Genomic DNA, 576,716 nt, shown 5'->3' with positions numbered 1-576,716 from the left:
ATGTTAACTCATTAATGAATGGATTTTACTTGTTACAGATGCGAAATAAAATGACTGTTTCAACTCTTTGTTGCAGAGTTTATCATTCACATGAAGTTATGATCTTGAATGATCTTTTATCACTCTGAACTTCATGCTTGAGTACTTGGCTTCAAGCCCAGCCTCAAGATCCTTAACAGAATAATAGGCTTTGATCAATGATTGATATCTGTCATTGCCACAAGGCTGAAAGAAGTGGCGTATTTGCCAGGTATTTACCTTATCTCCTCTAAATCTAACATAAACCATCACTATTTTACTCAATTCATTTTTATGGCGAACTACATATAACTCCCATACTACATATTACTCAAATGAAGATTTACTTTACAAAACAAATAAAATGTTATAGATAACCAAAGTCAATAATGTTTATGTGAGCACCTGATTTAGAATCTTATTCTTGTAGTATGGTCCATGAAGATTGTTTCATCCATCACTCTTACTTTACACATAAGAACACTGAGAACTCAAAATATTAAATAGTTTTCTTATGGTTATACGTTTATTTAGTAGCAAAACCCAAACTAGAAATATCCTCCTTTTCACTAACCTGGCTCTCTCTAACCAAGAGGCTTCTTTAAATCTCTTGTAGTCTATTTGCAATTTACATTTTACTTACAATGATTTTATGGAGACTCTGTCTTAATTTATAGCCTTTTATTTCAACAGAGTAATGGTAAAGAAAACAAAACTATTGAATATATTTGGGAAATAAACTCACAGTTAATGCATAAACCCATATTTTCTACATTATGAATATAAATAAGCAAAGACTATAGGAAGATAAATGTTTCAATCAAAAGTCCAAGTATTCCATGGTGTCTATGTGCCATATTTTCTTAATCCAGTCTATCATTGATGGACATTTGGGTTGGTTCCAAGTCTTTGCTATTATGAATACTGCCACAATAAACATACATGTGCATGTGTCTTTATAGCAGCATGATTTATAATCCTTTGTTTACATACCCAGTGATGGGATGTCTGGGTCAAATGGTATTTCTAGTTCTAGATCCTTGAGGAATCACCACACTGTCTTCCACAATGGTTGAACTAGTTTAAAGTCCCACCAACAGTGTAAAAGTGTTCCTATTTCTCCACATCCTCTCCAGCACCTGTTGTTTCCTGACTTTTTCATGATCGCCATTCTAACTGGTGTGAGATGGTATCTCATTGTGGTTTTGATTTGCATTTTATGCAGCCATAACAAAGGATGAGTTCATGTCCTTTGTAGGGACATGGATGAACTGGAAACCATCATTCTCAGCAAACTATCACAAGGACAAAAAACCAAACACCGCATGTTCTCATTCATAGGTGGGAATTGAACAAGGAAAACACTAGGACACAGGAAGGGGAACATCACACACTGGGGCCTGTTGTGGGGTGGGGGGAGGGGAGAGGGATAGCATTAGGAGATATACCTAATGTAAATGACGAGTTAATGGGTGCAGCACACCAATATGGCGCATGTATACATATGTAACAAATCTGCACGTTGTGCGCATGTACCCTAGAACTTAAAGTATAATAAAAAAAAGTCCAAGTATTTTATTATCTTTCTTTTTGCTTTAAGTATCTCTCTCATAAAAGCATGTATAAATCTTATTTCAAATGCAGTTCTTTATTTCAGTTTCTAAAGAAAGGGACTATGTAAGAATTCTATATGTGCTTAAATTTATGATTCCTCCATGAGGAAAAAATAGATTCTTACATATATTTTAAAGGTATGAAATAGGACAGCCCCTTAGAATTACTCTAACTCTAAAAATAAGAAGGAAAATAAATTGTTGCAGATTTTAGAATAAAGTGGAGAAAAAAGGATTAACTAACAGTATCACTGCATACCTCATCTGCAATATGGTTTCTCAAATTAACTGAAGAATTGAGTTCATGTCTTCACTTGATCCAATCATGATTTAATGTGAGAAACAAATTTATTGTTAATGGGATGTGGAGATAACCCTCAGGCGAGTTTAAGCAATGAAGCAGCCAACATGTCAGACAGTTTTGTTGACTTCAAGATATAGAAAAATAATTCAAACAGAGAGGACACAGAATCAGGTGTGACACTTGGTTCAAGGAGGTAATGGTGCATCAAACAAGGGGTCAAAACAAAACTATAAGTCAGCATACGCACGTATAAACAGTTGTTTTATGGTGTTAGAGTTCCAAAAGTGTTTTGGCTTACCAGTGAGAGGTTTTGTTTTTATTTTTATTTTTTAATTGTATTCGTATCCAACCATTATTTTCTGATTAATTCTAACAAAAATTACTTCCTTCTCGGTAAAACATGTGCTTGCACACAAGTGAATGTGTGTGTGCATGCACATGCATAAGACAAACGGGTACCTATCTAGCACTGTCCTCCCTACTTCTAGGATCCACCATTTCTATTGATATGACATGAATCCCACAGATATGTTACTGAAAAGGTTCTTTCTTTTGCTCCATGGCCGCCACCTGGAGCCACCGTTAAATCCAACTATCCTATAAATTTATTCTTAATAGCCTGGGAATCTAAACCAGAAAATAAAGAAGGATTTAAACTAAATCAGGACCAAGAGTAGAAAAGTAGTGTAAGAAAATCCAACAGGCCTTTACAAAATACCCAGTATTTGCCTAATGCTGTGTTAAGTGCTGTAAATAGAAAGAGGAAAAGGCACAATTATCTGCCCTCAAAGAGCTTGCAGCACAGCAAGGAAATATCATAGGCTATTCTGATGATGTGCAAGCAGTGTTGATTTAATATATGAAAAGTAGAAGGCCATTTAATTTATAACTAGAAGTCCTTGGGGTAGGATAAAGCAAGATGTTTATCCTCCCTAGCATTTATTGACAGTGACAGAACAGACCAGTGGATGTAAAGTAAGCATCTACCCTTATGGCTAGTCCTAAAAAGGAACTGGGGCTGTCATGTGCATAACCAGCCTATAAATTCCAATCATATCTTCCCTGCCTTTTCAGTCACAAAGTAAATTATTCCTACCTTAACTTGTTCTGCAGATATCTCTTAAATTCATCTTCTGTAATGATTCTCTTTTTAAATATATTTTTAATTATACTTAGAATTATAAAGTATTAGGTATTTATTATACAATGTTTGAACTGTGAAGAAAGTAGAAGAAAAAAACACTTATAATTCCAATACTCAGAGAAAACCAATATTGACATATTCAGTTATTCATTTGGTCATTCATTCATATTTTCAACAAATATTACCAAGAGCCTACTATGTGCAATACATAATAGCCTTCTGGATTTTTTCCTTGGATTAATATACATTAAAATATACCTTTCACAGAACTAGGACCATGTTGTGCTCTCTGTTACATAAGTTTGTATTTTCACTCATCAGTATGTGGTAAATATTTTCATTACTATTAAGTATTTTTGCTAGATCTATTTAAAACATTAAGATATTTTGTTAGTACACTCCCTGACAGTGTGGACTGTCCAGAATCCCATGCCCACAAGGAATGGCTGTGTCTACCAACATTACTTTTGATATCAAAAATTTAGAATGACCTGAGCCAAAAACTCCTTTGTGAAATTAGGTGGAAGCTCCTTGAGAACAAGGAATAGGACTAAAGGATTGTGCAACATATCTTCTTTTGCCTTTTGCTGTATAACATACAAGATTAAGGGTGTAAAAATTCGTAAATGAGGCCGGGTACAGTGGTTCATGCCTGTAATTCCAACACTTTGGGAGGCTGGGGTGGGTGGATCACTTGAGGCCAGCCTGGGCAACATGGTAAAACACCACCTTTACCAAAAATACAAAAAAAATAGCTGGGTTTGGTAGTGCGTGCCTGTGATCTCAGCTACTTGGGAGGCTGAAGCACAAGAATCGCTTGAACCCTGAAGGTAGAGGGTGCAGAGAGGCATGATTGCACCACTGCACTCAAGCATGGGCAACAGAGCAAGACTCTCTCAAATAAATAAACAAATAAATGCGAATCGCTGAATGACTACCAGTTTGTCGTTTAAGTTAATCTTGCTACTACTTCACACTACTCCTATTTTCTTGTATGTGTCATGCATTTTGATCACAAGTAACATTGCTTTAATATTATGTAACACTTACCCTGTTAACTGTCTCTCTTCTTTTTTCCTATCTCCACACAAGACAACATATTCTACATTTCAGGTGATCTTGTTATTTAAAAAGTGACATACTGTCTTCTCACATTCACTTTCCTACTTTGTTATAATCTTCTAATTACCTGTCTGTACTAACCAGTCCTGACTAGATTATAAACTCCACGAGGGCAGGAATCAGGTCCATATTCATTATCACTGCATCTGCAGTGCCTAGTACAATGCCTGGCACATAATAATGTTTAATAATTAATGAAGGGAGAAAGAAATATATTTTCCAGGTGAGAAGTTAGAAAGTTCCGAACCACGGCGGTAGTGGGGCTAGAAAGCTAAGGTGCCATAGGTTTACAAAACATCTGAATGTGGAATTAGGACCCTGTTCACAGGCATCTATCTACACTGAGATACTCCCTAAGCAACTTCCTTCCTTATCTCCACTTCAAGTATTCTAGCCAATCACATTTGGGAAACTTACTCTTCCCCTAAACAAAGGCCTGTACTCGATTTAATTTTAAACAATTTGATTCCATTTCTTTTACTGGATTCCTCTGCTGTGCACACTGTAAACTTTATTTCTGATCTATTGTCTGCTTTGAAGGACAAGAGGCATGCCGCATTGATGCTCAGTGTCAATGTATGAATGCTGGTTTCTAGCTACGTCCTCATTTTCCACAGCTGTGAGTTCTCCCACTCTGTTGTCCTCCTTAATTTGGGAAATAGGAGTGATGTGGGGAAAAGAGAATAAGCTGTAGTGCCGGTAAGCCCTACACGTGAATCTTGGCTTTATCATTATTTATACGTAAGATGAGTTTGTCAACTTTTCCTACCCTAGGCATCATCATCTATCACAATTAAAATAGATAATGTGTGTCTGGTATATAGTAAAAGGCAACTAATATTTATTCACTTTCTGTCCCATGATTACCATTAATATCTGGAGCTATTCGCAGTTCTGCCAGGTCTTTTTCCCCCCTTAAAGTTATTATCTGGAATTAGTCCAGTGAACCTATAACTTACTGCTGCCCACACTTCCAACTCAGTAACAGCTTTGTAAAATTGACTCACTATATCCATATGACATGTTACAAATATTGCCTCAAAAATGAGAGCAAATTACACAAGGCTAATATACCAAAGAAATTGGATGTATTTTAGGAGTGATTACAGATTTCATATTTACCTTCTAAATCAAATAAATCAATAATTTTAGAGCACATTCTAATTAAAATTATAACTTCAAGAGAAGACAATGATTAATGCCATCATAAATCATAAAAAAGTTTGAAAAAGTTCAGTTTTATCATTTCTGTCAATTTTATATTACTACATTTTTATCATTTTAAGTTTATATTTTATATCCAAACTGATATTCAAAATAGGATTTGTTCATGGTGTCAGATGATAATATATATAACATGATTTTGACGGTCTTTGTGTTTGCTTTAAGAATATGGAAAATATACAAGAGTGAATTTGTTTCTGATACTTTTTATTTGAATGTAAAAAGTTAATGAAACTTTGATGAAGGCTCATGGATCTAATTGTCATCATTTAAACATCTTATTAAATACAACTTGAAGTTAGAAAATACACATTTTGAAAGAGGAAAAAAACTCAGTAATTCTGATGGTTAATTTTATGTGCCAATTTAAATGGGCCAAGGATGCTCAGATAGCTCAGAAAACATTTCTGCGTGGGTCTGTGTTTCTGGAAGAGATTAGAATTTGAACTGGTAGACTGGTGAAAAAAGAACACCCTCACCAATGTGGGTGGGCATTATCCAATCTGATCCCTTCCCCCTCCCTCCGATTCTCAGGCCTTCAAAATAAAATTATACCACAGGTTTTCTTGGTTTTCAGCTTGCAAATGGCAGATGGTAGAACTTCTAGGACTCTATAACCTTGTGAGCCAATTCTTATTACACACACACACGTGCGCGCGCACACACACACACCAGTTCTGTTTCTCTGGAAAAGCTTGACAATACAATGATTTAATGCCAAAAGCACAAAAGAGATTTTGAGAGTTGAGCTAATAAATTTTTTTCATCTTCTGTAAGATTCTTAAAGATCATCTAATATACCTTTTTAAAAAACTACCATAAGACTTCTATGACTGAAAAAGTACTCAACCTTTTAATTTTCTAAAAGGGTGAGCCTTGTTAAGGTGATGCAGCTAATTGATGAATAATAGCATATGTAGACAGAGACAGAGCTATCAATACAAGAATATCATTTCTATGTATATAAAATGGCTGTACCAATCTGAGGGAGAAGCAATATGCCCATCTAACAGAAAATATCCTTGCTTCTTGATGCATGCAAGCTTGAGTTAAGCTTTCTGTGCTAAGTCAAACTCTTCCTCATTCTGACCTCATTCTTAATGTCCTTTAGAAGTGCTTTCCAAATATTTCCCCTTCCCAAGCTTTCCCCAAGGTGGAATTAATTGTGATGCTCTGCCCATAATTATTGGAGAACTCATTTCCTTGTTGGCTTTTTGTTTTTCTATAACGCAGTTTGCACAACGCAGCACTGGCTGAACCCTTCCATCTATCTGATTGCATTCTCCTGGATAAAGTCGTAGCCGCCCTCACTCTTGTGTTTAAAATTAGGCAAATATTTTACTATTTGGTTTGTTTTCTCTAATTTTTATATTTGCTTTTTCCCCCCTCTATCTCTGCCTCTATCTCTCCCAGGCTCTGTCTCATGTGCATGGATTTTTTTTTATTAATTACTTTAATTCACGTTAACCTTGGTGCCTGTATTTTTTTTTTTTTTTTTTTTTGAGACAGAGTCTCGCTTAGTCGCCCAGGCTGGAGTGCAGTGGCGCGATCTCGGCTCACTGCAAGCTCCGCCTCCCGGGTTCACGCCATTCTCCTGCCTCAGCCTCCCGAGTAGCTGGGACTACAGGCGCCCGCCGCCTCGCCCAGCTAGGTGCCTGTATTAATCTATATTTCACGCTGTTGATAAAGACATACCTGAGACTGAGCAATTTACAAAAGAAAGAGATGTAATGGACTCACAGTTCCACGCGGCTGGGGAGGCCTCACAATCACGGCAGAAGGTGAAAGGCACAGCTCCTCACACAACGGCAGACAGGAGAAGGATGAAGATGAGGCGAAAGGGGTTTCCCTTATAAAACTATCAGATCTCACGAGACTTACTCACTATCACGAGAACAGAATGGAGGAAACCGCCCCATGATTCAATTCTCTCCCACCAGGTCCCTCCCACAACACGTGGGAATTAGGAGAGCCACAGTTCAAGATGAGATTTAGGTGGGGAAACAGCCAAACCACATCAGTGCCTTTCCTCCTCCTACTTAATAGGTTTCTCCCCTAAGCAATATGTCTCCCTCCCTCAACAGCATCATAAATTGTTAGCTATTTTCAAACTCTTCACTCAAATAGTTATTTAATTTGTGCTCCCACCAACAGTTTATGATAGTGTTTTCCTATACTCTGCTAGAACTACATATTTTCAACCTTTTAACAATTCTAACAATCTGATACGTTAAAAAATAGTATTTCATTGTTTGTTTGAATATAAACAAACTAAATTTGAACTTGGATATAATTTCTGAGAAGATTTATGTTTTCCACACCTTTTTTATATATATTGGTTATTTTTACTTTTCTCAAAATTGTTTCCCATTCTTTGCCCTTTTTTCTATTAAATAGTTTATATTTCTTTTTCTACAAATGTTTATGAGACTGTCATAAATAAATATTGGAAATTAGACCTTTGTAACTTTAAGAAAAATAATGTCTCTGTGACAAATTTTGGTTAGGTTGTTTCCTAGAACGGAGGGTGCCATTTTAAAATGTAGACTTTTTTCTAAAATACTTATTTCTTCCTCATCCAGATTTTGAAGAAAACAATTAAAAACAGGGTTTTGTTTTGTTTTGTTTTTTTTCTAATATATTGTTACCATTCTTTTTGTTCTATGGTTTTTAGAGTATTTTCTTTTCAACTTCAGGGACATTAAAAATCCTTACAATGGTTTGTCATTGTCTCCATTATTATTACCTTTGTTTCTAATACCTGTTGTGCCTTATTCTTCATGTTTTTCCTCCCTGAATTCCATGCAGTTATCTCCAGACTTGTCTTTATAAGTAATTTAATGTTCAAGCATTGCTACTCTGTTCCATGCTCTTTATAAGTTTTTCATCTTGTATGTGTTGTTTTGATCATTGTTTTCTTCACTTTCTCATCTTCATTTACATTTTATTCCACTGATACACACACACTCTCGCTCTCTTGCATGTGCACATATAGCTTAAAAGTTTCTATTTTATTTAATTTATGTCCTCATTAAGTTTAAAATATAAAGTAGCTTCAAGGGATTTCCTTTTTTATTTGTGTTTTGTTGTGATTTTGTTTTGCTTTAAGGCTGTAGTTAGTATCTTTTGGAGTTGGCCATTCTTCTGTCTTTGGCTTACGTTGTATCTTTTTAAGATGAGATTTCACTCTGGTATATTCGAGAAGTTTTAATGGACTTTCTGTTTTTTTTTTTCCTTTGCCAATCCTAATATAACTTTACCAGTGATGTTCAAAAATCATGTCTCAAATAGTTAATTGCAAATCAGTACAATGATAACATGAAAGTATACTTAAGATGTATATGTTTACTATCAGCTCATGAAAATAAAATACAAAATAAAAATATTCATTCCTGACATCAATATCAAAAGCTGACATGCATTTTAGTTCAACTTTATATTCATTTAGGACCCTTGATATAGTTCAATTTTAACCCAGAGAACAGTAGGGGGAATATCTGTATTAATGCTGTTATTTATAAAATATGTTGATTCCAGTCTGCAAAACTAAAACTTTTACTGAGGCTTACTGAGAGCATATGGACAATTAGAGTTTGGTCATTAATCATGGACTACTTTTTCTCTCACCTCAGCATCATTGTGATAAGCTGCCAAGACTGCATAGTTCTTAGTGTATACTTTACATTCATGAATCATAGGGGATCAGGAGGTAGGGATAGTAAATTTTAAGTGAACTGATACTTAAAGAATATAGCTGATCTCCTTTGGAAACGAATTTATTTTATTTCACAGAGCAATGCAGTAAGTATTTTATCTTTCTGGTTAAATAGTCGTACTTATTTTGCTAAGCAGCCCTTTTGCGGTGGTTAGATATTTAGGCAAATTTTTAAAGTATTTCAGAAGGTTTTTTTCTACTTACTATGACTAACAGTTCAAGATGTTCTGAAATAATGATTATTGTGTATATTGGTTTTAATAATCATTAAAAACATTTTGGCCGTTTAAAAATTGAACCAGTTTCATGGCTGAGTTGAAAAATAAGAAATTGTGTCCTCATTCATTTGATTGCTAACTATTCTTGCTCTAATTATAAAAAAATTTAAAGTCCTAGCCTAACTCTGAGGGTAGAAATTATTGTTTTCAATAATTGAGATCATTCTCATTGTAAAACTGAGATCTTGGGCAAATGTATACATAGTACTGGTACCTATAGCAGCCATAGCTCTTAAAGAATTTTTAATTGGAACAATTGAGCACATCAGTTTATCAACCACAAGGACTCAAATTTGGTTCTAGGACTAAAGACAAACCTTTATCTGGCCCTTTTCTGATTTCTGATTTCTGACTACAACTATAGTAACAAAGCTCAGTTTTGAAAAAAATTCATTCTGAAGCTCAACTCATCAGAATCTCAGTCGAGATCATGCCCAAAGCAACACTTTATTCTTGCCTTAATTTGGAGTTAATTTTTTTCTGTCAAGCACAAAAAAACACTAAATATGATTACTCTAAAGAACCACATATTGTTCAATTTACAAAATGTTTACTTTTTTTACAGCTAAACAGAAAGTGAGTTCTAATTTTGACCACTTTTTCCTAATTCTATTGTCCTTTTTTAACTTAAAAAAATTTCAAATCATTTTATTTCAGTTATTCTTGTCTCTCCACCTAGGTGATAAGCTCCTCAAGGACAAATACAACTTCAAATACCTTTGTTTTCAGTGAGGTGAAATTCACATAAAATACAGTTATCCATTTTAAGTGTACAATTCAGTAGCATTTAGTACATTCACAGGGTTGTGCACCCATCACCTCTATATTATGCTAGTGTCAGCTCTGGCTATGAATTTGAATAGAACTAAAGGGTAATTCTAAAATTAATTGTAGTTTTTGGCATTAAAAGTAGTGACAAAAACTGCAACGGCTTTTGCACCAACCTAATAATACCCGCTCCCGCTCTGACCCTGGAATCTCTGCTGGTCTTTTTCTCATCTCATGCCTTGGCTTTAGTCTTGATAGGGCAGTGTCTAGGCACGGGCTCAGTCTTTGGGTTGGCCATGACCTCAGGCTCTATTGTCTAGTCAGAACCATTACCTGGGTTTGGGTCTTTTTTTTTTTTTTGACTGCTGCTTAAGCTTCAATATCCAAGCCTAATCATCAGTTTGGGACATCAGCTTTCTGGCAAACATCTTCGTTTCAGCCAATGGCTAAGTCTGGCATTGGTTTGCCCAGACTTCCATCTGAGTCATTGCCTCTGTCTTGACTAAGCCTCTGCCATTGAGCTCAGTCTCCTCTTAACCTGCTTAGTCTATAACTCAGTATCATATATCAGCACCAGTCCTCACGGATACTCAGCACATCCGCTGTGAATAACTCATTTAACATGCACTGCTAATGGCAAGGACAGAATGTAGAGAGGGGATCTCTCAGGGTGGGATAAAGGGTGATAAGCGAGGATATATATCAGTGGATGGTGGTGATCTTCAGGCACTCAAACTGGCCACCATTGATTGAAAAAATACAATGTCAGGGTAGGATTCTTTCTTTGTTTAGTTTTTACTGCTCAGTGTTTCGCAGTATGTGAATGTGTGTGTGCATGTGTGTTGTATGTGTGTTTGTAATCTTAATGTTATTTAAAGGGAAGAATTCTACAAATACACATACTTGGAAGGAATTAGGTATCACTTTATCACATTAACTTAAATGACTCCAAGATTATGTTTCAATAGAGATGTTTCGAACACATGTTTTTAGACACAGAGGCAAACACATGGGTGTCAGAGATTAAATAAGTTGCTCAATCACAGGAAAGATGTCCTTAGGCAAGGAATGGTTTCCAAGGAAGGTAAAAGAGATGTTGGAGGAAGACTACCAGTGTAGTCGTAGCTGTTTAAGTTGACCACACTGGATCACTGAGTCTCCACTCAGGGCTTTAGGTAAGATTGGTCTAGAACATCAGTCTTCAAATATGTTTCGTTTGTACACCATAAAATAATATTAAAAATGTATGTCCCATCTTTAAAACACATTTTTGAGTTGTCATGTCACAATCGTTACTATAAGTTGAAAGAGTTTCATATTGTTGAATACTGACATTTTTTAAATGAAATAACTACATGCTCTACAGTAAAGCTACTCAGGTCCATGAATCTTTTACTTACTGGCAATGTGACCTTGGGCAAGTTAATCCCAGCTACTCGGGAGGCTAAGGCAGGAGAATCGCTTGAACCCAGGAGGTGGAGGTTACAGTGAGCCGAGATCATGCCATTGCACTCCAGCCTGGGTAACAAGAGCAAAACTCTGTCTCAAAAAAAAAAAGAAAAAAAAAAAAAAAAGAAAGAAAGAAAAGAAAAGAAAAGAAAAGAAAAGGAAAGAAAGTTTAGCTAAATTACCCCAGCACAATTCTCTGTGACAAAAATATCTATACAAATTGAATATTTTATTTTCTCTGCCAATATAGCTCTAATAGTTAAAATATTCTGGAATGAGTTATCATTCCAACAAGTAAATTAATGTATAGTGAGTTTCAATAATTGTTAAATATAAAAATACATCTTTTGATGTAATGTTAATGGGGCTTTCCCTCATTATTTTATGTTTCTATGGAAGAATACTATATATTGCCTGAATAAGACAGGGTTTATTGTTTTAATTTCTATTTTTTCCATATAACAATTTATTTATCCTATAATACATAGATGGGAATGGAAGTTTTATAACAAGGTCAGATCATTCTTTTAAATTCTTCAATTCCTCAAAATTCTATGACAAAAATCTCATTAAAATATATCATCAAAAAAGTTAATAAGAAGTTGATTAAGTTAGTCTTTTTTTTTTTTTTGGATGAGACAAAGAATTGGAACCAAGATGAATTACAAAAGGGTCTTTTGCATGAGGATGTTCAATTGTTTCAGCATCATTTACTGAAAAGACTATTCTTTCCCCCATTATATGACTTTGGTGCTCATTAAAAATCAGTTGACCATAGGTGTGTGGCTTTATCCTTGAACTTTCAGTTCTATTAAATTGTTGTCTTTGTCTAGCCTGTGGCATTACTAAACTTTTTTTTACTCATTCAACATGATGTTAGCTGTGGATTTGTCATAGACGGTCATTATTGTATTGAAGAACATAGCTTCTATGCCTAATTTGTTGAGATTTTATCATGAAGCCATGCTTAATTTTGACAAATGTCTTTTCTGTGTCTATTGAAATGGGTTATATGGTTATTGTCTTTGTGTTAATGTGATGTATCATGTTTCTTGATTTGTGTCTGCTAAACCATCCTGTATCCCTAAGATAGATCCCATTTAATCATAGTAAATGGTCTTTTAATATGCTGTTGGATTCAGTCTTCTAATATTCTGTTGAGCATTTTTGCATCTATGTTCATTAGAAATACTGGCCTGTAGTTTTCCTTTTTTGTTGTGTTCTTGTCTGGTTTTGGAATCAGGGTAATGCTGGCCTTGTAAAATGAGTTTCAGTTTTTTGGTATACTTCAAGCCTCTTCAGTTTTTTGGTATACATTGAGGAAAACTGATGTTAGTTCTTCTTCAAATATTTGGTAGAATTTGTCAGTGAAGCCATCAGGTTCTGGGCTTTTCTTTGATGGAAGACTTTTATTTATTTACTCCTTATTGGTCTGTTCAGATTTTTTATTTACTCATAGTTTAATTTTGGCAGGTTTTATATGTCCAGGATAATATACATTTCTTCTGTATTATCAAATTTGTTGGTGTATGGTTGTTCATATGATCTTTTGTTTTGTGGTATATTGTAATGTCTCTTTTTTATCTCTGGTTTTATTTGTTTCAGTCTTCTCTTTTCGTAGTCTAGCTAAAGGTTTGTCGATTTTGTTTATCTTTTCAAAGAAACAACTCTTCATTTTGTTGGACCTCTGACTTGCTTTTTTTACTTTCTATTTCATTTCTGTTTTGAAATGGTGGCTGCCACTAGGCTGGCTGTTAAGTTGAGCTCAGGTGCAGCAGGGCCAGGCAGCTCTGTATTGGTCTGCCTAGAGAGACAGGGACACCACTGGGCCAGATGTCCAGACTGGCATGCCAGCAGGCATGCATATGGCATGGCGAGGCATCTCTGTGGCAGTGTGTCAGGGGCCAGGGCTGCCACCTGGCTAGCTTTCAGGCTGGGTGCTGGTACACATGGACAAAAGGGACCAGCTGGCTGTGAGGTACAGGTGCACATGGGTGAGGGGCTGGCCAGCTGTTTGGCAGCTTTTATATTATGGCAGTCCACCTGTCCCTGGAGGGGATGGGGTGCCATGTAGGTTCCAACTGAAAATCTCAGTCTTTTCATCCTGCCTAGGCTCCAGAAAGATAAAATCCTAGTGTTGGAAGCACCTGTGTGAGCAGGGTGAAATGATGGCAGGGCTTCAGGGATACATAGAGTCAGTTGCTCCTGGCCCCCGGGCAGGATGTACTCTAGTAGTGAGTTCAATTTCAAGATGGTGCCATGCCATAGCAACGTAGCTGGCAGGGTGGGAGGTGTTCAAAGTGAACTCCTACTCTGGTACCATGCAGCCGTATGAACTCCCATCTACTCTCCAAGAATCCTCACAGGATGAAAGGCCTATGAGGACTGGGGGACCCTTCTGTAGCAACAATTGCTGGTGCCTATGGTGACAATGGGACCTGCTAGGGATCTCTAACTTACCTATTTTCCTGTAAGAACAAGTTCCTTCTGACTTTGGGCTGAACTAGATAGGGAAGACTGTGGCAGAAGTGGATGCCTCACTCTGCTCTTTATAGTGCTATTCTGGGCCTCTGTGCTACGCAGGGATTTTGTCACTTTCTCGATGCTCTGAAGCATAATTCCTCAGTCACTCCAATGGAAATATAATTGCTCGTTAATTGTTTTGGTCTTTTTATTGGGGGAAACAAGCACCAGGCAACTCTAGGTGGCCATCTTGCTGTTGACAATCCGAAGTATCTTCCTTTACAATATTATGCATTTTGTTTTTCTTATTAATTTCCCTAGCCAGAATTTACAGCCCATTGTTGAATACAAGTGCAGAAAGTAGACATTTTTATCTTGTTTATGCTCTTAGGGAAGAGCTTTCAGCCTTTGAACATTAAGTATTATATTGGCTCTAGGTTTTTCATAGGCGCCCTTTACTAGATTGAGGAAGTGACCCTCTATCCTTAATTTGTTGAGTGTTTTATCATTAAAAAGTGTTAGATTTTTCTCAATTGCTCTTTTGCATCTATGAGACAATCATGTAATTTTATTTTATTTTATTTTTTATTCTGTTAATAATACATTACATTGCTTGATTTTCATATGTTGAACAAGGCTTACATACTTAGGATAAAATTCACCTGATCAGCCGGACATGATGGCTCATACCTGTAATCCCAGTACTTCGGGAGGCCAAGGTGGGTGAATCTCTTGAGGCCAGGGGTTCAAGACCAGCCCTGACAACAAATCAAGACCTTGTGTCAATAATAATAATAATAATAATTAGCTAGGCTTGGTGGCCATGCCTGTAGTCTCAGCACCTGGGGAGGCTGAGGTGGGAGGATCACTGGAGTCCAGGAATTCGAGGTTCAGTGAGCTATGACTATGCCACTGTACTCCATATTAAGTGGCAGAGCAAGGCCCTATTTCAAAAGAAAAAGAAAAAAAGAAAACCACCTGATCATCTTGTATAATGCATTTCACATGTTACTGGATTTTGTTTGCTAGTATTCTGTTAAGGATTTTTGCATCTATATTCGTAAGGGACATTGGTCTATAGTTTCTTTTTTTTGTGATGACTTCGGTTTTTGTATCAGAATACTGAGGTTATAAATAAATTAGAAAGTTTTTCCTCCTCTTCTATTTTTTGCAAGAGTTTGAGAGGATTTGTGTTAATTTTTCTTTAAACAGAATTTAATAGTGAAGCCAGAGTCCTGCACTTTTCTTTGTGAAGTCATTTGATTAATAACTCATTCTCTTTACTTATTACAGGTTTAGTCAAATGTTCTATTCTTCTTGAGTTAGTTTGATTAGTTTTTATGTCTTTCCAGAAATTTTTCCGTTTCATATAATTTAATTAGTTGGCATAAAATTGTTCATAACATTTCCTTATTATATCTTTTTCCCTCTGAGGTCTGTAGTAATTATCTCTCTTTTTTTCTCTTTCAGTAATTTTAAACTTCTCTCTTTATTCTTAGTTAATATGTATAGCTAAAAGTTCTTCAGTTTGTTGATCTTTTCAAAATAAACAATGTTTGGTCTTGTCGATTCTTTATTATTTTTCTCTATTTTATTTATTTATGCTCAAATAGTAATTATTTCCGTTCTTTGCTGCCTTAGGGGTTAGTTCTCTTCTTTTTCTGGATGTTTTAGGTAGAAGGTTAAGTTATTGGTTTGAGATTTTTCTTTTCCAATGTAGGTATTTACTACTATAAATTTCCTTTTAAGTATACTTCGTCTCCAAATGTATTGTAACGCTGCATTTTCATCTTTATTCATATTTTATCTTTATTAATAATTTCCCTTATTATTTATTATTTGACCCATTGGTTATTTAGGAATCTATTGTTGTTAATATCCAAATATTTATTAATTTATTAAGATTCTTTCTGTTAATAATTTCTAATTTATTTTTATTACGATCAGAAAACGTGCTTTCCAGAATTTCTTGGCTCTTTCCTGAACATGTGCACAGACCTAGGCATGTAAATGGCTTTCTGGGTGCCCAGAAGTATGATGGAGATTTAAAAGTAAAAGTCCTATAAACATCTCATTTTCTTTTAAGCTTTCTAGTTATCTATTGTTTGCCCCAAATATTGCTCATTGCCTCAGGCAGTGGTAAGTTAAAATACTGGCCAGTGAATGTTTTCTGAGTCTTTTAGCACAGAGCATGTTCTATCAAGTCAAATAAAGACACGCATTTTGCGTAGAATTTTCCATGAAGGCATGAAGCAGGTCAAATAATGCCATCTTTGTGGAAATGAAGCTTAGAAAGAGCTTTAGCTCAATTATACAACCTCTGGTACTGGGAACGTGGGAATTTTTTTTTTTTTCTCAAGGCTATCGCCAAGCTGTGAAATGGGATGGAACTAGGGTGAGTTAAGGTAGCACGAAACTTGTTTTTACTGTGATTTGGTAATTTTTATTGAATACACACTCTCACACTGCTATAAGCCTTTATTTCCAGAGTTCTGAGGTGTATATATATATATATATATATATATATATATATATATATATATTGCCAGCTTTTTCTTTGCTTTTGTGGAGGTTGTGGAGGGGTGAAATTTCTGAGATCTTCATGCTGCCATTTCTGCTGATGACAATCACTTCTGTTAAGGTTTGGATAAGCCTCGAACCACAAGTGCACTGCAGTCTGAACAGGCATCATAATCCTCCAGGAAATTCTGAATGGTCTTGACACAGGTAGGAGTCATTTGATGACAGCCACCTTTAAACCCCACAAAAGACCACTTTGCCTGAGAGTTTAGAACTAGGAGGGAGTCTCAAGTCTGTGAGATGAGATGGATGCTAAAATCTTCTCCCTAAAAGATGCCTCAGAATTTGTGTTTATTTTTATTGGTTCTATTCTTTTCATTTCACCTGGAGCTGTGCCCTCCGGGAGCATCTCAACAGTTACATAAGCCGCTCCACTTGATCTCTGCCGGATAATTTTAAAACTTACATGTAAATAGGGCTTGCAGTATTATATGTAGAACATAAATAATAAATATTTCTGTGGCTTCTGTGGAAGCTAAAAATCATGATATGGTGTTTGAATATGATTTGTCTTTATATTCATCCCAAGGGCTGAATTATTTTTATTGTTATCAGTACATCTTAAGCTGACCTCTTTCTCAGAAAGGCTTACATTTATTTAGGCTGCATCTTTTTTCCCTTATGCTGTCATTTCCCAAGTAGGCACCTCAGTAAAGATTCAAACAAATAAGGAGATATCTGACAGAGAGAGAGAGAGAAACAGTAACAAATGTCTCCAAATAAGAAGTCATTTATCTAAATTGTTTGACCATCAAATAGCAGGGCTTTTTCTTTTTTCCTTTTATCTCACAAGACCGCTGTCTGCTACCTAAAATTTAAAAGGAACAAAAACTCTGAACTTAGGTTGAGGCTCCCCAAACCACAGAGCCATACCTCAACTTCAGAAATTCCTGGCAAACTATGTATTAGCTGGTACCTGATAAAATGAAACCTCCGTACTTGTTACTTCCTTACATGCAGAACTGTTCATATTAAATAACATCACTTTTGTTTTTACTCATGCTTTGTTTTTACTTATACTTAACACATTTCTGAACAAATTATAACAAAGGGGAAAAAAAACCCTTTATTCAGTTCATCCTAATCCCAATAACCAAAACATTATAGACAAATAGACACTTAGGCCAAAGTTTCACTTGGAAGGCGTAACCACAATTAACACATAAATATGAATGCTACTCTGTGACAGTTACAGTGATACCATTCTGCATTTCTGCTCCTACTGCCCTGGCCTGGCTATCATTGTTTCTTACTTAGTCAACTGAAGTAGCCTCTAAATTGATTCACTGAATTCTCTCCCACCACTCTCTACTTCATTTTTCATTATGTAACAAGGGGAAACCTTTAAAACTATACATCTGATCATGTCACCTTCCTGCTTGAAACCCTTCAGAAGATCCTCATTGTTTTTAGTATAAAGATCTAACAAGGGCCGGGCGTGGTGGCTCAAGCCTGTAATCCCAGCACTTTGGGAGGCCGAGACGGGCGGATCACAAGGTCAGGAGATAGAGAGACCATCCTGGCGAACACGGTGAAACCCCGTCTCTACTGAAAAAAAAAAAAAAAACTAACAAGGACATGAATAATCCACCCCAGCTTACTTCACCAGCTTCATTTTATGCCACTCTTCTTGTATTTTCTAACAGCCATCCTCATATTCCCATTTCAGCCTCATATGTCGAATTCTCATAACACATGCTTATATTTCCCACCATTCAATTATGCCTTTCTTCTGCTCAGAGCAGGTTCCTTCTATGAGTAATTCATTCTAACTAAACCTCTAGAGTCCATTTGAAGTACCATTTCCTCAAGGCAGCCTTCACTGTCTGTGTAATCTAGATCAAAATTTTGTCCGTTTTAGCAATAACACAGTTGTAAATAACTGATTATGTGAGTTGATATTAGTATCTGTTTCTCCAAAAAAAATAAATAAAATAAGATCCACAAATTCTGGGACTTCATCTTGGTCATTACTGTATTCCTACTTCCCAGCACAGAGAAGCACTCAATCTCAGTATCTATATGAATGGAGTTTACAAATAAAATTTATAATGAGTATAATTTATAAATGAAATAAAAGCAGGAGTACATAAAATGTTTTCACATAGATTATCTTATTTAATTCTAACAGAAAACTCTATAGTAAATAACGATATTATCATCTTACAGAGGAGAAAATGAGAAAACTGAGTCCTCTACTGTATTATGAGAGTAAGCATATGTGTGTCTTTCTTGGTGAGACCAATGGTTCACTCTGCACAATTTCCCTAATAGTATCAAGAATTGTTTTGTTAATAAATATAATTGCCAACCACTAAGGTAAGTAATACACTTGAATAAACTTATTTTCCTTAGTAATGTGACGTAGATTTATCATAATTTATTGATCCAGGCCCATTTTTAAATAAATCACATATTTATTTAGTCTTAACATAACTTCTTGGGCCTTAGGTCTAGTCCTATTGACTTAAAAGAGAACTTCCTTTCAGTTATCTTAAAACATAATCTTATTTCATAACTGAAATAAATGTAATTGAAATAGTCATTTAATTTTTATTGTTTCTATGTTCAATGGAATACCTCTGTTAATTTAATAGCATAAAATTATTCATATATAATAGAAATTATTTATGCATATATACATGAGTATATAGGCCAAACTACTTCAGGTAAAAAATCAGGGCGGATTTGTTATGGGGCTATGTGTTTGATTGTGTGACTGTGTGTGTGTGTGTGTGTGTTTATGTGCAAATTTATTTTTTTAAACTAAATGTCATCTTTAAGCATTTATTCTATTTCCTTTACTTCCCTAGAGGGATTAAGACAATGTCTCCTTTGGTACCTCTATCAACATGCCTTAAGTAACAGCTTCAGCATGTTAAGTCATGAAATTCTTTCAGTTTGCTCTAAAATCTGTAAAAGAGGCAATTCTAAAGCTTCAAATGCTTAAACCCTCAATATAAGATTTGACATTTAGAAAGTAGGTCAAGTGCCGTAGTGCTGTTTTGGCACACATCAATCTATTATTTAGAAACAATTTTAGTGACTAGGCATCACAAATGAGACTTAAGTCTATTTCTAACACTCCCTGTATGTTTTTCTACTTAAGGGGCTAGGGCTTTAAATAATGTTGAGCATGAAATGAATTTTAAAAGCTTAGTCCTTAGCCTCCTTTCAAGACTTTTAACAAATTCTTTTGTAAGTTCTGTTGGTATTGCAAAGAGGGGGAAATAGAAACCAGAATTAGAGTCCTGTTTCTACCTAATTGTGTTGACTTTTGGCATGTTAGTAATCTCCTTTGTGAATTAATTTCTACATCAAAAAGAAGATAATTACCCAAGGATTTGAAAGGAAAATAGTGCCCCCATGACCACCCAAATTACAATGATCATCACAGTATGCAAGCCGTTTCAAAGATTCAAAACCTAGTTCTGAATTCATTGATCTATCAAAGTGGGATAAATAGTCCTAGGTAACTTATATAAGATCAGAGAAGATTATATATCCTCTCTCTTGTAACTTATATACAACCATCCCCCCACCGTTACTTCTGGCTCATCCTCTCCCAAATGCAGTTTTTTCTTTTCTTACTCAATATTTTCTCAGTCGGTCCTATTCTTTGAGGTAATTAATTTAGATCTATAATACCATTAATTTTCCTATAGACACCAGTCTATTATGTTTTTCTGAAATCCCTTTCTAAGATTGTTTTACGTTTTGTGCTATAATCCCGGAATCACAGGATTTTTTCCATGCTCGCTTTACCTTTTTAAAGAGATTGTTCATTTTATGTAATAATTAAAGCCTTTATGCAATTGCATCTAAAACACACAAAATAAGAGAATGCATGGCTCTCTTAAAATTTGAGATCAAGCATATATGGAGATTGAAAAAAAACTGAAGAAAACCTCTTCTCAGAAAAGATGTAGCAAAAATTAAATCAACATAATCATGTTATTTGAAAACAATGAGAGATTCATGTCCTCTTAAATTTTCTTTTTGCCCTTTATATCTTTTTCTTGCATTATTGTACTAGACAGCACCTACAGCAAACTATTGAATGGAAGTGTTTATAGTGAATATCTTTGCCTTATTCCAGCATGATTTGTGCATGAGAAATCCAAAGCAATCTTAAAACAATCTATTACAATAACAGAATTTAACAAATTTGGAATATACAAAGTCAAAATACAAAAAGCAATTGTATTTGTGTTCCCAAGCAATGTAAACTTTTAAAAAAGGAGATTAAAAATAATGTTTTTTTCAATAGCATCAGTAAGCATCATTGGCCAGGCATGGTGGCTCACACCTGTAATTCCACTACTTTGGGAAGCCAAGACGGGAGGATTTCTTGAGCTCAGGAGTTTGAGACCAGTCTGGAAAACGTAGCAAGACCCCATCTCTATAAAAAATTAAAAAATTAGCCAGGCATGGTGGTGTGCACCTGTAGTCCCAGCTACTCAGGAGGCTGAAGTGGGAGGATCCGTAGAGCTTGGGAGGTTGAGGCTGCAGTGAGCCATGATCATGCCATTGTACTCCAGCCTGGGCAACAGAGACTGTTTCAAAACTAAAAAATAAAAATATAGTTGTACACCAATGTACATCCTTCTGTATAATTTACACACATTCATGCCATGAAATGCTAATCAGCAATAAAACGAACAATTATTGATTCATACACCAACATGAATGAATGTAAGAAGTATTAGATGATGCAAAAGCAATCACACACTGAATGAAACTATATATCCCAATGCTGTTAAATCCAAATATAGGCAACCTAGTCTATTATGATAGTGTTTGATGGAAACAGGAAGCATAAGGAGTTGAGAAAAGTTATAGAATGAAATATTTTGAGGGGATGAAAATTGCCTATGAATCATTTTCTGCAATTGTTGCAAATGAGAAAGGTCCATACAATTGTCAAAACTCATCAAAGTGAACACTTTATCTGTGCATTTATCTAAGTAATAGTTTTTATTTCAGTAAAACAAGATTAAATAATAAATCCTATACAGCATCCAGCACAGGTTCTGGAACAGAGAACTTTTAAAAAGAAAAAAAATAGAGTTTTATCCTTTTCTTTGAAGACTCTAAAGCCCAGCTGGGCACAGTGGCTCACACCTGTAATCCCAGCACTTTGGGAGGCCGGGGCAGGCAGATTGCTTGAGCTTGGGAGATGGAGATCAGCCTGGGCAACATGGTAAAACACCGTCTCTACAAAAAATACAAAAATTAGGCATGGTGGTGCATGACCGTAGTCCCAACTACTTGTGAGGTTGAGGTGGGAGGATCCCTTGAACTCAGGAGGTGCAAAAAAAAAAACTGTAAAAGCCATATGATAAGTTAAATCTGTACTATATCATATACAGATAAAGTAGTTTTAGAGAATGCAGCACTTGGTCAAACAAAATCCACGAGCAAATTCGATTGCTTTATATCATAACCCAGAGAAGTGTTAAAACCTGGTGGCACCACTGTATTTTTTTAAGAGAATGATCACTCTGAAAAATATCACTTTTTATTACCCTGAGGAACATTCTCAAATAACTCCAATTTTATATTTAATGTCCACTTTTATATTTAATGAGCAATTTCTATTTGTAAGCACACATGCCTTGAATAAACAATTCTGGCTCTTATGGGCGTTTGAACTACACTTGCATTAAGAGGATGGCTATAAGATACTGTGACTTATAGTAGTCATTGTCAGAATATGCCTTTTGAAGCCCTCATAAAAATAATAAGCTTCATGACAACATATTTTAGAGTGTTTTATGCATATAATCAGCAAATTAACCTCACGAATAAAGAGTTAGTCATAATAATTGTGCCTGCAATGAATTTGCAAAGTGCTTTCTAGATGTAAACTTATTGCTATTCTAAGCCTATGGGAAGACAAATGTGAAAAGTAGAAGATTCAAGTATTGGGAAATCTCAGAGGAAAGTCCAACTGTGCCATTAGAAAATCTTTAGTGGGTGATATTGGAGCTCCTTCCAGATCCTGTCACAGCCCTCTCTCATTTTTGTGTAAACTCCCACCCCTGTCCAGTCTTAATGTATTCCTCTTTCTCGTCGTAATTCCCAATAGTGGTTTGATATCCTATGAAACATTTATACCTTTGCTGATTAAAATATTTCCCCAAATTAACTAGTTATGCCCCCTTTCCTCTTGATGGTTAACTATTTTTTTAAATAAATATTTTCATGGATATACGCATTCCTCCCGTTATAAGTAATTTTTTTATGCGCTGTGTGAGGAGGTGTGTGTGTTTGAATCTACCCTTTCAGCCAGTGCCTGACATTTAGCTCAGTATCTGTCACTGGCAGGAAGTCAATAAACGCTTGCTGATCTGCGCTGTGTCCCCAGGTGATTTACCTCATCTCTCTGTGTTTAAGGCTACCAATGATAAGGACCCTAAAAAATGGCATAAATAGGTCCTTAGGCTCTTCTGTTTGCCTTCCTCTTTTTTCATGTGGATTATTTGCTTCTAACAATTGTAAACTTTCCCCTTTTTTCTCATATACACTATTTTCTAGTTCCCTTTGCATGAGATTGTCATACAACGTTCATCAAAATTTGTCATTGACAAATACTTCATTTTTATTTTCTTGCCTAGTTGTACCTTTAAGTAACATTTAAAATGCCATAGAAGGATGGGCGCGGTGGCTCACGCCTGTAATCCCAGCACTTTGGGAGGCCAAGGCGGGTAGATCACGAGGTCAGGAGATCGAGACCATCCTGGCTAACACGGTGAAACCCTGTCTCTACTAAAAATACAAAAAAATTAGCCAGGCGTGGTGGCGGGCGCCTGTAGTCCTGGTTACTCTGGAGGTTGCGGCAGGAGAATGGCGTGAACCTGGAAGGCGTGGCTTGCAGTGAGCCGAGATCGCACCACTGCACTCCAGCCTGGGGGACAGGGAGAGCGAGACTCTGTCTCAAAAGAAAAAGAAAAAAAAAAAGTCATAGAAAACTTCTGTTGGAATGCTAATTGGTACAGTATGCAAACTGTAAGTTAACTTGGACAGAATACCTATTTTCACAATACGTTGTGGAAACAGTTTAGAACAAAATACATGTGCCAGCTATCTTTTATTCTCCATGTATTTTTAACCTCAGGGACAAGAAGCTGAATTAAACATAATCCTGTCTTCATCATGTGCTCTTGTCATTGGTGTAATCAAGGCTCAGTTCTTACTTCGTTTCTATTCTATTCATATTAAGTTTCTCCTTCACGCTCCTGCATGGATATCCACTCTCATGTATAAAATATGTGTCCTTCAGCATGTCTCAATTTCGCAGTTTCTTTATATGACTCATCCAGATTACTTATTTCCTATTCCCCCAAATATTATCTTTTTATTATGTTATGAGTGGAATTTCCTTAACAATTATAAAATTTAGGTAGTTATTGCTGGGGTGCAGGATCACTACTGTGGTTTAATTATTTTTTATTATCCAGCCCTTTAGTGAATTTTTTCATTATATCTAATAGTTGTGAGTTGACAACTCAGGATTGCTCAGGTATGTGATCATAGAATCTATAAAGAATTACTTTTTTTACTTGGTAATATTGTTTGTATTCTTACTGTTACATCAACAAAAATTTCTAGAATCACAAAACAAAACATGATGTTATTAACAATTCCTATTCTGTTATTGAATTTCAAAGTGATATATTGAATACTCTACAGTGACATTTGATAATAACTAATGGTTTAGGATAAAATCCTTTTCTAGTTTTGTTGATTTTTAAATATGTCATAGGGATGCTTCTGATTTTCAGCCAAGATCCTAACTATTTCTTATATAAATATCATTATTTCCATTCAAATTAATTAGATATTAATTTTAAACCGCACAATGCTTATTTACCTTCCCAATTTTTCTGTTAGAGTAACTTGGCTTATAATATAATGGTCACTTAAAAAGAGCACATCTGTAAATTCCCTTAGATTTTCAATTGAAACATGAAACAAGAGAAAAACAACATCCTCATTTCAACTTTCAAAGATATTACCATCCACTGAAGAACCACACACACAAAAAATGATTCCATAACAGTTTTGCGGAATCCAACACCAACTTAAGATGTTGACCAGATTGTGTATGCAATTGTTTGGAAGGTGTAACTTCAGCAAGATTGCAGGCATCTTGATTAGCTATTGCAATTTTCCAGGAAGCTGATATTGTCATCCTGTGAAATAATTGTGAATACGCAAGTCTATTAGGTGCTGATGGAATCATCTTCTGCATATGCAAAGACAGGTTCAAAAACATGGGGTTATTATTCATAATTAATTATAATAATTTATTAAATGTCTACTATAAGTTCTGGAAAAGGGTAAAGCTTGATTCCACATTCCATGAATTTTAACCTACAAGATGGTTTATCATGCCTACAGAATAGGATCTCACCATTTAGACATTAGGATACTAGGAAAAACTGCTTTTAAATCTTGTGATGTTGCTTAACACTGGTCCTCACTGTAAGTGGCAGTACTTAATGTCTGTAGTGGGCCTCATAAATATCACCTTTATTTGAATTTGAATTTTTGTAATGTGCTTCCCCCCAAAAATAGGATAGAATCATAACACAACTTGCTTAACAGTATACCACAGATCTAAAATCAGTTTTCAAAAATGATTACTATTTTTTGTAGATACATTTTTTATCTTGGCCTGAGAATAGTTTTCCTCCTATTGTAGTCACATAGTCAAACTACTGTATAATAACATTTTTCTCGTGTATTTAAGATCTACATATTAATAAAACTCATATCTCCTTTAACAAAAAAATAAGTGAAGCTTTACAAAAGGTTGTTTGCATAATTAAACACAATGTAGATTGTTTTAAAATCTCTCATCAGATAATGTCCTCCAAATGTTTTATTTCAGAATATGTAATTTTAAGAATACAATTAAAATTGTGTGACTTGTATCACTAGGCATCTCTAGCAGGAGATATTCTATTTCAAAAAAGTGATTATTTTAATTTTTTTCTGGAGTACATCCATGACCAAGTTTAGCATGCCCTGCACCAGTTAGAAATTTTAGGTAGATTAACTGATGTTAGTTGAAAAAAATTAACTTCTATCATATATGCTTAGTGAAAGCTCCTCTTATCACAAAATATCTTCCTTTCTCATTACAGTACACAAGAGAAATAGAAGGAGTGGAAGCTAAGAATTAGAAATTGTTTCCTGCTTTTAATTATTGCTTTGTATTTTCTTGCAAAAAGTGGTAGATTGGTAAGCACTAAACCTCACTGCCATGCACTTAGTAGTGCTGAGCGAAAGAGGATAAAAGAGACAATCTGCTCATAGGACAGGACTGCAGCAATTGCTATTTGGCTTATTTTGTAAGGGGACCCTGTCATCCAAACTCGGATCCAAAGGAAGCCACTGCCATCGTATCCATATCTAGCCACACTTGGTTTGAAAGCTTCCTGGGCTCTGTGAGTGCTGGCTTTTGGGACCTATTTTTGAGGGGAAAGAATACGGGCATTGCTTCCTTCTGCATACACTGAACCCTCAGTAAAGGACTTGGAGGTGGCTTGTACAACTTTTATTGCTGAAGTAAATAGGCTTTGTTTTAAGCCTGGTATCTAATCAGTTCAGAACTTAGCTATGTTTATATGCCACAGGGAAGTCAAAGCCAATGCATCTTGTAACTGACTGAAAGTAAATAACTACTGTGTAGCTCCCTGTATTCATGCATAAGGCCCTCTAGACTGAAATATATCATGCAAAACGTGGCATACAGAAAGACATCTTGAATATTTCCTGTGACTAGTCAAGACCCTATCAAGAGGTGATTAATATCATCTACACTCTAATTGAATCTCGCATTTATACCCTATCTGAAACTTGCATCCTTTTGTACACTGTTTCTCCTCTATCTTTCTAGTTGGAACATATTCCTTAATACACAGATTTAGGGTTTATCCTCAACAGTGTCACTAGCTGATTGTCTAATGGAATCAACCTCTTTATCTTTATATGAAATTATTTATTTGGATTTCCTCATTATCAGAAACATACTGACCCATGCAATTATTTAAAGACTTGATTTTGTCGAAAATTAGGTTACTCTCATGATGATAAAATAGGATAATGAAATGTGTATCCATATATAATAATAAAATAGAGAACCCAAACCTATTTGTATCTATAATTTATACAGAATAAGTAAGGTAACTGCATTAGTTTCCAAATGCTGCTATAACAAATTTCTAAAAACTTAATGGCTTAAAACAGCACAAATTTATTATGTTACAGTTCTGAAAGGAAGGAGTCTAAAATGAGTTTGCAAGACTGCATTCTTTCTGGAGACTCTAAGGAATAACCTGTGTTCCTGCCTTTTCCAGCTTTTTGAGGCTACTCACATTTCTTAGCTCATGGATCTTTCCTGATATCACTCAGATCTCTGCTTCCATTATCACCCCTCTTTCTCAAACATTGACCTTCCTGCCTCTCTCTTATAAGGACCCTTGTGATTATGTTGGGCTTACCTAAACCATACAGATCATCTCCACATCTCAAAATACTTAACATTATCACACCTAAAAAGTCCCTTCTACCGAGCTTATATATTTACAGGTTTCTGGGACTGGGATATGAACACCTTCAGAGCTATATTCTGCCTACTACAATAAGCAATACCCAAGCTAGTATTTTATTCTGTGCCCAAGGAACTGTATTTTCACATCTCATTTCAGCTATGCTTGGTCATTCTACATCTTTATCATCCAAGGTGCAGATGAAATAAGAGTGTTTTGCTCTACGGAACAGTAGAAAGTACATTGGCTTTGGAGTCAAAAAGTCCAGTTTTCATACTCTGGCTTTTCCATTCAGCCAACTGTATGGCCATGAACAAGACATTTAACTTCTCTGATCCCTGACACTTTGAATACAGTATGGTCCTCAATAAATGGCAGTTGCTTTAACAAAATAATAAATATTGTCAAATTTCAAACCCCAGGCTCCCAGCTTTATACCCATTGACTTTATTCCTTCAGTGAGGGGTTCCCTTCTCTCACAATATTTCCAGAAATACTGTCAATATTGCTGTCATGCTTTTCCCAAGAAAGGAATTTGAATTCACACCACATTGTAAGTGTTGGATCACACGCTCAGGCCATGCCTTTCATCCTGGCGGTAAGGCAGTGTGCACGCTATCTTGCCAGGCTCACTTGCTATCCAGCCCAGCCCCTAATTCACATGAACCTTCATGCTCCCCAACTCTTAGATATAGAGAGCATTTTTATCTTTAACTCATATGAATAATGCCGGCAAAATAATTGCAGGTGAACACTTATTCCAATTAACAGTATTTTAAAGTCTATATTCTAAGAAGATGATTTACTAGATTATAAACTTAATATTGTTCAGAAATAGCACTTCATACACTTTAACAATTTTTCTGCAAACTATCCCCTAAATCATTCCCCTCCCTACAAAATAGAATATGAATACATGTTAGACCATTTTACCAGCATTAAAGTGTTATTATTGTCATTATTATTCATTCATTGTAAAAAATGTTTTCAATGTAGTATTGTACCCTGTGGCTATTTGTATTTTCTGTCTTGCAATTATCTCCTTGTCTTTATTTTCCTAGTGGTTTATTATTTTTCTTATAGGTTAATAGGAGCTGTTTATATAGTATTATGCATTGACTGCATTGAAGGCCCAATTCTTCACCCTCCCTGTTTCCAGAGAACTGTCCTTCTGCCATGTAATTTTGCAGTACCCTCCTACTCAGGAAAAGACGTTATACTCACTCCTTAACATAGTGATCAATTACGTGACCTATGTTGACAAATGGCATGCTAGCAAATGTGACACAGGCAGATACTTGAAAACGCTTCTGCATTTCTATTGGTTTTCATTTCTCTGCCATTGCCATGAGTACTTATCTTTGCTAGCCTGCTGGACGAAAGACACGTGAATAAAACTGAATCATTCCCTATCATCCCAGCCAAGTCTATCCTGTATTAAGTGACAGCCAGCTGGCTCTTAGTCTTGGGAGAGAGCCCAGACAAGATCAGTAGAACTGCCTCACTACCCCTCAGTTGACCACAGGCACATAAATGAGTCCAGAGGAGGTCAGCAAAATGCCATGGACCTGTGAGCTAAATAAAATGTTACTGTTTTTTGCCACTAAGATTTTGTGGGTGGTTGTTATGCAACAACAGTAACTGATGTACCTATAAGGATATTTGGCATATTCACACCCAGCCCTTTCCCAGTTTGTCACTGACCTCTTAAGTATATTTATGTATTTTTAAATATATAGGCTTATACATTTTCATGTCAACTTGTGGTGAAATAAGAAATATATTTGGTGTTTGTCCCCAGTTCCTGGCACAGAGCTGTTAAAACCATTGGAACTTCCTAAGGGATAAGGTTGATAGGAATATCTTTTGTTCCAGTAAAGCAACTCTTGGCAGGCCCCTAGATAGCTTCAGGATGAGGGCTAGTTGCCAGAAAGACCAAGCCTTAATTAGAAACTTGGAATTTTCAGTCCTACCCGCCTCCCCATCACCCACCCCTCCATGCCAACCTTGGGGAAAGAGAGAGAGATGGAGAGTTAATTAATAACCAATGGCCACAATCAAGCTTACATAATGAAATCTCAATTAAAAACTAAAAAACTAAAAATAAAAATAAAAAATAAATGATGGAGTTCTGAGAGCTTCCTAACTGGGGAACACATTCACATGCCAGGAGGGTAGTACACCTCAACCCCATGAGTAACAGAAGGTCCCACCATTAGGACATTTCTGAACCTCTCCCTACCTAACTCTTCACTGACAGTTATTTTTATCCTTTATAATAAACCAGTAAACCTAAGTAAATGGCTTCGTGAGTTCTGTGAGTCATTCTAACAAATTGCAAAACCTGAGGAGGAAGCCATGGGAACCCCCAATTTATAGCCAATCGATTAGAAGTAAAAATTTGCATCTGAAATGATGCTGTGAGATTGAGCTCTTAAACCTATGGAGTCTGACATTAAACCTGAGCAGTTAGTCAGTTTAAATTGAATCATAGGATACCAAGCCAGTGTCATAGAATTGGAGAAGTGGGTTTTGAAAAGAGAATTGGAAAAGATATCACATATTTTGTGTTAGGAGGAAAGAACTCTCTCAATCCATGTTCAGAAATCTCTAGCTATAGCTACATTATAGCAGCAACTAAAAGTGACACCAACAAACTTGATATATATGACAGCTCTCTGGATTCTCTCAGCAAAGCAAATATTGGCAATGCAGCTCCAGGCTGGGTAGAGGTCACCACAGAGATAGATGGGCTCTAAGGAGACCCTGAAGAAGTCAGGCTCCTGCCCCTTGCACGCTGATATTTGTTCTAAACATGGAGTCTCCATATAGAGTTCTCTGTTCTCAGCTCAGTTTAGTCATTCAATGCATGATGACATTTGAAAATTTAAGTGAATAAAGAAGAAACTCACATATTCTTGCTTTTGTGAATAGTTTCAAGGTTTTTTGTTTCTTAACATATTCATGTAATAAGATAAAATAATTCAAGGATTATATTCTAGTTGGACAAAGAATCCTTACAGATGATGACAAATACAAACATTATACAGATGTGTACAGATATGCCAATATAGAGATAGACACAAATGTATATAGATATACAGATACGTATGTACATACAGGCACATAAAGGCAAAATACAGACATATACAGATATGTCAACTAATAGTTATTACCAAGAAGGTGACTGTGAAGTATGGGGTCAGGGCCAAGGTAGTGGTCAGGTCAGAGTTAGTAGCTGTTCACAGAAGGAATTTGATTATATACATTAAAAAGTGGGCAAATAAATGTATTATGGATTATTTATTTAAAAATCCTTTTTTAAAGAAGGCAAAAAATTACCAATAAAGGCAATCTCTCATGTCAAGAGCTGAGCTGAGCTGGAGACAGCTGAACTATGAGGTATTAGGGCAGTAAATTAAAACAACAAGCCAAAATGAATGTACTAGTTGTCCACCAAAAACAGAACTAATAAATGAATTCAGTAAAGTTTCAGTATACAAAATCAACATAAAAAACTTAGCAGTGTTTTCATACAGTAACAAAAAACTTTCTGAAAAAGGGACCAAGAAGCAATCTCATTTATGATAACATCAAAAAAACTTAGAATAAATTTAACCAAGGAGTTAAAAAACCTGTACATTGAAAACTAGAAAAACACTGACAAAAGAAACTGAAAAGGACACAAATAACTGGAAAGATATTTTGTGTTCATGAAGTGGAAAAATTAATATTGTTAAAATGCCAATATGTCTTAAAGCAATCGATAGATTCAATAAAATTCTTATAGAAATTTGAAAGTAATCTCTCATAGAAATAGAAAAAACTAACCTAACAGTCACAAAAACCCAAGAAAGACCCAGAAGAGTCAAAGCTATCTAGAACAAAAAGAATAAAATTGTAGGCATCACATTACCTGAGTTCAAAATATACTACAAACCTTTGCAATAGAAGCATCATGGTACTGGCATAAAAGAGAGATATTGACTAAATAGAACAGAATAAAGAGCTTAAACATAAATCTATACATTTACAGTCAAATGCCAAAAATACACAATAAGGGAAGGACAGGTTTTTTTTAAATAAATGTTGGGAAAACTAGATATTCACATAATTGAGATTAGAGCCTTATCTCACACCATATACAAAAATCAACCCAAAATGAATTAAAGACTTAAATGTAAGATCCGAAACTATAAAAAATACTAGAAGAAAGCCTAGGGAAAACTTGCCTAAACATTGTTCTGGGAAATTTTTTTATATGATCCCCAAAACAAATGGATTTGACAGGCAACAAAACCAAAAAGAAACAAATGGGATTTCATCAAGCTAAAAAGTTTCAGGCATAGTGGCTCAGACCTGTAAACCCAGCACTTTGGGACGCCGAGGCTGGTGGATCACGAGGTCAGGAGTTCGAGACCAGCCTAGCCAAAATGGTGAAACCCCATCTCTACTAAAAAATACAAAAATTAGTTGGGTATGGTGGCAGGTCCCTGTAGTCCCAACTACTCAGGAGGCTGAGGCAGGAGAATAATTTGAAACCGGAAGGTGGAGGTTGCAGTGAGCTGAGATTGTGCCACTGCACTCCAGCCTGGACAACAAGATTGAAACTCCATCTCGAAAAAAAAAGTTTCTGCACAACAAAGGAAACAAGAGAGCGAAGAGAAAACCCACAGAATGAGAGAAAATACTTGCAAACCATACATCTGATAACAGATTAATATCCAAAATATGTAAGAAACTCTAATAACTCAATTGCATAATCAAAAACAAAAACCCCTAAAAAATGGACAAAAGACATAAATAGATATTTCTCAAAAGAACACATAAAAATAGCCAGCAGACATATGAAAAAAAATGTTCAACCTCATTAATCATTGGAGAAATGCAAAGTAAAACCACAGTGAGCTATCAAGGCATACCTATTGGAATGGCTATTATCAAAAAGATGAAAGATAACAAGTGTTGGCAAGAATTTGGAGAAAAGGGGTCCCTGGTACATTGTTGACTGGGATGTAAATTGACATACCCATTATGGAAAACAGTATAAAGTTTCCTTAAAAAAAATTGAAAATAGAACTGTCATATGATCCAGCAATACTGCTTCTTGGTATATATCCAAAAGACATGACATTAGTATCTCAGAGAGATAGCTACACTCCTATGTTCATTATAGCATTATTTATAATAGCCAAGATAAAGAATAAACCAAAGTGTTTTTCAATGAAAATTTTCAAATGAAAATGTTACACACACACACACACATTCACACTCACACACACAGAAACATTATTCCACCTTTTAAAAAAGGAAATCCTGTCATTTGCAAAAAGGTGGATGAACTTGGAAGACATTATGCTAAGTCAAATAATCCAGGCACAGAAAAACAAATACTACATAATCTCACTTATTGTGAAAACTAAAAATGTCAAACATGGAAGCAGAGAGTAGAATGATGGTTGCTAAGGGCTGAGGGTGGAGGAGTGGGGGAAATAGAGAGATGTTGGTCAAAGGGTACAAAGTATTAGTTTGGCAGAATAAATAAGTTCTGAAGATCTAATGTAGCCTCATGATTAGAGTTAATACTGTATTGTATACTTGAAATTTGCTTAAATGTTCTCTCCACACACCCACACAAAATGACGATATGAGGTGATGGATATGTCAATTGGTTTCATTGTGATAATCATCTTACAATGATTTTAAAAGATCACCCTGTACAATGTAAATATACATAATTTGTATTTGTCAAATAAACCTTAAAAAAGTTGGAGGAAAAATCAAACACAAAAGTAACAGTTAAGTCTTTAATCCCTTACTGTGATTAAATACTCTTGTGTATAAGGAAGACACTAACCTGGAGGATGCACTGGCTCTCTGCTGTTCTATTTTTCCCCCATGTAAAAGTGCAGATAAGAGTAAGCTGAATTAGTGCAGATGTAGGGAAATCTGAGTTCCTCGCTCACAATTAAAGACTTCGTTTCAGATATGAAGTTTACTTCCATGGGATATAGTAATAATCTCTAAAATCCAAATGTTTTATAAGACACTTTTATAAAAATAAAAGTTCAAAAGAAACATTTGCAAAATAAAATAATTATTAGTTCTTATAAAAATCTTCAGATTAGAAAGAAGACAATAAATACTTTTGTTAAAGCCATTGATTTGTCTCTTAATTTAAACTAACTTTATAGAAAACAATAATATCAGCTCCGTAGGACAGCTGATTTTCTTTCACCAAGAGTACAAGGGACTATAATTTTAAGAATAGGTGTTGGAATTTCATCAGAGAGACAAAACAAACATAAAGAGAAAATATATAGGGAGAGAGTAAAATGTGATTATAAACAAATGCAATATTGGCATATAATATTTTACAACTATTAAGCTGTCTAATTGATGTATCAGGTGATTCATATGAGCATTCAACACTATTCTAATTGCTAGTCACCTGTATGCTGGTTGGAGCTATGGCACAGTATATTGATATCCTTAGCTATTTGGGTTAAGGATGCACAAAGCCTGAAGCAGCTGGAGCTTCATGTTCTATAATCCAAGTAACAAACTCCAGACATATAGTCGTTAGTTCCTTGGATGACAGATGAGCAGAACAGGGTCTGACCATTTCTCTATATTACCCACTGGTAGTGAACATGCTGTGCCATACCTACTACTCACCATTCTCCGTGATTCAATGTGTGGTCAAAGAAGGGTTAGAATCCCCTACACAACTATTTCAAGAATAGTGTTGATGGCCAGAGTGTGTCATACAGGCCAGAAGAAATTTTTGGTGAATTCATAATTGGACAGTGAACCAGAAATCCTGTCTCCACATATAGCACATACTTCTGTCTATTTGAGGTCAATATGGTAACTTAATGAGATCTAGACCGGCACAGAATGGCATTTCCACAATGCTTGCAAGTGTAAAACATGAGTTCTCCATCTTTTTTTTTTTTTTTTTTTTTTTAGTTGAGACAGAGTCTCACTCTTGTTGCCTAGGCTGGAATAGAGGGGCGTGATCTCGGCTCACTGCAACCTCTACCGCCCAGGTTCAGATGACTCTGTTTCAGCCTCTTGAGTAGCTGGGACTACAGGCACCTGCCACCATGCCTGACTCACTTTGTGTGTGTGTGTGTATTTTTGTATTTTTAGTAGAGACAGGGTTTCACCATATTGGCCATTCAAAGAGATGAATGGATGAAGAAGAGAAGGAAACATAAAGTAAGAAGTGACAGGGCTAATGAGTCAAATCAAAATGTAGGGCTAGTCTTCACTGAAACAAATTAATATGCCAATAGTAATTAGTAAATTTGAGATTTATATGGGCCACAATTAGTTTGTAGGGTAATCTTATTTGGTAGGATGGTTTAGTAGCAACTATCTCTCAGTGTGGATGAAGCTTGAAACCAAACATATAATCCTGTAGTTTCAGGCTGTCGGCCAGGTTTGGAAAATTGTCAGCCAGGAACTAAGAATGTAGAGAAAAAGGGGCAGTCCTTGTAAAGGAGATGCAAGGGACATCCAGTGCTCAAGCATAAGAAAGCAATAGAAAAAATAAGTGACTATGAAAATATAATCCATTTTCTAGTCTTTCCCCATGCAGGTAGCCATAGTGATCTTTCCAAAATGCAAAACGTATCATGTTGCTCAACTGCTTAGGTTCAATATTGTTTCATTTATCTTTATGTCCTTTGCTTATTTGTTTTTGTTTTTACTTCTTTTTGCTGGAATGTTTTAAAGTAAATCAAAGATACATGTCACACATTAACACTTCAGTATGCATCTCTTATTAATAAACATTTACTTTTAAGCTTAGTAGTCATCAACTTTCTGCCACTCTTTTTATCAGCTAAGATCCTCCCATCTTGTTTTTTAGTTTGGGCATTCCAATATGCCTACTGGAAAAAAGGCAGGATAGATAGTATATATAATGTCTAATGTGATTTCTCTCATGTAATTGTTGCTCAATAATTATAATGATGAATTTTTAAAAACCAAGTATTTCACACTGGGGAAAATAATATAGATTTTCTATTCTTCCTATCTGTCTTAGGCTGGGTTTCAACCTTTTGCATAGTGTTCTATCTGGGTGACAATTTGTACTCATCACCATTTGGTATATAAGAAAAATTGAAATAGAGTATGAGCCTCTAAAATTATTTTTTAACTTGAGTATGTAGAGCTTTTCAGCCCTTCTCAATGTCATCAACGAAGTAGATTAAGCTTTAATTGTATATTTAGGTTTAATGAGGATCATTCATCCCTTACTCAGGAGCAATCATTCTAGAATCTGAGTGTATTTACTGAGAGAAAACAAAAGATGAAAATGTATAACATATCAAACAGGATATCAACAACTTAGCCATATCTTAAATTTAGCTTCTCTAAGCAACTCTGGTTCAACAAATCCCTGAACAAAATCCTGGGATTGCCCCTTACACTGGAGAAATGAGGCAAATAGTAGACACATTCATTTATAGCATAAGCCAGGATCAGATAGCGACTATATTGGGCAGAAATATTTCTTTCAGTTTCATCATTCAAGGAGGATAGTAATTCTTCAAATCTACAAATAAATAAGAAGTTCAAAATAAATAAAGCATGTGGTATAGGCTTTTAGATATCACCATTGTTTAAAGTTTTCCTGTAGATATGTTCTGATCTTTGTTAATGCATTCATATACATTAATTCTACAGATGTAGACACACAGTTCAAAGCACAGTCTATTCAAATTTTTAAAAGGAAATTACTCAGTCCCTCTAAATGACTGACACATTGACTTACTGGGAAATTTATTAAAAATCTATCCCGGTTTATTTATTGGAAAATTGTAGTTCAAAAATATTCTCCATGAAGAGCTAATGAGATTTAGACAAAATTATTCTACAAGTAGCCATGGTGAAAAAAAAAAATCTGATTTTGTAGTCAGAAACCAGTTAATGAGCAATCTGTATAAGTCTTAAAATGCCATATTTTGGCTGATCTTCTCACATAATTCATATCAATATTTAAAACTCACATCAAAATTGTGATTACTGTTTTAAAAAAGATTCTCATGGTGTATAAATCATAATTTAATTTGGTAAAAACATATTTTTTCACTCACCCAACCTCTTTAACTTTTTTCTTACTTTTTAATGAGCTAGATGTACACCACCTGTTATTTGATCATTATATCAAGCCTGTGTTCAGCCAGGAAAGCAGAACCATACCAGGGAATTTAATTCAGCAAACTAGTCACAGAGTTTTCCAAAAAGCCAAAAACAGGGAAAGATGAGATACCCAGAGATAAATCATCTGCAGGAAGCTGCTGTTTGTACTCCTAAAACTGGAGGTACAGAAGCAGAAGGAAATGATGATACCAGAGTCCAGAAGCCAGGCTCACCAGGGGGAAACAAAACCCCAGTGAAGGAGATTCCCAGGAGACCACTAGATGAGCCACATAGAAGAGACCACCAGATGGGAGCTGGAACTCTGTCGGAGGACCATAGGCGGGGTTAGACCCATAGTATGGGCTTCTAAGTGTGATTGAGACCATGAAGGAAGGAACAGGTGACAATAAGGAGCTGTCTAAAAAGAACTAGAATTATAAAGGTAGAGTTACTGCTGAAGATTACATCTGAAGCAGCAAGAGGGGCAGAGAAAGAACTCAGTTGGCCTTCCCACACTCCAGTCTCCTGCCACTTAGGCAGACAGAATCTAAACAGAAGTCAATCAGCCAGGGAACCTGAAAGACACAGTTTTCACAGGTTTACTTTCTGCTATAGAAAGAAGAATCAGAAGGGGGATAGGAAGTACATGCAAAAGTACATAGGCAAATGGCTAGAACAATGATGCAAAGAAGAAAAAAGTAGGTATTAACCTTTAAGAAAATGTCTAGTCTTAAGCAATTGTTTCTCTGTCATTTATTTCCTACTACCAAGTGGAAGTGATTTCTGATATGCTTTAATCTGCATTGGCAGTATAATTATTTATTGATCTCAGTGTTAGAGATCAATCTGTAACAGTTCTATGAAGCGTTTAAACTCCTTCAATAACAATTCACCTAAGCCACTTTCATGTCCTGGGGCAATGACCATTCCAGCCTAACATCTCAGGTAATCTTATTATATGTGGACTGTAACAATATCCTCTTCTCTGTTCTAATTGTAAAAAAATATATACATATGACCATTATCACCAAGATTAATAACGACATCCAAATTTTCTCAAACATGGCTCCTAACAATTGTGAGCAATCAGGAGGCTGAGTTTGTACCTCTTTAAAGGGAAATAAGTATTAGAGATGTTAACTAATTTCATTCAAGTCAAGTAATGAATAGCAAGTAGTAAGACTGGAAATAAAATCCAAAACTTGTAAAGGAAAATATTTTGGTCTTCCTTCTGTACCACTAAATTTCCAATACATAATTAACTCTAGTCACATACAAACTTCAAGAGCCAGAAGTTGGTTCACAAAAGTAATTGAATAAGTCACAATTATTGGGTAAGTGATTTCCGTAACAATATGAATAAGGATGTACTATTAGAAGCAATTTGGACTTTTCAGAAACTACTGGATGGTTTTTTTTTTCTTTTTGTTTTCTTCTGGCCCTAGGCTTTCTTGCGTTGATTCACTTCCTCTTTTAGGGATTATCAATCTGAGAGATATAATTCAAGTTGGTGAATTTTCTATCCCCATCCACCAACTCTCATAGTTAGATTGTGGGCTCTTTGAGAACAGAAATTCTTTTTTATTTCTTTTATTGCTACAAAAAAATTGCACATATTTATGGTATAGATATGAATGTGATATTTTGATACATGCATATAGTGTGCAATGATCAAATCAGAGTATTTAATTTATCACCTCAAACATTTACTATTCTTTTGTTTTGGAACATGTCAGATCTTCTCTTCTAATTGTTTATTTGAAGTATACAATTAATTATTGTTAACTATATCCTGCTACTATGCTATTGAACAGTAGAATTCATTCCTTCTATCTAGCTCTATGTTTGCACCCATGAGACAACTTTTCTTCATTCTCCCCCACCCAAAACTTCCCAGCCTATGATAACTATTATTCTACTCTCTACCTCCATGAGATCAGCTTTTTTTTTAGCCCCCACATATGAACAAGGACATGTAATATTTGCCTTTCTATGCTGGGCTTATTTTACTTAAAATAGTGACTTCCATTTCCATCTATGTGGCAGGAGGTTAAAGGATTTCATTCTTTTTATGACTAAACAATATTCTATTGTGTATATTGCCATATATTCTTCATTAATCCATTCATGGACGCTTATGTTGATTCCAAATCTTTGCTATTGTGAATAGTTCTGCAATAAATGTGGGGGAACAGGTTTCCCTTTAATATATGGATTACTTTACTTCGGATAAATACCCAGTAGTGAAATTGCTGGATTAGATTTTTTAGGTTTTTGAGAAACCTGCATACTGTTTTCCATAATGGCTATACTAATTTACATTCCCATGAAAGATGTATAAGAGTTCCTTTTTCTTCACATCTTCACCAATATTTGTTATTTAGTTGTTTTTAATTTTTTGTAAAAGTCATTCTAACTAGGGTGAGATTATATTTCACTGTGGTTTTGATTTGCATTTCTCTAATTATTAGTGATGTTGAGTAACTGTTTCCCATATTTCTTGCCATTTTGTCTTCTTTTGAGAAATGTCTATACAGGTCTTTTGCCCACTTTCAGTGGGTTTTTCTTTCTGTTGAGCTGTTTGAGTCACTTGTATATTATATTGCAAGATAAATAATTTGTAAATCATTTCTTCCCATTCTCCAGGTTGTGTCTTCATTTTGTTCATTGTTTCCTTTGATGTATAGAATATTTTTATTTTAAAATAGTGATATTTGTTTACTTTTGCTTTTGTTGCTTATACTTTTAAAATCTTAATCGTAAAATCTTTCCCTGGATCAATGTTCTGAAGCATTCCTCCTATGTTTTCTTTTAGTAATTTTACAGTATCAGGTCTTACGTTTAAGTCTTTTTTTATCTTTTTCAACTGATTTATGTTTACGGTGAAAGGGGTCTAGTTTCATGCTTCTGTATGTGGATATTCAGTATTCCCAGCATTATTTATTGAATAGAGTGTCATTTCACCAATGTATGTGCTTGGTGCTTTGTTGAAAATCAATTGGCTCTAAAATGTGAAATTAATTATGTGTTCTCTATTCTGTTACATTGGTCTATATGTCTGTTTTTATGTGAATACCATGCTGTTTTGATTACTACTGATATTACTTTGATTATTCAGGGTCTTTTGTAGTTCCATGTGCATTTTAGAATGTTCTATTTCTTTGAAAAACGCCATTGATATTTTGATCAGTGGTTGCACTGAGTCTGTAGATTGCTTTGGACAGTATGGTCATTTTAACAATATTAATCATTCTGATTTATTAGCATGTAATATATTTACATTTATTTGTGTTCTCTTCAATTTCTTTAATTGGTATCTTATAGTTTTCATTGTAAAAGTCTTTCATCTTCTTCATAATCTTATTTCTAAGTATTTATTGTAGCTATTGGCTATTGTAAATAAGATTGCCTTCTTGATTTCATTTTTAGCTATTTTGTTATTGGTGTATAGAAATACTACCAATTTGTATATGTTGATTTTGTATAATGCAACCTTGCTGAATTTATTTATCAGTTCTAAGACATTTTTGCTGAAGTCCTCAGGTTTTTCTATATATACGATCATGTATTCACAAAGAGGAACAATTTGACTTCCTCTTTTCCAATTTGGATGTCTTTTATTTTCTCTTGACTGATTCTTCTGTCAGAACTTACAGTACTGTGTTGAATAAGAATGGTACAAGTGGGCATCTTGGCCTTATTCCAGTTCTTAGAGGAAACGTTTTCAGCTTTTCCCAATTCAGTATGATGTCATCTGTGGGCATATGCTATATGGACTTCATTATGTTGAGACATGCTCTTTCTATACCTAATTTGTTGAGAGTTTTTATTATAAACAGATGTTGAATTTTATCAAATGCTTTTTTTCTGGTCTATTAAAATCATCATATATTTTTTGTCCTTCATTTTGTTGATGTGACAACTTACATTTGTTGATTTGTCTATGTTGAACCATTCTTCCATCACTGAGGTAAATCTTATTTGATCATTATATTTTATCTTTTTGATGTATTTTTGGTTTCAGTTTTCTGTTTTTTTTTGGGGGGGGGGACTTTTCTGTCTATGTTAATCAGGAATATTGGCCTATTGGCCTGTAGTTTTCTTTCTTTATTGTGTCCTTGGTTTGGGCATCAGGGTAATGTTGACATCATAGAATAAATTAGAAAAAATTCCCACCTCTTCAATTTTTTGATATCAATTTTTTTAAATGGGTGTTACTTTTTCTTACAAGTTTGGGAGAAATCAAAAATAACAATAACAATAATTTTCTATTTCTTCCTAGTTCAATCTTGGTAAGTTGTATATGTCTAGTAATTTATCTGTTTCCTCACGGTTTTCCAATTTGTTAGCCTATAGTTGTTCATAATATCACTATTGAGTCTGTATTTCTGTGGTATCAGTTATAATGTTTCCTTTTCATTTCTGATTTTATTCATTTGGGTCTTCTGTCTAGCTAGCAGTTTATCCATTTTGTTTATCTTTTTAAAAACCAACTTTTGTTGATTTTTTGTATTTTTTAGTCTCTATTTCATTTAGTTCTGCTCTGATTTTTATTATTTCTTTTAGTATATTAATTAGTTTTTGGTTTAGTCTTGCTTTTCCAGTTCTTTGAGATTCATTAGGTTGTTTATTCGAAATCTTTCTACTTTTTTATGTAGTTGTTTATTGCTATACACTTCCTTCTTTGCACTGTTTTTGCTGTATCCCGTAGTTTCAATATGTTGTATTTTCTTTTCCATTAATTTCAATAAATTATTTTATTTACTTCTTAATTTCTGTATTGACTTAGTGGTTGCTTGGGAGCATCTTGTTTAATTTCCAAGTAGTTGTACAGTTTCCAAAATTCCTCTTGTTATTGATATCTGTTTTTATTCAATTGTGGTCTCAGAAGATATTTAATATATTTCAATATTTTTAAATTTGTTGAAACTTGTTATGTGGCCTAATATATGATATCTCCTGGGGAATGTTCTATATGCTGATGAGAAGAATGTGGATTCTGAAACTGTTGGATGTAATGTTCTGTAAATGTCTGTTAGGTACCTGTAATCTTGTCACATTAGTTATATTAAAATTATCTTAATTGTGCAGGTTAAGTCCAATGTACAGAATAAGTTCAATTTTTTAAAATTAGTTTTCTGTACAGTTGATCTATCCAGTGCTGAAGGTGAGGTGTTGAAGTCCTTAACTATTATTCTATTGGGGTCTATCTTTGTTTTTACCTCTATTAGTATTTTTACTATGTATCTGGGAGCTCCAATATTAATGTGTATATATACTTACAGTTGTTATAACTTCTTGGTGAGTTGATCTCTATGATTATACAATAATCATCTTTGTCTCTATTTGTTTTTTACTTCAAGTCTATATTGTGTATATAAGCATAGCTACTCTTGCATGTTTTTTGTTTACATTTACATGGAATACACTTTTCCATCTCTTTACTTTCAGTCTATGTGTGCCTTTATAGGTGAAGTAAATTTGCTGTAGGCAGCATATAGTTGGGTCTTGTTTTATTTTTTTACTTTTTAATTCATTCAGCCAGTCTGTGCCTTTTAATTGGGGAATTTAAACCATTTACATTCAAGGTTGTTAATGACAGGTGGTGACTTATTTCCATCATTTTGTTATTTGTTTATTATTTATTTTCTGATTTTTTGTACAACTTTTGTTTCTTTCCTCTTCTGTTGTTTACCATCTAAAAGAAAAAGTATCCAAGACAGGTCTTAATCAATTTAGAAATTTACTTTGCTGAGGTTATGTACTCAGACAAAAGGATAACAAATCCACAGGAACAATCCGTGCTCCATACTTTTTTCAAAGATTTTGAAGGCTTCAATATTTAAAGGCGGAAAGCAGGCTACAGTAGAAAGAGGGAGGGTATGTGCACATTACTGGACCCACCTGTTTGTTGCAGGAGAAAAGGAACAGGTAGAGGAATAGTCAATTATTTATTCAGCTAGCACTCAGTAAATTGACACTTTACATAAGATAAGGTCAACATAGTGGATCTATCTGTGAAGATATTTAACATTTTATCTATAGATAATGGCTTGAAAACAAAAGGAAATGCAGTTTCTGGCATGACTCAGCTTTCAGCTTAATTTTTTCCATTTTGTATAGTCAATTGAGGTCCCAAGATTTAATATTCCTTTCACAACCTTTATGATTTGATGGTTGTTTTGTAGTGATAATGTCTGCCTTCTTTCTCTTTCTCATTTTTGTATCTTCTTTAATAGTGAGTTTTATACTTTTGTGTGTTCTCATCATAGTGAGGTACCCTTTCACTTCCAGATGTAGGATGCCCTTAAACATTTCTTGTAAAATTGGTCTAATAGTGATGAACTCCTGTAATTTTTGCTTACCTGGAAAAGGCTTTACTTCTACTTCATTTTTAAAGAACAGCTTTGCTGGGTAGCATATGCTTGAGTGACAGATTTCTCTGTTTGTTTGTTTTATTCCGCCCTTTGAATACATCATTCCATTTTCTCATGGCCTGTACGTTTTCAACTGAGAAATCCACTATTAGTCAGATGGAGATTCCCTTATATGTGACTTGATGCATTTCTTTGTTTTTAGATTCTCTCTTTGTGTTTAACTTTTGAAATTCTGACTATAATGTGTCATAGAAAAAAACCTTTTGGAGCTGAATATGTTTGAGGATCTTTGAACTCCTTGTATCTGAATTTCTATATCCTTTGTAAGACTTGGAAAGTTTTCAGCTATTATTTTATTAAATAGGTTGTCCATGCCTTTGCCCATCTCTTCCCCTTGAACTTCCAAAACTCAAATATTTGGTCACTTTTTTATACTCCATATATCATGCAAGCTTTTATTATTCTTTCATATTCTTTTGTTTAGTTTGACTTGGTTCTTTTGAAAGACTTGTCTTCAATTTTGCAAATTCATTCTTCTGCTCAATCTATTCTATTGGTGAATCTCTTGATTATGTTTTATTTCATTTTTAAATTTATTCATTTGCTGGATTTCTAGTTTTTTATGGTATCAACTTCTGTGTTGAATTTCTCATTTAAATCATAAATGGATTACTTCTTTGTGTTGTTTGCCTGTATTCTCTTGTATCTCACTGAGTTTCTCTGTATTAGTCTGTTCTCATGCTGCTAATAAAGACATACTCAAGACTGGGAAAATTATAAAGGAAAGAGGTTTAATTGACTCACAGTTGCACATGGCTGGGGAGGCTTCACAATTATGGCAGGAGGCAAATGAGAAGCAAAGTCACATCTTACATGGTGGCAGGTAAAAGAGTGTGTGCAGGGATCTCCCTTTTATAAAACCACCAGATCTCATGAGACTTATTCACTATCATGAGAACAGCATAGGAGAAAGACCAGCCCCCATAATTCAAGTACCTCCCATTGAGTCCCACCCACAACATGTGGGGATTATGGGAGCTACAATTCAAGATGAGATTTGGGTGGGAACACAGCCAAACAATATAATTCCATCCCTGGTCCCTCCCAATCACATGTCCTCACATTTCAAAAACCAGTCATGCCTTCTCAACAGTCCACCAAAGGCTTAAGTCATTTCAGCGTTAACTCAAAAGTCCACAGCCCAAAGTCTCCTCTGAGACAAGGCAAATCTTTTCTGCCTATGAGAATGTAAAATCAAAAGCAAGTTATTTACTTCTTAGATACAATGGGGGTACAGGTATTGGGTAAATACACCCATTTCAAATGGGAGATACTGGCCAAAATGAAGGGGTTACAGACCCCATGGAAGTATGAAATCCAGCACAGCAGTCAAATGTTAAAGCTCCAAAATGATCTCCTTTGACTCCATGTCTCACATCCAGGTCATGCTGATGTAAGAGGTGGGTTCCCATGGTCTTGGGCAGCTCTGGCCCTGTGGCTTCACAAGGTACAGCCCCTATTCTGGCTGCTTTCATGGGCTGGCATTGAGTGTCCGTGGCTTTTCTAGGAGCATAGTGTAAGCTATCAGTGAATCTGCCATTCTGGGGTCTGGAAGATGGTAGCCATCTTCTCACACTTCCACTAGGCAGTACCCAGTGGGAACTCTGTGGGTGTGCTCCCTCCCCACATTTCCCTTCTGCACTGCCCTAGCAAAGGTTCTCCATGAGGGCTCAACCCCTGCAGCACACCTCTATGTGGACATCCAGCCATTTCCATACATCCTCTGAAATCTAGGCAGAGGTTCCCAAAGCTCAATTCTTGACTTCTGTGCATGTGCAGGCCCAACACCATATGTAAGCCACCAAGGTTTGAGGCTTTCACCATCTGAAGCAATAGTCTGAGCTCTACATTGGCCTCTTTTAGCTATGGCTGGAGTGGCTGGGACACAGGGCACCAAGTCCCCATGCTGCACATAGCAGGGGTTCCTGGACCCTGCCCATGAAACCATTTGTCCCTTCTAGGCCTCTGGGCCTGTGATGGGAGGAGCTGCCATAAAGACCTCTGACATGTCCTGGAGACATTTTCCCCATTGTCTTGGCAATTAACACCTGGTTTCAAATTGCTTATGCAAATTTCTACAGCCAGCTTGAATTTCTCCTCAGAAAATTGGTTTTTCTTTTCTATTGCATGTTCAGACTGCAAATTTTCCAAACTTTTATGCTCGGCTTCCCTTTTAAATGTAACTTCCAGTTCCAAACCCTATCTTTGTGAGTACATAAAACTGAATGCTTTAAACAGCACCCAAGTAACTTTTTGAATTCTTTTCCGATTAGAAATTTCTTCTGCCAGATACACTTAACTATCTCTCTCAAGTTCGAAGTTCCACAAATCTCTAGGGCAGAGGCAAAATGCTGCTAGTCCCTTTGCTAAAACATAACAAGAGTCACCTTTATTCCCAAAAAGTTCCACATCTCCATCTGAAACCGCCTAAACCTGTACTTCATTGTCTATATCACTATCAGCATTTTGGTCAAAGCCATTCAACAAGTCTCTAGGAAGTTCCAAACTTTCCCACATCTTCTTGTCCTCTTCTGAGCCCTCCATTCCAACTTCTGTCTGTTACCCAGTTTGAAAGTCACTTTCACATTTTTGGTTATCTTTACAGCAGCACCCCACTCCACCAATACCAATGTACTATATTAGTCTGTTCTCATGCTGCTAATAAAGACATACCCAAGACTGGGTAATTTATAAAGGAAAGAGGTTTGAATGACTCAGAGTTCCACATGGCAGAAGGTGAATGAGGGGCAAAGTCATATCTTACATGGCAGCAGGCAAGAGAGTGTGTGCAGGTGAACTCCCCTTTATAAAACCATCAGATCTCATAAGACTTATTCACTATCCCAAGAACAGCATGGGAAAGACCCACCCCCAATATTCAATTACCTCCCACAACACATGCGAATTATGGGAACTACAATTCAAGATGAGATTTGGGTAGGGACACAGCCAAACAATATCATTCTATAATATCAATATTTTGAATTTTTTTCAAGCATTTTATAGATTTCTATTTTTTAGATATGTTACTGAAGAATTATTGCATTCATTTGGAAGTGTCAGGTTTAATTGCTTTTTAATGTTTCTCATGTCTTTACATTGATATCTGTGCATCTGGTGTAATAGTCACTTCATCCACTTTTATAAATTGGCTTTTATTGGGAAATTTATTTTTTCTATAGGTGTATCTGTAGTGTCAGTTAAGTAAAGTGCTTTGGCTTTGATTCTGGATTGGAACAGGAATGTAGTCTCTGTATAATTCCTTTGCTGTAATCAGCATCAGACTGATCACTAGATTAGTCTGCAGTTATTAGTGAAGGTTGTGGGGTGTGTGTGTGTGTGTGTATGTGTGCATCTGTGTGTATGTGTAAAAACCACTTTTTGCCTCAGCACTGTCACAGTAGCATTTTGAAAGTGGAAATTTATTACAGAGAATGGAAAATTTCTACCTAGGACTTCTTACCCGGAACATCAGGAGAGATATATATATATAAAAATATATATATATAAATATGTATATATATAAATATGTATATATATATGAAAAATTCAAAAACAACTACACTGAGAACCAAATTATCAATGTTTGGAGCAGAGCTACAAAAACCTGACTCACCAGTGATCTGAAATTGCCCACTCAAACAGAAACCACCAGGTACTGTCCCAGGAAAAGAGCAACTACATCTTTCTTCTCTTAACCTTTTGGCCTCAATTTCATTCTTCCTTACTTTTGGTCTCCTTCTGATATTAAGAGTGCTCATTTATTTGTTTTCAGTATGGTCTCGGAAGAAATGGTGGATGCATACAAGTAGCTAAACAGCAAAACGTGGAATACCACTGATGACCAAAATAATTTACCTGCCACTGGTGATAGGGGAAAGAGGCAGTTGTTTGAGGAAGAGGAGTTGAAAACCAGTGAGGCATTAAAATGATATATAACTTTCCAGTTCGTAAATGTAATATGAATATGTAGGTCTTTATGCCCAAATTAAGGAACAATAGCAATAGCAATAATTATATGATTATATATGTTCTTGGTTTCTGTCTTTCTCTTCATTATTTATGAATTGCTTAATCTTTATTCTTTCTTATTTTCCTTCATTTTTAAATTATGCACTTATGCACATGTCTTTTTTTTTTTTTTTTTCAGTCAGTCTCGCTCTGTCACCCAGGCTGCAGTACAGTGGCATGATCTCGGCTCACTGCAACCTCCGCCTTCCAGATTCAAGCAATTCTCCTGCCCCAGCCTCCCTAGTAGCTGCGATTACAGGCACACACCACCATGTCTGGCTAATTTTTGTATTTTTAGTAGAGATGGGGTTTCACCGATCTACATGTCTTTTAATGTAAACTAGTTCAAGAAATAGTTATTAATAACCTAACATGATTTAATACTGTTACTCCCCTCAACCCCTACCATACTCCCCTCAACCCCTGCCATATTTATTTTTGAACCAAAGATCCCCACAGGTAAGTTTTTTTTTTATTTTCATTGGTCTGTTTGGTTTTTTCCCTCTGTCTAGTTTCAATAATAACTGCACTTAGAAAAATAAAAGCAGTTATTTCTTATTCACTAAATATGGATCATATATGAGTGTTCACATATATTATTTCTATTCCTCCATGAATTTCTATGGAATATTTCTATATTATATTCAGGAATATTTCTATTCCTCCTTTCAGTTCCATGAAAGAAGCAGCTACTATTTCTATTGAGTTTTATAACAGAAATATGAGGAAGGAATGGTAGATATAGGGATCTGTAAATAGTACATGTTAGGAAACTGAGGCTGTAATAAACATGGGGAAAGATATGTTTATCCACGTTCCTTGAATATGTTGATCCAAGTTCCCTGAGGGAAATAAAGTACAGATATCTCAAATCATTTCAATGAAGAGTAACTCTTCTGAGATCTTCTTACACATAAGTTCCAATATTAGGATGTATGTGTAAATTTCCACTATTAGGATGTATTGTGAAGTTCTGCTAAGAAATGTGCAAGTTTGCTTATAGTAGTATTTGTGACAAAAACAATAATTAGGAATTAACCTAAATATTTCATCAGCCAATAACATTATGGTTTATCTGTACATGTAATACTATGAAATTAAATTAACCAGGTATACTTTTATATGTTGATATGAAACATCTCTAAAATATATTGTATCATATGGAACATCTCTAAAATATACTCTGAAAAAAGCAGAGAATGAAACAGTGCACAGAGCATGTCTTTTATGTGATGTTAATACTTCATATAATACAAATCATACTTAATATATTAAAGATTTTTTGTCATCTTTTCATAATGTCTATGACTTCATTATACAGGTATTATATGTATTTATAACATCTAATAAATATACTATTTTACACATACACACACACACACACACACACACACACAGATGGATACCCAAAGCAAAAAGCCTGTAACAGTAATTTTGGAGGGAAAAAAGGTTGGAAAATATAGAGAAGATTATTTTTATTTTGTAACTTTCTATGATTTGAATGTTTTCATCTTGATACATTATTTTTACATAAATGGAAGTTTTTAGGGGTCAGGATATTGGATTATTTATTCAATCATAGTTACTTGTTTTAATTGTGCACAAAATGAATATTATAATGTTATTTAAAATTAAAGACAACAAGATTCATGAACATAAAGCATAAAACTTCTTTAAGAATCCTAAAGGAAAAAAAGTTGATTATTTAAACAAACACAGTTTGAAAGAGCAAACAAGAGAAAGAAAGAAATAAACAAGAGAACCATACAAATAGAAAACATAATAACAAAAGTGACAGGAACTATTTAAATGAATCCCTACTACTCAAAATGAACATGGATTTACTGAGTTTTGCTATTGAAAGATCAGCTTTCAAATTTCTTAAAAACCTAAACATTTGGCTGTTTACAAGAAACACATTAGAACAAACTAAATCATATGCAAATGTGTTTAGACCTTAGAAGGAGGGTAAGCAGCACAGAGCTTCTGTGGAGGCTAGCATGCCAAAGTTTTGTCAACATAAGTCCTTAGATATGATCAACACCTGGGTTCTTTCACTTGACCACCACTGCCTCATACATGTTTGCACCAGCTCCACATATGAAGGGCACCAATGCATAAACATGGAATGTTTGGGGCCCCAGCCTACTTCTCTCACCTCCTGAGAGGCCACCCACATGAAGACATGAACTCTGCAGGCGCATTCAAGTCAGTTTTCATGAATAGACCCATATACAACAGATGCCTCATGGTTCCCCCATCAGAATGGTGTCAGGGTGTCAGGGGAGGCCTACTGGAGACCCAGGACTTTGGGGAGATTGTCTTCTGCTTACTGAAATGCCAGGGGTTTGGTTTACGTTCTGCTGATCACTGCACAAAAAGCCAATCACTGAGAAAATTAGTATTGCCAGAGAAGGCTTCACATGAGTACTGCAGCCAAGGAGCATGAAAGATCAGTCTGAAAACCATCTCCTCACTAAAATTAGGGGCTTATATAACAGAAAGAAATGTAACTACCTGTGGGAAAACAGGAATTTGGGGAGGTAAAGAAGAGAAATTGGTCAACAGGCAGCAGGTGGTCAGTTAGGCAACCATAATGGGTAAGGAGTCTGGTGTCTCATTGCCTAGATGTGGTGATCTGGTATGTTTCATTTTCTTGATACTGTCTGGGAGGTCTGATGCATGGTTTCCTGAGAAAGAAACTCAAACAAGAGGAATTAAAGTTTCTCAAGTTTTAAGACCGAGAGTGTGAATTTTTATGTTTATTCAAAAGAAACCATAAATATCACTTCCAAGGCACAACTGGGCCAGTTTTACTCTCTTAACATAACTCAAACTCTTAGGAAAACAATGGAGTTTTATATAACAAAAATCTTTGTTTGAATCACATCAATTATTCCATTCAGGAATGGTTTCCTGATTCTATTTTCTGTATTTTAACTGAAATCTCTACTAGCCCCTCAATAATTTTGCAAATAATTAATAAGATCATTTTTGATAAAGATACATGAGTGTGTGTACATGTGTGTATGTGTGTGTTTGTGTTTTCTACCCATGTTAGCCAGGCATGTCACTAAGTTATTATATAATATGAACATCATAAAATGCAAGGACTATACGTTGAAGATTTTATTTTAGAGACAATTTCATATGGTATCATTCTACTGGCTTGTACATGGAACCACACAGCCCAATATAAAACTTGCTGACAGAAGTGCATAGGACTATAGAAGCAAAAAACCAATAGATGCTGGTGAGACTACAGAGAAAAGGGAATGTTTGTACACTATTGATGGGAATGCAAATTATTTCAGCCACTGAGAAAATCAATTCAGTGATTTCAAAGAATATAAAACAGAGCTACCATTTGACACAGGAGCTCCAATACTGGGTATATATATGAAAGAAAATAATTCATTCTATCAAAAAGATACATGTATTCTTATGTTTACACAGCGCTATTTATAACAGCCAAGACATAGAATCAACCTAGGTCCTCATCAATGGAGGAATGGATTTTTAAAATGTGATAAACAGACACCATAAAATATTAATAGTATGCAGTCATAAAAAAGAATTGAAATTATGTCCTTTGCAGCAACATGGATGCAGCTGGAGGCCATCACTCAAAATATAATAACACAGGAAAAGAAAAGCAAATACTGCATGGTCTTGCACAAGTGGGAGGTAAACATTGAATACACATAGACATAAATATGGGAACAATAGAACAGCAGGCTACTGGATAGGAAGGAGGGAGGCAGTGTAGGCTAAACAACCACCTATTGGGTATTATGTTTGTTGCGGGAGGTCAGGGACCCCAAATGGAGGGACCGGCTGCAGCTGCAGCAGAGGAACATAAATTGTGAATATTTCATTTTAATATGGACATATATTAGTTCCCAAAAGTAATACTTTTATAATTTCTTATGCCTGTCTTTACTTCAATCTCTGAACATAAATTGTTGTGAAGATTTCATTTTAATATGGACATTTATCAGTTCCCAAAAGTAATACTTTTGTAATTTCTTATGCCTGTCTTTAATCTCTTAATCCTGTTATCTTCGTAAACTGAGAATGTACGTCAGCTCAGGACCACTATTGCATTAACTGTACAAATTGATTATAAAACATATGTGTTTGAACAATATGAAATCAGTGCACCTTGAAAAAGAACAGAATAACAGCAATTTTCAGGGAACAAAGGAAGACAACCATAAGGTCTGACTGCCTGCAGGGTCAGGCAGAATAGAGTCATATTTTTCTTCCTGCAGACAGCCTATAAATGCATGTGCAACTAGGGAAGATATCACTAAATTCTTTTCCTAGCAAGGAACATTAAATATTAAGACCCTGGGAAAGGAATTGCATTCCTCAGGGGAGGTCTATAAATGGCCACTCTGGGAGTGTCTGTATCATGCAGTTGAGATAAGGACTGAAATATGCCTCGGTCTCCTGCAGTACCCTCAGGCTTACTGGGATTGGGAAACCCCGCCCTGATAAATTTGAGGTCAGACCGGTTCTCTTCTCTCAAACCCTATTTTCTGTTGTTTAAGATGTTTATCAAGACAATACGTGCACAGCTGAACACAGACCCTTATCAGTAGTTCTGAATTTACCCTTGTCCTGTTTCCTCAGAAGCATGTGATCTTTGTTCTCCTTTTTGCCCTTTGAAGCATGTGATCTTGTGACTTACTCCCTATTCTTGCACCCCCTCCCCTTTTGAAATCCTTAGTAAAACTTGCTGGCTTTAAGGCTCAGGTGGGCATCACGATCCTACCGATATGTGATGTCACCCCCAGAGGCCCAGCTGTAAAATTTCTCTCTTTGTATTCTTTCTCTTCATTTCTCAGCCAGCTGACCCTTATGGAAAATACAAAGAACCTACATTGAAATATTGGGGGTGGGTTCCCCCAATATCTGATGCCCAACATGGTTTTCTTTTTCCTAAGTGCATGTGGGAACCCGATTCCCTTTGGTAGGTACGGAGAAACATTCATTGGTCTGGTCCACAAAAATGCTTGTTCAGCTCCCTGACGATTGGTGAGTTGTCCGTATGTTGTCCAGGGTAACTATGGGTCATGCAGAGTCTAAACATCATCCTTATCTCTGCTATATTAAACTCCTATTAAAACAGGGTAGTGTTTGAATGCCTATGGAAAATATGGTCACTCTATTCAGGGCAGCGGAGGAACACTGTCTTTGGTTTCCTGAAAAGGGAACGTTAGATGTGGAACTATGGGATCATGTTGGTGCAAAATTTCAGGAACTGGTCCCGACAGGAAACTATGTTCCCATCACTGTTTGGGGTGATTGGGCCTTGGTACATGCCGTCCTAATGACATACCAATTCCGTGACCCCCTACAGTTACCACAGTTTTCTGAATCTGGTGGCCCTCTACCTCTTCCTCAGCTTTCCTCTCCTGCTTGACCTTCGTTATCTGCTCAGCCTCTCCCTTTGCCTACTCCTCCCCCACCTGATGACATTGAGGATTCAATATCTAACTCCGGTGACTTTGGCTTAATGTCATCCCTTGATGATCTCATTTCTTTTCACGAAGAGCCAATACTTGTAGCTCCTGTGGCCCCAACTTGGACAGCCTGGGACCATATCTATGTTCATTCTTCCCTTCCAAACCTTGGCAGTCTTTGGCTCCAGAGCCACCTAATGGCTCCAGGACCAAACTACAATTTACCTGTAATTCTGCAGGCCCTCCTCCATCCACTGCAGCCCCTCACCCTCCTGTCATTTCGGTCCCTCAACTGGTCACTTTGCCATCCACTCAACCTGCTTCTCTGTACCCTTCTTCACGCATAGACACCAATAATCACCAGTATGCTTCTGCCTCTTCTGCTCCCCCAATGCCCCTTTCTCACACTCTCATACCGGTCCAACCTCCTGAACCTGTTTCCCTTATCTACACATACTTTTCCTGTCACTTCTATGCCGACTGTCTCTCATGTGCTGGCTCTTGAAACTTCCATGCAATGCTTATTACACCACAACAAAAGAAACAAGTGGATTAGAGGCATGGGCTTATCCAGTCACGCTGGAACCTCCAAATGCTCAAGGGGTACAAGTGCGTCGATATGCGCCACTTAATCTAACCTTTTTAAAAGAATTCAAGGATGTTTGTACTCAGTATGGTCCTACTTCTCCATATGTTAAAATGGTATTACAGACTCTTTGTACGGAGGTCATTTTGCTTCCTTTAGACTGGGACTTTTTGGCAAGGTATGTTATGGAACAAGTAACAAAGGTGTGTATGAGAGCTTGGGATAAATTACATGCCCCAGGCCAAACTCCTGTTTCTTTGACTACTGTTAAACAGGATCACAAGGAATTATATCCTGATTTTTTGGCCAAATTAAAAGATGCTGTTCAAAAATCTGTCTCTGATAGCACGCTCAAGGCATTCTCCTTTGTATGTTAACTTTTGAGAATGCAAACCATGAGTGTAAAATGGCCATGCGTTCCATCCAACGACAACATTTACCTGATCACAAGGTGTTGCCTGCTGCACATATTAAAGCTTGTAAAGGCATTGGATCAGAGACCCACAAAGTTATTCTGTGGGCACGAGCCATGAAGGACAGCAATCAAACTGGTTCAACTGATTCCTTTCTTAGAGCCTGCTATAATTGTGGTCAACTTGCTCATACTAAAAAAAAATTGCACTGTTAAAAACTTAAAAACGGCCAAGCCAGTTCAACCATCACAGCCAAATGCTCCTGCTACTGTGTGCCCACGTTGTCGTAAAGGTAAACATTGGGCAAGTACTTGCCACTCTAAATATGATATAGATAGATGGAAATCCCTTGCCACAGAACCAGGGAAACAGGAAGCAGGGCCAATCCCAGGCCCCAATATCAAATGGGACACCTCAGACTCAGACCAATGTTGCATTTCCACTTCGAGCGGTTGCAACGCAGCCCCCAGCACAAACAAATTTACCTACAGTCAACCCAGATGGGTCCCAGCCTCTTCTTCTGTCTCAGTACAATGCTTGTCTATCTCCACAGTAGGGGGCAGGGCAGTCGATCCCTGTAGTACCATTACTCTAAATTTACTAACTAATTCTTTGCCTTTAATTGTTCCCACAGGGGTTACTGACCCTTTACCTCAACGTTTGGTGGGCCTGGTGTTAGGTAAGGCATTCACCTCTGCTAAAGGAATCATGGTTCATACTGGTTTCATTCATTCTGATTCCTCTGATGAGATTAAACTTATGGTGTGTGCCAAGGTTCCTGTTTCCATTCTGGCTGGTGAGTCAATTGCTCAATTACTTTTACTATCTAATATTGTTTTAAACAAAGGAGATAAGATACGGGGCCCTGGGATGGGCACCGGCAGTGAAAAAGTCGCTTATTAGATTAATGTAATTTCTAAACAACAGCCTGCCTGCACCAAACACATTCAAGGAAAAAAGTGTGAGGGCTTAGTAGATACTGGGGCTGATGTTTCTATTATTTCCTCTAATTTATGGCCTTCCTCCCGGCTTAAACATCCCACTATGATGGGACAAGAAGGTGTTGGAAAAGCTGATGAAGTTCACCAGAGCACATTTATCTTGCCTTGCACTGGCCCTGATGGTCAAAAGAGTACAATTCAGCCTTATGTCACACCAATCCCCATTAATCTTTTGGGAAGAGATATGCTGGCACAATGTGGGGGCTGAAATTAATATTCCACATAACTCATAGTGCTCCCAGTCAACATATAATGGAAAACATGGGGTTTGTTCCCGGACTCAGTCTGGGTCCAAAACATGAAGGAATTACTAACCCCCTTCAAGTTACTGTAAAACAAGACAGGACTGGTTTAGGTTATCCTTTTTAATGGTGGCCACTGCCATGCCTCCTAATCCTATTGGTTTAAACTGGAAATCAGAAACACCTGTTGTGAGCAGTGGCCACTCTCTAAAGAAAAACTGGAGGCTTTAACTCACTTGGTTTCTGAACAGTTACAACTTGGAAATGTTGGACTTTCTCTTTTCCCCTGGAATTCTCCTGTATTTCTAGTAAAAAAGAAATCAGGCAAGTGGCAGATGGTAACTGATTTAAGGGCCACTGATGTGGTAATTAAACCTCTGGGAGCCGTCCAACCCGGCATGACTTCCCCTGCTTTAATACCTAAGAATTGGCCTCTCATATTTATTGATCTTAAAGATTTTTTTATATTGCTTTGCATAAATCAGATTGTGAAAAATTTGCCTTTACTGTACCATCTATCAATAATCAGGAGCCTGCAGCTCATCATCAATGGAAAGTACTTCCTCAGGGAATGCTGAATAGCTCTACCATCTGCCAGCTTTATTATGTTGGACAGGTGCTTTCACCAGTTCAAACTCAATTTTCCCAGGCCTATATTCTTCATTATATTGGTGATATAATAATTGCTGCCCCCACTGATAAAGAATTAATTGACTGTTATCAATTTTTGAGCCACTGTGCTACAGAGGCTGGATTACACATCGCTCAGGATAAAATTCAACAGACCACTCCTGTTCAATATTTAGGAATGGTAGTCGATAAAGAATGTATTCAACCTCAAAAGTTTCAGATTAGGAGAGATTCTTTGAAAACTTTAAATGATTTCCAAAGACTTTTGGGTAACATTAATGATTTAAGACCTACTTTAGGCATTCCAACATATGCGCTGTCTAACTTGTTTTCTACGCTGCATGGAGATTCCAATCTCCGCAGTCCCAAGACTTTGACCCCTGAGGCTTCATTGGAACTGGAATTCATAGAGGAAAGAATCCAAACTGCCCAGTTGTCTAGGGTACAGCCATCTCAGCCTTTTCAGCTTCTGGTTTTGGCTTCATTACACTCCCCTACTGGGCCAATAGTTCAACATAATGATTTAGTGAAGTGGTGTTTTCTTCCTCATTCTGTGTCAAAAACTTTGTCTGTTTATCTGGACCAAATAGCCATCCTAATTGGACAAGCTTGGTGTAGAATACTTAAAATTTCTGGATTTGATCCCAATTTAATTGTGGTTCCTTTAAGTCAGCTTGAAGTTCAAGCCACTTTTCAACATTCCATACTGTGGCAAATCCACTTGGCTGATTTTATCGGTGTTATTGACAATCGTTATCCAAAAAACAAATTGTTTGATTTTATAAAAATGACATCTTGGGTAGTCCCTGATTGACCAAAGATCAGCCCATTCCTGAGACCGTTACAGTGTTTACTGATGGCTCCAGTAATGGAAATGCTGCTTATGTGGGTCCTACAGACAAGCTTATTTCTACCCCTTACACATCTGATCAAAAGGCAGAGTTAATTGCTATAATTACCGCCTTACAGGATTTCCCCAAACCTTTAAATATTGTCTCTGATTCTGCTTATGTTGTACATGCCACTAAAAATATAGAAACCACTACTATCAAACATATTGATAATTCTGAATTGGGTTCTTTATTGTCAAGGTTACAACAGGCGGTTCACCAACATAGACACCCTTTCTGTATGACACATATTAGATCTCATACCACTTTACCAGGACCCATGTCTACTGGCAACCAAAAGGTCAACTGTTTGGTCTCTTTTGCAACCCAAGAAGCTCAGGAGTTCCATAATCTCACTCATATCAATGCTGTTGCATTAAAAGATGAATTTGCTCTCACCTGGAAAGAGGCGAAGCTTATTGTCCACTGCTGCCCTCAGTGCCAAGTTTTTGTACTTCCACATCAGGAACCTGGCATTGATCCCAGTGGCCTAACTCCTAATGATTTATGGCAAATGGATGTAACTCATGTTAACTCCTTTGGCAGACTTTCATATGTACATGTTTCTGTAGACACCTCTTCAGGCTTTATCTGGGCTACTTGCCAAACGGAAAGGTATGGCCCATGTTAAAAGACATTCGTATTCTTGCTTTGCAGTTATGGGGCTTCCATATCAAATGAAAACAGACAACACCCCTGGATATGTTAGTAAGGCTTTTGATTTATTTACGCAACAATGGGGAATTTCCCATATTACCGGAATCTCTTACAATCCTCAAGGACAGGCTGTGGTGGGATGGGCCAATCACACTTTAAAAACCCAATTGTCCAAACAGTCTGAACAACAAAAGCATAATTCGACCACTCCCCACTCCCAATTACATTTAGCATTGTTCACTTTAAACTTTCTAAATGTTCCTAAAGACAATACTCTGACTGCAGCTGAACACCATTATACAGGCAAAAAATTCTCCCTAAATGAAGGCAAACCAGTGTTATGGAAAAATTCCCAGACCAATACCTGGGAACCTGGAACAATTATAACGTGGGGAAGAGGGTATGCTTGTGTTTCACCAGGAGATCATCAATCCCCTTAGTGGGTACCCACTAGGAGACTTAAACTTCGTATGAATACTGATAACGAAAACCACAAGAAAAAGACATCTGTGTCAGAGACCACCCTCATACATGGTGAGATCTGTGCCGACTCCTCAAAAACTGGCATGCCAAATCAAAATGGATCTGGTTTGATCCTCCCTAATGGCAATGGAGACCCCTCTAACTAATCCCACTTCTCCTAATTCCCTTTCTTTTTCTCCTTACAAACCTAAAAATCTCACCATTTCTATTAACCTGAAAATAACATCCCGTTCTTGTCTTCCGCCTTCAGCACTGAATCTCGTTTACAATAGGTTTCATTTAGTGATTCTCCTCCTTATACTTTCTGTCTCACCTGTTTCTTCTTTATGTAGTAGATTTACCTACTACATAAAATTATTCTTATTGGGCGTATGTGCCTTTTCCTCCACTTATTTGACCTCTCACCTGGATGGATGCTCCTGTAGAAATCTATACTAAAGATAGTGTGTGGATGCCTGGAGCTACAGATCACCATTGTTCTGCTGAATCAGGAGACGAAGGCACTGCATTTAATGTTACTATGGGTTATAAAAACCCTTCTCTGTGCCTTGGATATACACCTGGTTGTATCCATCTAGAAACTCAAGTCTGGGCCGCTTATCTTCTGGAGAGATTAGCTACAGACAGACTGGGACATTTGGTCTCCGGCCTCTCCCTTTCTCCTTCAAGAGAAATGAAAAGGGGAGTATTAGGAGATACTCCATATTTTCAATATAAATCTGTAGGAAAACCATGTGTCCTAAACATTTTGAGGGCCCATTAAAACTTTAATTTGGGAAGATTGTGTTAACTGACATGCAGTAGTATTTAAAAAATGACTCATATGGTTCAGTAATAGACTCGGCACCAAAGGGCTATTTAAAAAAACAATTGCTTCTCTGGCAGAAGGGAATGCCTGGAGGCTACTTATTTTATTTCTTATTGGGAGGATGAGGAGGATCATCCTACTTTGCTTAGGAGGTTCAGCTCATTCTTTCCCTTAAAATCGGAAGATAAGGGCATTACCCGCTCCCCGGGCCAGAGGCCTCCTATGATATTCCCCATTCTGAGCCCAGAACACCCAGAACTTTGGAAATTGGCTATTGCCATGTCCGGACTGTGAGTTTGGGAAGGGGAAAATTTTCTGTCTGTTGTCCCCTCTACCGCCCCTTGCATCCAAAATTCTGAACGCCATGATAAATCCCCTTTGAACCCCTTTCCTCTTTTTGATGTCAGTCCTCCTTTATGGCACTCCAATTGGCATTTTGATAATTATTCTCGGCCCAGGTATGCCCCTCTACCTCTTTGGCATCCCCAGGCACCTCGGATCGCTTCCTTACTGGGGAGAACATCAGGCGTGGCCACCGCTGCTCCTCTCCCTTAGTATCAGTGTAGATTCAGACATTCTGCTTTGTTTACCTCAGCCTGACTATTCCTATACAAAGTTATGTTAAGCCTCCTTACATGCTGTTAGTGGGAAATATCAAAATTTGGGCTAACAATCAAACTGTCCAGTGCATTAATTGTCATTTATATACTTGTGTTAACTCCCGTTTTGAAAAGTATAATGTTCGTTCGAGCTCGAGAAGGAATCTGGATACCGATAACCTATCTATCATACAAATGGAAAATAAAGAATAGCAGGGGCCACTCTTTTTATGTTAGATAAAATGACTTTAAACCAACACTATTAAAAACAAACAAATAAAGAAGGAAACTACATAAAGTTTTCTATTTTACAAGAAGATGTAACTGTCATAAATATATATTTACCCCAAATTGGAGGACACAGATTCATAAAATAAGTACTTCTAGACCTACCAAAAGACCTATACACCCCCATATAATAGTGGAGGACCTCAAAACCCACTGATAGCAGTAGAGAGACCATCAAGGCAGAAAACTAACAAATGAATTCTAGACTTAAATTTGGCACTTGACCAGTTTGACCTAGTTGACACCTACAGAACATTATATCTATCAATATACATTCTTCTCGTCTGTACATGGAACATACTCCCAGGTCAACCACATGCTCAGCCATAAAGTAAGTCTCAAGAAATTTTAAAAAAATCAAAATTATACCAACCATAGTCTCAGACCACAGTAGACTAAAAATAGAAATTGATACTAGGAATATCACCAAAACCCTCACAGTTACACAGAAACTAAACAACTTGCTCCTGAATGATTTTGAAGTAAACAATGAAATTAAGACAGAAATCAAAAAATGTTTTTAAAAAACTTTGAAATAAATGAAAACAGAAGCACAACATACAAAAACCTTTTGGATGCAGATAAAGCAGCGTTAAGAGAAGTTTATAGAACTAAATGCCTACCTTATAAAGTTAAAAAGATCTCAAATTAACAATATAATATCCTACACCTAGGAGAACTAGAAAACTGAGAACAAACTAACCCCAAAACAAGCAGGAAAAAACAAAGAAATAACTAAAGTCAACAACATTTACATGTGAAAAACCATACTGAGAATCAAGAAAACCCTAAAGTTGGTTATTTGAAAGGACAAACAATATTGATAGATTAAAAGCTAAATTTAACAAACAAAAAATAGGGAAGAGCTAAATAAGCACCGTCAGAAACAACAACAGCAACATTACAATGAATCCCACAGGCATACAAATGATCTAGACTATTATTAACATCTGTATGCAGACAAACAAGAAATTCAAGAGAAAATGAATAAATTCCTGGAAACAGTCAACCTCCCAAGATTCGACCAGGAAGAAATTGAAACCCTGAATAGACCGATATGGAGTTCTGAAATTGAATCATTAAAAAAAATAACTACCAACCAAAAATGGTCCTAGACCAAATGAGTTCACAGATGAATCCTAACAGACATACAAAGAAGAATTGGTACCAATTCTACTGAAACTATTCCAAAAAAATTTTAAAGGAAGAACTTTTCCCTAACTCATCTACAAAGCAAGCATCACCCTGATACCAAAATCTGGTAGCACAGACACATGAAAAAAGAAAACTTCTGGCCAATATTCCTGATAAATATAGATGCAAAAATAATCACCAAAATACTAGCAAACCAAAACCAGCAGCATACCAAAAAGTTAATTCAGTATGAGCAGGTAGCTTTATTCCTGGGGTGTAAGGTTGGTACAACATATGCAAATCAATAAGTGGGATTCACCATTTAAACAGAATTAAAAGCAAAAACCATATGACTATCTCAATAGACATGGAAAAAGTCTCCAATGAAATCCAACATTCTTCATGATAAAAACCCTCAACAAGCTAATCACGAAGGAATGTGCTGCAAAATAATAAGAGACATCTATGACCAACACACAGCCAACATCGTACTGAATGGGCAAAAGCTGGAAGCATTCCTTTTGAGAACTAAAACAAGATAAGATGCCTACCCATGCAAATTCAAAGTTCAACAAGGCAGTCATTAAATTTTAAAGCTCCAAAATGATCTCCTTTGACTCCATGTCTCACATCCAGGTCACACTGATGCAAGATGTGGGCTCCCATGGTTTGGGGTATCTCTGCCCCTGTGGCTTTGCAGGGTACAGCCCCAATCCCATCTGCTTTCACAAGCTGGCATTGAGTGTCTGTGGCTATTCCAGGTAGACGGTGCAGCTGTCAGTGGATCTTCATTCTGGGGTCTGGAGGATGGTGGCCCTCTTCTCACAGCTCCACTAGGCAGTGTCTCAATGGGGACTCCATGTGGGGGCTCCAATCCCTCATTTTCCTTCCTCATTGCCCTAGCAGATATTCTTCATGAGGGCTCCACTCATGCAGCAAACTTCTGCCTAGACATCCAGGCATTTTCATACATCCTGGCATTTTCATACATTCTCTGAAATCTAGGCAGAGGTTTTCAAACTTCAGTTCTTGACTTACGTGCACCTGTAGGTACAACACCATGTAAAAGCTGCCAAGGCTTATTGCTTGCACCCTCTGAAGCTATGGCCTGAGCTATATCTTAGCTCCTTTTAGCCATGGCTGGGATGCAGGGCACCAAGTCCCAAAACTGCACAAAGCAGCAAGGCCCTGGGCCCAGCCATGAAACCATTTTTTTTTCCTCCTAGACCTCCAGAACTACATGGAAGGGGCTGCTGTGAAGATCTCTGTCATGCCTTGGAGACATTTTCCCCATTGTCTTGACAATTCACATTTGGTTCCTCATTACTTATGTAAATTTCTGCAGTAGGCTTGAATTCATCCCCAGAAAATGGGTTTTCCTCTTCTATCACACCATCAGGCTGCAAATTTCCCAGACTTTTATGATCTGCTTCCTTTTTAAATATAATTTCTAACTTCGAACCATCTCTTTGTGAATGTATAAGGCTGAATGCTTTCAAAATTACCAGGTTACCTCTTGAATGCTTTGCTGCTTAGAATTTCTTCCACCAGATACGCTAAATCACCTTTCTCAAATTCAAAGTTCCACAGATCTCTAGGGCAAGGGCAAAAGGCCACAAGTCTCTTTGCCAAAGCACAGCAAGAGTGACCTTTGCTCTAGTTTCCAATAAGTTTCTCATCTCTATTTGAGACCCCCTCACCCTGGACTTCACTGTCCACATCATTATCAGCATTTTGGTCAAAGCCATTCAACAAGTCTCTACGAAGTTCCAGATTTTCCCACATCTTCCTGTTTTCTTCTGAGCCCTCCAAACTGTTTCAAATTCTGCCTGTTATCCAGTTCCAAAGTGACTTCCAGATTTTCAAATATCTTTATAGCAGTATACCACTGCCTTGGTACCAATTTACTGTATTTGTCTGTTTTCACACTGCTATAAATAAATACCTGAGACTGGGTAATTTATAAAGGAAAGAGGTTCAACTGACTCACAGTTCTTCATGGCTGGGGAGGCTTCAGGAAACTTAAAGTCATGCAGAAGGGGAAGCAAACACATCCTCCTTTGCAAGGCAGCAGGAGAGGGAAGAGTGAGTAGTGAAGGAAGAACAGTCCCTTATAAAACCCTCATAACTTGTGAGAACTCACTCACTATCATGAGAACAGCATGGGCAAAACTGCCCCCATGATCCAATCACCTCCCACCAGGTCTCTCCCTAGACATGTGGGAATTATGGGAATTATAACTAAAGATGAGATTTGGGTGGGGGCACAAAAACTAATCATATCTGACACTGTGGAATACAATGCAGCTGTAAAAAAGAACAAAATCATGTCTTTTGCAGCAACATGGACATAGCTATAGGCCATTATCCTGAGTGAATTATGGCAGGTACAGAAAACCAAATATCATGTTTTCAGTTATAAGTAGGAGCTAAATATTAGATTCTCATGCATATAAAGATGGGAAAAATAGACCCTGGTGACTAATAGAAGTTGGAGAGAGGGAAGAGGAAGGAACTAACTGCTGAGTAATATGCAAACTATCTGGGTAACAGGTTCATCTGTACCCCAAATCTCAGCATCATGCAATATATCCATGTAACAAACCTGCACATGTACCTCCTGCATCTAAAATAAAAGTTGAAATTTTAAAAATAATTCAAAATAAAAAACTACATGTTCTCACTTACATGTGGGAGCTAAACAACAGATATACAGAGAGGAAAAATAGACATTGAAAACTCCAAAAGCTGGGAGGGTGGAAGGTGGCTGAAAGATGAAATATTACCTATTGAGTACAATATATACTATTTAGATAATGGGTACACTTAAAGCCCAGACTTCACTGCTATGTAATATACTCATGTAACACAACTGCATTTGTGTCCCCTAAATCTATCAAAATAAATGAACAAATAAATACATATATCAGAAAAAAAGAATGGCAATGAACACATATTGCCAGTATGCAAGGACTCATATATGTTACTTCTCATATACTCTTCCTAGGAAGCCATTGAAGATGTATTTCTAATAAAACTGAAGATGTTAAAAAAAAATCTGAGAAGTTTCTATCTATTCCTCTCTGACTGATTATCAACCTCTGTTCATTAACCAGTGCTTTCCTGCCAATCTTCAGGAGTTTGACACAGCTATTCGAGACTGTATCAGTTCCTTAAATTTGCCTTAGTTTGCTAGACCTTTCTATTCCTTAAGTATTTGTCCAAAGGATTTTTTCCCCCGAGTTCTTTGGCTGCAAGTAACTAGTGCTGGGAGAGACCATGTCTCTTACATGACACATAAGATTTAGAAAAGATTGTTGCATAATAGCTACTGCATTAAATGAGCTAAAAATTCTGTTAAAATCAGCATAGGGTAGAATCTGTATTGTGTATATTAAAGTAGGACAAAAGAAAATAAATGTGAAAGTTACGTGGAACGTTGAAGAGTGAAATAAAGAGATGACAGGACCATCCACTCCATCTTACTATCTAAACCATGTTTCTGTGCTTCACCGAGATGCAGACAATTAGGAATAATACTTAATGCTTCATAAACAAGATGATAGATCTGCCAAACTGATCTTAGCTATCTGACCTTTTAAGATTATATATTATCAGAGGAAAAGAAACACTAACTTGCACAAGACTGATAAGCACACAGGTGGTCAAGGGTATTGCCTCTTGATTGCATAAGAAAGAATGCCCCAAAATAGATAAGATTTACTAGGTTGTATCTCAAATTAAGAGAATGATCATAAAGTTGTAATCCTTCTCAGCCAAGATAGACAGTTATGCTAATGTAACAAATAAACCCAAAACCTGAATCTAGAAAAAATTAAGTTCTTGTTTATGCTACAAGCCCAGTGAAGATTATTTGGAGGACAGGATTCTGCCTTTTCAGTTCCTCAGTGTATTAGTCTGTTTTCACACTGCTATGAAGAAATATCCGAGACTTGGTAATTTACAGAGAAAAGAGGTTTAATTGACTAACAGTTCCACATGGCTAGGGAGGCCTAAGAAAACTTACAATTATGGTGGATGGGGAAGCAAATACATCCTTCTTCACATGATGGCAGGAGAGAGAAGTGCTGAGCAAAGGAGGAAAAGCCACTTATAAAACCATCAGATCTCATGAGAACTCATTAACTGTTGGGAGCAGCATGGTAGTAACCACCTCCATGATTCAGTTATCTCCCACTGGGTCCCTCCCACAACATCTGGGGATTATGAAAACTACAATTCAAGATGAGATTTTGGTGAGGACACAGCCAAACCATATCACTCAGAAACCCCAGATTACAAAGGTTTCATGAGCAACTGGGTAACTTGCACATGCTTTTATAGCATTCTGATCGAAATAATGTATGTCACTTCCACTCACTTTTTGTTGGTCAAAGCAAGTTACATGACTATGTCTAACTTATAAAGGAGCAGAGAAGTGCAATCATATACATGCCAGAAACAGTGGTGAAGAGGATAGTTGTGAGAGCCCTCCTCATTGCTATATAATTGTATAAAATTCTAAATACAATGTAAGATAAATAAATGTCTAGACTACTAAGGAGAAAAAAACATGCTACGTATGGAAAATAAAAAGTAAAGTTAAAATATTCTGAGAAAAAGTGGGCATATTTTAAGAATTGTCTGTGTCATACTGCCTTTCATATATACAGGTAAAAAAAGAATTATGATGTATGTCTTTAGACAGCCATAAAATATGTCCTTTCACCAAAATTTTCTGAAGGAAATATTTCCAGGTCTTGAAGGCCAAGTTTCAAAATAAATTTTGGAACAGAGATATTGTTGATGAAAATGGATGCTGACAGATACATTTATTGAAGAGGTCAGTAAATAAGAACACTGAAAGCAATACCTGCAGCTAGTTAGAATTATCCAAGAATTGAAACAAACACATTAGAAAAAATATACAATATAAAAACACACAGCAATGTCTTCACAGTTCTAATTAGATTACTAGGATGGCAGAGGACTGAAAAGATAAAGATATAAAATATACTCTTCTCTTTCCCATGTATTAAATCCAAAGTTATTGTGTAGGCTATTAGACTTATATAAAGGATTAATAATAGAGAAGTTTTAAGATGAAAAAGATGACAAGATATATATATACATATATATATATACACACACACATATATGTGTGTATAACATTAATGCTACAAATTGATTTTATTTCTAAATTTAAAAAATCATACTTAATTCAATAAAACATTAAAATGCTCAATAAAACCTATACTCAGTATCATTTATATAGTATCCTTAGTGCTTAGCAAAATTCTTGGTCACATAAGGGGCATTGAAGAAGACACACACTTCTTATTTGTTGAGATAGGTAAAAGGCAAGTTACAAAAAGTAGAAAGGCAGAAACTAGACCAAAATAAAGTAATATATCTAAATTTTTTCTTACATAAAGGATGTTTAAAGCAAAATATAGTTGGTCCTTTGTATTGTGGGTTCTACATTCTTGAATCCTACCATTCAAAGTTAAAAATAATTAGGAAACAATTCCACAAAATTACGAAAAGCAAAACTTGAATTTTCAGACACCAAGAACTATATTAAATCCATGCAAATAAGTAATTTGTAGGCTTTATATTGGTACTATAAGTAATCAGAGATGATTAAAGCATACAGGAGGATGTTCATAAGTTATATGCAAATACTACACACCATTTTATGTAAGAGACTTGAGCATCTGCAGATTTTAGTATTTGTTGGGGTCCTAGAAACAATCCCCCAAGGATACTGAATGATGACTAGCCAAAGTTAAGAATAAAACACCAGACAAACTGATCTGCCTAATAATTATATTGCCACCACTGTTCTCCCACTTCCATATTTAAATTTAAGGGAAATATCAGGTGAAAGATGAAAGCAGATATATAATGATGAAAGGTGCAGACAGACATGAAAAGACTGAGTCTGTTTATATACAATAAATAGCAAGGCATTTCAATATACAAAGCAAAATTTCATTACAAATCCTAAAAATAATGAAAAAACACACTTGTAATGATATTTTTATTTAGTGTTACCACTATGTAGCAGTTAACATAGAAAAAAAGTAGTGACAAAAAGTCAGAAATAAATAAATTATAGGATTTGATTCTATATATATGCTTTTTCTTTACTTTTATTACTTGTCTCTATTTTAGCTAAGGAGCAAGTCATTTGAGTGCTTTGTGCATAGCAGAGCTTTCTCAAACACAGTAACAAGATTTAGCTGATAATAATATCAGTGCCCTTTTCGTGTATAACAAAAATTTCCAAAACCAGAAGTCTTTTAAAAATTATTTCAAAGCCAAAAGTGTATGTTCCTGCATATGCCCATTTAAATAGTTTCCATATTGTTTGATCAACATTCTATTCCTCTTTCTATTCAAGTGTTAAAAACATGTATTATAATCATTATTCTTTTCACAATCTGTTTACTACATTATTTGGTTGTGATCTTGGATTGAATTATTTCTTATGAGAGATCTTTTAAAAGCCTGAAGATATAGCATTCTATATTTCCAAGAAGATTACATTTTCAGGATTAGTAGCTAGAGAGCCAAAAGGCATTAATGTACTTGATGTCCCATTGTTTTAAATAGCATTATTGCTTTGTGATATTGAATTTAATCTTGGTAAATTTGCAGTAGTTTACATATGTTAGATTCAAACTCCTCATGTGTGAAAAAAAAGACAATTAATGTACTGTAAATAAATGAATATAAACTAAGTTGTTGGGATTCATAATGAGAGATGAAATTAAGGACTTAGCCTCTTAGCAGTGAAATGAGTTCTAGTCAATTGAATAATTTTTCAGTAAAAGTTTTACAAAAGTTTAAATTAGAAAACAAACTAAGCCAGATTAGAAATCATATACAAAATGTAAATGCAAATTTATTTTTGGAAAGTAAACTACTGTTTGATTGATTGAAAACTTAAGCATGGGAGATTATGATTTTTAATTCCTTAAATGTTATGAGTTAAATGGTAATATGCTTTCATTCCAGTGAAAAATATACTATGAACAGAAATTTTCAGGGTCCAGTTATATTTTAATCATTGTAAAGTCTAAGTCCTAATTTTTTCTATGGGCAACAGAGGCTGGGAGAAGTTACGTCCCTCCAAGGACACAGAGTCATCATGAAGATGGGAACTCCTGCTTTTACGATGTAAACTTTTTCTTTCCAAAGATCTACAGATCATTGCCATCTCTTTTTATCTGACTCATTAATCATATTTTTTACTAACATATTTTAAAACTACCTTTGGAGATACTGAAACTGTATTTTATCAGAAACACTAAATGATAAGAAAGCAAAAGAGCCTTAATGCTGGTATGGAGAAAGTTTTAGTGGTCTGGGGATATCAAACCAGACACATTTCCTCAGGCCAAAACCTAATCTAGAACAAAGCCCTAGCTCCCTTCAATTTTGTGAATGCTGAGAGAGGTGAGGAAACTGCAAAAGAAAGGTTTTAAGCTAGCAGATGTTGGTTCATGAGATTTAAGGAAAGAAGCCATCTCCATAATTTGAGAGTACAAGGTGGAGCAGTAAGTGCTGCCATAGAGGTTGCAGCAAGTTATCCAAAAGATCTAGCTAAGATCATGATGAAGGTGGCTATGCTTAATGACAGATTTTTAATGGAAATGATACAGCCTTAGAATGAAAGAATATGCCATCCAGGAGTTTCATAGCTAGAGAGGAGAAGCCAATGCCTGGCATCAAAGCTTCAAAGGACACCCTGACCCTCTCGTTAGGGGCTAATGCAGCTGGTGGCTTTAAGATAAAGCCAATGCTCATTTTCCATTTTAAAAATCCTAAAGTCCTTAATAGTTGTGCTAACTCTATTCAGTCTTCGCTCTATAAATGAAACAACAAAGCCTGAATGACAGCACATGTACTATGGCAAGATTTACTGAATATTTTAAGCTTGCTCTTGAGACCTAGTGCTCAGGAAAAAGACAGTCCTTTCAAAATATCATTGGCCAAAATATCACTGACCATTGACAATGGCACCTGGTCATGGAGATGTACAAGGAGATAAGTGTTGTTTTCATGCCTGCTAGCACAATGTCTATTTTGCAGCCCATGGATCAAGGAGTAATGTCAACTTTTAAGTCTTGCTATTTAAGAAATGCATGTTGTAAGTTATAGAGACCATAGAGAGTGATTCCACTGATGATTCTATGGGCAAAGCAAATTGAAAACTTCTGGAAAGGATTCGCCATTATAGATGTCATTAAGAGCATTCATAATATATGGGAGGAGGTCAAAATACTAACACTAACAGGAGTTTGAAATAAGTTGATTTCAGCTCTAATGGATGACTTTCAGGAGTTCAAGACTTCAGTGGGGAATGTAAATGCAGGTATAGTGAATAGCAAGAAAACTAGAATTAAAAGTGAACCCTGAATTAATATGACTGAATTGCTGCAATCTCATGATCAAACTTTAATGGATGAAGAGTTGCTTCATACTGATGAGCAAGATAAGTGGTTTATTGAGATGAACTCTTCTCCTTGTGTAAATATTGTGAGCATTGTTGAAATGACAACAAAGAATTTAGAATATTACATAAAATTAGTTGATAAAGCAGCAGCAGGACTTGAGAGGATTTACTCCAATATTCAAAGAGTTCTGTGGGCAAAACACTGTCAAACAGCATGTCATGCTACGGAGCAATCTCCCATAAAAAGAAAAGTCAATTGTTGTGGCAAACATCATTGTTGTCTTATTTTAAGAAATTGCAATAGCCACTCTGACTTTCAACAACTGCCACCCTGATCAGTCTGCAGTGATCAACGTCGAGGCAAGACCCCCCACCAGCTAAAGTCATGACTCGCTGAAGGCTCAGATACTCATTTTTTATCAATAAAGCATTTTTAACCAAGGTGTATACATTGATTTTTAGACATATGCTATTTCACATTGAATAGACTATAGTTTATTGTAAATATAACTTTTAAATGCACTGGGAAACAAAAAAAAAATGCATGTGACTCACTTGATTGCAATATGTGCTTTATTGTGGTGGTCTGGAACCAAACCTGCAATATCTCAGAGGTATGCCTGTAACACACAAAAATGCTTTGTGTTGAAGAAAGCTGCAGGTGTCCTTTGAGGAATGTGTGGCGTAGCTATGCTCTATGTTTGATGGCCATGCCCTAGGAAAGGTTGTGATTACAAGAACTAATAAGGAGTTAGAAGTGACATGACTAGGTACTGATATGTCCATGTAAGTAGGATTATTTATGATTAGGATAATGGAAATGAATAACAAATTTTCCCTCAGTGTTGGTAGTTTTCTGTCTTGTATTATGTGAATTTGGGACAAGGTCTGAACAGGTGTGTCTTATGCTGTGAGATCATTGCAAGGCACTGAAAGACACATGTTTGCCTCATAAGATGAAGGACTTAATTGTTGTCTAGTGGTTTTATTGCTCTGAAGGAAACATGAAGGTTGAGGGACAGACAATAATTTTCATTGGTTGATTGACCCTCTTTAAGGAACATCAGTCACTTAAATTCCTAGAATTTGGTTTTGCCTTTTTTCTTTTCTGTTTTAGGTACAGAGCGGGGAAGAACATAAGTTTTCTTTGACTGAGTTTATTTCTTTTCTCAATTAACTGTGTCAGGCAAATAAAATACAAAGAATGAGACACACAAAGAGCGGTTCCCATAGACAGAAAAAGATAAATGAACACCGAGAGAAGACTGCATATAGAGATACAGAGGGACAAAGAGTAAACACACACAGAGATACATACTCGCAAACACAAACACATAAAGTCAGGGAAAGACACAACCATAGAAAGATACACTACACATCCAGAGGGAAACACAGAGACAATAGACAAAGGGTAACACAGAGGTACAAAGATATGCAGAGGGAAATGAAAGACAAAAAAAAAGCACCAAAGAAGATTCACAGAGACACATCTACATACAGACATATACACAGGCACACAGAAAGACTCATGGAGAGACAGAGATATGCACACAGAAACACACAGAGGGCAGAGGCAACACAAATATTGAATCATACATGAAGAGATACCCCAGGAAGACACATATGGAGAAACACAAATACAGAATCACCTATATTTTACAGAAGTTGCCTTTATCACAGGCATTTATATCTGAACTTCCGTTGTTTTGAACAGTCCATAACACTGTGCATTCCAGGACTTCACTAATGCCTGCCTTATCAGAATCACCAGGGCTGAAACTAGAAACGTGTTGTTTCTAAAAACTGCATAGATATGTCTGTTATGTACCCTTAGCTGGAAGCATCTCTTATATTGTAAGGAAAATGGATGTGCTGCAGTTAAGAATTGGCCAAGGCAGATACCCAGTCCTACATGACTCAATGAGTTTGGAGCGCAGGCACACAACTCCACTCATTATGTAACCACTCCATGTGAGGCACATTAGTTAATCACCTAGGTGAGCTTGTGCTTGGCTCAGAGCCACCATTGTCTGTAAAAGATATAATTACCCTGATAACGCTGTATATATGGTTTGTGCACACAGCTCATGCCCAGGATCCCTCACAACCAGACAGAGAGAGTAAAGCCATGTCAAAACTGTCTACTATTCCTCGAGTGTTTTTCCAGCTACTGCCACTCACCCATCAACTCCCCTCGGACCTCAGTTAGAACTTGACATATATTAAGTCTTCAACACTCCTAAAGTAGTGTGCATGCCAACTTTTCCCTTGCAACTGAAAGAGCCTTACTAATACACTGGAACATGGTGCTTTTTCAAAAATAAGGTTTGCTACTTTCGCCAATTTTAGGATTTTTTAACCAAATTAATTTGTAATATTTAATTATTTTCTACTTACACTTTCAATTTTATATATTTTAGCTAATATTTTAGGTTCCCTGGTTTTAACCTTTTCTATTATTATTATTTTTGTTCACATTCTTTAAAAATATTATTGCCTTTTATTATTTTAATCCTTAGGTTAGCTGTTTTTATTGTCAGGAGTTAATTATTAAATTATTAGAATGTCTTTCATGACAAGCAATGGAAAAGTCAAATCAAACTGGCTTAACCAATAAGAACATTTAGAACTCTTGCATATGTAAGTCCATATACAAGATGGACTTTAGGATTTACTTAATCTAATGACTCTGTCTTTATTTTCCCTGTGATTCTTGGGGAGGAGAGAGAGCAGATGACATCTCTATGTAGTACCTTCATCTACAGGCTGGTCATCAGGTATCTAGAGTTGTCGTAGTATATTTCCCAATGCCCAGCAGGAGAGAGCTCTCCTAAGATTTCCCCTTAAGAATAAGAAAAAAGTTTCTCAGAATCCTTTTTTCAAAATTCCCCTTACATTTCAATGATCCAGATCTGGTTTTGTGTCCTTTCCAGAATCAATCTCTGTTGACAAGGAGTTCCCAAATCTGCTTAGCATACATTTGGATTCCTAAACCAATCACTGACTGGGAGATGTGATTTTGTTAGTTGACTTAAACTAATTAGATCTGGAACCAATGTCCCAAATCACATGGTTGCTACAAATCAAGAGGGTAGACACCAGAAGGAAAATTAGGATGTTAGCAGGGAAAAGAAAATGGTAAAACAGCTGCTGGTTATGCAACCAGTAATATCCATCATCATCATCATCACCATCATTCATCATCACTATTATCTTTACCTTCATTTTTCTGTAGGTCTTAACACAAACAAAAATCACAGGTGTAAAATGCTTCGCATTTGTTTTAATTGTTTTAATTAAAATGACAGCTCTATCCTGGGTTTACCTTTTGTTTTAACTAGGAAATTGAGAGATATGGTAAACCATTTTCTCTCTGTGAAATCTGCTCTGATTCTTAGCCAACAGGCAAAATTAATGATTCTTCTATAATACTTCCTTTATGTTTTTGGCATAGTGCTTATCAATTTATATTAGATTATAACAGACCATTATGTTAGAGGTGGAATGGGGCATTCATTGTTGAAGCTCCAGGACCTATTATAATGCCTGGAATACATTAAGTACACAATTAACATTTACCTAATTGATTTAACTGTCAGGCAATTGGAATGCTTATGGAGCATATTCACTGAAATAAAATATATTGCAAAGGATAATTCCAGATCATGATGATTTTGAAGAAAACTGCGTAAGTGCTATATTGTTCTGCCTTAAGCCATTTTAGAAAAATTCACTTTTCAGATTTTGACAAAAAGCCTACCAAAAAATCATATATTGAGAAATAGCTTTAAGTTACAAGAATAATATGCTGGGACAGGAAAGTGTTGTTATAGTTGTTATACATCCTGAGCCAATAAACTATGATTTTGGATTCTTACATAATGTCTCAGATCCATTTTTAAAACTTTTTATTAAAACACCTCTCAAAATGTCAGTGAGACATGGAAGATGGCTCTAAGAACCTGCTTATCAACTTATGAGCAGAAGTTGAAGAAATTATTTTGAAAAAATATGTATGATACATTTATAATTATATCTGTATATATACATATATGTATATCTTACCAAGCATTATTTTAGTACAGTGTAATAGTTAGAAAACACTAAGTTACATATAAGCAAAGACTGAGAATTATCTCCTAATTCTCACAATTATAAAATTAGAGTTTAAGACTGATTTTATGAAGCAGAAAATCGTAAAGACAACTTCAAGTAGAATTATAAATAAAACATGACCCTCTTGGAATAGATGCTGTGGACTGGCCACTCCATTTCTATCCCACCTGTCTTCCATGATAACTTTCTATACAGATCCCAGAGAGGAAAGCAATGCATTTTCCAGGTTCCTTCACAGCTGGAGATTTGGTTAAATTCTCACCAATCAAGTAAAAGTACAGAAACTTTGGAAAGCAGAAGTGAATTAAAGATTATATCTGGCCCATTTTTCTGTTTTAGCTGTTGGCAATCAAAGGTGTAGAGATACAGCTTTCCTGCAAAAGCAGTCCAGTGTCCATTCCCCAGTTTCTCAGACAATTGTGGTGGTGATGTTAGCATCAGCGGTAAGCTGTAAGGTCCGTGGTAATTCCTGATTTCCACTCCTACACCTTGGATATCAGCTCAAACACTATATTCTTAAGCTCAATATTTCCAAAGTGACTTAAAAGATAATAGTTCCTTTGATGGATCGATTCTTTCATGTTCAAGAAATACTTCCTGGAGGCCCAGGATAATTTGTTTCTCTAGATATCCTAACAATTTTGTATCAAATGCCTTCCTGCTTTCTACTTAATACATGGATGCTGTTAGAATATGCCTATAAAAACAAGAAAACTTTAGAGCAAAAAAATTATGGGAAATAGGAAAAAAAAGAATGTACAGAATTAGAAAATATTAAATAAAATAACAAAATTTAAGATAAAACATAGGAGTTATGGTAATAAATAAAATATCTAAGTTATTTCTTCCTTTTTAAATGAAAAACACTACTATGTCAAGTTAATGTATAAATGTTGATGATTATAAAAAACCTACCTATAGTTATGAAAAAAAAAATGGCAAATGTAGAATAATTAGCAAAAATATATTTGATAAATTAAAAAGAAAAAAGGTTGCTTGCTTTCTTGCAGTGGTTCAGTGTTTACATCAGAGAAAATAAAATTCAATTTTAAACACATTAAATAGAAAAAAATTATATCCTCAATGAAAATGAGTCAAAAACATTTATGTTCCAAGTAACATTGATTTTTAAAACGTGGAGTCATGTTTTATGAAAATTCAAATCTTTAAAACTCTGCAACAGTAACTCAATACCATGCTGAAGTCAGATGTCAGGAGACAAAGTTTCAAAATGAACAAAGTTTGTCTCTTCCATAACATCCTTTCCTGCTTAATACAGGTGTCCCAGTCATCAAATCAACTTTGTTAAATCAAAGTTATTCTAAAGTGAATTTCAAACATTGAAAAAAATGTGTCATTCATGAAATGGATGAAAGTACTACTGGAGATCTGCTGAAATCTGACTAAAAGACAGTGTCTTAAGAGAGTCTTCTAGAATGAGACCAATTTCAACAGTCATATAATATGACAGATGCTACAGAAGAGAATGATTTGAAAATTGAGGGACTAAAGGAGGACCTTGGAGAAATTGGCAAAGCCCTGAAATATTGTCTTTTTTCTGATATTATTGCCAATGACAGTGCCCAGGGAGGCTGTTACATTGTGCTATTGCCAAAAAAATTAAGTCTATCTCAAACTCAAGATGTTTTTTTCTTTCTTTTTTCACTTTTTGTAATACAGTTCCACCTCCATGTGCAAAGATACTATGTTCTTTGTAACACAGCCTATGATGAACAGATTTCATTTTTTAAAATCAAATTGCTGTATAATTTTCAACTTTTTGTTTTTCAATGTAAGTATTAATCAAAATATTGGTTCTCAATACCCTATGAAATTTTGGTTCTGATTTCAAGCGGTTGCAGTTTAAGTAGTCTTTTCCTGATATCACTCATTCCGAGGTAATTGTGACCTTTTATCTGGTAAAGTAAAATCTCTTAAATATACAAATAAAAAATGACAGAAACACAGATGCAGCTGTATACCTAAATAGGTACATAAAGTACCATAATAACATAATTTATAAACGTAAAAAATATATGTTTTCAAAAACTTTGTTTTGTTTTAAGTTTTACAAAACAAACTTCAGAAATCACATTATTAAAAAGTGAACTGCAATCAAAATGCTCAAGTGAATTATTGAACTTAATTCTCTAAGTTTAGTTAAGACTTCATATGCTTTAAATAACAGGTATCTTTAAGAAAAAATTTAGTTTATTTATTATTGAATCTATCAGCTGATGTACTTTTTAAAACTATATTAATATTCATTGTTTAATAACTCATTTAGTTGTCTGAACATTTTAAAGCATTTGAAAAAGCAAAAGCAAAGATCTTTCAATGCAGACAATACTATTTTAAATATTAAATTAGAATAATATTATTTTCTTAAGAGACGCTGAAAAAATGATGTCTTCAGTATGATCAAGGCAAGAAATAACATTATTTTGAAACTTATCTCTTTCATTTTTAACTAAATAGCAAAATTTTTAAAAATGTGATATTTTTCCATGACTTTGTTATACATCTGTCTTTATTATATTCACAAGAAGCAGAAATGATATCTTCATTTCAAGTTTCCACAACATAACTTCAAAACATTTCAAAAACCAGAAAAAGTAGATGTCTCATTCTATAACTTCAGTGATCTAAGTAAAGATAAATAACACAATTTGCAAACTGAATTTGGGAGGACTGCTGTCAGCACAATGCAGATTAGGAAGTTCCAGGTTATGGTTTTCCCAGGAAAACACAAAAACAGTATGGTCCTGACACAAAGACAGACAAAACAACCAACACAATAAAATGGAGCTCAGAAAGAAATCCTTGTATATATTGTAAAATAATTTTTAACAAGGATTCCAAGACCATTCAATGGGAAAAGGAGAGTCTTTTCAACAAATGTTATTGGGGAAACTGGGTATCTACATGCAAAAATACTGTTGAACCCTTATACTATTAAAAAAAACCTCAAAATTGATAAAATTAACTCAAAATGGATCAAAGGCCTAAACACTGATAACTAGAATTATAAAACTCTTAGAAGAACACATAGGAGAAAAAAACTTCATGACAGTGGGCTTAGGGGATTTCTTGGATCTGAAAAAGCACAGGCAACAAAAGAAAATAGATAAGTTGGACTTCATCAAATTTAAAACTTTTGTGCATCAAAAACATTGACAGAATAAAGAGGAAACCCACATAATAAGATAAAATACTGGCAAATCATATATCGATAAGAAATTTATATCTAGAATGTATAAAGAACTTCTACAACTCAACAGCAACAACAACAACAAAAAAACCAAACAACTTGATTAAAAAATGAAGAAAATACTTGGATAGACATTTTTCCAAAGAAGACATCCAAATTTGTATCTCCAGACAATATATGCAAGTGGCCAAAAAACACACACACACAAAGTTTAACACTACTAATTTTTAGGGAAATTTAAATGGAAACCACAATGAGATATCACTTTACATTCATTAGAATGGCTATTACAAAAATACACACAGATATATACACACACAGAAAATAACAATTGCTGGTGAGGATATAAAGAAATTGGAACCTTTATACATTTCTGGTAAGAATATAAAACTTTCCAGCCACTGTAGAAGATGTTATGGCAATTCTTCAAAAAGATATTAAACTTAGAATTATCATATGATCCAGCACACTATTTCTGGTTATATACTCAAAAGAATTGAAAGCAGGGTCTTGAATAGATTATTATACATTTTTGCTCATGGCAGCATTACTCACAATAGCCAAAAGATAGAAGCAATCCAAGTGTCCAACAACAGATAAATGGATAAACAAAAAGTGGTATAAACGCAAAATGGAATATTATTCAGCCCTTAAAAAGAGAAAGATTCTGACACATGCTACAACATGCATGAACTTTGAAGGCATTATGCTAAATGAAATAAATCAGTCATGAAAGGACAAATACTGTGTGATTCCACTTACATGAGGTACCTAGAATATTTATAGAATCAGAAAGTAGAGTGGTGTGATTGCCAGGGATTGAGGGGTGTGGAGAATGGAGAGTTAATGTTTAATAGATACAGTATTTCAGTATTTCAAATGAGAAAAATGAAAGCATTCTGGAGATGGATGATGATCACGGTTGCACAATAATGTGAATGTATTTAATACCACAAAACTGTACCCTTAAAATGGTTTATAAGGTAAACTTTATGCTATATATATTTTACCAAAACAAAATATTACTTAGAAATGTAAAAAGGATGCTGGGCACGGTGGTTCATACCTGTAATCACAGGTCTTAGGGAGGCAGAGGTGGAAGGATAGCTTGAGCCCAGGAGTTCGAGATCTGCCATGGGAATATAGAAAGACTCCATTCTCCACAAAAAGGAGAAAAAAAAGATAAAAAAGAGAAATGTAAAAAGGAAAACAGATAAAGCTCTTAACTCTTAATAAGAAATTAAAGAATAACAAAAAATATCCAGAAAATGAAGGCAATGGAGAAAAATACCTGTGGGATGCAGCCAAAAAGAAAATTTTAGAGTTTTAAATGCCTTCGAATTAAACATCAAAAATTATAGTAATTACATATTTACCTTAAAATTATAAAATGTGTACATAACTCTTAACAAAACAGAATAAAGAATTAATAAAATTACGAACCCAAAATTAATGACAACAAAATATTGGTAGAATTAATGAACACATCCAAGACATTTCTCTGAAAAGGCCAATAAGATAAATTTTGACAAAGCAATTAAAATAATTTAAAAAATAGAAAAAGTGGTATTACATATTTCCATTATGAATGAAACCTGAAAATATATATCAATGTGGAAAAAAAAGTTGAACATTTCACAAAATGTTTCACAATATTATACACATTATGTTGTATATAATACATATAACATTTTAAAATATTATATATGACTCTGAGATAGGAAATATAAAAATATTTGTCAATAAGCATCATTGAATATACAGCATTCTTAAGGGATACTCTTTTTTAAACCCAGAAAAGTGCTAAGAGTTTTTTCCCCTATTTTTTCTTACTATTTTATATCTACTACTATAAATTGCTCCCCGAATATCAAATGTTCTTTTTCTCTAAATCAAATAGGATCTGACTCTGAGCCCTCTAATAATTTTGAAAGGTGGGAAGAGTCAGGTGGAGAGTAATTTTTTTTTTTCCAAGTGAGTTTTAACCAACATGACTTTAACTTCCCACAACAGCTTGGCAGAACGTTAGTCAGGTTTCTTCCTGACTATGGACCCCCAAACTCTTTTTTCCTAGAGCATTTTATACAGAAAACATCACAAATACTTTATTTGCCCCTTTGAGATATACGTTTTCTCACAGCTTCTTGCCGATATTACAAACCACAAACGCATTTCTCAAGGAGCTGAAAAAGCATCCTTTTAAAATGTAATCACTAAGAGAAATAAGAACCCCTATCTCTTTCAGTCTCTATAGGAAGGTAAGAACCTAAATGCCATGAGCACCAGTTAGCAAATACAGATGGCCTAATCACATATGATCAACTTCCTTCTTGACATTCTCCCCTATTGGAATAATCTTCAATAAAGTCTTGTTTAACTCTGTCCTCCAAATTTTTCTTTGACGATCTACAGCAGGAAACAGGTTCCAACACACAGCAACATAATAAGAACTAGAAAACACTAATTAACATTGTAACTTACCATGAGGGAACTGGATTTTTGTTTCATGTAACTTTTTAAAAAGGGAATTTGAGACAATATGGGTAAATATCTTTATTAAAAATAAATATTGGGATTGTTGATTCTCAGATATGTTCTAGATTCTTGGTTTAAAAGCACAGATTATTTAAAACTTACTTAAAACTAAGAAAAAAGAGAAATGAATGAAGAAAAAAGAATTACAACTCCAGTATCTGATAACAGAAGACTTATATGGCATCTGTAGGTCAAGAGTATTTAGAAGACGAAGAAACTTTCATCAAATAAAGGAGAGTTAAGCAAGAATGTTTACACATGAGATGTAAATACTATTTTAAGAAGAATTTTATTATTATAGGAATCTTTAATTCTTATAATACCAAACTGTATAAAACATTTTATAGCAATATATAGCTGCCTATTTCTGCTGTATTAAGTAGTGATATAACAAAACAAAACAAAAAGACTTCCCAGTCTCTTTCATTAAAATGAAAATTGCATTGAATCTAAATCAGAAAGGTTTTGCATAAATTTGTAAATCAGATATTTGGGCATGTAAGGAAGAGTCTAAATATTTTAATATGCATTGTGTCCACCAACTCCTGGGTTCTGCCTGTTTACATTAAACCTTATTTTTAACATGAAAATTGATTGAAAAATGTAACCCAAACAACTGAATACATTAGTATACTGTAAAACAAATGTCCTAGTTTGAACACAGTTCTGTAGTCTACATCTACATAAAATACAGCACTTAAATGTCAAAAATATTTTTGAAAGTTAAAGAAATGAGAACCAAATGGCATAGTAGAAGTGAGTTTGCTTCACTCCTCCACCCACAGAAAACCAAAACCAAATATATAGTGCTGAGATTATCACCCGCAATATTCCAGAACTCAAATATGAAAATGAGACAGTTTTTGGAGCCACAGAAAGGTTAAAAAAAATCATGTAGACTGTTGGATCCACAACACCTTTCCCCCAATCTGCTAGGCCCCAAGAGTGCAGAAAAATTTCCCCTGACTCACAGTGACTATACTAAAAAAAAAAATGAGATAGAGATGGACAACCAGTTTACCCACCATGTTGAATTTGCTGGCAAAAGGCCTGTCCTACTGACAGAAAGCCTTGCAAGTGCCTAAAAGGATAAAAATTTCTGATGACAGCCGGAGACAAAGGGGAGATGGGACTACCGTCTCCAAACTGGAAAACCCTGCTCTATATCTCAGCCAAAGAAACCACCAAATCAGAGTAGCCGTTAGTAGCACCATGCTATAGGCACTATGTTCCACAAGTTCCCTGAACATAAACCCCTCATCAGCCTTTCCACACTGCCAAGATATTCCCTTTGGGACCTCCCCAATTCAGGATGAACAGCACTTTGAAATTTACTGGAGTAGAGGCAAACCTGAACTTAAAATGCCATCTAGTGCTGAAAAGGAGGCAGTGACTTAGCAAAAAAAGATATTCAATGGTACCTTGCAACGGTATGTTGCGAAGAAATCTCTTAACTAATAAAAAGAAAAACAAGAGAACACTAGAATAAATAACTTATACCTGCATAGAATAAATAACATATTCCTGCATGTGAAGGCATAGACATATATCCACAATAAACAATAACAAACAGAGAACTGTGATCTCTCAAAGTAGACAAAGCAAGAAACCAGTGACAGACTATAATGAGATGGTGACAGGCAATCTCTCTCGTCAAGAATTCAAAATAGAAACTTCAAGAAAACTCAGTGATCTCTAAAATTACACAGAAAAGCAACTCAGAAATCTATCAGAGAAATTTAACAAAGAGGTTTAAATAAAATAGTCAAAAATGCTGGAAATAAGAAATACATTTGCTATACAGAAAAATTTCTCAGAAGATATCCAAAGCAGACTGGATCAAGCAAACAATCAGTGAACTCAAAGACAAGCTATTGGAAAATACACAGTGAGAGGGAAAAAAAGAACACCATGGAAAGGAATGAGGAATGCCTACAAGATATAGACAACTACCTCAAAAGAGCAAATCTAAGAATTATTGTTGTTCAAGTGGGATTAGAATAAGAGCAAAGGGGGGAAAGCTTGTTTAAAGAAATAATAACAGAAAATTTTTTGAAACTTAAGAAAGTTATAAACCTACAGGAAGGACATAGATCACCAAATAGATTAAACCCAAATGAGACTAATCTAAGGCATATCATAATCGAGCTCTCAAAGATCAAGAACAAAGAGAGAATCTTAAAAGCAAGAGGAAAGAAGCAAATAACATATAAAGAACATCTAATTCATCTGACAACAGACTTCTCAACAACAACCATACAGGCCAGGCGGGAGTGGGATGAAATATTCAAAGTGCTGGAAGCAAAATCAAACCCCGCCCAAATGAGACTTTTGGACCCTACAAAATAACACTTCAAAGATGGAAGAGAAATAAAATCTTTTTCAGACAAACAAAAGCTGAGGGAATACATCACTACCAGACTCATTTTACAAGAAATGCTAAAGGTAATTCTTCACTCTCAAAGACAAAAATGCTAATGTGCAAAAATGAAAAGATTTGAAGGTATTAAACCCACTGGTAAAAGTAAGTACGCAAAGAAATTCAAAATAGGCTGACACTGTAATTATAATATGCAATCCACTCATAAATCTAGTATAAGAACTAAAGGTCATTCTTGCTATGCAAAGAGACTGGTGGCATTTAACCCCTGACCTAGAGATCTGTGGAACTTTGAACTTGAGAGAGATGATATAGGGTATCTAGCAAAATAAATTTCTAAGTGTTAAAGTGTTCAAGAGGAAGCAGAGCATAAAAGTTTGGAAAATTTGCATGATGCAGTAGAAAAGAAAACTCTGCCTTCTGGGGAGAAATTCAAGCCAGCTGCAGAAATTTGCATAAGTAATGAGGAACCAAATGTTAATCATCAAGACATTGGGGAAAATGTCTCCAGGGAATGTAAGAGCTCTTCAAGGCCACTCCACCCATCACAATTCCGGAGGCCTAGAAGGGACAAATGGTTTCCTGGGCCGAGTTCAGGGCTCCTCTTCTGTGTGCAGCCTTGGGACTTGGTGCCCTGTGTCCCAGCCACTTCAGCTGTGACTAAAAGAGGCCAACCTACATCTCAGGCTATTGCTTCAGAGGGTACAAGCCCCAAGTCTTGGTGGCTTACACATGGTGTTGGGCCTGCAGGTGCACAGAAGTCAAGAATTTAGGTTTGGGAACCTCCACTTAGATTTTAGAGGATGTATGGAAATGCCTGGATATCCAGGCAGGGGGGTGCTGCAGGGGCAAAGTCCTCATGGAGAACCTCTGCTAGGGCAGTGCTGAAGGAAACTGAGGGGTGGGAGCCCACACACAGAGTCCCCACTGGGGCACTGCCTAGTGGAGCTGTGAGAAGAGGACTACCGTCCTCCAGATTCCAGAATGGTAGATCCACTGACAGCTTGCACTATGCACCTGAAAAAGCCACAGACTCTCAGTGATAGCCCTTGAAAACAGCCAGGAAGGGGGTTGTACCCTACAAAGCCACAGAGGAAGAGCTGCCCAAGACCATGGGAGCCTACCTTTGCATCAGCATGATCTGGACATGAGACAAGGAGTCAAAGCAGATCATTTTGGAAGTTTAAGGTTTAATGATTGCCCTGCTGGATTTTGGATTTGCATGGGGCCTGTGGCCCCTTTGTTTTGACCAATTTCTCCCATTTGGAATGGGTGTATTTACCCAATGCTTGTACTCCCAGTCTGTTTAGGAAGAAACTAATTTGCTTTTGACTTTACAGGCTCATAGGTGGAAGGGACTGGCCTTGTCTCAGATGAGACTTTGGATTTAGACTTTTGAGTTAATGCTGGGATGAGTTAAGACTTTGGGGGACTGTTGGAAGGATATGTCGTGTTTTGAATTGTGAGGACCTGAAATTTGGGAGGGGCCAGGTGTGGAATAATATGGTTAGGCTTTGAATCCCCACCTAATTCTCATCTTGAATTGTAGCTCCCATAATCCCCATGTGGCATGGAAGGGACCCAGTGGGAGGTAATTGAATCATTGAGGCAGGTTTTTCTCATATTGTTCTCATGATAGTGAATAAGTCTCATAAGCTCTGATTTTATAAGCATTTTATAAAGGACGGTTCGCTTGTACACGCTCTCTGCCTGCTGCCATTTAAGACGTACCTTTGCTCCTCTTTTGCCTTCCACCACGGTTGTGAGGCCTCCCCAGCTATGTGGAACTGTGAGTCCATTAAACCTCTTTTTCTTTATAAATTACCCAGTCTCAGGTATGTCTTTATTAGCAGCATGAGAATAGACTAATACAGTTGTCACCAGTTTAAAATAATCTGTTGTATCTCTAACATAGTTTTATAAGCATCATGATAACCATAAAACAAGAACTTATAATAAATACACTAAAAAAGCAATGAATTAAATCATACTCCCAGAGAATACCACTTAAACACAAAGGAAGAAATGAAGAAAGAGGAGTTACTAAACAACCAGAAAGCAAGTAACAAAATGATAGTAGTAATTCTGTACTTATCAATATTAATATTGAATGTAAATGAACTCAGTTCTCCAAGTAAAACACATAGAATGGCTAAACGGAAAAGAAAACGAGACCCAAATATATGCTGCGTCACCTCTAAAGACACATAGACTGAAAGTGAAGGGGTGGAGACAGCTATTTAATGCAACCTAAAACCAGAGGAGAACAGGCGTAGCTATATTTTTATCAGTTAAATACACTACAACCCTAAGATTGTAAAACTACATAAAGAAAGTCGCTATATAATGATAAAGGGCTCAATTCAGCAAGAGGATATAACAATAATAAATATCTCTGCACTCAGCTCCAGAGCTCTCAAATATATGAGGCAAATATTAACATATCTAAAGGGAGTGATAGACTGCAATACAATAGTTAGGAACCTCAAAACCCTACTCTTACTGATGGACAGATAATCCAGACAGAAATCTGTAAGAAACATCAGGGTTAAACTACATGCTAGACAATGTTAGGCCTGACATTTACAGAGCATTTTATCCAACTGTGGCAGAATACACATTTTTCTTATGATCACATGAACATTCTTTAAAATAAATTTATTTAAAGCCACAAAACAAATCTTGACACTTGTTTCACACTTCAAGCCTTGATTACTACTTTTCAGAAAAGTAAAACTTATATAAAATATGTTTGCTGACCACAATGAAATGAAAGTGGAAATCAATAACAAGAGGAACCTTAGAAACTACACAAACACATAGAAATTAACATGCTCCTGAACAATCAATGGATCAATGAAGATATTAAGAAGGAAATTTAAACTTTGTTAAAACAAATGAAAGTAGAAATAAAACATACCAAAATGTATAGGGTATTATATAAAGTAGTACTAAGAGCGAAGTTTATAGCAGTAAATGCCTATCTCAAACAAGTAGAAATACTTCAAATTAACAACCTAAAATTTCACCTCAAGGAACTAGTAAAACAAGAACAAACCAAACCAAGGTTAGAGGGAAAGAAATAATAAAGATCAGAGCAGATATAAATAAAATTGAGACTAAAATAATATAAAATCTCAACAAAAATAAAGTTTGCTTTTTGAAAAGATAAAGGCTGAGCATCGTGGCTCATGCCTGTAATCTCAGCACTTTGGGAGGCCAAAGTGAGAGGATCACTTGAGCTCAGGAGTTCAAGACCAGCCTGAACAATATGGTGAAACCTTGTCTCTACAAAAGACACAAAAATTTGCCAGGTGTGGTGGTGCACACCTGTAGTCCCAGTTACTTGGAAGTTTGAGGCAGAAGGATCACTTGAGCCCTGGAGGTGCAGGTTACAATGAGCCGACATCATGCCTTTTCACTACTCCAGCCTAGGTGACAGAGCAAGATTCTGTCTCAAAAATAATAATAACAATAATAAGATAAAATCAACCAAACTTTTGCCAGATTAAAAAAAAGACCGTAAGAAATAAAACCAAAAATGAAAAAGAACACATAAGGCAAAGACTATGGAAATACTGAAAATCATTAGAGACCATTATGAACAACTATACACCAACTAATTGGAAAACTTAGAGAAAATGAATAAATTCCTGGACACGTACAATTTAGAAACAACATATACAAATAGAAATCCTGAACAAACCAATAACTAGTAAGAGTAGTGATATTAAAACCATAATAAAACATCTTCCATAAAAACAGCCCAGGACATCATAACTTCATTGCTGAGTTATATAAAACATCTCAAGAAATGATATCCATTCTTCTCAAACTTTTCAAAAAAACAAAAACAAAAAACAAAACGAGAGGGAATACTTCCAAACTCATTCTATGAATCCAGAATTACTCTGATACCAAAACCAATCAAGAACACAACAAAGAAAGAAAACTACAGGCCAATATGCTTGAAGAACATTGATGCGAAACCTTAGCAAAATACTAGCAAACCAAATTCAATAACACATTAAAAAGACTAGTCACCATAATCAAATGAGATTCATCCCAGAAATGCCGGGATGGCACACCATACACAAATCAATAAATGTGCTATACCTCATTAACAGAAGCAAAAACAAAAATCATTTGATCATTTTAATAGATTCTGAATAAGTATTTAAGAAAATTCAACATCTCCTCATGATTAAAAAAAAAAAAAAAAAACCACTCAACAAACAGCGTATAGAAAGAACATACCTCAAAACAATACAAACCATATATGACAAATCCACAGCTAATATCATACTGAATAGGGAAAAATTGTAAGCCTTTATTCTAAGATCTGGAACAAGACAAGGATGCTCACTTGTATCACTTTTGTTCAACATAATACTTACATAGTTGTAAGAAAAAAAATTTTACAGTATTGTAAGAAAAATACAACTACCAAAAGTGACATAAGAAAAAATGAAAAATCTGAAGGATCCTAAATGGTTTTAAAAATTAAATTTATAAATTAAAAAAAACTTATCACAAAGAAAACTGCAGATTCAGATTGCTCATCAGAAAATTATAACAAATGTCTATGTAAGAATTAGTGCAAATGTCAGTTCTACCCAGAGCTGACAAGAGAAAGAAAGAGCATTCAGATTGGAAAGAAAAAAGTCAAATTTGCTTTGTTTGCAGATGACATGACCTTATTTTGAGAAAACACTGAATACTTTACCAAAAACTGTTAGAATTAATAAATGAACTCAGTAAACTTGCAGAATACAAAATCAACATACAAAAATCAGTAGCATTTATATAGGCCAACAGGAAGCAATCTGAAAAATAAATAAAGAATGTGATCCTATAGACAATTGCTACAAAACATATGAAGCTTAAGATTTCTACAAGCAAAATTATAAAACTCTGATGAAAAAAATGGAAGAGGATGCAAAAATGGCATGATGTTCCAAGCTCATGGATTGGAAGAATATTGTTAAAATATCAATACTATCCAAACTGATCTATGGATTTAGTGCAATCCTGTCAAAATGCAATGCCATTCTTCATGGAAATAGAGAAAACATTCTAAAAATGTACATGAAACCACAAAAGAAAGACTTTATTTTCTGAAATAAATAAACTGAAGACTTTGCCTGTTCATTTTTTAAATATTATTTTCAGGTCCTTTGCTTACCAATCCTAAGCAAAAGGAAAAGCTGGAGGCATCACACTACCTGAATTCAAAATATACAGTGCTGCAGTAATCAAAACAGCATGGTGCTGACCAAAAACCAGAAACATAGTTCAGTGGAACACAATACAGAACCCAAAAATAAATCTATGCATTTACAACCAACTCATTTTCAACAAAGTCGCCAAGAATATACCTTGAGGAAAGCACAGTCTCTTTAATAAATGGTGTCAGGAAAACCAGATAATTACATGCAAAACAATGAGACTTGACCCCTATCTCTCACCACATACAAAAATAGAATCAAAATGGATTCAAGAATTAAATCTTAAAAAAACAAACAACCCCATCAAAAAGTGGGCAAAGGATATGAACAGACACTTCTCAAAAGAAGACATTTATACAGCCAACAGACACATGAAAAAATGCTCATCATCACTTGCCATCAGAGAAATACAAATCAAAACCACAATAAGATACCATCTCACACCAGTGAGAATGGCAATCATTAAAAAGTCAGGAAATAACAGGTGCTGGAGAGGATGTGGAGAAATAGGAACACTTTTACACTGTTGGTGGGACTGTAAACTAGTTCAACCATTGTGGAAAACAGTGTGGCGATTCCTCAAGGATCTAGAACTAGAAATACCATTTGACCCAGCCATCCCATTACTGGGTATGTAAACAAAGGATTATAAATCATGCTGCTATAAAGACACATGCACACCTATGTTTATTGTGGCACTATTCACAATAGCAAAGACTTGGAATCAACCCAAATGTCCATCAGTGACAGACTGGATTAAGAAAATGTGGCACATACACACTATGGAATACTATGCAGCCATAAAAAAGGATGAGTTTGTGTCCTTTGTAGGGACATGGATGCAGCTGGAAACCATCATTCTCAGCAAACTATCGTAAGGACAGAAAACCAAACACCACATGTTCTCACTCAAAGGTGGGAATTGAACAATGAGATCACTTGGACACAGGGCGGGGAACATCACACACCGGGGCCTGTCGTGGGGTGGGAGAATGGGGGAAGGATAGCATTAGGAGATATACCTAATGTAAATGACAAGTTAATGGGTGCAGCACACCAACATGGCACATGTATACATATGTAACAAACCTGCACGTTGTGCACATGTACCCTAGAACTTAAAGTATAATAATAAAAAAATTAAATCTAAGACATGAAACTATTAGAAGAAACCATTGGGAAAATAATCCAAGACATTGGTATGCGCACAGATTTTTTAGTAAGACCTCAAAAGCACCAGCAACAAAAGCAAAAATAGGCAAATGGGACTAAATCAAGCTAAAAAGCATCTACACTACATGAGAAACAATCAGCAAAGTGAAGAGACAACCCAAGGAGTGTGTGAAAATATTTGCAAACCATTCATCTGACAAGGGATTAATAATAATATATAAGTAACACAAAAAACTCAGCAAAAAAAAAAAAAACCTAATTTAAAATGAGCAAAAGACCTTAATAAACATCTCTCAAAAGGATACATACAAATGACAAAAAACGTCTATGGGGGAAAAAGTGCTCAAAATCACTAATCTCAGAGAAATGCAAATCAAAACCACAATGAAATATTTCGCCCCAGAGAAACTGGCTTTTATCAAAAAGACAAGAAATAACTAATGTTGGTGAGGATGTGAAGAAAAAGTAATGCTTGTACACTGTTGTTAGGAATATAAATTATTACAGTCACTATGGAAACAGTATGGAGGTTCCTGAAAAATCTACAAATAGTACTACCATATGACCTAGCAATCCCACTACTGGGTATATATCCAAAAGAAAGAGAATCAATATATTGATGAGGTATCTGCTCTCACATTTTTATTACAACACTATTCACAATAGTCGAGATATAGCATCAACCTAAGTGTCTATCAACAGATGAATGGATAAAGAAACTGTGGTAGATATGCACAATGGAATATGATTAAGCCACAAAAAATGAATGAAATCTTGTCATTGCAGCAACATGGATGGGATTGGAGGCCATTATGTTAAGTAAAATAAGCCAAGCACAGCAAGACAAATGTCACATGTTCTCACTCATATGTAGGAGCTATTGAAATGGGAAAAGTTCCTTTGTCCCCCTCACAAAGCATGTGACACGGGGAGTGGCTCGCTTCTTCAGTGCCTCTTGCCTGGCTTTGGATCCTTCAGACCTGATTTTTCTTCCTAGTCCCTCAGCCTGAAGCTTTGAGTCGAGTTTGAGATTGAAAAGGTAATTTTAGAGGCTGTTTGTATCTGTTTAGAGTGTCACACGTGCCCTGCCAAACTTGCAGTTACCGGCCAGCAGGGGTTGCTCCTCCGTTAACTTCCCTATCAGAAATAAGAGTGCTGGTAGCTGGGGAGTCCTCTCATTTAGAACAGTAAAAAGAGAGAGAAAAACAGTTTAAGGGTCAAAGGGGGGGCCCTGGGGGAAGAACTTATTGCTCAGTGAAAGTGGGCCCCTTTAATCCTTATATCTTTTCCCTGGTTCAGACCAGGTTGAATTCCTTGGCCAGGGGAGAAACGTCCTGTTGGCGCAGTGGGTGAGAGGCAGCCACCTGTTGGCCCGGTGGAATCGCGGCTACCGCTGTGGCTTTCTCCCACCCCGCCACGTGGCTGTTTGGCTTGGCCTTTGCCTGCTGCAGGCACGCCCAGGTGCCCGAGATGGGAGGGGAAAAGATAAGGAGAGGTGTCTTGAGCCTTGCGTGCCTGCGGCTGTCGAGGTGGAGGCATACGTGGTTGCTTTTTAGTCTCTTGTTTTGGGGATCTGGCAAGAGTACCCTTACCTAGGTTGATGGTAAAGTTAGAGATGGGCACAGTTGGTCTGATTTGCATCTTTGGTGGCTGAGGCAAATGCTCTTTTTACTTAGTAACTTTGCCATAGCCTGCAGCAAAACTTTTAACATTATAAAGGAAGAGATAAGGGCGATTTCAAACCCTGAGAGAGAGAAGAGGCGAAGTGTGGAATTTTGACCAGCCTGATTAGGGCAGTTTAAAACTCCCTGAAGGGAAACAGAGCCTATTACCCGCAGGAAAGAGAGAAATGGCAGGGTGTTGTTAGAGAGGCATACCAGACAATTTCGCATTGGCTCATACTCACCTTCTGCAATCCTAGACAAGCCCCAGTTGAAACTGGAAAAGTTCACTTGTCCCCCTCGAGTGCGACAGGGGAAGTGGCTTGCTTCTTCAGTGCCCCGTTGCTCAAACCTCTAGGGGGAACAAGGAGATGGGCAGGTTGTGGGGCTCTGACCACAGCAGCATCTAGGGTTGAATGTTTATAGCTCCTGAATCCCCAGTAGGCGTGTGTTACAGGCTACTCTTCTAGTTTTGCCATCCACAGGTGGCTTGTGTTAGTCAGCTCAATTAGACCCCTTTCTTATCTCAAAAACAGAGGGTTTTCTGTATCCCGGGGTTCTTGCTTTGGTGTATGGGAAGAATTGGATCACAGGTGGGCTTGGAGAATGAATGCAAGGTTTTAATGAGTGGAGGTAGCGCTCAGCAAATGGGGGAGCAAGAAGGGAGATGGAATGGGAAGGTGGTTTTTCCCTGGAGTCGGGCCGCTCAGGGACCCGGGCTCTCCTCTGACCGCCCCATCCAAACTCCGTGTGATTCCACCGGTCGGTGGCCTGACGGCCTGCTGGTGCCAGTCAGTGTGCTCTTCTGCGGAGGTGCTCTTCTGCCGAGGTGCTCCTCGGGACATCCTCGCAATGTCCAGTCGCTTGTGTGTTCTTCCGCTGGTGTATTCCTCCTGACGTCCAGCCACTTATGTGCATGCCCGCTAGGATCTAAAGGTTTTTATAGGCACAAGATGGGGGTGTGGCGGACCAGGTTGGTCTTGGGAAATGCAACATTTGGACAGGAAAACAGAAATGCCTGTCCTCACCTAGGTCTGCGGGCACAGGCCCAGGAGTGGAGCCCTAGCCAGGGACCTGACTTTCTCTACCCAGCACTTCCCTGACCTCCTCCAGTATCACTATGAAAGTGGATTTTATGAAGATAGAGAGTAAATCAGTGATTACCAGAGGAAGGGAAGGGTAGTGAGAGGGGAGTGAAGATAGATTAATGAATACAAAGATACAGTTAGATAGAAGAAACAAGATGTAGTGTTTGATAAATCAGTACAGTGATTATAGCAAAAATCATCTATTGTACGTTTCAAAATAACTGATAGAGAATAATTTGAATGTTCACAGGATAAAGAATAGATAACTGTTTCAGGTGATGGACATTTCAATTATTCTGATTTGGTTATTACACATTATATGAATATATCAAGATATAACTCACATATACCCTTAAAATATGTGCATCTATCACCTATCAGTAAAAAGAAAGAGAGAAAAAATGAGTTTTAAGAAATAAGCTCTAATTTTCTATCTGTTTGGCAAAGATATTATAGTTTGCAAAGATTTGGCAATGCCGTTGTTGCAGAGAAAGAGACCCAACCATGAGCTGTAGACAAGAGGAAAATCTGGTAAAATTGTAATGAAAAATTATTGAAAATATCTACGAAAACCTTTAATGAACCCAGACTTTACCCTAGAAAAATATTAATGTGCATGCTCCCTCATCTTCATCCCAGTACTTTTCATTAAAAGTACATTTTATCAACACATTATGTCTGAAATGTAATGGAAATCTATGCAATCATTAAAATGGGGAATAATAAGAATATTTAATAACATACAAAATGTTCAGAATGTATTGTTATTAAAGCTGCAAGTGAGTAAAATAGTACGTGTTGTAATTTTTGGATAAAAATGCATGCTTAAATTATTGCAAATTCATATATATCTCAAAATGCTAACAGTTGTTATCGGCCAGATGAATTATAGATAAGGCTTATTTTAGACTATATTGTATTCCTATAAGGAACTCATTGCTTTTATAGTCAGTCAACAGTAATTAAAAAGAAACTACTGGGAAACTATATAGAATTTTTAACTTTTTATTTTTGGATTTAACTCTTATTTTCATCTTTTTTTTATACCTTTCCCAAAATTTGAACAATATTTGCATTATTTTCATATGAGAAAATTTGTTTCAAAAATCACATAGGATTAACATTTCACACATTGTCATTATCCTTCATGGTGACCTTATTAAGAAGTTTTTAGCATTCTTTTCCTGAATAATTTAAATAATGCAATTATATTTTTCTATTATGTTTTTATTGTCATTCATGGCTTAATTTGTTCCAGCTTATATGCCTTTGGGACATAATTTCTAAGCCTTCTTGCTCAGAGAGAGGGAATGAAAAGGTCTGTAGACTTTATAAATACAACTTAAATAATATATTTCTGTATCTCCATCCCTCCTTCCATCCTTTGACTATGATTTTTTCAGGTTGAATGATTTTTAAAAATACCTTTTATAAAATTAAATTCCTTATTGACCATTCAAACAATTAAGAGTGAATGTTAAGTATTTTTCACTTCTCTACATTCTAGCTAGACGATTATTTTCCTGTCACACTGAGTTTATATTCTCTCAACAAGATCCATGCTACAACCCAATGTCTTGGGAGTCATTAAGGCCCCTTGAAAAATTTAAGACTCTCCTTCCGGCATTTTGTAATTATAATACACAGGTGACACATGCTCACAGTTCTCCCTCTATCAAAGCTACAAGCCTAAACACCACTGCACAGAACAGACAGCAAATGTAAAATTTATTTTGATTCAAATTTGTTTCATACATCTTGGTATTTTAAAGTTTTTAATATTGATATAGCAAATAGACTATATTTAAAGATAGTTAACATACTAAATATATATGTATTTGGAAAGGGGAGAAGAGAAATATGATAATCTCTCTGGAGGACTTTCACAGTGAAGAATGTTTTGCAGTTGTAGAGCTGCAAATTTGGTGAGCCGAAGGTTCTCAGGTATTTACTATCGGTTCATCTTAATTTTTAAAAAATAATCCACAATTTTGTTAAAATTCCTTTCAAATCAGTGCAAGAATTATCAAACAAAATGTTGCAAAGATGCTTTTTATTTTCTTAATTTTGTAAGCAATCAGGTAGCTAAGTAGAAGACTTTACTTAATTCCCAAATCAGTGCAGGAATACCTTGGAGATATTGGGGGTTTGGTTCCAGACCACAATAAAGCACATATTGCAATAAAGCGAGTTGCATGAAGTTTTTGGTTTCAAAGTGCACATGAAAGTTATGTTTGTAGACTATTCTGTAGTGTACAAAGTATGCAATAGCATTATTCTATAAAAACAATGTAATACCATAACTAAAAATAATTCATTATTAAAAGATGCTAACAATTATCTGAGGCTTGAGCAAGTCATAATCTCTTCACTGGTGGAGGGTTTTGTTTCAACGTTGATGGCTGACTTTTCGGGGTGGTGGCTGATGAAAGCTGGGGTGGCTGTGGCAATTTTAAAAAATAAGACAACAATGATGTTTGCCCTATCAATTGACTTTTCCTTTCACATAAGATTTCTCTGAAGTGTGCAATGATGTTTGATAGCATTTTGCCAACAGTAGAACTTCTTTCAACATTTGGCATCAATCCTCCCAAATCTTGCTGCTTTATCAACTACGTTTATGTAATATTTTAAATTCTTTGTTGTCATTTAAATAATGTTCACAGCATCTTCACCAGGAGAAGGTTCCATCTCAATAAACCACTTTCTTTGCTTATCTATAAGAAGCAACTCTTTATCCATTAAAATTTGATCCTGGGATTGCAGCAATTCAGTCACATCTTCAGGTTCCACTTTAAATTCTAGTTCTCTTGCTATTTCCACTATATCTGCAGTGACTTCCTCCACTGAAGCCTTGAGGTCTTCAAAGTCAACCCTGAGGGTTGCAGTCAACTTTTTCCAGACTCTCATGTTAATGTTGATATTTTGGCCTCCTCCCATGAATTATGAATGTTCTAAATGGCATCTGGAGTGGTGAATCCTTTCCAGAGGTTTTCTTCAATTTACTTTTCTCATATTCATCAGAGAAATCACTATCTATGGCAGTTAAACTTATTAAGTGATTTTTTTCAGAGATAAGGTCTCCCTCTGTGTGCAGTGTCACCATCACAGATGCCTGGTACTCTTGAGCGTTCCTCCCACCTCAGGATCCCAAATCACTGGTACTACAAGCATGCACCACTACAGCTGGCTACTATTTTTTATATTTTGCAGAAACAATCTTGCTTTGTTGCCCAGGCTGGTCTCAAGCTTCTTCAAGTGATCCTTCTGACTCAGCCTCCAGAAGTGCTGGGATTACATGCATGAGTCACACTGTTCCCAGCCTGAAATGTATTTCTTAAATAATAAGATGTAACAGTCAAATTTACTCCTTGATCCATGGACTCCACGATGAATGTTGTATTAGAAGGCATATAAACAACATTAATCTCCTTGTACATCTCCATCAGAACTCTTAGGCGTATTGTCAATGAGCAGTGATATTTTGAAAGGTCTCTTTTTTCTGAGCAGTAAGTCTCAACAATAGGTTTAAAATATTCAGTATATCATGTTACAAACAGATATGCTGTCATTCAGGCTTTGTTGTTCAAACTTTATAGAGAACAGGCTGAGTATATACAGCATAGTTCTTAAGGTCCCTAGTATTTTTAGAGTGGAAAATGAGCATTGGCTTCAACTTAAAGCCACTAGCTTTAAGACCCTAACAAGAGAGTCAGCCTGTCCTCTGAAGTTTTAAAGCCAGGCCTTGACTTCTCCTCTCTTGCTATGAAACTTCTAGATGGCATATTGTTCCAATATGAGGCTGTTTAATCTCCATTTAAAATCTGTTGTTTCATGTACCTTCATCAATGATCTTAACTAGATCTTCTGGATAATTTGCTGCAGCTTCTACATCAGAATTTGTTGCTTCACCTTGTAGTTTTACATTATAGAGATAGATTCTTTCCTTAAACCTCAGGAACCAACTTCTGCTAGCTTCAAATATTTTTCTGCAAGTTTTCTCACCTCTCTCAGCCTTCACAGAATTGAAGAGAGGTAAGACTAAGACTTTGTTCTTGATTAGGTTTGAGCCTGAGGGAATGCTGTGGCTGGTTTGATCTTCTCCCCAGACCACTAAAACTTTCTCCATATCAGCATTAAGGCTGTTTTGCTTTCTTATCATTTGTGTGTTCCCTAGAGTAACACTGTGAATTTCCTTCAAGAACTTTCTCTTTGCTTTCACAACCTGGCTAACTGTTGTAAGAGATGTGACCTTCACCTGTCTTGGCTTTCAGCATGCCTTTCTCACTAAGCTTAATCATTTCTAGGTTTTGAATTACAGTGAGAGACATGCAACTCTTCCTTTCATGTGAACACTTAGAAGCCATTGTAGGGTTATTAATTGGCCTCATTTTAATATTAGCATATTTCAGGGAATAGGAAGGCATGAGGGGAAAGAAAGAGGTGGGGAATGGCTGGTTAGTTGAACAGTTAGAACACACAGAACATTTATCAATTAAGTTTGTCAACTTTCATGATGTGGTTTGGGGTACATTTAAACAATTACAATAGTAACATCACAGATCACTGATCACAGATGAACATAAGTGATATAAAAATAATGAAAAAGTTTTCAACATTGTGATATTACCAAAATATGACACAGAGACATAAAGTAAGCACATGCTGTTGGAAAAGTGGCACGGATAGACATGTTCATCACAGGGTGGTCACAATCCTTCAATTTATTAAAAAACTGCAAAGTGCAATAAAGTGAAGTGCATTAAAGTAAGATATGCCTTTTCTTGGAGGCAATTGAAACCATAATTAGAATTCACATGGATACCAAATAATCTATGAAATTATTGTATGGCAGATCCAACATTCCACCTCAGTTTGTACCTCAGCCATCAGCATAAATTAAGACAACCAGAATCTATTAAATAATCCAGACACACTTAGGAAGAGAAGTACAGCATGACTAAAATCTTCAAGGAGTACAGATTACTTTCACATTGTGTTGATATTTTTGATGCATCATTATCAGTTAATATTTGGAAATTTGGGAAATATTCTTTCATCCTGGGGAGCAAAATGCCTAAAAACAACTCTCCAAAAAATTTTTTCACCCGAATTCCAATGGGAACCATCAGCCCAGTTAATTCCAAGTATTCCTCTCCTCTACACTCCACATTGGGCACATTGCATTGACAAAATTGTGCACTTCTGAATCCTTCCATCAATTCTGATTAGAACATCTTCTTTGTGTATTCTCTTTTTACCTCTGAACCTCCTTTATGTTCCTAATTTTACTTGCACCCTCCAGAACTACATTTGACCATAATCAAACTCCCCTTCTACAGTATATCTGATTATTCATTTATTTATTTTACTCCTGTGGGAGTGGCATACTTCTTCACTCTATTGATATTGGACTTGTCTGTCTGACTTGCTTTGGACAATGAGATCTTAGTGGTCATATATAAAGCAGCAGAAGCACAATGTATACTTTTTCCACTGGGCTACTGTTCCCTTGCACATCTGGCATTGCTCTGAGAACAGCATACTTGTAACATATGTGCCTTGTACCATAGGTCCGTCATTCTCTGTCTAAGGGGGAGGATAATATACATATGGTACAAGAATGTCCTATATAAGTTGACTGAGCCACGTCCAGCATAGATAAGCCAACCCTATCCACCAGAGGCACATATATTAAATAAATCCTTACTAATGTATACTTTTAGATTTTTGAAATCCATTGTTATTCAGCAATAGCTAATTTATTCATCTACTCTTAACTCTTTCTTTACCATCTGGCCTTAGGTGACACACATTTCTTACCTCAATGATACCACTTCTGCTGAAGTGTTCTGAATTAAAAACTGATTTTCCTAATGTGGATGATGCATTGATGGGTGCAGCAAACCACCATGACACATGTATACCTATGTAACAAACCTGCACGTTCTGCACATGTACCCCAGAAGTATAATAATTTTTAAAAAGCCCCCCCCAAAAAAACAAACTGATTTTCCTTTGGGTTGTATACTACAGGGAAAGAAGGCTCATTTAGAGTTCTTGAAGTCCAATGTTAATTCTAGATAATTGAAGTTTTTCAACCCCTTGTAAAAGCTCCTCTTCCTTCCTTATTATTTGTATTGTGTCCCTTGTCATACACACAATTTGCTGCTGCTATGAAGAGGGCCAGCTCATTCTCAGTTACTCATTACAACACTTGGCATATGTTACAGTCTTTCTCTTTCTCTCAAAATCCTGCCATTGTCCTGGGTGACTTTGGCATCAAAATAAATAATTTAGCCACGTTCCTAGATTTCAGTATCTTAAGCTCGTCATCTTCAGTGGCTAAAACAAAACAGATACACAATAAATATGAGTTATTTTCATTTTCCTTTTTATTTCTTATAATAGCCTTTATTTCTACTTTACTTGAGCTACCCAATCCTTGATCCTTAACCCTATTTTCTATATTCCTAATATGATTCTCTGTTTCTATCTTTGCTACCAATGGCACCTGCCCTTCCAATCTATCAAGAGCTCCTGTCTCTATATTTACTCCTTTATCCACTACTGTCAGGCTCCTGTATCACTTCTTTCCCTGTTCAGCCTGGAATACATGTTTTATCACTTCAACTGTCTCTTAATAAGGTCCCTTTTTCTCTTTTTCTTTTCTATTATACCCATTCCACATTGCAAATGCTCATTTGTAAACCCGGATTAAAGCACACACACTCACTTCCTCCAGGAGAGTGTTGGCAGAAATCACAGAGGCTTAAAGATTGGTGACATTTCAAGTAAACAGTTTCGAACCTCTTCTGGGTTTTTAAACCCTTCGGTAATCCTGTTACTTGCACCTGATCCATTTCTTTACTCCTTACTATCACCAGAATTTCTCAATCTTTTTCACATTCTCAAGTCTTTCCCAATCTCAGTTGCCCTCACTTTCAAGGGAGATGATTTTACTGCCCACTTTATAGAAAATATATCACTTCCGTCAGGAGCATCCCCATTGTCCTTCCCATGCCCCAATCACCAACCTCTCCACTGGACTATTAGCTTCTTAGGGGCATAAATAGGGATTAATAATCTTTGTGTCTATGCAGCTGAAAACAGTGGCCTCACACTTAGCCTCTTAATACATATTTGCTCAATTGCTTTGAACTCAAAAACAGGTTCATCTTTCTGCATATGTTTTATTCTATCCAAGCATAGTTGTTCTATCTATTCTTTGGATCCCATTCTCTTACATCTCTTCCAAATTTGCTTCATCTCCTATATTTGCAAAGAGCCACTCATGCTTACTCTCCCCCTTCCCACAATGAAAATACTTGAATTTTCTTCATTCTAAAAAATCTAGCCCATTCTTGACCCTACATCTCTTTCTATTAACTATCCTGACCTTTCTTCTTGCCTCCTTTCATTAACAGCAAAGTTTTTCAAAAAATATTGTATGCTTGAGGACTTCAGCTCATATTATTTTGCTCACTTCTCAACATAAAGGAAATCCAGTCTCATCCTTAATAATCCATGAAATCTCTGGCTAAACTCACCAAAGGCTACCTGATGGATAAATACAAAGGTTGTATTTATTCTTCCTCTTATTCTGTCCTCAGTGTCCCTCCACTACTCTCTTGGTCTGGAAAATTCATTTTTTTCAGCATAAACATTAGTATTTGTTTCCATTTCCACCCCCACCACATCTGTCTAATCATTAATTCTGGTATACCTTGCTGGATCTTCTTCTCTCCCTCTCACCTTTCTGTCACCATCTTGTGGATCTCACCATCTAAAGCTGTAAATGGGCATCTCCAGGGCATCTAAATAAGGCTGTTTACTTTTCCATTCTAACTCTGTATATTCTTCCTTGGTGATCTTGTCTATGTCCATGGTTTTAACCATCATCAACAATTCTTAAATAGTTACTTCCAATCCTGCATTCTCCTAGCATAGTTCAATCCACTTGAGCATTCAGTGGGAACATTAAGCATATTACAGATAAATTTTTTACTTTTATTAGCAAAATTTATCATTTTAATTAAGATACTGCCTAAATTTCCATGGCCTTTTAGGAGGGAGTCAAGTGCTGGTCAGGTTCATTTTTCCCATAGAGCTAAGGGACAGGAAATGAGATCAGAGTGCCTCTACCAGAGTCATGTGTAGGACCACATAAAATAATTCAGAAATTTTAAATATTAAGATGAAAATGATAGAAAAAATAGGCAAAGAAAAATTTGCCTACATACAAATAATCTCTAAATACGAAAAAATTAATATCTCCAACAAGTCAATAACTGGAATCAGAAACAATGCTAATCATTCAATGTGGGTAAGGTGGCAGTGCAATGTACAGACTGAAACTTGGTTACTAGAAGTGTAATTTGGTAGAATATTTCATCTTCCCATGGCTTATGTCTATTCAATAATTTAAACTCTTTCTTTTTCTCTCTCCTCCTTCACCACAGTCCTAATTTAGACTCATTATTTCTTCCGTGAACCGCCACAGTAACCACTTTCCTCCTCGTTTCCATTCCTTTTCTCTCTCAAGTCCATCCTTCACTTCTCCGGGACACTCTTTCTAATATACAAATCCGATTATGCAGATCCCTTGCAAAAATCCCCCATCAGTGGTGCCCCATTATCTCCAAGCCAAAGGCAGATTCCTTAGCATGAAATTTATGCCCTTTTTGATTTGGTTCCTGTCTGACCTTTTCGGCCTAATCTCCTACCAGATTATCTAGGTTCAAATCCTGGCTCCTGCCCCTACCAGCCATGTGACCTTTGGCAAGTTGCATAATATCTGCCTTACTTCAGTGTCATCTTCCTGTAAAATAGGATTTTAATAGGACCAATACACAAGCACGCAAAGATTGTATGTGTAAATGTACCCAACATGATCAATAGCAGTGCAGGGGACATAGTCAGCCCTATGGCAATATTTGCTATTATTTGACATTATTATTATTGTTATTACAATCACTCTTCTACAATGACTCTGTGAGATAAAGCATGTGACAACATGTGAGATAGATTTTTTTTTCTTTTTATTCCTAACTTTGTCTACGTTGTTAAGCACTCATTCTTCATACTTTTCCTTGTAAATTTGTGTGAGAAGGACAGTTCATTTTTCCCCTGCTCCCAAGGGACTCATTTTCAAGTGAGAAGACAAATAAATAAGAAGTTAATATATACTTTATATTTTGGAATAATAATTGCTATGGAGAAAATAAGAGCTTGTTAGAAGAATTCACAACTGTGTAAGTGACTTCTTTAGTCCAAATAATACATCGTTAATTATTTTTTAACTAATTATTCTGTCTATTATAGATATGAGTTGCCAAGTTTACTTACTTCTGTATCTCCAGGGCTTGGCACTTTGCTGAATGTATGAAAAGTATGGGAGGTACTTAATAAGGACTTACTGGTCAGATGTGGTGGCTCATGCCTGTAATCCCAATACTTCGGGAGGCCAAGATGGGTGGATCATGAGGTCACGAGTTTGAGACCAGCCTGGCCCATATGGTGAAACCACTTCTTTACTAAAAATACAAAACTTAGCTGGGCATGGTGGCCAATGCCTGTTGTCCCAGCTCCTCAGGAGGCTGAGGCAGAAGAATCATTTGAACCTGTGAGGCGGAGGTTAGAGTGACCCAAGATCATGCCACTGCACTCCAGCCTGGGTGACAGAGCAAGACTCCATCTCAAAAAAATAAATAAATAAATAAAAATAAGGACTTACTAAATGTGCACGTGAATGCATGAAGAAAATGATGTCTGAGGGTATTTGTAATATTTATCTCTTTTTCATTTATACTTTATCTCAGAATACAAAACCTTGTAATTACATTGTCATGTTTGTCTTTATTGCAGAGATAGTAGAAATTTAAATTCACATATTAGATATATACAATTCAGTCTGAAACCCCTGATTTACAGATATATTTTACAAAACTATAGCTGGGAATCAACTGCATATAAGCACTGAGAGAATTCCCCTTTCTCTTCAGAGTTGGAATGCCTAGGGACCTCTCTGCCACAACTAATATGTCCTAGTCCTTCCTCACACATCAAGAATTTTTAAAACCTGAATCTGCATACTATGGTTGCCACAGCCTTTTTAAGAGGTGGGAAGAGGGATTTCTTCCAGCTCATGGAAATCCACCTAAGTTGGTTCTATACCTGGTGTCCTGAAGTGTTGCAAGGCATGAGTTTTGTAAAAAAAAAAAAAGCTACACATGATCAAACTTGTTTTTGTGTCTAATTTGTCATATTTTATAGAGAACTGGCTTTTTTTCAAGGTATCCTGGGCACATCAACCTATTCAGAATGAGGTTTCTGTGGAGTAAACTATTGCAACTGCTAACTAGCCAACTTAAAAAAGGGAATTTGGAATTCTGCCTGTTCATAAATTGGGGTTTGTCTTCACTACTGAACCAGACTTACTTCAAAACATTCCTGCTCCATTCAGTCCTCTCTCCAATTATATAACTAATTTATCTTCAGAGACTTTCACATTGCTCAGATCAAAGTGGAATACATTCTATAGCAAATGTAAATTAGAATTAAATATCTGAAGACTCTTTCTTTTTAATAGTATAACATTTAGGATTCCTATTGATGGTGGTGGCCACCCATTGGGAGTGGCTGCTGCCAGGATGAGAAAAGCACAGCTGGAACTCTGCATTCCATGGAGCCCGTCAGGGCTGGCAACAGGTGGGAACCCTGCCTCCTACCAAGTTAGTGGCCAGGAGCCCTTCACTCTATAGGGGCAGCTGCAGCCACACAGCCACAGCTCCAGAGCTGGGCATCCCTGCACTCTTGGGGGCCCAGGAAGCACCTCTTGGCCCTGCAGGCTCAGAAGTGCCTGCTCAAACTCCTTGGCCTCTCCCCACACCTGGTACCTGCTCCAGCACAAAGCAAAGTAGTAGCTGAGCCCAGACACCGTCGCAACCCCACTGAGTGGAAACATGCTCAGGGAACTGCTGGCATGCCACCTCAAGCCCCTCTGGACTTTGGGTGCTAACAAGCTCGGGAAGGAGACTGGGGAGGGGGTGCTGAGGGCAGCTCAGTGCAAGCCTGAAGGTGCCCCTTGGCACCAACAGCCTGAGTGTCATGAATGGCATGTTGATGGCAGGAGGCCAACAGGTTCCTGGGTGGAAAGGGGCAGGTCCTGCTCATCTTCAAGTGAGGGACAACCTGAAGCATGGGGACAAGCTGCCAGTTCCAGGTGGAGTCCATGGCCCTGAGTGAGAATGTATGGTATTTTTTTCAGGCCCACCTATGGCCACCCAGGGACCAGTTAGCATGTACTTCCTTTTGAGTTCATAAAAACCCCAGACTCAGCCAGACACAGAGATGACCTGCCTGCAGATGGGAGCTACCCACTCTGTCTCCACTAAGGACTGCACAGACATCGGGATGACCTGCCTGCAGATAGGAGCTACCCACTCTGGGTCTCCTCTCCACTGAGGGCTGCAAGCTCAACCAGGATGACCTGCCTGCAGTTAGGTGCTGCCTGCTAAGGGTCTCCTCTCTGCTGAGAGCTGCATACTCATTGGGATGACTTGCCTGTGGAAAGGAGCTACCCACTTCAGGTCTCCTGAGAACTGTACTGTTGCTCAATAAAGCTTCTCTTCCCCTTGCTCACCCTCCAGTTGTCCATAAGCCTCATTCTTCCTGGACACGGGGCAAGAACTCAGGACCCACCAAATGGCAGGACTGAAAAAGCCATAACACAAACAGGGCTGAAACATGCACCCCATCCCCCTGCTCACCACACTGTGGGCAATGGGAAGGAGAGAAGAACTGTGACTCTTCTAGGATCCCAAACCTAGGAGCTCCCTGAGCCAGGGCTGTGACAGCTTCTTGGGAACTCTGCAGTTTCTGGCATCTCCAAGCTTCCAGACGCCACCAGGTTCCCCTTATCCAACCACAGGCTGCGTGAAGCTGGTGCTTGTGCCAGTGCCTGGAGCTGCCCGCCCCACTGCAGCAGCCAGTGTGCCTGGCTGTGTGCAGTGGCCAGACCTGCCACTTGTTCGCTCACACGCCCTTTGCTGCTTTGTGCCTGGCTCACTCTTGGCAGGCATGAGATCTGGGCCAGTAGCATGAGCTGAACGCAGCTTCCCAGACCAAGTGAACAGAATGAGCCCAGTGAGCCTGAGCAAAACTCAGGCAAAGGCACCACTGGCCACAGAAGCTTCCAGCTGGAGAAGTCAACACCCTAAGGATCTTGTGACACTATTGTTACAAATTATAGCAATGCTTTTCAAATTAATTTAGCAATTCTCTTCTCAGAGATAATTTTTTTAAGAGGCCCAAGTAACCATGGAAAGGGATGCAGTCATTTATGAGGGACTCAAGTGCTACCAGGGCTCTCTCTCTCCATCCCTCAACTCCATTCCTCCCTCTGTGCTTGCTTCTTTCTCTCAAAACAGCTTGCTTAAATTTGAACGGCATGACACTGTCAGCAACCTCTGTGTCACCAAAACAGAACTGGCCATTCTCTCCTTTATTTTGTTCCTAAAAGAGGAATCTCATTTGCCTATATTGGGTGATATGCTCATCCCAAGATCAATTATAGTAATTGTTCCTAAACATGTGTAATTGCTTTTTCTCTCCCAATTCCCAAATTTTCCTTTCCAATTGCTTGTTATTTTCAAATAAATGAATGACAACTGTCAAATTAAAATCACTATGTTCAAACCCAAACTCACTTCTCTTCTTACATAATTTCTTGCTCTTCTTTTATTATCTATTAATAATGTGATTAATTTAATAGTCTTCTAGGCATCTGGACTTGAAACTTACCCACTTGTCCTAAATTCAATTAGGTATTAAGTAATTAGCTTTTGCTTCTACCAGAACTTTCTTTATCTGCTTTCTCATTTTCCTTCTCATTCTTGCCTCCCCAATTGAAGTATACTTTCCCCTCTTCCTAGACTAATGAAATAACTTTCTATGTAGGCATCATACTCCTATTCTTTATTCTAAACTAGATTTCACATTGTTATTAGAATTACCACTTTACAATAAAGCTTAACATCACATCTGTTGCTCATTTGGGGGCTGCCAGGGGCTTCTAATAGCTGCAGAATGTAATGCAACCTCATCATCTTGAATTTAACATCCACAATTTGGATATGTACCTGCCAGTTTCAAGAAGCTGCTCCCCCATACATCCATACTCTTTGCTCTTGCACAGTTTCCTCAATTTCAAATGCTATTTCCTCTTCCCCAACCACAGCCTCTTTCTACTTGTGAAAACCCTATCCATCTGTTTAGGCTTATACCAAATGCCATATTATTTTTGAAAATTTTCCCATTTCCATCTGATTATGAATTTTCCTTCCTGATGATTCTTATACTTATCCTTTACATTCTTCATTTATACTTTACTTATCACACTTGATCTATAGTCATGTATATGCTTTACTTATTTACTTCAACTGGCTAAGTAGTTCACCTGAAAACAGAGTATGAGTCTTATTTATCTTCATAAATCATTCTGTAAAATGGCTACATATGCTTGGTATACCCACTTTAAACTTTTATAAAGATGGATAAAATCACAAATAGCAGTGACCCTGCATATTAAATATATGGAAAATCTGCCCAAATCTGGGCAGAATTTCTAACTACTACTTATGAATGAAGAAACAATGAGGAACACCTTCTTAAACTCTGCACTCTGTGATGATCTAAAGCAAGTCAGAATTTACTAAGGAAGGTGAAGAAACACTGACTCACCCCTACCTGGTTTCAGGATTTACAACCTACATGCATCATAAAAGGAGGTTATAACCTCCAACACAAAAAATCATCTTGTCTACCAAACTAATTCTGCAAATTGTCTTTTCTGGGATGTGTAAATTCCTGGCCCCTTTGATACTCTTTCTCTCTTCACTTTCACTCAGGGATGCCCAACATAAAAAATGGCAGAAAGTATGGGACAGCTCAGAGCACGTACCATTATGAGATGCTTAACTACTTAGGAAAAACCATAGTGATACTAATTTTTTCTGTCAAATTAGCAAATATTTCAAAGCCAGCATTCAATATTAATGCAGGTTTAGCAAAGTGGGCATCTACTGTACTGTCAGTGGAATGTAAACTGGTATGAGAGTCCTGGAAAGAAATTTGTAATGTGAATCAAGAGATTTTTTTAAATACACATACTCTTTCACCTCGTAACTTGCCTTCTATGGAATAGTCAGATACACGAATGAAGATTTAAGGCTCCTCTGTATAAGACAGTATAATAATAAGAAGATAAGGGACAGAATCTTGTAAATTGTGCAGTCTTAGAATATATGAGAAAGAAGAGGATTTGGGGGGAGGGTCTGATAGAGGACTTCAGATAACAGGATGCATGGGAAGTCAATGGAAGAGAAAGTTTTAAGAAATTATAGTGGTCAAATGTTAAATACTACACTAAGGCCAGATAATATGAAGACTCCATTCAGGCTATTTAAATTTAGTTATTAAATAAAATGACTGCATTTTTAAGTAAAATAATAACATATTTTGTTGTAAAGAGATTGTAAGTTTGGAGGGCAGTTTCACTGAGGGCAGAGCTGGATAACAAGAGGCTATAGAGTAAGTGAGTGTGTGTTAAAGAATAACAGTTATGAGTTGTAAATCGCACTTCCAAATACTTGACAGTGAAGAATTCTGCCAGTAACCATTTAAGGAGAACGTACTCTGCGAATGGCGGTGAGGGGCAGTGAGGACACAAAAATGAATGAGACTCACCTCTTTCCCTCAAGGGGTCTGCAGTCTGCTAAGTCTCTTGGAGGCTGGCTTTAGTGAGGGCAGTGTATTGCTCAGTAGCCTCCTTTGTATCAATGGTTAAGGTTCTCCATTTTCTTCCCAATATGGAACACACATAAATTTATTTTCCTGAATTATTCATTCTCTAGTGGTCTTCTAATCCATCGCTGCTTCTACTTGCAGAATTTATAGCTAAGCTGTTTCACTAAGTGCTCTTGCTTGTGCAAAGCAAAAAAAAAAAAAGCAAACAGAAAACCAGTTTGATTTTCTGGACATCCTGAGTTGCTATGACACCTTGAATTAACAAACAAAGACTATTCACCTATGTGGTTTTTTTATTTTGCTTTGTTTTTGGTTTTGGTTTTGTTAAAAAAAAAATAGTCAATTCATCTCTCAGACCTGAGTGGTGAAACGTGAATTTAATGACCCTGTCAACTCATAAGTGTGTGACTTCATATGACAGAGTCTGGCATGAGGCATGAGGCTTATTTGCTTTTCCAAGAGACAACAATGATTTCACGAGAGGCCAGTCACACTCTCTGTCTAGTTCTTCTCTGATCATGGTTTGCACTTAAGAGACAATAGGTATGGATGGTCAAAGTTTTAAAACCAAAATATTGCTTCATTTCACACATAGGAGAAATGGGAATAGCCATTATCACTACTGATAGAAGCAGCCTTTGGTGAAAGGGACTGTGGAGGGTATTTATCTGAGAGAAGTAAAAGTCATCCAAGGTTAAAGAAAGTTTCCTGATTTCCCAAGGCTTACACTCTAAGAAGGAAAGGCCTGTAAGGCTAATTGTAATCCATTGACAATAATTACGGGAAAGAATGACACATTATAATTTGGAATCTTCGAACCATGTTGCTTGTGCTTTGCTGTTGCTTTTCAGTGCTGTTGGGAGTTATTTCCTTGTTTGCCTGAGCCATTCTGCCTGCCGTTTCTTTGAAACTAGCCCTTGCACTCATTCTATTCCTTCTACACTTTTTTATTACTGTGAGAGAACAGTAATAGGTTTTATATAAAGGCTGATAGGTTTACTTAATTGCTAATTGTGCTATTCCCGTTATTTCTCATCTACAGAGCTTGGCAAGCAAACAGATGCCATTATCAGAGCTATTTCTTTGTTACTCAAGGTCTATTGTTGCCATCATTCCAAAAGTAATGCTTTAAGAGCAGAGCCTTGGGTTCTTCTAATTACTGAAGTCAACACAGTTTTCAACTTCTTCAAATTACTTTTGGACTCATTCTTCCTCTTACTTTCTCTCTTTTCCTTCCTTCTTCTCTCCCTTTTACCACCCCATCACTCTCACACTTGCTTATTAAGTCCCGGGCAGCATGCTAAATGCTGGAGACACAGAGATAAGAAAGCTTTGTTACGGTAGGGCATAGTGGCTCACACCTGTAATCCCAGCACTTTGGGAGGTTGAGGCGGGCAGATCACAAGGTCAAGAGATCCATCCAGACCATCCTGGCCAACATGGTAAAACCCTGTCTCTACTAAAAATACAAAAATTAGTTGGATGTGGTGGCGCACACCTGTAGTCCCAGCTACTCCGGAGACTGAGACAGGAGAATTGCTTGAACCTGGGAGGCAGAGGTTGAAGTAAGCCGAGATCATGCCACTGCACTGCAGGCTGGGCAACAACAGTGAAACTCTGTCAAAAAGGAAAAAAAAAAAAAGAAAAAAAGGAAAAAAAAACCAAAAAACTTTGTTACTAAGTCTGAGGGGACTTGGAATCCCTGGGTAAGAAGTCATCACACTTTTGATTTCTTGTTCAAATTTGGGTGTTTTCAAGAGGCTAAGTACTGTGGGTATGTGGAATTGAGATTGATAAACAGGTCTGTAAAGAAATGGAAGCCTTCATTAGAGAAATAACATTTAAAATGTGACCTGAAGGATAAAGGGGTCATATTTATATGTGATTATAGTAAGAACAGATGTTGTTCTCATGACTACATTTTTAAGTCTCTTGCTGCCTCTATTTCTCTCTTTTAAAAAAGCCTCTGGCCAGACATGGTGGCTCAGATCTGTAATCCCAGCACTTTGAGAGGCCAAGACAGGTGGTTTACCTGGGGTCAGGAGTTCGAGACCAGCCTGGCCAACATGGGGAAACCCCGTCTCTATTAAAAATACAAAAATTAGCCAAGTGTGGTGGTGGGTGCCTGTAATCCCAGCTACTCTGGAGGCTGAGGCAAGAGAATCTTTAGAACCCGGAAGGCGGATGTTGCAGTGAGCCGAGATCGTACCACGGCACTCCAGCCTGGACAACAGAGCAAGACTTCCACCTAAAAAAAAAAAAAAAAAAAAAAAAAAAAAAAGCCTCTGCACAGCAAAAGAGACAACCAACGAAGTGAAAAAACAATCCACAGAATGGGATAAAATATTTGCAAATCTACCCATCTGACGAAGGATTAATAACCAGAACACATAAGGAGCTCAAACAACTATGTAGGAAAAAATCTAATAATCTGAACAAAAAATTGGCAAAAGATTTGAATAGACATTTCTAAAAGAAGACATACAAATGACAAACAGGCACATGAAACAGTGTTCAACATCATCAATCATTAGAGAAATGCAAATCAAAACTATAATGAGATGTCATTTCACCCCAGTTAAAATGGCTTATATACAAAAGACAGCCATCAACAAATGCCAGCGAGGATGTGGAGAAAAGGGAATCCTCATACCCTATTAGCAGGAAAGTCAATTAGTACAACCACTATGAAGAACAGTTTGGAGGTTCCTCAAAAAACTAAAAATAGAACTACCATACGATTCAGCAGCCCCATTGCTGTGTTTATACCCAAAAGAAAGAAAATCAGTATATCTAAGAGATATCTGCCCTACCACGTTTGTTGCAGCACTGTTCACAATACATAAGGATTGGAAGCAATGTAAGTGTCCATCAAGAGATGACTGAATAAAGAAAATGTGGCACATATACACAATGGAGTACTATTCAGGCATAAAAAAATGAGATCCTGTCATTTGTAACAACATGGAAGGAAATGGAGATCATTATGTCACGTAAAATAAGCCAGGTGGAGAAACACGAACATCACATGTTTTCACTTATTGGTGGAATCTAAAAATCAAAACAATTGACCTCATGGAGTTAGAAGGTAGAGGGAAGGTTACCGGAGGCTGGGAAGTGTAGTGGAGGTTTGTGGGGGAGGTGGGGATGGTTAATGTGTACAAAACACAATAATTAGAAGAAAGAATAAGACCTACTATTTTATAGCACAGCAAGGGGACTATAGTCAAATAATAACTTAATTGTACATGATAAAATAACTAAAAGAGGGTAACTGGATTGTTTGTAATAGAAAGGATAAATGCTTTAGGGGATGGATACCTCATTCTCCATTATGTGATTACTATGCATTACATTCCTGTGTCAAAACATCTCAAATACCCCATAAATATATATATATATATATATATATATATATATATATATATCTCTACTATATACCCACAAAAATGAAAAATGAAGAAAAAAAAAAAAAAGCTTTAACCTTAACCATCTAATGTGCTTGTTACAGTGCTTTGGGACCAAAGGAGGATTCAGGGATTTAGAAAGAAACCATTAACAATGGTTAAAAACAAAAAAAAAGCAATTACCACAATATCAGATATACATTAGTTAAACAGTCAAGAAACTACTTATAATATGAGTGTACTGGCTCAGAAACCCTGAGGAACTTCTGCAAAAATGATATCACAATGGGCCTAAACACAGAATTAATTGACCAATGAGAGGCAAAATGAATATTAAGAAAGACATAAGATAATTTACCAATCAGAAAAAAATAATACCAAGCACCATACTGTGCAAGTTTCTTATAGAAACAAACAGGATGTGAATTTTTAGGGAAATAATTTTTTAAAATCATGGATGGCACACGAATGTGGGGCCTTTGGTCAAAGTCTAGGATCTCTGTGTGGAAGGAAGGGAGGACAAACTACAGGCAAGCTGTGGTATCTCCACTGAAAAGCCTTTTAAAAAGTAGACAGACATTTTGTCAGCTTTATGTCCTAGGAATGTCTTTCTGAAATACCTGGGAGTTATCCCTTTGAAATGTCAGCAACGAGAGAGAGAGAGTAACCCTATTTCCCAGTTTCTGTGGGAGGGTAGAAGTCTAACTTCAGTAGGCACCTTATTCCAAGTTGCAAAAATACCTCTTGCCATAAAGATATGAGAAGTTTGTTTTTTTCCTCTGGATGAAGCCAATTAGTTAACACAGATTGTTGTTCCAATTGCCATAACAAAGTTACGATGAACAATGTGTAACAAATGGTGCTGTCAAGTCCTCTTACTTAAGGATTTATTGTTTATCTTGAAAATAGGTATGCAATGAGTTGTATCTGCTTGATTGTGTAAGAGGGAGATATTCTTTTCTATTTTTGCAATCTCTTAGCACATTGCCTGTGATGGACATCACATTGATTTAATGCCTATTCAGTAATAAATATATTTTTTTCTACTACCTTGGTGGGAGGAATACTGGGTGGAAAGAATGTTTTGTTTTTCATAGTATTTCCCTGACACTCTGTATACACAGTCAGGCCATTATACTGTGCTCTTTATTTCTGGTCTATTTCCCAAACCCAATTCATCCTCCACACTGCAGCCAGAGTGAGATTTCTATAAGATAGCTTTAGCAATGGCATTCCCTCCTAAAACTTTTTACTGACTTACCACCTGCTCTGAGAAAACAACTATATTTAATGAGCTTTTCTGTGTCTCAGGTACTACAGTAAGGGCTCACATGTATTAGCTCACTTAATTATCACAGTAATCCTGTGAAGTAAGTACTATTTTTACACACAAGTGGACAGAAAAACGGCCCTAGTTCCTACAAATGACATGGGTTTCAGTTAGGCCTGGAAGCCAGGTAGCATGTATTCAAAATACTTCTAGATTAGACTGCTCAATCTCTGGTCTCTCACTACCTTTTTGTTCTATACTTCATAAATGTTGAAGTGTCTATTCTTTACTTAACCTATCTGTTCTTTTTTTTTTTCATAGTATAGACCTCTCCAATTTTAAAACTATATAAATAAGTGACACAAAAGGTAGGATTCAGAAAATTACTGACACATACAAAAATACAGTATGTTACTTAGAATACACAGGATAAGTGCAATATTTTAAGAGATGTACAATAAGAAACAAAGAACTATTTAGTAGCACCTGTTATCATTCAATAAAATTCAAGAATCATTCTAAAATTTGTCTGCGAGAAGAATATGTAACAATGATTTTTTAAGAAAAAAAATTGAGATAACTTACCCTACTAGATAGTATAATAAAATGTGTGTAAAGTTGCAATGATTAAAACACTGTGATATAGTAAATGAAAAGAAGGATTTATAAAATCACATAGAGCCTGATATTACCTTACATATATTTGAGATTAGGATATAGATAATTTTAACTAAAAAGCTTTCTGCATAGTAAAATAGATAATTAACTGAATGAACAGAAACTGAATGAACAGAAATTCTCCTATAGAATGGGAGAAAATATTTGCAAACTATGCATGTGACAGGGGATTAATATCCAAAATTTATAAGGAACTCAACTCAACAACAAAAAAAGACCAATAATCCCATTAAAAAGTGGGCAAAGAACAGGAATAGACATTTTTCAAAAGAAGACATGAAAATGGTTAGCAGAAATATGAAAAAATGCTCAATATCACTATTCATCAGAGAACTGCAAATTAAAACCACAATGAAATATCATCTTACACCAGTCAGAATGCCTATTACTAAAAAGAAAAAAATTAAAGATATTGTCAAAGATGTGGAGAAAAGGGAATTCTTATACACTGTTGGTGGGAATATAAATTAGTACAAACTCTATGGTAAACAGTATGGAGATTTCTCATAGAACTCAAGATAGAACTACCACTCAATCCAGCCATCCCTCTACTGAGTATCTACCCAGAGGAAAAGACATCATTATATCAAAAAGATACCTGTACCTGTATATTTATCACATCATTATTCACAATAGCACAGAGATAAAACCAACCAAAGTGTCCATCAATGCATAATCGGATAAAGAAAATGTGGTATATAGATAATACTACTCAAGCACAAAAAAGAATGAAATAATACCTTTTGCAGCAACATGAATGGAACTAGAGGCCATTCTCTTAAGTGAAAAAAATGAGACAGAAAGACAAATATCACGTGTTCTCATCTATAAGTGGGAGATAAATAATGTGTACACATAGACGTAGAGTATGGAATGATAGACAATGGAGACGTGGAAGGGTAAGGTGATGGGAGGGGTTGGATGATGAGAGATTACTTAATGGTTACAATGTACATTATTTGGGCAATGAGTACCCTAAAAGGCCTGACTTCTCTACTTTTCAATCTATGTGTTTAACAAAATTATACTCATACCCCATACATTTATACAAATAAATAAGTAAATGTGGAAGGAATTGACTTTTTTGGTTCAGCACCCCTTTAATCAAAGTCTCTATTTTGACTACTAATCATAATAGGCATTTTTTTTTCATAATCCCTGTAAGCACTAAGACATGGTATGAAATGATGGATAAAGATCAGAACATTCTCTGGAGAAGTCACTCTTTGTTCATTTTCAATCTAGACTCTGAGCACCCAATTCCTTTTCTCACAATTAATTTCTGAGGCAAAGTGGCATTTTTATAAGGGTTTTCATAATGAAAACCTGGTGAAAGATTAGTAATAGCAAATGGAAGAGGCATTGTTTTATTAAGAAAATCGTGTCTGTTTCTCTGTATCTGTTTGCTTTCAGAAATGTTTTTAAATCAAAGCATAGAGCACATACATCTAAGGGGATTGAGATGTTCTTTGAGGAAAGAGGAAACCTTAAAATTTAGAATAATCAACTAAATTTTAAGATTACATCATTAAATTTAAAGTTGAAATTTACTGTACTTCTATCTTACAGTCCAGAGGTTCCCAAACTTTCTCAGTTCATAACATTCTTAGTATCTCAGTATTTCTTTTCATGACATTCTCAGTTTTTTATTAAATAATTAGTTTCCAACTACTTAATAAATATCTATATCTTAACAAATTTGTAGCTATTTGAAAAGCTAATACACATATACTCAAAAAATGTTTTATTTCATCCTTAATAATCATGACAACATACTGATGGAAGGTGTGTACCTGCTAGTCACTGTAAATTTTTCAAATTGGATTCCATCACACCCTTCCTCGTTTCCTCTTCCATGTTAGTTTCTGTATACTTGCTTTTTCTTCCCTATGCGCCTAAAATACTACCTGACATAAAGAAAATGCCCAGTAAATGGATCAGCAGAAGCATTCGAGTTGGAGAGAGCTGAGTTTCCCTCCTGGCTTTACTATAAACCATTATATAACTTTGGACTTAGCTTCTGTGAGTCTCAGTTTTTATTTTGTTTAAACAGAGATAGTAAAAGTGAATGACTATCTGGATTACTTTAATGATTTAATGAGCAACTAAAATGCTCAGCACAGTGTCTGACATGTTTTACTGCTTTTAAGTGATACTTTTTAATACTATCACTACTACTCCAGAGTTTTGCTTTCACAGTTATAAAGTTTTCTAGAAAGCAAATTTTAAAATCTGACAACCATAAATACCTATCATCAAAATGCTAAAAGGAAATAGAGGATTATAATTAGATTTAAGGATTATAAGAATTATAATTTATTCCTGCAAGTTCTGTTCCAGATAAGAATTCAAAGGGGTTATAGAAATAGCACAGAAAATTTGGCTTAAATCAGACTTTTGCTTCTCATCAGCTTTGCTGCTACTTAGAATTGCTAACCCTCAGCTTCTCTTTCTGTTAAGTAAAAGAAAATAATACTGCTCAGAGCGATGATGTTAAGAAAACTGGAAGAAATATTCTCCTTTATCTCCATGAGGAGAAGAGGCTACAAATTTCTGCCTGGTAAAATTTTGGGTTCCAAGGCTGACAATTGAGTGGTCTCTCAACACTATATATTATAGTGTGTGGATAAAATTGCTTAAGTGAGTATCCAAAGGGGTTTCCTATTTAGTCTTGACATACACTATCTAAAACTTGGCTACATTATTAATCAGAGTTTGGTCTGGAAAATTAAAATCATTCTAAGTATTTTACCCAGAAAAGAATTGAATACCAACTGTCAGAGGCTCACAAAGCAATTGGAAGAGCTGTTGGATGTTGGAGAGTAAAAGTCAAGACAGCCTCTGCTAGCTTTCAGCTAGCTGAAAGCACAAGAATCGTGGGGAACCAGCACTGCTGAATCATGTCTGGACATTCCCAAACTACTGTCAAAACCACATAATTGCTGCTTGCTAGAGCCCATGTACCTGCTGACCACTGCTGGGGAAATAATTGCTTCTTCTCTCCAACCTTCTAAACATCATGTGAGAACCTCTTATTGATTCCTACCCAAACCAGAAATCTGCTAGCAAGGAAGCATAGGAAAAGTATTTTCTAGGCTTCTAGCCTCTGAAATATGAGAGAGAATGTAGAAGGGAGCAGAAATGCTAACGAGAAGCCCAAATCAAAGACTAACAAAAAATAAAAATAAAAAAAAAAATCATGCAAGCAAATAAAATGACTCACAGGGCAAGGAAAAAAGGATAAGACAAGAGCATTAAAATATACGACAAGAGCATTAAATAAAGGAAACTAAGGCAGAGCTATGGTGAAGGACAAAGCTAGGACAGCCTCCAGGATATTTTCTGTGCTGGTCAGAAAACTCCTTTTCCCTTTTGGGGACACCCAGGGACAGCCAAAGTGGTGTCTTGATACACAGTGCAGTTAGGTGAGGGGTTTTCCAGATAATATGTACAGCCACCTTACTTGGTCAGCCTGCCCAGTATTTCATATCTCCAAGGCAGCCCCTGGGTTAACCTGGATCTTACTGTGACCATGTTGCTGAGATCAGAGAAAGGCAGCAAGCATTGTAGCTAGAAGGTATTCCACTGTGAACACTCATCAAATAGGGTCACTCTGCTAGTCCCTGGTGTATCAATATTACGCAGAAATAAAGGAACAAAACTATAAGTTTCCTCCATTTATCCATATCCACAGTGGCAAAGTTTCCCTAAAATCTGAGTTAAATTCCATTTTATAGCATTGAAATGCCTCTTAACTCTCCTCTCACCATATATTTAAGGATCTTTTCCTTTTTTTCAAGAAAGCAATAAATGGTAATACCTTTTCTTCAGAAAATCACATCAAGATTTGTATATACCTGTTTTCAGAAGGATAAATTTCCTGTTGTTGTAGTAAATGGAATATATGTTTGCAAAGTTCCTTGGAGACCCTTAGTTCAAAATCCTGCCAGCTTACTTTTCAATGCCAACCTCAAAAAAGGGAACGGCTTACTGATCTCGACTTATTTCTTTCCTCGGGAATAATAAAACAAGTCAGAAAACGGTTTACTTAGAATTATCCTATGGTAGACAAGTTTGTCTCTGGGTTTTCACCCACAAATGCAGGAAATGAGCAAACTCATTTTCCCTTTTGGGAACAAAGGAAAACCTGCTAGCACTTTTGGAAGAATTCACCTCACATGCAGTGAGCTAAAACCAATGTGATAATACCCGAGTGTTGTGTGATGCTATTGCGAATAGAGAATAAAAGGCAGCAGAAGAATTCCTTGAATGGCTCCCAGATGCACTAAAATTTCTGTCTCATTGCTTATCCCAAAAGAATTTGGCCTAGTCAAAACAAGGGACTTACTTACCCCTGCCTTTAGCAAACTCCTAATGAGTCTTCTAAGAGTGAAAGTTCTCTATCCGATCTCTCAGCTGAAAATATTTGCCTTCCCAAGCTGCTGTTAAGGGAACAGAAAAATAGTTAACATAAATTGCACCAGGAGATGGTAAAACACAAGTGTTTAGCAATGGGGGCTATTTAATGGGCTTCAGCTGTTCCAGCTCTACTCATTGCCATGACCTGAGGGTATAGGTACCATGGGATCCTTTAATATTCAATGCCAGTCACTATTACACATTTCTAATACTTTAAACAGGGCTATAAATATTGTTAGTGTTATTATTTTCATCTCACAGTTGTGACAACTGAGGAACAAGGCAGCTAAGTACCTTGCCCACACAGATACTAAGTGGGCAAATTGGGATTAACACCCAAGCAGTCTGACTCCAGAGCCCATGCTGGGACCCCTTGGGGCACTTGCCCAGGTTGTTAAAGCAGCATGCACCCACCCACAAACTTAAGGCAGATGCTATACATCATTTGCCAAAAGCAAGTTCCCCACCGCCTAGCCTAGGTACTTGGTAGTAGCTGATGGCAGGCCGTGAATGATTATTTGCTTTGTAAGATGAACTCCAGAAGACTTCCGGTAAAACCCATCAATTCCTAAAGACTCGAGACCTGGGTCCACATGTATTCACTACCAGACAACTCTTCTTGTTTAATGTACTCAGTAAGTCTCCTGACCTATTTTATTACAAGTAAGATCAGAACATATTGTAGCAGAGAGGCCAGTGATGCTGCCAGACTGTAGGCAGTAGCATGGCCCATGTTCTACAGAGTGCTCTTTGGGGCAATCTAACCTGCTCTTTGCTGACGCCAAGAGGTCCAGGCAGTATGTAAAAATGAAGCTATCCAGCTGGACAGAGTGCAGTGCTAAGGAGATCATATGTCTCAGTTTATCTGGGAAAGTCTTGGTTTAGTCCTGCTATCCCAGTGTAGTTATGAATAGTGTTTCCTTTCACTTTCAAGTCTTCCAGTGTGAACTGTGGATAGCTACATGACTCTGGGCATCTTCCACCTCTTTATACCTATAGCCAGGCAGGAGCCCCAAGAATCTGGCTTCTTTGAGAGAGATGAGCTACTGGTTTCATCTTCTAGATATCAGGGACTCAGGAGTCCCATGGATACTCACGCCTAATCAGAAAGCCTGATGACATCAAAGAGTTCATCAATTGTGTGTCGATTTTTGTCTTCTACAGTTTTTTCAGAGAGTTTCAGATTAAGTATGAACCATTCAGAATAATTTTTGTATATATATTTCTCTCATCACACATGCAAAGCTGCTTTAAAAAAACCACTATTGGTTACTCTCTTCTTCAGGAAGTCTTCATAGCATAACATGAAAAGGACATGCACATAGCCTGATTATATATTCATATGAAAAGTAAGTCACTCGAGGAAATTAGGAACAGATTTTATTGACAGGGATAAATAAAAATAACACCTGAGCCTCTCCCCTCATCAGTCACAAGTCTTAGCGGCCACTGGCCAAATGTATCATCTGTTACTAGCAGTCATTTGACTTTTGACATTCATTTCTTTCAGTATAGAAATCTTTGAAGGAAGATCTCCAAGCATGCCTTACTGACATTCTGGAAAACGTTGCAGCTTAAACCATTATCTAATATCTTATTCATTTTTAGTTAGGTAAGTGGCAAAAATGATACACTAGGTTAGAAGGAGTAGAAGGATGACAAAGGACAGGCCAGTTTAAGAAAGGCTTTGTTGTTAGAGAAAAGTAGAAGAGATCAAATCTAAGCATTGTCTGTTTCAAAAATGTGATTAAGCTCATGTGTGCCAGGCACAATCTCAGTCTCAGCCTATAAATTCTGTTACTGACTCCTGCACAATGTCAACCCCTCTCCTCACCTTCCAGCCTGCATCGGAAGTAACCTCTATATCCACATAGTGTCTAGCTCCTACTCAACTGGTAATGTGGAGGAGGTGTCGAGCAGCTTTCCATCTGAATGCCCAACCAATGGAATTTACTCACTCAGACATTTAAAAAGCCCAAAGCATCATTGACCAGCTTACATCAAAAATCTTTTGATCTGTGGCTTTAGAAAATTAGTGTAGGTGTCAAACCCTGAAGAATGACTTAAGCATGCATTTGATTTAATTTCTACAACCCTCAGGTCTGAGACTAAGATGGACAAAAGCAATAGGCAACACCGAGTCTCACCAATATGTACCACTGGGGTAAGAAGCCTTCAGCACTTACCCTGTCTATACACCCCCAGCACTGAGGCCATCAATCCCTTGGGCTTCACTTACCTCTGCTTTCCTCACCTCATTCCACCCAGCATTCTGTTAAACGCCCTGTGAAGCTCCTCCAAAGAAGCCCGAACTCTGGATGCTTTTGCTAGGAGATGCTCCTTGAGGAGGAAGCCAGGACTTTGATTCTGAAAAAAAGGGAAAAAAAGTCTTCCGTATACTGGAGTTGGTGCCCAGTACTTCCATTGCCTCAGCCAGACTTTATGGGACATTGCTTTTTCTTTTATCCTAAGACTGAATTTTAAATCTGACTTGTGTAAAGATTGGTGTTTTTATCAAATGTTTTATCCCTTTTTGACCCACACCAGAAATCATTTTCCATGTTCTTATTGGAGAAGTTTATGGGTCTTCTTCCTTTAGGTTTAATGGTGAGTAATAACTGTGAGGCCCAGCTGTTCTCCAGTCCTTGTTGCCCAGACTATTTTATTTCTGTAGCAATCAGGAAGAAATGCTTTCTGTTCAGGCTCTCTCACTCTCAACTCAGATATGCAGGAGATAAAGTACAGTCAATACATCACTGTTAATTCCTCTCTTCTAGAATAGCCCTCACTCATACCTTCTAGCTTCAGTGTGAGAAACTCCATTAAATTCCAGCCATTCTTGCTTAGTGTCCCCACTGCCTCTTATTCCCTAGGATGTGTAAAAGAATTAAATACCTCCATACCTTGAGGCACTGAGTTTTTCTTTTCCAGTTTGAAACTGTCTTGTCCAGTATTTTTTCATCAGGTTGACTCTAAAAGGCTAAAAATCATAAGACAAACCTGCCCCTCAACTTCTAAGAGGACTCAGACCTTGGGGCTCCTCATTGGTTTCCCTGCTTTTTCGGGGACCAACATCCCTTTTGAACATCCAAAGCAAACAAAAATGTAAATGTTTTACTCTCATTTGAACAAGAAAATAGCTATATACGTAGAAAAGATTTCTCATATGAATGTGCAATTAAAGATTAAGGGATTAAAGTAATATTTCATGAACGTAATATTTAATTTGAGCTTGAGCCTTGAGGAGGAGGTGGTGTTTCACTCTATAGTAAGAAATAATTTTGCCTGTCATTTGTTTAAAATAATAAAAAGAAGAAACAAATTAGTGAACAATTTTCTTTAGTGTTTACAAATACATTAGAGTCTATTGTTTCTGAATATGAAGTATACTGATTCTGAATATGGAGGATGTTTCTGCAGCAGCAGCTGTGACTGTCCTGCTTGTATTCAGACTTTGAAGAACAAGTGGCTATTGTAGGTATTGATTCTATGAAGCTATATAATTTATGAAACCCAAATATTAAAATTATGACAATAAACCTCGGTCTACACTTGACCCTGTGCCCATTAACAAGAAGATGGATGAACTGAAAATGAATGGAGGAAACCTGGGTCATTCACTTTCCTACTACACAAGGAGCCTTAATCCTAGGCGATTTGAACAGAAAATGCTCTTTGCAACTCTTCTAGTCCAAATATAACAGCTAGGTTTCATTTCACGTTTTAACTTTTAGGGAAGGAAGAAGCAGAGGAAAAACATTTAGGAAAAAGTCATTTACTCAAAAAGATGGTTTGCAAGGGAGTCAGATTTTTGAAAAATCGTTTCATCAAATAAAGACAGAACATCTGTTTAAAGGAAAAACAAAACTGCAAAATTATCAGGTTATCAAATTTACAGTTAGTCTGTTTATGGTGGAAAAAAAAACAATGTTTTCCCATTATTATCATATCCAAGAATATCCTGACATGGTGTCAATTGTCAGCATTATGAAAGTCAAGGGTGAAGGTGTTTGCATTAGGAAGTCAAAACTTAGGAAGTCAAAAACTCAGTGAACATCTGAGCTTTCCCTAATTTTGAGACTAGAATTAAACATAATAACTCGGTTATTTTGGCTTGTGTTGAGGTGCAAACTTTTGTTTTTGTTTGGTTGGTTCCCTGGTCTTGAGATGTGATGTAAATTCTTACCTAATATGGAGGCCTGCCAAGAAGTCAATCTTGCTTTCACCCTCCAGACTATCAATAACAGTTGTTCAAGCATGAAAGATTCTAAGATGCCTCATTTGGGATAAGTATATGTTGTAATATTTGAACAGAATTTTCTCCCATAAACATGAAAAAAGTTAAGCAGGACCATTTCTACCATTTTATTTTTTAACTTCTGCTCAATTTGAATGCCCTTCTTTTACATATAAGGAGAGGAGTAACCTGGTAAAAATCATACATCAGATAATATAACTCTGACTTGAAACTAGGTGTTCTAATAAGTGGTCCAGCAAACACATGGTAGAGAGTGAGGAGGAAAGGGACACTTATAAATATTTGTAGGATAAACAAATTCTCTTTTCATTTCACCAAGCTGAATGCACTACAAAAATTAAAATTGCCATATCACACTCTGGAGCTTATCCATTCAGAGTAATTATACCTACTCTACTGTAATGATTTCTTTTCCAATGTAGAGAGAATTGATTTTTGTCAAATACCCCGTTGAATAATCCTTGTGTGCAATATGATCATTGAGTGTTCGCTGTATGAAGGAACTCATGTGGTTTGCCAGAAATCTCAGTGTGACTCTGGCTAAGTGGTAAGAGGTAGAATGCATGAATTATGTGAAGTAAATGCTGTGTGCTCATTACATGATTCCACACAAGGTTGCTATTTCTGTCCGACTTCTTATGTAAAGGGTCATTTTTTTAATTTCCAAACTTTTGGTTTTTTATTCCTATTTGGTTTCTTGATAGTTTTTTCCCCCTGTAATGCATCATTAGCTTAGCCAAGAGTTTTTAACTAGTTTTGCCTTAGAGTGCACAGATTTTCCTGAAAATTCACTCAAATAACATGTTCCTTGCATCTTTTCCTCAGAGATGAATTGCCTTTTTCAGTTTGAGTCTGGCAAACCTAGGGCTTCTTACTCAGCTCCAGTCCCACCCCTTAGCAGTGGAAAGAGGCCAGAATACATATTTTGCAGACTCTTGCCAAATCAGCTGCTGATGTAGTTCACTTACTTTTCAGGCCTCACCACAGATGGCAAATCCTACAGCAAAGAATGTGTTGAGACCAGAGGGCCCACAATAACTGGCAATTCACTGTAGTGTACTCAAAATCAACTGTGAACCCTGAACATCCTCTGCATGAAGTAATTCTATTTTTAAAGTATTACTATGAGATTTAAGAACTTTAATGCTTAACTCCTTTTGCACATTAATATTTAAACATTAAATAATAATTGCATTCAAAAGAAAGCCACTTCTAACAAGAAAAATACACTTTGTTTTGAAAAGGGGTAAGAATCTCTTTGGAAGAATAATGAGAAAATGAACAGGAGTAAGAGAAAACTGTAGCCTGAAAGCCAGTTTCATTGACTCTGCATGAGACTAGAACATACTTAATGAATTTGTTTCTTTACAGACAGCTAATTAAAGTCCATTGACAGATTATAGTGTTCTTGATGTTGGAGTGAACATACATAGAAAAAATTATACAATGGACTTCAAGTCTACTATTTTTTTCTTTAAAAATGTGTAAGAAATTAAGGTAGCATTTTTTTGCTTTGATAATACCCATGCTATTTTAAAATGTAATAAAAAATTAAGAGAAGAGTTTTGCTGCACTCTTAGAAGACATACTCTATTTTCTAAATATGAATATAGCAGTTTGTTCTATAAATTCTATTTCCATAAACAAATATTTAATATTTATATGTGAATGTTTCATCAAAAAGTCCTGCATTTGTGAGGTCCTGGAAAAATATATAAGAAATATCTTCTCTGAATCTTTATTCTAATTATAAAACCCACTGAAAAATGTATTGTTCATTGAGCTTTTCATTTATTATTAAAATACATACTATATGTTAATTTATGTAAAAGATGACATTATGAGAACAAGACTGTGACTCTCAACCTGTCCCCTATGATGACTGGAATTAACAAAGGGATATTAAAATAAGAAAAATTATCTAGCTCACTGTGATGAAAGCATTCTATGAAGATTATGTCAAAAGATTAAGGAGTAAATGCTCCCAAACCAGGCAACACTGTGGATTAATTTTCCTCACAGAAAGTATTTTTAGTGATATGAAAAATGACTCTCAGCTCACCAAGATTTTCACCATTGTGACTGGACATTCTCACCACAGAAACAAGGTTGTAGAAAATTAAATCAGCAATGTGACATATATTCTGGGAATGCAAAGAAAGATCAGAAAGATGCAGTAATAACCAAAATTAACACATTAGGTCTGAAGGCCAGAAATTGAAGCCCTATTTTATGGAGACTTCATTTTTCTAAACATGAAGTCAGAAAAAATGGAAGATAAAAATATTTCAAGATAAAAATAATAGACTGAATTAGCAGAACAAGTAGGGGTGCTCGCAGGGGAAGACTTGAATTCTAAACTCAAAAGGCATACTGAACACTTGCAGAAAATAATAAAAAGAATAACTACATATATTTTGGAAGAATTCTTTAATTATACAAATTAAGAAAAACCCTACAAATATTCATTCAGAAAAAGTTGTATATAATCTAGGAAAGAAATTTCTTCCCACCCTCAAAAACAAATCTAAAATACCATAAGACAATGGAGCAACATCTGAAGAGTTTTAACATGGAATACTTTTTCAAGATTTTTCTTCATGTGTGCAAGCACAAGAAATATCTTCCTCGTTCTTACATATTTCAGCATGTCTATTACTCTTACATCTTTCCTAGTACACATATTAAAGCCTGCAAGGAAAACTAAATTAAAGAAAAAAGAAGATGCAATGATTTCATCTATTCAAAATAAATCACCCTCAAACTAAGCAAATATATTTAATAAAAAATATATCATGACCAAAAACACTAACTACTTTAAAATAGGTCATAAAAGAAAATTACGTTATCTAAGTCAATGTCAAAATAATTTTAGAAAATTTAATTCCCATGCTGTGTATAATCGAAATGAAAAAAGTTATTTCTTGACATGTTAAAACATAACCATTCTGAATTGGATCATCATGCCTAATGAAGAAATTATTGAAGCATTTTAATTAAATTTAGTAAAATAAAAAATAAAACCAAACCAAAATATAAACATAAAGTTACTCATAACTAAATCATTAGTAAATATTTTTCTGATAATACTAGCCTAAACAAAAAATAAGAAAAAAATAAGGTATACATTTTGGAATGAGTGAAAGGAATTCATGAGCGAAAGCTTTATCTTGTATCAAAGGAATGTATCCCTCACTCCACAATTGTACCCCTTGAAAACCTATTTCATGGCATAATTTTTGTTCTATTACTAGAATGAAATAAAAACATGGAAATAAAACCAATCTCAGACCATTATTTTTTGAATATGCTGAGACATTTCAGGACAACCAGTAACTAAGCAATGCCTAAAAATAGGAAAAGGTCATTAAGGAACAGCAACTGTGTATTTCTGGTATTTCATTTGCCACGGGTGGGGGATTTTCCAGCAGGCACATGAAAGAGGAAGGAAAAATGACACAAGAACTATAACTGCCACCTGACCCAGAAACTTTATGAATTATTCTGAGAATGGTTCGTGGGTTATCTTTTTAACAATGATTTAGGAACATGTAGCACGTCACTTTTAAATGCTGAGTGAATCTGACATGATCAATTCTCAACATTAAGAAAAAAATTATATTTGGACAAATTGCATCTCATCTATTGCTTCTCAACAGTACCGGCACCAGCAATATTAAAGCTTTTAGCAAATTGACCTACAGTCCTGTGTCAGTTACCTGGCAGACATCAGAATGGAGGCCAAACAGTGGCCATTGTTTTATGTATTTTGACTTTTTAATCCCTGTGACTGTTTTGTACTCCAGGTATTTAATGTTAATTCCATAACCATAACCCTTCTATATTCCAGCGTGCAACAAATGTCTAATATTTTTTACTTGATAGACTCTGAAGAATCAAGTACCTAAATAAATTTAAACTGATTTTGCTAACAGCAACATCAGAGAAATTACCTTTGTTTCTTGGTAATTTTAGTTTATTATAAAATATGCCCAGTGCAGTAAACCATTTTACTAATTTTTACATCAGGCTGAAGGGCAGCCTCATCTCCTAAGCCACGATGATGAGCTAAGAACTCAGGACTCTTAGATGCACAGTTTTCTCCAATTGCTGGCTTTACTGAGGTCATCACAATCAGTTGAGAAATCCTCTGGGTAAGCTTGCTTTGCTACAAGATTATAGATGCAAGAAAAGTGGGATTTGTGTACCTATCCTTACTATTGTACTTCCTCTAAGAAGGTCATTTGCTGGTTTCCTGGGCCATCTGCATCCAATTAGATGAAGGAATTCTTCATATTCAATTCTTTTGGGTTCTGTTCGATTCCGGGTCAATTAGTGTTTTTGCCGTATTAGGCATAGACAATTGTACTTACATCTAGAAAGTTTTCTTTTCTACACTGCATGTGTCTAGGCTGAGATTTACACATCTTTTGCAGGATGTGCTTTTTACTTACTTCCTATTACAAGGCCAGATGTTCTCATGTTTGCGTAACAGATTAGGTTCCTCATAGAATTCCTGGTATTCTTTTCTGGATAGATGAATTGAGTCAAATAGAAATTCCCTTAATGTTGATGGTTCAAGCTGTTTTAAGGCTTACAATGCAGTGACATATACAGTAATATTTTGCAAAGTTAATTTTGATATAAAAAAATGAGGGACAGAGTGGTTAGGTGGCTTCCCAAGGTCACAAAATCAATAAGGAGTACAGCAGGAATTAAAATGGCATGGTAGTTTAGAATCTATATGCCTAAATACACTGAGATTCAATGAGTTTTACTCATCATGTCTCTGTCATCATTCCATTATCTTGTACTATCTTAACATATTTTTACCAGGACTTTCCTGGGGTTGTGTAGGCGGAATCATTTTGTTTCTATTAAGCACAAAAGATATTTGGCAGGGACACATTAAGAAAATAATAAGTTAAATAATGGAGAATAGTCACCCAGACTTGAAGCAGGCTGAATAGGTATATCTCAAAGCAGATGTATCCCATCAAGTATCAATTTCATCAATCTATTCTACTGATCATAAATAGGCTAGACAACATTTCATTGTTTCACAGGGACACAATACAATTTTCAGCAGACTGTGAAGTCTAGTGAGCTGCCTGTGGCCCACAGTGTGGCAATCAGAAGCTGTATAGGTTTGAGCAAGTCACTTAACTACTCTGGGGTTCAGACGAAAGAAGGGAGTTGAGCTTGATGGGTTCTACCAATCTTTCCACTTTTAATCATCATTTTTGCTTAGACAAAGTTAGTATTTTTCATTATGATGTTACTGTAATGGAACATTAGAATAGGAACCCTTCATTATAAATGAAAGAGATTTTACTGAAAATGCCACAAAAAAAAGGGTAAAGGAACACCCTTTGAAATGCTTTTTCAAAACCCTATCTTTTACTAATCTTAGAGTTATATCTTCTTAAGGATAATTGTATTTTCTTCAAAATTAAGTAGAATCTCTTTCAAGAAAAGAAGGTTATTCTCATGGATAAAATATAGTGAGTGTTTTAAAATTTGAATTTCTTTTTTTTTTTTTTTTTGAGACGGAGTCTCGCTCTGTCACCCAGGCTGGAGTGCAGTGGCCGGATCTCAGCTCACTGCAAGCTCCGCCTCCCGGGTTCACGCCATTCTCCTGCCTCAGCCTCCCGAGTAGCTGGGACTACAGGCGCCTGCCACCTCGCCCGGCTAAGTTTTTGTATTTTTAGTAGAGACGGGGTTTCACTGTGTTACCCAGGATGGTCTCGATCTCCTGACCTCGTGATCCGCCCATCTCGGCCTCCCAAAGTGCTGGGATTACAGGCTTGAGCCACCGCGCCCGGCCAAAATTTGAATTTCTTAGAAGAAAAATTGCTACAGTGTAATGAAAAGAGTTGGAGCCTTTCTCTGAAAGAGCATTAATTGTTCCCCACCCCTTCTATCTGACAGTCAATAACTAAGAAATAAAATTATGCATTTAAGTAAATAATTTTTTGAAAATGATCTTTCAAATTACTACTTATATTATTGGCCTTCAAATTATAAGTGTAAAATTATTTTAATAAAGTTATTTTATAAAATAGTTATATTTTTTACACCGTGTAAAAACTAGAATACTATCCACATTATATACTATCCACATTTACAATCTTAGGCAGTATAAATGAATGTAGAAATTGCTTAATATTAATTAGCCAACATAAATACTGTTATTATCTATGATTCTTAATTGAAGACAATCCATAGTAAAAAATTAAAAAAAAAAAAAACCATTGTCTTAAGAAGTAGTATAACTGGAGTCTCCTTTCTAACCCCATGTTGTACATAGTGAGGCATAAGCCCCAGATTTCCATAAATTAGAGTCTTGAGCCTTTTATGGCAAGTATAAATACTCTGGGGTATTCTGGTTTAAAATTTCCTAAGACCATACTTCCTGCGTCAGCCTCTTCCAATTTTTCACTAAAACTCTAATGGAGCCCTGAAAAGAAGAAAGTTCTTAGTAATACTGACAACAAAAATATACATCTGGTCTACTGGCCACACCAGAGAAATTTGTGCCAACCACAAAACCTTTGGAGCTAAGTTGACGACCATAATCAGACTTCTCAATCTTAGGATTAAAAAGATGAAAAGACAGTTGGGCTTTTACTAACTCCCTTTTTCCTGATTTGATAATTCAGGTTGTATCAACCCAAACACCAAGCTACCATCTCTTTATTATGATTCCATTCCCTACCTCCCTGATGGTGTCTTTCTTCATGCATCCAACTAGAAAGTTTAACTTCCAAGGAAGAAAAAAAAATTGAAGGAAATTGGGGGATGACACATTACATTCTGGGAAGTAAAGTCCCAGCAGATAAAGCACTTTGTGAAAACATACTCAAAAAAACACTAGTAGCAATTCATGGAGGTGATCATTCTTATAAATTATTTAATGTGTTTGTTGTATCACAGAAACAGAATGTAGGAGGTGAAGAAATTCCCATCAAAATCTATCAATGCTACACTAAATGCATTCCTGTTAGAAAGTGTAAATTACCTTGAGAGTTGAACTCATTATCTTGCCCTTCAGCTATTGGTATGAGAAGGAAATTACAATATTGTGATACTGTAGCAAAGACAGAGTACCTGCTCAAGATGAAGTTCCAGCTTATTTATTGGTAGGCATTGAGTCTGTTTGAATCTCTTCATGTTCTAGGACAAGGATGAGTATGTAAGAAGGTAGGTATATTGATTGATACATGATAAATTAGATAGAAATCAATAAATAAGAAAAAATGAAAGTTAACATGTACATTATTCTAAAGAGTTAGAGAAAACAAGTATTAATACATCGGAAAAGAATTTGCTATAGAACAAAAGGAAATCTTTAAGCATACTCACACACCTTTGTTAGGAAGTTAGAAAACAGCATTCAATGAAAGAGTAGCAGAAAGATTAGATAAAACTGGATTACAAGGAAACTCAAAATTTAATAAAGAATTAAAGAGTTTATTTGAAGCAAAGAAGAGTACATCCAGGTAAAAATGAAATCAGTCATTCAGAGGACAAAATAGAAATAATTCTTCCATATCATTTTAGAGTGCTTGTGTTTTTGTTTGTGTGCACAAAACTGTGACTGCACAAAATAAGGCAGAAATGTTATCAGTGATGATGAAATCATTCATGGGTTTTATTTTTCTCTTTTTATACTGTGTTTTATTTTATAAATATTTTGAAAACAGCCAGTGCTATTCAAATAATCAAAATAAATACACATTATAAAAAATGTGACAGTAGTGCAAACTCATAGAGATCAATTGTCAGAGCAAAACACATGGAACAGATTTTAGTACAGCTGTAAGAAAAAACTGCCAGCTAATGAAAAACTGCATACATTTTTTAATGTTCAGAAGAAAATTAAGTTAAATTATTATCTTACCTTATACATGTAAATACATAGTAAATGAATCAATTAATTAAATGGACATAAGCCATAAAAAGCTAGAATAAAACATATTATACTATTTGACTAATCACTCTTGAGGTAGAATTGTAAAGCATAAATACAGTAAAAAAGATGGCGTCAAGCAAAAGGAAAAAATATATATAAATATATATTACATATATTTTAATAAAATAATATATCGTTAAAATTGCTAAATATAGAAAATCAGAAATCATGATAATCATTAACAAATATTATAAAATTAAAGAAAATGATATTAACATGAAATATTAATATTCATGTATGATATTGGCAAAAATTTTAAAATCATTTTTCAGAAATTGGGCATAAAGCTTCTAGTGGAAACGGATATTGGTGAAACCATCTAGAAAAATAAACTGGTGAAATGTATAAACAGCAATTAAAAATTTCTATCATTTTGAACCAGTAATCCAACATTAAATGTTTTATACTTAAAAGATATTCAGAGGTATCCACAAAAATTTATATTTTTAAATGTTTATACAACATTATTTATGATGGTAAAAAGTAAAAATAATATAAATGTCCAAGTATAAGAAAATAATTACCTGTTAGTATAGTCAAATGTTGGAATCAGGTAATAATTAGAAACTAATTTTTCAAAGAATATTAGGTATAAAATTTTTATAAGGTGATATTACATGACAAAACAGCAATATAGAAACAGCATACAGATGGTCCTCCACTTACAATGAGGTTATATCTCCATTATAAGTTGAATATACAGTTAGGTTGAAAATGCATTTAATACACTTGCCCCACAAAACATTATAGCTCAGCCTAGACTACGTTAAAAGTGCTTGAATACTTACATCAGCAAAATCATCTAACATCTGTTTTTTGATAAGGTATTAAATATCTTATATCTTATGTAATTTATTGAATAGCCGGGCGCGGTGGCTCACACCTGTAATCCCAGCTCTCAGGCAGAGGCGGGAGGATAGCTTGAGCCCAGGAGTTCGAGACCTGCCTGGGTAACATAGTGAGACCCCGTTCTCCACAAAAAGGAAAAAAAAAAAAAAAAAGACAAAAAAAATTTATTGAATAATGTACTGAAAGTGAAAAACAAAATGGTTGTATTGGTCCTCAAAGTACACTTTCTACTGAATGTGTATCACTGTAAAGGTAAAAAATTGTAAGTCAAACCATCTTAAGTTGGGGACCATCTGTGTAAAATACAGTAGTTCTTGCTTATCTGTTGTTTTACTTTTTGTGGTTTCAGTTACCCGTCGTCAACCATGACCTGAAAATATTAAAGGAAAATCCAAAAATAAAAAATTCACAATTTTAGATTGTGGATCTTTCTGAGTAGCCTAATGAAATCTCTTGCTGTCCCTCTCCACCTCACCCAGGACATGAATCATCCCTTTGTTCAGCGTATTCATGCTGTATACACCGCCTGCACTTTGGTCACTAAGTAGCCATCTTGGATACAAGATCATCGGTCATGGTATCACATTGCTTGTCTTCAAGTAACTCTTATTTTAGTTAATAATGGCCCTGAAGCAAAAGAGTAGTGATTATGGCAATTCAGACATGCCAAAGAGAAGCTGTAAAGGCCTGCTTTTAAGTAAAAAGGTGAAAGTTCTTAGTAAGCAAAGAAAACAAAATCATTTGCTGAGGTTTCTAAGATCTAAAAGAAGAATGAACTTTCTATAAAATTGTGAAAAAGAAAGAAATGTGTGCTAGTTTTGCTGTCACACCTCAAACTGCAAAAGTTACAGCCACAGTGTATAATAAGTGTTTAGTTAAGATGGATAAGGCATTTAATTTCTGAGTATGAGGCAGCCAGGTACGTACCAGCGGGCGCCCGGGAAAACTCCAGCCGGCCTGAGTACTGGGGGCAGCTTTGGGAAGTTCCTGCCCTTTGCCGCGGAGAAGAGCCTGGCTCCTCCTCTTCCTGTGTGGAACCTGGGATTCAAACCGCCAGGCAAAGCGGCCTAGCAGGGACTCTGACCTAGTGAGTGTCAGTTTCCCGCTTTTCTTTCTTTCCACCCAATAAAACCGTGTCTTACTCATCATTCAAATTGTCTGCGAGCCTGAAATTTTGTGGCCGTGGGACAAAGAACTCCGTCTTTAGCTGAACTAAGGAAAAGCCCTGCAACAATTTTGGCGCGCAACGTGGGGACTTGAGAAGCGGTGAGTGAAATGGAGACTCAAACACTCTCACTGTGGTTTCTAAGCCTTTTCTTCCTGGGACTTGTGAGGGTGGGGGAAACCATCCCCCACCCCCTGTTACTCCAAGGTCTTTTCGTGGCCTTTTCCTTCCTTTTTCGAGTCAGATCGGTGAGCAGCGGCTCCCCTCCACCCTTCCATCCTTGCCATGGCTGGGACTTAGGGCCCAAGGGTCCCACACAGCTGGCGGGCTGGCGTTTTCCACCACATCTCCTGAGGCTTCCCCTTCCCCAGCCAACGGGTTTTACTCCATCAGACAGTGATTAAGCTTTTCTCCTGGTAGAGGAAACAGTTCTATAAGAATAAGAGGTTCTTCTCTAGGCATTTTTAAACCTTTTTTTTTTCCCCTCTTCTCTACCCTGTCAGCAGTTAACCTTATTTTTTCCTTTTGGAAGACATTTTACTAGGCCAGGCTCCGCAGCTATCACTGTTTGTACTCTCGGCAAAGTTTTGGTTGTCCTACTGTGGGGTAAGACATAGTAAAATTATAATATTTTGGTCTGAGACAGCATTTGAAAGCCCAGGGTGGCCAGGCGCGCTGGCCTCTGCCTGTAATCCCAGCACTTTGGGAGTCCAAGGCGGGTGGATCACGAGGTCCAGAGATTGAGACCATCCTGGCCAACATGGTGAAACCCCATCTCTACTGAAAATATAAAAATTAACCAGGCCTGGTGACACGGGCCTGTAGTCCTAGCTACTCGGGAGGCTGAGGCAGGAGAATCGCTTGAACCCGGGAGGCGGAGCTTGCAGTGAGCCGAGATCGCGCCATTGCACTCCAGCTTGGCGACAGCAAGACTCCGTCTCAAAAAAAAAAAAAAAAAAAGGCCCAGGGTTTAGATGGCACTTTTACTCTAGTTCAGGACCTTGTAATAGACAACTCAAGGGAACGAGTGAGGCATTCTGCTTCCTATGAGCCCTCAAGAATGATGTCCTTCTAACATTCACAGTTCCACTGTTTTGTGGGTCTGCCTCATCATCATCAGACTGTTTTAAATGTTTGCTGCTTCTTCTACATCCTCTTCCCACATCTGAATTAAACTATCCTTAGTGCCTCTTCCCCTTTCCCTTTGGCAAGACAATACTTTTTTTCTTCCTTGCACAACTTTACCGTCGTCTTCTAGGGTCATCTAACTCCATGAGTGTGGCCAGTGACAGCACCCCATCCCCTAAGCCATAGAGGCAGACCTGTGCCTGAGATCTGAGCATTCATGGGAATGACTACCGCCCTTGCTTTTTTGATGGGTTCAAATGCCAACAAATCAATCAAAACACTTCACTGAAATTTTTCTGATTGAAGTGAATGGAGGAGAATTTCCCCACCCACCATTTCTGGGTGAGTTTGAAAATATATAAGCATTGATTCTATACTCCTGAGGTTATTCCATGTGAGAGAACACAGAGGAAGCACAGATAAATAAACAGCAAGAAAGAGACTGCTGACAGCTTTTGGAGGCTGGAACTATTTATACCAGGGTTATCTATCTCATCTTTTTCTACAGATTATTTCCTTAGATCAGTTTTTTGTTGTTGTTGTTTTACTTAAACAGGTTTAAATTTTCAGATGAATACTGTCCAGTATAACACACAACCTCATCACGCTTAATTCTACCAAGTTGTGTATGTTAACTACGGCTATTCTATTTAGACATAGGAAAGTTTGAAACTCACCCTCCTAGCCCATGCTGGCAATTTTTCCAATATAAATAAACATTTCTGCTCTCTCTCTTTAGCCTAGAGAATTTTCATAACCAGAAAGAAATGTTCTTTTGGCTATAAAGTATCTATAGGTTATAATGGCAAGAACAGTATAAATAAGACAACATACGTTTATTTTCAACAGTAGTAATCAGAAGATTCAATATACATTTCTAACACTTTGGAGGATAAATTATAATAAAATGGCTAGGGAGAATGTAGATGATACATATAAATCTAGTGAATAAACTGCATTAAATATTATAAATTGCAAAAAGATTTGGAAAGTAACTTCTTTTCTAGTGCCCATGGATCACTTATAAAAATTGATTGTGTATCAGAGAAGAGAGAACTCCTCAGTAATTACTTCAGAGCAGGTTTTAAATACTGAGGTTTATGCAATAAGTAACTACTTATGAAATGTAAAAATATTCAATCATTTATATATTTTGAATCAATATCCTATATAACTTTTTGTTCTAAAAGAAATCAAAATGGCAATTCTTGGCATTAGGATAAGGATAATAGTACACAACAAAATCTGTGGTTCTAGTAAAAGCAAAAATCTATGAAAAAGTACACCATTAAATACATTAATATTAGCAAAAAAGAGGAATTATCTAGATGTTCAATTAAAGTAGAACAAAGTATTATTGGAGATAAAGTAAGGCTGATGAAGTGGAAAACAGAGAATTCATATAGTTATTTGCTCCCACTCATATACCTAACAATAGGCAGGGCCAAAACATCTTCAAACACCATACTTTGAAATGCTTCATTATACCTCATCTAGTACAATCAGCAAAAGAAAGGGTACATGTATACAAAGACAGTCATGGAAAAGTCAAATAAAGAAAAATATTTGTTGATTTAAAAAGAATAGGCTCTCCTTTACAACATATAAAGAAGTAAATTCCAGGTAATTTTTTGTATTATATATATAATTATATACAATTATATATGATTACATATACAATTATGAATGTAATCTATAATTATAGAAAACATTAAATATATATAATTTAGAAAATAATATTTTCATACATTAAGGTGAGTGAAAATTTCTTATGGAGGGAATAAAATCCAAAAGTCTTAAATGAAAAAAAGGAATATTGTGTAAAAATAAATATTCTTCCATGGCAAAAGACATTGAACATGATTGTTAAGAAAAAAGGAGCTGATATAATGGGGAAATTTTTTGACATGTATGTAGACAAAGGGTTAGCAGTTCTATACACCAACTGTAAATTCATTGTAAAGGAAGCAACTTGAAGAAGTATAATTGGGAAAAGAAAATAGAAAACAAATTCATGTGAGTGGAAATGTAAATAATGGAAAGGGACAATAAGTAATGAAAAAATATGTTCAGGCTTGCTGATAATCAGAAGAATGCAAATTATAAAATGAGAATTTGTTTTTTATCCATCAAACTGGCAAAATTTAAAAGTATGGTAATATTAAGATTTAATATTGGATATAAGGAAATGGACAGTCTCAGACATTACCATAGTGTGAATGAAGTATCTGGCAAAGCATACATAAATGAAGACAATTAAGTGAAAATATGTACCTGGTAGTACAAGCTGGAAATTCCCACAAACAGAATGTTAGATATGTAACTAGACATTTAAGTCATAATATTGAGGAATGGCAAAAAAACAGCAATCACCTACACACAATATATAACCTAAAATATATGATTTTACTGGACAACTTTATGGTAATACAATGGAAAAATCTTCCCAAAGGATAACTTTCTTGGAAAATGCAAATAATCATTTTAGAAATATACACCTGAGCAGATGAATTAATGAGAGAATAAAATTTAAAAAGACTTTATCAAATAATTAGTTTTATAAGAACATCTAAGTTCAGAGAGTTGCATGAATGGATTTGTCATATCTTCAGGGAATAGTTACTTCCCATGGGATTTAAACTGTTCCAGGAATTAATAAACAATGTAAATATTTTAAATTTTTTATGATATAGATACACACATTCAGAAGAGTACCTGTATCCTAAATGATAAATATTAAGTGAGTGCCTCTGTAACCATTAGACAAGTCACAAGACGGAATGTTTTCTGTACTCCTGAGGCTCTCCAGGTATATCTTCCCCTCATGGTCTTTTCACTCTCCCAAGGCCATAACCAGTATGGTAACTTTTGAAAATAACTTTCTTCTATTTGTTTATGGTTTTAACTTATAAGAGTGTCATCAAATGATATAGCTTAGTTTTTCATCATTTTAAACTTTATATAAATGTATGCATTCTGACTGAATTCTTTTATTCCACATTTTGTTTGTAAAATTTATTTGCATTGTTATTATTATATGTGGCCCTAGTACATTCACTTTTGTCGTATAAAGGACATTGTATGGAAAGTCTACAAGTAAGCTATCCAGTTTATTGTGGATATTTTTTACTTTTTTTTTCTGTTTTTAGTTTATTTCAAATAATACTGTTATGAACATCTTTGTACATGTTTCCTGGCATATGGGCATATATTTCTTCAGGGCATACTCTCAGATCTGAAATTGATCAGTTATGAGATATGCCTGTCATTAAACTTACTAGAGAATGTTATGTTGCTTTCCAAAGTTGTATTCCAATTTGCCTGTTATGTAGTAGGGTATGGAAATTTCTGTTGCTCTGCAAATTCGTCAACACCTAGTATTGACAGACATTTTTTATTGTTTGGCAATATGGTGGTTGTGATTTTAAATTTGACTTACTATTGGGATTCAGTATTTTTACCTACATTTATTAATTATTTGGATTTCCTCTTTTGTTAAATCCCCATTCAATTATTTGGCCCAGGAAGGAGCCAAGATGGCTGATTGTACACAGCTAGGAAGAGTGTCTCCCACTGATATACTAGACCATCAAAAAACCTGGAATACTCCAGGCATATCTTTAGAAGGAAGGCATTGAGAACGAACAGAGGGAGGATACAGATCCTGGGCTGAAGAGTAAGGCAGCTGGGAAACATGCACAGGGCTACTGTGTACTGGGACTCATTCCTGGACCTCAGTGGTTCCTGGTGAAGAGGTGAGTTAAATGAGTAAGGAGAGAGCATATTATATTATACTGCCAAAGATCTCCAGAATCCTAGCTGCAGGAGACCTAACAACCCCCACGGACACAAGCTGAAAGGGAAAGCAGTTTGGAGAGGTAGCAGGGACAGGACTTTAGCCTGTGCAAAGCCCAAAGGGTGTGGCATGGGAATGGCTGCAGTGGAGCATGAGCTGGAATAGCCATCCCCAAAGGCCTGCCACACTCTTCTAGGTGGTTTTGGCCTTTGTTGATGGTTGGACCTGGATGGAGTTGGGCTCTCTTGCCTGTGAGATGAAGCCAGTCTGATCTGAACTCCATTCTGTCTTCCAGGCTCTCATGGAGTCCCTGCCTGGCCACACCCACTTGTAGCCTCAGGTGCCCAACAAGGTGCTTCCTAGCAGCCAACAACAAGGCTACTTCACTGGCAGACTGCACATGACCATCATAGAACTCCATCAGAAGGAACCCTGTCAATGCACAACCACCCACCCGTAGCCTCCCCCCACCATTTTGTTGTCACGCACTCATCTGCAGCCCTTGTGCACTGCATTGCTGTCATGTGTGCAAGTAAAACACACCACCCCTCCACCACCACCATTGACACACATGTACTCCACTGCCACCCCGTCTCCCTTTGGAACCACATGCCCACTGACACATGTGCACCCTGCCATGCCACTGCCACTACTGGCATGTGCATATGAGCTCAGACCCTGTGCCACTGCCCCAGTGAAGCATGTTAGCTTGCACTCCCCATTGGAGTGTTGTTGCCAGTGGACCAGGAATACTCAGCCCCTACAGTTCAGCAGGTGCTTAACCTTGAGGGGCCAGGGAACAAACCCATAGGCTTGGTACCAGCCCCCACTGTTAGAATCCACAGCTCATGAGTGCCAAGCAAAGCCTTGGCCCTCTGGAATCTTCCAGAAACAAAGCTAGTCAATTCAACCTACCTTATACCACAGTCAAACCCTCAAGGTAATTAAATAATAGAAAAAAAAACATCCAAAGAAAAGCGATTTCAAAGACCAAATGACCATCAGCCCACTCAGATGAAAGAGAAACAGTTCAAGAACTCAGGGAACTTAAAAAGCCATAGTGTCTTCTTATATCAAAACATCCACACTACTCCCCCTGCAATGGTTCTTATCCAGGCTGAAATGGTCAAATGACAGGCATAGAATTCAAATTCTGGATAGGAACAAAGATCATTGAGATTCAGGAGAAAGTTGAAACCCAATCCAAGGAATCTGAGGAATCCAGTACAATGATACAACAGCTGAAAAATTAAATAGCCATTTTGAAAAAGAACGAAACTGATCTGATAGAGTTGAAAAACTCACTACAAGAACTTCATAATACAATTGGAAGTATTAACAGCAGAGTAGACCAAGCTGAGGAAAGAACCTCAGAGCTCGAGGAACAATTTTACAAATCAATTTAGTCTGATAATAAACACAAAGGAATTAAAAATAATGAACAAAACCTCAAAGAAATATTGGATTATATAGGGACAATCTATGACTCATTGGTGTCCCTGAAAGAGAGGGGGAGAGAGCTGCCAATGTGCAAAACATGTTTGAGAATATTGTTCATGAATCTTTCCACAATCTCAATAGAGAGGATAACATTCAAATTCAGGAAACGCTGAGAATAGGTATGAGATACTATACAAGATGGCCATCTGCAAAACATATAGTCATCCGATTCTCTGAGGTCAGTAAGTAAGAAAAAATATTAAAGTCAGTTAGAGAGAAGGAGCAGGTCATCTACAAAGGGAACCCCATCAGGCTAATAGGAGACATTTCAGCAGAAACCCTACAAGCCAGAAGAGATTGGGGGCCTATATTCAGCATTCTTACAGAAGAGAAATTCCAACCAAAAATTTTATATCCAGTCAAAGTAAGCTTCATAAGTGAAGGAGAAATAAAACCCTTTCAGGCAAGTGAATGCTAAGGGAATTCATTACCATCAGACTGCCTTACCAGAGGCCCTTATGAGAGTGCCAAACATGGAAACAAAAGACAATTACAAGCCACCATAAAAACACACTTAACTACATAGATAACTGGCACTACAAAGCAACTACCCAATCAAGTCTTCATAACAACTAGCTAACAAAATAATGACAGGATCGAATCTGCATATATCAATATTAAAATTGAGCGTAAATGAGCTACATATCCCCACAGAAAAGGCACAGAATGGCAAGTTTGATAAAGAAGCAAGACCATATGCTGTTTACGAAACACCCATCTCATATGCAAGGACACCCATAGGTTCAAAGTAAAGGGATGGAGACAGATCTATAAAACAAACAGAAAACACAAAGAGCAAGGGGTTGCTATTCTAATTTTAAACAAACAAACCTTAAACCAATAACAATGAAAAAAGGACAAAGAAGGGCATTATATAATTATAAATAGTTCAATTCAACAAGATTTAACTATCTTAAATATATGTGCACCCAACACTAGAGGAGCCCGATTTATAAAATAAGTTCTTAGAGACCTACAAAGAGACGTACATAACCACAGAATAATAGTAGGAGATGTCAACACCCCACTGACAGTGTCAGATCATTGAGGCAGAAAATTCTCAAAGATGTTTGGTACCTGAACTTAACACTTGACCAAATGAACCTAACAGTACACTCCACGTCCAACAGAGTGTACATTCCTCTCATCTACACATAGGACATACTCTGAAATTGAACCCACAATTGGCCATAAGACAGTTACTGACAAACTCAAAAAAACTGAAGTCATGCCAACCACACTGTCAGACCACAGTGCAATAAAAATAGAAATCAATTCTTAGAAACTCTCTCAAAGCCATATGATTACATGGAAATTAAACAGCCTGCTCCTGATGCTTTTGGGTAAACAATAAAATTAAGGCAGATAGCAAGGAATTCTTTGAAACTAATGACAACAAAGATACAGAATACCAGAAGCTCTGAGACACAGCTAAAGCAATGTTAAGAATAAAGTTTTGCTAAACGCCAACATGGAAAAGTTAGACCTAGCATCACACCTAGAGGAAGGAGAAAAACAAGAGCAAACCAGCCTCAAAACTAGTAGAAAACAATAAATAACCAAAATTATAGCTGATCTGAATGAAATCGAGATGCAAAAAGGCAGGCAAAAGATGGATGAAACTAAAAGTTCTTTGAAAGAATAAATTCAATAGAATTAAAAGAATAAATAAATAATAAATAGACTAAAAAAGCAGAAGTAAGTTCTTTGAATGAATGAAGAAAAAATAAATAAAATTGATAGACTGCTGGCTAGACTAAAAAAGAAAAAAAAAAAGAGAAGATCCAAATAAACACAATCAGAAATGACAAAGAGGACATTATTATCAATGCCACATAAAAATAAAATTAAAAAACCTCTCAAAGACTAAAGACCTACATGCAAACAAATTAGAGAATCTAGAAGAAATGAAAAAATTCCTGGAAATATACAATGTCCCAAGATTGAGCAAGGAAGAAATTGAAACCCAGAATAGACCAACAACAAGTTCCAAAATTGAAGCAGTAACAAAAAGGCTACCAACCAGAAAAAGTCCTGTACCAGACAAATTCACAGCTGAATCCTACCAAACATATAAAGAAGAGCTGGTACCAGTCCTGCTGAAACTATTCCAAAAAATTGAGGAGGGTCGCTTCCCTAACTCATTATATGGGGCCAGTGTCATTCTGATACCAAAACCTGACAGAGACACAAGAAGGGAATATTTTAGACCAATATCCCTGATGAACATAGATGCAAAAATCCTCAACAAAATCATAGCAAACCGAATCCAGCAGTACACCAAAAAGCTAATCCACCATGATCAAGTAGCCTTTATCCCTGAGATGCAAGGTTGCTTCAACACAGGCAAATCAATAAATGTGATTCCTCACATAAACAAAGCTAAAAATAAAGACTATGTGATCATCTCAATAGATGGAGAAGACTTTCAAATCTTCAATAGCCCTTCATGTTTTAAACCCTCAACAAACTAGGCATTGAAGGAATATACCTCAATATAATAAGAGCTATCTCGGCCGGGCGCGGTGGCTCAAGCCTGTAATCCCAGCACTTTGGGAGGCCGAGACGGGTGGATCACGAGGTCAGGAGATCGAGACCATCCTGGATAACACGGTGAAACCCCGTCTCTACTAAGAAATACAAAAAAAAAAAAAAAAAAAAACTAGCCGGGCGAGGTGGCGGGCGCCTGTAGTCCCAGCTATTCGGGAGGCTGAGGCCGGAGAATGGCGTGAACCCGGGAGGCGGAGCTTGCAGTGAGCTGAGATCCGGCCACTGCACTCCAGCCTGGGCTACAGAGCGAGACTCCGTCTCAAAAAAAAAAAAAAAAAAAAAAAAAAAAAAAGAGCCATCTGTGACAAACCCACAGGCAACATAATACTGAATGAGAAGAAGCTGTAAACATTCCCCTTGAGAACCAGAACAAGACAAGAATGCTCACTCTAATCAATCCTGTTCAACACAGTACTGAAAGTCCTAGCCAGAGCAATCAGGTGAGAGAAAGGAATAAAAGGCATCCAAATAACAGAGAACATCAAACTATATCTCTTCACTACATCTCTTCACAGATATATCATATCTTCACAGATAATATGATTTTATTATACCTAGAAAACCCGGTACTCTGCCCAAAAGCTTCTAGATCTGATAAACAACTTCAACAAAGTTTCAGGATACAAAATCAATGTACCAAAAGTCAATAGCATTTATATCTACCAACAATGTCCAATCTAAATGCCAAATCAAGAATGCATATCCCATTGCAATAGCCACAAAATATAAAATGCTTAGGAATACAGCTAACCAGGGAGGTGAAAGATATCTACAATGAGAATTACAAAGCACTGCTGAAATAAATCAGAGAGAACACAAACAGATGAAAAAATATTCCATGCTTATGGATAGGAAGAATCAATACTGTTAAAATGACCATACTACTCAGACCTATTACAGACTCAATGCTATTCCTATAAAACTACCAATGACATTTTTAACAGAATTAGAAAAAAATTCTAAAATTTATATGGAACCGAAAAAGACCCTGAAAATCCAAATTCAAAGCAATCCTAAGCAAAAAGAATGAAGGCCTCACAGAAACCAAAACAGCATGGGGTACAAAAACAGACACACAGATCAATGCAACAAAATAGAGACCCCATAAATAAAGCCACACACCTAAAAACATCTGATCTTTGACAAAGTCACCAAAAAGCAATGGGTAAAGAACTCCTTATTCAATAAATGGTGCTGAGATAACTGGCTAGCCATATGCAGAAGATTGAAACTGGACCTCTTCCTTTCATTATAGACAAAAGTCAACTCAAGATAGACTAAATATTGACATTTAAAATAGAAAACTATATAAATTCTAGAAGAAAACCTAATAAATACCATTCTGGGCATAGGCTCTTGCAAATATTATGAAGATTCTAAATGCAATTGCAACAAAAACAAAAATTGACAAACGAGACTTGATTTAACTAAAGAGCTTCTGCAGACCAAGAGAAACTATCAAGAGTTAACCAACAACCTACAGAATGGGAGAAAATATTCACAAAATATGCATTTGACAAAGGTCTAATGTCCAGAATCTATAAGGAACTCAAACAAATTAACAGGCAAAAAACAACCCTATTTTAAAAAGGTCAAAGGGCATAAACAGACATCTCTTAAAAGAAGACACACACACATGGCTAACAAGCATATGAAAAAAAATATTCAACATCACTAATCATTAGAAACATGCAAATCAAAACCACAGTGAGATACCATCTTATACCAGTAAGAATAACAATTATTAAAAATTTAAAAGTAACAGACACTAGCAAGGTCACACAAAAAAGGTAATGCTTATACACTGTTGGTGGGAATGTAAATTAGTTCAGCTACTGTAAAAAGCAGTTTGGAGATTTCTCAAAGAACTTAAAAACAGAGCAACCATTTGACCCAGCAGTCCCATTACTGGGTATGTATCCCACAGAATATAAATCATTCTGCCAGAAAGACACATGCAGGCATATGTTTATTGCAGCACTATTCAAAATAGCAAAGACATGGAATCAACCTAGATGCCCATCAGTGATGGACTAGATAAAGAAAATGTAGTACATATACTTTATGGAATACTATGCAGCCATAAAAAGAACAAAATTATATCCTTTGCAGCAAAATGGGTGGAGTTGGAGTGCATTGTCCTAAGCATATTAATACAGGAACAGAAAACCAAATAACCGCATGTTCTCCCTTATAAGTTACCCTAGAACTTAAAGTATAATAATAATAAATAAATTTAAAAAAAAAATAAGTGGTAGCTAAACATAAGTACACAGGGATGTGAAAAAGGGGACATTAGACACTGGGTCCTACCTGAGGATGGAAGGTGGGAGGAGGGTGAGGATTTTTAAAACTATTGGGTACTGTGCTTATTACCTGAGTAATGAAATAACCTGTACACCAAACTCCTGTGACATGCAATTTACCTATATAACAAACCTGCACATGTACTCCTGAACCTAAAAGTTGGGAAGAAAATAAAGAAAAAATTCTATCTAGCCAAAAAAAAATTTTTTAAGCAAAAAATAAAATTTTGTGCACATTTCTATTGTGCTTTTTAAAAGTAGTGATTTGCAAATGTTCTTTACACAAATTTTCTATTAATCACATATAAATATTCTTCCTCATTCTTTGGCTTGTATCTCTTTGTGGTATCTTCTGTGATTTAGTATAGTTGGATTTATCATTTTCCTTAATATACAGACATTTTGGTCCTGTGTATGATAGCTTTTTATCCCCTAGTTAAGGATATTCTATATAATCTTCTAAAAGCCTTGTAGTTTGCCTTTTCCATTTAGGTCTACATGTATTCATTGGTTTTTGTGTATTGTATGATGTCTAATGCCATTTTCTCTATATAGAGGTCTTATTGTCCAGTATCACTTATTGAATACCTTTGTATATAATGAGTATGCATGTAATCAGGATCTATTTCTAGTCCCTTTATTCTGTTGTGTCTAGCTCTGCACTGTCTTAATTACTGGGACTTTATAATAAATCTTGAAAATTGTAGGAAAAGCTCTCACACCTCGACTAAGCTTTTTTAACCTTTTACATCTTCATATAAATTTGGATTTTGATTAGGATTGCAATTAATCTTTAAAACAATTTGTAAAATGAAATACATTAAGAACATGCATCTAAGGTATCTTCTTGTCTTCTGAGGAATTATTTTATGAAAAAAATGCTTTCTATTGACTCTTATGCTTTAAAGATTCTCCGTTAAAAAGATCCATCCATTTCAATCTTCATGTATTACAAGTCTATGTTTCTCAGACTCATGATTTATATATAAGAAACAGATGGAATTTTATAAGGCTATTCTAATATTGGCACTATAACAATATTCATCATGTTTAGAATGAATTATTTTTATGTAATGAGGCTTTTAGGGGAGTTTTTCTCGGTTATTGACTCTGTATAAAGAAACTCTGTGTGCCAAGTTCTGCAGAATAAATTTAGTCCCTTGATTTTAGATAAATATATTTAAATATTACATGAAATTGAGAACTGGTGCAAACTGATATTTTGAAGGCTCTTACAGCACTTCTGAATTATGTAATGTGGGAATTTATATCCTTCATTAATATGTTTTAGCATTTTTTATAGATATAATATGTTAATTATAGATAATTTAGAAAGAATAGCATAGAGAAATAAAAAAGAACAATTAAAAAACCACCCAAATGGCTTCACCTAAAATTAATATTTTTAAATATTACAATAAACCAAATTTCCTTCCTGAATTTATATACAGCTATATACCTCTATCTCCTACATGTCCATATATCTTAAAATCAGTATAAAATAATCATTTCAATAAATTGGCACCAAAGATCCTTTGATAGTTTTAAAAACAATATTTCATATTTTCAAAAACAGGCGATTTTAATTCTGTATAATTTTCTTTGGAGCACAGGAAAAGATGAAAGACTATTCAATTTATTTTCTGAAGTTAGAAAAACCTTGAAGTCAAAATATGACAATCAGTGCAAGTAAAAAAAAGACAAAATTCTTTTAAGAATTTAGAAGCAAGTATGTAAATGAAGTACCAGAAAATACATTATAACATCATATTAAAAGACCAATCTACCATAATCAAGTAGAGCTTATCTTAGTGATGAGAGGATGTTTTAAATTTAGGAAATTTATAAAAATATTTTGCAAGGCCGGGCGCGGTGGCTCAAGCCTGTAATCCCAGCACTTTGGGAGGCCGAGACGGGCGGATCACGAGGTCAGGAGATCGAGACCATCCTGGCTGACACGGTGAAACCCCGTCTCTACTAAAAAATACAAAAAACTAGCCGGGCGAGGTGGCGGGCGCCTGTAATCCCAGCTACGCGGGAGGCTGAGGCCGGAGAATGGCGTGAACCCGGGAGGCGGAGCTTGCAGTGAGCTGAGATCCGGCCACTGCACTCCAGCCTGGGCGGCAGAGCGAGACTCCGTCTCAAAAAAAAAAAAAAAAAAAAAAAAAAAAATATATATATATATATATATATATATATATATTTTGCAATATCACCAAGTCAAATAGGAAAACAAGAGAAACATTGGCTAATAGTGAATAAAATCATAAATCACAAATACTGGACAAATTATACAATTTCATCACTCAGCAACTGTCATGATTATATATCAAAAACTTGAGACAAAAACCAAGTATACTTAATACAAGAATGGACTCTGAATGAAATCTGTAAGACATGTAGGAATCAATAACTTTTCTATGTCCTAGAAAAAAGTTTATAACATGTAACCAAAATTTCATTTATAAAAACGTAAAAATTATAAGACATATATAAATAATGTTAACAAGAAATGTGGATAATCCAGATAAAGAAAATTAATTATTCAAGCCATCTTTTATGTCTGTTACTTAAACTCTGTAGGAAAACATACCATGTTCCTGAATAGTAAAGTTGAATATTGTAAAATGTTGATTGTTCTTCAGTCAGTTTTATTGGTTTAATTTAATGTGAAAAATAATCCTATTATGTTTTTGTGATATTTTTTGAAATATATGTTAATTGACATAATAATAGTACATATTCATGGGGTACACAGTATTTCAATACATATAATGTGCAGTAATCAGATTAGGGTAATGAGCACATCATTTATTTATTTGTGTTGAGAAACATTTATTTCTTTGTATTGAGAAGATTCAGTATCTTCCTTCTAGCTATCGTAAACCTTGTATTATTGTTAACTATATTCAATCTATAGTGGTTTAGAACACTAGAACTTATTCCTTCCATTTAGCTGTCATTTTGTGTCCTTTAACAAATCCCTATGTATTTTACCCTTCCCCTTCCTTCCCAACCTGTAGTGTCTTCTATTCTACTTTTCACTTCTATATCAGCTTTTCTTTAAGTTTCTACCTATGAGTGAGAATATGTGTTTAGCTTTCTGTTCCTGGTATACTTTACTTGACAATAATGTCCTCTAGTTCCATCCATAATGTTATGAATGACAGAATTTCATTCATTTTTATATCTGAATAGTATTCCATTGTGTTTACATACATTTTCTTTATCAGTCTCTTCATGGACACCTAGATTGATTCCATATCTTGGCTATGGGGAACAGTTCAAAATAAACATGGGGCTGCAGGAATTCATGTGATATATTGATTACTTTTTGGAGGGTAAATACCCAGTAGCAGTGGGATTACTAGATCGTATGGTAGCTCTATTTTTGTGTGTGTGTGTGTGTTTTTTTTTCCAGAAATCTCCGTACTGTTTATCACAGTAGTTGTATAATTTGCATTCCCAACACCACTGTATTTGAGTTCACTATTCTCTGCATTCTGACTAGCATTTGTTATTTTTTTGTCTTTTTAGTAATAGCCATTTCCACAGGGGTAAGATATCTCATTTTGATTTTCATTTTCCTGATGATTAGTAATGTTGAGCATTTTTATATGCCTGTTGGCTGTGTGTATGTCTTCTCTTGAGAAATGTGTATTTATGTCCTTTATCCACTTTTAATGGGATTATTGGTTTTTTATTGTTCAGTTGTTTGAGTTCCTTGTATATACTAAATATTAGTCCCTTGTCAAATGAATGATTTGCAAATATTTTCTCTCATTCAATAGATTGTGTCTTCACTCTGTCAATTGTTTCCTTCACTGTGAAGAAGCTTTTTAGTGTAATATAGTCCTATTTGTCTCTTCTGTTTTTGTTGCCTATGTTTTTGAGGTCTTAGCCATAAAATATTTACCTGGACGAATGTACTGATCTAGTGGTTTTATAGCATCAGGTCTTATATTTAAGTCTTTAATTTATCTTGAGTTGATTTTTGTATATAGTGAGAGATGGGTACAGTTTCATTCCTCCGCATATGGATATCCAATTTTCCGAACAACGCTATTGAAGAGGATGTTCTTTCCCCAATGTATGTTATTGGTGCCTTTATTTAAATTCAGTTGGCTGGAAGTATGTAGATTTATTTCTGGGTTGTATTTTCTGTTTCATTGAATCTGTGTTGCTGTTTTTATACCAATACCATGCTATTTCATTACTATGGCCTTGTAATAAATTTTGAAGTAAGGTAATGTGATGGCTCTAGTTTTGTTCTTTTTACTCAGCATTGCATTGGCTATTCAGGCTACTTTTTGGTTTCATATAAATTTTAGAATTTTATTTCTGTGAAAAATGACATTCATATTTTGATAGAGATTGCGTTAAATATGTAGATTGCTTTGGATATAGTTGTCATGTTAACTATATTAAGTCTTTCAATCCTTGAGCGTGAGATGTCTTTCCAATTGTTTGTGGCCTTCTCAGTTTCTTTCATCAGTGTTTTGTAGTTTTCTTTGTAGAGTTTTCTAATCTCTTTGGTGAAATTTACTCGTAGATATTTTAATTTTTTTGTAGATATTGTACATGGGATTGCCTTCTTTCTCTGCTGGTTCATTATTAGTGTATAGAAATGTTACTGATTTTTGTATGTTGATTTTGTATCCTGCAACTTTGCCAAGCTGATTTATCGGATGTAAGAGTTTTTTGGAGTTTTTAGGTTTTTCTAGATACAAGATCATGTCATCTGCAAAAAAGGAACATTTAACTTTCTCTTTTCCAATTTGAATGTCTTTTTTTTCTCTCTCTCCTGTTTGATTTCTCTGGCTAGAACTTCCAGTGCTGTGTGGAATAGGATTGGTGAAAGTGAGCATCCTTGTCTTAAGCCAGTACTTAAAGAGAAAGCTTTCAGCTTTTCCCAATCCAGTGGAATGTTAGCTGGGGGTTTATTGTATATGCCCTTTATTATGTTGAGGTATGTTCCTTCCGTGCCTAGTTTGTTGAGAGTTTTTATCATAAAGGATGTTGAATTTTATTAATTGCTTTTTCTGTATCTATTGAGATTATCATAGAGTTTTGTCCTTCATTCTGTTAATGTTATACATTATATTTATTGATTTCATTTCTAAATTTATTCATTTGGGTCTTCTCTCTTTTTTCTTGGTGAATCTGTCTAGCAGTTTCATCAATGTGGTTTGTCTTTTCAAAAAACAACCGTCATTTCATTTGTCCTTTATATGCTTTATTCTTCATTTTCTTTAGTTCTGCTCTGATTTTATTATTGCTTATCATCTGCTAATTTTGGCTGTGGATTGCTCTTGCTTTTCTACTTCTTTCAAGTGCATCATTAGATTATTTTAAATGTGTCTACCTTTTTAAGGTAGACACTTATTACTGTAAAATTCCCTCTTAGCAGTACTTTTGCTGTATTCCTTAGGTTTTGGTATGTTGTGTTTTTATTTTTATTTGTTTCAAGAAAATTTCTTATTTCCTCTTTAATTTCTTCCTTCACCAAGTAGTCGTTCAGAAGCATGTTGCTTAATTTCCATGTGTTTGTACAATTTTCCAAGTTCCTCTTGTCATTGAATTCTTGTTTTATTCCACTGTGGTTTGAGAAAATACTTGATATTATTGAGATTTTAAAAAAATTTTGAGACTTGTCTGGTATACTAACATATGGTTAACCCTAGAGAATATTCTCTGTGCTGTTGAGAAGAATGTGTGTCCTGTAGCTGTGGGATAAAATATTCTGTACATATCTATTAGGTTTATGTGGTCTAATGTGTAGTTTAAATCCAATGTTTATTTGTTAATTTTATGTCTAGATGATCTATCTAATGCTGAGAGTGAGAGGTTGAAGTCTCCAACTATTATTGTATTGGAGTATTTTCTTTTAGACCTAATAATATATGCTTCATATATCTGGGTACATATGTTCATAATCATTATATCCTCTTGCTGAATTGATCTTTTTATCATAATAAAATGATCTTCTTTTTCTCTTTTTTACAGCTTTTAACATAAATTCTGTTTCATCTGATATAAGCATAGCTGCTCTTGCTCACGTTTGGTTTCTATTTGCGTGGAATATCTTTTTCTATCCCTTTACATTCAGTCTACATGTGTCTTTAGAGGTGAGATGAGTTTCTTATAGCAAGCATATAGTTGGGTCATTTTTTATCCATTCAACCATTCCATATCTTTTAAGAGGAAAGTTTAATCTGTTTACATTTTAAGATTATTACTAATATGTGAGGGCTCATTCTTGTCATTTGATTAATTGATTTATGGTTATTTAGTATATCCTTTGTTTCTTTCCCTCTTATTGTTTATCATTGTGGTTTGGTAGTTTTCTTTAACATTTGAGTTCTTTCTCTTCCTTTGTGTGTTTTCTTTACCAGTGGGTTTTAACTTTCATGTATTTTCATAGTGGCATATATTGTCTTTTCACTTCCAGGTGTGGACTGCCTTAAGCACTTTTTGTAAGGCCCTTTTAGTGGTTTTGAATTCCATCAGATTTTGCTTGTCTGGTAAATACTTTATTTCTCCTTCATTTATGAAGGATAACTTTGCTGTGTATAGTATCTTGATTGACAGTATTTTTTAATTTTTATTTTAGATACACACACACACACACACACACACACACACACACACACACACCCCAGTCTCTCCTGGCCTGAAAGATTTGTGCTGAGAAATCCACCATTAGTCTGATGGGTGTTCCCTTATAGGTGACTAGATGTTTTTCTCTTGCTATTCTTAGAATTCTCTTTGCCTGTGACTTCTGACAGTTTGACTGTAATGTGCTGTGAAGAGATTTTTGAATTTTCTGTCCCTTTCACTTTATCTTCTGGGACACCTAAAATTTTTATATCAGGTGACATTTTGAGTCCCATATGTCACATAGGTTTTGTTCATTCTTTCTTATTCTTTGCTTTTTATGTTTGTCTGGCAGTGTTGTTTCAAAAGATTTGCCTTCAAGTTTTGAAATTTTTTCTTCTGCTTGATCCAGTCTATTGTTGAGGCTTTTCAATGTACGTTGTATTTTATTTTACAATTCTCAAGTTCTACAATTTGTTTGGTTCTTTTTTATGATGTGTAACTTTGCTAAAGTTTTTATTCATATCCTGAATTGTTTTTATAATTTTTTGTGTTTTTTTTTAATATTATATCTCACTGAGCATCTTTAGTGTCATTATCTTGAATCCTTTTCTTTCCTAGAATTATAAAATTTCTTTTTCTTTGGAATCTGTTTCTGGAGAATTATTGTGTTGCTTTGGAGGTTTCACATTTCTTTGTCTTTTCATGTTTCTTATGTCCTTATGTCGATATCTGCACATGTGGTATATCTTTTTCAATTTTTTATAGTTGCCTTTGTAGGGGAGGATGTTTTTCTAAAGATATATTTATAGTGTTGGTTAAGTAAGGCACTAGATTCTGAGTATGTCCACAAATGCAGCCTCCATATCATTTATTTGACTGTAAGCAGCATCAGTGATGTTTGTTAGGGTGCTGTGGTTAATGGAGGCTGTGGTGAAGTTTTGCTGGGGACAGGGCACTAGATGGGCCTGTACTCATGCCCATTGGTGGCAGTAGTGGGCCAATTATGCCAATTTTTTGGCCCTAAAGTGTCATACACTGGCACCAGTGTTAGAGGGTCCAGTCAGGCTAATTCTTGGGCCTCCAGGCAGCTCGTTCAGGCATTGGTAGTGACAGTGATGGGCCAGGCAGGTGGGCATGTTCTTGGACCCATGAGCAGTGGATGTGGAATGGATAATGGCAACGCAGTGGGAGGGCAACCCTCTGGCTTCTGAGTAGTTCACTCTGGTGTTTACAGTGGCTGTGAAAGGCTGGGAAAGCCAGTCCCCAGGCTCATAGGTAGCTCATGTGGGTGGGTGTCATCTGTACCAGTAGCAGCAGATTGGATGAGCCTAACTTCAGGTACCCAGGAGGAGTGCTTCAGTCCAACAGTGGTGGACAGGGCTGGACATTCCCCAGGTCTCTGGATGGCATGCTTGGGCTGTAGGTAGGTGGATCTGGGCCAGGTAGACCTGTCTTCAGGCGCCCCAGCATTGCATGCATGTCCTGGCCATGGTAGGTAGTGGCGGTGTAATCCCCAGGACCCCAGCAGAATGCTTGAGTAGCGGCAGTGGCAACTGCACTGCATTCTGCTATTGGTGAGGGTGGGGTTGCTTTCAGTGGCAGCAGTTGGCTGAGAAGCATGCACTCTTTGCTGTTGCTTTGGCCTTAGCTGCAGCATCCTGCAGTGGCAGCATCTGTTGGTAGGAGAGTTTGTCCTTGGAGCATGTAAAAATGTGCACTGGCTTTGCTGCTGGAGAGCAAGAAGGCCATTGTCAATGTTTTGTGCTTCAGTTTTTACGGCAGCAGCCAGCTATGGCAGTGTCTTGGGTGAGGATGTCAATAGAGCTCCAGGGATGTGGAGATGCAGGGGTTGTTGGGCCCCCCAGGCAGGATGCAATCTGGTGTGGGCTGGGGTCTCAATATGGCACCTTGCTGTAGCTACTTAGAACTCAGAGAGTGTATAGGACCCAGTGTAAGTTTGCTCTCTGGAGCAGTCTGTTGCACAGTCTCCAGGTACCACCATATGTTAGTCTCAGGACCTCTGAGGGCCCAGGGGCTTTCCTGTGGCTAGGATTGTAGGGGTCTACAGTGAAAATGTAGACTACTTGGGATCTTGCACTTACCCCTTCTTCACATTGGGGAACCTCTCCAGCCTCCCAGCCAATCCTGGCTGAACAAGCTGCCTTGCTTCTCTCTCCTTCCTTGTGAAAGGTGTTTTATTGTTACTTCTCTGTGAAATTGCAGTGTTTTCTCTTAGATTATTTGAAGTATGATTATCTATTCACTATTTTGGTTTTTCTTTGGAAGATCAGTAACAGATTCCTTTAGTCAGTCATCTTGAAGCCCGTTCTAAGCATGCTCAACATTTTCTTCTTTCATATCACAAAGTTTGAATCAAAGCCTCTTTATACTTAGAGACTAAATTTTTGTGAATCACTTTGGCCACAGGCAGCAATATCAGCATCACAGAGGCTTGCTCCTTTTCCTATTTCCTCATCAGGAGTTTGGCCCTTTAGGGCCCTTTATGCTCAGTGGTGCAAGTTCAAGAAAAAACAAAATAAACTGGAATTTCAAGTCCGTTTTAGAATTTATTGAAGGCCTGGGACATTTTTGTTTGTTTTGTTTTGTTTTGTAATTGCATACCAATGCAGAACATTAAAAAGCCTTCCCTGGAAGCCTGATAGAAGATTTTGACAGATGATGTTTGGCACTGGAGTGACATCTATGAAAATTCCAGGATCCTGTTTGATGTAATAATTTCTACTGTCTTTAATTGTATCACTGTGTGTGTGACAGGGTTTGCAGTATAAAATAACTTTTAATATCAATGTTTTATTCCAGCATAATCTTTCGGAAGATAGTTTGGCAATATTAAAAATGCACATTTAAATATTAAATGCCCGAGATAGTACAAATGAGCATAATGGACCTGCTAATTGGTCAACAAACTCCTTTTATGTACTAGAATGTTCTCATACAGGCAGGTAATCACAACTACGTCTCAACTCACTCCCTTGCTTGGTGGCTGCCAAAAATCTTTTGACATATGTCATAAGACACACCTGATTTCAGAAATTTGGACAAAACATGCATTTGAATTAGGGATTTTCAGAAATAGAGTGTATGCACACTTTATATTATTTTACAAAAGTGATGTTTTCATAAGACATGCTATTTCACTTGGGGCAATTTATTGGGACTGTTTTTCAATGCCATTAACTACTGCTTTCAAACATAATTATTTAAGGAGAGAATAATATTCATTTGTAGTTATGACATTTTTAAAATACTTTTTATAGTTATATTAGTTGTTTATAATTCTATGTTATTGTAAATGACAGTGAAATGTAGCTAAATCTTTGTGAATACCCAGAACCATTTCTCCGGATAAATATGCAGAAACAGAGTTCTGGGGTCAAAAGATATATATATATCTTTCTAAAGGATTTGAATGCAAAAGCTTAAGTGCTCTACAGAAAAACCATATGCTGTCCTTCAGTCCTCAGAATGCATCATACCACCTCCTGCCTCTGATTTTCATGGTGCTGTTGGTTTTGGTACAACTAATTCCTGGCACTATTGATACCTCACAGAGAAAGGGCTTTCATGGGGAGACCGCCACATACTCTATCTTTGCAAATTAAAGGGAGTGTGTGGCATTTGCCAGGATCTCCTCTGCTTACTTCTTGTATTACTATAGCCTCTTCTCCAGGAAGGAATTGTAAGAATTAACCAACGGTCTGTTTGTTCCATCTGGCCCCATCTAGAAACTAACTAGCAAGAGATTTTCGAAGTCCATGACGTGTGGGGAGCATTGATCTTCGGCTTTTAACTTCGAGATCATTTATCAATTGATCTCTTAATAGCCTTTGGAAATTTGGGGGTTTTAGATAAGAATGTTTCAACAAAAGTTTTAACAAAAAGTTTTTGGTGGTGGTTGGCTCGCTTTATTAAAGTGTATGAATATAAGAAGTGACATATCTATAGTAATAAGGTTAAAATGAAATAACTGGAGACCTAGAAAATCAGTATTTATCCTTTTTCTAATAGCATCTCCTAGGTCTTCTTTGAGCCTTTGTAACTCATTTTTCCATGCACTGTCAGTGCCTAATCCTCAAGAACATACATGGTAACACTGTCAGGAAAGTGTTCCTGAAAAGGAAATAAGTGTCCTGTACAAGGGCCAGTGAAGGAGACCAGATACACACTTCTAGTGGATACCCCTCTCACAGATTCTCCCACAGAGCTGAACCTGGGTGGTAGTGGACCCTGAGGTGTGATATTTCCTGCTGCCTTTCCACCTTTATCTAAGGTAGGACATATGACCATCTGATGTTCCATAGATGCTGCCCTTATCTTGCCCTCAAATAGCAATTTTATAAAATGCCAAATCAAGCCCTGCTAATAAAGCAAGAGATGAAATCCTACTAACATTATTACAGGGTTCCGATCAGTTCCCAAAAGGAAATCACTGGCAACACCATCACAAATAAAACCCCAAATTTTGTTTTTTCAATTTTTAGATTTCAGAAAGGTCATGTTTATTGTCAGCAGATGCATTAGAGCAAAGTTCTCTTATTCTCTTAGTCACGTCTTTATCAAGTAGCACTGGATGAACATCAGCTTTCAGTTATGATGAATAAATTGAAATTCTAGAGATCTGGTTTATCACCTCAATGAATAAGATGAGTAAGTTCTAAAAATCTGGTTTACAAGCTTGTTCCTATGGTTAACAATACTGTATTGTGCATTTAAAAATGTGTTAAGTAGAAAGACCTCACATTAAACATTTTTTTTTTTTTTGTAAAAAAGTAGTATTGGATGGTCTCATGGTATGATCACAGCTGCTTCTGCTTGCCTCAGTCAGTCTAGGCCAGCAGTTCTCCACCCAGGAGCATGTCTCCACCCAGGAGCATGTCCTACAGAGATTTGTGAAAGTGCTGATCCTCTGGCCCCACATCCAGAGATTCTGATTTAATTGCTATAAGCAGGTGTAATAAACTTAAAACTTAGTCACGTGCTTAAAACTCAGTCACGGGAATTAAAAGAACCAAAAAGAGAATGGTGTAGACACACGGAAAACTAATTAGATGTTAAATAAAACAGATACTCAATTTTACACTCCCTTACCAAACCACATAGCAAACCATATTTGTGGAAATGTAAGCAATTTAATTTCATGCTTTGTGCCTTTCCCTCCTTTTCACCTTCTTCTTCCTCCCCTTCCTCTCTTTCCTCTTTTAATTCCTCCTCCCCTTCCTCCTTTTCTTCCTTTTTCTTCTTCTTTTTCTTTTCATCTAATTGCTACAGATTAGATTAAACTTTGCCCCCTTTTGAAAACCTTTCTTATGTTCCCAAAATGATTAGATGACCCTGCTTTTGTTCTTTCATATCGCATTGACCGTAGGGCTCTTATAGATTTCTTCTCCCTGTGTGTGTGCATGTTTATAATCGTCTTCATTCTAAGCAGGGTTTGAGTCTATGGTGTGCTTAATTATTCATTTACACTTTTGTGTTTTTACCTGGACTCAGTTCTGACTGCCAAGGTCCCTGGATTATTAATCTTTGTATCCCCAGCACCTAACACTCCATAAATTATCTGTAAATGCTACTGAATTAATTCAGAAGAAAAAAGTGACTGCTTTTGTTTGTTGTTTGTTTTTTAGCTAATACATAGTTTACATCCTGTTTCTTTTTCTTTTGAGGCTTCCTGGGATTTTAATTGACCTAGGCACATTAATTTCAAAAAAGAAAGAAAAATAACTATATAGCTTCAATGTTCTAACCTTCAACATTAAGTTAATGTGCTCTAACAGTAACTTAGCAATTGCTATTGGGCTAACTGAAACAATCAGAAAGAAGGAAGAAAATGGTTATATATACTTGAGTTAAGAAACTTGCATTTATACTTAAAATATCAAGGAAGATATTTTCCCCCAGAAAGCATCCATTTATAGGAAATGCACACAGGATTGAAGTTCTTATCCCCAACCCTTTTCCTGAATTAGAGGGAAAAATTATTCATCACCATTAAACTGTTTACATAAAAATATAGAACTGTGTTTAAGAGATGAACGTTTTTCTTCCTCATGTGGTTGTGAGAACACCAGATTGCCAGTCCATTCTTTTGACAGGTGTCTCTTGGAATGAGCCATTGAGAGGCCTGGCATGATTTGACGCCACTTTGACAGGACACTGTCTCTTATGCATGGTCGCTGAGCAAATTGGCTTAAGAATCTCTCTTAACAAATTCTAAGTCAGAGTGATTTGAGGCAGCACGTCAGTTTAGATTATTCTCTCCCACAGCCTCCAGAGAAAACATGGCTTCCCTGTCAGCTCTCTGTAGACATGCTGCATGGTTAGCTTCAAATTTTAAAAAGTAAAGGAAGTGAATTTACTTTATTACATTTCAAAAAGCAAAAGGATTTTCATAAGCATTCTTCATGGGAGCATTGGGTTACTTGAATCTAAATTCAACCTCTTCTGTTTACTAGCTACTGAACGTAAACAATGTACTTGATTTATTTAAACCCATATTTCTTCATCTGAAAAATGGGGATGATAATAATATCTACCTCTTGGATCTACTGTGTAGAAGAAATGAGCTAATTCATATAAAGTTCTTAGGATGTTGCCTGGTCCATAATTAGGGCTCAATAATGTCAACTATCATTATTCCAAAGCCTTCCTTACCTTGTGGCAGTTGGGAATGATGACCTTTATAGTCATTTGAAGAATCATTTTGTATGTAAATCCATTACCACTTAGGCATAAAACATAATGCATCTACATCCTAGCAGAGCCCCAGGCAATCTTAAGAGAATAAAAACAAATGTGCATGGAAATTCTTCCTACCTTGCCATTCTCAGCTTTATTATACATGTATAACATTTATAGAGGTATCACTTTTTATTACCAAAGTAAAATATATTTCTTATGAAAACTTGAAAAGCACAAAGAACCTTGAGTGTGCACATAACAGTAATTCCATGATCCAGATATAAATGCAGATAACGTGAAGGTATTTATATTACCCTTCTAGTATTTTGCGAATGCATAAAATGTACGCAAATAAAATGTTTACATAATTAAGATTATGTTGTTCTTATTTTGATTATTTAATATTACTTTGTAAAAATTTGTTAATATCTTTAAATATCCCTCTAAAACTCTAGCTACACAAGTTTATTTCAGTAATCTATTGGCATTTATGTTATTTCTATATTTTTTTGGAAACTCATACTTTATTTTTAAAAACAATTATTTGGTCCTCAGAGATTAAGACTTCTAAAAATTGAGAGATCATTAAGAAGTTGGGGTAGTCATTTATAACTTTGTGTCTTTCTTAATTTCCATGAGTTTATTTTATTTTCATTAATAATACTTGGTCAATAGTCTCCTAAAAAGCAGATTATATCACTAATGTCTAAACACCAAGCTAAAACTTCCTGAATTTTTTAAATTAACTAATTCAAAAAATATCTATCAAGCAACGACAGTCTGGTAGGCATAGTTTTCAGAAGTGGAGATGCAATAATTGTCAGTGCAGATAAAGCCTTTGCCTGTGCAACTTACATTCATTTTAGAAATAAGATTAAATTTTCATATATAAATCTAAATTTAGAAATAGTAATAGGGAAAGATTGATCTGAAATTTCTATTAGTGACAAATGATATTTTAAAAATATATAATGGCATATTTATTATATTTAATACATCATAAATAAATAAAAATTACATAATACATTATAAATTAAATAAAAATTACAAACTATAAATGATTTTCTTTCTCAGTAGACCCCCTCTTCCATCTGCAATTTCTTCAATGGTATATGTGTGCTGTTGTTTTTCCAGAAAACTCTGATATATTCTGTTAACTGCTTCATGTCAGACCATACATAGCTTGTTTTATTTATGAACCATAGCTCTCTTTAGGAATTTTTTCTTTTCCAAATTTCCACTTATGTTTGTTTATTTGTTTTTTAATTTTAAGTTCAAGGATATATGTGCAGGATGTGCAGGTTTGTTACATAGGTAAACGTGTGCCATGTGGTTTGCTGCACAGATTATTCCATCACGTAGGTATTAAGCCCAGCATTCATTAGCTATTCTTCCTGATGCTCTCCCTCTTCTGCTGCTTACTCTCTGACAGACCTCAGTGTGTGTTGTTCCACCCCATGTGTCCGTGTGTTCTCATCATTCAGCTCCCACTTATACGTGAGATCTGATATATGGTATTTGGTTTTCTGTTCTTGTGTCACTTTGCTGAAGAAAATAGCCTCCAGCTCCATCTATGTCCCTGCAAAGGACATGATCTTTTTCCTTTTTATGGCTGCGTAGTAATCCATGTTATATATGTACTACATTTTCTTTATCCAGTCTATCATTGATGGGCATTTAGTTGATTCTGTGTCTTTGCTATTGTGAATAATGCTGCAATGAACATACACACATGCATGTATCTTTATGATAGAATAATTTATATTCCTTTGGGTATATGCCTAGTAATGGGATTGCTGGGTCAAATGATATTTTTGCCTCTAGGTCTTTGAGTAATTGCCACTCTGTCTTCCACAATGGTTGAACTAACTTACCAACAGGGTAAAAGCGTTCCTTTTTCTCCACAACCTCGTCAGCATCTGTTATTTTTTTACTCCATTCTGACTGGTATGAGATGGTATCTCATTGTGGTTTTGATTTGCTTTTCTCTAATGATGAGTAAGGTTGAGTTTTTTTTGTTGTTTTTTTTTTTCATATGTTTGTTGGCCCCATGTTTGTCTTCTTTTAAGAAGTGTCTCTTTATGTGGTTTGCCCATTTCAATGGGGTTGTTTGTTTTTTTCTTGTAAATTTGTTTAAGTTCCTTGTACATGCTGGATATTAGACCTTTGTCATATGGATAGATTATAAAAATTTTCTCCCATTCTTTAGGTTGTCTGTTCTTGCTGATGATACTTTATTTTGCTGTGCACAAAGCTCTTTAGTTTAATTAGATCCCATTTGTCAATTTTTGCTTTTGTTGCAATTGCTTTTGGCATCTTCATCATGAAATCTTTGCCTGTGCCTGTGTCCTGAATGGTATTGCCTAGATTGTCTAGTAGAGTTTTATAGTTTTTAATTTTACATTTAAGTATTTAGTCCATCTTGAGTTGATTTTTGTATATCGTGTAACAATGCGGTCCAGTTTCAATTTTCTGCATATGGCTAGCCAGTTTTTAGCACCATTTATTAAATAGGGAATCCTTTCCCCATTGCTTTTTTTGGTCAAGTTTGTCAAAGTTCCAATGGTCATAGGTGTGTGGTGTTATTTCTGGGTTCTCTGTTCTGCTCCATTGGTCTGTATGTGTCTGTTCTTGTACCAGTACCATGCTGTTTTGATTACTGTAGCCCTGTAGTATAGCATGATGTCTCCATCTGTGTTCTTTTTGCTTAGGATTGTCTCAGATATTTGTACTCTTTTTTGGTTCCATATGAATTAAAAATTTTTTTTTTCTAATTCTGTGAAGAATATCAATGGTAGCTCAATGGGAATAACATTGAATATATAAATTGCTTTGGGCAGTATGCCCATTTTCAACAATATTGATTCTTCTTATCCATGAGCATTGAATGTTTCTTCATTTTTCTATCATGGCTGATTTGTTTGAGCAGTGGTTGTAGTTCTACTTGAAGAGGTCCTTCACTTCCCTTGTTAGCTGTATTCCTAGGTAATTTATTCTTTTTGTGGCAATTATGAGTGGGAGTTCATTCATGATTTGGCTTTTGGCTTGCCTGTTGTTGGTGTATAGGAATGCTAGTAATATTTGCACATGATTTTGTATTCTGAGACTTTACTGAAGTTGCTTATCAGCTTAAGAAGCTTTTGGGCTGAGATGATGGGGTTTTCTAGATACAGAATCATGTCATCTGCAAAAAAAGAGAGTTTGACTTCTTCTCTTCCTATTTAAATACGCTTTATTTCTTTCTCTTGGCCAATTGCCCTGGCCAGAACTTCCAATACTATATTGAATGGGAATGGTGAGAGTGGTGTCCTTGTCTTGTACCAGTTTTCAAGGGGAATGCTTCCAGCTTTTTCCTATTCAATATGATATTGGCTGTTGGTTTGTCACATATGGCTCTTACTATTTTGAGATATTTCCTTCAATACCTAGTTTATTGAGAGTTTTTCATGTGAAGGGATGTTCAATTTTATCAAAGGCCTTTTCTGAATCTATTGAGATAATCATGTGGTTTGTGTCTGTAGTTTTAATCTATTCTAAATTATCACTAAATGTGCTTTCATACACATCTTTACAAAATGAATGAAATTAATGATCCTTAGAATAGTATGAGATTTTCATAAATACAAGCAAATATCTCTAAGTATTTTTAATAGTTTATACTCAGAGCAGCAGAATATAAGAATATCTTTCTCACCTCTGGTAGCATTGAATATTAACATGTAAACGTTTTGTGTGTCCTTACATATTAAAAAGATAAAAATTTATTTCCTGCTCTGATTTGCATTTTAAAAAATCTAGTTTCAGTGGATACTTTGTTTCTGCAATTTTGACTTAAAATATATATTGAGTGCCTATTTGTTGCAAAATGTATTGCCAACAAGATATGCCATTTATTTATTCATTTACTTACTTATTTAGGTCTTGCTATTAAACATTATTTGTATTTTTCTTGTTGTGGTTTCCAGTTTTTTGTTGCACTTTTTAATTAAAATATTTGTCTTTTCCTTGAATGTTTTGTAAAAATCCCTATTACAGAATACCAACTCTTTGTCCCTCATACAGGCTAGCCTGCCATTATGTTTCTTGTTTTATGTGTTTTTCAGTAATATTTATATGTTAATATTTTTGTTTTTTAAATTTCATGTTTTTAGAAAGTTAAACAATACAGAAAGCTAAATAGCACAAAATAAATTCCCTGAATTCTCTATGCCTAGAAATTTCCACTAAATTTGTTTTAATTTTAACTTTTAAATTTTTTTTTTTTTTTTTGTAGAGTTGGGGTCTTAATATATTGCCCAGGCTGTTGCTGACCTCAAGGAGCTCCTGGCCCCAAGTGATCCTACTGCCTTTCCTCCCAAAGTGCTAGAATTATGGGCATGATCCACCATGTGCAGCCTAGAAATCTTTTTACAAATATGTTTTATACACATTTACCTATGTAACACATAGGTAAATTTAAATTTAGATTACATTTTGCACTTAAGTACTAGACACTGATACTCTTTTTTATTGATAACTTTTCCCATTCTTGAGAACTTATTTTAAATCATCAAATCATCATTCCATTACCTGAGATGCAACGTTTAGTAATTTCTATATGAAACACAGAATTGTGTATTTAACATTATATTGCTATTGTTTTCATATATAAATGACCCGTGTTGTTTATGTACAGAAGATCATATGTCATTTTTCAATATTTTATAATAAATAACATGTTTTGTGAGTCTCTCCGTTTCAAGAAATATAGATCTTCATCTTTATAATGACTGCATTGTAATATAGACATATGTCATACTTTGCTTAGTTAATTCTTTAATAATGAATTTTAGGCTGTTTCTAATTTTTCACTACAATAAGCAACACTACCATAAACTTCTCAGCACATTTATTATTTTTTGTACTGACCTGATTGCTTCACTGTTGAGCATATAATTAAAGCAATCCATAGAGACTTTGATCAAGATTGAAATTGATAACTTCACTGGGAATTAAAATTTTGAGGTTACAGACTTTTTATTTGAATACAAGCATAATGTCACATTTTAAAAGTCTGTCAGTGAATTTCATATAGTTTTCTCTTCATAGCCCCAAAGTATCATGGAGATAATTTTCCTTTTTATCTTTCTGAGCCAATTTTTAAAGTTATGTACATTTTATCATGTTATATTAATGAAGAATATTAATGTACTAATAACAAATGAAATTATTACATGTATTATTAAATTAACATAAGTAATAATAGTAGCTAGTACTGTTATATTATCATTTTCAACATTGGAATTATATTTTCAAATTACTAACCAAAAACAATCAGTGCAATTACTCTGACCTGCATCAACTGAATTCAGAAAGTTACTTCTTCACATCTTTATTCTCTCAGCTATTGTTTTATTGAGAGATATACAGTCTCAGATTTTTTATTTGTTTTTAATATTTGTTATGTGAGTATACTCTTTCAGGACTTACGGCATTTGGATTTTTAGTTGTAATTATATTTAAAATTAGATTACATTTTGCACTTAAGTACTAGACACTGATACTCTTTTTTATTGATAACTTTTCCCATTCTTGAGAACTTATTTTAAAACATCATTCCATTGCCTGAGATGCAACGTTTAGTAGTTTGTATATGAAGCATAGAATTGTGTATTTAATATTATATTGCTGTTGTTTTCATATATAAATGACAATTTGACTGGGTAAAGCACTTTCTAGCCACAGACCTATTTCATTCTCAAAACTCTATAGATACATTTTTTACTCCTTCCTTTTTTTTTAAATTATACCTTAAGTTCTAGGGTACATATGTACAATGTGCAGGTTTGTTACATAGGTATACATGTGCCATGTTGGTTTGCTGCACCCATCAACTCGTCATTTACACTAGGTATTTCCTTATTTTTAATGATGTAAATTGAGGATGGTCTAGTATTTCTTCTTTTAATAAAACTGCTTTTTGCGGTATAGAGGGAGGGACCAGGGGACTCAGTGCTCCTGAATGCTCATAAGTTGGGTTTTTTAAATAAAATAATAATAATTATTAATTATTAATAATAAATTATCATAATTATATAATTAACATGTAATCAATAATGATAATGTTTTATAATTAACAATTTTTGGCTATAATTATCATATAATTGATTAATTATACTTATTGTTGTTTAACATATATATGTATGAGCCCTGCTTATTTAATTTTTCTGGAACTACTGCAAGCCATTTTAACTTGGCAAATTTATCTTCACATCAGAAAACCTTTCTTCCAGTACATCTTAGATCATTTTCTTGTTTTCCTTTTGCTATCTCTTCTTCATGACTCCTAATGTTGGATGTATTGATGCCCTTTGCCATATATACATATAATCTCTTCTCATATTATTTTTACCTCTCTCAAATTTATATTCCACATCATTTCTGAAATTTTATTTGGTATAAGTTTTTCTTTATTCATGTGAATGTTATTTAAAATTCTATTTTTAAGTTATAATTAGTTCACCTTCCTTAACTACAGTCATCTTCCTTTTTATTTTATTGTCATTGGTATGAATTCATTTTCACTCTTTTTTATTAGAGTTAATATTATATTCAGTTTTACAGTTTTATTGATTGCACACAACAGGACCTATTTATTCTAGATTTTTAGTTTTGTTTAGTTTTGCTGGGTGGTTGGTTGGCTTGTGTAACACCTTTCCAGAAGATCATATATGCATACTGAAGCTTCCCCCTTTTTCATTATAGTAATTTTTGAGAGACAATAAACTCCATGCTAAACATTCCTTCCACTCATTCTTGCACAAAAACTCTAGGCAGGCATTGCATTCATGGGAAAACTATGTAGGTGGATTCTCTTCAGTCATGCTCACTCTCCTCCTAAATGCTGCCAGGATCTTCTTGAAGCTTATGTGTGAGAGTTTGCCACTATAGCACAAAGTAGCCACACGATGAATTTAGCACCCTACAGGAAGTGGGGTGTGTGTAGAGGGACAATGAAATAACTTGTTTTTTAATGCTTTCTCCTCTGCATATGACAAAGCTGTAGCCAAGAGGAAGTTTTCCCATGGTACAGTTTCTCGTTTCCCCTGGTACAGTTTCAGCTAAGGGAACAGCTTGAAGCTAAGCTCCCCCTTCCTCCTGACTCTATTTCCTTTTTGCTATGCTGAACTTCAAATGCCTACATGCATGTTCTTTTCTTTAATTTTTAATTTTTATGGGTACATAGTAGGTATATACATGGGATAAATGAGATTTTTAAAGCAGGCATATAACACATCAGAGTAAATGGGGTATCCATTTTTCAATAACTAAAATAGTACATTTGGAATGTTTGTAACACAAAGAAATGATAAGTGCTTGAGGTAATGGATACTCTATTTACCCTGATGTGATTATTACCTGCATTTTCTTCAAGTGGCATTTCCTAACCCTGAGAGAACAAATCCAGATGCTTCGGAACAATCAAAGAACTTTTCAGTAAAAGTGTTCCAGTAGCTCATTTGACTCACGAATCACCTTGGTCCTTAGCCTTCACTCTGAAAAATGGAAAATGTTAATACGTGTTTGCTTAATTTCTTCTGCTTAGATCTGTGGCATTCCAACATGCTTTCATAGAAAATAAATGTACTGAAATCATCTGTCATCCTTATATTTAATAAAGTAATGCATTGTGAACAGTGGAAGCCTTGTTTCAGAATTTCTCTTAGAAATGGATATGTACTCTTTTGTAATAACATGGAGCCCATGGTCAGATTATGAAGTATCAGGCTGGAGGCAGAATGCTTTATTTGAACTCAGAGGCGAATTTACAACAGGTATTTTGGTAGGTGTTAAATAGAAAAGCTTCAACATGATGGCTGTCTGCTGTCACGTAACAGAGTCTAGTAGGAAATATAGATAAATAACTTATTAATTAAAGTTCTATGTGATAAATGGTAAGGTTGGGAAAGTTTATTCAGTTATACTATTTAAAAGTTCCTGCTGTCTAAGGTTCAACATAGGTAGTGATGGATATCTTAATTAATTTGATTATGGTAATCATTTAACAATTTATATGTATATAACATCACTACATTGTATACCTTGAATATATACAATCTTGTAAAAGTTTTTCTTTACATTTTTAACATAAGTAAGTATTTTTTAAATGTAGGAAAAGTTTATAGTGCAATGACAACATAGCATAGAAGTGTTAGAGAACACAGTGTTCTATGTGTTGGAGTGTAAGAGAACATAGAGAAGTTTATAGTGCATAGAGAATATATCATGTAATTCAGATTTGTGACATCAAAAGCAGTTTCACAATTTCAGACCTGATGAGTCAAAGGTAGTCAAGTTGAGCAGAGTAAGGGTGTTTTAGGATGTGACAAACAGGCCTTGCAAGGTCTTACCACAAAGTTCTGAGATTCTTTGTAGTAATTATCCCTTCATATGCAAATGTTGGACATAATAAAGAGCATATTCTTATGAGTCTTGGGCCATTCCATCACAAGAGAAAATGTATAAAGCTCTTACATTTTTATTACTTTTTTCTTTTCTGGAACTTCCATTAAATTCTTTTTTTATGTGATTCAGGTATCTGATGAAATACTAAACTGTGTCATATAATTTCTTAGACATGCTAATTGTGGTCATTTTAAAATCAATCAAAGTCTTCTGTGGATATGTTTCTATTTTCTCTTGGTTTTTTGCCAATTGTTCTTTTCTCCTGGCATGCCAGGTAATTTTCCAGTAAATGCTGAGCACTATAAATTTCAGAAAATTACAGAGATAATTTAAGCTCTGGGTAAGATCATCTTTGCTAGAGAAGATGTGTTTTGTTTCTGGCAGGCAATTAGCTAGTGGCAGGTAATCTTAATCCAGTCTGGGATTGAGCTGATTTAAAGCTTAGTTTCATTCTTGATGGGTGCTAGTCTATTTCTAGTTTATCCACATTCCAATGGATTCCCCTTTGTTTGCCCAGCTGAAGCCTGTACTGTTTTCTATGGTTTCTTCTAGTTGGCCTTCCCAAAACTCCGATTTTTGCTTTCTCTGCTCTGTGAGATTGCCAGCAGTTACTGCTCAGTGTCTTAGTATCTAGATTACCACTTATAAATTGGCATATATTATAAAGGGAAAAATGTAGGTGAATATCAAGTTTAACTTAACACATGATTTAAGCGCTTTCAAACATGCAGATTTTAATATTCTCCATCCAACTTTTCTAGTGGGTTTTAGTAGTAGTGTTATTGGTGAAGGAAAATCACAGTCTCTTCCCCTTATGGTTTTTCAATTAACATTGATTCAATTAAGTATTAACTTATTGTCCTTTTTATATGGGTCATTACACAGTGGAAGTCCAGGATCCCCTCATTCTGTTTCCTTGAACCATTGGTTTGGATTCTACTATGTCCTCATCCCCATATTCCTGGTTAACACTATGAGATATAATGCCAAAGTGTGAATAAATGGAGATATCCCAGCTCTAGAAAAGGCACGAACGTAGCCAATGGTACCTCCCTTCAGCAACCTTCAAGATCACCATTTCCATCTCCCTAATCTGCCCTACTGTCTACCTTGCTCTTTTTTTTCTTGAGACAGAGTCTCACTTTGTCACCCAAGCTTGAGTGCAGTGGCCTGATCTCAGCTCACTGCAACTTCCACCTGCTGGGTTTAGCGATTCTCTGTCTCAGCCTCCTGAGTAGCTTGGATTACAGATGTCCGCCACCACACCAGGTTAATTTTTATATTTTTAGTAGAGATGGGGTTCTACCATGTTGGTCAGGCTGGTCTTGAACTCCTGACTTCGAGTGATCCACCTGCCTTGGCCTCCCAAAGTGCTGGGATTACAGGTGTGACCCACCGCGCCTAGCCTGCCTTGCTCTTTTAAAGCAATGACTCTGCATCCAAAAATGAAGCATAGGAGGGTTTTTTTCTACTTTATCAATGTCTTTATTAAGTTGCACTAGGTTTTGAATAGTTTTCCCTTTATACCACACATCTGTTCTCTCTATTATATACAAATCCTTGAATTGTTCATTCATATGTGTGGAACCTTGAAAAGGGATATTGCTGGTATAATATTGACCTGGTCAGGAGTGTTGGGATGAGTGTTTTGGGACAGTCTCCAGACTCTAAATGTGTGTTGATTTACAGCAGGTTATCAGGATATCAGGGTCATGGGATACTAGCACCAAAACCAAGAACTGAGACTCAGCAAGGTTAAAAAATGTCCCTGGCTAATAAACAGTGGATCCCGGATCAGAAATTGGGTCTGATTCTAAGCCTCACACTTAACTCATGTTCTACTTCCTTAAAATCACTTCTTGACACAGTTTTTGACTTTCTGACAGACCAGTATTTGCACTGCAGCTATTCTTGTGGAATATTTCTGCAAGAAAAAACTATTTGCAACTGGCTGCTGCAGAACTCACATCCCTGGAGGCTTCAGCTTCAAATTATATTCCAGGTTTTCAAAGTCTATTAGGTTTAAAAACAGCCTGGGCTTTTTCTCCCATCTATGTTTAGGATAGCATACATTAACTGAATATTCTAACACATTTGCAAATGCAGTCATCCAGGTGGTATATTACTGGAGGAGCATACCCAGACAGCTATGCAAATGAAAAATACATCTACTTTTAAATGACCAGTAGACCTCTAATGACTTACTGTCAAATAAGCGCTGTTGGTGTGTGGGCTTCTCTAAAAGGATCCCAGCACTCTAAATTTGTGAAACTAAACTTGACGTCTCCAGTGGTAATATGAGTATAGTATGGTGATTACAATTAGTTTAGATTTATTTAACTGCATAGGCACTCAACTTATGAATTTTTCCTCATGCTAAAGAGCAAAATGTGATGCTTCTTACAATGTCATTTTGATTCAACTTGGTTTAACCCTGTCTTTTCAAGCCTAGCCTTCCCCTTTTCATCAGGGGTGTATGCTAATAAGTGCAGGCAAACTGTCTAAATATTTGTAGGAAACTCTAAATATTTGTAGGAAACATTTTTAGCAAGTATGAATTCCACAACATCAAGTGAAAGGATGCTGTCTTAATGATCTATACTGCAAAAGGCTAAGAGACATATCACTTTATTTTAAACACAAGACTAGTAATTTTACTTTATTTGAACTTTACTTAGATTCCTGGAAGGTGATACTTTTTCAATTCTGTAGTTAAGAAGACTATTAAAAATTTTTGCTGACACTGAAAGAAAGTTATTTGCTATTTAAGATATTTGAGTGTAAGTAATGTGACATCTAAGCTGAGCATATGCAGAAAGGAAACATTTGCAGAAGCAAGAATGAGCGTAGTATTCTGTACTTACCTGTATTCACCTATATTCAGGAAGGTAACATAACAGAAAGGTAAGAAGGCTGCTCTAGTCACCTTAATGGTATGTAACTGGCTACCTTCTATATATTTGAGAACTTTTGCACCATGGATGTGTTTGAATGCAATCATTTTTAACACAGCAGTCATTCCGACGCCATAGGATTCATATGAGCAAACCTAACAGTAGCAGCTAGGCGAGTCTGAAAAAAAATGAAGTAGGTCCATTGAGATGAAAACTAACTTGGGTATAAACCTCTATAAGTAAAATGAAAACAAAAACAATTCTGAGATGAATAGAACAAGAGGGCAAGGCATTAAAGGTTTCAGAAATCTCATGCAATTATCCCAGGGAATTGAGTATTCTTGCTTTATTGGGATATAAATCATTATATTTTACGTTGAGAGAGAAGATCATCTTAATTAGTACAATTTTTCATCTATAGGAACATTTGGAATTCCATGGTATCTATGAGAGGCTAAGGTCTCCTTGTAAATTATTATCATTATCATTATTAAACATGTTCCTATGTAACCTAAAGAAGCAGAAGGTTTTACTGAGAAAATTGGACAACACTTTCCTATGTGAGTCAACCATTTGTCCTTCAACTTAGAACAGAATTTCTCAGGGAAAAGACACGGGACTTGCCCATTTTATGTAAATCTCTAGGGTAGATACACTACCCTAGATAAAAGGTATGATGGAATCTTTTATTTATACCTCCACCTTCTCTCTATTTTTCTGGGAAGGCAAGGCTTTTAGAGATGAGTAAATTTTCATGTGAGTAAAATAGGAATGGGATAAAGATTGGGATCATTTCTTTTGGGAAATGTAATTTTATAATTACCCATTTTGATGGTTGGTCCATTACCAAATGAACAAGAGTGAAGGAGGGAGACTGGTTGGGAGACTCCTGCAGTAGTTTAATCAACAGATGATAGTGCTTTACACTATGCTTTTAGTAGTGGAGATGGCGAGACATGGTCTGATTTGGGATAGATTTTGAAACTGGCACTTTTGAACTAAGTTTCAAAATCTTAGTTCTTTGTTCCAAGAACTAAGATTTACTGATAGAATGAGTATACACCGTTGAATCTTTAGTACCTAGCACAATATACATGACATAAATAGGCAATGGGTATGAAAGATGGTTCAAAATGAGGAAATCTATCAAGTCAAAGGGTAAAAAAATCCACACAATCATCTTGATCAATAAAATTGACAGTTTGCATATATGAAATGCAAAAGGACTATAAATAATTGAAAAGAGTGAAGCTTCACTAGCAGGTGAGATAAATTTAATTATCACCCATAAACTAGAAAACAACTGTGTTGCTTTCTGGATTTATTATCCAAAATGACGAATTGTTGGCTAGAATATAGAGAAGTCTCTTCCTTATCTTTTATAAATCTGTCCTTGACCTTAATTTTTTCACAATAAACATATAAAATCTCTTTAATATAAAGGAAGTTGTTTTGTAAAAAGTGAACAAAATATTATTAGTATTGAGATTTTGAAAAGTTATAAATATCTGAATATGTTTGATTTGTTTTCGTTTAAGAGTTTATAGGGATGGACAATCGGAATCAATAAAGTATTTAATGGGGTCATAAGATTCTAAAACACACGTGTAATTTCTCCCTCTGTATCCTTTTCTCTAATGTTACTACTTTCTTTTACTTTTACATGTGTATTTCCTTAGAGTTCTTGGGAAACCATAAGACTAAAACCTTGATAAATACTCTACATACTCTGAAACTTGAACCTTTCTAATGGGAAAAAAGAGGTTGGGGGGCAGAATTTGTAACCGTTTCTTCTTCAGATTTATGATATAGTAAATATACGATTTTCTTTTTCCTATTAAAGACAATTAGAGATCTGGAGTGGGCATCTGGCCAAGTGGTCTGGTTTTAGCTCTTTCTTTCAACTTCTCTCTTACCACATTTATCACCCTCCATGATTCCCCAGTGCAGATAGCATGTGACCTGAGAGAAGAGTGAGTATCCCCAACTTCTGCAACGTGTTAGGCTGCTGCACCCCCACTTTTGTGAGTAATCGCATTGCAGCCACAAAACTTCCACCTTCATGTTTAGACATAGTTTTGTTTTGTTTTCTTGGAAATCTCCAGCCTTCTGTGAGTAGAACTTTCTCTGATAGGGCTCAAGCTTCAGAGTATTCCAGACTCAATATGTCTTACTCTGAGATATGAGCATAACTCTCATATCTGTTATGCTCCTTCCCTGGGAAAGTAACCTTTAATTTCAAAGCCTCTGTACAAAAGACTTCTCTCATGTCCCAAAGAGAAAATGTGCAAACCCTTGTCAAGTCATTTGAATTGCCTCCTTATGTAACAGTAAAGCAGGAACTTCAACATTGAATGAAGTTACAAATGATACTTAGTGCTTGTGAAATGGTGAGCCCTCCTTAAATAGTTTGTGAGGTGTGTGAGTGAGTGAGTAAATACACAATGGTATGACCTTCATACTCTATGTATAACAAGATATAGCCATCTCTGTAAAGCACCCCCAAAGATATTTCTATATGAAACCGCAGGATTAGAGCCTTGGCTCAGGAGGTAATATAAATCTGAGGTTAGATCTGGGCTCTGCTACTGGCCAACAAAATGACCACAGTCAGTTGCCTAGCTTTTCTAAGACTCAGTTCAGAGTCTTTTTGTAAAAGTTCAATAGGATAATATGTTAAACTCAGCATAGTCCTACACTAATAGCACATATTCAGTAAATTATAATAGTTATTACTGGGTTCACTTAAATAAATCTTTTTTTAAATTTTACTTTTAGTTCTGGGGTACATGTGCAGAATATGCTGGTTTGTTACATAGGTATACATGTGCCATGGTGATTTGCTGCATCTATCAATCTGTCACCTACATTAGGTATTTCTCGTAATGTTATCTCTCCCCTAGCCCCCCCATTCCCCTGACAGGCCACCGTGTGTGATGTTCCCCTCCCTCTGTCCATGTGTTCTCATTGTTCACTCCCACTTATGAGTGAGAGAGAACATGTGGTGTTTGGTTTTCTGTGAAGTTTGCTGAGAATGATGGTTTCCAGCTTCATCCATGTCCCTGCAAAGGACATGAACTCATCCCTTTTTATGGCTGCATAGTATTCCATGGTGTATATGTGCCACATTTTCTTTATCCAGTCCATTATTGATGGACATTTGGGTTGGTTCCAAGTCTTTGCTATTGTGAATAGTGCTGCAATAAACATATGTATGTATGTGTCTTTATAGTAGAATGATTTATAATCCTTTGGGTATATAGCCAGTAATAGGATTGCTGGTCAAATGGTATTTCTAGTTCTAGATCCTTGAGGAATCGCCACACTGTCTTCCACAATGGTTGAACTAATTTAGACTCCCACCAACAGGGTAAAAGCATTCCTGTTTCTCCACATCCTCTCCAGCATCTGCTGTTTCCTGACTTTTGAATGATCACCATTCTAACTGGCGTGTGATGGTATCTCATTGTGGTTTTGATTTGCATTTCTCTGATGAGAAGTGATGATGAGCATTTTTTCATGTGTCTGTTGGCTGCATAAATGTCTTCTTTTGAGAAGTGTCTGTTCATATCCTTTGCCGACTTTTTGATGGGGTTGTTTGGTTTTTTCCTTGTAAATTTGTTTAAGTTCTTTGTAGATTCTGGATATTAGCCCTTTGTCAGATGGATAGATTGCAAAAGTTTTCTCACACTCTGTGGGTTGCCTGTTCACTCTGATGATAATTTCTTTTGCTGTGCAGAAGCTTTTTAGTTTAATTAGATCCCATTTGCCAATTTTGGCTTTTGTTTTCATTGCTTTTGGTGTTTTAGACGTGAAGTCTTTGCCCATGCCTATGTCTTGAATGGTATTGCCCAAGTTTTCTTCTAGGATTTTTATGGTCCTAGGTCTTACGTTTAAGTCTTTCATCCCTCTTCAGTTGATTTTTGTATAAGGTGTAAGGAAGGGGTCCAGTTTCAGTTTTCTGCATATGGCTAGCCAGTTTTCCCAACAACATGTATTAAATAGAGAATCTTTTCCCCATTGCTTGTTTGTGTCAGGTTTGTCAAAGATCAGATGTTTGTAGATGTGGGTGTGATTTCTGAGGTTTCTGTTCTGTTCCATTGGTCTATATATCTGTTTTGGTACCAGTACCATGCTGTTTTGGTTACTGTAGACTTGTAGTATAGTTTGATTTGAAGTCAGGTAGCATGATGCCGCCAACTTTGTTCTTCTTGCCTAGGATTGGCTATGCAGGCTCTTTTTTGGTTCAAAGTAGTTTTTTCCAATTCTGTGAAGGAAGTCAGTGGTAGCTTGATGGTGATGGCATTGAATCTATAAATTACTTTGGGCAGTATGGCTGTTTTCACGATATTGATTCTTCCTATACATGAGCATGGAATGTTTTCCCATTTGTTTGTGTCCTCTCTTATTTCCTTGAGCAGTAATTTGTAGTTCTCCTTGAAGAGGTCCTTCACATCCCTTGTAAGTTGTATTCCTAGGTATTTCATTCTCTTAGTAGCAATTGTGAATGGGAGTTCACTCATGATTTGGCTTTCTGTTTGTCTGTTATTGGTGTATAGAAATGCCTGTGACTTTTGCACATTGATTTTGTATCCTGAGACTTCGCTGAAGTTGCTTATCAGCTTAAGGAGATGTTGGGCTGAGACAATGGGGTTTTCAAAATATACAATTGTGTCATCTGCGGACAGAGACGGTTTGACTTCCTCTCTTCCTATTTGAATACCCTTTATTTCCTTCTTTTGGCTGATTGCTCTGGCCAGAACTTCCAATACTATGTTCAGTAGAAAAGTTTCTAATGATGTCTTGATGGCCTATGAGTGATATAATCAATTAAATCAGGAAAAATACAGATTAACTTGAGAAATTTTTTTTTTTCATCATTATAACTGTTACCTTTACCTACAGACTCATGGTCCAGAGTCAATATATTTTCTAAACTGTAATAAGATGACTAATGGGTGGGAGTGGATAAAATAAGTTCATTTGAACTCTATATAATGATATGCAAATTTGTTATTTTAGCAGGGTAGCTTTGCTGAAGCTTCATCTGACTGAAAAATATGAAACATGATGTGTAATCATCATTTTGGCCTCTGCTATAGAGTGGTCATGATTGTAATTAAAGTTAATCACCAGTTATACTGCAAAACAGGAAACATTGTGATGGAGATAGACTGTGCTAGAAATGCCGGGATTTAATCACTGGATGCTGAGGCACTGATGTGAGGGGATTGAGAGAGCTGGCTTAGAAAAAAAAAATGAAAGTGAAGGACTTGCACATGTCAAGTCCCTAGAAGATAAAGTGTACAATGAATTTTGTTTATTGCATAAGTGGAGATGTCAAGCTGAGAAGTATCAGAGTCACAATTAATGAAAAGTGACATTTCAAAATGGAAGAATTTTTTTTTAATATTCATGGAAATATTCATCTTGAGATTCATTGCACACCAGCGTAACTACAGTCAATAATAATGTATTATGTATTTCGAAATAACTAAGAGAATACATTTCAAATATCTCATTATTAAAAATGATAGGTGATGGATATGTTAAGCAGCTTGATTTAATCAAACTATATCATATACATATATCAAAGCATCACATTTTACCCCGTAAATCTATACAACTATGATTTGTCAATTTAAACAGGTATCATGGTAGTAAGGGAAAATGGTCCATGATCTAAATACCTAAAAATAATGAAATTATTAATGAATTCCAATAAAAGCACATGTTGGAAATTATATAGCCATAGAGTGATGCATATGGCAACTATAGTAATATGAGGAAATACTTATGTTTAAATGCTAAATGAAGAAAATCATTATTGATTTTGAAGATGTTATAATTATATAAACAATACAAATTTTAAATAAATTTTAAATATTTGGTTTTTTCTTTGAATCAGGACTCAAAATAATATGTTTCCTTAAATTGTATCATTTATTTTTAGTAAGCACATATTAATTTATTCATCACAATCTACAATGGAGAAGGCAGGAAATGTTCTACGTTGTGAAATTCAATTGAATATTTCTTTCTAGAGTATCAGATAGAGTTCTTTAGGTGTGAAAGAATAATTTCAACTCAAAAAAGAATTTATAAAAAAGACTAATTTGGGCCACCTGGATCATGAAAATTTAGTTAAACACATGATATATCTAAAAGTTGTCTTAAATTATTTACAATAAATGTTAAAATCTTTTTAAAATGTGCATTTCTGTATTGTTAAAATCATAGAGATTCACTCTAGATATATTTGAGATAAAAGCATGATTCATAGAGTGGGTAGTATTTTATTTGTAAATGAAATCAAATATGGGTACTAGAAAGTGAAACAATATTATCATATGAAAATCTATAAAAACAACTGTTGAATTGTTTTTGGACTAGATGATGACCTTTGACTGTATTTTCCATTTCTGAGCATTGTCATAACTCAGTCAAATAACTATGCCTATGACCCTGGTGATCAAATGGACAATTTAACAGCTAATTTGGTTAGTTTTAAGTGAACTCCACTAGGCTCTCTGCTGGAAAATTACATTTAAAGCAAAATATGAATTTTATGTGGTGTAAAAAGTAGGAAGTTGTTTCTTTTTAGTTAATTTGAAGGGTAAAGGGAATTTGGTGGGTGCATTGAACTATAAATAGTTAGGCTGTCACCTAAATTAGCAGTATTCCATGTAGGTAAAGCAAAATATGAAGCGCCAAAGGGCAAGTCTTTGACAACAATAAAGTACCACTACATAGAGAAGGCAACTCTCTTGACTCATTGTTCAGAAATCAAATATCAAGACTAGGTTAAGGTCGTATTATATTAAATAAAACAGGGAGGGATCACAGAAAATTAACTATTTTAGTCTTTGGGGCTGATTTGCCTTCAGTGTATTACCAGGCAGGCAGTTCAGGTTAAAATATGTTTCTTTGGGTCACTCCTTTGGAGTGACTTTTCCTAGATAGTTGGTATCCTTGCTGGCTATTCTGACAGACTTCCGAGAATAGTTTAATAAGAGCTGCTTGCATTTGCATGAACAGCCAAGCACTCCTCAATCTGGGCTCTGCTACTTATAGCCTATGGGACCTTAGACAAATCACATAAATTACCTGAGCCTCAGTTTACCACCTGCAAAATAGTTAAAAGGATCTGTCTTTTATGGAGTTGCTGTGTTAATTAAATTAAATGCCATGTGGAAAATACTTAGGATAATATCTGGCTACCAAATAGGTATCTGTATCATTATATATTGTTTTGTAATAAATTACCACACATTTCATGACTTATCATAACCCTTATTTATTAACTCATTGTTCTTTAGGTGAGAAGTTCAGGGGGAGTTACTTGGATTCTCTGCTTAGGGTTTCACCAGACTAAAATCAAAGTGTCAGCCAACTACATTTTCATCTGAAGCTTGGAGTCCTTTTCCGGGCTCATTTATCTTATAGGAGTCAGTTCCTTGTGGTTGTCCCAGTTATCTTTTTGACTGTTGGCTGAAGATCACTCTAGGCTCCTAGACCTCCTTATATGAGGTCCCTCTTCACATTCTTTGATTCTCTCTGACTTTCTCTTCTTTCACCAGACAGAAAAAGATATGTATTATGGTATTAAATGGCTCATGTGATTAGATTAAGCTCGCCCTGATAATCTCCTGTTTAATTAACTCAAAGTAAACTGATTTGTAACGTTAATATATTTGCCAAATCCCTTTTGCCATGAAAGGTAGCATAATAACACTTATGATTTCTGATCATATTCCTTTTTTTTTGGCACAGTGCTTACTTTTATTTGTTTTATTTTATTGTATTTTTTATTTCCATAGGTTTTTGGGGAACAGGTAGTATTTGGTTACATGAGTAAGTTCTTTTATGGTGATTTGTGAGATTTTGGTGCACCCATCACCCAAGCAGTATACACTGAACCCAATTTGTAGTCTTTTATCTGTCACCCCCCTCTCACCCTTTCTGCTGAGTCCCCAAAGTCCATTGTATCATTCTTATGCCTTTGCATCCTCACAGCTTAGCTCCCACTTATGAGTGAGAAATACAATGTTTGGTTTTCCATTCCTAAGTTACTTTACTTAGAATCATAGTGTTCAATTTCATCCAGGTGACTGTGAGTGTCATTAACTCGTTCCTTTTTATGACTGAGTAGTATTTTGTCATATATATACACACGACCATTTTGGGAATAATTGGCAAGCCACATGTAGGAGAATTAAACTGGATCCTCATCTCTCACCTTAACACAAATATCAGCTTAAGATAGATCAAGGACTTAAATCTAAGACCTAAAACTATGAAAATTCTACAAGATAACCTCGGAAAAACTCTTCTAGACATTGGCTTAGGCAAAGACTTCATGACCAAGAACCCAAAAGCAAATGCAACAAAAACAAAGATAAATAAGTGGGAGTTAATTAAACTGAAGAGCTTCTGCACAACAAAAGGAACAGTCAGCAGAGTAAACAGACAACCCACAGAGTGGGATAAAATATTCACAAACTATACATCTGACAAAGGACTAATATCCAAAATCTAGAAGAAACTCAAACAAAATTAGCAAGAAAAAAGCAACAAACAGTCCCATCAAAAAGTGGGCTAAGGACATGAATAGACTGTTCTCAAAAAAAGATATACAAACGAAAAACAGTGAAGAAATTCCTTAAAGAAGTAAAAGTAGACTTACCATTGATCCAGCAATCCCACTATTGGGTATCTACCCAGAGGAAAAGAAGTCATTATATGAAAAAAATACTTCCACATGCATGTTTATAGCAGCACAATTCACAGTTGGAAAACTGTGAAACCAGCCCAAATGCCCGTCAATCAATGAGTGGATAAAGATGCTTCTCATCATTTTCACAGTACCGGGTATTAAGTTGGGAAAACCTTATAGGAGCGTTTTAGAACTCTGTCTAAACGTTTTAGACACTCAATAAATGTTGTTAGTTCATCCTGCTGCTATTTCCGAAAGAAGCTAAGCTTGTTCTGTGCTAATTTTTATGTACATACGACATCTTAATATTATTCATGAAAATATTCACTATCTACACAGTCCCTGAAAGATCTGGGAAATCCAGAACTGGCATCTTAAAAGTCCAAGCCTCAGAGCCAACTGATGGATCTGCTAAATCAATAAGGAATACCCACAGAGTGACATCAGAAATTCTGAAAAAATACATAAAACACCTGTGTATCATCACTTCAATTAAATCCAGTAATAGGTGTTCACTTATGAGTTGAGAGCTAAAGATTGCACGAGTCTGGTCTGAGCAAGGAAAACATAAAATACAATGAAAACAAGGAGGAAAATAATGTAGGCACTCCCTATAAACTGCATCCTTATTTCTATGATAGGTAGAATTTATGCTGAAGTAACAATTGTTTTAAAACTAGTTAAAGTGGCCGGGCATGGTGGCTCACACCTGTAATCCTAGCACTTTGGGAGGCCGAGGTGGGCGGATCATGAGGTCAGGAGTTTGAGACCAGCCTGACCAACATAGTGAAATTTGTCTCTACTAAAAAATACAAAAAATTAGCTGGGTGTGGTGGTGGGCGTGTGTAATCCCAGCTACTTGGGAGGCTGAAGCAGGAGAATCACTTCAACCCGGGAGGCGGAGGTTGCAGTGAGCCGAGATTACACCACTGCACTCCAGCCGGGATGACAGTGCAAGACTCCATCTCAAAATAAATAAATAAAAGTGGTTAAAGTATTGATTTAAGTGTCAGAGAGAACAGTGAGTACAATCAGAGATCAAATCTTGGGCTCTAGACCTTACTCTTACACACATTATTAAGAAGATCAAAAAAATTAGCATGTTCTCAGTAAGTATGAGAGGTCAAGAAAGAGAATGAAAAACCCCTTATCCTCCTCTGATCAAAGAGTCCTAACTCAGTGAGGTCAGAACGACTGACAGCCAACTTTCTGATACAGTTTGGATGTTTGTCCCCTCCAAATCTCATGTTGGGATGTGTTCCTCAGCGTTGGAGGTGGGGACTGGTGGGGTGGTGTTTGGGTCAGCAGGGAAGGTCTCTCATGAATGACTTGTTGCCCTCCTCCTGGTAATGAGTGAGTTCTCACTGTTGGTTCACATGATACCTGGTTGTTGAAGAGTCTGGCACTTCTCTCTCATGCTTCCTTTCTCATCATGTGACATGCTGGTTCCCCTTGCCTTACTCCATGAATAAAAGCTTCCTGAAGCCCTCATCAGAAGCTGAGCAGATGCTGGCACCACGCTTCTTGTACACCCTGCAGATTTGTGAGCCAAATAAATGTCTTTGTTGTTGTTGTTTGTTTGTTGTTGTTGTTTTTGAGATAGAGACCCAGGCTGGAATACAGCAGTGTTATCACAGCTCACTGCAGCTTGAACCACCCAAGCTCAAGTCATTCTCCCACTTCAGCCTGTTGAGTGGATGGGACTACAGGAGAGGGCCTCCACACCCAGCTGATTTTTTTTTTTCTTTTCTTTTCTTTTCTTTTCTTTTCTTTTTTTTTTTTTTTTTTTTTTTTTAATGTAGAGAGAGGGTCTACTAACCCAGTCTGTTCTTGAACTTCTGGCCTGAAACGATCCTCCCACCAAGACCTCCTGAAGTGCTGAGATTACGAGTATGACCCACTAAGCCTGGCCAAACCTCTTTATAAATTACTGTGCCTCAGGTATCCCTTTATAGCAATGCAAACACACTAATACTGTTTCCTACTACATGGAAGAACCTGAGAGAAAAATGTCAAGGCATGCATCACATGTGCCTTCCTTATATGCTATTCCTCTTCAGAATAACCCCTTAAAATTTTACAAATTAGAAAACAGAAGTTTAAGAAGTTAAATAGTTATATAAAATATCACAGTTGGTAAGGTGGCAGAGGCGGTTTTCAAACCATATCCGTTCCACTATAAATACTTAAAAAATATTATGCCACCTCCTACATTGGTTACATAAAAATGAGTGTTTCTCTTGAATGAAATTTTATTTCTCTGCATATTCGCTAACTGAACACACATAAACCTGTGTATGTAAGTGTATACCCATCTTGCCCAAACTTAATCTTTGAAAAATGTTTAAACAGATTAGTCTATTTACTCGGTATCTAGAATCATGATAGCAGTCCCAGAATTATTACATGATTGGCAGGAAACTTAATCAACCTTAACTCAAAGTAATTGGCTAAACTTTCAACTCTTGACTTGAGACCAATTACTATTCAGCCGGTGGCACTCCAAGTTGGCTCAAGTTTCACCTTTGACTTGCAAACCAAAGTACTAGGAATAAGTTGAATATGAATTGTTAGAGAACTTTATGCCTCATATCTTGGTATCCATTATGGGCTAGAATTGAGAAAAAAAATCCAATTTATGAGTTATAGTGATAGTTGACGAGCTAAAAAACAAAAATTGCCGAAAATGTCTCATAATGTTTTAAGAAAGTTTACCAATTTGTGTTATGCCACATTCAAAGCCATCCTGAGCCTCATGCAGCCTGCGGGCAACAGATTGGACAAGGTTGTTTTAGGGTTTTCTATATATAAACTCATGTCATTAACAAAACAATTTCATTTCTTCCTTTCCTATTAAGATGTCTTTTCCTGGCCTTAGAAAAATAGCTTTCAATTATTCATCATTAAGTATAATGCTAGCTGTGGGCTTGCCATATAGGGCCTTTATTGTGCTAAGGTATATTCCTTGTATACCTAATCTGAGAGTGTCTATAATGAAAGGATATTGAGTTTTGTCAAATGCTTTTTTTGTGTTTATTGAGATAATAATATGGTTTTATCTTACATTCTGTTAATGCGATGTATCACATTTATTGATTTATGTATGTTAAAGCACACTTGCATCCCAGGGATCAATCCCACTTGATTATGGTGAATGATTCTTTAAATACGTTGCTAAATTTGGTTTGCTAGTATTTTTCTGAGGATTGGGCATCAATGTTCATCAGGAATATTGGCCTATAGTTTGTTTGTTTGTTTTTCCGTATAGTGTCCTCATCTGGTTTTGGTATCGGGGTAATACTGGCCTCATAAAATATGTATGAAAGTATTCCCTCTTTAACTTTTTGGAACAGTTTGAGAAGAATTGGTATCTACTCTTCTTTAAATGTTTGGTAGAATTCACTTGTGAGTCCATCCAGCCCTGAGCTTTTCCTTGACGGGCAAATTTTTATTACTGATTCAATCTGCTTACTCGTGTGTGTGTGTGTGTGTGTGTGTGTATTTATATATATTTATATATTTATAACATATATATAATTTTTTTTTTCCAAATTACCCTTCCTTTCTTGTCTTCTTCTGGGACTCTGATGACATAAAGATTAGACCTTTCGGCATTTTACCACAATACCCTAGGGAGAGGTGTTGTTCATTTTTTTCAATGCTTTTCTTTCTTGTTCAAATTGGATAGTTTCTGTTGATCTAGGTTCAAGTTCACCGATTCCACTTTCAGTCATCTTACTCTCATTTTGCTAGTGAGTCTATCAGGTGTTACAGGCTGAGAAAGAGAGGGTCGTGATCAACTCAGTATACCACTGGAGGCTATGTGAGTAAACAGCACACTGTTCTCATAAAAGCAGGATGTTGGCAAACTGACAAGCTGCATCTGCTGCCCAGAAGGAATGCTGAGGGCAGTCACGCCCCAAGCTCAGTGTTTCTTGTGATTTAGGCACATCCAAAGCCTGTTAGCAATAATGTGAACCTGTGATCAATTAAGCAGCTGACCAATCATTACCTCCTCCTCCCTGCTCTTTCTACCCAATAAATACAAAGAGCTGTAGAAGCTCAGGGCTTCTGCCTTTGCTCACTAGAAACAGGGAGGCCTCTTCTTCTTCCCCTGGCTCTTTCCTTTAAAATAGTTACTTTTGTTTTAAGTTTTCATTTCTGCTTTCGTCCCCCTTCGTTCAGTTGCATAGTAACCGTGACAAACTGCAGCAATCAAGTATAATTCAAATTTTGGATATGTGTGTGTAAGTTCTAAATTTCCATTATTTTCATTTATACCTTTTATTTCCCTGCTAAGATGTTCTTTCCATTTGTTTTGAGGGTATTAGACCCTAGCTTGTAGATTCCATTATCATAGCTAATTTGGAAGTCATTGTTTCATAATTTCAATATTTGAATTATCTTGGGATTAGCATTCATCTTCAGACCATAGTTCCCATGGTCAGAGAGAAGGATTCACCTTCCCGAAAGTTTTAGGTATTTGTTATGCTCACCACACGCTACTCCTCAGCTGACATACATCTTCAAAACTGAAACACACCCGCAATCTGGGTAGAACAGAAAAACGAAATGAAACAAAAACCTAAGGATACTGTCTCTGTCCCATAAAGGTTCCTATTCCTGCTTTTCTGATGAAAAAAATAGAGACAGACAGATATTCTTTTGGAGGTATTTCTGTCCATGCTTATAGTTTTAGGGTTTGACTGCACTTGAGACTGTATTATATAGAAGAAAACAAAACAAAACAAAATGAAAACAGAAAATGTACCACTTGAGTTTTTAGTATTTTCAATTCTAATTTTCTTACCCAATCTACCTGCTACAATTTACTGTTGAGAGTCCTCAGATTGCTGTCTACTGCATTCGATCTAGGCTTCTATTTGTATTTCTTGGGAGAGGAGGGATAATGTGCTTATTTTACCACCACTCCACTTCCATGCTTGAAAAGAAGACTGAAAGATTTAAATCTTATTCCATCTTTAATCTTATTCAGTCTTATTTAATCTTATAGTTCTGGATGCTGGGTAGTCCAAGATCAATCAGTCACATCTGGTGAGGACCTCTTGCAGTGGGAACACTGCAGAGACCCCAGGTGGCACAGGGCATCACATGGTGAGGGGACTCCCAAGACATGGCAAAACTGGCCTTTTATAACAGTCTCACTCTTGTGATGATTAACCCATTCCCCATTAGTAACCCATTAATTCATTAATCCATTCATTTGTGAATGGATTTATCTATGCTTATTCAATCTTATTTAAACCCAAAACTCTACTATTTATTTTTTTAATTAGTTTGGCCCTTATATTTCCATTTTCAAAATTCTTTACTCTTTTCTGATTATTTGTTTGTCATAGCATTCATTTTCCCTTTATGTATGTAATTTAACTTTGTCTCTCTAATGATTTCAATTAGAGGGTTATAATTTGAGATTTTCAAATATGATATCCCTTGTTCTATTTGCTTTGACTTTTTTTGGAAAGCTTTCCTCAAATTTCTGGTGACTGCTTGGTTTTCTACTTCTTATTTACTAAAGTTTACTAAGTAGGAATTTTGTGTTAGTGGAAAAAAATGTCATTATGGGGTAATTAGAAAATGCGCTGACAGTTCATTGGGGGAACTCCACAGTGTAAATATGGGAGAATCTGTTAAATCTTTCAGTCTTCTTTTCAAGCATGGAAGTGGAGTAGTGGTAAAATATGTTGATCCTCTGAACACACCAACATTCAGTGTGAAGACATTCTAGACTGTCACAGTCCCCTGGAATTCCGCCATGCGTATATCCCCTCTGTTTTCAGACACTGGCCTTTATTCCTGCCTTATTTTAATGTTGTTTGTCCAGACTTTCTTTAGGTCAGTTTCTCCAGAGAGTAAAAATTTGATCCCTTGCCCAGGAGTGGGACATGGATAAAGAAGAGTTAACTACTTGGCCTTTTAAAGTAAGAGAGAGTTCAGGGACTCTCTCTGCTTTATATATTGTTTTCAAGCAATTCTTCTGTTTAATTCTTGCCAACTTGAGTACCTTGTGTCTCCAAGTCCTAGGCATAATATTCATAAATGAATTTGCCCACTTGTCAATAGTATTCTTGTCAGGAGGCACTTCAGGTTGGGCTCTCTTTACCTTGAGAAGTCAGTTATATCTCCCCATGCACCCACTTCTCCCAAATACAAGCTTTTATGCTGCAATATTATTTTCTGTATTTGTCTATGTGGATTTCTATGGTTTGAACATGTCCCCCAAAAGTTCATGTGCTGGAAACTTGATCCCCATTGCATCAGTGCTGAGAGGTGGGACCTTTGGAAGGCAGAGCCCTCATGAACAGATAAATCCATTCACAAATGAATGGATTAATGAATTAATGGGTTACTAATGGGGAATGGGTTAATCATCACAAGAGTGAGACTGTTATAAAAGGCCAGTTTTGCCATGTCTTGGGAGTCCCCTCACCATGTGATGCCCTGTGCCACCTGGGGTCTCTGCAGTGTTCCCACCGCAAGAGGTCCTCACCAGATGTGACTGATTGATCTTGGACTACCCAGCATCCAGAACTATAAGAAATACATTTCTTTTCCTCATAATTATCCTGTCTGTGATATTCTGTTGTAGCAACAGAAAAAAGACTAAGATGTGAACTTAAAGCTTCATTGTCATTCCTGTAATAGCATTTAGTGCACTCCTAGAAGAAAGAGGAGAGAAACAAGATTTTTAATTTTTAAAATAGAAGTTTAATGTATTGTTTTATTTAAATAAATTAAAGATCACTAAGAGCTGATTAAAGCCAAAAAAATGCCTTGATCCTTAGTATTAAAATTTACCTTTCCAAGTTAGATCATGCACTTAAGACAATATTAACAAAAAAATGCTGCTCCCGTTTTCTAAGTAGGTCTAAGAAGTAAATGAGGAAAAGACAAGTCCTTACATCTGATGCATTATTTTGGGTGACATGGCCCTGCAGGGGCCTGTTGTAATTGATAAAAAGAAATAAATTATGTCTACAGAGAAGATTACTGGAATTTGCATATCCTTTTTGTTTGAAGGATACGTCAGTACTCAGCCTGACCCATTGGACTTTATTTGACTAAGAGTCTTGGCAGGACCCTGACACAAGTAATTTATAGTTTAAGAGTGGTAATTTATATCACATCCAATATCTTCTACCTTATTCCATAAGAAGAATGACCTGGGCATGACAGAATCTGGACCAGGACCCAGGGTGGAATAAAAAGGGAGAAAGACTGACATGTAATACTCCAGTAGTCACATTATATAAGTGGATTAGGTGAGACTGAAATAGGGCATTATTAATGCGTTTAGCTATTTTAGGAAACATATACCACCTCAAGTAATGCAAACAGTATGAGAGATCTTAATGGCAACTTCTGGTTGACTGTTCTGCTATTCTGTTAACATGTAAATAGAGTTATGTGACTTGTGGTGGTTTGCACAAACATTTTACTGTCAGTCACCAAAATGGTACTGTTTGAAAGCTGTTCTCCCAGATTGATGACAATGAAGGTCATGGGATTCAGCAAGGGAATTAGCAAGTACAGCAATGATTGTCTCAGGCTTTCAGAACATTTACCACTGAGATAAAACCTTGGTTTTTATTTTCAAGGATATCCTGCAGTGGGCAAAGGTAATGCGATTATTCTCAGAGGAAATACACAGTGATAGAACAATGGGAACACTTAAAAGGTGCCCTTAACCATTTTCACATAAAGGGAAGGCTGAAAAGCCTCTGTTCATTCATTTATGATGTCATTATAAAATGCCTTGGAAACCAAGGTTCATGAATGTAAATTGCTAGGGAAGCAATTGACATAATTAATGGAGGAGAAAATGTTCTTTTAAAAATGTTTTTACAATCAGAGCTTAGATATAGTGTTCTTTGAATTTGTGAATACTGGTACTCAAGTTTGGCTTGGAGGTATTTTTTTCTTTCTGGTGTATCCATTGGGCATAAAGGAGTATTAGATTCTGTACTCACCTTGTTATTTTAAAACAGTGCTATGTGTTTGACATCAGTGGTGCCTGAGCATTTATGAATTTTGGTCATCACTTTTCTATGCACATTATATTCCAGACTTTCCTTAATACTGTTAAAATAAATTTCCAAGCAAAATGACACAATTTAAGACATGTCAAACTTTCAAAAATTGTCAATTTACTTTATTTTGGTCGTGGCCAGGCCTTTCTAATTTCATAGTTTATGGTGATTACAACAAAAATAACCACAGAGAAATACATCAAATTCTGTATGTCAGTTCTATAGAGACTTGATGGGATTTTATAGCAATGACTATAAAAAATAATCAGTTATAATTTTATTTCTATCTTAAATAATATTGAAAAGCACAATCTTAAAAAGTAGTTTCCCATTGTGATTCAACATATAATAAAAAATAAATTGGCTTTGTAATATACTTATCAATTTTTTTATTTTAAAACATTGTAATTGGAAAATGTAATGATAGTCCCTACCTTATAAGGTTGTTACATTTCAGTGAATTAGAGTTCATGCAAAACGCTTAAAATCGTGCCTGAAACATAGTAAACATTCAATAAATTATATTTATTACACAATTAACAATGGAATTTACAGTTTGCCTGACAATTACAATTAGAGTTGAGTACGGTTTTACGCTCCACCATGAATCTTTTTGACATTTGTTCAACTTTCCTATATTTAGATTGAGCTCTTAATCTTCATTTAAAACATCTAGGGTTATGTCTTTCATTTCAGTAAATACTTCCTAAACCTTCACAAATGTAGTGACTGATCTATATTCCAAATATCCTCTCTAACGATGATCTGGTAGCTAGGCCCCATAAATAAAAATTTAAAATTGCAGAAATTGACCAGCTAAACATGCCATAACTCTATCTTAATAGCAGATACTTTTTTTCAATAAAACGTATATAGTGAATAATATTTTAAAATGGAGTTTCTCCTTAACATTTAAAACATTTCTCCCCAGGTAAATGTTACACCAAAGGCAAATTTTGTTAATGTTCGATTCTTACACAGGAAAGTTTATAATAAATATCAACTGGCACAAAAACTGATTTAATGATTTATCTCCACAAAAATCCACACACAAAAATTGAATGATTTATACTTCTCAGACTTCAGAGTCCAAGGTTCTGTACAAGTAACCTGTTCAGAGTCCAGAGTTCTGTACAAGTAACCATGTAACCTCAGCTATATATAAAAAAAATTTTATTTGATGCTGCCAGTGGGAAGGAATATAGCTGGCACAATAACAGGGGCTAACAGACATTTGCAAAATTTGGAAACTCTTCTTTCAAGAAGTTATAGATCTAAGAGTCTCTTTGGAAAATGAGGTCCATCAGAATGGAGCAGGACACAGATAAAACTGAGACACATTGGGCCCATTCTCTAGAACAAGGATTTTGGCATGTTCAATGGGTTGTCAAGTAAAGTTCAAGTCCCTAGCAGAGAATCAGCTGTAAATCAGGAATGGAAGAAGAGCCCGTATTTATAAAGACTGAGAAAGCACAGAAAACACTATGCATACACATAAGAGACTCATGGCAGATACACAGGATTTTTTCTTAGGTCAATGAGCCTAACTCAGTGTTGCTAATTCAGCTGACATTATTTCTTTTTCTTTCTTTGCAACCTCTGCCTCCCAGCTTCAAGCGATTCCCCTGCCTTGGCCTCCCCAGTAGCTGGGATTACAGGTGCCCACCACCATGTCCAGCTAATTTTTTTTGTATTTTTAATAGAGACAGGGTTTCATCATGTTAGCCAGGCTGGTCTCGAACTCCTGATCTCAGACAATCCACCCGCCTTGGCCTCGCAAAGCTGGGATTATAGGCGTGAGTCACCGTGCCCAGCCTCAGCTGACATTATTTCTTCCACTAGCTTAGATGAGGTTGCACTCCTGGTACATGACCTGACTGAAGCTCACCCAATTCCCCAGCTAATCCAGGCCACACTGCAAGTTAAGGTCTCTAATTTTCCAGCTACCCAGGGAAGGGATTGGTGGGAGTAGTCTCTTAGAAGCAAAGCCTGGCAAAGCCTAAAGATTCAGGAAGATGCCTCACCAGAAAATTTCCAGTTTGGTTCCATGACATTGAATTCAGCATAATCCCATCAAAAGCTTTTGTCTTTTTCTACTGATTCTGCAACAAGGAATTTCAGTTAATCAACTTCCTTTAAATGACTTCACATTATCTTGAGCTGGGACACTGGACTTTAGAGATCTTGATCTGATTCACCAAATGAGTCATGCTCTTTATACTAGCCTCACTGACTGCATAAGAATGTGACTAGTAGGCTGGGTGCAGTGGCTCGTGCCTGTAAACCCAGCAATTTGGGAGGCCAAGGTGAGTGGATCACCTGAGGTCAGGAGTTCGAGACCAACCTGACCAACATGGTGAAACCCTGTCTGTACGAAAAATACAAAATTAGCTGGGCGTGGTGGCAGGCACCTGTAATCTCAGTTCCTCAGGAGGCTGAGGCAGGAGAATCGCTTGAACCCAGGAGGCGGAGGTTGCAGTGAGCCAAGATCACACCATTGCACTCCAGCCTGGGCAACAAGAGTGAAACTCCATCTAAAAAAAATAAATAAAATAAGAAAAAAAAAAATGAATGTGACTAGTTCATTCATATGGGTTTAGCAATCTTTGAACTGTACTGTAGCTCCTTCAGAACTTTCATAATTGATTTATATTTAGTTAATGACAAGGTAAAAAGATTTGACTGAGTGAGCTTAGGATTGCTCTAGTATAAGTTCACCAAGTTGGCCAAGCTTTAATTTAGTTCCTCCCTCTTTATAAAATCTCGCCCCATCTTTTTTGGGAAAGCAAGTTATGCTGCCAAAAGTCCACCTTTCACAGGTCCTAAAATCTCCTTCCTCAGTGTATTTTTCTCAGGAGTTATGCTTGTTTCACTGTTTCTCTAATAATCAATAAGGTATGCCATAACTAACTGTAAAGATTCAGAAATTATGCATTGATGCCAGAGTCCTCAAATCACCTGACTTTTTTGATGGGTAAATCTGAGTTTACTGATTTTTTTTCTACCACATCCTGGTGGCAACCTTTTTTCTTTCTTTCTTTTTTTTTTTTTCCCGGATTGCTTTCTATATTCCCGGTCTGGCTGCCTGGTTTATTCTGCACTGAGCAGATGGGTCTCTTACCCTTACTCCCATAGAAGCCAACATTTTGAACAAAGGCAGATTTACCTAGAGGCTAATTGGTCTTAAAAACTTAAGTGGCTTCTCACCTAAAAGACCCTTGAGAGAGATGGGAGTTGTCAGGTGTTCTATGTGAAGAAGGAACACTTGGCTATAATCAGAAAACATTTCCATGAAATCATTTCTGTTAACATGTCCAAAGAGATCTGAAGAGAAAGATCTGAATCTCCAAGGACCCTGTCATTTGTTGTGATTGCTTTCCTTATCTCAATAAATATTCAAGTTTGTACCTAATTTTGTATTCTTGTTCTTAAAGAAGCCCCGTACCCCTGCAACCCGCCCCCAGTAACAGCTTAAACTTCAGTCCCTACAAAACTGGATCCACCTCTGCTTTTGGCATTGCCTGTTATTTTTGCATCCTGCAGTGTTCCTGCTTGTTAATTCACCAGGAGGTGGCAGGAGGATGCCTTTCTTCATGTACTGGGTTCACACCTGGGGATACATTAGCTGTGCAAGAACTTGCTCTGGTTGTCCACACTTGACCTCCAATCAGTTTTGTTTGGGACATGCTGCTGCATCTCCTGCTCCTTAATTGGCTCAGTGGTGACTTATATTATCTTGTTGCTCATTTTTTTTTTTTTTTGCAGTTTCTTATCTCAGCTTCCTGGACTGTTTAGGTTTTATCTCTTCCCCATAGAACACTCTTTGATGAGAAATGTTACAAGGGAACCCTGGTGACTCTTTGAATCTGTGAAACAATTAATTGGAATTCTGTGGAGCATTCCCTATAGAAACACCTTTCTATGTAAGAAGCTAGTTAGTTCTCCTGCCTCAACAATGTTCATATCTTTGGAATACAATCTACTTAAATATGCAGAGGCAGTCCCCCTTCTGTGCTCTAGTTCATTTGGAAAACTGAATCCTCTTACTGAATGTTCTATAAAAAGACAAAAGCTGTCAAATTAGGTTAAAAAAACAAAATCGAGCAATGTGCTGTTGACAAGAAACTTGCTTCAGACTAAGTGATAAAGAACAGTTGAAAATAAAGGGAAAAGCCAAGAGACACTAGGCAAATGCAAACATTAAGAAAGGCAAAAATGTCAATATTTCTTCAGAAAATCTTAGCTATAAGCTCAAAAGTAAAAAGCAGTGTAAAGAGGGACTTTTAAAATCATAGTAGGCACAATTCATGTTGATATAGCAATCATAACAATATACATTTAGCAAAACAGCTAAATATTTATAAAGAAATTATATTGAAAATGTAAGGAGTGATGAGAAACATCAAACGATAGTATATATTTAATAAAATTATTTCAAGATTAAAGTTCAAAATCAGGCAAGGAAGGTGAGAAAGTGAATAACAGTAGATAAATTATAATATGCAAATGTATACATGAATATATTCATGTATGTGTATATATAAAATCTCTGCACACGCACGTACATATATATAATCAATCTTTCTTATGTCCATGTATAAAAAATATCATACATTTGCTTGAAAGCTTTACATTTAAAAAGTAGAGATTACATAGGTCATATTCTGTAATGTCAAATTTAAAAAAGCAACAATATAAATATATGACCAAAAAGATTAAAATCCTTCAATATTTATAGATTAGAGGCAATCACTATATATATATATATATATATATATATATATATATATATATATGCCAGTATAGTAAAAGCTACACTAAAAGGAAATGTATAGCTTTAAATACTGAAGAATAAAGACAAAAATATAGAGAAAAGCATACCTCATTTTAAGAAGTTAATAAAAAGAACAATAAAATAAACCAAAAGAAACCTAGAAGAAAGAATAGATTAGGGTAAACATGAAGTAAATGGAAAGGAAAACAACATAGTAGAAATAACAAACTATAAAAGTGAAAAGTAGGAATAACAAACTATAAAAGTCTGAAAAGACCAATAAAACAGAAAAGTTGCCTTGAGCCTGATTAAGAAGAGAGGTCACTTTGGGAGGCCAAGGCGGGCAGATCATGAGGTCAAGAGATGGAGACCATCCTGGGCAACATGGTGAAACCCCGTCTCTACTAAATATACAAAAATTAGCCGGCGTGGTGGCACATGCCTATAGTCCCAGCTACTCAGGAGGCTGAGGCAGGAGAATCGCTTGAACCCAGGAGATGGAGATTGCAGTGAGCCGAGATCACACCACAGCACTCCAGCCTGGCAACAGAGTGAGACTGAGACTCCGTCTCAAAAAAAAAAAAAAAAAAAAAAAGAGAGGTCAAAAACTTACAAAATTAGGATTGAGAAAAGAAACAAAACTATAGATCTAAAAAATATTTAATTTAATAATAAGAAACATCACATGCAATATACTGAAAACAAATTTGAAAATGTAGGAAAATTTAGTAAAATTGACCTATGAAGAAATGGAAAAAATATTATAGATATGTCAAAAATTATGAGATAGGAGATTTTTTAGATCTAGCCTTTAAAAAGCACATACTCAGTAAGCTCACAGAAAATGCAGAACAGGTAATTATGTAATATTTAAATTATCTCTGGCCAAAGAGACTAAAAGACTCTTACTTTATTCATGAAGCCAGCATAATTCTGATGCTAGAACCTTGTAAACCAACCAACAAAAAAAGTAAAACATAGCTACTTTTTAGGAAAGATACAAAATTGCCTAATAAAATATTAGAAAGTGAACCTAGTAATATTCCAAAATAAAAATAGGTAGGGCTTATACAAGTGTTATTTAGTATCATAATATGAATCAAGTAAATAGATTAAATAACAAAAAGCTTATAATTTATAATTGTATCTATACATGGATGAATATCATTTTATAAAATTTAGCAGCACTCCCAATAAAAACTCTTAAGTAAAATAGTTCTCTAAGAAAGTTATTTAAACACAATATAGATCATTTTCACCACAAATGTAGTAAGCTACAAAATTATATTTAACAAATTTGGAGCTAGTCAAAGGTACATTCCAGAATTTCATTGCATTCTTTCCTTAGTAGTGTTGGTTTACTACGAAGGTTTACACAGCAGGAATAAGAGACCACAAATGTGCCTTTTTCTCATCTCTGTTAAAGATTATATTTTCTCACTAAAATTCTGAAATCAGTACTTTTACGTAGATTAAACTTCTTTCTCTTTGAGCTTTGAAGTGTGATGTGAAAAATCACTGAAATTCATTTATTCATAGTTTTGTTGTTGTTTGTTTGTTTTGAGGAAAGAGATGGGAGAATATCCTGGGCTGTCCTTATTTCCCACTGGCTATTCTTAGCAGTTGCTTTACCCATTTCTGTTGGGCCTTCAGAGACCAACTGATTTAGAGGCAGAATTTCCTATCATTCAATTCTGTAATTGTTATATCAGACCAACACTGTGGCCCTGTGGGCAATTCAGTGAATAAATGAAAAGGGCCTAATGGTTGGGTGACACTGTGCCGTGCATAACACAGTCTTGCAGAAATAAGTCTGGTACAGGCAACATTCCATGAGGAATCTGCTTACTTCTCTTGCCAAAAAATTTTTGCCCACAGTAGTTAAGTGTGATCCTTCTAGTTCATTTTCCTTTGACAAGACTCCATGGAAGAATTTTTAGGATATCACACTTTGTGGAGAATGTGAATCGCTACATAATTATGATGTACTTAATAAGCATAATTAAAAACAACTTGCAAAAGACATTCTCACATGAAATACAAATTGTCTTTAAGTCGGCAGTGAGGAGTTGGAGTTAGGAGTGGCTTTCAGAATGCTGGTCTTAGCTTTGTCCTGAATTCTCTGCTTGTGTTTCCTCAATTCTGATGATCCTCTCTTGGGCCCCTCATTGTTATTGCTGCACACCAGTCTGTGCCACAGGGTCAATTTTGTGTCAGTTCCCTTATAACAAAGGTCCCCAGTGGGGTGGTGTGGCTCACACCTGTAATCCCAGCACTTTGGGAGGCCGAGGCCAGCAGATCACTTGGGGCCAGGTGTTTGAGGCCAGCCTGAGTAACATGGTAAAATCCTGTCTCTACTAAAAAGTTAGCCAGGCATGGTGGTACACAACCTGTAAGCCCAGCTACTTGGGAGGCTGAGGCATGAGAATTGCTTGAACCTGGGAGGCTGAGGTTTCAGTGACCCAAGATCATGCCACTGCACTCCAATCTGGGTGACAGAGTGAGACCCTGTCTCAAAACAAAAAAAAAGGTCCCCAGCCCCTGGACCATGGACCAGTCCCATGGCCTGTTAGGAAGTGGGCCACACAGCAGGAGGTGAGGTGAGTGGTGGCAGGCAGGTGAGTGAGCAGTACCGCCTGAGCTCCGCCTCCTGTCAGATCAGGGGCAGCATTAGATTCTCATAGAATCAGGAGCCCTGTTGTGAACTGTGCATGCAAGGGATCTAGGTTGTACACTCCTTATGAGAATCTAATGCCTGTCTCCCGTCATCCCCAGATGGGACTGTCTAGTTGCAGGAAAACAAACTCAGGGCTCCCACTGAATCTACATTATTGTGAGTTGTATCATTATTTTATTATATATTACAATATAATAATAATAGAAATAAAGTACACAATAAATGTTATGTGCTTGAATCATCCCAAAACCATCCCATCCCACTCCCAGTCCCTGGTCCCTGGTGCCCAAAAGGTTGGGAACCGTGCTTCTTACGATATTTAAAAATTTTTAGGTCTTGACAATCTGTAATTACTATGATAATATTTCTTTTCTTTTTTCTTTCTTTTTTTCTTTTTTTTTTTTTGAGACAGAGTCTCACTCTGTCATCCAGGCTGGAGTACAGTGGTATCATCATGCCTCGCTGCAGCCTCCACCTCCCGGGTTCAAGAGATTCTCATGCCACAGCCACCTGAGTAGTTGGAAATGCAGGCATGTGCCACCATCCCTGGCTAATTTTTATATTAGAGACAGGGTTTCACCATGTTGGCCAGGCTGGTCTCAAACTCCTGGTCTCAAGTGATCCTCCAGCTTTAGACTCCCAAAGTACAGGCCTGAGCCACTGTGCCCTGCCAAGATCTTACAGATAGTATCTCTAAGGAGTATCTCCTCACCATCAAGTAGGTGCTGTAAATGCCACTTTCTAATTAGTATTTACTCCAATAATTTCTCTTTCTTACCTGTTTCCTTAGTACTCTGGCTAGCTGTAGCACCTCTGTTTTCTACTTTCTTCATTTTGCTTCTCTATGTGTACTGAGATGATTGCACATTGCCTGGTTGCATTCAGAAATTAATTGAAAATAAATTTCTCCTGAGGCAGAAACATGGACATCATATATGATTTTGTTAGGAAAAACAATTTTGACCTAGCTTCTGAGGATACAGCCTGTTAAACAGCCAGGTGCTCGGGCCCTTGTGATCCTTCTGGCCATTTCTCAGGTTACAAAGCTGTCTCTGGTGTTCTACTTTTGGTGAGGCCTAATGACAAGGAGCACTGCATGCTCTCACTAAAGATAAACGCGTAAGTGTAGTTAGAATTGCCTCTTTCGGCACCTGTTGACCTGGAAGATGGAGTAGAGGGGATATTTCTATCAGTGGCTATCCCTCTGTAACCTTGCCCACGTGATAGATTTGGGGGCACACAAAAGAAAGCAAAGGATGGAAGGAATTTGTCATGGCATCTCATGGGTTCCCCAAAGTGCACCTCATTCTTTTCTAGGAGAGGAGAGGTTGCAATTTCTACCACAGGACAGCACTCTAACAAAATATTCCCAATAGGAAGGATAGTTTTATGAAACCAACCATACGATGTGCCCAGTTGGCTCACTCTATACTATATCTCAAAAAAGCACAAAATCAAAATGTAAACCAACAGCTATATCACCATGGAAACACTGTTTACAGTAGTAATTATAAAGGCTTCTATAGTTTAAATCAATAATCTGGTAACTATCTGGAGTGTAGTCCATAAAAGCTGACTAAAATCACTTCCTTGAAGATATTTCCAGGACATCCTCTGGTTACAGTCCTATTAGAGGATTAAATTCACCATAAAAAGAGCCAATGCAAAGTGATAATTCAAGGCTGCAGACAAGCAGGGGGAATTCCAACTTCTTCTCACCAGCCCACTGTCCATGGGATTTAATCCTCCAAAGATACAAGTTGGTACTTGCATTAGGGGAGTTGAGAGGCCTGTGACAAGCCACCTAACAATCATACCATGGTGTTGGACACTGCCATTGTGCCCTAACCTGGGCCACTGTGGGATACTGTCAGCCCTAACCTTCCCCACATCCATACTCAGACCTGCACAGCAGGTGAACACTGCTGGCGGAATGTGAGCCTCTTCTCACGAATGTGACCTGGAACTGCTACTGATAGAGTTTGGCAACAATAGAATAAAAAAAGAAATAAAAAAGGAAGGACAAGTAGACCCTGGGGCACCAGGGATGGGTGGCAAGTGGCCCATAATCACACATGGAAAGAGCATGTGTGAGCTGACACTCCAAGCCCTCCCTTTCCACATGCTCCATTTTCCCATTGGACTTTAATTACAAAACACAAATTCAAAGATGAAGTTATTAAAAATTTCAAGATGGCAACCACAGAGCATTGGACCCCAAGCATGAGGCCCTTCTTAGCATGAAGCCCTGTGTAACTGCACAGGTGGAACATCCTGACTGTAAAACACAGAAGGTTCTCATGATATGGGAGGCATTGCTGTGTAGATAAAACAGCCTTTTACTGGAATTAGGAGGCTTTTGGTCTACTATTGACTTGACCACTGACCATGATGTCACTATACCTCTTTGAACTTCAGTTTCCTCATCTATAAAATGAAAAAATTTTCAAGTTCTTTTGCACTAAGTTTGAATCTCTAGGAGTGGGGCTTCAGAATCTGTGAAAACCTACTTAGGTCTCTAGCTTTTTGCTACCCAAAGTGTCATACATAAACAAGCAGCATGAATATCACGTGGGAGTGTCTTAAAAATGCGGAATCCCAGGCCCCACGCGCAGGCCTACTGAGCCAGCATCTTCATTTTAACAAGATTGCCAGGTGATTTGAATGCACACTAAAGTTTGAGAATCACTGCTGTAGATGACTTTGATGATCCGTGAAACCATCAATATAGAATATTTCTATAAACGTTTTAATCTTGTGCAATAGCTAAATGCCAATGGCAGTTAATGGTTAATGCCTACATTGGATTATTAGGTAAATTCGTCAAGGAGGGTCTTTGCTTTAAGTTATGTTTTGAGCCCTAAATGTGTATTTGTTTAAATTGTTTCATTCTCTTTTCATTACAGTCCTTAGTGACTGCTTCCTCATGAAAATTGATTTAATTTTTCACTGTAATTAGGAAAAACAGGAAGGGATCTTACATCAATATTTTCACCAACTGTTCATGGCAATTTAAACATAGCTCTTCCCTTAAACTTAAAATAGATGTATTTATTAAAACAATGATTATTATAAAGACTTTATGACAATTTTTTTCCAACTACAGAGTTTAGTTTCTCTTCAGTCTTTAGCTTTGGTACCTATATTATGTTCCTAAATGCAAAGTGATTGCATTAGATAAAATTTATTCTGAAGTTTTAGCTGATATCACCTTAGGTAAATATGGTAATTTCTCAAAACTATAGATGAGTTTCAGACCTATTTTCCAAATTATGAATTTTTTACTCAGAACCAGTTCAGACTGCCAATGAAGACTGACTGTAGAAACCTCTGTGCTCTATATGTTCTTCCTGGCAGAGCCTACATTATGTATGTTTTCAGTATAAAAAATATCAGGAATCCATTTAAGTTTTTCCCTTCATCCAATTTATGTCAATTTACATTAAAGAAAAAAAAAACATTTTGTAAGTAACATTGGCAAAAGGCATGAGATGATGTGTTTTCAGACAGTGAGGTCTTGGAGTCTTAATTCTTAATTATTCAATTTTGACACTGATTGGAGCCTGAGATATTTCTCAAGATGAATATAAGAGGAAGGACACAGAACAATTTGGTAAGTAGCATCACTGCATGAATTATTGGCTGATTCCAGGGAGTATGTTGGCAAGCTGGCTTACAATGGAATGGGCTTTGTTCTTTTTCCCTGGCTCATTTCTAAGCATCTGCTGGGAGGATTTTTAGATTTGCCATGTAGCAAACACAGCTCAGAATTCTTCAAAAATTTTAGAGTAAATTTTGTGAATTCAACTGACACTTCTTTTTTTTTAACTGCTCTCTCTCTCTCTCTCTTTACCTCAAATGTAGCTTACCATGTGTAGAGCAGAAGTAGGGAGAGGATCAAAAAGTCCCTCAACTACCGCCTTCCATGTGAACCAAGAGGACATTGATGTGAGTAGCTAATTATCTATTAATGCACAAGTATGGCAGCTGTTCCTTTCCAGGGACTCTGTCCCTCCCCGAGCCTTCTCTGGCTGTGCCCACACTTCATGGAATGAGGAGCCCACAAGGCCAAGTGGACATGATCCATACAGAGTCCAAATCCCCAGGTCCTCTTATAGATCAGACTTTGGATACCTAGGAACCTAAAATTCCCACCCAGACTATCCCAAGCCCACCTCCAGAGTCTGTGTTTACCTGTGTTTTAAGGTAGACTATGATGTTGGTGTATGTATCTCTAGGCAACAGGGAGGCCAGGGGGCCCTGGGGAGCGGTTGGATGGAGTATGGCTTTGTGGACCACAGTGTCTACCCAGCTATGCATAAGACTCCTCAGGGTGCAAGACAGAGGCAGGGGTGAGAAGAGAATCTATGTGTGTGCCCTAAGATGCACAGATGTTAAAACTAGACCGATGATGAGACATGTCAGCAGGCAGGCATGTAGTCTCATAAGCCAGGCTAAGTAGTGGCTTGTAGCAGAGGGAAAATAGAAGCATGAAACTGGTGTTTGAATCACAGTTCTGCAACTTATTAGCTGAATGATGTCTTTCCTGTTCTTTAATCTCTCTGAATCTAGTTTACTCATTTCTAAAATGAGAATAATATCTACCACAACAGTTTTGTTTTAAGTAAGGATTAAATCAGTAAGAAGTTTTTATATACATATATACAGGAGATTATGTGATGGGATCTATCTATCTATCTATCTATCATCTATCTATTGAGATAAGGAGAGGCAGAGAGAGAAGAGATCCTCAAGAATAAGCTGTAGGTAATATTAGGCATATTTTTTGAGTCAGCAGCTAATCTTTTCCTTTAAGAATTTTCTTGTGGAGTTTATCCACCCAGAGGCACAAAGATTTTCCTGAAAAAATGCATATTAGTTATTTGTTAAATTTCAGCTTTAGAACATTAAGTAATCCTCCCATTTTAGTAACCCACAAAAATCTATATTTCCTGTCTCAAGCATGAGAACATTCTGCTATCAATTTTCCATCCCAGTTAACCTGCTTATCACCGCTTCATTTACAGAGATATTCCAAATAAAATTTACACAGATTGTCACACTCTTCTCTTAACTTCAATCATAACATTTTTTCTTCAGTACAAATAGAAAATCATAGCTTGCTGATAAATATATTGAACCATCAACTAGCAATTGTACTAGACACTTTCCATCACATGGTAGAGCATCACTTTTAATTATTCACATTATTTACCTGTGTTCACCCCTCTCCTTTCTTTATTACACAAAGTACCTATATTTTCAGAAGCTTGATTTGAAATACAGCGTGTCTTTGAATAACATTGTTTCGTTCAACATTGTTTTGTTACAATGTTGATGAAAAAATCAATTTTCTTCTTGGGCCACTGTCTATGTGGAGTTTGCACATTCACCTCATGTCTGCCTGGGTTTTCTCTGGGTACTCAAGATTCAAGGTTTTTCCACATCCCAAAGATGTGCATGTTGGGTTAATCATCGTGTCTAAGTTGTCCTCATATGAGTGAGTATGTGTATGTGAGTATGGGTATGTGAGTAAGCATGCCCTGCAATGGAATGGTATCCTGTACAGGGTTGGTTCCTGCCTTGTACCTGAGCTGCAGGCATAGGCTCAGGACACTTCCCTGAACTGAAATAATTGGGTAAATAATTATCTTACTTATTTTTACCAATATGTATGTATAACTCATGTTTATATCAACATTTAATATTAAAAGTGTTTTGGTCTTAGAAGTTTGGTGATGCTTTCATGACCAGAAATATGCTGTAGGAACTTAACCTTTATTTATATAAATTAGCCTATGGTAAATTTGGTCTGCTTCTACGTAGTTTTGCTTAAAGTTAGTTTCCAAGAACCTCTCAACAATGTTAAGTGATGACATACTGTGCTGTTTATAGCCCACCTATTTCACACACTTAAAAAACTGAACAAATTCTATTCCCCCTTCCTCCTCAGTTACCCATTTGAATCATTGGTCTTAAGATGCATGCGTTCCTCCATCCCTCCATTATTTCACAGACTTCATTCTGTTCACCCTTTGGATTAGCTGTGGTGGATTGTGCTGTGTCAACTTAGTAACCCTGAGAACTGCATTTTCAGAGCCTCTCAGTGCATGATTTGGTCAGAATTAGCCCAATGAGGAACCTGTCTGAGATTTAGAAGGTGGAATGGATGTGTTTGAAAGATGATCTTTCATGATTTATTCGTGTTACTACCGATACAGATATTTATACTTTATATACTTTATTGCAAGTACTTTACAGATATTTTACTACTTATACAGATACTTAACATATGATTGTTTTTAAGACTTAACAAAGATATAAATGATACTAGCATAAGATCTTTACTATACAGAATACTCAAAAAACATGGCTTTTCATTTTTTTCTATGAAACCTCGTGGTTTACATAACCATAGTGGACTTAATAGGGTAGGTAATTATACCTGCAATGTCTACATTTTTTGTAAAAGGAAATCAGGGTTCTTGGTGTATATTAGTTTTCTAGTCATGTGTTTGACAAGTAGCACTTCCTGGTTATTGTACAGTCTCTACTAGCCAGGATTATATAGAAATGGGTAGCATATTAAGGATCCACTTAGGGAAATAGTGGAAAAGATTGACATAGAACATACACTGAAGTCAGTTATAGAATTTCCTCTATAAGAAGAAATGGTGATCCAGTGAAAGGCAGATAATAGAGATTTTGGTATTGATTTATGCCTCTACGATGTGGGTTAAAATTATAAAGATTATCATGAATACTTAAACAATTATAGTTGAGAGAGTTACCAACTATTTTAATGCTAATTAAAGTGAAATCAAAGAACTTCATAGGAAATTAAATTTACTGAATATCAATGTGGTCTTTGCCTGACCCGAGTCCCACTGTTTACATAGATGAAAATGAGGACACTTCCATATTAAAGTCTGGTTATTAAAACAACCTGTTAAAATAATAAAACTTTCCACATTAATAAATACCATCATTTTATGCTATAAACATACAATTGTCTGTAGAGACCTCTGATAGCAAATTAATTAAATCTCTTTGTCATTATGGTGTCAGCTAATTTGGAAGCTCATTATTTATTTGGCACTAATTTAGCCTGGCAAATTAATTAGAAAGGGCATGGGAAAATAAATGATTCAACATGAAAGTCCAAATCAAGACAAAGAGGCAAAATGAAGGAACTTACTTAGAGGAGAACTTATTTAGGGCTTCCTGAAGACAGACAACACAGTGCAGAGAAGCTGCCCAGAAGCTGACTTAGAAAACCAGAATTAGTAATTGTCTTTAAGAAAAACAATTCCTCCTGTGCAGGGTTGCCTACAGAGGGTCGCACCCCTCAGTGTGTCCACACAGCTCTTCCTGACTTCATCCTTCTATAATAATGCAGTCCTTGGACTCATGGTAAAATTGGTCACTGGTTGATAATCTCTACCCCCAGCCATGTTAGGGTATTGGAAATTTTGTTTCTGCAAGGATTTGAAAAGAAAGAACCTGTTTGTGGCTGGGGGGACATTAATCTTCTAGGTACAAAAATATAAATGGTTCAGAGTAGCTGGTGGCTACCTAGATTTTCAGGTGATAAGTGACAAAAATAGTGTTTCAGGCAAAGACTTTTTCTGTTTTTGTCTAGGCTTCAGAGAAGTCCAGGAAAATGAACATAAAAAGTTTTTCAATTCATCCCTTTGGTCCATGTTCCTGATAGCAGTATCTGCCGAAAATACAGTATCTACTGAAATTTGGAAAGTTTTCTTTCTTTAAAATTTGCCAATTCTTATCTTGTTTATAGATCTTCATTAGAAAGGTAACTTAAACACTACTAATGTGCACTGTGATCATCTGGAAGTCTATTAATTAGTCTTATTCAATTAACAAGGACATGTTGAGGACTTGCTATGTGTCAGTCATTGAGCTGCATGCTCCTCTTCCTACATGGAGAACCAAGTAGACGTGTTCATTTTCTTCAAGCAGCTTACAGTACAGTGGAGAAACACATTTAAATGCATGACTAAATATATAATTACAGATTTTGATAAATAATATAAAAGAATATGTAAGGGTATTATGAAACAGACTAACTTGGGTGACCTAATTTAGATTAGGAGTCAGAGAATCTTTCTCTCAGGAAATTGCATTTAAGCTGAGACTTGAAGAGCAAATGGGAATTATTCCAGATGTAGAAGATCAAGAGGAGACTTCTAAAAGAGAAAAGGATTGTGTGCTTCATGGCTTTGAGGCAGTTTTGAGGACATTTTTCAAAGGCCAAGGAATGAGATGAGAAATAGAATTTGCACCACGGGAAGTTTGGATCAAGGAAAGTATGCAAGCCATGTTAACATTTTGTATTTATCTTCAGAGGTACAGGAAAGGATCAATGCTTTTAAAGAGGAGAATAACATGGTCAAATTCACTGGCCTTAAAGGTCACACTGATGCTGGGTGGAGAAAAATAGAGAAAACACAAATGGAAGTTTTCAATTCAATAACCACCTCTGACCACAGGCAATCGTGACCAGCTGCTTTACCCAGGAGCATTTTTGGTGTCAATACTTTACTTTTCCTCATAGTTTAATATTGTTTTTTTTCTTCTTCTTTATTTGAGGTAGATGGTGCTTTGATACATAATCTCTAAGAACTATTCAACTGTTAAAATCTACACTTAGGTCTTAGCAGTTCCATAAGTACATCCATTTTGATGTGAAGAGGTATTTCAGGGAAGAAGTGTTTGTCTTTTCCCTCTGGGGGCACAAAGACCTATTGACAGACAATATGTTGTAAAATCCAACTTCAGAGGAATAAAAGTGTCAAACTATCTGTGAACAACTATATGTTAAATGAATTAATGATGAATCATTTTTACATTCTGCCTGCCAGAGGCTTACTTTTGGGTAATCTAAATCTGTTATGTACAAAAATACTTGCCTCTCTTAATTAATACCATCCTTATAATTCAGAATATTCACTTTTTAAAACAGATATTTGAACATATTTTCTTCTTTACAATCTTTTCACATGTCCTCAAATACTACAATATTGAAAACAAAACAGACAGAAACAAAAGGACATCCAGGTTGATTTTCCAGTTTCATGTGCTTCCATTTCCCTCATGTCCTGTATATGTGAGTCCTGACAATGCCATGAACTTCTTTTTCACCTCCATTTGTTTCCTCAGGCCATTAACATCTAGGCATTATGTGCCTTTCTCCTTCTTTCTGCAACAGGGTCTGCTTGTTTGTTTTTCTTAACATTGCAAGTGTTGTAGGCTCTACCTGTCCTTCCTGTATGATAAAACACTTCAGCAAACACAGAGACCAGATATTAGCATATTGGATTTATATCAGAAAGTAACTTTTTATCCAGTTGAAAAAAATGCATCAGAGAGCTGGAGTCCAAGAAACAATTCCCTATAGTGATGGACTACCTTTTACTGGTCACTGTAATCCTAAGATATACTCAGATACTCAGTTGCTGGCGTATGATTGAAGAAATTAATCAGAACTGTTATGGAAAACACAAACTTAATAAACTTAGAATTCTCAAATGAACTTTCTCTCACTAGGAGTTTGCTTTTGTTTGTTTTCCATCTAAAAACTAGATTTGGGTCATAAAAACAAAGAATTTCAACATATTCATTAAATAAAGGAGGGGATAAATGTAATTTCTTTTGTAAGATGACACATGTCAACACCTTTGAACTATCTCTCAGTGTTTATTGATGCCCTTAATTTTTCATTTACGTATGTCCATAACCCCCCATGAAGCGGTCCTTAATGACCTGTAGTTAACAGGAACTTAAGTTCTCATTAAGAATATACATATAGAAGATAAAATATTATATGTGATTGCAAGTAGTCAAGATTTCCTTTTCCCCTTTTCTATCTTCATATCTCTCTCATATATGATCTACAGTGACTAAAGTTATAGATTCCTTAGATATTGGCTGACTTCCCAGAGACCCAGTCATTTGTACTTTTTCTTCTGATTAATTTGAGAAATGAATCTAGTACGAGTACAATTCAGAATTTCTTATTTTTAAGAAGAGAAATGTGACAGAAGAACCAGTGTGATGTGCATTCCATCCTGAATCAGCATGTTGTGATGAAATATAGGGAAGATGAATGACTAAATACCTAATATTAGTGGTGCTGCCAATGCATATTTTCATGTGTCTATTTTCATGTGTTCATTGGGCTAGTATTTATTTAGTGCTAAAACTGTGGTAGACACATGGGGGAATGCAAAGGGAAATTAGACACAGATTTGCCCTTATGAAGTTTACATTCTAATAGGAAATGTAATCGATGGGTATTATAATCCTTAATAAATTGTAGCAAGTAATATTGTGTGAATAAAATGGTATGGGAGTACTTCCTGAAATAACTCTAGGCAAGGCACAGTGGCTCACACCTGTAATCCCAGCACTGTGGGAGGCTGAGGCAGGAGGATCGCTTGAGCCCAGGAACTTGAGACCAGCCTGGGCAACATGGTAAAACCCTGTCTCTACCAAAAATACAAAAATTAGCCAGGCATGGGTGACATGCACCTGTAGTCCTTGCTACTTTGAACGCTGAGGTGGGAGGATCACTTGAGCCTGGGAGATTGAGGCTGCATGAGCTGTGATAGAGCCACTGCACTCCAGCCCAGGTGACAGAGTGAGATTCTGTCTCAACTAAATTAATAAATTAAGTAGTTCAAGTAACTCTAAAGTGCTGCTTGAAAGTAGAAAAATACTTGATTTGGCTCAGGAAACTGGAGAACAATAGAAACACATTTATATCAAAGTGAAATTTGAATCGAATATAGAATTTCAAGATGTAGTTGTTCTGGCACAGTGATTTTTAAGTTTTTGTTGTTGTTCTCAACAATCTTTACACTCTTAAAAACTATTGAGGACCCTGAAAAACATTTGTTCATGTTTAGGCAGTATCTACTAGTGTTACCTGTATTCAAAATTAAAGTGATTTTTGGATAATACTTATTTACTATTTTACTTGAAAAATAGACCCATTCCATGCTAACATAGTGATTTTTACTAAAATGCATTTTCTAAAACAAAGAATATCAGCCAAAAATGATATTATTTTACATTTTCTTGCACATCTCTTTAATATCTGACTTGATAGAAGACAGCTGAATTGCCATATTTGCTTCTGCATTAAATCTGTTGTGGTATATTGGTTTTGGGCAAAGTAGATGAAAAGAAATCCAGTTTCAAACATACATGTAGTTAGAAAAAGAGGTATATTTTCTAGCCTTTTCAGACAATTTTACATAATATTATTTAATACTACATAAAATTTCACAAGTGATAATTACTTAAAATTTATTTGCAATGTGGAACCTGAAACTGTATCAATGAACTCTTTATTTCTGTTATATTAAAATCCTTGGTCTATCTGCATTTTTAAAGGATCCTTTACTCATCCATGATTTTGTAACATCATACACTGGTCATTTGAAAAAAAAAAAAATCCCTTCAGTGAGTTATGTAAATCTTCCAAATGACAATGTGTTTTCTTATGTGACATCAAAAAGTCACATTTATTAATATCACTATCTTATTGGAAAATATTTTAATATTGGAGGCCGTCAAGCTTTAGGTCATACATACAAGTGTTTCACAATTCTAATTTTTGCTTGACAGCTTAAATATAATTATTGACAACAAACACCGTGAATTATTTTTTTAAGTTAGTTTACTTTGCTAACTTTTGGGAAAATGTCAGCCAAATAGCAAAGTCTGAATAACCATAGTTTATCTCAATTAAAATGGCATTCTGTGGAAAAAGTACATTGTTTAACCTACAATTCAGACAAACATACAAAAGCTTTTCCTCGAGGCCATTAATATATATTTATATGCAGTACAAGCAATTTATACATACTTCCTGTTTTATATGCACACTTAAGGTTCAAATTTGAATAAGATCAATGATTTTCACCACTTCTTCAAAGACATTCTGAAGTGAAACTGGCATTATTATTATCTGCAGGTGCAGGATGATGATAATTACAAAGACTACCAGCACGTTTTGTTGCCACAGTCTTGATTCATGCTAAGGCATTTTAAATCTTGATATCAGTTTTTGTAAAATCGGCAAACAATTTCTACCTAGTGAACCCATTGAAAGGTCTTGGAGGTTTCCTGAAAAGTAAATTACACCATGAGAATTCTGCTTTATAAAGTTACATTACTCATCCTTTATGTATCAAAATCTATTTTGAAACAATATGACACCATTTTTCATCTAAGAAAATCGCAGTGGTTTCATTTTATTCATTCCTCTTTTTCTTTATACATTATTGCTCTATTTTACTTATACTTACATTATAAGCTCCATAATACATCGTCATTTTTTTTTGCTTTGAGCAATCAATTGTCCTTTGAAGAAATTATGAAAAAGTTACCTTTTATTTTTACCCACATATTTACTACTTCTGACATTGTTGTTTTTTGTTTGTTTGTTTGTTGGGGTTTTGTATGTAGGTCCTGATTTCTATCTGGCATCATATTCATTTAGCCTGAAGAACTTCTTTAAGCATTTTCTATAGTGCAAGTCTGCTGACAAATTTTCTCAGTGTTTGTTTATCTATAAAGATCTTTATTTCACTTAACTAAGGTTATTTTTGTTGGGTATGTATTCTAGGTTGACTGTTTCTTTAAGCACTTTCAAGATACTTAAAAGATGGAATTCTGTTGTCTTCTGGCTTCCATTGTTTTTCATGAACTGTCATATATCTTCTTATCATTGTCAAATATCTTCTTATCACATTTAGTATGTCTTTTCTCTCTGGCTATTCTTATGATGTTATCTTTATCTTTGACTCTCACCAGATTGATTATGATGTTTCTTGGTGATATGGCTTGACTGTGTCCCCACCCACATCTCATCTAGAATTCTCATGTGTTGTGGGAGGGACCTGGTGGGAGGTAATTGAATCATGTGAACAGGTCTTTCTCATGCTGTTCTCGTGATAGTGAATAAGTCTCATGAGATCTGTTTAAAAGATGAGAATTTCCCTGCACAAGCTCTTTCTCTTTGCCTGCTGCCATCCATTTAAGAAGTGACTTGCTCCTCCTTACTTTCCACCATGATTGTGAGGCCTCCCCAGCCATGTAGAACTGTGAGTCAATTAAACCTCTTTCTTTTGTAAATCGCCCAGTCTCAGGTATGTCTTATTGGGAGTGTGAAAATGGACCAATACAGTAAATTAGTACCCGTAGAGTTGGGCACTCTGAAATGATACCTGAAAATATAGAAGTGACTTCAGAACTGGGTAACAGGCAGAGGTTGGAACAGTTTAGAGGGCTCAGAAGAAGACAGAAAAATGTAGGAAAGTTTGGAACTCCCTAGAAACTAGTTGAATGGCTTTGACCAAAATGCTGATAATGATATGGACAATGAAATCCAAGCTGAGGTGGTCTCAGATGGAGATGAAAAACTTGTTGGGAACTGGAGCAAAAGTGACTCATTATGTTTTAGCAAAGAGACTGGCAGCATTTTGCACCCTGCCTTAGAGATGTGTGGAACTTCCAACTATAGAGAGATTATTTAGGGTATCCTTAGAACTTTATAAGCAGCAAAGCATTCAAGAGGTGACTTGGATGCTGTTAAGGGCATTCAGTTCTAAAAGGGAAACAGAGCATTAAAGCTTGGAAAATTTGCAGCCTGACAATGCAATAGAAAAGAAAAACCCATTTTCTGAGGAGAAATTCAAGTCAACTACAGAAATTTGCATAAGTAATCAGGAGCTGAATGTTAATCACCAAGACAATAGGGAAAATATCTCCAGGACATGTCAGAGACCTTTGCAGCAGACTCTCTCATCACAGGCCCAGAGGTTTAGGAGGAAAAAATGGTTTCATAGGCCAGGCCCAGGGTCCCTCTGCTGCGTGCAGTCCAGGGACTTGCTGCCCTGCATCCCAGCTGCTCTAGTTGTGACTAAAAGGGTCCAAGGTACAGCTCAGGCTGTTGCTTCAGAGGGTGGAAACCCCAAGCCTTGGCAGCTTCCACATGGTGTTGAGGCTGCAGTACATAGAAGTCAAGAATTGAGGTTTGGGAACCTCTACCTACATTTCAGAGGATATACAGAAATGCCTTGATGCCCGGGCAGAAGTTTGCTGCAGGGGCAGGGCTCTCATGGAGAACCTCTGCTAGGGCAGTGCAGAAGGGAAATGTGGGTTTGGAGCCCCCACACAGAGTCTCTACTGGGGCACTGCCTAGTGGAGCTGTGAAAAGAGGGCCACCATCCTCCAGACCCCAGAATGGTAGATCCACTGACAGCTTCCACCGTGCACCTGGAAAAGCTGTAGACACTCAATAGCAGCCCATGAAAGCAGTTGGGAGGGAGCCTATACCCTGCAAAGCCATAGGGGTGGAGCTGCCCAAGACCATGGGAACCCACTTTTTGCATTAGCATGGCCTGGATGTGAGACTTGGAGTCAACGAGATCATTTTGGAGCTTTAAGATTTGACTGCCCCGCTGGATTTTGGAGTTGCATGGGGCCTATAGCCCCTTCATTTTGGCCAGTTGCTTCTATTTGGAGTGGTGTATTTACCCAATGCCTGTACTCTTATATCTAGGAAGTAACTAACTTGCTTTTGATATTATAGGCTCATAAGCAGAAGGGACTTACCTTGTCTTGGATGAGATTTTGGGCTGTGGACTGTTGAGTTAATGCTGAAATAAGTTAAGACTTTGGTGGACTGTTGAGAAGGCATGATTAGTTTTGAAATGTGAGGACATGAGATTTGGGAGTGGCCAGGGGCAGAATGATATTATTTGGCTGTATCCCCACCCAAATCTAATCTTGAATTCCCACATGTTGTGAGAAGGACCTGGTGGGAGGTAACTGAATCATGGGAGCAGGTCTTTTCCATGCTGTTCTCATGATAGTGAATACATCTCACAAGGTCTGATGGCTTAAGAAATGGGAGTTTCCCCACACAAGCTCTCTCTCTTTGCCTGCTGCCATCCATGTAAGCTGTGACTCCTCCTTGCTTTCCACTATGACTGTGAGGCCTCCCCCGCCATGTGGAGCTGTAATTCCATTAAACCTTATTCTTTTGTAAATGGCCCAGGCTCAGGTATGTCTTTATTGGCAGTGTGAAAATGGACTAATACACTTGGGTTGGGTTTTGAGTTTTTTGTTTGTTTCTTCTTCTATAAAATTGTTTTAAATTGCTGGGATTAGCTTAGCTTGCTGGATAACTGCCTTGGTGTTTTCCATAAAAGCTGATAATTTTCTGCCATTATTATTTTTTTAGTTTCATTCTTGGTCTCTTCTCCTCTGGGACTGTAACTACATGTGTTATCACATTTGATATTGCCACATGGGTCAGTGATGCTCTGTTTAGTTTATCTTTTATATTTCTTTCTTTTTCTTTTGTTTGTTTATGTACTTCAGTTTGGATAATTTCTGTTGTCCTATATTCAACCTCATGAATTTTTTAATGTTTTCTACTATGAACAACCAGCCATTAGGCTCAATATGAAACATTTTGTTTCTCATATTACATTTTAATTACAGACTTTCAATCTGGTTGTTTTGTTGGAGTGTTATTTATTTTTATTTTTATTTTTAGATGGAGTTTTGCTCTTGTTACCCAGGCTGGAATGCAATGGCGTGGTCTCTGCTCACTGCAACCTCTGCCTCCCAGATTCAAGTGATTCTCTGCCTCAGCCTTCTGAGAAGCTGGGATTACAGGCATGCACTGCCACGCCTGGCTAATTTTTGAATTATTAGTAGAGATGGAATTTCACCATGTTGGTCAGGCTGGTCTTGAACTACTGACCTCAAGTGATCTACCCACTTTGGCCTCCTAAAGTGCTGGGATTACAGGTGTGAGCCACCTTGTCCAGCCTAGAGTGTCCACTTTCTTTACAGAAATTTCTGACTTCATTGATTCTACTTAATTTTTGAAATATAAAAAAACTTTATTATATTTATAATAGTTGTTTAAAACACTTGCCTGCAAATTTCAGCAATTAGGTCTTCTGTTTTTCTCCTTGTATTTATTGTTTCTCTTTATTATATTTCATGTCTTCTTTCTTCTGCCATGTCTCATATTTAATGTATGCTGGATTTTGCAAAAATAACTGTAAAGACTAATGTTAATGTTAAACCTTCCCTCTGTTAAGTTTTGTTTTGTTTCCCAAATTAGACTGAATCTATTTCTACTTTCAAATGGGTTCTGTCCTACCCAGATTTTCCCATGTTCTACAGAGGGTTGAATCTCTTAGATCTGTCAGAAGTTGAGCTGAAAGGGAAATAGATTATGGTTCCGCCTAGTTTTGACTCACTTTTGAATTCACCTTCAATAGAATCATAGATACAAATACCACAAGTGTGTGCAAGATTGAACACTTTTCACTTTTGAACCCTACTTCTATTGTTTTCTTATAAACATCCATGAAGGAGAGAAAAATGCTTAAAGTGAATGATTTATTTCTGTATTTGTGACTTTTCTAGATTCCAGTATTTCATGCTGCCACGTTTTAGTTAAAAGCCTGGCTGGCAATATGTGAACTACACAAAAAATTCAGGAAAAAAATTAAACCAAGTAAAAAGCATTGTTCAGCTATTGAGGCATGTAGGGTACGTCTACTGTTTGACAACTCTTCCTTCCTATATGTGACATTTCCCTCATCACTTTTCTATATAGGTAAGAGTTTATTTTTTTTAAATATGAATTTGATTAAGCCCTATATAAGCATCCTTCACTTGGTATGCTATGCATAGCTTTCAGTCATCATGATTTAGTTGAATAACCCCAGTCTCTCAACAACACAGATCAAATATCAGTTATTATGGCATAGTAATTATGAGTAATTATATAAATTTTGCTTCTAGATATTCAGTCTACAAATCACTACATAAATAACAGATGTGTATGATGATCAGTGACCAAATATGTCACTTCTTTCAAAGTCTGTCAGTGGTTAGTCATTCCTCATGTGTTATTCAGTTCATTCACAGACAGCAAAGTGTGTAATTGCTTCCTTGTCTCCCAATGATAAAACCATGTAAAATTTTACCAAAAAGAAAATGGATAACTAAAAGAAGAAACTGTGAAACAAAGATAAAAGTACACCAATGAGTAAAAAAATGACAATACTGGAAATTAAATTTGAAGTAAATATAAATGTGAGTTACGGAAGAAATAGCTGACCTTGGTCTCCATACTGTCTTTCACATTTGGTGCATCATTTTACATTCCTACCGACAGTGTACAGCGTTCTCATTTCTTCACATCTTTCCCAACTTGTGATACAGTTTCAATATTTGTCTCTCCAGATCTTATATTGAAATTTGATCCCTAATATTTGGATTATGGGGATGAATCCCTCATGAATGGCTTAATCCCATTCATTGGTGCCATACCAATGGCTTGGTAATGAGTGAGTTCTTATTTGATTAGTTCCCGTGAGAACTAAAAAGACTAAAACTAAAAAGACTTGCTTTTCTGTCTTTCTTCCTCTCTTGTCATGTGAAGTCTGCTCCCTAAACACCACCACCACTTTCTGCTATGAGTGGAAACTTCCCGAGACGCTCACCAGAAGGAGATGTTGATGCCATGCTTGTTGTACAGCCTGCAGAATTATGAGCCAAATCTACCTTTTTAAAAATAAATTGCTCACTCTCTGATATTTCTTTATAGCAACACAAATGGACTAAGACAACTACTCTTTTATTAAATAATAGCTATCCTAACAGATATGAGGTGATATCTCACTGTAGTTTTGATCAGCACTTCCCTCATAACAAATTGTGTTGAGCATCTTTTCACATCCTCATTGGCCACTTGTATGTCTTCTTTGGGAAATGAATCTGGAGGACATTGTGCTAACTGAAATAAGCTGGTCACATAAGGACAAGTACTGCATGATTCCGCTTATATTAGATATCTAAAACAGTAAAAAACATAGAAGTGCAGAATACAATAGTGGTTACCAGAGGCTGGGAGGTGTGGAAAGTGGGGAGCTATTCTTCAATGTGTATAAAGTTTCAGTTATGCTAGATGAATAAGTTCTGGAGATCTCCTGTACATTATAGTGCTTATTGTTAACAGCATGCTATTGTAAACTTTAAAATTTAAGAAGGTAAATCTCATGTTAAGTGTTCTTATCACAAAAAAATCACACAAGAAAACTTCAGGAGGTGTTGAATATGTCTATTACTTTGATTGTGGAGATGGTAGCATGGGTGTTTGCATATATCCAAATTCATCAAATTGTACACATTAAATATGTGCAATTCTTTGTATACAAAATATACCTCAACAAAGCTGTTAAAAACATTTAAAAATAGTACCATCCCTGTGGGGATGTAAACAAACCGAAATAAAGGAAAATAAGGGGTATGACAATTCACCAAGCTTTTAAAAATTGCATGTTCCATATCATAATTTATATGGTGAGCAAAAAAAAAAGCAAGTACTTACAAGTTACATGTAAGCTGTTTACAAAGAAATAAAACACTTTAATTCTCAATATCCCTAGTGTTCTAAATAATGTTTATAACTGACAGCAAGAAAGACTTTATGGTCTTGAAACAAATTGTAAAGGTCACAAAGCAATTGTAATTTTCCCCATAGATTATTAAGATTATTTTGTAGGATTTTAGTTTTTGTGTTTTAGTTTAGTTTTTTGTAGGATTTTAGTTTTCATTTTGATGGTCCCACACTATCAAGTAAAGTCAACACTGCCTTTTTATGTCTCCTACCTGTGCAAAATCTTTACTTATTCCAGGTAGTCTAATGTGAACTTTTGTGATATTTAAATCTGATACAAACAGAGCTAAGATCTCATACTTGAGTATTAATTTTGTTTCTAATAATTTAGTTTTTTAAATGACTGGGGCCTTACTAATTCTCTAGCTACACAAATCATGCTACTCCTTCCTTCACTCACCATGCCCCACTGAGTCTTTCATTGTTTGGACACATTAGTCCTTTCATATCTGAGGCCTTTACATTGGGAGTGCTTCCTTCTGCCTGGTATGCTTCTGAAATCTCTTTTAACCTCATTAATCTCATTCAACCTTCAGGTCTTAGGTTAAATATCATTTTCCAAAATCTTCCAATATTAGGTCTTCCTCTTGCATTATCTCTCAGTATATATTATAATTTATTCTATGTGCTTATCAAAATTTGTGTTTATATGTGTGGTTATTTACTTAATTTATCTTCACTAAATTATTAGCTCCATAAGTGAGTAGATGAATAGTGTCTGTTTTGTTGACTTTTATGTCTCCAGTGCCAAACACAGTGCCTAGTACTAAGTAAATGCTAAGTAAATATGTGGTTAATTAATGGATTAATAAATACTTGTTAAAGAAATATACAAATTGGAAAAACAAGAAATAGGCTAGGATAAAGTGATGCTTATGCCAGCAGATAAAAGCATGGTTTGTTGGGGAAAACGCTAGGTTAGGATTTTGAGATCCGGTTTTGATTCCAGTATAAACCTTTGGCTTCCATTGTCCAACTGCTCTTCCTGCTCTATGGTCCTTTGACCAATCTCATCACTCTCATAATTCAACTATGTTTTCCATGTTGATCACTTCAAAATCTTTGTCTCCAGCCAGCGTTACCTCCTGTCTATAGATCTATATATGCAATTGGTCTTCTGGACATCTCCACATCAGTACCCCACAAACAGCTTACATGCAACAAATCCTAAATGAAACATTTCTATCCAAATCCTGCTTCTTCTCCTGAAATTCCTAACTCTTTTATTGCAAACATTATTTACTTTGTCAATAAGTTATGAATCTGGAAGTCATTTCGTTACTCTACAGATCTAGTCAGTCACCAAGACCCACCAAAATCTCACCTCCTAAAATCTCACAATCCCACTCCTTATTCCCCAGCCCTATCTCAACTTACCTAGCTCAACCCTCTTCATTTTTGCCTGGACTGATTCTGTCCCTTCTATTCCTATATCTTTTATACCTATTCTCCTCACAGATATTGCAGTGATTTTAATATGCTACTTCTATATATTTTTTTCTCCTATCCTCCCTTTGTTGCCTAAGAATCTTAGGAAAGTTGAAGAATCTTAGGATATTTTTGCTTCACTCTCGCAATGCCTATATGTACCATGAATGGAGGCAATATGAGCCCAGGTTACGTACTATAATTGTTATAAATACTTATATATGTTACTTCTTTTCCATATTTCACAATTTCCCCTAACTTAGTAGCCCCCTCTGAGGCCATAACAACTTGTTTTCTATAAAAAGCAGTAAGAGTTTTCAGAAAATTGGAGTATTTCTGCACTCTCCACCTTTGCCCTCAATTCTGTTCCTCTTCTGGTGTCCTGTCAATTGTTTTAACTTCCTCAGGGGGCTGTTGACATTTGTGATTTTCACCCCTGGAAAAGCTCCAGACAATCTGAGCACTATCAGCATCTTAGTGTCAGGAATATTGCCTCTCAAATGGTTGACAAACACTATGAACATATCAATCATATGAACATAATCTATCCCATACTCACAAAAGAAAATAGGCATCCCTTAATATTCACAAGGTATTGGTTCCAGGGCCCTCCACAGATACCAAAATCCACAGATGTCCAAGTCCCTTATATAAAATGGCATAGTATTTGCATATAACCTTTGCACATCTTCCCATATATTTTAAATAATATCCAGATGACTTATAATACATGATACAATGTTAATGCTATGTAAATAGTTATTATACTATATTTTTATTTGTATTATTTCATTGCTATAATACTATTTTTATTTTTGAAATATTTTTCATTCATGGTTGATTGAGTTCACAGATGTGGAACCCATAAATACAGAGGGCTGGCCATATTATAGATCCCCAAGATGAAAGTGAATGCAAAATGTTACTCTATGGTACTCATTAAAAAAAAAAAAAAAAAAAGGGATGAGGAACATTTGCCGTAAGTGGCTAGAGATGATCACAGAGGAATCTTCTCCTCTGAGTTGAGTGCTGATCTACTTCACCCTGATTATATTTTTAAGTACCACATTTTTTTTAGCCTACCACATTATAAAATATATATAAATATGATCATGTGGTAACTCTGCTTAGAATCCTTAAATGGCTGCCCATGGCTTCAATGGAGTTCCCTTAAAAGATAATGGCCACATTTTTTAATGACATGCAAGGCCCACTGTTGCCTAAATTCTTCCCTCTCTTAATTTGTCTCCTAGTACTCCATGCCTTGCAACATATACGAAAGCAAACTCCTTCCAGCTGCCTCCTCTCCTCCATTTAATCCTTATGAATTTGCTCATTTCATCTCTCTTTTATGTGATGGTAATTCCTAATCAACCTTTAACGTTCAAAGCAGAGAGGACACCAGCAAGATGTTGGAGTAGGAGATCCCAGCCTTTTTTCTTCCCACAGAGAACAGTTGGACAACTATCCACAAACAAAAACAGCTTTGGAAGGGCTCCTCAGGAGTCCCCTTAAGAAGCCACACAAATAGAGTAAAAGAAAAAAACATAAGAATGACCTCACAAAAAGGATCACTAGGGAGACCAGCATAGCTCAGACATTTGGTGATGGCTTGGAACAGAAAAGAAAGATGGAGACTACCAGTATTAGACACCTGGTGAGAGCCACCATCATCTGTACTGGCATGATCTTCACAGGAGTCTGGGACACTTCTCCACTGAGGGCCTCAGCAGCCCTCATGGCTGCCACACATCCCACACACCCTTCACCACCATGAACCAAACAGGGTTAGCTTTCGAAGACCTCACTGGCTTGCTCCAACAGAGGACCCCAGAAATGTTGACTACTGAGGAAGTCAACAGAACAGCCACAGTGGACCTCCTGCAGCATTCACAACTGACATCCCTCAGTTTTTTACATCCACAGTCTCCAGGTGCCTAAGCTAACACCCCTCCTACTACTCCTTTCTGGAGCCACCCCAGCTTCTGCCACCACAAGCATGCCAGCCCAGGGACCCAGCACAGACACAGTGCACATGCCCGTGAGTGGCCTCAGAACCCCAACCAGACCCTGGCTCCCATCACTACATGCTTGCCAGCAGCTAACCACTACAGCCAGCCCTAGCATCCAGCTATGAAAGCACAAGCATGCAGCCCTTCTCCCATTGCTTGCCTCCACAGCTACACATGCACACATAGTCAGCCTGATCGCTGTTACTGACAAGCAGCTAATCTCTGCAACTTTTCACACATATGCCACCAACTTCAAATCCTATAGCCATGGGTGTGTACTCCACTGGCCCCTACTGATACATGTGTGCCTAAAGTCAACCCCAGGTCTTGCACCTAACCTCAGCCCTCATCACATGATTGCAGCTGGCCACCTCACCACACACATGCCTGCAGCCCACCTCCACAGATAAGCATGAGCCCACCACCATAATTTTGAAGCCAAAGAACACAATGACTGAATTAAATGCAATAGGGAACTTCAACAGCAGACTAGAACAAGAAGAATAAACATAAAGAAACCCAGAGATAGAGATAGATAGAACAAGAAGAATAAAAAATAAATAACCCCAGTCAGAGGATGATTTATAATTATTTTTCTTTCAGAAAAAAGAATGAAGAAAGCCTATTTTATCTATGGGCACCATCAAAATAATTAAATTTGTGTTATGGAAGTTCTACAAGGAGAAGAGAAACAAAATGACAGAAAGCTTATTTAAAATACAGAGGCTGAAAACTTCCCAAATCTGGGGAACAATGTAAAGATCCAGATATATAAAGCTCAAAAGTCTTCAATACATTCACCCCAAAGAAGACTTCACCAAAACATAGTATGATTGACCTGTAAAAAATCAAAGACACTCAGAAATAAACCCACAAACCTACAACCATCTGATCTTTGACAAGACCAACAAAAGCAATGGTGAAAGGACTCCCCAGTCAATAAATGAGGCTGGGATAACCAGATAGCCATATGGCAAAGACTGAAGCTGGACCCCTACCTTTCATCATATAAAAAAATTAACTCAAATTTAAAGAGAGGCTGAGTATGGTGACTCACACATGTAATCTCAGCACTTTGAGAGGCCATGGTGGGCAGATTGCCTAAGGTCAGGAGTTCAAGACCAGCCTGGCCAATATAGCAAAACCCCATCTCTACTAAAACTACAAAAATTCGCTGGGTATGGTAGTCCATGCCTGTAATCCCAGCTACACAAGAGGCTGAGGCAGGAGAACTTTTGAACCCAGGAGATGGAAGTTTCTGTGAGCCAAGATTGTGCCACTCTACTCCATCCTGGGCATCAAAGCGATTCTCCATCTCAAAAAAAATGAAAAAATTAAAAAAAAAAAAGATTTAAATGTAAAATCTCAAACTATAAGAATTTAAGAACACAACCTCAACGTCAGCCTTAGAAAGAATTTTTGGCCAAGTCTCCAAAAGCAATTGTAATAAAAACAAAAATTGGCAAGTGGGACTGTATTGGTCCCTTCATGCACTGCTATAAATAAATGCCTGAGACTGGGTAATTTATAAAGAAAAGAGGTTTAATTGGCTTGCCGTTCTGCAGGCTGTACAGGAAGCATGATGCTGGCATCTGTTTCTGGGGAGGTCTCAGGAAACTCTGAATCATGGTGGAAAGCAAAGGGGAAGCAGGCAAGTCTTACATGCATGGTCAGAGCAGGAGAAAGAGAGAGAGGAGAGATGCTACACACTTTTAAACAACCAAATCTCCTGAGCACTCTATCAAAAGAACAGTACTAAAGGAATAGTGCTAAATCATTCATGAAGGATTGACTCTTGTGATCCAGTCACCTTCCACCAGGCCCTTCCTCCAACACTGGGTATTACAACTGACCGTGAGATGTGGGTGTGGACACAGATCCTAACCATATCATTCTGCCCCTGGCCCCTCCAAAATCTCCTGTCTTTCTCACATTTCCACATACAATCATGCCTTTCCAACCATCCCCCAAAATGTTAACTCATTCTAGCATTAACTCAAAAGTTCAAGGTCCACAGTCTCTTCTGAGACAAGACTAGTCCCTTCTGCCAATGAGCTTGTAAAATAAAAAACAAGTTAGTTACTTCCACAATACAGTGGGACTATAGGCATTGGATAAATACTACCATTCCAAAAGGGAGAAATCAGCTAAAAGAAAGGGGCTCCAGGCCCCATGCAAGTCCAAAACACAGCAGGGCAGTCATTAAATCTAAAAGCTCCAAAATAATCTCCTTTGACTGTCTGTCTCACATCCAAAGCATACTGGTGCAAGAAGTGGATTCCCAGGTTTTGAGCAGCTCCCCCATTGTGGCTACTCTCATGAGCTGGTGTTGAGTGCTTGTGTCTTGTGGTGTTGGTGCAAGCTGTCAGTGGCTCTATAATCAAAGGTCTGGAGGATGGTGGCCCTCTTCTAACAGTTCCATTAGGCAGTGCCCCAGTGAAGACTCTGTATTGGGGCTCCAGTCCCACATTTCCCATCTTCTCTGCCCTAGTAGAGGTTCTCCATGAGGGCTCCACCCCTGTAGCAGGCTTCTACCTGGTCATCCAGGCTTTTCCATACATCTTCTGAAATCTAGGCAGAGACTTTCAAACCTCAGCTCTTGCACTCTGAAGACCTGCAGACTTGGCACCATGTGGAAGCTGCCAGGGCTTATAGCTTGCACCCTCTGAAGCAGCAGCCTGAGCTATGCCTGGATCCCTTTGGGCCATGGCTGGAACTGAAGCAGCTTGGATGCAGGGACTGGTGTCCCAAGGCTGTTCAGAGTGGCAGGCTCCTGGGCTGGCCCATGAAACCATTCTTCCCTTCCAGACCTCCAGGCCTGTTATGGGAGGGGCAGCCACAAAGGTCTCTGAAATGCCTTGGAGGCCTTTTCCCCATTGTTTTGGTTATCAGCATTTGCCTTCCTTTTAGTTATGCAAATTTCTGCAGCCTGCTTGAATTCCTCCTCTGAAAATGGGTTTTTCTTTTCTACCACATGGCCAAGCTGCAAATTTTCCAAACTTTTATGCTTTGCTTCCCTTTTAAATATAAGTTCCAGTTTCAGGCCATTTATTTGCTCATGCATATGAGCATAGGTTGTTGGAAGCAACCAGGTTACATCTTGGACATGCTACTAAGAAATTCTACCAAATGCCCTAAATCATCTCTCCCAAATTCAAAGTGTCACAGATCCCCAGGGCAGGGGCAAAATACAGAAAGAAAAAAGAAAAGAAAAGAAAGCTGTAAACAGAGTAAATGGACAACGTACAGAATGAGAGAAAATATTCACAAACTATCCATCTGACAAAGGCCAGATATCAAGAATCTATGCAGAACTTAAGTCAAAAAGCAAAGAGCAAATAATCCCATTAAAAATGGGCAAAGGACATGAGCAGACACTTCTCAAAAGAAGACATATGAGTGGTCAACAAACCTATAAAAAAAAGTTCTGTATCACTAATCATTAGAAAAATGCAAATCAAACCCACAATGAGATACCATCTCACACCAGTCAGAATGACTATTATTAAAAAATCAAAAGTCAGAAAACAACAGATGTTGGTGAGGCTGCTGAAAAAAAGGGAATGCTTATACACTGTTGGTGAGAATGTAAATTAGTCCAGCCACTGTGGAAAACAGTCTTGAGATTTCCCAAAGTACTTAAAACAGAGCTACCATTCAACCCAGCAGTCCTATTAATGGATATATGTCCTAAGTAAAATAAATCATTCTACCAAAAGGATATATGCACTCGTAAATTTACTGCTGCATTATTCACAATAGCAGAGACATGGAATCAACCTAGATGCCCATCAATGGTAGATTGGATAAAGGCAATGTGCCACATATATAAGATGGAATACTATGCAGCCATAAAACAGAAAAATATATCCTTGACAGCAACATAAATGCAGCAGGAGGCCATAATTCTAAGCAAATTAAGAACAGAAAACCAAACACCACATGTTCTCACTTATAAGTGGGAGCTAAACATTGAGCATACATGGATATAAATATGGGATCAATAGACACTGTAGACTATTGGGGATGTAGGTAAAAAGGGGGGGCTTTAAAAACTACCTATCAAGGTACTATGCTCACTTCCTGGGTGAAAAGATTCATACCCCAAACCTCAGCATCATTCAATATCCCCATGTAACTAACCTGTATCCCCTGTAACTAAAGTAAAAGTAGAAATTTTTTTTAAAAATCAGAGATAAAGAATTCTCTAAGCAGCAAGAAAACATAAACACATGATATACACAGAAATCTTAGTAAGGCTATTAGTAAATTTCTCAGCAGAAAATTTGCAGACCAGGGTAGAGTGAGATAATACATTCAAATTGTTGAAAGCAAAAACTGCCACTCAAGAATACTTTACCTGATAAATTAAAAAAATAAAATAAAAAATAAAAAAATAAAAAAAAATAAAAAAATAAATAAAATAAATAAAATAAAATAAATAAAATAAAAATAAAAAAAAAAAGAATACTTTACCTGGCAAAGCAGTCCTTCACATATGATGGAAAAAGGAAGTATTTTCCAGATTTACAAAAAAAAAAGCTGAGATAGTTATCACTAGACTTGCCTTACAAGAAATACTAAAAGGAGTTCTTCAATCATAAGTGAAAGTTGCTAATTATTATTAAAAACAAATAAATGTAGAAAACTCCTTGATAAAAGTAAGCACACAGTCAAATTCAGAATATTTCAATTTTTTTGTTTTTTGTTTTTTTATTTTTTGGACAGAGTCTTGCTCTTGTTGCCCAGGTTGGTGTACAATGGCACAATCTTGGCTTGCCACAACCTACACCTGGGTTCAAGTGAATCTCCTGCCTCAGCCTCTCGAGTAGCTGGGATTACAGGTATGCACCACCACACCAAGCTAATATTGTATTTTTAGTAGAGCCAGGGTTTCTCCATATTGGCTAGGATGGTCTCAAACTCTCGACCTCAGGTGATCTGCCCACCTTGGCCTCCCATAGTGCTGGGATTTCAGGCATGAGCCACTGCACCCAGCCCAGAACACTTTAATATTTTTAATATTTTAATAATAGTATGTAAATTGCTTATAACTCATATGAAGGTTAAAAGATAGAAGTATTATTACAAAAACCACAGCTACAATTTTATACAAAGATGTACAATATGACATCCAAAACATAAAACATTTCGGAAAGTAAAACTGTAGATTTTATGTACGCAATTGAAGTTAAGTTGCTATCAGCTTAAATTGTTTGGTATAACTATAAGAGGTTTCATGTCAGCTTAATTATCACCACAAAGCAAAAGCATATAGCAGATACACAAAGAAAAAGAGAAAATAATCAAAGCATACCACTCCAAAATAATACATATTATTGTACAAAGAAAATGAGCAAGCAAAAAAAAAAAACAAAACAAAACAGGATTTACAGTACACACAGAAAACAATTTTTTTTTTTTTTTTTGAGACGGAGTCTCACAGTGTCACACAGGCTGGGGTGCAGTGGCACAATCTTGGCTCACTGCAAGCTCCACCTCCCGGGTTCACGCCATTCTCCTGCCCCAGCCTCCAGAGTAGCTGGGACTACAGGTGCCCGCCACCATGCCTGGCTAATTTTTTTGTATTTTTTAGTAGAGATGGGGTTTCACCATGCTAGCCAGGATGATCTTGATCTCCTGACCTCATGATCCACCCATCTTGGCCTCCCAAAGTGCTGGGATTACAGGCATGAGCCACCACGCCTGGCCCCAGAAAACAATTTTTTATATGGCAGTAGTGAATCCCTGCCTATTAATAATTACTTTAAATGTAAGTAGACTAACCTCTATCAAAAAACATAAAGTGGCTGAATGGACATTTTTTTAAAAAGACCCAACTATCTGTTACCTACAAGAGACTTATTTCACATAGAGAACATTCCATCTAACTGCAGCACATAACACATTATTTTCAAGCAAACATGGAACATTCTCCAGAACAGATTATATGTTAGACCATGAAACAAGCCTTAACAAATTTTAAAAGATTAAAATCATATCAAGATCTTTTCTGACTATAATGGTATAAAACTGAAAGTCAATAATAGAAGGAATTTCATAAAATACATAAATATATGGAAGTTAAACAATATACTCTTTAGCAAGTGGGTCAAATAAGAAATCGAAGAAGAAATTTAAAAGTATTTTTAGACAAATGAAAGTGAAAATACAATGTACCAAAACCTCTGTGATTATGCAAAAGCAGTTCTAAGAGGGATATCTATAATAAATGCTTACATGAAAAAGAAGAAAGGTCTCCAAAAATCACAACAACTTAGCATTAAACCTCATAGAATCAGGAAAATAGGAACAAACTACGACCAAATTTCATAGAATGTAGGAAATAAAGATCAGAGCATAAATAAATAAAGCAGTGACTAGAAAAGCAATAGAAAAGATTACAAAACTAACTTGGATCTTGAAAAGATAAAATTGACAAACTTTTAGCTAGACTGAAAAAGGAGCAAAGGTACAAATATTTCTAATAAACATTAGTATTTCTAATGAAATACTTCTAATGAACATTAATGCAAAAATCCTCAACAAAATATTAGCCAACCATTATTCAACAACATATCAAAAAATGATACGTTATGACCAAGTAGGATTTATCCCTGGAATGGAAGTTTGGCTTAACATACACAAATCAATCAATGTAATACACCACACCAACAGAACAAAAGGCACATGATCATCTCAATACATCAAGAAAGGACATTTCAAAAAGTTCAATACCCTTTCTTGATGTAAAGTCTCAAAAATTTAGATACAGAATAAATTTTTCTCAAATTATCACAGCCATTTATAAAAAATCCAAAGCTGACATAATAATCAATGGAGAAAACATGAAAGCTTTTTTTTCTAAGATCCAATACAAGGTAAGGATGCCTTCTATTGCCATTTCTATTCAACATAGACTGAAAGTACTAGTAAGAACAATCAGACAAGAAAAGAAAATAAGAGTATCCAAATCTGAAAAGAAGAAATAAATATCTTTATTTGTAGATGACATGACCTTATATGTAGAAAACCTTAAAGACATCACCAAAAAACTGTTAGACCTATAAAATGAATTCAATAAAGTTACGGGGTACAAAATTAACATTCAAAAACTCAGTTGCATTTTTTACTCCAATAATGACTTACCTCAAAATGAAACTTTTTAAAGTCCCATTTACAATAGCATCAAAAAGAATAAAAACTTTTGAAATAAATCTAAATAAGGAAATGAAAGACCTGTACACTGAAAACTATAAAACATGAATCAAAAAACTGAACATGATATAAATAAATGAAAAGGTAATTTGGAATAATTACTATTGTAAAAATGCCCATACTACTCAAAACGATCTACATATGCAAAGCATACTTCATCATCATTCCAATAACATTTTCCACAGAAATAAAAAAAAAATTCTAAAATTTATATGGAACCACAATATACTCCACAAAATGTATACAGAACCACAAAATACCTGCACAAAGCCAAATAAAAGTTAAGGAAAAAAAAAAGTTGGAAGCATTACGTTCCTTAATTTCAAATTATACTACAAAGCTACAGTTTTCAAAGAGTATAGTACTGGCATAAAAACAGACACATAGACTAATGGAACAGATTTTAGATCCCCAAAGTAAACCCAAGCATATGTGGTCAACTAATTTTCAACAAGGATGCCAAGAATACAAAATAGTAATTCGATTAGTCTCTTCAATAAATGGTGTTAGGAAAACTAAATATATACGTGAAAAAGAATGAAACTATATATTTATCTTGCATCATACACAAAAATCAACTTAAAATAAATTGAAGACTTAAATATAAGACCTGAAACTAACATTTCTAAAGGACATTGGACAAAGGTCTTGACATTGGCCTTGGCAGTAATATTTTTGGATATCACACCAAATGCTTAGACAACAAAAGCAAAAGTAAACAAGTAAAACTATATCAAACTAAAAAACTTCTACACAGGAAACAATCAACAAAATGCAAAGGCAGCCTATGAACTAATAGAATATTTTCAACCTATATATCTGAAAAGGGGCTAATACTCAAAAATATGTAAGTAATTCACACGACTTGATAGAAAATAGTAATAATAACCTGATTTTAAAATGGACAAATAACTAGACAGTTTTCCAAAGAAGACATTAAAAATGGTCAACAGGCCTATGAAAAGGTACTCAACATAACTAATTATTAGGGTAATGCAAATTATAACTACGATGAGGTATCACCTCACATCATTTAGAATGACTGTTATCAAGAAGACATGATAACAAATATTGGCAAGGATGTGGAAAAAAGAGAGTCCTTACACTCTATTGGTAGTAATGTAAATTGGTGCAGCCATTATGGAGAACACCAAAGAAGTTCTTCAGAAGTAAAACAGAGCTATCATAGGACTCGCCAATCCCTCTTCTAAATATATACACAAAGGAAATGAAATCAGCGCCTTTTGGAGATATTTGCACTCTCTTGGCCATCACAGCATTATTCACAATAGCCAAGATATGGAAACAACCTAAGTGTGCATGGATAGATAAAAGGCTTAAGAAATTATGGTATATATGAACAATGAAATATTAGTTGAACTTTAGAAAGCAGGATATTCTGTCTTTTGTGAACACGTGAATGAACCTGGAGTGAGTTTTGCTAAGTGAAATAAGCCAGGCACTAAAAGAAAAAGATAGCATGATCTCACTTATATGTAGAATCTTAAAAAAAAAACTAAAATACATAGAAAGAGAGTGGAAAGGTGGTTATCAGATATGGAGACAGTAAGGGAAATAAGGAGATACAGGTTGAAGAGTAAAAAGTTGCAGTTCTGTCAAATGAATATGTAGAGATCTAATGTAGAGCATGAGGAGGACAATAGTTAATAATATTGTATACTTTACATCTGCTATGAAAGTAGATTTTAAGTGCTCTTAACCACAAAAAAAAAGCCTAACTGACATAATGAATATGTTCATTTGCTTGGTTGCAGTAACCATTTCACTATTTATAAGTGTATCAAAACATCATGTGGTGCACCTTAAATATACACCATTTAGAAAGAGGAAAGATTATCAAACAAAGAAGACATACCACGTGGCCAGTACATTCATGGAAAAAAGCCCAACATCACTAATCATTAGAGAAACAAATTAAAATCACAATGAAACAGATGGATAGTATAAGACCAAAGATTAAACTCTTGAAAGAATCAAAAGGAAAAGCCAAATATAAAAAACATGTAACCAAAACAGAGAATGCTTTTGATGAACTCATCAGTAGACTGAACATGGCCAAGAAAAAGAATCAGTGAGCTAGAGGACAATGCAATAGAAACTTCCCTAATGAAAATGGGCAAATAAATAAATAAGAGAGAGAGAGGAAATAATGAAAATCAAAAACAGAGCACATTCAATGTATAAAGAAAAAAATTAAAGGTATAACATACTTATAATTGGTATCCCATAAGGAGAAAAGGGAAAACGGAATTAGGAGAAATATGTAAATAATGACTGAGAACTTTTCAAACTTACTGACAGACACCAAACCACAAATATAGGAAACTCAGAGAATAACAAACATGATTAAATACCAGAACAAATAAAAACAAACAAAACCCTAGAAAAATCATTACCAATCTGAAGAAAACTAGAGACAAAATGTTAAGAGTCCAGAGTTATATACACATATGCATAAACACACACAAACACACACACTTCACTACCCAAAGAGGAACAATAATTTAATTACAGTAGACTTCTCACCAGAAACCATATAACCAAGATAACAATAATATAAAATGTCCAAAATGTTGTAGAAGAGTACCACCAAGAATTTTAATCCCAATAAAATAGTCTTTTAAAGTGAAAAAATAAGAAGATTTTTCAGAGAAACAAAGCTGAGTAAATTGAATACCAGTAGCCTACTCCAGCAAGAAATGTTAAAAAGAAGTTCTAAAGGGAATAGAATACAGTGTAGAATATATAGTGCAGAAATTGAAAGCTCCATAAATAAAGAAGGTTGGCAATGGAATAAATGACGATTTTGTAAAAAGCCAAACAAAATTATGAGACGTCATCTTACACCTGCTAAAATGGCTGTGATCAAAAAGATAAGTGATAAATTTGAGCAAAAATGTAGAGAAAAAGGAACCTTTGTATACTGTTGTTGGAAATGTAAATTAGTACAGACATTATGGGAAATAGGGAGGTTTCTTAAAAATTTTAAAATAGAACTACCATATGATCCAACAGTCCCGCTTCTGGGCATATATCCAAAGTAAATGAATATAGGATCTTAAAGAGATAGCTTCACTCCCATGTTCATTGCAGCAGTATTCACAGTAACCGAGATATGGAATTAATGTAAGTGTCCGTCAGTGAATTAATGGGTAAAGAAATGTGATATATATATTCAGCCTTTCAAAAGAAGAAAATTCTGTCAACACAGATATACCTGGAGGATATTAATGTTAAGTGAAAAATACCAGGCACAGAAAAACAAATACTGCATGATTGCACTTATAGGTGGAATCTAAAAAAGTCAATCTCATAGAAGCAGAGTTCAGAATATGGTTGCCAGGGGCTGCGCAATGGCAGAAGTGAGAATGGGGAGATATTGGTTAGAGAGTATAAATTTTTGGTTAGGATTAATAAGTTCTAGATATCTATTGAACAGCATGGTGGTTATAATTAATAATAACATAGTATAGTCAAAAATTGGTAAGACAGCACATCTTAAATATTTCTGCCACAAAAAGTTAAGTATGTGAGGTGATAAATATAATGCTTGATGTGATTTAATCATTTCATAATGTATACATATATCAAAACATCACATTTGGCTTCTTGTGGCCAAGATGGCCAACTAGAAGCAGCTAATCTGTGTGGCTCACAGAGAGGAACAAAAGGGGAGAGTAAATACAGCATATTCAACTGAAACATCCTGATACTGTCATTGAGACTAATTAAGGAAACAACTTGACTTACAGAGAATGAAGAAGATCAAGACAGAACAACAGCCCACCCAGTAACAACACAGAGCCAGGGGAACATCCACCACGCAGGGAAGTGGTGAGTGAACATGCAACCCCAGGAAACCATACTTCTCCCACAGATCTTTGCAATCCTGAGGTTAGGAGATCTCCTTGTAAACCTGCTTTACCAGGGCCTTCAGTCTGACAGACAGCTGTGTGAAGTCTCAGCAGATCAGCTGCTCAGGAATGCATGAGGCCCTGGAGCCTTAGATACTCAGGCTTTCCAACCTGCAGGCCCCACTTTTGCAGCACCTCACAAGATAAGACACACTAGCTTGGAATTCCAGCCAGCCACCAGTAGCAGCATTGCACCTCCCTAAGAAGGAGCTCCCTGTGGGAGGGACAGGCCAATATGTTTGCTGTTTGGGCACCTCAGCCATTCCAGGCTTTAGTCTTTGAGAGTCCGAACTGACCAGGAGTGGAAGGAATCCTTCAGCACAGAACAGCTGCTGTACCAAAACGTGGCCAGACTACTGCTTTAAGTGGGTGCCCAACTCATTCCTCCTCACTGAGAGGGACATCTCAACCAGGGACTCTAGCTACCCACCTCTCATGTTCTCCAACCAACAGAGATTTGAATTCTCCCTGGGACAGCATCCTCAGAGGGAGGGGTGGACTGTCATCTTTGTTGTTGGCGCAACTTAGCCAATGTAGCCTTCAGATTTCAGAGAGTCTGAGCTAACCAGGGATGGAAGGGATCTCCCATCACAGCACAGCTGCCCTACCAAAAGGTGGCCAGACTGCTCCTTTAAGCGGGTTTCCAATTCCACGCCTCCTCACTGGGTGGGAGCTCCCATCCAGGGCCCTCAGTCACCATTGTCAGTGTTTTCTGGCCAACAGAGAATTGTAATCTCCCTGGGATGGAGATCCCAGAGGGAAGGATGAGCTGCCATCTTTGCTGTTTGGGTGATTTCACCATCCCAGCCTTTGGGCTTCAGAGTGTCTGAGGTGACTGGGGACTAAAGTGGATCCCCAGCACAGCACAGTCACGCTACCAAAATGTGGCCAGAGTGCTTTTTTAAGTGGGGCCCCAATCCCATTCTGCCTTACTGGGTGGGAACCTCCCAAATGATGTCTCCAACCACCTCCTATAGGTGCCTTTGGGCCAGCAACAGGCTCATGCCTCTCTAGGACAGGCCTACCAGAGGGAGAGACAGGCTGCTATTTTTGCTATTTCACAGCCTTCACTGGTGATACTTACAGGTACTGGAAAATCCGAGGTGCCTGGGAACTAGAATGGGCCCCAAGCATACCACAGCAGCCCTATGGAAAAGAATCCAGATTGCTACATGTGTGCCCATGCCCCTATCTCCTTAAGGGCAGGTCCTTCAGGCCTGGGCCTCCAGCCACACAACATCAGAGCTATTGTACCAGTAGCAACTTGGCAACTCCCTGGACAGAGCCTCCAGGTCAACTGAAAGCCTCTTTGCCACTGCCTCTGCAGTGGCACTACCTTTGCCACGCTCAGACTAATGAAAGAGCAAAGACCCTAAGTGCCTTATCCACACCTCCAACATCCTCCCCACATACCCCCCAAAACTGCTTGTCACAAGAAAGGGAAGCCCTGGCTTAGGCCCACAGCACAAACCGTCCATCGCGGGCTGATTGCACTGAGTGATTGCTGACTTACCTGCATCTCTCTGGGGTGAAGCCCCCAGAAGATAAGCAAATGACCCTCAAAAACAACCACTACTGAATTCCTTTCCTCTTCTGCCTTCAAGTTGGGGAACAAACATAAAGACTAAAATCTCCCCAGAGCTGCAGGGAGCAGCCTAGGAGTGCCACATCACAGTCTACCACCAGCACTCATGGGGGAGAGGAACCCACACTTTCAGAACACAAAGAGGGAGCATAGCTGCAACTGTGAGGAAATATAGGGGAGCCACATACTGAGCAAGAGTCTACAAACTGACCAATAAGTTTGCCACCTGGTGGATCACACCCCAAAGCTTCAACCATAAAAATACCTCACTAACATGCCCCCCTTTGAAACCAGAGACAAGAAGGCAGCATCAAATAAAGACCCTGCAAAAAGACTCACCCCAGTGACAACATCCAGAAAAGAAGTCTATTGACTATACTGAATCTATACTGCAGTTAAAGAAACACCCACACTCAGAAATGAGAAAAAAACAGTGCAAGAAATCTGGCAACTCAAATGGCCAGAGTATTATATGTCCTCCAAATGACCACACCAGTTCTCCAACAAGAGTTCTTAATAAGGCTGAACTGGCTGGAATGACAGAAATAGAATTCAGAATATGGATAGGAACAAAGATCATCAAGGTTTAGGAGGATGACAATACCCAATCCAAGGAAAATAAGAATCACAATAAAGTGATACAGGAGCTGAGGGATAAAATAACCAATATAAAAAAGAACCTAGTGGGTCTGACAGAGCTGAATAACAAAATATAGGAATTTCACAATGCAATCACAAGTATTATTAAATAACAGCAAAATAAACCAAGCTGAAGAAAGAATCTCAGAACTTGAAGACTGGCCCTCTGAAATAAGATGGTCAGACAAAATGAAAGTAAAAGGAATAAAAAGGAATGAACAAAATCTCTGAGAAGTATGGGATTATGTAAAGAGGCCAAATCTATACATCATTGGCATCCCTGAAATGGGGAGGGAAAAAGTAAACAACTTGGGAAACATATTTCAGGATATCTCCCATGAAAACTTCCCCAACCTTGCTAGAGAGGTCAACAGTCAAATTCAGGAAACACAGAGAATTCCTGCAAGATTCTCCACAAGAAGATCATCCTCAAGACACATAATTGTCAGGTTTTCCAAGGTCAAGATGAAGGAAAGAATGTTAAAGGCAGCTAGATAGAAAGCTCAGGTCACCTACAAATGAAACCTCATTAGGTTAATAGAGCACACATCTCAGCTGAAATCTTACAAGCCAGAAGAAATTGGAGGCCTATATTTAACATTCTTAAAGAAAGAAATCTTCAACTAAGAATTTCACATCCAGGCAAACTAAGCTTCCTAAGTGATGGTGAAATAGAATCTTTTTATATAAGCAAATGTTGGGGAAATTCATTACCACTAGACCTGCCTTACAGGAGATCTTGAAAAGAGCAATAAATAAAAGAAGGAAAGATTGGAAACAGCTAATACAAAAACACACTTAAATGCACAGACTAGTGTCATAGTAAAGCAACTATACAAACAAACCAACATAATAACCAGCTAACAGCACAATGACAAGATCAAATCCACAATATTAATACAAACCACGAATGTAACAAGATAAATACCCCACTTAAAAGACAGAGTGGCAAGCTGTATAAAAAGCAAGACTTAATGTATGCTGTCTTCAAGAGACTCATCTCACACATAATGACACTCATAGGCTCAAAATAAAAGGATGGAGAAAAACCTGTCAAGCAAATAGAAAACAGAAAAGGTAGGGGTTGCAATACTAATTTTAGACAAAATGGATTTTAAACAAACAAAGATCATAAAAGAAAAAGAAGGGCATTACCTAATAGTAAAACGTTCAGTTCAACAAGAAGACCTAACTATCCTAAATATATACGCACCCAGTATAGGAGAACCTAAATTTATAAGTCAAGTTCTTAGAGACCTACAAAGAGACGTAGACTACCACACAAAAATAGTGGGGGACTTCAACACTCCGCTGAGAATATCAGACAGACCATCAAGGCAGAAAATTAACAAAGGTATTCAGGACCTAAACTCAACATTGAGCCAAATGGATCTGACAAACCTTTCCAAAACTCTTTACCCAAAAACAAAAGAGTATACATTCTTTTTATCACTGCATGTCATGTATTCTAAAATTGACCATATCATTGGACATAAAACGATCCTCCACAAATGTAAAAGAACGAAAATCATACCAAACACACCTTAGGACGACACTGCAATAAAAATAGAATTCAAGACAATGAAAACGGCTCAAAACCATGGAATTACATGGAAATTAAACAGTATGTTCCTGAATGACTGTTAAGTAAATAATGAAATTAAGGCAGAAATCAAGAAGTTCTTTGAAAATAATAAGAACAAAGATAAAACACACAAGAATCCCTGGGACACAGCTAAGGAAATGTTAAGCAAGAAATTCATAGCACTAAATGCCCACATAGAAAAGTTAGAGAGATCTCAAATAAACAACCTAATTTCACAACTGAAAGAATCAGAGAAGCAAGAAAAAATTAACTCCAAAGCTAGCAGAAGATGAGAAATAACAATAATCAGAGCTTAACTGAAGAAAATTGAGACTCAAAAAACCATGCAAATAATCAACAAATCCAGGAGTTTGTATTTTGAAAAAATTAATAAAATACATAGGCCGCTAGCTAGACTAATACAGAGGAAAAGAGAGAAGATTAAAATAAACACAATTAGAAATGACAAACGGACTGTAATTACTGAACCCACAGAAATAAAAACAACCATTAGAAACTATTACAAACACCTCTACACAGACAAACTAGAAAACCTAGAAGAAATAGATAGATTCCTGGACACATAAACCCACCCAAAACTAAACAAGAAAGAAGTTGAATCCCTGAATAGACCAATAACAAGTTCTGAAATTGAGGCAGTAATTAATAGCCTACCAACCAAAAAAAGCCCAGGACCAGATGGATTCACAGCCAAATTCTATCAGAGGTACAGAGAGGAGCTCGTACCATTTCTTCTGAAACTATTCCAAACAATAGAGAGAGATTCCTCCCTAACTCATTCTGTGAGGCCATCATCATTTTGATACCAAAACCTAGCAGAGACACAACAAAACAAGAAAACTTCAGACCAATATCCTTGATGAATATCAATGCAAAAATTCTCAATAAAATACTGGCAAATCAAACCCAGCAGCACATCAAAAATCTTATCCACCACAATCAAATTGGCTTCAACCCTGGGATGCAAGTTTGGTTCAGCATATGCAAATCAATAAACGTAATTCATCACATAAACAGAGCTAAATACAAAACCACATGATTATCTCAGTAGACTCAGAAGAGGCCCTCAATGAAATTCAACATCCCTTCATGTTAAAAACTCTCAATAACTAGGTATTGAAAGAACATAACTCAAAATAATAAGCGTCATATATGACAAACCCAAAGCCCATATCATATTGAATGGTCAAAAGCTGCAAGCATTTCCCTTGAAAATCAGTCCAAGAGAAGGATGCCCTCTGTCACCACTCCTATTCAACATAGTATTGGAAGTTCTGGACACAGCAATCAGGCAAGAGAAGGAAATAAAGTGTATTCAAACAGGAAGAGAGGAAGTCAGACTATCTTTGTCTGCAGATGACATAATTCTATATCTAGAAAACCCTGTTGTCTCAGCCCAAAAGCTTATTAAGCTGATAAATAACGTCAGCAAAGTCTCAGGATACAAAATCAGTGTGCAAAGATTACTGGCATTCCTATACACCAACAACAGGCAAGCTGAGAGCCCAATCATAAATGATCTCCCATTCACAATTGCCACAAAAAGCATAAAATACCTAGGAATACAGCTAACAAGGGAAGTGAAGGACTTCTTCAAGGAGAACTACAACCACTGCTCAAACAAATCAGAGAGGACACAAACAAATGAAGAAATATTCCATTCTCATGGATAAGAAGAATCAATATTGTTGAAAATGGCCATACTGCCCAAAGTATTTTATGGTTTCAATGCTATTCTCATTAAACTACCATTGTCATTATTTACAAAATTACAAAAAGTATTTAAAAATTCTTATGGAGCCAAAAAGCCTGAATAGCCAAGACAATCCTAAGCAAAAAGAACAAAGCTGGAGGCATCATGCTGCCCAACTTCAAACTATACTACAAGGCTACGGTAACCAAAACAGCATGATACTGGTACAAGAACTAGCACATATGCCAATAGAACATAATAGAGAACTCAGAAGTAAGACCACACACCTACAACCATCTGATCTTTGACAAACTTGACAAAACAAGCAGTGGGAAAATGACCTCCCTATTTAATAAATGGTGCTGAGAGTGCTGGCTAGTGCGGTAAAGATATACCATGGAATACTATGCCGCCATGAAAAGGAATGAGATAATGTCTTTTGTAGGTACATGGATGGAGTTGGAAGCCATTATCCTCAGCAAACTAATGCAGGAACAGAAAACCAAACACCATGTGTCCTCACTTTTAAATGGGAGCTGAATGATGAAAACATATGGACACGTGAGGAGGAACAGCACACAATGGGGCCTGTCAGTGTGGGGGCAGTGGGAGAAAGGAGAACATCAAGAAAAGTAGCTGATAAATGCTGGCTGGGCTTAATACGTAGGTGATGGGATGATCTATGTAGCAAACCACCATAGCACACACTTACCTTTGTGACAAACCTGCACATCCTACACATGTACCCCTGAACTTAAGAGAAAAGTTGAAGAGAAAAAAACAAGAAATCTCCTTTAATTAAAAAAAAGAGAGAAGGAATAAACACTGGCACAGACAAGGATGCCCTATCTCACCACTTCTATTCAACATAGTATTGGAAGTCCTAGGCAGAGCAATCAGGTAAGAAAAAGAAATAAAGGGCATCCATTTAGGAAGAGAGGAAGTCAAACTACCTCTATTTGCAGATGACATGATTCTACATCTAGAAAAAACCGTTATCTTGGCCCCAAAGCTCCTTCAGCTGATAAACAACTTCAGCAAACTTCAGCAAAGTTGCAGGATACAAAATCAACATACAAAAAATCACTAGCATTTCTATACATGGATAGATTCCTGGACACATAAACCATACGTAGGGATACAGCTAACCAGGGAGGTGAAAGATCTTTACAATGATAACTACAAAACATTACTCAAAGAAATCAGAGAAGACACAAGCAAATGGAAAAACATCCCATACTCATGGATAGGAAGAAATAATATCATTAAAATAGCTATACTGTCCAAAGCAATTTACAGATTCAATGTGATGCCTATCAAACTACCAAGGACATTTTTCACAGAACTATCTAAAAATATTTAAAAGTTTGTATGGAGCCAAAAAGCCTGACTAGCCAAGGCAATCCTAAGCAAAAAGAACAAAGCTGAAGGCATCATGTTACCTGACTTAACACTTTGCTACAAGGCTGTATATACCAACACAGCATGGTGCTAGTATATAAACAGGTACATAGACCAACAAAATGGAATAGAGAGCCCAGGAATAAGACTGCACATCTACAAGTATCTGATCTTCAACAAAGTGGACAACAAAACAAAAGATGAGAACAGACTCTCTATTTAATGAATGGTGCTGGGAGAACTGGCTAACCATAAACAGAAGATTGAAGCTGGACCCCTTCCTTACACCATATACAAAAATCAACTCAAGATGGATTAAAGACTTAAATGTAAAATCCAAAACTATAAAAACCCTGGAAGACAACCTAGGCAACATCATCCTGGACATAGGAACAGGCAAAGATTTCATTACAAAGATACAAAAAGCAATTGCCACAAAAGCAAAAATTAACAAGTGGGATCTAATTAAACTTAAGAGCTTCTGCACAGCAAAAGACACTATCAACAAAATAGACAGACAATCTACAGAATGGGAGAAAATATTTGCAAACTACCCGTCTGACATAGGTCTAATATCCAGCATCTATAAGGAACTTAAATAAATTCACAAAGAAAAACAACCCCATTAGAAAGTGGGCAAAGAACTTGAACAGACACTTCTCAAAAGAAAACATACATGTGGCCAACAAGCATATAAAAAGCTCAATAGCACTGACCATTAGAAAATCCAAATCAAAACCCCAATGAGATACCATCTTATGCCAGTCAGAATGGCTATTACTAAAAAGTCAAAAAACAGCAGATGCTGGTGGGTTGTGGAGAAAAAGGAACACTTATACACTGTTGATGGAAGTGTCAGTTAGTTCAACCATTGTGGAAAGCACTACCATTCAACCTAGCAATCCCATCACTGGGTATATACCCAGAGGAATATAAATCATTCTACCATAAAGGCCTACATGTGAATGTTCATTGCAGCACTATTTGCAATAGCAAAAACATGGAATCTACCTAAATGCCCATCAATGACAGACTGGATGAAGAAAATGTAGTACATATGCACCATGAAATACTATGCAACCATAAAAAGAATAAGATCATATCTTTTGCAGGAACACAGATGGAGCTGGAAGCTATCATTCTTAGCAAACTAATGCAGGAACAGAAAACCAAATACCATATGTTCTCACTTGTAAGTGGGAGCTAAATGATAAGAACTTATGAACACAAAGAAGGAAACAACTGACACTAGGATCTACTTGAGGTAGTAGGGTGGCAGGAGGGAGAGGAGCAGAAAAGAGAATTATTGGGCACTGGGCTTAATACCTAGGTGATGAAATAATATGTACCAAAAAACCCATGACACGTATTTACCTATGTAACATACCTTTACATGTACCCCCAAACTTAAAAGTTTTTTCAAAAACTTTAAAAACAAAAAATATCACCTTGTGCACTGTAAATATATATAATTTTAGTTGTCAATTGTACCTTAATAAAACTGAAAAAAATAATATTTTTTAAAAATTAACATTTTTTAAAAAAATAACAAGGGATAACATTCACCATGGATCTTCAAGACTACATAAAGATTCACTCCTCTGAGCTCATAATATCCAAACCCTCATCTGTCATTAAATTTACTATTTACCATATTGCTTTGTCTGCCACTGTAACATAAATGTCTTCACAGAGAATGTGTGATAAGAATGTTGTACTCCAAAACCTAGTACAAAGCTTGGTACATAGTAGGCACAAAAAAAATGTTGGTTAAAACAATGCACGATTCTCCTTTGTAAAATTTGTTTTCAGTGCTCACATTTGACTGACTTTGTACATTGCCTTTCTAACATGTATTCTTCCCAAACAGGAACCAAATTATTCCAGAGACAAATCACCTAATATGAATAGCTGCAAATATAAAGCACTTGTCAGTAAATGCCACAGTCCCATCCTGGTTGTTTTTCTTTCAGAAATGATTTTCTGACACAAAATAATCAGCACCTAGTTTGCTGCTTCTTGCAGTCTAGAAGCAAATGATTCATGCTTCTTGTTATTGTATTAATGCACAGGAAAAGCAATAAAAAATCCAAGAAGCCATAATATATTCACAACATTGTAACTTTCTCTCATTACCCAGAAGTAAATGGATCATTGCTCCTGATATGTGTTGATTCAAGCTGACAGCATTGGAATTTACATTCGCTGTCACTCATAGTCTTTAGGTCAAATAACTGTCATAATCACCTTAGTGCATTTACCTATGGAACCACACTAGACTTTGTGCAAATACTGTACATTTTGCATTATGGTGATTGTACACTTGCTTGGTCCAAGGTGTTGAGGATGGAAAGAGTTAAGACTCTTGTCTAAAGCTAGCAATTTTCCACACACTGTGCTAAGCATATTACAATCACTGTATCATTTAATCTTCATTGAAAAACCTGTGAAAAAAATTGGCATTATTACCATCATTTTATAGATAAGAAACGCAGGCTCTACATGGTTGATTCTAAACACCACAGCTATGGTGCATTAGACAGAAATGTCCTTAAGCACCTGCCTGGGTCTCATACTCAAGTGCCCCTGCTGGTGCCTTGGAGGCCATTCCTAACCCTCTGCCACCTCTAATCCCTCTGCAGAGCTACCCAGTGTCGCTGCTATGCTACTAGAGATGCTACACATGCATAACTTTAAAACCACCTCCTGACTTAAGGCACTACTCCTGAGGTAGGGGCCATAGGAGGAGCTAAAACTTAGCCTTCTCTCCGTTTTCTGTGGAAGTTACTGTCCTGCTTGCTAATGCTGATTCACACTCTTGCACTCATGGCCTTCATGCTCAGCCATGTTACTGCATTAGCCTTTGCTAACCCACTATAACGTAAACCTCTCCCTTGCTACTAGTCTTCATTTCCATGTGTCTGAACCTCTCTCCTATGGAAAATAAAACAAATTGTCTGACATTTTTAGCCATTTCTATTCCTCATTTCTTTTCCAGTCTTGCTTTTAAGATTTGTCTGCACTCAGTGTCCCCACATCTGCAACCCACATTCATCTTGAAAATTGCAGAAGACTGCTCTTGCCACACCCTGTCCCGACTCTGCTCTTCAGGTCTCCAATCACCATGTTGTAGCTAAATAAAAAAGGACTTCTTCTAGGTCCTTATTTTTCTTGCATCCTGTGCAGCGTTGGCACTACTAACCCCCTTTTTTCAATTGAAGCACTGTTTTGCCCTGGCTCCTCATTCATTCTCAGGCTGCTGCCAATGTGTTTTTTTGGTCCTGCCATTTGCCATGGGAACTGTACAGTTTAGCATTTTGAACATAATGTGCTATTATATCCTGCCCATCCTCCAGCCTCTTCTCCCAAGTCTCTGTGAGGCTGACTCTCTTTCCACTCTTCAGCCGCTGGACAGTCATTTTCCCTGGAACATTTATTTAGTCTGCCTTTACCCAATTATCTCACTTATCTCTGAATGTTCTTCTCGGCTGTTACATGCCTGGCATTTCCTCTCTTCTCTGTAATTGCTCAAGAGCGAGTTATCTTCCCCAAGCAACCTTTTCCTAGCAACTGATGAGAGGTGAATTTTTATGATGCTTCCAATATTTGCCATGTTTAAATATTCTCTACTTAACTTCTCTACTCAGTATATGTTCACTCTTTGGCTTATACTGGTTATTATCCTAATATTATGCCGTGTGTACCTGCGTTATGTGCTGTCTGGGTTGGGCCATGTACATAGTGGCTTTCAGAATTTGGTGTGCTTTAAGCATTTAGTAAAGATGTATCAGTTAGAAATTTAGAGGTATTTTATGATAATAATGATAGTGATTTATTGTGAGTAATCAAGTATTCTACTGAGTGACAAGAAGAAGCCTGTTTATATAAAATTCTCATATGAATATGAGCCCAATTTTTGAGGCATGATCATGATAAAAATAAAGATGCTTTTACTTAAAGCAGAATAGGGACATTGATATAATTTTACAGCTTCCTTTCCTAATTCAGTAGCAGGAGTTCCATGATGAAAATAGCAGAGGGGGCCCATAGTTGCTAGCCTTACAAGCACTTATGAAGAAAATTTTACATTTCTTCTTAATGTTCTCTCTCTCTCTTTCTCTAGTTCTTTTTGAGTTTTACATTTTACTTTATTTATTCCCTTTTAAAATTTCAAGTGATAGCTAGGCACAGTGGCTGTAATCCCAGCACTGGGAGGTTAAGGTGGGCAGATCACTTGAGATCAGGAATTCAAGACCAGCCTGGCCAATATGGTGAAACCTAGTCTCTACTAAAAATACCAAAAAGTAACCAGGTGTGGTGGTGCATGCCTGTAGTTCCAGCTACTAGAGAGGCTCAGGTGGGAGAATCACTTGAACCTGGGAGGCAGAGGTTGCAGCGAGCCAAGATCATTCCACTGCACTCCAGCCTGGGCTCAAATAATAATAATAATAGTAATAACATATAACTTTAAGTGATATTACTTTTTCCTTTGTTACAGTCCTATAGCTCAGAATTTTAAAAAATACAAAAGAGAGCATAGTGAAAAGTCTCCCTCCAGCCCAAAGTCACTGTCACTTACCTCCCCTCCTCAGAGACAACCAGTCTTCCTAATTTCTAGGTGTCTTCCTAGATATTTTATGCACATGCAAATGATTGAACTCTAAGGTCTTTATAGAAGCCAGGATCTCTTTGGAAGCCACTAATCAATTTTCTCTTTATATATTTATGTATTCTTTGTTCTTCTTAGCCTCTCCCTCCCACTACTCCCAGAGGCACACATGGAGTTATACTGCAACTCTTCAGGAGCTCCTATGAAGCGCTGCCTCTTAAACATCTCTTCTACACCTACTTGCTCAGCTTTGATGACTTCAATTTTCCTTCCTCTGAGAATAACCCCTTTTGAGTATTCTTTCTTTGTATGTTGGGGTTGGCTCTTGATTTTGCCCTTGGTCCCTAGTTGCCTTTTGCATCTCTCTTGGCTCCAGGCTCTGTAGATAACAGGCAGCCCTGACCCTTCTCCATGCCCAGCTCTGATCCTGAATCTCCTTTCTGCATCCAGCACCCAACATAATCACTTCACCAAGAAAAGACTTCAGGCCTTAAAGGCTGTTATGAACTGAATCATGTCCTCCCCGTAATGCATATGTTAAAGCTCTAATTTCTGGTATGATGATATTTGAAAATAGGACCTTTGGGAGAAAATTAGGGTTAGATTAGGTCATGGGGATGATGCCCTCATGATAAAATTAGTGGTTTAGTAGAAAAAAAGGAAAAGAAATCTCCTTTTATGAGGTCACATACTGAGGAAAGATCATAAGAAGATATAGCACGAGTGGCTTCTGCAAGCCAGGAAGAGAACCCTCACCCGGAACTGAAGCTGCTGAAACCTTGATCTTGGACTTCCAGCCCCAGAACTTTGAGAAGTAAATGTCTATCGTTGAGGCCACCAGTCTATATTATTTTGTTATGTCAGCCAAACAGAACAAATGCCAAGGTTAGCTGGTCCTGAAACCATCAAGCATACCACCTTTCTTTCTTCCCTTTTGGAAAACATGGGTTTCCCCCTCCTCCCACCCCATGCCCTTGTCTATCCTGTTTCCTTTTATTTTGTTACTTATTTATGCCTAGTCATCATCAGAAATTTCAACCCAGCTGAGCTAATGAATTGATGCTTCTTTTGCATGTACAGAGCTAATGAGGCACAGGCAACAGGTAGTCATGTTAGTTTCTTTCCTCTGTGTAAAGAAGCCTCTATCTTCTCATCCAATTATTTACTAGCAATTAAGGCCTGTTACCTCCATCAGAAACAGAAGCTCCCCTGGTCACATAAACAGTGTGACATGTCAGCAGCACTGAGCTGTGTCTCAAGATTCTTTTCCTGACAGCATTTAAGAGAAGACACCCCAAAGACCATGCTACTCCAAATAGCTGATGAAATGTGTAGTGCTGCACTAGCAGAAATCTGGTTTTGTGAATAATAAACTCCGGTTGTATGCTTTCAGGTTGAACTCTTTTGTGTCAACTAAAAGAACATGTGGACATAGCAGGGCTGTCAAGATAAGGCCACGAGCTTGCCAAGTTGGGGACCTTTGAAATACAAGTAAGTTGGTGATAGTAAATCAGTGCTTTCCAGGCAAATAGTAAATTTTAAGTAAGTAGTAGGAAAGTAAAACTGCTTATGTCTTCCATGCAGTGAATTAAGCTGACTACTGTTAAAATACTCTTGTAATACAGTCATATATTATTGGCTATCTATTTCTCAGTATAAAAATTATAATTCATTTTCATATATCATTATTAAAATGCCTCTCTTTTGTTTTTGTTGTTGTTGTTGTTGTTGTTACAATGGATGCATGGTTGCTTTGAATTTTCCAATTCTTACTGCCATAGAACATGAAGATGCCTGGGAATTACAATATCCAACCATTTAATTATGTGATGTCATAAGAAAATGGCTTTATTTTTATTTTTAGGACTGTGGAATCAGTACCTTGTATATATGGGTTTTTTAATCTAAAGGCTTATTAGGAAGCTAACAATGGACCAATTAACTTACTTATTATCAGTTGCACATGATATCTACACTGAGTGACTTTGAAGAAAGCTTGTGTTTTCAACAGAAAACATTCTACAGTAAAAATTCTGTCTTGCCAAGATAATTGCTAATTGTAACTCATCAAAATATGTGTCTGGTTCAAGAGCAACATGTTTATTACTCTGTATATATTTATTATTTCTGTTGAAGCCATCCTAGAGAGGCCCTCAACATTATTGCTTCTGCATACAATAGAACTTGACATATAAAATTAATCTCTTAAAGATATATATAAATGAATAACTAAAGCTGCATGTAGGTGGATTGGGACTGGTGATTGAAAGGTATCTGTTATGATTTAGTCACTGTCTTAAGGATAACATGTTTGGCCATGAGTAAAACAAGGTAGTGAGAAATAAAACAGTAGGTCAGACTTGTTTCCTCCTTTCTTTCTACCCATTCTCACGTTTGTCTCATCTTATATTTAACTAATTTTCCAGAACAAATATAAAGGGTATGAATGACTCTAACTCTGAAGAGAGAGAAAAGTCAAAGCAATGATTATACCTGCCCTTCTCACTTATAGCTCTTAGCACATTTATCTTGTATTGGACACATTTTCAAAAACTTAAATGTTGGGCTGGGCATGGTGGCTCATGCCTGTAATCCCAGCACTTTGGAAGGCCAAGGTGGACAGAATTGCTTTAGCTCAAGAATTTGAAACTAGCCTGAGCAGCATGGCGAAATCCCATCTCTACAAAAAAAAATTGGTGGTGTGCACCTATAGTCCCAACTACTGGGGAGACTGAGGTGGGAGAATCGCTTGAGCCTGAGAGGTGGAGGCTGCAGTGAGCCATGATCAGACCACTGCACTGCAGCCGGAGTGATGTGAGTGAGACCCTGTCTCAAAAAAAAATTTTTTTAAAGCACATGTTCACCATTATCAAAGTAAAATTAAAGGTCAAAGTTAGGTATTTATTTGTTTACCTAGTACCCACTAATAAAAACCATTAATAAAAGTGTAAACTAAATTGGGCCACGAATCATCAGATCCTTTTGGACTTCAATGGGGAAAACACCAGCATCAGATCCACTGGTAGGTTAGGTGCGAATGTAGCTAACTCCTCCAAATTTGAAAATTAAGGTAGTAAGGTTCTTTTTACTGGTTAGTACCAAAATTAATTACTATAAAATGTTCAGCCGTGATCAAGGTTTGTATAACAATAAAATATATAAATATTTTGGTAATTCTATCAACTTCCTGACACATATAATCGAACATTGTCCGTGTTATATTATTGCCTGAAAAAGTGTATACAAAGGTCTGCTTGCTAATAGTTTGGTCATAGTTACTTTAAATCATGTGCTGGATATTAGTGTGTCATAATAATCTTAATCAGCAAATATCTACTGAGTACCCTCAATGTGCAAGTCACTCTAGTGGACATTAGAGGGGAAAGGCACATGAAGCAATGCTTGCACTAAAAGGTTTGATATCCAGATGGAGACATCAGATGCGATGTGCCCATTGCTTCTGATAACTTAAATATCCTCAGGGTAAAGATCAACCAAAAGCATAAAAAACTATTTGCTGAATCATTCTGAGAGCCCAGTTGAGGTGGAAGGCCTGAAAGTGGTACAGTGGCATTCTATTTTGTAATTTTATTCAAAATTACTTAGCAGTCCAAGTATCAAAGTATAGAAAGATTAGGAAAAAAGGGAAAGGTCAAAGGACCAGATATGTAGGAATATATATTTATATTTTTTTCCAATGGGTATGTGTACATATACACAGACATAGATATACATATACATACACACATGTACATATCATAGTGAAAGTAAAGGAATAACAGACCTATAGATTAAATAAAGTATCTTAATTTCTGCATTTATCCATTAAAAAAGAAAAATGAATTTGCTATATAATTAGCCAGATTTTATAAAGATATCTTTATTACTTTTAAAAATTTCTATAGGTATAAAAACATAATAATCCCCTACTAAAGAACCAGGTAATTTTGTAAAGAATGTGGAAATAAGGGTTTTACTCCTTTCCTCTCCCATTTGCCTGATGCGAGATTTAAGCCAGGTTTCTCAGAGTGGTCCATTTTCTTATCTGTGAAATGGGAAAAAGTGCACCTTTGCTTCCTTATTCAGAACAATTTCCAGTATTTGAGGTAACTATTTGAAAACACCTTATAACCTATCTAAATGTAAGACACTTCTCTTTCTGCTCTAATTTTTCTGTGAAGCAGGAATCTCTTTGTGTTTACTCATTTACAAAAATAATTCGATAATCATCTTAACACTGGTTTAAAATGCATATAAATCCTACTTATAGGTATCCAGGAGAAATTAAAACATATCCACACACACACAAAAAAAATGGTACACAAATTACCATAGCAGCATTGTTTATAATAGCCAAACAGTAGAAACAACTCTATTTTCCATCCAAGGAACAAACAAAAGGTGTTATATCCATATAGTAGATTGTTATTCATTGATAACAAGGAATGAAGCACAATATGGATTAACCTTGAAAACAAAATATATTAAGATAAAGAATTCAGTCAAAAAGATGGTATATTGTATGGTTTCATTCATATAAAATTTCTACTAGAATAGGCAAGTCCTTAGAGACAGAAATTAGGTTAGTGATTGCATAGGATTGGGGTGCAAGGGAGGAGAATGGAGAATGACTGCTAATAGGTATGGGGTTTCTTTTTGGGGTAATGAAATTAGGAGTGATAGTTGCATGAGTCTGTCAAAAATACTAAAATCCATTTAATTGCACACTGTAAATGGGTGAATTTTATGATATGTGAATTATTTCTCTTAATAAAAATGTACAAATCACCACTTCAAAAATATTACAAAAATAGTGCTAATTATTTATTAGCCTGAAGGATAATACATCCAGCAATGTATCAAAAAGTACTTTATCTGAGCAGATTTAACTGTTACATTTGCATTTGAATTTCAAAACCCATTATCTTAAATGCAGAGACAAGCCAGAGAACTCAGATAGGTTTGCTCTATCATTAGGCAATATTGGAAAGAACCATTCCTGCACTATTGAGTCTATATTTTCTTACTCTTTCTCAATAATTTTGAGAATTAATTACTTTGATTTCCACTCTGTAAGTAGCCTTTAAAGACTCACATTTCTCAGATTTTCATGCTACCAAAGGTTGATTTTGATAGGGTCTTTGTTAACTGTGGATGCTTTGTTATAAAGATCAAAGCAGTTTAAACCATGTTAATAGAATCAATCTAAAATGTAGATGTTAATATTAACAGAGCAAGTCCTAGTGAATGGGATAACTAGAATAATAATAGTACTAAAGCATGCCAGGCACTTATTATTTTATGTCCATTTAAAAAATAAGAACAAAGAGACCTAGGGAAAGAGAAGATACCTGCTTTGCCCAAAGACCAAATTGGGTTTCAAGTTCAGGCCCTCAAAATCTGAGCTTTTACTCATTACACTAAACACATAAGAAGAAGTTCCTTCCCCAAAGTAACTCCTTTGTAGATGGGGATAGGTAATGTTCCTATCTAACAGAAGAAAGGTGAAAAATTCAATGAAGAACCATATTAGGTGTTTAAATAAACAGCCTTTTTAAAGCATTTTTATAATTTTTTAGGGACTTTCAATTATGACCTCACTTGATTTTTTGACATCTGTCCTGCACATTCCAAAAGGACTTAAGGTTTATTCACTGCCACAAAATAGCTTACCTCTGTAATACTAAGTAACACGATCAGCATCTTCATCTTAACAGCATTCTCCTTGGGAACAGAAACACAACACTACTGAAAGTGACACAAGTGAATTTACTCCAGTTTACATTTTAGTTCTTAGATATCTGAGCTCTCCACTTATGTTCTGTTATCTACTGCTTTTCTCTGTGACCAACAGTATAGAATTGAAGATGACTGGCCAATGCATTGGGAATGAGACATGTCAGACTCAAGTAAATAAAATAATAGAAGAGAACAAAAGTAGGAAGACAGTATGCCCAATAAGTTAAAAAGTCAAAGATTTTGCAGTCACCATAAACAGAGCCCTCAGGGGATGTGGCTTAGCAAGAGAAAACAAATAATGGCAAAGTCCATGGGAGACTGGACCAACATCTAGATATGGACAGAGAATGTAGGCTTCTGGCTGGATTTAGAATTCTTTACCACTTGTGTGATGGTTAAGTTTGTGTGTCAGTTTTGCTGGGCTAGGATACCCTGCTGTTTAGTCAAACACTAGTCTAGATGTTGCTGGGAAAATATTTTCAGATGTGATTTGCATTTAAGTCAGTAGACCTGGAGTAAAGCAGATTACTCTTTATAATGTGGATGGAGCCTATCCAATCAGTTGAAAGCCTTAAAAGCAAAGACTGAAATTTCCCAGGGGAAAAAAAAAAAAAAAGAACTGTCCTCAAGACTGAACGTAGAAACTCTGCCTGAGTTTCCAGCCTACTACCCTGAAGAATTATACTCAAAACCTCAACATCAACTCTTAACTAATTTTCCAGGCTGTCAATTTGCCTATGGATTTTGGACTTGCCAGCCCCATAATCACAGAAGCCAATTTCTTAAAGCAATCTGAGTGTGTCTCTGTCTCATTATTTCTCTCAATATAGAGATGGATATAGATATATTAATGTATCCTATTGGTTTCATTTTTCTGGAAAACCTTGACTAATACAGTTTATTAACCTCATAATTTCCTGTATGTTATTTAACTTTCCTGAGCCTTACTTTCGTCATTTTACAATAGGCAAATAATACTTAATTTACATAGGGTTGTGACAAGCACCCTACTTGTGCCTAGCACAAGTAATAATAAATGCTAGCTGTTACTTTCTTATTGTGTATATTTAAGGTATATAACATGATGTTATGGGACACATAGATATCTGTTACTTGGTATTCTTTGACCTTAATCTCTCCATTTTTCTCCATTCTTCACCTTGCCTCTAGTAACAAATATTTTGTTTTCTATCTCTGTGTATTTCAAATTTGTTTTAGATTCCATATGTAAATGAGATCATGCAATAAAGATAGTCGCTCGCTTACAGTGTTTTGATTTACAATTGTTTGACTTTACAGTGATAAGAAAGTAATATGCATTCAGTATAATCCACACATAAAATTTTGAATTTTGATGTTTTCCTGGGATACCGATATGGTGCGTGATATTCTCTGGAAATTCTGGGCACTGGCAATGAACTCCAGCCCCCAGTCAGGCACATAATCATGAATAGAAATACACTGATACTCTACAATATACTGTGTTACCAGTTTAGTTTTTTTGATATTGTGCTTTGTGTTTTCACATTCCATCATGTCTACAAAATGCCTATCTGTGTCTAGGTTTCTGTAAGTGTTCTGAGCACGTTTAAGATGTGGCTAGGCTAAACAACGATGTTCTGTAGGTTATGTGTACAAAATGCATTTTTGACTTACGACATTTTCAACTTATAATACATTTATTGAAATGTAATCCCATTGTAAGTCAAGGATCATCTGTATAATCACCCCACTCTCTTCTGATTACCATTTTCATGGATTCTTTTGATTACCATTTTCATCTTTTTACAACCCTTCACTTTCAACCTAGTTGTGTCCCAAAAGCTTAAGTGAGTCTCTTGTAGGTAGCATATGATTGAATCTTTTTCTTTATGCATTCAGCCACTGTCTTGATTGGATAATTTAATCTAATTACATTCAAGGTTATTATTGATAGGTAAGGACTTACTACTGCCATTTTATTATTTCTTTTCTGGTTATTTTGTAGCTCCTTTATTTCTTCCTCTTTTGTCTACCTTTGTAATTTGAAAATTTTCTGTAGTGCCAAGTTTTGATTCCTTTATTTTTATAGTTTGTATATTGGCTGTAGTTTTTTGTTTTGTGGTTGCCATGAGACTTATATAAAACATCCTATAGTTATAATCAACAATTTTAAGTTGATAATTAACTTCTATTGTATGCAAAACTGTAAACTTTTTACCCTTCCTTCACAATTTATGTTTTTGATGCCACAATTTACATTGTTTTACATTGTGCATTCCTTCAAAACTTATTGTAGCTTTAATTATGTATGACCATTTTAACTTTCCACCTTCATACTAGAGATATCTATGATTTATACATAACCATTATAGTACTGGAGTATTCTGGATTTGACTATGTATTTACCTCTACTAGTGAGTTTTACACTTTCATATGTGTTCATGAGAATAATTACCATCCTTTCATTTCTACCTGAAAAGCTCCCTTAAGTATTTCTTGTAGGGCAGGTCTATTGGTGATAAATTCCTTTAGCTTTTGTTTGTCTGGGGAAGACTTTATAATTCATTTTAGATGGAAAGCTTTGCTGGGTATAGTATTCTTGACTCATGGGTTGTTTTTTTTGTTTTGTTTTGTTTTGTTTTGTTTTTTGGTTGTTGTTTCAGCACTTTGAACATATCATCCTAATTTCTTCTAGCCTACAAGGTTTCTACTGAGAAATCTGCTGATAGTCTATTGTGGATTCCTTCATAGGTGACTTGCTGCTTTAAAAATTCCCTCTTTGTCTTTAGCTTTTCAAGTTTAATTATAATGTTATTTGGAGAGTACCTGTATGAGTCATATCTTTTGGGGAACCTTTGAGATTAATGGATCTGGATGTCCATATTTCTCCAAAAACTTAGGAAGTTTACAGCAATTATTTTATTAAATAAGCTTTTTGTTCCTTTCTCTATCTTTTCTTCTTCTTGAATTTTAATAATGAAAATGTTCTCTTAAAGCTGCCCATACTTCTCATAAGCCATCTTTACTCCTTTTCATTTCTTTTCTCATTGAGTCATGTCAAAAGACCTATCTTTGAGTTTGCAGATTATTTCTATGATCTAGTCTGATCTAGTCTGCTGTCAAAGCTCTCTATGATATTTTTCATTTAATTGACTGAATTCTTCATCTCCAAGATTTCTGTTTGGTTCTCTTTTATGGTTTCTGTCTCTTCATTGAATATCTCATTCAGATATCAAATTATTTTCCTGGTTTCATCAAATTATCTATCTGTATTTTCTTGTATCTCACTCAATTCCCTTAAGAATTACATTAAATTGTTGGGGTAGGAGGGCAATTTATAAATTTCCATTTATTTGTGGTTAGTTACTGAAGAGCTATTGTGTGCCTTTAGTGGTGTCATGTTTCCTTACTTTTTCATATTTTTTGTGTTTCTGTATGGGTATCTCACAGTGTTGGCACTTCTTCCAAATTTTATAAAGTGACTTTCATAGAGGAAGACTTCCACCTGCAGATGGGCCTGTGGGCCTGAGCGTGCCAATTGGTCAGGGTACAGTGGCTCTGTTCTGGTTCTGTGTGGGCACAAAGGTACACTCTCCATGTAGCTTCTTTGGTTATAATCAATGTCAGTGATAATTGTGAATGTCTCAGTTGTCTAAGCTGCAAGAATTTGTGGCAATGGTAGTAGCTGTGTAGGTTATCAAAGCAAGGAATTTAGGGATCCTCCTGTTCTGGCCTTCCCTATAGCAAAGTATCTTAACTGAGGGAATTTTTCCTGGTGTCGAGTCTGACACAACCCACAAACAGCTGCAGTGGCAAAAGGATTCAGGTCATAGGTGCTCTGAGCAGCTATACTGTTGGGTTTCTCAGGGTCTTGTGAAACTGTTGTAGCATCTAGGATTTAAGGTACAGTTTCACTTTCCAAGACAGAAATGGATGTAGTTCTCCCACTAAGCTGTGGTCTATTGCTTTGAGCAAACCCAAGCAGTTAGGGCCCAGGGGTCTGAGATGTAGGTGTGGTTCTGACCCTGGAAGGCAGGGTAAAGCCTTGTCCCAGCTCTGAGGAAGAATGTATGTTATGGAGGCTCAGGCTTTGAGGAGCAGGGCTTAGTTGCTATTTAGAACCCAAACCAGGGCATAGCAGCTAGTGCTCCAGGTGATGACATATTTCACAATGGTAACTATGGATCTTGGGGTGGTAGGATATAGCAGTGGCCCAGGGTCTATGAGGCCAGGTGCAGTAGCAGCAAGGACCCAGGAATGTCAAGGCACCACTGTGGCTTGAGCTCTGGTGTGAGGGAAGCAGCACACCAATGACTGCCTTCTCCAGGGAAGTAGGGCATCTCAGCAGCTCAGACTGCAAGGGGGGCTAGTCAAACGGTAAATAGGCAGGATACTGTGGCTATTCAGCCTGGAGGATCTGGTGGCACAGCACAGCCAAGGCTCTGATTCTCTGGGATGCAAGGCGCTATGTCTTATCAGCCCCAGAGAGTGTGGCTACATGGGTCAGCATATCCTACAGACCCTTGGGATATGGTATACCTCATCAGCTGTGGCACTAAGGGGTACAGCTACTCTAGTGTGCCAGGGGCTTGAAGCCCCCAGATGACAAGATGCTGCCTCATCCATGGTGCTGGGAGAAGAGGTTTTACTACTTTGGTATGCTGGAAGCCTGGGAACCCCAAGAAGGAGGGCACTGTCTTGACTGTAGTACCAGGTGCATAAGTTTTTCTCTGGTGTATGGGAGGCCTGAAGATCCCAGGGGACAGGACACCACTTCAGTTCATCTGTAAGGAAAGGGCTGCATCGGCAACTAGAATGGGGGGGATGGAGCAGCTCTGTGATAGCTTAGCCCCAGTGGGGCAGGAAATAGCAATGGCTTTGCTAGGGGTTGGCAAGCTACAGAGTAGGCATGTCACAATGGCAGCAAAGCCTCAGGGATGGAGGGCAATGGCTACTCCTGAAGCAGGATGTTCCAGTTCCAAGATGGCACATCACAGTAGTGACACAGGCCTTGGAGGGGCAGGGCAGTACATTGGCTTCTTCTCTGCGGTATCTCAGGGTGTGGATTCTGGGGAGCTTCCTCAGCTGGGCTTGGAGCCTGTGAGGACTGCGGGCATTTTTGCTAGCAAAAACTAAAGGTGTCCGCAGTGGTAATGGGGGCTATTGGGATTATCTTGCTTACCTTTTTATCTGTAGGAAAGAGTCCCTCCTGGTTCCAAGCTGACCCCAACTGGGCAGATGGGGTGGCAGAGGCAAAGTGTTTTCTTCCCTTTCCTATGTGGCCAGCCTGGGTCTAGGCTTCAGTAGATTTTTGCTACTTTTTTTCCTTTAGTTATGTTGATCAAAATGTAGGTTTTTATTTGTTATTTTGTTTTTTGTGTGTGTGAGGGAAAAGTACTAGAAGCTTCTAGTCAACCACTTTGCTGATGTCCTCTAATTTTGCCTGTGAAGGATCATTTGAAACTATCACAGTCATTTTAAGGATAAAGTAATTATTTAAGAAGCACTTACTCCATACCTATAGCAGACTTGAATCTTGGTCAATCACTGTTATTATTGTAATGTAACTAAATCAGTGCTTTGGTGATTTATTCAGGTGAGTTTTTTCTCATGTGGTGAAAACTAGAAGGACATTTTCAGTATTTTTAAACTCCATTTATTTTAGTTCACTTTAATTTTCATTTCACTTTATTATTTTAGTTCATTTTAATTCTGCCTCCACATCTGTAGATTCCACATTTGCAGATTTGACCAAGCATGAGTCAGAAATATTTTTAAAAACAATAAAAAATAACACTAATAAAGAAAAGAACATAGTATAACAGCCATTTACATACCATTTACATTAATTAGCTATTATAAGTAACCTAGATACGATTTAAAGTATACAGGAAGTTGTTCATAGGTTATATTCAAATACCATGCCATTTTGTAGAAGGGAGTTCAGCATCTGCAAATTTTGATATCCATAGGGTGTCCTGGAGTGAATATTTTGTGGATACTGAGGGACAACTGTACTTGCGTCTTCACAGACTAAAAGATAAGGCAGAAATAGATCCAAGCTAATAAATCTATGTTAGTTATACATATAATTCTTTGAGAAGAAAAAAGGGAGTAATTCATTCTTTGAGAATTCAGAAGGTAGAGTAGAGGGGAAGAAGTGTTAGAAAAAAGCTGCAGAAAAGAGGCAAAATTTGATCTGGATTTTAAAAGAAGAGTTAGAGAGGGCAGGGCATGCAGGGCCGAAGGCGGCATCATGGTGGCGTGCGGGAGCAGGAGGGTTTTCTTGGTAGAAAACAGTATTCTCCAATCACTGTTAAGAGGCCCAGTGACAGGGTAGCTTCATCCTCTTCAACTTGCTAATTAAAAGTGCATCTCATGCTCACATTCCAGACCCATCAGCAGGAAGAAAACGAGGTTTAGGTGAGGGCCTAAGTGTCCATGGAATTCATAAGAGGAGGGCAGCTAATATTTTACCTTTCATTTGGTCCAAGTTGTCAGACTGAAGTACCTGGAAGATTAGACATGTTAGGGATATTTAGACAAACAAAAGCCTAGGGCTTCAGCAATCATCAAATTCTCTTCTGTGGACTTGGGGAGTGACAGAAGGTCCCCAGGTTGATAAAGACCACAAAAAATTGCTGGAGGTATTATTAAGCTTCCCCAGGAGGCAGTTTGAAACAGTCGAATGCATTTCAAAGCTTCTAGAACAGAATAAAAATAAAGAGTGCTGTAATTTAAATGTTAGTATCTCATCAAGTTTTATGTATGTGAGGAAAAAGAGAGGACAGCTCCATAGTCTATTTTCCGGAAGCAGATAAGTAGCTCTAAACAGCTGGCTGCCCTCAACTCAAACATTTTATGCTGCCTTTGTGATCCATCTCCTCTACCATGTGGTAACATCAAATTAGAAGAGGCAGGCTTGGGGGCTTTTTATTCTGAGGCCAGATCACAGCATGTGAAGAAACATAGTTCTGTAAAAGAATAGTGCTTCTCCAGCACCCAGGGCTGCTGATCTAGTGAGACAGGATGAGGTTATCTTGGTGTTTCCTGGCAACACGTGATGCAATGAAGCTCTTACTCAGGATAGAACCACCCCATCAGTGTGTATTAATTAAATGCTCAGGTAACTATGGAGGCATGTCAAAATGCTTCTCAAAGAGCATTTTAAGAGGAACAATTATTGTACAGCAATTAGAATGCTGTTGTGTGGGCAGCAAGAAAGCACTAAAGCCCACAGTAAAATTTGATCACATCATATTAGAACCACATGTAGGATGTCAATGAATATTTTGAAGAGTGCATTGGGGGTGGGAGATTACTACTGTTAATCATGATGTGTGTGTGAACAATATGTGTGAACTAGCATTACTGGTGATATCACTAGGATTACTGTTACTTCTTTGTAAGGGATTAGTTTCTGCCAAGAACAGTTCTAGGCATTTTACTTCATTGAACCATCACAGGACTGAGATGTAAATTATATTGCCAAAACTATTATTTACCACATTTTTCAGATGAGGAAACTCAGACATTAAGATGTTAAGAATATCCAAGGTCACACAGCTAATCAATGGTGGAGTTAGAATTTGAACCTAAGCCATCTGGCCTAAGAGTCTAAACTGTTACTACTAAGCCCTGTGTCTTCTTTCCCAGGCAGGAGAGAAAGAGGCCATTTACCATGCGCGTAAGGAGAGAAATGTCTATTCTCTTACCGCCTCTAAATATTCCCCAAAATGTGTCTGCTGTCTAATTTCTGATGTTAATGCTGCTTTAATAAAAGACAAAATATCTTATTTCATAAGCAGAACTAAATCTCAGGGAATATTTGCATAGTGACTAAATTTAGACTAACATGTAAACAACCAATGGAGAATTGGATATCTGAGAGGATTTTCTTGGACACTAAACACCAATATTGACAAAGTAGCAGGTAACAGGGCTGGAATTAGCAAAGACACACTTATTGCTTAATTTTCAACATTGTCTGGGTCAGTGAGGCAGGCTCTTAAAATGTTCTGCTCTATTTTTGCATTGTTTATATTATGCTACAAGGCTCCCTGTATGCATGTACAGCAATGCTTTGTAGGCATAAAGTGCAATACCTTTTCCCACCAGTGGATTATTAGGGTAGGCAATATGAATGTTTTGACTCTTATGGAGAAATGTCAAATGATGCAGCCCAAATCACCTTTTGATGTATAATCGTCTCTGTTTCTGCTATTACATGTATGTTTTATATGAATCATGCTGGCACTTAATCATTTATTATTTTGAATTATAATGTTATTATTTTATGTTTATATGTCTTCTCCATGTTTGAGAGGCTAGAGTATGTATTACAGTTTTTCATATTCTCTTCTCTGTTTAGAGAAGCTTTTGATTCAATGCAATGATTCAATGAATGTTTTTTAAGACAATATTACAAAACTTCTTATTCAATCTATTGAGGATTTTTACTTTATTTGTCACGTTTTCCTATGTTGAACTCTTCTTGAATTCTCAAAGTCATGTTTTCTGGAAAAGCTTGTAGAACAAGGGTATCATTTGGTTTTGCCAATGTTTGAAAGAGAGCATAACTAAATCTGCCCATTTTAGGTATTTTGAAGGCAGAGGGAACAGACTTTATAGAATATTTTCATTTTTCTACTAAATAATTAATCTACTGAGATTGTCCACATCTTCAGTCAATGTTGATATTTTATATTGTTTTATCAAGACTTTTTAGTGTATAAAACTATGTTTGAAATTGACAGAGACATAGAGATATTTTGGTTGACTTTCTATATATTATTATGTTTATTATTTTTAATTTTATGTTTGTGCTTTTCCTTTTATATACTTAATGATTTTGTAATATTTACATTGATTAAAAGTATTAAAACTTATGTTTATTAATTCAACTGTTCTATAATTTCTTATATCTTCAATTATGTTTTATTTCCCCTCCTGTTCTCTTTTTATTATTGTTTTTGTTGTATGTGTTTTGTATGTTTGGGGTTGGGGTGGTAGATCAGAGTTCCTTTTCCTACATGTCAAATTTTGGTGTATTAGTGGAAATATCTTCTGTTGTTCAGGACCCCTAAAGTTACCAGGGTAAATAGTATGTTTTTGAAAAGAAAATATTTATTAGAATTAAAAGGGCATTTTGCTAAAAATCCATGCTGTAGCTGCTCCCCACATTCCATTACGTTACCCAAAGATGCACTGAAATGTGACTATTTTTTCTTTCCACCATGATCTTACTTAGTCCATTATGTGCTTTTCTTTTTAAAAAATTTTCTTTTGTTATTTTTTTAATGCCAGGTTTTTCTTATTTGATACAACTTAGATATTATTTAGTATCACAAAATATAGATAATACATGTTGTTGAAACAAAAATTACACCAGCCAATATTAAGTAGGGAAGGAAGACTTAATTCAAGGCTATTTTAAAGAGCTAGGATCAGGGAAATTGTCAGCCATCTGTGTTTGCTAATTGGCCTTATTCAAAGGAAAAGTAAACTTTCTCATATCTTCGTAACTGGAGGTAATTTTGCAAATTGAAGCAAGAAATCCACTGAATTTAGGCTCCTACCTTCTCACAAAGACTGGGACATACGGGAATTATCTTTCTTAATGATTACATTTTAGAGGTCTTTGAGATATTCACCAAGGGCTTTGAGAAAGATACTACTAGGTCACATGAGTGGCAAGAGGCTTTTTGAAAGATTTACATGTCAAAGAGCAAAGAAAGAATTTACAAGTTTTCTAAATAAAATACTCCAAGGAAAGAGAGGCCAGGAATCTAGCTTCGGAAAGAAGCCTGTCTAATGTTTAGTCAAGCTGAAGGGAACTTCAAGTTTGTCTTGGTCACTGTGTTCTAAAAGTTGTTGTTTTTCAATTGAGAGATGCTTCAAGGGTTATATTTTCTTTTCTTTTTAACTGCTTTGCTCTTTTTTTATATTGTGAATACTTTTAATTTGGCTCTAGATTACTCTTCTGTTTGCTAATTGATTCTTTTAGAAAGAATTATGCGTGTGCTTTCTAAAAGATGATGTTATAATTATTTTAATAAGACATAGGAGAAGGAAATACTCTTAACTAAGCCACCATCCCAGAAAGAACCATGTTTATATTTTTAAGTATACTTTACAACTGGGCCATAAACTTCTGAATATCTGTATGCCTACCTTAATTTTTAATGTAATTATTTATTTTAAGTCTTTCTCAATATCTGGCAATAAGTCTGGTACACAGCAGGTACAAAATATATTTTAATGGAATCAATAAATTCTAAAATCCAAGAGAAGTGATAAAAATTGGGCAAATGGGATGGGGATCTCTTTCCTTATCCTTTATTTATTGATGCACACGAAATGTCCATTATCCTTATTTCTGATAAACTGGCAAATTCTGTGACTCTCAATTTTCCTTCAAAGAAAAAGTGACAGAAAATCAAATGATTTCACTGGTACTAGTATATCTGGGTGTATAGTCCATTTTAATGTGCTGATAAAGATATACCCAAGACTGGGTAATTTATAAAGAGAAAGGTTTAATGAACTCACAGTTCCATGTGGCTGGGGATGTTCACAATCACAGTGGAAGGCAAAACGCACATCTTACATGACAGCAGGCAAGAGACAATGAGAGCCAAGCAAAAGGGGAAACCCCCTATAAAACCATGAGATCTTGTGAGACTTACTCACTACCATGAGAACAGTATGGGGGAAATCATCCACATGATTCAATTACCTCCCACAGAGGTCCTCCACAACACGTGGAAGTTATGGGAGCTACAATTCAAGATGAGATTTGGGTGGGCACACAGCCAAACCATATCATTCTGCTCCTGGCCCCTCCAAAATCTCATGTCCTCACATATAAAAACCAATCATGCCTTCCCAACAGTCCCCCAGAATCTTAACTCATTTCAGGGTTAACTCAAAAGTCCACAGTCCAAAGTGTAATATGAGACAAGGCGAGTCTCTTCTGCCTATAAGCCTGTAAAATCAAAAGCAAGTTTGTTACTACCTAGATACAATAAGGATAAAGGCATTAGATAAATACACCCACTCCAAATGGGAGAAATTGGCCAAAACAAAAGAGCTAAAGACCCCATGCAAGTCTAAAATCCAGCGGGGCAGTCAAATCTTAAAGTTTCAAAATGATTTCCTTTGACTCCATGTCTCACATCCAGGCCATGCTGATGCAAGAGGTGGGTTCCCATGGTCTTGGGCAGCTCCACCCCTGTGGCTTTGCAGGGTGCAGCCTCCCTCCTGGCTGCTTTCACAGGCTGGCATTGAATGTCTGCGGCTTTTCCAGGCGCACGGTGCAAGCTGTCAGTAGATCTACCATTCTGGGGTCTGAAGGACGGTGGCCCTCTTCTCACAGCTCCACTAGGCAGTACCCCGGTAGAGACTCTGTGTTGGGGCTCTCACCCCACATTTCCCTTCTGCACTGCCTTAGCACAGGTTCTCAATGAGGGCACAGCCCCTGCAGCAAACTTCTGCCTGGACATCCAGGCATTTCCATACATCCTCTGAAATCTAGGCAGAGGTTCCCAAACCTTAATTCCTGACTTCTGTGCACCCACAGGCTCAACACCATGTGGAAGCTGCCAAGACTTGGGGCTTGCAAACTCTGAAGCATGACCAGAGCTGTACCTTGGCTCCATTTAGCCATAACTAGAGCAGCTGGGACGCAAGGCACCAAGTCAGTAGGATGCACACCGCAGGAAGGCCCTGGGCCCAGCCCACAAAACCATTTTTTCCTGCTAGACCTCTGGGCCTGTGATGGGAGGGGCTGTCACAAAGGTCTTTCACATGCTCTGGAGACATTTCCCCCATTGTCTTAGGTGATTAGCGTTTGGCTCATAGTTACTTATACAAATATATGTAGCTGTCTTGAATTTTTCCTCAGAAAATGGGTTTTTCTTTTCTATCACATCATCAGGTGCGAATTTTCTGAACTTTTTTGCTCTGTTTCCCTTTTAAAACTGAGTGCTTTTAACAGCACCCAAGTCACCTCTTGAATGTTTTGCTGCTTAGAAATTTCTTCCACCAGATACCCTAAATCATCTCCCTCAAGTTCAAGGTTCCAAAAATATCTAGGGCAGGGGAAAAATGTCAGTAGTCTTGTCTCTGAAACATAACAAGAGACACCTTCACTACAGTTCCCAACAAGTCCCTCATCTCCATCTGAGACCACCTCAGCCTGGATTTCATTGTCCGTATCATTATCAGGATTTTGGCCAAAGCCATTCAACAAGTTTCTATGCAGTTCCAAACTTTCCCGCATTTTCCTGTCTTCTTCAGAGCCCTCCAAACTCTTCAAACCTCTCCTTGTTACTCAGTTTCAAAGTTGCTTCCACATTTTCAGGTATCTTTACAGCAGTGCCCCACCCTACTGGTACCAATTTTTTCTATTAGTCTGTTTTTCTGCTACTGAAATAGACATACCTGAGACTGAGTAATTTTTAAAGAGAAGAAGGTTTAATGGACTCAGCTCCATGTGGCTAGGGAGGTGAAACTCCCCCATTACAATACTGGGGAATGGTGAATGTCATGTCTTACATGGTGGCAGGCAAGAGAGAATGAGAGCCAAGTGAAAGGGGTTTCCACTTGTAAAATCATCAGATCTCAACTTTACATAGCAAGATAGCTGAATAGAAACAGCTCCAGTCTGCAGCTCCCAGCGTGATCAACGCAGAAGATGGGTGATTTCTGCATTTCCAACTGAACTACCCGGTTCATCTCATTGGGACTGGTTGGACAGTGGGTGCAACCCATGTAGGTTGAGCTGAAACAGGGTGGGGCATTGCCTCACCCGGGAAGCGCAAGGGGTCGGGGGATTTCTCTTTCCTAGCCAAGAGAAGCCATAACAGACTGTACCTGGAAAAAAGAGACACTTTCGCCCAAATACTGCGTTTTTCACAAGGTCTTAGCAACCGACAGACAAGAAGATTCTCTCCCGTGCCTGGCTTGGCGGGTCCCACACCCACGGAGCCTTGATTACTGCTAGCGCAACAGTCTGAGATCGAACTACAAGGCAGCAGCCTGGCTGGAGGAGGGGCATCCGCCATTGCTGAGGCTTGAGTAGGTAAACAAAGTGACCAGGAAGCTCGAACTGGGTGGAGCCCACTGCAGCTCAGCAAGGCTTACTGCCACTACAGACTCCACCTCTGTGGGCAGGGCATAACTGAACAAAAGGCAGCAGACAACTTATGCAGACTTAAATGTCCCTGTCTGACAGCTTTGAAGAGAGCAGTGGATTTTCCCAGCATGGCATTTGAGCTCTGAGAACAGGCAGACTGCCTCCTCAAGTGGGTCTCTGACCCCCGTGTAGTCTAACTGGGAGACACCTCATAAAGGTGGGTGCCCCTCTGAGATGAAGCTTCTAGAGGAAGGATCAGGCAGCAATATTTGCTGTTCTGCAATATTTGCTGTTATGCAGCCTCCGTTGGTGATACCCAGGTAAACAGGGTCTGGAGTGGACCTCCAGCAAACTCCAACATACCTGCAGCTGAGGGACCTGACTCTTAGAAGGAAAACAAACAGGAAGGAATAGCATCAACATCAACAAAAAGGACATCGACAACAAAACCCCATCTGTAGGCCACCAACATCAAAGACCAAAGGTAGATGAAAGCACCAAGATGGGAAGAAACCAGAGCAGAAAAGCTGAAAATTCTAAAAACCAGAGCACCTCTTCTACACCAAAGGATCTCAGCTCCTCGCCAGCAACAGAACAAAGCTGGATGGAGAATGACTTTGACGAGTTGACAGAAGCAGGCTTCAGAAAGTCAATAATAACAAACTTTTCCAAGCTAAAGGAGCATCTTCTAACCCATCTCAAGGAAGCTAAAAATCTTGAAAAAATGTTAGACAAAGGGCTAAATAGAATAAACAGTGTGAAGAAGACCTTAAATTACCTGATGGAGCTGAAAACCGTAGCACAAGAACTCCATGATGCTTGCAGAGGTTCAATAGCCAATTCAGTCAAGTGGAAGAAAGGGTATCAGTGATTGAAGTTCAAATTAATGGAATAAAGCAAGAAGACAAGTTTAAAGAAAAAGGAGTAAAAAGAAATGAACAAAGCCTCCAAGAAATATGGGACTATGTGAAAAGACCAAATCTACATTTGATTGGTGTACCTGAAAGTGATGGGGAGAATGGAACCACTTTGGAAAACACTCTTCAGGATATCATCCAGGGGAACTTCTCCAACCTAGCAAGGCAGACCAACATTCAAATTCAGGAAATACAGAGAACACCACAAAGATACTCCTCAAGAAGAGCAATTCCAAGACACATAATTGTCAGAGTCATCAATTGAAATGAAGGAAAAAAATGTTAAGGGCAGCCAGAGAGAAAGGTCGGGGTACACAAAGGGAAGCCCATCAGACTAACAGCGGATCTTTTGGCAGAAACCCTACAAGCCAGAAGACAGTGGGGGCAAATATTCAACATTCTTAAAGAAAAGAATTTTCAAGCCACAATTTCATATCCAGCCAAACTAAGCTTCATAAGTGAAGGAGAAATAAAATCCTTTACAGACAAGCAAATGCTGAGAGATTTTGTCACCACCAGGCCTGCCTTATGAGAGCTCCTGAAGGAAACACTGAACGTGGAAAGAAACAATCAGTACCAGCCACTGCAAAAACATGCCAAATTGTAGACCATCCATGCTAGGAAGAAACTGCATCAATTAATGGACAAAATAGCCAGCAAACATTATAATGACAGAATCAAATTCACAGATAACCATATTAACTTTAAATGTAAATGGGCTAAATGCCCCAATTAAAAGACACAGACTGGCAAATTGGATAAAGAGTCAAGACCCATCAGTGTACTGTATTGAGGAGACCCATCTCATGTGCAGAGACATACATAGGCTCAAAATAAAGGGATGAAGGAAGATCTACCAAGAAAATGGAAAGCAAAAAAAAAAGCAGGGGTTGCAATCCTAATCTCTGATAAAACCGACTTTAAATCAACAAATATCAAAAGAGACAAGGCCATTACATAATGGTAAAGGGATCAGTTCAGCAAGAAGAGCTAACTATCCTACATATATATGCACCCAATACAGGACCAGCCAGATTCATAAAGCAAGTCCTTGGAAACCTATAAAGACACTTAGACTCCCACACAATAATAATGGGAGACTTTAACACTCCACTGTCAATATTAGACAGATCTGCAACATAGGAGGTTAACAAGGATATCCAAGACCTGAACTCAGCTCTGCACCGAGCAGACCTAATAGACATCTACAGAACTCTCCACCCCAAATCAACAGAATATACATTCTTCTCAGCACCACATCGCACTTATTCTAAAATTGACCACATAATTGGAAGTAAAGCACTCCTCGGCAAATATGAAAGAATAGAAATCACAACAAACTGTCTCTCAGACCACAGTGAAATCAAATTAGAACTCAGGATTAAGAAACTCATTCAACACCGCACAACTACATGGAAACTGAACAACCTGCTCCTGAATGACTACTGGGCAAATAACGAAATGAAGGAAGACATAAATACATTCTTTGAAACCAATGAGAACAAAGACACAATGTACCGGAATCTCTGGGACACATTTCAAGCAGTGTGTAGAGGGAAATTTATAGCGCTAAATGCCCACATGAGAAAGCAGGAAAGATCTAAAATCGACACCCTAATATCACAATTAAAAGAACTAGAGAAGCAAGAGCAAACAAATTCAAAAGATAGCAGAAAGCAAGAAATAACTAAGATCAAAGCAGAACTGAAGGAGATAGACACAAAAAACAGTTCAAAAAAATCAATGAATCCAGGAGCTGGTTTTTTGAAAAGATCAACAAAATTGATAGGCTGCTAGCAAGACTAATGAAGAAAAGAGAGAAGAATCAAATAGACGCAATAAAAAATGAAAAGAGAATATCACCCCGATCCCACATAGATACAAACTACCATCAGAGAATACTATAATCACCTCTACGCAAATAAACTAGAAAATCTAGAAGAAATGGATAATTTCCTGGACACTTACACTCTCCCAAGACTAAACCAGGATGAAGCTGAATCCCTGAATAGACCAATAGCAGGCTCTGAAATTGAGGCAATAATTAATAGCCTACCAACCAAACAAAGTCCAGAAGCAGATGGATTCACAGCTGAATTCTACCAGAGGTACAAGAGGAGTTGGTACCATTCCTTCTGAAAATATTCCAGTCAATAGAAAAAGAAGGAATCCTCCCTAACTCATTTTATGAGGACAGCATCATCCTGATACCAAAGCCTGGCAGAGACACAACAAAAAAAGATAATTTTAGACTAATATCCCTGATGAACATCGATGCAAAAATCCTCAATAAAATACTGGCAAACCGAATCCAGCAGCCTATCAAAAAGCTTACCACCATGATCAGGTCGGCTTCATCCCTGGGATGCAAGGCGGGTGTAACATATGCAAATCAATAAACATAATCCATTACATAAATAGAACCAAAAACAAAAACCACATGATTATCTCGATGGATGCAGGAAAGGCCTTTGACAAAATTCAACAGCCCGTCTTGCTAAAACCTCTCAATAAACTAGGTATTGATGGGAGGTATCTCAAAATAATAAGAGCTATTTATGACAAACCCACAGCCAATATCATACTGAATGGGCAAAAACTGGAAGCATTCCCTTTGAAAATCGGCACAAGACAAGGATGCCCTGTCTTACCACTCCTATTCAACATAGTGTTGGAAGTTCTGGCCAGGGCAGTCAGGCAGGAGAAGGAAATAAAGGGTATCCAATTAGGAAATGAGGAAGTCAAATTGACCCTGTTTGCAGATGACATGATTGTATATTTTGAAAACCCCATCATCTCAGCCCCAAATCTCCTTAAGCTGATAAGCAACTTCAGCAAAGTCTCAGGATACAAAATCAATGTGCAAAAATCACAAGCATTCCTATACACGAAAAACAGACAAACAGAGAATCAAATCATGAGTGAACTCCCATTCACAATTGGTACAAAGAGAATAAAATACCTAGGAATACAACTTACAAGGGATGTGAAGGACCTCTTCAAGGAGAGCTACGAACTACTGCTCAACGAAATAAAAGAGGACACAAACAAATGGAAGAACATTCCATGCTCATGGATAGAAAGAATCAATATCGTGAAAATGGCCATGCTGCCCAAGGTAATTTATAGATTCAATGCCATCCCCATCAAGCTACCAATGACTTTCTTCACAGAATTGGAAAAAACTACTTTAAAGTTCATATGGAACCAAAAAAGAGCACGCATTACCAAGACAATCCTAAGCCAAAAGAACAAAACTGGAGGCATCACGCTACCTGACTTCAAACTATACTACAAGGCTACAGTAACCAAAACAGCATGGTACTGGTACCAAAACAGAGACATAGTCCAATGGAACAGAACAGAGCCCTCAGAAATAACACCACACATCTACAGCCATCTGATCTTTGACAAACCTGACAAAAACAAGCAATGGGGAAAGGATTCCCTATTTAATAAATGGTGCTGGGAAAACTGGCTAGCCATATGTAGGAAGCTGAAACTGGATCCCTTCCTTACACCTCATGCAAAAATTAATTCAAGATGGATTAGAGACTTAAATGTTAGACCTAATACCATAAAATCTCTAAAAGAAAACCTAGGCAATACCATTCAGGACATAGGCATGGGCAAGGACTTCATGACTAAAACACCAAAAGCAATGGCAACAAAAAACAAAATATACAATGGGATCTAATTAAACTAAAGAGCTCTTGCATGGCAAAAGAAACTACCATCAGAGTGAACAGGCAACCTACAGAATGGGAGAAAAGTTTTGCAATATACCTATCTGACAAATGGCTAATATTCAGAATCTACAAAGAACTTAAACAAATTTACAGAAAAAACAACCCCATCAAAAAGTGGGCAAAGGATATGAACAGACACTTTTCAAAAGAAGACATGTATGCAGCCAACAGACACGTGAAAAAATGCTCATCATCACTTCTCATCAGAGAAATGCAAATCAAAACCACAATGAGATACAATCTCATGCCAGTTAGAATGGTGATCATTAAAAAGTCAGGAAACAGCAGATGCTGGAGAGGATGTGGAGAAATAGGAACACTTTTACACTGTTGGTGGGAGTGTGTATTAGTGCAACCCTTATGCAAGACAATGTGGCGATTCCTCAAGGATCTAGAACTAGAAATACCATTTGACCCAGCAATCCCATTACTGGGTATATACCCAAAAGATTATAAATCATGCTACTATAAAGACACATGCACGCGTATGTTTATTGCAGCACTATTCACAATAGCAAAGACTTGGAACCAACCCAAATGTCCATCAATGATAGACTGGATTAAGAAAATGTGGCACATATACACCATGGAATACTATGCAGCCATAAAAAAGGATGAGTTCATGTCCTTTGAAGGGACATGGATGAAGCTGGAAACCATCATTCTCAGCAAACTATCGTAAGGACAGAAAACCAAACACCACATGTTCTCACTCATAGGTGGGAATTGAACAATGAGAACACTTGGACATAGGGAGGGGAACATCACACACAGGGACCTGTTGCGGGGTGGGGGGCTGGGGGAGGGATAGCATTAGGAGAAATACCTAATGTAAATGATGAGTTGATTGGTGCAGCAAACCAGCATGGCATGTATACCTATGTAACAAACCTGCACGTTGTACACATGTACCCTGGAACTTAAAGCATAATAATAAATTTGAAAAGAAAGAAAGAGGTAAGTTTTTATCAGTATAATATTACAAACTTTCTGGATAAAAATGCCCTTTTGACACAGTAACATCCCCTCAGATGAAAATTTCTTCACAGACAGAAAAATAAATGGTATTTCATTAAAAGTAGCATGTCTGATTCAGAGATTTATGTTAACTGCATTGGAAATGAGATACACACCTACTTTCAAGATGTATGAATTGCGACAAATACAAAGCAGTTGTTTATGGCTTTTAACCAGCTAACGGGAGAAAGGAAAGCTGTTTATGAAATATTTGCAAATAACTTCAAAAGTATTTGTGAAATGCGTCATTTCAAGATATGGCTTATCAGTGAAAACCCTGATGTTGATGACATTTGGTTTACCAAATGTGGCTGGCAAATGCATTTTCGCATGTTGCTGGAAGTATATTTTTTTCTCTGACTTAGCTCATCTTTTTAAGTTAATTCATGACTTAATTATAAAACATAAATAAGACCATCTTTACAGTTAAATCATTTTATAAACGGTGTGCATGAACAAAATTCCACGAACCTTACTGCCATAATTTCTATCCTTCCATCCATTCACTCACCTCTTATGTAACTTTGAGTATTTTGATGCCTGAATAAATAATTTTCAGCCATCCAATCATTAACTTGGAGGATGGAGACAATGGAAAGGCTATCAAGAGAAAAAATGAAAAGGTAAGCAAAAACAAAATCTGTAAGATATTCTAAGTTGTTTGTACTTTATTTTGAGGGCAGCAGGGAGCCAATGAGAGACATTGAGCAAGAGTGATACTATCAGATTATATTGATGAAAAAATCACCCTGGCTGCAGTGTGAGCCTTCGGAGGGGGCAGGAGTAGAATGACAGACCAGACAGGTGACTACACATCTGCTGTAACATGATGCTAGCCAGAACAAATATGGTTGTGACTATAAAAAGGATTTGACAGAATTGGAAAGTAGAACCCAGAGGACTTGGTAGTTAATTTAATGTGTGGGATGACTTAGAAGAGTCCAAGATAGAGTTAAAGTGAATAAGGTTAAATGGGAGGAGAGGCACTTCCTCCACTGCAGCAGCAAGGAAGTAGGAAAAATTACTATGGAGGCAGTTATTTTATAGTTTTGGTACAAGAATGTGAGGAAACCTGTTATTTCATTATATTTGGATAATTGAGATGAGATCTTCTCTGAGAGGAGACAAGTGCAAGAGGGGTTGGAGTTTTAGAATAGAAAATTAGGAAAGTTCAACTGACAGAAAACTAGAAAAGATTTTTGCTTAGCTCAACAGAGGTTAAGGACAAAACTGAAACATTCGATTCAAATAGAATAATTTATAGAGATTTTTTTAAAAAGGGCAATTTGTTACAGTCCTGTTCATGAGCAGCAGCGTTATCTCCAATAGCTAAAGCATGGAAGCAACCCAATTGTCCATCAATGAATAAATGGATAGGTAAAATCTAGTACACACAAAAAATGGAATATTATTTAGCCTGAAGGAGGACGGAAATTCTGACATTAGCTACAACAAGGATAAACTTTGAGGAAATTAAACCAATCACAAACAATGAAACCAATCATAAAAAAAAAAACCCTGATCACAAAAAGATCAATACTGTATGTTTCCACTTACATGAAGTACTTAGAACAGTCAAAATCATAGAGACAGAAAGTAAAATAGTGGTTGCCAGGAGCTGGGAGGAGAGAGGACTAGGCAGTTATTGTTTAATGGGTATAGAGTTTCAATTTTGCAAGATGGAAAGAGTTCTGGAGATGGAAGATAGTGACGGTTGCATAACAATATGAATGTATTTAATACCACTGAATTTTGACACTTCAAAAATGTTAAGATGGTAAATTTTACATCGTGGACGTTTTACCACAATAAAAATATTGTAAGACACACACATATACACAAACAATAAGTAGGACAATGATGTGTAACTTGAATGCGAAGAAAAAGGAAGCAAGGGAGAGCATATTAACACCAGTGAAGTAGAATTACATGAAAAATTGAAATGTGAGAAAGAGGGCTCTTTCACGTTTTCAGATAAAAGTTGCCATTCGTAATCTCAAAACATAAAACACTTTGGTATGTTTCCCCAAGATGCAACTAGGAATAGTTGTCACACAATCACTCGAGCCAGCAACATCACTAGCATCTACTAATCTAATATTATTCCTGTTAATGTATACATGTTGACTCTAGGGAGAGAGGATGTGTTTCATAAATTTTGAAGTGTGTACATAATCATATCTTAAAAGTTTTAACAAGTATAAATTGTCAACTTGTATGTGAGAAATGTGACACACCAGAGAAGAAATGTTAACAAAATATAGGAGTTCAGAGCAATTTGTAAGAAACTGCGATACTGGGATGAAGCGCTACCATAATTAATATGCACTGAGAGTATTGAAAACAACAATTTGGGGAAGTAAAAGTAATAGGTAATATTACTTAATCATATTACTTAATGTAGACAAGCTAATATTTGAACACAGGCTATCTGCCTTTAGAGCTAAGGCCCTAAACTTCTATGTGGTACTGGGTTCACTCACAGTGGGATGTCATAGACTAATTAAATATCAGTGCAAAATTTGAATAATTAACATGTAAGGATTAACGTGTTGGAAAGCAGAGAATAAGAAAACAGGATGTGTATTTCCTGTGTGTCCTGCAAAGAACGTGAAGCCCTTTCTAACTGGACACATGCTACTGACCTCATTTGATACAAATATGCCTTTTATATATATTCAAACAAGAAAAATTTACAGTGTGTTTACTTTTTGAATTTCCACTAAGAAACCAAAGGGACAGAGCTAACAGAATTCACTTGTACCTTTCCATGACGTGGAAGGATAAAATACATGTTTCATATAAAACTACATGTTGCTTTTTAAAAACATTTGATCTTTCGGCTTCTCTAGTGTTTCATCTAAGTAAAATAAAATTTTAATTGAATTGACAATAAAATAAATACGTAATTATAGAAAGTATAGCATTATTTTTTAAAGCTATGATTTTTTTCATAGAATACACAAGAGAGTAGCTGTTACACCAGGCACATCTAGTGTGCGTATAAACATTATAAGTGTTAATACACCACAAAGGGAAACATTAAAATATAATACTCAGATACTCGTAAAAGTAAATACTGATAAAAGATTAGTGGTTTGGGAATTTATGTTTCTCAGTATATAACAAGTGAATATATAAGCACTAAATAAGTCTTAAGAACTTTGAAAACTATAATTATACATGTGGTTAATGTATAACTAACCATAGATGCATTATAAATGACACTATCAGAGTAAATCGATTCTTTTCAAACGACTATGAAACCTTATAAATATTGAGCATTAGCAAGAGCCCTTGGGTAACAGTGACAGAAACCTAATCCAAACTAAGGCTAAACAGGAACAAAACTGCTGTACTAGGAAAGAGACGAAGCTACAGTTAAAAGAAACTCAGGATAAGAGATGCAGAGCGAATCCTGGTCACATTTGAATCCTTCGGTCTGCATCTGGGGCATTTTTGTATCTGTGCTTCCCAGATTTCAATCCACAACACCCGCTTTGGCCTAGTGAGACAGCCCAGTGTTATTCCTATAAACTTCTCCATATGCCTGTGTTTGGTTTAGGGTTTTGTCTGAAGCAATCTAAGAGCTGCAAAATAATGCCGTCACAAACCAAAGCCCTTTACACTGTACCTCACCAACAAGATGAGACCAAGGGGAACATGAAGGAATCAGCAGCCTGGTCTCTTTTCTCAGCTTTTGGTTTCAGAAGCAGTCCCAGAAGAGATTAGTAGCATCATGTCAAGCAGAAAACAATAGCAAAAATAATGTCAAAGTCCAGAAGAGATAAGTCTGTCTGTTACAAGTAACACAAACACAGAAGCTGAGCCAGATCCAGGAAAAGTACTCGTTTGCCAGATACGATTGAGTTCATCAAACAGACTTAATGTATAATTCCAGAAAAACTAACTTGACATTTTCAGGGCCAGTGTAATATAAATTTTTTTAGAACATTGTTATTCTTTTAGCAGTGTTTCTTACAAAAAGCATACGTGCTCCATTCTAAAATTTTGAGATTACATTTAAAAAGTAACAAAAGTTACTCGCAATTACTAACCTCTGGCTTCAAATTTTTGTATTTATTCCCCAGTATTTATATAGACACATTTGGAGTGTGTATGTGTGTGCATGTGTGTGTGTCTTCTTGTCTATGCCTGTTTTTAATGTAAAAATGAGAAAAGGGTGAAGGGCTGGCATAAAACCTAGTTGTACACATATTTTATGAAATTGTTTTTGATCATTAAATACCTGCTACTGGATTTTTGTGACTGTTGCCTAGAATTTCACTAAACAAATGTACTATCATTTATTTAATTATTCCCTTTTTGTTGAGTGGGGTTTTTTTTCATTCTGAGCAGTTCTGCAATGAGTACTAATTAAATTAAACCACTGTAATCACCCATGAGTATTACCACAGGAAATTCCCAGAGATTAAACCTTAGGTCAAATATTATGAAAAAAATGTTAAAGCTTTTGAATGCCTAAAGACTTTACTAATATTTGCTACCACAATAATTACTTCTCTGGAATGCCATTATTTCTTTACCAATTTTTAATACAGGAAACTATCTTTTAAAAATATTTCCATTTTAGAAAGGCTAAAAAGTATATTAAAATATTCAAGAATTCATGTATATTCAAATATATTCAATGTTCAAATATATACTGCATTTGAATAATTTGAATATGCTCTTTGAAGTTTGGCTTTTTTAGAATAAATTGCTTATTTATTTTCTTTACCCTAATAGGTTCTAGTCACTGGAAATAAATGTCTCCAAATCTCTATCCTCATGGAGTTTACGTTAGACTAAAAAATTAACAAATAATCAAATATGTAAACAGACTATGTCAATGATAACCTCTATGGTAGATGAATAGGTTGATATGATAACAGCCTACTTTAATAGGATGGTCAGGAAACACTTTATTTGTAGGAACTTGTTACATATTTAAGAAAGTATTCATTTGTTTATCTTACATACAGCACATATTTTTCTGAAGTTGTTTCAGATATAAGGGAGGAGCTAAGACCCAAGGCCCTGCCTGGAAATATCATTCATCTCCTCATGTGAGGAAAGAAACAACTGGTTAGGAAGTAATTGGTTAGGAGGTGGGGTGTTTGTGTAAAGAGACTTTAAACTTTTCCAGAGGTGTTTTGACTGAGGATGGGATAAGACAGGCTTGAAAAGAGAAGGAATGTTGTAGAGTGGGGAATGGGAAAGGTAAAGGGAGAGGCAGAAACAGAAACAGAAATAGAAATAGGGGATAGAAATAGAAATAAATAGAAATAGCACCACAATGTCCTCATGCTTGGATTTTCTCCACTCAACAGACCCCTCCCCTTTGAAAGCCCAACATCCAAAAATCCTGGACTTTTTAAATCCTTGAGCAGAACACATACTTTATAGTTCAATAACCTTTATAAGCAAAAAATAGAAAGTAGATGTTATCCACCTGACAGAAGTTGGGAGAAGGAAGGATGGAGAAAACAGAGGGAAGAATAAATGAGTTAATATTCTCTTCTTGGGGGAGTCAAGAAACGGTGTGTAAATTTGGTGAAACAAAAGGTAGTATTTTATTGAAAGTAACAAAAACATCTGATTGAATAGGGAAAATAATAATATTCAAATAATAAAACTTGATGTTTTGCAGATTTTTTAAGTTTTAAGTTCAGGGCTACATGTGCAGGTTTGTTACATCGGTAAACTTGTGTCATGAGGGTTTGTTGTACAGATTATTTTGTCACTCAGGTATTGAGCCTAGTACCCATAAGTCATTTTTCCTGATACTCTCCTTCCTTCCACACTCTACCCTCAGGTAGGCCCCAATGTGTGTTATTCTCCTCTCTGCGTTCGTGAGTTCTCATTATTTGGCTTCCACTTATAAGTGAGAACATGTGGTTTTGATTTTCTGTTCCTGAGTTAGTTTGCTAGGCATAATGGCCTCTGACTCCATTCATGTCCCTGCAAAGGACATGATCTCATTCCTTTTTAATGACTGCTTAGTATTCCGTAGTATATGTGTACCACATTTTCTTTATCCAGTCTATCATTGATGGGTATTTTTGTTGGTTCCATGTATTTGTTATTGTGAGTAGTGTTGCGAACATACACATGCATGTGTCTTTATGATAGGATGAGTTGTATTCCTTTTGGTATATACCCAGTAATGGGATTGCTGGGTCAAATGATAGTTCTGTCTTTAGGTTTTTGAGAAATCACCACACTGTCTTCCACAATGGTTGAACTAATTTACACTCCCATCAACAGTAGATGTTCCTTTTTCTCCACCACCTTGCCAGCATCTATTATTTTTCTACTTTTTAAAAAATTATTATTTTTTTTTAAGTTGCAGGGTACATGTGCAGGATGTGCAGTTTGTTATATAGGTGAAGATGTGCCATGGTGGTTTGCTGCACCATGCAGCAACGTATTAAGCCCAGCATACATTAGCTCTTTTTTCTAATGCTGTTCCCTCCAACCACTCTCCTCTGACAGGCCCCAGTAAGTGTTGTTCCCTTCTCTGTATCCATGTGTTCTTATTATTCAGCTCCCACTTATAAGTGAGAACTTGAAGTGTTTGGTTTTCTGTTCCTGTGTTAGTTTGCTGAGAATAATGGCTTCTGGCTTCACCTGTGTCTCAGCAAAGAATATGGTCTTGTTCCTTTTTATGGCTGCATAGAGTTCCATGGTGTATATGTACCATATTTTCTTTATCCAGTCTATCATTGATGGGCATTTGGATTGATGCTGTCTTTGCTATTGTGAATAGTGCTGCAATGAACATACACATGCATGTATCTTTATAATAGAATAATTTATATTTATTTGGGTATATACCCAGTAATGAGATTGCTGGGTCAAATGGTATTTCCAGTTCTAAATCTCTGAGAATTCACCACACTGTCTTCCACAATGGTAGAAATAATTTATATTCCCACCAATAGTGTTAAAAGCATTCCTATTTCTCCGCAACCTTGCCAGCATCTGTTGTTTCTTGCCTTTTTCGTAATTGCCATTCCGACTGGCATGAGATGTTATCTCATTGCGATTTTGATTCACATTTCTCTAATGATCAGTGATGTTGAGCTTTTTTTCATGTGTTTGTTGGCTGCATGTATGTCTTTTATTTTAGACATATCTGTTCATATCTTTTGCCTAATTTTTAATGGGATTGGTTTTTTTTCTTGCAAAATTTGCTTAAGTTCCTTGTATATTTTGAATATTAGACCTTTGTCAAATGGATAGGTTGCAAAAATTCTCTCCCATGGTGGGTTGTCTGTTCACTGTGATGATAGTTTCATTGGCTGTGCATAAACTCTCTAATTTAATTAGATCCCATTTGTCAATTTCTGCTTTTGTTGCAATTGCTTTTGGCAATTGCATCATAAATCTTTGCCCATGCCTATGTCCTGAATGATATTGCCTAGATTTTCTTTTACAGTTTTTATAGTTTTGGGTTTTACATTTAAGTCTTTAATCCATCTTCAGTTAATTTTTGTAAAAGCTGTAAGGAAGGGATCCAGGTTCAGTTTTCTGCATATTGCTAGCCAGTTCTCCCAGCACCGTGTATTTATTTATTTATCTATTTTTTCAGATATTTTCATGCCTTCCCTTTTTTTATTATACTTTAAGTTCTGGAATACATGTGCAGAATGTGCAGGTTTGTTACATAGGTATACACATGCCATGGTGGTTTGGTGCACCCAGCAACCCGTCATCTACATTAGGTATTTCTCCTAATGCTATCCATCCCCTAGTCCCCTACCCCACAACAGGCCCCGGTGTGTGATTTCCCCTCCCTGTGTCCATGTGTTCTCGTTGTTTAACTCCCACTTATGAGTGAGAACATGTGGTGTTTGGTTTTCTGTTCTTGGGTGAATTTTCCCAGCACCATTTATTAAAAAGTGAATCCTTTCCTTATTGCTTGTTTTTATCAGGTTTGTTGAAATTAGATGATTTTAGATGTGCAGTTTAATTTCTGTGTTCTCTATTCTGTTCCATTTGTCTATGTGACTGTTTTTTGTACCAGTACCATGCTGTTTTGGTTATTGTAGCCTTATAGTATAGTTTGAAGTCAGGTAGTGTGATGCCTCCAGCTTTGTTCTTTTAGCTTAGGATTGTCTTGGCTATGTGAGCTCTTTTTTATTCCATATGAATTTTTAAATAGTTTTTTTTTTCTAATTCTGTGAAGAATGTCAATGGTAGTTTAATGGGAACAGCCTTGAATCTATAAATTGCTTTGGGGAGTGTGAGCATTTTTGTGATACTGATTCTTCCTATCCATAAGAATGGAATGTTTTTCCATTTGCTTGTGTCCTCTCTGATTTCCTTCAGTGGTGGTTTGTAGTTCTCTTGAAGAGGTTCTTCACTTCCCTTATTACCTGCATTCCTAGGTATTTTATTCTCTTTGTGGCATTTTTGAATGGGAGTTCATTCATTATTTGACTCTCTGCTTGTCTGTTGTTGGTGTATAAGAATGTTTGTGATTTCTGCATATCGGTTTTTTTTTTTTTTTTTTTTTTTTTTTTTGGCTTTGCTTAAATGGCTTATCAGTTTAAGAAGTTTTTGGGCTGAGGCAATGGGGTTTTCTAGACATAGGATCATGTCATCTGCAAACAAAGACAATTTGACCTACTCTCTTCCCATTTAAATAGGCTTTATTTCCTTCTCTTGCCTAATTGCCCTGGCCAGATCTTCCAACACTATGTTGTATAAGACTGATGAGACAGAGGGTGTCTTTGTCTTGTGCCAGTTTTCAAGAGGAATGCTTCCAGTTCTTGCCCATTCAGTATGATATTGGCTGTGAGTTTGTTATAAATGGCTCTTATTGAGATATATTCTTCAATAAAAAAAAAAGGCCTTCAATAAAATTCAACATCCTTTCATGTTAAAAACTCTCAATAAACTAGGTAATTTTGTTGAAGGCCTTTTCTGCATCTATTGAAATAACCATGTTGTTTTTGTCTTTAGTTCTCTTTATGTGATGAATTACATTTATTTATTTGCATATGTTGAACTAGCCTTGCAACCCAGGTATGAAACCGACTTGATCGTGGTGGATAAGCTTTTCGACGTGCTGCTGGATTCGGTTTGCCAGTATTTTTTGAGGATATTCACATCAATGTTCATCAGGGCTATTGGCCTGACGTTTTCTTTTTTTGATGTGTATCTGCCAGGCTTTGGTATTAGGATGATGCTGGCCTCATAAAATGATTTAGAAAAGTGTCCCTCCTCTTCAACTGCTTGGAATAGTTTCAGAATTAAGGGTACCAGCTACTCTTTGCACCTCTGGTAGAATTTGACTGTGAATCCATATGAACCTGGACTTTTTTTGGTTGGTAAGCTATTTATTACTGCTTCAATTTCAGAACTTGTTATTGGTCTATTCAGGGATTCAGCTTCTTCCTGGTTCAGTCTTGGTAGGGTGTATGCGTCCAGGAATTTATCCATTTCTTCTGGATTTTCCAGTTTATTTGCGAAGAGCTGTTTATAGTATTATCTGATGATAGTTTGTATTTCTGTGGGGTCATTGGTGGTATCCCCTGTATTTCTGAGTGTGTTCATTTGAATCTTCTCTCTTTTCTTCTTTATAGTCTCAGTAGCAGTCTATCTATTTTATTGATTTTTTTCAAGGGAAAAAAAAAACAGCTCCTGGATTCTTCGAATTTTTTGAAGGATTTTTCACTTGGTGATTTTTGACAGGGGTTGAGGGGCAGGAACTAGGGCAAAACAAACTTTTGGAAGCCCAGGTGTTGGGAACAGACTCAGGGAGGGGGCAGGCACTGCCTTGGGTGGCCTCTGAGGTAAAGCCTAGGGTATCCACTCAAGCCCTGTGAGTGGGATCTGGCATCAGCAGCCATACCACCACTGACTCGAGCTGAGAGGGAATATAAAGTCCTTCAGAAAGGAGGCCAGGAAAAATCTCACCAGCTCCAGCATGGCCTCCTCACATGGATTCCTTGGCACCCTATACTTTCCATGCTTGTCCTAATTCGTCTTTTGAGATTCCAGTTTACTCTGATGCCAGGCATCACATGAAGATTTTCCCAGAGGAACCAGGGCTGCAGGATGGGATGGTCATTGCACACCACATGTCCCTGGTCAGCAGCTCAGGTCAGGCAGACCCTGGATGGAAAAGGTACACTCTAGCTTCCAAAAGAAATAAATGCAAGCAAGCCAGTCAGCTCTGGTGTTTGTGGGTATTTTCATCTCAGCCACAGTCCTCCTTTTTTGGGGGGGGGATTCTGAAAAAGGGTGGTGTGTAGGAAGGCAGAGAATGGGGATGTTTGGTTCAGTACTTAAATTTCTGAGCCTCAGTCCACAAAAACTTCAGCAATATTTGTGCTTAGTGCTACATGAATTCTATCTCTGTGGGTTTTTTCCCCCATTCCCAGATTTACTATAAATGCTCCTTAAAACGTATCTAAGCTGTTATTTTATAATAGCTTTCCTTCATTTGTTTATAGCTACTGTGTATTTTCTGTGTTTGGACTAACATTATGTTCAAGTATCTAGATATTTTCTCTTTGCCATATGTTTCAAATAAAGAAATGTTTATACCTCTTTGGAGAAAAAAAAAACGGGAAAATGAGGGAGAAAATAAATTATAGAATGAGTATGTTAAGCTCAATCCTCATTTTTATAACAACAAGAATTAAGTAGACTATATTAAAAAATAACAAATCAATAAATAGTAATATTGCATTATTTAATAAAAGGAGATAACTAAAATTAATAACTGAACCCATTAAAAGATAATTCAAAAGAGATTGCAGTTGGAGAAGATCTATGTGTAGGATTGTTCTATTTATTTTTGCTATAACCGTTTAAAATATTTTTATTTTGTGTTTATTTTGCTGTGATAAAAATAAAAATAAACACCAAAAACTAAAAATGAGTACAAAAACATAAACTAACAAATATCTGAGGACTGTCATAGCTATCAAACTTTTGTTTGCTAAGAACTAAGAGAAATTAAACAATTTTGTCTAATAAGAGTATTGCCATGTATTACATATTAAGAAAATAAAAGTATGAACTTAAGAGTGAATTTTAGCATCAGTAACTTCAGGGTTTCATGTTTCAAGAAGCCTGTATTACAGTTTCCTGGTTTTTTCTTTAGCTCATGAACTCATTTTAGTATGTTTGCTAATTATGCTTGACTTGTTTTCTACCAACATATAAATAATGGTTTAAAAATGAGATTCGAGTCTGCTTATGGTACTTGATACCACTATCTTTATATTATTGATGGCAGCACGGCCCATTTAGAGCAGTCACTGCCATCATGCTGGCTGATAATACAGGGAGATGCCACAGAAGCTGCACACTCCACAGAGCTGGGAGGAGCCAGGGACAAGTGGGAGCCCCATCCCTTCCAAGTGGTGGGGCAGGAGCTCCCCAGGTGCAACAGCAGCTGCCCAAGTCGTGGCTGCAGACCCGGACCTCTCACTGCACAGGGCAGCAGGAGCCCCACCCCACCTGTCTCAGCTGCAGCCGCTCAAGTTACCACAGTGGACCTGGGCCCCCCTGTACTCTTGGGAGTGCGGAGAGCAAGCAGAAGCCCCGCCCTCCTAAGCACAGCTGCAGCCTCCCAAGTTGCTGCTGCAGACCCAGGCCTTCCACTCCACAGAGCAGGCAGGAGCCCTGTACCCCCACACAGCTGCAGCCACCCAAACCACAGCTGCGGATCCAGGCATCCTTGCACTCTTGGGGGCCCAAGAACCTGCTCCCTGCCCTCACAGGCTCAGAAGTGCCTGCTCCCTCTGCCTGGCTTCTCCCTGTTACTGGCACTCACTCTGGTGTCCGAGCAAAGTCAAGTGGAGCCCAGGTGCTGTCACAGCCTGGCCAGTTGTGCACATGCTCAGGGCAGTGCTGATACACCAGCCCCCTGCCCCACAGCCTCTCCAGACTTTGGGTGCCTAGGAGCAAAGGAGAGAGGCCAATGGGGGGCTGAGGGAAGCTCGGTGCTAGCCTGCAGGCACCCCTTGGCACCTACAGCCTGGGAACCATAAACAGCAGCAGGAGGTAGGCTCCTACAGGTTCATGGGCAGAAGGGGGCAGGTCCCTGGTAAGGCCCACCTTCAGGCCAGGGAGGGCCTGAAGGCCAGCTGGCTGCCAGTCCCACAGACGGGTGGGAATTTGTTGTGCCTTTTCTGGGCCTGCCCATGGCCACCCATGCACCAATCAGCATGCACTTCCTCCCCTGTGAGGCCCATAAAAGCCCTGGGCTCACCAGTGCTAAGGAGGCGTTGGCTCAACCGGCTGTGGAGAGGATCTACCCACTCCAGGACTTTACATCTGCTGAGAGCAGTAGATGTCTGGATGACTAGCTGCAGAGAGGAGCTGTTTCAGAAGCTGAGAGTAGAACAGCAGTAACAGTCTGGGTTGTGGGAGAAACAGGAAAATGAAGGTCAAAGGGTACAAACATTCAGTTATAAGATGAAGAAGTTCTGGGGATCTAATGTACAGCATGGGTAGTGGTGAATGTGTTACTTAATTTGACTGTGGTCATCATTACACAATGTGTATGTGTATCAAATCATCATGTTGTATACCTTGAATATATACAATCTTTTTCAGTTAAATATTTTTGTAAAAAAATCTGTGGGCTACACATCTATCTACTTGAGAAACAATAAAAATAAATTTTTGTTAATTTTTTTAAATTTATCTTTATTTTTTTAGACAGGGTTGCACAGGCTAGTGCACAGGCTAGTGCACAGTGGCACAAGCACAGCTCACTGCAGCCTCGACCTCCCAGGCTCAAGCAATCCTCTCACCTCAGTCTCCTTGGTAGCTGAGACTACAGGTGGGCACCACCATGCCTGGCTAAGTTTTTTATTTTTTATAGAGACAGGGTCCCACTATGTTGCCCAGACTGCTCTTGAACTCCTAGTTTCAAGGGATCCTCCCACCTCGGCTCCCAAAATGCTTGGATTATGGGCATGAGCCACCACACCTAGCCAAAATTATTTGTTATGAAAAAAAACATAAGTATTATATTAGAAATGCCATTGTGGTGACAATATGTAAGATTAATTTCCTGATATATTTTAAATAATTTTTTTCATGTGAATGAAATCAATATTACATTATAGAAAATCTGGAAAATAAAAAAGAACACAGATTCTCTCTGACTTATGATGGGTTTATGTCCTGATAAACTCATTGTAAGTTGAAAATACCATTAGATCATAAATGTATTTAATACACCTAATCTACCAAACATCATAACTTAGTCTTGTCTGTCTGTAACACGCTCAGAACACTTGCATTAGCCAGCAGATGGGCAAAATCATCTAACACAGAGCTTGTTTTATAAAACATTTTATAATATAAAAAATTCAAAATTTGAAGTACGGTGTTTATTGAATGCTTGTGACTTTTGCACCATCGTAAAGTTGAAATAGTTTGAGTAGAACCATCATAAGTTGGGACTAGTATAAATTATCTAATTGCCTGATATCTCACACACAGCAATAAATGTTCTAAACATCTTACCCATTTTATGCATATGTGTACTATTTAAACAGTGTTGGCATCGTTCTATACCAGCATTTTTTCTCTAAGCAGTTTGTGTCATGCCACAATCACGAGAGGATTCCTCCACAACATTGAATTGTAAGGCATGGTTCACAGTGTAGATATGCCATAACTTAGCAAATGTCCTCCTTTTATAGTAGCTTTGAAAGTTTTAAATTTATTTTGCTGTTGAAAATTTCACTTCAGGGATCATTCTTGCATGTCAATCTTGTACTTGTCTATTATTATTTTCTAAGTTAAAAGGTTAAATTACTTCATCAAAAGATGAGACACTTTCATAATAACTGCCAAATAACACTCTAGAAAGTTGTATCCATTAACAGTTTTATATGCAGTGTGTGGCAACATTCATTTTATAACAACCAAGTAAAAATTGGTATTTTTCTTTGTAGTCTTTACTAATTTTAAAAGTGAAAATGCTATCTTAATTTACTTTCATTTAATTACTTATGAGGTTGGGCATTTGTTTATATGTTTCTCAGCCATTGATATTTCATTTTTTTGGCCTTTTACTTTTCATTTTTTAATTAATTTTATTTCTATGGTTTGATGTCATTTTTTAAAAATTATTCAACTGTTTCCTCCATATTTGTGTGAGGTAGGTAGGAGAAAATAAGTACTGTATTTTTAACTTTACTAGATAAGATAATGCCTGATTTGTTTTTTTCCAAATAGTTTCACATTCTCACCCAAATTTCATGTTGTCAAACTTTTAAATTTTGTTAATTTGGTGGGTATAGTGGTTTCTCATTAATTCTGACTTGCATTTTTTCAATTGCAACTAAGGTTGACAACTTTTTGATATATTTATTATCGAACTGGATTTTGTAAGGCTCTTTCATCATTTCTCTGTTAAATTGGCTTTTTCCCATGTATTTGTTTGTTGCTGGTATATAGAAATACAAATTGATTTTGTGTACTTGGTTGGTATTTAATTTATCTCTTATTAAATCAAGTAATGTATCTAATATTACTTTGCATTTTCTATACATATAACAACAATTTTAAACCTCTCTCCTAATTTTTAAATATCTAATATATTTGTTTATCCAATTATTTATTCCTTCTTTCCTTGGCCTCACAGGTCTGGTAAACTGGACCTCCAGTCCAATGATGGAAAGTGTTATTAGTATGCACCCTTGACTATTTTCCATTCTTAAGGGAAAGTTTTTATTATTTCAATATTAATAATGATGTTTTCTCTACGTATCTTTGTACTATACCCTGAGTATACTTTTTCGCATTTAACTTTTAGTTCACTAATTTCTCTTCCACTTTGTCTACTCTGATTCTTAGCTCTCACTTTTTTTTTCTCATTTTTTTATAATTTCAACTTTTATTTTAGATTCAGGGGGAACATGTGCAGGTTTGTTACATGCGTATATTGCTTGATGCAGAGGTTTGGGGTGTGATTGATCCTAGTCACCCAGATACTAAGCGTAGTATTCAATAGCTAATTTTCCAAACTTTCTCCTCCTTTCCTCCTCCCTCTATTAGCCCCAGTGTCTATTGTTGCCATCTTTATGTCTATGAGTACCCACTGTTTAGCTCCCACTTATAAATGAGTAAACACAGTATTTGCTTTTCTGTTCCTGTGTTAATTCACTTAGATAGTGGCCTCCATCTGCATTCATGTTGCAGCAAAGGGCATGATTTCATTCTTTTTTTTAATAGCCATATTCCATGGTATGTATACACCACATTTTCTTTATCCAGTTCACTATTGAAAGGCACCTAGGTTGATTCCATGTCTTTGCTATTGTGAATAGTATTGTGATGAACATATGGGAGTATGTGTCTCATTTAATTTTTTTATATATACCCAGTAATGACACTGCTGAGTCAAATAGTAGTTTTATTTTAAGTTGTTTGAGAAACCTCCAAACTGCTTTCCACAGTGACTGGACTAATTCACACCCCACCAATGGTGTTTAAGTGTTCCCTTCTCTCAGCAGCCTCACTAGCATTTGTTGGTTTTTGACCTTTTAATAATAGCCATTCTGAGTGGTGGAAGATGGTATCTCATTGTCATTTTGATTTGCATTTCTCTGATGACTAATAATGATCATTTTTTCATATGTTTGTCGGCCACTTTTATGTCTTCTTTTGAGAAGTGTCTGTTCATGTTTTTTGCCCATTTTTCAATGAGGTTGTTATTATTATTATTATTATTATTATTGCTTGTTCAGTTGTTTAAGTTGCTTATAGATTCTAGATATTAGACTTTTGTCAGATGCAGAGTTTGCAAATATTTTCTCTCGTTCTATAGTTTTTCTGTTTACTCTATTGGTGGTTTCTTTTGCTGTGCAGAAGCTCTTTTGTTTAATTGGGTCCCACTTGTCACTTTTGTTTTTGTTGCAATTTTGAGAACTTAGTCATAAATTATTTCTCAAGACCAATGTCCAGAATGGTATTTCCTGGGTTTTCTTCGAGAATTGTTTTATGGATTGAAATCTTATATGTAAGTCTTTAATTCATATTGAGTTAATTTTTGTATATGGTGAAAGGTAGGGGTCCAGTTTTATTCTTCTGTGTATGACTAGCTAGCTACCCAGCATCATTTATTGACTAAGGAGTCCTTCCCCATTGCTTAGTTTTGTCAGCCTTGTAAAAGATCAGATGGTTGTAGGTGTGCAGCTTTATTTCTGGGTTCTCTATTCAGTTCCATGGGTCTGTGTGTCTGTTTTTCTACCAGGACCATACTGTTTTGGCTACTGTGGCCTTATAGTATGCTTTGAAGTTCAGTAATGTGATGCCTCCAACTTTGTTCTTTTTACCTCTGATTGCTCTGGCTATTTGGGCTCTTTTTGGTTCCATGTGAATTTTAGCAGAGTTTTTACTAGTTCTGTGAAAAATGACATTGGTTGTTTTGTTATGGGATCTTTGGGGTATCATTTTTCTGATCAGAAACCTCTGTGGCTGGTGGCACCTTTGCTTGAGTTTTGTTCGGGACCACTGGGCTCATTTCACTCACTCAGCCTGGCAGACTGTGCTCAGCTCACACTACCAACCTGAGTCCTATGCCTGCAAAGGGTGAGTAAGGCGCAGAATGGCAAGGGGTGTGTGGGTGAACATGGGGTCCAGCCACTGTAAACAGTCATGCCAGCTGCTGCAGCAGGGTAGGAAGCTCCAGATGCTAGCACAGGTGTTGGCACTCTGTGAGGCTGTGGCTGGACCAGGCACACTGCAAGCAGCTTCCACGGCTGACACCAAGGAACATGGTGGTACCTAGAAGGTTGGAGACTCCAGGAACTCAAAGAGGGAATCACAGCCCTGGTTCAGGGAGCTCCCAGGTCTGGAGTCACTGAAGGGCTACAGCTCTCTTCTTTCCTTCTCTTCACCCCCAACATGGCAAGCAGGGGGCATGTCTGAGCCCTGTTTGTGTTGCAGCTCTTTTAGCCTCATTTGTCAGGTCTCAAGTTATCATCCTGTGCCCGGGAAGAATGAGGTATGCAGACAAGTAGAGGGTGAGCAAGACGAAGAGGAGCTTTATTTAGCAATAGAACAGCTCAGAAGAAACCCACAAGGGGCAGCTCCTTTCCACAGCCAGGGTGTCCCAACTAGTGTTCAACTGCTAGCAGAGTGGGTAGCTCTGAGAAAGCAGTGGGGGCACTTCCCAGGTCCCCAAGAGTGCAGGTATGCCTGGGTTTGCATGCTTGCTCTGTGGAGTGGGAGGCCAACATCTGCAGCCATGGTTTAGATGGCTGCAGCTACATCTGGGAGGGTGGGGCTTCTGCCTGCTCCCAGCTCCAACTGGCTCCATGAAGGGTGCAGCCCCAGCACAGTGGCAGTAGCTGCTCCAGATGGCCCACCGCTGCCATCAGTTTCATAGGAATAGCAATGAGTTTGTCAATTGCTTTGGGCAGCATGGCTATTTTAACAATATTGCTTCTTCCAATCCATGAGTATGGAGTGTTTCTCCATTTGTTTCGGTAGTGTCTTGTCCCCGTCTTTCACCTCCATGTTTGTATGTTTCCTAGATATTTTAATTTTTTCATGACTGTTGTTTTTCCAAATGTTTTTCCATTTGTTCATGTGATCCATGGTTTCTTTCAGCAATGTTTTGTAGTTCTCTTTGTAGAGAACTTTCACGTCCTTGGTTGGATTCCTAAGTATTTATTTTTTGTGTGTGGCTATTGTGAATGAGATTGCATTCTTGATATGGCTCTCAGCTTGAATGTTATTGGTGTATAGAAATGCTACTGATTTTTGTACCTTGATTTTGTGAACATATTTATTTTATATAGTGTATGGGATAATCTTAAGACTTAGTCTCTGTGGGTAAATATTTATTTTTTCTAATGATTCTTAGTCATGGTGAATTATTTTCTTACTTATTTTGAGATGTTTGATTGTGAACTCATTTTCCTCTGGAAGACATAACTTTGGAAATTTTCCGAAGCCTACGTTTAAGAATTTCCTACAGACAAAATATGCATCTGTTTTTATCAGATGCCTTCTGGAACTACCAGTTGGCTTTAAATTTAAACTACCTTTTCAGGCTTTCTTCTTCAGAGTTTATTTGAACCATCATAATTGTGTACATTTTGTTCCCACTCATGTGACAGCTGACCTGTCATTATGAGGAAACAGGAGTGTCTTTCTACTTTCTCCAGAACAAAGCTGCAAGTTGATTTGTATGATTCTCACTATAGAATTTTTTCCCCTGGAGTTTCACCTCTCCAGGAGCCCTGGCTTTATATGTTTGTTATCATTATTACAATAATCATACATGACTACTAAAGTTCTAATGAATCAAAATAAGGGTTGCCTTTCAGGAAAGTGCATTTTTTACATTTTCCTCCAGTTGTTAAATAAAACTGTTCACATGCTGTCTCCTAAACAACACATTTCCCTATAAAAACCAATATTTTCAAATTTAAATATTTTCAGAATTTTAAAATTTACAATACTACAAGATCTGGAACTTTAAGAGCTGGAAAAGCTCTATAACAAGGAATAATAATAACACAGGGATAACCATATTGTTGCATGGTGATGAATATTTTAAGCTAATGCATTCTAGATGCTGTATCCTATATATACATTTTATTCTTTTATTCTCTAATTCTTCAAGTAGAACAGAATCATTAATGAAACTATGAATCATTCTATAATGAGAATTACAATAATCTTCCTGTACTAAAAGGCACTTAAGATCCAATTGATGATATTAATTAATATTATTAAAATTGTATAATACTTGTAATTATTATACTTAGAAAACTTAGAGACATAGAAATTTGTATTCTTTCACATTAGCCATGTTATCAGATTGCATAAACTTCTCTAGTTATCTTATCTTCAATTTCCTAAACTACATAATATAGTCTATTGCTCTTTGGAAATGTCTCAGTATTTCCAAAATTTATCAAATACCTTAAAAAGGAACACCAACAGATGAACTCAGTTTTCAGTATTAAAAGCAAGATAAATGTTTATAATACAATGAAAAACAGTCTTATGTAAAATTGCACTAATGCTTGTCATCCATTATCAACTGACATGGGAAACATACGGACCTGCAATCTGTGTGTGTGTGTGTGTGTGTACAATGCACATATACATATACACATGGTCATGCACTGCATAACAATGTTTCAGTCAACAACAGACCACATATACAATAGCGGTCCCATAAGATTATAATGTGGCTGGAAAATCCCTATCATCTAGTAACTTCATGACATCATAGCATAATGCAGTACCCACATGTAGCACAGTGCATCACCTACATGTTTGTAAAGATGCTGATGTAATCAAACATATACACTTCCAGTAATATAAAAATATATCATGCAATTATATGTCATGCATAAATAATAGTGATAACAAAATATGTTACTGGCTCATGGATTTACTATAATTTTTATCATTATATTAAAGTGTACTTCTTTTTATAAAAAAGAAAAATCTAACTAAAACAGCCTCAGGCTGGTCTTCTTTAAGTATTCTAGAAGAAGGCATTGTTATAGGAAATGGAAACTCCATGTGTGTGTTATTGCCCCTTGAAGACTTTCCAGTGGGATAAGACGTGGAGGTGGAAGACAGTGATATTGATGATCCTGAGCCTGTATAGGACTAGGCTAATGTGTGTGTTTGTGTCTTAGTTTTTAACAAAAATGTTTAAAAGTAAAAAAAAAAAAGAATTTAGGCTGGGCATGGTGGCTCACGCCTGCAATTCCAGCACTTTGGGAGGCTGAGATGGGTGGATTGCTTGAGCCCAGGAAACATACAAACATGGAGGTGAAAGAGGGGGACAAGACACTACTGAAACAAATGGAGAAACATTCCATACTCATGGATTGGAAGAAGCAATATTGTTAAAATAGCCATGCTATTTTCTTGGTGGAGACAGGGTTTTGCAAGAAAGATACAAAAATTAGCTGGATGTGGTGGTGCATGCCTGTGGTCCCAGCTACTCAGGAGGCTGAAGTAAGAGGATCGCTTGAGCCAGAGGGGTGGAGGTTGCAGTGAGCCAAGATCGCACCACTGTACTCCAGCCTGGGTGACAGAGTGAGACCCTGTCTCAATAAAAAGAGAAAAATAATTTTAAATTTCAAAAATAGAAAAAATTTCTATAAGAAGAATATAAAGAATATCTTGTCCAGCTGTGCAACATGTTTGTGTTTTAACCTAGGTGTTCTTACGAGAGTCAAAGAGTTTAAAATTTTTAAAGTTCACAAAGTAAAAATAGTTACAGTAAGCTAAGGTTAATTTATTATTAAAGAAAGAAAATTAATGTTATAAATTAATGCCCCCTCAGTGTCCAGTGTTTATAAAGTCAATAGTAGTGTATAATAATGCCCTAGGCCTTCAGATTCACTAACCACTCACTCACTGATTCACCCGGAGCAACTTCCAATCCTGCAGACTCCATTCATGCTAACTGCCCTATGCAGATGTACTATTTTTTATCTTTTATACCATATTTTTACTGTATTCTCCCAAAGTGCTGGGATTACAGGTATGAGCCACCATGCCCAGCCAGGAAAAGCAACATTGATATTGATTACAGTTACATCAGGAAATGCAACTTTAAATCACTTTGTCACTTTTCTATGTTTAGATAGACAAATGCTTACCATTGTATTACAATTGCCTACAGTATTCAGTACATTAACAGTACAGGTTTGTAGCCTAGGAGCAATAAGCCCTACTAGATAGCCTAGGTGTATAGTGGGCTATACCATCTAGGTTTGTGGGACTACACTCTATAATGTTCACACAATGATGAAATAGCCTAAGGACATGTTTCTGAGAGCATATACCTATCATTAAGTGATGCATGACTATATACATACATATGTATATTTTTGTAATATACCCTATATTTTATTTCAAATGCAGTAGTGAAAACTCACCAGCTTTGATTGCAAATCAAATTATTTTTGTCCAGCATGAAAATTAACATGCTCTTATTACATAAATATAAAAAGACACCAGCTTTTTAAAGTTACAGCATATATTTAGCAGCAATATTTATCTTATTGCTTATATTTTATCTTATATGCAGTAAAATACTAGGTATCTCATATTTTTGTTAGTATAATAAAGAACACCTCCTCACCTTTAATTAAGCACACAAATAAGATAATCCAATTGATGGAACATGATTCAAATATGAAAAAATATCCTTTCACATATGAACATTGCTAGATGGATTTTTCTTTAGATGTTAATAGATATGACATTGATATGATTTGCATATTCTAGAGGGTAATTAAACTGACACATGTTCAAATCAACTTTAGGACAAAACTGATTAAAAGTTGACTTCCAACCAAAATGACTGATTGGCTTTTAATGCACTGAATGCACTGAAGTGTTCAGAAGGCGATTTATACAGGAGAAGGAAGATATGTTAGTTTCCTATTGCTCTTGTGACATAGCCACACAAACGTAGTGGCTTAAGACCACACAAAATTATTATTGTACATGTTTGAAGTTCAGAAATGTTAAATTGAGTCTTACAGGGCCACAATCAAAGATAGCGTTTCTTCCAGAAGCTCTAAGGGAGAATCTATCTGTAGTAGGTAGAATAATGGCCCTCCAAAGGTGTCCACGTTTGGACAGCCCCAAATCTGTAACTATATTAACCTGCATGGTAAAGGTGGTTTTGCAGATGTCTTTAGTTAAGGATCCTGAGATGGAGAAATCAACTTGGATGATCCAGTGGGCCCAATGGAGTTGCAAGGATAAAAGGAGAGCAGGAGGGTCAGAGTCAGAGAATTCAATGTGAAGATGCAAGTAGAGGTTGGAGTGACACTTTGAAGATGGAAGAAGAGCCATATAGAGGAATGCAGGTAGTATCTAAAACCTGGAAAAGGTAAAAAAATTCTCCCCTAGAGCCACCAGAAGGAACATGCAAAAAGCAAGGAAGCACTTTCTCCTCTAAAGCCTCCAGAAGAAATGCAGCTCTGCTAGCACCTTGATTTTAGCCCTGTAAAAGCCATTTCAGCTTCTGACCTCCAGAACTGTAAAGCAATAAACTTGTGTTGCATTTAGCTACTAAATGTATGGTTATATCTTATACCAGCAATAGAAAAATGGCATACTGTTCCTTGCTTTTTATCCTTCCATCATCGAGCCCACCCAATGTAACTTCCCCATCTCAACATGCTTGATTTAATCACATCTGCAAAGTCCCTTTTTCCATGTAAGATAACATTCACGGGCTCCATGGATTATGACATGAACGTTAGGGGATGGAAGAAGGTGAGGAGGTATTCTGTCAACCACAGAAATTGATGCATCTTTTTAAATCAGAAATGTATCAGAATTAAAAAAAAAATCAGTTCTAAGACTTCATTTTTATTGTGGGAATACATACACTCAGTTACTTCTAGACACTAATAAAACTTAAAAACATGAACTTGGCTGTGGTAGTTTAACAAGAACACACAATAGGAAAGTAGATATGACTTCCAAAACAGATATAACTTCCAAACCAGTAGAAGAAAAACAATGGAGCAAAGAATGTCATATTTAGCCAGCAAGAAACAGGGAGGAAAAAATATGATGGCATCGGGTATGTAAATCAAACCCATAAAAATCAAAAGAGAATTAGAGGACTCCAGTTTCATAGTAGCGTATGTTAACCTAAATTTGTCTGAAACTGATAACTCATACTATAAAGATTACAGAGTACACACACCTGACATGATTTAAATTACTTAACACTATTAATATTAAAGATGGTGAAATAGCATCTCAATGAAAAACATTAAAATAAATTTTTGATAAAAAATGCTAGACTTACCATTTTTAAAACATATTTCTGCTGACTTCTTAGTCACCGCTACAATAATGATAAATAAAATTTTTAAATATAAATTTTTTAAATATAAAAATCTGTAACAATGAAAATAGGAGTGAGGTCATCCTAAGATGAGTGATTTCAATAAATTTTGATGAGTGTTCACAGTGCTATAAAGGCCACACCCTCTTGCCTCAATCTGAGACAATTTGGGGACCATCTTAGCTCTACAGATACCTGTGGGACTGGGCTGAGGCCTTTGATTTGATTACCTGACAGTGCAAACTCTCTCTCTGCCCAATTTGGCTTCCCTCACATCCAGGGTTAGTAATCCAGAGACCTCATTCCAATAAGCTTCCTCTATTAAAAATCTCTCTCTGAATCCAGTTTCCAGAGAACCTGAGCTGAAACAGGCAATATGAATCTAAAGCTTATACCATGCTATACTGATTCTCCATGTGCTGTGTTTATAAATTTTTATACTGCTGCTGCTGCTAATGCACTTTCTATATACAAGTATTGTTTTACGAGCTTTTCATAAGCTAACTCATTTAATACTAGAAATAAGCCTATGGGAGGTATTGTTATTATACACATTTTACAAATATACCAATTCATACAGGACATAGATAGATATATAGATAGAGATTATTTAAAATAATACTCAGAACAATTAAAAAGTAACACATATTCTGAAATATTTTGACATATTTTTCTTTAAAAATATCAAGATATTTTACCCTGTGGAGAAGACTTCTTTTTTTACTTTATTACTTAATTATTTGTTTAACTTTTTTTTGAATTTTTTTGAATTTCAATAGGTGTTTGTGGAACAGGTGGTGTTTAGTCACATGTATAAGTACTTTAGTAGTGATTTCTGAGATTTTGCCCACCCCTCCCCCAAACCGGAGCAGTGTACACTGTACCCAATGTGTAGTATTTTAATACCTCACCCACCTCCCATCCTTTCCCCCAAGTCCCTGAAGTCCATTGTATCATTCTTTTTTTTTTTTTCTAAGACAGAGTCTCACTCTGTTGCCCAGGCTGGAGTGCAATGGCATGATCTCGGGTCACTGCAGCCTCTGCCTCCTGGGTTCAAGCGATTCTCCTGCCTCAGCCTCCCAAGTAGCTGGGATTACAGGAGCCTGCCAACAGGCCCGACTAAAATTTTTTTTTTTTTTTTTTTTTTATTTTTAGTAAAGATAGGGTTTCACTATGTTGGCCAGGCTGATCTCAAACTCCTGACCTCATGATCCCCCAACTTGGCCTCCCAAAGTGCTGGGAATACAGGAGTGAGCCACCGCACCTGGCCCATATGCCTTTGCCTCTTCATAGCTTATCTCCAACTTATGAGTGACAACATCCAATGTTTGGTTTTCCATTCCTGAGTTACTTCACATAGAATAATGGTCTCCAATTCCATCCAGGTTGCTGTGAATGCCATTATTGTGTTCCTTTTTATGTCTGAGTAGTATTCCATGGTATATATATGCCACATTTTCTTTATCCACTTGTTGATTGATGGCCTTTTGGGCTGGTTCCATATTTTTGCAATTGTGAATTGTGAATTGTGTTGCCATAAACAAGGGTGTGCAAGTATCTTTTTTGTATAATGACTTCTTTTCCTCTGGGTAGATACCCAGTAGTGGGATTGCTGGATCAAATGGTAGACATACTTTAATTCTTTAAGGAATCTCCACACTCTTTTCCACAGCGGTTGTACTAGTTTACATTCCCACCAATGGTGTAAAAGTGTTTCCTTTTCACCACATCTACACCAACATTTGTTTTTTATTTTTTGCTTGTAGCCATCCTTGCAGGAGTAAGGTGGTATCACACTGTGGTTTTAATTTGCATTTCCCTGATAATTAGTGATGTTGAGCATTTTTTCATATTTTTTTGGCCATTTGTATATCTTCTTTTGAGAACTATTCTAGCCCAGTTTTGGATGGAATTGTTTGGTTTTTTTTCTTGCTGATTTGTTTGAATTCCTTGTAGATTCTGGATATTAGTTCTTTGTTGGATGTATAGATTGCAAAGATTTTTTTCCCACTCTGTAGGTTGTCTGTTTACTCCACTGATTATTTCTTTTGCTGTGCAGAAGCTTTTTAGTTTAATTAAGTCCTATCTATTTATCTTTGGTTTTGTTGTGTCTGCTTTTGGGTTCTTGGCAATGAAGTCATCTTTGTCTAAGCCAGTGTCAAGGAGGGTTTTTCCAATGTTGTCTTCCAGAATTGTTATGGTTTCGGGTCTTAGATTTGGTCTATCTTGAGTGGATTTTTGTATAAGGTGAGAGATGAGGATCCAGTTTCTTTCTCCTACATGTGGCTTGCCAATTATCTCAGCTCCTTTTGTTGAATAGGGAGTCCTTTCCTCATTTTATGTTTTTGTTTGCCTTATTGAAGATCAGTTGGCTGTAACTATTGGGCTTTATTTCTGGGTTCTCTATTCTGTTTCATTGGTCTATATGCCTGTTTCTATACCAGTACCATGTTGTTTTGGTTACTATAGCCTTATAGTATAGTTTGAAGTTAGGTAATGTGATGCCTCCAGATTCATTCCTTTTGCTTAGACTTACTTTGGCTATGTGGACTATTTTTTTGGTTCCATATGAATTTTAGGATTGTTTTTCTAATTCTCTGAAGAGTGATGGTGGTATTTTGATAGGAATTGCATTGAATTCATAGATTGCTTTTGGCAGTATGGGCATTTTCACAATATTGGTTCAACCCATCCATGAGTATGAGATGTGTTTCCATTTGTTTGGGTCACCTATAATTTCTTTCAGTGGTGTTTTGTAGTTTTCCTTATAGAGGTCGTTCACCTCCTTGGTTCAGTATATTACTAAGCTTTTTTTTTTTTTTTTTTTTGCGGCATTGTAAAAGGGGTTAAGTTCTTGATTTGATTCTCAGCTTGGTCACTGGTGGTGTATAGCAGGGCTACTGATTTGTGTACATTTGTGTACATTGTGCTAGAATTGCATCCTGAAACTTTGCTGAATTAACTAACCAGTTCTAGGAGCTTTTTGGATGAGTCTTTAGGATTTTCTAGGTATATAATCATGTCATCAGTAAACAGCGACAGTTTGACTTCCTCTTTACTGATTTGGATGCCTTTTATTTCTTTCTTATGTCTGGTTGCTCTGGTCAGGACTTCCAGTACCATCTTGAATAGAAGTGGTGAGAGTGGGCACCCTTGTCTTTTTCCATTTCTCAGGGGGACTGCTTTCAACTTTTTCCCATTCAGTATAATGTTGGCTGTGGTTAGTCACAAATGGCTTTTATTTCCTTAAGGTATGTCCCTTCTATACCGATTTTGCTGAGGTTTTTAATCATAAAGGGATGCTGGATTTTGTCAAATAATTTTTCCGTATATATTGAGAAAATCATGTGAGTTGTGTTTTTAATTCTGTTTATGTGGTTTATCCTATTTTTTAACTTGCAGATGTTAAACCATCCCTGCATTCCTGGTATGAAACCCACTTGATCATGGTAGATTATCCTTTTGATATGCTGCTGGATTATCCTTTTGATATGCTGCTGGATTCAGTTAGCCAGTATTTTGTTGAGGATTTTTGCATCTATGTTCATCAGGGATATTGGTCTGTAGTTTTCTTTTTTAGTTTTATCCTTTCCTGGTTTTGATATTAGGGTGATACTGGCTTCATAGAATGATTTGGGGAGGATTCCCACTTTCTTTATCTTTTGGAAAACTGTCAATCAGATTAGTAACAATTGAGAAGACTTTTTTTACATCCATTAATATTTATCAAAGATTTGTTGAGTTTTTTTGAAACTTAGTATGTAATAAATATTTAAAATAAATAATGTAGTAACAATATCCTCTGCTACAATGCAAACTGCTAGAATTTAATAAAAGATAAACAAATAAAATGAAACTAATTGAAAATACTGAAAATAGAAATCAAAAAACAATACAGCATCCTAAGCAATTATTTATATAAAGAGAATATCAAACTATCAGTTACAAACTAATTATAAATTAACCCATTATTGTGTATTGAAATTTATGAAATGTGACTAAAATTATACTAAAGAGAGAGGAAATACAAATGAAAGAACTAAAGATTCCACTTGAGAAGATAGAAGAAGATTAACAAACTAAAGGCCAAAGAAAGAATTTTGAAAAGGTAAATGTAGAAATTAGTGAAATACAAGCCATTTTAACATTAGTATTTAAAATTAATTTTAAGGCCTATTTCTAAAATAACCTACAAAATACATAAGATTTCAGCAAGGTTAAAGCCAATAAAGAGATAAAACAAAGTAAAATATTAGGAATAAAAATGAAAGATGATGTACACATTATAAATAAATAACATATAAGCCAATGAAGATAAATTATTTTGTCTGTTGCATTTTCTTTGCACCCATGCCCTTCCCTGTTTATGCTTTGATAATAAGGGAAATGTAAGCTAGATCAGTATTACACTACATGTGGTATATAAGATTATTTTATAGGATACTCGTGTGAACAATCTTTCATTTTAATTGTGATGGATTTACTTTAACATATTTTTAAATAAGTAACCTGTCATTAAAATACCACAATTTCATAGATATTATTGCTTAAGGCAATGCTATAAACTATATATTTAAAAATAAGTTGATTTAACAAAAATATTAAGTAAATGACAGTCTAAGTAGTAGTATGCTGTTGTAGCAAAATCATGAATTTAGTGAGTGAATGATTGAATTTAGAAGTACATTCTGTATGCTGTTACCAGTGATGGCAGATCAGTTTTTACTGTCAAAATACCACTATTATACCAAACCCATTTTCCTCTGTTTCCAAATTTCACATGCCCTGAAATCCAGTCTTGACAGTTGACAGTTGTTATGCCTATGCTTCTTGCAAAAGTAATATTTTGAAAAATATAAAAGCAACAACTAGAAGATTTGAACACAAACATGTATCTTCAACACTGGAAAAATTCTAGAGACAAAGAAATCATAATATTATAAAAAGAGACCAATCAAAGGAAACAACAATTTAGTGTATTTTTTTTTATTATACTTTATATTCTAGGGTACATGTGCACAATGTGCAGGTTTGTTACATATGCATACATCCTCCATGTTGGTGTGCTGCACCCATTAACTCATCATTTACATTAGATATATCTCCTAATGCTATCCCTCCCCCCCTCCCCATCCTATAACAGATCCTGGTGTGTGATGTTTCCCTTCCTGTGTCTAAGTGTTCTCACTGTTCAGTTCCCACCTGTGAATGGGAACATGCGGTGTTTGCTTTTCTGTTCTTGCAATAGTTTGCTGAGAATGATGGTTTCCAGCTGCATCCATGTCCCTACAAAGGACATCAACTCATCCTTTTTTATGGCTGCATAGTATTCCATGGTGTATATGTGCCACATTTTCTTAATCCAGTCTGTCATTGATGGACATTTCGGTTGATTCCAAGTCTTTGCTATTGTGAATAATGCCGCAGTAAGCATACGTGTGCACGTGTCTTTATAACAGCATGATTTATAATCCTTTGGGTATATACCCAGCAATGGGATGACTGGGTCAAATAGTATTTCTAGTTCTAGATCCTTGAGGAATCGCCACACTGTCTTCCACAATGGTTGAACTAGTTTACATTCCCACCAACAGTGTAAAAGTGTTCCTGTTTCTCCACATCCTCTCCAGCACCTGTTGTTTCCTGACTTCTTAATGATCACCATTCTAACTGGTGTGAGATGGTATCTCATCGTGGTTTTGATTTGCATTTCTCTGATGGTGAGTGATGATGAGCATTTTTTCATGTGTCTGTTGGCTGTATAAATGTCTTCTTTTGAGAAGTGTCTGTTCATATCCTTTGCCCACTTTTTGATGGGGTTGTTTGTTTTTTTCTTGTAAATTTGTTTGAGTTCTTTGTAATTTCTGGATATTAGCCCTTTGTCAGATGAATAGATTGCAGAAATTTTCTCCCATTCTGTAGGTTGCCTGTTCACTCTGATGGTAGTTTCTTTTGCTCTGCAAAAGCTCTTTAGTTTAATTAGCTCCTATTTGTCAATTTTGTGTTTTGTTGCCATTGCTTTTGGTGTTTTAGACATGAAGTCCTTGTCCATGCCTATGTCTTGAGTGGTATTGCCTAGGTTTTCTTCTAGGGTTTTTGTGGTTTTAGGTCTAACATTTAAGTCTTTAACCAATGGAACAGAACAGAGCCCTCTGAAACAATACCACACATCTACAACCATCTGATCTTTGACAAACCTGACAAAAACAAGAAATGGGGAAAGGAGTCCCTATTTAATAAATGGTGCTGGGAAAACTGGCTAGCCATAAGTAGAAAGCTGAAACTGGATCCCTTCCTTACACCTTATACAAAAATTAATTCAAGATAGATTAGAAATTTAGTGTATTTTTTAAAGCCACATAAAATTAGCTAACCAAAGGAAAATATTTTCAGATTTTCTAAATTACAACCTTGTCCCCTTTTTATAGTATACACATAAAACAAAACAACAAGTAAAAATTAATGAGCGAAAAGTCAACAGGTAAAAAAAGAAACATAGAAAAGGGTGACTGTATTACTCAAGGTTCTCTAGAGGGACAGAACTAATGAAATAGACATATATATAAAGGGGAGTTTATTAAGTGTGAACTCACACGATCACATGGTCCCACAATAGGCCGTCTGCAGGCTAAGGAGCAAGAAGATCCAGTCTGAGTTCCAAAACTGAAGAACTTGGAGTCTGATGTTAGAGGGCAGGAAGCATCCAGCATGAAAGAAAGATGTAGGCTGGGAGGCTAGGCCCGTCTCTCTTTTCACATTTTTTTTTGTTTTGTTTTGTTTTGCCTGCTTATATTCTAGCTATGCTGGCAGCTGATTAGATTGTGCCCACCCAGATTAAGTGTGAGTCTGCATTTCCCAACCCCCTGACTCAAATGTTAATCTCCTTTGGCAACACCCTCACAGACACAGCCAGGATCAATACTTTGTATCCTTCAATCCAATCAATTTGATACTCAGTATTAACCATCACAGTGACAAAATTAATTGCAAATGAGGATCCATAAAAGAATGTATCCATGGGATCAAAGTGCATTTTATTAATTATTGTTAAATATTTTAATATTTAATGATGATATACTCCTCTTGAAACTCTAGATGTTGAATTCATCTATGTGTGGGGGAGGGAGTTTGTGCAGAATGCATTCAAATATGAAAAGCAAAACTAAAAGAAACAAGGAGAAATTATTGGAAACAATACTTTTTGAACTCCTAAACATCTCAGTCTCTCTCAGACCAAACAAGACAAAAATAAATACTCTAAAAGATTGTCCAATATCTATGTTTATGCTCTGTAAAAGGAGGAATTGGTATGAGATAATTTCAAATATCCCTACAAGTTCTAAAATTCTAACTTATTAAAGGTATTTGGAAGTTTTTGAGTAACCTAAAATAAAGTTTCTCCCAAAAGAGTCAATATTATTGCATATGTTTTGCTGTTTCTTATCTTTATAAATGTATTTATATCACTCACCTTTGTCATTTATTACCAGGCCTGCACAGCCATCAGTGGTAGCCCTTGATACTCAGGTACACAGAATATATGAACAGTCCCCTGTGCTCCCAGGAATTATCACTACCAACCAGTAGCTAAGGTTATTATTCAAAGTCTGCTATATGCTGTGACATGTTTTCCTTCCTGAAATGGAATGAAGTTTGCTGCTCTTCAGAATTTACTTAAATGGGTCCAACATTTATGTCTACTTTTGTAAAAATTAAAGTAGACTGTAATCCAGTAAGACATATCTATTATATTGTTTTACACAACCTAGCTATTACTATGCTTGAAATTTAGTTCAAATGTCTTTTGGGATAAACTAATAAGCAGGCATGTATTGACAAAATATTAAAACAAAAGAAAAGCTGATTTTGTTTACTTCGAATGATTAAACAACATATGATAAAACTGTCAAGAGAATTCCTATTTGTACACAAGGGCAATCAAAAGAAGATCATCCTTAATCTCTTTTCCAAGACATCAAGAAATATTTTTCTAATGCAAAAAAAGATATTCTGACGTGTCAAGCAAAATTCAAATCATTATGTTTAACTTACTCTTTTGCCAAATCAGATTTGGTTTGTTTATTGATTCATATCATTTTGGTCCTATTATTTACTGACTCTCTGATACTTCCTTTATATCTGACACTATCAAATTTTATCCTAGAAATGGGCAAGAGATGTGGAGGACTTTTTTCTAAGTACAGGTCATGTATGTGGAGTCATGTAGGAGAGAAAAAGGGTTTTGATATTTTCACCAAATCACTTCCTGTCCTATTTTCGTAGCCATTGTAGAGTTAAAAATGGTATAAATGTTATTGTGAGTCATAAGTAAGCAGAATGAACAGGGATTCTATATGAATTTCTTACTACATTTTTTTTTTTAAGATGCGATTTCACTCTGTTGCACAGGCTGGAGTGCAGTGGCACGATCACAGCTTACTGCAGCCTCAACCTCCCAGGCTCAAGCAGTCTTCCCACTTTAATCTCCCAAGTAGCTGAGACTACAGGCACATGCCACCATGTCTAGCTAATTTTTGTTTTTGTTTTTGTTTTCTAGCGATAGAGTTTAGCTGTGTTTCCCAAGCTGGCCTTGAACTCCTGAGCTCAAGCAATCCACGCATCTCGGCTTCCCAAAGTGTGAGCATTACAGACATGAGCTACCACATCTGTCCTCTTATTACAATTTAGAGAAATTAAAGCCTGGATTTCAATGGAGGTGACTACAAGACAATCTATTGCAAGGTAAGATTAAATGTGGAATAAAAATTAGGAAGTTAAATATGTGTAGTTTATGATATCTGTAAGTCTGTATTGATTTGCTTGTTCCCTAAATGTAGATAGAATACCAGATTTAACAAGAAAGAAAATTGCAAACAACTAACATTTCTTGATCTCCAAATCTGAGCACTTCCACAAATACTATCTAACAATCTCCCTCATTACCTTTATGAGGCAGACAATTGTCCATGTCAGAGACATTCAAACTGAGGTTCAAAAAGGTAATTTCCTTGGCCAGTATCATGTATTATGGGCTTACTTAGGATGGGGGCATTCATCTAAAAATTAGGAAAAGATAGGAGAAGAACATTTTTACTTCAGTTTTAAACATCTGCTGACCAAATTTGTTTCTGGTTTTCTGTTTTTGAGGACTTATTTCTACCATGCACAATACATACTGTGGTCCTGCAAGAACTAACAGTGAGTGTATTAGACCATTCACAAATTGCTATAAAGAAATACCTAAGACTGGGTATAAACGAAAGAGGTTTAATTGGCTCACGATTTCACAGGCTGTACAGGACACATGATGCTGGCATCTGCTCAGCCTCTGGGGAAACCTCAGGAAACTTAAAATCATGATGGAAGATGAAGAGGGAGCACACACATCATATGGCCAGAGTAGGAGCAAGCGAGAGAGAGGGGGAAGGTGCCACACACTTTTAAAGGAGCAGATCTCAAGAGAACTCATTCACTCTTGTGAGGACAGTACTAAGGGGATGGTAATAAACCATTCCAGAGAAACTCCCTCCATGATCCAATCACCTTCCACCAGGTGCCTCCTCCAGCATTGGGGATTACAATTCGACATGATATTTGGTGGGAACACAGATCCTAATGAACTGTTGCTGTGTATGTTATAGTTTTACCTACCTCTGACCAGTCCAGTGATACCACTGATCTTTTCAGATCATAAAACCTCCCATAATCTCCTATGTGTAAATTACAAATTCTTCCTTCATTTAATATGTTAGGAATATCTTTGTTTTCCAAAATTTTTTTCAGTAACTTATGAGACTTTTTCTCATCTAATTTTTAATCATTTTGTTTTTAAAAACTGTATTTCAAATTCTGTCATGAATATGGATTTTTTCTCTTGAAAATTCTTTCCTTATTAAATCATTCTTACATTTTGTTTCATTTTAGCACCATGTCTAACGAGCAAGTTTTACTTTTTGTAGTTATTATAGAGTTGCTTATTGGTACTTATAGTCTATTTATGTAATAAGTCCTGTCTTTGCTTTGTTTGGAAATGATATAAAATTCATACTGGGTTCATTATTCCTGGAATTTAATAGGAAAATAAAATAAAGAATAGTTGCTTAAAATCAGATTTACCCTCTGACAGGTAAATGCTTTGTAGTATATCTCCTTTTAACGGTAAAGTGTAATAATATTAATTTTGCTTAAAAAAAATGGAAACACTTATTGAAACTCACTGAAATAAAGCACTCTGGGGAACCACAAAAGCACTGCTCTAAGCACTATTTAATTGAGTAGAAATTTGGAAAATTAAAAGAGACTGATAGAAAAATAGCTTTTCAGTCATATGGGTAAATATAAAATTATAGAAGTGTGCTGTGTAATGAGAAGCATCAGTAATAAAGGAAAACGAGGTTTTCCTTTTTTTCTTTTTTTTTTTACAAGAAAAGCATCATTTAATCATGTCCTCCACATAGAAGCACAGACAATGCTAAAACTTCATCAAGTTGTGTAAAGTCATTGCAGGCATTCAGATGACGCTTTGTAGGACAAGAAAAGAATACAGGTGAGAAAGAAACATTCCAGTTCTCCAAATTCTGTCTTTAGAGTCCCTCCATAATGTCAGTGGCTGTAGTACTTGATAAAGGGTTTTAGCCAACACAAGGACTAAATTCCAGCGATACCTTAGAGGACACAAAGAAAATGTGGACTAATCACATGGGAAAAAAATCAGGAGACTACTGAAAATAAGATTGAAAGGAGAGATTTGGTGAAACATCCCAATTTCCAGCTTCCTCTCCTCTTTATTCTCTAGGTTCCTTCCATTCCCACAGAGTGCCAAACCAGGAGCAAAAATACTCACTTCGTGATTTCTGTCTCCTCAGGCAAATTGTTGATCACTGTTTGCCTTTCTCCCGCTCCAATCCGAGTCTCCACTTTCTCCCTTATCACAGAAAGCATAGGTGGCAGGACTGCTTCCCCATCAGGACTTCTCTGTGGTTCCTGTGAGGGCATGGTGCAATGGGTGTGAGCTCCATGAAGGCCAGCAAGAGTGATTGTCTGTTTATGACATTTTAGAACATTTGAAATAATTCCTTATGTTTATGAACTATGCCTATAAATATCACCACCAAAATAAAGATAGCACCAAAGTTTTAAAAGCACAGATTGCAACTCATGATACTTTTATCTCACAAAGGAAATTCAAAGGCATAATTTAAATGGTTAAGAGATCAACTTATCGCTAATGAGTGTTAGAAACCAGTGCACATGGGCAGACTTCCTTTTTGAAGCAGTTTGCTACATTGCAAAGAGTGTGCCAATAACTCCAGGTTGATATATATACCTTTAAAGATAAGCAGGGCCAAATGGGGCATGAGTGAAACAGTTCTAATCATTATTACCACCTAAAAAAAATCACAAACATATTGTTGTATATAATGATAAACAAGTATTTTAGAAACCCTAATTCAAATGAAATTATATCAAGTTGCAATTAAGTAGCTCATATTTTCTTGAAATTGGGTGGATTTAATTTCAAAAAGTGTGTTTACACTTTTTATATCATTATGTTTTATTCTAAACTGGATGAAAATATTAATTCTGTTTTTGTGGCATGCTAGGGGTTAGGGGATTGTGTTTGAAGCAGTCTAGCATGCATGCAAACAATACGGGGTTTGTGCCTACAGGGAATTTTAAAACAGCAATAAAACCAACTGGAAGTTTGTCTGCTCTTTGCTAACACCATGTGAGTTTTTGAGTTTCTGCTTCTTAGTATAATAGACTAACATTCTACCAAATGACCTCCCTCCCTATTAAAAACAACAACAACAACTATGAAACCTGAACGTAATACAAAAGCAAATACCTTAAAGTACTGGGGAGGAAACAGAGCAGGTTCCAGTTAGAGCTCATGTTCACTTGGAGGAAAGGAAACTGTGAAAGCTGTATAAGGAAATTCTCATCTCTTTGCCTTTGGACCTGGAACTAAGGGCAATTCCCCAAAAACAAGTAGCTGCAGAGGATACAATCTTTCTGGTGCTAAGAATCAGAAAAGTGAATAGGAAACTATAAACAGGGAATCCTAGAAGAGATAGAGCCAGACAATGGTTTCCACAAAAGCCCTCTATCCACATTTCTGGTTGATCTCCACCCATGCATGGAACCAACTCAAGGCAGCTCAAAGACAAAAACTGAAATGAGATGAGAGCTGCTACCATGAAGTTGCCAGAGTATGAACAGAAGCAGGCACACTTTGCTAGAGAGAGCATACTTGCCTAAGAAGAAAAGATAGGCAACTCAACACTTGTGTTCAGAGAGAAAAAGTTTGCTTCTCTGGCCTGGAGACTTATAATAGAGAAGTGAAGAGGGTGCAAATACTGAAGAGAATGAGAGAATCCCAGAGGGGAAAGAACCAGAGAAGGGCTCCATTAACTTTCTCTACCCATATCAATGACAGAACCCTAAAACATGCATACACATAGAATAGACTAAAAGCAATCCATCCAAAGGCAAAAGATCTGAACAGAGACTACAGCTGTCACACAAGAAGCCCAGTCAAGAAAAATACCTGTTATGAAAATGCTTATTGGATAAAAATTTAAAAACCAAAATATTTTCAACTTAGTGGCCTTAATATGAAAAATAAAATACAAATGTACCCGATACACAAAAAATCAAGAAAATTGAATACATTCAAGAGAAAAGGAAATCAAATCTAAAGTTGAAATGAACCAGATTTTGGAACTAACTGGTAAAGATTTTCAAGTGTCTTTTGTTACTAATCCCAGTGTAGTAAAACAAAACATGTTTGAATGCATTAAAAAGCTCAACAGAGAAATGGGAAGTCTCAGTAGAAAAAGTGACACTGAAAAAAAAAAAAAGAACTAAATGGAAAATCAAGAACTGAAATATGTAATTTCTGAAATAAAAATTTACTGTAAGACTTAGCCAAATGGACATGTCAGAAGAGCAAATGAACATAAGAATATGTCAGTAGAAATTATCTCAGGTGAACAATATAGAACAAAAAGATTGAAAAAAATTAACACAGCCACCGTGACTCATTAGATAACATCAAATTTTGAATGTACAGGTAAATGGCATACTAGAAGGAGAGGAGACACAGAATGAGACAGGAATAGTATTTGAAGAAATAATGGACTGGGTGCAGTGGCTCACGTTTGTAATCCCAACAGTTTGGAGGCTGAGATGGTTGAATCTCATGACCCCATGAGTTCAAGACCAGCCTGAGCAACTTGGTGAGACCCCCTTTCAACAAAAAATATAAAACTCAGCTGGGCATGGTGGCACTCGAGTAGTTCCAGCTACTCGAGTGGCTGAGGTGAGAGGATCGCTTGTGCCTGGTAAGTCGAGGCTGCTGCAGTGAGTTGCGATCAAGCCACTGCACTCCAGCCTGAGTGACAGAGCAAGACCCCATCTCTGAAAAAAAAAAAAAGAAAAGAAAGAAAAATAAAAATGGCTTAAATCTCCAAATTTCGTAAAAATCAGAAATGTTTAAATTTGACTTAGTGTTTAAAAATGATTTGGTGTTTAAATAAACACTAAATCAACACCAAATAGAACAGTTAAAAAGAAGCAGACAGTAGTTTGTATTTCTGTGGGGTCAGTGGTGACATCCCCTTTATCATTTTCTGTTGTCTGTTTGATTCTTCTCTCTTTTCTTCTTTTTCAGTCTAGCTGGCAGTCTATCTATTTTGTTATTTTTTTCAAAAAGCCAGCTCCTGGGTTCATTGATTTTTTGAAGGGTTTTTTTGTGTCTCTATCTCCTTCAGTTCTGCTCTGATCTTAGTTATCTTTTGTCTTCTGCTCACTTTTGGATTTGTTTGCTCTTGCTTCTCTAGCTCTTTTAATTGTGATGTTAAGGTATCAATTTGAGATCTTTCTAGCTTTCTGATGTGGGCATTAGTGCTATAAATTTCCCTCTTAGCACTGCTTTCGCTGTGTCCCAGAGATTCTGGTACACTGTTTCTTTTTTCTCATTGGTTTCAAAGAACTTCTTGATTTCTGCTTTAATTTTATTATTTACTCTAGAGTCATTCAGGAGCAGGTTGTTCAGTTTCCATGTAGTTGTGTGATTTTGAGTGAGTTTCTTAATCCTGAGTTCTAATTTGATTGCACTGTGGTCTGAGAGACTGTTATGATTTCCCTTCTTTTGCGTTTGCTGAGGAGTGTTTTACTTCCAATTATGTGATTGATTTTTGAATAAGTGCCATGTGGCACTGAGAAGAATGTATATTCTGTTGATTTGGGGTGGAGAGGATGAAGCTGGAAGCCATCATCCTCAGCAAACTAACACAGGAACAGAACACCAAACACTGCATGTTTTCACTCATAAGTAAGAGTTGAATGAGATGTCAGTGAGAACACATGGACACAGGAAGGGGAAAAACACACAACAGGACCGGTCGGTAGGTGGGGGACAAGGGGAGGGAGAGCATTAAGACAAATAGCTAATGCATTTGGGGCTTAAAAGCTAGATGACGGGTTGACAGATCCAACAAACCACCATGGCACATATATACCTGTGCAACAAACCTACACATTCTGCACTTGTATCCCAGAACCTAAAGTAAAATTTTAAAAAATAAATAAATACAGAAGCAGACAAAAGGCCTATCACAGTCAGACTGTTTAAAGCCAGTGATGAAGAACAAATCTTGAAAGAAGATTTTAAAAAATGTATTTTTTATACAAGGGAGCAGCAATACAATTGATGGCTGATTCTTAACAAAAACTATAAGGAGAGGATAAAAAAGAGAGTGAAGTTACATCTTTAAAGTGCCAAAGGAAAAAAATATTGGTCAACTCATATTATATATCCAACAAAAATATCATTCAAGAATGAAGGCAAAATATACTTTTTCAGACACAAAAAAGCTAAAAGAATTCATTGCCTGCAAACCTATATTAAAAGAAATAATAAATGAAATTATTTAGGAGGAAGAGAAATAATACCACATGCAAATTTGAATCCTCTGAAAAGAATAAAGACTAACAATGGCTGGACACATTGGCTCACGCCTATTATCTCAGCACTTTGGGAGGCCAAGACGGGAGGATCATGAGGTCAGGAGTTCCAGACCAGCCTGGCCAACATGGTGAAACCCTGTCTCTACTAAAAATACAAAAATTAGCTGGGTGTGGTGGTGCACGCCTGTAATTCCAGCTATTTGGGAGGCTGAGGCAGGAGAATCTTTGAACCTGGGAGGCAGAGGTCACAGTGAGCTGAGATCGCACTACTGCACCCATTCCAGCCTGGGCAATAGAGTGAGACTCCGTCTCAAAAAAAATAAAATAAAATAAAGACTAATAAAAATGGTAAATATCAGAGTAAATGCGAATGACTAACTTTTGTTTACTTTTGTTTCTCTTAATTTCTTTCTAAATTGTTTAAGAATTTAAAATAAAATACCTTTTTCAACATCTGTGAACCTAAAACTGCTCTTTAAAAAACATTGCCTTATGAGATTTATAACATGTGTAGGTGGGAAGAGAACCTGAGGCCAGGAGTTCAAATCTAGCCTGGGCAACATAGTGAAACCCTGCCTTAAAAAAAGATCCTGTTAATGTTTGGTAATACAATCCACCAAAACATTAATTAAATTATATATTAATGAAGTAAAGACTAATTAGAAGACAGAGTTTGTCAAAAAGTACTAAGAAAAAAACAAAAACTTCTCAAAAGAAGACATTCATGTGGCCAGCAAACCTATGAAAAAAGTTCAGCATCACTAATCATTAGAGAAAAGCAAATCAAAACCACAAGGAGATACCATCTCACACCAGTCAGAATGGTGATTATTTTTAAAAAGTCCAGAAACAACAGATGCTGAAGAGATTGTGGACAAAAAGGAACACTTCTACACTGTTAGTGGGAGTGTAAATTAGTTCAACCATTGTGGAAGACAGCGTGGTAATTCCTCAAAGAGCTAGAGACAGAAACACCATTTGACCCAGCAATCCCATTACTAGGTATATACCCAAAGTAATATAAATCATCCTATTATAAAGATAAATGCATGCATATGTTCATTGCAGCACTATCCACAATAGTGAAGACATGGAATCAACCCAAATGCCCATCAATGATAGACTGGATAAAGAAAATTTCGTACATATGCACCATGGAATACTATACAACCATAAAAAGGAATGAGATTAGTCCTTTTCAGGGACGTGGATGGATGTGGAAGCCATTATCCTCAGTCAACTAATGCAGGAACAGAAAACCAAACACCACATGTTCTCACTTACAAGTGGGAGCTGAACAATGAGAACACATGGACACATGTTGGGAAAACAACAATTTCTCGTATCTTAGAGGAAGAAGTTGCTTATTTATTTTCACTTTGATTCTCAGCCTCTCTTATTTACACTGTGTGATCCTGATAAGCTCTCATAGCCTCTCAACCTCTGTTATATTAATATTTAAGACAATCTTTCTCATTAGACAAATCACAATCTGTCACTACTCTTTTCAAACATTTTGGTAGCCTTTTATGGCCTAAAGTCTCAAATCCTCATCATGGTAGAACTCACCACATACAAGTTCCACTCGTTTTTGTTTTTGTTTTTAATACAATATTTCAAATCGAAGTAATAGTGAGTCAAATGATCTCCTGAAACTCCCTCATTACTTCTTTCATGCTTCTTACATTAAAACCCTGCTTCTATTGGTCTGTTTCTCTGTCTACCTAGATTAGGAGCTCTTTAAAAGCAGAGAAATTGTTTTATTAATCTCCATATGCATAGTGCCTGCCCTAGCTCCTAGAACCTAAAAATGAATGAATAAATGAACTATAAGCCTAGAGGATACTATACCTCAGTGAAAAGCCAAGAATCAAAGTATTCTGATGTCATACCCTTTGGCTAAAAAGCATGCTGCTCTGGAAGAAGATAGAAAGCAGAGAAAGAACAGTTTGAAATCAGACCTGTGAGGCTTGTGCTGAGTGATTTCACGCACATGCTCTCTGCAACATTCATGAGTCAGTCATACACAGCCTCATCTACCAGGAGGCTAAAGATCATAAGGTTAATCTTTTTATCACAGAATATTTATTTCTCACTAGTTGAGATTGATGGGTGTTGCTCTCTATGAATTCAGCCTCTTTGCTTCAGGCACATCTTCGTCCTTCCTGGATATCAATATTGCCAATACTGCCAACACGGCACCTTCAATGGCGGGTGTATTTTTTTCTTACCTGTTGAAATTCCTAAGCATTTCTAGACAGCTGGTGTTTTCAGCTAGAAAGTCGCGCATTTCATTTTGAAGCATGTCTTTCTCACCATGAATATATTAAGTACAAGGAAGGCATTTGGAGGGATTACTAGACCAAACCACTGATGGCTAATCAGTTCTTATATACCAATCATGTCACAAACCTGTATAGAAATGGCACTATGTTACCGTGATTAAATTTGAGTATGATTTCTGCCTTGAATGTTTTATTGGGAATTAAGGAGGGTGATTCACTATACCAGAGGCTACAAAGGAAATTTTTATGGAAAATCAAATAGGCACTATAGCTTGATAGTTTGTCAGGCTTCTTCAAGAGGTTGACAACATTGCCTCTTCAGAAGGAAAAGAAATCTTTTGCCCAAGTATTCAGCAGGTTAACAGATTTTGTTAGCACAAGTTTTGAAAATCACACTTGATGTGATGTGGTACCGCACAGCTTATGTGTCAATTTGAGCATCATTTTATTGATTTTTTCCATGGGGAAGACAGGGTTAACAGAATTACAACAGAATTTTAGTGAACTTCTATTGCATAAGGTTTGGCAATAACAATAATCATCATTTTTCTATCTTCTTGAAAACACTTTCGAAGTTTTATAGTAATAGGCTGCTAAAAAATAATGACATATACCAGAGCATAGAAATACATTGTTTTACTAACAAATGCTCCAAAGTTTAGGATTAGCTTGAATGACAGATTTTTAAAAATACATTTGCATTTCACATGGGTATACATATGGTATAGTGAAAAGAACATAGTCTTTTGACTTTGTTCAAGCTTCAGTATTGCTACTAACCAGTTGGATGAGCTCAGGCAAGCACTCTGACATTTTAAATTTCTATTTTCAGTGTTTGTAACATGGGAATATTTATACCTGCCTTGTGAAGTTGTTTTTAGAATGAAAAGAGATTATATATGTAAAGTGATAAACACACTGTCTGGTCTCAATAAGTGCATATTACATGTTAGTTCCTCTCATACTAACAAGGACAAACACACCGTTCTATGGCAACTTCTCTCTGTTTCATTTTCCCCCATCCTCCAGGTGCTGTTTCTCATCATAAGACCATAATATTAAGTCTGAATGTGAGTCTTTTCTATCACTAAGTAGTCGCGCGTTTTATCTATATCTTATCTGTCTCTCAATTTAAACATAATTAAAAGATAGAACACTGTGAACTAGGTAGCCCAAGATGACAGGGGAAGACCCAGAAAGGAAAAGCACAGGGAAGAGATGCACCAGGCAGAATGAAAGATCAGAGATAATAAGGCCACAGCTGCTCCAGCAGATGTCTTCCTGATGTTATTCACCATTGAGTAAATTTCTGCTGTTATCCCCAAAAACAAACAATTTCTTCCTCAAAAATCTAATTCCTGAAATATATGGCTTATGTTTCATGTTTTCTATGGGGACACTCCTTCTCAATGTCCTGGATGATTCAGCACCCTACAGGGTCCCCTCGACTTTTCCCACCCACCTCCTATTCTGAGTTTCAGGAGATCATTTGACTCATTATTACATCAATTTGAAATAATATTTAAGCACAGTCTAAACCAAATCTTGTTTTAATTCGTTTTTTTGTCGTTGCTGTTTTTTTCCCCAAACCACTCCTGGAAACCTTCAAACTTACCCAGTTTCCTTGCTGGCTACTTAATTAAGAAGTTGGAGGAACCCAAATTGAATCCCTTATACTACTCCCACCTTTATCCCTGTCTAGACTGAGACTCTTCTCGATTTCTCATATCTTAGTGGAAGAAGTTGCTTATTTATTTTCACTTTGATTCTAAGCCTCTCTTCTTTACACTGCGTAATCCTGATGAGCTCTCATAGTCTTTCAGCCTCTGTTATATTAATATTTAAGACAATCTTTGTCATTAGAGCAAATCACAATGTGTCACTACTCTCTTCAAACATCCTGATAGCCTTTTATGGTCTGAAGAAAAGTCTCAAATCGTCATCGTGGTGTGTAGAACTCACCATACACAAGTTCCATTCGGTTTTGTTTTTTTTTTTTTTTCCAATTTCAACATCTACTACGTATTTGCTCCTTTCTGTGTTATCAGACAACTTTCCATACCCTAACCATTCCACGAGTACCCACACTTCCATGCTTGTGCTCACGATTTTTCCCTTCGGCTTTATATCCCTTCACCAACCATCTCTCAAGGCTCAACTCAAAATTACCTTTCAGGTGCTTTCCATGGTTTTCCAGGCTGCAATTAATCCTTTTGTCTGCAAATGTTATGCTGCTTCTAGATAAGTTATAAGATTTATTACATTCAGATTTATATTTACCTGGCTTCTCTTTAGTAATGATAACTGAATTACAGTTATCATTACTTAAGTAAAGCATTTTTATTTACCCAACTCTGTCTCTCTCACACTCTTTCTCCATGAAACTATAGCTCCTTGATGTTTGAAAGCAAGTGTTAGCAATCAGCTTTCCCAGGGTGCACAGGACAGTGGTTTGATTATAAACCTGCGTTTTCAAGGAAACTTGAGGGACTTTGAATGATGGACAACCCCCTATCAGATATCATCAGCCTGAAACATCCTTATCTTGGCATTAAATTAGAAGAAACCCCAGACCCTGAGTACCAGAATTGTTAGAATCACAGTCTCAGTAAAGAACCAACTCCTGATCACTTCTCTAAAGGAAAGCTCTAGAGGTCTACACACTCTGCAGTCACTTTCAATTCTATCCAAGTATAGACTTAGAACTCTAGAAAACAATAGGGACAGTCTTCAGCCAGGTAAAGCCTAAAACCAGCAAAGAACAGGGAGAGTGAGGGATTGTCAGAGAAATTTGTATTTGTCTTATTTAACCTTCAAGGGACAGAATTTATTGTATGAAACTCAGGAGCACCTGAAGACAAAGTTTACCTAGAAGACTAGTGGGGTATTCAGCATTTTGGAATCTCTATTTTCAGAACAGCATGTGGTTAATTAACTCCAACACTACTAACACTTCTTACCCATAAATTTAAGCATTTTCTAGAACAGAAGCAAGGTTTCTGAACACAAGTGTTTTCTCAAGACTTTGCTGTTAATTTTGTAGAGTTATGAATGTGTTTAGGGTCCAGTTAATTTCTGACTCTACCAAAAATTTCTAATAATGAATAATTATGCTATGTGATTTGAACTTTTTAGGGGAAATAGCTATATAAATGTACTGGAACTATTAAAATATTTCGAACAGCAAACAATCACTATTTTAGGTTCAAGCAATAGTACTATACCATTAATAAATTTACTCTACAATGTGCAAGTCAAAATAGGTGTGTTAATTCTCCAAGGATTCCACCTAGAGTAGTAGATGCTGGTAGATGGTTTCACCCTTTCTATAGTTAAAATAATAGAATTACAGTTATCATTCCTAAAGTAAAACATTTTTATTTACCCAATGTAGAACATATTTCTCATCTCTAATATCTGAATTCATGATTGTCAAAGAAAAGTTACCCATCTAACATTTGACCATGCTGAAATTTCTTGAAACTAAAAATAGGCAGTGCCTTTGTTATAAACTTGATGTATGAGGTACCCCAAACAAGATGTTCATTCTTGGGCCTTTGTACTTACTATAGTTTCAAATTGTAACCACATTGTTCTGATGTTGGCTAATATCTGTCCTCAACTACAATCTTACTTCTCACACAGGAGAATCCTTTCTTATGACTTTCTGCTCATAAAATTTCAAAAACATTTAGTGTCCTTATATATGCCTGAAATTTTTCATAAAATACATTTTAAGACATAGACAAAGTTGAGTAAAACATTATTTATAAAGTTGATTCAAGAATATAAAAGTATATTACAGTTTCTGAGAAAACACTTAATGTCTCTATCATAAAATTACATGTATGTAGCCCATAATAATGTTCTTTTTGCCAAAGTTTTACCAAATCAAGCATATTATTAAACAAAAACTACTTTAGATCTTAGTTCATGATGACAAATTATTTTCATCAAATATTGTTTATTACAATATATGATTATGAAATACATTTAGTCTCAATATTTTATTTTTCATAGTCTTTAATTACACTGTGTATCAAAACTTGAACCCTTTCTGTTTTTATACTGTGGTTATCTCGTTATTATAAATATTCTTAAATGATTTTACTTTTATATCTATAATAAAAAGCAATGCAAATTGTAAAATGCAATATCTAACTTGGTGAGCTTAGGGGAAATAGCTAGTAATTTGCTTGCTAAGTGAAGCAAAACAGTAAATGATTTATTATCAGATTTTATATTGTATTGAGAATCTGTGCCATAAATCTTACTATATTTGAATTATAATGGTGGACAAATCACTTTCTATGACTTCTCTATCATAGTAAAGGAACTGTGATTATCCTTCATTGATTCAAGAATGATATCTATTTGTCACTTATGACATGACAGAGCTGAGTTATATTAGGATATAATAAGCTCCTTCTAACCATTTTGAATGTTGGCATCAGGAGAATTTTAAAAAAAATGAAAAAGAAAAATACCAGTCAATAGTAAGGACAGTGATAAGAAGCTTGAAGGACTTTTTAAAAAAACATAAAGTAGAGTAATATATTGTGATTCTTTTAGAGTTCACATCAAATGTATTTGTGTGTTTGTATAATAATTATGTTAAATCTGCAGGTCTTAAGATGAAAAAAACTAAAGAGTGCACTCCGAAGTATAAATTAGATGTACATTCATGGAAAAGATAGACCTTCTTTGTGGATGAGAATTTTAAATGTTGTAAAGATGCCAATTTACCTAAAAATAATTTAAACATTTAAAGAGTAATAAATTTTCAAGCAAATATTTTGAGTTAACAATTATTTAGAAACATTTCAGTAAAAATAAATATTTTAGACTAGCTAGAATTTTTTTTTAAATAAAAGATGTTGACTTTCTCTGTCAGGTAATGACTATACTATAAAACTATAATTATAATAGTTTAGTCCTGGAAATAAGAACAAGGCAACAGATCAACAGAGCGGAATGAAAGAACTCCAATCTGCTATACCAGAATCTATTCATATTTCTATCTTATTTCTCTATAATCAACTACTATTAATCTTATTTAGAATTGAAGTGAAACCCCGTGCCAAACATTTGGAAAATAGTATTATTCAATAAATACTAGAACTGTTTAGCTCTGCAGAAGAAAAAATCGTACCTCTGTAAAAAGAAAAAATCATTTGTTAAATAGTAATTTGTGGAAAAATAAACCACAAGAATTGTTGAAGACTCTATAACTTAAAGGGGAGCAATTTCTAAATTCAAGCACAGTTGAAGAAATAATATAAAAGAGTTATTCTGAATATTAAAATATTCAGTATAGCAAAAACACCTCAAGAAGACAAAGAAGAAGGTGAGAAAATACTTGTAGGGTTAAAAGTTCATTGCCCTAATGTAGAAATGCTTATGCAAATTGATAAAAAGATGGCTAAAACGCCAATAGATAAATTGCAAAGTAGTTGAAAATAAAAAAAGAACTAAAAGTTAAAAATATTCATGGCTAAGGATATGTTCAACTTGTAATAATGAAAAACTAATTAAAATGACAATGTTAAGCTATACTTTAAGGAAACTAACCTATTTCATAGTTGAAAAAAGATGGAAGAAAATCCGTATTTTCAGCAAGGGTTCTAGGTGATTCCATGAAGCTGTGTACTTTGTTTAGACACTGTTATACTCACAATAACTCCCCACCTATTTTGCATTATTTATTCAGTAAACATCAATGAGGGCTTACTATGTTTCAGGCACTGTTCTACATGTGGGAAAAGCAACAAACAAAATACGCAAGGATCCCTTCACAGAAAGGTAATGAAGGGGAGTACACTAGGAGAAATAGAGGAGCTTTGAGAGTGTTAAAAAACAAATGACTTTTGGGGAAAGACTAGAAGGAGACGATGGGCCAGTTATCCATGTAGATAACTCGGGAAAGAGCATGCCAGGTAGAGGGCACAGGAAGTCCCAAAGCCTTGAAGCCGTCACTATTTTTTTGTAGTTTCCCAGGTGATTTGAATCTGCAGCCAGGATTAAGAGCCATGAGGGTAATGTTTTCAAGAGAGTGCTCTTAGGCTCTACTACAAGCTAAAAATACTTGGGAGAGAATGCAAAATAGTAGATAGAAAAAAAATTTCTCTGAATCTTTCCCCAATTCAATAAAATCAGAACTGATTTTATTTTTCAAATGGACAAGCTAAACACCCAGTGTTACAATCTTTGACATTTCTACCATATCCCCAGTGAAGACATTTTCAAAGTGAGGGAAAATTAAATCAGCATATCTTTACCTGAAGGTTTAGAAAACCTTAGCTGGTGCACTTACCAAGTGAAAATCACAATAATGTAAATTTGGTTCTAAACAAAAAAGAATTATTTGATAAATATATTTGTATTCTATTATCTAATGTATTTTTATACTTAGGACGAATATTTAGTATTAGTATCAATGGATGGCATATCCTCTCACATACATGTAAGTAAACAACAAGTAAATGTATAGACAGAAAGAAAAGTAAGTTGTTAGTAACAATTACCACCTTTGTTTAAATTTAATGAGCTCTTAATGAACTATCACAGATAAGATATTGGTGTCAATACCAAGTAGAATAATAGACATTATGGTGGGAGGGTGGGAGAGGGGTGAGAGATAAGAAATTAAACTACTGTGTATAATATACACTGTTTGATTGATGGTTACACTGAAAGCCCAGATTTCACCACTAGGCAATATATCCTTGTGACAAAGCTGCACTTTTACCCCCTAAATCTATAAAATTTTTTAAATAAAAAAAGATATTGGTGTCAGAAATGTCTTTAAAGACTTATGCTAACAGCCAAATATAGACATTCCCCTTTCTATGTACACTTTGGATTAAATAACAGACCAGGAGTAAGCCATGACAGATTTTAATAGAGCCTTTCGCTGAAGTCTTTCCTCTAGTTCTAGTCTCTGTCCTAAGCAAAAAAAAGAAGACAATGTATGCTTTGTTAATAGCCTGTTTCACTTCCTAATTAAGAAGGTCACAAGTAACAATACTCCTTATCGCCACAGCCTTTCAACCACAGGTGTATTACATTAATTCCATTTAATTTGTTTAAATCTATAACATATGTCAAAGATAATACAGCATTTTGTATCTATCTTGCAGTTCAGCTGTAAAAGGAATTACTGAAAAGTCACCTTGGTGCTAGGTTTCATTAATTTAATTATGAATTGCTTTTCCATTTACCATTGAGTGGCTAAAATAATGCAACATTGGATGATGTTTTATAGTAATGGAATACCTAATTAAAATCATAATTCAATAAAACATGCTTGTTCTACTATTCTCATTCGAGCCAGTTTTAGTTCACTTGCAAAGTAATAAAAATAAAAATAATACCTGGCATTATTTTCATGACCCTCCAAATATAAGCAGGTACACTGTATACAACAATGGGGGAAAACTTTGTATTACCTAGAAAATCCAATCAGTTTAGTTTATTTAAAACTCAAGTCAAAAGTTCTAATGTTTTTCTGAATGATCCAACTACAATATCTACCTAACTCAAAGATCCTATCTTATACAAGCTCTCTGTTGAAGCTGTTCTCCTTAAATATATGGGTATAAATTAGTGTGAAAATAGTAAAGGTACTAAGAGCATAGCATCATAGTGTCTTTCTTTTTTCTTTTTTTCTTTTTTTTTTTTTAACAGTCTTGCTGTATTGCCCAGGCTGGAGTGCAGTGGTGCTATCTTGGCTTGCTGCAGTCTCCGCCTGCCAGGTTCAAGCGATTCTCCATCCTCAGTAGCTTGAATTATAGTTACCCACCACCATGCCCAGCTAATGTGTGTGTGTGTGTGTGTGTGTGTGTGTGTGTGTGTGTGTGTGTGTGTATTTTTAGTAGAGACAGGTTTCACCATGTTGACCAGGCTAGCCTCGAATTCCTGACCTCAAGTGATCTGCTCGCTTCAGCCTCCAAAAGTGCTGGGATTACAGGAGTAAGCCACCATGCCTGGCCAAGCATAGCATCTTAATACTTACCTATATTGCTTCTATTTTTTTGTATCTTTCTTATGGTTGTTTCACCTCTTTGTTATGCAAAATGTAAGAGTAAAAAGTGATTTAGGTTTTCTCTCAGCTGTGCTATTTTCCAGTTTAGAATGACATTTGGGGGAACTATTCTCTGCTTCTGTTTATCACAGTTCTCAAAAGAGGAGTATGCATTTGCTTGCTTCAATTCCTCTTCTTCTACACTCTCTTAAGCACTCCTCAACCAGTCTAATATCTCATAGTTCCCCAAAACTGCTCTGTTCAAGATCATTAGTAAGATCTTTTATGTTAATCTATGGACCATATCTCTGTCCTCATTTTACTTGAAGCCCAACAGCACTTAAAAAAAACTTGTTCTTCTCTTCTCCCTGCTACACTTTCCTTATGTGGCTAGATGGGCTCCTCCGTCCCCTGTGAAGGACTCTGACATGGAGATAATGCAGACCAGTAGAAGGGCTGGGCAGACACTATATAGAAACAGTATGCCCTACAGGCTCCTTGGCTAAATCTCTAGAATTTTTTCAGAACTCATCCACAAATTGAATGGATTTCCTTGATAATCTCAGTCATCCTTCTTAATAACGGAATTTCAAAATCAAAATCAGGGCATCACATTCGTTCATGCTTTAGAAGGCTCTAAAGCCTAGAGGAGAGAGGTCACCAGAACAGGACAGTGAAGATACAGAGAAAAGATACAGAGCAATAGAATGAGAGAGAAGCAATGAGAATTTTGGTACACAGATCCCAGGAAAGTAATCATGTCTATGTAGTGGCCTCCAAACTGGTGTTGTTAGTTTCACATTCTACCCTTTCTCTCTCCTCCTACATACCACTACTAGAAGGGATGTCCCAAAATTCTGCTTTTTACCGTGTATCCTCTCAAAACATATTTTCTATGGCTTATGCACAGAAATTCAAATAACTCTGACGCGATATCCAGGAAATTCCATAACTTCATTTTCCTCATTCATTATTGCAGGAAATATACCTTGAACATCCATTACATGCCTACATTAGGCTAAGCAATGTATAAGGCACAGGGCGTAGATTGCCCATGGACTTTGCTGCAGAGATAGCAATCCCATTACCCTACCTGGATACGCCTGAAGCTAAAGTAAAATATAAGGCAGTTTTAAATTAAATACCAAATCATCTGGACTGCCAATAATCACTACAGAAATCAAGCAAACAAATCTGTATACATTCAAATAGCAAAGTGAATTATCCTAAAGAAATAAGTCAGCTTAACTTTATCATTTATACTTATTATAAACAATGTGACAGTTTTCCTAAAGGCCAGTGATGAGCTGAAATTATTGAGCTCAAATTGTTTTTTGGCTCAGGAGCAAATGAATAATATTTCTTAGAATTTGACTTGGTTTCTATATAAAAGAGAAATTAAAAGATGGAATTCTAATTCCTAGCTGCAATGAATTCTGAAGATTTCGAGGATTCCAACTAATTGTCTACTACTTAATTTCTGGTGGTCATTATGGAGGGCACAATGATTTTTTTCTATATAGCAAGTTGTATTAGGATATTAAATCAAAAACTTACATTCAACAGCATGATTCTTTTAAATATTAGCACTTCTGTTAAAGATGAGTGGGCTCAACTACAAGAAGGAAAGTTTTAAAGTACAACAAATTCTCTCTGATCCAAGTATGAACACACATATCAGTCTGGAAATCATCATGATTATTTCTTTAATTCTGTGTAAAAATTCTTCCTTACACAATATAAAATATGGGTTATTGATTTGGCCCTGATGGTTTGAATCCATGTTTTAACATACTCAAACTCCAATTTTCTACAGTAATGAGCAAAAAAAATTCTAAGAGAAGTGAAAATAAAAAAATCTTTGCTGAAAATTGAATGTACTATGAATTCACAGTCTAGCCCTTGGGAAGAAAACACCTGCCGACAGAGAATTGGGAAGAATTGCCCTGAAACTTAGAAACTCAAAGACATAGAAATTAGGAGCAAAAGGCAGATCCCAAGGCTTTGGGCAATGAAGAGTTTGCTGGCACTAGAGCAGCCCATTATTCCCAGCTGACATTTAGAGGGGTCAGTGTGCTAAACAGAAGGGGAGGTGAGGAGGAGAATGACAGCTCAAAATAAGTAAGTGCCAGGTGGAGAAGGGAGAGACTGCAGCTGACTCTGGACTTGCCTGAAACCTAAAAATATAAATGTCTTAGGTAGAGCAATGTTTTTCCACATTCTGTGATGCTCCCTCTTGGCCATGCAGGCCACCGCCTCTTCATGCTAACAACTTCAAGTGTATTTACATCTTTCTCCAAACTTCCGTGCACAGAGGCAATTTTTTTTTACAAATATTTAACCATTACATGTAAATGCCAATGGATTCTGATTTTTTCAATCAAGTAGAATGTAAGAATTTAAACTAGGGCAGTTATATCTTTCATGGAATTATAAATCCCATGAATGTTTTCCACTGTTCTAACTCACAAAGTGTACACATTTTTAACCCAGTTTGACATCAAAGCTTTTTTTGAATAGCAAAGCAATGTTACCTGTTGTTGATTGCATCTCTGCATGAGCAAAAATGTGTATATATCCTGTGTTGAATTAAAACCCTGCAGTTAAAATATCAGAGTAACTGACAATATTATTCACTAGCCAACTCTAGGTATAGACTTGCCTTTATCTATAATATTTGCACATGCCCTAGATATGTCCAAAGTAACTGTGGTTTAGGAATAATTTTTACAATCTCCTTCCATTTATTTATCCATATGATTCAAATTTTCTAAAGTGAATAGTTAATTTACATTTTTTCAAAAACAGATGTACAGTATAAATACCAGAAGGAAGTCAGCTGTATGTGAAACTATGCTGAGCCATTTCTACAACCTTGAAAATGAGAATCAAATTTGGAAGACTTATGTTACACAACTTTAAGATTTATGATAAAGTTATGGTAATCAATATAATGTTTTATTGGCATAATCATAGACAAATAGATAAATGGAGCATGATGGAGAGTACAAAAATAGACACAAAGATATATGAACAATTGCTTTTCAACAAAAGGTACCAAAACAATTGAATGAGGAAAGGGAAGTCTTTGCATAAATGGTGGAGAGCAACTGAATATCCACATGGAAAAACAAAATTTTACCTCAGCCTCATACCATACATAAAAATGATTTTAAGATGGATCATAAACCTGAACACATGAGCTTAAACTGTAAAGCCTTTAGAATACTTCATAGGAAAATATCATTACACCCTACGATTTCTGAGGAGAAAGAAAGCAAAAAAATATAAAGTAGGTTAAAAAGATAGCTGCTTTTATACAAATTTGAAGTTTCTGTTTATTAAAAGACACTGATTATAAATGAAAAATAAGACACAGACTGGGAGAAAATGTTTGGGAAACATAAATCTGGGAAAAATACTTCTTTCTTGAAGGTATAAATAACTCCTCTAAATAAATAACACCAATATTCCCATTTTTAAAATGGGCAAAATGCTCAACACGAACTTCATATATGAAGTTATTAGCCGAATAAACAATTAGTAACAAAAAAGTGCCTAATAACATTAGTCTTGAGGGAAATGCAAATTAAAACCATAACGAGATGCCACTACACATATGCTAGAATGGCTAAAATGTAATATACTAACAGTACCAAATATTAGCAAGGATACTAATATGTAGCCAGAAGAACACTCAGACATTTCTGGTGAAAATATAACATGATACAATCTCTTTGGACAAAAGTACGATAATTTCTTATCACATTAAACATATTCTTACCTATTAACTCATCCATTCCATTTCTAGACATATAAGTGAAAACATATGTCCACAAAAAGAGTTATACAGGAACGTTTATTAAATTTATTCGTAATACCCCAAACTGGAAATAACAGGAAATTATCAGGACAAGAGAGAATAAACAAACACAGTAGTGGTCTATCCCTACTGTACAGTACTACTTATCAATGAAAAGGGGAAAATATGATACACAAAACAACGAGGTCGAATCTCAGAGGCATTACACTGGGTGAAATAAGCCAGTGCAAGTAAGTGCATACTGCATAATTACATTTAACTGAAGTTCTAGACCAGGCAAAATTAATTGTAGGTAGAAAAAATAAGTGGTTACTTCAGTTGCAGGGAATGGAGATTGACTGACTGGGAAGGGACATAAGGGGACTGTCTAGGATGATGTGCATATTCTGTATCTTGATAGGGTATGGGTTACATTTATGCATTTCAATGAAATTTTACTTTAAAAACTATTAAAAAATAACATGGTGGAAATGGGGATGTAGACAAAACAAGAATAACAAAATCACTAGATAATTGATAAAGCTGGGTGGTGGGTACACTATTTTGTTTGCTTTGTATATGTTTCCATTTTTCTATATAAAAAGTAGAAAAAGAAAGTCTTGGCAGTTCTTTCACAGAGAAAATTGCATTTACGAAATGAATTGTCTAATTATATCCAATGCCTGGCAATACACACTGATGGTAAGAGAAAACTGCATTTCAAAAATTGTAATTATTCACATTTCAAAATTTCATGTTCCCTGTTTTAACTGCAAAAAAAACAATGTCTATTAAAAATTAGCTCAGAAAGAAGCACTGCACATTAGACTGTGCTCTGATACCATGACAGCCACTTTCCATGGTGTACCGTGTACTTTGATAAAACGGCCACATTTCAGATGTAGCTGAAAAACTAATTTTGTAGTATAGATTATGATAATACAGAAAAGAAAATCACAGGTAAATATATTTCAACTTTTATAGATCAATATATGAAGTAATAGTAGAATTAGGAAAGAAACTGTATTTCTGAGATATGTATGACATGAATCAACTCATTTTCAAATTATATTGGAAATATTTTTAATATCTGTATCTTCCTCATAGTTTATAAAGTAAACCACAGAGTTAGATGTTTCAATGAAATAAATACACAAATTTAATTTAAATGAATATTTCTATCCTCACACATGTTTAGAAATTTTCTTTAACCCTATCATAGTCACCCAGATAGTTTTAAGTTTCTTTTAACCTAATTTTTTAAATTATTTTTTCATATTATTTCTCCCACACATGCTATCCCATTGACTTCTAGAATTTCAGTTGTTATTTCATCATTATAACTTTTGCCCTTATCCTTTAATAATGTTTCCTTTTTAACGAGTTTTATAATGTACCATACTTGATTTTTTGACAATGATTCCTAATTACATAACGTGCTCCTTCATTCTGGATGGTATATATATGCATTCCCTTAATAACAGTTTGCTTTGTCTACATTTAATCTTCTATTTCAAATGAGTCTTACCTTGTAAATGTATAGTAATAAAAAATTTTCATATCCCCTTATTCCATGCTAAATAATTGTTTAAAAGCAGGTCATAATTACACGAGCCTCTTGACTGCACTTTCTTAGTCAGTTGGTAGAAATTATACACTCAATGAATCTGAATATAATGTAGCCAATTCACTTTGCTAGCAATCTGAACTAAAGTCCCTAAGCCAAATTCAGTTATGATGATACAATCCACTCTAGGACAAATCCAGCTTCTTATCAAGCTCATCTTTAGACCCAAAGTAACATCCAGAATATATTCCAGAACAAAAATGAACAGAAAAGGGTAGAAAATATTTTTTTCTTCAAAACTGAAACACATTTTGAGATATCACCACCTTACTTCCAAAGCAAAACCACACAAAATCATAATGTGAATTTGTGATAAATGAACCTTGGGATGATTTTAATGTTTAGTCACCAGTGTGTAACTCCCAAATATATCCCTTTTAAAATTTAAACAGCAGTGGTTCATAGTTTTCTACCTTCTATTCTCTATTCTGACTGGTAAATGCAGATAGTCCCTGAAAATCTCAAAATTAGAAAAGGTTTGGAAGCTCTTCAGCTCTCTTATCATGAGGGCATTCCATTTACAATTTTCCCTGTTTCTCCCAACACATTTACTATTGTGTTTGCTTCGCCATCAATTGGCATGCAAAGGCTTCATAATGAAAATTAACCATTATTCCTGTCCCCTTCCTCATCCTTCTCCACTTCTAATTCTACATAGCAGGGGCAATGACTTTTTTTATTTTTTTTTTATTTCAATAGCTTTGGAAGTACAAGTAGTTTTTGGTTACATGGATTTAAGTTTATGAATTTAAATATTGACTCTATGCTTACATCACACAGCTTTCACACATGAAATTTAAACAAAGTCTTTGGAAATTTCAAGCTGTTGATCTAATTATGCAGAGCTAATGGGTTGTATTTTGACAGTTCCTGTAGGTCTGCTCTTGCAAATACTACACCCAGTCTTGGCCATGTTCACTACTCAAATAAGGTCACCACAAGCATGCTACCCTATGTTTCCTTCGCTAATTCAGTTATCTCGGGGTTCAAACGCTGCTCACATGGAGGTTTTAATTATGAAGATACACTTCAGTCACTAGAGTAGTCATTTTATAGGCAACATGAAAGCACTTATATATAAGCTTGTTTTTAGCATATAAACCTAAGTGTTGAAGAACACTTTTAGTCTACTAATTAAGTTTATCCTTTAGTTCTTATACCAGAGGTTTTAAAGCTATAGGCATCACAATATACAAGTATCCATATTTTGACTGGTAATACAAGTGAGGAAGATTGATCCTTCTCTTTCAACTTTATCATTCTTTTCTCAATTTATCCCTAAGTACAAAAGTCACATACTGATATAAACGCTTCATAATGAAAATTAACCATTACTTCCATCCCCTCATTCATCCTTCTCCACTCCTAATTCAACATTAACAGAGGCAATGACTTTTATATTTTTTTTTATTTCAATAGCTTTATGGATACAAGTGGTTTTTGGTTATATGAATGAATTGTAAAGTGGTGAAGTCTGGGATTTTCATGTACCTGTCACCCAAGTCATGTGAATTGTACCCAATAGGTAGATTTTCATACTTCACTTCCCTCCCTGCTCTGAGTCTCCAATGTCCATTATAATATTCTGTATGCCTTTGTGTACCCATAGCTTAGCTCCCACTTATAAGTGAGAACATGTAGTATATGTCTTTCCATTCCTGAGTTACTTCACTTAGGATAATGGCCTCCAGTTCCATTCAAGTAGCTGCAAAAGATGTAAATTTCACTTTTATAGCTAAATAGTATTGCATGGTGTATATATATACATATATACATACCACATTTTCTTTATCCTGTCATCAATTAATGGGCACTTAGATTGATTTCATATCTTTGCCATTGTGATTTGTGCTGTAATAAACATATGCTTGCAGGTATCTTTTCAATATAATTACTTCTTTTCCTTTGGATAGATATCCTGTAGTGAGATTACTGGAACAAATGGTAGATCTACTTATAGTTCTTTGAGAAATCTCCATACTATTTTCTATAGAAGTTGTACTAATTTACATTCCCACCAGCAATATATAAGCACTCCCTTTTCACCACGTCCATGCCATCAGCTATTGTTTTTTGATTTTTTAATAATGGCCATTCAGGCTGTGGGGTAAGGTGGTATTTTGTGGTTTTAATTTGCATTTCCCTAATGATTAGTGATGTCGAGCATCTGTTCATATGTTTTCTGGCCATTTGTATATCTTCTTTTGAGAAATGTCTGTTCGTGTCATTTGTGCGAACTTTTTTTTTTTTTATTTTTTTTTTTTTTTTTTTTTGAGACGGAGTCTTGCTCTGTCACCCAGGCTGGAGTGCAGTGGCCGGATCTCAGCTCACTGCAAGCTCCGCCTCCCGGGTTTACGCCATTCTCCTGCCTCAGCCTCCCGAGTAGCTGGGACTACAGGCGCCCGCCACCTCGCCCGGCTATTTTTTTTGTATTTTTTAGTAGAGACGGGGTTTCACCGTGTTAGCCGGGATCGTCTCTCGATCTCCTGACCTCGTGATCCGCCCGTCTCGGCCTCCCAAAGTGCTGGGATTACAGGCTTTGGTGGGGTTTTTTTGTTTGTTTGTTTTTTGATGGAGACTCACTCTGTCACCCAGGCTGAAGTGCAATGCACGATCTCAGCTCACTGCAACTTTCACCTCCCGAGTTCAAGGGATTCTTCCACTGTAGCCTCAGAGTAACTGAGATTACAGGCTTGCGCCACCACACCTGGCTAATTTTTGTATTTTTGGTAGACACAGGGTTTCACAATGTTGTTCAGGCTGGTCTCGTACTCCTGACCTCAAATGATCCACCCACCTCGGCCTCCCAAAGTGCTGGGATTACAGGCATGAGCCACCTCGCCCAGCTGGATTATTTGGTCTTTATTCTTGCTTATTTGTTTGAGTTCCTTGTAGAATATGGACATTAGTCTTTTGTCCAATACATAGTTAACAAATACTTTTTCCCATTCTGTGGGATGCCTGTTTACTCTGATGACCCAAAGCTAGCAGAAGAAAAGAAGTAACAAAGATTAGAGAAGAAGTAAATGAAATTAAAAGCAAAAACGATAGCACAAAAGATCAATGAAACTAAAAGTTGGTTTTTTGAAAAGATAAACAAAGTTCATAGACCACTAGCTACATTAAACAAGAAATGACAAAAGATTCAAATAAGCTTAATAAAAACGACCATGAAGACATTACAGCTGACACTACAGAAATACAAAAGATCATCTGAGACTACCATGAACACCTCTATGCAGACAAACTAGAAAATCTAGAGGAAATGGATACATTCCTGAAGACATAAAACGCCCCCCCCCAGCTTAAATCAAAAAGAAATAGAAACTTCTCACAAAAAAAAGAAATAGAAATCCCAAACCGACCAATAACAAGTAGTGAGATTGAATCCATAATAATTTTAAAATCTGCCAACTAAAAACAAAGCACAAGACCAGACACATTCAAAGCCAAATTCTGCTATACACTCAGAGAATTGGTACCAATCCTACTGAAACTATTCCAGAACACTGAGAAGAAGGGAACTCCCTACCCAAACTCATTCTACAAAGCCAGTATCACCCTGATACAAGGAAAGAACATAACATTTAAAAAAAAAAAGAAAGAAAGAAAACTACACACCAATATACCTGATGAACATAAATGCAAAAATCTTCAACAAAATACTAGCAAAATGAATCCAACAGCATATCAAAAAATTTACAATGGTCAAGTGGGTTTTATCCCAGGGATGCAGGGATGGATCAACACATGCAAGTCAATAAATTTGATTCATCGTATAAACAGCATTAAAAACAAAAATCAAATTGCTATCTCAATAGATACAGAAAAAGCACTAGACAAAAGTCAGCATCTTTTATGATAAAAATCCTCAACAAACTAGGCATAGAAGGAACATACCTCAAAACAATAACAGCCACATATGACAAAGCCACAGCCAACATCACACTGAATGGAGACAAGTTGAAAACATTCCCCATAAGAATCGGAACAAGACAAAGATGCCCACCTTCACCACTTGTATTCAACATAGTACTGGAAGTCCTAGCCAGAGCAATCAGGCAAGAGAAAGAAATAAAGGTCATCCAAATGGGGAAAAAGGCAGTCAACTACCTTTGTTTGCCAATGATGTGATCTTATACCTAGAAAGCCCTAAGACTCCTCCAAGGGACTCCTGGATTTGATAAATGAATTCAGTAAAATCTTATTATAAAATCTACACAAATCAGTAGCAATGCTGTACATCAACAATGATCAAGCTGCGAATCAAATCAAGAATTCAATTATTTCACAATAGCTGCAAAAAATAAAATAAAATACCTAGGAATATACTCAGCCAAGGAAGGAAAATATGTCTACCAGGAGAACTGCAAAACACTGCTAAAAGAAATCATAGATGACACAAACAAATGGAAATACATCTCATGCTCATGAATTGGAAAAATCAATATCATGAAAATCACCATACCCCCCAAAGCAATCTATAGATTCAATGCAATCCCTATCAAAATACCAATGTCATTTTTGACGGAATTAAAAAAAAATCTTAAAATTCATATGGAACCATAAAAGAGCCTGAGTAGCCAAAGCAATCCTAAACAAAAAGAACAAATCTGGAGGTATCACATTACTCCAGAACTACATTCAAATTCTGCTACAAGGCTATAGTTACCAAAATAGCATGGTACTGGTATAAAAGTAGGCACATAGACCAAGGGAACAGAGAGCCCAGAAATAAAGCCAAACACTTACAACCAACTGATCTTTGACAAAACACACAAAAACATAAACTGGGGAAAGTGGATAGCCACATGTAGAAACTGGATCCCTATCTCTCACCATATATAAAAATTAAAGATTTAAATCTAAGACCTGAAACCATAAAAATTCTAGAAGAAAACCTAGGAAAAATTCTTCTGGACATTGGCCTAGGCAAATGCTTTTAGACCCCAAAAGCAAATGCAACAAAAACAAAAATAAATAAATGAAACCTAATTAAACCAAAAAGCTTCTGCATAACAGTGGAAATGACTTTTCAACTTGGCTATATTCAGTTTTCAAGATGGCTTTCTTCATGCTGTGAAATATGGTGTATTTGCAACTCTTCCTGCATATATTGTATTTATATATTCTCCATTTTCTTGCTATGATTTATGTGAGAATTTACCTGATTTATATAATCCCTCACTTCATATATTTCTTCCTAGTATAATTAATAATTATTTTTATTTCCTCACTGAACTACAACTTCAAACAATATAATTGAACCTTCATTTATAGTTGTATCTACTTTAAAGCAAACAAAATAAAACAAAAGAATAAAACTCTTGATTCATTATTTGATCACAACAGGAGGAAGACTATCTTAAAAACTAAAACTACCAAATGTAAAAATCATTGCTTCTGAATGTAGAATTGAGTAGAGAAGGATGGCGGGGGCATAGGAAAAATGGTTCCTTTTCATAATTAAGCCTTCCATATTATTGCATGACATTTGAACTTAGAAATAAATGAGGAAAATGATAAAATAAAGATGAAAAAAAGGGATCAGTTTTTCTTACTTGTATTGTCAGTAAATACATTATTTTCTACATTATAGTGTATATAGTTTCATTTGATCATATGATAATTATATTATAACTACACATCTCTTCTCCATTTGTCATTCAGTTCCCAACTTTTTTCAACTATACCGTTACTTAAATACATTAACATAAAAAGTAGTTAAAGTATTGGTATTCAATCTTTCACAAGTTAAGATTCCCTTCTTTGAATCATTCTGTGTTTTCAGTTCCCTTCATATTCATATCTAGCTTTTCTTGCACATTTCCTATTGACCCCTACACCCCATCCACTATTTCTGATTACATTTTATTGCTATTTTGGAGGTAGACATTGTTTGAGGGAGAAGAATCATATATTTTCACCATACCTCTGATGTCTTCCAGCTTTTTCATCATTCTTTCTGTTTGTATTCATTTCAGCCTTTTCTTTCTTTTTTAGACAACTTTGGTGTACAAACTTTTTGTCTTTCTTGGATTTACTGTCTCCTTTACTTCTTTGCTTTCATTCCCTTATCACATTATCAAGAATTTAAATCTCTCAACTCATCTCCTCTGTAATCAGGAGACCTCTCTCCTAGAGCCTTCCATCCTCAGCTTCAGCCTGGCTCCTACATCTGGTGCACAACTATTATCCTGAGGCTACTTCTCATGGCTCATAGCTATTATCCTGGGGTTGCTTCTCACCAGTAAACAAAGGCTGATCCACTGTTTCCTATAGCTCATGTCTTCCTCATGGAGAGAATCTTCCTTCATTTAATGTTAGCTAACTAGCTAACATTAAAACAATGAGATTATCCTGGAGTATTCCAGTGGACCTATTGTAATTACAAGAGTCCTTAAAAGTGAAAAAGAGAAACTTGGAAGAGAAAAACAGGGAACAACAGCATGAGAAGGACTCTTCCCAACATTTCCCACTGGGCCCATGAGCCGAGTAACATGGACAGTTTCTATAAACTGGAAAAGCCAAGGGAATGAATTCTCCCATAAAGCCTCCAGAAAGAAGCACAGCCCTGCTGACATCTTGATTTTACCCTACTGAGACCTGTGTTGGGTTTCTAACATACAAAATTGTAAGACAATACATCCACATTATTTTAAATCATGAAGTGTGTGGTAATTTGATATAACAACCAAAGAAAATTAGTACAAATTTTGGTACTAATAGTGGGATGCTACTGTAACAAATACATAAAAATGTGAACATGGCTTTAGAATTTGGTAGTGGCTGGAGACTGGAAGAATTTTGAAGAGCATGATAGAGAAAGCCTGGAATGCCTTAACAGACCCTTACCAGAATTATGGATGATAATCACTCTGCTATTAAGGATTCACAAGGAAGTGAGGAACATGGTTGTAAAGAGACCCATCACTTCAGAGAATACTAAACTGTCAGCAGACTGCTGGTGGAAATGTAGACACTGAAGGAACTGCGGGTGAGGACTCAGAGGAAATGAGCACCTAGATTGGAAATCCTCAGCTCTTTCATCATTCTCTTTATTATACTTTCTTTGTTTTCTATAGATAGAACACAATGTATTCCTGAATTTTTGTAGACAATTAAACGTGTTGGGAGTTGGAGGAGGTTGGCTGTTGGTTTAATTGTGCTTCCCTCAGTATTTATTTTTTTGTTGTTCTTCTTTCATTAATCTGCATACTCTCTTTAAATGTCTGCGTGAGGAAATCCTTTTTACATAGTGGCTTAGTGGAACTGTGTCCTGCAGTTAGGTAGAAAGCAGAAATTGTGAGTAAAAAACTTGGATATTTAGTTGAGCAGATTTCCAAGCAAAGTGTTGAAGGTGTGAATAGGTTTCTTTCTGTTCATCTTAAAATGTGAGAGGAAAGAGATAATTGAGGGAGAACTGTTAAACAAAAAAGAACCAGGACTTGACACTTTAGGAAATTCTTTGTCTAATCATATTTCAAAGATGCTAAAATTAAGAGATTCCCTCTCTGAAAAACATGCTTTAGAGAAAAAAGTGAGGATGTGACTGAAAATCCCTTCACTAATACCTCAGAGAAATCACTATGTCAAAGTATTCAGTCACACTCAAGTCTCTTTGAGAAGATTAAGCATGGGATTCATAAATCCACTCAACCATCTAAGCAGACATCAGGAATAGAGAGGGCATTATCCAGGAAAGATCAGGGAGGAGGAGATCTGGACTGTTGAAGTAAATCCCAAAACCTAAGATACCCACAAGGCTCTGGAGAATGTTAGCTTGCAGAAATTGACAGCTTGAACAGCAAAGGACAGAGAGAGGGTGAAATTTTGACAGACTTCTTTTTTATTAATAGTAGTAGTGTTATGCTTCAAATTGCCCTGAAACCTAGTTTATTTATTGACCCATGTCTACAGATTCCAGTTCAATGTTTTTGGCAAAACTCTTCATAGGTGATACAGCAGCAATTGATGATTATTGACTATATCCTTTAATTCATTAGGAGTTGTGAAGCAGAATGATATTCTGATTCCATCATTCCATCACTTACTAGTTTTATTGTTTACTGCTACTAAAATATAATTTTCAGACTGGGCATGGTGGCTCATGCCTATGATCCTAGCACTTTGGGAGGCCAAGGTGTGTGGATCACCTAAGGTCAGGAGTTTGAGACCAGCTTGGTCAGCATGGTGAAACTCTGTCTCTACTAAAAGTACAAAAATTAGCTGGCCATGGTGTCACATGGCTGTAATCCCAGCTAGTCTGGGAACAGAGGCAGGATAATTGCTTGAACCCAGGAGGCAGAGGTTCCAGTGAACCGAGATTGTACCAGTTCACTACAGCGTAGGCAATAGAACCAGACTCTGTCTCAAAAAAAAAATATATATATATATACACACACATAAATATATGTATACATATATACATAAATATATATATACACACACACATGCACATACATTTTGAGGTGTTAACGCTTCATTGTTAATTTAATAAAATAATAGTAGAGTCAGTTTGCTAGATTATAAACCAAACTGGCTGGTGTCTTATCTTTGAGGTTATCTTTTCCACTGAACAGAAACTGCTTATTTACTACACAAAAAATCTATAGGATAATATACAATTTCACTAAGCCTGAAATCTTTAATCACAGTTTTAATATTTAAATCTGTTTATCATCTTAAAGGCAAACTTCCCCTTATCATTCTTTTTTTTTGTCTTTTTTTTTTTTTTTTTTTTTGAGACAGAGTCTCACTCTGTCACCTAGGCTGGAGTGCAGTCGCAAAACCTCAGCTCACTGCAAACTCCACCTCCCAGGTTCAAGCCATCCACCAGTCTCAGCCTCCCAAGTATCTGGGATTATAGGCATGCACAACCCCGCCCGGCTAATTTTTCTATTTTTACTAGAGATGGGGTTTCATCATGTTGCCCAAGCTGGTCTTGAACTCTTGGACTCAAGCAATCCTCTTGCTTCAGCCTCTCTAAGTGTTGGGATTACAGGCGTGAGCCACCATGCCCGACCATGAATCAATTTTTAAATACCAATTTTTTTATTAGTCACCTTGGCCCTTGTGTGCAGATAATTAAAACTGGTATATAGAAAATAGAAATTTTATTATATAAATTGCATCATCCCTGTTAGCTTTCTAATTCAAGTCCCATGGGAAGACACTTCACTAATGTAGCACTGAATTTGGTTTTGAAGTCAATCATTTACACAGCAATAGCTCATTTTGCAAAATAGTTTAATTACAGAAATGTAGCACACACAAGTGTTTGTGTAACAATATCTTCAGAAGAAGTGAGATTTCCACTGAGCTGAAAAACTTGTGTCATTTGAAACTCAAGAAAATAAATTATTGAAAATTTTTACTTAAGTAAATTAATTACTAGTTATTTTTAAATACTTTTAATGACATGGAGAGGTAAGAATTTTAAAGCCGTGAAAAATAATCTATAGTTGCTATATTTACCTAAAAGTCTTCTCTAAATTAATTGCAATTGCTAGAACTATGTTTCCCAAATTCATTTGTGCTCCCCCCTCCAGGTGTCTTTTTTTTTGTTTCTCCCTTTTTTAATTGTTTGGGGTGGACTGATAGGTAGTGCCCTCACCACCCCTCCTTTAAATCATTATATTTATTAATTTTTCCTAAGGAATTGATACAAAATGACTGGGCTCCTGCCTAAACCTTACCCTTAAGCCTGGAACCGTGGCTCTAAGTGAAAACAGTTGGCCTTGTTTTTCTGCCCAAATGTCGCCTTTTTGGCCTGCGGCACCCCTATCCTGTGCCCATAAAAAGACTTCAGCTAGCAGAGCAACACAAGCAGCTGATGCAAGCAGTCAGAGATACAAGTTGCTGAGCATTAGGGATACAAGCGGCTGAGTGGCAAGCAGAGAAACAGCAACTAAGGTCAGAGACTATGAGTAGACGTGGCTGTCTTTAGACAGTGCAGCTTCAGGTAAAGACCACTTTCTTCCCGCGCCATCCCCTTTCCACCTATGGTAACGCGGGTCTCCTAAGGTGAGCTCAGGGAGGTCAGAAACCTCCGTGAAGCATAAGGGCAAAAGCTCACTTAATCTTGATTTTCATTACTAATACAGACCATGAAAGTGAGGCCTCACAATCCTTCTGACCTTTTAGGTTTTAAGCAGGAGGTGCCCCCATCCCACTGAGAGCCATCACCCAATAAAATCCTTCACATACACTACCCCTCAATTTGTTTGTGTGAACTGATTCTTTCTGGACACGGGACAATAATCCAGGTGCCGAGAGGTCAGGGGCTTGTACGCTGCTGCCGGCCCGCACAAAGCCTGCTCCCACCAGAGAGGAGCAACTGGTCAGTTCCAGTGTTCGTGCTCTCCGGTTCCCACACTCGCTTGCTCACACACTCCCTTTCGCAAGGAGTGGCCAGCTGCAGGCTGAGTGAAAGGAGACACTCCAGTTCCCACCCATGAAGAGGGTAAAGGGAACAATCCCATCTTAGAATCACTAAGTTGGTTTTCTTCAGTTATTTTTTCCCTGATGTGGAAACTTGGACTTCTTAGGGTAAATCAGTTTTAACTTTCTTTCCTGACACTTGAATTCCGTGGGAGTATACAGTGTAGATGGACAACATACAGGATAGTAAAGCTGTGAAGGTGCAAGTGTGTCCAATTCTGTTTTTTATATACTTTATGTTCTAGGGTACATGTGCACAACGTGCAGGTTTGTTACATATGTATACATGTGCCATGTTGGTGTGCTGCACCCATTAACTCGCCATTTACATTAGGTATATAAATTGTCTTCTGAGATGGTCACAGTTGAGTTTCAGTTGACTGAGGACAGCTGAAATACATGTAATTATAATGCCATTATCATTGGAGGAATGTCATTTTAATATACCTCTTTAAGGTTTTTAATTTATGTAAAAATATTTGGGTATATACATATATTTTTTCTAAATTTTAATAATTTACACTGAAAGCCAGCATTAATTTCTCAAAACCTTAAATAGCAGTCTATTTATTCTCACCCTATAGTTTCTTCACTTAGTTTCCAGAAGATCACAATTTTCTGGAATTCCTTTTACCTCTTGGGCAATTTCTTCTCACTCTCCTTTGCAGGTTTCTCTTCATTCACTTAATCTCTGAATATTCAGCTACTCTAGGGCTCAATCTTTGTATCTCTTCTCTTTTCTTTTCTATCTACACTCAATCACTTAACGATCATATTCCACATCAAGACTTAAATACCATCACTACAGATAACTTCCAATTTTATATGTCTAGCTCAGTTAGTTTCTCTGAATTTCAAGACTGTATCCAAAAGGAAACTCCATCATTCAGGTTTCTCAGGTCAAAAATGTAGGCATCACTTAGATGTTTTCACACATCATTTCACATTTCATTCATTAATAAATACAGTAGGTTCTGACTTCAAAACAGGTCAATAATTCAATCATTTCTCACCAGTTCCACTGCTATCCCCCTGAAACCAGTCACCATTATCTTTCCTAGAATACTGCATAGTCTTCTATCTGATGCATGAGGTAATTCCAGGCAGGAAATAGATGGCAAATATGACTAATTAAGAAGGATTTAATAAAGAGACCATTTACAATGTTGTAAGCATATATTAGAAAATCAGTAAGGGATAGTGTGGTCCCCAGTGCTGGCACTCTCAAAGAGACGTTGCCTCTTGGACCCAGAAAGTCATGAGACAGCTGCTGGAAGAGATTGTGGCCCTAGCTGATGGACACAGACAATCCTCAGGAGCCTGGAGGGACAGAGGGAAAAAGGTAATAAGGACATAAATTTCACTCTCCTCCCAGTCTCCCTTGTGAGCGCCTCTCATTACTTGAACACAACTGCAAGCTGGAGTTTAAAGAAGCCAATTAGTAGTTAATATATTTCATACAGGTTGGCTTTCTGAGGCACAGAGCAGGGAGAAGAGGGAGAGCAAGTGACCTCCTCTGCTGTCCTCCCTTTCTCCTGCTTTACTCTTTTGTTAAAATCTATTTTTAACACACAGTCAGAGTCATTTTGTTAAAACATAAGACTGTCAGGTAGCTGCCTAAAAGCTTCCAATGATTTTCTATCTCTATCACAGAACAGTCTAAGTCCTTAAAGTGGCCTCACATTCATGCTCCTGCCACTCTCCTGGCCCCATCTTCTGTTATTCTCCCCTCTTCCTATGCACTTTTCTTGAGTTCCACCAGCCAGACTCCTGCTTTGGGACCTTTATTGTTTTCCTTCCTTCTGCTTGCAATCTCCTCCCCTTGAGTCCCTGCAGTTGGCTTCAGGCTTCACTCACATGTCACCCTCTCCGCAAGGCTTTCCCATCCATCCTAATGTAACACCTGCCTTCACATCACGCCCTAACTCCTTTTTCTCCAGAGAAAAATTCTTCATTCTGTTCTAGTTCTTCCTTCCATTTTATTTATGTTGTATGTTATGTAATTTAACATGTGTTTTATTTGATATTTTGTTTAGCATACGCTCCATGAGGATGAGGATTGTCTTTCTCTTTGCTTCCCTGTTTCTTTGCCAGTGCCGAGATTAGTGCTAGCACAAGGTAGACCCCATAAATACTTGTTTAATGAATGAACAGCACCATGAAAGGAAAGAATCTATCCTCTTTCCTAAGTATTTTCCTTTGTTAAAATACTTGATGTTGTATGAATGCTACAAATTGCTCCATTTTCAACCTGCACTGAAACAAACAACCCGTGCATCCTTGCCTCAATCTTGCTCTTTGTGATTGCTAGGTAAGGCAACATATGTAACATTGCAGCTTATTGATGGATAATAATCAGATACTTAAGCGTAAAGTAGCAGGAGAAGGAAAGCTGGCCCTCATCGTGTAATTTCAATTAGTAGTCGTGAGATCTGGAAGGAGATTGGCCCTTAGCTATTTAAATTCCATGTGTACAACTAATAGACTAATAGTAAACTGCTGGAGAGTATATCTGATGTGGGTGCTGATATAAAGAATTAATGGGAAAATGTGTTCCATTACTTCAAACATTATCCTATGCTCTGGGGACTTACACTCTATCAGCAGCAAAATCAAAAACGAGTTACAGTGCCTGGCATGTTGTTCTGTCTCTTTAGCAAACCAATTTGCCTCCTCTTTGGGAAGATGATCATGGCATATGTTTATCTTCGGATGCTGTTTTATAAACGTTGCTCAAATAAACTCAAGTAATTTCAATTTAGAAATGCAAGTAAGAATGATGATGACCTAAGCATCGTATTTAGGCTAAAGTAAAAAGCCTCTGCTTTGCATTCCCCATCTGTACAAAACTATTTTAAATGTAAAGAGAGATTAGATTAGATGTCCTCAAATAATATCAGGGTAGAAGAGTGAAATATTTCAGCATATAACTTTTCATTTTGAAAATGTTCCTCAGTTTGAAAACATAATTACAGTTATAAATAAAATGTGCTTAAATTGTGTGTTGAAAGTAAATTCATGTTTTAAATATATTTGCTAATTACTACAGCAAATACTGTCATTTAAATGAGACTTCAAACCTCTATAGAAAAAGGCAAATAATTTAGTATTCCTTTATCAAGTAATCAAACACAGGTTCCTAGAAGTAATGAGGTTTATATGCTTGTTTCCAATAAACCCATCTTAATTACTGATTTACTATTGCCTCTCCACCTACTTATCATTGTAATCCACCTCTTTGATCTCTAAATATAACTCCTTAAATCCTAAAAGCAGAGAAATAGAAAACATCTCAAACATTTCTGAACTGCTTAAAGGAAATATTCCAAATATAAAAAACGAAATGAATCTGGTATGTGATAGCAGGAAAATACTGAGGCATTAGTTAAGGTCAAATGACCTATTTGGATATATACACCAATTACTTGAGAAATCCTGAGACTAAAGAACTTGTCAACCATTTCAAATTCACACACACACACACACACACGCACACACAAGAATATATTACAGAATATAAAAATGTATCCTCATGAAAACTGACTAAATCACAATCTTACTCTGAAATACATGCATAAAAATATTTGTTTTGGTGATCAAAGCATCAAAGTTTTCTTAGCCAAAATAAATTCAGAATGGATTAGCTTTAATCTGGTCAGGATAATAACACTGAATAAATTCTATTTAGAGTCCAAATGTTTATTGGCACTAAATCCAGCTTTACTGCCCCTTAATTGTCCTTCCCATTTCCTGGGGTGACTGTTTAATAGTTAAAACCCTGCCTAAGTTCCCTGCTTACTTCACCTCACTAACTCTCAGCAGAGAAAATCTATGTCACTTCAAAGGACCTTCCTACTTTCTTTGTTTTCAGCTACTAATTTGTGTTGATCCTTGAGCCATCTTTTAAGTGTTTAAATGCAGGAGCTCTAGACTGAGAATGCCTGTTTTGTACCCTATTTCAACCTCCACTTTTTAGCTGTGTACCTCAGTTTCCCCATCTAACAAATGAGAGCTGTTGTAAGTTTTCAATGAATCTGACACATAATTCTTGCTCAATCAATTCAAATACTTGAATGGTGAAGGAATACTCCCTTGAGTCTGAAATCTTACCCAACACCAAGCTGCACTAAGGATTAGTAAAGTAGACCTACAACAAATAAAATTTCTCTCTGGAAGGACCTTGAGCTATCAGTTGCAGCTTCCAAAAAGTTCCTACACTGGAATCTGTTTTCGTTTCAGAGTAAGAGTTGAGCACTACATATCTATGTAGTCAAATCTCAAAGAAATCCATTTAGTGTTGTGGTTTCCTAGTTTTGAACTTGGCTAGTTGCTGAGGTGACTTCTATTCTTAAGTTAAATGAGTCTCATAACAATGTGCAGCCCACCAGCATGTGCCACTACCTGGTCTTCTGACATTGGTGCTCCCAGTTCTTCCTGATATCACACCAGTCGTCCAAGACTCTGCATGCTTTTTCCTCCTCAAGCCCCACACTCATTACCCATGCCTAGTGGGAGACATCTCTGCTCATTGCCACTTGACCCAAGTGGAAAGGGTTGGAAGAGATTTTGGCCCACCTCGATGTTCCCACTACAGTACACCAGTCAATTCCCTGTGGCACCTGTGCCAAGTTTCTTCTGCCATTTGCACATTTGGACCACTCTGGGATTTGCCTTCAAATTTGAACCAATCTTCCCCTTGCCATGTCTTGACAGGTTTTTTTTTCCCTTGTTCAAATAATCTCACAAGCATTTCATATTCTAGCAATAGAAGAGAAGGAGACCTTGACAACTTATTTTATAAAGCATTTATGTATTCGTCCATTTTCACACTGCTGATAAAGACATACCCAAGACTGGACAATTTACAAAAGAAAGGTTTCACTGTACTTACAGTTCCACATGGCTGGGGAAGCCTCACAATCATGGCAGAAGGCAAGGAGGAGCAAGTCACATCTTACATGGATGGCAGCAGGCAAAGAGAGAGAGCTTGTGCAGGGGAATTCCTTTGTTTAAAACCATCAGATCTCAGCCAGGCGTGCTGGCTGTAATCCCAACACTTTGGGAGGCTGAGATCACAAGGATCACAAGGTCAAGAGATCGAGACCATCCTGGCCAACATGGTGAAACTCCGTCTCTACTAAAAATACAAAAATTAGCTGGGTGTGGTGCCACATGCCTGTAGTCCCAGCTACTCAGGAGGCTGAGGCAGAAGAATTGCTTGAACCTGGGAGGTAGAGGTTGCAATAAGCTGAGATCACGCCACTGCACTCCAGCCTGGCTACAGAGTGAGACCCCATCTCAAAATACAAAACAAAACAAAACCCATCAGATCTCCTAAGACGTAGTCACTATCATGAGAACGGCATGGGAAAGACTTACCCCCATGATTCAATTACCTCCCACCAGGTCCCTCCCACAACATGTGAGAATTCAAGATGAGATTTGGGTGGGGACACAGCCAAACCGTATCAATTTATATGAAAGAATTTCCATCCAATTAATTGATACATCCATGATATGGTCTGGCTCTGTGTCTCCACCCAAATCTCATTTTAAATTGTAATCCCCAAATGTTGGGGGAGGGACCTCACAGGAGGTGATTAGATCATGGAGACAGTTCCCCCATGCTGTTCTCATGATCATGAGTAAGTTTTCATGAAAGCTGATGGTTTTATAAGGGGCTTTCCCCACTTTTGCACATTCTTCTCCTTCCGGCCATCATGTGAAGAAGGATATTTTTGCTTCCCCTTCCACCATGATTCTAAGTTTCCTGAGGCCTTCCTGACCGTGCAGAACTCCATAAGTCAATTAAACCTCCTTTCTTTATAAATTACCCAGTGTTGGGTGTATCCTTATAGCAGCATGAGAACGAATTAGTACAGTCTACAAAGTTCAGTACCTGAGGGAAAAAAAGCAATGTTAAATATAAACATTAATATGAGGTTCTGCAAGAAAGAAGACAGGTTGGACTAAAACTATCCTCATGAGGGATGATACCAGCATTTTTTAAAATTTCAAATCACCTTGATTGTTATAACAATGCTGCATTTTAAATATTGGTTCTCTTTTAAAGGAGTCTTTTATTTTCTGTGTATCTTTTCATGGAAATCAGTTTTTTTGTTAATTATTGGTTATCTCTTGCCTTAGCTCACTTTGAGTAAATCCTAATTTTATTTTACATAGGTTAAGTTGAAGCCATGTCTACCTAATTCCATTTGTCTCATTCTTTAGAAATTATCATTCATTTGATTTTGATATTCATATTCTCATGCATCTTTCATATATTTACTACAAATGCAATTTCCATAGATACTGTGAAATATTATTTTGTATGTTTTTACACCTTTACCTATAGGTATCATATTTTAAGTACAATTTTGCAGCCACATTTTGTATTCAAAATTATGTCTGTGATTTTTCTAGTGTCATTTATAGACAACATTTATTCATTTCCAGCACTGTATAATATTTTATTGCATTAACCTTCAAAACTTAGTGCTGTGCGATATGGAGGTTGCTTCCAGTTTTGCACTATTGTAAACAATATTGCAATTAACATTTCTATACAAGACTGAATATAAAATCAAATTTTCTTTAGTGTTATACTAGCTAGTGGGAGTGTATACATATTTTCAGCTTTATTAATTAATGACAAATTGCTTTGCAACATGGTAGAAACAACATATCTTCATCCATCTCAGCATTGAATGAGTATTCCTATTTTTCCACAAGCTCATCAACAGTCAGATTTGATTTTCTTTCTATTTTTTCTACTTACTACTAACCAACAGGTTTGAAATGATATTTCATGGTTTGATAAATCTTTATCATTATTAATCTTGGGTCTGTCTTCTCCACTGGGAATTGCAATTGATAATATAATTAATTGATATTTAAAAATTTAATTTTCATGTTCACAGCTGTTTTTACGTTCCACACTTTCTCTGTGTTTAATATTTCTGCTAGTGAAAAATATTTGAGTGGTACACTGTTAATCTTCACATGTCTAGAAATGTTCCTATTTTAACTTAATTCTTGAATTCCAGTTTATGTGAGTATAGAATGACAGGTTAACAGTTTTTAGACATGTTTAATATGCCTCTCCATTTTCTTTTGACCTTTATTTTATTGAGAGGTCTGTTCTAAATCTAGTTGTCATTTTTGGTAGATAATCTGATTTTCATGTGTAATAACTTTAATGTTTTCTTTTTTCTTATCCTTTATATTATTAATAGTCTACTTGTATGTACCAAGTATTTTTTGAAACATTTATTTTAATTCATATAAGAAGCCTCTGTACTTTTACAAATATTCTGCAGCTCCAAAGATATCCATCTTATTACATTTGTTGTTATTTTTCCTGCCTGTATCTTGAAGTATATCTTCCCTAAGAACTTCAGTCTTTCTTGAATTATGGAAAAGTCTCTCACTCTATTCCTCTAATGTTTTTATTTTTATCAAATTTCTAGCCTGAACAACATAGTGAGACCCCAATCTCTACCAAAAAAAAAAAAATACAAAAATTAGCTGGGCATGGTGATACATGCCTGTAGTCCCAGCTACTCAGGAGGCTGAGGCAAGAGGATTCTTGAACCCAGGAGGTCGAAGCTGTGGTGACCTGTGATTGTGCCACTGCACTCCAGCCTGGGTGACAGAATGAGAACCTGTCTCAAAAAAAAAAAAGAAAGAAAAAGAAAAAGTTATGCCGTTATCTAATTTAAAAGAGTCAAATGGTAATGCAAAGTTTCCTAGGAAAGTAACAGTTGCCATCATTGATCTCCCATGTCTTTCTTTTCAGAGAAAACCACATTTCCCTCTGTTAGCAGACAATTTTAGTATTTGCCTCCACACCTCTCAATAAAATGCTCATATTGCTACTTATTTTTTCAGCTTTAAGCATTATCAGTATTATCATTACAGAAGGTGAAAATTTAGCTTTCCTTCCTCTTTTGCCTTCATGACACACATGCACATAGCCTTTTGTGGAAGACGCACCCTGATACAGTTTGGCTGTGTCTCCACTCAAATCTCATCTTGAATTGTAACTCCCACAGTTCCCATGTGTCATGGGGGGAACCCAGTAGTCAGTGATTGAATTATGGTGGCAGGTGTTTCCTGCACTGTTCTTGTAGTAGTGAATAAGTCTCACGAGATCCGATGGTTTGATAAGGGGAAACCTGTTTTGCTTGGCTCTCATTGTCTCTCTCTGTTGCCACCGCTGTGTGAGATGTGCCTTTCACCTTCTGCCATGATTGTGAGGCCTCCCCAGCCATGTGGAACTGTAAGTCCAATAAACCTCTTTCTTTTGTAAATTGCACAGTCTCAGTTATGTCTTTATCAGCAGTTTGAAAATGGACTAATACCCTAAAGTAACCACCTGTGAGTTACACTATTATATAATCTCACCCCAAGTGCAAGAAGAACACTTGTGGCTTTCTTCTAACCCATAGAATATGACAAAGGTGAAAGATTTTTGCAAATGTGACTAAGGCCCAAAAAATGAATTTGGGGAGAATATCGTGGGTAGACTTGACTTACCAGGTGAAATTATTTACAAGAGGGAATGGGGCACTCCCTGAGGTCAAAGATTCTTTCCTAACGACCTTGAAGAAACAAGCCACTGTGAGTTCTACAGCCATGAGGAAATGAACTATTCCAACAACCTGAGGGAGTTTGGAAGTGGGTCTTTCCTCAGATGACCATGCAGCCTAGCCAACACCTTAAATGAAGCCTTGTGAGAATCCAACCAAAGGATCTTGATAAGCTGAGCTTGGACTCCTAACCAACAAAAACTGTGAGATAATAAGCGGTGTTATCATAAGCTGCTAAATTTGTGGTACTTTGTTATAATCAGTAGAAAACTAGTACCCTTCTCCTTCTCAGTCTCCCCAACAGCTACAATGTTTGTCTGATAAATTTTGAGTGTTCATATGCTTATGACTGGCACATGCTTTTCACATCAGGTAACTATGGCTACTTTTCTTTAGTGCAGAGGAAGGGACCCGTTTTATCAATATGTCTTTATCAGTTGATTTATTTTTCTCTCATGAGATTGACATATATTAAATATTCTATTAGTTTCATTATTCTAGTCCATTCCAGAATTTTCTGGTTTGAACTCATTTGAATTTTTTACTGTCTTTCCTAGTACACAGCTTACATGCTGTAAACTCTCTTCACAATCATCCTGTGAATTCTTACTTCTGCATTTCAGATGCTGTTTCCTAAGTCACATTTATTCCTCTTTCTCAGTATATTCCCTTGCTTGGTGGATTATGTCTTCTAGAAGCTTCATGTCTTTATTTTCCTACTAACAACCACTATTGACATTTTGGTTGGGTATATAATTGTAGTTAGAGACAAATTTCTTTCAGAATGTTGAAGTCATTGTCTGAATAACTTCTAGTGTTGCTGTAGGGAAGAACAAAGGTATTTCAATTTGTACTTCTCTGTGTGCAGCCTATTTTTTCCTACCTGAAAGTTGGGAAACTTCTCTTAGTCTACAGTATTTGACATTTCAAATGGATGTGCTTTGGATAGTTTATACCAGGATGACTTGCTTTTGCTTTTTTGTCTATTTATACCTACCTTCTGTTTGTTTTCTCTTTTTATATTTTATTTATTACTGTTATATATTTATACTAAAGGAAGTATATCAAAGCATGAACTCTCCACAGTATCCAGACTGAAATAAATTTCTTTAGAAAGTGAAAAAGAAAAAGAAAACACTAAATTAAATACCAGCACATTTAAAGCTTTGAAATATATTCTTATTATGAAAATTATACTGAGGCAAATGATATGCTTTTAGCATTAAACATTTAAAGTCTGAATTTGCACAAAATATTTTCTCACTGTACAAAAACCTCTACTTGTCTCCTATTGAAATATACTTTTATTCAGATTTTCAATTTCTTTCAATCTAAATGAGGAAATTAGACTCTATATTGCTAAACTTATTATTAGGTAAGTTTAAAAGTACTTAATGGAATTTTCAGCTTTAAGAGGTTCAATTAAAATTTTTAAAAAGTGTCTCTTGAGTCCATGGATAGAGAAAGAGTTTTAATCTTTATGAAAGTGCTAAGAATAGAACAATTCAGAAAGAACAATAAAAATTTAAATCATGGTCTATATTTGTCATAGAGAAATTAATAATCCACATGACTTTGCTAAAGAGATTTTTTTAATATCCCAGAATATTATAGTCTATTCTTTCCATTTGTTTCTGGGATGCTAAATACTTGGTAATGAGAGACAAAATTCTCATTTAATTGACATCTTAGAAAAAAAGGACGTTTAATATTCATTCTTCCTCCAAAACAAATAATTATATAAGAAGGTTTTTTAAAAGTGTTTTACTTTTCACAGAGAGGAAAAGTATTTATAGGATAAGAATATTGTAAAAATAAAGTGCAAAAGTGTAATGAGTCCTTTCTGTTATTAACTTGTACTTATAAAATTGCAACAAAATTATATATGGATTAATTATATCAAAGCCATGAGAATGAATGGGAAATTCAGGAAACAAAAATAAACTTTTGCTAGAATTCAAAACAATTAACTTTTTCTTTTGAGACATCAAGGAATTTGGCTCAGAATGGCTTTGTTTTAACTATTATTTCTATATCCACAATATTATCCAACTCTGTGACTTTTTCCAAAAACCAATATAAAAGCATTTTGCATATAAAGTAATAAAGCATATAACATGTACCATTAAGGTACTTTTATTAAGTACCATTAATAAAGCATATAACATGTACCATATAACATGTACCACATAACAAGTTACCATTATTATTTGGGCCAAGCAATTTTCATCCTCTTTATTTTAATCCATATCAGTCTATGGTTTTAAAGAAGAAGAAACTGAGGGTCAGGGAAGTTAAGTGTTGACAAAGACTATCTAATTTGACCAAAACTTTAGGCAGGATCCTCTGACTAGGCTTCACTAGGCTTAGCCTTGGGCTTTCATCGCTATCCTCATTGAATCCAGTTTGAGGAAGAATCCTGCTAAGTGGGTTTATTAAAATCTCCTCCCCTTGATATCTGAGCACACAAGCAATAACCCTATCAAGTCAATTTAGCCATAAACCTCTTATCCTTCATGTTTCCTCTTAGTAATTTTCCATCCACTGACCACCTCCCTGCTCCTTGGTTATAAATTCTCACTTGTCTTTGTTGGAGTTAGAGCTGAGTCCAATCTCTCTACCCTACTGCAAGACATTGTTGGGATGGTCCCTATATCTAATGATATAGTCCTTTAATAAAACCTGCCTTGCCATCTTTAGCAAGTATCATAGATAATTTCTCTTCCTTATAGTACATTGCTCAGCGCTGTACAGCTGGTAAACAGTAGATGAGAATACAACATAAGTCTAACACCCAAACATCTATATCCTACTCCATCCAACGGTTTTTGCTCAGATATCTTCATAAACTAATTTCAGTGGATCTATGGTCAACTCTGCTGACAAAAGAGATAGCAAGAATAATTGCTTCGGAGTTTCCACATGATTTTCAAGAATATGAAAACTGGCCGATAAAGCACGAGCCCACATCCTCTACCTTTCCATCTTGAAGCTCACGGGTAGGCAGGTATGTCATTCAATAATCAAGTAAAATGGAGTTCCCACAAGGTTTTTGTTTCTGTAGCAGTCCCAGATCCTGGTTGGTATGATTGTCTGTTATGGGAGGGAAAACCCAGGATGGGTGCCATAAGAGAGCTTTAGTTTTCCTAAGTTTTGCATCTGCACCTAAAAAGTAAGTACAGGGCCCCTTAGTATGCCCCAGTAGTGGTCCCACTGACTTCCTAGTCCTATTGCTATTACCCATCCTTCCCCAACACAACTCCCAGAAAAATTCTGGTCTCTTCATTCCCAGAAGTCATCAGAACTTTAAGCTGGAAAGCACTTGACTTTGTCCCCCTATACTAAGGTCTATCTATATGAAAATTGCAAGCAGTTTTGCGTGGTTTTTTCATGCTGCTAATTTCTCACCTTGCAAAGCTAAGTGAAATAGACGCTCTGGAGAGACAGCAGTCTGTTTGGTTTTTCTTATCATATGATGACTAACCTTTGCAGAAAAGTTAAACGTTTTTCAAAGTTAAGTATCTATTAATCTAGAAAAAGCACAGAAAAATGTGTTTTCCTTTGTAGGCATGAGAGTGAAATAACGCCTTTTCTTATTGTTTAGTAACATGAGTGTGAGTAATGCTGCATAAGGCAGATGAGTTTGTCTGCTCTTCCCTTGTAAAGCAATTATAGAGTGGGAAAAGAGCAGTACTTCAGGCTATGCTACTAATTTGATTCTGCAAACTCCTTCAGCCTTATGTCAAAGATCAACAGCTCTTAGGATCAGGACAGTTTCACTCATACAAAATTTAACTTCATTTCTTTTTATGTTTCTTAGTGGAGAAGCTGTTACCTTCAGTAGAATCTCTTTCTATTTGAAAAAATATATATTGTTACTTATTTTACTGTTCTCTTCTTTAAGCTGAATGTGCCTAAAATCTTTATTTTAATATGTTACATAGTCAAGAACACAATTCAGTAACTTTGAAAACATAAAGATATTCTAAAGCACAAAGGTATTTTTAAGATGCCCCCCAAAATATCTCCCATCCCACATGCTCTTCTACATAAGCTTGCCAGTCTTCCCATTAAAAAGTGCTATCTATGCCCCCTCCACTTGAATCTGGGAAGGCTTGTGACTGCTTCAGTCTGTGGAGCACAGAGGAAGAGACTGTGTGGCTTCCAAGATCATGTCATATGATGTGATACAACTTCTACTCCTTTCCCTGAAATACTCATACTTGGAGCTCAGGGTTACCATGCATATAGTGTGACTACCTAGAGTGGCCGTCTTGTGAGGAAACTAAGACACACAGAGAGGTCATATGTAGGCTCTCAGGTCCAATCTTCCAGTCATCCCAAATCAGGAACCAGACACATGAGTGAGTCTTCAGATGACTCCAGCCCCCAGCCTTCGAGATCCTATGCATCATAGAGCAGAAATAATGCCATCCCCACCGTACCATGTCCAGATTCCTGATTCACAGTAACTGTGAACATAATAAAACAATCATTGTTGTACAACACTTAGTTTTGAATTTGTATGTTGTGCAAAAATAGTAACCAGAATGCTTTCCCCCTCAACTAACACAACATACTATCTTTTGTTTGTTTGTTTGCCTGCTTGTTTGCTTCTTGGTCTTATCTATTTCTGCTAAACTTACAGATGAAACAATAATTTGCTATTCATGTATTTGTATATCCTTTCCTTCCAAGTGCCACAATTCTTGGAGAAATCTACCTGACAGAAGAATTAGCTTTAACATTTCTAGAGCAAAAAATTATCTCTTCAATTATTTATTATTTGGTCTCAATAATCATCAAATTCTTAAATATCCCAAGAGTAATCATCGAAATTCTTAAGTATCCCAAGCTCCCAGCTGAAAAAACGTTTTTTTCCCATTCACAGAAAGGTCCAGAATACTATTCCTGTGCACAGGTTGGATAACATCTGGCATTGTAAAATTCCAAGTCAGGTTTTCACACACTCATCTCATTTCTCAATATAAAGATATTTCTTAGTCAGCTAAGTCATCTAGATTTCAAACATTTATTTTTTAATAGTAAATAGCTCATAGAAGGAATTACTAATTTAATATGAATTTTATTCATTTTTATCATCTCAATACTCAATATCTCGATACTTTGAAAAAAAGCAGATTGTAAATTTAAAGCAATAAAAAAGTTAGCAAGTGTTACGTTTTTAAATTCATTCAGTTTTGTCTGGAATCTCTTCTCACATGATACTGGCTACCATCACAGACTTTGTTTTTGCCATATTAGTGCCAGTTTCACTGAGGTTTTTCATTTGAACATATCTTTCTTTCACTAGGAGAAATATAATAAAAGATTGGCAACCAAGAAAACCATTAAGTAATCTGTAAACACATAAATAAGAGAAGTAAGACAATTATTCTGTATAGTGGCTCAGTATCTTCTTTGTCTTTGCTAAAATTACTAATCAAAAATATTTGCAAGAAGCAAAGCACTTATACTGTGTTTAGGTCTGCATAAAATACTAAAAGGAGAATTCATTACTAACTGTTCAGAGTCACCATAGTGTTGCAAACATTATAGGGTAAAGAAATGATAATGTCTTCACAGTGGTGGGAATGTTACATTATTCTGGGTTTGTAATAATACCCAGAGGAATGGCCAGTTTTAATAAAATATGTATAGAAGAAGAAAACCTATTTGGTGCATTTTCAAATTGATGCCTTCTCCATTTTCTGCTCAAAAAACGTTTGCTTTTTAAATTAGTAAAATCATATATGTATGTGATACATACATCCTGAACATTACGCTTATAAAGAATTTGGACTTAATCAAATTGTATTGAAATCGAAATTACTATAATAAGCCCTTGCACCATACAGTTATTAAAAGTAATGATTTATAATAATAAATGCAAATATTTATGCTATTGCATATTTTCAAGGCTTTGTCTTAAATACTTTATGTCTTTTCATACTTAGGCTTCACAAAACTTTCATAAGATAGTTATTGCTATTATCTGTATTGTAAAGGCAATATATTAAGAAAATTAACTCACCAAGCACGTTGTGGAGACCACAGGATAGAAGCCCATTTGTTCTTATCTGAGTTAAAGTGCCTGCAATTGCATTTTGGAAACATTCACATACATGTTAACTATCAGGGTGTATTTTCTGATATTTCTAAAGAATTAGAATCTCAAGCGAAACACATAAGCAAACAAAAACTGTCAGATATATCTATTTTTTTTATTAAGACATACGACATTTTTTTCTGAGACAGGGTCTCACTCTGCTGCCCAGGCTGGGGTGTGGTGGTGCAATCCTGGCTCACTACAGGCTTAACCTCCCCAAGCTAAGTGATATTTCCACCTAAGCCTCCTGAGTAGCTGGGACTACAGGTGCACACTCCCAATGCCCAGCTAATTTTTGTGTTTTGTAGTAGAGACAGGGTTTCACCATTTTGTCCAGACTGGTCTTGAACTAAAGGATCTGCCTGCCTTGGCCTCCCAAAGTGCTGGGATTACAGGTATGAGCCACCACACCCAGCCCAATTATTCTGCTTTATTAAAATTTAACTTCTTAAAACAAAGCAAAAAATACCAAATATTAACACCATAATTTGGAAAATTAATAACTGTTTCAATTATTTAATTTAAGGGAGATGAAACAAAGCAGTCAGGTAAGATTACAAGAATGTGTATGTATATGTGTGTTGAGTAGTGGGAGGGGGAGGCGGGGAGAGGTTCTGGGCATTTTCTTAAAAGGAGAGAAGGGAAATGAAAATACAACCATTATATTTTAAATTTTCTTAAATTTGTATTTACTTATTTTAATTGACACATTGTGTAGACTCTTTTAAAATGTTAATACCTAACTGTCCAAAGAAAGTGTTTGTATGACTATTTAATTCCCATAACTGTGGATCAAGAGAGCTGCCAGAAATTGGCATAAGAGAGAGCTACGCTTCCATCTGTGTAATCATCCCAAACCTAAACTCAAGAGCCTGCTAATATTACCTTGAAAGATAGGTGTTCATAAGCTAACTTGATATCTTTGAATTACAAGTTAAAAAAATCTTAATTTTGAAGATATGCTTCATTAGAGGAATGAACACATTGTTTTATACATCATGAGGAATAAACACATGGTTTTCTAAATCATTATTTTCTGTATCTAAAATGTTGCTTACCATGTAACTGCAGCACAATGAATGTCTATTTGTGAAATAAATCATTTAAAGTTAATTTTCAAGTTCAGCTAGAATGACATCAAGACAGGGATCATAAAGGAAAGATTTGTTAATTTGATAAACTTCTGTCTTAAAACTTTTGAATTAAATCAAAAACGAAGACTACAATGCGATCGAACAGTCTACTATAAAAACAGAAGGCAAAGAGCAAATTGAGAAAATATTTGTAATAAAATGACAAAGTTTGCATACCAAAATCAACATAAAAGAATTATAAAAATAGCAGGAGAAAGTTAGCTATCTTAATTGAAAAATGCACCAAGGCCATAAACATATAATTGAAAGAATAAACATATTTAAATTTTAAAATAATTCAGAGTACTTGGTGACTAAATTAATATTTTTACATTTATCAAGTAGACAAAGATTTTTAAAATCTCTACTGTTAGAGTGAGTAGTGAAGAAAATGTAATGTCATCTGCTGGTCTTGGGAGAATGAACTTGTGAACTCTATGGGTAAATTTGAAAATAATCTTGAATACTTACATACAAAGGGAAGGTTGATTGAGAAAATGAGTTAAAAATTGGTGATTCGATGAAGAATGCATTTTTATAATAATAAAAATAAAGACAAAAACTTCAGGAAAAAAACAATAAAGGAAAGTCATGGTTAATGTATGTAGCAAACCAACTGTAAGACTACATTTTACTACAGTTTAAAATTCTCCTTTGAGCTGCACAGGTTTTATGAGATATATTTTTTGTCTCTGAATCCAGTAACAATACGAGGTTCTAATTGTGACTGATATTTACATAATTATATTGATGTTCATTATTTATCAAATTTTAGATGAACTCTGAAGGCAAATCCTGGGAGGATTGATTACCATAATAGAACACCGGGTAAGAGTTATAAAATCTGATAGCAAAATAATGATATAGCTGAGAGAAATTGGCAGAGGAGAGAACTGGAAAGAAATATAGGGAAACTTATTTCCTCATTTTGCATAATAGGAAGCCAAGAGTTATGTCCAAAACTGACTAAATAGTACATCAGTTAGTAATGTGTTCAGCTACAAGTAACAGGAAAACAAGAATTAAGAATAATGAGAATATACATGGATGTGCCTGTCTCAGTCCTGGACTGGTACACCTTGTCAATAATTTAATGAAGATCGGAAGTCTTTCTTTCTTCTCCTCCAGGGCCACAAAATGGCTGCTGCCACTCCCAGCTTTATGGGAATTTAAACAGCAGGAAGGGGCACAGCCAAATAGGAACACCTTTTACACTGTTGGTGGGAATACAAATTAGTTCAACCATTGTGGAAGATGGTGTGGTGATTCCTCAAAGATCTAGAACCAGCCATTTGATCCAGCAATTCCATTACTGGATACATACCCAAAGGAATATAAATCAATTACAAAGACACATGCACCCTATGTGATTGCAGCATTATTCACAATAGCAAAGACATGGAATCAACTCAAATGCCCATCAATGATAGACTGAATAAAGAAAACGTGGTACATATACACCATGAAATACTATGCAGCCATAAAAAGGAACAAGATTATGTCCTTTGCAGGGACATAGATGGAGCTGGAAGCCATTATCCTTAGCAAACTAACACAGGAACAGAAAACCAAATACTTATAAGTGATAGCTAAACAAGGAGAACATATGGACACAGAGAGGGGAACAACACACACTGGAGCCTGTCAGTGGGTGGGGTGGGGGAAGGGAGAGCATTAGGAAAAATAGCTAATGCCTGCTGGGCTTCATACCTAGGTGATGGGTTGATAGGTGCAGCAAACCTCCATGGCACACATTTACCTATGTAACAAACCTGCACATGCTGCACATGTACCCCAATAAAAATTTAAATTAAAAAAAAATGATATTCACTATATTCCCCATCTACCCCTTCCCTTCTGAACAAAGGCTATATAGGTATCTAGGCTCCATTGGGATATTTGGATAATTACTCTGTGATTCTCCCCTGTGCACAGTAATAAATTTGTATGCCATTTCTTTAAAAAAAAAAAAAAAAAAGAAAATGGGTATTGAATGAATCATTTCTTAACATCTGCCATGATAAAGAAGATAATTTTTAGTACATAATTTGTGACCTTCAAACTAATAACGCTAACAATAGTCAGAAGGATAGCTAAACTGAGCTAAAAAGCCTCATTATTTATAGCAGATTGTCAAAACTAATATCCTAAGTTGATATATTAAGAAATAAAGATAATAAACAGAAAAAGTTAAACAGAATTAAAGGAAGTTTACCTTAGGAATGGAGATAAGATGTTGGTGTATAAGAGTATCTAACAGGAGAGTTTTGATTTTTATTCCAATAACTCATTTCACAAACCCTGATAGGTTGGCTCTTATGTCCAAGGAGCTGCTCTCATGACATCACTTGGGATGCAGCCAAGGATAAGACAACAGTGATCCTACCCTTCATTTATATTCTAATAGCAAGTATGATAAATCAGATGTACATATAACATTAGACAGTAATATGTGATTACAAGATAGAGATGTAGTTAAGGGTGATTTGAAATAAGAGTCCCAAAAGCCCTCTCTGAGGAGATGACCTCTGAACAGAAATGGGAATGATATACAGAGTGAGCCTTATGGAGACATGCAGCCACAGGAAAAGTTGACTCAGGTCTTCTGTATCTCAGAGATGGGACAATATTTTCTTTGCAAAGCCAGAGAGCTGACTCCAAACTACTCTACCAGGCACTAATGAGGTTCTAACTTTAACTGTTATTGATCAGGCTTGTCAGAGCAACAGTGATCAACTTCATCTAAGGCCACAAAATATATTCTAGCAGGACTAACCTTGAATCCATTGTATTAATACAGTTTCTGAGGCCCTAAAACAATGTTCATTCCAATGAGTTATATCCCAGGCTGTAGCTGTGGGAGAAATCCAGAGTTTACCCAGGTATCAAGAACTTCTGAATAAGAATGAACAGAATAACAGACCAGAGAGAATGACTTCATATTTTAATCTGATCTAAGAATTTTGAATTTGGGCTTTCATTTATGTGGACAGGACAGTTTTATTTCAGATTTGTTACCTTTGGAATTACCACCTTTGGCCTTTAGCGTAAGGGGATTCTAATTTGGAACTTCAGTTTCTCCTAGGGAACTTAACAAATGCAGAGGACAAATTTGGTATGACTCTGTCATTTTGTTGATGGAAGGTTTTTATGTGTTTCATTACAGCACTCATTCTCAATGCAGAATCTCTTACATGATTAGCGTTGGACGATGTGGCTGTACACACTTTGGATAAAATATAGAACAGGGTATTAAATGTCAGCTTTTAAATTATGGGGATGGTTTAATAATGTATTCTTCTGAACCACTGCACAGAGGTCTGGGGACAAAGCATATAATACCCAACAGTGCTCCCAGGAGAAATGATACAAGTGGGCGGTGGTTGGTTTTGAGGGAGTGACCTTCACAAAGTTAGAAATAGGACAGTTATGGGACTGAGAGGGAAGTGGGGAAGGACCACACTCTGCTTGACCATAGTTTGGTGATTAAGTCTAATAGGTTAAGAGAACAAAACCTGAAGCATGTTGGAATGGATGAGCTTCTCTTTATTACCTTCCATGTCAAGGGAGCAGAATGGTAGTAATATCCCTGGGCTCTCAGTGTCTCTTTACTTTCTCCACCCCGATTGGTAAGTAAGGAAAGAGTAAACTGAGTACATGGACCTCAGTAACTCCCTTTTCTTTTGAAAGAATTTCCTGCCCATACAAAGAAGGATTTCTCCTCCACAATGTTGCCCTATAAATAAGGGTGCCTAAGACAGGGAGTATGATCAAAGACTGCAGGTCAAATCGTATCTAAATCCACAAAAGAACTTCTATCTTGTCATTTCTCTTGGAACGTGTCTCTCTGGCCTTACCTTGACCCCATGATTTTGCAAGATTTTTACTTTTAATTTTTAATCTATGGCATCCAATATTTAAACACAGTCATGTACCACGTAAGGACATTTTGGTCAACAATGGAGGCACATATGTTGGAGGATCCAAAAAATTACAATGGAATGGAAAAATCCCTACCACCTATTGATGTCGTAGCTGTCCTAAGGCAACAATGCATTACTCACGCGTTTGTGGTAATGCTGATGTAAACAAATCTGCACTGCCAGTTGTATAAAATTATAGCACATGCAATTATGTACAGTACATACTTGATAATGATAAATACACAACTATGTTACTCGCTTATGTATTTACTATACTATATATTTCACTGTTGTTTTAGAGCGTACTTCTTCTATTTATTAAAAAATAATAAAACAGTAAAACAGGCTCATGCAGTTCCTTTAGGAGGTATTCCAGAAGAAGGTATTATCACAGGAGATGACAGTTCATGCTGTCATCACGTTGGCTGGGAGACAATCTCTTTCTAGATGAACTAGTGAGACACAGGTTAGATACCCCTACAAACATGCTTGAATACCTTTCCTGAAATTTTGGGTTCCACACACAAATGGACTCCTCACTTCTCGCTGAGGAGGATAAGGGCATTCACTTCCACTGCATCACTTAACCACTTTAATCAGGACATCCTTGGTTCTCTGCTTCGTGTCCACAATCCATACTTCAAACATGCCATAGTCTTAATTCCAGAAACATTTCTACATGTGATTTTGCTCTCTTCCACAGAATTTAAGAAACGGGCAAAAACTTCTGTGTAAATTTAATTTCAATTAAATTTTACAGCTCTGTTTTGTGTACCTCATGCAGAAATTAGGTATTTCAGGGAATATGTAGGTCAATACAGGGGATGAGACACATATATTTGATTTCAATAAGCAGTACTGGAGAGAGAAAACATAGGTAAGAGAGACTATAAAGAAAACAATAGAAAACATAAAGCAAGAGTGTTCACAAAGCATTTTTGAGTTTAGTATGACTAAAATATCTGTGTGTGTGCATGCATGCACACGCATGCATGCAATGCAAAATAAATTTGTAAAAGTTTGTCTGTATTGTATTATAAAGAGTCAAACACCAAACCGAGGAATTATTAATTAATTATTCATTAATGGGAGGTTTATGAAAAGATTTTGCATAGAAAAACAGCATGATTATTCTGGCTGTTGTCGAAGGACAGATTGACACACACCTAAAAGACTATGTTTTTCAAGCTTCTTTGCAGCCATATTTGGCCATGTGCCCAAGTTCTGACCAAGGAAATTTAAGTGTTGTGAATAATTTCCAGAGGTCTCCTTAAAAGGGAGGGAAGTCCCACTTCTTCCATCTTCCTCCTTCTTGCTGCTGGGAATACTGATATGGTGGCATTTGAGCAGCCGCAGAGGACTATGAAGTGACCTTGAGAATTGAAGCTATATGAGTGGAGGAATAAAATGGGAAGATTCTTGTTTTCTGATTCTGTGGATTTTGCACAACCTAATCTGGACCTCCTACTTCTAGATCATTCTTACAGAAAAATAATTTTCCACATTTTTAATACCATTGTTTTTTGAGATAGATTCTTGTTTTTGTCAAACAAAGCAAATCCAAACTAACCAGGTGGTACTCAGGAAGGTCATGCAAGAGAGAATACAGCCCTTTTACCTTTAGCCTCTAGTTTAGAAAACTCAGCAGAGGAGAATTCCACTTCCAAAATATCAGAGGCTAACAGAAGGAAAATCACTTAAGCTATTGATCAAAAAGAATATAAGAACTAGAAAGATTGAAAAAGAAATTCATGCTACTTAAAATTTTAGGTCAAAATCTATCAAATTTCTTTCTAATGTTGTATATGATTTGATCAACTTTGTTCATTGCTAAATGTATCTGATCCCTAGTCTTTCATTTCCTGTTTTGTTAATTTTGTGCTATTATTTATGCTAAAATGAAAATTATTTTTTAAACTGTCCTAAAAGGGTAGACTTTTGTTAAAAGAAAGAGTATTTCAATGGCCTCCCAGATCTGCTCACTATATTTGTTTTGCAAATATGATATTTCTTAGCTTTAAAAGAAACTCATAGAAAACATTAGAAAGAGAAGACTATGCCCAGACCAATGAAGCATAATACCCAATCTCACACTCACACTCCTGTATGAGACACGAAAAACACCACCTGTTTCTCTTTTCTTGCCAAGGCACTGAGAACTTATTCCTAGTACTTCATTCAACTCCACAAAGTATAGACCTAGAAATGAGGTGTAGGGTCACAATATTACCCAAGAGCCGAGGTATATAAACATCACATCCTCCACCCAAATGGTCACTCTTATTTCTGAATGAAGTATGGATTGTACACTTTGAGTAACATATTTTGGCATCTGTAACTGAAGAGTTTGCATGTAACTAACAGTGAAAGAACAGGGAATTATGGTATCATTTATAAAAATTCTTACCTTCTACAGGTTCATACATCAATATTTCCTTAGTGCTTCTTCACGTTGATCTCTTTGATGCATTTGATAGCATTATCTCCTTTTCTGTCAATCTTTTTTTTCTTAACTTCTATGGAATATTTCTCTACTTTTCTGTTTCTATTTTTAACATTGCAAAGACTTGCTTCCTTGGGTTTGTCTTCCTCCTCCTGTCTTCCTTTTTTTTTTTTTTTTTTTTTTTTTTTTTTTTTTTTGAGATGGAGTCTGGCTCTGTCGCCCAGGCTGGAGTGCAGTGGCCGGATCTCGGCTCACTGCAAGCTCCGCCTCCCGGGTTTACGCCATTCTCCTGCCTCAGCCTCCCGAGTAGCTGGGACTACAGGCGCCCGCCACCTCGCCCAGCTAGTTTTTTTGTATTTTTTAGTAGAGACGGGGTTTCACCGTGTTCGCCATGATGGTCTTGATCTCCTGACCTCGTGATCCGCCCGTCTCGGCCTCCCAAAGTGCTGGGATTACAGGCTTGAGCGCCCGGCTTTTTTTTTTTTTTTTTTAAGACAGAGTTTCACTCTTGTTGCCCAGGCTGGAGTGCAGTGACGCAATCTCCGCTCACTGCAGCCTCCCCCTCCCGGATTCAAGCTATTGTCCTGTTTCAGCCTCCCAAGTAGCTGGAACTAGAGGCACACGCCACCATACCCGGCTAATTTTGTCTTGTTTAGCTTTGTTTTGTTTTTTTGTATTTTTAGTAGAGATGGGTTTTTGCCATGTTGGTCAGGCTGGTCTTGAACTCTTGACCTCAGGTGATCCGCCCACCTCGTCCTCCCAAAGTGCTGGGATTACAGGTGTGAGCCACCATGCCCGGCCCTTCCTCCTGTCTTCTAATTTTAGATTGTTATTTTGTCTCCCCCTGCTTCAGAGTAATTCCTGAAATACTTTCATCTTCTCTAAATACATTCAAGCTATTCTTCCTAAATCACACCCAGTTCCATACTTTCAGCAGTAACATCCATGGCAGGAAGTCTAATACCTACCACCATAGCTCATGCTTCTCTAATGAATTCTGGTCTTGCATATACATTTGCTTGGATAAAACACCCCATGAAAGCCTGTTCAGAATGGATTCCTTAACATGTGCACAATTTTTCAAATGTGTACATGTCTTGTATACCCAATTCTAGGTAATAGGATCAATGTATCTTCAGTCATTCAGGCTAACGGTGCTGCTGTTCAACAGTCTTTAACAGTTACCGATTACATACAGAAAACAAACACAAAATATCTTGAGATATTTCTGAAGGCCTTCATATCTGTCCCCAGTCTTACCAGTCTTATTTACAAAACTGAATACCACATTCCAGATTATCCTTTATTTGGTTTTCATTGTTCTCTCTACCTGGTGGGCTGTCCCCCCAACTCAAATCCATTTGCCAAAATATTAATTAATGTAAAGGGGTTGTGTCAAATATCCCCATCACTGTAGTGGAATGAACAGAAATAGTTTTTTAGGTAAAAATATAATTTTACCAATTATTCTTTTATGGCACTTTTTTATCATAATTATATCTTGAGTAGATGTCTCATTATCACTACATGACTGGTCAATAAGGTTCATAAAACTGAGTTTATGTCTCATTCATTTTTTATTTCTCTTTAGTGCAGTTCCTATTAAGGAACCATACATTTACTAATTAATCAATTTGTCCTGAATGAATGGATGAATGAGTGATTAAGTGGAATGAATTAAACAACTTAAAAGAAAATCAGCTGGAAATGTGCCAATAAGAGTGTTTGGAAATGTTCTATTTTATTCAAAATGCATCAGACAAAAGATAAATGGGTATCACTAATGTAGATGAGTATTTAGTGTATCATGAATCATATTGAAATATTATTCCTAAAATATTTCTTAGAAACTAGATATTTCTCATTAATGCTGGTTTTCTACATGTTTATGTCCAAATAATTCCAAGAAAATCTCAGTGTTTTTAATAGTCTTATTATGGTCAAAGCAAAAGACAAATAGCATTCAATTAGGGTCACAGTATGCAGTAAAATCACCTCACAGTCTAATGTAATTAGTTACCATCTCATTCCATAATGCCAGAAAATGTGGCTCCTTTATTCACCATTGATTCTCCTAGTACCCAGCACAGTAATAGACATAGTAAATAATAATACACACACACAATGTATTATTTTTAGCTATTTTCTAATGTATTTTCCAGCTTTAATGTGGCATAATTTTAAAATTTAAAAATTGCATATTTTCCAAGTGTACAACATGATGATTTGATATACATATACATTGTGTAATGATTATAACACAATCAAATTAATTAATACATTCAACATCATCCATAGTTACCTGTGTGTGGCAGTTGGGGGGCGGGTGTGGGGATGGTGAGTTCACTTAAAATCTACTTTTTATCAAATTTCAAGTAACAATATAGTATTATTAACCATAGACACCATGCTAAACTTATTCATCTTATAACCAAAAATGTGTACCCTTTGACCCACATTTCCCCCATTTCCCCGGCCCCCAAATTCTGGAAATCACCTCTCTATGCTCTATTTCTGAGTTCAAGTTTTTAGATTTCACATGTAAGTGAGACCATATAGTATTTGTCTGTCTGCGTCTAGCTTATTTCACTTAGCACAGTATCATCCAAGTTCATCTTTATTGTTGCAAACGACAGGATTGCCTTCTTTTTTATAACTGAATAGTATTCTCTCTGCCATTTTCTCCACATCGCGTTTATCACTATAAACTTGTTAATTCTGCCATTTTCTCCACTTGTGAATGTACACACTACATTTTCTTTATGTATCCACCTTGATTATTGTGAACAGTGCTGCAATAAATGATTTTTGTGAATAATACTGCAATGAACTTAAAACTGTAGCTATGTCTTCAACATACTGATTTCTTTTTCCTTGGATATGTAAATAGAGTGAAATTACTAGATCATATGGTAGTTGTATTTTTACTTTTTGAGGAGCCTCCATATTTTTTTCCATAATGGCTGTGCTAATTTATATTCCCACCAACAATGTATAAGAGTTTCCTCTCCTCTGCATCCATGCCAGCATTTGTCATTTTTAGCCTTTTTCATAATAGCCATTTTAACTGGGATAAGATGCTATCTCATTGTGGTTCTGATTTTCATCTCCTTGATGATTAGTGATGTTGAGCATTTTCATATACTTGTTGGTCATTTGTATGTCTTTTTTCCAGAAATGTTTATTCCAATCATTTGTACATTTTAAAATCAGATTATTTGATTTTTTGCTGTTGAGTTGTTTGAGTTCACGTATATTCTGGATGTTACTCACTTGTCAAATGAATAGTTTGCAAAATTTTCTTAACATTCTGTGGATTTTCTCTTTACTCTCTTGATTGCTTCCTTTGCTGTCCACCAGCTTTTTAGCTTGCTATAATCCCATTTATCTACTTTTATTTTTGTTGCTGGTGCTTTTGAGGTCTTATTAATAAAATCTTTGCCCAGTCCAATGTCCTGAAGAATTTCTCCTATATTTTCTTCTAGTAGTTTCATAGTTTTGGGTCTTACATGTTTGTTTTTAATCCATTTTGAGTTGGCTTTTGTATATGGTGAGAGATAGGGGCCCAGTTTTATTCTTCTACATACAGATATCTAGTTTTTCCAGCACCTTTTATTGAAGAGACTATCCTTTCCCCAATGTATGTTCTTGGTGCATTTGTTGAAAATCAGTTGGCTATAAATACGTGAATTTATTTCTGTTTTCTCTATTCTGTTCCAATGGTCTGTGTCAAAAAAAAAAGCCCAATTTCATTGAACTTTTATTTTCTTTTTTTGTCTGTGTTTCATTTCTTCCTACTCTAATCTTTATTATTTCATTTCTTCTTCTGACTTTGGGCTTAGTTTCTTCTTATTCTAGTTTATTGAACTGTGAAGTTAGGCTGTTTATTTGAGATCTTTCTTTTCTCTTAATGTAAGCATTTATCACTATAAACTTGTTCATTCTGCCATTTTCTCCACATAGTATTAAGGAGTGAAATGAACCTCTCTGATTCCCTAATGTTTCTCAGCAAAACAGCCATTGTAAACTTTGGTGCAAATAATTTATATTTTCATATGCTTATACAGATCACTTCCACATGCCTACACTGTCTCTTTCTCCCTCTCTTTATTCTGACAGACATGTTTTAGATACATGAAATAATGCTGTTCATGTAGAAATAAATATTACTGAATAAGTAAATGAATTTAAGTGAATTGGGGTCTGGCATTTCTTTTTAATTAGATTGATATCTTAGGTAAATTTTAACATTCTGATATTTACCATTCTTTGAGAATTTATTATTTAAGGTATTTAAATTAAATTTCCTTAGGGAAAACATATACACAATTCATTATACCAACATGTAAAATGTACTAGATTTTTTAAGTATCCATTCTCTAGTCATGAATATAAGCTGGATCTCTCTGAGCATCACTCACTTGGGATTGAGTATGACAAAGTTTTTAATAATTTATTTCTTCTCCATTCTTGTTCACTCCCTCACTCAGAACAATTTCCATTACAGATGTCATGTAGACTTCTCTGAGGAGAAATATAGATTTCAAAATGTCAACTTCTCTAGCAGAAACATGATTGTTTTCTCATTACTTCTTTGGCACTTCTGGTTCCCAAACATATATTTGTGAAGTGTTTGACAGTCCTATTGCTTATAGCTGACCTGCTGTGTTGCAGTTTATATTTCCTTTTACTTCAAAATATCCAAGAATTCAGGGACAGATAATGGCTTTAGATGTAACAACTCCTTCCAGCAAACCAATTTAATGATTTTGAAATATCTTATAAATATTCTTTCACTTTTAACGTTCCATGGGGATGATACTTTGAAATATCAAAATAAACTAAGAATGTTAGTAATTCATAAAATTTTATGTAACCTTCTTGTAGCAGGTGCAAAATGAGGAAATGGTATAGTCCTTGAGATGGTTAATTTTATGTGTCAACTTGACTGGGCCATGTGGTGCCCAGATATTTGGTAAAAGATTACTCTGTGCATGTCCATGACTGTGTTTTTGGATGAGATTAACAGTTCAATCAATAGAGCTGAGTCAAGCAGATTGCTCTCGCTAATGTGAAGGCTAATCAGTTGAGGGTCAATCAGTTAGTTGAAGGCTTGAAAATAACAAAAAGGCTGACCTACCACAAGAAAGATGAAATTCCTCCTGCCCAACTGTTGAGCTTTTTTTCTGCCTTCAAACTAAAACTGAAGCATTGGCTCTTCTTGGGTCTCCCAAGGCAACTTGAGCCCAGGAGTTTGAGAGCAGCCTGGGCAACATAGCGAGACTTTGTCTCTATTTAATAACAAACAAAGAGGAGGGGGTTCCATGATGGCCAAGTAGGAACAGCTCCAGTCTACAGCTCCCAGCATGAGTGACACAGAAGATGGGTGATTTCTGCATTTCCAACTGAGGTAGCAGGTTCATCTCACTGGGGCTTGTTGGACAGTGCATACAGCCCACGGAATGTGAGCCGAAGCAGGGTGAGGTATCACCTCAACCAGGAAGTGCAAGGGGTCAGGGAATCCCTTTCCTAGCCAAGGGAAGCTATGACAGACAGTACCTGGAAAATCAGGACATTCCCACCCTAATACTGCACTTTTCCAATGGTCTTAGCAAACAGCACACCAGGAGATTATATCCCGCACCTGGCTCAGAAGGTCCCATGCCACAGAGCCTTGCTCACTGCTAGCACAGCAGTTGGAGGTCAAACTACAAGGTGGCAGTGAGACTGGGGGAGGGGCGTCTGCCATTGCTGAGGCTTGAGTAAGTAAACAAAGCAGCCAAGAAGCTTGAACTGGGTGGAGCCCACCGCAGCTCAATGAGGTCTGCCTCTGTAGACTCCACCTCTGGGGGCAGGGTATAGCTGAATAAAAGGCAGCAGAAACTTCTGCAGACTTAAATGTTCCTGTCAGACAGCTTGGAAGAGAGTAGTGCTTCTCCCAGCATGGAGTTGGAGATCTGAGAACAGACAACTGCTTCCTCAAGTGGGCCCCTGACTCCCAGTAGGGGCCAACTGACACCTCATACAGTGGGGTGCCCCTGTGAGACAAAGCTTCCAGAGGAAGGATCAGGCAGCAATATTTGCCGTTCTGCAATATTTGGTGTTCTGCAGCCTCCACTGGTGATACCCAGGCAAACAGGGTCTGGAGTGGACCTCCATCAAACTCCAACAGACCTGTAGCTGAGGGTCCTGACTGTTAGAAGGAAAACTAACAAACAGAAAGGACATCCATACCAAAACCCCATCTGTACATCCCCATCATCAAAGACCAAAGATAGATAAAACCACAAAGATGGGGAGATACCAGAGCAGAAAAGTTGAAAATTTTAAAATCAGAGCACCTCTTCTCCTCCAAAGGAATGCAGCTCCTCACCAGCAATGTAACAAAGCTGGACAGAGAATGACTTTGATGAGTTGACAGAAGTAGGCTTCAGACAATTGGTAATAACAAACTTCTTCAAGCTAAAGGAGGATGTTCGAACCCATCCCAAAGAAGATAAAAACCTTGAAAAAAGATTAGTCAAATGGCTAACTAGAATAAACAGCGTAGAAAAGACCTTAACTGACCTGAGGGAGCTGAAAACCATGGCACAAGTACTAAGTAATGCATACACAAGCTTCAGTAGCCAATTCGATCAAGTGGAAGAAAGGGTATCAGTGATTGAAGATCAGATGAATGAAATTAAGAGAGAAGAGAAGTTTAGAGAAAAAAGAGTGAAAAGAAATGAACAAAGCCTCCAAGAAATATGGGACTATGTGAAAAGACCAAATCTACATCTGATTGGTATACCTGAAAGTGACGGGGAGAATGGAACCAAGTTGGAAAACACTCTTCAGGATACTATCCAGGAGAACTTCCACAACCTAGTGGGGCAGGCCAGCATTCAAATTCAGGAAATATAGAGAACACCACAAAGATAATCCTCAAGAAGAGTAACTCTAAGACACATAATTGTCAGATTCACCAAAGTTGAAATGAAGGACAAAAATGTTAAAGGCAGCCAGAGAGAAAGGTCGGGTTACCCACAAAGGGGAGCCCATCAGACTAACAGCGGATCTCTCGGCAGAAACTCTACAAGCCAGAAGAGAGTGGGGGCCGATATTCAACATTCTTAAAGAAAAGAATTTCAACCAAGAATTTCATATCCAGCCAAACTAAGATTCATAAGTGAAGGAGAAATACAATCCTTTACAGACAAGTAAATGCTGAGACATTTTGTCACCACCAGGCCTGCCTTACAAGAACTCCTGAAGGAAGCACTAAACATGGAAAGGAACAACTGGTACCAGCCACTGCAAAGACATGCCAAATTGTAAAGACCATCCATGCTAGGAAGAAACTGCATCAACTAAGGGGCAAAATAACCAGCTAACATCATAATGACAAGATCAAAATCACATATAACAGTATTAACCTTAAATGTAAATGGGCTAAATGCTCCAATTAAAAGACACAGACTGGCAAATTGGATAAAGAGTCAAGACCCATCAGTGTGCTGTATTCAGGAGACCCATCTCACGTGCAGAGACACACATAGGCTCAAAATAAAACGATGGAGGAAGATCTACAAGCAAAAGGAAAACAAAATAAAGCAGGGGTTGCAATCCTAGTCTCTGACAAAACCGGCTTTAAACCAACAAATATCAAAAGAGACAAGGCCATTACATAATTGTAAAGGGATCAATTCAACAAGAAGAGCTAACTATCCTAAACATGTATGCACCCAATATGTAATCTGGAGCACCCAGATTCATAAAGCAAGCCCTGGGAGACCTACAAAGAGACTAAGACTCCCACACAATAATAATGGGAGATGTTAACACCCCACTGTCAACACTAGACAGATCAACAACACAGAAAGTTAACAAGGATATCCAGGAATTGAATTCACCTCTGCACCAATAGACATATACAGAACTCTCCACCCCAAATCAACAGAATATACATTCTTCTCAGCACCACATTGCACTTATTCTAAAACAAACCACATAGTTGGAAGTAAAGCACTCCTCAGCAAATGTAAAAGAACAGAAATTATAACAAACTGTCTCTCAGACCACAGTGCAATCAAATTAGAACTCAGGATTAAGAAACTCACTCAAAACCTCTCTACTACATGGAAACTGAACATCCTGCTCCTGAATGACTACTGGGTACATGACAAAATGAAGGCAGAAATAAAGATGTTCTTTGAAACCAATGAGAACAAAGACACAACATACCAGAATATCTGGGACACATTTAAAGCAGTGTGTAGAGGGAAATTTATAACACTAAATGCCCACAAGAGAAAGCAGGAAAGAACTAAAATTCACACCTAACATCACAACTAAAAGAACTAGAGAAGCAAGAGCAAACACATTCAAAAGCTAACAGAAGGCAAGAAATAGCTAAGATCAGAGCAGAACTGAAGGAGACAGAGACACAAAAAAAACCTTCAAAAAATCAATGAATCCAGGAGCTGGTTTTTTGAAAAGATCAACAAAATTGATTAGACTGCTAGCAAGACTAATAAAAAAGAAAAGAGAGAAGAATCAAATAGACACAATAAAAAATGATAAAGGGGATATCACCACCAATCCCACAGAAATACAAACTATCATCAGAGAATACTATAACACCTCTACACAAATAAACCAGAAAATCTAGAAGAAATGGATAAATTCCTGTACACATACAACCTCCCAAGACTAAACCAGGAAGAAGTTGAATCCCTGAGTAGACCAATAACAGGCTCTGAAATTGAGGCAATAATTAATAGCCTACCAACCAAAAAACGTCCAGGACCAGAAGGATTCACAGTCAAACTCTACCAGAGGTACAAAGAGGAGCTGGTACCATTCCTTCTGAAACTCTTTCAATCAATAGAAAAGAGGGAATCCTCCCTAACTCATGTTATGAGGACAGCATCATCCTGATACCAAAGCCTGGCAGAGACACAACAAAAAAAGAATTTTAGACCAATATCCCTGATGAACATTGATGCAAAAATCCTCAGTAAAATACTGGCAAACTGAATCCAGCAGCACATCAACAAGTCTTATCCACCACAATCAAGTTGGTTTCATCCCTGGGATGCAAGGCTGGTTCAACATATGCAAATTGATAAACGTAATCCATCATATAAACCAAACCAAAGACAAAAGCCACATGATTATCTCAATAGATGCAGAAAAGGCCTTCGACAAAATTCAACAGCCCTTCATGCTCAAAACTCTCAATAAACTAGGTATTGACGGGATGTATCTCAAAACAATAAGAGCTCTTTATGACAAACCCACAGCCAATATCATACTGAATGGGCAAAAACTGGAAGCATTCCCTTTGAAAACTGGCACAAGACAGGGATGCCCTCTCTCACCCCTCCTATTCAACATAGTGTTGGAAGTTCTGGCCAGGGCAGTCAGGCAGGAGAAAGAAATAAAGGGTATTCAGTTAGGAAAAGAGGAAGTCAAATTGTCCCTGTTTGCAGATGACATGAGCGTATATTTAGAAAACCCCATCGTCTCAGCCCCAAATCTCCTTAAGCTGATAAGCAACTTCAGCAAAGTCTCAGGATACAAAATCAATGTGCAAAAATCACAAGCATTCCTATACACCAAGAACAGACAAACAGAGAGCCAAATCATGAGTGAACTCCCATTCACAACTGCTACAAAGAGAATAAAATACCTAGGAATACAACTTACAAGGGATGTGAAGGACCTCTTCAAGGAGAACTATAAACCACCGCTCAACAAAATAAAAGAGGACACAAACAAATGGAAGAACATTCCATGCTCTTGGATAGGAAGAATCAATATCATGAAAATGGCCATGCTGCCCAAGGTAATTCATAGATTCAATGCCATCCCCATCAAGCTACCAATGACTTTCTTCACAGAATTGGAAAAAACTACTTTAAAGTTCATATGGAATCAAAAAAGAGCCCGCATCGCCAAGACAATCCTAAGCCAAAAGAACAAAGCTGGAGGCATCACGCTACCTGACTTCAAACTATACTACAAGGCTACAGTAACCAAAACAACATGGTACTGGTACCAAAGCAGAGATATAGACCAATGGAACAGAACAGAGCCCTCAGAAATAACACCACACATCTACAACCATCTAATCTTTGACAAACCTGACAAAAACAAGCAATGGGGAAAGGATTCCCTATTTAATAAACGGTTCTGGGAAAACTGGCTAGCCATATGTAGAAAGCTGAAACTGGATCCCTCCCTTACACCTTATACAAAAATTAATTCAAGGTAGATAAAAGACTTAAATGTTAGAACTAAAACCATAAAAACCCTAGAAGAAAACCTAGGCAATAGCATTCAGGACATAAGCATGGGCAGGGACTTCATGACTAAAACACCAAAAGCAATGGCAACAAAAGCCAAAATAGACAAATGGGATCTAATTAAACTAAAGAGCTTTTGCATGGCAAAAGAAACTACCATCAGAGTGAACAGGCAACCTACAGAATGGGAGAGAATTTTTGCAATCGATCCTTCTGACAAAGGGCTAATATCCAGAATCTTCTACAAAGAACTTAAACAAATTTACAAGAAAAAATCAAACAACCCCATCAAAAAGTGGGCAAAGGATATGAACAGACACTTTTCAAAAGAAGACATTTATGCAGCCAACAGATACATGAAAAAATGCTCATCATCACTGGTCATCAGAGAAATGCAAATCAAAACCACAATGAGATACCATCTCACACCAGTTAGAATAGCAATCATTAAAAAGTCAGGAAACAACAGGTGCTGGAGAGGATGTGGAGAAACAGGAACACTTTTACACTATTGGTGGGACTATAAACTAGTTCAACCATTGTGGAAGACAGTGTGGCAATTTCTCAAGGATCTAGAACTAGAAATACCATTTGACCCAGCTATCCCATTACTGGGTATATACTCAAAGGATTATAAATCATGCTGCTATAAAGACACATGCACACATATATTTATTGTGGCACTATTCACAATAGCAAAGACTTGGAACCAACCCAAATGTCCATCAATGATAGACTGGATTAAGAAAATGTGGCACATATATACCATGGAATACTATGCAGCCATAAAAAAGGATGAGTTCATGTCCTTTGTAGGGACATGGATGAAGCTGGAAACCATCATTCTGAGCAAACTATCGCAAGGACAGAAAACCAAGCACTGCATGTTCTCACTCAGGTGAGAATTGAACAATGAGAACACTTGGACACAGGATGGGGAACATTATACACCAGGGCCTGTTGGGGGTAGCAGGTGGGCGGAGGGATAGCCTTAGGAGATATACCTAATGTAAATGATGAGTTAATGGGTGCAGCACACCAACATGGCACATGTATACATATGTAACAAACCTGCATGTTGTGCACATGTATCCTAGAACTTAAAGTATAATAATAAAAAGAAGAAAAGAAAAGAGAAAAATAATAATCTTGGCAGATGTTGCAGATTATTCAATACATATTTTTAGGGCCAAATTTCAAGTTAAATAATATAATACAATAAAATTCCAATCACTATAAAAGAGAGTGTGTGTGCATGTATGTGTGTGTGTATGTATGCGTGTGTGTTGATCTACAGTGTAGTGTAGAATAAAGGATAAACAATTTTTAACCAATCTCCAGACATCATAGGACCTTATAAATTTGAAAAAGCTGTCACAACAAAAGTGATTCATAGATTTACAATTTGAATTCTGACAGTTTAAATCTTTATATTATAAACCACCATAGAATTAAACAAATAGGAAAACATGATTTAAATTTGATAGGCAAAAGTCACATAGCTTGAATATATATAGAATTCAGATAAATAATTTACAAAAATCTTTAACTGTTCAATATAAAGTGTACCAAAGACCTTAATGGGAAATTAATAAAGAGTGTAAACACCAGTAAATCTATGAAAACATACTAAAGCTTCCTGTTTATTATAATAATTAAAGTTAAAACCTTTATTTTCTCTGACTTCCTTCTTTTTCTTTTCTTCTTTCTTTGTGCTTTTGTTAATTTTCCATGTTTTGAGTACTGAACATGTATTATGTTTTTTAATTAGACGTATTAACATGGCATAAAATTAAAAACCATAAACCGATCAATTTAACTATAATAAAATTGATTTCTCTTCATGAAATAACAGCATAGAAGAAGTGAAAATAAGGCAAAACTGGGAAAATATTTAAAATTCTTATCATGGAGAAATATTATATTTCTAGCATTTCTTTTTTTAAAATCCTTAAAAGTAGTAAGAAAGGGCAACAGAAAGAGATTCAAAAGATAAGAAAGCATCTTTCAAAGAGGAGGAAACACAAATTAGCAATAAAGATACCTGAGAAAGCAAATTAAAATCGTAGTGGAGTAAACTTTTATTTTGAGTAGATTGACAAAGATTAAAATTCAGATAGTGCCACATATTGGTGAATATGTAAAATTCGCATAATTCTTTTTTTTTTTAATTTGTGTAATTCTTAATCACCGTGGGAATGCTCACTGTTTCAATGATTCTGTTAAGCAATTTGGTGTTATCTTGCAAAGCTCAAAATGTACTTATGCTATTACCCATCAATTGCACCCTTAGAAATTACTTAAGAGGAACAGCAGAAAATATATATAAGAAAATTCATAACAGCCTCATTTTTGACACAGAAAAACTGGAAAAAAGGCACGTAATAATGAAAAGAAGGAAGGGGAAAGGGGTTTCATGCCTGTAATCCCAGCTCTTTAGGAGGACCCGTGGGAAGGATCACTTGAGGCCAGGAGTTCAACACACACCTGGACAACATAGCCAGACTCTGTCTCTACAAAACAAATTTAAAAATTAGTCAAGCATGATGGCACGTGCCTGTAGTCCCAATTATAGGGGAGTTTGGTCAGAAGGATCTCTTAAGCCCAGGAGTTGGAGGCTGCAGCAAGCTAGGATCATACCACTGTACTCCAGCCCAGGTGACAGAGTGAGATGCTGTTTCTAGAAAAACTTGAAGTGAAATTAAATTAAAAATAATAAATAAACCTAAATAATGAAAAAAATGAGTAAATTAATTTGATATCTTCACACAATAAAGCATCATAGGGGAGTGAGAATTAGTACACTAGTTTTATACGTGTGAACATAGAAACATCTTTAAAAACATGTGGTTGATTGGAAAAGACCAGTTGCAGAATAATTCATGTAGTATGATACAACTATCTGAATTTTATAGATAACAAAAATTAACACTATAATGTTTATATTGTATATATGTGTATGTATTGCTCTAGAAAGGCAAGAGTGTGGTAGACATAAGATTCCAAATAGTGTCTATCCATGAGAAGCAGGAAACAAGGGTAAGGAGCAACTAGAAAACAGCCTGGAAGGGGTTACAATTGTATTGGGAATCATCCTTTCCTCAACCTTGGTAGGGGTTACACAGATGTTTATTTATAATTTTTTCAAACGTTAACAATTAACTCATCAGGTATCTTTTTAATGATTGTCATATTTCATAAATTAAATAAATAAATGCACAACAGCAAAGATGCGAAGTAAATAATGCTACCTCAAGTAAGATCAACTGAATAATAAAAATGGATGGCAGCCACTTCAGTGCCTGTGGATTAAAAACAAATAATGGGAAATTTTATGACAGAAAAAGGGGACTATTTTGGCAAACAAAAAATTGTTCACTCTCTTGAATTTCCACCATTTTCATCAAAAAATTACAATACTGAACATAATAATATAATTGCAATTAACAAGCCTGAAGATATTGCTTTGGAAGTAAAAGTTGGTTTACATAAATAGCCAGTTTTATTTTATTACATTCTATAGTTCAACAAATGCAGTGTTTCATTATCCTGCTACCTAGGTTCTAATATTTCTAAGTATAGTTATGGACTTAATTATAAATTAAATGTAGCATATAGTAGTGAAAACACAGTTTTGAATCCTAACTCCTGCACTCAACATTTGCAGTCATTAACCTCCCTGTGTCTGTTTCCTTATATGTAAAATGAGGATAAGAATAGTTCCCATCTACACAGGGTTGTTCTGATGAGTAAGAGAGTGAACTGCTTGGAGTAATGACTTGCAAATAGTAAGTACAACATACATTTTTGCTATTTCCATTATTATTATTATTACCTGTAGTAATAGTGAAGGAGGAGGAGTGGAAGCTGTTACAGTAGTAGCAGTAATGCTATGAGCAGCATGAACAACTCCAAGCCAGGTGTACATATATTCCCATTGATAAGATATTTTCCTAGACACCCCAAAATAACTAAATATTTCAATTCTTTGAAACTTTTAACTACTAAGACAACAAGTTGATACTTGAGACATCAAGTCTGCAGATTTCAAATTAGTATTTTCTCATTTACTTCTATCATCTAACCTTTCTGGGAAGACAAGGAAGAGGAAAGAGTAGAGGAGAATTATATATATGTTGCTTCTATTTCATATTATACCACGTAATAAATAGTTGAAATGTGATCTTATTTGGAGAATTGTCAAAATGTATTGCCTTATCAACATGAAGGATCATCTGAACATATTTCTTTAGAAACGTTTATAATATAAAATCAGTCATTGTCATATCAGTGACTTTATGAAGTTATATAATATGAGATATTTTCAAAGAAAACTGTATTATGTAGTCCTCATATCAACTTAGACTTGAAATTTTTTAAGTGCAGAAACTCATTGCATGAGTAAACTATGCTGTGAGATTTTAGAGTTTATACTTACAATGATTTTTTTGGAAGTAACAGTTCAAATTGTGTTTCATATTTGTTTCCTAGAACAAAATATTTTTTATATGTGAATAAATACTAAACATAATCTTTGAATACCAATGTGCCATATTACCTGAGTGATAGACTTGCATCCAAGTACACAGTCTGACAACTGTGCATGGCCATTGCTCTGAATGTATCTGCATGGCTTTACATTGCACTGCATAGCTCTGCATGGCTGCCGCAAACCTTTGGAACTGGCTTGATCTATAGCACAGAGCATTGCTGATCTTATCCTCATGTCCTTTCTGCAGTATACAGCCACCATAACAGTTCCATGCACAAGACCAAATAATAATCAGACACACAAATGTAGAATCATTCCTCTTCCTGTTTCACCAAGACAGTAGTTCTAAACTCAGATATGCAATAAAATAATCTGAGGAACTTTTAAAAATTACTAAAGCCCAGGCCCCAGATTCACAAGTTTAATTGTTCTGGGATGTGGCATGAGCAATGGTACTTTTAAAAGTGCTCCCGACAGTCTAATGCACAGTGTTGAGAATTACTGATCTAAGGTACATGGAAACGACCTGAATGGTACTACCATGCAGACTATGTATAAATGTGTTATTTTCTAATAGCAAAAGCAAAAAAGTCTCAAAGAGATACTTATCTAAGAAGATATAATGCTGGCTTCTCTGAAATAGACATACATATAAATTATTATATTAATGTAGAAAATCAGCGTGATCTGATCACTAGAAGGTGTTAGATATACAACCATTTTCCAAGTAGGCAGTTTTATTTGCTGAAGTTACTTTGCAGAAATATGCCACACCCATGGAGATGGTTCATGAAGCTGCACATCCTAGGTATAACTGATTGAAATAATAATCACCTGATTAAACCAAAAGGGAAAGAAGTTATCAGTTACGTTAAATCACTGTTTTTAACTCATATTTAATGAAATAATAAAATAGTACATTAAAAATTCTCTAAAAAATTCTTGCTACTTGACATAATGATATTTTTAAGGTTCTTTTTAACTCTCTGTGGGATTGGAAGCTCTGTTAACTGAGAGGCTAGGACGCATCTGAGGTTAAAATGACCACTAACAGAACATAGAAATGACTTTCATAACACCGGAGCAAGAGCCCTGCCCATGCTCCTAAAAGTATCTCCAGAATGAGAAGGCAAACTATGTGAAGTAGAGACAATAATAAATAAAATAATTAAAGGAAATATGTCTGAGCTTGGCTCTTCAGGAAGAAAGGGCCCCTCTGAATGCAGAACATAAATATTGATAGAAGGTACATATTTAGACATATCCTAGGGAAATTTCTGAATTGCAATGACAAAAGAAATCCCATAAGCTCCCATAAAGAAAAATGAAATAGGTTGTCTTCAAATGAAAGAGAATTAATCTGTCTTTACATTTCTCATCTGCAAGATTAATGCTAGAAAATAATAAAGGAATGTCACATCGTTCTGGATAAAAAAGGATTGTGGCCATGGAGTTATACCCAGACAAATTTTATCCATGTGCGTGGCAAAAGAAAGGCATTCAGACACATCAGAATTCATGAAATATAGCATTCACTCCACTCTTTGAAAACATTTTCTGAGGAATTACTCTAGGGAAACAAAATAAATCGAAAGAAATATATCAGCATAGTTCTCAATAGAATATTTTGAAACCCTTGGAAGGATAATGTACAGCCTCATAGACTAGAATTGAGAAAGAAAAAAGTCTACAAGCTATTAAATAAAGGGGTTGATATTAAAACAGCAAGTTCATTATAATTCATTTTATATATATCGCTATATAGATACAGATCTCTCTCTTTCTCTCTCTCTCTCTCTCTCTCTCTCTATATATATATATATACACACACACACATACACACACACACATACACACAACCATTTTCCAAATAGGCAGATTTATTTGCTGAAGTTGCTTTGCAGAAATATACCACACCCATGGAGATATAGATATAGATATATGTACATATATATATATAGAGAGAGAGAGAGATGCTGTGTAACTCTGAAGATTAGTATGGTTAATGTTTTATTTTTCAAAGGGAGAGAGATAGAGAAAAATGCCACATGCACCGGCACACCTTGATTTATTTTTTAATCACATCTGGCTTTAACAGTAACAAATAGGGCTTCAAGTCTGTTCATACTGGAACAGTAGCTCCAAGATTTCTTTTGAAGTTTGGGTCAGGGAAACCTCAGCCTGGATTACCAGCACTGTGATGGGGTTTAGAGCCAAATCCCCAGTAATGTGTTGCCCTTCTTTGCATCTTTGTACGTCTCTCTCTTCCACTCAGGGACCTTGTAGGAATGGTAGTTGTGGTTGAATATAGCATATAGATATCACTAAGATCCTCTCCAAATGCTGTCACAGTCCTCACATTGTCACATAATGGCACCCTGAGCTGGGCCTGTTACACATCCTGCTCCACATCCATGACTGTTGGGAAAAAAAAATGGCTTGGCCTCATTCAAAACATATTCACCTTGATTCACTTTCAACCCAGCAAACAACGGTGCAAAGATTAATTATCAGTTGATAATACAAGTGAGTGAGTCTATGCAGATTTCTTATCTTTGGAGTTTTTCACACAAGCAAGACTGAAGTTTGGTGGTCATATATCATCTTCATAGAACCAGGAACCAGCTAGGTCACAGACCTCACTGCATTTTATACTATGCTCTTAAGCTAAGGGAGGATCCTGTCAACAGTCTATCTGCTACCAGCTTCTATTTCTTCCTGCACTGCCAGGGCCTACACATACAACTTCTCACTGTGAGAAACCAGTTCTCAAGTCATTTTCAACTACTTTCCTAAATCTTTCATAGTGTGATTGCACAGAAATTTACTTTTTCATATATATCCCAAAGTAATAACCTAAAAATAAAACTCTATGAATAGTAAGATATCCATTGCAGTGTTCATTACATTAATGAAAGCTGGAAACAATTTTAATGTCTAATAATATAAGAATAGTTATGTAAATTATGGCATTTCCACCCCATGGAATATTATGCAACCATTACAATTATAAAAATTTATCACAGTTTAAAAACATTTTGACATAATTGAATGGAAAAAAGCAAAACCAAGAGTATACAATTATACCTATATTTTTCATTTAATTTTGCAAAATAGTTATCCAAATAGACAATAACCAAAAGCAGAAATACAATGATTATATTTTTGGAAATGACAGAATTCTGGATATGATGACTTCTAATTTGTTTGGTTTTCATTTAGCAATCCATTATTTTCACTCAGAGATAGGTCAAATAAAAAGTTCTTAAGTTAAATTTTGGGTTCCTATCGTATGTAAGTCATTTTGCTAAATGTATGTGTCAATGCAAAGATGATGCTTAAAATGCAATCTTTCCTATGGAATTTATAATGCGATTAGTGGAAAATCTATGTGTGTGATTTTTGCAAAGGGTTTAGGGTGAGATACTCTCAGAATTAACAAAGGAACACTTAAAATCCATTTTTCCTCTTCTTCCTATAGTTTAATATAATGTTTTTAAATTAGTGTAATAGTCCATTTTCACCCTGCTATAAAGAAATACCCAAGACTGGGCAATGTATAAAGGAAAAAGTTTTGACTCACAGTTCCATATGCCTGGGGAGGCCTCAGGAAACTTACAAACATGGCAGAAGGTGAAGCAGGCATGTTTGACATGGCAGCAGCCAAGACTGCATATGTCAGCGCAGGAAAAACAACCATTTATAAAACAATCAGATCTCATGAGAGTTCACTCACTATCACGAGAACAGCATGGGGGAAAATGCCCCCATAAGCCAGTCACTTCCCACCAGGTCTCTCCCTAAACACCTGGGGATTACAATTCAAGATGAGATTTGAATGGGGACACAAAGCCTAACCCTATCACTTAGCAAAAGAAAAACTATCTAAAGAATAAAGAAATTAACAGAAAGCACTCATTTAGTATGGAGCCATGAGAAAATAAGATCAACTGAGGTAGAATTTAGTAATATCCCCTCCCCAGTACTGCCCTAGAGAAAATAAACGACTCCCAACAAGTGAAAGAATGTGGCCCTGAGTCAGATGCAGTCCCAGAGTGGAGGAAGGGTCATTCATTTATTATCAACTGGTGTCACTTGTTAACAAGGTTTTTGACTCATTGCCAGTAGTTAGCTGATGGTAGTCTCACTGTCTTTGGAACTTTAATTCAGGGAGGAGTGTGCCCTTAAGATTGCTCAGAACATTGTGATCTAGATGACTTTCTGCTTTCTAGGTGACTTTCTCAGTTTTCATTGAGAAATAATGAATTAATATAGTGGTTTTATGACAACTGGGTTACTGCAAAGTCACCTATCAGAAACAAGCCCTCATGGGATTCTGACATCATGGATCTCTTGCACCTGCAAAGCTGAGGACTAGACATCTGAGGGGAGTGACAGCTCTGAGATAACTCTGCGTTTTTTTGCTCTGTCCAAGGGCCGCAGCATTTTTTTAAATGATAGCCATGCTGTCCTCCTTTCAAAATGCAACTTCCCTCACACAGACCCAGAGTGTAGAGCAGGTTGAGTCAGGTGCTAAAATAGAGAAACTGAAAATCTGCAATATGGACCCAGGAAAAGGGAGGATCCATTCCAATGCAAGCACTGGGAAGAGATGGGCATGACTTGTGAGGTTAGGAAGGGCTCTTAGAAAATCTTGGAAGGAGATAACATTAGTGATAAGCCTTTAAAGATGAATGGGCTTTTGCTGTGCTGGGAAGAAACAACTTTTCATTTTCCTGAATGTGTGGGATTTAAGCAGTGAGGGGAAGCAGAGTCACTGAGCACATGTTCAGTGAATTGGGAAAGGGCACTACATGATATTATACCCCTGCCTCCCAGACCTGGGGATCCAGCCTAAGATGTAGAGATGAACATGAGGTATAGCTACAGAAAGGCACTTACAAATCTAAAAGTAAAATTCAATATTTAAATAGATTGCAATCTACTGTGTGAGAACCCCTGAATTTAAAAGGATATACTAAACTTCTCTCAAAGGAGGCATCAGTTGCAATGATGTGTTTTTCCTACTGCAAGACTTTCCAAAATACAGCTTGATATTTTGAGAATTTTACACCCAACAGTGGTCAAGAGTGTTAGTCCCGGAGGGGATTTTTTATACAAGACAATTTTATCTCTGTAAAAAGTACTCTCATATATAGTTCTGTCAATATGTACTCCAGTTGGATATTATACTCTTATTAAAATATGTTTAGCAAAGGAAAAGAATATGCTGTACCATTAATATTTTTTATCTTTAATTGATAGCATTCTTAAACTTGCATCCCCAGGGTAAGTGTTCATCAAGAGAATGAGAAGACAAGCCTGGGAGAAAATATTTACAAAAGACACATCAGATAAGTGACTGTTATATACAAATAACTCTTAAAAATTAATAATAAAAACACAAACAACCCAATTTAAAAATGGGCCAAAAACTTTGACATGTCACCAAAGAAAATATGCAAATGGGAAATAAGCTGATAAGAATGTTCCACACTATATGTCTTCAGGGAAATGCAAATTAAAATGACAATAAGACCTTACTACCCACCTATTAGAATGGTCAACATCCAAAACACAGACAACACCAAATGCTGACGAGGATGTGGAGCAGCAGGAAGTCTCATTCATTGCTGCTGGGAATACAAAATGGTACAGCCATTATGGCAAACAGTTTGGTGATTTCTTGCAAAATTAAATATGTTCTTACCATATGATTTGGCAATTGCACTTCTTGGTATTTACCAAAGGGAGTTGAAAACATGCCTGCGCAAAAACCTGCATATGAATGTTTATGAAACATTTATAATTGCTAAAATCTGGAGACTTAAAAGAATAACCATTATAATTTATCATGCTGTCATATCTCTATGGGTCCACTGGACACTCCTATGCGGACCCAGCTCATGCATGCATCCGTGGTCAGCTGGAAGGCTGGCTGTAGGAAAGTCAGTCTAGGAAAGCCTTGCCTGGGAAGACAGCACTGCTCCTTATGATGCTCATCTTTCTAGAAGAAAATCCTGGACTTATGGTAGTGTCTAGATTCTAAGATCAAGAATGGAAACATAAAAGAAACTGGCTTACTGTCACTTCAACCACATTCTGTTACCCAAGATAAGTCACAAGACAAGTACAGGTCCAAGAATGAGAAAATATACTCTACCTCTTGATGTGACGAGCTGCAGAGTTACATTACAAAAAAGTATGAATACCAGAAGGGGGTAGAATTTTCATAAATCTACCACAAACATAAATATTATCCAGGAGTAGGTGTCTAAGAACATCATCAGTAACCAAATATGATGAGTCTTTAGTGTCCCAAATATACAACATGCATTTTCTTACACATCTAAAAGGACTAGAAACTCAGTAACAAGCCAATTTTCACCTAAATCACCCAAAGAGACAATTTTATCACTCAGTAGAACGATATATCCATTTTCAGAAACTAAAGCTACTGTCTATCATCCAAAACTCTCCTTTCCTGCCACTGAACTGTCTGGGAAACCAAATCAGACAGCTGTAAATCAGCAGAATATGAGAACCAAAAGTGGTTAGTCTCAGGTGAGATTGTTTTCAGACCATACTGAAGCCTGATAAAATACCCTACCCCATTGCTGATCTTGTGATAAGAATGCCGTGTCTCACTCTCTTGCTCTCACTCCCTTTATGCCCTAAAAGATACAATTACACTAAGGATCTTCAGATGAAGAAGTAATCCTGGATTATCTGGTCCTAAATCCAGCTACAATAATCCTTATAAGAAAAAGGAAGAAGGAGATTAGACTCAGAGAAGATAAGGAGACAATGTGACTATGAAGGTGGAGATTGGTGTGATGCTGTCAGAAGTCTAGAAATCAAGAAACACAACAGTCACCAAAAGCTGGAAGGATAAAAGCAGATCTTCCCCTAGAGCCTTCAGAAGAAACATGGCCTTGGCAACACCTTAATTTAGGACTTCTGGACAACAGAACTGTAAGAGAATAAATTCTTATTGGTTTAAGCCACCCAGTGTGTGGTAATTTGTTACAACCATCTCAGGAAACCCAGGAAACAGAGTATAAAATAATTTCTTTTAAAAAATAGTGACTAAAGATTTGGGCCCCCAAAATCCATCAGACCATCACTGCAACCCTGGCCTGAGAATGTATCTTAAAAGCTAAGTATCTAATAATGAAGTACTTTTTAACTTTAATCACTCCACCCATTTGAATAGAATCCAGACAGTTTTGTTTCATATCATGCTATTCCATACATGGAAAATTCTCACTATGTATTAAATGAAAAGAAAGCAAGCCAAAACCAGTATCTACTTTATAAAAAAATTCTCATTATGTATTAAATGAAAAGAAAGCAAGCCAAAACCAGTATCTAGTTTACAAACCCAGTTTTTAAAAATATATAATTATATTTAAGTATGCTATGTGTAAAAGAGAGCATACAACAGTTTAATGAATAAAATATTCATGATTATTTTATTTTTCATTATCATTTACAAAAACTCCAAAATTAAAAGCAATTATAATACTTAGCAGTAACAATGTGAAATTTTGTTCCACTGTAACTTGTCTTTCAATGTAACAATACATGAATTCTGATGCAGACTAAGGTGTAAATATTTTTTTATTTCCTTGATAATTCAAAAACTGTTGCAGATCTTGAGTGCTATAGATTGTTCATTCTCGGTAACAGGATGTTTCCATATATAAAGCTAAAGAAGTAGATATAAAGCTCATATTTATTAGACAACTGCAAATTATGCCCTCTATCTCAAAGTAGGAAGACTTGACCAAATATTTAGGGCTAATATTTAAGTTATTCTGAATGCCAAGCTAGGAGTTGATAAAACTATGCATTTATCAATTTCCTTGTTACAGATTTGGCAAATTAATTACATGCCTCATCTATTGTGTATAAAGTAATACTCCTGGTATTTTTTCTTTATGTGATGAAATATATACATATATACATTCATCTGACAAATATATATATATCTCTCTCATCAGCTGAAGAAAAATATATACATGTAAATATATATATACACACACAGAAATATACACATACACGTGCATACACACACATACAGGTATATCATGTTAGAAAGGCTAAAACATCAACTTACAGACAGCAGTTCATAAATATCCCTTTTCCAATATGTGTCCTTCATTCTCAATAGCCAAATATATAAGATCATTGAAGGAGTGGCCTGCCCCTCCACACCTGTGGACGTTTCTCGTTAGGTGGAATGGAGACTTGAGGAAAGAAATGAGACACAAAGCATAGAGAAAGAAAAAGTGGGCCCAGGGGACTGGCACTCAGCATACCCAGGACCCACGCTGGCAAGGGTCTCTGAGTTCCCTTAGTATTTATTGATAATTATCTTTACCATCTTAAAGAAAAGGAAGTGGCAGGATAATAGGATCATTGTAGGGAGAAAGTCAGCAGTAAGACATACGAAGAAAGATCTCTGTGACATGAATAAGTTTAAGGAAAAGTGCTGTGCCTTGATATGCGTATGCAAACATCTCCATAAACCTTTTTAGTGCATAAAGAGCAGCATTGCGCAAGCAATCTCGCCTTTCGCCCTAAGGCGGTTTTCTCCTTTCTCAGTAAACAGAACATACAATCGGCTTTTATACGGAGATGTTCCATTGCCCAGGGAAGGGCAGGAGACAGATGCTTTTCTCTATCTCAACTGCCAACAACTGCCAAGAGGCCTTCTTTCCTCTTGTACTAGTCCTCCTCAGCACAGACCCTTCACGGGTGTCAGGCTGGGGGACGATCGGGTCTTTCCCTTCCCATGAGGCCATATTTCAGACTATCACATGGGGAGAAACCTTGGACAATACCTAGCTTTCCTAGGCAGAGGACCCTGCGAACTTTGGCAGTGTGCGTATCCCTGGGTACTTGAGATTAAGAGAATGGTGATGACTTTTAACCAGCAAGCTGCCTTCAGGCACTTGTTTAACAAAGCACACCCTGCACAGCCCAAAATCCTTTAAACCTTGAGTCACCATAGCACATGTCTCTTGCAAGGACAAGGTTGGGGGTAGGGACACAGATTAACAGCATCTCAAATACAGAACAAAATGGAGTCTCTTATGTCTACTTCTTTCTATATAGACACAGTAACAATCTGGTCTTTCTTTTCCCCACAGATCATTCTGCTAAAATACATTTTCTATTAAAGATATCATGCCATTTAATTAAAAGTATTTCTGATATATAAAGCATAAGTTCTCCCCCCAACAAGTGTCTACAATTTTTGAATGTAGATGCAAGCAGCAGAAAGATTTTGCTGTCTCGGTAATATACCTTAGCCCATTTTTCTTCTTTTTAATCAATGCCCATCTTGTTTATAGACTCATCTTGGTGCCATGGGCTGAGCACTTTTATACTCAAGCATGGTTCTAGCTCTCTGTTCAAAAATACAGCTATGTCTTGTAATAAATATGGCACTAATTTTAATCTATCCTAAACAAAAATATATGCAAACTTTACCTCTCTTTGGATAATGTTCAGTCTATTGCAACAGTAAGAAAATATATCATTTATCAAGTATTGGTAAGCATATGAAATAATGGGAACACTTAAGCAACCCTAATTAATGTGGGAATTGGTTTTTAAAAAACAATTTGGGGAACAATTTGGCATTACACAGTAAAGTTGAACATGCATATACCTAGCAACCCAGAAATTCTACTTCTGACTACAGAAAGCTGCAGACCCTGGAAAAACCATCACATGTGCCCCAGGGATGTGTACAGGAATGTTCCTAGTGGTCATAGTTGCGTTGTTGTAAAACTAGAATACTAGAAACTGCTCAAATGTTCAGCAACTGTAAAATGAACAAATAAAGTGTGTTATATTCATTCAGTGAAATGTATACAATAGAATTTTAACAAGTTATTCAATGGAACTTTATATACTCATATAATGGCTTCAGTAAAATGAATTAAATCAAACTACATGTCAGCATAGATGAATCTCAGAAGCATCATGTTGAGTGAAAAAAAGCAAATTGCAAAGTACATATTATATTTCCATTCTTCTGAAGGTCAGAAATCATACCTAAACAACATACTGTCTATGGCTGCTTACCTTTCTGGTGAACTGATAAAGTAAAGCAAATAAATGAATACACGAAATTCTACACAATAGTTACTCAGAAGGGGAGAGAATGATTGAAGGAGCCTATGGAGGGTTTCAAAAGTACTGGGTGGTGTATATATTTGGTGTTAAATGTATAGTGGTATTCTCAAAACTATGTGTTATATATACTTTATGCTGAGCAGCCGTCCCCAGCCTTTTTGGCACCAGGGACCAGTTTTGTGGAAGACAATTTTTTCCACAGACAGACAAGGTGGAGGGCAGTAGGATGGTGGGGGATGGTTTCAGGAGGAAACTGTTCAACTTGAGATCATCAGGCTTTAGTTAGATTCTCGTAAGAAGCACACAACCCAGATTCCTCCCATGAGGGACCCTAGATCCGCAGCTCCTAACAGACCATGGACCAATACCAGTCTGTGGCCCAGGAACTAGGAACCTCTGATATAGTGAGTGTGTTTCACAGTGACACAAAATTTGAAAAGTAAACATTGTTCTATCTGATGTTGCTTTGAATAATCTAAGAAGGGAAAGATAAGAAATGTAGCATTTCTCTTGCTTGCTAGGAATTAACACTGTTCATACGAGTAGAAGTTGTAAAAATACCTCATGAATTTAACATAAATTCTCAATTCACCGTTTCTTGAAAGGTCTTTGAATATCAGAAATTGGTCACATTTTCATGCCAAACATCCTCCCCTGGCTGGGTCCCCTGAAGTCTTTCCCTTATTTCCAAGATCCCCAAGCCCCAGAGGCAGCTGCTTGAGTTGTAGCTTAACCTATATTTAGTATAACGGTGTGGACTTTTATTTTAAACAATGTTTCTTTCAGTCTAAAACGACCCAGCTGCAATTGAAATTGGCTCATAATTATATGAGGAAAATGTGATATGGCATTACTTTCATTGTTCTTGTGGGTTTATGAAATAATAAATATCATACTTTATGTCTATTGTTGTGATTCTGCCTTCCGAAGTCTTTGTACCATCAGGAAATGACTTCCGCAGAGAGCATGTCTAATTCCGACTTTTCTTTGTATTTTTTACTCTACTCTTGAAATCCTGAGAATGTAAATTAAAGGTGCCCTTTTTCTGAAAGCCATAATCTTCGATAGAGTTCATATATAGCATTGATGTGATCGATTTTATGAATTTATAAACACTCTACAGACTTAACTGTTAGCATTTTGAGTTTCATGTTAGAAGTTCTAAAAGCCACAATTTTAAAAACTTTTACACATCAAGATCAGTCTTTCTGTCACATTAAAAAGTTATAGTAAATAAAGCTAAAAAATGCAGAAATAGCTTTTTCCTCTCCTGGTTGATATTAAAAGACATTATGGCTTTCTCTCAGGATTATTTTAGTGTCTTAATTACAGTAAATTAGAATAATTAGAGAGAAATTATGGGAACCCTACCATTCCCCCAAAGCCTTTATCCTGCCTTTTAGTCAGATAATGAATGTTAATATAAATAATTGATACATTCTGAGTGCTTCCAAGTCTTCACACCTTACATTTTTCTTTTTAATTTTACTCGTGATAGAAGGTGAATCATGTCAGGCATTATTTCTTTTGTCTAAAGAGTACTAATTAAGCTTTTGGTGAACATTCTTGCAAATAAAACAAAGCAATTCCATTATAATAGAGAGGCATATGCATTTATTTTTATGTTTTTAATCTTCCTAGACTCAAATACATTCAAGGTCTGTTCAACAAATATAGCGAAGGCATTTTTTTCTGTTTGTTTTCATGAACATATTGTTTAATGCTTTAAGCTTTTATAAAATGTATTTGGTTACACTTTAGATATGAAGATACAGTCAGATAAAATAATTTGAAACATATTCCAGCAGGTAAAATATTACATGAGGACTGAATATTAATATTTAACACTTCCAAGGACATGAGCAGTGCATACCGGTGCCAGGGTCTGTGCTAGGCACTGGCAGTTCAGCGGTGTTTTGTACATATATCACCATTGCCACTGTCAAGTTTGTAAAAAGTCACAGAGGTGATGCACCTTACCAAAAGGGAAATACGATGCTATAGTAGAATGTGACAAAGGGACTTCTCTGGTCTGAAAAGTCCAAGGAGACCTTGCTGGGGAAGCTATAACACAGGAAGGGACCAACGGAGACACAAGCTGAGGCTGTAGAAGAGACTTCCTGACGGAGGAGACAACATGAGCAAGCGTGGGGAATAGGCAGGTCATGTTTGGCTCCAGGGATGAAGAGAGCTCCAGGGTGGCTGGAATAGAGTGAGGTGTGTGTAGGAGTGAGATTAGTCTGAAGAGGGAGCCAGAGGTCAGCAGGTACCTTTTAGGGACTTAAAAAAAAAATGTTCATTCTTGGGGGAATTCGAAATTCTAATGAAAGCAAACTTGAAGTACGTTTCTGCACCTAACACACTTAGCTTTGGGGGAAAAGAAACATTGGCAAATACCTTTCACATGATAACTTACACACCAGCACCACCCATCTTCTCTCCACATGCACATCCCAAGGTAATAACATAAGTGTTCAAATATGAGTTTGCTAATGTGTGTGGCCATTGGCACTGGAAATTTGTGTCAGCTGGGTAATCCTCAGTTTCCTACTCTGTAAATCTGATGTGAACATAAAGTTGTTGGGAAAATTGAATGAGGTGCTGAATGCAAAGTCCATGGTGGATGACTGGCACAGAGTATATTATGCCCTCAATCAATTATTCTTCCTCTTAGCCTCCCTCACACTCTCATGGATGTGCAAGATGCCAGCAGTGTGTCGTGTGAGGCCATGGTCACTTACCTCTGATCTAGTCAGACACTAACCCGGAGTAAACAACCAGCCCTCTCTACCATCCTTGTCTCTTCTTAAAGCATTTAAAGCATTGGAAGGTTCATGTTATTGGCATGAGAAGGTATCATTTTCTTCCATCCCGCAATTGAAGCCACATCCCCCATCTGTTATCAACAAAAAAAAAAAAATGTAGTAAAAATACAAAGTAAATAATTCAGCTTCTTCTTTTGGTTCTGATTTTGATTGTATAATTAGAATGACCACATAATTTGTCATTCAAGTAAGGACACTTTTGAGAGTAAAAAGGGAACACTATAAATAATTATTCCAAGACAATAGGGGAAAACTTAAATATATGGTCCTGCTCATTATAATACACATCACAGATATGAAAAAGAAATGATCGTAAGACACACCTGTACCAATCGTGTCCAAGAGAGGAGAGAAGTGACTATTAAAATGCCAGTGAGTTAATGCTTTCCAAATTTTCCTATAGCTATTATTAATAATTAGAAAAACAGTTAAAGAATATCATATTTACGTAAATCTAAAACTAACTTATACTATGGTCTTATATTTTTATTAGTCTGATCTAAAAGTAGACATTTTACCTTACAACTTCAAATTGATACTAGTATCAAATATAAGTTCTGTGAGTTGTTAGGTCCTCCTCACAGATGTTAGTGAATGTTGTTATGATTGCTGCCTTTTTAACAGTATTTTTTTAAAGAATTCTCATTTCATATTCATCTGTAGGATATTTATTTCTATAAAATATATAATGAATTTTGGCATAGAAATGCTCTTTTTAAATGATGATGATAAATGCCAGCTCCTTTATTCAACAAATGTTTACTGGGCAATATGAGAACTGTGTTAAGTATTGAATGAGCAAAACATTCAGACTATGCGCTCAGTAAAACTCTGACTTCTTGTGGCACACAGAGAAGTGGCTGATTTATTGCAGTGTACTTTGATAACAACTATGATGGTGAAGTATGAGAGCTCTGAGAATGTATTTGTGGAGTGTCCCTGAGGAGCCACACCATCATCAGGGCAATATGATAGCTATCCTCTGACTCAAAACATGAGTAAGATTTAGCTTTGCAAAATGGAGTGGACAAAAATGATGTTGCAAGCAGATGGAGTAGCATGTGCACAGGTGTAGAGAGGGCACGGGATGCTATAGGATCCAACAGGGAAGAAAGCATCAGGTTCTGGAGGATGCTGGGGTTCGGTGCTGTTTTTCATCTGGAAGAAGGAGGACCCTGAGCTCTGGCCAACTTCTGGTCCAGATACCCTAATGTCAGCATTCCAAAGTTTGGGAAGACAATCCTATTCTTTGTGTTGTGGCTCTAAAACTCTACAACAAAAATGGCACATTTAAAAGGAAATGGACTAACACTACCTAAGTATTAGGAAATTTTTTAAAGGTATAATTAAAACATCAATCAAAGACAAATTGGAAAGCACCTGGAAAGAAACTGTCTGATTTAATTGGTGATGTTCAGCTTGAATTAATGAAAACAGAGCTTGTCTAAAAGCCTAAACCTGTATGATTGTGAGAAGTGTTTACCTTCTAAATATTTTGTCTGCTGTAAAACAGTGTTTTTAAGGCACAATGCTTTGCTATATGTCTGAATAAACAAAGGTTAATTTGTACACTATATACATCGTATTTAACAGAATAAATGTAATACTAAAATACAAAAAACTTCTGTAATTATCCTTGTCTCTCACAAGAATTCAAGTAGATTCTCATGGATAAAAAGCATTGACTAAATTTCACAAGCTAATTGGCAGGGGGGATAGGCCCAAACTAGTCAGTATCTTCTGGCCTCTTCTGAGTCTCATTTTTCTTATCAATAAAATGAAAAATTTAAACTTAATGATACATACCTTTCTTCTACCTTCAGAATTCTAAACCATAGGACTTAAATGGAGAAGAAACAGAATGAAACTTTTTATTACAAATAAATTTGAATTAAAACCCTAAATGAACAGATAACAAAATACAACCAGTAATTTTACTTTCTGCTTCATTTTTGTATCAAATTTATTAGTTTATGTAACTAACATCTATTGAACACTTGCCATATGCCAGTCACTGTCTTAGATAGTAGAAATATAATGAAAACCAAAATAATTATATTCCTATGCCTCATGAAGTTTATAGTGTACAGGGATAGATATATTTGAAATGAATAAACACAGGAATGCAGAGATTATGTGTTATAATGGAAAAGTAAAGGGTTTGGAGATACCTGATTTAGACTGTATGAGAAGAAAACGTGGGGGAGGTAGATGGCCCCAGGACTCAGCACATTCCCTGGGACAAGAAATAGCAGGTTGCTTATCAGAAACTGGAAGAAGTTTGCTGTGGCTGGAACTGCATAAGGAAGGGAGAGCACTGTGAGATGACACTCGGGAAGTTGGCAGGGACCGCATCACACAGACCTGTGCATTTGCAATGAGACTTCGCTCAAGAGTATTAAGCAAGGGAATTCCATGATGATCTTTTGCAATAAAATAATCACTTTGGGTCTGGAGTGAAGAAAGAGTTGGTGAGGGGTAAAGCAGAAATAAGTAGAATCTTTAAAAGACTCTTCCAAGATTCTACGTGGGAGCTTATGGTGACTTGTCAGGAAGCTTGGCAGTGCGGAAGGGGGAAAGTGGGAGCTTTGAAATCAGTCATAGCAAAAGGGATGCTAAGACAATTGTTTAAATAAAATGATCTTCAGTAGTCTTTGTGGTCTTAAAAAATGAGATTGTCTCTCTCATCTTTCTTTCCTGTTTTTAAAGGCTTTCCAAGAAAAGTAGAAATTGCCTTTGCATTTTTCCCCTAGACAGAGAAAAGCGGTGACACACACACTTTACCGAGTCTCTCAATCTCTCTTTCTATCTTTCGGTCCCTTCAGAGGTGAATAGACGAGCGTTATAGCTTCTTATAATTACAAAATACCAAAAGACTATTTTCATCTGCTACAAAACATCTTCACAGACTTATATTAAAAACTATTGGTATTTACATTTGCAAGGAATCAAAATTCTTTGTCTCTGCAGTATTTTTAACCTAACACTTTAGTGGATTCTGTTAGTAAAATATCTGATACCATTTATTTTTTAATTTTACCAGCATCGATGGGTAATCACTAACTGTCTGTTGGTGAGATTGCCAGAGACCTTCACTTAGAAATCACTCACTCACCACAGGGCTGTGAAGACACAACACACGGCCTACTGTTTCTGGAAAAACATTTAGGCATTCCTTGCATTTTCCCACTCAATACATACAGGGGAAATATTTTGCCAGATTACTACCCAAGAATTAGTTTAAACATGCATATGTTTAATCCATCTTTCAAGTATGATTTAGCAAACTATAAGAATACCTTATGCAGCACTTTGAGAGGCTGAGGCGAGTGGATCACTTGAGGTCAGGAGTTCAAAACCAGCCTGGCCAACATGGTGAAACCCCATCTCTACTAAAAATACAAAAAAAAAAAAAAAAATTAGCTGGGCATGGTGGTGGGTGCCTGTAATCCCAGCTACTTGGGAGGCTGAGGCAAAAGAATCACTTGAACCTGGGAGGCGGAGGTTGCAGTGAGCCAAGATTAAGCCACTGCACTCCAGCCTGGGCAACAGAGCATGACTCCATCTCAAAAAATAAAATAAAATAAGATAATAAAATCCCTTATATTTAAAACTATAATAGAAACTAAGCAGTTACTAAGCAGTTCTGTTCTCAATTTGGAATAAAGACTCTCATTCCATATATTTCGCAGATATCTAAATCTAGGCCTGTAACCATTTCTGACATTTTACTATCTCAAGGTTCATTATGTCTAGATTGTTTTTCTTCAAATAATCATTCTACCCTGATTTATATTGTGCATAGATGGTTAATCTTCAGATTTTTAATTGCAACGTGACTATATATTTTAATCTAATTTATTGCCTCACATTCAAAGGCATTTCATATATTTTATTTAAAGGTAAGACTGGAGGCAGGTAATATTTCCATTATGAATCTTCAGTTTAGATTTGACCTTTCCTTTGATAATATTAAAGATAAATTATATCATCCCGTTATCTAGAATCTAATGAGTTTTTTTAAATGTTTTATTGAAGTAAAAGAGATGTACAAAGTGCATCCATGTAATCACTATCGAGATCAAAACACAGAATACACCAGCACCCAAGAAGCCCACTCTCTCCAGCATCCAGGTCATTAGTAGTTCCACCAGAAGTAACCATTATCCATCATCATAGATAAATTTTGTACATTTTTGAACTCCTAGAATTGTACAATATATATTTATTGGCTTCCATCCATCAATATTAAGCTTGTAAGCTTCAATTCTGTTGTTATATGTAGCAGTTAGCTCATTTATTCTTAGCGCCGTATGTTATTTTATTGTAATAGTATGCCAACAGTTATTTATCTCTGTAACTGTAAAATGACTTTCAGGTGTTTCCAGTTTGAAGCTATTAACAAATGCTGTTATGAAGATTCTTGTAAATCTTTTTGGTGCACATGTGTATGCATTTGTTCCTCTTGGGTATCTATCTAGGAGTGAAATTGTTGGATCAAATGGAAAGAGTATTCAGTTTTATTACATAATGTTATGCAAACTGGTTCTACCATTTTAAACTCCCTAGCAGCGGTGTATGAGAGCTCCAGTAGCTCCACATCCTCATCAACTTTTAATATTATCAGTCTTTCATTTTAGCCATTCTGGTTAATGTATTGTAGTATCTCATTTTAACACTGAAGTCTTAGTTTCCATTTCCCTGAAAAGCAATAAGGTTGAGCACATTATTGTTTGTTTGTTGACTATTTGGATATCTTTTTGTTTATATTTGAGACAGTTTGGGTTGTCTACCTTTCTTTCCCTTTGGGTTGTAGGAGTTCTTTATATATTCTGGATACAAGACTTTTGTCAGATATATGTACTGCAAATGTCTTCTCCCAGTCTGTGATTTTTTCCACTTTCTTAATATAACACTTGGATTAACAACAATACTTAATTTGATGAAGTCTGGTATTTGAAGCTTTCATTTATAATTAGTGTTTTTATATCCTGTGTTTTAAAAAAGAAACCCACATACTACAAGGTTATATTCTTCTGTTCTACTTGTAACATTTAGACTTATAATCCAATGTATTAGAAATAGATTTTTATTTATGCTACAAAGCAGGGATCAGGAGTCATTTTTTCCTCACATGGATATTCAAATACCAAGCACCATTTATTGAAAAGGCCATCATTTTTCCGCCAAACTGCAGCATCATTTTTGTCATAAAATCAAGTGATCATATATGTCTGAATCTATTTCTAGACTATCCTTTTGGTCCCTCTGTCGGTCTTTGTCTAATAACATACTGCCTTAATTGCTGCAGCTTTACAGTGTTTGGTTTCTGATAGTATAAGTCTTCCAGGTTTCTGCTTCTTTCAAGATTTGGCTATATTTTAGCTTTCTGAGAAGCTGATCCTGAAGTTCATATGAAAGTAAAATTTACAACCAGATATGGTAGCTCACACCTGTATTCCCAGCACTTTGGGAGGCCAAGGTGAGAGGATTCATGAAGTCAGGAGTTCAGGGTTACAGTGAGCTATGCCCTCCAGCCCAGGCAACAGATAGAGACTCTTGACTCAAAAAAAAAAAAAAAAAAAAAAATTGTACATACAAACATTATATTTAATGGTGAAATATTGAAAACTTTCCCCTTAAGATCAGGAAATAGTCAAAGATGGCTGCCTACAATACTCTTTCACATTCTGCTGGCAGCAAGAAAAATAAATACAGAATAAATAAAGTTCAAAAAGGTAAAAAAACAAATAAAACTGCTGTGATTTTCTAATAGCATGATTTTATACCTAGAAAATCTTTCTTCAAACTGTAGATAAAGTAGGCCAGGCATAGTGGCTTACTTCTATAATCCCAGCACTTTGGAGGATTGATTGAGACCAAGAGTTTGAGACCAGCCTGAGCAGTACAGTGAGACATGGTCCTACAGAAAAATAAAAAAATGTAGACAAACTGTTAAACCCATTAAAAATATTTTAAATTTACATGATGACTTTCTTCTCTTCCCATAAGTTATATTGGATGATATTGCTTAATTCCAAAACATCTGGGAATTTTATATTTTTCTTTTTGTTATCACATTCTATCTTTAATTCCATTGTGGTCAGAAAACATCCTTGATATAATTTCTAGTTATTCAAAATGTGTTGTGATTTGCTTTATAAGCCAGTATGTAGTTTAATTTTAGTAAATGTTCCATGTGCACTTCAAAAGGCTATGACTTTGGGAGTTGTATCTGACATGAACTAGCATTCACGTATTTCAGTTCCTCACAATTGTTAATCATTTTGTTCAAGCCTTCTTTACTAAATTTTGCCTATTTGTTCCGTCCATTACTAAGAGACACAGGTTATATAGCCTTCCTCTATGATTGTGAGTTTTTCCATTTCACTTTATGTTAGTGTTTGTTTATGCATCATAAAGCCATATAATTAGGTGAAAACAAATTTAGAGTTTTACATCTTTCGGGTGAAATGACCCATATGCAATGAATCTGTTTATTTTGTGTAACATACCTTGCCTTTAATTCTATTGAATGATATTATATTAATCTGGCCTCATCAGCTTTTTGTTTTGGTTTGGTTTGGCTGGAGTGGGGAAAACAAAAGCAGGCAGAATTTGCATTGTATATCAGGTTCTCTAACCTTCTAACTCCAACTTATACTACTTGCTCACATTTAAGTTACGTGTCTTCTAAGAAGTATTATAGGTATTTTTTCCCCTTTTATCCACGGATAATCTTTGCCTTTCAATTGGAATATTTAGTCTTCTCCCATTTAATGTTAGTATCAATGTCTTTTAATTGAAATCTACCATGTTATATTTCTCTTAGAGGTTCTTTGCTTCTTTTTTCTCTTTTCTTGTCTTTTTTGAAAATAATCAAGTATTTTTATATTTTGGTTTCCTCCTTTATTAGCTTGTTTATTTTTTTTTTAATGATGTCTTTGGGATTAAAACATGTTTCTTTGACTTATTGTGGTCTAATATATATTAGTACTTATCTCACTTGCCTGACAAACTTATGACCTTAGAACACTGAATCTCTGGGGTTTTTTTTGTTTTTGTTTTGTTTTGTTTTGTTTTGTTTTGAGACAGAGTCTCACTCTGTCGTCCAGGCTGGAGTGCAGTGGCCTGATCTCAGCTCACTGCAAGCTCTGCCTTCTGGGTTCATGCTATTCTCCTGCCTCAGCCTCCCGAGTAGCTGGGACTACAGGCGTCCGCCACCTCGCCCGGCTAGATTTTTGTATTTTTAGTAGAGATGGGGTTTCACCATGTTAGCCAGGATGGTCTCGATCTCTTGACCTCGTGATCCGCCCACCTCGGCCTCCCAAAGTGCTAAGATTACAGGCCTGAGCCACCACACCCGGCCAATCTCTGTGTCTTGAGTTATTATTGCCATGAGTTTTAATTATATAATTAACATATGTGTATTAGTCCATTTTCAATCTCCTGATAAAGACACACCCAAGACTGGGTAACTTGTAAAGAAAAAGAGGTTTTATAGACTCACAGTTCCACGTGGCTGGGGAGGCCTCACAATCATAGTGGGAGGTGAAAGGCACATCTTACATGGCAGCAGGCAAGAGAGAAAATAAGAGCTAAGTGAAAGGGGAAACCCCTCATAAAATCATCAGGCCTCATGAGACTTATTCACTATCATGAGAACAGTATGGGTGAAACTGCCCCCATTATTCAGTTATCTCCCACCAGGTTCCTCCCACAGCATTTGGGAATTATGGCTACAATGCAAGATGATATTTGGGTGGAGTCACAGCCGAACTATATCACTATGTGTTATATGTTTAATTACATGTTTAACATAAATATTTAATCCAACATGACACTACTTTTATTATTCTGCACAGATAATGCTCATTTAAATTTAGCTATATCCCTGCCCCTGGGCTCTGCATGGGTTTCTGTTCTTTGTCAGTTCCTGAATTCTACTTTTCATCTCCCCAGGACAAGACCCTTGAAAGCCCTAACTAGTGTCTCAGCCTCTTACTTGAGCCTTTACCTTGGCTTATACCCTAGGAATGGGTCACATACTAACCAGCAATTCCTCAAGGTCAAAAGCAATGCTGAGGGTGGACTGGCTTCTCAGTGTTTCCCTTCTCTCTGGAATCTCAATTTCACTGTCATGGGAGCCATGGTCTGTCACTTGGCCTCCCCAGCCCTGTGAGACCAGCAAAAACTCTGCTTAGCCACCATTCCTTGCTTGGTTTCATGCTGGGAATCTCTGCCTTTTTTAATCAGTTTAATCGTGTTTCCCCTCAAAGGGAGATTGGAGAGGCTGCACGCTACACCATCATATTGGAAAGTGATAATCTCCCTGATTGCTCTTACAAGTTTTCAATAAAATTCTTCTATTTTCTTGAGGGAGGAGGGATAGGTTTGAGAGGCAGAGTTAGCAAGTATTTTCCCCCAAATGTGTTATATGTAATTTTATACTAACTTTTTGTTACAAAAATTTAGTTAATTTGATCATGGACCATTTATTCACTGCCTCTTTATATTTGTAATTATTTGAGTAGACAGGGTTTTATTTTTCACATCATGCAGCTTACTCTGTTCTATTTATTTACAGAAGAAGAACATGAAGCCTACATAAGTTAAGGAATTTTATCTGTCATGTAATAAGTTATTGGAAGCCCCAGGACTGGAACATGGGTCTAGAGATTTCTAGCAAGTATATTTTTCACTTGTTTCAGAGGTTTCCTAGCCAAAGAGTCAGGTATACTTCTTTCTTCTTTCAAGAAGACAGTGAGTAAAATGCTCATAATTTCTGAAAACATACATCAGACACATGGATTATTGATTTGATTACTCTTACTGGTCATTAAAGATAACACTAAATTTTAATTAGATATTATCCACATCAGTTTCTCGTGTCTTTGCTGTTTGTTTGTTTGTTTGTTGGAATTTTAAAATATATCTAAGCTGACTAGAAACCATTCTTATATCAAGGGACAGCCTAAAGAGAGGTTCTTCTTAGCTAAGTTCCTTGTACATTACCTGATCATTGGTCCTCTCTTTTATGCTTTGATTGACAATAATATTATCAAGGAAAACTTTTCCTTTTCCGTGGAGAGGGTTACAATATGTTTCTTCTATTTTTTTTTTTTTTTTTTTTTTTTTTTTTTTTTGAAACGGAGTCTCGCTCTGTCACCCAGGCTGGAGTACAGTGGCCGGATCTCAGCTCACTGCAAGCTCTGTCTCCCAGGTTTATGCCATTCTCCTGCCTCAGCCTCCCGAGTAGCTGGGACTACAGGCGCCCGCCACCTCGCCCGGCTAGTTTTTTTGTATTTTGTAGTAGAGACGGGGTTTCACCGTGTTAGCCAGGATGGTCTCGATCTCCTGACCTCGTGATCCGCCCGTCTCGGCCTCCCAAAGTGCTGGGATTACAGGCTTGAGCCACCGCGCCCGGCGTTTCTTCTATTCTTAAACATTGAAAGGAAACAAGCATGCATAATTATTGGGAAACATAATATTTAAGAAGTTTTAAAAAATAACATGGGAGGGGGTGGGGCCAAGGTGGCCAACTAGAAGCAGCTGTCATGGGAGGCTCCCATGTAAAAGAACCAAAACACCATGCAAATCTAGCACAGGCAACCGAGGTATCCAGGTTGTGTCATCAGGACTGACTAGGCAGCTGGTGTGACCCACAGAGAGGAAGGAAGAACAGTGTGGTGTTGCGGCCCACCTGAGAGCCACACATGACCGGGTAGCTCCCACTCCCCCAGCCAAGGGAGGCGGTGAGGGAGCGGGCCACCCAGCCAGGGAAACTGTGCCCTTTCCACGGAACCGTGCAACCCACAGATCAGAAGATCCCACTCATGAACCCATGCCACCAGGGCCTAGAGTCCCAACCACGGAGCTGCGCAGATTCTCAACAGCCACTCAGCTAGAATCTGCTTAAGCCTGCTGAGTTTCCCGGGGAAGGGACAGCTGCCTGCTGTCGAAGCCATCTGAGCTTCTTGTGTGAGGGGCAGCAGCCAGCACTGGGACCCATAGCTTCCTAACACACTAAGCTCCTGGGGCAGGGGAAGGGCAGCAGCCATCTCTATAGTTTCAGGCCACGCTTTTTCCCCTGCTGGAGCCAGGGTTGCTGGACAGTGTGGTCCCAAGAGGTATTCCCCACAGCCCAATAAACCACCTGTGGCAGACTACACCAGAGTGCCTCTTCAGGCCTGACCCTGACTCATCCCTCCTCACTGGGCAGGACCTCCCTGCAGGAACTCCAATAACTCCAGCCAGGGGCTAGGGACAGAACTCTGATCTCCCTTGGCCTGAGCCCCAGCAGGAGGGGTAGCCATAGCCTCCGCAGACCAGCAGACTTAGCCTTTAATGCTAGTTCTGAGGAATCCGGGCAGACCAGACGAGGGAGTTTCCCCCCAGAGCAGCATGCCCCCTCCACCAAGGGATAATCAAAGTGCTTCATTAAACGGGTCCTGCTCCCTGTGCCACTCAGCTGAGTTGTCAGACACCCACTCAAAACCACACAACTACATGCAAAGTGAAGAACCTGCTCCTGAGTAACTTGTGGGTAAATAATGAAATTAAAGCAGAAATCAAGAAGTTCTTTGAAACCGATGAGAACAAAGAGAGAATGTACCAGAATCTCTGGGACACAGCTAAAGCAGTGTTAAGAGAGAAGTTTATAGCACTAAATGCCAACATCAGAAAGCTAGAAAGATCTCAAGTCGACACTCTAACATCACAATTAAAAGAGCTAGAGAAGCAAAAGCAAACAAATCCAAAAGCTGGCAGAAGACAAGAAATAACAAAGATCAGAGCAGAACTGGAGGAGATAGAGACATCAAAAACCTTTCAAAAAATCAATAAATCCAGGAGCTGGCTTTTTGAAAAAATTAAAAAAATAGTTAAGACTGCTAGCTAGACTAATAAAGAAGAAAAGAGAGAATAATCAAATAGACACAATAAAAATTACTAAAGGGGATATCACCACTGACTCCACAAAAATAAAAAGTACCATTAGAGAATACTATAAACACCTCTATACAAATAAACTGTAAAATCTAGAAGAAATGTATAAATTCCAGAATACATACACCCTCCCAGTACTAAACGAGGAAGAAGTCGAATCCCTGAATAGAGACCAATATCAAGTTCTGAAATTGAGGCTGTATTGAATAGCCTACCAACCAAAAAAAGACCAGGACTAGGCAGATTCACAGCCGAATTCTACCAAAGTTACAAAGAGGAGCTGGTACCATTCCTTCTGAAACTATTCCAAACAATAGAAAAGGAGGGACTCCTCCCTAACTCATTTTATGAGGCCAGCATCATCCTGATACCAAAACCTGGCAGAGGCACAACAAAGAAAGAAGACTTCAGGCCAATATCTCTGATGAACATCGATGCAAAAATCCTCAATAAAGTACTGGCAAACAAAATCCAGCAGCACATCAAAAAGCTTATCCACTATGATTAAGTCAGCTTCATCCCTGGGATGCAAGGCTGCTTCAATATATGCAAATCAATAAATGTAATCTGTCACATAAACAGAACCCATGACAAAAACCACATGATTATCTCAATAGATGCAGAAAAGGCCTTCAATAAAAGTCAACATCCCTTCATGTTAAAAAACTCTCAGTAAACTAGCTATTGATGGAACATATCTCAAAATAATAAAAACCGTTGTCATAAATGACAAACCCACAGTCAATATCATGGTGAATGAGCAAAAGCTGGAAGCATTCGCTTTGAAAACTGGCACAAGACAAGGATGCCCTTTCTCACCACTACCATTGAACGTAGTATTGGAAGTTCCGGCCTGGGCAATAGGCAAGAGAAAGAAATAAAGCGTATTTAAATAGTAAGAGAGCAAGTTAAATTGTCCCTGTTTGCAGACGACATGATCCTATATTTAGAAAATCCCATCGTCAAAACTCCTTAAGCTGATAAGCAACTTCAGCAAAGTCTCAGGATAGAAAATCAGTGTGCAAAAATCACAAGCATTCCTACACACCAACAATAGACAATCAGAGAGTCAAATCATGAATGAACTCCCATTCACAATTACTACAAAGAGAATAAAATACCTAGAAATACAGCTAACAAGGGACTTGAAGGACCTCTTCAAGGAGAACTATAAACCACTGCTCAAGGAAATGAGAGGACGCAAACAAATGGAAAAACATCCCATCCTCATGAATAGGAAGAATCAATATCGTGATATGTACATAACATGCTTTGGCTATCTCCTTCATTGTAACTTGCATAAAATATTTCTTGGGAATGAAATACTCTAAATATTGAGGTATGATGCTTTCTTTGTGACAGTTTATAAAGTTCATTTTTCTTCCCAGATTGTCACATGGCTAGTGATTGAGATCGTTAGCCAACTAGGTAAGTTTGTCTTTTGCACAATGAACTTCATCAACTAATGTGCACAGATTCTGTCATTCACATAAAATACATTTGGAAAGTATGATTAATGACATTAAATTAATCTGAGACACACATTTGTAAATATTTTATCAACTCTGAAATCAAAATACATGTTATAATTACTGGCTTGCCATATTTAATTGGTAGCATTTTAAAAAATTTTAGTGACACATAAAACAAATGTGTAACACATTCAATATGGTACCATGAAGTGAATTAACTGCAGTGTTAATGAAACACTAAAGTTCTACAAACCTGATTAGATATGACAGATACATTTTTGACTAAATGATCTTAACTACTTGGAGCATTTTCCCCCTGTAATTTATGGAAAGCAAATTCAGAACAAAGTTGTTTTATTATATTTTTATCCCAGAAACCTCATATCGATTCTGGATATCAGGTAGCGAAGATTTCTCTTCACATTTCTGTGTCACCACGACCCTCCCCACCAAAGACTTCATGTCTTTCATCTCCTTTAATTGGGTTTGTGCTCTCCTTGTCCTTTTGGTTTTCAGTTATCTCCATATCACTTCACATGCCCCTTCTCCTGCTCTTGCAGCTACAAAATCAATTCAGTTTCCTATTATCTCCCATTTCAGTGATCAGAAAGCTACTTTCTAGTCTTGCCCCTCCTATTTGCTTCATATTTCCTACTATTTTCTTGATTTGGAAATGGAATTATAAGAAATGCCTTCCCAATGTGTCTCAAAGTATTTTTGTGATGATGAAGTGTGTGAAAACTCATCAAGAAGTATTACATTTGATAGAAAGAGACCCAGTTCAGTTATGTTATTTTATATTATTTTGACCACAACTGCTGTAGATAAGGGACTTAGTTTGAGACACTCCGCTCACTGCTGGGATTCAGGCAGGTTTAGGCATGTTTTTCAAACTGATGAGATATACCTGTCAGAAGCCTATTTACAGGGCCAAGGAGCCACCTGAGAAAGATTCTGAGTTACATCAGTTCCTGGAGTTCAGACATATGTGGGCATGTCTAATAAACTGATGCATCTGTTTAGTCGGGAACCTGGACACTCAGAAACAGATCTGGCCTACATAAGAAGGAAGCTAGCTCGAGTAATTTAACCCAATACCAATGTCTACTTGTTGGTGAGGAATAAGAACTCTGAACACAATATGATGATAATCACTCAAATTGGTCCTTAGTCCTCATTCCTGGAAGCTCTGCCCCTAGGACAGCAAAAGTTCTAAGTAAAAATATCCCTCTCAGAAAGTTAACTGCAATCTGAAGACTAAAGAAGGAGGAGGACAAGGAGAGGGAGGGAAAATTCAAACAGCAATTTAGCAAATACCTTAATGTATAGAGAAAGAATATACAAATGTCAAATCTCCTCATTTTCCTTCCTACAACCTGACTGCCTCTTATCAATCTTCCTCACTGTCACAGAGTAATTTTTTTGAAATCAGATTCACTATTTCACTCCCTGTTAAATACTCATATGTCTCAGCATTTCCAACCAGTTTTCAAGTTATTTAGCATGTCATACAAAGCCCATCATAAGCTGTCCCAGACACATTTTTTACTCAAAATAAGTATGATACTGAAAAAGGTGAGAAGCATGAGATAATACTAAGCATAAAAACTATAAAAATTGATTTTGTACTATACTGGAACTACATAAAACATATTTACACTGAATATAGCCGAAATATAGCCCACACTAAATTTTTTTTTAGATTTCTTGATTCAAACATCAATATTATACCAACATGGCAAACCACATGTGTCGTCATAAATTTTGCTACTTTTAATTCACAGAAGACGTTAGCAAAATGATACTGGCATTATTGTTCACTTTTCATCTTGGATCAATTTGTTGTGAAAGTAACCTTTTTCCATTGCAAGTTTTACCATGAAACACAAAGATGTGAAACTGCCTCTACCTTAGGCAAAACTGGCTTAATCTTATGAGGATGACATGATAAAAGCCTGATAGTTAAAAAGTCTTTTGTCTTTGTCATTTTTTTTCTCTGCTGAAGTTAATGTCATCATTTTCAGAAAAGGTATTTTTGTATTTGCCATGTTTTGTTTTAGGATCGTTGCTGACTAACTGTTACTATTATTTTAGGTATATGAAGTCCTCAAAGTAAAACAGGTTTTTATAATTTTCAAATGTGACCCCTGTGTGCAGTTTATTTTATGCTACTGTATATTATAGAAATTAAGATTTTTCACCAAAAATATTACTTTTAATAGAAAGTGTTTATCACATTCAACAGTACTCACTTTTTAATCTTTGTAATGTATCTACACATTTTCAATGAGTATTTTTTTCTATTACATTAAGCTTAACTACATTGGCAATATGTTCCTTTTAACATTCCAAGAATGTTTGCTTATAAACTGGGATGTTTGCAAATGTCTACATATAAGCAAAGGGTTATCTACAAATCCAGGTACAAGTTTCATGACCCATCTCTCAGTAACTTGTCAGTCAGAATTTTTTATTTGTTTGAAAGGGAAATAATTATAATGGAAACTAAGCCTCACAAAAACAGTGATTTTTTTTTTTTAAGAATCTGGGCAGTTCATAAAATGGAAAGAGGGGCCATGTAAGAACCTCCAGAGTCCCCAGAAACCCTCCCTGAGCCTCCCATTCTTCCCCCAGGGAAGGCCTAGTGACCATTACAGAAGACCCTAACACTTCTCCTTCCCTCACTTCCTCAGACAGTTCTCTCCCTCAGTTCCCACCATTATCTTCTAAAGCCTTAAATTCCTCACATCTTTCTGTTTCATCTTTATCAACACTTCCCTATTTCAGCTTTCCTCTCCTCTCACCTAGACTGATACAATAACCTACCTTCCTTCTTTTTGAAAAATTTTCTATTTGATAAGTGAATATTCCCAGCTGATACCGGCATCATCAATAAAATAATTACTTAACTATGTATTTACTGAGTGACTACTATGTAGTGACATTGTGCTGGGACCCAAAGATTAAACAGAAAAATCATAGGTGTTCAATGATAGAGAGGAACAGTAATTAAATTCTTACACAAAGAGATTGCAGCAGAACCTGCTACTTGTCCTCCAATATAATTTATTTTGTCTTCCTTGATAAATGAACTTTTATATGGGTATAATGAACACTCCATTTCCCAGACTCCCTCACTATTGGAAAATATCACACTGTTACAGGAAAGGAGAGTTTGCCCTTCTTGTCTCCTATCTCTCTCCCTGCTGGGAGGCATGTGTAACTGTAACTATCTAGGATGGCACATAGAAGGACTATGCCTGTCAGATGGTTGAGTAACAAGATAGAAGCTGTGTCCTTGGATAACCTCATGCATCAAAGCTGCCCTGCCAGCCCTGGGACAGCCTACTTACAGGCTATTACACTAAGAAAAGTAAGCTTCCTTCTTGTTTAAACCTCTTATTTAAACATTGTTATCTGAGGTCTCTATTACATAGGCTATAACGAGGGGGAGAGTGTGTGTGTGTGTGTGTGTGTGTGTGTGTATGTATACTAATGTTAATTTGTATTTACAAATTATAACTTTTTGTATTTACAGTCTGTAACTTATAGACTGTAATAAGTTATAGGAAACATTGAAAAGAGGAATCTGATCTACTTAGGAAGATCAAGATGTCATCAATTCAGTTATTAAAAAAACTAATGAAAGAAACTGAAGAAGGCACAAATAAATGGAAAGATATCCTATGTTCATGGATTGAGTAATTTAGTATTGTTAAACTGTCCATACTACCCAAAGCAATCTAGATTCAATACAATCCCTATCAAAATTCCAATGTGACTTTTTGCAAAAATAGAAAAAAATCCTTAAATTTGTGTCGTAATACAAAGACTGTAATAGCTAAAACGATCTGGAGCAAAAACAATAAAACTGGAGGCATCACACTGCATGATTTCAAAATATTCCTCAAAACTGTAATAACCAAAACAGCATGATAGTGGCATAAAAGCAGACACATAGATCAATGAAATAGAATAAAGAATCCAGAAGTAAACCAAAACAGTTACAATAAGTTGATTTTTGACAATGGTACCAAGAGCACACAATGGCAAAAGGACAATGTACTCAGTAAATGGTGCTGGAAAACCAGTTATGCACATGCAGAAATATGAAGTAAGGCCCTTATGTTACACTATTCCCAAAAATCAACTCAAATTGGATTAAAGACCTAAATGTAAAACCTGAAACTGTAGAACTACTAGAATAAAACTTCGGGGAAAAGCTCCATAACACTGCTGTATGGGCAAGGATTTTTTGGCTATGACCCCAAAAGCTCAGGCAACAAAAGGAAAAATAGACAGGTGGGATTGCATCAAACTAAAAACTTCCTGCCCAGCAAAAAAAAGAAAAAGAATTAACAAAGTGAAGAGACAACCCACAGACTGGGAAAAATATTTTGCAAACCATATGTATATCTGTTAAGGGGCTAATAGCCAAAATACATAAAGAACTCAAGCAACTCAATAGTAAAAGAAACAAATTACTCGATTAAAAAATAAGCAAAAAGCAATGGACCTGAACAGACACATCTCAAAAGAAGACATATGAATGACCAACAGGTTCATGAAAAAAATGCTCAGCACCATCTCATCAGGGAAATGCAAATTAAAACCACAACATGATATCGACTTATGCCTGTTAGAATGGATTTTATCAAAAAGATGAAAGATAAGTGTTTGCAAGGATATGGACAAAAGGAAACCCTGTACACTGTTAGTGGGAATGTAAGTTAGTGCAGCCATTATGGAAAACAGTACAGAGGTTCCTCAAAAAGCTAAAAATAAAGCTATCATACAGTCCAGCAATCCCACTTCTGAGACTATATCCAAAGGAATTGAAAGAAATATGTCAAAGGGATGTCTGTACTCCCATGTTCAATGCTGCATTATTTACACTAGCTAAGGTATAGAATCAAGTGTCAATCAACGGATGAATAGCTAAAGAAAATGTAGTACATTTACACAGTGGAACATTACTCAGCCTCAGAAAAGAATAAAACTCAGTCATTTAGGACAACATAGGTAAATCTAGAGGACATGCTAAGTGAAATAAGCCAGGTACAGAAAGACAAATACTGCATAATCTCAATTACATCTGGAATTGTAAAAATGTTGAACTCACAGAATTAGAGAGAAGAATGGTGGCTATCAGATTCTGGGGTGAGGGAGTGAGGGAATGGGGAGTAAATAACTGGTCAAAGCGTACAAAGTTTCAGTTAGACAAGAGGAATAAGTTTTGAGATCTGTTGCTCATCAGGGTGTGTATAGTCAATAATAATGTATTGTATATTTCAAAATAATTAAGAGTAAGTTTCAAATGTATCAATACAAAAAAAGTTAAAAAGTAAAGTGATAGATATGTTGATTAGCTCGATCTAATCATTCCACATTGCATACATATATCAAAACATCACATTGCACTTCATAAATGTAACATAATTATGATTTGTCTATTAAAAATTTGCTTTTACGTTTTAAAAGCAAAAGAATACATTACAGCAATGTATAGTCTCTGTAAAAGTCCAGGTTAAAACTGCCAGGTACCTTTGAAGTATTTTTGAGTATTTTCCATAATGGCAGTTTTTCAAAAGGCAGTTATTAAAAGAAAGGTGGAATGTGCAAGCATTAAGCTATTTTTTTTAATTACCTAGTGCCTATGAAGTTCCAGGCACCTTTTTTTTTTTTTCCCTAGATGTTAGGAATATACAGTGAACAAAGCAAAGTCCTTGTCTTCATAGAGCTTATGCTTTAGTGTATACAACAAGCAATTAATCCATCAGTAAATGGGTATAAATACAGTAAGTAGTGATAATACTAAAAAAAAAAAAGCAGCATAAGAGGAGAGTGACAGGGTGCTGTCTAATAGGGCAGTAAAGGAAGCCCTCTCAGAGGTGGCGGTGCAATTTGGGCACAGACCTGGATGAAGGAAGAGTGATGATTTTGGTAATGATCTGGGGAAAAGGTGTCCTAGGAAGAGGAAATGGGTAGTACAGAGACTCTGCCACAGATACGCAGCTTAAAATCTGAAGGAATAGCAAGAGGGCCAGTGGAAATAGAGCTATGTGAGCAGATCAGCTTTAAATAACAGAGCTAATGAAACTTCACTGAGCATGTGAATTTTTGTTGATGCAGTTCATTATGATCCACATATTGCAACCTTGAAAAATTTGCTTAGAGAAGCAGAAGAATACCATAGAGAAGAATACTTTGAGTTTAAATAGATTAGAAATTTAAAACAATGGATTGCTAAATAATGTTCGAACTCTGCCTTGACATGTTGCTTACCATTATTATTAAACTCTACACAAAATATTGTGGCATAGGTTAAATGAAATACATCATTCAACATATAAGTGTCTTGAGCATCAACCTTCTGTATTTCCTTCTTCCATACCTTTCCAGGTTTTAATTTGGTTGGTAATAGACACAAGAAGCACATTCTTCCCAATAGACTAAGAAAGATGAGTCATCTGTTTTCTAGGAGAATGATTATAAAAGCAATATTTAGGAGAAAACATATGCATAATGCAGTTTCAAGAATTGGGAAACAGAAGTCCCAGCAGAACCAGTGATAAAGCCAGAGTCCATGGGTGACAACGATTCCAGAGGACTTTGGGAGTAAGAACATGAGCTCTTTCTGCCAACGCTCTCTCTCCCATTTCCTTTCTCTTCCCATCAATAACCTTCAGTAAATTAGAGAATTTCCAGAAAACAAAAAAGTGGATTTAGCAGAATTCCCTAGCTACTTATGACATTCATAAAATTAAGACTATTGTGTGGATTTTTTAAATTAGGTTTTTAGCATAATCTTATAATGAAAATGTTTTTCAGAGCCCTCTAGAATAAATATTTCCTGAAATATTCTGCCTGGAGAAAGATTTGGGGAAATAGTAACTGCATACAATATTACTGCCAACACTCTCGACCCTTCCTCTACCTGAAAGTACCTGGGGATCTTATGGCAGATTCTTGTTCTTGTGGAATGAGTAATTCAAACGATAGCTTGGAGGAAAGTCTTTAACTTTCCTTAAAGACTAAGGAAAAGGTGCTTAGTCTTTAACAGTATGGAAAAATTTTAGGAATAAAACACATTTCGATGCAAAAGTCAATATTATCTGATCTTGCAATACAAATGGCTCAGCATATATTGGTGAATTAATGGAACTTGGGTTTTTCATTCTTTAACAAAAGATGGTAAATATGTATTGCCAGTTCATTCTAGCAACTGGCTCAGTAACCTCCAATGCAACTCCTTTCAACATCTTACTAAAATATCAAAAGACAGAAAAAAGATAAATGCCTCAAATCACACAGAAATATATAACTATCAGACAGCCCATAAATTGAAGCCAGTGAACATCATTTGCTGTATTCTGAATTGTTTTTCTAAACCCAGCCCTATCAGTCCCACAATTGTTGTCAATTCCTCCAAGATTACAGTGTTAGGCTGCCTATAGTTACATCAAATAGTTTAGTGTTTAGATTCAACTGACGCAAAATTCTACTAAGCCAGTCTTGTTTGCTGAGCTTTCACAATTTGCAGGACAAAGAAGTAGATGCTGCAGAGAAACACAGTTGCAAAAAGGCAAGGAGGCACAGTGACTGCCTACCCCATGGAAGATGTCATTTTCTGCTAATTCCACTCCAATGGCAGGAGGCAGAAGCAATGCATGAGAAAGACTGGTCAATTACCACCTCAAGGAGGAAAGGGCAATGTTCTACTACTTCTGGAAGGCATAAGACACAGCACTCAGGATAAATACTTCAGGACTCTGTTGTAAACACACTAGATTTGATTTTTAGCCTAAACGAGGATTTTCCTAGAAAATGTTTTCTAAATAGTCAACGTCCTGTAACTTTGTTTTCTAAATATTCAATGTTTATGACTTTTAGTTTTCATTCTGCCAACACTTCACTCTGCAAACTTGGCAGAACGAGTTGCTTAAACTCTCAGCATCTTTACAGTTGGAAGTATTAGGTTGCTAATACTTTCCTAAAGTGATGGAAAGACTCTATTGTTATAAACTGTGTATCCTAATATACCTTTAATACCTGTATTTCTGTTTGCTGACCATTAAAATGTGGACGATGAGAAACCTTTGCTGAATTTACTAGGTTTTAGAAAGAATTCAACTAAAATCATAGAAAATGCCTTGTAAAATGTATTTTAGCATTAGGAATACTATTTCTAATAAGAGATTAACTGCCATCCAATAAGGAATCACAATTCTCTATAAGCATAACTTTCCACAAAAACCAATGTTTACACAAAAAAGGCCTTTCCTATAAGTTTTAGTAAAGAAGAAAACTCACTTTTTTCCTATCTTTTCAAGTGTTTAAATGAAGAACATTTAATAATTACAACATTTTTTTAAATGGCAAACTCGTGGAAAGACCTTTTAATACACAAAACTCGTTCTCTAATTCAGAGTTTTCCTGACCACAATATCAGTTAGGCTATTCATCTGTATTTGGTTATACCTTCAGTTTATTTCACTAGAACCTTATCTTTTATTACTTATAGTTCTGTATCATCTGGTGGCTGCCTGAGTGTCTGAAAAGATTAGTGTAAATTGAGTTTTATGAATCAATTTTGGTTGTAAGTGCTCTAGATTACCTCATAATTCATTTCGTGAATGTATTTCCTAATTGACCTATTTGCAAGCTGGAAAATTGTTAAACTGGTTTTCTTAAAGGGATGTGACATGGCACAAAGGTGAAATTGGTCGGAAAGACATATGAGTAATTGGGACTCTTTGGAAAATGTTTCTTTTATAGCAAAGCAGACACACACATGGAAAATCACATTGTCAGTTTTAGCCACTTGGGGGAAAAACAACTCACCATTTTAATCAGAAATGTCAATGGTATATGCTTTTACAATAACTTTTGAAATTTCAAATTCAACTGTTATTTGTTGATATGAATACTGATGTAATACTCATCTCTCTGTTTCTGTAAAAGGAAAATATGATCCATTTTGCAGATATCTACCATAGAAAATGAGCTGCTTTAATAGAAGGGGTGATCCACTGAAAGTTGAGTTAGTCAAGATTAACAAGTAAGCATTTGCCTCCACAAGTGAGTTCTGCATGTCTCACTTTGTTGATGTGCTTCATTATACTTATTATCAATTTCATAGGAATATCTAATACAGTGAATAAAATATACTGTTCAGAATAAAAGGAAAAGTATCTTTCAAATAAAGAAAAGATTCAGTCTATAAGTTTCATAGATTATGGAATAGAAGGCTTAATGAGTGGCATATTGTATTTATATAATTTCTCCTGTTTCAAATCACCTTTCTATTTACTCTTTGATTAAAAGATCACAAAATCCCTGTATATGCCTGGCACTTTCCATATAAGAGTATCTTCCAATAAGGCAAACTCATTAAAATATTACTTATAAACATAATGTTGATGGGGTTATGCTAACTTCTAATTCAGTTGGGACTGTCAACTTAAAATGCAATTATGAAATATAAGCTGTAAAACTGACTATGGTAATGCCAATAATTTGGTAATTACAAGAACATTTGCAAGTGGATACGAAGAATGTGTTCCAACAATATAGATTGGGGAGAAGTACTCTGGCTAATAATACTATTCTAGCTTATTATAATTATTTAAGGTATAATTCATAATACGTAAAGTAATATAAATCGTTCCACTAATTTATTTTGAACCTTTACTTACCAAATAACATCATCTGAAATTGATTTTTTTTCTTAGTTGTTCCTAAGGCAAAGAGTATACACCGATCAACAAACACAAGACTTCTAGGTTACCATTGCTGCAAATAGTAACTAATCTATATTTTGTTCCATAAAGAGGCTTGTTATCAGTTCACTTAACACAGACTAACTAACCCTCTTCCAAGACAAAAATGTCATCGTGGTGACTTAATAAAGTCAAATTAATTAGAAAGCAAACCCAAGACTGTTTAGGATCTTGATAAGGACTGACATTCCCATTGTTGCATTTGCAGACCCTGTGCAAAACAGTAAAATGGTTTTTACCTATATATTAAAACATATTTTTCTGTGTACAAATTGTATAAGGGTTTAATAATAATTAAGGAAACTTCAGACATTTAAACTTACTTTCCTTTATTCACTCTACTTTTTTTCCATTGTTATTTTTAAGAAAATATATACAAATAGCTTAAGATGTAAAATGCAACACAAGGTTACATTTTTTGAAAAGACACTGAATTTTTTTTATTTTATATTATAATATTAATACATTAATATATATTTTATATTTTTTTAAAACTCCAATTTACTGTGAGATCACAGTAAAATAATGCTATCATTTAAAATCAAGTTAAGACACTCCCTGCTATCCTTGGGTGAAATTGCCAAATATATGTGCAATCATTTTTTACTTACTTTTCCATGAGTTGGTTTACAGGATTGTGATTGTTAATATTGAGTGTTAACTTGGTTGGATTGAAGGATACAAAGTATTGTTCCTGGGTGTGTCAGTGAGGGTGTTGCCAAAGGAGATTAACATTTGAGTCAGTGGACTGGGAGAGGCAGACCCACCCTCAATTCAGGTGGGCACCATCTAGCATGACTAGGATAAAAGCAGGCAGAGGAACGTGGAAGGGCTAGACTGGCCAGAGTCTTCTGGCCTCCATCTTTCTCCCATGCTGGATGCTTCCTGCCCTTGAACATTAGACTCCAAGTTCTTCAGCTTTTGGACTCCTGGACTTACACCAGTGATTTGTCAGGGGCTCTCAGGCTGTCAGCCACAGACTGAAGGCTACACTATCAGCTTCCCTGCTTTTGAGGTGTTCAGACTCAGACCAGCTTCCTGGCTTCTCAGCTTACAGATGGCCTACTGTGGAACTTCATCTTGTGACTGTATAAGTCAATTCTCCTAACAAACTCCCCTTCATATATTCATCTAACCCTGACTATTACAGATTTTGGTACCAGTGATACAGGAGTTATTAAGAAAGAATTTTTAGGCACCTAGTAAGGGTAAAAGTTCTCGTTAGAAATTTTCTTGTGGTTAGAAACAACCACCCCAATCATCTCTTTTCTTTTCTTTTCTTTTTTAATTATTATTACACTTTAAGTTCTGGGATACATGTGCACAACGTGCAGGTTTGTTATGTAGGTATACATGTGCCATGTTGGTTTGCTGCACCTATCAACTCGTCATTTACATTAGGCATTTCTCCCAGTGCTATTCCTCCCCCAGCTCTCCACCCCCCCACCCCCCAACAGGCCCTGGTGTGGGATGTTCCCCTCCCTGTATCCATGTGTTCTCATTGTTCAACTCCCACTTATGAGTGAGAACAGGCAGTGTTTGGTTTTCTGTCCTTGTGACAGTTTGCTGAGGATGATGGTTTCCAGCTTCATCCATGTCCCTACAAAGGACATGAAATCTTCCTTTTTTATGGCTGCATAGTATTCCATGGTGTATATGTTTCACATTTTCTTTATTCAGTCTATTACTGATGGACATTTGGGTGGGTTCCAAGTCTTTGCTGTTGTGAATAGTGCCGCAATAAACATACGTGTGCATGTGTCTTTATATTAGAATGATTTATAATCCTTTGGGTATATACCCAGTAATGGGATTGTTGGGTCAAATGGTATTTCTAGTTCTAGATCCTTGAGGAATTGCCACATTGTCTTCCACAATTCAACCATCTCTTTTCTAACAGAAAAAGCTGCTTGAAAAGCCTGGCCGTCAAGCTTTGATATGCAAATGCCAGCCATTAGAAACTGGTTTCACTCAAAATGGTGATTCACACCATCTTCTCCTTATTGCCAGATGTACCAAGTGTCTTGGTGACCTCCAGATAACACCATGTGTTTGGAACATAATGGCAACCCACATTTGCATTTTAAAGGGCTAAGGTAGGACAGCCAGGTTTTTTGCAGGCTACATAAATGACACACCTGGTCAAACCAATCTCCTGTGCCCTATGGAAACCAGACACTGCCTCCTTCGGCATCCCAATATAAGCAGCCACTTTTCAGCACACACAGAGTTTTCTCTTTATTCTAATCCTCCCTCCCTCTGTCTCTGTATGGGAGTGCTGTTTTCTTCTTCCTTTCTTCTTTCTTGTCTATTAAACTTTTCACTCCTTAAAACCACTCTATGTGTGTCCATGTCATTTTATCTGAACTGGCATGAGACCAAGGACCCTAGTGTTCCTCCAGTCATCGAAGCTGTGTCACCAGGAGTGGTTCTAGAGGAACAGAATTTTATGGATGGATTTCTTTAGTTGGTTTTGGAGTTTCTGGAGTTGTTTGCTTAATATGATTAGACCCCAAAATGCTGAGGACTCTGCTTCTAATAGCATGGACAACACAGATAGTCCTTGGCATGAACTGTTTAGAGAGTTATGTGAAATAATGCATTTGATACTCCTGATTCACTGCTTGTGAGAGACAAGGAATTTAGTGACTCTATACATAATACCTTTGACCATATGTGGAGAACCAAGGAACATAATGAAGCTGGTTGGTTGCTCCTAAGTTCTCTGGACAAAGTGATGTAGGAAAACAATGAACTCAGGGATTCTAACTCCCAACTCCAGAAGCACATACTGAGCCTCAAGTCTTCTAAGACTGCCCTGAGTGAGAGTCCTATCTCTTGTAAAGGAAGAGCTGAAATTGTGGAAAATCAAACACAAGCTCTTATGAGAGTGACTTACCTTCAGTGAAAGGTGCATGCATACACAGCCTTGCCTGTCTACTGTTAAAGTGAGAGCATTAATTGGAAAAGAATAGGACCCTGCAACTTGGAATAGGGATATGTGGGAGGACCCTGATAAAGCTGGGGACGCTGAGCTTTTAAACTCTGATGAGACTTTTTTGCCAGAGGAAACAGCTTCGCCATCCCCAATGGTGGTAACATCCCCTCCCCGATCCATGCTGCCATCAGCCTTTCCACCTTGTCTGAGGAGATTAACCTTGCACTGCCTGAGCCACTTGCCAGGCAAGACAATGTTGATTCTCCTCAGGACCCAGCCCAACACCCCTGTTTGCCTCTAGACCTATAACTGGACTAAAGTCCCAGCAGGCCCCTAGAGGTGAGGTTTAGAACGTGACCCATGAGGAGGTGTGCTATACTCCGAAGGAACTGCTTGAGTTTTCTAATTTATATTAGCAGAAATCTGGAGAACAGGCATGGGAATGGATATTAAGGGTGTGGGATAATAATGGAAGGAACATAAAGTTGGATCTGGCTGAATTTATTGATCTGGGCTCACTAAGCAGGGATTCTGCATTTAATGTTGCAGCTCAGGGAGTTAAAAAGGTTCTAATAGTTTATTTGCTCGGTTAGCTGAAATATGGATGAAAAGATGGCCCACTGCGAGCAAGCTGGAAATGCCTGGTCTCCCTTGGTTTAATGTAGAGGAAAGGATCAAAAGGCTTAGGGAGATTGCGATGGTGGAGTAGATTAGTCACTTTAGACCTACACATCCCAGGTGGGAGGGTCCAGAAGACATACTCTTCACTAATACTTTGCAAAATAGATTTGTGAGGGGAGCACCTGCATCTTTGAAGAGCTCTGTGTTGCTCTTCTCTGTGATCATGTGAGTCAATTCTCCTAATAAACTCCCCTTTACATATTCATTAATTCTATTAGTTCTGTCCCTTTAGAGAACCCTGACACACAGATATAGGGAAATATCACTCAGAACTCTTTTAGTTACAAGTAAAATAAACCTAAACTAAGTTCACTGAGGCAAGAATCAAGGAGCTTATTGACTCATAATCAAAAGTGAAGGAGAACAAGAATTCAGCACTCAAGAACAAATGATAAGTGGAATAAGAAAGGACAGAGACATGAAAATAATCAGAAAGATTTCTCTTTGTCTCTCTAGCTCTTGTTCTCTCTGCTTACTGACTTTTTCAGACACTTTTTACAAATGGAACTTGAATAATAACCATTATAGCCATAGGTGGCCCAATTCTTACCATTGGTAAGTCAAGGACTTTCTACTTTTAACTCCCTTGAAGAGTCCAACAGAGAGACGTTGATGTTCCAGGCTGAAGTCATCTGCTCGTCCACCTCTGGACCACTTTCTGTAACTGGGGAAGTGAGAGTTTGTTATAATTAGCTCAACTTAATCAGGTATCTGCCTCTTGAAAAACTGTAGCCAAAGAGGGCCTAGAAGGATCTGTAAAAGACCAGTGTTGGGGCAAGGAAGTGCTTCTCCAACACAAGTGGAATATAGCAGAAATATGACAAAGAAATAGCAGAATACAGCAAGAAAACCACTGTTATTTGTGTCAACTACCATGTTGCATGACAAGCAGTAAGAAAATATTTGTCCTTGAACAAGTGGGTAAATAAAGGAATGATTAGATATCACTGCCTTGCTGCTGTATCTCCTACTGTATCTCCTATTATTTTCATTTCAACTTTTATTTTAGATACAGGAAATATATGTGCAGGGTTGTTACTAGGAATATTACATGATGCTGAGGTTTGGAGTATGAATCCGACTGCCCAGGTAGTGAGCATAGTACCTGATACGTATTTTTTTAACCCACCAGCCCTTCCTTCCCTCCACCGTCTAGTAGTCCACAGTGTCTATTTTTCCCATATTTATATTCATGTGTGCTCAATGTTTAGTTCCCACTTATAAGTGAGAACACATAGTATTTGGTTTTCTATTACTGCACTAATTCACTTAGGATTATGGTCTCCAGATCCATCCATGTTGCTGCAAAGGACATGATTTCGTTCTTTTTTATGACTGTGTAATATTCCATTGTGTATATGTACCGTATTTTCTTTATCCAATCTGCCAATACTGGGCACCTGTGTTGATTCCATGTCTTTGCTATTATGAATAGCACAGCAATGAACATAAGAGTGTATGTTTCTTTTTATTTTCTTTGAAGTATAAACCCAGTAATGGGATTGCTGAGTCAAATGGTTGCTCTGTTTTAACTTCTTTGAGAAATCTCTAGGCTGCTTTCCACAGTGCCTGGGGCAACTTATATTCCCATCAACAGTGTATAAGCACTCCCTTTTCTCAGCAACCTTGCCAGCATCTGTTGTTCTTTGACTTTTTTAAGATAACCATTCTGACTGGTGTGAGGTGGTATCTCATTGTGGTTTTGATTCGCATTTATCTGATAATTAGTGATGATAATTTTTTCACATGCTTTTTGGCCACTTGTATATTTTCTTTCTTCTTCTTCTCCTTTTTTTTTTTTTTTTTTTTTTTTTTTTTTTTTTTTTTTGAGACAGAGTTTTGCTCTTGTTGTCCAGGCTGGAGTGCAATGGTGCAATGTAGGCTCACTGCAACCTCTTGCCTCCTGGGTTCAAGAGATTCTCCTGCCTTAGCCTCCCGAGCAGCTAGTAATACAGGCACCTGCCACCACACCCAGCTAATTTTTGTATTTTTAGTAAAGACAGGGTTTTACCATGTTGGTCAGGCCGGTCTCAAACTCCTGACCTCAGGTGATCCACCTGCCTCAGCATCCCAAACTGCTGGGACTACAGGTGTGAGCCACTGTGTCCGGCCTATCTTGAGAAGTGTCAGTTCATGTTTTTTGTCCATTATTTAATGGAGCTATTTATGTTTTGCTTGTTAATTTGTTTAAATTCCCTATAGATTCTTTATATTAGGTTGTTGTCAGCCTTTGTTGAAATAACCTATCCATTCTGTAGGTTGTCTATTTACCCCATTGATAGTTTCTTTTGCTGTACAGAAGCTCTTTGGTTTAATTATGTACCACTTGTCAATTTTGTTTTAGTTGCAGTTGCTTTTGGGGACTTATCCAAAAATTATTTGCCAAGGTCAGTATCAAAAAGGGTATTCCCTAGGTTGTTTTCTAGGATTGTTATAGTTTGAGTACTTACATTTAATTCTTTAATCCCTTTTTAGTTTATTTTTGCGTGTAGTAAAAGGTAGTAGCCATCCAGCTTCAATCTTTTGCATATGGCTAGCCAGTTTTCCCAGCACTATTTATTGAATAAGGAATTCTTTCTCCACTGCTTGTTTTTTTCAGCCTTGTCGAAGATCAGATGGTTGTAGGTGTGTGGCTTTATTTTTGAGTTTTCTATTCTAGCCTATTAATTTATGTGTCTCTTTTTGTACCAGTTACAAGCTGTTTTGGCTACTGTGAATTTATAGTATAGTTTGAAGTCAGGTAATATGATGCCTCTGGCTTTGTTCTTTTTGCTCAGAATTGCTTTGGCTATTCAGACTCTTTTTTAGTTCCATATACATTTTAGAATAGTTTCTTCTAATTCTGTGAAGAGTGATGTAGATAGTTTGATAGGAATAGTATCGAATCTGTAAATTGCTTTGGGCAGTATGGCCATTTTTATGATACTGATTCTTCCAATCCATGAGCATGGAATGTTTTTCCACTTATTTGTGTCATCTCTGATTTCTTTCAGCAATGTTTTGTAGTTTTCCTCTTAGAGATCTTTCACCTCCCTGGTTAGCCGTATTCCTAAGTATTTCGTTTTCTTTGTGGCTATTATAAATGGGATTGTGTTCTTGATTTCACTCTCAGCCTGGACATTGTTGGTGTATAGAAATGCTACAGATTTTTGTATATTGACCCTCAACAACCAAGGCATCAAAGAAACATACCTCAACATAATAAGAGCCATCTATGACAAACCCATAGCCAATATTATACTGAATGGGCAGAAGTTCAAACCATTCTCCTTGAGAAATGGAAGAAGACAAGGATGTCCACCCTCACCACTCCTATTCAGCATAGTACTTGAAGTCCTATCCAGTAAGACTGTCATGCAAGCAGGCAAGAAAAATGAATAAAAGGCATTCAAATAAGAAAAGATGTCAAACTATCTCTCTTTGCTGATGATATAATTGCATACCTTAGAAAAAGACTCTGCCAAAATGTTCCTGGAACTGATAAACAACTTCGGTAATGTTGCAGGACACTGCACCTCCTATTCTTGTCTCAATGAAGCAATTTAGTACCACTTTCTTTCCAAAATCTTATTTTGGTGAAAATTTTATCTGTACTAAATTTATAGCAGCAAACAAAGAAAACATTAGTAAGATAGATCCTAATTTTGATTACTTTCACTTATCTAAGAATTGCAAAGCCGATTCAGACATGAGGGTGTTAAGATTATAAACTAACCTATGATAAACACAGATGATTATATAACAATTTTTGAAAAGGCTAAGATTTAGAGTCAGTGTTAAATACATGTTTGAAAGAATTAAGAGCATGGCTTTTCAAGAAATTAAGAAGTAACAGCGTATTTTAGGAAGCTGGCAAAAGTCAAATGAGCAAAATTGATTACTGTAGCAAAGAGTTGGATAAAGTTGTTGGAAGTATGAGAGTGGATTAGTGCTTACAAAGATTTTTCAAATTATTTCTTGTACTTTCTTGTTTCTGTTTTTTTCACAGATAGCTGCCAATATTCTCACATTCTTGTATAACTGTGATAGTCATTGAAAACTCTTCACAAAATATTTTTATTCTCATTCCAGGTAAATAGTGAACTGAACTTTCATGCCCCCTTTGAATTAAATGACATGCTTCAAAATAAGTTGGTGTGGTATTGATCACTTTCAGGTGAAAGTTCTATGAATCAGGGCACAATCTGCCACCCTCTCTTTCTCCCCACCACAGGGACTGACCATTTTTTCAATAGTAAGCAGCTGCTATATCACCTCATGAACTCGTGAGGATGACAAAGAAAAGGGCCAACAGCTGATGGAGCAAAAGCTAGAAATAGCACTTTGCTTAAAAATATCAAGGCTCAGGGTTCTTACTGCAGCATAACCAGTCTATCCTCACAGATATAAGTATAGAAAAATATATATTTATCAGATTAGCATTTGACATTACAGGAGTAATAGATAATAACTATTTAAGAATGAAAATTTGAGATTAGGTATTTTTAGGTGTTAGTTTACTGGTTGTATTTTATTTGTAATTTTCCATATGTTTCAAATTGTCTTCAATGTCTGAGTGTTTAATAATCATAAAATCAACAACCTTTATGTTAAAAAGAAGAGGATTATATTAAAAAGAAATAAGCTTCATGTTAAGTATCAATAATTTCTATATTTTGAAATATGATTAATGCACTGTAGGTGTTCTTTTAGTGTATGTGTTAGTACACAAGTAACGTAAGCAATTATTTCAGTTTTATCTTTTATTGCAAATCACATGTGCATACTGTAATTACCTATTTTCATGTAGTATTAAGAAGCATTATTAATCAACACAAAATTTGTTTTCTGTTGGTTGTTTTTAACAGATACCAAATGCATTAATTTTCCTCTGTAAACAATTTGGACTGAACCACACATATTTTGATATGTGGAACTTTATGTTCATCTTCCAGAAGACCATGCAAACAGTTCTAAATTCTACTTTCAACAAATGATTATTTTAAAAAGTAACATTCCAATGGCATTTTAATTTCTTTTTTTGTTGTTGTTGTTTGCTTAAACTTTGGACTTACCTTCAAGTTTAATTGTATTGTTTTAAGATGTAGCACATACCTTCTTTTCAAATTTATCATAATTTTATTACGGCTCAGTGTCATAAGCTTATTAAAAATTCCCTATTAAGAAGGTGGATTTAATTTGTATTGCATATAAAATCTGACAAATATATACTAACACACATATTCAAATATATCTGTCAGATTTTCTAAATACTTATTTTTATTCTATTTGGTTTGTCAACAACTGAGGGTATAGAAATCTTGTATTACTCTTGTGATTTTTTTGCTTCTTAAAATATATTTCTAACAAGATTTTGCATAACAAATGTTCAGGTTACTTCAGTTGATGAGTACATGTTCACTCAATTTTATATATTTTCAATCTGATTTTTCAAGCAAAAGATTTTATTTTTACCATTTAACTAGCTTTAAACTTAAATATGTTTTGTTATCCTTCACTATTAAACATTCTTGGTCACTATTTTAGGTGTGCTTCTGTTACTGGAAAGGGGTCCCAATCCAGACCCCAAGAGAGGGTTCCTGGATCTCATGCAAGAAAGAATTTGGGGTGAGTCCATAAAGTGAAAGCAAGTTTCTTAAGAAAGTGAAAGAATAAAACAAGGGCTACTCCATATACAGAGCAGCCCTGAGGGCTGCTGGCTGACCATTTTTATGGTTATTTCTTGATTATATGCTAATCAAGGGGTAAATTATTCATGAGTTTTCCAGGTGGGCCATTCCCAGAGCTGAGGGTTCATCCCCCTTTTAGACCATATAGGGTAATTTCCTGAAAATGAAATGGCATTTGTAAATGATGGTGGCCCTGATGAGAGTGTCTTCTAGCATGCTAATGTATTATTAACACATAATGAGCAGTCAGGATGACCAGAGGTCACTTCCCCCTCCATCTTGGATTTGGTGGGATTTGGTGGGTGGGATTTTACCGCATCCTGTTTTATCAGCAAGGTCTTTGTGACCTGTACCTTGTGCCAACCTCCTATCTCGTCCCATCACTAAGAATGTCTAACTCCTGGGAATACACCCCAGTAGGTCTCAGCCTTATTTTACCCAACCCCCATGCAAGATGAAGTCACTCTGGTTTGTATACCTCTGAAAAAAAAAACTTGCAAAGAAAAATAAAAACTATATTTTGACTTTCATTTTTCACCCAAGTTGAGAGAATAGTAGTATATAATTTAAATGTGAAAATTTTAAATGGTATACAACTTCCATTTATTACTACGTTGTATAACACATACCTTTGTTTTCTCTTGTTATCTATACTCATTTTAAACATAGATATCTTTTTTCATATATGCCAGTGATCACCTTTCAGTTCAAGAAATATAAATTTCAAGAGAAAATCCTATTTAATGACTCTCTATATGAAATGTGGGAAATTAACGTACCATTATTTCTTTCTATGATACCCACCCACATCTCTACTCTGAAAGATATATAATAATTTAAGAATCTAATTTACTTTGTTAAAGTTAATTACACACTCAAAAATAATCTACAAATTCACTCTCATCTAGAATTTTAAAAAATATAGATCAAAGTCCCTTTTAACCACCAAACAAAAACCCTTCCTTCTTCTACAAGAGGTAACAACTTTTTATGTAGATGATTATTCCTACAGACATGCTTTTTAAATGGATACACTTTTTTTTACCTTTATATACTTGTTAAATTTCACAAATATTTCTATACCCATGTGATATTCAATTTGTGTCTTTGCAATCTTCTTTTTTCTTTGTTTCCATTGCTGACGAGTCTCCTTTTAGATCAAATAGATTAATGTATCCAATTGTACAACCTCAAGCAGTTATTGATTTTCACAGAACAGGGATTGGTAAATATAGTAAATATTTTAAGCTTTACAGGTCATGTGCTGTCTTTTGCAACTACTCAACCCTGCCTTTGCAATGCAAAAGTAGCCATAGGCAATACATAAATGAAGGACCCTGGCTGTGTGCCAATCAAATTTTATTTATAAAAGCAGGCAGTTTCAGAGTCTGTATCTATAGCTAAGCTCCTGCTTGCAGGTACAATATTATTATAATAGCAACAACAGTAATAATAATAGTTCAATGCTTTAAATAGTTGTTACATTTCTAACACTGTACTAACCTAAGATTGGTATTTTCCCTTAATAGAGTGGCCCTTTGTATCCTTAAGAAGGACAGTCTGACTAGGTTCCCCACACACACCTCTGAAGACTTTTTTTTCCACCTTTCTTTCAACCTTAGAATTTTCTGTGTTTTGTGGTTATTCTGCTCAATCAAATATGTATGTACTGGCAAAACAAAACAAAAGAAGGCAGGCAGTAGACTAGATTTGACCTGAAGGCCATAATTTTCCTACTTCTGTTCCAAAGCCTCAGATGTTTTATCTGTAAAATGGAAGTAATAATACACTTACGTCATAAAATGTGGTGAGGATGTAATAGAACAAATCATATATACAAAATGCTAAGCACAATATTTGACATATAGATACATTAACAGCTACCATCTTGTTGACAGCGTAATGTTTTCTCAGCATTGTGTTAATATTTCCTTGCTCTAGTGCTGACAAGAAGTCTATGAGTTAAGCATTGTTGACTTCTTTTCAATGAATGGTGAAAGCTGAAACTCAGAAAAGTTAAAATAGCTTGCCTAAATTTACACAGTGAGTAATGACACAATTTGAGAGTCAAGGTCAGCTTTCTTGGACTCCCAAGTCAGTGCTCCTAGTTCTCCAATCACCAGAGTGGAATCGTTGATTAGTCTTGACAAACTCTGACTTCTGGACCATCCCTCTCTTTTGTGAAACAGGAGAATGTCAGTTACATCTCTTGCCTGTTCTGATCCTCTTCTGCCAGCCTTGGCCCCAAATTTCTTGTTATTAATAGAAGAGGCTTTTTCTATTGTTCCTTCCATCAGAATTCTGGTGAATTAAACTGTCCCTGGTTGGGGTCTCAAAGTCTCTGCCTCAGGGCTATTCATTGCTCAAGAAATGAATTAACAAACAAGGGCAACCCTCCCTGGACTCAGCATTCCCTAGTTGATGTATTCCGTAGTTTATTATTATTATTATTATTATTATTATTATTATTATTATTGAGACAGAGTCTCACTCCATCACCCAGGCTGGAGTGCAGTGGCACAAGCTTGGTTCACTGCAACCTCTGCCTTCCGGGTTCAAGCAATTCTCATGCCTCAGCCTCCCAAGCAATGAGAATTACAGGCACGTGGCCACCACGCCCAGCTAAATTTTGTATTTTCAGTAGAGACAGTGTTTCATCATGTTGGCCAGGCTGGTCTCGAACTCCTGACCTCAAGTGATCCACCCGCCTTGGACTTCCAAAGTGCTGGGATTACAGGTGTGAGCCACCATGCCCGGCCATGTAGTTTATTATTCTGTTTGATTTTTAAAAACAAGAGTTGCAAAGTAAGCAAAATTGTTCCCTCCTCTTTCTTTGGCCAAGTTTCAGTAAAGCAAAGAAAATACCTAGTATTGATGATTCTTTGACAGAACGAACTTAAGTAAAATGGAAATTATTGGGTAAATAAAGGAAATTTGAAGAATCTCTAGGAAAACCTGGAGAACTTGGCTTGGAAGCCAGGCATTTCCCAGAGTAAGGAAGCCAAAATCATAGGAACAGTACCATAGCAGGAATTGTGTATTCAGTCCTTCCAATGGAATCAACAGATACTCACTATTTGTAGTCACTCTGTATAAGTTTAAATGCAAGATGGAATTCATTTTGGCCAAGTACATGTCAATGCCTACCTCTTAGGTGACAGAGGCTGGTCGCCTAACACCTCACCAGACAATGTCCAACATAGAAGAGTAATTCCTCAAAAGGAAATGACAGTAGTGTTTGGAAGAAAAAATGGATATAGAGAGTAGTAGCAAAAACAACAATAATACATGGTCCCAATAATATTCAGTATCCAAAATAATCCTATCTGCTCTTCAGAAACTGAGGTGACAAATTCCTTAAAGTGATAGGAGCTACCTAGAGAAAATATTCATGGCACATTTTCCTGGAGCATTAATTTTCTTTTAATATTTCTCAGAAACAAAACAAACATGATAATATTATAAATAAAAATTCAAAATTTGCACGATTTTTCAAAACAAAACCCTTCAAAAGCATTTCTGTGCTTCTCATTGGTCACTTCAGACCAAGCCATGAGACTTTCCAGATAGGATTTTCTTCTCCCCTCCTGTGCCCTTAACAGGTTTCTCTTTTTCTCTCTTAAGGCAGGCTCTAGGCACCTTATAAGGTGCCAGTTAAAGTCCTGTGAGTCAAGGAATTTCTCTGAATTTTGTCTTCAGCCCTCTCCCTGGGCCATTTACAACAGAATTCTATTCTGTTTCTTATATGCAGAATTTCTTTCTCATTGCCGCCATTTGGACGGACAACTTGTTTTCATTTTTGTTTTTGTCTCTGCAGCCTCACTGATTCCTCCTGGGTCCCCCTATATCCTACCCTCACATCAGCCCAAGGTCTTAGGTCATTGTGGCACTAACACAATGTTAGTCTGGCTCTAACACTGAAATCCTTGTCACCCAAAATGGTATATCAGATATGAATATCTAGGGATATCTAACATCTTCTGGAATATATCCACATTTCACACTTAATACCTATCCTTGCAGTAAAAAGGTATATAACTTCACTTTCATAAGTTGTGTCTTCTTTTAAAAAGCATAAAGCCAATCCCAAATCTCCTGATACTCCTGTTTTGGGCAAACCTCTGTGTACTTTTCATGATTTATAGACTTTGATCATACATTCCTTCATCTTTCATCTTACATGAATTTTAATTTATCCTTATCTATTCTCTTAAGGGAGATGCTCCAAACTTCTAAAAAGCAGAGTAGGAACTATCAATTCTTACATCAACTGAAATATCATTACCCTTCTCAATATGTATTTTAGTTTTCACAGTTCCTCAACCATGTTGTAGCCATAAACACCGAGAGGGGTAAAAATGGAAGAGGATGTCCTGTGGATGCAACATGTCAAGAGAGAGATTTGAAATAAAATTTCAAGTGTGCTTTGACTGGCTGCATTTAATGAATGTCCTTAATTGAATCAATTAACTTTCCTCAGTTTCTACATCTTAACTTTCTACATCTATAAAGTGGGAGTAATTCCACCAACCGTGCAGTGTTGTTTTAAAAATTAAAGGTAATGTATACAAAAGGCATAGCACAGGACCTGATATATAATTGCTACAATCATGGTGGAACACAAAATCCACAGACCTCATCAGTGAGTCTGTCCAGACAATATCTCATGCTGCTACCTTAACATCATACCATCTTTGAATATATGTAGTCAGGCAACTCCGATGTCACATTTCTGGCTCAAGCCAGCATTCATACTTCTTCCAGATGCATCACCTACTGCTTAGCTAAGACATCTGTCATGCTTAGCATGTTTCTTCACACACCCATAGCACTAATGCCACAGCTGCTTCATTCAGGGTTGCTGCTTGTGACTACACTAAAAAAATGGGTATGGGAGTGAATATTCCTGGTTTGCATGGAGTTTTATAAATAGATCCTATAACATGGTCACTTGGACCTTGAGATGTTTCGGATTTCTAGAGATACCATGTATACCGGATGTATGGAACGTAAGAAATGGCTGGATATATACCAGATGTATGGAACATGAGAAATGGCTGGATATTTTTGATAGTTTTCCAGAAATGAACTCTGAGCAGATATCTTTGTACTGGAGAAACTTGAGGAGCACAGTCAGAAACCACACTGCAGCAGTAGGCTGAAGCCAACCTGTACCCATTTTCAGTTATGCACATCTCTTGCCAACTCTGCACTCAATGACAGCAAGTTGGTAATTTTAAATTGGCCATGGTGGGAGATGACATCTTAGAAATTGGAAAATTTGACAAATACAGGTTTTTTTCCCCCTGGAGATTCAATTGTTAAATGTTTACAAGCACACCACTCTCTGAAAAAGAGCCTCCTCTTTCAGCCCAAAAAGAGCCAGGACTACACAGAGGAAGAAGTTGAACTGCTTGGATTTGGGCTTATCCACCATAATAATTCTTAGCCCACCCATCAAGAAATCGAAGTGAGTTTTCTGACAAATATTAAGTGCATCCATTTCAATATTCCACATGGGACCAGTGTGTGCATGGTCCCGTGGACACACTCTTTGCAAACGTGGCCCAGAACTCCTTCATTTGCCACCTGGCCCATCTGTGTTCCAGCTGTAACCAGGGAGTCATGATAACACTTTGGGTCACCAGATATCAATGTCAGCAGGAACCCTATGGCCAACAGTCCTTGAAATATCTGTGTATTCCTTTTTTCTCAAGTCGAAGAGCTACCCAAGTAAATGACTAGATACTTGCTATAAAAATATCTCCAGTACAACTCCAGATTAGCAGCAATGATGCATCTATTTCAGATCCAGACACTTTGTGGCAGGATGGCTATTGGGATCTCGTAATTAGATCTCCTAATCCCTTATCACCCAAAAGGGAGCAAGGAAAGAGGGATTAGGCAAAGGGAAAAATCGAATCACAATGCAGTGCAACAGAGACCTCAGCCAATCACAGAGTGATTAGGGTATATCCTTCACTAAGGCAGTTCTCCTTTTCTGAGGGAAATGTCCGGAGAGGGACTCAAGGTAAGACATTTGGTGCCAGGAGTGGTACCAGGAAGTAGACTCACGTGAGTCATTGGTAGACAATATTCTGGCAACTGGGGAAAAGTTCTGAAGTAGGAGTTAGAGCATCATATTTCAGTGTCTGTTACACTGAGTCAGATTAAGATAAGAGCCCCTACACTACCTGCAGAACTATTATTTTCCAACAATATTGAGAATTTGAGTTTAGCTTTGCATACCAATCTCCTTCTCTCAGACTAGATTTTCTCCTCAGTTCTAAGGTTCTTCCTTGAAATTTTGCATCATAACATCTCCCTCTACCTCAGAGCCTTCCAGTATGTTTCTATGTGTAAGAACATTGATCATTGGTTTCATTTGTCCAGAAGCTTCCTTAACTACCAGGCAAAATTTGTTAATTCAAAAACATATCAAAAATGAAGGAGATTTTCCAAGTTCGTAAAACCATGCCTCTGATGATTTTCCAGGGCATCCTATTACAATTATCACCACTGAATCTGAAATCGGTGCATTATCACTGATAATCTTGAGTTATGCTGATATTTTTATAGTAGATACTGTTAGCAGTATATACAAATTTTAAAAAGAGAGCTTTATTTCTTTGAAGGGAATTACAACCTGCAGGCAGGAAGCACAGCCCCTGGCTTAAAACAGAAAGCAAGCACTTTGAGGAAGGGAGGGTAAGATAGGAATTTAAGCTTGAATGGGTTAGCCAACTAGGCATATTTAACAGGATATAGGAGGAGCTACGAATATTCATGAAAAGGAGGTCATGTGATTGAGTGATAAACAAACATGCATGTTACCTGCATTTCATGCTCACCTTGGGCTAGATAATTAACATTCAAATGTTTTACAATTAGGCCCTACACTTCAAAAGATCTTTTCAGGACATGAAGGCACGTAAGTGTGCAATCTCTGTAAACCAGCCAACCAGTCCATGGTCAATGGCCTTCTTATCAGGAGAAAGTTACTGAAATCAGTCTCTTGTCTGCTTGAAGCTTGTGGAACAGGGGGCTCAGTTAGTCAGTGTCTGGTGGTTGGCAAGCTGCTGCTGCTTTGACATTGTTATCTCACGGCCAGTGCTTGTTTAGCTTCTAGAAAAAAACGAAAAAACTTGTGGCAGTTAGAACATAGTTTATCCTTTAAGTGTAGGGGTGCATAACTTAACCCTTGCCTGGCATGGCTTTAGGTCCTGTTTATAATTTAGGTCCTATTTATAATTTGGTATCATATTGTCACAAAGAGTCTGTTTTGTCAGCCTTATGACCTCTATTTTTGTATAAATTCTGGTCAGTTGTTTTGTGTAAACTACAAAAGAGAACAGGTATAATGAGGCATGTCTGACCTATCATCCCATCATGGCCAGGAACTCAGTTTTAAGGTTTCTGGGGTCCCCGTGGCCAAGAGGGAATCCTTTCAGTCAGATCGTGGGGCATGGGATTTTATTCTTAGTTTACAGTATTTAGCTTACAAAATAGATGGAGGGCGAGCAGCGGGAGGAAGAAGAAATAATTCTCTCATTAGGGTAATAAGTAGTTAGGGAAAGACCTTGACATATGGATAATGTTTCTAGGAAGTTTCAGAGGCACAGTTATATAGCTGTTGCAATTAGCATCTAACAAGGAATTAGATTTGTTTATATATACATCACAGGGAAGAAAATTATGGAGGATATTTTTAAGCCACCAAGTGTGCTGAGAATTGATAAAATATTGAATGACATCCTTTAAAAAATAACTTTTCCGGAACTGATAGTCAGGTCTGCATAACTGGCCATGCTGAGAGAAAAGTGAGCTAATAGGTTTCAGGGTGATTTTCTATCCAAACAAGCTTGGAGTACTTTAAGCAATTAACAAGCTTTCTGGGCTGATTCAAGATTACAGGGAAAAAATTGTAATATGCAATATGTTCATGTGGGAGCCCTTAAAAATCATCTCTGTGATTATCAAGTGATGAAGCCATAATCACAATGCTGGCATCCGTAGACTTTCTGACTCAGAGGTTTCTATGAATCCAATATTCTCATTAATTGTATTCCTTTCACAGATCTGCATCAAGAACTAGGGGAAAAAAATGGCCTTCTATGCATAATGACAAGATAAAATGTCCTAACATGAATGGCTTCATAACAGCATTGACATTCTCCCACTGGATTTATAAGGGAAAGGGAGTGACTTACTCCTAAAAGAGCTGATTGAATACAAGGAGATTAGTTCTGAACAAGGTCATTTGTAAAATCGCACAGCCAACTACTTAACATGTTACATGGAATCTATACTGGAGACGGCTGCCACATTTGTGGTACTAGCTCACATGGATCACACTTGAGACAACATTGAAGATTTTCGTGTACTATAAAAAACAGGAAGCTGTGTACACATTTTTGCTCTTTAACAATACCTTTCAATTAGTTAGAAAAGGTATGACTTCAAGAAAACTAGACAGAAATACAATTATCTTGTTTATCCTAGTATTGAGACTAGCCCAGGGTACACTTTCTATTTTCCATCTTCCATCCTTAATGTTCCTATCTGAATAAAATAATACACAGTTTGATTTTCCTTTTGCACTTCAGATCTAAGCAACAAAGAATGAAACATGGATACTCCTTGGACCCTGGTTACTGTATAGCATGTCCCTGCCTCCCCACTCAACTGCTATCCCTCCCTCCTCTCTGCCTCCAGCTAGGACTTGTTATGGGAGCTACAAGCCCCTGGCATGTGAATGCTATGCACTATGTCAGAAAGCCAGCTATCCAGGATTTTGTATTAAGGTGGTATAGGGGCTATATTGGGAGGTAAACTTCCATGGGCTTATCTCAAGAGTTTTCAACCTGGAAAATATTAAAAGATGTCACCTCCTAAAAGGTGACAGTAGATTAAACTTTATGAAATTTCTCTACTGGAAATTTGAAGGAAAACATTGCCATCCAGCCCTTAATGAAGCAAATCAAATCACACTGTCTCAGGACCCTTGGCAAAGATATTATTTTTCATTATTAATGCTCTAGTAGTTCAGATTTAGTCTTCATATATAACAAAATAACACATATGTAATAGTGTTGATAACCATATGGTGGTGCTTCCCCGAAATATTTGAGATGCCACTATTGATAGTGATAGCTGTCAATGTTACACTCCTCTCTTACTTTACCTCTATCTCTTTTGCCTGGTCTTTGTTTTCCATGGTCCAGACAACAGAAATATTTTTGGTTCCCAATAGTCTGTGGGTAAAAGCAGCCAGTAAACCTTAATAAACTACACCAGAAGAGCAGTGTTATCTCTCATGAAGATTCCAGAGCTCCTCTGGGTGGGATGTGGGGGATATTTAAAACTCTGTGATATTCTGAAAGTATAATTCCAGCTGTGCACCTCTGCATTGGCCAGCCTCTGTGAAGGCAGCCCTGTGATCCACAAGAAGAAAAGCAGTTTCTCCTCCCCCACACAGGGACTGCCAGTCATGTGGTATTTTATTTTCTTCTCTTCAGCCCTCTACTCTGTCCACTTCTGTCTTAATTCAGCTTAGATTTCTTTGTCCATTATGAATGAGACTCTCTTACCAATATATATTTGAGACTTTTCTCAAGAACATAGATTATACTTCTATCACAATTGCTGACAAACCCATGTTGTTGGTCTAATTTAGCTGTCAATTTTCTCCAAGACTACATATAAAATCCTGAACAATGCCGAATATAATTGCACAAATTTGCAGATTTATGCCAGTCTCAATTCATGGTTTTGAAACTTGGATAGTCTATGACGTCCAGCAGCCCTTCAACTATGTGTTAAGTGTTGCCATGTCATGTCTTGCAGGCCCTTCAGGCTCACTCTATCTAAAACATATGTTGTCTCCACCAACCCTGTATCCAACCACTTATTCAAGCCAGAAGTCTTGGCATCTCTTGCAATTGGTCCATTAATTTCCATCTCACTGTCATAACCGTAGTTCAGATCACTCTCATCTCTCACTTAGTCTATTTTAACAGCCACATAACTATCATTGTTGCTCCAATCTTGTATTTCTCCAATCTATTTTCACTTTATGGATGGAATGATTTTTTAAAAAATCTTTAAAAGATCATGTTTAATGAATTCTTACTGTTATAAAACCCAACCCCTACCTGTAGCTCAGGAGGCTGTACAGAATTTCTGCTTCTATATTTCCCATTTCATGTTTTGCTATTACCTTCCTCCCTAATCATCCAGCTTCTCTGTTCAGGCATACTGTTCCGCAAATGATACATGCCCCCAACTTTTGCTTCCAGGGCTTCACACAAGACTTCTCTACGTCTTGAAAAATTATATCTTGTCACCGCTTGTTTTTCTCATATTCATCAACCTATTTGTTTAAATCTTTTTCGGCCTTTATGTCCTCTGGGAAGCCCTGAGTGTTGTTGAAGTACACCATTATTCATGCTCTAATATCATAATTTCTGCATGTAATCAGATCTGTCTCCACCCAATCTCAAGTCCTTCCTTCTTTTCCTTCACCATGCCACCACATCACCATCCAATTTAAAAGGCTGTCTATTCTTTTTATCTCCCAAATGTATATCAAATTATTCTGTACCAGAAGCCTCTTATGTACCACCTAAGGCCTTCTTGGCCTCACCTGTCTCTTGTTCTAGCTTTGCTTGGATTCTCACCAAATTCAAGCAGGTGCAACCTAACAGTGTCTCTCCTCCTTCCATCCCTGTATCTCTGGTCTTCTTGTTTATGATGCTTAGGACCCCGCTCAACACCCATGCCCAGACTTGTGCAACCCAGAAGTTCAGGGAGCTCAGCACCCCAAGAGAAAACTTAAACCAGTGCATGATTTTTTATCCTTCTTGACCTTTGGGGGATGATTCTAAGATGCAACTTACTTACCTTCTTATCAGTGTAGTCCCACAGATCTAACAGTTGGCACGTAGCAGTCACCCTGTTCAATAAGATAACTCACAGTGGTTCTCCATCGTCTGTTACTCCATCACTCCTGTTGTCCCTCACTCCTACTCCCTAAATAAAAAGTAAAACATAGTATGCTTTCTCAGGCTAAGCTGCATTGTATTTCTATCTTCACTGCCAGTTCTCCAGTTAAAAACCACTATCATCTCTTACTTGGATTACTGCACTTTTCTCCCAATAGTCTTTCTAATTTTATTCAATAGTCTATTCACACTTTTAAAAGTAACCTTTGAAAATCACAACTCTGTTTACTTCATTTGCTTGTTTTAAAATTCTCATCACTGTCCTACGTTACAGAAATAGAAAGATAGATAAATAAATAAGATCCTCAAGTAACTCCTCATGTCTCTTAGAATAAAATCCAAATTCCTTACCATGGCTTGCATACACCCAGAGGAATTGGCTTTGCCCAACCTTTCAATGTTATCTCATATAACACATGTGTAAGGTATGAAGAAAGAACCTAATTTTATGTTTCATTTTATTTTCCTTGTGAAAAGTTAATAAAAAGGAAGCACCTTCCACAGTGTAAATCCATTTGTCAAAAATCCACAGACTAACCTTGCCTATTCAGACTCTATTAGTCTGTGTTCACATTGCTAATAAAGACATACCAGAGACTGGGTAATTTATAAAGAAAAAGAGGTTTAATGGATTCATAGCTCCACATGGCTGGGGAGGCTTCACAATCACGGGGGAAGGTAAAAGGCACATCCTACACCGCAGCAGGCAAGAGAGAATGAGAGCCAAGTGAAAGGGGAAACCCCTTATAAGCCCATCAGATCTCGTGAGACTTATTCACTACCATGAGAACAGTATGGGGGAACCACCCCTGTGATTCAATGACCTCCCACTGGCTCCCTCTCACAACACGTGGGAATTATGGGAACCACAATTCAAGACAAGATTTGGGTGGGGACACAGCCAAACCATATCACAGACTAATATGGATTTTAATTAGATTATATGTATTTGATTTAAAATCTGAATTATCATTCAATATTATTTTCTCTCAGCATTTTAAGGATGGAATCCCTTTACATATTGAAATCCATTATTACTGATAAGAATTATGCTGCCAATTGAGAATTTATTTTTACAAGCAAGTTTTATTTTCTAATAGCTTTTATAACAATTTCGTCTTTGAAATCATGACATCTTACTATGATTCTGTGATTTTTAATTTTTTCTGCTTAAGTCTCAGTGTACTCCTTCAATTTGAGAATTTATTTTTCCTCAACTTTAGAAAATTATTAATGGTGATTAATTAAAATTTTGCTTACTGGTCATATATTGGCTCTAATTCTGGCTTCTATATCCCTTAACTAATATTTTAACGCTTTCCACCCGTTTGTCTCTAAGTGGTACATTCTAAGTGATTTATTTAGATTTACTATCCAGATGAATCTTATCTTTAACTGTATCTGGTTTACTATTCAATATTTACATTCAGAATTTATATATATAATTATACATAATCATATATCTATAATTATAATATATATATGACATCCTCTATATAATACTATATGATATAATATATAATTATATAATATAGAATTATTATAATGTATAACCATATATAGGATATCATATACATCATGTTATCTTGCATATATTATATATCATATATTGTATGTTATTTATTTTACTTAAAAATATAAAATATATTTTTAATTTAAAAAGTTATGTTCATATCTAGACTTACTTGGGTTCTTTTCCAATTTTCTAATTCTTTTTATGCATTTTTTATTCCTACCTTATGAATTCTGTTCTAGGATATCTTTTTGAACACCTAGATAAACTTATTGTAAATTTTCTTTCAGACTATTTTGTTTATTTCTAGTTCTAAGTATCTAAATTCTTCTACTTACTGAATCTGTGATTCTCTCCAACAGTGGTTCATTCTGTGTGATTTGGATAAATTCACTATGAGCTCACCTTTATCCTGTCATTTTGTATTGTTTTGGGGGAAGTCAAATATGCTCTGGACTGTGTAAGTGCCTTACATAGCAGTTTCCTAGTCAGCACTGAAAATAGGGTGTTTCCTTGGCTCTTAATGTCTTGACCACACACATTTTTCTAACACCATTTTGAAGTTTTCATTTTTCCCCATGGACACGTCAATGGAAGACAAACCTTCTTGCTGCTTCCCGGGTGCAGTGGATGGTGCTTTTCCGGTATGCATTTCAGAGATGGGGAAGTCTTCAGGCTTTAGGGAAGAAGTATAGTGCTGGTTTTCTATGCATTTAAGATAAATGGATAAACAGTTATCCTTTTGCTTATCTAACACAAAACCAAACTGTTAAGGTTTCAATATATTTTCAATAACCTGTTGAGGTTGTTGGCAGCAGCCTTTGCTCACAGCTCTGATGCTTCATATTTTCTTCCTTTTAATCTCACGGTGATTTAACTCTTTTGGTTTCCAAATATTCTTTATCTTATCCAAGCATTCACTTGTGTGTGGAGCTGGTTGGACCCTATTTGACATGTTTCTTGTGAAATACAAAACTTAATCCTCATGATATTTTAAGTGGAATTGAGCTACAAATATAAAACATAAAATAGATATCTGTCACTTCCAGGAGAATGTTGCAGGTCTGCATTTACTTAATATTTCGTCTACACCCTCAATACACCAATAACGCTTTGAGGTTTAATTTGTGCAAAGAAACCTAAATGTCTGTCATTAATTTTATTCTGGAGAATTGTTTTCAACTATATTTTCCACCTGCGTACTAGTAATACATAAATACTTATATTGTCTTACTATACTCTCCATTATTACATTTAGATATTACCCACTTGGAGGCTATAATATGAGTCCAATTGGAAGAAAAGGTGTCTTGTAATAGAGTGGTAACAGTGGAAATGAAGAAAATCTCAGATTTAAGACATATTTATACATTATGATTGAGATCACTTGATGGACAGATGTGAGGGTGGTAAAGATAGAGATATGGAGGATGACATTCCTGTTTCTGCCTTGATGTAAGGTGGAGGTATCACTGATGAAGAAAGAAGACTGAGGAATGGGAGGGAGAAGCAGATGTGGAATGGGAATGAGAGAATTAGTTTAGTTTTATAGTAAACTTACATTAAAAACACTTCTTACACAATAATTTGTTATTCCAGTGAAGGAAAGTACTTTGTAGTAAGGCATATCTATGAAAACAGATGAGCCATAACAGGAGAGTAACTAAAGACAGCAGGGATGAAGGGCTAATAAGGAGGCCAAGGACCTAAACAAAATATTGGAATCTCCTTTCCCAGGCAGTGTCCTGATGAGGTCAAGAGGTCCACGCAACTTCTTTTTTGATGTAGCTGGAGGAACGATATTGAAATGATATTTAGAACACCCCATTTTCATATCTGACCCATCACAATTGCAGCCTTCAGTGATGAAAAAATAAAGTTTATATTTCTATACTCAAAACCTGTGGAGCAGGGGACCTCACAGAAATAAAATATCTAGTTGTTTGAAATATTCTAAATAGTTTTGGCAGTGGAGAAACATTTCCTTCTCAGTGGCACTCCAACATCTTCATGCAGGAGTCATCAGCGTAGTCATTAGCATCTTAATTTAGTTGCAGATACTTTGCATGTGAAAGAGATGGAGGGCATTTTCGAAGGTTTTTGCTGGATGGTCTGGCTGTGATAGAGTGTTGAATGATAGCCTGAGGCACTTCTTGTCCAATTTTGTGCATGGTCCTAATTAGAGAGGAACAATTCTATTGCCAGACAAATATGTGTGAGGGATTAATAAGCCAGTTTTGGCTATTATCAGTGCAAATGAGCCATCTAAGTGACAACAGGACAGAAGCATAGGCTACATTCTCCTCTGCCTTTGACTACAAACGTGAATTTACATGCAGGCAAACTCTCAGTCTTCTTAAGAAAGAATTTATGCACTTCAAACTCCAGAGTTGATTTCTTTCCAGCCTAGCGTATAAAGTTACGCTAAAAATGAACCTAGGAAAACAAAATCAATTCCACAATGGGAAGAGGAAAAGACCATTTCACTGTATTTATTGCTTTATTACCCTCTCTCCCCACAAAAAAGAAAGAAAGAAAGAAAGAAAGAAAGAAAGAAAGAAAGAAAGAAAGAAAGAAAGAAAGAAAGAAAGAAAGAAAGAAAGAAAGAAAGAAAAAAGAAATCCACACCTCCTTGAACCTCATAGGCATCTCTGCTCCGACAGAGAAGGCAGGAGAAAGGAATAAAAATAAAATATGTCCAGTATAGCTTCCTTTGTGGAACATGAGAACTTTTGGAAAATATAAGAATGACTTAATTAAGTAGCTAATTCTACAAACATGTATTGATGTCCAACTACTAATGAGGGTTTTGTATCCCTGGGTGAACAAAATGAGGATTGCATCTGTAGTTAAGCTTAAGTACGTATGGCCAGCCATTAATAAACTTGTAGAACCATACTTTGGGTGCTTTCAGTCTCCTTTTCTTTCACACCATTTATTTTCTTTTTTTCCTCTTTTTTTTCATCTATTCTACTATTTACCTTCAAAGTATCTTCCCTGAAAAAGTTTGACAACATTCAATGACCTGTTTAAATGTCAGACCTAAAACAACTAAAATAAGATGAGGGGATTCTCCCCATGGTAATAAAAAGTATACATTTAAGTAAAAGGCTTACAGTGAGACACACATTAGTAAGATTGTTATCTTAAAACAAGAATCACTTTATCAACAATATTTTTAATTTTTTTTTAAAATTCTTTACTTGTGTTTTTCTAATCCATTTCACAGGTAGCTGAAAGAGTAAATGTAATAAAATGCAATTCTAATCATGTCACTTCTCCCATGAAAACCTTTCAATAGCATTTTAATGAGCTTAGGATAAAAATCAATCCCTTAAAGTAGCCTTTACTCAACAAATATTTGCTGAACAGCTAATGTCTGTGCAGCCCTGTCAAAGGTACTAAAGATATGCCATGAGTAAACAACAGAATGTTGTAGCCAGAAATTCCATATGGCCGTTTTGGATTTTTGTTGTTGCTGCTGCTGTTACTAGTATTTGATAAAGTATCAGAGAAAACATTAAAACAAGTGAAACTATGCACTAAGGAGCATAACAACAGTTTTCTACTGTTTAGTGGTTAAGCCCGTTTAGGAATAGAATTTGAAGTATCTAAAGGAGATAGAATAGCATAGGTCATGTAGTACCACTTCTCCCAGCTGGGTTTTTGGCAGAACCTGGAAAAAAAACACTCAAGTCTGAACTTGATGATGACAGCTGACACTGCTGAAGTTCCTCTGTGTTTGTTCTTTTTCTGAAATAGTTCACAGAACGAGGTTGGTTCAACAAATTTTCTTTCATTTTAGAAGTAGACAGTGAAGATTCAAACTTTTATTTCTTCTTTCAAGTAAATTTAGATTTCCCGGTATCCTGACTGTATATAGCTATTTTTATTTGAAAACACTTTGCACTTAGTTATTCTACAGAAATATGTAGAAGGGTAATGAGGGCACCAAGAATTAAAATCACGACCGCTGGTCTACAGTTCTTGATTCCCTTTGGAGATGGCAGCTTGATGTTACATTCAACTTAGGCCTTCCTAGTTTAAGTTCCAAAAGTATGGTCCACCTGCCATCTAAGCAAGTGCATAACCTGATCTATTCTCCTTCAAGGACATGTTTCGAAGCACAAACGATAGAAGAAATGATTGAGTATTTCTCATTCATGTTTCTGGTGAATTATTTGCATATGAAGGGCCCTCAGGATGGTGACCCCATTTCATAATTCCTCTGCCATTCCACAAAATCTGATTATGAACATCAATTATCCTGCTAAGGTTTACTGGAGAGAGGGCACTCCACTTTTATGTGAAGTCGGGCAATTAAGTCTTCACTATGAAGTGGGACTGGATGGCTATTTTCTCCTAAATGGATATATTCCTACTAGAGATGTGATTTCATCAAAGTCACTTAATCACATGATATCTGGATTTTTTTTTTTACTATAAAATAGGGACAAAAATAGCTATCTTGCCAATTCCATAGAATTTTCAGAGGATAAAATGACATTAGGTTTATGAAAGTACTCTGTAACATATCCAGGAGTGGGAAGGATATGAAGTTGAGCCCCTCAAAGTTGATGGGGAAAAACTACTCTTCATCTGTTGCAAGGAGGTTTTGCCTCTCTTTCATTTGGTTTTCCTGTGGGATGTGTGTGAAATTTCAGACTCCTCTTTTACCAGAAAATATGTGTATTTAAATCTCTCTAGCTAAAGATATTAGAAAAATTATGTGATTTTAAAATTAGCTTAGTTTAATTTTAGCTCAAGTTATTATCACAATGTTAAATCTATTTGGACATTTGAAAAAAAATACAGAATAAGTTAAGCAGCTTTATTTTTTTCAGCAAAGCAGAAAAAAAATCAAATCAGAGAAACCAAAAGACTTTTAAAAACAAAACATAAATTTCACATTCTGCTTTCAGTAAAATAGTCCAAATGAGAGAATCAAATTGCTTGCTCTCATTTAAATAGCTCAGCAATACCTGAAGTGAATACCACAAGCTTGTTTTTGTGCCACTTATCTCAGATTTGCCTTTTCGTGAACATTTTTGAAAGTGGGAATAATGTCAGTGATAGCTTCATCTCATGTTCTGGAAAAATAGAGCAGAAAATTACCCAACTCTGGTGCATTGGTTGTAGAGCTGCCTAAATTATTCAAACAAACCACAGCACCCACGCTTTCTCTGACTTTTGAATGATTCCCTTTGATATGAGATCGTTCCCTACAGTGGGCACTCAGCTCTAATCTTCACGGCCCTTCATTTCTCAGAACTTTCTACTCTGCAGTTCTGTTTGTATGTCACAGAATTGTCAAAGCCTTAGTTGATTTCTTGACTATCAGAATAAATAGGTAAAAAATATTATGTGTTAAAAAGTGAAAGGTCTAAGAAGCAAAATAAAGCAGAGTAAGGGATGGAAGAAGTGTTAGGGAGCCAGGGAATACTGGGTGTAAGATGATGAGAGAAGGGGTTGTTTTCGATAGGGTGATCAGAGAAGGTCACATTTATTTGGAGACATTTGAGCAGAGACTTGAAAGAATTCTGAAGCAAACTATGGAAATATTTGGAAGAAGCACATTCCAGGCAGATAATACTGCATGTGCGAATGTCCTGAGAGAGAAGGAGTGTCTGGCATGTTAAAGGTACTGCAATAAGGCCCATTTGGATGAAGTGAAAATGGGTGACAGGGAATTGAGATTGGGGTGCAGGGAGCTGTGGGCATTACAGGCAGTTGAATTTTACTGTGAGTGAAGTGGGAGGGTTCTGAGCAGAGGATATCAAGATGAGATATTTTAGAGCCAAGAATGACATAGCTGGAATTTTGTTTAACAAGTTGACTGGCTACTCTGTTGAGAAGGACTGTAGAGAGAAAGCCTAGATAGGAATCTATGACAATAATCAAGGCAAAAGAGGATGCTGGCATGGACCAGGTGGTAGGATGGATGGTTTAAGAATGGTTAGAGGCTGGATGCATTCTGAAAGTAGGGTTAATAATATTTATGAATGGAATCAATACGGGGTATGACAGAAAGAGATAAATCAATGATGATCTTGAGAATTGTGTCATGATCAAGTGTAAGTGTCTTCAGATAGGAAAATCTTGGCATGTGTAAGAAATAGAATGGACAGAGAGACCTTGGACTAGTGTGTGAAGGGAAGAATAAAATATCAGAGAGGTCAGGACAAGCTATACTAAGTGGGAGATAGAAGATCAAAATAAGATTATTCTAGATAGAAAGGAAAGCCATTTGAGTGTTTTAAACAGGAGACTAATATGAACTGATGTGTATCTTTCAAAGATTCCTCTGACTTCTCTGTGGAGATTAGATAAATATGAGCAATAGAAAGAGAAACATCCATTTAGGAGGTGATTGCTTTAGTCCAAGCAAGAGAGGATGGTGATGTGGACAGGATACTAGCAGTGAGAGATGAAAATAAGTGTAAGGAACTGAGATATGTTTTAGAGGTAGATCCATCAGGTGTTACTGATGAATTAAGAAGGACAAGGGAATTAAATAAATTAAGATAATTAAGGAAATCAGTTTCTCCAATCAATTCACACTCTAGGTATCATCAGCTACCATTTAATGAGAAAGACCATATTCCAGATATAATTGTCACAAAAATACCTCAGTTTTCTGTATCTCCTGCTATACCACAAACTATGCCAATTGACATAATGAATGTTAGAAGTGGGGGGTTTATTGTTGATATTAGTAGCTTATTATTATAAATACCAAAGTAGATATTAGAAATAGTTTCTCATGAATGTGTGGAAGTAAAGGAAGACTACTTGCATGAGAATGAGCAAAAGCTATTTATTCAGAGCTTGCTGTAGCACGGGAGCTAGCCACTATCATTTGCATCTGGAAGATACTCAAAGGCAGGCAGAGGGGCAGGAGAGGTCGGCTGTGGGAAGAAAAGGGAAGGCTTCAGGTACGCCCTCATCGGAGGCTGCAGGTGGGCTAACTAGGAACCAGGCATCTTGTGTGATTAGTTTATTTCAACAATTACGCTTTATGATATGTATGCTTAAAATAGTTTCCAAAATACCTTCTGGTAACTTACAACCTTAGACTTATGCTAAATTAAGTAATAGATAGTTATTAAATATCTAGATCATCTCTAAATAAGATTAAATATTGAGACATTGATTACTAAACATAAACTTAAGTTTATATACTTTGGCTTCTTTTATAATATGGTATAGAAAGGCTACATATATTTAAGTATGTTGATAAATATTTTTCTTCTTTGAGTATGCTTGATAAACATTGAGAAATTGTACTATAAGGAAGCATAGACCTATGAAATTGTGAGATCATATATCCATTAGCTTTGCTAGTTGGCCACAAAATGCTGGCATGTGACAGACAGTTTACAATTATCCACTTCCCAGTTTCTTCTGCGAAATAAAAGTCACTAATAGTTAAAAATTATGATCAATGTGTGCAAATGAAAGTATGAGAAGCCATGGGGGCAAAGGAAAAGAACTTTCTGTGCAAAATTTATAAGATATGTGGGATGTGGTTTTGTTAAGGGAAAAAAAAATTATCCTAAAATAAGATGAATGGTTGTACCAGAAAAGTGATGAAAAGTGTATGAGAAAGCCTGAATGGATTTGAAAAGCTATAAAGGTTTACAGAAAAGAAATTTTACTACTAGTGATCAATACTGGCTAAGATTTTACTTTTTGTTTGTTTGTTTGTTTGTTTTTATTTGTTTGTTTGTTTAATGAGCTGTAGTATCAGTACTATACCGATAGAAAACTAGAGTTTGTTTCCCTCTGTTAAAGTGACATATATTTCTTAGATTATTGGTCTGCTCTTAATAAGAGTTTGTAAATAGTGTTCTTTACCTTTGAATAATTTATTGTATTACTTCATTTTGCATTGCTGTAAAGAAATACCTGAGACTGGTCATTTATCAAGAAAAAAGGTTTAATTGGCTCACGGTTCTGCAGGCTTTATAGGAAGCATGGTGCCAATGTCCGTTCAGCTTCTGAGCTGGCTTTAGGAATCTTACAATCATGACAGAAGGCAAAAGGGGAGCAGTCACTTCACATAGCGAAAGCAGGAACAAGGGGGGTGTGGAGGGGGGCCATACACTTTTAAACAAGCAGATCTCCAGAGAACTCAGTCACTATCATGAGGTCAACATCAAGAAGATGATGCTAAACCATTTATGAGAAATCCACCCCCATGATTCAATCACCTCCCACCAGGCCCCACCTCAATACTGGGAATTACAATTCAACATGAGATTTGGGGACACATGTCCAAACTGTATCATCTATCCAGGAAGTAAAGGTTCTGTGTTTTATTAGAATAATTTCTTGTGCTTCATGTTGACTTCATTATGTTCTTGAATATTTAAAAAACAGAGTCTTCTTACTTGTAAAGGAGCTAGAATTTTTATAGTTATTTTATCTCCTATATTTATTTTTGAAATTTTTCATTGTCACTTTGGTTAAATAAGTAGCAAAATCTCATTTCTCAGTAACTCATAGTCTGATTTAACTGTTCAAACCTCCTGACAACAGTTGATGTTTTGTCTTCCAAAAATCTAATCCTAAATAATATTTTTTATACCTAAAACTGACTTTAGGATTTCAAAGAGGGCCCTTGGAAAGTAATAAAGGATCTTTCTCCTTGTAAGCAAAGAAGTAAAAAAAAAAAATTAGGTTTTTATGGGATGCTGAATTTCATGGGAATTGTTGTCAAGTAAAATATGCCGTGCTTTCTTAGGTTATATTTTTACAGGTAAAATGTTGTTAATATAAATATTTTGGACATTATGTTAAATTCCTAAAAACTTATCAATGCTTTCACTGTCCATGATACATTCTAGCTTTGCTATGCCTTATATCGAACTAGAGTATAGTACTGTCAGTCATAACCCAGCGTTTTTTAAATGTATGCCACAGAAACAGCCAAATATCTTTGTCAGTTCATTATTCGTATAATGAACTTTCATTATATTTTTAATCACAGCAATTTGTAGTCTTTTGTCATCCACAGATACAGATGTTCCTTGACTTACAATGGAGTTACAGCTGATAAAACCATTATAAGCTGAAAATATCGTAAGTCAAAAATACATTTAACATGCCTAGCCTACCGAACCTCATAGCTTAACCTAGCCTATCTTAAACATGCTTAGAACACTTACATTAGCCTATAGTTGGGCAACATCTTCTAACACAAAGCCTATTTTATATTAAAGTGTTAAATAGCTCGTGTAATTGAATACTGTACTGAAAGTAAAAAACAGAAATGTGTTATGGGTTATAAAGGTACAATTCCTACTGAATGTGTATGTATCTCTTTCACACAATTTTAAAGTGGAAAAATCATTAAGTGATAGTTGGGGATTGTCTGTATATTTTTGTGTTACCCTAATGCTTTCCTGAAAGTGCTTGCAATCAGCAACAGACAAGAATGCTCTGTCTTCAACAACAACAAAAAAACCCTTCAAAAAGGGGTTTTTTTTACAGAGACCCATGGAAGGAACTATACTAAATACTCTGCGACATAGGCTTCTGATGGCCTTGCTCTAAAAACTTTGAGCCCATACTACTAGACCAAGTCAAAATTTCCAGATTTCCAAAACTCTGATGGAGAAGCTGATGGGCGCATGATATTGCTAACCTAGTATCAAGTGAACAAGAATTAATTCTGTAAGACTGAATTAAATGATGAAAAATGATTATGGATTTGGAATATTACTGATGATTTAATGTTCTATTTTCTTGATATAAAAAAACTTTTTTCTCTTTTCTTTTAAGCTACATATAATTCACTTAAAAAATAGTAAATTATGCTTTTGTAAACAGAAATGAAACTTTTTTTCTTCTTGCCTGCTGTCTCCACAATTCAGAAACTCTGAAGTATTCTTATTTTCATGGCAATATAATGATTTGCATAGATTAGGTAAGAATCTGTCCTCCTGGTAACAAGCATAATTAGAAACACTGATTATATAACTAAGACTTTCACTGGAATATCATATGTGAGCGTGACACACACAGAATCAAATATGACCAGACAATTTTAAGGAATGAAGGTTCACTTTATGGAGTCAATACTAACAAAGCCCTCTTGGGAAAACCATCCTAGTGCCTGGCTTATAGGATTCCCAGCCTTAGAAATGAGTAAGGAAAGTCACTTCCTGGCAGGCCCAGGAGCATTAAAATATTTTGAGAACCTCAAGAAGAGAGGAATTCATCCAAATATATATGTACTGCTGGTGAAATCTGGTGACAAGTTCTTTACTTTCTAGCCTCAAGAAGCTTTTAAAAGTGCAATCTGAAACTTCTTATAAAAACTTCCAGCAAAGAAAAATTAAGAAGGTGTATAAAATTACCATTCTTGCTACGATTATGTAAATAATCAAGCCAAATCTATTATTTGGCTGATTTTGTGATTGAGGATAATTTACCACTTTTTTAATGTGGTATCATCAAAAAATAAAACCTAACTGTCTGTGTCCTTATTGGGACCCTAGACTGTCTTGTAGCTGACCTGTTCACCAGGACCTGAAGAAACCTTGTGAGCTGAATCCATGACTGATATAAACTTCAAATGACTCATCTCAACAGTAGATCAAGTATGGGCGACTTGTGTCTGAAACTGCTCTGTGTGGAATTCCCAAATCTTCCATCATCTACTCCAGAAAATAACTATGACTGGACAATCTCACCAAAGCCTCTCTGATGTCTATGCCATCACTAAAACATTCAGATTGGGAAATCCTTCAGATTGCTCCTGATGTCCTCATTCTACCCTCTAAGAATCCTAAAGCCCAGTGTATAGAAATCTTGACTGGCTGACCTCTAGACTCAAAAATTGGTGTGCTCCAATCATTAATTTTTGTTTTCCTTTTGATTTCCATAGAAATTCCCCTCACTAAATGCCTGATGGCTCATAGCAAATATCCTCTACTGCCAAGTCTCAGCAGATGGTTCAACTAGGCTTTCAACAACAGAAATCTGATAAAATAAACTACATAAAACAACTTTCCTAAGTGGTTCAATGGGATGCCTGGTTTTCTTGAAACAAAATGGACAACTGATCAAGATGACCTCAATGTTCTTCTCAGTTTGACTAAACTTTAAACAGGTTTCTTCCTGCCTAGGCGCCTAACCTCCTCCTAAGAGCACTTATTTGCTTTAGAAAAGTTGTAATTATACATTATTTTCTCTGCCCTTTTAAAGATGTAAATATTTTTAAAAGCCTCTTCCAAGTTTTACAACTAGGAATGGCTTTCTCAAAGAGCAGAAAGCCATTGCTTTTTTTTTTTTTTTGAGACGGAGTCTCGCTCTGTCGCCCAGGCTGGAGTGCAGTGGCGCGATCTCGGCTCACTGCAAGCTCCGCCTCCCGGGTTCACGCCATTCTCCTGCCTCAGCCTCCCGAGTAGCTGGGACTACAGGCGCCCACAACCGCGCCCGGCTAATTTTTTGTATTTTTAGTAGAGACGGGGTTTCACCGTGGTCTCGATCTCCTGACCTTGTGATCCGCCCGCCTCGGCCTCCCAAAGTGCTGGGATTACAGGCGTGAGCCACCGCGCCCGGCAGAAAGCCATTGCTTTCAAAAGTTATCATCAAGGAAGACAGCACTCCATCTCCCAGGTTCTCTAGGACAGTAGCTTAACTTTGTCAGGTGCCTTCTTTCAAGTTGTAAAACTACCCCTTGTCATGAAAATACTAGACACAGTATTTTTTCTTCTTTTGGGTAAAGTCAATTAACAAAATCAATTGGCCTAAGATCAACCTGTCTCAGCTCTTTGTTTCAGGAGAGTTGAGCTCAGCCACAGTTCTAGTCTCTCTACTCTATTGTAATAGCCTTGAATAAAGTCTTTTCTTTTTTTTTTTTTCGCCTGTTAAAGTAGCCAGTGCAGTTTTTTCTTTGACACTGGCTACCCTCATCTATTGAAAAGCACCTAATAGTTAAGGCAGACCAAATGGATTAGGCCAATTCATAGCCATCTGAACACTCTGGGATAAGTTGTCTTCTCCAACCCTCAATCTACTCACCCTTTCAATCATGGATATTACCATGGAATTTTTGTGAAGATTAAAAGCACTAATGTTTATTAAAAACCTATCACACTGCCCAAAGAACCGGACCATCTAAATAACTGTTAATACCTCTTCTTCCTGACTCATCTCCTTGGCCAGTGACTTAACTCACAACAAGGTGATTTACCTGTTTATATGTTATATGTCATAGATATCAGATGCTCCTTTTAAGAAGCCTCATATGATCTGCCAGCATTCTTTTTCATTCTTTTAATGAATCAATTCAGGTATAAACTCTCTGGAGAGATCACACCTCCCATTGTTCAAGCCAGGACCACTTGTAGCCACAATTTTAGCAGCCAATAGTTGAGACAACAGTCCACACTTGCTGAAGACACCTGTAGCCTAGAAATATGGAGAGTGAGCAGAAGCAGCAGAAGTACTGAAAGTGAAAAGCAGACACACACATTTTCACAACCTTCCCAAGATTAGACACTCCCCTAATCTCAATTTGGCTTCAGGTATCCGTGACTGTCATCTCTATTCAAAGCAGCAGCCAGAGCCATTCTCCCCAAATGTTCTCTCTGAACTCATTCTCTCACAAGCCATGTATTTTTTTGTACTAATAGCCTACAACTCTATTTTATAAAAGATTTTCAATACATGCAATCTTTTGTGGGAAGTATCATTTTCTAAAATTAACTCCCTCCCTTTATTAATACTGTTCTCTCATATTGGGAAATGTGAACAGTAAGTGCCCTTTCATGGGCTTCATTCATCTGTTAAGTATCGAGGGGCCAGCACTTGAATCAATACACGCGCTCTTTTAGAATTAAATTGCTCTCTGTTAGAGAGCCAGAGGAAATGTCTTCAAACATGAAACACTTTGTGTTTATCTGTTTCCTTTGTTCAGTTGTTTTGGAACACATATATCCTTTTGCCTAATTTAAATATCACCTGTGAATGTTCGTAATTATCCTCAGCCAACATTATATAAGGAGGTGGGGGGGGGGAGAGAGTATTTCCTGTTTCTAAAAATAACATTGTCTCTGAAAGCTTTTTAAAAAATAAATTGAACCATGTTAAGTGTGTAGAAGGCACAGATTGAATAACACCTGTGCTGACTGATTATATTAAGGAAATAGTTTGCCTCCTCAAAACTCAGATCATTGTTTACCTGGAGAAAGAGGGGTACTTATAGTAGGAAGTGGGATATAAAATTACTTATGCTGCTCCACCCCAACATGTTTGGTGTTTGATTGTCCCCACCCACGGAGAATCCAACAGAATGCCGCTCTCATCGATTGAAGTATTTTGTAGTGTTTGGGAGAAGGAAAAAAAAAAAGATTGTTAGCACTGTACAACATTGGGCATTGCCGTAGGGTAGACAACTCTCCTAATTTTCTAGACTGTCCCAATATTTGCACTGAGTCCTACTACCTGGAAACTCCTCAGTCCCAAGCAGACCAAGATAGTGGATCATCCTAGCATTTCATCTGCCTCCTTTGTCATTCTTCATTTTCGATCTTTGTGGTAAATTATGGTGATTTAAATGTTCATCCAATAGTTTACGCAGTAGTTTTGCTATATTATAAGCAACCTTCTAAGGTTAATTATTAGTGGCAGATTAATCATAGGCAAACAGCTTAGTGATTTTCATCAGAGTCTACCTAGGCAACAGTAACCATACCAGTTATTTTAACAGGGTGAACTTAATATAAAGAATTGTTAACCAGTGAGAAATTGAATATACAAACAATGGCCAGACCATATTCAAAAACAGAACTCTGATCCATAACCTCTGCAGTAAATGGCCAAAAATGGTCAGGACTTGGTCAATGATGACCAACTTCCCTATTTTTTCCTCTGCTTTCAACTGAGGACCAACCAGAAAAAGGCAACTATGTTCTCCAAACCAATCACATAAGATGCCCTCTTCTAGTTAGTCCACCTCCAGCTTCCTCATGCTGACGACCTGCAATCAGGGCATATCTGAAGCCTCTACCTTTTTGCATTGCAAAACTTTCCCACTCACATGCCTGTTGAGAGCCTCTACCAAATGCAAGTAATGGTGGGTGACTCAATCCAATTAACAAGCTCTGAATAGATAGCAACTATTTTTTTTCATATGAGTGGTCTTTGTTTATATCCACACCAGGCACTAAGAGAGCACCGAAGTTTTCACAGAAGATGTAACTGCAGGAAGCAGGTACCACTCCTAGAGCATGGGGAACAAAGGGAAGAGGTTAAAATTATTAAAACAGATTATTTGGTGCCACAATTTCTTTTGCACCAACCTAAATAGAAGCTTGGAGAAAGGGCATTTCTCATAGATCTGTAATGATAATGTGCCACGCCATAGGTTCAAACACATGCTCACACACACATTATAAAATTTGTAATACATCCTCATAATGGAACTGACATTCCTTACTAAGGGACATCACAGTTCCTAAAGCATTTCAAGTCATGCAATATCTAAAGCATAGGTTAGCAGTTCAAAGTATGGTTCAAGGACCCCTGGGATCCTGATAACTATTAGAGACTCTGCAAAGTCAAAGTTAATTCCATAACAATGATAAGAAGTTATATGTCTTTTTCATTATATTGACATTTATACCCGTGATGTAAGATCAATCACAGGTAAAATTGCTGGCACACAGCACAAATCAAGGCAGTGGCACCGAGTGAAAATGGACCAGTAATAATTGTATAATTCACAGCCATGTACTTGCAGGGAAGAAAAAGTTTCAATTAAGCATGTCCTTCATGAGGCAAGTAAAAAATAATTTTAATAAATTTTACTCCTTGAGTGTGTCTTTTTAGTACTCTATATGATGAAATGGGAAGTACACATAAAATTCATCTGCTACATATGGAAGTATGATGGTTATCTTGAGAAAAATTACTACTGTGATTGAATTTCAAGCTGCACTTGCCACTTTTTTTTCATGAAACACTGTTTTTTTGTATTTGGGGATTTTTTTATTTGTACAAATTTGTGGGATACACAAGAAATTGTGTTACATGTATACAATGCATAGTGATCAAGTCATGGTATTTAGAATGTCCATCACCCAAATATAATACATTTAAGTATAGTTATATAGTTATCCTACTCTGTTATCAAACATTGAATTTATTCCTTCTATCTTACTATACATTTGTTTACTTTAACCCACTTCTCTTCATCATCCCCACTCTCCACCCCAGCACTTACCCATCCCAGTCTCTGTTATCTATCTTTCCACTCTCTAACTCTATGTGTTCAAATGTTTTCGCTCCCACATATAGGTGAGAACATGCAATGTTTGTCCTTTTGTGCCTGGCTTATTTCACTCTAGATAAAGACCTCTAATTCCATCCATGCAAATGACATGATTTTATTTCTTTTCATGACCAAATAGTATTCCATTGTGTATACATATCACATTTTCTTTATCCATTCGTCTGTTGATGAACACTTAGGTTGGTTCCATATCTTAGATATTGTTAGTAGTCCTGCAATAAACATTTCAGGTCAGGTATCCCTTTGATATGTTGATTTATTTTCCTATGGGCAGATACTTAGCAATGGGATTACTGAGTTTAACTGTAATTCATTTTTAGCTTTTTGAGAACTCTCCAAAGTGTTTTTCATAGTGTTGTTCACAAGTTTACATTACCATGAAGAGCATATAAGAATTACCTTTTCTCCATATGCTCACCAACATTTGTGTGTGTGTGTTTTTCTCTTTTTAGTAATAACCATCTGGCTGGAGTAAGACAAAGTATCATTGTGGTTTTAATTTGTATTTCTCTGATGATTAGTGATGTTGACCATTCTTCATGTACCTATTAGCCATTTGTATGTCATCTTTGGAGAAAGGTCTATTTGTATCCTTTACTTACTTTTTAATGGGATTATTTAATTTTCTTTCCTTTTGAATTGAGTTCCTAGTATATTTTGAATACTAGTCCCCTGTCAGATGACTAGTTTGCAAGTACCTTCTCTCATTCAACAGGCTGTCTCTTTGCTCTATTGATTATCACCTTTGCAGTGTATAAACTTTTTGGTTTAAAATAGTCCCATTTGTCCATTTTTGCTTTCGCTGCCTGTGCTTTTGAGATTTTAATCATAAATTCTTTGCATAGGCCAATCTCCAAGAGAGTTTTCTCTAGGTCTTCCTTGAGTGCATCTATGGTTTCAGGTCTTAGATTTAATCTTTAATCCATTTTGAGTTGATTTTTGCTTATAGTGAGAGATAGGGATCCAGTTTCATTTTCTGCACATGGCTATCCAATTTTCCTATCATTATTTAATGAAGAGGGCGTCCTTTCCCCAATGTAAGTTGTTGTCAGCTTTGTTGAAGATCAACTGGTGGTAAATACGTGGTTTTATTTCTGGGTCCTCTATTCTGTTCCATTGGTCTATTTGTCTGTTTTTATATCACTACCATGCTGCTTATGTTACTATAGCCTTGTTATATATTTTTAAGTCTGGTAGCATCATGCCTCCAGCTTTGCTCTTTTTATTCAGGATTGTGAGAATGACATTGGTATTTTCATAAGGATTGCATTGAATTTGTAGATTGTTTTGGGCAACATGGTTATTTTAATGATATGAATTCTTGCCATCCATGAGTAAAAAGTGTTCCATCTCATGTTTGTATCGCCTTCCATTTTTTTCATCAGTGTTTTGTAGTTTTCCTTGTACAGATCTTTCACTCCCTTGGCTAAGTTTATTCCTGGGTTGGTTGACTTGTTTTTCTAAAGCTATTGTAAACAGGATTGGCTTCTTGATTTATTTCTCAGTTAGATCACTATTGGTGTATGAAAATGCTACTGGTTTTTGTATGTTCACTTTGTAACCTACATCTTCACTGAATTCACATATGAAATTTTAAAGTTTTATGATGGAGTCTTTAGATTTTCCTAGGTATAAAATCTCATTATTAGCAATGAAGGACATTTTGACTTCCTCTTTTCCAATTTGGATGTCTTTTCTTTCTCTTGCTCTTGCTTGATTACTCTGGCTAGGACTTCCGATACTAATTTGAATAAGAGTAGTGAAAGTAGGCCTCCTTGTCTTCTTCCAGTTCTTAGATGAAAGGCTTTCAATTTTTTCTCATTCAGTATGATGTTAGCTGTAGGTTTGTCATATATGGCCTTTATTATTTTGAGGTATGTTTTTATAGGCCTAGTTTGGTGTGCTTTTTATCATGAAGGGATGTTGAATTTTATTAAATTTTTTTCTGCATCTGTTGAGATGATCATACGGTTGGTGTCCTTAATTCTATTGATGCAATGCATCACATTTATTGATTTGTGTATGCTGAACCATCCTCACATCCCTGGAATAAACCCCTCCTGAGCATGGTGTATTATCCTTTTGATGTGCTGTTGAATTCGGTTTGCTAGCATTTAATTGAGGGTTTTTGCATATATGTACATCAGAAGTATTGGCCTGTAGTTTTCTTCAGTGTGTCCTTATTTTGTTTTAGTATGAGGATTATTCTGGCCTCATATAACAAGTTAGAAAGAATTCCTTTCTCTTCAGTTTTCTGGGCTAGTTTCAAGAAGATTGGCACCAGTTCTTCTTTGTACATTTGATGGAATTTGGCTGTGATTCCATCCAGTCCTGAGCTTTCCTCTGTTGGGACACTTTGTATTGCTGATTCAGTTTTGCACCTCACTATTAGTCTGTTGGAGGTTTTATATTTCCTCCTGATTAAATCTTGGTAGGTTATATGTTTTCAGGAATTTATCTACTTCCTATTTCCTCTAGGTTTTCCAGTTTGTCAATGTATAGTTGTTCATAATATTCTCTGATGATCTTCCGTATTTCTGTGGTATCCGTTGAATGTTTCCATTTCCATTTCTGATTTTTTTATTTGAATCTTCTCTCTTCTTGCATAGCGTATCTAGCGGTTTATCAGTTTTGTTTATCTTTTCAAATAACTTTCCATTTTGTTGATCCTTTGTATTTTTTAAGTCTCTTATTATATTTTATTCTGGGTTTTTTGTTTTTTTTTGTTTGTTTGTTTTTTGTTTTGAGACAGAGTCTCGCTCTGTCACCAGGCTGGAGTGCAGTGGCACGCTCTCGGCTCACTGTAACCTCCGCCTCCCGGGTTCAAGCGATTCTCCTGCCTCAGACTCCCAAGTAGCTGGCACTACAGGAGCACACCACCATGCCTGGTTAATGTTTTTTGTGTGTTTTAGTAGAGACAGGGTTTCACCATGTTGATCAGGATGGTCTCAATCTCCTGACCTTGTGATCCACCCACCTTGGCATCCCAAAGTGCTGGGATTACAGGTGTGAGCCACTGCACCCAGCCCTGCTGTAATCTTTATATTTTCCTCTGCTAATTTGCAGTTTGATTTGTTCTTGCTTTTCTAGTTTATTGAGATGCATTGTTAGATTCTTAATTTGTAATTTTTCTCCTTCTTTGATGTAGATATTTATTGACATAAACTCCCTTCTTAATGCTGTTTTTTCTGTTTCACACAGGTTTTGATATGTTGTGTTTCTATTTTCATTTGCTTCAATCATTTTTTTAAATTTTCATCTTAATTTATTTGTTGACTCAATCATCATTCAGGAGCATGTTGTTTAATTTCCATGCATTTGTATAGTTTCCAAAGTTTCTCTTGGTATTGATTTCCAGTTTTATTCCATTGTTGTCTGAGAAGATACTTGGTACAATTTCCATTTTGAAAAATTTGTTGGGACTTGTTTTGTGGCCTAACATATGGTCTATCCTGGAGAATGTTTCATGTGCTGATGGAAAACAAAATGCATGCTCTGCAGTTGTTGAATAGAATGTTCTGTAATTGTCTGTTAGGTCCATTTGGTCTAAAGACATGTTTAAATCCGGAGTTTCTTTGTTTATTATCTGTCTAGATTATCTGTCTAATGCTGACAGTGCAGTGTTGAAGTACCCTACTATTATTGTCTTGTAGTCTCTCTCTCTCTTAAGATCTAGTAATATTTAGTCTTTTTCAGTAAATGTCTAGAAAGAGAAGAAAGGATGACAGGGGCTTGCATTCATTGAGTGCCTGGGGTCTGGGTGGTGTTGCATGCATTATATCTCATTTAATCTTCACAACTGTGTCATTGAGGTGAGAGGTCTCCTCATGTTTAAAGCAGGGCTAATAATAAGGCTTTAAGAGGCACTGTGAAGTGCTCTAGGGAGGAAGATGAGAGCATGCAAAGCAAGCCCTTTCATCAGAAGTCTGGGTCCTATGTGGAGGCCAAATCCTGAGACTGCGAGGTAAAGGAGACAGACCAGCAGCTCAGTCATCAAAACTGGAAAAATTAAGGTCTGATGACCCATGTGGGCACTTCCATGTAAGTCACAAAGACTTGGTAGATCTCCTAAAGTCTGTGGCCAGATGTTTCCAGTTGTGGGAACTGTCAAGGTATACAGACAAAGATCCAGGCAAGACCAGAAAATGAGAGACACTATTTAAGAATAAAGTTGTTACCTTTAAAAGTGATTAGCATTCTCTATGCTCACCTCCCTACTTTCACTTGATATGAATTTTTAATGTATTAAATTTGCATAATTCATAATTCTAGAGTTCTATATTTTCCTGACAGCGAACTAACTAAAAATTGTAAGGGAGACTAAAATTCTACTACATTTGAGTGTGTGTTGTCACATACACAAGATTTTCACATCATTGAAAAGTCATATGTTTTCCTAATTATATGTTTATAAGTTACAACATTTATGTGTTAATAAGTTGTAACATTTATGCATTAAAGATCACTTGGACTTCTTTTCATGGGAGTGCAGTAAGCACAGGAATGGATGGATGCTTTTCCACGAATGGGAACCTACAGGAGCATTTTTTTTCTCTATTCCTTGGCTGGAGGATAGATTGTTACCTGATTTCAAGATAAACTTGCAGTCCTGCTCAAAGAAAGTATCTTTTTCAAGGCTGTTTCTTATGCCATCACCACCTACCATGTGGAAGGAAGCTGGATGTTGCCAGCCTTGTGACTTTTGACAAAGTCTGTAGTTCAGTCACTTGAGACCACAGCTCCACAGGATATGATTCTTATTAGAGGAAAACCAGAAAATATGTTGAATTGGAGATACTGGGATCCACTTCTGTGTTATTTGCACACTGTAAGAGCCACAGAAAATGTTTTCTGTGAGATGATTTATAAAATATTAAATGGAAATATGATTAACTTACACACAGGGAAAGATGAGCTAATTAAGTCGGCAATGATAGAGCTTACGTTGTGATGATAGAATTAAAACAGCACTTCATCTGCAACTTTTCTAACTTATTATCTGGTGCTGTTTCTGCCAAAGATGCTTCTACAGATCTCTTTTATGCTGTGTCTCCTATCCTTTAAGATTTAATGCAAGTGCTGTCTCTCATTGCAGTAATCATGAGTCTTGTTTTTCTTCTTCAGACTAAGGCTGCCAAGTTTTTTATGGTGTCACTTGCATGTTGCTGGTGTAATGGGCCCTGTGTTCACATCTGATCTCTCCTTTGTTGGAGGGAACAAAGCTCTTTTCCCTTGGGTCGTTCTCATATGGAGGGACTTCTGTTAGCAGATTACTTTTAGAAGACTGTCTTAGATGATTGATGAGCTTGGGACAAAACCTCAGTGGACCAGACTAACTTTGGGAAGCACATGTTGTGGTCTGCTCTTTCAAGCCTTCTGTTTTGCAGAAACTGGTCATTTCATTCTTTAAGAGTTCCCTGTGTTCTTCTAGGTTGCCTGTGATTGGATAAACCTGATTTGGGGGTGCAACATTAAAAATGCCACTGTTGTCATGCAACTTAGTCACATTCTCCAAAAACCCTATTAGTAAGAAGTTGGCATTTTGATCTGATTCTTCCTATTCCTCAATCTCTAATTGAATGAAGAAAGAGCCTATTAGATATGGTCCTTCTAATGGTCTAATTCAACAACCATGAGAGATAAACAAAGAGTGGAACTTTGGCACTAAAAATAATACCTGGAAATTGAGGCACCTGCTGTGGCCCAAGAGAAGCGTATTTCTATACCTTTGGTTTTAGAAGCTTGTATTTTACCACATAACTTGGGCCAGGCATGGTGGCTTATGCTTGTAATCCTAGCACTGTGGGAGGCCAAGATGGGAGGGTCACTTGAAGTCAGGAGTTCGAGACCAGTCTGGCCAACATGGTGAAACCCTGTCTCTACAAAAAATACAAAAATTAGCCAGGCATAGTGGCGTGCACCTGTAATCCCAGCTACTTGGAAGGCTGACGCTCAAGAATTGCTTGTACCCAGGAGGCAGAGGTTGCAGTGAGCCAAGATAGCACCATTGCACTCCAGTCTGGGCAACAGAGCAAGAGTCTGACAAAAAAAGTTGATAAAAATAAATAATGATCTGTAGGCACCCGGCCATAGCAACATATCCAGAGATCTGCCATGCAAGCCTCAGACAGAAGCTGCTACAGGCTGACCTTGAACTCCACAAATCTGACTGGACCTCATGTTGAATGCAGTGCTGTGGTGGATGAACCAGTGCCAGTGGATGGGCAACGTTCTTTTATTTTACTGTTTCACAGGCAGATCTGTTGTGCAGCTGAGTTCTACAGAGCGTTAATGAGGTTCTAGATTTAATGTTAGTGCCATATCTAGGTAGACAGTTAGGGATTGATCCCTAATCCTGAATTCTATTTTTTAGTCAGTTATCAGAAGAAAAACATGAAGGAACTAACCTTAAATTCATAAAACTTTCTCATAGACCCAAGGGTCACCCTTACATTTGGTCAGAAGCTGCCTTTAATTTAAGATCCAGCTTAGGCTTCACCCAGAGAAGAGCTGTAGATTTTGTTAATTGTCAGATAAAAGACAGAGTATCCTTACTATAAAGAAAATATGTCAACTTATTTAGTCTTCCTATTATGATGAGAACAATTGAAGAATTAAAATCAAATAAAGAGCAACATACTGGTTAAGGAGAAGCAAGAGAGAGTCTTAAGAGGTTGCTTGCGATGTTAGCAAACAGACTAGACAGGGAAGATATCAGAACTTCAAGGTCAGAATAGATGAACATAAAATTTTAAAGAGCCATAATGTTCTTTTAAAAAGCGTAGAAGGCCGGGCGCGGTGGCTCAAGCCTGTAATCCCAGCACTTTGGGAGGCCGAGACGGGCGGATCACGAGGTCAGGAGATCGAGACCATCCTGGCTAACACGGTGAAACCCCGTCTCTACTAAAAAAATACAAAAAACTAGCCGGGCGAGGTGGCGGGCGCCTGTAGTCCCAGCTACTCGGGAGGCTGAGGCAGGAGAATGGCGCAAACCCGGGAGGCGGAGCTTGCAGTGAGCTGAGATCCGGCCACTGCACTCCAGCCTGGGCGACAGAGCGAGACTCCATCTCAAAAAAAAAAAAAATAAAAATAAAAATAAAAAAATAAAAAGCGTAGAAAAGGGGGATGTATTTTAGTTCAGTGGTTCTCAGACATTGGTGATGTTATAATTACTGGGAAACTACACCCCAGAACAAATACACCAGAATCTCTGGGAGTGGGATATGGCCTTAGTGTTTTTAAAGCTTCCCGGGTGGTGACAACATGCAGACATGTTTCAGAAGCAATGTTTAAGCAGAGGACTATTTAATTGTTTTAATTGCAACTATATCAGAACGAGTGCCTAGCACTGAACAAAATCCAGCAAGGAAGAAAGGAAAGATGTTGAAGAGCAGATTGGAATGACTCCTATAGAGGAGGACAGCATGCAAGAAATTACCAAGACACACTCCTTTAAAGCCACAGAAGAGGAATCCACATGATTTGCAGTGAAAAATAGTCAGAGTCTTCCTGAGTGAATTGTCATGAAAGATTATGATTAAAGGCAGAGTGACAGAATTGGGACCATGCCCAAAAAGTTCATGAAATTAGGATAATACTAAAGACAAAGCATATTAAATGGAAGCCATGAAGGACAATCATGGCCTCAAGTCCTGGGTTAGATGTTGGTCTGAGGGAGAGCACCACCTGGTGAGATTTCACAAACCAAAAAAAGTTGGCAAAAAATATGTTAGTGATAAAATTATTTTGGCAGACCCAAAACTCGTTGATTACCTATCTTTTACTTGGGAGACCAGGCATGATAGAATCTAGAAGATGATGTTAGAAAACTCTCTCTTAATAACACATTCTTCCATGGAAAGAGAAGGAATGTGCCTAGTTGGTAAAACTAGAATAATCATCTGGATATACATAGCTTCCTGGGAATTGACTCCTCTTGGGAAATGACTCTTCAGGAAGCATAGTCTGACGTCTGCTTTTCTACATATGTGGCAAGCAGGGGAGGTTATGACTTGGAGGTTACATGTATCTAACCTTGAGTGCATTATTAGAAATTCTGTTGTTGCCTCATATCTAAGCTGTATTTGTCAACATCTCTATCGTACCAAAGCTGATATTTTGATCTTACCTTGCTGTTAACTTTGTCTTTCCCAATTGGTTAAGAACTTGGTTAAGGAAAAGATTTGTTTTCCTCAAATAAAAGATCAAAAGTATTGATCTCCTGAAATCTTCAGTGTTCTCTAAACTTTGCCAGATTGCAATTTCCTGAATGGTAGAAACCCTCACCCTTGTATTGACAACAGTGCCTAGTACGTATAGTGCTTCCGTAATTATCTGTGAAATGAAGACTAATGTTGGTCTTTCCCTACCTTTTCACCCTGACTTAAGGATGAGAGTCTTTGTGCATTAGTAGTTGACTCTCACTTGTCCTACCTCTGACTAAGGGTGGAGCATTCTGAGGAAAGCAAGAAGGAGCTCTGCATTCCCCCCTCTAGCTGGAACCTGTTTCTCCTTAAGATCCAGCAGCATTTGGTGGCAGCTTATGTGCAGGAGGTATCGTGTCTCCTGAAATGTCAAGGTCAGATGAGTTCAGAGAAAGAAGCATGAAGCAGCTATTAGGCCTTGGAGCTGGACCTGACTTCCAGCCCAGTTCACCAGCAATGAGAGGGACAGAATGTGTGGTAAAAATTCTAGCTAAATATAAAATGTTTACATCCAACATACATCTTCTGGACAATTTCTCCTCAGTCAGATAGTAAATTTAATATATTTGATATCCCAAGATGAGACATCCTTCCACATCCCCTCCTTAGAACTGGTTTCTATTAATGTCTTAGCATTTTTATATCCAAACTGCAGTTCCTCCACCCACCATTCACATTGACATATGCAAAGTTAAGGCCATAGGTCCTCTTTCTGGGATTTCAATGACTTAAAGTTTTTGCAGCAAAGATACGGGGATTATAGCAGGGAATGAAGAAAGCATGGATAGTATCTCAGGACCTTCCTTAACCTCATTTTTAAAAGGATAAGTGTTGTAAGAGAAGCATAAGAAAGAAGGAGATTTTATACGTATATTTCTTGAAATCCAATGAGTAATTAAATTCTGCCTGTTCAAGATAGCCGTGTAAATCATTTTTCCAAGCATTGGACAAGAACATTAAAGGACCTTCAGTATTAAAGCGAGCCACGTCTGGCTCCCCTAAGCCTAAGTTCAGAGAAGGGGCTGTTCTTTATCATTTTACTCTGCTTAGAATACCTGCACTATACAACAGCCATTCCTGAATGAAATGGAAACATTATCCCAAGGACATATGCTCAGATTTTCTTTTTGTTCTGTATACTCTTTTATTGCTCATTCTAAACCCCAAGCACTTTTCCTTCTTTTGCATGCACTGAATCAACGTGTATTTCAAAAGATGATAAAAAAAAAAAAAAACACCTAATTCTGCTTCTCATATATGCAAATAGAGTTGACTGTGGCTTTTTCGAATTCCGCTTTAGCTCATGTTTCAGTCACTGAAGTTGTCACTCTGCTTTAGGCTGGGCTCAGCGTCATTGGCCTAGAACTGCCAATTCCTTTAGTATTCAACACACAAATTACTTCCATTTAATGACAAGTTTTATTCCTGAATTTTAATGAGGCCTATTCTAACTTTTAATTGCTTTGAAAAATGAGATTTTTTGAAGGAATCTACACATATTTAGCACAATCATAAATATTTTAAAAAGAAACATCTCATGCTGGAGAACCATGAAAGACTCATCAATGAAAATAAATAGGAAAGAGCAGTTGCAGGATTAAATTTGCATTATCTCACATCAGACTGGAGCAATTAATATGTTAAACCCTAGTTGACATCAAAGGCAAAGGATGTGTTAAACTTGTCTCTTAAATTATTAATTGACTTAAATGATTTAATTACAAATTCTCTATTTTCTCTTACTATGGAAACATACTTCCTGTGTGTCACACTATCCTTTTGTCACTGAATTTTGAAGTTTTTCCCCCATTGATATGGAATAATGATAAATCCTTCAAATAGATTCATTCCATTCTTGTCAGAATCCATAAAGTTCTATGCAGTTGATCTGGTTTTCACCAGTTATCATATACCACCTTGAACCATAAAACAAGAAATCGAGTGAAAGCAACTTCTTTACTATGAGAACCAAAAAAGTTACTTCAAATGAGTACTCTGCCTCTGATATGTTACCATTTCTCTTTTTATTTCACTTGTACATCTGTTTACGTTGAAAAAGGTTTCTAAATAAGTCTAACAAAAGTAGGGGATAGTGGTGATAGGACAAGTACAGACAGAGAAAGATTACATTCAAAGGATAATCTCTTCTTCCCATATCTTTAGGTTGCATTGATTAACTTGGGGAATTTTTATTTCTGTATATGGCCACCACACTCTACTTCAAAGAATGTTGCTCTCATTGAAAAGACAATCACTTCCATACTGAAGGAAGCAAAGAGAATATTAGATTTGGTAAGCCCCATGTTCAGCTGAAATTTGTTCAGTTTTTCATCTCTTATTTTTCTCCCTATTTTTAATTGTGAAAAAATTTAAACATATCAAAAAGTACAGAAAGTACCATAACAAACCTATACCTGTATTCTAGGAGTAAAAACACTGTATTGTTTTTGCTTTTGTTTTTTAAAATAAATAAATAAAACATTGCAGATGCAGTTAGAGTCCCTACTGAAAATAGGCCAAGTTTGATTTTTCTTCATTCTCTTTCCAAAAGCAACTGTTAACTCGATGTTTGAAAGTATTCTTTTACTCCATGATTTTATGTTTTAACTACTTATTATATATCCATGGGCTTGCTGCATTATATTATGGGTTTATCAAAATAACATGAATGGTATCAGGCAATATGCATCATATTACAACTTGCTTTCATTCTTAACATGGTGCTTTTGAAATCTATCTATATTTGCTACATAGTAGTCGTAATCATTTTTAACTGCTCAACAGTATTCTGTTGTTTAAATACACAACGTGTCCTGTTACCCAAATGATGGTAATCGAAATTGTTTTCAATTATTTAATTGTGACTATATTAGGACTTATTTTAGACTCCTCCCCACATTATTCTTACTAGTAGCGTCTATATTTTAGTTCCATCTTGCTTTTAAACTCTCAAATGTATTATTGTTGTTGTTGTTACTTTTAAATTTAAAGTCATGTTCATTTATTTCTTTATTTCTACACCTTCTGCTTGGTTTTTTTTTTTTTTTTTTTTTTTGAGACAGAGTCTTGTGCTGTCGCCCAGGCTGGAGTGCAGTGGTATGATCTTGGCTCACTGCAACCTCTGCCTCCTGGGTTCAAGTGATTCTCCTGCCTCAGCCTCCCGAGTAGCTGGGATTACAGGCGCCCACCACCACAGCTGGCTAATTTTTGTATTTTTAGTAGAGACAGGGTTTCACCATATTGACCAGGCTGGTCTCAAACACCTGACCTCATGATCTGCCTGCCTCTGCCTCCCAAAGTGCTGGGATTACAGGCGTGAGCCACCACACCCGGCCTCTGCTTGGTTCTTTTCATGTAAACTTTCCCTTTTTGTTTAATGTCCTGTTCAAACCTTACAGTTTCTATTCTTTTTCATGTCATTATTCTTTAAACATACTTTTGTTAAAGCCTTTTACAGATTGCTCATTGTTGGAAATTCCTAGGCTGTTTAAACATCCACTTGTTAACTCTATGGACTTTCTCAGGGTGACTTGTTTCCTCAAGAAACTGATACTTTTTGACAAAGAGGTCTTCTTTAGTGGGAAATTTTTCTCCCCCATGGGAGACACTCTTTGAAGCAGTTCAATATTTACCTTTCCTAAGTCTTCAGCATTCTTCCACAGTCCCACCATTCATCAGGGTTTAGTCTGAGCTTGTTGCTGTGGCTTGAGTTCCTCTCAGTGTCTGGAAACAGGATTTCTCTTTCTTCCCTGTGAGGTTGACTTTACATTAATGTTTCCTGTTGTGTATTTCATCCAGCATTTCTGACTTTGGAAGAATAGTGCAGGTGTCTCCTCACTTTTACTTACTAGTGAGTACTCCCAAGTCTTTCCTCAGAGCCCTCAGAGCCCTGCAACCAAAACTTGTGCCCACAGAACATTCCTGATATGGTTTGGCTCTATATCCCCACCCAAATCTCATCTTGAATTGTAATCTCCACATGTCAAGGGGGACGCGGTGGGAGGCGATTAGATTATGGGGGTAGTTTCCCCCATGCTGTTCTCAAGACAGTGAGTGAGTTCTCACGAGATCTGATGGTTTAAAATGTGGAACTTACCCTTCACTCACGCTCTCACCCTCTCTCCTGCTGCCGTGTAAGACATGCCTTGCTTCCCCTTCACCCTCTGCCGCAATTATAAGTTTCCTGAGGCTTCCTCAGCCATGCAGAACTGTGAAACAATTAAACTTTTTTAGTTTATAAATTACCCAGTCTCAGGTAGGATCTTTACAGCAGAGTGAAAACGAACTAATACAATTGCTTGATTATAGAATAAAAGAGACTTTATGTTGTATCAAATGCAATTTGTAGTACTTAATCTCTGAATATCATTTTCCTTTAGGCAATTTGTCTTCTGAAATCTAAAATTCTTTTCCATATTTCATTCCTATAAGACATACTGAGAGGTAAAACTAAAACTTCTGGAAAATGTGTATGATTTTATTCATAAATTTAACATACATGAATATTTTATTTGAAAGCAATGGTAGAAGTATTAATTTCTAGTCTTATTTCAACTGTATATTTTGTTTTGTTATAGAGTTGAAGTGAAACATGGGACAGAGAGGAGAGTATCCTTGATACTTTCTACCTGAGAGTCATAAGGGATAGATATATACTCCAGAATAGGAGCATGAGAGGAAAAAGCAAAACCTTACTATCCAAGGTAGGTATTATTTCTTGATAACTCCCTTAAAATCAAGGGAAAGGAAAAATATACTCTATGTTTGTGGTTTGTTCCCTAAGCTTAAATAACACGCAAAAATTATTTCACTACATTTTAAGAATTGGTAATATTAGCTATTTGCCAGTATTTACTTGATATTCCAAAAGCTCCGGATTAGAAAAGTTAAATCTATTTTAAATTAAAATAACCTATAACTTTTCGGGATAAATTGCCATCTATTTTACCTTTTTTTTTTTTTTTTTGAAACTGCAGAAGGATTACAATCTTTGGATCCTCCTAGAAAAATTAACAACATATAATTAAAAAACAACACTCATCTAAAGATACTAACGTGTGTTAAAGCCCTCTCATTTGACAGACAATTTTACACAATTTCACACACTGCTATTTAATTCTATTTGATTTTTTGCTCAGTCCACTAAGGTAATAGTACCATTGCTGTTGTACGTATAAGGACACTGAAGCTCAGGAGAATAAGGCAATTTTTACAAGGTGATAACTAAGGTAATAGTACCATTGCTGTTGTACGTATAAGGACACTGAAGCTCAGGAGAATAAGGCAATTTTTACAAGGTGATAACTAATAGATGATAGAGGATGTGTCTACCCAACTCCAAAGAGTCTATATGATCAAGATGTTGTTCTCACTAACTATGGGTCAGATTCTCTTTTTTACTTTGAAATAATTTCAGATTATAAGATCATTATTAATTACATTAAGAGCATAAGAAAATGCAAAGCTAGTACAGAGAGACACTTTACCCAGTTTCCCCCAAAGATTGTATCTTCCATCAATATAGAACAGTAATATTGGCATGGTATAATGTGTATGTGTATTTCTATGCCACGTTATCATGTATAGATTCCTGTAGCAATTCTCTGTGTCCACACCCAAATCTCACGTTGAATTGTAATCTCCAATGTTGGGGAAGGGACCTGGTGAAGGTGATTAGATCACTGGGGCAGATTTCCCCCTTGCTGTTCTCATGACGGTGAGTTATCATTAGATCTGGTTGTTTGAAAGTGTGTAGCACTTCCGCCTTCGCTCTCTCTCCCCTCTCTGCCGTGTGAAAAAGGTGCTTGCTTCTCCTTCAATCTTCCACCATGATTATAAGTTTCCTGAGGCCTACCAGTCATGCTTCCTGTACAGCCTGTGGAACTGTGAGTCAATTAAACCTCTTTTCTTCATAAATTACCCAGTCTCAGGTATTTATTTGTAGCAATGTGAGAATGGACTAATACAGATTGTTTAGTAGTTTACTGTTGAGTTTGAAAGTTCTTTACATATTTAGATATGAGAACTCAGAAATGTGGCTAGTAAATGTTTTTCCCAATCTGTAGCTTGGCTTTTAATCCCCTTCCCAAAGTTCTTCACATAGAAGAACTTTGCGTGAAGTTTAACATTTTAACTTTTAATTTTTATAAGGTACTATATATTGATCTCTTATTTTATGAATCTTGATTTTGTAGACCAGGATGTTACCTTATCTGGTAGGAAGAATACGAAGAAGTCTGTCTACTCCATCCTGTTCAGAATCAGAAGTACTCATCAAATTTGTTTTTTAAACTAGAATTTGCGTTATGCTTACTTGCAAATTTTAAAACAAACAAACAAATTTTAAAACACCCTGTGGGAGTGTGGTTTGCAACTTTTTACTTCATTTTATATTTTCAGAATAAGACTTGAACATTATTTTAGGAGTAAAATAGTCCTAAAGTCTTATAGAAAAAAATAAACCAGAGCTTTCTCTTTCCTACATTCTTCTTCCACAAGTCTTGCCTCTCAGAAATAGCAATTAACCCTTTAGCTGTTTCACTATTTATTGGCTTTGATATTTGTAAATAATGTTCTCATTGATACTTCCTAGCTTATTAATTTTAGACATTTAATTTAATTCTTATTATGGATGATTATTTGGCTTTCACAATAACTCCCACTTTGATCCAACCATCATTTCATAATAATTGTATAATTTTGGTTAAATCAATGCTCAGTGTTTACATTATTATAACTTTGTGACTGTTGTTCACTGTTGTGCCAATTAATATTCTCTAATTATGTTTTCTTTCCCGTACATTTGACTTTACCTGCAATCAATAACTTTTTATTTTTTTTTACTCATATGCTTGTTACTTATAGTCTCTCAAGCCTGTTTAATACATGGCCATAACCACTGAATAACCATTTGCATCTTATTCTGGTGGCCTCTCTCCTACGGCACTCCTTCCTACTAGTCCAATAGGGAGCATTTTGTTTCTTAGTCCTGCTTAACAGCTGTCATACAAGAACTTTGGTTTTCTCCTCTTCTGTCTTGGAACCCAATTTTCTAGAGCCAATATTTTCACTTACCTTGTCATTTTCTTTCTTCCTAGTTTTTGTAGGCACACATAAGCAGTGGCTTGCTGAAGCAAAGTGCATAGGACATACATTTTTGAGATGTTCTCTCTCTTAAAATATTTGTATTCCTTCCTCATGCTTGATTAATAGCTTATCAGGTTAGAAAATTTATTTCAGTTAAAATTTGGAAAGTATTCTTTACTGTCATCCAGCTTCTTTACATTGCTGATGAAAGGATCAGCATCTTTCCAATTACTCCGTATTATGAGCATGTACTCTTTATGTCTTGACACTTGCAGACAGTTTCTTTTAATTCCTTGTATTCTGAAATGTTTGAAGGTAGCAGACATTGATTCATGAATTGTCTCTATAACATAGAAGTGCAAGGTGAAGCACCCAGTGATGATATAGAAGCTGCAGCAAGTTATTCAGAAGATCCCATTAAGATTATTGACGAAAGTGGATCTTGTCTCTGTCTTCTCCTTCACTCCCCGTTCTTTCATTCTACCCTAATTTCACAAGGTCTCCAAATTCCCATTGTGACTTTCACCCCATCATTGGCCTTACCCCTAAAACCCTACAACCAGAGGCACCTCTGCCTTGGCACCCACATTTTCACTCCTACTTTTCCTGCTCATGATAATAAAGGGGATCTCATGAAGATGAAGAGTAGATTTGTGGTTACCAGAGGCTGGGAAGGGGAGCGAGGTGGGGGATGAAGAGAATGTGATTAATGGTACAAATATGTAAAGTTTGATAGAAAAAAATAAGACCTATGTTTGATAGATCAGCAGGGTGACTACAGTTTAAAATAATCTATTATATATTTCAAAATAGCTAGAAGAGAATTATTCACATGCTTTTAGCATAAAGATAAATATTTAAGATAATGAATATCCAAATTGCATTGACTTGATCTTTACAAATTATGTGAATGCATTAAATTATTACATGTATCAAAAAAATAGGTACATGATCATTTATCAATAATAAATATGTTTTAAAATCCAATGTACATAGAAAAAATAGGTACATCAAGAAGTTAATAGAATTTATTTCTGAGAATTTATTTCTGACAAAAATAATAATATTAAGAACTTATTTCTGAGACTATTTGGACATACAGAAATGATAGAAATTCATGAACACCTTCTTCTTCCAACTGTCACAAGTGCCTGATTCTTGGCAATTATAGCTTTAACTCCATTTTGTTTCTTCTGCCTCCTGTACAAAAACTATTGATCCTCAGGCATAGAATTACTTACATTTCTTGACAGTAAGCAATTCATGGCAAACGCCTGCCTCCTTAAATCTTCCCTCAAATCATCTAATATGAAGCCAAATTATATAACAAGTCCTTCCACCACACTCTCATTGAGACATGCCACATGTGCTGATGGGTTCAGTCTTCCTTCTTACATCAAGTAACCCAAATTCTTGTGACTGCAAGTCTCTCTGGTAGTCTTTGAACAGTGAGCATTACCAGCAATAAGGCACACCGTCCTCTGAAACTTTACAGTTTACTCATCTACAAAAAGAGGAAATCAAACTGATAGCATTGGCCTGATTGTCTCCAAGGGACTTTCCAGTTCTGTCATGCCATAGCCATAAGAGTTTGCTATTTTTCTCCCTTCCATCTGATTTTATGTATTTACCAAATCTCTGAGAAACTACAATAATGATTGTTTCTACTTTTTATAAGAGAAGATTTACAATAATTAGGACAAATGCTATTCTAAAGGACAGTTCTCTAGTGGTCTCAGAGAGAATGATTAACAGCAGTGTTCCTATGTAATCTATGCAAAGCTTTGAAGTCAGAAGTACCAGAAACCAAGATTTATGCTATAAATAATCGTATAATCCTGTATGTAGGCTTTATAGTCTTCGTCTTCCTCTGGGGTTTTAACAATTTTACAGAAATTGAAACATAGAAGTAAATTTTTTGGCATGGTAGTTTATAAACCAAATGTGGTTAAAAGCAACTGAGTAATCTTCACTTATGCAGATACAATGATGAAGTCAGTAAATAGCATGCAATTTAATTATATTTCTGATGCATATGACACATCAGTTATACATCATAATATTTATTTAGTTTAGAAGCTTCTTTCTATCTTTTGTTGAAATTTGGCTGAATGGAAATTTGGCTGAATGGATCATTTTGATTTAATAAGTTTTTATTAGAGAATAAAGATCTCTCTCCCTATAGTTCAGAGAAATTTATTTAAATTTCGATGAAGAAAGATGTGAGAGGAAATGTTGCTAGTGAAGGGAAGAGGTTCATATAGAATAATCAAAGACAACTGACTGCCAAAGAAAAGAAGAGTATGAACAAGAAGAGCAGCAACACTGTCAAAAGAAAGCCTCTGCAGAGAAAACAGTTTGTAGAGGAGCAGCTCTCACTAATGTTAAAAGGGCTATGCACTAAGATAACCTTTTGGATTGTAGAAGCAGACATTTCTTGGAAAACTGCAAAAAAAAAAAAAAAAAAAAAAAGAAAAAATCCAGGAAAAAATCTTCATAAAACAGCAGTGGTGGAAGAATTAAAGTGTTTCTAGAAAGTATGTATTTTCTCATATCAGGTAATGTTTTAAATAAAAAGTTTAATCATTCTGCCAAATGTACTTACTACTGACGGTTTCTATGGTAGTGTCTTATTTTATTAAACTGATGCATTGTGTGGGCAGCTGAGGGGTACTATATTCAGATCTGGTAATAATTCTAGCTCTGCCCACTCCTATATAAGTCGCTTCCCTTTCCCCTTCCTCAGTAAAACAAGGATCGAGACAAAGTGATCAGTAATATTTCTCCCTAGTCTAAAATCATAGTATTCAGAGTTCAAGAAAGAATCATGCTGAATAGCAGAATCTTGTCTATAAAATACCAATGGCAATAGCATTTGTTATGATAATTATTTTTGCCTTGGGTCTTCCAAAAAAGAAGCCACATCAGTGTTTGCACTTCTGGTAATAACAAAGTAGATAACTGGAACTAATATTCCTACATAGAGAAAGTAAAAAATCTCGAGAAATTTTTTTTTTTTTTTTTTTTTTTTTTTTTGAGATGGAGTCTTGCTCTGTTGCCCAGGCTGGAGTGCAGTGGCCGGATCTCAGCTCACTGCAAGCTCCGCCTCCCGGGTTCAGGCCATTCTCCTGCCTCAGCCTCCCGAGTAGCTGGGACTACAGGCGCCCGCCGCCTCACCCGGCTAGTTTTTTGTATTTTTTAGTAGAGACAGGGTTTCACCGTAGCCAGGATGGTCTCGATCTCCTGACCTCGTGATCCGCCCGTCTCGGCCTCCCAAAGTGCTGGGATTACAGGCTTGAGCCACCGCGCCCGGCCTTGAGAAATTTTTAAATCTACTTTAAGACATCACAAATACAATGTATTGGAGAATCATCAGGCCAAGGTCCAGAAGATGGAAATCCTGGGATATGAGTGTGATTTTCATGTTGCTTATTCTTAGGCACATTTGTTGACTCGGGAGAGGCTGTTGAAAAGAGGAGTGGCTGGGCAGTTCTTCTCAACATACTGTAAGTGTAAGGGGCTAAGAGTTGGAGTTTGGAACCCTCTGCGAAGGTGGGGAGCACAGGAGCATTCACACATTGGGCTGGAGCCGCTCTATCCCAGGGTAATGGTGAAACAAAGGTAGACTGGCCCTTGCAATACAGATGCTCAGCCTCAAACTCTCGCAATCCCTAAAACCAAATTAACATCATTCCAAATAGATATTCCTCCAGTCCTTAGCCGAGTTAAGTTAAAAAAAAAAAAAGAAAAATGCTCTCTAGAAAAACATATCATCATCCTAGGCTTTAAACTTTGTCTTCAAATAGTTCTTCAAATATAAATTATGCAATATAAATTTTTTTTTAAAAGCCACCCAAGGAGATGAGATCCCTTATTTAATACCTCTATTTCTCCATGTAGTATTCTACATTAACAAACTATGAACTTGTTTTGCCTTCCTGGTTGAACTGTGAGCCCTTTTGTGGCTCTCCAGTATATAACAATGTCAAAAAATATAGGTAAACTATAGAAAATGCCATAAGGAAAGTACAGACAACGCTGTTGGTGGAAATGCAAATTAGTTCAGCTCCTGTGGAAAGAAGTTTAAGGATTTCTCAAAGAACTGAAAATATAACTACCATTAGACCCCACAATCCCATGACTGGGTATATACCCAAAGGAAAATAAATTATTCTACCAAAAAGACACCTGCACTCGTGCTTATCACAGCACTACTCACAATAACAAAGACATGGAAACAACGTAGGTGCCCATCAGCAGTGGACTGGATTTTAAAAAGTGGTACATATATACCATGTAATACTACACAGCATAAAAAAGAGTAAAATCATGTCCTTTGTAGCAACATGGTTGCAGCTGGAGGCCATTATCCTAAGCAAATTAACATAGAAACAGAAAACCAATTATCACATATTCTCACTTATAAATGGAAGCTAAGCCCTGTATAGAAATGGATATAAAGATGGGAACAATAGACACCAGGACTCTAAAAGGAGAGCAAGAGGGAGGGGGCCAAGGGCTGAAAAATTCCTGTCAGGTGCTATGTTCACTCTCTGGGTGATGGGATCAATAGAAGCACAAACTTCAGCATCATGCAATATACCCTTGTAGTAAACCTGCAAGTGTGCCCCCTGAATCTAAAACTTAATTTTAAATTTAAAAAAAGGAAAAGAAAAAGAGAAAAGTATAGATAAAAATATACAGGGTCCCTTGGGAGAAGAATAATCCTGCAGAGGGGGGGATTCATTTATTCACTCATTCATTCATACACCCACCATTGCATAAACACAGGCCCTGTATACCTAACCATCTTTTAGATTAAAATATGAATACCATTCCTCAGAGGGCCTGTATTAGTCAGAGCTCCCTAGAGGGACAGAACTAATAGGAAAGATACACTATATATAAAGGGGAGCTTATTAAGTATTAACTTACATGATCACAAGATCCCACAATAGGCTGTCTGCAAGCTTGAGACACAAGGAAAGCCAGTCCGAGTCTCAAAACTGAAGAATTTGAAATCTGATGTTTGAGGGCAGGAAGTACCCAGCATGGAAGAAAGATGTGGGCTGGGAGGTTAGGCTAGTCTTCCTTTTCACCTTTTTCTGCCTGCTTTATATTAGCCGGCCACTGATTAGATTGTGTCCACCAGATTAAGGGTGGATCTGCCTTTCCCAGCTCACTGATTCAAATGTTAATCTCCTTTGACAACACCGTCATAGACACACCCAGGATCAATACTTTGTATCCTTCAATCCAATCGAGTTGATGCTCAGTATTAACCATCACAGGGCCCATAACAGGGGACATCATGCAGAAACTGTCCTCTATAAATCCTACCTAAAGTATAGCTGTTCTTGTGTGTTCTCTCAGCAGATTAGGCTTGTGGGGAAACTTTCTGATTTTGGACACCTTCTAGTTTTTTCTAGTCAGTGGTGTGCTCAAGCCAGTAAAACCACAACCACCTTGGCCTTAAGATGGTTTGGTTTTAAAGAAAAGTGTTACCTGTCTCCAACTGACAGATTTCAGGTTAATAGACCTAAATGTGGGGCTCTTCCCTGTCCTGAGGGCAGAAAAGCTGAAAGTCAGCTTAAGTTTGAGAAAACCTGAGTCTAGCTCTCTTACTGTCTGCTACTGCCAGGCCAATGGGTCCATGAGGAATTTTGCAGCAATGCTCACCCTCCCCGGGGTCTCTACAACATAGCCCACAGTGCATTGTGTTTTACTTATCAGAGCATAGACTCTAACGCATCAGGTTGTGGCAAAAGAGGCTGTACAATTTTTTTTTTTTTTTTTTTGAGACAGAGTCTCACTGTGTTGCCCAGACTGGAGTGCAATGGTGCAATCTCAGCTCACTGCAACCTCTGCCGCCTGGGTTCAAGTGATTCTCCCACTTCAGCCTCCCAAGTAGCTATAGGCATGTGCCACCATGCCTGGCTAATTTTCGTATTTTTTTTATTAGAGACAGAGTTTTGCCATGTTGGCTAGGCTGGCCTTGAACTCCTGAACTCAAGTGATCCACCCACCTCAGCCTCCCAAAGTACTGGTATTACAGGTCTGAGCCACCACGCTCAGCCCTGTACAAATTTTTGTTTCACATTAATTTCTGTTTCTCAGCATTATCACAAGGTGATTTCAGATACTTGAGTTCCAGACATTACTACCCACAATAGTTATGGGTGAAAGATTCAATCCAGAATTGGGACACACACAAGTGCAAATTGTTTGAAAAGCCAAAAGTAGCCTCTCAAGTTTCACAGGCAGTTTGCTCAAGGCATTAGCAACTGAGACACATGTGGGAAGCAGAACAGGACAGATAAGGGCACATATGCTTCTGAGTCAGGTGACCTGTGCTCACATCTTGGCCCTGCCATTTGCTCTCTGTGTGATACTGAGGGAATTACTAACCTCTTGGTCCCCAGTTTGCTCATCTATAAAATGAGGTATTGTTGGGTTTTCTATAGGAAACCTGTTTGTTGTAAAGATTAAATGACATCATTCATGTGAAGTGTCTTTGAGCACATTGCCTGGCATATGACAAGTGCCCAATAAATTACTTGTAAGTTGTTACTGTGTGTTGTTGTTGTTGTTACATGCAAATTATACACAGAACACTATTCATAAAATTGTCATGTCATTTCCTCCTAGAGGCAGATACATTGCACTTACAGTGTGTAAAAAGAGTGCCTGGGATGGAAGTCACTGCCTATCATATAGTTAGTGGTCAAAAAATGGCAGTTCAATTATTGATCCATTCTCTCCTTCCTGTGCAATCAGTTCTTGATTTTCCATTGTGACAAAGAGGGAAAGAGATGTTGACAATCAAAAATGTTTTGTATTCCAAAAATTATGTATACTTAGCTTATAGAAGAGTGTTTTATACAACTTTTATAGAAGAATATGTTTAATGTTCATACAACTCAAGTCAAAGTAACTCATTCACCCTTTCCTTCAGTCAACAAATGCTAACTGAGACTAAGTCACATACCAGGCACTGTGTTGAATGTCCAGGATACAGGCAGGAACAAGACTGCTGGCCTCTGTTATCAGGCAGCTTAAATTCTAATGGTGGCAACCAAGGTTATTACTGCTTTCATGAGCCATAGGCATTTTCATGTGCTTCTTTCTCCATAATAATATATTTAAAATTATATTTCATGACTGTGTTGGTATCAAGACTATTAATATTATATATTAAAACATTTATTTAACCTAGACATTTATTTTTGTCTTCTGATTTTAAAAGAAATTAAAACAATTCATGGATCTCTAAGAGTATTATGGGTCCTATGCACTATGACTTCTGTGCCTGACGAAAAAGGTGACAGCAAAGCAAAGTGAACATGGAAACAAAAGATTCCAACTGACTTCTTTTGGTGACCATTTGAAGGTACATTTCATATATCATGCATTTCAGCTTAAGGGCATTCTCTTATGTACCCACAATACTATGATAATGCCTCAAAAATTAAGGTTAATTTGTGAAACTACAGTATTTTTAGCCTAAATTATAGTACTTAGTCCCACATCATATAATTTTTGTATTTTATATCGATACTTCAATTTTTTTTTTTTTTTTTTTTTGAGATGGAGTCCCACTCTTATTTCCCAGGCTGGAGTGCAATGGTGCGACCTCGGCTTACAGCAGCCTCCACCTCCTGGGTTCAAGCAATTCTCCTGCCTCAGCCTCCCAAGTAGCTGGGATTACAGGTGCCCCGCCACCAGGCCTGGCTAATTTTTTTGTATTTTTTAGTAGAGATGGGGTTTCACCACATTGGCTAGGCTGGTCTCGAACTCCTCAATAGATCCACCCACCTCAGCCTCCCAAAGTGCTGGGATTACAAGCATGAGCCATCGCACCCAGCCGATACTTCAATTTTAAGCCAAAGTTATATTACCTGACCTAACCATTCACATTATTTGCTAGATTTATCTTTGGATAACATTTGACTGTCAAAATAATGACTGATTTTTAATGCTTAAAATGTTTCTTGTGCTAAACTTGTATTGATGCTTTATTGAGACACAAATTTCTCTATCCTGTTTTTTTTTTTGTATTCTTTAATTTTTCTCCTTTGACATTTTTTTCTTTGTCCACAAAATTCTTAGTACATACCCCTCTTCAGAAGTTTTGTCATGAATCAAGTTGCCTAAGCTGAAATAGGAGAGAGAATTGTCTTATTTCATTTGCCAGATGTTACTTTATAAAGTGCATATGAAAGTTACTGAAGTTAACTAGCAGATATATTATAGATCTTATCTATACTATAGTGTCGTATCTATAGTGTATCTTCCAGAATAAACTGTATCTAACTTACAACAAAACTTTCATATAAATGATCTTATGACCTGAAGAAGGTCATTTGGGAGGATGGCAAAAGTAATTGTTATCAGTAAACAGATATAGGCTTAACTATCAACCTTGACATCTTAAATAATTCTAACCCCTGTAAGCCATGGTCACAGCTGAAAAATTGGGATGATAACACTAACTTATGAACTTAACACAAGGTCAATCTCCTGCTTCCCTATCTCTTCCTTGGTATTTCCCAAAGAAACCATCCCCAATGATAGCTCCAACAAAGAGGGCTATGCCTCCCATAAAATATTCATATCTTGCACACATGATGTTCAATTCGTGGTCTCATTTACAAGTAACAAAATAAGAGGAGATAATCAAAGCAACAGACATTTATTTTATTTAAAATATATGAAACAAACTACCTGACATTTTCAGTAACAAAAAAATTTTAATCAGGATTTTGAGATTGCCAGAGAAATCAGGCAAGGAAAATAAATAAAAGACATCCAAATTTGAAATGAAGAATTCAAGCTGTTCCTCTTTGCTGATGGTATGATCTTATATCTAGAAAAACCTAAAGACCCCACAAAAAATCTCTCAGATTTGTTTAAATGAATTCAGTAGAGTTGCAGTTTATAAAATCAGTGTGCAAAAATTAGTAGCATTTCTGTACACCAATCATGAACTAGTTGAGAAATAAATTAAGAAGGCAGTCCCATTTATAATGGCTATAAAAATAAAATAAAATACCTGGGATAAATTTAACCAAGGAAGTGAAAGATCTCTACAAGAAAAACTCCAAAATGTTATTGAAAGAAATTGAAGATGACACAAACAAATGAAAAAAAAAAACCCATGTTAATAGATTGAAAGAATCAATATCATTAAAGTAAGCATAATGCCAAAAACAATCTACAGATTCAATACAGTCCCTATCAAAATATTTTTATTCTTCACAGAATTAGAAAAAAACAAAATTTATATTGAATCAAAAAGAGTCTAAACAATCAAAATAATTCCGAGCAAAAAGGATAAAGTTAGAGGCATCATACGACCTGACTTAAAAATATATCACAAGGCTGTAGTAACCAAAACAGCATGATGTTGGCATAAAAATGGGCAAACGGATGGAATAGGATACAGAACCTAGAAATAAAGCCATATATTTATAGCCAATTGATCTTCAACAAAGCCAACAAGAATGTACATTGGAGAATGGATGCCCTCTTTAATATATGGTGCTGAGAAAATTGTATAGCCCTATACAGAAGAATTAAACTGGACCCCTGTCTCTCACCATGTACAAAAGTCAATTCAAAATGGATTAAGTATTTAAATGTAAGACCCAAAACTATAAAAATAGTCAAAGAAAACCTAGGAAAAACTCACCAGGACTTTGGTCTAAGCAAAGAATTTATGACTAAAAAACAAAAAGCCTCGAAAGCACAGGCAGCAAAAGCAGAATATAGACAAATGGGACTTAATTAAACTAAAAAGCTTCAGAATAGCAAAAAAAAAAAAAAAAAAATTCAATACAGTAAAGATACAACCTGTTGAATGGATAAAAATATTTGCAAACTATTCTGACAGGTGACTAATATCCAGAAATACAAGGAACTCAAGCAACTCAACAGAAAAAGTAATAATAATAATAATAATTCCATTAAAAAGTGGGCAAAGGACATGAATAGACATTTCTCAAAAGAAGACATACAAAGGCTAACAGGTATACGAAAAAAATCTCAACATCACTAATCATCAGAAAAATGCAAATCAAAACCACAGTAAGGCTGGGCACACGTGGCTCACGCCTGTAATCCCAGCACTTTGGGAGGCCAAGGCAGGCAGATAACTTGAGCTTAGGAGTTCGAGACCAGCCTGGGCACCATGGTGAGACACAGTCTCTACGAAAACTACAAAAGATTAGCCAGGTGTGGTGGCACATGCCTGTGGTTCCAGATACTGAGGGGGCTGAGGCAGGAAGATGGCTTGAGCTCAGGAGGCAGAAGTTGTGGTGAGCTGAGATCATGCCACTCCACTCCAGCCTGGACAAAAGAGGTACTGTATCAAAGGAAAACACACGCACACACACACACACACACACAGAAAGTGAGATTTCATCTCACACAAGTCAGAATAGCTATTGTTAAAAAGTCAAAAAACAGACATTGGTGAGAATGCACAGAAAAGGAAGTTCTTATACACTTTCGATGGGAACGTAAACTAGTACAACCACTATGGAAAGCACTATGGAGATTTGTCAAAAACTAAAAATAGAATCACCGTTCAATCTAGCAATCCTATTACTGGGTATCTACCCAAAGAAAAAGAAATCAATATATCAAAAAGACATCTGCACTTGCATGTTTGCGGCAGCACTACTTACAATATCTAAGAGACGGAATCATTAAGTGTCCATCAGCAAATGAATGGATAAATAAAATGTGCCATATCTGCACAATGGAATAATATTCAGCCATTAAAAAGAGTAAAATGACATCATTTGCAGCAACATGGATGGAATTGAAGGTCATTATCGTAAGTTAAATAAGCCAGGCACAAAAAGACAAGAATCACATGTTCTCACTTATATATGGGACCTAAAAATTTTCAACACATGGAGGTAGAGAGTAGAAAAATAGATAACAGAGACTGGAAAAGAAATGTGGTGGTGCATTTCCTGGATGTTCTTTTTGCCTCACATATTCCAGATTTGAAGCTGAAAAAGCTGGCAACCTGGAAACAGATAAAGTGACACAAAACAGCTCCAAAATAAGACTGGACTCAAAATCAGCTAAAGGACCAGGTCAAAAGCAGCCTAGAATGATTTTTAGATAATAACCAGTGCATTGCAGCCAAACACCAGAGAAAGAAATGGTGGTTTAACCCCACTCTCATCACCAAAGACTAAGTGAAGAGCCTATACTTCCACCCTTGGGAGGCTGCAAGAAGGGACCCCAGCAACCACCAAGGTTATGTCAGAGAAGGCCAACTAGGGAGCTGAGACTTTCATTCCCACTGGCCAGTAATGAGGTGATCACCTCTATTTCCACTTCCATATACGGTGTCAAAGAAGACCATATGGGCATCCTGGCCTTCAACCTTCACCGGGAAGTAGCAAATAAACCCCAAGCAAACATAAAAAGGAAATAATGAAGATAAAAGCAAAAAGTAATTAAACTGAAACAGAAGAATAGTACAGAAAAAGCAATAAAACAAAAAGCTAGCACTTTGAAAATGTCAATACAATTAGCAAACCTATAGCAAGACTGACAGAGAGAAAGAGAGAGAAGACACAAATTATTAATATCAGGTATCCAAAGGATACTTGAAGACATCAAAAGGAATACTACTAACAACTCCACATACACAAATTTGAAAACTTAGACAAAATTGACAAATTTTTTTGAAAAACACAAACCACCTGACAAAGATTCTTTACTTGGCCAAGCTTTAGTAAGGCTTCTAAACCTTCTGCTAGGCCCATCTGTGTACTTCCTTGTAAAGTGCAATTTTAGCAAAGAACACTGCTAAGTCATTTTGAGAAGAATCCTCCATGTTCCATATGCAATCAGGCTCCTCACCCTCTACCATCCTCCAAGTGATGTCTGACTACCCTGGCTTGCCTTCAGCAAGAATACTGTTAGGTTGGTTTAGCCAGAATCCCCTCGACTCCTGATGTTTCCTCCAAGTAATTTTCCATCCACTGACCCCCACAATGCTCCTTGACTATAATTTCTCCTTGCTTATGCTGTATGCAGAGTTGAGCCAATGTCTCTCCCCTACTGCAAGACCTCATTGCAATGGTCCCTATACCCATCACAGTGGTCCTGAATAAAGTTTTCCTTACTATGCTTTACAAGTATCATTGAATAATTTCTCTTTAACACATTACAATTCATCCAATATGAAATTGAAATTTTGAATAGCCTTATAACTGTTTAAAAAATTGAATTTGTAATTTTAAAAACTCCTCAAGACGAAATCTTTAGGACCAGATGTTTTCACCAGAGAATTCTACCAAATGTTTAGAGAATAATTAACATTGATTCTACACAATAATTCTAGAAAATAAAAGAGAAGGGAACACATTTTATAACGTTCTGTAAAAGAGAAAGGAACACTTCCCAATTTATTTAATTAAGCTGGCATTACTCTGATACCAAAGCCAGACAAAGACACTACAAAAAAGTAAAATACCAATACTTCTCATTAATACAGATGCAAAAATTTTCAAAATAATATTCTGTTTTGGGGTTTTCTCTTTAAAGATGGGGTCTCACTATGTTGCCCAGGCTGAATTCAAACTTCTAGAGTCAAGTGATGCTCCCACTTCAGTCCCCGGAGTAGCTGGCACTACAGGTGCGCACCATACCTAGCCCAAAATAATATTAGCACATAGAATTCATCAATATATAAACAGATTATATATCATTGCCAAGTGGGAGGCTTCAATATTTAAAGTGCAATCAGTGTAACCCATTATATTATCAGATAAGAAGAACCAAAAAAAAATCACAAAAATCAATGCAGAAAAAGCAGTGACATAATTCAACACCTACTCATGACTTTAATTTTTTTTCAGAAAATTTAGAGGGGAGACCAGGTGTGATGGCTTACACCTGTAATCCCAGCACTTTGGGAGGCCAAGATAAATGGATCACTTGAGGTCAGGAGTTCGGGACCAGCCTGGCCAATAGGTCAAAACCCCATCTCTACTAAAAATACAAAAATTAACTAGGCATGGTGGTGCACACCTGTAATCCCAGCTGTTTGGGAGGGTGAGACACGAGAATTGGTTGCAGAGGCTGCAGTAAACCAAGATCACACCACTGCACTCCAGCCTGGGTGACAGAGTGAGACTTGGTCTTGAAAAAAAAGGAACAGAAGGAAATGTCTTCAACTTGATGAACAGTATCTACAACACAATCTGCAGTTAACATTATAATATTGAATACTTTCCCTACAAGACTGGAACAATGCAAGGATGTCTTATTCAGCATAGTACTGGAAGTTCTAGCCAGAGCAACAGGCGAGAAAAAGAAATAAAAGACATATATATCACAAAGGAATAAATAAAAGTGTTTGAAGGTTACATGATTGTCAACTTGGAAAATGTCAAGGAATCTATCAAAAAAAACCTCATAAAATAAATGACTTCAGCAAGGTCACAGAATGCAAGAAAACATACAAAATAAGTTATGTTTCTACATACTAGCAATGAACATGTGAACAACAAAATTAATAATTCAATACCATTTATAATTGCTCAAAAGATAAATATTTAGGTGCAAATCTAGCAAAACATGTACAGGACGTGTGTCCTAAAAGCTGCAAAACTAATAAAAAGAAAAGAAAAAGGAGAGAAGAGGAAGCAGGAGAGAGTGAAAGAAAAGATAGGAAAAAAGAAGGAAAGGAAAGAAGAGAAGGAGAGAGGGAGGGAAGGAAGGCCAGAGAGGAAAGGAGAGAGAGAGATCTAAATAAGTGGAGAGATGTACTGTACTCATAGATCAAAAGACTAAATCTATAAGGAAACCAATTCTCCTCAAACTGATGTACAGGTTTAACATAATTTATATCAAAATCCCAGCAATATCCTTTTATATATAGACAAGATTATTCTAAAATTTATATGAAAAGTAAAAGGAACTAGAATAGTAAAACAACTTTGAAAGAGAAAAATAAAGTGTAAAAAATCATCTACCAAACTTCAAGATTTATCATATAGCTACAGTAATCAGGAGTGTGATATTGCCAGAGTGATAAGCATAATCGAACAGAACAGAGAACCCAGAAATAAACAATATGCTCAACTGGTTTTTGACAGAAGTACAAAGCAATTCAGTGACTTGCTCAATAAATGGTGCTCAGAAACTAGACATCCTTAAGCAAAACAAAGAAAGAAACATAAACAAAAATTAATCCAAATGGGTTATAGAATTAGATGTAAATTATAAAACATAAAATTTTAAGAAAAATATAGGAAAAAAATCTTCAGAATGTAGGCCTAGGCAAGGGTTCTTATACTTGACACTAAAAACATGATCTATTTTTTTAAAAACTTGATGAATTAGACTCCATCAACACTAAAAACTTTTGCTCTGCAAAAGACTCCATTAAAAGAATAAAAAGAAAAGTTATAACCTTGGAGAAAATATTTGCAAACCACATTACTGAAAAAGGACAAGTATGTAATGAACTCTCAAATCTCAACAGAAAAAAAAACAGACATTTCATCAAAGAAGATGGAAACCAACATATGAAATATGTTTCACATCATTAGCTATTAAGGAAATAAAATTAGGAATGTGATGAGTACTGTATGCCTATCAGAATAGCTAAAATGAAACTAATGACAATATCAAATGCTGGTGAGAATGTGAAGAAACTGTGTATTAGTTCATTTTCAAGCTGCTGATAAAGAAATACCCAAGACTGGCAATTTACAAAAGAAAGAGGTTTAATGGACTCAGTTCCATGTGACAGGGAGGCCTCACAATCATGGTGGAAGGTGAAAGGCACGTCTCACATGGCAGCAGACAAGAGAAGAGAACTTGTTCAGGGAAACTCCCCTTTATAAAACCATCAGATCTCATGAGACTTATTCAGTATCATGAGAATAGCACAGAAAAGACCCGCCCCCATGATTCAGTTACCTCCCACTGGGTCCCTCTTACAACATGTGAAAATTGTGGGAGTTACAATTCAAGGTGAGATTTGGGTGGGGACACAGCTAAACCATATCAAACAGGATCACATGTACATTGCTAGCGTGAATATAAAATGGTACAGCCTCTCTGGAAAACAGTTTGGCAGTTTCTTAAAAAAACTGCACATGCAGTGTTCATATGACCCAGGAACTGCACTGCTATCCCAGAGAAATGAAGACATACGCTCATACAAAAAGAAATCTACATGGATTTTTATTGCAGCTTTATTTGTAATTGCAAAAAACTGGAAACAACCCAGATGTCCTTCAATGGGTAAATGGTTAAAAAAAAAACTGGGGTATATCCATATCGTGTAATACTACACAGAAATAAAAAGGAACAAACTACCAATGCATACAATTTGAGTGAATCTCCAGAGAATTTTGCTAAGTGAGAAAACAAATCCAAAAAGTTATGTACTGTATGATTCCTTTATATAAGATTCTTGAAACGGCAAACTTAAAGAAAGGGAGACTAGCTTAGTAATTGCCAGGAGCTAAGGAAGGTATTTAAGTGGAAGGGAAATGACTATAAAAGTACAACATGGGGGATTTGTTGTGGTGATGGAAATGCTCTGTATCTAAACTGTATCAATGTCCACATGCAGATTATAATATTGTTCAAAACTATTGTATCATAGTTTTGCAAGGTATTACCAGGGGGATAATGGGTAAAGTATATACAAAGTCTCTCTGTATTATGTCTCACAACTGAATGTGAACCCACAATTATCTCACAACAAAATGTTTAATATATATATATAAATAGTTTGCCAAGACTCTGCACCTTTTTCTTTCAGATAAACATATAGACCTGTTTTATTTAGGTGACTACTTAATGTGTTCACTCATTTATTTTTTTATTTCAACTTTTATTCTAGATACAGAGGTAAATGTGCAGGTTTGTTATATAGGTATATTGGACCAAGGTAGTGAGCATAGTATTCAATACATACTTTTTTAACCCATGCATCACCCCCTACCTCCCCGACTAGTAGTCCACAGTGTCTGCTCCCTTGTTTTTGTCCATGTGTGCTTAATGTTTAGCTCCCACTTATAAGTAGTATTTAGTTTTCTGTTCCTGAGTTAATTCACTTATGATTATGGCCTGCAGCTCCATCCATGTTGCTGCAAAGGACATGATTTTGTTCTTTTTTATGAAAAGCCATATCTTTATTCCTGATAATTCAGATGCTCATTAAGTTCTTGATCCTAAGTGTGAACTTAGGGCTTCACAGCCATATTGGTAGGCCCAAATTTGGCCAGTGTCTGACTGACAGACATTGTTTTGACTTTGAGCTAATGTCACTGGAAATGTAGTAAGCCTTGGTTATCTGTAGAGCTCACTAAATAGTATTTGTCAGCCAGTTTGTCTATTGGGGAAATTTTTTCTGATGTGATGTCATGATTTACTATGATTTTTTGAACCAAATCAATATCTCAGCAGTTTTTTCCTGTATCAGCTATCATCCAAGCCCCAAACAATAGTTGTCAAACTGGGATGAATATTGGAATTGCAGAGGAGCAACTAATTCAATTGGTTGGAGCTAAGAGTCAAACATTAGTATTATTTAGAAGCTTACCAGGACATCCACATACAGCCAGAGGTGAGAACCACTGATCCAAAACAAATAAACAAATAGCCACAATTACATGGAAGAGAAAATGATCAATACCCATAGATTCAAAAAATAGCAGCCAAGGTTGGCAAGATGAGGAAAAATCTCCATTCTCATTCATTGCTAGAGAGAGAACAGAGTAATTTTCAAACTTTTCTGAAGGGCAATTTTGCATCTCTATGGAAATATTCATAGAAATTAATCTTACAAATCTTCTAGCAATCTGGTCTAAGGAAAATCATAGATGAGTGACAATATCCAGCTACATAATGTTAATTGCCATATTGTTTATAAAAGGTCAAGACTGATGGCAACCTAATTGTCCAATAATGAAGGACTGGATAAATAAACGATTCCATTGTGCATTATAATCATGGAATATTACAAAGTCATCAAAAATAGAATTACAAAATAATACATAATTATGTGGAAAGATGTGAACAACACACTAAACAGTGGGAAATAAATAGATTACTAGTCAGCATGCACAATATGGCCACGTTTTTGTTAAATAAGCATCATGCATTTATGCATAAAAATAGACACCCAAATGTTCTCACTGTGCAATAAGACAGGATTGGACGTATTTCTTCATGCTTGCCCATATTTTCTAAACTCCCCAAATACACATACATCAGTGAAAAAATAAAATAATAAAAGTTATTTTAAGAAGTGTACAACAAGAAAATGGCCAAAGCTATGCTAACGTACATGGATGAAAAACATGGTCCAGAGTCTATTCTGAGACTTCAACCAGGAATAGTCAAGAGTTTGTAAAAATGCTGTGGAAAGCTCTGACTGCTAAGTGAAAATCAAATATAAAATGTTCTAGTAGACGGAAGCAGGGCCCATGTTGTGAAAACCAGCTCCAAGTAATTCCAAGATGCCTCAAGTAGCATCTTTTTCAACTATCCTTAACAAGCACTTGTACAAGCACTAGTTGTTACCCCATAGCCTGACAGCTTTTCACTAATGTTTATCAAGCTCCATACTATGTCCAAGGCACTGTACTCAGGTGGAGGATCCCAAATGAGTAAGATTCATTTGATTTCTCAAATGCTTTGCAGTCTAGTGCAGCAAAATTGCATTAATACTACAAAAAATTCCACATATATTTCATCCAGATTCACAAATTGCTAAAATTTGGCCACATTTGCTTTATCATGGTCTTTCCCTTCCCATATATGTATTTAATTTTTTTTTTTACCATATGAGAATAAGTTGTAGGTATCATATTTCAGTGAATATTTTTCAAGAGTAAGGACATGTAGGCCAGGTGTAGTGGCTCATGCCTTAATCCCAACAATTTGGGAGACCGAGGCTGAAAAATTGCTTAAGCCCAGGAGTTTGAGAACAGCCTGGACAACATAGCCACACCTCATCTCCACAAATTAAAAATATACATATATTCGCCTGGCATGGTGGCGCCAGCTAGTTGGTCCCAGTTACTCAAGAGGCAGAGAGGAGGATCACCCGAACCCAGCAGTTTGAGGCTACAGGGAGCCTTGATCATGCCACTGCACTCCAGCCTGGATGACAGAGTGAGACCCTGTCTGAAAAAAAAAAAAAGCAAAAACAAAAACAAAAAGGACATGCAGGTATATAACCACAGTATAATTATCAATGTCAGTGGATTTACATTGCTACAATATTTTTATCAAATTAAAGACTTTATTAAAAATTTACCAATTGTCTCAATAATGTCCTTATTTTTTAACATATATTTCTGGTTCAGAATCCAAGCCAGGTTGACACATTGCATTTAGTTTTCATGTCCCTTTTGTCTCCTTTAATCTTCCTTGACATTTTGAAGACTATAGGCCATTTATTTTAAAGAATGTTCCTCAATTTGGGTTTGTCTGATCTCTCTCATGATTAGATTCAGGTCATAAGTTCTTGGCAAGAACACTACCTAAGTGATGTATGTCTTCCTCCGTGCATCACGTAAGAAGGCACATGACACTCTAAGAGTCAAATCAAGAACCCACAGTCTCATTTACAACAGCCAGAAAGAAAATGAAATACCTGGAAACACAGCTAAGCAAGCAGGTGAAAGATCTCTACAAGGAGAGCTACATAACTGCTGAAAGCAATCAGAGACAAGACAAACAAATGGAAAAACATTCCATGCAAAAAATCCATATCATTAAAATCATCATACTGTTCAGAGCAATGTACAGATTCAATGTTATTCCTGTCAAACCACCACCATCATTCTTCACAAATTAGTAAAAACTGTTCTAAAATGTATGTGGAACCAAAAAACAGTCCAAATAGCCAAAGCAATCCTAAGCAAAAGGAACAAAGCCAGCGACATCAAATTACTTGACTTCGACTATACTATAAGGCTACAGTAACCAAATAGTAAAGATGTGGGATCAACATAGGTGCCCATCAATGGCGGATTGGATAAAGAAAATGTGGTACATATGCACTACGGAATACTACACAAGAACATAAAAAGGATCAAGATCATGTGCTCTGTAACAAGATGGATGGAGCTAGAGGCTATAATCCTAAGTGAATTAATGCAGGAACAAAAAACCAAATAACACATTTTTTCACTTGTAAGTGAGAGCTAAACATTGAGCACACATGGACATTAACATGGGAACAATAGACCCTGCAGGCTACTAGGAGAGGAGGGAGGACAGTGGACATGACTTGAAAAACTGCCTATTGGGTACTATGCTCACTATCTGGGTGCAATATACCCATTTAATAAACCTGCACATGTACCCCCTATATCTACAATAAAAGTTGAAGTCAAAAAATAAAGAAGGCACGTGATATCAGTCTGTCTCATGGAGTTCCTCCACAGCTGTCCAAAGCTCAATAAACCTTTACAACTATAATTTTGGCAATATATTTTTGGCAGAAATGTTTAATATTCCTCTTTTTTCCTTTTAAGTGTGTTTTGCTTAAACTTGAATATAAAAGAAATAAAAATTTATGTTCACACAGAAACCTATACATGAATGTTCATGGCAGCTTTATTTGTAATAGTCAAAAAGTGTTTACAGTCCAGATGTCCTTCAGCTGATGAGTAGTTAAACAAACTGAGGCACATACATACAATGGAATACTACTCAGAATAAAAAAGTATAGACTAATGATACACACGACATCTTGGATGAATCTCCAGTGAATTATGCTAAGTTAAAAAAAAAAGCCAATTCCAATGAATTATATGATTCCACTTATATAACATTTTTGAAAGGATAAAATTATAGAAATAAAGAATAGATTAGTGTTATGGGTTAAGTTGAGGGGAACCTGAGAGGTTGGTGATTGGCTATAAAAAACAACCGGAGGGATTTGAGTGGTGATGGAGTTGCTCAGTATCTTATTAGTCCATTCTCACACTGCTATAAAGAACTACCTGAGACTGGGTAATTTATGAAGAGAAGAGGTTTAATTGACTCAAAGTTCTGCCGTCTATACAGGCAAGCGTGGCTGGGAGGCCTTAGGAAACATACAATCATGGCAGAAGGCAAAAGGAAAGCAAGTGCATCTTACCATGGCAGAGCAGGAGAGAGAGAGCAAAAGGGGATGTGCCACACACTTTCAAACAACCTGATCTCATGAGAACTCACTATCACAAGAACAGCAAGGGGAAAATCCTCCCCCATGATCCAGTCACCTCCCACCAGGCCCCTTCTTCAACATGTGGAGATTACAATTTGACATGAGGTTTGAGTGGGGACAGAGCCAAACCATATCACTTGACTATGGTAGAAAATACAGCAGAAAATACAGTAGAAAATACCTACACATGTTATAGAACTCTATATTACTAAATACACACAGATGCAGAACTGAGTACAAGTAAAACTAGAGAAATCTGAATAAGATTGTACCACTATCAGTACCCTGGTTGTGATATTATACTCTAGTTGTGCAAAATGTTAACATTGGGGGAAGCTGAGTAAAGAGCATACATGATCTCTCTTTATTATTTCTTTATAATTGTATGTGAATCTATAATTATCTCCAAAAAACTTCAATTTAAACAAATGCATCATAGCTAGTCACAGTAGAGTCCATTCATGAAAGCTGATCACCCTAACAGAATTATATAAACCAGTCGTATGGTGAAATTCATGGTAGCTCTTACATAGTTTACCCCACTTGTATTTGCAATATATTTATATTTAGGCTGCTCACTTCTGTGACACCTTTTTCAAATTTCCTCAATAAGTTTTTGTTCTTCTTCTCCCTGTTTAACCAGTATAATTAGCTTTTTTGTTGGTTATTGTTAATGGCACTTTCATATCTTTGTTATTATTGTTTTATCATAAAAGAATAAAAGAAAATTGTAATAAAATGGCTTTCCAAACAAAGAGGAAAGTAAATACACCTTATTTGAAAGAAATATGAACATTTTTTCCCACAATATTCAATTATTCGTTTTAACAGTGCCAAGCACTACTTTAGGTGCTTAAGAAAGAGACAGTAGTAAATTAAGCAAAATTCCTGCTTTTTTGGAGGTGACAGTCAACCAGGTTAGAAAAACAGGCAAACAACTATATATTGCTTTATCCTAAATATCATGAAGAAAAATATATCCCAGCAATTATTCACAGAGAATGGTGAAAACACTAATGTCGGTAGGGTGGTGGTCTGATGCAGCTTGTCTAAAGAGATAAGATTTGAACAGACTTAGATGGCATGGTATGTAGTTCATAGTTATCAAGACAAAACAAATGTTGGCTCTTCCAAGACAGATGCTTATTAATTCTTGATTTCCAGATTAATTGATGAAGAAATGAACCTCAACCAAACTTCTTTATCTTTCAATTGAAAGTCTGAGGTATTTCATTAGAGGATGAAAGAGTCAAGTACTTAATACCCAGTCTTTCATACCCTTATCCTTTGATGTTTAAAAGCTTGCCTAGCTCTAAAAGGAAAAAAGAAAAAAAAAAACAAAAAAAACACACCATTTTAATGAACACTGCAATTAAGAGATACAGCCCCCTGGAAACTCATCCCCTTTGAGCTGCTCTGATGTTGGCCTTTTCCTGATTTGAGGTCAATAAAGTTATGGTGTTTGCGTCTCCCAGGGAAAATCCCTCTATGTAAAATCATTTGACTCACTCTGGCTTCCCCCAATCCTCCTAAGAAGCTCAATCTGCGGATCAGAGCAGGCTACTCCTTTTCAATTAACATTCTTTCAGATTTGATCATTGTCCTTGTCTTCATTTATGTCAAATGGTGCTCCCGTGGAGACAGGCAGCTGGTTATTCTAGTCTAACTCAGATAAACCTTATTAAAATAACCACCTCCCTTATGCGACTCTATCCATCACTTTCACCTTGACAGGCCCTTGTCAGTCTGGTGTCCTGCGCCATCTCTGGGTCCCAAATGGTAAATGCCCCCCACCCCAACCCTGCACCATCAGCACTGGGACACTGTTTGCAAGATGCAAACTACATATGGAGATTTTTGAGTCATTTGCTTCTTTAGAAGTTTAATTCCATTCAGGAAATATTAACTAAATAAACAGTGTAGTTTCTGGGGTAGTTCCAGGTATCTAGGCCAATAAAATGCCAGGTCAGTATTTTTCAAGGCAATTCCATGACAAGTGACATAGAGACGGACAAGAGGTTTTGAGAACAGACAAACCCCAGGTTCAGCATAAACACCTGTACAGGAAGACAGGAACTAATGCTTTCTGCTTACTATGAAAAATTGCCTGGAATAAAAAAAAAGAAAAGAAGAGCCAGTCATGGGAGAGGGAGGTCACTGCTGCCCCAAAAACCTTCCCAATCACCTCCATCCTGGTCATGAGCCACAGCCTCTTGACTGTAGAAGTGATCTGCTTTGTCCTCTAAATTTTTTTTTTTGTTTGTTTTTTGTTTTTTTTTTTTTTTTTGAGACAGAGTCTCACTCTGCCGCCCAGGCTGGAGTGCAGTGGCCCGATCTCGGCTCACTGCAAGCTCCGCCTCCCGGGTTCACGCCATTCTCCTGCCTCAGCCTCCCGAGTAGCTGGGACTACAGGCGCCCGCCACCTCGCCCGGCTAGTTTTTTGTATTTTTTAGTAGAGACGGGGTTTCACCGGGTTAGCCAGGATGGTCTCGATCTCCTGACCTTGTGATCCGCCCGTCTCGGCCTCCCAAAGTGCTGGGATTACAGGCTTGAGCCACCGCGCCCGGCCTTGTCCTCTAAATTTAAACTCACAATGGGATTATAAAGAGAACAGTGTCAAACAAACAGCCCCTTGGTTTTTGTGAGGATTATTCCTGAGAGCTGTACTGGTCTCCACTAACATGGGCCTGATGTAGGTGCAGTAAGGTGATGGGCCTCTCAGAGGTAGGAGCTAGTGAGCCTTACAAGATGACTATTTCCTAGTTTCCCTTTGTTACTCATGGAAATGACTAAGGACTATTTACTTCTCATATATGTCGACGTAGTCAGTGTAACAGTCCTAAGATGGATTGCCAGACTCCCATGGAACAGGGTCATACCCCTTTGAAAAAGTCTCATTAAACTTCTTTGAAAAGTCACTGGAGGGCTTATGGGCATGGGATGGCATAGTGCCTCCCCCAGTGAACAGACGATTAAAATCAGGGACCATGAGTCAAGAATTGAACAATAGTGAATTTCAAAGAAGGAAAAAGTTCTATGCTACTAGATGAATCTCTGAATATTCAAGAGCTTATAAACTAAGATCTCAAGAGATAGTATCCTCTTGGGAAACCTGGCATAACACAGCTTATTGATAGAGCTGTGAATATTGCTACCAGAGCTGTAAAGACCAGCCAGCACATAGGAGGAATATGACTTAGAAGGAGTTGTGGATTCCCTGATACAAGAAGTGAGATATCTACAAGGCCAGATGTGATAAGTTGGTCATGCCAAATGACATGATCTTGCCCCTCTGGGAAATGTAGTGTAGAGAATCCTGTTTTTGAAACTTGAAAAGATGATAAAGTTTGGTTACCAAGTCAGTAGAATTTCTAACATTTGCTCCTTTCTTGAATAAGTTCCCTTCTGATCAAACGTGACTAAAGAATTTGCAGATGAAGCTGTGTCTGTCCCAAGCTTCTCTCGATTTTATATAATCCATCTTCCACACCCTAGCCTGGGTAATTATTGTGTAACTTACTTTTATCATTAAATAATTATTTTTAATGGGTAATTATTGCTTAACTTATTTTTATTATTCTTGTTCTGACAATAATTCAATGGTTTCCTATTGCAATATATTGCAAGTCCAAACATCTTTAACATGGCTTATGTTAACAATTTCTTTCCAATTTCTTCTCTCCCCATTGTCAATGGTATAGCCATCCTGTGCACAAATGGCATTTTTTTTTTTTTTACTTTAATGAGCCAGGCTTTCTCACCCCTCTGCCTGGTTTCCCAACTCCTTCATTAAACTAACTCCTCTCCATTCTTCAGGTTACATCTTGAATATACTTTCTCCAGAAAGCTTTCTTTAACCCTCACACTGCATTATGAACCTCTCCTATGTGCTCCCACAGAATCTCATGTCCATTGTATCACGCTACTTATCACACTATTACTATTGCTTATTTGTTTATAATCCCCCACAGTACATAAACATCTTGCAGGAAGATACCGCATCTTGTCTATCTTTACATTTCCAGCACAAAATAGGATCTCCTGAATGAATGGATCGATGGATGCAAACATTATTGTTACTGAGGCAGAAGACCTGCATTCACATCAACACCTCGCTATTTATACTTAATCCCAAGCAAACCATAAACTCTCTGTGGAAGAGAATGTAGAAGTATGAATGTGATCTTTTGTCTTCTTAAAACCAGGTGGCTAGACTGGTCAATTCCTTCGTGGTCCTATCAGCAGTATGATCAATTTCTCCATATGCAAAAGATTGCAAGGTATGTTGAGTTGCTCTAAAACACGTGCAAGACAAGCACCCAGGGCTCTCTGAAGAGGAGGAGACATAAACAGTCTCTCCAAATGCAGATTCAACAAAATCCCTATTCTAATTGTTATGTGAATGAGAGAATTAACTCAAAGAATCAGTATAGAAACAGGAGTACGTGACCAGAGTATGCCCAGCTCTGCTAAGATCCAAGTGTTATTAAAAACTAGCCTTAATTAGGCAAGACTATGCTCTTTGTTTACTGGAATTTATTTATTAATTTTTATCATGGCTTCCAGTTTTCATTCTTGCTGTTTATTGGCCCCTTTCTTTAAGTGAGAAATGCTTATGTGTGTGTAATTTGAGCATTTTCCAGTGCTAACCTCCATTTCGCCTCTGTCTCGCTTAGGCAAGGGCAGGATCCTCCCTGTTCTAGCAGAGCCTTGGCTCTGTTTTAGCTGGCATGCAAATACAGAGTGTGATCCATCATGTTTTATTTAACAGAGTCACTGAGAGAAAGGGAAAGGAAATTGTTGTGAATTAAATGTCCTTGTCTCTTTAGACAAAAAGATAAAAGTTCTGATTGATTGCTGAGATGGCTAGAAATGGAAGTATTAATGCAAAACAATGATTTTGTTATGTTTCTATTCTCTGAAGTGTTGCAAATGGCAAGAAAAAAATTTTATCCCAGAAACAGACTAAGAGCGCTTTCTCCTTTGCCAGAACAAGGAAAGTTGGTGAAATCAGGAAGCAGGGGATGGCGAGCCCAGGAGTAGGGCCTGGAGATCTATATTCCAGTCCTCGCCCTGCAATGTTCCCTTAGTGGCCTTGGACAAGTCATTTTGTATCCTGACTTTGTATTCCTTAAAATACAAGGATTTCACTAGAGATGAGATCTGAAGTCTCTGTCAGAGCTTGTAGTGCTATGACATTCTTTCTTCTTCTGAATTAACTCAAGCAACAGGTCTTAAGTAGAAGCCATTCTCTGGGGATGCTACTGACGTGCTCTGCCTACTAGAATCTTCAGTAATATTATCTGAAAGATTCTACCAAGTTCTCCCATTTATCTTCAATATATGAAAAAGTTATTCTACTAGAAATTTTATAATAACAAAAGAATGCATAAGGTGTTAAGTGGTTCCACATAGTGGATTAAATTTGACAATTTACCAAAGTTCACTTAAGTACAATTAGGTACACAGTTAACTGTATGTAATACACAATGTGATTTTGGTGTTAGCTTCTATTGACTCCTTTCTTTAAAAATAGAGAAAATATTTAGGGTTGAGGGTTTTTCATAGATTTCGGAAATAATTTTGTCCTGGTCCAAATCATCCTATTTTCCCCCTTCCTGAATCTACGGTTTTCCCTGATTCAGTGAATCCCTGAATTCAAATTGTTCCATTCCCCATGCTTGCGGACAGAAATACTGGATCTTTGATCTGTCAAAACATTTTTAAGTGCTCACAGAGAATGCTCAGTACTTGGCTACAATTGCCCAAGGTTCAAAGTTTAAGTTGAGTGCCTTTATCTACTATATTTCTTTGTCTTCCACTTGGACATTGCTGAAAACTAAAGGAAGTTTGATTTTCTCCAATTTGAGTGTGTATTGCAGAGAATATAAAACAGTTCTGAGGGTGTGTGTGTATAAAAGAGAGAGAGAGAGGCAAACACAGAGAAAAATACCCTTCTTTGAAAGCTAAGAGAAAACTACAAGATTCTATAGCTCAAAACTTTCTATATGATCTCAAGTCATGCTCAAAATTACCCACCGGGTCAGAACTCAAATTCTGCATGAGGCCAGATTTTAAAATAAAATTTAGGAATTGGTCTTAAAACAAAAACCAGGCCACTTTCAAGACTTACTCCAACAAAGACATGATTTCTTAAGGCAGTCTTGAAATGTTCTTTTATTTTATGTGTTTCAGCTTTTTGGTTAAGTATCTGATTCTTAACCACACAAGTGCAATTTGTAGCCTGCAAAGTTTGAAAAATAATTCTGTTTGAATCAAAAGAGATGTTGATTTGATGACTGCTTTTGTTCAAAACAATCATTTCATAATTTGTATGCTGTAATATCCATATCTTAATAATAGGTCTCCTGAGTAAACTGGTTTTCTCTACTGCTTTGATAATTTTATTTTATTCAAAAGTTGTTTCTGGATGCAGGAAGTATAGAAAGCTGATATTCTGGTATGGGTAAAATTGATGAAGTCAAAATTTTCCCCTTGGTGAAATGACTCTCAGATAATAAACAATGATCTTTCCCTCAGACCACTAGGGCATAGCCACACACATTGTGAGTAATTCCCTAACAGGGTAAATGAACAAATGTAACTCAAATGAACTTAACTTGTTAAGAGTATAGAGTTAATGAGCCTGAAACGTCTGAGATTAGTTTAGGAGAGTGAGCTTGGGCAGGATCCAAAGCAACACACTGCATTCCAAACACTAGGAAATCTAGGCCCTTGTCACAAAAAAGAGTGGAGCAGGAAAGTCAGCGAGTATGTCAGTGTCCATCCATTGTCCCTCAAGAAAAGGCAACTAAAAATGGGTAGGTAGAATTTAAAAGTTATCATAGCTAGATACCTTATGGAAATCAGTGAAGCCTTTCTAAGTGTATTGAGTTTGGAAGATACATATAGACACACTTGTAAATTTGTATTTGTATTTATATTATAGTCTTTATATTAGGGTATATATTGAGTCTTCGATACTCTTATTTTTTCATAATTCAGTCTGGAAGTGCATTAAATTTACCTTTGTCCTATCTATTTTTAAAATGTTTACAAAGGAAAATAAAGACAAAAATATACTTATAAGGAAAGTTTTATCCTTCTTAAATCTTTAAGAATGAACTTTTAAATCTTTATTGCCCAGGCTGGTCTCGAAAACTTGGGCTCAAACAATCCTCCTGCCTCTGCCTCCCAAAGTGCTGGGATTAGAGATGTGAGCCACCACACTTGGCCTGAAAGATTTCAAAACCAAAAGACCAAAAACAAAAGACCAAAAGACCAAAGACCAAAAGACCAAAAACAAAAAACAAAAACAAAAATCCTAGTAGAAAATAAAGGAAAATATTTTTTGCAATTTTGAGATGAAGACGTTTGTATAAACAACACAACAAAGCTAGGAATCATCACAGAAATAACCACCAGATTCAAATTTATAAAGCATAAAATATTCTACATAGAAAAAAGTTTCCATAAGCAAACTGAAGAAGACATATGAAAAGTTATTTTAAAAAATATTTGAAATATATATGACAAGATAGCAATGTACTTAAGATATTTTTTTAAAACCTATAGAAATTAATGAAGAAAAGAGGACTTCCCAACAGGGAAATGAATAGGGAGAGGTCATGAACAGGCTACTCATAAAACAAGTAAGGTCGGATGAGAATCTGGTAAAGGTCTGGAGGATGAGAAATTGGATACAAGAATAAGGAACTGATATGGAAAATGTGGAGAATGAACTTAATATGGAGGAAAGGAAAGGAATTGGGAGAAAAGTCTGTCATAATTAAACTGGAGGCAACCTAGACAACCTTTAGGGTCTTGGAATGAAATAGACCTGGGGGTCTGAGTCTTTTCTCTGATATGACAGTCCCATAGCCTTGGCAAGTTGCTGTCTCACATGATTCTTAGTTTCATCATTTGTAATTTAAAGTACCGTTGTGAGGACTGAGCAAAACAATTTATTTGACTCCATGAACTCTGTCTCACCTATGCATAGCCTGGTGGTTTAATAAGACTAATTTATGCAACTCTCCCTCCTGCTATGCAGGGACCATCCAGTCCTGGAAGAGCAGACCAGGCTTCTCTGTTCATCTTCATGCCCCATCAATGAATAATCCTCCATAGGTTGAAAGCGAAGTGGACATGAGGTTTTCAGATCTGTCTAAGCTGTCTGCTCTAGAAATCAGGGAACAATCCTTTGTTGACTAGTTAGTGAAGCAAATGTAGTCAGTTCAACAACCACTTTTTTCTAGGAAAAAAGCAGGATGGATTTTTTTAGGGCATACAGGATAGACGATGAGCACATTTGGTCTCTGTTGGTTATTTTATGTAGTTTTCTTTTGCGGGGTAGAGGTGGTTAGAGTTTGATTATTATTATTTTTATTTTTTTTTAATTTGGTCACCTTTTATGTAATTTATGTACTTTTACTAAGGGGAATAGTCCCTCCTGTTGCAATTGTATTCAGAAATCCCCATCATTATTCCAGAGATGGAAAGGTCATGACAATAAGAAAGTAAATAAATACTAAAAACATTGATAAAGAAAAATGAAATGGTTCCTAGGAATCAGAGGCAAAAATATAGAAAAAGAAAAAGAAAGACATGGAGAGGAGGAGAGGATAGCAACCAGTGGTTGCACACAAAAGTTTTTCCATCAAAGACTGCCACCTGGTGGAATTGTAACTGTACCTGTTCCTTTGGCCTCAGCTAGTTCTGGAAGGAGTCCAGAGTAGTAAGACGCAACTGACCTGCGAGCCTTCAAAGCTAAATAAAAAGTGGATGAATAAATGTCGGTGCATCAGTAGATTCTAAATCTTGACAACACAGAAGACTTATTTAATCTGATCCCTGTGCATCGGAGTCTTTAAATTGTCATTAGTCAGGCACGCTGCCACTCTTTTTGAAGGCTAGTGCTGTTTCTTGGGTATAAACCAGCTGTATTTCATGTGAGCAAGCAAAAGGAAACAAAATCTCTTGTGATAAAATAAAGAATAAATATAAATGCTATTGTTTTATCCTGCATAAGCCTTCGTGGACCTCTTTTCAAGCCATTTAAATAGTTTTCTCAAGAAAAAGTATATATTTGAAATTTTTGACCAAATGAAATAACCACTGACACTTTTTTAAATGTCCCAAAGTGGTTTAAATTAGACAAGATTTTTAAGAGATTAATTCTAGCCAGTAAGAAGATAATAATATTGATGGACAGGAATATATGTTCACATTTAATGTTTTCTCTCTATTCTACCAAACATGACAATGAAATTATATGTATAAAGAATTTATCCTTAACTCCATGCCTGCACACTACATTTTTTACTTCAACAAGGATTACTACACTGTATGTCAAAAATATATTTAAATGTCAAAAATATATTTAAATGTCAAAAGGCAAGTTTGTATTTCTAAGCCTTTGTATTGCCTTTTTATCTGGCAGTGAAAAAGGCAAATAAGATTTGGTTTTCTTTTTTCACTTCTGCCCAGAAAAAAAAAAAAATCTTAGAGCTTCCGTATTCTCTTTAATTACATTTTCTACCTCTAGGCTCCAAATTTCAATTTTAATTTATAGCTTTCTAAGGTTTACCTAATTTTTAAAGAACAGCACTCTATATTCCCATCCTATGAGTTGAATACTCTGGACTCAGCTGTTTTCATGCACAGATTTAATGACTGTTCAGCTTTGTGCAAAAAAAGAACAGGTAAACAGATCCAAGAGGATACTTTCTCTACTAAACTTATGTAAGTGAAAAGTTAATTGATTAAATTAAAACATTTGATATACTCAAATAAAAAACAGAAGTTAACAGTAAGATTTTCATTTGGGTACCCAACTTAAAAGCTTGACAATAAACAAGAAATAGGTCCAGAGAGCATATAATACTTATTATTCACTTAGATGAGTCACTTAATATTTTACCAAAAAAAGCGCAAATTTATTGAGCATATAGACAATAAAGAAATAGTCTGTGAAGCAGAAGAACCAAGAAAGTAAAATTTCATGGTATCCACGGTATAGAGTTTTAAAAAAAGAAGTATATGCAACTAAGGAGTTAAGTAAAGTAGACCTGAAAAATGTCCATTAGGTATGGCAATGAAAGAGCTATTGGATCGAGGGAAAGCAATCTCAATAGAATGATGAAGGCATCCTCTGCCAGGATGCAGTGGATTGAGGAGAAAGCTGGAATAGTAGAAGTGGGAATAACATTATTACTCTTTGAAAAAAACATGTGAATAAAAGAGGAAGACAACAAAAGGGGAATTCAGGGTCCCGTGCAGGACTTTTTTAAGGACAAGAGGCCCATGAACATATTTATTTACTGCAAGAAATAATAAAGACAGCGGAAAGACAGCAATAAGGATACGAGTAAGAAAGAATGACTAAAAAGGAAGATCATCTTGGATTTAAGGAGAAGGGGTATCATTCCTCCTTTGTCTGAAACTAGAGCAAAAGGTGGAGGGGACAGTTGTGTATAGGCATATGTATTTATGCACAGGGAACCAGCACACATCCAGTGACCTAAATGAGGTAAAAGGTGAGGCAGCTGTTGGAACCAAAGAGTTTGCAGGTTGACCACACAGACCAAGGAAAGTGGCAAAGATTGGGAACAGGAAAAGATGCTGACCAAGGAGAGTCCCTTGCGTGTAAGAAGAAGAAAAGCAAATTGTCACATGAATCACAAGCTGGATTTTTTTCTGGGTGTCAGAGAAGGAACATGAATAGCTTATTTTCTGTGCCCAGATGATTTCCAGTAATTGTTCACAGAACGATATGATGGACACTGATACTCTATGGTTGATCTGTCACTTTAGGTCCAAGTATACACACCACCTGCTCCCCAGCATATTAACATCAACTGTCATCATCATGAATTTGCACCTGCTGCTAAGCCTCATCTCATCTCCACCACTATCAGCCTTCTGTTCTCAAAAATAGTTAGAGGTACATTTGGCAATTTCTTTCTCCAAAGTTTTGTGGTTTCTTCTGTTCCCAATTTGCCACTTGCAACTCCCCTGGCGTCTCTCCGGTTTCTGAAATATTACATTATCTTCACAAAATTAGTATATTCCTTACACTAAAAATATTCCATCCATATTTGCATGTTTGATTATCATACAGTAGGCAGATAACTGAAGGTTGGAGATCCAGTTCTAGCCAAGAGATTTTTAAGTAGCAAAGCCTTTTTAGATACAGCCCCCAAATTACAAATTATAAATGATAAAATTGATAAATGTGACTAAGTCAAAATTGAAAACTATTGTAATACAAAAGACAATGTCAGAAAAAAAGACAAGCCTCAGTTGTGGAGAAAAAATTGAAATATGTATGGCAAAAGATAATTTTTTCAAGCGATGGTACAAGAACAATTTGATATCCCTATGTAAAAAACTGCTCTTGGAACTATACTTCATATGATATTAAAATATTAACTCAAAATGAACTATACTTGATCTTGGCCAAAAGGCCAGAAAGCAATTCAAAATGGATCATATATCTCAGTGCAAAGCCTAAAAATTATAAAACTTTTAGAAAGTAAATGAGAAAAAAAAAATCTCTGAGATCTTGGGTTAATCAAAGATCTCTTAGATACGACAACAAAAGCATAATCAATAAAAGAACAAAATGATAAATTTGCCTTCAGATTTAAAACTTAAACTATTAAAAGACACTCCTAAGAGAATGAAAAGGCAAGTCATTAATTGGAAGAAAAATTTTGTAAAACATATACCTGATAAAGACTTGCATCTAGCATATGTAAAGAACTGTCAAACCAAACAATAAGCAAACAAACAGACCAATTTTTAAAATGGACAAAAGAATGAACACAAAATTTACCAGAGAAAGCATACAGATGCCAAATAAGCACGTGGAAGGGTGTCCAACATCATTACTCATTGAAGAACTGCAAGTTAAAATCAGATATGACCACATACCTATTAGGATGGCTAAAACTAAAAGCACTGACAGTATCAAGCACTGGAGAGAATATGGAGGAACTGGAACTCTCAATCCTGTTGGTGGGAATGCAAAATGGTTCAGCTACATTGGGAAATAGTTACATCGTTTCTTTAAAAACTAAATATATACCTACTATATGATCTAACCATTCTGTTCTCTGGTATTTACCCAAAAGAAATGAAAGAATACACACACACACACACACACACACAGACACACACACACCCACCCCCCAAAAAAAAAAAAAAAAACTTGTGTAAGATTGTTCATAGCAGCTTTATTTATGACAAGCAAAACTGTGAAGCAACTCAAATGTCCATCAGCAGGTGAATAAATAAATAAATTGTAGCATATCCCTACAATGGAATATTACTTACCAATGAAAAGGAATAAATTATTGTTACATGTAACAATATTGATAGATCTCAAAATATGCTGAGTGAAAGGAGGGAGCCAATATAGGGTACATACTCTATGATTCCACTTCCATAAAATTCTGGAAAATGCAATCTAATTTATAGTGGCAGAAAGGAAATTCATAGTTTTAGCAGGTTGGCAGGTTATGTAGAAACAGAAGAGACAGACTACAAAGGAGCATGAAGAAAATTTTGGGCTTGATGGGTATGTTCATTTTCTTAATTGCAGTAATGACTTCACAAGTACATACATATGTCAAAACTTATCAAATTGCCTACTTTAAATATGTGTTTATTATATGCTGATTATATCTCAAAGTTGTTTAAAAATGTTACTGCTACCTATGCTTTCTTCATAAAAAAGCATAAACAATATAATAAACATGTGTGTTAACAACCCAGCTTAAAAATTAATTATTAAAAATATATTTGAAGCTCCCCAGATATACCTATTGCACTAGGTAGAGGATCTCACCACATCTTTAGTGAGGGGGACATGCAGAGATCACAGAATCTCATGTTTCCCTTTTGCAAATGTGTACCACAAATAATATCTAGTTCTCATTGCAGAGTAAGAGTCCAGTCATTTCCCACAAATTCTTTTGCCATCTTCACATGATGTCAAGCTCAAGAACTTTGTCTGGGTGGTGGCAAATAGAGAGCCCCTTTATCTAACCACACAGACCTCATATCAATTCAAAAGAAACATGTTTGGATTTGCTCCAGCACTGCGTAGCTAAGGCATTGCTCTGCTCCATGAGAGGTAGATGGGGCAGGATGACTCTGGGCAAACTCGGGTGCATGAATCACTCTTTTTACTTCCCAGCTGACTGACAAAGGTGGAACAGACTCTCCACTTGTGCTTTATCACTCTCGGCTGTCCATCTTTTCATGCATTATATAGTCTCTGTTGGAAATGACAATGTCTCTGCTGGAAAAGAAAAAAGGAGTTCAGCCTGTCAGCAGTGTAGTGGGAAGCAAAAGCATTTCACAAGTTTCGATGTTATCTTAGCAACTGCTTTTCTAAATATTTTGCAATAGTACAATACGAAAGATCTTTTTCCACAATAATAGAAGAAAGGCCTTTTTCTAAAATGTTATAACCCAAAAACATCAAAGAATTAATGTCAGGCTGAAATGGGAAGAATATACCCTGCCTTAAAATTAATCTTTAGGAGTAAAATAAACAAGTAGATTTCTTTTTTTTTTTTTTTTTTTTGAGACGGAGTCTTGCTCTGTCGCCCAGGCTGGAGTGCAGTGGCGTGACCTGGGCTCACTGCAAGCTCTGCTTCCAGGATTCACACCATTCTCCTGCCTCAGCCTCCCAAGTAGATGGGACTACAGGCGCCCGTCACCACGCCCGGCTAATTTTTTGTATTTTTAGTAGAGACGAGATTTCACCGTGTTAGCCAGGATGGTCTCAATCTCCTGACCTCATGATCTGCCCACCTCAGCCTCCCGAAGTGCTGGGATTACAGGCCTGAGCCACCGCACCCGGCCATAAACAAGTAGATTTCTAAGCAATAATGCCTATTACAGAAAATTTCAGCATGTGGAACTCTGGGGCCTCAGAGACCACCATGATCAAGACCCTCACTTTACAATTAAGGAACGAGGCATGATTGCTTTATTGTCCTCTATTTCAAAAACATTCTAAATCTCTAGACGGTCACCAGCATATGCCTTTTCAAAACTTTCCAACTATAGAACAGTAAGCTTTCAAGAAAGAGACAGTGGGTGGCTCTCATTCAATGGGACCAAAGTAAACAATCTATAAAACCTAATTAAGTTTTATTCCACTAAGGAACAAACCAACAACTGCTTCTGATCTAAGTTTTCCTGAAATTGATGCAAGAAAAAGACATCAGATGCCTACTCTTCTGCCATTTCACAACTTGCACAACACACATGGCCCCATAATCAAGCAACAGATTAATGATGGCTCATGGTATAGCCCTGAATCTCCTAACTTCCATAGGCCAGAAAAGCTGACAGGCATGTTGGTTATGAGCGTCTAATGGGATCAACTGTTAGCAAGATAAACAACCTCTTTGTCAACGCTGCCATAAAGTAATCTTCCAACAGTAAATGTATGTTCATGCCTCTCCTTAAAATTCCTTCATAGTTCCCCAGGCCCTTGGTGCAAAGTTTAATTTTCTCTATTTCTCTATACAAAGCCCTTCATAACCTGTATCCTTTTTTAATAGCCTTATTGAGGTATAACTAATATACAAAAAATGGTGCATATTTAATATGTACAATTCGATGAATTTGGACGTAAGCATATATCCATGACACCATCACCACAATCATAACAAACATCCATCACTTCCAAAGGTTTCCTTGTGTCCCTATGGGTTTTCTGTTTGTTTTTTTGTTTTGTTGTGTTTGTTTTGTTTTGTGGTAAGAACACTTAACACTTAAGAGATTTACCCTCTTAACAAACTTTTAAGTACACATACTGTATTATTAACTATAGGCACTATGTTATACAGCAGATCTCTAGAACTTACTATGCTTGTATAACTGTAACTTTATATTCATTGAACCTGTCTCTTACTTATCTTTCTAAGATCCTTTTCTGCCATCACTACTATGACCACCACCATCACCACTCTTCATTCTACCCCTGGACCCCGCATCCCAGTCAAATATTTGAAATTCTCCAATCAGGCCTTGTTCGCACTTTCAAGGCTAGCTCATCTGGCTTTCTCTTCCTTGAATGTGCCTCTCATCTTCCACCATCCTAAGTCTACCTTGGTAAATGCTCATCTGCAGTCAGGGTGTGCACCCTTCCAGAAGGGTGCACAGCGATCCCCATCTCCTGGTATTCATACCCTTGTGTAATCCCTTCCCTTGTGTGTAGGCTAAGCTTAGTGACCTGCTTCTAATGAACAGACTATGGCAAAAGTGATGAGATGCCACTTTAGAGATTAGATCACAAAAGACCATGGCTCTGGTCTTGCTCATGATTACTCTCTGCCTCTTCTTCCTTGCTCACTGGGGTGAAGCAAGCTGCCATGTTTTGAGCTGCTCTAAGCAGAAGCCCAAGTAGCTAGAAACTGAGAGAAGCCCCAACTGCCAGCAAATAACTGAAGCCTTCAGTCCAAAAGCCTATGAGGAACCAAATCCTACCGACAACCATGAGTGAGTCTGGGAGCAAATCTTTCCCTGGTCAAGTAGTCAAGATAACTGCAGCCCAGCTGGCATGTTAATTGCAGCCTCCCAAAAAACTGAGCAAGAACCACCCGCCTACCCCATGCCCAGACTCAGAGAAGCTATAATAAATTTTGTTGATTGAAGCTACAAAGTCTGAGGAGTAATTTGTTTCCCAGCAATAGATAATTAACATGTTATCTCTTGACACTCAATTAACTAGTATCTGCCAGCCTAGAAAAAATTAACTCCTCTCTTCTTTATAACTAAGCATACCCGGTACTCCTGCTTCTGTCATAGAATTGTCATGCATGTGATTCTTTGCAGCTTTGTCTCTCCCATTCTACTTGAAGCTCTTTGAAGTTGGAACATGTCTTTTAATATTTTTGTCCCAAGATCCCAGCACAAAGCATGTTTGTGAATTGATGAATGGAAGTGAATTAAATTATAACTTATTCTCAAAATTGAAATTTTAATAAGATTTACAAGTCAAATTTGCTTTCTTACAAGTACAGGGAAATATGCTGGGAATTACCAGAATAGCATAAAACCCTCCCTCTTAGAGGTCTCTTTTTTATTCAAAGACAACCGTTTACTGACCATATCGTTATCCAGTGTGATGAATGTTTAAGATGACTCTTCCTGGGTTGGGCAAAAACTCAGTTAAAATGGAAATCATTCAAGCTAAACATTCTCAGAAATAAAAATCACCCACGTGGCACAATAAGAATCACCTACTGATCTGCTTTGCTTCTTTGTAACTGCTCAAAAAAGGTGCCTTCTACAAGGAGTTGGATTGGAAGAATAGAAGGTTTGATGAACCCTTCCCCAAGAACAAGGGCATAGGTTAGAAGTCTAACTGGGATTCTAGTCACTTTTTCCGAAGGAGATTATAAAAGATTTATCAGTGACTATGCTTATTATATATACTACCTCCTGTTTTTTCATGTCTTGATTAATATTACAATGCATAAAATCAAAAGCCCCTAGATTTGTCTTCTAGGAAATGGAGTGTGAGAGTTTATGGACCACTCTATCGCATTGAGCAACAGAGGGATTGTTTGAGCTGTAGAGAGGCTGAAAATATTAGAGAAGATGGAAAAGAAAGCTAACTTTCTGAGACCACCTGCAAGAGAAGAAACTAAAAATAATCAGCTTCCTGCAACTAGGTATTTTGTCTCCCATTTGTTAACACCTCAATCCTGTGCTACAAAGGTAACAGTGTCTTCCCATGTATAGTTTCAGAATCCAAGGTTCAGGGGAGTTAAGTACTTTGTCCTAGATTGCAAAGATAGTAAATAATGGGATAGTGGCTTAAATCCAGTCCTCAACAGCTTCAGTCTCATATTCTTTCTTCTTATACTGTGCATAAGGTGTCGTTCTCAACTTCAGTTCACATTTCCTTTCTTTTAAGGAGCGTTTATTGAGCAGCTTCCCTGTGCCAAGTTCTCTACTTGGAGAGAGGCACCATGGGACATGATGTGGGATGTCCCAGTGGAAGACCCAGCACCCAGGATGAAACCCAAGCCAGTAGCAGCCTTTATATTTAAGGAATTGTTTTCTCTTGATGGTTTTTCTGTACTTTCTAAATGTTTTCATCTATATCCTTGTTATAGGAGAAAAAATATTCTAACACAAACAAGATTGATTTTATCAAGTATAGGAAACACAAGCTAATGGAATGCTTGAGTTAATGATGCTTCCAACATTAAGGTCTATTTAGTGACATACTTTATGGTACAAACTGTGCCCAGAGTAATAATATACTCCCTTGTCTTACATTTCTCTACATGAGCACAACATTCAGTAGTGTGGGATTTTAAAATCTAAATAATACCAATATGAAAATTTGAAACTTCAGTTAAATATCTAGGAGCTCCCAAACATACAGCTGTTGAGTAGCCGTATCCAAACCCGCCCCCCGGTCCCCCACCTGCCTTACACAAATACAATACTAGGCATTCAACGAATGGTAGTTGATTTAACCTACCAGGTGTTACAACTGGTGCCTTTCACACACTATCCTAATTAATTGCTTCACCAGCCATGCAAAATATGTTAGTACAGCCTCCCCTTGGCTTATGCAGGGTATTGGTTCCAGGACTGCCCACTTATACTCAAATCCATGCATACTCAAGTCCCATAGTTGCCCTGCAGATCCCACACATAGGAAAAGTCAGCCTTCAGTTTATTTGGTCAATCCACATTTGGCTGAAAAAAAAATCCCCATGTAAGTGGACCCATGCAGTTCAAATCCATGTTGTTCAAGAGTCAACTGTATTTCCAATATATAATTATCTAATATATATTTGGCACTTACTATGTGCCAAAGGGTACCTAGGGGAAGCATTTAATATCTGTTTCTCATGTATGTATTTATTCATTCAGCAACTATATTTGAGAGTCTCCTATGATCCAGGGATCAGGTTAACCCCTGAGGATATAACAGCAAACAAACCAAATAGGCAGGGCACTGTCCTCATGGAGCACACTTTCCAGGCAAGTGGACTCATCAATAAATAAGAAAACAAAAATAACAAGACAATTACAGACCACATAAGTGCAAGGAAAGAAAATAATTAAATGAAGAGATAAAAAATGCCTGGTGATTAGGAAAGTCACTCTGGGGAGGTCTGAAGAACTGAATTAGACAGTCATGGAAAGACCTAGAGGAAGAGGTCCCTGACAGGCCTGGGAAAAAGCCCTGAGGTGGGAAAAAGCCTGGTTTGCTAGATGAGCAGAAAAAATGCCAGGGGTACAATTGTTCAAGGTAAATCTAGAAAGATAGGGGACAGTTGGGTGGTTCAGGGCCTTATGGTTTATGGTGAGGAATTTTTATTCTGTTTTAAAACCACATGGAAGCGCTGAATGCTTTAAGCTGGAGTATGGTATGATTAGATGTGTCCTCTTTAAAGATGATTCCAGTTGTTGAGAGGCGAATGAACCTTAGATAAGCAAGAGTGGAAGTGGGGAAACTAGTGGGAAAGTCATTACTGTCATCCAGATAGGAGATGGTAGAGGATTGGGGAAAAGGAGGTGGCCATGGCCATGGAGAAAAGAGGATACCTCTGAGATGTGTTGCAGTGGTAGAAACAGCAAAGCTCACTGGAGAACTTAATGTGGGACGTGACCTTATAAGGCTGGCACAATTATTGCCTGTTTACACTCCCTTTACACACAGATAAAGACATTGAAACTGAAGCCTGGGCCCTTGGCCACCACACTCCTTCCTTCACATGCATCCCTACTCCTTACCCATAATTTCTTCAGGTAAACTCAGGTTTGTCTCACCTTCTATTCCTGCTCTTGACCATTTTGTTTTCAACCAGGCTGTCATGTACAGACATGGATATTGTGTCCTGCCCAGCTAGAGGAGGCAGGGGACATAGGCTACTGTGTAGGTTTTAAAGGCAGGTTTACAAGTTCTTTAATATTCCTCCCTTCAAAGTGCTTAATACTCTTCCTCTCGAGTGTGGGCTGGATTTGGTGATGCACTTCTGGTGAATAGAATACCCTGAAGTGATGGCATGTAGAATGTCACTTCTGAGACTAGGTTATAAAAAGACTGTGGCTTCAGGACCCAGTGATTTCCTCCCTCTCTCTCTCTCTCTCTCTCTCTCTCTCTCTCCCCCCCCCTCCTTCCCTCTCCAATAACTCAATAGAAAGCCAGATGCCATGTAACAAGGACTCTTGGGCAGCCCACAGGCAAGCCCACGTGGCATGGAACCAAGGCCCGTCAACAACCACATCACAGAGCTTGAGAGCAGATCTGAGGCCTGACAAAAAGCCACCATAAATGAGCTTGAAAGAAGATTTTTCCCCAGTTAAGCCCAAAGATGACTCCAGCGCCAACCAACAGCTTGAATACAACTACATGAGAGACCTAGATATCTGACCTATGGAAACTATGAGATAATAAATATTTTTAGCACCCCAAAGAAATCAATTGGGGTGATTTGTCACACAGCAATGAGTAACTAGTACAAGCATCATGTGAATGGTTCCTGGAGCTATGCAGTATGGTGGTCCTCTTTCCCCCTGCCCCTCATTGCTGCTCCATTACTGTGTCCCCTGCCTTAGAGCTATCCCTCCACTCCAGAGACTAGTCTTGGACTTTTTACTCCAGTTCAACCTTAATCACATTCCAGGATAGGATCCCCAGTCTCTGTCCACTGACTTTATATCCCTTATCTATGGGCAGGAATGCTTCACCTCCTTCCATCTGAGGCTCAAGAGATGATTCTGGCTAGGCCTGCATTATTTTTATATATTTGCCTGAATTAAACAAACACAGATAACAATTTTCAATTTGAATATTTCTGTTTATTCCTAGTAAAAGATACTGACTGTCAAACCGTTTTCAGAGGAATAACTGTATCAGAATGTCTCGGGAGCTTTACACACACACAAATTTCTGTACCCTAACATTAGAGAGGCTAACTCAGTAAGTTTCAGTTAAGTCCAGAAATCTGCATTTTTTAAGAGCTCCCATGTAATTTTGAGACCTAGCCAACTTTTGTAAACTCTAACTTAGTATTTGTTTCCATCTTGCTATAAAAACAAGGCATGTAACTGGAACCAGAGGCTAGGTTTCCCGTGTCTTCTTCAATGAATCTCTCACACACATACATAATAAAGTCCGTATTTTACCTCCATACATTTTATTGACAGCAGTAACTTAATTACATTTGAGGAATGTCTGCAGAGATGTAGCAATAAGGATATATTAAACTTACATGAGACCTTTGTACTTTTAGGAAACTGGGATTCAACTTGATGCAAGTTAGTACTTGGAACATATAAATTTATTTTCTGTAATCTCACTTTTGCAGCAATGACTTTCATTGGCATCTTAGCTCACTCTGTGGAGAATGTGAAGAGCATCTCAATAAATTAATAAATGACAGCTTTAGGTTTATCAGTGACTGAAGCTGCAAAACTATGAGCTAAAGAAAATATAGCAAAGCAAAAATAGAGCCATTTATTCTGTTAGAGTTAAATTCAGGGAAGCAGGGCAGTCAGCAAAAATGCCAAACTCAGTCAAAGACGCTACTGGAGAGGGTTTCTGGTAGGAAGAAAGGAAACTGCAGTTTTCTAATTAACACTGCAATGAATACTAAAAATGACCTTAAAATGGAGCTTAAAATGTATTTTAATGAGTTTTTGGCAGGGACTGCTGATGAGCCCTTTTTCATAAGTGAAGGGAAATGTCTTAAAATTAAGCAAGGCTTATGATCATCATACTGGAATCATATTTCAGGGAAATAAAGCCTTTTGCTGGAAGTTAAACAAAAGGCCCAGTAGGAATACTAATCAAGCTTGTGTCTTATTCTAATAATTCTAAAGGCAGATTCCTAAAGTATAAATGTTATAGCATCACACACACACACACACACACACACGCACACCACTTCCTATTCCACATCTACCTAATTGTCTACTTCACTGTCCTTCCCTTTCTCTCCAATCGTTCTTCAGGTCCTTTGCCAAACCCGATTATATTAAAATATATACAAGTCTCTCCCATATTTTCTAAAGCCTTTACTTGCCCTAGACATCTAGTTTAACGTAGTATCTGCTACTAGTTTTCCACTAAAGTACCTTCACCTCTGAAGACAGAGAAAAATATTGTAGCTCACAATCCAATGCCCAAAGCAAACCATGTCCCGGAACATACACCCCCATGGCAATTCCTCCCCTTTTCCTCTAGAGAGCAGCTCCTACCGACGTAGCCAGCCAACCACGTGATTACCAAGGGGCTCATCTTGCCCACTGCCCAGAAAAACCAATGCACTAACAGCAGGGTTTTGCACCAAAGAAAAAAAAATTGTTTAATTAATGTAATGCAGGGCTAGCCAAGTGGAAAATAAAATTTATTACTCAAATCAGCCTCAAGAACTTAGAGGCTAGGGTTTTTAGGGATAACCTGGTGGGCAGGGGCTAGGGTGCTGCTGACTGGTTGGGTATGAAATCGTAGGAGTGTGGAAAACAGTCCTTGTGTGCTGATCAGCCTCTGGGTGGGAGCCATAGCACCAGTTGAGTCATGAGTCATGGGTCCGGGTGGAGTCAATCAGTTTCCAGAATACAAAAGTTTGAAATACACCTCAAAAGACCAATTTTACAGTCTACAATTGTGATATTACCTTCAGGAGCAATTGGAGAAGTCACAAATCTTGTGACCTCCGGCTTCGTAACTCCTGAGCAGTAAGGAATTATTCAAAAGCAACCTAAGGAACGAATGGCTGAATATTATTTAACCATGCCTACACTTTAGCAGAATCCGGGCCCCTCCCATAATCCTAATCTCCTGGCCTTTCATTCCTCTTACAAAGGCAGTTTCAGTCTCTGAACAAGGAGGGCAACAGTTTTAGGGAAGGACTATTCTCATCTTTGTTTCAAAGTTAAACTATAAACTAAATTCCTCCCATGATTAGCTTGGCCTACACCCAGGAAGGAGTGAGGACAGCCAGCCTGTGAAGCTAAATGAAGCAGGATGGAGTCAGCCATGCCAGATACTGTCATAATCTTTGCAAAGGTGGTTTCGGTCAAGTTCACAGAGCAAAGCGCTGGCCCAGCTCCCCGAGAGCCATCTCTGAGCTTGAGATTAGAAGCATCCAGTCATTTCTGCAGTGGTGCCTCCTTTGTCTGCATTGTAGAGAAGGGTTCTCACCTCTACTTTGTATTTCTTCAGTCCTCTTCCATCTGCCTTATGTGTTCCAAAAATTATTCAAATCTTCTGTTTTACTCTTCCCTCATTTTTAGTACTGACATAGAATGCTTCCTATCATACTTACCCTGTTATTTTAGAAAGAAACTTTAAAAATAACAAAACAAACTTGTATGCTCAGAATTGGTGTGCTGATTAAATAAAGGGCTGACCCATTTCTCTAAACTATAATATAGACTTGGGGTTCCTCCAGGACCACTTAGTGGTTGATCTGGAAAATCTATATTGACACTTACAGTTGCTCAGGGAAAAAGAAAGACATATTGTATGTTTCAATTTGGTCAGAGTAAAACTGGCCTTTGATCATCTATAATAAGTTCTGTGTATTCTGGGGAAACTTTAAGATTAATAGCAAGAATGCAAGCAGGAGTTTTTATTTTACAGTAAATACGTTTTTATTTAACAGTTAAATAAGTTATATAAATTATTTCATATAGAAATAGGTGATTTGTCATCAAGAAACTTGAAGTGTTTCTAGACACTTCACCCATAGTTATAAACCCATGAGCCCTAGGAAAAAACACCTTCAGAATGACAGCATTGCCAAGAGATAAGAAAGAATGAAAAGATAATCTCTTATTTAGAATTATCTGAAGAGGTCTACCATCAGTTCAAGGTCTCAGTCTGCACTAAATTGAAGCAGAGGAGGAGTGAGAAGACAGACACCATACCCAAGCAATACCTAGCACCTTGCTACTCAGACTGTGGACCTTAGACCAGTAGCTTCCAGGCCACCTCAAAGCTTGTTAGAAATGCAGAATCACGGCCAGGCGTGGTGGCTCACACCTGTAATCCCAGCACTTTGGGAGGTCGAAGCAGTAGAATCACGAGGTCAGGAGTTCGAGACCAGCCTGGCCAACATAGTGAACCCCTGTCTCTAGTAAAAAGACAAAAAAAAAAATAGCCCACCATGGTGGCAGGCGCCTATAATCACAGCTACTCGAGAGCCTGAGGCAGGATAATTGCTTGAACTTGAGAGGCCGAGGTTGCAGTGAGTCGAGATGACACTGCTGCACTCCAGCCTGGGTGACAGAGTGAGACTCCATCTCAAAAAAAAAAAAAAGAAAGAAAAACAATCACATGCCTCATCCTAGACATGCTGAGTCATAATCTACCTTTTTAACAAGATCTTCAGGTGATTTGTACACCCCTTAAAGTTTGAGAAGTTCTGCCCTGGAGAAATCATCCTTACAGGGCACCATAGAAAAGTGAAACTGATGGGTCATTAACTCGTCCAACTTTACACCCTCCTAGTTTCTCTTCCTCCCCACTTTCCTGGGCCATAGAGACTACCCTTGGAGACAGGCGCCTGGGGTTATTCCAAAGAACAAATTAAGTGCTGAGATGCCCAGATTTCATCAACAACCACACAAACCTGGCAAGGGGAGGTGTCTTGAAGCCTATTAAGTTAGTACCAGAGAAAAGGCTCAGACTTCTGAGAGTTCTTTGTTAGCCACTATTCTATGAGTTGCAGTAGTAGAAAATCCAACTCAAAATAAACTAGGCAAAAAGGGAATTTATTAGCTTATGTAGCTGAAAAGTCCAGGTACAGATCAGTTCCAAGCACAGCTTGGTCTGTGTATTTAAATGATATTATAGAAAGCTACTCCAAAGTCTGTTTTTCTCTGTCTTGTTTTTCTTTCTCTGGAGGGTTTGTGCTTAAGCACAGCCTCCAGTTCCAGGTCCACTTCTTCTCAGCTCTACATCCACAGTAAAAAGAAGGTTTGGCCGGGCATGGTGGCTCACGCCTGTAATCCCAGCACTTTGGGAGGCCGAGGCAGGCGGATCACCTGAGGTCAGGAGTTCAAGATCAGCTTGGCCAACATGGCAAAACCCAGTCTCTACTAAAAATACAAAAATTAGGTGGGCATAGTGGCACATGCCTGTAATCCCAGCTACTTGGGAGGCTGAGGCAGGAGAATCGCTTGAACCTGGGAGGTGGAGGTTGCCCTGAGCCGAGATCACGCCATTGCACTCCAGTCTGGGCAACAAGAGTGAAACACTGTCTCAAAAAAAAAAAAATAAAGAAAAAGAAGGCTTCTGTCTCAGAAGTGTCATAAAATTCTGGAACTAAGTTTTATTGACTGTTTGGTCCAGTTTGGGTCACTTGCTCATCTCTGAATCGATCAGGGTGGACAGGTGGATGTGACTCCCTGATTAGCCAGACCTGAAATTCAAGCCTGCTCTTGAAGCCGAGAATGAGATCAACCCCATGTGAAATGCATGAATGGAGAGTGTGGGAGGGAAATAGAGGAGGGAAATAGAGGATAGCAGAGGAAGAAGTGATTGATGCTGAGTGGAGAAAAACAGTAGCTATTCACTAGAGCATCTTTCTGCTGAAATCCACAGCTGCTCTCTCCCTACACAGAGGTGTTCTCTCCAGAAGCAAATGCATGGCCATTTGTTAGAGCAGCCACCATAGAGCTGCAGGGCAAGGAATTGTATCCTTGTATTTTTGTTGTCATTTTGGGGGTGTCCATTATTCCATTATACCATTTACAATACAATAAATTTAAATAATATTTAAAATATGGCAGTTCAGTGCACTGCTTTCTTAGTTTTTCAGAGTGACAAGGTTCAACCCAACGACCTGACTTAACGAAGGTGAAAAATGTTAGCCAGTGAAAATATAGAAGGAAAAACATCATTGTGATGGTGACAGAGTTCTGGCCACAGCTGAGGCACGTGCCAGTTTTTTCGTAACTATCAAAGAGTGCTACTTCCTGTAAACAAACATCGAAGGTTTTAGCCCCGGTCAAAGTTCCCAAAGATCTCTCAATGCCTCTGATAAGTGTGACTTTTACTCAAGGAAACACTGATCTCTATGTCTCAAAAATCTGGATACAGAGCTGTGGGTCGCATTTGGAGATGCTCAATTTTGTTCTCCACTACTGAACTCTCAAGTGAACTATTCTGTACAAATCTACTTTAATTATGTATTAATTTCAATGTTATTACATGCAGTACACAACTGCTACTCATTAAAAATTAATCTAGAGTCTATTGGTTTTATTTCATATTCATTATAAGGCAACATCCACTTTTCTAAAAAAGCCCTCCAGATAAATGTGTTGCTCTACATAGCCAAGTAGTGACTTGCCAGAAATAGAAATACCTTAATAAGAATTCCACCTGCATTTTCCTTTCCCTCCTGTCTTTAGCGGCTTCATTCACAATCATCAATAATGAACTGGAGGAAAGCAGAACTGACAGGGACTGGTTAAGCACAACATTTGAGGATCTCTCTGTTCTAAGTTTTTGTTGAAGTTGGAACACCAAAGTCCTATTCTCATTTTGCCATTAAAAGGAATTATTTTATGTTTTTGCCTTTAACAGCCCTGCTCTTTAGATTCCACAGCAGGAAAGCTTTTGTTTAGACATTGACAAGAAGTCCCAGTGCTTTATGTCTCCACATCTATTACAGTACTTTTCCATGAAGATAAGTGCAGAAAAAAAATATAACAATGCTTAAATAGAGTCACACACTGCATAATAACATTTTGATTAATGCCAGACCACATATACGATGGTAGTCCCATAAGACTATGATGGAGCTAAAAAATTCCTATTGCCTAGTGATGTCTTAGCCACGTTGTTATGTCCTACATTGTACAATGCATTATCCGCATGTTTACAGTGATGCTGGTGTAAGCAAACCTACTGTGCTGCCAGTCTTATAAAAATATAGCACATACAATTTTGAACAGTACATAATATTTGGTAATGATCATAAGCAACTACGTAGCTGGTTTATGTATTCACTATACCATACTTTTGATCATTATTTTAGAGTGTTTTCTACTTATTTTTTTTTTAAAGTGCCTGTAAAACAGCCTCAGGCGGTTCTTCAGGAGATATTTCAGGAGAAGACATTGTTACCATAGGAGGTGACAGCTCCATGAGTGTTATTGCACCTGAAGACCTTCCTGTGGGACGGGATACGGAGGTGGAAGAAGGTGGTGATGATCCTGACCCTGTGTAGACCTAAGCTAATGGGTATGTTTTTGTCTTACTTAGCTTTTCACAACAACAACAAAAAGTTTAAAAAGTAAAAAATAAAGAAAAAGTTTATAAATAAAAACTGCTTATAGAATAAGGATATAAATTTTTAAATATTTTGATACAGCTGTACAACGTGTTTGTGTTTTAAGCTAAGCATCGTTACAAAAGAGTCAAAAGTTTATTGATTAAGAAGTTAAGGCCGGGCGCGGTGGCTCAAGCCTGTAATCCCAGCACTTTGGCAGGCCGAGGCGGGCGGATCATGAGGTCAGGAGATCAAGACCATCGTGGCTAACACGGTGAAACCCCGTCTCTACTAAAAAAAATACAAAAACACTAGCCGGGCGAGGTGGCGGGCGCCTGTAGTCCCTGCTACTTGGGAGGCTGAGGCAGGAGAATGGCGTGAACCCGGGAGGCGGAGCTTGCAGTGAGCTGAGATCCGGCCACTGCACTCCAGCCTGGGTGACAGAGCAAGACTCCATCTCAAAAAAAAAAAAAAAAAAAAAAGAAGAAGAAGTTAAGTAGGACGGGCGCAGTGACTCACACCTGTAATCCCAGCACTTTGGGAGGCCGAGGCAGGCGGATCATGAGGTCAGGAGATCGAGACCATCCTGGCCAACACGGTGAAACCCTGTCTCTACTAAAAATACAAAAATTAGCCGGGCATGGTGGCGGGCGCCTGTAGTCCCAGCTACTCGGAGGCTGAGGCAGGAGAATGGCGTGAACCCGGGAATCAGAGGTTGCAGTGAGCCAAGATCACCACTTCACTCTAGCTTGGCGACAGAACGAGACTCCATCTCAAAAAAAGAAAGAAAAAAAAGAAGAAGAAGTTAAGTAAGCTAAGGTTAATTTATTACCAAAGAAAAAAATCCTTTCATAAATTAGAGTAGCCTAAGTGTACAGTGTTTATGAAGTCTACAGTACTGTACAGATGTCCTAGGCCCTCGCATTCACTCACCACTCACTCACTGACTCTCCAAGAGTAATTCCCAGTCTTGCATGGTAAGTGCCCTATACAGGTATACCATTTTTTTAATTTTTTATACTGTATTTTTACTGTACTTTTTCTGTTTCAACATGTTTAGATATATAAACACTTGCCATTCGTGTTACAATTTTACAAGTGCCTACAGTATTTAATACAGTAACATGCTGTACACGTTTGTAGCCTAGGAACAATAGGCTATGCCATGCAGCCCAGGCGTATAGTAGGCTATGCCATGTAGGTTTATGTAAATACCCTATGATGTTCACACAACAAAATCATCTAACGAGGCATTTCGCAGAATGCATGCCTGTTGTTAAGCAACATATGACTGTAGTGTGTGGGAAGAATCACGTGGGATTGCAAGAACTAAATAAATAAAGTCTCGAGCTGTTTTCTTCTAAATGTGAAAATAATGGTTAACATTTGTGGAGACCTTACTATGTGCCAGGTACTGAGCACACACCTTATTTAATCCCAAGGAGAGTTATCGCAGTTACTTCTCACTCACTGTATTTGATGTATTTTTCATACCTTAGGAGAATTTATGTTCACAACAAATAAAAAATGCTTTAATTTAATAAAGAAGAAAGAAAACCTTAATCCTGAATTTACAATGCCAAACAATTTACAGAGAAACCAAACTTTTGAAGTCCAATCATGGTCTCTTCTAACAGTATCAAATCAACATCTCAAAGCCAAGTTGAATCATGCATACTGGATTGGGCATTATTTTCTTAGTATAAGAGGTGCTGCTGTGCTTTAAGCTAATACTTCAAAATGTTGGCTTCAAACTAAAACTGACTCAAAAAGAAGCTTTAAAAGAGAGTATTTTGTGGCTCCTTCTCAGTTCATTATGCCTGGCCAGGTTCCCACTTTACCTTTTCCTTGACTTTCTCTTTGATTCTGTTTAACAAACAGGTAAAAGAAGTTTAAAGTGTGTCAGGCCAATGTGTTGGTTGTATGGGTTGACAGAAACTAACTTCATCAGCTTAGGTAAAAATAAAACAAATGGTGGCAAGAAGGACATACAGTACAGGAGTATGATCAGAACCGAGGGCAGAGAAGTACCCAGGCTTCAGGAAGCAAGAGGACTAGGAATGGAGGTTTCCCAAGATCCCCTTCTCCTTTCTCATCTGTGGCGTTCTCTGCTCTTCACAGACCAACTTTCTCCACTTCTTAACCACATGGCAGAAAATGTCCAACCAAAGCTCCCAAGTCTAAATATTGAACGCTGGCCAAATAGGAAACTCTGCTTTCTCTCTCTATCTCGGGCCCAGCTTCAATGCTCAGGAGAAATAATACAAAGGGCCCACCTCAGGTCAGATGTCCACTTCTGCACTCATAAGCTGTGCTAGGAGGTGGAGTCACATTGGACAAAAGGACTGTAGAATCCATCAATACAGTTTGGAAGACAGTTGCCAAGTAAAAGGAAGTGATTGAACTGGGCAGATGCCCTAAAGGATGTAGTATTAGTCAAAGTTCTCCAGAAAAAAATGAATCAATGAGAGAGAGAGAGAGATTGTAAGGAATTGGCTCATATAATTATGGAGACTGAGAAGTCATAAGATTTGGTGTCAGCAAGCTGGACACCCAGGAAAGCCAGTGGAATACTTCCAGTATGAGTTCAAATAAGCCTAAGAACCAGGAGCCCATGGATTAAGTTCCAGTCCAATAGCAGGAAAAGACTGATGTCCTAACTCAGCAGTCAGGCAGATAAAATTTCCTCTCATTCAGTCTTTTGTTCTACTCAGGTCTTCAACTGATTAGATGAGGCCCACCCACATTAGTAAGGCAATCAGCTTTCCTCGATCTGCTGATTTAAATTGTAATCTCCTCCATGACTTTAAAGAAACACCTAGAAATAAACTTTATAGACACACATAGAATAAATCTTGTTCAAATGTCTGGGCACCCTTTGGCCTACCCGGGTTAGCACGTAAAATTAATCATCACAGGCATCCTCCACCACAAATAACAGTCTCTTTAGGAATCTGAATAAAAAGGCATAATTAAGATATTAATTTAATGATATTTGAATTTCTAATGACACTATAAATGAATTATGTCAATAACAAAAAAATTAACAAAAAGCCTATTGTTATGTACTTGGAAGGAAAGTGGAATGCCAAACAGATACCTTGACCTAAAAAGTATTTCTATAATCCAATTAATCACAGACTCCTCTCAAAAAAGGCACTGACACAAAGAACCCCATCCCATTTTTCTTACCAAAAATGATAAAGTTATGATGATGGAATTCTTCTGAATTTAATTACTTTCAAATCTATATGAAGTTTTCAGACTTTTCACATCATCATATTCTTTTTGCTTAAACATACAAGTATTACCTGATTCCTAAGCCAAACTAAAAGGAATTAACTTAAGACTTACCACGGTTGTGAATATGATGACTTTTGCATTATTAAGCTGAAGCAGAAGCTAATTTTAAAAAAAAGTTTTAATTTACTAATAAAAAGATAACTTATTAGCCTGTGGTTTGCATTATTACATAAGTTTGAAAAGTTAAACTCCCATGTTCTAAATTGTAGAATAAGGGTTACTGTCATCCATCTCTTTGCTACAGAAAGAAAGCATATTAAGAAGAGACAACATAAACAATGTTAGAATATTTACCCTTTTAAATTGTTTATAATAATTTATTCACTGAATACCTGAATACCTAGTATGTGCCAGAGCTGGCCCTAACTTTAAAATATTTATTTCAAATGCAAAGTGTATGTATTTTATTCTTGAGCTATTTGGCTTTGTTATAGATTACTGCTATTAAAACCAACAAATAATATTGTTTTAAGAGTATATCAATCTTTTAAAAATTGAGCATTTATATGCTAGAAATTTTTCTGAGAAAATCAGAGGGTATCTTATCCATTTTTGTATGGAGGAAATCAGTGCACAGAAAGACGAAGTTACTTAATGGAGACACCACAAGTATTTGATTATGAAGACATGACAAGACACAGTCTCTTGACTCTGGATATACACCTCTGCTTTAATACCACACCACCATTGACTTGACAAATGATGCAAAAGTTATGTAACAATGACAAAATTCCTCCTTGACACTTGAGTGCAGAAAATGGCAATTTTTTATTTTTCTAGACAATATCAATATGACTGAACGCATCATATGAGAGCAGATAAGAAATCATATCTCAGTCAAAATTTGGGACCCCTATTCTGGGGTCAAACTTGTATTTATTTTTATTACTTGATTAAAAATTGTAAAGTGAGTAATGGATTTCAAAAAAGATATAAAAACAGGTTGGGAGGATGGTAGTCACCAATCACTAGTGATGACTCTCAGTGAACCACACACTTCCTGGCATTTGTGCACTTGTGTTATCCCCACACATTGACTCTGGCCAGCCCATGACTTGCTTTAACTACTAGAAAGTTACAGAAGTAACATCGTTCCAAGCTTTAAGAAAGCCTGGCAGTTTCCACATTTACACTTTTGGGAATCCCAAAGTACCATGTAAAAAGTCCAGCTAAGATGTTAGATTAACTGTGTGGAGAAACCTTGTGGAGAGAGAGAGGCTCTGTCCCCCAGAGTCCCACCTGAGCCCAACCTTCCAACTATTCCCCTCAATGCACTAGCATAAGAGCAAAGCTACCTTGAACACTCGAGCCTCAGTCATCAATCACCTACAACTTTATGAAAGATCTTAAGTAAGACCAGCGTAAGAACCTTCCAAGTAAACCAAGGCAACCCATAGAATTATTATAAATCCACTAACTTTCTATTATTACATTAATAGAAACCCAAAGAGGGGATTCAAACAATCTTGCCCACCATAGAAATTGTTCCCCAGAGTGTATCAAAGAGTGCATATTACTGAAAGAAAACTACACGGCGAGACTCTGAAGAATACAAGTGGGTTCTGTGGTGCTGCCTCAGAACTCCATTCCAGGTTCATTTTTTATGCTTGTCCAGGTTACTTTTTGCATGACTCCAGAATGCACATTCACTTTTTAATCATCATAGATTTATATTTATGTTAGACAACAGTAAAGTATATTGAAGAAATAGTACCTCACTCTGATTTTCACAAAGTTCCTATTTGGATTAGAGGGAGGGATGTACAAATAATATGTTAATTAATGGAAAATTCTACTGGGGTTAATCAAATCATTGAAAAAATATTCCTGGTCTCCATGGCCTTGCAGTTTGGCCTATCTTTCGTGTCTTCATGAGTATTTCAGAGAAAAGGTGAGGGACAGTGAATTAAGTATTATTAACTGTATACCATCATATAACAGAAATCCTAAATAAATGACCTTTAAAAAAGTCAACACAAAGTCAAAGCTTGTTTTAAATCAATGCTTCTTAAACTATAATGTGCGTGTAAATCACCTGAAGATATTGTTAAAAATGCAAATAATTTCATTTCAATCCATCTGGGATGAGGCCTAAAATTCTGATGTTCTAAAAGAACAATATGACAAGCACAATAACTGGGGATGATACAAGAAAAGTGAAAACTACTATGGTTTGCTATCTTTGTCCTCTAGATGATCCACATTCAATCAAGGGAGAATCTCCTTGCTCCAGCATCTTACCTTAAGTTCATAGCAGGGGCACATAAGAGGGGGTTCTAACCCCAGCATGAAAGTCAGGGTAGACTTCCTTGAAACACTATTCTAAAGTAAGATGGGTAAATCAACAGAATTTGCTAAGTAAAGTGTGGGAGAAAGTATATTTTTAGAGTCTACAATATGTACAAAGTTTTGGAGCTGAAAGACACCATGCAATAGTCAGCAAAAGAAGGAAAAGGGAAGAAATCTCAACGACACCCCTCTGTGTTTCCCACCTACAATGAGAGCGTGAGATTGGATGAAATTGGATTCACCAGCTTCTTTCACTACCTCAACATGCTAGGGATTCTTCTTATAATTGGGATACATACATAGCCACCACTTTATGATGTGCAAGGCCCATTCATTTATTCATTCATTCAAGAAAGTTTCATTCACATCTGGTGTACAATATCTAAGTAAAAATGGGTGCTAAGAACAGAGATGATAATCACTATTTTATAGATGAGAACAGAGGAAAGGGTTATAAACTTGATCAGACATAGCCAAGTAGAGTAGGCAGGATGCAGAACCCGGGGCTTCTGGTTCCTAGCTCACTGCTCTTTCTACCTCATCTCAAATATTCCAAACATCAGTAGCCAAAAATATCATACGAGGCTATTTTTGTTTGTAGCACTTCAGCAAGATATCCCCAAGGTACAGCATAGAGTAGAGCAGTAAAGTGGCCAGACAAGAGGGTGGTAGAATGGCAGCAAAAGGAGTGGGTGTAGGTCAGTCTGAAAGTTTTTACCATACTATTTTCCTTTACATGGATCTACTATTCGTTTACTTTTTTCTTATTTCCTGAACTGCAATCCTCTCTACAGCAAACAACTAGTTATTTTTGTATATCCCTCATACTCAAGATCATTCATTCAAAAATTCTGAACTACTTCTAGGTTTTCTAGGAGAGCCTTGACTTTATTCCTTCCCATGTCAATACATACTAAAATGTTTCAGAAATTCCAATACATCACAATTCAAACTATGTGTCTGAGACTGCCTCTCATTCTCAGAATATTTCCCCTAAATCCTTTGTTATATAAGATTTTTGTTAACTACCACATTGTACATATACCATATAAACAGTTGTTTTGCATGCAATAGGCACTTAACAAATGCCTTTTGGTTAGATTTCTGTATTGTTCAGCTTGGGCTACTATAACAAAATTTTGTAGACGGGGTGAGTTCAACAATAGGAATTTATTTTCTTGTAGTTCCAAAGGCTGGAAGTCTGAGACTAGAGTGCCATCATGGTTGCTGTCTGGTGAGGGCTGTCTTCTAAGCTTGCAGATGACCACCCTCTCAATGTGTTCTCACATGGCAGAAAGAAAACCAACAAGCTCTCTGGTGTATCTTCTTATAAGAAATCTTGCCCTCATGACCTCATCTAACCCTAATTAATTCTCAAAGGCCCCATCTCCAAATACAACTCATTTCGGCATCAATTCTAAAGACTAAAGTCTAATTTAAATATCATCTAAATTAGGTATAAATGAGACTTGAGATATGGTTTGTCCTAAGGCAAAATTCCTCTCCAACTTTGAACCTGTGAAACCAGACAAGTTATGATGCGGTTCCGAAACGCAGCGGTGGGACAGGCATAGGATAGACATTCCCATTCAAAAAGGAAAAAATGGGAAAAAAAGAAAAGGGTGATGGGTCCCAAGCAAGTCTAAAACCTAGTAAGGCAAATTTCATTAAGATCTTTTTTTTTTTTAATTATTATTATACTTTAAGTTCTAGGGTACATGTGCATAATGTGCAGGTTTGTTACATATGTATACTCATGCCATGTTGGTGTGCTGCACCCATCAACTCATCAGCACCCATCACCTCGTCATTTACATCAGGTATAACTCCCAATGCAATCCCTCCCCCCTCCCCCTCCCCCTCCCCATAATAGGCCCCGGTGTGTGATGTTCCCCTTCCCGAGTCCAAGTGATCTCATTGTTCAGTTCCCACCTATGAGTGAGAACGTGCGGTATTTGGTTTTCTGTTCTTGCGATAGTTTGCTGAGAATGATGGTTTCCAGCTGCATCCGTGTCCCTACAAAGGACACAAACTCATCCTTTTTTATGGCTGCATAGTATTCCATGGTGTATATGTGCCACATTTTCTTCATCCAGTCTGTCACTGATGGACATTTGGGTTGATTCCAAGTCTTTGCTATTGTGAATAGTGCCGCAATAAACATACATGTGCACGTGTCTTTATAGCAGCATGATTTATAATCCTTTGGGTATATACCCAGTAATGGGATGGCTGGGTCATATGGTACTTCTAGTTCTAGATCCTTGAGGAATCGCCATACTGTTTTCCATAATGGTTGAACTAGTTTACAATCTCACCAACAGTGTAAAAGTGTTCCTGTTTCTCCACATCCTCTCCAGCACCTGTTGTTTCCTGACTTTTTAATGATTGCCATTCTAACTGGTGTGAGATGGTATCTCCTTGTGGTTTTGATTTGCATTTCTCTGATGGCCAGTGATGTCGAGCATTTTTTCATGTGTCTGTTGGCTGTATGAATGTCTTCTTTTGAGAAATGTCTGTTCATATCCTTTGCCCACTTTTTGATGGGGTTGTTTGTTTTTTCCTTGTAAATTTGTTTGAGTTCTTTGTAGGTTCTGGATATTAGCCCTTTGTCAGATGAGTATATTGCAAAAATTTTCTCCCATTCTGTAGGTTGCCTGTTCACTCTGATGGTAGTTTCTTTTGCTGTGCAGAAGCTCTTTAGTTTAATTAGATCCCATTTGTCAATTTTGGCTTTTGTTGCCGTTGCTTTTGGTGTTTTAGACATGAAGTCCTTGCCCATGCCTATGTCCTGAATGGTATTACCTAGGTTTTCTTCTAGGGTTTTTATGGTATTAGGTCTAACATTTAAGTCTCTAATCCATCTTGAATTAATTTTCGTATAAGGAGTAAGGAAAGGATCCAGTTTCAGCTTTCTACTTATGGCTAGCCAATTTTCCCAGCACCATTTATTAAATAGGCAGTCCTTTCCCCATTTCTTGTTTTTGTCAGGTTTGTCAAAGATCAGATGGTTGTAGGTGTGTGGTATTATTTCTGAAGACTCTATTCTGTTCCATTGGTCTATATCTCTGTTTTGGTACCAGTACCATGCTGTTTTGGTTACTGTAGCCTTGTAGTATAGTTTGAAGTCAGGTAGTGTGATGCCTCCAGCTTTGTTCTTTTGAGTTAGGATTGTCTTGGCAATGTGGGCTCTTTTTTGGTTGAGTTTCTTCACAGAATTGGAAAAACTGCTTTAAAGGTCATTAAGATCTTAAGGCTCAAGAATAACCCTCCTAATGCTGAAATCTGGGTGAAGTCAAAATAATTTAAAATTTAAATAATAAAGAAAAAATAACTCTCTTTGGTTTGATGCTCCACCCATGCCTTAAGTTCACAACACCAGTCCTATCCACATGGCTGTGGCAGCTCTGATGATCCCTGAATCCCCTTTGGGGTTGTTCTTTCCTTTCCTTGAAAAATGGTGCAGTTTCACAACCAAATATCTCTACGATCTAGTCCTACAAAATCCAAGAAGTCCAACAGCCTTCCTCCAATCTGTCCTGCTTTCTCTTGCCTCCTTTAGCTCCAGCTGGCAGTATCTTTGCTAGTATAATCCCATCTCTATTCCTGATTTCTGCTGAGATGGCTGGTTATATCTATGAGTCACACCTGGCTCTCTTTATCGAATGGTTGTTCAGCCACACCCTCAGTGTTCGCTTCAGAAAAAGTTTATCATTTTTGCAATACAGATATCCTGATAATTTTGCATCTACATGTTCTGGTTGCTTTCTGCATAAAAATTACTTCTTCAAATAATCTCTCTCACTTTTCATATTTTACTATAAGCAGTCTTGAGCAACCAAACTGTTCCTTCAACATTTTGCTTAGAAATGTCCTCAGCTAAATATCCAATTTTATCACCCACAAGCTCTACCTTCCACAAGACATCAGAACATAGTTCAGTCAAGTTCTTTGCCATTTTATAACAAGAATTATCTTCCTTCTAGTTTCCAATAACACATTTTTCATTTCCATCTGAGACCTCCCAGAACTGACCTTAACATTCATATTTCTAGCATGTACCCCAAAACACTTATGGCCTCTATGCATTATTCAGTTTCAAAGCTGCTTCCACATGTGTAGGTATCTGTTACAGCAGAACTCCACTTCTTGTTACCAAAATCTAGATTAGTCGGGGTCTCCAGAGACACAGAACTAATAAGATAGGTAGGTGAGTAGATGATAGATGGATGGATGGATGGATAGATAGATAGACAGATAGATAGATAGATAGATAGATAGATAGATAGATAGATAGATATAATAAAGAGGTTTAGTATAGTAAATTGGACTGTGCAGTTATGAAGGCCAAAAAGTCCCAAGATCTGCAGTCAACAAGCTAGAGGCCCAGCAGAGCTGACGGTGTAAGTTCCATCTAAAAGCAAAAAGGTTCGAGATCTAAAAAGAGCCAATGTTTCAGTTTGAGTTTGTAGGCCAGAAAAGACCAATGTCCCAGCTCAAAACACTTAGGCAGGAGGAATTCCCTCTTACTCAGCCTTTTTGTTCTATTCAGGTCTTCAATCATTCAATGGGGCCCACTCACATTTAGAAAAGACAATCTACTTTACTCAGTCTAAACAGTTCAAATGGTACTCATCCAGAAGCACCCTCACAGACACACCAGGAATAATTTTATCCAAATGTCTGGTCACCTTTTGTCCCAGTGGGGTTGACACATAAAATTAACCATCACAATTTCAAAACCAAGTAAGTGTTAAAATTATAAATTCCACGTTTCTTAAGTTCATGATTTCCCTTTCCTTTTTATTCTGCTATTCAAGTTTCTAGCAAGCTTACCACTAGGGTGCTTCTGCTTCTTTTCTTCCCTGGATACCATCCTCCCTTTTTCCCAGCCCCACCCAGCTTCTTCCTAACTCTGGTTGATTTTTTATTCTTCTCTCTCTCTCTCTTTCTCTCTCTCGAATTAGTTTCCAAGAATCCTTCCATCAACTATTATCTCTTTCACAAGGAGATGTTAAGCTGTGCCCAAGGCAATATAATATTGTTTCTATAAGCAATGATCCCAGAACAGCCACTAAACCCAGCAGTGCCAAGTGGCTAATAATCATGAGCTGGAGATTTTAGCCTGTTTAAAATTGCAGGGTATTCTCATAGCACTCATCTGCTTATCTCTCTTTTGAGAACGAGTAGTGCATGCCTTCCAGCCTCTTCCCTCTAATAATGGGATTTCTGGTCCATGTCATCCAGCTCAGTGCTACTTGCAAAGCCACAAGGTGCCAGAAACCTATGTTCACAGGTGCTTGAACCTAGGAGAAACTGCCAGTACTGCTGGTAGTCAGGAGAGTTTGTTTACCCTTGTGTTACAAGGAAGATATTCTGTTACTGCCATACCTGTGATAATGGCCACCTTGTGCTGAGAACTCACACAGAACAGGGCTGGATAGGTACCATGCAGGAGAAATTATTTGGCTGTGATTCAGAAAAGGAGTCCTGGAAAAATCTAAATCACACGTATTAATAAAATGCATTTTCATGAACAACGGTTCAACACTCCTTTCTTGGTAATTACATCTGCCAAGACAATAAGCTTAACTTCCCTTCCATTCAAATTCTCTATGTTACCCGCTTTCTGATTGGAAAAATAGACCCTGAATCAACTTTAGAATTTTTCATAAAATTGTAAGGGAATGCTCTTATTTAGGGATCACTTAAGCTGCCTCATTTACACAGGTGAAGAAACTAAGATTCCTTGGAGTGAAACGAATTGTTCAAGTCATAAGTGAAAGGTAGACCTGGCACAAGAGCCCAGACCTTTTTCCTCCTGTGCTGCAGCTACCATATACCATGGACAGTGCCTCCCCAACTTCCATGACCTGCTCTACCACTCCCTCAGCAGGATAGTTGGCCCCTCTAATGGTCAGCTAGTTTACAGAAAGTTAGACAATAATTCTTTTCATTTTACCCAAGTAAGAGACAAATAAAAAGCATGTACTGATCTTCTGAAACTACTGTTACAAACATATGCCACAAAGAGATTATTTTTCTATCCAACAACTTACAGATAATGTCTTAATCATTTCTTTTATCAATCTCAAAATTCAGCCTCAAATAGAATTATGTAATTATGAGAAATTTTCCTGATAATGTCAGCAAGAGAAAAGGTCATCTATTTTTAAGAACACCTTTTCTCTGTAACAAGGAGCCTCTAATTTTTTAGTGTTATTTTTCAGTTCACTTTTTCCCATGATACTATATAAAAGTCTTTCCTTAAATCCCGAGTTTCAGAAACTAGCACAAGTCTGTATTATGCCATGGCCCTACAGCCCCTGCCACCTCCCCTAACTTCTCACTGTGCTCATTATCAATCCTACACAGAGCTGGGGCAAAGCAACAAGCTAGGACTGAGAAATGATCAAATGTCTCAGTTCTGCAGCCATCTGAATTTTCACTTGTTAACACAGGGTATGAACTTGGGCACTTCTCACAGCCTCCTAAATCTTCCACTCTTGGGTGATGCTACCTCCGTTAGGCAGAGCTCCTTAAACTCATCTTAACAAAAGTTAAAAGATACATCTGGTTCGAAGAGAATCCGGAATATTCTAACTTATTTAATTCTCTCTTCTTGGTCTTGAAGATGGTGTTTAATCTCATCCTGGTCTTTACCTTGCCTATGCCTTGTCCCAGTTTGAATGGCCTCAACCATCATACCTTGTTTTGATTAATGCCATTAACAACATGAGTTTTAGAGGGAGACAAACTTCGTTTTCAGTCTGACTCTGTTCCTATTAGCTTTGTGACCTAGGCAAATCAGTAGAAACAAAGTTACTATGTCGCTTAGCTTCAGTTTCCTCACGCTTTAAATGGTGGACATAAAACTTGCCTCAAATGGTCCTTGTGGGGGTGAAATGAAATAATGTATATGAAACATTTGTCATAGTTTCTGACACATTGTTAGTGCTCTTATTATCTAGAAGAGAATATGAAAATATTTTCTCTTGGCTAATTTCCACATCTCTTTCTTTTTCAACTTTTTAGTTTACATTTGGGGGTACATGTGCAGGTTTATTACCTGGGTATATTGTGGATGCTGAGATTTGGGATATGAATGATCTTATCACTCAGGTAGTGAGCACAGTACCCAACAGGTAGTTTTTCAACTCTTGCCCACCTCCCTCCCTACCTTCTCTCTAGTAGGCCCCAGTGTCTATTGTTCCCGTCTTTATGTCCCTGAGTACCCAGTATGTCCATTTAGCTAAATGAGAGCATGCATAATTTGGTTTTCTGTTCCATTGTTAATTCACTTAGGATAATGGCCTCCAGCTGCATCCATGTTGCTACAAAGGATCTGATTTCATTCTTTTTTATGGCTGCATAGTATTCTATGATGCATATGTACCACATTTTCTTTATCCAGTCCACCATTGATGGGCACCTATGTTGATTCCATGTCTTTGCTATTGTGAACAGCATGGCAAGGAACATGCGCGTGCATGTGTCTTTTTGGTATAATTACTCATTTCCTTTTGAATACATACCCCGTAATGAGATTTCTGGATTGAATGGTAGCTCTGTTTTAAGTGCTTTGAAAAATCTCGAAACTGCTATCCAGAGTGGCTGAACTAATTTATATTCCCACCAACAGTGTATAAGCATTCCCTTTCGTCTGCAGCCTCGCCATCATCTGTTGCTTTATGACTTTTTAATAATAGTCATTCTGACTGGTGTGAGATGGTATCTCATTGTAGTTTTGATTTGCATTTCTCTGATGATTATTGACAATGAACATTTTTTCATGTTTCTTAGCCACTTGTATGTCTTCACCCATTGTGCAAGCTTGGTGGGATGGTATAACAGGGCATTTTCCCTCCCACTACAGAAGCTGTAGAGGATCTATGAGAGCCTCTTTTTCCCACCCCAATATCTGAATTGAAGAGGTTCAGGCAATAAAGGGAGCATATGGTTTAAGTTCTGCAGTATAGAAAATTCACATTTCCTATATATGGTTAATGAATGTATCTAATCAATTACTATTTATTGAACACCCTGTGTCGAGTTCAATGCTAGACTCTGGGGGATTAATTAACAACACTATTCCTGCCCTCATAGGGATTACAATGTAGTAAATAATTCCAAGAAAGTGTCCAAAGTGCAATAATAGAAGTATGGTGAGACCAGAGTGCAAAGAAGAGAGTAGACATTTCTACATGGAAAGCTCAGAAAACATGTCATTGAGATGTACTGAGCATTGAGAAATAATCAGTATGAGGGGAAGGATGTTCCAGATAATAAAGCAGGATTGACACAATTATGGAAGTGTTAAAAAGCAAGAGAAATTTTAGGGTCTCAAGTCATGGCTGGAGCATAGAGTGGGAAATGAGGACTAGAGGAAGCTAGCTTTTAGAAAGATGAATGATCTTCTGCAAATTTCTACATGTTAGGATATTTCAGATTTTTTTATTTTAAAAAGTTAAATACAAAAATAAAGGAGAGTCAAGGGGCTTAAAATGAATTGTTGTTCCCAAACTAAGGAGCTCCAGCTATAATATGAAAATCCTAGGGAACCACCAAAATACAGTAAGCAAGGACTGTGCAATAAAATCAACATTTTTGAGGATTAAATATTGATTTAGAAGAGAAAATTGGAGTCAGGTAGGCTTGAAGTTGCTATAGCCAACCCCATTAGGATTAAAGAGGTTTGCTGAGAACAGAACCTGGTGCTCACTCCCTACAGCTTTAAAAAGGAAGAGGTAATGATGCCTTACTTCTTCATTGCCCATTCCGTCTGTACAACATGAAAAGACGGGCAATTGGTAGGATGGAGATGAGGGGATAAAGGCCTAGGTATTAAGACTAAGATGATAAACTGGCAGGAAATTCCTTTATGTAGATGTAAGGCAGGCTGTCCGCAGGGAGATGCTGGATGGTTTAGTTAAGTCATGGCAGTCACTTTTATTGAATCTAACTTTTACCTTTCCCCCCAGTGTGAAATGTATGATAGGAATTGTTTACTTGTCCACAGCCATGGTCTTCTGGGAAGGTCCAAACTATCTGCAATCTCAGAAACTTAGGAGAGAGCTCTGAAGTTGTAATTGGCCAGATTTGACTTTGTCTTTTCTTTGGGAGTGGCACTTCATCAGATGGGTCTCCTGGAAGATAATGATGAATCCGTCACTAAAGAAGGCATCATGTAGAATCAAAAACATTCAAACTGAAAGTTATTTAAATAAAACTAAGTTGTTAAACCAAAAAGGAGGGGTAATAATTTTTTAACTTTGTCATGTAGAGGGTGGGAGGATTAATTCACTTGTTTGTGTAAAGTGCTTTAAAGATAAATTGTGCTGCTAATGTGCCAAAACTCATTTTTATTATGCTTATTTGCTGTGTCCTGCATAAATATTTAATAAGTACCCTGGGAAGTAACTCTTGTTTAATCTATCATCCCTTTTCCTGTTAGTAGATAGTGTACAACAGCTTAACTCTCCCCTTGAATACATTATTTTTAAAAACACCTCCAAGATAGTTTTCTATCAACCAAGCAATAATCCACAAATAAATTATTATAACATTTTTATCTTTCTTATAAATAAAAATCACAAAGTATGGTAGAACCTATGTGTTAGAGCTCCTTCAAGGTAAAATATGAGTTAATTTTTCTCTGCACCATTGTGGCAATACTCCAATTGATGATCGCCAAGGAAAGTTTTTTTAATAAAGACGAAATAATGTAGGTTCTTCTTACTCAACTGTTTTTAAGCATTAATGACCATAAAACATGCCTTATTTCTAGAAACAAAGGCTTCACAGATTAAGAAAAAAACTCCTGTTATCATTCAAAGGTAATTTTTAGTCAGCAAGCTTCATGCTCCATTAATTAATCTATTTATAAGGAAAAAGAGAAAGGAGTAACAACACCTCTTTTCACTGGATTTTTATCCCTTAAGTGAGATCAACATAGGCCCCAGGCTCTGGCCAGGGCACCCAGCCTGGCTGCACTGAGGGTCCCTGGCAAGCTTTCTTCTTGATCTGTGTTTCCCTGGACATCTCCCTGTAGCCAGCTGTGCAGATGAGCACCTTAGCCTTTCACTGCAGCAAGTGCAGACCCACATGTGTGCACAACACCTGGCACTAGCAGGCAGAAGGCAAAAAGCCAGCAGATAATTCATGGCAAGTAATGTTGGCAGAAAAATAGCAGGAAGGAAGCAAGGGAATAATGTTTAGGAGAAAAGGCATGTACAAGGTTCTCCTTCACAGGCTGTAAGATTACAGTGTGCCCATCACGCTTGCAGATGGACATGAGAACAGAGAACTTCCAAAGTCTTCATATGTTTTTAATTGTTGCCAAGAGAACTCTGTGTCCCCAGTACACTAATTATGGGTCCAACTAGTTCTGTACCACCAACCGAAGGAACGTGCAACTAATTCCAAAATGCAGGATAATTCCCTTCCTAGATGAAGTCTTAATGACTTCGCCAGCTGTCCCTTTATCAGTGGAAAGGCCCTATCTGGAAGGCCAGGCTCCAAACAGAAATAAATGGTGCTACCTTTTCCTCTACCACACTTGTCTCTACTGCTTCAACCAAACCAGAAAATCTGATCCTACTTAGCCTTAGAAAATTTCTCATAGCCACGGGGGCAGAATCAAAGTTAGTGTCATTGCTTTTTTTCCCCAAGGTCTTGCCCTTTTGCCTACTTTAGACTTGAGCTTATCATGAAGACATAGGTCTCTCTGTGCAGGTGGAAGAGGCTATTCTGTGCCTTTGACTCAAGTTTCCTCAAAAGGGTGAAATGGTATATAGGTTAAGCCTGATAGCTTGTTTGTCAAGCTTAATTTGAATCTTGGCTCTATCACATAAGAGCTGTGTGACCTTCAGCAAGTTAATCAACATTTCTGAGGTTCAGTTGACTCACTTGCAAAATGAGGAAATAGTACTGCAAGGATTAAATGCCAGCTTTTACTGTATTCTTCATCTAATATGCAGTCAATCATATATAAATGTAGAAACAGTGAATTTAACGCAAATTTTTAAAATGCTAATGTTTTAGAGTAATATGTATTCATACAAATATACATCACTCTCTTCTTCAGTATCAAACCAAAATTTAAGTGAAGCCATCTTTGAGAATCTAAGCCATTTTCATCTGTAGCCATTTTCAGTCATGCATGTTTGTTTTTCAAAACCTTGCTCATCATGTTAACTGTGTTGGCAATTTCAGTTTGACAATATGATCAGTTAGCATTCAGGACTGCTGTGTGTGTTTGTACAGGTTATGCACTGACAGTATTAGAAAATGTCATTCACATAGACTATGGGACATGTCTAAAAATACCACATTTTCTTCAATGAATGTGTATTTCCAGAAATACACCTGCTCTTCATGAAAGCTACTGGAGTCAGATAGAGCGGAGTATTCAGCACCTGCAGGATCAATGTCAATATGATGCATGATTTGGTTAGACCAACCTCTTTTCACTTTGAAGATTTTTATGTATGTAAGAATATAGAGCTGATTGACATTTTAATGAAAGAATTGTTTGTAACCGTAAATATAATTATTTTACACTGCTGAAAGAGACAACATGAAAGATGCCTGGACTTTATTAAGGTTTTTGAGAAACATTTGTTCTGTTCGATGTTCTAGTATTGAATGACCAACAAATAGTCCAAAATAATTTTCAAATCCTAACCTTGCTTTCTGAATTACACATATCATTATTCAAAGTTTATTAAGCCCAGAAGAAATATTAAATATATTAAATAGCTATTCTTATAAGGTTATTTTTAAATATAATACATTTAACTAATCATAAAATATTATATACTCATTGCAAACAATTTTGGAGGAAAAAAGTGAGCACAGAAAAAAAAGTCAATCAAAATCACACATATTATTATCACCCATAGATAACCTCTCTAACGATTTGGCTATATTTATTCCCAATTTTCTTCAAATGATATACGTATATATGTAGTTTTTATACAAATTCAAAATGATTAAATTGTGCACTTTTTTCCCGTAAGTTATTGGGGTACAGGTGGCATTTGGTTCTATGAGTAAGTTCTTTGGTGGTGATTTGTGGATTTTGGTGCACCCATTACCCAAGCAGTGTACACTGCACCATATTTGTGGTCTTTTATCCCTCACTCCCTCCCACTCTTCCTCACAAGTCCCCAAAGTCCATTGTATCATTCTTAAGCCTTTGCATCCTCATGGCTTAGCTCCCACATATCAGTGAGAACACACAATGTTTGGTTTTCCATTCCTGAGTTACTTCACTTAGAATGATAGTCTCCAATCTCATCAAGGGCACTGCAAATGCTGTTAATTCATTCCTTTTTATGGCTGAGTAGTATGCCATTTTCTATATTTAAATATATATGTATATGTATCATATATATGTATATATGTGTGTTTCTATATGTACATATATACATATATACATGTACATATATGTACACACATATATATATGACAATTTCTTTATCCACTTGTTGATGAATGGGTTGGTTCCACGATTTCGCTATTGTGAATTGTGCCACTATAAACCATGTGTGCAAGTATCTTTTTTGAATAGTAACTTCTTTTCCTCTGGGTAGACTGGGTAGATAACCAGTAGTGGGATTGCTGGATCAAATGGTAGTTCGACTTTTAGTCCTTTAAGGAATCTCCACACTGTTTTCCATAGTGGCTCTACTAGTTTACATTCCCACTAGCAGTGTAGAAGTGTTCCCTGTTCACCAGATCCACACCAACATCTACTGTTTTTTGATTTTTTGATTATGGGCATTCTTGCAGGAGTAAGGTGCTATCGCATTGTGGTGTTGATTTGCATTTCCCTGATCATTAGTGATATTGAGCATTTTTCATATGTTCATTGGCCATTTGTGTATCTTCTTTTGAGAATTGTCTATTCATGTCCTTAGCCTACTTTTTGATGGGATTGTTTCCTTCTTACTGATTTGTTTGAGTTTGTTGTAGATTCTGGATATTAGTCCTTTACCAGATATATAGATTGTGAAGATTTTCTCCCACTCTATGGGTTGTCTGTTTACTCTGCTGACTATTCCTTTTGCCATGCGAAAGCTCTTTAGTTTAATTAGGTCCCAGCTATTTATCTTTGACTTTATCGCATTTGCTTTTGGATTCTTGGTCATGAAATCCTTGCCTAAGCCAATTACTAGAAGGGTTTTTCCAATGTCATCTTCTACAGTTTTATAGCTTCAGGTCTTAGGTTTAAGCCCTTAATCCATCTTCGTTGACTTTTGTATAAGGTGAGAGATGAGGATCCAGTTTCATTCTCCTACGTGTGGCTAGCCAATTATCCCAGCACCATTTGTTGAAAAGGGTGTCCTTTTCCCACTTTATGTTTTTGTTTGTTTTGTCCAAGATCAGTTGGCTGTATTTGAGTTTATTCTGGGTTCTCTATTCTATTCCATTGGTCTATGTGCCTATATGTACACCAGTACCACGCTGTTTTGGTGACTGCGGCCTTACAGTATAGTTTGAAATCAGATAGTGTGATGTTTCCAAATTTGTTCTTTTTGATTAGTCTTGCTTTGGCTATGCAGGCTCTTTTTTTGGTTCCATATGAATTTTATAATTTTTTTCAAATTCTAAAGATGATGAATGATGGTGGTATTTTGATAGGGATTGCATTGAATTTGTAGATTGCTTTTGGCAGTATGGTTATTTTCACAATATTGATTGTACCCATCCATGGGTATGGGATGTGTTTCCATTTGCTTGGGTCATCTATGATTTCTTTCAGCAGTGTTTTGTAGTTTTCCTTGTAGAGGTCTTTCAACTCCTTTGTTAGGTATATTCTTAGGGTTTTTTTGTTGTTGTTGCAGCTATTGTAAAAGTGGTTGAGTTCTTGATTTGATTCTCTGCTTGGTTGTTGTTGGTGTGTAGAAGAGCTACTGATTTGTGTACATTAATCTTGTATCTGGAAACTTTGCTGAATTCTTTTATCAGTTCTCGGAGCTTTCTGGAGGAGTCCTTAGGGTTTTCAAAGTAAACAATCATATTGTCAGCAAACACTGACAGTTTGACTTCCTCTTTACTGTTTTGGATGCCCTTTATTTCTTTCTCTTGTCTGATTGCTGTGGCTAGGGCTTCCAGTACTATGTTGAAGAGGAGTGGTGAGAGTGGGCATTCTTGTCTTGTTTCAGTTCTCAGAAGGAATGCTTTCAACTTTTCCCCATTCGGTATTATGTTGGCTGTGAGTTTGTCTTAGAGGGCTTTTATTACATTAAGAGGTATGCCCCTTGTATGCTGATTTTTCTGAGAGTTTTAATGATAAAGGGATGCTGGATTTTGTGGAATGCTTTTTCAACATCTATTGAGATGATCATGTGATTTTTGTTTTCATTTCTGCTTATGTGGTGTATCACTTTATTGACTTGTGTATGTTAAACCATCCCTGAATCCCTGGTATGAAACCCACTTGATCATGGTGGATTATCATTTTGATATGCAGTTGGATTCACTTAGCTAGTATTTTGTTAAGGATTTTTGCATCAATGTTCATCAAGAATATCGGTCTATAGTTTTCTTTTTTGGTTATATCCTTCCGTCGTTTTGATATTAGGGTGATGCTGGCTTCATAGAATGAATTAGGGAGGGTTCCTTCTTTCTTTATCCTGTGGAATAGTGTCAAAAGGATTGGTACCAGTTCTTCTTTGAATGTCTGATAGAATTCTGCTGTGAATCCATTAAGTTCTGGACTTTTTTTGTTGGTAATTTTTAAATTACCATTTCAATCTCACTACTTGTTATTGGTCTGCTCAGGGCATCTAATTCTTCCTGAGTTAAGCTAGGAGGGTTTTATTTTTCCTGGAATGTATCCATCTCTTCTAGGTTTTCTAGTTTATGTGTGTAAAGGTGTTAATAGTAGGCCGGGCGCGGTGGCTCAAGCCTGTAATCCCAGCACTTTGGGAGGCCGAGGTGGGTGGATCACGAGGTCAGGAGATCGAGACCATCCTGGCTAACACGGTGAAACCCCGTCTCTACTAAAAAATACAAAAAACTAGCCGGGCGAGGTGGCGGGCGCCTGTAGTCCCAGCTACTCGGGAGGCTGAGGCAGGAGAATGGCGTGAACCCGGGAGGCAGAGCTTGCAGTGAGCTGAGATCCGGCCACTGCACCCCAGCCTGGGCGACAGAGCGAGACTCCGTCTCAAAAAAAAAAATAAATAAAAATAAAAAAAAAGGTGTTAATAGTGGCCCTGAATGAACTTTTGTATTTCAGTGGTATAATATGTCCTGTTTCCTTTCTTATTGAGGTTATTTGGATTTTCTCTCTTCTTTTCTTGGTTAATCTTGCTAATAGTCTATCAATTTTATTTATCTTTTCAAAGGACTAACTTTTTGTTTCATCTGTCTTTTGTATTTTTTGTTGTTGTTGTTTAAATTTCATTTAGCTCTGCTCTGATCTTGGTAATTTCCTTTCTTCTGCTAGATTTGGGTTTGGTTTGTTCTTGTTTCTCTAGTTCCTTGAGTTATGACCTTACAATGTCAGTTTGTGCACTAAGCTTAGGGCTATAAACTTTCCTCTTACCACTGCCTTTGCTGTATCCCAGTGGTTTTGATAGGTTGTGTCATTGTTGTCATTTACTTTGAGGAATTTTTTAATTACCATCTTGATTTCGTTTCTGACCCAATATTCATTCAGGAGCAGGTTATTTAATTTCCATGTATTTCCATGGTTCTGAAGGTTCCTTTTGGAGTTGATTTCCAGTTCTATTCCACCGTGGTCTGAGAGAGTGCTTGATATAATTTCAATTGTCTTAAATTTATTAAGGCTCATTATATGGCCTATCATATGACCTATCATGGAAAAGTTCCGTGCACTGTTGAATAGAATGTGTATTCTGTGGCTCTTGTATGAAGTGTTCTGTATATATCTGTTAAGTCCATTTGTTCCAAAGTATAGTTTAAATCCATTGTTTCTTTGTTAACCTTCTGTCTTGATGTACTGGCTAGTGCTGTTAGTGGAGTGTTGATGTCCCCCACTATTACTGAGTTGCTTTGTATCTCATTTCTTAGGTCTATTAGTAATTGTTTTATAAATGTGGGAGCTCCAGTGTTAGGTGCATAGATGTTTAGGATTGTGACATTTTCCTGTTGGACAAGGCTTTTTACCATTATATAATGTCCTTCTATGACTCTTTTAACTGCTGTTGCTTTAAAGTTTGTTTTATCTGATATAAGAATAGCTATCCCTGCTCGCTTTTGGTGTCTATTTGCATGAAATGCCCTTTTCCTCCCCTTTACTTTAAGTTTATGTGAGTCCTTATGTGTTAGATGAGTCTACTGAAGACAGCAGATAGTTGATATTGATGAGTTCTTATCCATTCTGCAGTTCTGTATCTTTTAAGTGGAACATTTAGGCCATTTACACTCAATGTTAGTCTTGAAATATGAGGTACTGTTGCATTCATCATACTCTTTGTTACCTTTGGGATTTTTCTTTCTTTGTTTTTGCTTTTTAACATGTATTTTTGTTTTATAGGTCCTGTGTGATTTATGTTTTAAAAAGGTTCTGTTTTGATGTGTTTCTAGAATTTGTTTCAAGATTTAGAGCTCCTTTTAGCAGTTCTTGTAGTGGTGGCTTGGTAATAGCGAATTCTCTCAGCACTTGTTTTTCTGAAAATGACTATATCTTTCCTTGATATATAATGCTTAGTTTCACCAGATACAAACTTCTTGACTGATAATTGTTTTGTTTGAGGAGACTGAAGATAGGGTCCCAATTCCTTCTAGCTTGTAAGGTTTCCACTGAGAAATCTGCTGTTAATCTGATAGGTTTTCCTTTATAGATTACCTGGTGCTTCTGTCTCATACCTCTTCAGATTCTTTCCTTCATCTTAACTTTGGATAACCTGATGACAGTGTGCCTAGGTGAAGATATTTGCGATGAATTTTCCAGGTGTTCTTTGATCTTCTTGTATATTGATATCTGGGTCTCTAGCAAGGCCAGGGAAGTTTTCCTCAATTATTCCCCAGAATATGTTTTCCAAGCTTTTAGAATTCTCTTCTTCCTCAGCAACACCGACTATTCTTTCTTTCTTTTTTTTTTTTTTTTTTTTTTTTTTGAGACAGAGTCTTGCTCTGTCACCCAGGCTAGAGTGCAGTGGCGCGATCTTGGCTCGCTGCAAGCTCCGCCTCCTGGGTTCACGCCATTCTCCTGCCTCAGCCTCCCGAGTAGCTGGGACTACAGGCACCCGCCACCACGCCTGGTTAATTTTTTGTATTTTTTAGTAGAGACGGGGTTTCACCATGTTAACCAGGATGGTCTAAATCTCCTGACCTCATGATCCACCTGCCTCAGCCTCCCAAAATGTTGGGATTACAGGCATGAGCCACCATGCCTGGCCAACACAGACTGTTCTTAAGTTTGGTCATTTAACATAATCCCAGGCTTCTTGGAGACTTTGTTCATATTTTCTTATTCTTTTTTCTTTGTCTTTGTTGGATCAGGTTAATTCAAAGACCTTGTCAAGCTCTGAATTTCTTTCTTTTACTTGTTTAACTCTATTTCTGAGACTTTCCAGAGCATTTCACATTTCTAAAAGTGTGTCCAAAGTTTGCTGAATTTTTGATTGTTTTTTCTTTAAGCTGTTTCCTTGAATATTTCTCCCTTCACTTCTTGTATCATGTTTTTGAATTTCCTTCCATTGGGCTTTGGCTTTCTCTGGTCCCTCCCTGATTAGCTTAATAACTAACCTCCTGAATTCTTTTTCAGGTAAATCAGGGATGTATTCTTGGTTTGGATCCATTGTTGGTTAACTAGTGGTTTTTTTGGCAGTGTGGAAGAGCCTTGTTCTGTCATATTACCAGGGTTGATTTTCTGCTTGTTTCTCATTTGGGTATGCTGTGTCAGAGGGAAGGTCTAGGGCTGAAAGCTGTTGTTCAGATTCTTTTGTCCCATGGGGTGTTCTCTTGATATAGTACTCTCTCCTTTTTCCTATGGATGTGGCTTCCTGTGAGCCAAACTGCAGTGATTATTGTCTCTCTTCTGAGTCTAGACACCCAGCAAGTCAACCGGGCTCCAACCTGGTACTGGGGGTTGTCTGCACAGAGTCCTGTGATGTGAACCATCCATGTGTCTCTCAGACATGGATACCAGCTCCTGTTCCAGTGGAGGTGGTGAGGCTGGTGCAATGGACTCTGTGAGGGTTCTTAGCTTTGGTGGTTTAATGCTCTATTTTTGTGCCGGTTGGCCTCCTGCCAGGAGGTGGCACTTTCCAGAAGGCATCAGCTATAGTAGTGTGGAGAGGGACAGGCAGTGGGCAGGGCCCTAGAACTCCCAAGATTATATGCCTTTTTGTCTTACATTACCAGGATGGGTAGGAAAGGACCATCAGGTGGGGGCAGGGCTAGGCCTGTCTGAGCTCAGACTGTCCTTGAGTGGGTCTTGCTGGGTCTGCTCTGGGGAATGGGGGTGAGATTCCCAGGTCAATGGAGTTGTGTACCTAGGAGGATTATGGCTGCCTCTTCTGAGTCATGCAGGTTGTCAGGGAAGTGGGGGAAAGCCGACAGTCACAGGCCTCACCCATCTCCCATGCAAACTGAAGCGTCAGTCACACTCCCACCATGCCCCCACCCCAACAGCCCTGAGTCTGTTTCCAGGTGGAGGGTGTGATAGGCTTGAAAACTTGCCCCAGGCTGAGAGAGAAAAGGTCTTGGTTCTTGCCCCACCTGTGGAGTCTGCAAACCAGATTTGTGCCCTCCCCCAGGTTCTGGCCAGGAGGCTTCTCATTCTGTTCAAATTGTTACAAAGTTCAGCTAGAGATTTCCTTCTCCCTGTGGAGTTTTACCCCCTGCTCCTCTGGTCACCCTCCTGATGGATCGCTGTGGTGCCAGGCAGGAATGGCCTGCTAGAGGACACAGCGAGCTCCCAGGGCCTTTCTGCTGCTTCCTCTACCCTGTATTTCACTCAGCTCTCCAAATTGACTCAGCTCCAGGTAGTCGGAAACTTCTTCTGCAGACAGACCTTCAGGTTCTCCAGTGGGGGTGTGTTCGGGAGAAGAGGGTCTCCTTTTCCCACTTCTGCAGTCAGGGCACTCACAGTATTTGGAGTATCTCCGAGGTCCTGCAGGAGCAGTTCACTTCCTTCAGAGGGTCTGTGGGTTCTCTTGGGATTGCTAGTTTGTTCTTGCAGTTGAACTGGAGCTAAAATTCACAATGTGAGCTTCCGCAAGCTGCTCTGTCTGGAGCTGCAACTAGTCCTGCCTCCCAACTGCCACGATGATTGCCCTAAATTATACACATTTTTAATTTTAACAACATCATTAACCTTCTATGAAATACCTCCCCAAATATCTTTTTAAATGACTGCAAAAAAGATCTAATAAGATATTTTGGTTGCTGTTAATTTTTAACTATTATAAATAATATTGGGATAAATGTCTTTTACAAAAATCTTTGATTAAATATCTGATGACTTTTTTATAAGACAGATCCCTAAAGTTTCAAAGGAACCTGTTAAAAACTTTGTCACACCTTGCCAGTTTCCTTCTATAAAATTTACACCAAATACATTCCTCCCAGAACAGTATGAAAGCATTCACCTTTTTTACATCCTTGCCAACACTAGGCTTTTTCACTATTTCTGGCATTCAGTTTATATTTGTTGCTTACCAACAGTGGCCAGATCCTGGGCTATGGCCTCAATAAATGCAGCATAGTAGAAGAAACAAAAGCATAAATGAATAAAAGAACCTATAAGTAAATAAAGTGAATAAATATGATTTATGATGTTAAAAATAAGTGTGTAAAATGAGTCTTACAAAAGGTGAGGCAACTGCCTGAGAATAAAAAAAAAAAAAAAAAAAAAAAAAAAAAAACCTTGAGTTACAACAAGTAGTAGTACAGCCCAGCTGGGAAGGCCTTCTTCCTTAAAAATATCTTCTAGATATTAAACTTTACTTCTGGTATATAATATTTTAAATGCCATCCCACAGATGAAGAGCAGGCATACCACTTCCAAAAGCTGGCCAACCAGTGGAAGCCAAACAGAACTTTAACCAACATTTTGTGACAGCCAAGGAAAAGAATCTTAACAATCCTGAGCTAGATCCAAACCTGGCAATGAGTACGTGGATGGCAAATTCAAATATGACCCAGTGAGGCACTTTCTGCTCTTCAGAGGCAGACTTTACACAGGTTTAGGAAGATTTATTGAGCATTTTCCGGTAAAAGGCACTAACATTTTTGTAAGCCTTCTAAGATCAGGAAAAATGTATTTAATTTAGAAATAATGCAGGTATATTAATACCTAAAATTTCAATGCACCATAGGAATTTAACTACAAAATTCTGGTGTAAGTCAAAGAAAGCCATGAAGCTAAAATCCGCAAGCCTCTTAACTATAGAGCAGTAAATGTGGCCAAAAACATTTAAATAAAACATAAAGCAAAACTAAATTGAATAAAAAAGAATTTAAAACACTGCCAAATGCAAAATTAAGCTCTCTTGTTCTCTCATTTTGCAGTTAATTTACCCCCATTACAACATTACAACCCTTTGGTCTATTATTTGCCGTGAATTTTACTGCCAGGATTTTAGCTGCTTTTTAATATGCCCTCAGTTTTATACACATACACACACAGACACACACACACACATATATGAGGAGTCTTCAAAAAGTTCATGGCAAATGCAAATTATGGAAAAACTATACGTGTATTTCAAATTTTTTGCACCAAAATAAACTCATACTAACTTGTTATATATAACATGTCTGAACAGGATCTAGTTTGAGGCACTAGGAAGAATAAGACAGTCTACAGCCATGCCAGCTTGAATGTGCCCAACCTTGTCTGATCTCAGAAGCTAAGCAGGGATGGGTCTGCTTAGTACATTGTATGAAGGATAAGATGACAGTTTGAAAAGAGCCCCTATCAAAGCAATATAAATTCTGCTAAAATTGAAGCAAGAACAAACACCAAATTTTAAGTAATGTTTAGGTAAAAGAATGATGAAATCATTGATGCTTTATTAAAAGTTTATGGTGAAAAGTCCCCCAAAGAAGTTTACAAATGGATAACTCATTTTAAGAAGACATGTTGAAGATGACACTCATAGCAGCAGACCAACCACATAAATCTGGAAGGAAAATATTAATCATTTGTGCCCTAACTGAAGAGGACAAACAATTAACAGCACACGTAACAGCCAACACCATAGACAGGTCAGCTGGTTCAGCTTACACAATTCTAAAGTTGAGCAAACTTTCCACTCAAGGAGTGCCAAAACCATTGTGCCTAGATCAGCTACAGACAAAAGCAGAGCTGTCAGTGGACATTTTAAACAGGTGGGATCAAGATCCTGAAGTATTTTCTCAAAGAATTGTATCAGCAAGTGAAACGTGGTTTTACTGATATGACCTTGAAGACAAAATACAAAGCATTGGCTACCAAGAAGTGGAAGTGGTTCAGTCAAAGCAAAAGCAGACCAGTCAAAAGCAAAGGTCATGTCAACAGTTTTTAGGGATCCTCAAGGCATTTTGCTGTTGACTTTTTCTGCAGGGCCAAAGAAAGATAACATCTGTTTATTATGAAAGTGTTTTGAGAAAGTCAAATCTTTAGTGGAAAAATGCCTGGGAAAGCTTCACCAGAGAGTCATTCTCCACCATGTCAACGCTCCCGCTCATTCTTCTCATCAAACAAGGGCAATTATGCAATTTATAGTCCTGGTTTGGCTCCCTCTGACTTCTTTTTGTTTCCTAATCTTAAAGGACACTAATTTTTCTTCAGTTAATAATGTAAAAAAGACTGCATTGGCACGATTAAATTCCCAGCGCTTTCAGTTCTTTTGGTGGATGGACTAAACAGCTGGTGTTATCACTAATAAAAGTGTCTTGAATTTGATGGAGCTATGTTCAGAAATAAACTTTAGGTTTTTTATTTTTATCTTTTAATTCTAGTTTTCTATGAACTTTTTGAAGTTTCCTTATACATCACATTAGGGCATAAATTACCCCAAGAACAAAAGAAAAAATATTTGTACCCTAAGCAATGCGTGCCTGGCACGTTCTGCAAATGCCCCCAGTATCCAAAATTATTTGCGTGTGAATAATCCTACCTTGGGCTATTCTTCAAGAAACAAATAGCAAAATATAGATGTTAAAATATATTTAATGAGAGTCTAAGATGATACATTTTTGCTTTAAGTTTCAACACTGAATTAGAGCACTGAGGAGGAATATAACATAGTTAAGGGCCTAAAAGTATGGATTTGAATTTCTACTGAATAATTGAAATCCATGTGCCTTCGCAAATCACTTAACCTTTTGTAACCCTATACAATGTGTGTTAGGAAAATAATGCTTAACCACTAGAGTTATTGTAAAAGTTAAATGAAATAATGCATGTAAAGTATGTTAGCATACAGTACAATATTAGTAGTAGTACAAATAAGTTGTTGTTTTGATTACTTAAGTATTATGCTTACGGAGCAATTCCTAGTCCTCCTAGATTTCGCAGCAAATTCTTGTTGAAATATGTAGGGTGTTACAATCATTCAGAGCTTTTTGCCCAAATCCAAAACCTGAAAAATATCATTCTCTCCTTGTGTGCAGTTAGTTTCTAATATTAGATGATTTTCTAAGCCTACCAAGTATTTCTTATTTCTGTTCTTAAATGTATACAGTATGGTTCATGAGAACATATAGATTCATAGCCTGTAGAAATAAATGCTTTTCAGGTTTATTAGTCAGAATTGTTTGTTTTAAGAATTTTTTTTAAGATGTGTCAAAATCACAAACACCAGACCATCTCTGAGAGGCAGGGGAACCATCTGCTCAGATCCATATTGGCACTGCTCTCCCTCCAGACCACTGCTCTCCCTCCAGACCACTGCTCTCCCTCCAGACCACTGCTCTCCCTCCAGAGCAGACTGCTCTGAAAGGATGAGGACCCATCTCGAGTGGCTACAGATCCTGGCTCAGGTGATACTTTTCTTAGGTAGACTATATTGATAGCCGGAGGAATGATAGAGTACTCTGTTTTAATTGTAAAGATGATGTCACTCCACCTGGCTCTTCCTTGAAGCATTCTACAACATAGAATGGAGCAGAATGTCTGAGGTCCCAGATCCCTAAAATTAGTGAGAAAATGAGGGACCCTTAGATGTAGCACCAAATTGTTTTTTGAATCAAAGTTTACAAAAGGCCTTGTCAGAAGCTTATGTCTAAGGAAGCATAAGCTTCTTAGCCACAATAAGAAGATGCAAGATTCCAAGGAAATCAGATGGTGAAATTTGTCTGAATAATGTTTTGAGGACTGATCAAAATACAGTATGTATTTGGAGAATAACTAAAATTCTAGGACGGAAGCTCTACTTAATTTCATTCTTCATTCTGTTTTTCCATTTACATACACAACTCAGAGAGATGGGAAGATCAAAAAGACAGAAAGAGTGAAATTCTGTTTAATTGCAGAATCTTATGCTCACAAGAAAGTTGAAGGCCTGAATCCTTATTAAAAGTTTAATCTGTATCTTCTTTATAGCAACACAGTTACACTTGGGACAGTTTTATATCTATCTTGGCAAGTGAATTTAATCCAGGAAAATGCATTTGCTTACTATTCTCTTGGACAAACAAATTGTTGGTGTGCCTTGACATTCTAGAATAGTAACTCTCATTATTTTCTCTGTTGTTATTCACAAACTTTGACATCTTCCTGTCAGTAACATTATCCATGCAATTCATCAAAGCTTCAGTTTTAACATAAACTCCTCAAACACACCTCACTTGTGAAGTGTCCTCACTGGCTTTCTTCTGTTATATCCCTTCAAGTTAACTTCCAGCTGACAAGTCAAGTTTTTTTTTTCTTTTCTGTAACCGTTAATCTTCACTGAAAAGCTGTTCAAATGCCTTCCAACAGCTTCAGGGGCAGAACCTCCTGCTGGCATTCATAACTCTCATTAATATTATTGGGATTGTGTACGTACATCAGAGAGAGATTTTTAACCCCAGAGAACATGAAAGGAACAACAGCAACTTCATTCTGATTGAATATAAGTTGTGCAACTGAACACAGGAGACAATGCATGCAGAAAATTAGTTAGCAATTGAAAGGGCAAACAGGTGTTCCACATGGGCTCTGCTTCTAGGAGGAAATAAGAATGTCACACTTTATTGCGTATTATTGTTACTTATTATTACACCTTATCTCTTCTAGTAAATGATCAACTTCCTGCAAGCAGCATCTTTGTATTAAGTATGAAGTATTTGTCAGGCATTCAGAAAACGTTTGTGAATAAATGAATGGAAGAGTAGATAAATGAGTAGATACATGGGTGGATGAATAAATACCTTCTGAAATAAAGCCTATATTATTCACATTTCAAAAAAATAGTCTCTAGTAAGAACATACTCCTTAATACCAAAACAAGCAAAATATTCTAAGTCTTTTTGGAAAGCACTGTCACATTATTTGTGTGTGTGCGTGTGTGTATTTATCCCTCAAAGCCACCCACATAATTTTTGAAGATCACTGTTTTAGAGATTAAAAACATCACTGTATTTTTTAAATCTTGGTGTTAGTTGCCTGGCCATGTACTGGAGCCTTAGAGCATTTTCTAAAGAAATAGTTCCTGTGGAAATAAGTGAGGGAAGATTATGACAGGGAAAAAGAAACATTTCTAACAAATTGGGTCAAAAAGAAAAGAAGATTTAATACCCTCAAAAATTGTACTTACATTAATGCTCAGAACATTTATATAGGAGCTAGAGGAGGAGGGATAAAGCTCTTGTGATTAAGAGAGTATGAATTTAGAGTTGTGAAATTAGGCTTACCACATTTGAGTATTCTAGTGAGAATCATATTCTAACAGAGAGAGTATCAGAGTGTTTCTTCTGCTTTATTATTTCAGTTCTACTTCTAGCAAGCTAGCCAAGTGAGTTTGCTGGTCTGTGATGATTCTCTATAAACTTTCATAGTGTTAAACAGCTCAGAACACTTCTTAAAGCCCTATGCAAATCCTAGTTTCTTCCCCAGACACTGGAGCTATTTGAAAGGGAATGTTAAAGGTTCTAATTGAAAAGTAGAAGACATCTGAGATGAGAGGGGTAATTTCATCAGAGAGATGATAGAAAAAAAATAAAACCATAACAGAGACAAAGAACGTCTTCAACAGCTCATTTGTAGACTCAACACAAATAGACTTGAAGAAAGGTAAGTAAGAGTAATTACCCCAAACGAAATCCAGCAAGGAATAAAAAATGAATAAAAACTTTCAAAAGAATAGAAAATCCAAGAGCTGGGCAGTAATGTTTTGGAGGACAAGAAAGAGAAAGAGGGGCAGAAGAATGTATGCAAAGAAATAATGGCCAAGAGTTTTCTAAAATTTATAACAGCCATGAAACAGTGTATCTAAGAAACTCAGAAAACACCATGATAAATACCAAAACAAAAAAAGATCTAGACATAACATATTCAGACTGCTAAAAACAAAGACAATGACAAATCTTTGAAAGATGATCAAATATAAAAGAAAGTTTATATATAGATGAATAAAGATAATAATTACAACAAACTTCTTACCAGAAATATCTGCACCAGAAGACAATACCATTGAAGTGGTGAAAGAAAAAACTCTCAACCCAGAAATCTATACCAAGCAAAAACATTTTTCAAAAATGAAGGAAAAACAAAGACTTTTTAAACAAAAACTGAGGAAACTTGTTTCCAGCAGACCTACTGTACAAGAAATATTAAATTTCTCCTTGTGCACTGTTAGTAGAAATATAAATTTGTACAGCCATTTTGGAAAATTCTATTCTCAAAAAACTGAAAATCGAATTTACCATATGACCAAGCAATCTCACTTCTTATTACCCAAAAGATTTGAAATCAATTTGTCTAAGAGATGTCTGCACTCCCATGTTTATTGCAGCACTAGTCACAATAGCCAAGTTGTGAAATCAACCTAAGTTCCCACCAACAGACGAGTCGATAAAGAAGATGTGTATACACACAATAGAATACTATACAGCCTTTAAAAAGAAAAGAGTTCTGTCATTTACAAAAACACAAGTGAGCCTGGAGGACATTGTGTTAAGCAAAATAAGCCAGGCACAGAAAGACAAATATTGCACGTTCTCATTTATATGTGGAATCTAAAACAAAATTTGCAGAAGTGGAGAGTAGAATAGTGATTGCCAGAGACTGGGAGTTTTAGGGAATAGAGGAGATGATAGTCAAAGGGTACAAGGTCTCAGACAGGAGGAATAAGGTTTTTTTAGATCTATTCTACAGTATAGTGAATATAGTTAATAATAGTGTATTATATATTTCTAAGTTGCTAAGTACATTTCAAATGTTCTCATCACAAAAAGGATAAGTATTTGAGGTAATGGATATGTGAATTAGCTTGATTTAATTACTCCACATGGTACGTATAAATCATAACGTCACTGTGTTCCCCATGAATATATATACAATTATAGTTTGTCAACTTATAATAAAATTCTTAAAAGAAATTCTAAAAGTTCTTCAGGTATAAATAATATATCAGAATGAAAATTTGATCTATAAAAGAAACCAAAATACAGGAAATAAGTAGATAAATGTAAATTCAAATTATATTTTCTTATTTTTAATTGCTACATAGCAAAAATAATAGCAATATATTATATGTTTATAGCATATAAAAACACTAAAAGAAATGACAATAGCACAAAGGATGGGGAAAAAGGAATTGAGAATATACAATAATAAGGTCTTCATGCTACACATGGAGGAGTATAATATAATTTGAAGATATGTTTCATACATATGTCAAAAGCCCTGGGTTGAACTAAAATAAAATTTTTAGTGGTACAAATAATGTCAATGGAGGAGACAGAATAATTTTTTTAAATGCTCTAGGTAGAAAAGGGGGCAGGGAAGCAAAGAAACAGATGGAAGAAATGGAAAATAACCAGCAAAATGGTACATTTTAATCCAGCTATATCAATGATCACATTAAATGTGAATGATTTAAGGAGAGTAGTTTAAAAGACAATAATTTCATATTGGATTTAAAAAGCAAGACTAAAATATATGTTATCTACAGTAAGTTGACTTTAAGTTTAAAGACATATAAGTAAAAAAGAAAAGGGTAGAGAAAGATATACCATGCAAAAATTCTACAAATGAAAGCTGGATAACTATATTAATATCAGACAAAACAAGCTTCAGAAAATGAATAACATTTTTTATGGCTGCATAGTATTCCATGGTGTATATGTGCCACATTTTCTTAATCCAGTCTGTCACTGATGGACATCTGGGTTGATTCCAAGTCTTTGCTATTGTGAATAGTGCCACAATGACCATACGTGTGCACGTGTCTTTATAGCAGCACACGTATTTATAATCCTTTGGGTATATACCCAGTAATGGGATGGCTGGGTCATATGGTACTTCTAGTTCTAGATCCTTGAGGAATCGCCATACTGTTTTCCATAATGGTTGAACCAGTTTACAATCCCACCAACAGTGTAAAAGTGTTCCTATTTCTCCACATCCTCTCCAGCACCTGTTGTTTCCTGACTTTTTAATGATTGCCATTCTAACTGGTGTGAGATGGTATCTCCTTGTGGTTTTGATTTGCATTTCTCTGATGGCCAGTGATGATGAGCATTTTTTCATGTGTCTGTTGGCTGTACGCATGTCTTCTTTTGAGAAATGTCTGTTCATATCCCTTGGCCACTTTTTGATGGGGTTGTTTGTTTTTTTCTTGTAAATTTGTTTGAGTTCTTTGTAGGTTCTGGATATTAGCCCTTTGTCAGATGAGTAGATTGCAAAACTTTTCTCCCATTCTGTAGGTTGCCTGTTCACTCTGATGGTAGTTTCTTTTGCTGTGCAGAAGCTCTTTAGTTTTGTAGGGACATGGATGCAGCTGGAAACCATCATTCTCAGCAAACTATCACAAGAACAGAAAACTAAACACCACATGTTCTCACTCATAGGTGGGAACTGAACAATGAGATCACTTGGACTCGGGAAGGGGAGCATCACACACCGGGGCCTATTATGGGGAGGGGGAAGGAGGGAGGGATTGCATTGGGAGTTATACCTGATGTAAATGACGAGTTGATGGGTGCTGACGAGTTGATGGGTGCAGCACACCAACATGGCACATGTATACATATGTAACAAACCTGCACGTTGTGCACATGTACCCTAGAACTTAAAGTATAATTAAAAAAAAAAAGAAACAGATAGACCAATGGAATAGGTTAGAGAACCCAGAAATAAAGCTGCACAGCTACAACTATCTAATCTTCAACAAAGCTGACAAAAAGCAATAGGGAAAGGATTCCCTATTCAATAAATGGTGCGGGAATAACTGGCGAGCCATATGCAAAAGATTGAAACTGGACCCTTACCTTTCACTATATATAAAAATCAACTCAAGAGGAATTAAAGTCTTAAATGTAAAATCTAAAACTATAAAAACCCTAGAAGAAAACTTAGGAAATACCATTCTGGACATCAGCCCTGGCAAAGGCATCATGACAAACTCTCCAGGAGCAAATGCAACAAAAACAAAAATTGAAAAATGGGAAACTAATTAAACTAAAGAGTTTCTGAACAGCAAAAGAAACCAACAGAGTAAACAGACAACCTACAGAATGGAAGAAAATGTTTGCAAACTATGCATCTGACAAAGGTCTAATATCCAGAATCTATAAGGAACTTAAATCAACCAGCAAAAAACAAACTATCCCATTAAGAAAATGGGCAAAGGACATGAGCAGATACTTCTCAAAAGAAGACATAAATGGCCAACAAGCATAAGAAAAAATGCTTAATATTACTAATCATTAGGGAAATGCAAATCAAAACCATAATGAGATATCTCACACCAGTTAAAATGATTATTAAAAAGCCAAAAACAATAGCTGGTGAAGTTGCTGAGAAAAGGGACTGCTGATACAGTGTTGGTGTGAATATAAATTGGTTCAGGCACTGTGGAAAGAAGTCTGGCAATTTCTCAAAGAACTTAAAATAGAACTGCCATTTGATCTAGCAATCCCATTACTGGGTATATAGCCAAAAGAATACAAATTATTCCACCATAAAGACACATGCATATATATGTTAATCACAACACTTTTCATAATTGCAGGGACATGGAATAAGCTTACATGCCCATCAATAGTGGATTGAATAAAGAAAAGGTGGTACATATACACCATGGAATACTATACACCCATAAAGAAGAATGAGATTATGTGCTTTGCCACAATATTGATGGAGCTGAAGTTCATGACGCTAAGCGAATTAACACAGGAATGGAAAACCAAATATCAAACGTTCTCACTTATAAGTGGAAGCTAAACATTGAGTACACGTGGACACAAGAAAGGACACAATAGACACTAGATCCTACTTGAGGGTAGAGGATGGGAGGAGGGTGAGGATTTAAAAACCACCTGTCAAGTATTATGTTGCTTATCTGGATGGCAAATTATCTGCACACCAAATCCCTGTGACACGCAATTTACCCGTGTAACTAACCTGCACATGTACCCCTTGAACCTGAAATAAAAGTTGGAAGGAAAAAAAAAAAAAAGAAAAGAAAATGAATAACATTGGGAATAAGGGAGAACACTATATAATGTCAATCCTCCAAGAATACATAACAATTTATGTATGCAGTTAACAACAGAGTTCCAATTATATGAGGCAAAAACTGATGGAACTGAAAGAGAAAATTAACAAATCTACAATTTTAATCGAAAACGTCAACATTCCCTTCAGAATTAAACACTATAAACCAACTAGACCTAAATCACATATAGGACCCTCCATCCAGCAACAGAAAAATACACATTATTTTCCATAATTTTTATGCACATAAAATTCCATATGTTTTATGCACATAAAACATACACCAAGATAGATCATATTCTGAGCCATAAAACAAACTTCAACACATTTAGAAGAGTAGAAATCATACAAAGCCTTTGTATCATGAAATGAGAGTAAAAGTGTGGGCTCCCTACTCAGTCTTTGTTGCCTAAAGTAAGAGGGGATTTGTGGTTTCTCTGGTGCTTAGTTGGAATAAGGCAGTTATTGACAAAAGTTTGCTCTTGTTAAGTTGCCATTTACCCAGTCCTTTGGCTAGAGAAAGCAAACTTTGCGGGAGGAGGGCTTTTGATCTGTGCCCATTAGTATTTCCTGGGGTCAGGCTGCTAAAAGAATATTTAAATAAGATCTACAGTCTCATAATACAATGACATGAAAATCTACTGTCATCCTAAGAACAAGGAAAATCTAAATTTGAATGAGAAAAGGCAATTAACAGATGCCCATACCAAGATGACACAGATATTAGATTACCTGATGAGAATTTTTTAATGGCCATCCTATAATTGCTTCAACAAGCAATTATGAACATGCTTACAAAAAATGAGAACTAGAAAGTTCCAGCAATATAAATAAATAATATAAAGAAAACCAAATGGAAATTTTAGAACTGAAAGATACAATAACCAAAATAGAAAACTCATTGAATGGGCTCAACAGAAGAATAAAGAGGACAGAGAAAATAATCAGTAAACTTGAAGATAGAGCAATAAATATGACCCAAACTAAACATATAAAGAAAATAGATGAAAAAATTAACATAACCTCAGGGATCTGTAGGATAATAAAATATCTAACATTAATTTCACTGGAGTCCTGGATGGGCAAATGAAAGAATGTGGAACAGGAAAAGTCTTAAAGGAAATAGAGCTTACACATCTCCCTAATATGGCAAAAGACATAAACCTAAAGATTCATAAAGCAAAATGAATCTCAAACAGCATAAACCCAAATAAATCCATGACAAAACACATAATAATCAAACTTCTGAACGCTAGACTTAAAGAAAATTTATTGAATGCAGCAAAGGAAAACGATGCATTACCTTAGAGAAACAATGATTTTGATGACAGCAGATTTTTATTGGAAACCGTGGAGGCCAGGAGAAAGTGTCACAACATTTTTTAAGAGCTGGGGGAAGAAACCAAACACCTGTCAATCCAGGATTTCTAGAATATCTTTCAAGAAATCAAGATATTCTCAGATTTAAAAAAACTAAGAAAATTTGTCATCGGCAGTCTTACCCTAAAATAATAAAGTTCTTCAAATAGAAAGAAATGATAATAAAAGGAAGCTTAGAACATCAGAAATAAATTTAAAAAGAAGAGAAATAATAAAATATAAATAATATACTTTCCTCTTGAGTTTTCTGAATTACTTTTGATGGTTGAAGAAAACTTATAACATCATCCTATGTGATTTTCAACATATATAGAAGAATTACTTAAGACAATTATGTTAAAAAGAGGAAGGGCAAAAACACCTAAATGAAGGTACTCTTCACTTTAACTACTAAAATGTTGACACCAGTAGATGCAGTCAAAAACACTATACCTAAATCAAATTGAAATTCTAAAATATGTTGAAGTAACCCACAAGAAAGAAAATAAAAACAGATAAATGAAAAAAGGGAGAACAAACAAAATAAATAATTAAATGTCAGGCTTAAACATAAATATGTCAAAAACTACATTAAATATAAATGGTGTAAATATACCAGCTAAAATACAAGAATTAGCAAAATGGATAAGAATGACACAATTCTATACTCTGGTATTGTTTGAATATTTCTCCCTCCTCCAAAATTCATGTTAAAGCTTAATCCTCATTGTGGTGGTATTAAAAGTTGAGGTTTTTTTGAGAAGTGGTTAAGTCATAAGAGAACCACTTCCATCAGTGTATTAGCACCTTATGAAAGGTCTGAAGAAAATGGCTCAGTCCCTGTTTGCCCTTCTGCTGTCCCATCATGTGAGGACACAGCATTCAAGGAGCTATCTTGGAAGGAGAAAGCAGGCCTTTGTTAGATACCAAAACTTCTGGCACCTTGATCTTTGACTTCCCGGTCTCTAGAACTGTGAGAAATTTCTGTTGTTCAGTTTCAATTACCCAGTTTCTATTGCTGAATATAGCAATAAAAAGATTACCAAAGAACAAAAAAGGCAATTCAACAGGTCAAGAAAGGTATGATAAGCTCAATTTTCAGGTGTTTTGTTATAACATCACAAACAGACTAAGACACTGTCTTTTTAAAAGCCCATGAAAATTATAACAAATTGAACATTAAATGATGGAAAAAATACCAAGAATTAGTCAAAAGAAAGCAAGAATTGTGATATTAATATCAGATAAGGTCAACTTTAGAAAAAAGAAAATTACCAGAGACAAAGAGAGATACTATATAATGATAAAAGAGTCAATCCACCAAAAAGGCATAGCAATTCTAAGTTTTTGTATGCACCAAAAAGCAGAACTGCAAAATAAGTGAAGCAAGAACTGATAAAACTGAAAGAAGTAAGCAAGTACACAATTATAGCTGGAGATTGAACACCCTTCTCTCAACAATTGATTGAACTATTAAACAGACATAGAACTTAACTACAATGTCAACTAACAGATCTAACTGACATTTATAGAACACTCAACACGCCAACAACAGGATATTTTTCTCAAATAAACAGGGATAGAAACATGCACTGAAGCTTCTGCAGCATCCACTACACTTTCCTTATTTGACATTTTTCGAACAAAGTACACTTGCTAGTTGTAACCAGTGAAACAATACAATGATATATAAAGATAAATCAAATCATGTCAGCTGTACTCTTTTTCCAATTCCAACCACATTTTCAATTTCATGTCCACATTGTTACTGTGGACATGAAAGATCAAAAAACAATGAATGGTCTTGGTAACTTCTGTAGAAACAAAGAGAGAAGGAGGGAATCAGTATACTGACATGGATCAAGATTTAATCAAGAGTACAGACTTTAGCATCCTAAACATCTAAATGCCACTCGTCAGATTTACTGGCTACCTCTGAGTAAACTCAACTACAACAATTACAAAAGGTTAGATTCTATAAGTCTCCCTTCTTTCATGTGTATAATGGGAGAAGAAGAGCAGCTGCCTTGCAGACATTCTTCTTATTTTTCTCAGAGCCTACGCAGTCTCTTACATCTTCTCTCCGAATTTCTATTCTTTTATTCCCTCTGCATTCTAGAAAAAAGAAAATGGGAAGAAACTTTGCCACACATATGGCGAAGTTTTAATGTTCTTACTACACACATTTCAATAAGAAAAGAAGAATATGACAATAAAAAGATTGACAAAAAACAAAAGAGGCAATTCAGCAGGTCAAAAAAGGTATGAAAACCTCAATTTTATTCAAATAACTAAAACGAAAACACAAATGAACAGAAACTATTCACCCTTATTAGTGCCCAAAGAAATAAAAACTTAAACTATGATTTATCATTTTTACCTATAAAATTGGCAAAATAAAATGAAACTAGTTTTGGGAATGCAGCATAATTTGCATTTTTTTATACTACTGATAGTATAAATTGGTACAAACTTTCTACAAGGAATTAGGCAATATGTAATACAAACCTTTAAAGTGATCATTCATGAGAACAATAAACACTGGAACTCCAAAGAGGGAAGGGAGGGAGCAGACCAAGGGTTGAAAAACTACCTATTGGGTACTATGTTCACTATTTAGGTGAAAGGGTCAATAGAAGTTCAAACCTCAGCATCATGCAATACACCCTTGTTACAAACCTGCACATGTACCCACTAAATCTAAAATTAAAAAGAAAAACATAGTAATCCCTGTCTTGATATTTATATGCCATTTCTACTTATTTTAGAAAGTTATTATGCTGCAAAAAAAAGCAGAAATTCACACAAAGATTTATATAGTAGATATTTATCAAGTTTTAGCTATAATAGTAAGAAACTACAAACCTAAAGTTGCAACAAAGGGAGTGACAGTGAAATGAATTGTGATATGTGATATATAATACCAGCCAGTCAAATCATGTTTTCTAAAATTATTTAATTATATGAGTAAATGCACACAATACCATATCATTGTAAGAAAAAACAGTAGACAAATCATACATGTGACATATATGTTTAAAATACCCACATAAGAAAAAGGACTGGAAGAAAAAAATCAAAATTTGAAGAATAAGTTACTTTTGGGAAGTGAGGTTATGTGTGATTTTTCTTTCCTTATGTTTTCATGTGTCTTCCAGTTTTCTTATTTTGAAAAATACTAATCTGTTCATCTCTCAGTATTTTCTACTAGACTGTGGGCTCCTTGTGGAGGGGCTACATTCTCTTCACAGTGGTGCCCTCAGAAAGAGCACATTGCTGATACAAAATAAGAGCTCCCAAATGTTCAATCAATAAAGTACATTGACCTTTGACCAACAGGGTTTAAGCTGCATGGGTCTGCTTGTATGCAGATATTTTTCAAACAAACAGGGAAGGGAAAATATAGAATTTGCAAAACTCTGGGACTGACTTTTCCTATACATGGATTCCACAGGGTCAACTGCAGGACTTGAGTATGTGTGGATTTTGATATACGTGGGGTCCTGGAACCAATCCCCTGCATACATCAAGAGATGACTGCAATTGCTCCTGTAAAAAGAAAATTGCAACAAATTTTATTTTAAAATTGGTTATAATATATTCAGAGAGTAATTATTTTTATGGACATAGCATTACAATCTATAATTGAGCATTCCTTAGTTATTTCTGGAATTTCATGTTTTAATGCAAAAATCATAAAAGTAGAAGACACTATTAGCATCACACTATAATAACTTCAAGGAGGTTTTTTAAAAATATTCTTATTGTATATATTATCACCCATTCCAAAAAAGCACTTTAGATGGCCTAAATAAAAACATACAATAATAGTAGTTTTTATTCATCAAGTGCCTACTAAATGTCAGATTTCCTTCTGTTCTTTAAATGTATTTTTATTAAAAACAATAATAATAAATGTATGTTTATTTAATCTTCATAAGAACCCTAATATCTCAATTTCATAAATGAAGGCAAGAGAATTTCCTGTCTTCTGTCCGCTTCCAGAATGCAGTAACAAGCTAAACTGTTAGTTCACAAGTAAAATCTAGAGCCTTCACAATTCATGAAAGACTCTTCATTTTCTTATTTACATAAAAAATAGTATTAATATCTGCTCTATCTTCCTCACCAAACTATTGGAATACTCAGCAAAATAATATTCATGTAGAAACACTGTCAATTTTTAATAAGGTGAGATACTATTAGAACACAAGTGACTGCAGACCATAAGGAGAGCCCTTTGCCATTGCAATAAGATTCTCAAAATATAACAGCACTTGATTGTTAATTACAAGTCAGCAAATGTCTAAACTTTTTAGACTCTATCTTAAAAGCATTCCATGTGGTTTGGGCATCAGGAGATACCAGACACGGAGAATAATGGCATGTGAGTGATACACTCCTCTGCATGCATAAAAATGAACCTTCTGGTATCTCATAAAGTGAAACAAAGACCAAAATCTCCAAAACATCAACTTTTCTCTGCTGAGATTAGATCATTCCTTTTAATTGTAGTTTTTGATGTAATTGCTTACATATTCATTTTCCACTTACTCAAATGAGCTTTATACTGTGGAGATTCTACACTGTTTTTCATAAGTAGTTGGTCTTTTTCTTCTTGACTAAAGATCATGAAGTTTCACAAAAAAAGCCATATTGATCCTCTTCTTCTACCTCACATGCATCAAAGCCAAAGAAAAAAAACATCTGCTGTGAGGTTTACTGCCAACTACAAAGAACCAATGGAAAACCAGGACCTTTGAGTGATGAGAATGCTGGTTATAATTTGAATCTATCAAGTGATTACTGGATATGCAATGGCCCATATGCTGAAATCTTCAAATAGCCAGATGGGTTCTGCCCAAATTCAGAAAACCATTGAGGGTCATTCAAAATGCCTATAACTAGTACCCTTGACATTTACCAAACCTGGCCCACGTGAAAAGTGATTAAGTGAAAACTCATTAAAACAGCTTTAATATTTCATAAGGATCCTCTAATTTAGGGGTAAGCTTTTTCATTTCGAGAGTAAACCAAAATCATCAGAAACCCATATGTATGTGAGCATGATGAATGTTTTATTAATTAACAAATGGGCCCAAACTGAGATCCAAACACATCTATCTGCAAATGTCTGGTGAAATAGTGGGAAGCCAAGGGAAGTAATTTGCATAAATCAATTTGCAAGTGAGGTTTTTTTTTTTTTTTTTTTTATCTTGACTGATTAAGAAAGGAGGAGTTTTGTGTGGCACCTAAAAAACATCTGAGAAATGGACAGAGAATATAGTACATGACTGTCCCCTTTGCCCCTGGACTCATGAGCACAGGGAAAAGGTGCCTGTGAGGCTCTGAAACCATCCCTATAAACTTTATAAAATTAATCAGGGAATAAGGGAGGGGGAGAAACAAAAATAAACCAAGCTTGTTGCACATTGAGCATTAATCACTAGATCAGCTAGCACTCTGACCTGCTTCCTCAGAGTTGTTTAGTGCCTATTGTTCTAGAATCACATGAAACCTAAGTAATAGTTCCCCTTAACTGCTCTATAGGTAACAACTTGAACATTATAAAACATTGTTTTCCCTTTGAGATACTCTTTCAGGTTCTACGTAACAGTGAAACTACTGACATCAGCTGATCTGAAGAACCCCACAAGGAACTGACTCACCAGAGAATGCAGTTTGCACATCTGATGATTTCATCCCTCTTGCCCTGACCAATCAACGATTCCAATTTTCCAGCCCCTTGCCCTCCACAATCCCCTTAAAAATCCCAGGCCGAGATTATCTGGGAAGATGGATTTGAGGGCCTTCTCACATCTCCTCACTTGGTGACCTGTGATCAGTAAATTCTTTTTCTGCTGCAAACCCTGCTGTCTCGCTGCATTGGTCTGTTACTGTGCAGAGGACAAACAAATCTGTTGGTCCTATAAAAGCTCTTGGAAATATCAGAGCATATATACTATAGCTTTGATCCTGAACAACAAAATGCAACTTCAAAACATACAGTCTCCCTGGCAATCAGAAATTGTATTCAATAGCATTTGTTGCCATTACACTAACACTTTAATTATGTGTCTGAATATAAGTTGGTCTATTTGCTCTGAATCAGTGATCCTAGACAATAAACATTAATGTGAAAAACAGATAAACCACTCTCCTGCCCAGGAGATATTCAGTACTCAATAGAAAAACTGCTCAGAAGTGAGAAGGACAAGGTCATTCCATTCAATATCTGGGGCCTCAGAAGATATGAATACTCCACTGCAACTTGCAATCTTGGGTATTAGGTTGGTGCAAAAACAAAAATAATTGCAATTTTTGCCATTAAAATAATGGCAAAAACCGCATTTACTTTTGCACCAACCTAATAACTTACCACTTCCCACACAGGAACAAAGAACTCCTGGAGGGGATTCTTCAGTTCTATAGGAGATAAGTTTGGAATAAGCAAGTCAAAGACTTTTTTTAAACAGATTTTGTGATTTATTTTATTTTATTTTATTTCTATAGTTTTTAGAGAATAGGTGGCTTTTGGTTACATGAATAAGTTCTTTAGTGTTGATTTTTGAGATTTTGGTGCACCTGTCACCTGAGCAATGTACACTGTACCAATATGAAGTCTTTTATCCCTCAACCACCTCCCACTTTTCCTCCAGGGTCCCCAAAGTCCATTATATCATTCTTATACCTTTGCTTCCTTGTAGCTTAGCTCCCACTTATCAGTGAGAATATATGATATTTGAGCTCCCAATTTTGAATTACTTAATTTAGAATAATGGTCTCCAAGTCATCCAAGTTGCTGCAAATGCCATTATTTTTTTCCATTTTATGACTGAGTAGTAGTTCATGGTGTATGTATACCATGCTTTCTTTATCCACTTATTGGTTGATGGGCATTTAGATTGGTTCCATATGTTTGTAATTGCAAATTGTGTTGCTATAAACGTTTGTGTGCGTGTGTCTTTTTCATATAATGACTTCTTTTCCTTGGGCACATACCCAGTAGTGGGATTGCTGGATCAAATGGTAGTTCTACTTTTAGTTGTTTAGGGAATCTCCAAATTGTTTTCCACAGTGGTTGTACTAGCTTACATTCCCACCAGCAGTGTAAAAGTGTTTCCTTTTCATCACATCCATGACAACGTCTGATTTTTTTATTTTTTTAATTATGACCATTTTTGTAGGAGTTGGGTGGTATCTCATTGTGATTTTTAACTTGCGTTTCCCTGATAATTAGTAATGTTGAGCATTTTTTCATGGGTCTGTTGACCATTTGTATATCTTCTTTTGAGAATTGTCCATTCATGCCCTTTGTCTACTCTTTAAGGGAATTTTAAAATTTTTAATCCCATTATAAAGTTTGACTTCCTCTTTTCCAATGTTTTTGTCTTGCTGATTTGTTTGAGTTCCTTGTATATTCTGAATATTCGTTCTTAGTTGGCTGCACTGTCACATTTGTTTGCAAATATTTTCTCCCACTCTGTGTTGTCAGTTTACTTTGCTGATTATTCCTTTTGCTGTGCAGAAGCTTTTTAGTTTAATTGGGTCCCATTTCTTTTTTTGTTTTGTTTTCATTGACTTACTTTTAGGTTCTTGTTTATGAATTCTTTGACTTAGCCAATGTCTAGAAGAGTTTTTCCAATGTTACCTTCTAGAGTTTTTACGGTTTTAGGTCTTAGATTTAAGTATTTGATCCATCTTGAGTTGATTTTTGTATAAGGTGAGAAGAAAAGATTCAATTTCATTCTTTTACATGTTGCTTGCCAATTATCCCCGGCACCATTTGTTGAAGAGGGGGTCCTTTCCCCACTTTTTGCTTTTGTTTGCTTTGTCGAAGGTCAGTTGGCTGTAAGTATTTGGCTTTATTTCTGGGTTTTCTAGTTTGTTCCATTGGTCTGCATGCCTAGTTTTATACCAGTACCATGCTGTTTTGGTAACTATAGCTTTGTAATATAGTTTGAAGTCAAGTAATGTGATGCCTTCATATATGTTCTTTTTGTTTAGTATTGCTTTGCCTATGTGGGCTCCTTTTTGTTCCACATACATTTTAGAATTTTTTTCTAATTCTGTGAAAAATGATGATGCTATTTTGATGGGAATTGCACTGAATTTGTAAATTGCTTTTGGCAGTTTGGTCATATTCACAACATTGATTCTACCCCTCCATGAGCATGAGATGTGTTTTCATTTGTTTGTGTCATCTAGGATTTCTTTCAGCAGTGTTTTGTAGTCTTCCTTGTGGAGGTCTTTCACCTCCTAAGAGAGTATCTCTCAGCAGAAAGAGAGCGACTCCTTGGTTAAGTATATTCCTATGTATTTTATTTTGTTTTGTTTTGCAGCTACTGTAAAAGGATTGAGTTCTTAATTTGATTCTCAGCTTAGTCACTGTTGGTGTACAGCAGTGCTACTGATTTGTGTACATTGATTTTGATTCCAGAAACTTTACTGAATTTTTCAGATCAAGGAGCTTTTTGGATGAGTCTTTAAGTTTTTCTAGGTATGAGATCATATTATCAGCAAACAGTGACAGTTTGACTTCCTGTTTTCCAATTTGGATGTTCTTTCTTTCTTTTGTCTGATTGATCTGGCTAGGACTTCCAGTACTATGTTGAATAGAAGTGGTTAAGTGGCATCCTTGTCTTTTTCCAGTTCTCAGGGGAAATGCTTTCAACTTTTCTCCATTCAATTTGATGTTGGCTGTGGGTTTGTCATAGGTGGCTTTATTACTGGTAAAAGACTTTTAACAACAAATTCCAGAGAGAGGAAGAAAACAATTGGTCACACTGAGGCAGATATTGCTTTGTTCTCCATTGGAGTTTTCTGTATAATGTATGTATATTACATTTATGTCTGTTTATAACACTTGTAGAATGGCTGCATTCTTGAGTGATAAGAAGTTTGTAATCACAGACTTGTTTGAACTACATTTTGTCTTTGATATCACTGGTATATTACATATTAATATATCCCCAAACTATGCTATAAACCACTACTCCCAGACCATGTCAACCCAGACATTCAATTAGATTATTCAATGAGGTGTGGTAATAAATTCTCAGATTCATCTTCCACCAGCCAAATCCCTTCCAGGCCAATGTCACTTGCCTTTTGTTATTTAGGGAGTTTGTAGTTGTCTCCATATGTTCCTAAACAGTGCTCCTTCTGGCCACCCTTCTAAATTTTCTACCCAACTGCATCAGGGAGCATGATGCTTGATATCAGTCATGGACTGTCTTTTCAACCAAGGTAGAGTAAAATTTACCAGCGTTCTCTATACCCTGTCTCTGCCATTATTTTTTGTGTTCTACATGGCCTATTTTAATATTACCCTCTAATAAATATTCTAAATATGATCTTTATTCCACATTTGCATTTTTTTAATAATTAAGTTTCTTGTCTGCCTCTCATATTTTAGTACTCAAATTCCCTTAAGTAGCAGAAGTTGGTCAAAAAATGTAGCCAGTGAAATCAGAGGACCTGAGCTCAAGTATGGGCCCTGCCACTTTCTGGGTGAGTGATATTGGGCAAATAATCCCCCTGCATCCCAATGTGCTCACCTACATGTATGGGGTAATTAACCTACCTCAAATGTAGTTGTCAGATTTGTCTCAGTTACATTGTCAAATTCCTTCAGATGCTGTAGAATTCTTTTTAGCTGATATAATTGGGACCAAAGTTCATGGACTCATAAAAAGAACCAGATATATAGAGAAATCATAAGAATTCACCATATACCAAATACAGAAAAGCAAATACCATATCTTCTTAGTAAGTGGGAGCTAAGCTATGAGGAAGCGAAGATATGCAGAATGATATAATGGACTTTGGCGACTCAGTAAGGGAGGGTAGGAGAGGGGAGAAAGAAAGATCAAACACTACATATTGGGTACAATGCACCCTGCTTGGCTGACAGGTGCACTAAAATCTCAGAATTCACCATTATAGAGTTCATTAATGTAACCAAAACAACTTGTACCCCAAAAGCTATCAAAATATTTTAAGTATTTCAATATAAACAAATGCAAGGTAAAACTTTGAGAGTAAAATAATCCAAACTAGACTTATAGGATTCTGGGCTAATAATGATACTCAAGAGATATTAAGATTCTGCTAAAAATAAAATTTAACATATTTCTGTCATTTAAAAGTCTGATAAAATGCTGACTGTAATATTAAAAAGGACATTGGAAACAAAAAAATAAAATCCAACTGTAGCCAAAAAAATGGTGAAAGAGTTAAACAGGCATTTCACAAAAGAAGCTATAGAAATGGCCACTGAGCATATGAAAAGATGCTCAACAGCATTAGTCATCAGGCAAATGCAGATTAAAATCGCAAGGAGATACCACTACCTACCCATTAAAATGACTACAATTAAAAAGACTGCAATACCAAATGTTGGTGAGGATTAGTTGTGGAATTATACAGCATTTGAAATAAAATATCTCATTACCTTTTCTTGAAAGGTCATCAGTGACTCAGCTGATTATGATTTATTCAAGTATCTGATGGATTTTCCAAGGGAGTTTTTGCATATATTTTGATTAAAATTATTCTTCAAATATAAATTTAAGAAAAACATATCAGGCTACCATGAGACTTATTTCCCAAAACAATATGTCAGAAGACAAAGAAGCAATATCAAGAAAGTTTCAAGGAAAGAATATTGGAAACCAGAGTTACGGTTCATATGGAAGGGGAGAAATATAAAGCATTATAGAAATGCTAGTGAAGCAAAGCAAAATGGTTGAAGAGAAGGCCCCACCAACTGCCCCCCACAAGCCAATAGTAACACCAAATTTCACAACTATCTATACAGAAAAGAACCAAAAACCAGGTACCAGCTTGACACAGTGGAGTAAAGCCTCAGCAGGCTCTTAGAGTCTCTGATTCTAAGCTTTGGCTCTTTTATGGTCTTTCTGGACCTGCCCTGGGCCAAAGGGGAGTCCACTGCCTAAAGGGTGAGTCCCAGGCCAGGCAGTATATATCATAAGCTGACTAAAGAGCCCTTGGGCGTTTAGTGAACATAGGTGGTAGCCTGGCAGTAACCCCCATGGCCCTGTGGTGGTGGTGGCCACAGGGTGAGGTTTCTCTCCCTGTGGAAAAGGGAGGAAAAAGTGGGAAGGACTGTGTCTGCTGGTTTGAGTGCCAGTTCCACTGCAGTATAATAGAACACCAAGTAGATTTATAAGGTTTTTAACTCCAGCCCCTGGCTGCCAGACGACATCTCTGGACCTGCCCGGAACCTGGAAGAACTCACTACTCTGGAGGGAAGGACAGAAGCCTGGCTGGCTTCACTACCTGATGATTGTAGAGTCCTAGGGCCTTGAGTGAATAGGCAATAGCTAGGTAGTAGTTATAGCAGGCCTTGGGTGAGACCCAGTGCTATGCTTGCTTCAGGTCTAACCCAGCACAGTCCCATTGGTGGTGACCACAGGAGTGCTTGTGTCACCCAACCTCCAGCTACAGGCAACTCAGCACAAAGAGAGAGACTCTCTTTGTTTAAGAGAAAGTAACGGAAGAGAACAAGAGTCTCTGTCTGGTAATCTGAATAATTCTTCTGGATCTTATCCAAGACCACCAAGGTGGCAACTCTACAAGTCCACAAGACCACAGCATTACTGGGCTGGGGTGCCCCCTAAAGCAGATACAGCTTAGATCACAACACCCAAGTTCTTTCAATACATGGAAAACCTTTCCAAGAAGGATGGGTACAAACAAGCCCAACTGTGAAGACTACAATAAATACCTAACTCTTTAATGCCCAGACACCAACAAACATCCACAAGCATCAAGACCATCTAGGAAAATATGACCTCACCAAATGAACTAAATAAGGCACCAGGGACCAATCCTGGAGAAACACAGGTATGTGACTTTTCAGACAGAGAATTCAAAATAGATGTGTGGCGGAAACTCAAAGAAATTCAAGATAACACAGAGACGGAATTCAGAATTCTATCAGATAAAAATAACAAAAAGATTTAAATAATTAAAAAGAATCAAACAAATGCTGGAGTTGAAAAATGCAATTGACATACTGAAGAATGCATCACAGCCTCTTAATAACAGAATTGATCAAGCAAAAGAAAAAGACTTAAAGAGCTTGAAGATAGACTATTTGAAAATACAGTCAGAAGAGACAGAAGACAAAGGAATAAAAACAGAATAAAGCACACCAACAAGATCTAGAAAATAGCTTCAAAGGGGCATACCTAAGAGAGTTGTTGGCATTAAAGAGGAGGTAGAGAAATGGGGTAGAAAGTTTATTCAAAGGGATAATAACAGAGAACTTCCCAAATCTAGAGAAAGATATCAATATCCAAATATAAGGTGGTTATAGAATAGATTTAATGTGGATGAAGAAAGGATCCTAAAGCAGCAAGAGAAAATAAACAAATAACATGCAATGCAGCTCCAATACGTTCGGCAGCAGACTTTTCAGTGGAAACTTAACAGGCCAGGAGAGAGTGGCATGACATATTTAAAGGGCTGAAAGAAAAAAACTTTTACCCTAGAATAGTATACTCAGGAAAATATCCTTCTAACATGTAGGAGGAATAAAGATTTTCCCACACAAACAAAAGCTGAGGAATTTGATCAACACCAGACCTGTTCTTGTCACTGCACTCCAGCCTGTGTGACAAAGTGAGACTCTGTCTCAAAAAAAAAAAATTCCCAGGAATACAAGGAGGTTTCTACACAAACAAATCAATCAACATCATCTCAACAGAATGAATGACAAAAACCATATGGTCATTTCAAATAATGCTTTAGGAAGTGTTTGATAAAGGGCCGGGCGCAGTGGCTCATGCCTGTAATTCCAGCACTTTGGGAGGTCGAGGTGGGTGAATCACAAGGTCAGGAGATCGAAACCATCCTGACGAACATGGTGAAACCCCACCTCTACTAAAAATACAAAAAATTAGCCAGGCATGGTGGCGGGCACCTGCAGTCCCAGCTACTCAAGAGGCTGAGGCAGGAGAATGGCATGAACCCAGGAGGCAAAGGTTGCAGTGAGCCAAGATCGCACCACTGCACTCCAGCCTGGGCAACAAAGCGAGACTCCATCAAAAAAAAAAAAAAGTATTTAATAAAATTCAACATCCCTTCATCATAAAAACCCTCAAAAAACTGGGTCTAGAAGGAACATACCTCAACACAATAAAAGCCATATGTACAAAAGACCCAACAGCTAGCAATAGCTAGTGTACTGGACAGGGAAAAACAGCAAGATTTTTCTCTAAGATCTGGAAGACTACAAGGGTGCCCACTTTCACCACTATTATTAAACACAGTACTGGAAGTTCTAACTGAACAATCACACAGGAGAAAGAAATAAAGGGCATCCAAATTGGAAAGGAAGAAATCAAAGTATCCTTGTTTGCAGATGATATAATATTATATTGGAAAAAAACTAAAGACTCCACCACAGAACTGATAAACAAATTCAGTAAAATTTCAGGATACAAAATCAACATACAAAAATCAGTAGCGTTTCTATATGTCAAAAGTGAACAGTCTGAAAAAGAAATCAGAAAAATAATCCCATTTACAATAGCCACAAATAAAATTAAATTCCTAGGAATTAACTTAACCAAAGAAGTAAAAGTTCTCTACAATGAAAACTATGAAACATTGATGCAAGAAATTGAAGAGGGCACAAAAAAATTGAAGAGATATTCCATGTTCATAGATTGGAAGAATCAATATTGTTAAAATGTCTATACTACCCAAAGCAATCTACAGATTCAGTGCAATCCCTATAAAAATACCAATGACACTTTTTATAGAAATAGAAAAGAAATCCTGAAATTTATATGGAACCACAAAAGACCCAGAGGAGCCAAAGCTATCCTAAGTAAAAAGAACAAAACTAGGGGGGAGGGGGGAGGGATTGCATTGGGAGTTATACCTGATGTAAATGACGAGTTGATGGGTGCAGCACACCAACATGGCACAAGTATACATATGTAACAAACCTGCACGTTATGCACATGTACCCTACAACTTAAAGTATAATAATAATAAATAAATTTAAAAAAAAAAAGAACAAAACTGGAGGAATCATATTATCTGACTTCAAATTATACTACAGAATAATAGTAACCAAAACAGGATGGTACTAGCATAAAAACAGACATATAGACAAAGTAGACAGAATAGAGAACGCAGAAATGAATTCATTCATCTACAGTAAATTCATTTTTTACAAAGGTGGCAAGAACATGCACTGAGGAAAGAACAGTCTCTTCAATAAATGGTACTGGGAAAACTAGATATCCATATGCAGAAGAATAAAACTAGATTTATATCTCTCACCATATACAGAAAATACAATCAAAATGGATTAAAGACTTAAGTCTAAGACCTCAAACTACAAAACTACCACACGAAAACATTGGGGAAACTCTCCAGGACACAGAGCTGGGCAAAGATTTCTTGCGTAATACCCCACAAGCATAGGCAACCAAAGCCAAAATGGACAATGGGATCACATCAAATTAAAAAGCTTCTGCACAACAAGGGAATCAACAAAGTAAAGAGACAACCCACAGAATGGGAGAAAATATTTGCAAACCACCCATCTGGCAAGAGATTAATAACCAGAATATATGAGGAGCTCAAACAACTCTATAGGAAATAATCTAATAATCCAATCAAAAGATGGGCAAAAGATCTGGAGAGACATTTCTCAAAAGAAGACAGACAAATGGCAAACAGGTATATTTAAAGGTGCTCAACATCATGGATCATCAGAGAAATGCAAATCAAAACTACCATGAGATATCATCAGTTAAAATGACTTACATCCAAAGGCAGGCAATGACAAATGCTAGTGAGGATGTGGAGAAAAGGGGACTCTCGTACACTGTTGGTGGGAATGTAAATTAGTACAACCACTATGGAAAACATTTGGAAGTTCCTCAAAAAAACTAAAAATAGATCTACCTTATGATCCAGCAATCCTACTCTTACATATGTACCCAAAAGAAAGGAAATCAGTATACTGAAGAGTTACCTGCACTCCCATGTTTATTGCAGCACAATTCACAATAGCCAAGATTTGTGAGCAACCTAAGTGTCCATCAACAGACAAATAGATAAAGAAAATGTGGTACATATACAAAATGGAGTACTATTCACCACATAAAAGAATGAGATTTTGTCATTTGCAACAATATAGATGGAACTAGAGGTCATTATGTTAAGTGAAATAAGCCAGGCAGAGAAAGACAAACTTCACATGTTCTCATTTATTTGTGGGAGCTAAAAATTAAAACAATTTAACTCATGGAGATAGACAGTAGAAGGATGGTTACCAGAGGCTGGGAAGGGTGGTGGGGGTTTAGTGGAAGAAGTGGGGATGGTTAGTTGGTAAAATAAATAAGTAAAAATAGTCACAAAGAATGATTAAGACCCAGTATTTGCTAGTACAACAGGATGACTAAAGTCAAAAATAATTTAATTGTACATTTTTAAATAACTAAAAATATAATTAGATTGTTTGTAACACAAAGGCTAAATTCTTGATGTGATGGATACCCCATTTACTCTAATGTGATTATTACACATTGCATATCTGTATCAAAATATCTCATGTAACCCAGAAATACATACACCTACTATGTGCCCCCCAAAAACCTACATTTAAATTTTTTAAAAAAGAAATGCTAGTGAGCCATGTAGCAAGAATGAGAAGTAAGGAGTAAGAGAGAGAGAGGAGAGAAGAGTGGAAGAGTAAGAGACACAGGAGAGAAGAAAAAAAGGAAGGGATGGGGGAAGAAGGGAAGAAAGAAATATTGCTTCGAATGTGTTTAATAAAAAGGCCATATATCAAAAATAATCCTTGAAAACAACATGACATAAAATATGAAGTAATAATAATCTGGAACTAAAGTGCTATATTATGTTTTAGTATCCTAAAATGTAATTAATAAGGTGAGAGATAGAAAGCAAAAGCACACAGGGTTCTCAGCTTTTACCTTTTGCCATAAGTGAAATGTTTTAAATTTCCAAAAATTGAGGACTTTCACACAACTGAATGTTATATAGTGATTAAGAATATGTACTTCTGGTTAAACATATAGCACAGTAAACCCATTTTCCCTCAGGTCACAGTGATTGGACTTAGTTCCCATGCCCACCCTAGTCCTAACATTTGCAAAGACGATTTGTAAGTCATCCTGTGTTGGGAGTGAGACAATCTTTCTTAAGACCAACATGGCTTTACTAGCCACAAATCATGTTTCTGTTTTCAGGATGATAGGCTGGGAGGATTAGCTGTTGGGAGACCAGTAAACTTGCTTCCACCAAAGACCTCCCACCAAAGGCAATGAGAAACACACCTACAGCTGGACCAATTGAGTTTGGTGCTCATGCACATCATGGGGAATCATCTCAGTAAGAAAGTATAAGAAAAGATTAATTATAGGATTTGGGCATGGGTTGAACTTTGCTATGAATTGGATACTATCAGGAAACAGAGACAATTCTAGACTGGGTATCTGTATTAGTTCATTTTCACCCTGTCAATGAAAACCTACATGAGGCTGGGCAATTTACAAAAGAACAAGGTTTATTGAACTTACAGTTCCATGTGGCTGGGAAGGCCTCACAATCATGGTAGAAGGTGAAAGGCACATCTCACATGGCAGCAGACAAGAGAAGAGGACTTGTGCAGGGAAACTCCTGTTTTTAAAATCTTCAGATTTCATGAGACTTATTTCCTATCACAAGAACAGCACAGGAAAGACCTGCCCCCATGACTCAGTTATCTCCCACTGGGTCCCCATAACATGTGGGAATTATGGGAGCTACAAGATGAGATTTGGGTGGGGATACAGAGCCAAACCATATCAGTGTCTTAATGAATCTTATCTATAAGTCAAGAGGAACAGATAGAGGCTAAAGCTTTGATAGTCACTCATGTTTTGGTTTTTGTTTGGTTGGTTGGTTGTTTTTTTTTGGTTTTTTTTTTTTTTTTTTTTTTTGAGATGGAGTCTTGCTCATTGCCCAGGCTAGAGTACAGTGGCGCCACCTCGGCTTACTGCAAGCTCCACCTCCCAGGTTCATGCTATTCTCCTGCCTCAGCCTCTGGAGTAGCTGGGACTGCAGGTGCCCGCCACCACGCCTGGGTAATTTTTTGTATTTTTATAGAGACGGGGTTTCACTGTGTTAGCCAGGATGGTCTCGATCTCCTGACCTTGTGATCCACCCACCTCAGCCTCCCAAAGTGCTGGGATTACAGGCGTGAGCCACCGCACCCAGCCGATAGTCACTCATGTTAGCCAAGAGAGGAAGATGTTGGTATTTGGGGCATTTGGTTTTGCCTCTGCTTAGACAACATTTTGAAGTTGTCTTGTCTCCCTTGGTTTTTCTCTCACTCCATTACAGTCAGAGTGCCCTGGTCTGTTGTTGATGTTCTATGAGATCATTTGTGTCCAACAGGCAAACACTATGAACTAGATGTAAATATCAGACCAGTTTCCTTATGTCAGGAACTGTTTTTCTCTTTTTCAGTGGTTTTATTCAGATGATGGGGTTGAGGTGAGAACAAATCCTAATGCTGTTATTTGTACTTAATATTTTTGATACTTCATACAACTAATAAGAGGCACAAACTTGGAAATATTTTCCTCATAACTAATTTTAAAGAAAAATGTGTTTGCATCTAAACTAATGAAACAGTTAATTTTCTGTGTGCAGGAAATGATGACCTTTCTCTCACTCTCTCTTCCCCTGGAGAACCTCAGGGTGTTTCTGTTTACAATAAATATGTAGAGTTTTGTTTATTTACTTGGTCTTCTCTAATACTCACAAACATTGATTTATAGCAGTGGCTTTATTTAAACAGCAAACCAAAAAAAAAAAAAAAAGCTTCTCCAAATGAGCATCTCTAAGCCAAGTTTCTTGCCAGAGGGAATTTGTTTCCCTTTCAGTTATAATTCTCTCCAAACAAGGTACTATGGGGGGACGTCTAGGAAACAGCATGTGTGACCCAGCTCACTGTGGCTTTATTCCAAGCCTCAGCTCCACCCGGGGCTGAGCCACACAATGCAGAGCTCAAGAGAAACAAAAGATTCTAGTTCCACTGGAGATAGTAGCTTCTGGATCTCAGTAGTCAACAAAGGGAACAGGGTGCTTCGTGGAAACAGAAATTGAGGCTTTTCCCATCCCCGACTTACCTTCCAAGTGCTGCCATTCTGCACTTGCTCACCTTTTAACTACATTTTTCTTAATGTTACAACAATAAGATATAAAGTGTATTTATAAAGTAATCTGTTTATTTAAAAATACATGATATACACCAAATTCCTGAGAGGACATTATTGGTCAATTGAAATGGGTACTTTTTAATCTTTTTCTGTATCTCTATAATCAGCATATGTTACTTCCACAATAAGAGAAAAACAAACACTAAATAGGTCATAATACAGTTAAGAAAGCAGACTGCGTCATACCACTAAATTGAAAACCTAATCTATCCTTATCTTCTTAAATAAGCTCCCTTTTTCACCCTCTCAGTTCAAGGAATCCAAAACAAGAAGAATAAACTGGCAATAATTAAGTCAATTGGGCAAATAAGCCAAAAAAGTCGCCTATTTGGAAATTATCTCATACAATTTCATGAATGAGTTGGAGAGAGAAGACAGCAAAAGACAGAAGTCAGGCTACTGTGCCTCCAGGAAAGGGGGCAAAGCTGTGCCAGCCCATCCAAAGGCGGGGAGACAGACAAAGGCAAAGCCTGCAGGTCTGTGAACATGCCCCTGTAGTATGAGTGCTGAATCAGCTGGGGAATCCATTCTGCAATTTTCCATTCCTCTCCTCTACCCCGCTGCCTAGATCATCTCAGGCTTCTTCTCCGATCCATGGTCAGTCAGAGCAGCCCTTCCTTCTGAACATCTAAAACATGATTCCATGACAGAGCCTTCCAAGAAAAATTTCACAAGTTGTCAGTTCCTGCCTTGTTTCTCTGATTCTGCCTTCCCCAGACCGTCCCAGGTGGACTATCTGATGACCTTTACAGCCCCAGGCCCAAGGTAGCAGGGGCAGGAAGTACAGCAGCAGCCTCAGATTTCAAGAAGGTGGTACCTGGACCTGATCCCATTGCTTATGGACTTGGGATCTGCCCTGGGCACACTGGTAGAACCCTTTGCACAGCTCCCCTTTCTGTCTTTGCTCTACCCCCTGCCCTGATGGGTTGATTCAGACTCTAGGACATGACTTCTGCCTTGGTTTTCCTGCATTACACTCCCATACCCCTCGTAATTCCGTAAGCCCAAGGATGCCTAATTAGGGCAGAAAGATTATGCTTGTCTCTTCTGGGAGACTAACTCCTCTTTCCTCTCCCTGCCCCTAGCTGGAGACTCAGTTTAAATTGAACGCTCTTTACCCTTTCCAAAGTTAAGCCTTTCACACTGATTTTGACCTGAACTAGAGGTCTCCAACCTTCTATTCTTCTGAATATTCTGCACTGATTGGGAAACTAAAAATCAGATCCACAGCCTCCACACTACAAACCAATGATATGATGCAATTATGTTGCCATTAAAGGAGGGTACAGAGTGCATGAAATAAAAAAGGAAAGTGGTTCGCTGTGAATGATGAGTCTGAGCCTGATTTCTACTCAATGTTGGTCCTGTTGATGGCCCTGCATAAATAGGGGGCACATATACAGGAAATCAGATGCCTGCCTGGAAAATATCCACATGTCAATTGTATGATAAATCAGCTGCCCATAACAGTTACATTATAAATATCATTATATATGTTAAAGTTCAAAAAATGTGGACCCTTCTGTTTCGGAGATGCTCACATCCTCTGCTGCATGGTAAATCACTGTTCCACGGAGCTTGCAATTCCTCTCCCTTTCCTCTTTCGGGGATCATTTTGAGGGTTATGCATTTGCCCTTCAGCTGTGATGAATGGAGTGTTGTGCTAATGCTGGACTCTACCATTATTCATGTCCCCATCCTCTGTCCAGGCCGTTAATTGCAACATCCTGGAAGTAGAAGCAAAAACTGCGTTACAGAGGAAACTTTCATCTTCCTGATTATAATACCTGACAAAAGGCAGGCTTTTCTATTAATCTCAGATACCTTCCACCAGCGAGGCATCCATTCACTCACTGTACATACACAGGGCTCACATCCAGGCATCATCACACAGAAACAGAATATGTGGCTCATGGGATCTATAACTTCAGTCTGAAGAAACTGAGCTGATAATCATATCACTCCACTGCCACATCCTTAATCAGCCTATTATGGGCATAAATTAAGAGTTTTACTGAAGAAAATCTGTGTCCCAGAATTCCTGATTGCCAGGACCCAGATGAGCTCTGCTGAATATAAAGTATTCCACCATAGTCTAGCTCTCTCATCGCAGCCTATTATAATCCATTTCATGCTTATTCAAAAATGCCCTGAATTTGTCAGAGCCATCTCTTTCCTTCCGCTTTAGCTCTTAAAGCGATACTCAAAAGAGGGTATTCAGTTACACAAGTTATATCTAAAGGATATTGACCAAAGATTTATTGTTCAATATGTGTAATTAGAATGATTTTTGTCACAATTAATCAAGGGGCAGAACAAGTGACGAGCCCATCGGAGCGCAATAAAAGCATCCATTTGGGTTACAAGACAGCCCATAATTGATCATGGCTTCTATTAAGTCTTAGAGCTACAAAGGTTCTAACTTTGCCATCTGCTACTTCATCAAATGGTTTACAGGAGAGCTTCTAGCCTAGAGAAAAACTAATGCAGCTGTGGGCTGCTTGCTTCTATCTTTTTAAATTAAGACTTTTCAAAAAAGTCTATGGCCCAGTTCAAGCTGCAAGAAAAAGGTAAATGATTTTATGTACTATAGTGCCCACAAACCCTGGAATTTATTATTGAAAAAGTTCAACCACCATGTATTTAGAATTGACTACATAGTAGGCACTGTCCTAGCCACTGGGCATACCTAGATAAAGGAAATGTCATAGAATATGGCCCACTAGCCAATCAGGACATCTTCACAACTGCTCCCTTTCCAGATAGAGTCAGCAAATCTCCCTCCTGGTTATCAACACTGAAAGGCACTATCCAATCTCTGTATAGCTATGGAGTCATTATTAGAGGAGGATAAAATCAGAGTCCTTTCTCCCCTACCTGCCCGGGCTCTCCTGGGACCCCCACTTCCTCTTCTGAGTTCACAACAGAGTTCTCTCTAGCCCAAGACTGACTCCTAGAACACAGATAGAAGAGAGTCACAGGTTTGTCCCTAGATGATAACACAGACTAATGCCCCTAAACAGACAACTTCAAGGTTTCTTTAAGTGGCTTAGTTTTTACTGTATAAAAAGTCTTTGTAGGTCTAACACTGAAAAGAAAGCATAATCAACTACAGCTTCAATTGATTCATTTTTAAAAGAGAGTCAGGGTAATAAAGCAAACAGAGAATTACTCATCGATAGTGCCAGGAACTGACCTGCTTCTGACAACTGGCCCCCTTTTTTGAGAGGTGACCGTATCTGTTTCTTAATACCTGGGGCAAAGTCAGTTACGCACCTTGTGATGACAGACAAAAAGAGGCAGCCAGGACAGAAGACAAACTTTGCATGTTCTCACTCATTTGTGGGAGCTAAAAATTAAACAATTGAACTCATGGAGGTAGAGAGTAGAATGATGGTTACCAGAGGCTGGGAGGGTAGCAGGTGGAGGGTAGGGGGCGTAGTGAGGATGGTTAATGGGTACAAAAATGCATTTCGATAGAATGAATAAGATCTAGTATTTCACAGCACAACAGGATGACTACAATCAACAATAATTTATTGTACATTTTAAAATAACTAAGCTTATAACCGGATTGTTTGTAACACGAAGAAATAAATTCTTGAGATAATGAATATTTACCCTGGTGTGATTATTGCACATTGTATGCTTGTATCAAACTAGCTCATGTACCCCATAAGTATATACATCTACTATGTACCCATAAAAATTAAAAATAAAAAAGTTTAAAGTTTAAAAAATAACAAAAAACTTAAAATTCAATAAAAGCTTATTGAATAAGGATATAAAGGAAAAAAAAGGCAGCCAGAATGAGATCCCAATTGGTGGAAAGGGCAATGTACTTTAAACAGTGGTTCCCTATTCTATTCTGCAGTCTCCTTTACGGAAGCCATATGCAAGCGTGCATGAAGACAGAGACAGACCAACAAGAAAGAAAAAGTTAAAACAAGCTTTTAGAGAGTATTTCCCATGAGCATCTCATAGTCTAGTCAGGGAGATGGACAAGTAAGTTTGCAAGAATTGCAAAACAGTGTTTTACACTTCACAATGGAAGTGTCCTGGAGATGCCAAGCAGGGAATGGTAAACACTGTTAGATGAAGGCAGAGAAGGCTTCATGAAAGAGGTAATGATCAAAATGACTTTTGAAGGATGAGTAGGAAGTTCCAGATGCATTCGGGGGTTAAGGGCATTTCAAACTGCGTACACTGCACTTGCTTCACTTTGGTGAGTGGCTCTCAAATTTAGCATGTGTCAAGTCACTTGGAGAGTTTATCAAAGCACAGATGATTGGGCCTCATCCCCAGAGTTTCATATTGAATAGGTCTGAAGTGGGCCCACAAATCTGCATTTCTAACAAGTTGGCAGGTGATGCTGAAGCTGAGAGCTGCTGGCTTAGGTGCACTGTGAGGAAGAGTAGTGGAGAAAGATACTCTGAGAAATAGTAAGGGCTCATCATAAGGGACTCTGGGTCTATGTTGAGACTATTTTCTGGGCAGTGGAACCCACTGACAGGTTCTAAGCAGTAGAGTGCAATAATCACATGTGAGTTATGTATAGGAGGGCAACTCTGATGGAAGTGCAGAGGGAAAGGGTGGCTATAGCACAGTACCAGTCAGCCACTCAGGAAATGATGAAGTCACAGCAAAGGCCCAGGGGAGCAGTAGAAATGTAGAGGATGGATCTAAGATCACTTATGCAAAAACAAAAACAAAACCCAGTCTCTTGAGCTATGTTCTCAAAGGAGGACGATAAATCAGCTGTTTCCCTGCCTCTAGAAACTGTTATTTGTTCTCTTGCCTTATTAAAATATGCATGATATACTTCTGGGAAAGGGCACCGATTTTAGTAATGTTTACTTAACAACCACCATTTGTTCATTCTTTTTTCCAAGGAAAAGGGAAATATCCTTATGTGGTGAAGCAGGAGTGTGCCCATGGGTTTCCCATATGCATCTCTGTGATTAAGCATGCCCGGGGAAAGACAGGGGTAGGTTGTGGGAAGCCTGCGTGTTCATAGCTCTGGGAGAAGCAGACCAGGAAGGCTGGAGTAGCATAGGGAAGGAATATAGAGCGGGCAAGAGGAGGGGCAGAAACAACAAAGCCTGTGCCCCTGCAAGGATGGAATAAGGATTCTAGGAAGCCCTAGAAATAGCTGGTAGGTGATTGAATTTCCTGCAGCAGTATTCTAGATGAGGGGGCATTTATAAGATCAGCAATAATGTTCATAAAAACGAACACTTATTGATGCTTCCTATTTCAGCCTGGGTTCCTCAGAAGCAGAGCCTGAGACAAAGGCTCACATGCTGGTGACTTATTTGAGAATGGAACCTGAGGGAGCAGGAATGCAGAACAGGAAAGGAGCTTAGCAAAGCAGGGAAAGGCAGGACCTTACGAGACGCTTCTCAGAATCATTCATCCAGGAAAGAAACAGGATGGGGTTCATCCATTGGTTGCCTTCCCCACTGGTCATGGGCTGCCCAGAAAGATATTAGATCTCTTGCATTTCTGAGTTGCACACACAGGAGTGCCCACTGCAGGTGTCAGAACAGCCCTGTGAAGAAAGTGAGAATGTTAGGGAGCTATCAGGTTGCACCTGTACGAAGCAGGCCAGGCCTGTATGGAACACGTGATACCATGTTGCACTGCAGGCGAGGCTGCCGCAAGAATGTGTGACGGTACATGAGGTGTCCGGTGCGCTTGCTGTGGGCCAGCTCCTAGGCTAAGGGTTTTACATACGTTCTTCCACATAACCCATACAATAGCCCTACAAAGCAGGTGTTGCTATCCCCACCCTACAGAAGAGGAAATGAGAGTTAGAGGACCAAAATGGACAGCTCAGAAGTGGCAGGGTTAAAACTTAAATCCACTTCTTTCTGGACTCAAAGCCCATGCTTAACATAATATTAAACCGTACCCAACACAAGAAACTAGATAATAATTTGGAAAGTCTTTTTAGGAAGCCATATTAACAGACTTTAAGTGCCTAGTAATTTTATTTCTATGCTGGATATCTAACTTAAGGAAATAATCAAAAATACACATAAATATTGATGTTTATTACAGTCTTCTTTTTAAGAGCCAGGATCTCACTAGGTTGGCCTGCCCTGGTTCACCTCAAATTCAGGTTCAAATAATCCTCTCAGCGATAGTCAGAATTACAGATGTGCACCACTACACCCAGACTCCAGCCTTTTTAATAATGAATTAGATAGATGATAGATAATAGATAGATGATAGATAGATAGATGATAGATAGATAGATAGATAGATAGATAGATAGATAGATAGATAGATAGATAACAGATAAGATACGTGTGTGGGCACATATACATATGTATAATGGAATATTGTGCAATTATTTTAAATGGTTATAATTACAAATATAATAATATAGATTAGTACTTGTGACATGAGGTTAAGAAAAATATAGCCTACAGAATATACAGTATGATCTCACGTAGAAAAAAATGACTGAAAGAAAAAGAAGTGTTTGGATAGTGGCAAGATAATAGTAATATTTAAATTTTTTTCTTTATATTTCTCAATATTGTCTAAATTTTCTACAAAAATAGGTATTACTTTTATAATTAGAGACATTTGTTATTTTATTTTAATGGGCTGTGGGGTGCAGTGACCGTTACTCACTGGGGCTCCTCACTAGTGCCCTAGCACACCTTTCAGCTGGGTTGAATGGTTATCCCCTGCACCCATCACTGCAGTCACTGCAGACACTGCTGTCACTGCTGTCACTGATAAAGAGTCCTTTGCAGCTGAGAGAGAGCTTCATGACACTTCGCCAAAAAAAAATCTTTTTCAAAACACTGTACTTGGAGCCTGGAGCTGTTTCTCTGCTTCTGGGCACCACGAACATCCCTGCTACCCCAAGCTGAGCATGACCCCAGTCTGGTCACTACTCTTTGTGTCCAAGGGAGGGCTAATAGTACTGGAATGCTTGTGCTTGAGAAGATCTTAACTGGTGGCAGCCCCCTCAGCTCTGGCTTGTCAACATGACCTTTCTGTCCTATCTGTCCTGGGCGAGACTGAAACTTTTTCTCCTGACTTCCCTGACATCCCAGGAGTCTGCCTGGGACCTAGAGGAGAAGGTGAGAAGTGAAGAAGAAAATGCTGGCCAATTTCCTTCATTTCCAGTTGAGAGACTCTTATATCAAGATTTCCCATCTCTGAATTTGCCAAGTTAGTTTCTCCTTACTATAATAATAATAACAATTATTATTATTATTATTTTGAAATGGAGTTTTGCTCTTGTTGCCCGGGCTGGAGTGCAATGGCGTGACCTTGGCTCACTGCAACCTCTGCCTCCTGGGTTCAAGTGATTCTCCTGCCTCAGTCTCCCAAGTAGCTAGGATTACAGGCCTGCACCACCATGCCCAGCTAATTTTGTATTTTTAGTAGAGACAGGGTTTCTCCATGTTGGTCAGGCTGGTCTTGAACTCCCGACCTCAGGTGATCCACTCACCTCGGACTCCCAAAGTGCTGGGATTACAGGCGTGAGCCTCCATGCCCAGCCTTCTCCTTATTATTTTTTTGTAGAGATGGAGTGTCTCTCTTGGCATATCTCTCTCGTATTTGCTGTGTGACCATCTGTACCATCATTTTATCTTTGAAGACTACTCGCCTCCTGGGAATAATACCTGGAGACCTAATACTAGAACACTGCCATACTTGGTCAAAATTGTCATGGCCCAGTGATTGACAGTGACACTTCAAAAACCCACATGGTTCACTTTTGTCCTTAAATAAACAGTCTGCAGTATTTCCGGGAAAACAGAGTTGCTTGGAAGAATGTCCAATAGAGGGGAAACAAGGCTGTAAATTCTGACTACAACCTGAAGCACATTTGCAGTTCTATCTCACTCTGCATTATCAGCCATCAAAAGATACTTTGACAAGAGAGTTAAGTGGAGGAAACCTTGTAATCAATGGCTGTTGGTAGCTGCACAGAATATTTTAAACAGAATTCCTATGTTTAGAAAATTTCATACACTATTAGACCTCCTCCTCCCCAAAGGAGATATGAGACTGAATTATCGTTTGCAGTGATATGTTGCTAAATATTTCACAATCACCTTTCCCAGGGAAGAAAAAAGCCCTAGTTTGGAAATTGCATTTGCCAGTTTCCACGGTGTAAATATAGCTATACCTCAGGCATATTGCAGGTTTGGTTCCAGACCACCACAGTAAAGCAAATATTGTAACCAAGCAAGTCACATGAATTTTTTGATTTTGCAGTGTATATAAAATTATGTTTACACTATATAGTAGTCTATTAAGTGTGCAATAGCATTATGTCTTTAAAAAACAGTGTATACCTTAATTTAAAATTACTTTATTGCTAAAAAATGGTAATGATCATCAGAGCCTTCAGCAAGTCATAACCTTTTGCTGGTGGAGGGTCTTGCCTCATTGTTAATGCCTACTAACTGATCAGGCTGGTGGTTGCTGAAGGTTGGGAAGGCTATGGCAATTTCTTGCAATAAGACAACTATGAAGTTTGTGGCATCAATTGACTCATCCTTTCATGAAAGATTTATCTGTGGTATGCAATGCTGTTTAATTGCATTTTACTTACAGCCCAACTTCTTTTACTTCTTTTTACACTGGAGTCAATCTTCTCAAATCCTGCCACTGCTTTATCAACTAACTTTATGTAATATTCTAAATACTTTGCCATTATTTCAACATTTTTCACAGAATCTTCACCAGGAATGGATTCCATCTCAAGAAACCACTTTCTTTGCTCATATGTAAGAAGCAACTCCTCACCCATTACAGTTTGACTGCGAGATTGCAGCAATTCAATCGTATCTTTAGGCCACCCTTCTAGTTCTCTTGCTATTTCCACATCTGTGGTTACTTCTCCCAATGAAGTCTTGAACCCCTCAAACTCATCCATAAAGACTGGAGTTAACTTCTTCCAAATTCATGTTAATATTGATATTTTGACCTCCTATCCTCGATTATGAATGTTCTCAATGGCACCTGGAATGGTGAATCCTTTCCAGAAGCTTTTCCATTCAGTTTGCCCAGATTCATCAGATGAATCACTATGGCAGCCCTAGCCTTACAAAATGTATTTCTAAAATAATAACATTTGAAAGTCAAAATTTCTCCTGGCTCCGTAGACTACATAATGAATGTTGTTTTTGCAGGCATGAAAACATTAATCTCCTGTCCATCTCCATCGGAGCTCTTGAGTGGACAGGTATATTGTCAATGAGCAGTAACACTTCATAAAGAATCTTTTTTTCTGAGCAGTAGGTATCAACAGTGGGATTAAAATATTCAATAAACCATACTATAAACAGATATGCTATGATCCAGGTTTTGTTGTTCCATCTATATAGCATAGGCAGAGTAGATTTAGCATAATTATTAAGGGCCCTAGGATATTCAGAATGATAAATAAGCATTGAAGCATCTACTTAAGGTCACCAGCTGCATTATACCTTAACAAGAGAATCAGCCTATTTTTTGAAGCTTTGAAGTCAGACATTGACTTCTCCCCTCTAACTGTAAAATTTCTAGAGAGCATCTTCTTCCAATAGAGGGCTGTTTGGTTTATATTGAAAATCTGTTTTTTGGTGAAGCCACCTTTACCAATGATCTTAGCCAGATCTTCTGGATAACTTGCTGCAGCTTCTACATTAGCATTTGCTGCTTTATCTTGCACTTTCATGTTCTGGAGACAACTCATCAACTAATCTCTGTTAGCCTCAAACTTTTCTTGTGCAGCTTCCTCACCCCTCTCAGCCTCATTAAACTGAAGAGAGTTAGAGTCTTTCTCCAGATTAGGCTTTGGCTTAAGGAACATTATGGCTGGTTTGATCTTCTATCCCAGCCACTCAACTTTCTCCATATCAGCAATAAGGCTGTTTTGCTTTCTGATCAGTCGTGTGTTCATTGGAGTACCACTTTTAAATTCTTTCAATAATGTTTCATTTGCATTCACAACTTTGCTGTGTGGTGCAAGAGGCACAGCTTTCAGCCTGCCTTGGCTTTCGACATGCCTTCCTCACTAAGCTTAATCACTTCTAGCTTTTGATTTAAAGTGACAGACATGAGACTCTTCCTTTCACTTGAACAGTTAGAGGCCATTGTAAAGTTACTCATTAGCCTAATTTTAATATTGTTCTGTCTCAGGGAATACAAAGGCACAGTTGGTGGTGCCCTTAAAATAATTACAATGGTAGCATTAAAGATCACTGAACACAGATCACTACAGCAAATATGATAATGAAAAAGTTTGAAATATGAGAATTATCAAAATGTGACACAGATATGAAGTAAGCACACACTGTTGGAAAAATGGCACCAACAGTCTTCCTGGATATAGAGTTGCCACATATCTTTAATTTGTAAAAAATACAGTATCTCCAAAACACAATAAAGTAAAAGACAATAAAATAAGGTACACCTACACTCCTACCATGGCCTATTTCAAGTTTCCAACAGTTTAAAAACTGGCTTTTAAAATTCCTGAAACTGGGGTCTTCCAATTCCAAAATGTCATCATAGATGCAACCCCAACACACACACACAGAAAACCCAAAATAAATATACAGCACTGAAATTATCTCAACAATAGCCCAGAACTAAACTATGAGGATGAATTGGTTCCCAGGGCCACAAAGTAGCAAAAAAAACTCCAAGCAGACAGTAAGAGAATCAGATTTCCATATCCTCAACATCACTCACCCCAATCTGCCTGGCATCAAGTATGTAGAAAATTTCCCTTTACACAGTTTATACACTGGAAAAAGTGAGATTAAAGTGGAGAAGCAGCTTCACCACCATCTTGGGTTCCCTGGCAAGAGACCCTTTCCTGACTCAACTCATGGGAAACATCATGAGTGACTAAAGGGAAAAATATCCCTGAGGAAAGCCAGAGAGAAAGAGTAGAGATGGAACTACCATTCCAGCCCTGGAAACTCTCCTCTGTAACTCGACCAAAGAAGATGCCAAATCAGACTGGCTGTTCAGCAACACCAAGCTATAGGAGGCACATTCTGCAGGCCCCCTGGGCATGCACCCCCAGACAGCTTTTCCACAGGGCTGAGCTATCCCCTTTGGGACCTCCCCAATTTGGGACAGGCAGGCACTGATCAGTTGTTTGAGCCGAGGCAAAATTGACACACCAACAGCAAATGATCACCAATGTGTAGCATTTGTGCACACCAACAGCAAATGATCTGAAAAAGAAATCCAAAAAGCAATGTTATTTCCAATAGCTACAAATATAAAACACCTAAGAATCAAGTCAACCAAAGAAGTGAAAGATTTATACGAGAAAAATTATAAAACACTGATGAAAGACATTGAAGAAGACACGAAAAAATGGAAAAATATTCCATGCTCATGGACTGAAATAATTAAAATTGTTAAAATGACAATGCCACTCAAAGCAATTTACAGATTCAATGCAATCTCTATCAAAATACCAATAACATTCTTTGCAGAAATAGAAAAACAATCCTAATATTTATATGGAACCATAAAGGACTCCGAATGGCCAAAAAAAAAAAAAAAAAAAAAAAATTCTGAGCAAAAAGAATCAAGCCACAGGCATCACACTATCTGACTTCAAAATATCCTACAAAGCTATAGTAATCAAATCAGCATGGTACTGGCACAAGAACAACACATAGACCAATGGAACAGAATAAAATACTCAGATATAAATCCACAAATTTATAGCCAACTCATTTCAACAAACGCACCAAAAGCATACAATAGGGAAGGCGGAGTCTCTTCAATAAATGGTGCTGGGAAAACCAATATGATATGCAGGAGAATAAAATCAGACCGTATCTCTCACCACATGCAAATATCAAATCAAAATGAACTAAACATTTATATCTAAGACCTCACATGTGAAACTACTATAAGAAAATGTTTGAGAAATGCTCCAGAACATTGCTCTTGATAAAAGATTTTTTGAGTAAGACCTCAAAAGCACAGGCAACCAAAGCAAAAATAGAAAAACAGGATTACATCAAGCAAAAGAACTTCTGTACAGCAAAGAAAATAATCGACAAAGTGAAGAGACAATCCACAAAATGAATAAAAACACCTTCAAACTATCCATCTGGCAAAAGATTAAAAACTAGAATATATAAGGAACTCCAACAATTCAATAGCAAAAAATAATAACCTGATTCAAAAATAGGCAAAATATCTGAATAGACATTTCTCAAAAGACACACAAATGGCCCACAGATATATGAAAAAATGTTCAACATCACTAATCGTCAGAAAAATTCAAAACAAAACTACAGAGAGATGTCACCTCACCACAATTAGAATAGCTTTTGACAAAAAGACAGGAAATAATAGGTGCTGGCAAAGATGCAGAGAAAAGGGAACTCTCGTACAATGTTGGTGGGAATGTAAATTAGTACAGCCACTATAGAAAACAGTATGGAAATTCCTCAAAAATCTAAATATAGAGTTATGACATAAGCCAGCAACTCTACTCCTAGGTATACATCCAAAAGAAAGTAAATCAATATGTTAAAAAGATATCTGCATTCCCATATTTATTGCAGCACTATTCACAATAGCCAAAATATGAATTCAACCAAGGTGTCCATCAATGGATAAATGGTTAAAGAAATGTGGTACATATACACAATGGAATATTATTCAGACATAAAAAAGAATGAAATTCTGTAATTTGCAGCAGCATGGATGAAACGCAAGGTCATTATGTTATGTGAACTAAGCCAAGCACAGAAAGACAAATATCACATGTTCTCACTCATATGTGGGAGCTAAAAAATAGTGGATCTCATGTAGATACAGAGTAGATTGGTGTTTTCCGGAAGCTGAGATAGTATGGGGAAGGAGGGAATGAAGAGAAGTTGGTTTGTGGTACAGATATACAGTAGCTAGAAGAAATAAGATCTGGTGTTCGATGGATCATCAGCGTGACTATAGTTAACATTAATCTATTGTACATTTCAATAGCTAAAAGAGAATAATTCCAATCTTCCTAAAGAAAAGATAAATATTTAAGGTAATAGATATCCCAATTACCCTGATTTGATTATATGAATGTACCAAATGAATGTACAAATTACCACATGTACCCCTAAAATACGTACATCTTTTATGTATCAATAAAAACATAAACAAAAAATTAAAATTTAAAAAAAAGTATATGAAACTTAACAATCAACTCTCATGACCTGGTTTAAGCCAGCTTCAATATATAGCTGGACAGACATGTGACTTAGATTCTACAATCAGATGAACCTATAATGGAACTTCCCACAGCAATGCAGAAGGGTTGTCCCTGAAACAGGCCTGAGATGCATCTGGGCATTGTTCCTGATCTCAGAGCCTCCTGGCCTACCGGGAGGTTTTGTAACCTTTTTTTTAAATTATTTTTTTAACAAACGCCTCTTATGCTTTGACTTAGTAGTGTGGATGATCTTATTTGTGAAGAACCCTGGTCAATTATAATGAGGATCTTTCTGTTTCAGGCAGAGATAGGTACTTGTAAGCAGAATTAAGTATTGCCTCCACTGAGCCTGTCTTTAAAGTTTAGAATAACCCCACGAGCGTGAATTCAGGTTTCATCCAATCCCGTGTGTTCCCCATTGATAGCAGTGTTAGGCAAAAACAACCTCATACTCAGATTTCTCTGCAACTCAAGATATTTGAAGGGTGTGGCTTTACTGTGTAGTGAAGCATCTAATAAGAGTCTCAAAAGACTTGGAAAGAGTGGGGAGTAATTCTCTCCATTTCAGTGGTGCCAGCTCTCACACTCACTAAAGAGGCTGAAAAACTCTGAAGACAACAGAGGGACCAGGAAGGGCATCCATCATGGACATTTTGATAACCTCTCCCAAAAAGTTAGTTCCACGAACTTTACCTTAGATAGTGTTCCAGCACTTTCTGGACCATCTGCCTCTAAGATACCTGAAATGCTTGTTTAAAATTATTTCTGCCTTGCCCAGCCTCCTGAGTCATAATATCCAGAGTCAAGGAATATACATTTCAACTCGTGCTTAAATTTTTTAAGAAATCAAGCTTCTTTATAACATCGCAGAAAAGGGCTCTCTACCCCCAGCACACCCAAATATATATACACACACACACACATTTTATGTATATGCACACACAAATTATATATATATTTAAGTATGTATGTATATATTTATATATAAATGCAAACATACAGAAAATCTGGTATATATACAGGTGTATAGGTATATGCAGAAATTTTTATTCTACATGGTGTAGATATATGGAATTTTATATAATCTACATATACAGAAATTTCTATATATAGAAAATTCTGTGTGTGTATATATATGTTTATATATACACACACAGAAAATCATAGCTACATAACACAAATTACGTATTTAGCCATGCCAGACATAATATTATTATGGCATGTTTAATAAAAAATTTTAACCTATGGTTTTGGATTAAAAATAAAACTCTCCACAGTGCCTTGGAGATGTGAGAAAGAGTTGAGAGGAGCCCAGTCTATTTGGCCGGGAGTCACCATCTTCTCCCATTTTCTCTCCGTATTCAAAAACTTACTGGCTCCAAGGGAGTTTGTCCCCAGGTAGTTCTCTAAAGAGTGCTCTACCCAGGCAGCTTCTAAATGCTGCTGCTGCTTATCATTCATAGAAGATAGAGTGCAATTAAAAATAATAATAGCTAACCTTTAAGAAGGCCTATTTGCAAGACACCATGCTAAGCACTTTGAATGGATCTTTCAGTTAATCCTTACAACATGTTGATGGAGGAATCATCATTATTCTCATTCTGTAAGTAAGGAAAGTAGGTGTAAGCTAATTATCCAAGTTCTCAGCAAGTTAGTGGCAGAAGCAGAACATGATCGGTGAGAGTCTGACTCCAGAGTCTATACTCTGAAGTTCTGCACCACACTGATGGTGCCTGGCAGTGGTTAGGTCAAAGATAGAGGAGGGAAATGAAAGGTACCACAGCAAGCTGTCTGACACATGCATAAGGACCTGGAAGAAACCCCGTGACTCAGAAAATCTTGCAACGTTTCACACAGGGCTGGGTTTCCTCATTAGCTCCTGGGGACTAGTCTGTGACATATGGATGGTGGCAGTGTCTGTGACCCCACCCACAGTGTGTGGCCTGAAAAGTTGTAAGCCATATGTGTATAATTAAGTGGCTACGGTTCTTATTATAGTGGATGGATTCTGTCGGTGCCATCTTATTCTTTTGTTGTCTTCATTAAAACCCAAGTAAAAGAACACTTCCTAGGGCTTCTACTGGACAGAGTGGACTCTGGGTGCTTGCCGACTGAATTCTACCTCTCAACTGTCTTGCTTTTGTTTTTTATTTTAGATATTTTTATTTCTCCAAATTTGTTATTTATCAGGAGTGACTGAAATACAAAATATAATTGAGTCCCATCATCATCATGGAAATGGCTTTAAGAGAAAACTGGTTAGATAAATATTATTGCTTCCCATCTTCAACCAGTAAATAGTTCCCACTGATCAACTGACAGCCAGGAGTCTGTCAAGAATGCTCAAGATATGTTACATAATACAACATGCCTGCTCACAGGGGGAAAATAATCCTAGGAAATAACTTATGTGTACTTTTTGATTTCATCATACAAGACAAGCACAAAAGCACCACCCATGCCTCTGAGAACATTGGACCAAGCACCCTTGAAAAAAGCTTTGTCTCCTTCATCACGAGCAATCTTCCTCCAGCAATCAAGTGTGCCTGTGTACATGATGTCAGTTGCTTTGAGTTCTGACTGCATCATCATGCAGCAGCAAAGAGCGTCAAATGGATAGGAAGTCAACCCAGCAACAGCAGTGATGGACTGTGCCATCATCCAGCTGATGATGACGTGAGTGTTCTTGGGATCTGGAAGCATTCCCTTTACAGCGTCACAGATACTGAAGTAGACAGCTCGGTAGATGGTAATACCCTGCACAGGCACGTTAAAGCCTTGGTACAGGCCCTCAATCCCATCCGATTTGTAGATCTTAACCAGGCCGTCGTCAAGACCTCCGAATTCCCTTTCAGCTCCAGGTTTACCCACATCAGCTGCTAGAAAGGTATGGGCAAAACCAAGAGGGTGCACAAAACATAAGGATGTGGCCCCAGTGGCACTGCCCAATGCCAGATTCCTTGCAAAGTCGCGTCAAAACTGGGTCCTCTTGTCCACACCAGCCAGGAAGATCTGCTTGTATTCATCTTTGAAGGTGAAGTTGAGAGCCTGGGTGGGGAATTATCTGATGACATTGGCCAAGTTACTGTGCCAGAAGGACAGGACTCCCTGCTCCTTGGGAATACAGACCACAGTCTATAATGCCTTTTTATTGCTTATCTGCAGTGATGTCCTTGCTGGCATGCTGCACCTGCAGCAGCAGCTTGACCCCCCTCGATGGACACTACTGCCATCTTGGGGATGGCCACAGCGACACTACCTGCCAGGAAGTCCTCGGCGAAGGACAGAGTGGTATCCATCATGTTGAAAGGAAAGAGGAGGCAGGTGGCTAAGGGACTTGAATGGGCTGGGAACTGGCTTTGACTCCGAGGCTGTGGGGCCTGTCTTGCTTTTTGCAGGTTTCAAAGGAACTAAAGCCCTTCCCTTAAAGTAATGAATCATTGGCCTACTAGGTTCAAATCCTAACTCTACCACACAAGCTCCGCAACCTCAGGCAAGCTAGCTGTTGTTCTTGGTGGTGGTGGTGGTGGTGGCAGTGGTGGTGGTGGTGTTTTGGGAGGGGGTTAATCTATAAAAGATGAACATTCTTAACTCACAGGAAGGAAGAGTAAATGAAAACATTTAGCAAAAGTCCTGGCAGAGTAAATACTCAATGAATAGCAACTACTTGAATTTTTACAAAAACCCTCGTCTCTTCCTAAATCATTTATTCATTAATTCTTTTTACATAAGTCCCTTTGACGAACTTTTCCAAGTTCTGTGCTTTTGCTTTGTGTACACGTATCCTGACAGGGACACTGACAGAGGATATGTGTATATGTCGTTAGACCTGGGCTCACTTTCCCTGCAAGAGCAATGTCTGGAGGATGCCACCCCACCTAGTGCAGTTTGCACAGTGATGCCTACTATAAGTGAGCCCCAAAGTCTGGAGAGCCAAGCTATCTCTTCCTCCATGCTCTTTATCTTTTCTCTCCAACAAGCAAGATCATGGTTTCTTTTCACATGGCAATAAATAGAAGCAGCAAGTTGCTCCTTCACGTTTTGCCTCCCATCCCTCTGTCATCTGTGCACAGGCTGCCCGGTTCTCTGCATCTCTCTACATGGTGTTATCTTGAGACTCTGTGCATAACAGAGAATGGCAAATCAAATCCACATCCCAAAGCCACACTGAGGAGTGAAACAAACTCAGATAAAAGGCCATGCCTATCCCGACAAATGAGGAGTGCCAGCCCCATCAGCTAAGGTAAGGCTGAGTGATGCCTTTCTGAAGAAATGTCAGGATTTCATTTTCTAGCTTGCCCCCAGTGCGTCTCAGGTTGACATCTTTCATGTGTTTTTGACATTTATTCATATGAATAAATGGATTGTTTGATCTTTCTGGATTTCCTTCTCAGTGACCAACCAAGGAAAGAAAAATGTAAATGCATCATTTTAAGCCCTCAAGCCACTAGTTGTAACTGCAAGACCGATAAGCAAACAGACTTTTTACTCTCTTCTTTAACCGATTGATATGTTTACCATTTATTGGGTCTTATAAGTGTAGCTGCAAGCTCCCTGACCTCAAATCTCATGAGCAGAGCAGAGTTTGTGAATCTGAGCAATCCTGACATTCAGAGAGGGAGAATTCTTTGTTGTGGAGAGCCATCTGTGCATTGTAGGATGTTTGGCAACTCCATAGCCTCTACCCACTAGCTGCCAGCACCACCCTCTAATCGCATGTGTCCAACAAAAATATTTCCAAACATTGCCAAACATCCAAAGGGGGGTCAAATTGCCCCTGGCTGAAAACCACTCAACTAGATAGACATGTAAGTGAATACCTATAATACAATGAGAAGGTGGTAAAAGGTGAGATGTATCAAGTGCTACAAAAGGAAAAACTTGCTCCGCCGGGGAAAATGAGGAAGACTTCACAGACGAAATGGTAACTGAGCTAGATTTAGAGCTGTTGTTTTTGAAAATAATTCCTCATTTTGAACTCAAATTAGCCTTCTTACATAACTATTATCTCTTGGTCTAGGCTTTGGTTAAACGTTGTGTGTTAGTTAGTTTTAGATAATAGTTGTGTAAGAATGCAAATTTGAGTTGAAAATAAGGAGTTATTCCCAGTCTTGGTTTAGACTTTCTCATTTGATTCTCTGAAGTTAATAAATGCAAAAACCAACCCTCTACACAAGTATTTCCCAGCTCACATGATACTGTCTGAATTTACTGCTATGGACCCTGGTCTTAAAGGAGAGAAGAATAAGGGAAGAGATAAATGAGTGAGCTTCAGCCACTGTCAATGAAGAGGAGGTCAAAGAAGGGAAAGCAAGTACTAGAAACATATGAACAGTATCCTCTCTCTCCAAGCAGAAGCATCCATTTTTACATTAAAAACAAAAGTCTGGACAAGAACTTTCACAGTCTGATACCTTTTTCTACTGTGAAATGAGAAAAAAGTGAGCCGTAACAATTGAGTTTTTGATATTTCATTAGTTTAGGCTACTGCATTCAACACTTACCCAGAAGCCCTATACGTGCAACCACTGCTGTTGACCAGTGTTGTTTCCTTTGTTCTCCAGGTCTTAACTGTTTGCTCCTCTCCAGGTTAAGAAAAGTTCCAGCTGAAACAATAGGTTCTCAGACACTCACTGCTGCAGACCAGTCATGCTGCACAACCACACACTGTCATTGCCCTATCTCTGCAGAGGCGTGTAGGCACCCAGGAGCCCAGTTATTTCTCATTGACTTTGAATACTGATAAACATACAAAGTAAGAATGAAGGGACTGGAGAGAAGTAATTCTAGTATGGTAGAGTAAGAACCTCTAAAAATTCGTTCCTCCATAAAAACAATAAGAACACTAGTCCAAAAAAACAGTTAAAATCAATTTTCTTAGAGCTCTACAAATTAACTAAAGGCTTGCAAGGATCCAATAAGCATTTATTCAAGAAAAGTGGCTGAATCTCACTTAGAAAGAGTGAGCTTTCTGGTGTTTGAATTTGTCTAGTCTACTCTCCCCAGCTCTGTAATAGCGTTGAAAATAGGCAGCCTCAGAAACTATAAACACCAGCAGCTTAGCAGCCACTGGGGAGGAAAGAACAGGTTTAGAGCTTCCTAAAATGCCATAGAGAATTGCCACTATTTAACCTATCTGAAAGCTCTCTGGAAAAGCCTCATTCACATCTAATTAAACTTAAGAACTTCTGCACAGCAAAAGAAACTATCAACAGAGTAAATAGACAACATACAGAATGGGAGAAAATATTTACAAACTATGCATCTGACAAAGGTTTAATATCCAATATCTGTAAGAAACTTAAACAAATTAACAAGCAAAAAACTAACAACCCCTTCAAAAAGTGGGCAAAGAACATGAACAGACACTTTTCAAAAGAAGACTCCATGCAGCCGGCAAGCATATGAAGAAACGCTCAATATCACTGATCATTACAGAAATGCAAATCAAAAAAACAATGAGATACCACCTCACACCAATCAGAATTGCTATTACTAAAAAGTCAAAAAATAACAGATGCTGACAAGGTTGCAGAGAAAGGGGAATGCTTATACACTGTTGGTTGGAGTGTAAATTAGTTCAATCATTGTGGAAAGCAGTGGTGATTTCTCAAAGAGCTAAAAACAGAACTACCATTCGACCCAGCAATCCCATTACTGAGTATATACCGAAAGGAATATCTTTTTTTTTTTTTTTTTTTTTGAGACAGAGTCTCGTTTTGTTGCCCAGGCTGGAGTGCAGTGGCGTGATCTCGGCTCACGGACAGAGTCTCGTTTTGTTGCCCAGGCTGGAGTGCAGTGGCGTGATCTCGGCTCACGGCAAGCTCCACCTCCCGGGTTCACGCCATTCTCCTGCCTCTGCCTCCGAGTAGCTGGGACTACAGGCACGCACCACCACGCCCGGCTAATTTTTTGTATTTTTAGTAGAGATGGGGTTTCACCGTGTTAGCCAGGATGGTCTCGATCTCCTGACCTCGTGATCCGCCCGCCTCGGCCTCCCAAAGTGCTGGGATTACAGGCGTGAGCCACTGCACCCGGCCCAAAGGAATATCTTAAAGACACATGCATGCATATGTTCACTGCAGAACTATTTACAATAGCAAAGATATGGAATCAACCTAAGTGCCCATCAGTAACACATTGGATAAAGAAAATGTGGTATATATACACCAAGGAATACTATGAAGCCATAAAAAAGAATGAGATCATGTCTTTTGCAGACACATGGATGGAGCTGGAGACCATTATCCTTAAAAAACTAATGGAGGAACTCAACACCAAATACTGCATATTCTAACTTATAAGTGGTAACTAAGTGATGAGAACTCATGGACACAAAGAAAGGAATGAGAGACACTGAGGCCTACTTGAGGGTGGAGGGTGGAAGGAGGGAAAAGATCAGAAAGAATAATTATTGGGTACTAGGCTTAGTACCTGGGTGACAAAATAATCTGTACAACAAACCCCTGTGACATGAGTTTACCTGTGTAACAAACTTGCACATGTACCCCTGAACCTAAAATAAAAGTTAAGAAAAAGAAATGAAAAGCCCCATTCATAGGGTTTCTCTTTATTTGACCTGACTCAGAGTCACTCAATAAGAAAAATTCTATTCTCAGGGCATTTGTCAAAAGCAGCCGCAATTGCTTAACATCATAGCTGCCAGAGGCTGTGAAACTAATTGAATCAAAAAAAAAAAAAAAAAAAAGATGGCCAAAAACCTTGAAACAAAAATCTGGGAATAAAATGTCCATGAGGAGCTTTTAAAAGCTACAAGATATTCCTGGGGATCTAGAAGGCTACACACATAGGCAGGGCCAGGCACATCCCCAGGAAATACCTGAGAAAACCCTAACCTTCCACCTCTGGCTGAGTGGGAGGCTCTGAGCAAGCAGGCAGTGAAAGCTAAGTTAGGGTTGCAAACTGCTAAGCACTGAAAGTGTGCCCCAAAGCATACACAGAAGGGTGGAAGATTGATTGCTCAAAGAATTTAAGAACATCTTCATTCAGTCCTATAGCTGGCCACTAAGCTAATCAAGCAGACTTCAGCACCACATAAAAGTAAACAGAGTATACATAATTAGCTCATGAAATGTATTTTTAAAAGAACATGATTTTCGACAAATGGTCCGGGGACAACTGGATAGCCAGTCACAGGCAAAAGAAGAAAGTGGACCCTACCTCACTCCTTCTACAAAATTTTAATCGTTAGAGTTGAGCCTACAAAACGCTTGGAAGGTCGTGATGGTTATTTTATTAATAGGCATCAACTTGACTGGATTAAAGGATGCCTAGATAGAAAATGAAACATTATTTCCAGGCATGCCCGTGAGGGTGTTCCTGAGGGATACTGGCTGAGTGGAGATAGGCCCTCAGTGTGGGCAGCACCAACCAATCAGCTGGGGCCCCAGATAGAGCAAACAGGAAGAGGAAAGGTGAATTTGTCTGCTCTCTCTGTCTCCCTCTCTCTCTTTCTTCCCCTCTCTCTTTCTCCCTCTCTCTCTCTCTTTCTCTCTCTCTCTCCCTCTTTCCTTCTCTCTGTACCCTGTCCTTGAACATCAGAACTCCAGGGTCTCTGGCTCTTGGCCCCTGGGATTCATACCAGAGGCCCCCTGCATTCTCAGGCTTTTGGCATTGGACTGAGAATTACACCACCAGCTTCCCTGGTTCTCCAGCTTGCAGATAGCTTATTGTGGGACTTCTTAGCCTCCAAAAGTACATAAGCCAGTTCCCTTAACAAATCCCGTCATGTGCCTGTCTATCTATCTATATCTCTATCTATATCCATATTCTGTCTCTCTAGAGAGCCCTAACACAAAGATCATCATTAACAGCCTGCCACTGACAGAAATAGTGGCAAGCACCTGGTAGATGGAGTCCCGATGTTTAAAGCAGAAGAATTCACCTTTTCCATAGATGATTCAGCTGCACACAGAGCAGGAAATATCCGTCCATACAAAAACCTGCACACAAGTGTTCATAGTAGCTTTACTTGTAATAGCCCAAAAAAGGAAGCATGCCAAAGGTCCATCAGCAGGTAAATGGATAAACTGTGGTGTATCAATACATTAGATTACTACTCAGCAATAAAATAACTAACTACTAATATATGCAACAACATGGATGAATCTCAAAGTAATTCTGCTGAGTAAAAAGAGCCAAACAGAAAAAGCACATACTGGATGATCACATTTATATAAAACTCTGGAAAATGCAAACTAGTCTATAGAAAACCATTTGGAAATTTCTTAAAAAGTTAAACATATACCTACCATATAACCCAGCCATTCCTCTCCTAAAATTAAAATACATGTTTACACAAAGATTTGTGTACAACTATTTATAGCAACTTTATTTATAATAGTCAAAACCTGATAATAGCCCAAATGTCTATCCACAAGGGAATAAACAATCTGTGGTCTATCCATACAATGGGATACTACTCAGCAATAAACAGGAATGAACACTTGATACACACAACAATATGGATAAATATCAAAATATTTATACTGAGTAGAAGAAACCAGACAAAAAGGAGTACTGTATAATTCCGTTTATTTTAGATTCTAGAAAATACAAACTAATCTATAGTGACAGTTGATCAGCATTTGCATGAGTTACAATAGCACCTGTGTCCTGCTCCACCTGTAGATCCATGAGTTAAATAAATGTCCTTGTTTTAAGCCAGTGCATTTTAGGATGTTTGTTAGTCAGCTATAGAAGCTGGAACAGCTCCTTTCCTTCTTCCACACCTCAGTGGGGCCCACAAATGAAGTGCTGTAGCCAGTCCTCCACAAAACCACGAAAGCTAACACCTTAATACCCTTAGATCCCATCAAAGGGTATTTGAGGCTCCCAGGCTGCCCTAAGCTGCCTCAGTCACACCTACCCACCCAGGGTGCCTGGCCCTCACATCAAAATCCTTTCCCAATGCTCTCTTCCCCACCACTGCTTACTGTGTCACTGCACCTTCCCTCCACATTCACCTTTCTGTGTTCCTTTTGACCTGTGGCCACTCCTCCAGAGGTGGAAGCCCAGGAGTTCTGTGGCTCATAGTTTAAAGTATAAGTTTACTTCAGCTCAAGAATTTGGGTATTTTAAATGGAGTTTTTTGGAAACAAATCCCTTATCCCAGAAATGAATTAGAGCTGGGAAATTCTGGAAAAGAAGGAGACAGGTAAGCCCTTTCCTCCTGCCTTTGATTGAACCACCTGGTCTCAATAGCAATAACCAGACAGCAAAATAGCTACTTCTATACTTTACATTTTATTATTCCAGCTGTTTTGAATTAGAAAGTTTGCATCATTATTTGTTGACCAAATAGATGCAGATTGCTCTGGTTGATTAATCATCAATGGGTTTATAAAATAACTGAAAACAGTACAACAGTCAAGTAGCAATTTCACCATCCACAAACTCAGCTTTAGCAGCTGAGTTTTTCGCCAATAATAGAATTGATGCAGTAATTTTTCTCATGGCCTAATGGAGTTCATGTAGATCTTAAGAGATGACTTTCATAAAGAAAGTATGTGGCTTAAGGCACATGGTACACATTGAGTTCTTTGTAGTTTCTTGATACGCTATCATTACCACAGCCTTCTCTATAAAACATTCCATGGGCTTTTTGACGGAGCCTCTGCCACTGAGCTTAGAACTTTAAAATAAGTGTTGCAGTGGAAGCAACAAATAACCTACCACACCAGAGTGAAAAAGGAAAAGTTAAATTGCCTAGAACTGTTAGTGGGTGTTTCAGGACTTTCTGCACCTTTTTTTAAAATTCATTTTTGCCAAGAATATAAGTCCCTTTCACATATCTCTGACTACATTGATTGCCATGGTTTTCTAGCTTTTGCCACGTCTGGAAGTAAACAACCCATTAGATTTATGTCATGGTTAATTTGTCCCTTTGCACAACACAGAGGTGATTTGTAGCCTGAAAATCAGCACAAGTTACCCTAAGTCTTCCGTGGTGAAAAGCTGGCACTATATATAGAGAGAGAGAGTGAGAGAGTTGTATTATATTATAACATGAATTCTAGTTAAGAAGCTGACTTCATGAAAAGATAGGTATTATTTCTAATTAGTATGTCAATTGTACATGCTTTCGGAATTGCTAAATACAGTCTATTTTATTAATCCTTTATACACTTCCAATATTATCTGTGTATGAGTGCCTTATTTCACAGAGAAGGTAACAATAAAAATTAGCCTAAATTGTTCCCAAATACCACAAATTCCAAAGTGATAGACCCCAAATCATTGAGGATTTTGAAAATCCACTTGAAAGTGGCAAAATTATCCAGGTGTTCTCTTTGGAGGCATATCAACTCTTTCAAGTCACTGAGAACCAGTCTAAAATCTGGAAGGTTTGAGTATCCCCAAATACCTCAGGCCTACCCCAGTTTAACCTCTAACATCAGCCTCACCCAGTCCAGGGCCAAAGAGAACCCAATCTGAAAGAATATAAGTAGCTTCATAACCACTTGCAAAAAAGGAAGTTGGGAAACAGTTTATAATCTCCCAAAAGACTGGGTCCTATTTTCTATCTAAATTATCTTAGAAATTTCTGAATAAAGGCCCTATTCCCTTTCGGTGTCACAGAGAACTGCTGCACAAAAATCTTCATGCTGGGACCTTCTCATTCACACCCCCCCACCCCCACCCCCACTCCACCATCACCACCACCACCACCATCTTTAACTCACTTGTACCCCTGCAGAGGGCAGAGGTTCTGCTTATTCATCTTTGTATCATCAGCACCTACCACAGAGTCTGGGTATACAAAGCTTTCAAATGTGTTGAAATAAATGGAATTTTTAAATGTGTTGGATGAATCATAACTATATACCATCCTTAGTTTGCCTGTGACTAGTAATTGTGGAGAATTTAAAAGGTCTAATTAGGTTAGGAGCAAAGAAGTTATTTTAAACTTTTTGAGTTCTATTTAATTTTGTATGAGAAGGGATAATTATGGAGGAAATCACATTTCCAACATAAATTGTGATTAAAAACAATTCTTTCTCCCAGCACTTTGGGAGGCTAAGGCGGGCATATCACGAGCTCAGGAGATCGAGACCATCCTGGCCAACATGGTGAAACCCCATCTCTACTAAAAATACAAAAATTAGCTGGGCATGGTGGCACGCGCCTGTAATCCCAGCTACTTGGGAGGCTGAGGCAGGAGAATCACTTGAACTCGGAAGGCAGAGGTTGCAGTGAGCCGAGAAAGCGCCACTGCACTCCAGCCTGGCAACAGAGCGAGACTCCGTCTAAAAAAGAAAAAAAATGTTCAGGATTTGTAACTGAAAAGCAAGTTGAACCTAGAAATAAGGACTTGAAAGAAAGAGACAGCGAAAAGAGAGACGAAAGAAACTCATAGATGACAGCAATATCAATTCCTGGTGACTATCAAGAGCTGATTCAGCCATCGTTCTTCTGACCAGCTGAGCATAAACCAGTAAATTCAGCTAGCAAAAAATAGAGGAAAAAGAGGAGTATGAAAATTCACTTTTCCTAAAGGATATGCATGGGCCTGCAATCAGAACAACTTGAATGTAGCTAAGGAAAGATATTTGAGGGAATAGGTCAGTGTGCTCAGCCCAGGCTAAGCCTAGTCAGTCTGATGGAAAAAGGGAGAGAAGATGCAAGGAGTGTAGTCAAGAAGCAGAACCTTCAGAAAGGTCACCTTCACCGAGGCCACTGGCCAATCCAGGTGGCCCTGAAGGGTTAAGACCACACATTAAGATTAGCCGCCCTCCTTGTTGGCTTCAGGACATAGACTTTATTTCCAGTGTGCCCTGAATTAGTTTATTCTTTGATTCAACATTCAACAGGCCCATGTGCAAAACCACTACCCGAGAGATGCAAGGAAAACTAAGAACTTCCAGAGCCTGCAGAGGTCCTCTGGAGATGCACACAAGTAGCAACAATGCAAATTCCAATGGGGAGGCGTCGTAAGAGGGAGAAAAATGAAGTTCTACTTGATAATAGACCTATTAATAACTATCTTCTAACTTGATTTCTATAATTCATAAGTGAATTGTCACTTATGACTTTCTAAATATATATGCACAGTAGAAGGGGATTATGGGGTGTTGCTCAGGCTGGTCCCCCTACTTAGAACATGAGTCTCTCCCCACCCTTTCTCCTTGTTACCTTCACGTTATCTTCAGGTCTTGATTCACAAGTCAGTTTCTCCAGAATATCTTCCTTGATCCTCTCAAGGACCCTGCTACATGCTTACATGGGACTTTCCTTATCAGAGCACTTACTACATTGTATCCTAATTGTTTGCTTAATTTTCTGTCCCTAAAATTAGATTAAATTCCATGAAAGCAGAACTGCACTTGGCTGGGTCACCTGAATCTCTGCTCCAAGTTTGGTGCATAGCAGGCACACAGAATGTTTTATATGGATTTATCAATCAATTGACTCACGGCACATTTAAAGGGCCTCAGCAACAGTCAGGATGGAATAACATTGAGTGGCCATACTGCTCATCAATCTTATAGAACATGAAAATAGATTAATTCAAATTTCCCACACCAAATATGCAACTCAATGCAAAGGCCCTGTCCCTCACATATGCAAAGGGGTTCATTGGTAAGGGCAATAAATCATAGAAGAAATGTAAGTAGAGAGATCATTCAAAACCCTAAATTATTAAACTTTTTTTTTTATTCATACCTTTAGTTTCTTCACCACAATACCTTTTAACAGAGTCACTAACATAAAAGGAGGGTAAATCATGCACTGACTTCCCTCTCCTCCCTCTTCTTCCTTCTGCCTTCTGGAAGCCTTCAGATGAGCTGGCAATAGCCCAAAGAATGAAGAATAAAGGGTGTGAATAACCTCTGAGCTTCAGCTTTCGGTTGCCACTTTCTGACAAAGGATGAGAGTCTTGCCCAAGGCTGAAACAAACTGGGGAGCCTCCCTTCAAGCTCTGTATTCAGGGAATAGTCAGCATTCTGCATCCCAGTCCTGAAGGCCCCCTGCTCCGGAAGCTTCCTCCCACAGGCTGCCTCTCAACCTAAGAACCGGGACTTTAGGTCCAACACCCATCGGCATCACAGGTATTGTCCACACTTGGACAGCCACTGAACATGCCTCTGAGTAGCAATGTTACCATTGTGGGGGGGTGGGGGGTGGAGGGGGAGGGGAAGACAACCAGTGCTGCACTTTTCAATGGAAATGCTCTCATTTGATCTGTATCGGTGAAGGCTGCTTTTTCTGCAAACCTGTCACTGCATGTGATGCCTCTATTACATACATAGCCTCTGGCAACATGGGCAAGGCTAAATCCCTGCCCAAAATCTAAATGTGCCAAAGCAGATCAAAATATGAAGTAGTGCTTAAGTTGATGTGGACAGCAATTCATAGGCACTGACATCTAAACTCTTTCTTTGTTTCTATCAATTTCCAACCAGATTGTGGCAACCTAACTGGATACCCCATCACTACCCACCTCCTTCTCAAACCCCATCTTCATTCCTGCTCCTTAAAACCGTATCACCACCAGAAACTACCCAGATCCCAGTACATCCTACAATGCTGATCATTGGATTCTAGCAGAGAGGCAATGGAAACACAACATGACATTTCCCGTTTCCAAACAGAGCCCAGGGAAAGCACCGCTCCACTGACAAATGCTTGCTTTCAGGCACTCCCAGCTACCCCCAGGTGGCTCATATGCATACCCAGTTGGAGAGGGACTCTTTCCAGTCTAGACCAGCTGCTCCACTGAGCCAGCCTCCGGTTGCCTCAGCTAAACACCAGATTTTTATGATGATGCCCACAGATTAATAAACCATATGCAAAAAGACGGCCCTCCAAATAATTAAGCTTCCTATTGCAGATCTTGTAAAGTCATGACAGATCCAGGTGTGCCTGAAATTCTGGCTCCTTTATTCAGCACAGTTACAAGCAAATAAAGTCTTTTGTTATAAACTTCAGGTGCCTTTCTTAAAGCACAGTGACAAACCAGGATTGAATAACTTCCCTTGGCCTTTCACCCAGAATGCAAGCACTCCTCTCTCTGGGCAGGAAGGCACCAGTAGGATGACCATCAAAGCCCCCACCTAGAATAAATCTACATTTACAGAGGAACCAGAACAATAACCGATGCTGAATCTTGTTGCATCTACATTTTGGGAGGTTTGGGAAAGAGGACAGAGATGGACCTTGTTGGGACTGATTCTTTCAGCTTTTTAAAGAATAATGTATTTCTTATTACAAAATTGGCTTATGTTCACTGTCAAAATACAGACAAGCATAGGAAAAAAAATAAAGTAGTGCTGATTCACTTTCCCAAAGTAACCACTGTTAAGATTTTAGTGCAATTCCTCCTTTCCCAATGCGTGTGTGCTGTGTGTTTTAGATTATGAGAATGAATTTGTAACTGGTATTTTTACTTAATAAAAACTACTATATTAATAATATTTTGTACATTTTTTTTGAGACTAAGTCTTGCTCTGTCACCCCGGCTGGAGTGCAGTGGCGTGATCTCGGCTCATTGCAGCCTCCGTCTCCCAGGTTCAAGCAGTTCTTC

At 36.8% G+C, this 576,716-nt stretch overlaps 1 long non-coding RNA gene and 1 pseudogene across 3 annotated transcripts; one reads left to right on the top strand and one right to left on the bottom strand.

The window, feature by feature from the left end:
- The first annotated feature begins 128,597 nt into the window (after window positions 1–128,597).
- LOC102143967 (uncharacterized) lies at window positions 128,598–494,097 on the top strand. 3 transcript variants are annotated; one of them, XR_010581545.1, is made up of 6 exons: window positions 128,598–128,832; window positions 192,732–192,815; window positions 234,910–235,007; window positions 289,465–289,649; window positions 444,111–444,236; window positions 492,918–494,097. It is a non-coding gene; the product is annotated as an uncharacterized lncRNA (long non-coding RNA). The 3 variants fall into 3 exon arrangements; XR_010581544.1 differs by lacking the exons at window positions 444,111–444,236; window positions 492,918–494,097 and adding an exon at window positions 364,329–366,043; XR_010581546.1 differs by lacking the exons at window positions 192,732–192,815; window positions 444,111–444,236; window positions 492,918–494,097 and adding an exon at window positions 364,329–366,043.
- A 69,210-nt stretch (window positions 494,098–563,307) lies between these two features.
- LOC102143313 (ADP/ATP translocase 2 pseudogene) lies at window positions 563,308–564,485 on the bottom strand (annotated as a pseudogene).
- Window positions 564,486–576,716: the final 12,231 nt, after the last annotated feature.

The sequence above is a fragment of the Macaca fascicularis genome, chromosome 15, assembly GCF_037993035.2.
Source record: "Macaca fascicularis isolate 582-1 chromosome 15, T2T-MFA8v1.1".
NCBI classification, from domain to species: domain Eukaryota; kingdom Metazoa; phylum Chordata; class Mammalia; order Primates; family Cercopithecidae; genus Macaca; species Macaca fascicularis.
This window is presented reverse-complemented; position numbering and strand designations above follow the sequence as displayed.